The 562015-nt window shown below is 41.0% G+C and overlaps 3 protein-coding genes and 1 pseudogene across 3 annotated transcripts; all 4 read right to left on the minus strand.

Annotated features, from left to right (window-relative positions):
- Positions 1–41060: 41060 nt before the first annotated feature.
- Positions 41061–89735, minus strand: LOC126483940 (uncharacterized). Its single transcript, XM_050107226.1, has 4 exons — positions 89543–89735; positions 79561–79710; positions 49946–50113; positions 41061–41420 (listed from the first exon to the last, which is right to left on the minus strand). Exons 1-4 carry the CDS (start codon positions 89708–89710, stop codon positions 41268–41270), a joined length of 639 nt encoding a protein of 212 aa, XP_049963183.1. The 5' UTR covers positions 89711–89735; the 3' UTR covers positions 41061–41267.
- A 19830-nt stretch (positions 89736–109565) lies between these two features.
- Positions 109566–310141, minus strand: LOC126484031 (uncharacterized). The gene is made up of 5 exons (XM_050107362.1): positions 310017–310141; positions 286457–286606; positions 193137–193304; positions 147984–148162; positions 109566–109696 (listed from the first exon to the last, which is right to left on the minus strand). Exons 1-5 carry the CDS (start codon positions 310092–310094, stop codon positions 109693–109695), a joined length of 579 nt encoding a protein of 192 aa, XP_049963319.1. The 5' UTR covers positions 310095–310141; the 3' UTR covers positions 109566–109692.
- Positions 310142–400139: 89998 nt separating this feature from the next.
- On the minus strand, positions 400140–473448 carry LOC126484313 (uncharacterized). Its single transcript, XM_050107750.1, has 4 exons — positions 473326–473448; positions 447048–447203; positions 414917–415087; positions 400140–400472 (listed from the first exon to the last, which is right to left on the minus strand). Exons 1-4 carry the CDS (start codon positions 473398–473400, stop codon positions 400308–400310), a joined length of 567 nt encoding a protein of 188 aa, XP_049963707.1. The 5' UTR covers positions 473401–473448; the 3' UTR covers positions 400140–400307.
- A 6028-nt stretch (positions 473449–479476) lies between these two features.
- On the minus strand, positions 479477–479594 carry LOC126485377 (5S ribosomal RNA; annotated as a pseudogene).
- Positions 479595–562015: the final 82421 nt, after the last annotated feature.

The following is a 562015-nucleotide window of genomic DNA, read 5'->3' on the forward strand; positions in this document are numbered from 1 at the left end:
CACCTTTTACTAAACGAGGAAAACGTTGTCAGAAAGAGAGGAAATCTATATGATACCGTTTGGAATTTCCCTAGCTAAGTGACGAAATTATTGAAAGTAATTCTGAAGCAACAAATTTCTTTTTCTTCCAGGAACTACTTGCTCTGCTAAATGGCGCAGGAAACAACAATTCCAAGTTTATCCACGCAAGTCAATGAACCACATTCAAAATCATACAAAAATACATGTTCCCTGCATTGAATAAAAATGAAATTAACTACAGTGCTCATGAAACCACTTCCTCTTTAACTTGCCTTAGCTTTCACGTTCTGCTGGCCACGGTGGCCGGTTCTAGGCGCTTCAGTCTGGAACCACGCAGCTGCTATGGTCGCAGGTTCCAATTCTGCCTTGGGCATGGATGTGTGTGATGTCCTTAGGTTAGTTAGTAGTTCTAAGTCTAGGGGACTGATAACCTCAGATGTTAAGTCCCATAGTGCTTAGAGCAATTTTTAACGTTCTCTGGCATTCTTGTTACATAATCTTTATGTACTGATTTCTTTGTGTGATCTGTCGTAATGCTGACTAAATTACGAAATCTAAAATTCTTTTACATCGTGCAGAGCAACTAGATATGAGTTTCACATTATGGAAATTATGTTTTAGATAGGATAGGCTCTATCGCCATATGTCCAATCACTCACTATTTTAATTATTTATGTATTTATTCTTAGTTCTTTATAGGGTATCAATAAATGGCTAAACAATTTCTATTTTTTTCCAACTAATATGGGATTCGCAATTGGCTATACACTTTAACATCAGTTCAGATGTCGAGGAAGGAGGATGTACCCTTTCTTTCGTCTGCCTCAAGCTTATTTTTATCCTTGAAAGGGCAGTTCAAGACGACAATTTAAGAAAATATCTTTTACTCAGTCAAAATGCTTGCGAAGCAGTTCAACAAACATACAGTCTGACCTGCAACATGGAGTAAATAAAGCTGTATTTCCCACGAGGTAGCGCGCAGGTAAATCAAATAAACGAGGAAAGATTATCTGCAAGCCGCACAGCCGCCATAGAGAACAAACTCGAGTAAATATCACAGCGAACACAATTCCGTGCAGCATTGCTCTGCATCTGGGAAATCCGCCCAGTAAGAGGGTAAATACATGACGACAGAATTTATCGGCGTTTCGCACTGAAATTTGTTTTCGACAGTAAGACCGACATGGTTACATAATCACTTGCAGAAAGCGAGTAACTAGGAAAGAAGTTGTTACAGAATGCGCAATAGAAAGTCACAAACTGACTTGACTTCTTGTATCTTTCGTAACCTACAATAAATGTTTCACTTTGCACCGTTGGAAACCTGATATTAAACTGTGTACACCGAGGCAATGGCTGAGGCAATTCTCTGCGATAGCCTTTCTTCAAAGACTGCTTTACAGCAAATATACATTGGAACCAAATGTATCCATGCTAAATATCTGATCCATCCAGATCGTATTTTTCTTACCTGTTTTTAATAGGTTCCTTTTCTTTCTGATTGTTCGATACAAATTTTGTATTGATTTTAAACTAATTTCCCGATGAGCTAACGACTAGAAAATTTAAACATATCTCAGAATTAGGTGACTGCAGTGTTAACTCGCTTTCTTGTCTGGTCTGTGATGGAGGGTACTTCGTTTACCACTGTTATGTAACTAAGAGCTAGAGACAGGAAATTTTAAACATGGCTCAAAACGGGACGACAATGTAATATTAACTCACTTTCTTACGTGGTGTGTGACGGAGGGTACTTTGTTTACTACTCTCATTCCCCGATGAGCTACAGACATAAACATTTCAACGTAGTTCAGAACTGGATGACAATGCTACAATAACAGGCTTTCTTGTCTGGTGTGTGATGGAGGGTACTTTGTGTGCCACTACCATTTCCCCCTTTGCTTGTTTCAGTCTCAAACCGTTTGTTAGAAGAACGATTGATGGTAAGCTTCTGTGTGAGGTCGAAGCCCTATAATTTTTACCTTCACAGTCTTTTCGCAAAATGTATGTAGCAGGTATTGGTCAGCTGAGTCACCTGAAGAGAAACAAATAAACCTGAAATTTACCATATGTCCCTGTTGTAGTTTTCTGAAAAGTCTGTAATCGACTGAAACATTTTATACACGCACAACACTAAAAAACAGAAAATAATTCTTACAAAAATGAACTTTAAATACGCCACGTTTTTAAAGCGGACTGTAAAGTATAAAATACTTTCTCCTAAATCCATACTGACTCCTGTCACCATATAGATAGTCCCGAATATAAGTGCTCGTGCACTTTTAATAACTATGAAAATACTTGTAAGATTTAAAACGAAAAATGTAGAGAACATGCAGTACATAAGTGATGGACAAATATTTCACCTCCATACTAGTACACTACCCACTATTGTCAATTGCAAGTGCTCCACGTTTGTCGTTTTAAATCTTATAAATATTTCCATAGCTATTAAAAATTTAAAATCACATACATTTTGACGAATGTCTCCATGGGGCTATGAATCTGTATTGGGCTTAAAAAATTATTTTTACATTTTACTCTTATTTAAAATGTGGTATACGGTATAGCAAAAGTTAATTTTTTATTTAAATAATTATCTTTCCAGTACAGTAACTACACAATATTTAATATCCCGGACGTAACAGCGGCAACAGTCGCCGACGAGAATAATTAAATTTAAAGTCAGCCAATCGCCATATGCACATTCTGGTAAGATGACAGCTAACAAATTAACACTGAACGGTACTTAACTGCCCCTATTTGCTACGAGTGTTAAATGTCATCAAACAGAAAAAAGTGATATAGTTCTTATTGATAAAAATTTAGATGCAGGGATAATGGAAAATAGTTAAAAATATTACTGCTGAACTTGGTGCTGATGCATTCACAAGAATTCCGGTGTGCTCAGACATAGGGATTAATGACACAAACGACTGGTTGCGAAATGACAATGTCGCTGGATACTGCGTGATGTCTGATAACACATTTGTCACTGATTGTTCGTCTGCAGGCAACGACGATAGTAATGATGGATTAAGTGGGAAAATTGGCGCTCAGCGTGATGACGTTGACATACACAGAGCCAACTGCCATTGGACAAAATAATGTTTTATTTGGAACGTCAGGTAGAAAACAAATTTCACCGAAATATTGTTGGTGTTATTGAACATAAAAGATATACGAATCCGGTCCAAAAGAAACTCATTGCTTCAATGTATATAACTCGGCCTTTTTTTCAGTGTTCGATTAACATTAATTTGGAAATACAGTAAAATTTGTGTCTTTACGTAAAAATAAAAGTAAGGAGTGTTTTATTGTGTTTATCACAGGTCACTCTATTTCACTGACTTTTTGGATTATCTATAATTTCGATCACGCAGATGACCTACGACTCTACCTAGTCCATGTAAACAAGTTCCACTGTACGAAGCAGTGCTTCTGTGGAGTATGGGAAGTAAAAGGTACCTACTGATATAGTTGATGCTATCTGTTATAGCTTGTAACAATATTCACATAGTGAACAATATTGACTAACATCTACAAAACGTTTACTGAAACTAATTATACTTCTGATTCCTCCTTACGGTGAAATGAGTCTTAAGCTCGTGCGGCCACCGTCAAATGCTTACATTTCTTCTTAGACCTGATTCCCTCTCATTTTCCGGGTTTTTTATCTCTAAATTTAATTTTGGGACCATTATGCATTCATACGTTTCATAGTACAACGTCCGCCTGCTTAGCTTGGTAGTAACGTGCTCGCCTCCTATGCAAGCTGGCCCGGGTTCGATTCCCGGCCGGGTTGGAGATTTTCTCCTCTCGGGGACTGGATGTTGTATTGTCCTCATCTTCATTTCATCCTTAACACCGGCGCGCAAATCGCCCAATGTGGCGCCGACTGAAATAAGACGTGCACTTGGCGGCCGAACTTACCTTATGGGGCCTCTCGGCCAACGATGCCATACGCTCATTTCATTTCCATACCTACAACGTCCATTTATTGTCTTGTTATTTCACTTTTTTGATTTATCCTATATAGAGACCCTTTTTGCTGTCATAAACTTCATTTTGACAGTCTTCATTCGCCAGTTTACTCTCGCCCAGTCTCTTGTCTGATTCTATTTTTAAACGTCTCGTGCAGCATTGCATACCTACTTCAGAATTTTGTGAATTTCAATTCTGAATATATATTAGCGCTTTGGTCAATTTGATAACATACAGTTAAATCCTCTCTCCACAAAAATTAGTTCCGAGTGGTGCGCTGTTCTTAAATGTGTCATATAGGTGACCCTCGTTATCGAAAGCAGACGGGACTTTGGAATCAAGCAACGTTTGTCTGAACCATTTTATATAACATCAAAATTAAAGTAGATCTTGCCAGGTGGGACAAGCTCTGTATCCGAATGCTGTTGAATCGTCCTTGATGAATTAGGTGACATACAAAGCAGTGAAACAGTAGACGCTATGTTGATACAGCCGTACTTGAAAATAATTAAACATGGAAACATTCGAGAACCTGAAACTTGTACTGTATGATAGTGTGATTTCATTACAAGAAGGAGTTTGTTTTTTATTCCCTTTTACAAATACAGCTATTCCAACAACACATCGCACGACAAATCAGGAAGAGACGCTGAAAAAAAAAAATTGCAGCATTGCAGCACATTTTTGTTTCTTTATTTTCATTTCATTTTCATCGTTCCACAAATGTAGAATGTGTGTCAGCTACAATTTTTAAAAAACGTATAAAGTTTCGAAAAACGTCATAAAAGTGATTCCAATTTAATCATGTTGTCATGTTCTGTTAAGCAACGACGTGAAACCCAGTTAACGTCATAAAAGTGTGCTTAAAATATTTAAAAGATGTAGCAATATAATTTTCTTATAAATTAAAATACAGATGACTTCGTCTGAGTTTTGTAAACACAAAAATTATGTTTGCGTTGTTGACTTTTCGAATACAACGGGTAAAAAGCTGATAATTTGCTGTGGTTTCGCAGTTGTTGATGACTGTAGTGGCATATGGTTATGTTGTTACCATTTTCAGAATCAGAATGAGGTACATAGTTGGCCGTTTTATGAAGATGGGTAGGTAGTGTGGATTTTATGTGTAGGAATATTTGGCAGGAAAGGGATTCGAATGATTAGGAATAGAACCGGAAATCTAGCTACTAGAAAAAGGGAGAGTGTGAATGAGAGGAAAAGTTCCTGAAGGATGGTATAGGGTGTGGGAAGAACATAGCAGGATATCTGTTGTAAGTGCGATGGTCTGTTGGACTAGAAATCAGAGAGAAAGAACGGGGTAGATTGGTGACTTTTGTGAAAATTGTGGGATGTGTATTGTATTAGGAGATCTGTGTTGAATGTAGCTGAAGTCGGAAGCTTGGAGAGAGAGAGAGGGGGGGGGGAGGGGGGGAGGAAGGGGGTGGGGAAGTCAGCAAATGCGGAAAGTGAAACAGACTGTTTAGCTTTCCAGTATCTATATGGAGTGACAAAATGCTGGTGGAGCGGAAATACTTTGGACATCGGCATAGAATAAGATAAGTTGCTTCAAGGCTTTGTAGATACAGTTGCTGGATTAACCCACAAGCTCGAGCATTTTCTAGTTTTATTGTAGTGGGGCTTACATTTTATAGTAAATGTGGTTTTCTTGTTAATTCACAGTCGAGAATTAGTGAATTGGACAGTGGAGACTTGTGGCTGGGAGGTTAGCTGACGAGCTGGCAGGGAAGATAAAAATATCTATATTTATAAAAGCCTATCTTAATAATCCAACTTACCTATTTCTTGTACGCCATATCAGTCCTTCGGTCCTTTAACGCTGCAAATTAACAGTGATGTCTTCATAGAACGGCTTGCTTTTATTAACTGTGCTAGAAATTCTTTCTGCACTGAAATATTCGCTAAAGAACAAAGTCTCTATTCTGAAAATGCATTCCTCGGATGTGATTTTATGCGCTTGAGGCAAGAAAAGCTTCGTTCCATAGATCCCGCAGATGAAGAGATCGACCGAATAAGGGAGAACAGTTTATAAATACCCATGAAATGTCTTTATCCTTATTAAGGTTTTTAAAAGTCTTTCTGTACTTTTCATCACCATACAAAATTGAGAGTTCGTTTCTTAAGCATTTTTTCTAAGAGAACGCAGGCCCAAAGAAATTTTGCAATTTTTTAAACGAACTACAGGAGAAACGTGTCGCATTTATCAAATTTTGTAGCATCGGAAAGGCAAACAAAATTATTTTTTTCATAATAGCAAAATGTCCCATCCATTTCCATCAGAACGTGATCCAAAGTTTCTTAATACAAGGCTCGATACATCTAGATACATTCGTCCTGAGAGAGGGACCTGTACGTCTGTGAGAGGCACGTATCTCTCGTTTTTGTGGACTTTTGAAAAATAATAGAAAAATACTGTTCGTTGCTCTTGTTTCTCAGCATATCACAAGTAGTCCTTACTTCAGATAGCTGTAGTTAACGTCCAACGAATTCTTCTGCAAATCGGCGAATACTATATCTGTCAAAATATGTCATGAAATACTGCTGACAGAAATGTAAATTTAGGATTGTTCACGTCGTTCAGAAAACGTCTGGCAAGTAGAGTGGAATCATCATCAGATTGTTCAGAGGAAACCATGGTTCTGAAATCGTCTTTCAGCTTTTCTCAATCATCTACAATTACACAGAATAATTTTCGAATTACAGCTCAGCAGATAGATGTTACAGTGGAATGCATTGTCTCGATGCAGAACTAATTGCGTAGGTTGTCTTTGCTGAACGATGAAAAAAGGTGGGAATTTCGGTAGTAGAAGAAACAAAGATGCGACACTTCCATATTTTTGACAGCTCTGCTGCAAGACTAAATCTAGTTGCTGTCGCAGTGTACACATACACAATCCGAGCTTTGTCTTTAATTTTTCTGGAATCCATTTAAATAGCGAGGTAGCAGGCTTGCGCCATCATAACACCGTACTGCTAATTTGTACGCGTACTATAGTGGTCCCAAGATGTCGTCCAATAAAGCAAGAAAAGTAATGTTCTCTCGGCACTTACACCACAGAAACCTGAGAAAGTCTGCGTTATAGATAATCTAGCGTTAACGAACATCACTATTACAGAACACTGAGACACCTGTGTGACATCTGTTGTATGGTCTACCAGCAGAGAAAGAAATCTAGCAGTTTCCAATTCAGTTTTCATAAAACACTGAGATAGTCTGGTATGCAGTCGATTAGTTCATGCTTTTTCTTTGATAGCAGAACACATGTTTTATCTTGGAGTATTGGTTTAATATTTCCATAAGATTCCTCAATACCAACAATGTCAATAGCTCCTTAAAATTCCCACGATTTAATGAGTCTAACTCTTACTTACTTATATACAGTACTGCATCAAGCACTAATTGTAGACAAAGTCTGTTCAGTACGTTTACACTGAAATGCATGACACAAAGCCTAGCAATTTCCTTTATGGCAACTGAAATTGTATTTCGAATTCTGTCTTGGCTTTTCAAAATAGCGTTGCACTTTAAATGTTATGCCGAGTCATTACATTTAACAACGCAGCAAAACCTCCTCTATTCCAAACATTGCATGGCCAAAAAATCAATTTCCTGTGGATTTGCAGAGGAGCACAATCACAGAAAGTCCACAACCCTTGATTGTTTGAAATTAATATTGTGGCATTTACCTGAATGCGACACTTCCGTATTTTTGACAGCTCTGCTGCAAGACTAAATCTAGTTGCTGTCGCAGTGTACACATACACAATCCAGGCTTTGAAATTGCGGCGCCATACGCTCAGGTAATGGCACCAGACGAAACACAGTCTGGACTGGGTATTCCTACCAACGTAATTTTTCGTAGAAAATCAATAAGATTCAGTAGTGCATGCACAACTTAAAACTTGCTCCTTATCTTCAAATTTCCAAAGTGAAAATGGTGTCGCAAGTTATATACACACTATATCATAAGCAATACTCATACTTTAAAAATTCAGCATGTGATGGGTTTTGTTCTGTTTGTTTAAAGTTGTTGTGGTGGTGTGTAAGTGTTATTGAAAAACATATGAAAATGTATCACCAAGAATAACAGTATATTTAAAAGAAATAAATATTCTCTGATAATTCTTATTTATGTGATGCTGAGCGCGACTATAACTACAAATAAATACTGAACTGCTGTTTCATTAATTCAGTGATATTAAAATGTATGTACCAAATAAATTAACATATCACACCGTAACCTCTTTCCATAACAACACTGGTGTCATAATTTTTTTTTTAAGTCACTGATAAACTACTCTGAGAAATATTAATCTTACTCACCAGCCACAAAAATTATTTCATTTACGTAAAGTCTTCGATAGTTCTACTGAATATTATTTTCAGCGTTAGAATAGAAAAATAATAAATTCCTGTTGGTTTTTGTCCCCGGAGTTCAAATATTGTAATATCGAACGAAAGAATTAATGTCTGATTATTCCCGCAGTTTGAAATTGCCGCTCCATACGCTCAGGTAATGGCACCAGACAAAACACAGTGTGGACTGGGTATTCGTCGAAAGTCAATAACATCAATATTTCGCTTTATGCTGGGTTAAATGTCAGAATCCTACACCGTTCTGACTATTCACAATATAAATATTATTCACCAGTTACCAAAAATTCAGTATCGCCATTCCAGGCGCTAAGGGCCGCTTTCCTGTTTGCTGCGGACTCAAAACTTACGACGTTCATAGTAGGTTATCTACTTACAAATAAAAGTCTGTACACTAGAATTCCATTCAGTAAATCGTACGTTATATTTTAGATTACTTGTACCTCACACAATGCGATCATTTTTTTACAATATTTAAAAGAACAGGCCTCAGCTTAATCTTTGAGCTTATCCGCTTCATTCATCATAGAAAACAGTAGAAGAAAAAAAAAATCACTGACAATACAACGCCAATATATTCTTTTAGTGGTATTATCTTTTGTATATGATTATTCTTTGTAGAAAACTGTTTATAAAAATAATAAAACGTTGTTGTTGGAAATTATTTACATTTCACAATATAAAAATAAGTCTTTTCTTTATGAGTTTTCACATATAGGCTTAAAAGTCATTTCTGGAAAAATATTCATCACTTCATAAATCTCGAGCACTGTCGCATACGCTGGTGACACAAAATATTGGCGTTGACATTGCAAGCACTAAACGCACTGTGTGTGCTCCGCGCACACAACAATCACTGCTTTACAATCTGGAAATGGAAGCAGCTGGAAATAACATTTCCATCTGCCTCACCGCAAGCACCCTCCGCAGACAAAAATCAGTCACGTGACGCCACGGTTGTTGCAGCAAACACACAGTTATGATCGGCCTGTGGCCTCGCCCATGAAGTTGAGCTGCAAGGAAGGCTACTTCAGAATACACGATTGCTACCGCCCAGTAAAAAACAGGAAAGTACGTTTGGAGTAAAAACCAGCACACTTGGTACGATAAATGAGCTTTTGTAAAGTTTGACAAGCTAAAAATACGGCGAAGTCCCACCTCATCTACTATCCCTGAATAGACATCAGATTAATTTGATAGAACGATTGTAAATTGTAACATAAAATTCACTAACGTTGAAGCTTGGAGTCAACTCGTCCTATAACTGAGTAATTTGAGTGTTATCACACAATATTTCTGTTAATGTAAACGGCTATAACGTTTTCTAAATGTTTGACCCATCTTCTTGTACCCTGATCAGCATTCGACCACAGCTGTGACGTGTGTCATCATGGCGAGTTCTCCAGGATGGGCAGGTCAAAGACTATATGGGATACGTAACAACGAATTAAATATGTGGTTCGCAAGAGATCGAGAGTCGTAATACTTGTACACCAATGATGATGACGAATCAGATGTACGAACTGAAGTATTTGTACAGCCACAAAATTAAACACAGTGGGCTCTTTTATCTCACTTGTATTTCCTATGTTAGCGAACTACCGTTCCACGACATATTTATAATACTATGTCGATACGATGGTAATCTATGATTTAAATAGTCGTAAATGAAATATTGATATAGCAACATTTGCTGATTGGACAAAACGAAACTGAAACTGATGAAGAGTGGTAGAAAGGAAATCCAAGTGCGGAAGGCACATTAACAGACGTAGTGAAAGAACTGATCTAATCATGAAGCAAGACCACACAAGATGGCTGCCGGAAGGGAAATATCGTGAATAGACATGTAGGAACAGAAAATCTCCTGTAGCGAAAGAAAGCTGTGGTATGGAATTCAAGAAGAATTTTCTCTAAACAACTGTCTGAAAAACAGCTTTGTTTGGATGTAGTAAGTATCCCTTAGGAAATTCGGAGCAGACGTAACTGGAAGAATTCGAAATTTTTTGCTGGAGAGGGATATTACACATTATACGGATGCATTACGCACATAATGAAGTGCTAGAAATAAGATATGAGCAAAGGAGTAAATGGAAAAGTCTTACTGGATGACGTAGACATCCAATTGGGCATTAAATAGTAGTTAAATTGACTCTGGAAGGAAAAGTAAAGGGGGAGATTGTAGGGCCAGACACAGGATAAAATATGTATAACAAATTGTGCCGGCCGCCCTACCTGAGCGCCTAGCTAGTCTGACCGCAGAGCGAAGGACCTGAGTTCAATGCCCGGTACTGCTGGGGCGTTTTCCTTGGATGGTGGAATGGAATAGAATGAACTCAGGCCATCTGCGAAAGTATATGAATGAGAAGTAGCCGCTACAAGATAGGAAAGCTGATAACGGTTTCGAGACCACGCGCCCCTCTGTAACGCATCGAAATGACGTCACTTGGAGAGGAGTGACGCCTACGAAGAAGCCAGGCCGCGGCGCGTACGTCACGAAGATAGGCCTAGCTCTCTCGCTCGCTCGCTCAACTCGGCAGACAAACTGCGTTTCTAAGCCTGTTAACTCGTAATTGCGTGTGTACGTATGAACGAGAATTTCATCTTCTGCTGGAATTCGCTATTATGGAGTCTTACTGTTACTAATCCTATAGTGAGAGGAAGTTCATATGACTACTAATAAGTTGCTACGACTGTACTGCGGTACAATAAAATTAAAATCATGACATAATGATTGTCACTTGCAAAAGGCACGACCTCTTGTATGAAATCAGGGCTGTTACGCAGAAGAGACCAAATGATTTAAACAAGCCGTTGTACCATTTTGGTCGAGAACTGATCTTAAATTTTGTTGTACGACTGGTAACCAGTAAGATTTCATAATAGCAGATTCCAGTTGAACATGCAATTCTGTTTAGTACGTACACACCCTGCTGTGAGTTAACCGGTTTAGATATGAATTTTGTCTGCTGAGATGAGCGGGCCTACCTTTGCGACGTACGCACAGCGGCCTGTCTTTCTGGTGGGCCTCGGAGAGGAAGTATTCGGCTATGAATACATTCTGAGCTAGGAACCAGTTACTGTATTATTCACTTGTCTGCAATCATAAAATAAGTTTTCCATTACTGGCTGTGTTCTTTCTGATAATCAAGACCACAGCTTTTAGTGTGAAATAAATTTTGTGAATACAATTAGCAGCTCCAATCCATTTTTTAGTGGACTTCCGTTTTATTTTTAGTAGTATCACTAAATGCAAAGTAAGAGACTTGTGCTGTCCCACTTCAGCCACACACAGTAAGTAAAGGAAATGTTTTGTATGCACTACTTGCTTAGCGTAACAATTGATTTCTGGCACTTTGTTCTATGTTTCATGTTCCCATGCGAGACTGCAGCCGTGCGACGTCCCTACAGAGGAACCTGCATCCCACCCAAAGAATTGGCCCTACTAACTCGACAGCGAGAAGATGGGTATCGGCCGACTGCGTCACTGGCGTAAATTATTATTACAACAAAAAGTTAGGAAGATCATTTTAACTGAAATAAAATACATTCCACAATTCAAATTCATAGAATATCTTGTAAACTGTGTTTATGAAGACACGGTAACTGCACAGATAGTGTAATAATTATTTATTTCTTAATATAATCTTTTTCAAAACAGCATATGTCTGTCCTTTGCTTTGACACGTATCACTTGACTAACATGAGCATTTTCGGAAATTGTGTAGTAAAAGGCCACACATTATGTGCAGGGTGTCTCAAAATTACGCCAACAAGCCCCAGGAGGATGTGGAAGGTTTCTTGAGGGACAAAATGAGGATGGGAATCAATGTCCGCAAAAGAAATTCAACGAGACCACAGAGAGTCGAAATTACAAGCGTCAGTACCTGAATAGAGGTTGATTTAGTCCTACAGAAAAAATGAATAGGACCTTTTTGTAGAAAATTTAATGTTAAATTTTCACTCGGTCTGTTTTCGCTAGAAGCCACAGTTTACTAGTTATTCGAGAAAAACGCATTCGAAGGTCACATTTGTATATTTTTCTTCTATAATTCGAAGACTAAGGCCTCTAGCGAAAACATTTCCTAGTACAAAATTTAACTACATTAAATTTACTACGAAAAGCTCCTGTTCATTTTTTGTCTAGGACTAACAATCTGTACGTAGCGAGAGAGAGAGAGAGTATGAAAACCTCGCGCGTGATTTTTGAATATGTAGAGGGTTCCATGAAACCCATTTGTTTTATCATCCAGTATATATGCACATGCAAGGTGGCTCCGTGATGACGTAGCAAACTATCAGGGGTGATGGAGAAGAGTAAGACACCGGTTTGATGTAATGCACTCTGGTCCAGAAACGAACGAGTCGAAAATTATATGTGAAAATCGTTCTGATGCCTCTGGCAGTGGAATACATGTAGTGGTAGTGTTTTTGTTGAAATTTTAGGGCAAACAACTTTCAGAGGTGGAAGTGTGGACCAAAACAAGAGAAAAAGTGTCCGGTAAACATTAGTTCTAAAATGAATACCCTGAGAGGTATGGGCACTTGTTCAGTAGAGGAGATGTGTTTCACAACAGTGAAGATGAACAAGTGATTAAAGCTCCTCAGGTATGCATTTTAGAGCCCATGACCACTGGACTTTTTTTCTTGAAAGTTGCCTACGTTGCAATCTTAACAACAACAGTACAAGTATGTGTATTCCACTGTCAGAGGTATAAGAAGTATTTTGTCCTGTAACTTTCGACTCTTTCGTTTCGGGGCTAGCGTCCCTTACTTCAAATTCATACACTGATCCTTCTCCATCCTTCCTGAAAGTTTGTAACATCATCACTTTATTGCCATGTATATACACTGGGACGACTGAAGTCATGGGATACCTTCTAATGTAGTGTCGGACATTCTTTTGCCCAGCGTAGCGCTTGGTGCCGCAACTCGACGTGGCATGGACTCAACAAGTAATCGAAAGTCCGCTGCAGCCTCGACAGCTGTCCATAATTTCGAAAGGAAAGGATTTTGTGCACTAACTGATATCTCGATTATGTCCCTTGCATGTCCGAAGGGGTTCACGTCGGGCGATCAGGGTGGCCAAATCACTCGCACGACATGCCCACAATGTTCTTCAAACCATTAGCGAACAACTGTGACTCGTTGACATTGCAGATTGTCATACATAAAAATTCCATCGTTGTGCGGGAACAACTACCGGTTCAGTTGTAACAGAGGCCTCAGTCCATTCCATGTACACTATAAAGAAACTTATAAGTTTTTCTTATTGATAAATGTATATATAATTATTGGACTCTCGTACCAAAGAGTCATTTGGAAAGTATTTAACACTGACGGACAAAAGAAGATTTACGCTCTTCGTTTATTAGTGGTTCAAATGGCTCTGGGCACTATGGGACTTAACAAATGAGGTCATCAGTCCCCTAGAACTTAGAATTACTTAAACCTAACTAACCTAAAGACATCACACACATCCATGCCCGAGGCAGGATTCAAACCTGCGACCGTAGCGGTCGCGCGATTCCAGACTGAAGCGACTAGAACCGCTCGGCCACACCAGCCGGCCGTTTTTTAGTTTTAATGATAGTTAACATGCGATGTTCTTATGTCCTGGTGATACGACGTATAAACGAAGTGCTCTGTAATTTCAAGTGAAATTCTGCTAAATAATGAAAGCATCTTCTGAAACAATACGATTTTCTCATCATGGATCCCAAATCCTGTAACTCTGGAAGATTATATTATTTTAATTTTGTATGGAGAATTTAGATGAAGGCGACGAACTTCACAACGATGCTGCTTAATAGTAGAGGTAAGTGAATATGTTCATCTCTTTCCCTTTGTGTCCGCCAGCGACAGTTTCAATATTTATGCCTTTTTCCCGCGAACTTCAGAACATGCAATCTTTCATTTAATTTAATTACGAAGTCCTATTATTTTCTTTCTCAGGTGAATAAATACGTTTTAACCACAATTGTTTTTATCCAGGCCACGGTAAATGATAGTTGAACATGTAACACGTCAGCCTCAGCTGCAAATAGAAACCAATCTTTACCCAGGTTTCAATTATTTAATTTGCTGGATGTTTTCCAGTCTCTGTCTTCCTCTACAGTTTTCGCCCTCTACAGCTCCCTTTAGTAGCCTACCATGGAAGTCATTCACTCATGTCTTAACAATGTCCTATCATCCTGTCCCTTTTCCTTATCAGCGTTTTCCACATGTTCCTTTCCTCTCCGATTCTGCGCAGAACCTTTTCATTCCTTACCTTATCAGTGCACCTAATTTTCGACATTCGTCTGTAGCATCACATCTCAATTGCTTCGATTCTCTTCTGTTCCGGTTTTCCCACAGTCCATGTTTCACTACCATACAAATGGTTCAAATGGCTCTGAGCACTATGGGACTTAACATCTGCGGTCATCAGTCCCCTAGAAATTAGAACTACTTAATCCTAACTAACCTAAGGACATCACACACATCCGTGCCCGAGGCAGGATTCGAACCTGCGGCCGTAGCGGTCACGCGGTTCCAGATTGAAGCGCCTAGAACCGCACGGCCACACCGGCCGGCTCACTACCATACAATTCTGTACTCCAGACGTACATTCTCAGAAACTTCTTCCTCAAATTAAGACCGATAATTGATATTAGTAGACTTCTCTTGGCCAGGAATGCCCTTTTTGCCACTGCTAGTCCGCTTTTGATGTCCTCCTTCCTCCGTCCGTGATTGGTTATTTTACTGCCTAAGTAGCAGAATTCCTTAACTTCATCTACTTCACGACCATCAATCCTGATGTTAAGTTTCTCGCTGTTCTCGTTTCTAATACGTCTCATTACCTTCGTCTTCCTTCGATTTACTCTCAATCCATACACTGTAACCATTACACTGTTCATTCCGTTCAGCAGATCATTTAATTGTTCTTCACTTTCACTCAATATAACAATGTCATCAGCGAATCGTATCATTGATATCCTTTCACCTTGTATTTTAATTTCACTCCTGAACCTTTCTTTTATTTCCATCATTGCTTCCTCGATGTACAGACTGAACAACGGCGAAAGGCTACATCCTTGTCTTACACCCTTTTTAATACGAACACTTCGTTCTTGGTCGTCCACTCTTATTATTCCCTCTTGGCTGTTGTACATATTGTATATTACCCGACTCTCCCTGTAGCTTACCCCTACTTTTTTCAGAATTTCGAACACCTTGCACCATTTTACATGGTCTAACGCTTTTTCCAAGTCGACAAATCCTATGAACGTGTCTTGTTTTTTCTTTAGTCGTGCTTCCATTATTAACCGCAACGTCAGAATTGCCTCTCTCTTGCCTTTACCTTTCCTAAAGCCAAACTGATCGTCATCTAGCACATCCTCAATTTCCTTTTACATTCTTCTCTGCATTATTCTTGTAAGCAGCTTGGATGCATGACTTGTTAAGCTGATTATGCGAAAATTCTCGCACTTGTCAGCTCTTGCCGTCTTCGAGATTGTGTGGCTGATGCTTTTCCGAAAGTCAGATGGAATGTCGCCAGACTCATACATTCTACATACCAATGAATAGTCGTTTTGTTGCCACTTCCCTCAATGATTTTAGAAATTCTGATGGAATGTTATGTATCCCTTCTGCCTTATTTGATCTTAAGTCCTCCAAAGCTCTTTTAAATTCTAACACTGGATCCCCTGTCTCTTCGAAATCGACTCCTGTTTCTTCTTCTATCACATTAGACAAATCTTCCCCCTCATAGAGGCTTTCAGTTTATTCTTTCCACCTATCCGCTCTCTCCTCTGCATTTAACAGTGGAATTCCGTTACACTCTTAATGTTATCACCCTTTCTTTTAATGTCATCAAAGGTTTTTTTGACTTTCCTGTATGTTGAGTCTGTCCTTCCGATAATAATTTCTTTTTAGATGTCTTCACATTTTTCCTACAGTCATTTTGTCTTAGCTTCCCTGCACTTCCTATTTATTTCATTCCTCAGCGATTTGTATTTCTGTATTCCTGAGTTTCCCGGAACAGTTTCGTACTTCCTCCTGTCATCGATCAATTGAAGTATTGCGTGTATTACCCATGGTTTCTCCGCAGTTACCTTCTTTGTACCTATGTTTCCCTTTCCAACTTCTGTGATGATCCTCTTTAGAGATGTCCGTTCCTCTTCAACTGTACTGCCTACTGAGCTATTTCTTATTGGGGTATCTAAAGCCTTAGAGAACTTCAGCTGTAATTCGTCATTCCTTAGCACTTCCGTATCCCACTTCTTTGCGTATTGTTTCTTCCTGACTAATGTCTTGAACTTTAGCCTATTCTACATCGCTACTATATTGTGATCTGAGTCTACATCTGCTTCTTGGTACGCCTTACAATCCAGTATCTGATTTAGAAACCTCTGTCTGGCCGTGATGTACTCTAACTGAAATCTTCTCGTATCCTGGTCTTTTCCAAGTATACCTCCTCCTCTTGTCATTCTTGAACAGAGTGTTCGCTGTTACTAGCTGAAACATGTTACAGAACTCAATTAGTCTTTCTCCTCTCTCATTCCTTGTCCCAAGCCCTTATTCTCCTGTAATTTTTTCTTCTACTCCTTCCCCTACAACTGCATTCCAGTCTCTCATGACTGTTAGATTTTCATCTCCCTTTGCATACTGTATTACCCTTTCAATATCGTCATACACTTTTTCTATCTCTTCATCTTCAGCTTGCGACGTCAACATGTCTACACACAGCTCACGCAGTTCCCGTAAACTACATGCCGGTGTCTTGTGCAAACGGTGCTGGTGGCTGATAGTTTCCAAGATGTGTTCTGCCTGTTTCATTTTAGGCCAAGACACCAATGTGAGTTCACTATCATGCTACTCAAACTAGAGCGATGCAGTTCCGCCCTTGTGACATCGGCGGTTATCCTGTTGTAAGATGCCACTGTCACCATGGAAGACAAGCATGATGGGACGGAGACGGCCCGCAGTAATGTTCACGTAGTCTGCAACGACGTCATGGAAGTCTAGGTGTATTTCCCCATGGGAGAATACTACACCCACCAGTCTGCACCCATAGCGCGGTGTATAATACAAGCAGCCGTTCGATTGGATGAAAATGTGTGCGACCCGACCATCAACCTGGTGTAAGAAGGAACATAATAAATCGGACGGTGTCATATTTCAGTTGATCCGCAATCCAGTCCCGATTATCTTATTCCGACCGCAGTAGTAATTGACGTTGTCGGCGTGTCAACTTGCGAATACGCTGAAGTCGTCAGCTATGCAGCCCCATGTTCCACTGGGTCTGTACCAGATTTGTAATCTGTGGCCAGCTGCACTGCAGCACTATCCTGTTTTACAGAGTTGGCCAGCCCGACCTCCATCTTCTGTGACGAGGCTTGGACGACCAACATCTTGTCACCTGTTCGTCGTTCCACCATCCGTGAACCACTTTCAAGAGAGCAACACTTGAACAGCAGGCCAGCTTTACCGTTTCCGAGATGTTTGTTCCCAGGCGCTGATCTATAACAATCTGTCCTTTGGCAAAGAAGCTTAAGTCAGTGGATTTCCTGAATTACGGCCCGCATCACCGCTAGAATGATTTGCTATTCACTTCTGCTCCACTTACATACTCGCCTTGTAGCATCGCGTGCTCGAAACGTCATTAGTTGGCATTAGTGGATAGAACGACTGAAGGTCTACGAATTATTGACGTGTACATTTGGAGAAAGGTAGGCGTTCTTACTTATATTAAAATAATCACCTCATCTTCAGTTTTGTAAAAATAAGTACTGCAGTTTAGTCCTTACTAAAACACTGAATCATGTGTATGAGACATTTAAAATTTTTCTTTTGTGCGGCTCGACACCCTCGTCGTGATTGGTGAATGAAAGCATGGTACAGGTAGGCTATATATATATATATTACCTGTGCGATTGGCCAGGTTCGACCACTGGTCATTTTCGAGCACGTATCTTAAGCTTCCAGCTTCATTTTACGTTATAATACGTCGCTAGCTAATAGCACATATGTTTTGGAATTCAAGCTGTACATGTTTTCAGTTTTTAGCGAAGTGTCCTACTGTACAACAGTTGGTCGAGGGCAAAGTAATTTCAGGATGTGGGCGTTCCGGAGCACATGAAAATTAGTTAAATGAGAACTATGTCCTGAATGTAAAAAAATGGCTAGAGTTTATTCCAGAAAATTTTCTGCTGAACGAATGCAGGTGGCGCATGGGAGGTCACTAAGGAACTGAGGGAAATATTTCAAGAAAGACAGATGTGGAAGGAACGTGTGATCCCGTCGGAAGCTGGCTGTCAAGAGCGAGAGGGGTCGGTTCCGCATCGGTGTTGCCAGCCAGGTCTGCAGTCCCCACGTGACCACAGGCAGCTCTCCGATTGGCTGTTGCAGCGACGCATCGCCGGAGCGACACGCAGTCGGCACTACTCGCTCTTGGAACGGTCTGCACGTGAAGAAGGCGCGTCTTAGCGGCGATATCCGGCGGTAGCTGCTGCTATCCCACCAGCCCAAAGCCCAAGCCTTGCCACAGCTCTGCAGCGAACCACGGTTCCACCGTACAATGAACTAAACTTTGATTGAGAATAAATATTTCATGACTCATTCCGTCAGTACACCATGCACACTATTGTATTTATGAGCGGTTTATACATGTAGTAAATACCAGAACTGCAGAAGAATTGAGTTACTTCTTCAGCCAACAGACGCAGGAAAACGAAATACATTATGTTAGACATTTGTTCCTCTGACACTATTTGTTTCTAGACATATATTTCTGCCTCAGAATGATATTTCCCTGACCTCTTTTCAAGTCCTCCAAATTTTTAATTGTAGATCTCATCAGCAAAGTACCAAATTTCCAGTTTTTTATCCGACCAAATCAGAAACTCAATTGTAATACGCGGGTGTGCTGGAAAGTAATGTCCACGAAATTTCTGTTCTGTTCTCAACATCAGTTGAGATACGTCACACTTGTCATACATATCATTTGGCCGACTTTCGTGCTTCGCTGACGCTAGAGGGCTCCGAATAATAGCATATAATTAAAAATTAATATTAAATGTGTGTGAAATCTTATGGGACTTAACTGCCAAGGTCATCAGTCCCTTAGCTTACACACTACTTAATCTAAATTATCCTAAGGACAAACACTCACACCCATGCCCGAGGGCGGACTCCAACCTCCGCCGGGACCAGCCGCACAATCCATGACTGCAGCGCCCTAGACCTCTAGGCTAATCCCGCGCGGCGATAGCAGATAACATGGTGGTGTGTAACGCAACTGTGTCGGTGTGTGAGAAACAGCGTGCTGTAATCGAATTTCTGCATATCACGAATTCGAAAAGTTCGGTCACATCATGACAATGCGAGACCACACATGGGCGCTGTTAAATCTGCAACAATCCGTCAGCCGGCCGTTGTGGCCGAGCGGTTCTTGCCGCTTCAGTCCGGAACCGCGCTGCTGCTTCCCTCGCAGGTTCGAATCCAGCCTCGGGCAGGGATTTTTGTGATGTCTTTAGGTTAGTTAGGTTTAAGTAGTTTCTAAGTCTGGGGGACTGATGACCTCAGAAGTCCCATTGTGCTTAGAGCGATTTGAACCATTTGAACAATCCGACGCTTGGGGTGCACTGTCATCGACTTGGCACCATCAGATATTCAGCTCTTTCCAAAACTTAGCCGGCCGGAGTGGCCGAGCGGTTCTACGCGCTACAGCCTGGAGCCGCGCGACCGCTGCGGTCGCAGGTTCAAATCCTGCCTCGGGCAGGGATTTTTGTGATGTCCTTAGGTTAGTTAGGTTTAAGTAGTTCTAAGTTCTAGGGGACTGATGACCTCAGAAGTTAAGTCCCATAGTGCTCAGAGCCATTTGATCTAAAACTTAATGAACACCTTCGAAGACTTTATTTGGATAGTGATGAAGCTGTGCAAGCAGAGGTGTCGTTGTTTCTCCGTTAATGCAGTCAAACGTTCTACACTGACAGTACCAACAATCTGATCTCTCGTTGGGAGGAATGTTTCCGTCACCATGGTGACAATGTTGAGAAATAAATAAGTCGACACGAAGAATAAAGACTCACGCTTGATTTATTTAAAAAGCTTAAATTGTTTTCACATACAACATTCGGAGGCATTACTTCACCCCGCCCTCGTACATCTGACTTTAATATGTGTGTCATTCTAATAGAATAATAATTCAGAGAGACGTAATAATTTTAAATATGACTAAATACTTACGACTCAAAGGCGGCGACGGAAGGGCGTCAGGCCGCTCTGTGCCACCAACATTTCCAACTGACATGTTCAAATGTGTGTGAATTCCTAAGGGATCGAACTGCTGAGGTCATCGGTCCCTAGACTTACGCACTACTTAAACTAACTTATACTGAGACCCATGCCCGAGGGAGGACTCGAACCTCCGGTGGGAGAGGCGCGCAATCCGTGACATGGCGCCTTAAACAGCACGGCCACTCTGCACTGCTAACTGACATGCCGACGCAGTGATGATACGGTACGAAGACCAGGAATAAAAAGAAGGGCTGTGTTTAAAGGCTATTTTTAATGTTCCCTCTAAAATTGTCTTGTACTTGTATGTCGAGACATCATCAATGAAATATTATTTGATTATTTATGAATCTAAATCTGGCCCTCACAGTCATAATAAACTATTTGCTATATCATGATGAACTGGTATTATGAGAAACAGTGATAGCGGCTAACGAAAAGATAACGTGAAATTCCAAAGAAATGCTCCAAGAAGTTTGTTGCCATGATGTGTATGACATAACAGACATTAGCTTTGTATTTGATGCTTCTTTAATAACTCCTGGTTACCTTTCATAGCTATTTTCACAAGAAAATAGTGTTGTATGGCATTATAAAAGGAAAAAAAAGAACACAGAGTGAACACATATGTAGAAGTAAAAGTAAACCACACAAAATAATTAGAATAAAGATACAGGATTGATTTCATGTTATAAGAAATACGTTGCTGCCTTAAAGAACACAGTCAGAACACAGAACAATAAAAACAAAAATAAAAACAGTTAATGTTATGCATCAACTATTCTGATATTGAGGCTATATCAGGAAATAGTCAAATTACAAAGTAGCTGATCAGTTAATACACTCCTGGAAATTGAAATAAGAACACCGTGAATTCATTGTCCCAGGAAGGGGAAACTTTATTGACACATTCCTGGGGTCAGATACATCGCATGATCACACTGACAGAACCACAGGCACATAGACACAGGCAACAGAGCATGCACAATGTCGGCACTAGTACAGTGTATATCCACCTTTCGCAGCAATGCAAGCTGCTATTCTCCCATGGAGACGATCGTAGAGATGCTGGATGTAGTCCTGTGGAACGGCTTGCCATGCCATTTCCACCTGGCGCCTCAGTTGGACCAGCGTTCGTGCTGGACGTGCAGACCGCGTGAGACGACGCTTCATCCAGTCCCAAACATGCTCAATGGGGGACAGATCCGGAGATCTTGCTGGCCAGGGTAGTTGACTTACACCTTCTAGAGCACGTTGGGTGGCACGGGATACATGCGGACGTGCATTGTCCTGTTGGAACAGCAAGTTCCCTTTCCGGTCTAGGAATGGTAGAACGATGGGTTCGATGACGGTTTGGATGTACCGTGCACTATTCAGTGTCCCCTCGACGATCACCAGTGGTGTACGGCCAGCGTAGGAGATCGCTCCCCACACCATGATGCCGGGTGTTGGCCCTGTGTGCCTCGGTCGTATGCAGTCCTGATTGTGGCGCTCACCTGCACGGCGCCAAACACGCATACGACCATCATTGGCACCAAGGCAGAAGCGACTCTCATCGCTGAAGACGACACGTCTCCATTCGTTCCTCCATTCACGCCTGTCGCGACACCACTGGAGGCGGGCTGCACGATGTTGGGGCGTGAGCGGAAGACGGCCTAACGGTGTGCGGGACCGTAGCCCAGCTTCATGGAGACGGTTGCGAATGGTCCTCGCCGATACCCCAGGAGCAACAGTGTCCCTAATTTGCTGGGAAGTGGCGGTGCGGTCCCCTACGGCACTGCGTAGGATCCTACGGTCTTGGCGTGCATCCGTGCGTCGCTGCGGTCCGGTCCCAGGTCGACGGGCACCTGCACCTTCCGCCGACCACTGGCGACAATATCGATGTACTGTGGAGACCTCACGCCCCACGTGTTGAGCAATTCGGCGGTACGTCCACCCGGCCTCCCGCATGCCCACTATACGCCCTCGCTCAAAGTCCGTCAACTGCACATACGGTTCACGTCCACGCTGTCGCGGCATGCTACCAGTGTTAAAGACTGCGATGGAGCTCCGTATGCCACGGCAAACTGGCTGACACTGACGGCGGCGATGCACAAATGCTGCGCAGCTAGCGCCATTCGACGGCCAACACCGCGGTTCCTGGTGTGTCCGCTGTGCCGTGCGTGTGATCATTGCTTGTACAGCCCTCTCGCAGTGTCCGGAGCAAGTATGGTGGGTCTGACACACCGGTGTCAATGTGTTCTTTTTTCCATTTCCAGGAGTGTAAATGTAATAATTTACCTATTTAATTATATAAGAAGAGAAAGTAAGTGCCGGCTGAGAAGAGTAAACATTTTAGGTGAAACTCACAAGGACGCTACAGTGTACCCAGCATCTACATCTACATTTTCATCTACATGATTACTCTGCAATGTACAATTAAATTTCGGGTGGAGGGTTCATCGAAACACCTTCCAGCTATTTCTCTACCGTTCCACTCTCGATGCGGAAAAAATGAACAGTTAAATCTTTCCGTTCGAGCACTGATTTCTCTTGTTTTCTTATGATGACCATTTCTCCTTATGTAGGTGGGCGCCAACAAAATATTTTCCCATTCGGAGGAGAAAGTTGACGATCAAAATTTCATAAGGAGACCGTCCACAACGAAAAAGACTTTGTTTTAATCAGTGCCAACCGAATTCGAATAACATGTTCGTGGCACTCTCTTCCCCATTTCGCGACAATAAAAAGCGAGATGCCCTTGTTTTAATTTCTTTGATGTCCTCCGTCAGTGGTATCTGATGGGGAGCCACGCTGTGCAGCAGTCCTCCAGGATGGTCAGTCGTTATGTACGCAGTGTCTTTAGAAGGTCTGTTTTATTTTCTAATTGCTCTACCAAATAAATTCCCGTCCTTTGTTCGTTATCCCCACGACGTTATCTACATGACCGTTCCAATTTAAGTTATTCGTTACCAAGTTTTTGGTTGACTCCAAAGCCTTTAGATTAGTGTGATCTGTCGTGTAATAGAAATTTAGCGGATACCTTTTAGTACTCATTTGGATGACTTCACACTTTTCATTGTTCAGAATTAATTGCCACTTCTCACACCATACATATATCACCTGATCATCTGGTGACTTTACAGCACCATCTACAAATCATCTAAGTGGGCTGCTCAGATTGCCCCCTAAACCGACTATAGAGATCATGAACAGCAGAGGGCCCGTAACACTTCCTTGGAGAACGCCAGATATTACTTCTTCTGTATTTGAGACTTTGCGTCAGTTACTACTGGCCATTGTAACAGTAAGCCTTGCATCCAGCCGCATAGTTGAGAGGATACCCCGTAGGCGCACAACTTGATTAGAAGCCACTTGTGACGAACGGTGTCAAAAGCCTTCTGGAAATCCGAAAATATGGAACCAGTTTGACATTCCCTGCCGATAGCACTAATTAATTTTTGAGGATAAAAAGCTATTTGTTTCTCACAAGAATGATATTTCCTGAATCCGTGTTGGCTATTTGCCAATATATCGTTTTCTTCAAGGTAATTCATAATGTTCGAATCCAGTACATGTTCCAAAATCCTACTCTAAATCGCCGTTAGTGATATGGGTCTGTAAGTCAGCGAATTACTCCTCTTTCCTTTCTTGGGTATTGGTGTGACTTGCACAACTTCCGAGTCTTTGGGTACGGATCTTCCTACGAGCAAGCGGTTTTATATGACTGCTAAGTATGGAGCTATTGTAACAGCATGCTATGAAATGAATCTGACTTTTATACAAACTGGACCGGAAGCCTTGCCCTTCTTAAGTATTTTAAGCTGCCTTCACTACACCGAGGATATCTACTTCCAAGTTATTCGCGATGGCATTTGTTCTTGATTAGGACTCTAGACTGTTGACTTCTTTTGAGAAGGAATTTAGGAAGACCATGTTTAGCAACTCTGCTTTAGTGCCAATTGCATCAGTAACATCACCATTGTTATCACGCAGTGAAGGCATTGATTGCATATTGCCACTGGTGTTCTTTACATACAACTACAATCAGTTTATATTTTCTGCCAGATTTCGAGACGAGTTTCATTGCAGAAACTAACATTAAAAGAATCTCTCATTGAAGTTCGCGCTAAATTTCGACATTCTGTAAAAAATCGCCAATCTTGGGGATTTTGAGTTCTTTTAAATTCGACAGGACTTTACTGTTGCCTCTGCAACATTGTTCTGAGCTGTTTTGTGTGCCATGACGGTTCAATAGTACCTCTTATTAATTTATTTGGTTCATATCTCTCTCAATTGCACTCGCTACTATTTCTTTGAATTTAAACCGCATCTGGTCTACACTTACACAGTTACATTGAAAGGAGTGGAGAAAGCCTCTTAGGAAGGAGGCAAGCGAATTTTTATCTACTTTTCTAAATAGATACATTTTGCGTTCATTTTTGGTGGATATGAATGTTATGGTATTCAGTCTTGCTACAGAGACCTTGGGGTCACTAATTCCCATATCCATCACATTGCTCCCTATTTGAAAATGAGTATGATCAGAGAGCAATATTATGTACATAGGTAAGCCTTTCTCTGGCTGATAGATCAAGAATGCGATAAACTCACTTGAAACTAAAAACCATCATTATATTTGTAGTTCTTCCTCAGTACCACCAAATTTTGTTTTGCTCGTTCGAGTAGTGTTCTCATTCGAATATTGATGGTATTATTATCGCAAGGTGTTCTTCCACAGCGGCCCCTTCGTATTAAAGTTAACAAAACACATATTAAGAACTGATTATCAGTTTCACTGTTGAGACTTCCTGGCAGATTAAAACTGTGTGCCCGACCGAGACTCGAACTCGGGACCTTTGCCTTTCGCGGGCAAGTGCTCTACCAACTGAGCTACCGAAGCACGACTCACGCCCGGTACTCACAGCTTTACTTCTGCCAGTACCTCGTCTCCTACCTTCCAAACTTTACAGAAGCTCTCCTGCGAACCTTGCAGAACTAGCACTTCTGAAAGAAAGGATATTGCGGAGACATGGCTTAGCCACAGCCTGGGGATGTTTGGCTGACTTCATATGCGAAAAAACAGAAGAAGATAAAGCAATTAAAATTGAGATTTTTGAAGTGGACACAGACATTAATCCCATATTTCTACACAGTTTTAGAGTAAACGAATGAATTGCAAGTCTTGTAATGACTGCTCTTAAACATACTAATGATGGTAACAGTACACTAGTTGGGTCGTAGAGTGGAACTAAATCTTGGGGAACAAATGTGTACAATGTACGCACCAATGAGAGGAAAAAACTGCTGGTGATTATTGGCAGTGTTAGAACAATGTTATAATCTCAGAGCGAAAAGGAGATCTGGAGTGCAGTGAATACAGATGTAGCACGAGTCATATTACAGGAGGTTAAGAACTACAAGTTCAAGGTATAGGTATAGCACTTGTGAGCTTTTCTTCCTTTATCTCTAAACTATATGTTTAAGGCCGTTAAAGAAGTTAGCTGTCGAAGTTCTGAACAGATGTTTTAAATTGTAATTCACATATCCACCGAAAGTGTGTCTTCACATAGTATTGTGAGAGTTTCTTCTGTACTATTAATGATCAAGTATACAGAGTACATTGTAGGCTATTATAATTAAACACTGTAAAATGTGTCCTTGTTTAATTACACTGTTCCTGGATGTTACTATACTTGATATGTCCAAAAGTTGATCATTATGTAACACTCACAATATCGATTGTTTCTGCTAACAGACTTGTCGATGGTGTTGGAGAAAATGCCAACCAGTGAGACTTAGACCCATATTAAACTACAATTCGTTGGTAATGCAACTCTTTATGGGTGCCGACGAATCTGCAAGTTGTTACTGTTCTTAGTGCTGAAATTGTGAATTCTGTTGGTGGTTAAGTCAAGGGATAAATAATTGATAATAAATTTCACTGTGGCAAAAATGTTCTAAGAACATGTGTTTAAAATTTTCTGAATAAGTTTCTGAGAGACACTCCTGAATTTACCCCACTTATAATTTGTCATTTACACTTGCTGGATTTTATTAAATTTAGTTTTGCCTGACAAATTATCCAAAAATATGCTAATGTAAAATATTACAGAATTAAATTAAACAAAAAATTGTGAAAATTTGTATCACCTCTTCTAAGGTCATCTTCATTGGAAATAATGATTTGTCAAGAAGTTTCAGTAATTTTGTGGTACTAAGATTTGAACTGTGGCACTCTTTTTCTGGGAGAAAAACACTTGAGAGTTCTAAATTGCATATAATTAATCTTTTCATCATTTAATGACAATTCATTGGCTGTAAACCATTTATTAATGTTTTTAAGAATATAATTTCGTTTACATGCTGTCTATTACATCTGAATCGTCTGTGAAATAAGCAAAACATAATACTGTGTTTGGTACAATTTAACTGATGAAACAGATCTAAGTGGGAGATCAAAACAGCTATTTCCCCATAATGAATAATATTTTAATTCTTGTATCATACTATTGACACTTTTTGTTTCCCATTTTGGAGCATTATCTGCGGTGATATAGCACTCTAATTTACTTAAAATATATAATTCGTAGTGTTAAACATGTTGTCAAATCAAAAAAAAAGGTCATTTCTTTTTATTTTACCCGATGGAAAAAATCGCAACACCAAAAAATCATTAGTGTAGAGTAATGAAATTTCGGGAATAAATTTTTGTTTGTAACGGATTTAAGTGATGCACGATCACGGGTTAATGTAAGTGCGAGCTAAGCTATTGCAAATCTGAGACGTTGATACGTTAATAACCGGTGTACCCAACAGAATATTGAATGCAAGCATGCAAACGTGCACGCATTGTATTGTGCAGGCGTCGGAAGTCAATTTATGGGATGGAGTTCCTTGCCTGTTGCACTTTGTCTGTCAATACAGGGACGATTAATGCTGATTGTGGATGAAGCTGGAGTTGTCATTCGATGATGGCCCATATGTGCTGGAGTGGAGACAGATCTGGTGATCGAGCAAACAAAGGCAACAAGTAGACAGTCTGTACAACATGTTAGGTTAGAACAGCGGTATGTGGGCGGGCATTATCCTGTTGAAAACATCGCCTGGAACGCTGGTCATGAATAGCAGCACAGCAGGTCGAATCACGAGATTGATGTACAAGTTTGCAGTCAGGTTGCGTAGGTTAACCACGAGAGTGCTGTTGCTGTCATCTGAAATAATTGCACCCCAGACCATAACTCCAGGTGTAGGTCCACTGTGTCTATCACGCAGACAGGTTAGTTGCAGGACCTCAACTGGCCTGCTTCTAACGGATACACGGCATTCACTGGCACAATGACAGAAGCAGATTTCTCAGAAAACACAACAGGTCTCCGTCTCCTTGAAACCTCTGAAGTCGCAGATGGCAGTGGTTTGGGGTCAGTGGACTGCATGCTACAGTGTGTTCGGCTTGGCGCTGTCACTGAAGCACCCAAATCGTAACAATTCTTTGCGTCGCTGTGGTGCCAACTGCTGCTCAGATTGCTGCTGCAGATGAGTACGATACACCAGAGACATACAACAAACACGATGGTCTTCCCCCTCGATAGCGCCACGTGGCTGTCCAGAGCCCAGTCTACTTGCGACCGTACATCCCCGTGACCCAGTGACCGCCACTGGGAGCATTCATGTACAGTGGCTACATTCCTGACAAACCTTTCTGCAGCATCGCAGAAATAACATCCAGCTTCTCGTACACCTATTAAAGGGACGTTGATAACAGCGTCTTTGTCGCCTTAATGGCATTCCTGACCAACACCTCACCACGTCCAATTTCGAAGGTAACTGACGCTCACGTCTGCAGGTAACGCGGTGGCTTCAGTGAGAGACGTCTCAGGCTCATTGGTATCTTCTGTATGGAGTAGTCTCAGAGTCACTTCCTCTTTGAATTTTGTGATTGAGATCTTCTTGTTGTTGATGTATTGGTAAATCACACAAGCATTTACCAGTGCTGACCCTGTCAACAATTCAGTTGCAAGCTTCCTGTATCATTTAACACCCCACCTTAGACAACGCGTGTACGACTTCATTTGGCCAGAAAGATCTATAAAAGACTTCGACTGATTATAGTCAATTACCATTGCTGGTTTTTTCTTTGTGCCCTTCCTGGTTTGAACTTCTGATTCTTCTTCTCCGTGAACTGTACTCAGCTTTAGAACATCACTCTTATCTTTCCATTTCAGCACTACTACAACTGTGGTACTTTTCTTTGCTTCGTGTTCCCCCTTCTTCAGTTTTACCTGTACAACATCTTGAGGATTCAGTCTTCTGTTTCATCTTAGAGTACTAAATAAATGTGTTGATTGTTCAAAAAGCTGGTGTAAAAGTTGTCTGTATATAAGATTCTGCCCTCATTTAGTAATCCACTCATAACAACAGAAGAGCCGGCCGGTGTGGCCGTGCGGTTCTAGGCGCTTCAGTCTGGAACCGCGTGACCGCTACGGTCGCAGGTTCGAATCCTACCTCGGGCATGGATGTGTGTGATGTCCTTAGGTTAGTTAGGTTTAATTAGTTCTAAGTTCTAGGCGACTGATGACCTCAGAAGTTAAGTCGCATAGTGCTCAGAGCCATTTGAACCATTTGAACCAACAACAGAAGAGGTAAGAGACACACCAGGATTTGCATTCTTCCCACAGTAAACTTTCATATTCCAGGTGTAGCCACTCTTTAGACAAAGTTTGAACAATTTAATTCCGAATTTATGGCGCTTATTCTTTATATACTGAAAGAAACTTAGTCTTCCTCGAAATGGCACAATTGTTTAGTCAACACAAACTTCTCACCCCGTCACAACTGCAGTTTGAAATCTCTGTAGTAATTTATTAGTAAGAGGTTGAATTTTGAATAAGCGGTTTCCCGGTGGGCACTGGTTGTTATTAGAAAAATGCCACACACGTAAAAGCAGTTCAAAACGATTGCGTGACATAAAATTTTTTTACATTGTTGTGATAGAGCATGTTTCTTGACCAATAATTTGGAAACCTCGGTTTTACATTTAGTGACATCCACTACAAAAATCCTAAAAATTGTTCAATTTCAGTTTTGCTGACATCAGTCCACTTTTTCAGTCGTGAATTAATATTTACTGAATGACTTTCTAAGACTTGTTCTGCGTACAAATTAGTTTGTTGAGTCACATATTCTAAAATTTCATCAACTACAAAATATTTGAAGAAATCGTATGGTGTCTTGCATTTGAGAGTTAGTGCAACAGAATCAATTACACCAGAACTGGAATGAATAAATGTAAAGTTTTTCGTATTTTTACCTGTAACTGGCCCCCAGACAATCTCATTACAATTTGTTCTAAGTGTGTCATCTTCATCTTCAGAACTTTCTGATATTACATATTACACTTGCTTCAATTGAACCTGATTCAACTGCAGTAGTTATGGCACTAACACGGTTAGAGGTGCTTCGTTGCCTGGTTTTTACAGCTGTGAAGTCTGGTTCTTTGATTGAATGTGGACATAAAACTCTTCTTCTTGCCTTCACTGATGTGATTCCATCATCAGAACTTCCGGTTTCGCCTCCGGTCTCCTCTGGTAAAAATTTGTTTGAGCTATCAGCAAATAAAGACACAGAATCTTCATCAGTTATGTCCATAACTCCATCTAAAAGCTGCTTTACATGTCTTTGTTCATCTTCATAACTTCTACAAGACATTTTCTTCTGCCACAATATCACTTTGTTACGGAGCAAGCAACACTGAATAAAGACTGTAGTAACAATAGAGGAAAGCAGTAATGGAACTGTACACAAATAATGCTGTGGAATGAAAAACTGACAGGAGTACAAACCTAAAATTATTAGCAACATAGAAAATGACACACCTGGTACCTTTACTCTGGGGCCATGCGAATCATATGTAACTCACACAAAAAAATTTAAAAAGAGGTACCAAAATGTCATATTTTCACTTTATTTGCCATAAATAGTTTACCTGGAGCAAACTAAAGCAAGATATTGAAAAAAGGTAAATGGCCCCAAGGGGTCGGTAACCCAACTATACCATAGCAGTCAATGTGTTAAAGATATGCTACAAGCACCCTAGGTAACAGTTAATCATACTTGAAAACGAAGGAGAAGTATTAGGTAAACGATACATCAGTTTTGATCATCGACGTTTCATCAGTCTCGTATTCAGAGAACATGTATCATTGGGTGCTTGTCCACCTGCCTAGCTGGGTGGTAACGAATTCGCCTCCCATACAAGTGGGCCCGGGTTCGATTCCCGGCCGGGTAGGAGATTTTCTCCGCTCGGGGACTGGGTGTTGTGTTGTCCTCATTATCATTTCATCCTCATCACCAACGCGCAAGTCATCCAATTTGGCGTCAACTGAAATAACACTTGCACTTGGCGCCCTAACTTCCCCGGATTGAACCTCCCGGCCAACAATGCTATACGCTCATTTCCAATTTTTCCTGCCTGCGTGAATTCTGGCCTATAGAAAGAAAACGTTTCGCCAAACAATAATTTTCAGGTTAGCCTCTGGTAGCATTATTTAACGGCAAGTGGGGTACCTGCATAGCAGTGGTGAAAATCCAGAATGAGTTTTCACTCTGCAGCGGAGTGTGTGGTGGTCTGAAACTTCCTGGACAATTCAAACTGCATACTACACTGGGATTCGAGCCTGGGACCTTTGCCCTTCGCAGACAAGTGCTCCTCCAACAGAACTATCCAAGCACGATTCACAACCCTTCCTCACAGAGTTTTAATCAGCCAGGAAGTTTATAATTACCGCACATTCCGCTGCGTAGTAAAAATTCATTCTGGAAACATTCCCTCAGGCTGTGGTTAAGCCAATTCAGTGCAATATCCTTTCTTAGAAGAATTCTGAACCCGCAACTGTAAAGTCAAAACGTCAAATGTGTGTGAATTCCGAAGGGACCAAACTGCTGAGGTCATCGGTTCCTAGACTTACACACTGCTTAATCTAACTTAAACTACTTATCCTAAGAACGTCACACACACAACCATACCCGAGGAAGGACTCGAACCACCGGGCCGGGCAATCCGTGACATGACGCCTCAAACTAGGCGGCAACTCCGCGTGGCGACTGTAAAGTTTGGAAGGTACCCGAAAGAGTACTGATGGAAGCAAAGTTGTGAGGAAGGGTCGTTAGTCATGGTTGGATATCGTAGTCAGTTGAGCATTTACCAGGGAATAATTAAAGCTGCGGCTTTGGGTTTTGATATTCTTTGTGTATGTGATACACTTGTATGTATGAGGTACTTAAAGAAGAGGAAAAACGAACTATTCACATTGGGAATGATGGGACTGTTCCACCTAAAAATGTTCGATTGATCTAGATCACGTCGAGGTTTGACGTTTTTAGTTTCACTTTTCTACATATTCTCTAGAAGAATATGAGAGACGTTAGCGAGAGTATGCGTGTAGGATTAGGTCTACCAAAATCAACGTTATCAACGTTAACGAAACGAAAAAGTGAATGAGAGAGAACTTCATCTTGAAGTTAATGCGACCTTGATGTTGAATTCTGTACACTTGTAGAAGCGGCCGACCATGCAGTTGCTCTTGGTTGGCCTGCGGGTACAGATGCAGCCAGTGGTACTTACACACATGACACGAGCAGTCAGCGCGGCTGTGTACACGCGGGCGCTGCCCGTCCTGTGTCCCAGCCCACACATGCCACAGAATGAATGGCTGCTCTGATACCGTCTGTTCCGCCATGCAACCAGCATCCGCACAGTGGCGGTCGCTCTCTCGAGCGAGGCTCGCCACATTGTTGAGAGGATTTCAGCTTGCGATCCTCGAGAATTTTCTCATTACTAGCTCATCTTTTCCGTCCTAAGTTAAATTCATCTATCTATCTATATCCGGATCCCGCTCCAGCTACTGCCGGGTCTGGGTACTGACAAGTGCTCTCCATTTACCTCGGTCCTCCCACCACTTTTCTTCCTCCACTTGCTGCCAGATCACACCTTTCCTTTCCACATATATTCTCACTCCCGTTTTCCACCGTTCTTGGGCGCTCTCTAGGTCTTTTTCCATCCATCTTTAGATCTTCCATAATTTTGGGGTGTCTCTGCCCACACATCCTCTTAACATTCCCGTACCATCTTAATCTCTTTTTTTCGATTTCTTCTTTCACACTTTCTTGTTTAAGGTCTTTTCTAATACCTACATTCCTTACTTTGTCAGTTCTTGTTTTCCCCTTAACTGCTCTGAGAAATTTTATTTCCCCTGCTTGCATTCTGCTCCAGTCCCTTTCTGTCATTGTCCATGTTTCTCCTCCATAGATGACAATAGGGAGGTAATAACGCTTATACATAAGCAGTTTTGCTTTTTCTGAAACTTCCTTATTCCAAATCAGGTGTTTCATTGTTTGGTAGAAATTACCTCCCTTAAGAAACCTCTGTAATGAGAATGCCTTTTGGTGGAGGAGAAACTCCAAAGGCTAAGGGAGATAACCCCAACAGAAAATCCTTTCTTGGGTTAGGCCTAGCAAGCCAGTAGCAAAGTCTTCATATATTGCTTTCAAAACACAGACGAGCCTCGGACCGAACCACTCAGGATTTGATCCCACTGTTTCTTCAGGTACTGATGCGAATGATGGGGGACCTGATGACATTCATCAGTACAAGAAGGTGAAACCAAATGGACTAAAAAATAACCTAAATATTGGCTCCCTTAAGGTATTAACCCTTAATGGGAAAATGGAACAAATGACAGATGTATTAACAGAGAGGAAATTAAATATTTTGGAACTAAGCAAAACGAAGTGGAAGGGAAAAGGTGAGAAGAATTTGAGAGGAGGAGGAAAGCTGTACTGGAGTGGGAATAACAGATTTCGAAGAAATGGTGTGTCAGTGATGGTGAATAAGAATGTACAAAGCTGTATTGAAAGTGTGAGATATATATCAGACCTTCATTGTATCGTTCAGAGTTTACTAAAGATATTCAGGGAATATGCTTTATGGAAACAAACGTGAAGAGCCATAGAACAGAAGACAAAGAGTAGCAAAAATTGCAAGAATTGTAGAATAGAGGTCACACGAGTTGTATCGTTGCCAGTTTCGACTCGTTAGTAAGTGACGATCACATGCTCTTTTTAACATTTTGACGGTCCATCCTTGCCATTCCAGTTAACTGACAGGACGCGAAGACTTCGGTAGACTGCCGGTGTCGTCATTTGAAGAGGTTCAACTTCTCCCTCTACTACATTGCCAGCAGTCAAAGTGTTAGAAACAGGAAAATGGGGAACGTAAAAGTTTGCGAAACTGTGTTACAGATCAAATGGAACTCTAAATACAACTATTTAAACAGAACATCTGATGGCGGCTTCCTGACAATTCAAAACTATCGTGATATTATTTGTCTAATCCGACAATGAGGAACCCAATAAAATATTTTTTTTACTCGACTGTCACTGTGCTTCCCTTAGGTAGCGTGTCCAGCTGACTGAGTAATAGAAGGAGGATGTGGAAGAAACAAATGAACAAGCAATGGTTTCATAGTGTAACAGAATGAATGTAGCCTAAACAGACAGTACTACAAAATTATTATTCTCCATATTTCCCTCTGATTCTAACATTTGCTTCGATAAAACCAACTCCAGTATCCACTGAGGCTGCAAAAGTCTTGGGATACCTCCTAATATCGTGTCGGACCGCCTTTATCCCGGCGTAGTGCAGCAACTCGACGTGGCATGAACTCAACAAGTCGTCGTTAAGTCCCTTGCAAAAATTTTGAGCTATGCTGTCTTTATAGCCGTCCGTAATTGTGGAAGTGTTGCTGGTGCAGGATTTTGTGCACGAACTGACCTCTCCATTATGCCCCATAAATGTTCGATGGGATTCATTTCGAGCGGTCTGTGTGGCCAAATATTCCCTCGATTTATCTAGAATGTTTTTCAAACCAATCGTGAACAACTGTGGCCCAACGACACGGCACATTGTCGTCCATGAACATACCCTTGTTATTTGAAAAATGAAGTCCAAGAATGGCCTAAATTGTCTCCAAGTAGCCGAACATCACCATTTACAGCCAATGATCGGTTCACTTGGGCCAGACAACACAGCCCAATATACGAGGGCTATCCACAAAGTACATTACGTTTTGGAATTAAAAATAAATAAATTATTGGAATTTTTTTTATGATATACAGATGAAAGCCACACTTAAATACTACTTTTCTACATAGTTGCCATTTAAATTAAGGCACTTATCGTAGCGATGGACGAGCTTGGAAATTCCTTCGTCGTAAAATTCGGCCGCCTGCGCCTTCAACCACGTGGCGACTGTCTTTTGGGACAGAAAAGGTGTGATTTTTGTGGATTTCCTGGAAAGAAGCACTACAGTAAACTCTCAAAGGTATTGCCAAACTCTGCACAACCTCAGAAGAGCAATACAAAACAAGCGCTGGGGAAAGTTGGGCTCAAAGATCTTGCTGATTCACGACAACACCCGGGCCCACACGGAAAATGCCACTCGTGAAGTTCTCGAATCTTTTAAGTGGGAGTTGTTTCCTCATCCACCGTACAGTCCCGACCTCGCACCGAGCGACTTCCACTTATTCCCAGCAATGAAGAAGTGGTTGGCTATGCAGCGTTTTGATGACGACGCACGGCTTCAAGAAGAGGTAACCACGTGGTTGAAGGCGCAGGTGGCCGAATTTTACGACGAAGGAATTTCCAAGCTCGTCCATCGCTACGATAAGTGCCTTAATTTAAATGGCAACTATGTAGAGAAGTGGTATTTAAGTGTGGCTTTCATCTGTATATAATAAAAAAATTTCCAATACTTTATTTATTTTTAATTCCAAAACGTAATGTACTTTGTGGATAGCCCTCGTATATGTAAACACAGCCCACACCTTTATGGGCCACCACCAACTTGCACAGAGCTTTGTTGACAACTTGGGTCCTTGGCTTCGTCGGGTCTGCACCACACTCACAACCGATCATCAGCTCTCACCAACTGAAATGAGGACTCATCTGCCCAGGCCACGGTTTTCCAGTCGTCTAGACTGGTTCAAATGGCTCTGAGCACTATGGGACTCAACATCTCAGGTCATAAGTCCCCTAGAACCTAGAACTACTTAAACCTAACTAACCTAAGGACATCACACACGTCCATGCCCGAGGCAGGATTCTAACCTGCGACCGTAGCAGTCCCGCGGTTCCGAACTGAAGCGCCTAGAACCTAACGGTCACCGCGGCCGGCAGTCGTCTAGAGTCCAAGAGAGACGCTCCAGGCGATGTTGTGTTGTTAGCAAAGGCACTCGTGTCGGTAGATTGTTGCCATAGCACTTTAGCGACAAATTTCGCAGCACTGTCCTAACGGATACGTTCGTTGTAATCTCAGTCTCATTTTTGCGGTTATTTCATCGAGTGTGGCTTGTCTGTTAGCAGTGACAGCTCTATGCAGACGCCGCTGCACTTGGTCGTTAAGTGAAGGCCGCCGCCAACTGTGTCGTCCGTGGTGAGAGGTAATGCCCGAAATTTGGTATTCTCTACGCGTTTTGACACTATGAACGTCTGAAAATTGAATTCCCAAACGATTTCCAAAACGGAAAATCCCATGCGTCTAGCTCCAACTACCATTCCGTGTTCAGAGCCTGTTAATTCCCGTCATGTGGCCACGATCACTTCGGAAATCTTTTCACATAAATCACCTAAGTACAGATGACAGTTCCGCCAATTCCCTTACCCTTTTATACCTTGTGTACACGATAGTACAGCCATCTGTACAGGTGCATATTGCTGTCCCACGTCTTTTGTCAACTCAGTGTATACAAGGGATGAACAAAGTGAGGGAATACCAAAAATGCTACACATTAAGGTAAGGTCCCCACATATGACCCACTTTTTTACTATCACTTGTAAATCCGTGAAACTGCTAGAAGAAAGACGAGTGATTGTATCATCATATGACAAAGTTTGTTTACTATATGTGCCAAAGTCAACTTCTGTAATAGCTTTATGAAGAATATAAAAAATAATCATAACACTAGAAAGTGGCATTCCTTTATTTATGAGAAAGGTGATCCAAATGTGACCCCTATGTATTAAAGGCGCGTAAAACTTTGACAGTTGGTAATAAAATCGCAAAACATGTAATAACGTACAAAAATTAGTTAACATTAGAGTACTCTCGAGTATTAACATTTAAGTTTCAAACAAAGAGTGGAAATAAATGTAGTTTTACGTTTGCACACCATCCCTCGTCTCCTCCTGCTTTGGTTTGGCTACTGCTTCCACTGACATCGAATCAATTCGTTTCCTCCCTCTACCATGTTTTACACGAACCCCTATTTTCGAATTTCCGAATCATTTTCTCCAGACCCACGGCAGTCACCGGACCAACGCCTCTTTTCAAACCCTTCAGTGTCCGAAACTTCCGCAGGACGACGTGTGCACAGTCATCATTCTTGTAATACAGCTTTACAAGCAGAGCGCGATCCTGCATTGAGATATTCATGACGAACGTCGCAGATGCGGAAGGAAAAATGCCATGGCCCGCCGTCTTTATACCAAATTCAGTGGGTCGTGAGCATGACAGGTGTTTTCATTTACGTATTCTAACACATACAGCGCCATCTGTTGATCAATTTTCTTACTATTTTTTTCTTCTGCCATATGTTTTCCTCCTTCTCCGACAATATTCCGTTACAATTTGACTTCATTTTGACCAGTGGTGATATTTCTACAGTGTTTTGAAAGTTTAACTTTAATTACAATCATCTTATAAAATATTAAACTTCTATCATAGTTGTTATCCCAAATGCAGCATTAGAACAGTGTGCGACTGTGAGGGATTTCGTCAATGCTGGCCTGTGTAAAAAATTGCTTCCAGAAAGAGATGCGAATGCTATTCTTTCCATTCAGACATTTTACTTCTTGCATTAAATGTGCGCTCACCATTCCCAACGTGCTGTGTGTTGGAAACTGGTTGCAGATACACTAAGCAATGCTTAATGTGACCTCCGACTATATTCGACAACAATGTGCGATAATTACTTACTGACGGCAGCACTGACAGTGAATGATACGAGGGTCGTTCAATAAGTAATGGCACATATATTTTTAAAAAAGCCATAAATATACATAGCCAAACATCCTTGTTGATACTTCACATGTGATGTTTGTTCTGGCGCCAGTGAAGTTTCGAACCGTTCTGGCAGATGGCAGAGCCGTAATACAGCGTCAAAATGGCGTCTACATACAACTCACGTTACAAGAAGCGTGCTGTTATTGAATTCTTGTGTGCAGAAAAAGAAACCGTGGTGGACACGTATAAACGATTCTGTGCAGTGTGTGACGATGCTGCAGTTCATAGGAGTACCATTTGGTGATGGGTAAAGAAAGTTACAGCCTCAAGAAATGCAGAAACAGAGCTCCATGATCAGCCACGTTCGGGACGTCCTGCCACAGCCCCTGCTGCAAACATACTGAATCGTGCGGATGCCATTATTCGTGCCGCCGGCACATCACAATGTTTTTCCCTCAGCACGATGGCATCTACAGCACGACAATTTAATTTGTGTCACACAGCTCACAGTAAACATGCGTGTACCAGGATGTGCTTGTCATACTCCCAGGCCACCAAACTCTTCGGATTTAATCCCAATTGAGAATCTGTGGGATCACCTCGATCGGGCTGCTTGTGCCATGGATCCTCAACAGAGAAACCCAGCGCACCTGGCGACGTCACTGGAATCGGCATGGCTCCACATCGCTGTTGAAACCTTCCAGAACCACATCAACATCACGTCTCGCAAATGCCCGCGCCGCAGAATGTGATTATTCAGTCTTTTGACAGGAGGTTGAAATTAAATGATCGTATGGTATTGATTGTGGGAGTCGCCATCTGGGGACGTTCGGCCACCGAGTTGCAAGACTTTTCTGTTGACGCCATAATGGGCGACTTGCGTGTCAATGATGATGAAATGATGATTAGGTCAACACAACAGCCAGTCTGTGTACGGAGAAAATCTCTGACCTAGCCAGTAATCGAACTCGGGCCTCCTGCATGACGGTCAAACGCACTGACCACTCAGCTAAAGGGGCAGGTATTAGGTGGTTACATTACTGTGACTGGACTGTGTACCTGTAATGGCGTGGAAGACATCCATGTTATGCATCGGATCTGATTTGCTCCCTCCCTGGTAGTATTGGTTGGTGAACATAATAAAAATTGTAATATTACTACAGCTGAAAAAATCTACATGTGTCTCTGCATAAGAAACAGAAGGTGAGATTGATAACGTTTGACTGCTACAGACCATACTGTGTTTAAATATAATGAATATCTCTTTATGCACATTAGCACTATAACAAGACGACTTGCGGCAGAGTACAGCGCACAACTGGCGACAGCCAGTCTACTGCCTCATAGCTCCCAAACTGATGACATGGTGGCTCATAAATACTGTCTGTTCGTGCATATTTCCTGCATTCCACATGCACCTCTATGTGACGTATAATCGCATCAGACGTGTACCGAGCCCCCAGCCATTAAGACAAATCGAAAAATTGAATTTCTAGGTCCTCGTGCAACAGAAACTGTGTAATATTCCATGCTAGACCATAGCATATGGGCCGCTGCATCCACATATGGCGGCAAAAAATGCGCCCTCTGACGCGGGGTGTGGGGTGGAGGTCTGGATATCAGACAGCTTGGCGCCGTGGCGTGCATTCCTTCTGTCGCACCTTGGACACAGCGGTGGAAGGTGGTGGCAGGGCACCACGGTCAGTGTGAGGCTCACTGGACGTTGATGCAGGAACTGTTATTGGTTCAAGACAACTGTATAAAAAACTGCCTTTTGTAATTTTTAAACGTAGAGCCCAGAGTTGTCAGTGTACTTTGTTTATAAAGATGAACCCCTTCTCAGTTACACAGTAATAGAATACTTTGTTTGAAATAGACGGCTACACATATAATTTTAAAAGCTGCGATGTGCTACATGCACCGAAACTTTTCGAAATGTTTTAAATTGATACATCATGCAATATTCAACTGTTTAACAGACTTTTTAGCACAGAACTAATGACATCTTGCATGCGACCAGTAATGTGTTTTTAATATAATACTGCTAGATACATGTCTCGAAGGATCCAGATACAGTCTCAAATAAATATACCATGCAATATGCAAGCTATCTCACTTGGATTTCTTTTAATTTCCGCAGTTTTTAACAAAACTTTACATGTGTGCCATCTTGGTGATCCTTTGGTCTTCCAGCAAATTGAGCAGCGATGTTTGGTTGTGGCAGCACAGTATACTGAATGACATCTTGGGTTGTAAATTTTCCTAATTGAGTAATATATATCGGTGATACGGGTAACAAATTACAAATGTAAGGAAAAGGGTACTCCTAGCTGGGTAACAGAACATTTTTTTAATATACTGGCTTTTGGTCTGTGCCCATTCAGTCATCTCAATAGTGGAATGTCATTTATGATAATACGAACGGATGTACAACACAGCATCCAGTCTCCAAGTGGAGAAAATCTCCAACGGGGACGGGAATCAAACCAGGACCCCTTCGCTCAGTGATCTACCACGCTGACCGCTCAGCTACCGAGGCAAACGCTAGTAGAATTATTGTTGAATAAACACGGAATGACAGGCCAAGTGGCCTAGATGGGAGGAGGAGTGGGAGTTGTATGTAATTACTTATAGTGATAAGGAAAAGTATAATCGTAACGGAGTAAGTAATTAGATGTTGAATAAACACAAATAAGTGGTCTACTGGGAGAGGGGAGGGGAGGACAGGGTGGGGGAAGTATCTACACATTCAAAATGAACTGCTCAACCAATCACTCAGCAGTATGCCACGTACACATTACTCAGTTGGCCAAAAGGGAGTGAGAGGGGGTACGGGAATGATAGGGTACCATAAATCTTTACACCAGGACTGGTTCTATTGCCTTATTTATTTCTCTATTTGCAACCTGTTGCCTGAATTATACCAGAAGGCATTCATTCTCGATGTGGCAGTCGTCATAATGTTGTTCATCAGTGAATTTAAGCATTAGATGCCTAAAAGAGGGGATACGTTTGCGAGACTTTTCAATGATATCTCTCGAAATGAGTGAACCGATTTGTTTAACACCACTAACATGATTCATAACTTTTAAATGAATATAATTTTAGATCAGCTGAATATTGTTTTGTGGTTTTTACTGTATCATATGTTGATCTCTTTATTGAAATCCTATTACTTAATGTTTATTTTAAATTTTTATTTCCTCAAGTAACATAAAGGATAATGCCCTACCCTGTATGCTACATTTTATCACGAACTGAAGTGTTGGAAGTAGAAATGATGTAACTCTGTCTTCAGTTTTGGTCCCCATCTCTATTGTAAATTGAGTTCATTCTGTTCATACTTTGACATCAATCTCTTCTGTATATCTTTTATTATCAGCTTTACAGACGACAAGTTAAATTCAATTACATTAAAGGTACACAAAATAAGCGTAGTTACCACCTGCTTCTTCTATTTCCCTTTGTGCTCATATTCTGGAGAATAAACAGCCTCTATCCGTTTAAAAACATTATTATGAGTAGCTAATCATAAGCCGGGTCTTTAGCGATTACACTACAACTTCTATGATTTTCGCATCGGCCTGGAGACAAAATACAGTTTCACCGTCCCGCACCGCTTGCAGCTTAGCCATCCAGTAGCCTTCTGGGGCGTTGTCCAATGTGGTAGCGTCTATCAGCGTACCTAACGTTAAGAAAGTGTCCTGAAAACAAAACAAAGCCATATGTAATCTGACAGTTCGCAGATGACGTAGGTAAATGAGAGGAAATGGCGAAGAACAATACGGATTTTGCTCTGTGCCATGTTCTTCTTCAATTTCACTTCCTGTACAAGTACAGTGATTAGCAATTGCACATATGAATTGTTTTTCCTGTTGTTGTTGTGAGTACGAACACTGGTTTGATCAATTTCTTCACGGTAGTCTACCCCGTGCAAGCCTCTGCGTGTCTTCATACCTACTGCAAACTACAGTAATTTGTATATGCTTTTCACAGTAAATCCTTCGTCTCCCTCTACTATTTTACCACCACACTTCAATTCCATAACCATTACTGCTTCAGGATGTGTCTTATCAACAAATTCCTTCAGAGCAGTTCAGTACCTCTTCATTAGTTCTCCGACCTATCAGTCGAATCTTCTGCATTCATCAGAGGCAAGACGTTTTATTAGCTTGTATTCTATTTTTGTCTGTCGTCTTTATAGTTTACATTTCACTTCTGTATAAATTTACACTCCAAACCAATACCTCACACTTAAATTTATATTACATGCTGAAATACTTATATAAACCTTAAATCTTCTCTACTGTGGCAATCATTTGTTACTTTGCTGCCGAAATGGCAGAACTCGTTTCCTAATCTAATTAGCTCAGCCACGCCTCATTTACTTCTTCTAAACTTCATTCCCTTTGTTTCAGTTTCGTTGTTCATCTTTTAGCATCTATTCAACAGGCTATCCATTCCGTTCAACCGATTTTCCAGTTCCTTGGCTTTCTCTGACAGAATTCAAATCTCATCAACAAATATTAAATTGTTTACTTTCTTTAACCTTGAATTTCCTCTTATTGTTTGTTCATGGTACATATTCAATAACCTGGGAAATAGCCTGCTTGTCTCACTCCCTTTTGAGATGCTGTCTCCCTTTCTTGTTCTTAGGCTCTTTAGTTTGGTAATTTTTATCTGGTCGACAAAATGAGCAACTCATAAAGCAAACATAATCCTTCAAAAATATGATTACATGGTAACTTACCCAAAAAGAGATAAAAGCATCTCAGTTACTGTGAAATTTAGTTGGAGTCACGACATGCCAATAAATTACAGTTACACATAACATTTTGAGATAAATTATGATATCACATATTCAATATCAATAACTCTACTCTCTACGCATAATAAACACAACCATCATACGTGCAGAAGTAAATTTAATTTTCTCTGAAATGTTGCAATAAAAAAAAAGATCTTATTGGTGTCGGTTAAGGAAACAATATCGCAGTCGAAGATATTTTGACAACTTTGTAAGCTGGTTGCTCACCTCAGAGTAAGGCAAAATAATTAGCTGATGAGACTAAACATTACGATCGCTGCCCACCACGAGATAACTGGAAAGTATAGAAGGGGAGCAGAGACGAACGAAGACCCATTCTAGAGACGACACAGGGCGCAAGTGGGGAAATCCAAAAATGGTTCAAATGGCTCTGAGCACTATGGGACTTAACATCTGAGGTCATCAGTCCCCTAGACTTAGAACTACTTAAACCTAACTAACCTGAGGACCTCACACACATCCATGCCCGAGGCAGGATTCGAACCTGAGACCGTAGCAGCAGCGCGGTACCGGACTGAAGCGCCTAGAACCGCACGGCCACAACGGCCGGCTTGGGGAAATCCACTGACTTACACTGAGGTAGCAAAAGTTATTGAATAGCGACATTCACATTTAAAAATGGTGATAGTATCGCGCACACAAGGTACGAAAGGGCAGTGCTTTGGCGGAGCTGTCGTTTGTACTCAGATGATTCGTATGAAAAGGTGTCCGACGCAGTTCTGGCCACAAGACGGGAATTAGCAGACTTTGAACGCGGGATGGCGATTGAAACTGGACGCATCAGACATTCCATTCCTGAAATCGTTAGGGAATTCAGTACTCTGTGATCCACAGTGTGAATAGTGTACCACGAGCAAGTAGAGATGTCAGTGCTAACAGACAAGCAACACAGCGCGGTATAACCGCAGAAATCCGTGTGGGACGTATGACAGACGCGTCCGTTAGGATAGTGTGGCGACGTTTGGCATTAATGGACTATGGCAGCAGGTAACTGAAAAGAGTGACATCGCCTTCAGTGCCTCTCCTGGGCTCGCGACCTTGTCGGTTGGACCCTAGGCGATTGTTAAGCCGAGTCTGATCAGATGAGTCCCGATTTCTATTGATAAGAGCTAATGGTAGGGTTCGATTATGGCGCAAGCCCCACGAAGCCAGGGACAAAAGTTGTCTAAAAGGCACTGTGCACGCTGGTGGTGGCCCCATAATGGTGTGGGCTGTGTTTACGCGGAATGGACTGGCTCCTCTGGATGTTCGACTACTTGGAAATCATTTGCACCCATTCATGGACATCACGTTTCCCAAACAACAATGCGCCATGTCACAGGAGCTCAGCTGTTCGTGATTCGATTGAAAATCATTCTGAAAAATTCAGGCGGATAGTTTGGTCATCCTGATAGCCCGATGTGACTCCCATCGAATATTTATGGGACATAATCGAGAAGTCAGTCCGCGCATAAAATCCTGCACCAGCAACACTTTCGCAGTTATGGACGGCTGTAGAGTCAGCATGGCTGAGTTGTACCGTTCCAACTCCAGTTTCCGGGGGGGCGGGGGGAGGGGGGGGGGGGGACGCTGAAATAGTGATAAAGGAAAAGAAGTGAGTTTTTGCCTTGGTGGGCTATTTGAAACACTACAACATAGTACTCTGTTAAAAGCGCTGCCAGCAGAATGGGTACAGTCAGGGACAGAAACCGCCTGAAACGAGAAGGTGGCTCTTGTACATAGTTCGCTCAGCCAACTTTCTCTTAACAGCACATGTAGTACGGTCCCCGGAATAATCTCATCGAGATTCCGTTCTATACATTTTAATGAGTATTGATCCTGTAAAATTCCCACGAGTTACACCCTAAGCTACCTTTACGTCTGAAGATGTTTTCCTGAGTCATTCCAGAATGTTTCGATAAAAGAATCTTTCAACTGATTTGTGGAACAAGTAACTAAGAAAATGCTGCCATACGTTTGTCACAACTCTTAAATCCAATCATTAACCTCGTATTTAATTCCGTGTGCCCACATTTTATTCAGGCGAAGACAGCTGGGAACTGTATCGAACACCGTCCAGAACTCAAGGAACTCGGCATCGACTTGGGCACCGCGCCAGTATCTACTGCCACCTGGACCACGTGGACAAACAGGGCGAACTGGCTTTCACACGACTGCTGTTTTCAGAATTCACTTTGACTGCGGAAAAGGTGATTTGTGATCTCGAGAAATTACATAATGCATGGGCATAAAACGTGATCCGAAATGGTTCAATATTTCGCAGTTTACCGTTACTCGTCCAATCTCTGTTGTACAGGTACAATGGGCAAGGAGAAAAGAAAATTGTCACCAGAAAAAAACTTCCATGGATTTCAGTTGTTGTACTTTGTAAAGATCTGCAAGACAGACGTATCTGAAGATCTTAGAGAATGTCCACAATGAGGGCATTATGCTGGCAATCGGTGCATAGCGCTCTCCGGTCGCAGGTTCGAATCCTGCCTCGGGCATGGATGTGTGGGATGTCCTTAGGTTAGTTAGGTTTAATTAGTTCTAAGTTCTAGGTGACTGATGATCTCATAAGTTAAGTCGCATAGTGCTCAGAGCCATTTGAACCATTTTTGGTGCATAGCGAAACAGCCCAATACCAAGCCCAAGCGCTGAGCCTGGCGAGCCACCACTCAAAACGGCGCCCTCTACTGGATGTGAGGACCCGCACTTTCGCCCTGTATAAAATGTATTGCTATCAAATGTTTTATCAACGTGTCTTGCGTACTTGCGAATGTCTTCGATGCCGTTTAAGGGTACATGACAGGGTACTCCAATCAAAGAGCCAACGACTTCATTCTGTGTAATGTAAGTGGAAGATATTTCGGACTTTTCCGGTGGGATTGTAAAAACTGATGAAATTGAGAACAAGTCTTATATTCAACGAGTGGAAATAGGTGATCTGCGTTTTTAATTGTTAATCAATAGCTAAACATTTATTGACATTTACGAGCAGGTGCTGAAAAGCAGTGCCTCCGAATTTTTTATTCTCTTCTCAAGTCTGCAGATGAATTACATGTGACGCACATTACTCGAGCGACTTTCTCGCTTCGCTGACGCAAGTTGCAACCCTCTGTCACTCCAAATTGTAGCATGTTATATGAAGGTATATATAACTTAACTATGTCGGTGTTCTGCGAGACTCTCAGAGAACTGAAAGCACGAATCCAAAGATTTGTCCACATGTGGAGCACCGTCTCTTTCAGCGAGCACTGCGACATACTCCGTACAGTACCGAATTCATCCCATCCAATCTTCTTCTATTTCCAAAATTTAAACAATACTTTCGAGGAGCTGACTTTGATAGTCATGAAGCGGTGCAAGCAGAGGTGTGGTTGTGGGTCCGTGAATGAACTCAAACATTACACAGTGACTGTTGCAACAACCTGATCTTTGCACAGGGTGATCCAGGTGCCACTACCCACGGGTTCTATGCAATCCGCAGTGCCTCAAAACACCACTTGCAAGATTTTCACATTCTCTTTCTCACTACATGAAAACTATCAGTCCTGCAGAAAAAAATGAATGGAACCTTTCTGTAGGAAATTTAATGTAGTTACATTTTGTACTATGATAAGTTTTCGCTAGAGGTCATAGTTTTCGAATCATGCAAGAAAAACCTACAGAAGTGACCTGAAAATGCGGTTTTCTGTACTACCACGAAAATTGTGGTCTCCAGCAGGAACATACCCCAGTACAAAATTTTAACTACATGAAATTTACTACAAAAAGGTTACGTTCATTTTTTGTAGGACTAATAGTTTTCATGTAGCGAACGAGGGAATATGAAAATCTCCTATGTGGTTCTAGGAGGCGTTGCGGGTTGCATAAAACTTACCTGTACGGGCAGCTGAACGGCTCTGTATATTCCTCACTCGTCAGTATGGCGGATGTCTGAAACATACATAACTAAAGAACACTCCACAAGCAAATATCGCTAAAAAGCATTATATTGGGTAATTGGTTTCGACAGAGCCGATCTGTCATCAGATCTTAGGCTTTAAAATATTACAATATATTGTCCACCAATGCTGCAAGTCATTTCACATTGTATATACAATTCCCACTATCACGAACAATATATTGTAATGCTTTAAAGCACAAAATTCGATGATGACAGCGTACAGTGTAGCTCTGTCGAAACCAGCCATCCAATACAATGCTTTTTTAGTGTTTTTTGCTTGTGAAGTTTTCCTCAATTGCCAAACCTGCTCTCTCACAGGGAGAAATGTGTTCCACGCCAGGGTGACCATGTAGAGAAACAAATGTGAAAACATGAAGAATAAAACTGTCGAATGGTAATGACGTTCGTTTCATTTAAAAAGCTCTCAGAGTTTGCACATAAGAATTTTTGAGGCATTACTTTTCAACTCGCAATCGTATTTCCGAGCCAAACCATTATGATGACCCTCCTAATACCGTTATGGAGCATCTTTCTAAGGCAAGCACCAGCGAGTCTGTGTGACACGGATTCGACAGCTTCGAGAGAAGGTAGCAGATACTGGCGCCAAGGTTGATGATGCACTCCTTGAGTCCTGAATGGTGTTCGATGCAGATCCTGTCATGTACTGAGTAGAATATAGCCGTACAGAGTATCACATCAGCTTTGTGACTGCGTTTAACAGTTCTTACCAATTGCAACGCAGCATGTCTACATGAAACTCCACGCAATTCCCCTAAATTACGGACTAATTGTTTGTGGGCGCTGGTCTGGCAGCTGGTAGCAGCCAAGGTGTGTTCCGTCCAAATCGCTTCATAATTTTTAGAACATTTTGTTTAGGAAAACGGCGATCGATAAAATTATATTAAAACTATTTCAATAAAACAGTCCAGATGGCATGTGAATTGTATACATCTCATTTGGTGATCGGTTTCGGTCTTTTATCAAGCCATCATCAGACCATCTTTAACTCCGAGTAAGCATGAAAGGATAATATTCAACCTGGTGTCACAAGAAACGTGATTCATCCGATCACAAGACACTTTTTCTCTTCTCCATAGTCAAGTCTCAATGATCCCATGTTCACTGCAATCTTAATTGACGGTGTTGTTGGGTCAACATGGGAACACCTAAAGTCACCTGCTGCGAAGCGTCGTGTTCAACGAAGTGCGCTGAACGGTTTGATCTGAAGCACTTTTTTCTGCACAACCATTGTACAGTGCCGTCAGATCTGCCACAGATTGCCACCAGTAATGCTTTACAGATAGGGCAAGACTCTCGGACCTCCACGTTCTGTTATGAAGCATGGATGTTTAACATCTTGTCGCCTGCTCGCGGGTTCACCAGCCTTCAGCCAGTTTCCATACATACCTAACATAGTAGCACGCGAATAACTGACCTGCTTCGGCATTTCCGAGACGCCTGGTTGCAGGCGCGGGGCCGTGGCCATCTGCCCTCTCTCAAAGTAGCTTATGTCAGAGGATTTCTCCATAGCGGACGGTGTCGAAGCTAGAATCATTTCTTATACGTCTTTCCTTCCGTTATGTATTTAACTTATCACATGAGGTGCCCGAAATGCTTCTAGGAGCTATTCATTCTAGCGGTGGGCAGTGTTTCGTCCCTTCAGGGCATTTGTTGCGCACAATACAACCAAAAGGTTTTGCACGAAGTGTGTTGGAATAAATAGCACCACTGGGGGAACCGATGTTTGAGCACTGCAGAGGTGTGTTCTGGTGGTAACATCTGTAACACTTTCAGTTTCATCATTCAGGTTAGTTCACAAACGCAGTTATCAAGGTAATTTTCTTATGTCATGATTCGTATCGAGTTTCTTGGAAATAGTAAGGGAGAAATAACAGTGAGACTAACAGTTTGAGTCAACCGCGCTTGGATGACGTAAGTGGTTATGACGACTACTAGTGATGCTCGGTTAATTTTTGTTGGATGTAGTCTAGCATATACAGGACATTTCAAAATTATTATTATTATTATTATTTAAGTGTTCAGTCTTGTGACCGGTTTGATGCGACCCGCCACTAATTCGTCTCCTGTGCCAACCTCTTCATCTCAGAGTAACACATGCAACCTACATCCTCAATTACTTGCTGGATGTATTCCATTTCTGTTTTCCTCTACAGTTTTTACCTTCTACAGCCCATGAACGGAATATACGGTTTTTGAGGCTTTGTGTCATTTATTACATTCAACTTGCAATCATTTTAACACATTAAATGAAACAGCAACTCACTCAGTTTTCTTTGTACGTGTGTGGAAAGCAAAGAGTATGGAACGACCGAGAGCACTGAAAAACGTGTTGAACAAGTGAGGGTCTTTCGCACAGAGCCCAAGAAATCAGTTCGGAAGGCTAGTCGTCAATTAGCGTTTCCTCTAACATATATGTCGAGACTTTGAAGGCGAAGCTTCCAACTGCGTCCTTAACGTCTGCAGTTGTTAGAAGCTCTAAAGCCTACAAAGTATTGTTCACGTGCTAGAAAGTCGAAGCTTGTAACTGCGTCCTTAACGTCTGCAGTTGTTAGAAGCTCTAAAGCCTACAGAGTATTGTTCACGTGCTACCTTTGCAAACGAATGTTGCTACATGACGATGAGGATTTTCTGAATAGTGTCGTCCTCAGTGATGAATCGACATTTCATGTCAACATACATAACGTTTGCATCTGTGGGTCAGCAAATCCGCACGAGATGGTACAGTTACGAGACTCGTGGAACAGTTTTTAAGTCGTATCGCGGCGGAAAGTTTATGAGCCATTCTTTTTCGGTGAAGCAACTGTAACTGATATTTCTTATCATGATGCGCTACAACTATGTGGCTGCTTCCTCAAATGGAATAAACTGAACTACAAAACTTTGTTTGGCAGAATAATGGCGCGAAGCACCACTGGCATAAACTCAGTACGCAATGGATTAAAACACGATGCACCCGACCGCTGGATTGGCCGCACGGGGCTGGATGACATAGCTTGTTATACATGACCCCTACAGTCAGACACGACTTGACGCCTTGTGATTTTTACCTGTGGGGGATTATAATGGAATATTGTGTACGTGTCTCCGTTACCAGCGGATCTACCCGACTTTAGAAACAGCGTTGTTGCAACAATTACTCCAGTCATACTGATCAAAGTTTGGGAAGAGCGCGCCTAACGACTCTATATTTGAAGAAAGGTGCCCACATTGAACACTTGCGTGAAAAGCTGTTCCAGTTGTTCTTTCATTTATTTTTTGATAATTGTAAGTTGAATGTAATAAATTTTAAAAAGTCTTAAAACCTACACAATTTTGAAACACCATGTATGTGCAGTTGCCACGATTATCGCAGTAAATGCGATGGTGAACTGATTTGATTTCATTGTTTACATTGATATTTTCATTTCGTACAGAACACTGAGTGCAAATTAGCTTTGCTGTATGATACGTACCGGCTGCACGGGACATTCGACCGGTGGAGATGTTGTCTTGACGGCGTTCGACCAGGGTGTGTTGGGATCGTTGATGCGATCACAGAAGTCGTCAAACTCTTCCTCGAAGAAGAGAGAGCAGCTAGATGGCTGCGATTTGGAGTCACACCTCGTGAATTCCACCTTCACCTGTGTACAGAAAAGAAAAACGAAATAAAACATTGTTGGTTGACAATGCTTTCGATGAAACGGAAAATCATGGTTGCACAATAGTCATCTACACAGCGCTTTGAAAGTTGAAAAAAACTTGGGGCCGCTTAAAAATGGATTTCTCAGAACTGATACAAGGTGCCCTAAAATTCTCCTTGCAGACTTCCAGTACTTTTAGAGGGGACTGAGTATACAATATTTTGAACTGGAACCCATGTCCGAAAACGTACGGTTTCCGTGCTACAGGCATTTGAAAATATCCATTTGAAGACATATTTCCTAGGTAGCTTTGCGACAGTGAAGTCACTGTGAGTGGTGCTTACCGGATCGGCTGATGTCTACCCTACCTCTGTCACCTGGTTCGAGTCCAAATCAGGTGTCTGTGAGACTTAGCTCAACATGGTTGAGTATTCGTTTGCAGAATACACCGACATGATCCTTCCGTATGGTAAAACTCACGGTAATCGATGAGTTGCTCGTCGCCTTTATGAAGGTCGTTATCCACAACGCCCGAATCCATCGCATATCCTTTTCGCCACAGTTAGGCAACTGCTTCAAGAAAGGCGTACCTTCACCGTCAGCAAGCGTGACTGTGGTGCTCTAAGCAGCCGCCGCACACCCGAATTGGGTGGAGTCTTACTGCATCACACTGAAGACAACCCGCCAACGAGTATACGAGCATTTGCAAGTGAAATGGGTGTTGCTCCCAGCACCATCTTGTGTGTTCTTCATGAGCAACAACTACATTCATCCCATCTCCAAAGGACACGATCACTAACGTCAGCCGATTTTGCACCACACGTTGAGTTCTGTACGCAGATTCTGTGCCGTTGCATCAACGATCCCCTAGCACTTCGACGGCGCATTCTCTTCACGGATGAATGGAAATTTACTAGGCACTGCGTTCTCAATTCTCGAAACAGCCATCTCTAGGAAGACGAAAACACGCATGCTACGTATGTACAGGGATTCAACGCAGATTTGGAATCAATGTGTCGATATTTATTCTGGATGATCGTGTGACTGGAATGTACACGCTTCCACCCAAGTTCACGGATCCCATCTACTTGACCCTCGTACAACAAGTGGGTGTGTTGTTGGATGATGTGCCATAGGATGTCCGTCAAGATATGTTTTCGGCATGACGGCGAGTCCCCTCATTTGTCACGTCATGTGCGGGAACACCTGGACCAACGATTCGTTTACAGGTGGATAGACCGAACTGGTCCAGTCCCACGGCCTCCATGATCACCGGATTTGAGTCCATTGGACTTTTTCCTCTGGGATGAAATGAAGAGTTTGCTCTGTGAGATTCCAGTAGAGACAGAAAAAGATAGGGTTTCGCGAGCTGTGGCCGCTGCAGGAAAGGTTGCAGAGACACCAGCTGTGATAGAGCGCGTGCACCACAACATCATTGATAGATACAATGTGTGCACCGAACTTGATGTCTTACTTGTCGTGAACCAGACTGCTACCCTTCTTTGAAAAGGACAAAAACGGCTTAAGTTGAACTCCAAACAATACAAACAATAGTGTCTGTGAAGACTGATTAAGTTTACTTTTTGTTTGTTTGGTTACTAGTGACTGACTTTCTAAAACATGCGATGTTCTGAGTAAAAGTGGTATCGTTAGCAACATGTGTTCAAACGGTTATAGGACGGAAGCGGTACGTTTCCGGACATGGGCTCAGAATATTACTCAGTCCCCTCTATAAATCCTGAAAGTCTGTAAGGGGAATTTTAGAGCAAACTTGTATAATTCATCAGATAGGGAATAAGACAATGCCCATTAAAAATGTATGGATAACTCAAGAGATATCGAATTTAACTGAAGAAGAAGAAAAATATAAGAAAACATCAAATGAAGCACATAAACGGAGTCACAGATCTGTAGAAATTGAGATTTTTCAGAAAGCACAAAATTACTAAGCAAGAATAGCTGGAGGGGAAACGCAAAGCTGTAGAAGAATGCATCACTTTAGAAAAGGTAGATATAGCTTATAGGAAAATTGAAGAGATCTTTGAAAAATATTAAGAGCTCAGATGACAAACCAGTACTAAGCAAAGAAGGGAATGCTGAAAGGTGATAGGCGTATACAGAGTATCTCCAAAAGGAGAACAATCTTGAAGACAGTATTATGGAAAGAGAAGAAGAAGTATATCAAGATGAGATCGGAGATACTACCGGAAGAGCAAGAAAGACCTAAGTTGAAACTAGGCCGTTGAAATAGAAGATATTTGCTCAGATGCTGAGAACCTAGGGAGACACAGCCACAACAGTATCATTTGATTAACATTCCATTACTGAGCCGGCGAGACTCAGCGTCGTCACCAGGAGCACCTCCAAAGAGTCCAGGGCTCCTCTGGACGAAACTTCAGAAAACGAAAAACTTCTTCGACCAAGGCTATGCAGCCTGGAAGACTCATCAGAACTGTTATTCCACTGGCATTGAGGATATGGGAGACAGGCGAAGTACTTTGGATTTGAAGAAGAGTGTAATCATTCATATTCTACAAAAGGGAAGGAGAGAGGGACACAGTGGTCAGTGGTCTAGGGGTAAATCATTTGGCGCCATCTTGTTCTTGGGGTAGGATTCTGGTCCGGAAAGACAATGGAAACCACTGCACTAAAGACAAAAAAAAATGTAGTCATTACGCATTCATAAAAAAGTGTCATGACGATCTCTTCACTGGCAACTGCCAAGAGGGAGGTGACCCTGAGAGAAAGATTGAATAACCAACGAAGTCTATCAGAAGCATGAATGTACTAGGAAAGCTAATAAACCTGACGAATACAGTGCTAAGGTTTACTCTAGATACTGTGAGGGTCAGTGAAGTGAAATAGAAAGAAGATAAGTATTTCAGGGAGAGACGAATATTGAGTAACACCGAGAGCAGCAGAAAATGGGATAGCGGAAATAGGATTCGTCATGACTGGAAAGATACGACAGAGACGTACTTTGAAAAGGATTATTCCCATAAGAATCTACAGAAACCAACTTCAGCAACAAAGATTCACCTACACATGCCGACGTCGCAAGCGTAGATGGAGGGAGACTACATGACGGCATTTAACGTGTATTTCAGCACGTAAAGGAAGATGATAATCTAATAATTATGGGGGACTGGAACGTTATAGTAGGAGAAGAAACAGGAGATGGTGTTACGAGAAAATATAGACTCTGTAGTAGGAACGAGACAGGACCAAGACTAATGGAGTTCTGCAGTAAACTTCAGCTGGTTCAAAAATCACAAGAGGAGGAGACATACTTGTAAAAGCCTAAGGTCACGAAAGGATACTAATCTATGAGACTGGAGACATACCAACAGAGTTTCGGAAAAATATCATCCGCACAATTCCAAAAATAGCGATGGCACGTCAATGCGAGAATTGTGGCATACACGGCTTAAGAGCATATAGAAGAATGTTAAACAAAACTGAGCATCTGGTTTTGGCATTAGGAAAGGTAACGGCACCAGAGAGTCAGTTTTGACGTTGCGCTTGATAACGGAAGCAAGACTTGAGAAAAATCAAGGCACCTTCGTGGGATTTGTCGACCTAGAGAAAACGTTCGACATTGTAAAATGGTGCAGGGCATTAGAAACCTCGGGACTGCAGGTGTAAGCTATAAGTAAAAGAACAAAGAAGTAACAATAAGATGGATGTCTAAGAATGAGGTGCTAGGGTTAAAAAGAGTTTATTTTGTTTTCTGCGGAAAGGCGGTGGAGCCCCGCCACGTGAGCAAGTCTGCTTAGGTGACGCCACTTCGGCGACTTGTGCGTCGATGAGAGTGAAATGATGACGAGGACAACACCCAGTCTCCGAGCGGACAAAACCTCCAAGACAGCCGGAAATCGAACCGCCCCCTCCCCTCCCCTCCCATACACGCACACTGAAAGGTGGCTATACTGAGCCACTGCGCCAGAGATTGCGCCAAAGAGTATTATTAAGCCGCCTCCATAGTGCTTGTCGAGAGCTCGTAGTAGTCAGTGCCTGTTAAGAACTCGTAGCAGTCAGTGCTTGGAGAGAGCTCGTAGTAGTCAGTGCCTGTCGAGGTCTCGTGGTAGTCTGTGCTGAGATGTTGTAGCAGAGGGTGTTTGTTGAGATGTGCTATTAGGCAGTGCGTGCTGAGATGTGATATTGGAGAGTTCTGGTTGAGATATAATGTGAGCATTAGAATGATTTTGATCAATATAAATGAGGTAATTAACTCAGTTTGTTTTTATTTTAGTGTCCTAAATAATGCGTCATTACAGGTTCAGTCAACAAAGCATCTGGCGTGTGTTCTTGTATTAGAGTGTAATTCTACTTTCCTTGAGCAATTATAGTATTTGTAATTTTCTTTTATCACGTCAGTAAAATTGGTATAAAAAAATTCTTGTCTTGTTGAAGAAGAACCGTGCCAGATGTGCGTTGAGTCATACTTCCACATACAGAACAGTTATACTTATGCTTAGGTTTCGTAGTTGCTGGGGACTTAATTAATTAACTGTGTTAACGAAAATTTTCATCTCATTCTTTGTTGTTGTTCTTTGCAGTCAGATAGCGTAATAATACGAGTTAGGGCCAACCGTTTACGAGACACAGCGTAATCAGCATAACAGCTACTAAAAATAAAAAAGTATTTTCAATCATATTTAATTAAGGCCCCATGCACGTGGCGACCGCTGCTTCGGATCGTCCCTTGGAATTCTTCTGATTGTAAAAATAGTAGACCGTAGTATTGTTATAGTAATTTGTAGTTTAGTAATTGTAGTCTATATTGCATGTGTAGATTTGGTAATTGTCATTCTTCTAATGGTATTTTTTCTCAGAATTTGATTTGTTATCTTATATACGCGTTTGACAATTTAGTGCAATTATTTCAATTGTTCGATTAATCGTGTTTGAGGGAAACTTTTCATGTAAATGGTATTGTTGGAGATAAAGAGTCATTGTGTGTAATTATCGTACAGTGACGAATTTTTTTATGTTTTGTAAATGATTACGCGATCAATGAAACAGGCAAAAATGATGAATAGTCAGAATAACGAAATTGTTAACATGGCGAACTCACCAGCAGAGGAAAACAGTGTCATGAAAAATGTAGTTGAAAACAATTTAATAAGTGGGGAAAATAGTCCGGAAACAGTTCAAAATTTTTCACAATCGAAAAATTTTCAGAATACGAGATTAACGACAGAAGAGATGGAGCAGTTGATGAGTGCTATATTAAATTTGGGATCACAAATAAGAAGATTTAACACGAAGATGGAAACTTTGACAATACAGTTAGGCTCACAAATAGAAACATTTGGAGCCGAGATGAAAGCAGTGGGATCACAGTTACGATCTGAAATTAGAACTGAGATGGAAGCAATGACAACACGGTTATGCTCACGAATAGGGACATGTTTCAAAAATACGAACGATGAATCAAAGAAAGAAATTAGAGAAGAAGTACAACCGATTTTGAATTCTCACAATAATAGCTTAATTTCAACAGAAATCAGACAAGAGGAACAGGGCAGGGAACAGGAAGAAAAAGATCGCGTGATAGTACAAAAATTTTCAGAATTAAATTTACAACGTGCACACGATAAGGAAGAAATAATAGAAAGAATCGAGGAATCCGTACCAAATGACAGAATAAATAACTTAACGCAACAGTGTGAACAGTTAACTACTAAATGTGACAACACCGAAACCCGAGTCGCGACATTTACAGAAGACGTAAATAAACAGAAAGAACAAGTAAGTGACTCATCGGAAAGAGTTGAGGATATCTCAGATAAATTGACAAGTGTTAGTTTAGCAGAAGGGTATGAAGAAAGTAATTTATTTCATTTACGAGAAGCAACAAGAGAGCGCCACGCGCGCGAACTTGACAATAATCGACATTCGGACTGGGACAGACGCGGTAGGTCTTTGTCGCCACGAGGCGAAAACTTTGACTATAAACACTTTTTGACTGTTCGGAAATTTAAGATCTTCCGCAATTCTAAGAATGGCATACATCCATGTGCATGGTTAGATCAGTTTATGTACGCACTTCCACCGAATTGGCCACTAAGACACAAACTTGAAATTATGTGCGGCTATTAAAGTCCTCAGGGGATTCACTACTCTAAGTGAATGTGTGCCGTAGCGAGCATAGGGCCCCGAGCTGTAGTGGTGCTATTTCTCTTTTAGTTTTCTGTACCGCTGCCTACTCTTTTACTGTTCTTTGCATCTGTCAAAACAACTCTTCGACTATCAATCTATCTAGAGAGTAAGTAAACAATAACCTGATATGACTAATTTACCCAAAAGTGACTTCGGAAATTACCGTTTGGACTTACTGTATCTTCAGCAGCATTCATTCGTAGCTTAAATGAAATTTTACCTGTTTATCTTCGTGACAACATTACTTCATATGTTGACGATATTCTTATTGCTAACCATTCTTGTAGTGAGCACAACAAAAATTTTGGATTCATTGTTACGTATTTTTGCAAGAGTTGGGATTACAGTGAACTTAGAAAAATCTGAATTTGGTCGTTCTCAGGTGAAATTTCTCGGTCACATTATTTCTACAGAAGGTATTCTTCCTGATCCAGAGAAATTAGACGCTATTCGTAACTATGCTGTTCCTACCACGAAACGTGATGTTCGTAGCTTCCTCGGTGTCTGTAATATTCTTAGGCGCTTTGTTAGATTGGACGATTTGGCCACACCTCTTTTATGTGAACTATCTGGAAAGAAATCTAATTGGTGTTGGGATGAGGAAGCTCAGTCAGAATTTGAACAGCTTCGTGATGCTTTAGTTGCTGCTCCACTTCTTTCACATCCGGATTTATCTAAAGAATTTTGTTTGGCGACGGACTCATCATACAAGGGCCTAGGTGCACATTTATTTCAAGAGATAGAAGGAAACGGCGTTGTAGTACAGAAAACTATTGCATTTGGAAGTCGTGTTCTTTCTAAATCAAAAAAAAATTATTCGATTACGGAACTTGAAGCTTTGGCTGTTATTTGGGCTTTCACAAAATTTCGGACATTTTTGTTTGGCAGACATACTAAGGTTTACACCGATCATCGAGCTCTGGAATTTCTTATGTCAACAAAATTAACTCACGGCAGATTGTCACGATGGGCGTTGTATCTACAGGAATTTGATTTTAGTATTGTTTACATACAGGGTTCTTCAAATATTGTTGCTGATGCTTTATCACGTGCACCTATGGGTTTGAAACAAAGTGCTTAAGAGGACTGCATAGAAAACAATTATTGTTTGATGTATATTCAAGGTGTTGCGTTTGAGAACTTTATTTCGCCTTCGCTCCAGGACATCACTAAGGAGCAAAATAAGGATCCAATCTGGAAGGACATTAAGGAGAAGTGGAGGAGAAAGGAAAGCGTAGCGATTAGACAGCATTATTTAGTCCGCAATGACATTCTTTTTAAACGAAAATCGGTCGACAACTCTGTTTGGTTAGTTTGTATTCCTGATGAGTGGGTTAATAAGCTGATTTGGTATACGCATTTCAGTTATGCACACTTTGGTCCCAGAAAATGCTTTCATAAATTACGAGAAAATTGCTACTTCAGTAATATGGAAAAACGTATTCGATCTATTCTTGCAAAATGCAAATTATGTCAAAAGGTCAAGCCGCCAACAGTTTCTCACAGAGCACCGTTGTTTCCTATCATTCCAGCGAAATTAAAGGAGATGGCTGCAGTCGATTTGTTCGGTCCAGTGGTTCGTTCTACTAATGGTTTTGCGTACATTTTCGTAGCAGTGGAGTTGACGTCAAAATATGTGTGTTTTACACCTTTACGCAAAGCAACAGCTCGTTCAGTATCCAACGCTTGTATCAAACATTTTCTTAAAGAAGTTGGTCATGTTGATAAGGTTATATCAGATAATGGATCACAGTTTCGTTCTAAAATTTGGCTTCGTACTCTACAGCGTCGTAAAATTAAACCAATTTTTATTTCACTTTTTCACCCTCAATCTAACGCTTCAGAGAGATGTATGAAGGAAATCAATAAATTGTGTCGTCTTTATTGTCATCAGAATCACAGAACTTGGGATCAGTATCTTCATATTTTTCAAAACATTCTGAATGAACTCCCTAATGATTCAACTTCTTTACCGCCTATATTGATATTAAAAAACAAAGCACCGACAAATCGAATTTCTGAAATAGTTCCTTTTCCGCCTTCACGGAAACTGCGGCATTCTGAAGTTGTCAACCTGGCTCTACGAAATATTGCATCTGCAGCTGCTAGAAGAGAGAGATCAGCTAAACGTCCTGGTCGTTCAAAAATCTTGTCAGTTGGTCAGAAGGTGTTAATTAAGTCCCACCGTTTGTCTCACAAAGGAAAAGGCTTGTGTCGCAAATTTTTTCTGCTTTATAACGGTCCATATAGAGTTCGCAAAATTATTCATGATAACACTGTCAAAGTAGAAACTCTTAAATCTCGACGCTCTAAAGGAATACATCATATATCTAACGTAAAAATTTTTGTGGAATGACATACTTTTGAGAAACCAACAGCTAGATGTAAACATGCGGAGAGCACAAGGATACCGCGCTGTGTTTTGGCGGCACATACTCAAAGCAACAGTCAAGTCTGCGCGCCGCACAAGGCAGTCGTTGACCGCGAACAATTGCTTCCTATGTTACGCGCCTACAGCTGATCGAGCGCTCAGTGCGAATGCACTGACAGCTGTAAACAAATACACAGTTTAATTTCTCCGATTAAATTCAGTATAAAGCTATAGTGACTTGATGAATTATATTATTAACATTCAGTATTTTTCAGGATACGGTTCTATAAAATATTAAAGAACTTCAGGTAAATTCTGTCTCCGACGTTAAGAGGACTTGCTATCGAGAAATTTTCAGGAAGAATGTAATTTCGAAGAAGAAACTAATAAACTAAAAAAGGTAACTATTAATTGAGTTTATTTTTTCAGGTAACATATTTCCACTTAGGTACGTACTTTAGACGTAATTTGCTGCTCGCGATTACGTGATTCATACTTTGTGCTAATTTTTGTTCTATGAATTTACTTGTGAAGCGACGTGCTTGCGTACATTTGCTGATTTTTGTCAATGTTTTATTAATGAACAGGATTGTTATTTGTATATATTATGCATCGCTTGGCTGCACTGCTTTTTCACTGATGTCATATTTTTTTTAATTATGTGCCTGCTGTGCTTATTTATTTAAATTATAATTGTAACCTGATTTATTGTGCTGATGTGTTTAGGTATGTAAGTTATACTTTGTGATTTATCTGCTTGCGCCTTCATGTTTACTTATTAAGATGACATATGAACATTTATTTGCTTATGCTGATATGATGCTAATGACATGTTTACTGCTTTACGTATGGATTGCATATTTATACATATCTGTTGTTGTCATAACTACTCCTTAATTTGGTGTATAAAATGCTGATATACTGTGTACAAACAGAGAGTTTAGGTCACACTATTGGATTAATTATAGATTGTTCGCTTGGCAGAGCCTCGTTGTAAGAATTGTGCTGCATCCACTTGTTGACATTCTGTTCACTACTGGTATATTTACTCGCTATTGCTTGTTTTGCTTACGCTCAGCGCCTTATATTTTTAAGATAAGAAAATGAACTGCTATAATTCGACGAACGACATTGGTACAGGAAACTTCATAGAAGTCACATGAGCTGAGGTTTTATGGAAGCTGTATAAATTTATGCTAATAGGAAGGAGGCTAACGACATGACATACCAAAAATAGGTTTAGACCATTGACAATTATTACACTGCATTTTTCGTGAGCAATTGAAATAGGAAGTGACACTTGACACAAGAAATACTCCACATGTTTGCTTCTGTTTGCCATAATTCTTGAAGTGGTGTACACACTGTGAAATATTATGATTATTCACACTCCGTAATCGTACTTAATTACTGAGAGTTATTCGAACTAAGTCTGTTAGAGGTCATGTATGCATTTCTTTGTTTATAATTCATAATGAGCAGAAGATTTGGGTCAGATGGATTACACAGAGGTTGTGTGTTGGCAATGTGTCTTCAGATTGTAAGGGATGATGAATTGAAGTTTGCATTAGGATTTTATCTGTTCTTGTTCGAGGAGACTGACTAGAGGAAAGAGTTGTTATGGATGTGAAATGATATTGGTAATAAGGTTTATATGTATCGACGCATTGAAGAGGTATTATTGAGATTGTGTGAAGTTGATGATTATTGGAGTTTTGGTGGATGAGAGGTAAAGTAAGTGAGGAGCATATATTGGTAATAAGGTTTATATGTATCGACGTATTGAAGAGGTATTATTGAGGTATTATTGAGATTGTGTGAAGTTGATGATTATTGGAGTTTTGGTGGATAAGAGGTAAAGTAAGTGATGCATATTTTTTTGTTGGTCTTATGGAACAAGGAGGATGAAGATAGCAGACTAGAACACTAAAGTAGAAGGAAGATAGTCTATACACACACTTTATTAAATCACTAAGCAGTATATACTTTTTTTTTGTAGAGAGGAAGTATTTGCATATCTTGGCTCACTGACAGTTGTTCAACAACAGTACATTTGATCTGGCTTGGCAAACATTGGTCTTGACATGATGACTATGACGTTGACCTAACTATTACTGACTGTTATACATTGCTGCCACTACTACTTGATACACATGATGAACATCAGATTTTGACAGAATTGCATTTACACAGTTAACACTATTCAGTTACACAGTAGTACTTAAGGTGGATGAAAGATGGGTGAGTGTGTTTCGTGTGTTTTCCTTTCCTAATCCTACCCACCTATCTCCTAAATATTATTTTATTTGTTTGTAGTGGCTTGCACTGACACCCATAAATATTATAGGTTTACTGATATTTGAGTATTTGTAATAGTTAATATGAAAATTACCTGACATCATTTGTGTGTTTGTTATGATTTGTATGTTTAGTGTAAAAGCATTTGTATGTGCATTCAAACTATTGTTCATGCCTGAACTGTCTGATCAGTGATAGTGAATATTATGGACTGTTACTTGTACTTTTTCTACATGATTGGTGCCACTAGGACATGTTTAATTTCTGCTGATGAACAGTGTGATTAGTGATAGTGAATATTATGGACTGTTACTTGCACGTTTTCTACATGATTGGTGTCACTAGGACATGTTTAATTTCTGCTGATGAACAGTGTGATTAGTGATAGTGAATATTATGAACTGTTACTTCTTGCTGTCTGCACCTGCTCAACATTACTGGGTGCACAGATGAAGCTACTTCCATGGAAATGATGTCACTTGTTGGTGTCTGCACCTACTCAACATTGCTGGGTGCCACTGTTGGAACTGTTTCTACTGAAATGAAGTCACTTGTTGCTGTCTGCACCTACTCAACATTGCTGGGTGCCACTAATGGAACTGCTTCTACTGAAATGAAGTCACTCGTTGCTGTCTGCACCTACTCAACATTGCTGGGTGCCACTAATGGAACTGCTTCTACTGAAATGATGTCACTTGTTGGTGTCTGCACCTGCTCAACATTGCTGGGTGCAACTGATGGACTGCTTCTACTGAAATGATGTCACTTGTTGGTGTCTGCACCTGCTCAACATTGCTGGGTGCAACTCATGGACTGATTCTACTGAAATGATGTCACTTGTTGGTGTCTGCACCTGCTCAACATTGCTGGGTGCAACTGATGGACTGCTTCTACTGAAATGATGTCACTTGTTGGTGTCTGCACCTGCTCAACATTGCTGGGTGCAACTGATGGACTGCTTCTACTGAAATGATGTCACTTGTTGGTGTCTGCACCTGCTCAACGTTGCTGGGTGCAACTGATGGACTGCTTCTGCTGAAACGATGTCACTTGTTGGTGTTTGCACCTGTTGACCATTGCTGGGCTGGAATTATCAACTATTTTCTTTTGTTTGAATAATTAAAAGTATTTTATGCGAACATTTGTATAAACTGATTTTTTATGTATTGTGTAAACTATTATGTAAAGCCACATGTATGAAAAGAATTTGTATTGCCTACTGTATTTTATATATTAGGTTATTGAAAGGTCAGTGCAAAGCCAAAATTTTAACTAATTATGTGATATTTAGGTATTAATATTATCTTTTATTTTTGTCTGTATTTTTCTGGACGAATTTGGTGGTATTTTCACCACCAGTGCTGGCAAAAATACCATCAAATTCTGGCCTGTGGAGGAGGGGCATATGAAAGGTGGCTACACTGAGCCACTGCGCCAGAGATTGCGCCAAAGAGTATTATTAAGCCGCCTCCACAGTGCTTGTCGAGAGCTCGTAGTAGTCAGTGCCTGTTAAGAACTCGTAGCAGTCAGTGCTTGGAGAGAGCTCGTAGTAGTCAGTGCCTGTCGAGGTCTCGTGGTAGTCTGTGCTGAGATGTTGTAGCAGAGGGTGTTTGTTGAGGTGTGCTATTACGCAGTGCGTGCTGAGATGTGATATTGGAGAGTTCTGGTTGAGATATAATGTAAGGATTAGAATGATTTTGATCAATATAAATGAGGTAATTAACTCAGTTTGTTTTTATTTTAGTGTCCTAAATAATGCGTCATTACAGGTTCAGTCAACAAAGCATCTGGCGTGTGTTCTTGTATTAGAGTGTAATTCTACTTTCCTTGAGCAATTATAGTATTTGTAATTTTCTTTTATCACGTCAGTAAAATTGGTATAAAAAAATTCTTGTCTTGTTGAAGAAGAACCGTGCCAGATGTGCGTTGAGTCATACTTCCACATACAGAACAGTTATACTTATGCTTAGGTTTCGTAGGTTTCATAGTTGCTGGGGACTTAATTAATTAACTGTGTTAACGAAAATTTTCATCTCATTCTTTGTTGTTGTTCTTTGCAGTCAGATAGCGTAATAATACTAGTCAGGGCCAACCGTTTACGAGACACAGCGTAATCGGCATAACAGCTACTAAAAATAAAAAATATTTTCAATCATATTTAATTAAGCCCCCATGCAACACAAACACACACATGGCGTTCCACCACGCTGACGACTCAGATATGGAGGCGGACATTAAAAAAGTATGTAAAACAGGGATGCAGCCTTTATCTTTTGCCGTTCAGATATAACGTCGAAGAAGCAAATGACGTAAGTGAAAGATTTAGGAGTGAGATTAAAATTCAGGGCGAAGATAGCATTTCTGCAAGGAGAAGTCTACTGTGTACTATCAAACATTGGCCTTAATTTGAGGAAGAAATTTCAGAGACGTATGTCTTGGTCACAGCGTTTTATGGAAGTGAATCTTGGACTGTTGGAAACCGAAGAAGAAGACACTCGAAGCTTTTCAGATGTGATGTGGTAGAAGATTGCTGAAAATTAGCTGAACTGAAACGAAATGAGCCCGGTTTTCCGCAAAATCGGAAAAGAAAGGAACATATCGAAAATATGTGTCACAACATCAGGTGATAACTTTATGGTGCTAGGAGCTGTAGAGGGTAAAATCTGTAGGGGAAGACGGACACCAGAATAGACACCACAAATAATTGAGGTAGTAGGTTTGTTAAATGCTACTCTGAATGAAGAGTTCGGCACAGAAAAGCAAGCTGTGGCTAACCACATGAAATCAGAAGACTTATCATTCTAGAAAACAGTTGCACAGAAGGTGGGTGCTGATAAGTGAGAATATTACCGAACTACAAGTTTAATAAGTCAAATACTGACAAATGATTTACGTAAATGTGGAAAAACGGTAGATCTCGTTGGAAGATCATATTGCACTCTGGAGGAATTAACGAAAAGAAGATAGGAAGCAAGAAAAAATTTCTGAAAAAGATAAATTTGTTAACAAGGAATATGAATTTAAATGTTAAGCTTTTTCTGAAGGTATTTGTCTGGGATGTTCCTCTGTACGGAAGGGAAATGTGAACGATAAACAGTTCAGACAGGAACAGAATGTAAGTTTCGAAATTGAATTTTCTTATTTTCAAGGAACTCAAGGGCAATCTGTTTAATTGCTAAAAACCATTCAACAGCCAAGACCCCATAAAAAAAAAAATATATATATATATATATATATATATATATATTTGTTTAAGACAACCGGTTTCAACAGACTAGGTCTTGTTCTGAAACAAGTCCATTTTACGCTGACGCCACGCCTAAGGCGTCAAGTGAATGAAAATAGCACGTTATAAAATGTTTGTCATCGGTAAAATATTTAAAAAACATAAAGTACCTGGTGCAACAGGCTATGTTCAGATACATACTGCACTAATACGACCAGTATTTATATGGGGCCCGTTGCAATAAATTCCTAAACCTTATTACAGTGCTAAAAGTTAAAACAAGTAACACTTCATTTCCATGTAAGGTAACACCAAGACCTCTACAGTCTCTTAAAACGAGACACACAGCGATCGTATTTTCATAATTTTTGATTTTATACTACATAACCGCAATACCAGATCGGATACGACTAGCATCTTGACTATACCTTTACATAACACGAAATCTTTCTCCGTGTCATTCTCCATCTCAGCCATACGACTATGGAACGCAGTCCCCTGTGATCTGCGTCTTATCCAGAACCACTCAACGTTCAAGAGGGAACTCAAGACTTACATATTAGGGACGGTATAGCCACCATTGTTGTGCCCCTCTCATCTTTTTCTTTCTCCTCTCCATCATAGCTTCGAATTTTACCATTCTATTTCTCTTCCTCTAACCTATCTACCTCTTCTATATCTCTTCCACCCCATTCTATCGTCTTATGTCTCTGCTTGATGAGAATAACTCACAAGCTGCAAGAATATAGCGAGTAAATTCCCAACTAGCAATGGGACTGACATTCATAAAAGAAAAATATGTTTACTTTCATATACATAGTCATTATTATTATTATTATTATTATTCTTGACTGTTATAATTATTTTTTGATTGTTATAATTATCATTGTACTACTTTTATAATCTCAATTTTTTTTTCTTTAACATTAATACTGTATAACATGTTATATGTCCTTAATATTCTGTAGAAACTGAAATTTGTTGAATCTGAGTATGCCTGGTTAGGTGTAAGAGAGGGCCTGAAGGCCCTAATCTTACCAGGTAAAATAAATGCATAAATAAATAAATAAATAAAGTTCAGAACTCAAATATCAGTCACTGGCAGTTCTACGCAACCCTAGAGGAAAAAAATCGACATTGAATTTTTTTTCACCAATGTCTTGCAACCTTCGTCCTCAATTATATGCTACAAGTATTCCAGTCTCTGTCTTCGTCTACAGTTTTCACACTCTACAGCTTCCTCTAGTACCATGGCAGTTATATTCTGATGTCCTAACAGATATCCTATCGTACTGCCTCTTCTTCTTGTCAGTGGTTTCCATGTACTCCTCTCCACTCCGATTCTGCGCCGTACGCCCGCAGTCCTCAACTTATCAGTCCACCTAATTTTGAACCTTCGTCCGTAGCACAACATCTCAAGTGCTTCGATTCTCTTTAGGTTTTCCCACAGTCTACGTTTCACTACTTCTGTGCCCCAAACCAAACATACATTCTCAGAATTTTTTTCCTCAAATTAAGATGTCTGATACTAGTTTGCTTTTGTCCAGCGCTGGTTCGCTTTTTATACCTTCCTTTCTCCGTCCGTTGTGGGTTATTTTACTGCCTAGATAGCAAAAGTCCTTATGGTCGTCTACTTCGTGACCATCAGTCCTGATGTTTTCTCGCTGTTCTCATTTCTGCTACTTCTCATTACTTTCGTGTTTCTTCGATTTACTCTCAACACTCATTAGACTGTGCATTCCATTCAATAGACCCTGTAATTTTTCTACACTTTCGCTCGGGATAGCTGTGTCGTCAGTGAATCTTGCCATTGATATCATTTCACTTTGAATTATAATTTCACTCTTGGACCTTTCTTTTATTTCCACCACTGTTTCTTCGATGTATAGATTGAGCACTATGGGCGAAAGACTACATCCCTGTCTAACACCCTTTTTAATCCGAGCGCTCCGTTCTTGGTCTTGTACTCTTATTGTTCCCTCTTGTCTCTTATGCTGAATACTACCCGTCTCTCCCTATAGCTTAGGCCTGTTTCCGTCAGAATTTCGAACATCTTGCACCATTTTACATTATCGAACCCATTCTCTAAGCCGACAGATCCTATGAAAGTGTTTTGATTTTTCTTTACACTTGCTTCCATTATCAACCGCATCCTCAGAACTGCCTCTGTGGCGCATTTACCTTTCCTAAAGCCAAGCTGATCGTCATCTAACATATGCTCAATTTTCTTTTCGATTTTTCTTTATATTATTCTAGTCAGCAACTTCGATGCATGAAGTGGTAAGCTGATTGTGCGATAATTCTCGCATTTGGCAGTTCTTGCAGTCTTCGTAATGTGTGGACGATACTTTTCCGAAAGTCAGAAGGTACATTGACAAACACATACATTGTACATACCAACGTGAATAGGCGCTTTGTAGCCGTTCCTGCCCGCCAATGATTTTAGAAATACTGGTGGAATGTCATCTATTCCTTCTGCCTTATTTAATCTTAACTCTTCCAAAGCTAATTTAGATTCTGATTCTAATACTGGATCCCTAGCTCTTCTAAGTCGACTCCCGTTTTCTTCTTCTATCACATCAGACAAATCTTGCATCTCATAGAGGCCCTCACTGTGTATTCTTTCCTCTTCTTCGCTCTCTCCTAGCGTCTTTAATAACCTAAATCAAGGTCAATTCGTCGACGGACGTTGTGGCGCTGTGGTAGAAGTGGTTGGCGATAGTTCACATGAAGCATGATAAATGTAAAGATAAAAGAATTTAATTTTTAATGTTTCTCTTTTTTTAATTGAAACAATCTTTATTAACTATCTCTTAGAATAGATCGATAACTAAGAATTACTTATGCAATGCAATTTTGTGTGTGCTGTAGAATAAGAAATATAGAGACGTGCTTTTTCATAAAAATGACAGATACTTGTTAGTTAGCAAGTATTTGATGAATTTTATATTTACATGACGTACGTTTGCGAACTGAAAGGGGAAAGAATGAAAAAATTATTACCAAAAGAAGCAGCGATTACCAGTCTCTGTGGAGCATTTTTCCCACCTTCACGTAATTTACGCTCCACGGAAATGCTCGTAGACCATGTTTTTTTTTAAATTTTAAAGATGTTCCGAAAACTTAAAGTTAATTCCCTCGAGAATTTTTGTTAGTTGAGTCGTACGGTTTTGGCCTTTTGATATTTGTGTTCTGAACTTCAAGTACCAGTAATAAAAACAAATTATAAAAACCTGATTGCTGTTTGATTTCTTTATTAGTGAAAAATATATTCTTCTTACATACCGGACGCCCCTCCTAAGAGTCGTCAGGCTCATGTTTCCTGGTGTTTCGGGAGATTTTTGTAATTTTGTTTTGGCAGTGGCTAGCTGGAGTCAACCCAAAAACATACTGCTTATCACGTCTGCCATGGGATGTCTAATGTCGACGGAAATCGTCGGTTTCTTTCCCGTTACAAAAAAAAAAAAAAAAAAAAAAAATATTTTTAACACTGCATTTTACGTGTCCATTCGATGTAGTGAACCCAAATTAGTCGAGTGCGACATTCGTTTTAGCGATATGCACTAACAGGAATAGTTAAACACGAAAAATAACCAGTATTGCAGCAGTGACAGCATTGCCCTGGTCCGAGCTGACTGCAAATTGGGAATGTGTAGCTACGAACTGCCATTGACTTCATTATCAAATAGTGTCCTACTTAGTAGGAATGTATTTGAAATGCACAAGTTTCTATTAAGTTCCCATTTAATTGGGCTCAAATTTCACGCATCCCCTCCTCACCCCCCCCCCCCCCCCTTCCAACCATGCACAACTTCGGGAAATGTGGCTCAAGCATGATGAGCACAGGCACATTTTGTTGCTGATATAAGATATCTAATGCGTCGACGTGGTCCAAGATGGATAGGTCACACCAAGCTTGTACCTTGGCCTCGGAGATCAAATGACATCAGACCTTTCAATTTTTTTGTGTGGGGTCACCACAGAAGTGCTGCGTACAGCACTCCCGTTAATACGGTTTAAGAACTGCATCCGCGATGCAGAATGATCACAAAGTCCCATTACCCCCTATGTATTACTTAGATGTTTGTTGTTTCTTATTCATGCAGGTGCTGATATATTCCGAATCAAGGCCGACGAGTCACTTACACCTTGGAGGAACGGATCGTAATGAGCACGTAGGCTCACAAACGACCCCATACAGGGAAAACTTGGTGAGATATTCAGGATGATTTCAGTGTAATGTTTCGAAAACCTTCCCATGGAAACGACCATTTTTATAATAGAAGATCTCCGTTCAGGACGTCCATTAACACGACTGGAAATTTTTGTCGAGGCTGCAGCGTCTGTCGAATGTTCCCCAGAGAAGTCCTTTCTCCATTCGACATTACGAAAACGTATAAAGTTGAAGTTATTATACCTTAGTTCATAAATGAATTGAGTGGTAATGACACACAGTAACATCATCAGGCTTGGGGCCGAATTCTCGATGTCCTCACAGCTCTTCGTTGAAGATGGAATGTGTTTTCCTTGGAAGAGATTGCTGTTTATCGCAGAGCAAACGTGAGAAACATTTATTTCTGGAATGAAGGAAACTCACATTTTTATGAAGAACTTAATCACGATCCACCACACATCATGCCTTGCACTGCAATGTCTGCAGCCCAATTGGTAGGTCCATTTTTTCTTTGACAGTGCTGTGAATCATACTGCATATCTCACCATGTTACGTGATCGGTTTGTCCCACCTCTGTAAGATCGGGGAATGTTCGGTCGTGTATGGTTCCAGCAGAATGGAGCATCAGTCCATTATACTATTGCCCTTAGAGAATATCTCAGTGCGTTATTTCCTGATAAATGGATTGGACGTGGTTCTGTCCATTTGCCTGTACCTTTGGAATGGTCACTCCGAAGTCTTGATCTCTCATCTTGCGACAGTGTAATACGGGAGTTCATTAACAGAAGTTACCTGCCACACGTTGTGGGATACTTGCTGCCATCGCGCCAGGAACGCTGAGGTGGATTTCACATCGTACATAGAGGAGCATCATACTCTGTTATGAAAACGGTGGCTTAGACACGGGCACTTTGGAATAAATATTAGTTACACTACGCCTAAGTTGTCTTCTGTCATGATGCCCCATGAAAATAATGCCACAGTCTACGAATATGTGGACACGCAATACGGGGTAACAGGACATTGTGATTATTCTGTTCAGTGGTGTCAAGATTTACGAGATGAACTGGGTGTGTTTTTCGTGGCTCTCTGCGGAGACGAGTGCCGTACTGCCCCCATATGGGAGGACGACATGTGGACCAAATCTTTCAATAGGGACTATTGTACAGTAATTTGCGTCAAGTAACGTGCTGGACTAGAATTGTATTTCTTGTTGAGACTGACCTTCTGAAATTTACGACAAATCAGATGAAAGCTTACTCGAAAAAATTACATTTCAAATAGATTTTTAGTAACTAGGAAATATTTCACACTTGTGGCTTGCAGCCACACATTCTTAAAGCTCTCGCGTCATGTTTGTTAGCGGTGCCATGGTTACTCGAAAATTTTTTCTTCTACGAGTACTGTTGTATACTTTCATCTGTGTCAGTCTTACGCCACTAATTATTTTTCAATCTAGACTCTAAGGCAAGAAAAGACACTGAGCCGTGCGTGGCTCAAGTTTCCACCATCATGTATTTTACTCCGTGTTTTTAACGTACTTCACCTCACTACGTTAATTTAAATTACTGTCGTCACTGAGTTGCTGCTTTGCCTAACCGTGAGCGGTGCTAGCAGCGTGTATCAGTATATCCCCTCTCGTAGTATCTTTGTTCGACTGTTATTACTTCCCGGTCGTTGTCTGTCGTAAGGCAGTTCGGGTCGCGAGTTCGGGCTGCCAGTCAGTTGGAACGCGTCTGGAACGCAGACCGGACCTGCCAGTCGGGGAGTTGCAATGCGGCACTAGTGCAGTCGGGTTGGAGCTGTGAGATCTGCGTCGACATGGCTCGCCCGACCATTGCCGCCACACATCACTTGAGCCGGGTCACGGTCTTGCTGGATCGGCGGTCGGTCGTCCTAACGGACAGATCGTTCATGAGTCGGCTGTGTGTGTGTGTGTGTGTGTGTGTGTGTGTGTGTGTGTGTGTGTGTGTGCGCATCGACTCCTGATTTGTCTTCACGCATGCTTACAAGGGAACCTACCCATCGCACCCCTCTCAGATTTGGTTATAAGTTGGCACAGTGGATAGGCCTTGAAAAACTGAACAGAGATGAGAAAACAGGAAGAAGTTGTGTGGGACTACGAAAAAAAATAAGCAAAATATACAAACTTAGTAGTCCATGCGCAAGATAGGCAACATAAAGGAGAGGTTGAACTAAGGAGCGCAGTGGTCCCGTGGTTAGCGTGAGCAGCTGCGGAACGAGAGGTCCTTGGTTCAAGGCTTCCCTCGTGTGAAAACTTTACTTCCTTTATTTTCGCAAAGTTATGGTCTGTCCGTTCGTTCATTGACGTCTCTGTTCACTGTAATAAGTTTAGTGTGTGTTTTGCGACCGCACCGCAAAACCGTGCGATTAGTAGACGAAAGGACGCGCCTCTCCAATGGGAACCGAAAACATTTGATCGCAAGGTCATAGGTCAACCAATTCCTCCACAGGAAAACACGCCTGATACGTTCTATACGACACTGGTGACGGCATGTGCGTCACATGACAGGAATATGTTGTCGACCCACCTAACTTGTACACTTGGCGAATGGGTAAAAAGATTCTTCTACTTTGCCCGATTTAGGTTTCCTTGTGGATGTGATAATCACTCCCAAAAAAGTGATGAAAACATAAGAGTTTGTCACATAAACTGCTACAGTTTCACAGTCACACAGTTTTCCCTTTTAACGTTTTCAAATTTTTCCGTGTGTAGACCATCAAATCCTGCATATGTCCAAGCAAATCTGAACATGTCCTGGAATTTTGGAGAGCGAAGTTGATTATGTGTGAGTGTCTGAACTTTGATAATTGTCTGAAAATAAAAAATTAAACACTTCACTCGAGGGAAGACTTGAACCAAGGACCTCTCGTTCCGTAGCTGCTCACGCTAACCACGGGACCACGGCGCTCCTGAGCTGAGACTCTCCTTGATATTCCATATGTTGCGCATGGACTACTCATTTTGTATATATTGCTTACTTTTTCATAGTTCCACACAACTTCTTCCTGTTTTCTCGATTGATCTGTGTTCAGTTTTTCAAGGCCTATCCACTGTGCCAACTTATAACTAAATCTGAGGGGGATGCGATGGGGAGGTTCCCTTGTTAGTTGCTGTTGGGTATCCTTCAGATCTTCGTGCAAGTTAGTCAGGTTGTGTGTGTAGTTTGCGTTATTTCCACTGACGACTATTTTAGATGTTAGCGGCATTCTGAGGGAGTAGGTCGGTTGGTGCGGACCAGGGAGGATATCTCCGTGCGGTGCAGTCGGCTGGGTCCACTGGCTGTCCCTGCGCAGTGTCGGAGCGTGTGTGGAGCTGTCCGATCGCTACGAGCTTCGTGGCTCACCGACCCAGGACGTCAAAGTTGAGTGGTGTGTTAAGTACCCAAGCCATGTCCGTTCATGTTGTGTCGTTCGTTTCGGTAGTTCGCTTTTGGGGAGCTTGTCCTGCGAGCAACATCGAGTATTTGTAGTGGTGAAACTGAGCCGCCATGCGGTGGAATTAACTATATTGGTTCACTACAATTCAAGTGTACCAGCGGAATTTTCTGCCACGTGGCCGTTAGTGTTCGGTTACCTGTCCTGGCCACTAGCGTAATTTCAGGCAGCGCCCTGTCCACACCTGTTGCCGCTGTCCAACATGGTGTGTAGTTTTGACAGCTTACTACATATTTCATTGTGGATAATCACATCCGCAACTGTTTGGTCTTTGAGTTTTTGTGTACCGATTGGTGGCTAGCAAGTCGGTTGCTCGGTCGGTCCGTGACTGTCTCTTGGTTGGGTTACCGATAGAGCAAGTGTACTTGGGCCCACCACCTGACTCACCTAAGTAAACCTTAATGTTTCGAGGGCAGGCCCACCGGAGAGTGGAGAGGTAGGGAGGAGGGGGGGGGGGGGGGGGGGGGGGGGGGTGCGTGCTGTTTTCTATATTGCCCTTTTCAAGGGTGTTTAATGGTCTATTGGCAATCTATTATAGCCAATGCATTAAAAGAAAAAAAATTTTGTTGTGTTTTATGTAAATCAATCTATGTAAATGAATTGTGGGCTTTCAGCCGCTTAAAACCTTATTCTTAGATTTAGTTATTGTCGTTGCGTTGTTTTCTATTTTTTAATTTAGTGTGCTTTCCCCCATTGAAAACTTAAAGGTTAACGTATTTTTGAATTTTTGGAAAATCAACTATGGGCCTTCAGCTGCTTAAAGCCTTATTCTCAAATTTGCCATTAAGCGGCCTTCTGCCTTAAAAGATTATGTAATATATGTTAAAATTTTGAAATTTAATTATGGCCTTCAGCCGTTTTTATTGCACCTTGTGTACGTTTGCTCTATCCACTTTTTCCTTGAGGCTTTCCGCCTATCTCTGAGATTATATATATATATGTTGTGGTCTTCAGTCCTGAGACTGGTTTGATGCAGCTCTCCATGCTACTCTATCCTGTGCAAGCTTTTTCATCTCCCAGTACCTACTGCAACCTACATCCTTCTGAATCTGCTTAGTGTATTCATCTCTTGGTCTCCCTCTACGATTTTTACCCTCCACGCTGCCCTCCAATACTAAATTGGTGATCCCTTGATGCCTCAGAACATGTCCTACCAACCGATCCCTTCTTCTGGTCAAGTTGTGCCACAAACTTCTCTTCTCCCCAATCCTATTCAATACTTCCTCATTAGTTATGTGATCTACCCATCTAATCTTCAGCATTCTTCTGTAGCACCACATTTCGAAAGCTTCTATTCTCTTCTTGTCCAAACTATTTATCGTCCATGTTTCACTTCCATACATGGCTACACTCCATACGAATACTTTCAGAAATGACTTCCTGACACTTAAATCAATACTGGATGTTAACAAATTTCTCTTCTTCAGAAACGCTTTCCTTGCCATTGCCAGCCTACATTTTATATCCTCTCTACTTCGACCATCATCAGTTATTTTGCTCCCCAAATAGCAAAACTCCTTTACTACTTTAAGTGCCTCATTTCCTAATCTAATTCCCTCAGCATCACCCGACTTAATTAGACTACATTCCATTATCCTTGTTTTGCTTTTGTTGATGTTCATCTTATATCCTCCTTTCAAGACACTGTCCATTCCATTCAACTGCTCTTCCAAGTCCTTTGCTGTCTCTGACAGAATTACAATGTCATCGGCGAACCTCAAAGTTTTTATTTCTTCTCCATGAATTTTAATACCTACCCCGAATTTTTCTTTTGTTTCCTTTACTGCTTGCTCAATATACAGATTGAACAACATCGGGGAGAGGCTACAACCCTGTCTTACTCCCTTCCCAACCACTGCTTCCCTTTCATGTCCCTCGACTCTTATAACTGCCATCTGGTTTCTGTACAAATTGTAAATAGCCTTTCGCTCCCTGTATTTTACCCCTGCCATCTTTAGAATTTGAAAGAGAGTATTCCAGTCAACATTGTCAAAAGCTTTCTCTAAGTCTACAAATGCTAGAAACGTAGGTTTGCCTTTCCTTAATCTTTCTTCTAAGATAAGTCGTAAGGTCAGTATTGCCTCACGTGTTCCAGTGTGTCTACGGAATCCAAACTGATCTTCCCCGAGGTTGGCTTCTACTAGTTTTTCCATTCGTCTGTATATATATATATATATATATATATATATTATTTGCAATTTTAACTGCATGTCTTCAGTCACTTGAAATTTATCTTGTTAATTTTTAAGAATTAGATTTTGAAACTCGTAGTTGTAAAGGTTCGGCTATGTGCTGTTTTGTTTTAAAGGTGTTTTGATGTGAAACTGACCAACACTTTATTTGGCCCTTTCCACAATCCTAATCACCTGTTCTGCCCAGCGGGTTTTCTCAGATACACCGCGAAGGGATTATTCGAATAGGACGGAAATCGGTAGATGTCATACACGTGTACAGAGAAACAAATGGATGAGTTATTCAACAGATAAAGTTTCACAAATTGAGCAACCTAATGACTCGTTGCTCCACATCTGGCCCTTATGCAAGCACTAATTTCGCTTGGCGTTGACTGATAGACATGTTGGATGTCCGCGTAATTATTCTGTACAACTGGCGCTTTAGATCGTCAAAGTCCCGATCTGGTTGGAGGCCCCTGCTCGTAACGCTCCAAAAATTCTCAATTAGGGATATATCCGGTGACCTTCCCGGCGAAGCAGTAAATGCTTTCGACGTGTATGGGCAGGCATTTACCTTGCTGAAACGTAAACTCTGGATGGCTTACCATAAAGAGCAATAAAACGTGGCGTAGAATATCATCGATGTACCGCTGTGCTGTAAGGGTGCCACGGAAGACGACCAAAGGGGTTCTGCCAAGAAAACAAATACCATCCCAGACCATCACACCTGGCTGTCGGTCCCTGTGGCTGACGTCATTCATGTTGGTTTCCCACTCCTGACAGAGGCATTTCCAAATACGTCTTCGGTCTGGAATCTGATTGCTGCAGTAGAATTGTCTTCAGCGTTGTCTTCAATCCAATTTCGAACTGAACCCCGATGACGAGCAATGACGCGTCTAGAGACGCCGCGTACAGCGTTGCGTTGCCTTCACCAGCCGTATGGCCCGACAGCCACGACTGGTGATCTGCGGTGCCATTTTTTTTTTTTTTTTCATATCAGGATGTCCACGGCATCCTTACAGCACAGCAGTACGTCAACGTCATTCTACATCCTGTTCTACTGCCCTTCATTGCAAGCTATCCTGTGCTTACTTTTCAGTAATATAATGCCCGCCCGCACCCGGCAACAGCTACGTGCTCGCCAAACCCCGCCTTGACCAATAAGGTCGCTGGATCCCTCTCCAGTTGAGAATGTTTGGGGCATTATAGGCAAGGTCGTGCAACCAGCTCTGGATTTTGGCGATATAACCGCACCAACTGGACAGGATTTGGCTCGATATCACCCAGCAGGGCAACGAACAACTCTATCACTCAATATCAAGCCGAATAACTGTTTGAATAAGGCCCTGAGGTGGACCAACACGTTATTGACTTGCTCAGTTTGTGAAGTTTTTCTCTTGAAAAAATCATCCAGTTTTTCTGAAACTGTCGTCATTTGTTTCTGTACATGTACATCACATCTACTGATTTCCGTCCCATTCGGATCATGCCTTCGTGGTGCGTTGTTGCTTTTTCGTTTTGCTACAGTATCTATACAGATTTTGCACTTGTGCACCTCTCTGCTTGGGCCTTAAATCTGCCATGTTGATCAGTTCTATCGTTGCTTGCACCTTCAACAATATCAAATATTTTTACAGTCATATGGTGATAGTCCTTGAATTTATCTGGTTAATTCTGTAAAGGCTGCCAGGTTTCAAAAAACTGTCCTGCACATCTACGAATTTGTAAACATACAAACGTTATCATTATGTGTCTCAGAAACTGTATTTGTAATATCGTAGTTCATATATTTATCAGCCACTGTGTTACGACTGCTTTGTGCCCCACCACGAAGAAGCCGTTGTATTCATCCTACGCCTCGCAACAGTTGCTCACAGTCGTGGCGTACCTGTAAGCGTTCACGAGTGAAATGTGGTGTGAATGTGAAGAGACAACGCTGGAAGAGAGAAATGTTTTAATTAATCTTCACGAACAACACATATTCCTCTCTGAAACTGCCAGTGCAGCCAACAGTAGCAAAACTACGGTGTTCTCTACCATTCAGTGCTTCGACTAGACTAATAGCGTTGTGAATAAGCAGAGATGTGGCGCTCCACCGAAACTTCCTACTAGAGACAGGGGAAAAAATAATAAAAATGGTGAAGCAAAATCCGAGGTTGGCGGCATCTGAAATCAGAGGATGCCTTGAACGATATTCACACAAGAACAGTTGACCAGGTTTTAAATAGTTCCGGTTACGTATACATCTACAGCTACATGGATACTGTGCAAATCACATTTAAGTGCTTGGTAGAGGGTTCATAGAACTACCTTCATAATAAATCTCTTCTTCCACTCTGGAACAGCGCAGAGGGGAAAACGAACACCTGTATCTTTCCGTGCGAGCTCTGATTTACCGTATTTTATTATTATGAACGTTTCTCCCTACGTAGGACGGCTTGAACAAAATATTGTCGCATTCGGAGCAGAAAGTTGATAATTGAAATTTCGTGTTAAGATCCCACAGCAACGAGAAACACCTCTGTTTTAATTATGTTCACCCCAAATTCTGTATCATGGCCGTGACACTCGTTTCTCGATAACACAAAACGTTATTCTTTTCTTTGAACTTTCTCTATGTCTTCCATTAATCGTACCTCGTAAGGATCCCACACCACAAGGCAGTACTCCAAAAGAGGGCGGACCAGCGTGGTGCAGACAGTCTCAGTAGTAGATTTGTTGCATCTTCTGTCATCTTCCGCCAATAAATCGCAGTCTTTGGTTCACCTTTCCTACAACATATTCTGTGTTTTCTTCCCAATTTAAGTTGTTACAATGCTCGCATTCATACGAGGTAACCATACGTCCATCATGTGAATCCGAAAAAGCATTTAGAACTTGGTGACGAGTAGGTGGTGAAACCAACCTAATTCTGGGATCACATTTTCTGGTCGGACGAGAGCAAATTCAACTAGTGCAATGGTGGTGGATGTCTCAGTGTGAAGGCTAAGGCTACCAAATACAGAATCGAGACCTAAGAACATGGTAGCTGCAGTGAAACATGGAGGAGGCATTGTAATGGTATGGGGCTATCCATCAGGCATTGGGAATTCGCGTTTATTGATGGGATCACGGATAAGTTGGCATACAGGAGGATTCTTAAGAATCTTAAGATGCATGCAAGAGGCCGCGATTAGGAAATGATTACTACTTCCGGCAGCATTCCGCTGAAACTATGAAGCTTTGGATCGTGTACAACACTCCACACACTTTGAAGACACCGCCCTAATCGCCAATTTAAATCCCACAGATAACATCTGGAATGAATACGAAGATCGTGTTAGGAACCACCACATGAGAAGTAAGGACCATCTGAAAGCACTTCTTCAAAGTGGAGAAATATGCACTCTGCAGTCACCAAAATTCATTTACAGACAGTGTCCGAAAGGCTAACAGCAGTAATTTGTAGAAAGGAGATGTTAACTAAATACTAGCTGTCCTCTGTTCGAATACTTCGTTCCAGATGAAGAAGCTATTTTAGTTCTTTCTGGAAGTGGAAATATATTTCAGTTGCATTTGTTTAGTAGAAGACTCAGCTTTAATTTGTACCAGTTGTATTTTTGTCTACTTTCTATGCATAACTATAGAAAAGACAGAACTAGAAAACATGTTTATGTTCGAACACTTATGTTGGCCCCCCTTTCTTCGTTAGTTAAACTGCTGAACCCACACTTTTTTTCTAAGTCTCTTATTCGGGAGAAAGTTCGTCTCCAGCAGAAACCAACAGAAAAACGACCACAGGACGCGAAATCGCTCTACATCGGATCGGGAGAAATACAGGTCCTATGTATATGTAGACACTGGTCGACATCGGGTCACGTAATCGGTCTATATCAGATTGGGAGAAATGAAATCTGATATAGGTGTTGTCTTGTTGGGAACGCATACAGATGTAGTTGTTTCTTCACTCAGTTGATTGGCAGTATCATTGCATTTTATTATAGCTTAACAGTAATTGTCAGACTTTGTTGACATGTAACAAACCCGAATACTCTGGCTAAACAAATTTAAAATTAATTTGGCATTTCTCGTCATGGAGGTACTGTACTGTATTAAAGAATGAACAACGCATGTGCCTCCAGGAGAAACGCAACAATGTCGCTCTAGAATGTATTTATATGTGGCGAATATAAACTGATGGATAACTTCCCATGGTCGGGGTTCACAGTCATGTAGAATTTCTTAAAGGACATTACATTCACCTTTGACTGTAGGAATCATTTATTTCCCAATTGCAATTTCGGCATTTGGGCCATTTTCAGGTGGTACTGCAAAAGATTTTGCTTCAGCACATGTCAGACTTTAAAAGATCTGTTTTGGCGATGACATTCATTCATGTCGGAGGATTTTGAAGTCTGACATGTGCTGCAACAAAATCTTTTGCAGTACCACTTGGAAAGGCCGAAATTGCAATTGTGAAATAAAGCATTACTACAGCCAACGGCGAATAAGATGTCCTTTAAAAAAACTGATAGTTAATTTGCCTATTGCAACCGTCACGTCATTTACTGCTGTTAACTTTTGCCAAAGATGGTTACTGAATCAAAAATATCGATATTTAGTATCGATATTGTACCGCGTGTAATGTCTGTTCGTGAAATATCGACATTTGTGAGTCGATTTTTTTAGATTACTTTTTATAAGTTAAGAAAATATCAAAGAGCACGCTCCAGCAGTTTCAGTAAATGGCCGAACTGCTAGAGCAGATTGTCCGATAAACAGAAGTTGCCTCAGTTTCGAGAGCCTCTGATGCCGACTGTCATACACTGCGATAGCTCTGGAAGACGGTTACACAATAATTTTCGCACAGCGTCGAAGAATGATATTTATTAAAGAAAAATATTATCGTTTTGTAGTTTCAGTTCCAACCTCCCATTTATTTTACAGCTCACATTACTTATATTTTGTATCATATTTATGCCATTTTATGGTTATTTTCAGATCATTTTATAATCATTTTCCAAGAACTGTAAGTCGTCAAAAAACTCGGATACTGTTGTTATACAGTACACCCTTTTTCATATCGGTAACCTAAACGAATTATGAGTAGGAGCAGTCCCCCCCCCCTCGCCCCCCCCCCCTCAACTGCCCTACCCCCACCCCACAGAGCCCACCCCCATCCCTGTGGGCGCTACTGATCTGTACCTGTTAATTACTCTGACTTTAATTTGTTTACTCCCCTCGTTTACTAATGCAGCTATATTACTGTCAATATTGCATGATGCGCGGCATTTTCGTAAATACGTACACATTACCTGTGAAGTTTTCCTCGAGGAGAGCAGTAAGCACAGATTAAAGCGAGGAGACTGATGCCTTTGGCTCTGGTATCTAGTACAGTTATTTCTATTACAAATTATATATCTTCAATGCAAAATGTATTGAAGCTGTATCTAGAACTTTTGAGTTGTGTTCAAACAATGTGTTGGGTCTACATATCAACTACATCAATGGGGATAATGGGAGGATGTCATTTCTTTCATGTAAGAGACTGTCTTCTGTTGTTCCAGCAACATAGGAAGTGGTTAATATTGTGTTACTCACGCTCAAGCCAACGGGAAGTTCCTTTGTTACGTCAGTTGTGACGTTCGCCTCTAGTACCGACCGATCTATCCTTTCAACAGCATGCTCTCGAATTGCCACAACCAATTCGTCATTGTTGTCACATGGCGCCACGCCATTGATTTTAATATCCTGCAAGAAATGGAAAAAATTAGTATAAATAAAGTACAATTTGAAGAAAAATCTGGTTAGTGGTGGAATATCTCACAATGGTAAACTAAAGCTGCAAAATAAAAGTAACGAAAATTAATAGGCTCTAAAACCATATCTTGACAACTGTTAGTGAAACTAACTTATTTTATGTACGAAAAAATGATTAAATACAAATAACGATAGAAAAATATCAAAAGTGTTTATAAAAAGTAAACCTGATTTATTCTGTTTCGAAATAACATACGTGATCCAGGATAGCATGCGACGCTAGGTGATCGTGTGAGTTTGTCAACCATAAGTTTCATACATGCGTGTATAATTCACGTATTCATCACAAAAAACTCTGTTTCTGTTTTTAATAAATGGTGGCTTCATAGCAGTTTATGAAATGCACACATACCACCGTGCAAATGCACATTAGAAGACAATTTAACAAGTGCCAACCGCATTTGTACTGCATACAATGTTGAGTGCAACTATTGCGATTTACTGATTATTTATGGACTACAAACTGTTCTGGTAGCCCACAGACGTCAAAGAAGGTACTGGGGAGGATTCGAGCTGTTTGTGTAAAGAGCCCAAGCAAATCAGCAACGGGGACTACTTGCAAATTAAGGAAACCACCTCGCTATAAGTAGTGCAAGTACATTTCTCCCAGCAGTTGGGAGTAGCAAGCACGACAAAAAGCACAACCAACAGCAGTAAAATTCAGAACCTTGTACCAAAGGATGAGTTCAGCGACAAGCTATTATTCAGTGAGCAGCAGAAAAGCCAGTCACTATAACATTAAACCTGCAAGTCATTGTGGATTTGGTAAAGTTGACTTTTCCCAATGAACGATGGGTGTGGGCACCAGTACCACTTAGATGAACATTTGTTACGCTTCTGCTAATCTTGTCACTTAACAGGATGAAGCTCCCACCTTCCCAGTGAAATACTCACGTAAAATTGAACACTGCTCTGCCAGAATTTAGTGTCGATGAAGCTGGAAGTAAAGGAATGTTATCACTGCTCTGCCATGTGCGAAAACTCATCAAGAACATTTTAACACTATAATTGGAAGGTTTGTGTGATGTGCGTACTGTAAGACCTTTGGTACACACACCATCAGATTATTTGACTTGTCGCTCTAACGAAGTAGGCGAGTGTCAGAAATATGTCTCGTGGTCTTATCGTGGTATGTTTATCTTCTGCCGTTAGGTCAGACGATAGAAATGCCACTTGCACGCTTAGAGTAGCACGCTTAGAGTAGCAGAACTTGATTAGTTTTCACACACATTCATTAAAATAATAAAAAGCATAGACATTAGGTAACTTGATTCTGGATGCTGTTTACAATTGACAATATGAAGTTCCTTTGGTCTTGGTACGTTAATCTTATTCTCACACATCTCTGATACTTGACAAAGTGTCTATACATTTATCTTCATGGCTATGTACAGGAATATGATAATCTTATTAGGCGCAGACTGAAACTTGACTGTAGACTGGTGCAGATAAACGCAGACTGACTAATCGGAGGTCTGTACACTCGTTATAACACCTCGCGATTTCAGGTATCACTGCGCGAGTGTGATCCACGAGGAGAAAAGGTTCTACATTAGCAGCAATCTCATTGGCTGCGTTGCATATTAATACGTGGATCGACGGAAGCAGAATTTGGTCCGTCTCTAAGGCAGCGCCATCTCGTAGTGCGGAGATGGACGAGCGCTGCGCCTGCGCTGTTGTGCTTATCAGGGCGCGCTCTAGTGGGAAATTTCTGTATGCGCTGACTACACGGAACTATGTACACAACAGTTTGCTAATATTATTGTTGAGCAGATAAACTAAGTTTGGTTTGGACACATCCTGGATGAAATTAACTATGTTCTGGACCTTCTATCTGAGCCAGGGGTTTAAAATGTAACAAATAATCGATTTTGAGACCTAAATTTTTAATTTTGGGTTTTGAATGTCGAGCATGCTCAAAAATCTATATTTTATCTTTTTATTCTGTATCCAAATATTTATGACACCGATCTGTCATCTTGTGTGTATATATTAAACCGGGGACCTAGAAACAATGGAGAGGCTTCCTCCCACCATAGCCCTCAGTGGTTCACTACCCTACAACAGGCACAGCAGTCCACCCACCCCACCGCGGCCCCATACCGAACCCAGGGTTATTGTGTGGCTCGGCCCCCAGTGGAGTTTCGTTGTTCTAAGAGTGATTACTTTCAAAGGAGTTTCAGAAGAGTAATCACAACAAAAATAAATACAAATATAATTTTTAGCCTAAAAACGGAAACTACCCAAATTCTTTGTATTATATGTTACAGAAACAAAACGAGACCCACTAAAGATGACACATAGGTTTCTAAATATGTTTTTGGTAAAGACTAAAGAAAAACGTAATCTTTTGCAGAAGGTACAGTTTTAAAGACACAAACTTAGTTCTCGACATCTAAAATTGGCAATGCAAGTTTTCAGTCCCAGAAAGATGGCTAACTGTTCAAGACAAACAAAAGAAAAAGGAAAAGTCTCATGTCACGGGACGTCTTACCAAGAGACTTTCCTGGAACTTCTTAGAATATACTATTTAGAAAGATTTCTTAAAGCCTTCAGTTGCCATTCTCTTCATATATTGTACGATTGTACGATTTTGGCATTAGGCCATTTTCATGTATTTTATGGATGATTTTCTACTAGCAGATTATGTCATATGTCATTGCTCCTATGGCATCATGTTATGGTCATAAAATAAATCAGAGGTTTTCATGCAGTTGCTCGAAAATAATGTCCTCCTAAAATAGCGTGAACACCTCATATTTATTTTATGACTATAACATGATGCCATAGGAGCAATGACATATATGACATAATCTGATACTAAAAATCATTCATAAAATACTTTAAAATGGCCAAAGGCCAAAATTGTACAATCGTACAGGAAATAAAGAGACTGGCAACTGAAGGCTTCGAGAAATATTTCAAAAAGTTCATCGCATCTTGGGATACTATCACACTGAAAATTATAGAAACACTATTTTAGGATAGAAAATGATAGTAAAAACGGGTATACCTTACTTATAAAAACAGATTTACAAAACTCATTCTCGAAAACGAGCTTCGCTCGAACTGTGTAATGCCACAACGAAGCATAGCCGAGGCGCAGCAGTTGAATAAGTGGACGCTCATGCCATCTGTTGGATAGTTGCGCAAACAAAAGCACAGGTGCTTCCACATGGCGGCAGTCAAATGAAATAGCACTACGAGTAAGGCAGTATCTGAATAGTGCTGCGCTCGGACGACGAAATAAAGAAGCTTTAAACTAGGATAACATTATTACATATAGTAAAAATATTAATTTAATATTAGTTATATATATAAAATATGACTGTAACTGAATATGGTAATGTTGTGGTATGTCCATTTGTAAATAGAGAACTTGGCATAGCGTAAATTAATGTTTAAATGTGAGAGAAATCCCCGAGAATGTGGACAATGCAGGTTGGTGCGTGAATTGGGCAGTAGATAGAGATGTGTTCTGGAACTGTTCAGATGCAGAATTGAGATTATGCGGCGCGAAAGTGACGGTGTTAGTACGGTACGGTAACGTTTCTTATAGACAGTTAAAATTGAGCTTACAACAAACACGAACTTGATTTATGGTGTGTCAGCAAGTCAAATGGGCAATAAGGCTTGCAGGATGCAACATTTCGACGGAGACGGCTTGTGAGCGATATAGTTGCTGTTCCCGCTCAAAAAGCACATGGCACGCCTTGTGGAAGTCTGCATAATTTACGACGGACTGCAGCGACCAGCAGCAAGGTGTGAAGTGACCGGTGTCTGCAGCTAATGTTGCAATGTGATCTTACTACCATATGAGATCCACTGATGAGCTCATGCCAGCACAAGCAACGAACTAGTAGTTATCGTACGACAGTGTTTTTATGAACAGTGCATTTTATACCGCCGCCATAACAAGTACATTTATCCGTAGCGAACCAGTTTATATTTATCAAGTCAAGTTCTCTACAGTGTAATGTCTGAGTGAAATAATAAGTTTGTGATTCAAAGTGCATTCCACGAGTGTCATCAATTATTTACAGAAAATAGTTCGTTATTATCCCAAATCCATCACTGTGTGTGCAGCAATACCAGTAAAAAGGCTATATTACGTGAGTATTGGCGTATTATGCTACAAGAGGATATAATCGGAGTTAACGCCGAAAATTTCCAACAAACGCCGGATTATACAACTGACAGAAGACGCCAGGTACTGTGCCACATTGATTACAGTTCAACTCGATGTTGTGGCTTTTCAGTACATTATCAACGTAAAAACTCATTCAGTTTCATTAGAACAAAATGATTCTAAAGTAATGTTTTTGCCGTCTCTAGTAACCATCAGTTCTACAGTGTTCATTGATTATTCAATTAAAGAATTTATTGCCACCACAGTACTCATTGTACATTCAGTACAATGCAAATTCAGTAACATTAAAATCATTGCTGACAGTTGGTGTAGATCAATCTAACTTACAGTAAGTTCAAGTGTTTATCATATGTGTGTGTGTATTGTGTTACGTAAATGTTGTTCGCCTGCTAGGCGTGATTAATGTACACCAGTTAGTGCATTCTGTTCAGTCACTTCAAAGAGGTTATTTTTGTTAACGAAAATCAGAATTCATTTAACATTCGATTTCTTGTACGCCATCGCCAATATTTATTCAGTAATTCCGTGTAGTAGTCTGAACTACATAGCAAAGCTATTCAGGCTTATTACACGCGATAGCCGTTTTCCAGACGTCCGATGCCGCATGGTGTAAAAATATTACAGTACATTCGAATAGTGGCATCGCAACTGACCGATCCACGCTCTGTGGCCCTTTTTACCTACGTGAGCGCATGATAGAATCGTGGCTACACAATGAGATATAGCACCAAGACCTATACGAATGTCGTCAGACAGGAGAATACTACACAGATGTCCTGCATGTGAAACCAAATTCACCTGAGGAGAACCTTAATACTCAATACATAATGTTTTCCTGTAGATTCTCACGGAGTTTTAACAGAGGCTTCAAACCGGTTCATCATAATAATTTATAAGAAGTTATCCACTGCTGTCATGAAAACTGCGACACCAATAGGAACTGCAAATTAGGGCAAGTCCAGGAGAGCTGGTTCAATGGTCGAGACGAACCAGTGGCATATTTCACAAATGCGCCGCTAGAGAGAGGACGTCACTATTTGTGAGGAAGCTCTTTTGTTAACGAACGTGGCTAGGAAGTGTTGCTGTTTTATTCGTCTTAGTTCTGGAGAAGAATCGCATTCTTCTTTCAAATAATTCGAAAAGATTTATTGTGTAGTTACTTAATTTTATTAATAAGACTTATTTTGTACAATCTTGAAGCAGTTTTTTTTCAGCCAGCATGACAAACGTGTAGGCATGAAATTAACCTAAAATGGCCACAGAGTTCGCACCTTGCAGGTAGAAGTCGGTGTAGTCCATCTCTCCCAGACAATCGCGAGAGATGGACTAATGTTATTTGGGAGAAACGGACCATGTGTTTTAATGTTGGAGAGATTGGCTACAATTAAATTTAGCTTTGCGGACGGCATTGTGCGTCCATTGTGTAGGCAGAGAATTGCAAGTATGTCACGTACGTCTTCTGCACAACGTCCAGTGCCCCGCCGAGCGGACTACTGATGCTGTACAAATGCAGTCTATACTTTACTAGGTGAAATGCGCGCTCTTGCTTAGCGGACGGGCAAACTCTCGCAGTAAATGTATTGAGCTCCACTGCTTGTCCACTGAGCGTTTTCTGAAAGAGCCAGTCAGGGCCGAGGACTCCTGTTTCTCACCACATATCAATGTCAGCCAATTCATGTCCGTCTAATAACAAAGAAAAGTGGGGGGGGGGGGGGGGGGGGGGCGTGGTGTAAAGAAAGTCAAACACACATTCTGCCAATCTCGAAACTGGATGTAGCGTAGAATGTGACAGTGGTTACTTCATATTTATTTATTCTTGTAGTCTACTTGTGTTTTTAGAATAAATAATTTACGGTATCCAAGTTATGATTGATTCTAATAGCATCTCGATAGGAGTCATTGGTTTGATGTGCTAAAATGAAGTGAAGTAAAACCACAACACGATACTTCGTTTTATGGAAATCCCTAGGTGTAGATTGTCGATGGTAGAGTCGTCTTAATTATTTGTAGGCGTGAGAATACTAGTGCGGAGGCAAAACTGGACAACCACATATACACATACACTATATGTTACAGACACCACGGGGGTTTGCACCAGTTTGAGTTCATCACCATATGATCTTGAGGTGATGAGATTGAGTGGCGATGGATACACAACACGATCACCTACCGTCCACGCAGCTGGAAAATTTGGCAGCAGCCGTTCCGTTTCTCAAGTATTAAGGCCAGTGGCTGTGCTCCATTTTCGAGGTCTGTCTGACTTTGTATTTTAACGACTTAACGGAAGACCTCATGCTGCCCATACTGTCTTTCCCACCGCGATACATCTTCATTTACATCTATAAACGTACTCTTCCAGCTATACTCCTGTTCCACTCCCAGAGAATGCAAGGGAAAGTCGGCTATCTATACGCCTCTATAGAAGCCCTAATATCTCTTACAATATCTTCATGGTACTTACGTAAATGTACATTGGTGGCAGTAGAATCGTTCTGCAGTCAGCTTCAAATGCCATTTCTCTCAATTTTCTCAATAGTATGCCGTGAAGGGAACGTTGTCTTCCTTCCAGGGATACTGACCTGAGTTCATCAAGTATCTCTGTAATACTTGTGAGTTGATCGAACCTACAAGTTACAAATATAGCAGCCCATCTCTGAATTATTTCGATGTCTTTCTTTAATTCAGGTCGAATTATGGAGAGACATCGAAGTTATTCAGAGGCGGGCTGGGAATCCAAAACCTCGATAAGTACTGAAGAATGGGTCGCACTGCGCGGCATCTCCCATACAGATTCCTAAACTTCTCTCAATAAACCGAAGTCGACCATTAATCTTCCCTACACCGTCATTAAGTGCTCGTTTCACTTCATATCGCTTTACGACGTTACACCTATATGTTTACTCGACGTGACTGTGCGAAGCAGCGCAAATTGACACTGTGTTCTAACATTATGGGTTTCTTGTTCCCGTTCACCTCTATTAACTTCCGCAATTCACAGAGTAATAGTGTTAGACGCTTCCGCTGAGCAAAACGTTGCCCAGATATCTCACTCTACGAAAACGTGTGGTTGTGGGTCGCCTAGAAAGATGCGCGTTACCACTCACCAGGTACTATGACTGATGAACTGTGTCATGGCCTTGAAGCAACATGGAATGACATGTCCGCACCTCTCATCCAGGCTCAGTTCGATTCTAGAGCCAGCTGGTTTACAGTCGTTGTTGCCGCCAGATGTGGTAGGTCTGTGTACTAAATTTTGCAGCCTATATACGCTCAGTTCCCATAAGAACTCATATATACGGAAGATAGCACAGAGAAGGCCGAAATACTGAATTCGTCTTCCGAAGTTGTTTCACCGCGGAAGATCGTAGCACTGTCCCTCCTTTCAGTCGTCGTACGAACGTCGAAATGCCAGATATTGAGATAACCGACCGCGGAACTGAAAAGCAGCTACACTCGCTTAGTAGTGAAAAAGGCGTCAGGACCAGATAAGATACCTAAAAGATGCTATAAAGATTATGCGAAAGAACTTGCTCCCCTTCTGGCGGTAATTTATCGTAGATCGCTTGAGCAACGAAAGGTACCTAACTACTGGAAAAACGAGCAGGTCATTCCCGTTTTTAAGAAAGGCCCTAAGACAGATCCACACAATTACACACCTATATCATTGACGTCAATCTGTTGTAGAATTATGGAACATGTTTTATGCTCAAGAATTATTACGTTTTTGGAAAATGAACATCTCCTCTATAAAAATCAACATGGATTCCGCAAACAGAGATCCTGCGAAACTCAGCTCGCTCTGTTCTTCCACATGAGATCCACAGCGCAGTGACAATGGCGCTCACGTTGATGCCGTGTTCCTTGATTTTGGAAAAAAAACAGCGCATTGCCGTTTAACGAAAAAAATACGAGCTTATGGAGTATTGGAGAAGACTTTCGATTCTAGAGCCAGCTGGTTTACAGTCGTTGTTGCCGCCAGATGTGGTGGTCTGTGTACTAAATTTTGCAGCCTATATACGCTCAGTTCCCATAAGAATTCATATCTACGGAAGATAGCACAGAGAAGGCCGAAATACTGAATTCGTCTTCCGAAGTTGCAGATAGTCCTCAACAGGTCGCTCTTAATGGAACTAAATCGATAAATGTAAAGGTAATATCCGGAATACCACAGGGAAGTGTGATAGGATCGTTGCAGTTTACAATATATATAAATAAATTAAATGATCAAGTAGAAAGCGTCGGATAATCTTTAACGCTATTTGCAGATGATGCAGTTGTCTATACCAAAGTAGCAACTCCAGAACATAGTAAGAATTTGCAGAACGGCCTGCAGAGAATTGATGAATGCTGCAGGCTCTGGCAGTTGACCCTGAACGTAAATAAATGTAACACATTGCGCATACATAGGAAAAGATATCCTCTAACGTACAGCTGCACTATTGATGACAAACAGCTGGAGACAGCGTCTGCCGTAAAATATCTAGGCGTAACTATCAAGAGCGACCTTAAGTGGAAAGACCACATAAAACAGATAGTGGGAAAAACGGACACCAGACTAAGTTGCATCAGCAGAATCTTAAAAGAATGTAACTAGTCCACGAAAGAAGTGGTTTATAAGACTCTTGTTCGCCCGATTCTTGGGTATTGCTCATCTATGTGGGATCCCTATAAGGTAGGACTGATAGAGGAAATAGAGAAGATCCAACGAAGAGCGGCGCGTTTCGCCACGGGATCGTTTAGCTGGCGAGGGAGCATTACGGAGATGCTAAACAAATTCCACTGGCAGACGTTACAAAAATGGCGTTGTACATCACGGAGAGATTTACTGCTGAAACTTCGGGAAAACACTTTTCAGGAGGAGTCGGACAACATATTACTTCTCCCCCACAAACATCTCGCGTATTGACCACAAGGAGAAAATTCGAGAAATTAGTGCCACTACAGCCTCTGCACCTCTGCCACACACCATTAGGTGGCTTACAGAGTATGATGTAGATGTATGTGTAGATGTAGGTGTTTCCAGTCTATTGTATACATACAATGAAAAAAACACTCCGCATTCAGGCCACGAGTGGCCTACCGGGACCATCCGACCGCCGTGTCATCCTCAGAGGAGGATGCGGATAGGAGGGGCATGTGGTCAGCACACTGGTCTCCCGGTCGTTATGATGCTATTCTTGACCGAAGCCGCCGCTATTCGGTCGAGTAGCTCCTCAATTGGCATCACGAGGCTGAGTACACCCCGAAAAATGGAAACAGCGCATGGCAGCTGGATGGTCACCCACCCAAGTGCCGGCCACGCCCAACAGCGCTTAAGTTCGGTGATCTCACGGGAACCGGTGTACCCACTGCGGTAAGGCCGTTGCCTATACATAAAACGAGTAAAGTTTTATTATTTATTATGCATCTTGGCGTTGCAGTTATAATGGCCAGCAGAATATTTCTTGTACGTTTACATGATGGGATACATTTTTCAAATTGCACTTGACACTTTCTTAATAATAATTAACAAAGTGGTAGTTTCCACCTTTCACTGCTGTTCATCTCCCATTATCTCAGATGCAAGGCGCGATGTCTTAATGGCACACTTGGCAGGCGTATCGCGGTCAGTACCTTGTACGGCTGGTCCACCTGAGCGGAGACGAGACAGGTCCAGACCAGCACCACAGCGAGGACTGCCCAGCGCCCCATGCCCACGTCTCGCAGCCCACTCCAGCTGCGGCCACCGGCTAAGCTGAGGCCTCCCACAGGGACTGACAGCCCTTGCCCAGCCTCCTTCATTTATATGGCCGCCATGCGTCATGAGCCTCGAGATAAGAGAGACCTCCGTCCGAACTTGAAGCTCGGGCGGCAGAACGCAGAGTGCTTTGTGGTAGCGGGAGACGCACCGGATAGAGATACAGTCACGACCGGAAGCGGATCCGGTGGCTATTTGTTCGGCGTCCAACACGGTATTCTTTCCGGCTTTAAGCGCTTCGTGACGATGGGCGATAAACGTTGTGAACGGCACGTTGTTGTGGCACACCACGTTTGGCCGTCCCCTTTCTGCTGCAGAGGAAAATTACATCGTTACGCAGGCCACTACGAACTAATGTCGATTGCTACAACCCGCTATGTGCTCAGTTACAAAGTCGTGACGTTTCGTCCCTGATACGAGTTAAGGACTTTGAGTGATGTTTAACGTTCCCCTACCACCAGAGATTGACCGCCTCCGTAGCTGAGTAGTCACTGTAAATGGCTGCCATGCGAGAGACCAGGAAGCGATTTCCGGATCTGCCAGTGATTTCAATCAGTTTTCCTTGTTGGGAGGAGTGGTATGGGACACACTCAGCCTTGTGATAGAAGCTTTTATTAGTGAAGGAAATGAATTCGCACAATAATTCGGTGATCACTGTGCATTTTTGCTTGTAAGCTAGTCTATATCGTTTACAAATTTTCATCTAATACGACATATCAACTCGATGCTCCCACGTTTGCATAGGTTTTATTGAAACTGGTCCTGAAATTTGTTTTGCAAGTTCTGAATCTTGATCTGATGGTGACTATACAAGAAACTACGTAACGAACGAAAATATATTAAGCAATCCAGACGACCTTACTCTCATGTCTTGAGAATTCTCCTACTAGATTTGATTACAGCGCATCATCCTGTGCAGGATGCAAACCTGAAGGCACTGGGACGCGTGAAGTAAGACAAAGGAACTCGTTTTTTATATGCCTGGAATCCATTAACGCTCTACAGACGTTTCAACAAATGCACCTAGCAGAAAAAGTTGTATGGACCATACAAAATACTACACTTCTCTTGTTGCAACGGCACGCGAAGGTGACACCAGAGCACACGGAGGGGAAATGAACAGGCTGACATAACAGAGGAGGATGGGGGAGGGGTGACATAAATGAATTATGTTTCTTTAGGCTCCGAACTCGTTATTGAGCCAGATGGACCAGCGTCAATGTCCAGAAGAGTGGCAACAGGTGTGAGTGAAAGAGCTGCGTGTTCTGAAACCCACTGTACGTCCGTGGAATTCTGCAATGTGAAGTCTTACTCGTATATTGCACTGTCCTCTGAAACATGGCTTTTTTCTCTGGCGGAAATACCGGTCCTACTAAAACTACAAACAGACTAACGTGTGGAACATTGGGACTAAATGCCCCCGCAAGACCCTTGTTTGTCCCATCCTTACCTTTGCCAATGTAGTACTCAAAGTGCCCTCTCGCCTTCAGCAATTACATTTACAAAAGATATAGGAGAGGTGTAGTTGTTTTGAGTCCGTATCCCAACACACTACAGCCCCCACACACTTCAGAACCCAGCCCTGTTGCCGCACCCCTGTCTCACCTTCACTCCAACTCAAAGCACTTGATATCCTTTCCAAGCGGAATTTCAATTCTTTTGCCTTCCAGACATGAACTTACCTTTGAGATCGACCCCTCCTTCCAACCGTACCCTAACCTATTCAGCCAATCACCAAATGAAAGCCCCGACCAAACCATTCCTGTCCCAGCTGGCATTCCACTCCTATCCTAACAACCACATCCCAACTACCGATTCGCCGGCCGAAGTGGCCGAGCGGTTCTAGGCGCTACAGTCTGGAACCGCGCGACCGCTACGGTCGCCGGTTCGAATCCTGTCTCGGGCATGGATGTGCGTGATGTCCTTAGGTTAGTAAGGTTTACGTAGTTCTAAGTTCTAGGGGACTGATGACCTCAGAAGTTAAGTCCCATAGTGCTCAGAGCCATTTGAACCAACTACCGATTCCTTCCCACATAGACATCTCTCATCCTTGTCCATTCAACATCCTCCCCAATACCTCCCACATCCTTATCCACACTCACAGCATGAGCCCAAAACACTTCATTCTTACTACGACTACAAATGTGCTACAATCGTCATTATTGTTTCATAAACTTAATCAGAATTTTAACATTGTAAATTTTTATATTTTAACTAGACATTTTTTGAAGAATCAAAGGGTAAAGATGAGCAACACCACAGTTGACATCCCAGCGCGGGGATGGAGGAAGGGGAAAGGGGGGGGGGGTAAAGAACTGGACAAAAATATGACATCAAAAATACGACACATTATCATGCCTAATACGGTGTAGAAAACCCGTTGCCCTTCAAAAAAACTTCCAATCGTCTCGAAATGAATAAATACATGCCATGTATGGTTTTCTAGTGAATCTTAAACCATGATTCCTGAAGAATATTGGCAAGTTCAGGTAACGTTGTTGGCGCTCCCTTCTCTCCAAGGTACACCACGAAGGCTCAATAATATTGATACCTGGTGACTGGTGAATAGCATTTGTTCTCCGAATTCTACGATGGTATGTAAGTTGGTGAAAACGAATTGGGAATGGTTTCGAGAAAATGTTGTAGTGGAATTTATGTGGAACAATGAATGGGCAGCCACTTGGATTTCTTGTACTATATGGGATATTCAAAGGGTTGGAAATTTTATACAAAGCAGATGAGATATTCGGATATAAAGAGTTGTCGGGGAGCAGTGCCATTACAGTGAGAGTAAATTTGGTTTTACTTATAAGGATACGTTGTATGGGATTGATCACATTTTGAAGGAGATAGATAATGTTATTGTTTCAGTGGGGCACGTGGGTTGGTTTCTAAATTTTGATCAGGTGCAGATTATCTATGAGGTAATTCTGGCAGCAGTATGAATAGGTTTGATGTTGGGAGTGTTCTTGTTTCTACTGCAGTGGAAAATGAGGACGATATGGGTGACTGAAGGTTGATGGGATTTCCGAGAAAGTACGCACAAGGAGTATAGTGCCAGAGATGTTATGGATTCGGAGTGCTTTTCTGACAGAGGTGTTGGGGTTTGAATTCAGTTCTCGGTCAACCTGCTCTGTCGTGATCTCTGGGCGAACACCTTCGATCAAGACAGTGAGAGTCGGAAGGGAATTAATGTTTTCTGGGACGTGATGGTGCGAGAGGGCGCTAGGACACGTGGTGACCAAACGTTATGGCAGAGAGTTTGCCCAGTAGGTAGGAGTGGAATTCAGGGTTTGTGGATTTTATAATCATGGAGTCTTTGCTAATAATGATTTGGATCATTTGCAGGTTGGAGTGGTAATTTCGAAGGAGTAAGGAATTTTAGTACAGTATGGAAGTGCGACATTCAGTTCTGCAGTGACTTTTGCAGCTCTCGTCCTCTTCAACGACTGTTCCTCAACACATGCTTTCGTTCACCAAGCGAGGTGGCGCAGTAGTTAGCACACTGGACTCGCATTCGGGAGGACGACGGTTCAATCCCGTCTCCAGCCATCCTGATTTAGGTTTTCCGTGATTTCCCTAAATCGTTTCAGGCAAATGCTGGGATGGTTCCTTTCAAAGGGCACGGCCGATTTCCTTCCCCATCCTTCCCTAACCCGAGCTAGCGCTCCGTCTCTAATGACCTCGTTGTCGACGGGACGTTAAACAACACTAACCTAACGCTTTCGTTCGAGTTATAGCTTAGTGGATAATGTTCCTCTACTTTTCCCCTATGCAACACAAAATTCGATACGGGGCCCCTTGAAACACCTAGCACTTAGGCTGACATTGGTTGGGAAAGCACCCATCATAAAAGTACCAACAACTTGCCCGCATTCGAATCCACTTGGCTCCGGTATTATGTACCCACAATTACACAGAACACTGTACAGAGAATTGTTCACAGGTGCAACTCACGATCAAATACGACAGTGGAATATGCAGACATTGGTGGCATCTGCATTTATGTTCAAGGACGCATTTGTCGCGATGTTTCCACATTTCTGTCCAACCCTTACACATACATACATACAATCTCTTTTAATTTTTGGCTATGATGGTGGATAAAATAAGTTAAAATATATAGTTCTATAAGCTCCCGACTCCTTGGAGATTATATGGGTTAATTAATGATTATTATGTTACATTCCTCTTGTTTTAGTTGACCGTGTATATCGAGACTTCGTTCATTGTTAAATGCAATGGTGTGGTACTAACTGATGGAGACGCATTAAGAACTGGTAAAATTTAATTTCTTTCCTTTATCACACTGCACAAACATAAACACACTATTATTCAAACTGTGTGCCACTACTATTAAACATAGAGATAAATCCTTCGCTACGGAACCGCCTTTGGCTCACGCAGCCTACACCTTCCACAGCCTCTCAACAACTGCTTCAGCTTGCGACTCTCTGCGCCACTGGGCATTGTCGCCCTCCAAAGAACAACCACTTACAGATACTACACACCAGTACCCTCACAGTTCGAACCCCGTGTACCGATTAACGGTACTAAGAGACTTTATCTACATAGTCAGGCGAATTCCACAACTGCAAGTCGACTCCTAAATATTTAAGATTGGGATCCCATCTACCACACTCCCAACCTAGTGGCACATTGACTGGAAAGAAATAGACCGAATGTCAAACAGTTCCCTCTAGAAAATAAAAATTACGAAACAAGAACAGACAAAAAAAATTAGGAATGAATCTATTAATAATGGCATAAAGGCTGCAACCAGTCGTGTGAAAACAAACATTCTTTATGATACTGGAGCTTCAGTTAGTAAAACTCATGCCGACAAAAATGGTTCAAATGGTTCTGAGTACTATGGGACTTAACATCTGAGGTCATCAGTCCCCTAGGACTTAGAGCCGGCCGCGGTGGTCTAGCGGTTCTAGGCGCTCAGTCCGGAACCGCGGGACTGCTACGGTTCTAGTGGACTGATGACCACAGATGTTATGTCCCATAGTGCTCAGAGCCATTTGAACCATTTTAGGACTTAGAACTACTTAAACCTAACTAACCTTCGGACATCACACACATCCATGCCCGAGGCAGGATCGAACCTGCGACCGTAGCGGTCGTGCGGTTCCAGACTGAAGCGTCTAGAACCACTCGGCCACTGCGTCGGGCTCATGACGACATTTGCGGGTTACTTCGGACCACATTAAACATGATGGAATTGTAAGTCACGTCACTTCAGAAGCGGTCATTATGAACAGGTAACGTTTCGGTACAAGAGCGAGAAAACCGTGAGCTCTGCAGAGCGGACGAAGCCCAAGTACATTTCAAAATGATAACCAAGAGGAATAGCAGTGTTCATTGTAAGAAACGCTTAAGATGTTGATAGAACTAGAGGTGGAGATAAACAACTCAGTCTGCAGGCGGTGTGTGGTGTAATGGGATCTTCTTATTGTGACGCGGTTGCTGGTGCACACGACGATCAGGAGCTGCGCACGCTGTTGAAGGGATGGCGCCGCCTGACGGACATACCCCACCTGCGGGAATCCGCTGCCGGAAGCCACTGTGGTAGCGATGCGATCTGACGCCCACACACCAATGTCCGAGAAACTTGTTGAATAGTACAGCAGTTCTATTACTTTGCTCGGAGTCAGGAACACATTGCGGCTGCTCTTTCCACGGTAACGCCACAGATATTGCCACACATCGTCTATGGGTTCCGTGTTCTTTTGTGACACTGATTTCGACGCCCTGCCAACGATGTCTACCAACTCGTGCGGTAAGTCATCAGCCAAAGTAAAAACTTAAGCTTTGAGGGGTTAAGTTGTGATATTTCTGTTTCTATGCTAATCTCTATGCCCTATAATTTGAAGTTATAAGAGGTTCCCCAAAGTAATGGGAGAGTGGAGCTCCAGAACAACTACACACTCTCGTCTCAAGTATGATAAAAAAAGCACTGCGTCTTCAAGCCACAAGTAGCCCATCGGGACCATCCGACCGCCGTCTCATCCTTAGTTGAAGATGCAGATAGGAGGGGCGTGTGGTCAGCACACCGCTCTCCCGGCCGTTATGATGGTTTTCTGTGACCGGAGCCGCTTCTATTCGGTCGAGTAGCTCCTCAATTGGCATCACGAGGCTGAGTGCACCCCGAAAAAAGGCAACAGCGCATGACGGCCTAGATGGTCACCCATGCATGTGCCGGCCACGCCCAACAGCGCTTAACTTCAGTGATCTCACGGGAACCGGTGTATCCACTGCGGCAAGGCCGTTGCCTCTCAAATGTGATGGCATCACATTATTAGACATTAACACAATGAGCTATATAGTTAATAAAGTGGAGCATGATGTAGAAATAATTGTTTAAGGCTAATCTGATGTCACAGGCTGATGGCCGATAACACAGTAGACCGAGAACTTTGCTATTACAAGTAATGGGAGCACACATGAGCACTGCCAGTTAACAATGGCAGAATAGTCCTAAACAACAACACATTCAATTTGAGTTCCAAAACCGAAGACCAGGAGATGAAGCCGAGATTTACAGTGATATTCGTGGGCTTGAGTGGTGAGATAGGAACATTCGATCCAGTTGAAGAAGCGATCATCCCCAAGTGATGTGTTGGCGATCTCTGGGATCGCGGACGAAGCAAGCGAACTTTCCTTCGCAAAGATACCGTTGTCGCCACTGCCTATGCTTCTTACCATATCGATACAGCGACTGGTTACTAGGTGCCTGTTCTCTTTTACCGGCCAATGGAGGGAGAGTGCACGGGATAAAAATGGCACAAGCGACGTCAAGGGCACGAGAGGTTGGCACCCCTACAAGCAGCTCGGTGGCGGCGTGAGAGCCTCCGGGACTTGCTCTACCAGCAGAGAAAGGGCTTCCATAGCTGGGGGCTGCGATCAGACCTACACAGGCACCCCACAGTCTTTTGTCTGTATTGTCACATCGGACATGGCGTGGTGCCGGAATTTATTACCATACCTCACGTAGTGCCTTTCAAAGACGCTGCACGAGGTCACATGGTTGTTAGTAGGGCACACGAATAAGCCCCCCATCCTCGACATACGCCAGTGCTATTCGTGTAATAGCTTGAGAATATGAGACCTGAGCATAGTCAGAATCATCAGCTGGAATTTGGATTCTTCTGTAGACAGTTGAGGTACACCCTGGTTGAAATTGAGTCTCTGGCTCATCGAGTCTTGAATGCTTAGTTCTGCTTACATACGAGTAGTTTTAGGCAGGAGCACCAAGCAACCAAAATGTGCATTAGTATTATTTTTGTAGTGTCAGTTTCTGATGTCAGAGTGAAAACAATCTCAGTGCATCACGAGGAATCTGACTAGCGTGTCCATAATATTTTCATAAATCTTGGAAGAACAGTATCTCTTGAATGATAGAGTCATGATCTGGATCCATCAGTAGATGAAACATGATGCCAGCGTTAACGCGTTCAAGCAGTAGTAGACCTTATATTTGTAACTGCTCGCAAACTGCACCCATTCCTGTAATCTCTGCGTCATCTTATCTAATGGGTGCACTAGGACCCAAAAAAAATAGTGGCTTTGTGTCCGTCATCAGGTGGAGTTTACCAGTGTAAAAAATGTTTTTATTTTGTTTTGTAAATAATAGCCAATACATCCTTTTCTCCGATTGTAATGGACGTTTGTCATTGTCAGTGTTTTAGACAAATACGCAATAGTTGTTCTGAGCTATTTGACAACTTCTGTGACAGAACAGCGCCAGTCACCAGTTATGAAGTACCTGTTGTCAGCACAGTAAGGTGGCCAGGCAGGGAGCAGACATAAAAAATAAGTTTAGCTTCAAGAAAACATTGTGATAAATTGTTGACCTCTGAAATCTGACGCCCCTTTTTAGGATTGATTGAGGCCAACGGTATCTGCACAAAATTCTGTGACAGAACAGCGCCAGTCACCAGTTATGAAGTACCTGTCGTCAGCACAGTAAGGTGGCCAGGCAGGGAGCAGACATAAAAAATAAGTTTAGCTTCAAGAAAACATTGTGATAAATTGTTGACCTCTGAAATCTGACGCCCCTTTTTAGGATTGATTGAGGCCAACGGTATCTGCACAAAATTCGGTAAAAATTTATCATAATGACAGATCTTCCTTAAGAACGAATGGCGATCCAAGTTTCTGTACGCCAGGGAGATTGTCAATTGCACAGACGTGTTCAGCCGCAGGCCTGAGATCATTTTGGCTCAGTGCGTAGCGAAGGAACTGAACACTTAAGGGAAAAGCTACACTTACTGAATTCGTATTTGAACCAACAACCACGATTAAATAGCTGAACTGATGAAGTGTTCTAACATTCTGCGTGGTGTCTGTCTGTTCTATATCGTGTCTCCCTACCACTTTCGCGCAACGACGCTCTGAGCGTGTTTTTTTTAGGGAATTGACTAGTTTGAACCTGGGACCTGTTGCTGGTAAGGAGACGCCAGAGGACACATGACATGTAAAGTTCAGAAGAGTTCAGTGAGACTAGCGATGATATAACCAAATACTTAATGATTTCAGCGTCAGCTCCACTGCACTCCCTGTAAAAGAATCTTAATACTAACTAAATTTAGTGGAAGGGGTTCAAGGCTTTCCTATTTTTAGTTAGCTGGTAAAATAACGTCGAAAAAGCAGTTAAGTTTACCATTGGAAATTTTATTCTACTCACAAAACATTGTTTATAAATTGCACTATTGATAAAAGGAAATGTTTTAATACAGGATGGTAAAAACCAACTGCGTTCAACAAAAATGTGAGCGAATATTCCCTGAATGGGTTTCCAAGTTCTACAATGGATCGAAGGATGACCTATGCGATATCACATCTATAATCTAGGTTTAAATTAAGTTTCACAAAAGAGAAAACTATCATAATGGTCTACAGTGACCCTCAGTTATCTTTAATTACTTATCTAACTTGTCGTAAATTACAGTGGCTGACGTGGCTTCTCAATAACTATATAACAGAAAAATCATCGTGTTCAGATTTTTACTTCAAGTGGAAAATGTAAACACCATGAGCTTTAATTGACGATCGACACTAGTATTACGCAAAAAGGAGGTGTAACAGATGAAACTTCTGCAGTTCTGAGTGAAACTTTATGCGCTGTTATGTGGCATCGCGTGCGTATATTACCTTGTTGGTGTTCGTCAGGGGGTGGCGGACAGCACAGCTCCGCTCAAAAAAAAAAATGGTTCAAATGGCTCTGAGCACTATGGGACTTAACAGCTGTGGTCATCAGTCCCCTAGAACTTAGAACTACTTAAACCTAACTAACCTAAGGACATCACACACATCCATGCCCGAGGCAGGATTCGAACCTGCGACCGTAGCAGTCGCGTGGTTCCGGACTGCGCGCCTAGAACTGCGAGACCACGGCGGCCGGCACAGCTCCGCTCACTTCGCCGTCTCGGAAGCAACTCTCCCCTAACTTCTCCTTACTATAATTTACCGAAGTTGGTTTAAAAGAAACTATCTGGCTGTGTTTTCATCTGACCAATCGGGGTCTCAATGTTAACCTTAAGCTCCATCTACAAAAATTCTGTCTATCCAATGAGAAACGTTATATTTTTCGTGATGGGGCAATGTTTTTAAAGTTTGCAACGTAACAGAGACGCGAAAAAGTCTCACGCTAAAACTTGCAGCTGGCGTGGTCCTTTTTTTTGTGATCGTAAGATCTATACTGTTCTTCTGGAGGGCTCTATCTTTTAACATGGGCTGGGGGGGGGGGGGGTGATCCTGACGTAACAGAGACGTGAAAAAGTCTCACGTTAAAACCTGCGGTTGGGGTGGCCCTTTTTGTGTTATCATAAGATCTATACTGTTCTTCTGGAGGGCTCTAGCTTTTAACATGGGCTGGGGGGTGGTCCTGACGTAACAGAGACGCGAAAAAGTCTCACGCTAAAACTTGCGACTGGGGTGGTCCTAGTGGTTAGCTGGCGACGTGGGTGTCCGTCCCTTATCGTAGAGCATTCCATCTTAACACGGTTCTGCTCTCGGCTTCTGTTCTCGTTTCTCCCCTCGGAACTGCGTCTGTCTCACGGTGGGAAGGTATGACATGCATTTAGGCATTCTTGTGTTAGTCTGTGGTATTCCATTTGCTCACTCGTTACTCGTATTACTTTGGTTAATTTAATGTTACGATTTATTCGGAGCTATGTGACATACTACTGGATTTGCTTATCATGTCAAGGTTTTCATGGAAGGTGTTGGATTTGCCTGACACCTTACAGTGTTGCTCCAAAGTAGATCTACTGAGTATAACGACCTCTAAAAAGCTTGTAGTTTGTACTAACCACTCTATAACCTGTACAGAGTATTTTTAAAATTTTACCAGAACAGTCGCAACGCCAGAAGGTAATCAGTTATACTGATTACAACGAAACTTTTGAATTCTGCATCTACGTATAATTACAGGCAACTGTCAGCTAAATCTAAAAATGAAATTCATTAATCATCTGGCTGAGGAACTGAATAGACATCTACTTCAGGACCTCATTTATAAATGCTTTAAAATGATAAAAAATCCGGATTTCTACTCACTAAAATGGGTGTCGCCCACTGACTAGATGCAATTGGTTTTACATAAACAATCGAGGAGTACCATAAGCACTAGGTCGCACCCCCCACCACCCCAACGACCACACCCGCCATGACCCATGGACCTGGAGTGTTTCTGAGATACAGGTAGCCTTATCGCAGGTGTAATCACAACGGAAGATACATGTGGACAGACCAGTCTGTGATTCCTGAAGAGGAACAACAGCCTGTTCAGTAATTGCAGGAGCAACGATCTAGAAGACTGACTGATCAGACCTTCTACCATTAACCTACATAGCAATGCTAAGTCTTCTTTTTTTCACGAATTCCTCTCCTGTGCTAACTTCTTGCACAAGGTAGCACTTGCAACCTATGTCCTCAATTATTTTCTGGATGTATTCCAGTATCTATCTTCCTCTACAGTTTTTGCTCCTTACAGTTTTTGCTCTCTACAGATGTCCTATCATCCTGTCCTTTCTCCTTATCAGTGCTTTCCACATGTTTCTTTCCTCTCCGATTCTGCGCAGAACCTCCTCATTCCGTACCTTATCAGTCCACCTAATTTTCAACATTCGTCTGTAGAACCACATTTCAAATGCTTCGATTCTCTTCCGTTCTGGTTTTCCCACAGTCCATGTTCCACTACCATAAAATGCTGTACGCCAGACGTACATCCTCAGAAATTTCTTCCTCAAATTAAGGCCGATATTTGATATTAGTAGACTTCTCTTGCCAGGAATGCACTTTTTTCCATTGCTATCATGCTTCTGATGTCCTCCTTGCTCCGTCCGTCATTGGATATTTCACTGTCTAGCTAGCAGAATTCCTGAACTGCATCTACTTCGTGACGATCAGTCCTAATGTTAAGTTTCTCGCTGTTCTCATTTCTACTGCTTCTCATTACCTTCATCTTTGTTCGATTTACTCTCAATCCATACTTTGTACAAATTAGACCGTTTCGTTCAGAAGATAATGTAATTCTTCTTCACTTTCACTCAAGATAGGAATTTCATCAGCGAATCATATCATTGATATCCTTTCACCTGCAATTTTAATTCCACTCCTGAACCTTTCTTTTATTTCCATCACTGCTTCCTCGATGTACAGATTGAACAGTAGGGGTGAAAGGCCACATCCTTGTCTTACACGCATTTTAATACGAGCACTTCGTTCTTGGTCGTCCACTCTAATTATTGCATCTTGGCTGTTGTATATATTGTATATGACCCGTCTTCCCCTTTAGCTTACCCATACTTCTTCAGAATTTCGAACATCTTGCACCACTTTACATTATCGAACGCTTTTTCCAGGTCGACAAATCCTATGAACGTGTTTTGATTTTTCATTAGTCACTACCATTGTTAACCGGAATTGCCTCTCTCGTTCCTATACGTTTCCTAAAGCCAAACTGATAGTCATTTAGCTCATCCTCAGTTTTCTTTTCCATTCTTCTGTATATTATTCTCGTAAGCAACTTGGATGCATGAGCTGTTAAGTTGATTGTGCGATAATTCTCGCACTTAGCTCTTGCTGTCTTCGGAATTGCGTGGATGATGCTTTTCGGAAAGTCAGATCGTATGTCGCCGGACTCATACATTCTACACACCAGCGTGAATAGTCAAAATGGTTCAAATGGCTCTGAGCACTATGGGCCTTAACTGCTGAGGTCATCAGTCCCCTAGAACTTAGAACTACTTAAACCTAACTAACCTAAGGACATCACACACATCCATGCCCGAGGCAGGATTCGAGCCTGCGACCGTAGCTGTCGCGCGGTTCCAGACTGTAGCGCCTAGAACCGCTCGGCCACTTCGGCCGGCCGTGAATAGTCGTCACTTGGTTGCCACTTACCCTAATGATTTTAAAAATTCTGATGGAATGTTATATACCCCTTCGGCCTTATTTGATTTTAAGTCCTTCAAAGCTCTTTTAAATATTGATTCTAATACTAAATCCCTTATCTCTTCTAAATCGAATCCTGTTTCTTCTTCTATCACATCAGACAAACCTCGTAGAGGCTTTCAATGTATTCTTTCCACCTATACGCTCTCTCCTCTGCATTTAACAGTGGAATTGCCGTTGCACTCTTAAAGTTATCACCCTTGCTTTTAATGTCACCGAAGGTTTTTTTTTTTACTTTCTTGTATGCTGAGTCTGTACTTCCAATAATCATTTCATTTTCGATGTCTTCACATTTTTCCTGCAGCCATTTCGTCTTAGCTTCCCTGGACTTCTAATTTATTTGATTCCTCAGCGACTTGTATTTCTGTACTCCTGAGTTTCCCGGAACATTTTTGTACTTCCTCCTTCCATCGGCCAATTGAAGTATTTCATGCGTTACCCATGGTTTCTTCTTTGTACCTATGTTTTCCTTCCCAACTTCTGTGATGACCCTTCGTAGAGATGGTCATTTCTCTCCAACTGTACTGCCTACTGAGCTATTCCTTATTGCTCTATCTATAGCCTTAGAAAACATCAACCGTATCTCGTCATTCCTTAGTACTTCCGTATCCCACTTCTTTGCGTATTGATTCTTCCTGGCCAATGTCAGAAACTTCAGCGTACTCTTAATCACTACTATATTGTAATCTGAGTCTATATCTGATGCTGGGTACGACTTACAATCCAGTATCTAATTTCGGAATCTCTGTCTGACCATGATGTAATCTAACTGAAATCTTCCCGTACCACGCCTTTTCCAAGTATACCTCCTCCCCTTGCGATTCTTGAACAGAGTGTTCGCTATTACTAGCTGAAACTGGATACAGAACTCAATTAGTCTTTCTCCTCTTTCAGTCCTTGTCCCAAGCCCATATTCTCCCGTAACCTTTTCTTCTACTCCTTCCCCTACAACTGCATTCCAGTCCCACGTTACTATTAGATTTTCATCCCCCTTTACATACCGTATTACCCTTTCAATATCCACATACACTTTTTCTCTTCATCTTCTGTTTGCGACGTCGGCATGTATACTTGAACTATCGTTTCACTCGTAGAACGCTATCCTTTAGTTGATTATTCAATCTTTTTCTCATGGTAACCTCCCCCTTGGAAGACTTCTCCCGGAGATCCGAATGGGGGACTCTTTTGCCAATGGAGAGATCATAATGGCACTTCTTCAGTTACGGGTCACATGTCCTGTGGACACACGTTACTTGTCTTTAATGCAGTGGTTTTCATTGCCTTCTGCATCCTCATGCTGTTGATCGTTGCTGCTTCTTCCGCCTTTAGGGGCTGTTTCCCACCCCTAGGACAAGAGAGTGCCCTGAATCTCAGTCCGCTCCTTCAGCCTCTTTGACAAGGCCGTTGGCAGAATGAGGGTTTCTTCTTGTGCCGGAAGTCTTGAAAGTTTACCGTCCAATCTCCTTGCCTAGGGACGCCAGACGAAAGTTGATGTCAAGCCCTGAATCAAAATTGCGCAACGGATAACTGGGGAGAGGAGCTTGAGGGCGCTACCTAGAGAGCGTGTTCTTTCTGTACGTTACTAGGCAAGGGGCTGGAGGTCTCACACGCTGATGTGTGGGTCCCTGCATTCTATAGCTTTTATTTTAAATAAATTCCTTTAACTTGACTTCTTTGTGATTTTTAAGGTATGTTAAAGATTGATGAGGGTTGATTTCCTATTTATTTTAAGCATTATCACACGCCTTTACACCGATAGCAGCAATTGTTTCAGTTTACAGATATTACAAATTTTCAACTTATAGCTCGGGTATATTATATACTAATCTGCTCGCATATTTCTACAGGTAAGACGGAATTGCGGTGGCCAGATGTATATCAGCAAAGTCTCCCAACATTTTACATAGGGCATCCACTATGTGAGGAGGATAACGGGCAAACTGGGGACCAGATACACTAACACAGGGGTCAAATTTCCTAAATTAAAGAGATCATTCATTTCCTTACACAAGCCGAAGCTGGAAATAAAAGAATTAGTACAAACATTCAAATACCTCTCTTCCATGCGTGAATATTGAGACAGACGCACTGAGGGCACGTCTGCTCACTTACCCGTCTTCTGTAACACTCTTAGAATATCGCGGGCACCCGGAGGTCTTCCTGGGCCCCGGTGGAGGGGGTGGTCGAACCACTTGGCCGTGACCAACCTCTCCACCCGAAATCTTGTGACACTGGAAAGTCTTTGACTTTTACCTGCCTGTGCTGTCTCTCTGATCCCCTAGCCAGGAGTAAGGTTGGCACTACTATGCTACAGAACTACCTCCCAACACAGATTTGGCCACGCTTTACGGAAATGTGTGAGGAGGATTAGTAAAGTTCATGTGCAGATTCACATTCACGTACAAGAAATGCATAATACGCGACACATATAAATACGTATTACGAAGCCTGACACATTTCTTTCCACCCGTCCACATGGGTTCTGTTGCACTCACGGCCGGCCGCGCCGTATAATAAAATTGGCTGCGAGCGAGCAGCGAAACCTACTGCTTATAGAGCGGAAACTACTGTACCGTTTCATTCTTCGGCGAGGTTCGAACCCGGGACCGAAGTCGTTTTTTTATTATTAATCAAAGACTTTTTTTGGTTATTAATCAAAGACGCTACGCCTAGACCACGGGTCTCTTGGACAAAGTATTCTGGGGGTAAACAGTGGGAACTACTCAGGAGAATCTTATTATCAGGATAATATTCTATGGATCGGATTGTGGAGCGGTAGAACCCTTAAGCGTGTAGGTATGATAGAGAATTTAAAATGGGTACTGGATAAGTTGAAAACACATACAGTCGGAATCAGTGGAGTTGGGTTCGGGAAGTTCAAATGGCTCTGAGCACTATGGGACTTAACAGCTATGGTCATCAGTCCCCTAGAACTTACAACTACTTAAACCTAACTAACCTAAGGATATCACACAACACCCAGTCATCACGAGGCAGAGAAGGTTCGGGAAGAACAGAACCTCCAGTCACGTGAGTAGAGTGACATAAATACGAAATCAAATAGGGATATTGAAGGATTGGGTCTAGTAATGAATGAGGAACTGAGAATGCGGGAAAGCTACTATGAACAGCATATTGACCACATTATAGTAGGCAAAGTGACCAAAATAGACATGAAACCAACACCCAACAGAGTGGCAAAAATGTCTATCATTAAGAAACTGAAAGAATGTATGATGAGACAGAATTCTACATGGAGTAAAAGGGACGATATTTAATTGTGAAGGTCAATTGATTTCGATAGTAGGAAAAGAAAGAGAAGGATAAACAGTAGGAGAATATGGACTGAGGTAAAGTAATGAGAGGGGAAGACATCCGGCAGAATTTTTAACAGACTGTATTTTAATAATCGCTGACTCTTGGTTGAAGAATCATGAACAAATGTTGGATACAATGGAAAAGACCCGTAGACAACGGAAGGTTCCAGACAACTTATATATTGGTAAGACAAAAATTTTGAAGCGATTCTACAGTGCGAAACATCTCCAGGGGTAGATATGGATACCGACCATAATTTAATGGTTATGAACAGCAAGTTAAAACTAAATAAAATGAAGAAAGGTAAGAAACTAAAGAGACGGGATTAGAAAAAATCAAAAGAACTAGAATTTGTTCTGGTACATTCAGTTTATTCTGCTACCATTCCCCAAATTGTTGTTAAGAACTTTAAGTGGAGAATTGGGCATCGATTGACGGAAATAGAGAAAAGGAATTAAGTAAAAGACCTTGGGTAGCTTTCTACACGAAATAGTGAAAGCAGCAGAAGATCGAAGAGGTAAAAAGGTAAAACCCAGCAGTAATCGTAGGATAATTCCAAGTAACCTTCTTCCTTTGTTGAACTAGCAACACCAGTCGGATATCAAAGAAAATATGCTGCCTCACAGGACTACACAAGAAAAACGTCAGGATAGTTCTGATACCGCTTAGTACCTCGATCGCCCGCATCTCGTGGTCGTGCGGTAGCGTTCTCGCTTCCCACGCCCGGGTTCCCGGGTTCGATTCCCGGCGGGGTCAGGGATTTTCTCTGCCTCGTGATGGCTGGGTGTTGTGTGCTGTCCTTAGGTTAGTTAGGTTTAAGTAGTTCTAAGTTCTAGGGGACTGATGACCATAGATGTTAAGTCCCATAGTGCTCAGAGCCATTTTTTAGTACCTCGATCCCCAAAGGTTTCTGCTACTATTAAACATCCATATGCAACTGTGACCAAATGGCTATCTGCCATTCTCTATCACCTACCACAACACTACATATGCAGTAAGGTACCAAGCGTAGTCCTACCTAGTTATTGCAACAGTCAAAAATATAAGCATTAAATATCAATCAAAGTCACTTTCGAATCACGTGTCCGTAGCTATATCTCACGAAATTCAAGTGAAACAACAAAAAAAGCCTACTGGGTCAATGACGTTGAAGAATCAACTACAGGATGGTCTTCAACCAGGACACGTAACTTCTTGAGAGACTGTGACAATGGACACATGACTTCTCCTAATATGAGCTCCAAACTCGTAACTCATGCGGAAACACACTCGGAACCCGTCTTTTAACAATTTTGTGATCGTTCTGTTCAGCTCTTCGGTACCAGGGACAAATTCCTCCGACTGAGGCTAAGGGGTGTCTCCCCATTAAAACTGCATCTCACTTTGCAGTTTGACAGAAGTATTCCTGTGCCAAGTTTCCAGAGCATTCTAGGCGTCTCGCTTTAGCCCGGCATCGGGAGGGGGATCTCAGAAATATGGGCACATACGGTATGTAACTGATGTGTGAATAGTTGATCCCCAAACTCTCATGTGGTGCACACACATTTTTCATTACAAATCTCACAAGTATTCTCATAACTGTTGAAAATTCAGTATCACAAATTTTCAGAATTACCTGTATGGACTATTAGTAATTTTTTAGTCCGCTTTAAAAACCTGTTACACTAAAAATGTATTTGCACTCACATAATTATTTTCCACTTTTTAGTCTTCTTTTTTTGTTGCAAACCATTGTGATCTAAAAAGGACTGGTAACCACTCGAAGAATAGGTGGAGACTGGTAGACCAGCCAGGGACCGTGAATAGCGGTTAGCTGAGCGTGAATAGGCCGGCAAGACGGCAGTGGTCGCGCAAGTCCAGCTCTGTAGAGGCGATACTGGCTCTAGCAGATGTAGCAGTACCGTGTAACGGCTGTCATCAGGTTCCACACAGGCTGTGTGGAACGTTTTTCCGTACTACCCGTTGCAGGGCTGCCCAATACCAGGATGTTCAACGTTTTTCACCCCCACCACTATGCCAGCTAGGTGGATCAGACAGACAGTAAAGCGAGTTAATTGTCATCCAGTTCTGAGCTACGTTTAAAATTTCGGGTCTCTAGCTAGGCGAGAAGACAGTTTTATATCAATTGGAAAATTTATACCAAAACCACAGGCAGACAAGAAAGGTACTTAATAAAAAAAGTATTAAAATTGTATTCGTCTACATATGTTTTTATATGTAGTATAAGCAACAGGCTTTCGATCAAATGACGCTAAGTTGCCCTCAAAGTCAGTGAGGTGGTTCAGCAGTACGTTTCAGCGTTAATCAGGGACATCGAAGCTCCTGTACCCATTAGGAAATCCAGAATCCAGCCCATGTTCCTGATAACCAGTGAAATGCGGTACTGAGCGTTAGCGTATGCTATCGTCAGCGGTCACAGAAAGCTGTCACATGCCAACGTTTTTTCCAAGCAAAACACGTAGCGTCGCACTGTGGGCAACTCGACGGCAGAGACTGCAGAAAGTGTCGGATTTCCCGATTTTTGCTACTCTTTGCAAACTATTACTATGCTGGGTAAATTACCACCACTACTACTACTGAAAGTGCAATTTGTGCGAACATGATATCAAATTTTTATTTACCGTACCTGGAGGATAAACCTGTAATTACGTTACCAATCGCTTCATTCGCGCTTTTGTGTTACAATGTTCCGCGACTCCTGATCTCAATTACAGTATGCCTTGGCGAATTATTTAATAGGTAAGGCCTGTTATATATAGTGTAACTGCTCAAGTGGCCAATTATCGCCACGCGGCAGGTGCAAATCATAGTCTAACCAGGAACTAGACGAACCAACATCAATCCTCATCCAGTTGAAAAGTTCTTGTATTAAATACTATTCTTCAGTAGCAGATCCTTTTCGTTAACAAGGAGACTCAAGGATCATTGTGCATATCGAATATCGAATTCCGTTCGTGGGAAGAAGTTAGTAATTTTAGGGAAAAAGAAATGGTTCAAATGGCTCTGAGCACTATGGGACTTAACATCTATGGTCATCAGTCCCCTAGAACTTAGAACTACTTAAACCTAACCAACCTAAGGACATCACACAACACCCAGCCATCACGAGGCAGAGAAAATCCCTGACCCCGCCGGAAACCGAACCCGGGAACCCGGGCGCGGGAAGCGAGAACGCTACCGCACGACCACGAGCTGCGGGCTTTTAGGAAAAAAAAAAAAAAAAAAAAAAAAAAAAAGGAAATATCAGTAATCGACATTGTTTGGTAATCTCTGATGGCAAAGTCTTCTTTCATGTAAATTTACAATGAAAATTTCTTCCTAGAAGCCTTTTCCCAATCCATAAGCGTCTAACCAACGGCCCGCAGTTTTAGATCATTGTCTGAACTTCATTAATATAGGTTAAATACCTATGCTCACTGTAGATATGAACCTGTCAGAGATAACACTCACACTAAGAATCGGGTTGATGCACGCTAAAATATCACCTCGATACTTGTTATAGCGAGCTTGAAAGGTGACAATAAACTTCTGTCACAGTTCGGTCGTACAAATTCTTTACCAAAGTCTGACTGTCGTTAACAAGTAAATTCAGATCACTCAGCAGTTCCATGCATTGAATTCGTAAATTCCGTAAAATAGTTCTTTGAGGCCTTTTAACTAGTAATTCACTATTAATGATAGTTACATGAGCCTCTGTAGCTCAGAAAACGTTAAAGATCATTGCGTGATGACAAACTGACGTGTTACATAATTCCTAGTGTGTTCTCACTATTAACCGATATTATTTTCAGTTCCCAGCATACGCAATGCGTAATTACATTCCTTGTCACTAAATTTCCATTTAGTTTCTTTAAGATTTCATACGAGCTATGACAATTTCCATTTAAGTTGTTTAGGGAATCTTCCTTCAACCGGAAGCCCTTAAAATTAAATGTCCTCGTATTTCGTATCTCTCCTATCCGAGACAACCGCCATACTTCTTCTGAGGAATTCTTGCGAACATGGAATCGCCATAAGACAAATATTTGGTAGAACATAACTTTTCAATTATCACCGTCAGACTTCAGGTGCAACAGTGGTTACAGTTTCATCATTCCATTTATTTACCAAGACATTTCAGTAATTAAAATAAGACTCGGAAATGTCTTCCAAGTCGTCTGCCGCCCGGTAGCCATCGGTTGGACTCCAAACGTTCTCGGTTGGCTTCCACATTGCCGCGTCGTGAGAATAGCGCTGGAACACCTTACCTGGAATCGATCGTAGAGTATGAAATACGGAACAAACTTAGCATTTTTAGTACTATAATTCGCGTAATATCTATAATAGAACATTGTAACACCTTAGGATTGCCAAGCGTCGCTTAACGGAACATATCAGTGCTTACGAGGATTTATCGCAGACACTACAGTGTCATGGTGTCATGGAATGTACAGATGATGTCGTCCTGCGGTCAGTTGACTTTAGGGAACGGTGTTGTATAGGGTGCGTTTTTGCGACGACGAACTCAGGTTTCAGGTAATTGTGTGAAGAGTCGTGCATAAACTAGACTCAAACTTCCTTGTTGGGAGCTAGACTCGCAACCACATCCCGAAATGAAAATTCCCAGTATAGAATATCGCATCATTGACTAACATCCTGTGCGATGGCTAATTAATAGTCATACAAAGATCTCGGCTTTATCAGTGGTTGTTTTGAGAAATTTCATAGTCAAGTTTTAGTTTATTCTCCTTAATAAGATATTTCAAGTACAAGTACATCCATTTTATTCCGAGAAGTCATTATTTCCAAATTTTTCTAGAGAAATAGCGCATTTTTTAAACTATAAATTCCGTCCAAAATTTGATCCTTAAAAATGCGTCAGTGGTTATAAAACAGTATTTATTTACAAATTGTCCTCCCCAGTAGCTGAGTGGTCAGTGCGACAGAATGTTAATCCTAAGGGTCCGGGTTCGATTCCCGGCTGGGTCGGAGATTTTCTCTGCTCAGGGACTGGGTGTTGTGTTGTCCTAATCATCATCATTTCATCCCCATAGACGCGCAAGTCGCCGAAGTGACGTCAAATCGAAAGACTTGCACCCGGCGAATGGACTACCCGTCGGGAGGCCCTAGTCACACGACATTTACATTTTTTTTTTTTTTACTTAGAAACTGAGTGCACTTAACTTAATTTGCCATTGACTTAGCACTGTTCATCTACTGGGCGAGTTAACGAAACATTACAGTGAAACCTCTCAAAAAAATTAAATTGGATGTGAAAGGTTTCTCATACAAAGATTTGATTTGCCAGTTTTTGAAATAATGAAGTATAACAACCTCAAAAATTTATTCAATCTTCGTTGATCCATTATGGACCATGGGACAACCGCTTGCATGTATTTCTTGATGCAATAATTTACCAACAGCCGTATGTATTGTAGAAATTTATTTTATGAACTTCTTATATGCTACCAGTTTCGGCATTACATTGATGCCATCTTCAGGCCCCACACGTCGTAGTCGTAAAATCGCCATACACGGAAGGAGCCATATAACTGGATCCGTGAACCAAATTGTTATGCTTGGTGGCCATGACTATCACTTAAATTCACCAAAACAATGGCTAGGGATACAACTTAAGATTTTTTACTTGCTTAAATAATTATTCGCATTTACCTGATTAGCGACAACTTTTGAAGCACATTTGCCTTCAGGATCACGTGTAGGATCGTTATCTGAGTCGTAGCTTTCCACACCATTCTGAGGCTTGTACAAATCGTCCTTGAAAAGCATTTTTCTGACACTAACGGCGCGACGTTACTATTTCTACCAGCCATGTTTATCACACTTACCATTGTTTACGTGGGCACATCCTGACAAATTTGTCATTAGCGAGAACCCGAAATTACCGATAGAACTGGTGTTTTTCGGTTTATCGTAGAACGATCAACTAATACGACTAAAACACACCAAGTACCATGTTTTACGTGTTTTACTGTGTCTTGCCATTGTTTACAACTGACGTCTTCATATCTCTGGTTTACTTACCCTGACACCGGCTGGCAGCCAAGTACGATTGCGCCTCGAAATGAGCGAACAACGAACTACACAAGACGTCGAAGGACAAACTGATCGTTTCTATGAGTGGTCTTAATTTGCGAACCAGTTAGTAAATTTGATTAAGAGAAGACAACAACAAAAGAAAATGAATGTGAGAGTCAGGCGTGTTACTAGCCTTGCAGTGTAGTAGAACATATTTCTCATGTTAAAATCACTTGATAGTGTTGAATGTTTTTCCAAATTCACTTGAAGAACACACTTGACACAGTTATCTCACAGCAGTCATGATCCTTGTCAGGTAGCTAAGTATCATTTTCGGGTATTTATACATGCGTTCTACTCTATTTTTCAGAGGCAAATTCACCTCAGATTGGTAAGAGGGTGCTGATTGACGGTTAGTATTCCTGGGGGAAGCGTCCTGCCTCCCTTTCGCGAAAGTCAAGGAAGAAATATTTTATGTGAGGTTTCTTGAGGGGTGGTACTGTTATAGTATAGTTCGGCTTCCTGTCGTTAGTACTTTGAGATAAATCATTACATTAAACTTCTAGTACATTTATTAAAATGTTAAAAAGTACTTCTGAAAATGCTCTCAATTGATACGTTGCAAAGGATAATGTAGAAATTTACGTTGTGTTAAGTGCCTGTTTTCATTTACGTATCTCGAACCAAGAAGCATGCTTACAGTAGTTTTACGAGCGCTGAAAGCTAATAACTCCATATTTTTCGTACTGTTCTCAGCGTCGGTTGAGGTATTATATGTCATGAACATTACTCGGTCGACTTTTCTGCTTCGCTGATGCAAGTTGAACAATCTGTCGCAAGAGGGCTGGTACTTGTAGCGTGTAACATGGCGGTGTGTAGCGTAAGTAGTGCGGTATGTGAGAAACAGTGCGCTGTAATCGAGTTTGAAACCGCGTAAAACGTGCCTCCGATAGAAATCTATAAAAGAATTAAATTTGTGTGCGGTGATGATTCTATCGACATCAATACTGTGAGATGTTGGGTTGTTTGCGCTCGTAATGAAGGAAACGTTGGTGCTAACGTCAACAGGTTTGACAGGGCTTTGAGTGTTTCGAAAACTTGAAGAACTCTTTCGTGGATTTCACTTTCATAGCGATGAATCGGCGCAGGTTGTGGCTCAGACAACAAAATCGAATATTCTACAGTGACGGTAGGCCTATTAACAAACTGGTCTCTTGTTGGAAGAAACGTATTCGTCGCCAGGGCGATTATGTTGAGAAGTAAATATGTAGACATGAAGAATAAAGATGTAGAATGTTAATAATGTTTGTTTTATTTAAAAAGTTTTAAGAGTTTTCACATAAGAAGTTCAGAGTCATTACGTTTCAGTACGGCCTTGTATTCGTGTAAGCTGTAGTACAGGAAGGATTTCTGCAAACTTCCGAAGAGTTGCCAACAAAGGAAGAAATTTTCATGGACATTCACTGACTTGTTGCTGTTAAGAGAGATGCGAAAGGTCTTTAAAGTTGCTGTTATTACAACCGCGCGCCCAGAAGCTGTGATTTCCAAACACCCTCGACTGCTCTAGAGGTAATCTTCCGGGTTATATTATTACCATGTGTTACTTCACTTAAGGTGATTTCTTCAGTGAGAAATGATTTCTGATATATATATATATATATATATATATATATATATATATATATATATATGTATTACGTGCCTAAGATCGTTAGCTGTTCAAAAAACGGTTCAAATGGTTCTGAGCACTATGGGACTTAACATCTTAGGTCATCAGTCCCCTAGAACTTAGAACTAAGTAAACCTAACTAACCTAAGGACATCACACACATCCATGCCCGAGGCAGGATTCGAACCTGCAACCGTAGCAGTCGCGCAGTTCCGGACTGAGCGCCTAGAACCGCGAGGCCACCGCGGCCGGCGTTAGCTGTTACTAGAGACAGATGACGTGGTAAAAACAGGTTGCATGCTCCATGTCAACAACGCAGTATAGCTTGAAAGTCAAAACATTTATTATGTGTTCTCTTTAAACGTACACCAAAACCACGTGACTTGTACAATACGCACCCATACACAGCATACAAACAGACTGGTAGAAGTCAAGCTCCACTGTATAACGCTACTGGTTATTGCACATTATAGTGATAATGTGAGTTAACATTTATTTCATTCAACTTGTCTCTCTATTTGGAATCTTGATCTCCCTCCTGGGCATATTGCCTAAGCTCTTACGGTTAACATGAGTGTAAATAAGCAATGCGTTCATATAATCAAGTATGCAATAACAACTGCAAAAGATCGTCAGAATGAAAAGGTGAGCGTATTTCTAGTGTACTTGAAATTTAAAAGCTAATTGTCATCTTGTAACTCTAGTAGGACAAATTAATTTTTTATAGAACTCTAGAATCAACTCTAAACCATACTGGTGTAATTTTGTTTGTGGATTTTATAACTGTGCATTCTAATGCACATTAACGATCTGTTTCTTGGTCATTGATTGTGTTCTAATACACCCAAAAGATCTCCAGGCTGACTGCCAAACACAGGCAATTTAGGCTCAACGTAATCAGTAAATACTGAAACGTTACATGCTCTGTAAGTGTGGGTTCTATGACAGTTTGGAGGCGTTGTACGGCGCACAGTCTTACGGTTTGTTTGGACGTCAGTCTGCACACCATTTCGCAGTTTTGACGGTTTATGAATCGCCGCGGCGCCACTGTCACTTCTCTGCGAGTGAGGCTGTTGCTCATACGTGTGCTGTATCAAGGTGGGTGTTTGTAAGAGGCCCTCAAAGCTTACAAAACTAATGCACTGGCAATGAAATTATTCTCCTCATTTAATGTATTGCCAGGCTCCTGTAATCAGTGTATAGAATCGTCAGTTTCTTCCGGTATTGTCAAGAGGTGTCCCTTAGGCTCATTTTGTAGCACTTTTAAATGCATATCAATAGCTGCAACACAATACTTCGATGTTAGATGTTCATCAAACGCGTGCTTTTTGAAATGTATTTCACATTTCCTGCCTATTTGTTTTACAATATTATAACAATAATTTTTACACAATTTTCTTCTTATAATTTTCGCATATAATTCTCTATTACTATGAGGGTAATCCCACAAGTATAATGTTTTAGCGAGTGTTAATCTGTTAAACTCACGATCACCCCCCTACGCTCCCTTGCAGCTCAAGTCGTCTGTTTAAAACATGGATACACCGATGCACACCACAGTATTCTGATGTGTAGTTCTGATACTGACACAATGGGTTACTCATACTAGTACATATCTAAATTCAACGTTATTTGACAACATTCTCCTATTTTTTGTAAAATAATAGAAAGACATGTTTTACTAAATTTAAAAACAAAAGTAGCAGCTCCCCATGTTCTTCACAAATATGATGTATTTTCTGTCTATTACATTTATCGACGCAGATTGAATATTAAGTCCTTATATGATACCTAAATTTAGTAATTTTTCTCTCTAAACGTTAATGTGCTTGACTTTTTTATCATTAACTGACAGGGTAGCGAATTTGTGACTTTATGTATTTTCCAGTTTATATTTTAGGTTATTATGAACTTTTTCCTCTTGTTATATTTCTGATATATATCTTGTTAATGGTAGCACGAACTGGTCTGTAAATGTACCATGGTAGCTACAGCTAGATTTAGCTCTCCTCAATTAAGGATTCGCCTAATTTGAATGCCTGACTCCATTTTTACACATGCTCTTTGTTCACAACAAATTCGAATAAAAAGCCAAATATTTGTTACAAGGAAGAATACAAATGTCATTAATCTTTTGAGATTGCCACGAAGTGGTTCCTTCATCTTCAGAATCAAATCAAAGGCACAAGGACTTAAGTCCAGGGAGTCTGCATATTATGGTATTTCTTCTGTATGATACTATTTTGTGATGTTTTATGCACTATAAATTTAACTACATCTGTCGCTAATCATATGGTAAAACTGAAGTAATTAATATTATATCTGATCTTTACGTTTTTGTGTATTGAATATTGTTATTATTCCATGACGATGAATGCTAGTTAATAGTAATTCCTGTGGCTATCCTCTTTTAAACGATACATATTTTTCACCCATGTAGTTTTACATGCATTTTGGCCAAAACTGTGGATTTAATAACACGTTAACTGCCTAACATCATGTCCAGTGATCATGACTGTTTTGCTAGTATCCCTTACCTGTATGTCTTACAGTGTCTTCGTTGTACCTTACGTTATATACAGCTAGCATGCCTGACAGTTTTGTTTATTTCGTTCCATATGGATTTGGATGTGTTTCTGTTTTTAACAGAAATATTGTTCCCTTACATTTTATGTTCTGTTATGAATATTATTTTATGTAATCCATTCCAAATCGTCTCAAAATACACACACTCGACAACCTTCACTGTCGATACTCATGATCGTTGCCTCAATATTAGGCTCGAATCCGCACATTGAGGTATGCCCTCCAGATGTGTCTGTCATTGTTCGACGTACATTAATTTCGTTTTGTGATTTATGATAACTTTTATATTTCATTAGTCATGGCTTATTTTGGTATCGCCGTAAGTTTGCTTCATCTTTTATTTCTCTGTTACCACCTCGTTTTCATTCGTCGTCAAAAGAGGAAGAAGAATACAAGAAAAGAAGATAAAAATGTTTATAAATATGTTTGTAGTTAGAAGTGAGACTGGAAAGATTATGTCCTACGTCTTTGTAAGGATCTATGTAACAAAACATCTGTCGGCTTCTGTCTCATGTTCTTTGGCTGATGTTTGATGATTTTTCTGATATTTCACTACTATGAGTGGCTGGCATTCCCCCCCCCCCCCCCCCCCCCACACACACACACACAAAAACATTGATAATTGTAATAAAAACGTATAATTACACAAGTATCATTAATATCTCTACGAAAATTTCAGCTTTGCAGCGAAATAAAACTGTATTATTTCTCAAAATATGCAAGCCATCCAGTCCTCCAAATGTTTTCCATATCCGAATTTCCTATATAACTTATTCATATACAAACAAATCACTTAATCACACTACATAAATAAATTATGGGTTAGCAGACAACAGTAGTTCAGTCTTCGTGCCACACATTAAATTAATCTAAATCGATTGCTAAACAGACGCACATGTGCACTACTGCAGATCTATCTTACAACCTGAAGTTCACTGAGAATTGCCAGTGATATATCCATGTCAAAAACTTGTCTAATATCAAAATCAGCAAAAAAACTGACCCCCACTCCAACCTGAGGTGTTAATTTCATCTTGTAGTTCAAAAGGTTAGTCATATTCTGCTGGCACGAAACGGTACCACAAGCTACTTCGATGAAATAGTACACTGAACAGTCATAACACACATTTGTGTAGGAAGGAAATGATGGTTTCTAAGCTGTGAAAATCTGTGAAACATTATAATGATTCCATGCTAGGGCATTAAGTTTATCTTGCAATACAGAGTTTATAATCATCTGCAATTTCACAATGGAGAGTACTTGACGATTCACGCTCCATACAGTACTATGTTACAGTGAAACGTACACCCATGAACTGCCACGTTAAGTGGAACTGTACAAACTGATCGAAAATTGTTACAATACCACGTTAGGTGGAACTGTGCAAACTGACCCACAATTGTAACAAATTGCCCCAAAATTATTACAAATTGCCTCAGAACTGGGCAACCCATAATTGTAACAGGCATAACAAGTGATCCACATTACAGCGGACAATTGCAACAACTGTTGTTTAATAATTAATCCATCTTATAAAAAACCTGTAGAAATTACCCCAAAATTGTAAGAAATTGACCCAAAATTGAGACAAACTAGAAAATCTGAAAAAGGAAATGCTAAGGCTCAGTCTAAAGTTATAGGTGTAGTGAAATAGAGAGGAGAATAGTGTAACAGGAGTAGGATGCATTCTAAATATGAATATGGGGTGGAGGGCAGGTTACTATGATAGGGATTTCCTCATCAGACTCGACAGTTCACCAGTACTGACAATGATATGTCACATGTACATGTAAAAGTCACGAGCAGCAGATGAAAAGAGAGTGGACGTGTACGAGGATACTGAAGCGTTAATTTAGTACGTAAAGGGACATGAACATCTTATAGTCATGGGGGCTTTTAACGTTGTTGTGGGGAAAGGAAGAGGAGGAAGGATCATGGGACAATATGGGGTTGGGTTTGGAGAGAGGATAAGACTGAGTTCCGCAATAAATTTAAAATGGTAACAGCGAACAATCTGCATGAAAATCACAAGAGATGTACTGGGGAGGTGCTAGGTGTGTTGCATCTTGGTCAGACAGCGATTTCAAAATCAGAAATTCGAATGTAAGGCGTATCCATGTGGCCTATAGACTCAGATCGCAATTTAGTAATAGTGAAGAGTAGACTGAAGATTAAGAGTATCGTCAGAAAGAATCAATATGTAAGCAAGTGGGATACTCAAGTACGGAGAAATGATGAGATGCGTTTGAAGTTCGATAAGGAGCGGATAAAGAACATCAGAGCAGCAGTTCAGTTGAAGAGGAGTGGGCATCTCTGAAAAGGGCAATCACAGATCTTGAAGAGACAAACATTAGTACAAGGAGGGTAGCTCCGAAGAAATCTTGGGTAACAGATGGAATCGATTGACAAAAGAAGATCGTACAGAAATTTTCAGTGAAAGACAGGAACACGGAAATATAAATCACTTAGGGACCAAATAAATTGTAAGTACAGAGCATTCAGGGTGAAAGGGCTGCAGGTACGATGTGAAGAAATCGAAAAAGTAAAGATGGTCGGAAGTACTGTCTCATTTTACTTAATTTTATCCATTGACTGTCTCAGCTAACAGAAAAGTCGAAACAACCTACAGAGAAATTAAAATCAAGGGTGGTAACATTAAGAGTACAATGGGAATACCAGTGTTAAACGCAGAGGAGAGAGCGGATAGGTGGTTGAATGCCTCTGTGAGGGGAGTAGTTGTCTGACGATGCGACAGAAGAATTGGGAATACAGTATCCATCGACAAAGTAGTTGGGGGAAGTGGCAACCAAACAGTTGTTCAAGTTGTCGTGTAGATTTATGAGACTGGTGAGGTACCGTCAGAATCTCAGAAAAATATCACTCACACAGTTCCGAGTGCAAAAACTATCGTACAATCAGCTTAACAGCTCATAAACCCTAGCTGCTGACAAGAATAATATACAGAAGAATGGAAAAGAAAACTGAGGTTCAGTTAGATGACGATCTGTATGACTTCAGGAAAGGTAAAGGCTTGAGGGAGGCAGTTCTGATGTTCCGAAGATGTTCCGAACAAGCCTCGGAAGGTCCAACGGTACTGACCGACCTCTGTGACATCCTCAGCGCATGCATATATGGTGAGGCTTGTGGTCAGCACACTGCTCTCCCAGCTGTTGTCAGATTTCGTGACCAGAACCGCAACTTCTCAATCAGATAGCTCCTTAATTGGCCTCACAAGGACTGCTTGCACCCCGCTTGCCAAAAGCGTTCGGCAGACCTGTACGGTTACCCATCCAAGATCTAGCCAGGCCCGACAGCACTTCGGTGACCTGTTGGGAACCGGTGTTACCGCTGTGGCGAGGCTGTTAGCTGACAATGGTAAAAAGGCTGAAGGAAAATCAAGACACGCTCACAGTATTCGTTGACCAAGAAAAAGCGTTCGACAACGTAAAAATGTGAGAAAAATAGGAGTAAGCTATAGAGAAAAAATCAGAACCAAGAGGGAGCAACGAGACTGGAAGATCAATATCAAAGTGCTCGGTTGAAAAAGAGTGTAAGACAGGGATGCAGTCTTTCGCCCCAAATGTTCACTCTATATATAGAAGAAGCAGTGACACAAATAAAAGAAAAGTTCAAGAACGGAATTAAAATTCAGGGTGAAAGGATATTAACGATAAGATTCGCTAATGACGTTGCTATCCTGAGTGAAAGTGAAGAAGAATTAGAGGATCTATTGAATGTTTCAAATGGATCTAAGCACTATGGGACTTAACATCTGAGGTCATCAGTCCCCTAGACCTAGAACTACTTAAGCCTAACCAACCTAAGGACATCATACACATCCATGCCCGAGGCAGGAATCTGCGACCGTAGCAGCAGCGCGGTTCCGAACTGAAGCGTCTAAAACCTCTCGGCCGCAGCGGCCGGCTCTGTTGAATGGAATGGTCAGTCTAGTGCGTACACAATATGGACTGAGAGTAAACTGGAAAACAACATAGGTAATGAGATGTAGCAGAAATGTGAATAGCGAGAAACTTAGCATCATAATTTGTCGTCACGAAGTAGATGACGTTAAGAAATTCTCCTGCCTTCTAAGCAAAATTACTCATGATAGACTAACCAAGGAGAACATTAAATGAAGAATAGCACATGCAAAGAGGGCTTTCCTGTCTAAGAGAATTTCATTGATATCGAAGATAGATCTTAATTTCAAGAAGAAATTTCTGAAGATGTACGTTTGGAACACAGCACTGTATGACAATGAATCATGGACTGTGGGAAAACTGAAACAGAAGAGAACTGAATTATTGCTGCGGAAGACTGTTGAGAATTAGGCAGACCCATAACGTAAATAATGAGGAGGTTCACCGCAGAACTCGCGATGAAAGGAACATATGAAAAACACTGACAGGATAAGGGACAGGATATATGTTACGACACCAGGGAATAACCTCCACGGTACTAGATGGACTGTAGAGGGAAAAACTACAGAGGAACACAGAGATTTGAATACATCCAACAAATAATTGAGGATGTAGGGTGCAAGTGCTACTTTGAGGTGCAGAAGTTAGCGAAGAATAGGAATTTATGATGGGTGCATCAAACCAATAAGAAGACTGCTGACTGAAAGAAAAAAAAGAAAAATAATATCGATCAGTTTCTTTTCTTTAATAGTAACTCATTCCAGTTGTTTAAACAGTAACCTATTCCATTTTTTCCAAAGGTGACCCAGTCTGGTTTCTAAATGGTGACCTACTCCATTTCTTTGATTGGAGGTCTATTAAATGGTCTGTTTCTTGTGTTAACGAATTCCATTTCTGTAAACTTTGACCCATTCAGTTTTCTTACATGGTGACTAGTTCTATTTCCTTTAAACGGCGACGACCAATTCTTTTCATAGTAACCCTTTCTGTTTTCTTAAATTATGACCCATTTCATATTTTAAACGTTGGGCCGTTCTGTTTCTTTCATAACCAGGGGAATGGTATTCATCCTGCAATAGGACTATTATTAGTCACTGATCATCACAGACCATCGACCATCTTGTTTCCACTGACCATCATTGTCCACTTACCATCATTGTCCACTGACCATCATTGTCCACTGACCATCATTCTCCATCGACCTTCATTCTCCAATGAACATTATTCTCTCCACTGATCGCCTTTCTCCACTGACCCTCATCGCGCACCTGTTAATATGCAGAGGAATAGCAGTCAGATATTTCCACATCTGCGTTATATACTGTACCATCTCCTCATTAATTTTCATCTTACGTATGCACACATCAAAAAATTGCATGCAGTATTTCTACAACTCCACTGTCATCATTTCTTTGATTTTTACACCGGTAATCTTTCTCTCTCTTTCTGTAATGCTTACTTTAATGAGGCAACAACTTTCAAATATATGCTGACGAAAACAAAGTTGCAATACCAAAAACATAAGTAATGCAGAATAAAGAAATTTCGAGAATACATTTTTCTAGGTAACATATTTAAGTGATTAACAGTATAAGATCGCAGGTTACTGTAAGCGCGAGGTAAGCCACTGCAGATGCGAAATGCTGGTACATGAATAACAGGTGTAACGACCAGAATATTGAATGCCAGCACGGTATGCATTGTGTTCTACAAGTGCCGCATGTCAGTTTGTGGGCTAGAGCTCCATGCCTGTTGTGCTTGGTCGGTCAATACAGGGACGGTTAATGTTGTTTATGGATGACGCTGGAGTGGCCGTCTGATGTGTCCCATTTATGCTCAACTGGAGACAGATCTGGTGATCGAGCAGGCTAAGACAACAGGAGTGTTGACACTCTATAGAGCACATTGGGTTGCAACAACGGTGTGTGGGCGAGCGTTATCGTGTCGGAAGACACCACCTGGAATGCTGTTTATGAATGACAGAACAACAGGTCGAATAATCAGATTGTCGTACAGATTTGTAGTACTGGTTGCGTGGGATAATTTAGAGAGTGTTGCTGCTGTCATACGAAATCGCATCCCAGACCATAACTCAATCAAGGTTCAGTATGTCTAGCACGCAGATAAGTTGATTGCAGGTCCTCAACTGGCCTCCTTCTAACCAACACACGGCCATAACTGACAGAGAGGCAGAACCAGCTTTCATCAGAAAACACAACTGGCTGGCTCACGTCATGCCGTGTTTTTTTTTTTTTTTTATCATTGGTTGCAGTCCGGTGGTGTCTTATTTCTTCTTCGGTAACCGCCATAATGTTGCTGTCTTCTCTCCATGAGCGACGGCAGCAGCGTGTATCGATACTAGTACTGCTGTACTATCTTTTGTGTCGCGGATATACACTCCTGGAAATGGAAAAAAGAACACATTGACACCGGTGTGTCAGACCCACCATACTTGCTCCGGACACTGCGAGTGGCTGTACAAGCAATGATCACACGCACGGCACAGCGGACACACCAGGAACCGCGGTGTTGGCCGTCGAATGGCGCTAGCTGCGCAGCATTTGTGCACCGCCGCCGTCAGTGTCAGCCAGTTTGCCGTGGCATACGGAGCTCCATCGCAGTTTTTAACACTGGTAGCATGCCGCGACAGCGTGGACGTGAACCGTATGTGCAGTTGACGGACTTTGAGCGAGGGCGTATAGTGGGCATGCGGGAGGCCGGGTGGACGTACCACCGAATTGCTCAACACGTGGGGCGTGAGGTCTCCACAGTACATCGATGTTGTCGCCAGTGGTCGGCGGAAGGTGCACGTGCCCGTCGACCTGGGACCGGACCGCGGCGACGCACGGATGCACGGCAAGACCGTAGGATCCTACGCAGTGCCGTAGGGGACCGCACCGCCACTTCCCAGCAAATTAGGGACACTGTTGCTCCTGGGGTATCGGCGAGGACCATTCGCAACCGTCTCCATGAAGCTAGGCTACGGTCCCGCACACCGTTAGGCCGTCTTCCGCTCACGCCCCAACATCGTGCAGCCCGCCTCCAGTGGTGTCGCGACAGGCGTGAATGGAGGGACGAATGGAGACGTGTCGTCTTCAGCGATGAGAGTCGCTTCTGCCTTGGTGCCAATGATGGTCGTATGCGTGTTTGGCGCCGTACAGGTGAGCGCCACAATCAGGTCTGCATACGACCGAGGCACACAGGGCCAACACCCGGCATCATGGTGTGGGGAGCGATCTCCTACACTGGCCGTACACCACTGGTGATCGTCGAGGGGACACTGAATAGTGCACGGTACATCCAAAACGTCATCGAACCCATCGTTCTACCATTCCTAGACCGGCAAGGGAACTTGCTGTTCCAACAGGACAATGCACGTCCGCATGTATCCCGTGCCACCCAACGTGCTCTAGAAGGTGTAAGTCAACTACCCTGGCCAGCAAGATCTCCGGATCTGTCCCCCATTGAGCATGTTTGGGACTGGATGAAGCGTCGTCTCACGCGGTCTGCACGTCCAGCACGAACGCTGGTCCAACTGAAGCGCCAGGTGGAAATGGCATGGCAAGCCGTTCCACAGGACTACATCCAGCATCTGTACGATCGTCTCCATGGGAGAATAGCAGCCTGCATTGCTGCGAAAGGTGGATATACACTGTACTAGTGCCGACATTCTGCATGCTCTGTTGCCTGTGTATATGTGCCTGTGGTTCTGTCAGTGTGATCATGTGATGTATCTGACCCCAGGAATGTGTCAATAAAGTTTCCCCTTCCTGGGACAATGAATTCACAGTGTTCTTATTTCAATTTCCAGGAGTGTATTTTCCGGGTGTGCTATGTGTAGCAGTCGGTCGGTTGGGGCAGAGCAGCGAGGAAGTCTCCGTGGCGCGTAGTCAGGCCAGAGACGCTGTCAGCGTGCACGCGCGGATGGAGTTTGTGAGGCGCTTCTTGCGAGGGTTGCGAAGTTCGTCTCCCACCCATCCTGGACATTAAAATTGAGTGCTCACTTAACCTACTATCAAGCCTCAACTGCTATCACATCTCTTCGTTTGATCCTGGTTGCCGCTTTCTGGGAGTTTCCCGCGAGCAACAACGTGTGTGGATTGAAGTCGTCAAGAATTGCAGCTGTCTTCTTGTGTGGTGTTTAACTTAATTTAATTCATTCCTTCATTAATGATGGGTACCAGCGGTATCTACTGCCTTGTTGCCGTTGACGTTCCGGTTACCAGACCTGGTCGTTGACGTAGTTTTCGGCACTGTATTTTGCTCGTCGTGCTGATGCTGTCCAACACGGCGTGTAGTTCGACAGCTGAGGTATTGTTCGTAGTTTTGGGCGTTTATTCTGACTTGGCTAGGTTGCGTACCGCCGGCCGCTGTGACAGAGCGGTTCTAGGCGCTTTAGTTCAGAACCGCGCTGCTGCTATGTTCGCAGGTTCGAATCCTGCCACGGGCATGGACGTGTGTGATGTTCTTAGGTTAGTTAGGATTAAGTAGTTTTAAGTCTAGGGGGCTGATGACCTCAGATGTTAAGTCCCATAGTGCTTCGAGTCATTTGAACCATTTGATTGGGTACCAGCATACATAACGTTGTACTATTGACATCTTGTTGTCGTTTTGCTGGTCGGGCGGACCAGAACTGATCTTGTTGGTTGGTTCGTTGGCTGGCTTGCTTTTGGGTTGCCTTCCGATTAAGAGGTTGTCGGTGTGGCTGCCTGTCTCACCTAAACGTGTGTTAGTGTTACCTTCCCAGGCCGCTCGTTGGAACCTTCTGAGTGCCGCTCCTTGTGTTACATAGTGATTTCCGTTTTAGTCTTAAGTATTCTGTGTGGCCTTCAGCCGAGTTTCAGCCTTTCAAAATTAAAACTGAAAATTCCTTGTGCCTAGGCCTTAAGCAGTAAATTGGTTTCAAGTTGGTATGTGAGCTTCAGCCGAGTTTACAGCCTTTTCAAACCAAAAGTTGAAAAATTGTTTCTAGGCATTAATCTTTAAGAAATATTTTCTAGTTTTTATGTGGCCTTCAGCCGACTTTTCCAGCTTAAATTAAAAATTGGAAGTTTGTCAGGGCTTTAAGCCGTGAGAGTGTTCCGGTTTCGTATGTGACTTAGGCGAGAGTTATGTGAAGCATTTTAGGATAAAGACTTTAGCCTATTGTATTTGAAATTTAGAAGCTCTTCACTTTAGGCCTTAGGCCGTAAAATTGTTTTCTACATGGTGTGTGACCTTCAGCAGAGTTTCAATGTCTCTTAAATTAAAAATTCAAAATCCTTATCTTGCCCAGAAGTCATAATGTTATTATTCTTTAGTATGAGGCACTCAGCCTTTTCAAATTGAAAGCTCATCTTCCTAGGCCTTAAGCCGTTAAATTGTTTTGTTGATATCCGGCCTTCAGCCGAGTTTTCAGCCTGTTTAGATTAAACATTGAAAATCTTTGTCTCGGCCTTAAGCCGTAAAACTGTTCTTGATTAATGCGAGACAGTTCTATGGGAAAAAATTAAGCTAAGGCTTTCAGCCTATTTATATTGAAGATAAAAAAAAGTTCTAAAGAAGCAAAACCTCCAGAAGAACTTCCTTGCTTAGGCCTTGTGCCTGGGTTTTTGATGTTGCCTTCAGCCGATCTAAATTAAATCAGAGGAGGTCTTTCGTTAAAACGTTGAGAGATTTTGATTCTTGCTTGTGTGATTGTGTGTCTTAAGAAATGAAGTTTATAATTGACAGTAACTTATTTTGGCCCCTTTCCACTAATATAACCTCATTCGCTCTGTCCTGATAGGCCAGGGATTTCAACAACAGACCTTCACACTGCCCTCCAATGAACTTCCGCTTGACACCACTGAATTCGCAAATGGCGGTGGTTGGGGGTCAGTGGAGAACATGCTACAGGTCGTCTGGCTCGGAGCTCTCCTTGAAGTAACCGATTTGTAAGAGTTAGTTGTGTCACTGTAATGCCAACAGACGCTGAGGTTGCTGTTGCAGATGCAGTACGATGCACCAGAGCCCGGTCTTCTTGCGACAGTACAGTCTCGCGACTATCGCTGCGAGCAATCATGTGCAGTGACTACATTTCTGCCAAATATTTCTGCAGTATTGCAGAAGGAACAACCAGCTTCTCGTAGCCCTATTACACGCCCTCGTTCAAACTCAACAAGGTGTTGGTAATGGCGTCTTTGTCGCCATAAAGGCATTCATGACTAACAGCAACTCACCACATGCAATCTCAGAAGCAACTAATCCTCACGACCGTTACAGCTCGTGTTAAGCAAACCTCATAGTGACACTGCTAGCGCCACTCTTATGTGACTGGCGCGAAATTTGAATAGACATCACCTTTTGCAAGTAGAAACACGTCTACAAACTCTAGTTTGTGTTGCACAACTCTTTCTTGGTGCTGAAATTTTTTTCCGCCAGTGTTTATTACAGAGAGAAAGGAAGTCTGTAGTGTTTACTTTAATAAGGAAACAACATCATGACCTAGTGCAGTGGGAGTACAGTTATCACCTTAAGTATCTAATGTATAGCAGCAGAAAATAATGTTTTACATTTGTACTGTGCTGGTAGTAAATATTTTGATCACATTGCTATGCTAAATGAATTCCAAGATGTATGGCGAACTGCTTTTTGCAATGTTGTCCTGCTTTGTTTCGCTAATTCTTGGTGTAAGCTAGGCTGTAAGTTAGAGCTGTAGTGGCATTCATGTTTGCTTTCCAACCAATATTTATGTATTTAAGTGATCGTAATGTTAATACGTAAGCGGAATGGCTTTTAATAAGTCATACAGACAATTTATGTGTGTAGAAATTTGATTTGAAGGTCCATTGGGTTTGCGAAGTGTTGTAGGTATTTCGAAATTTCGGTTTTTCAGACGTTTTTCAGATTGGAGGACAACATTATTTACTTTGCTAATCCTCACCGATAAGCACATCATAAGCCACAGGTTAGGTCTGCAGTAGCGTTGATGTGACTGATTTACAATCAGTTAACACTCACTTAATGTCTGGTACAAAGATCGAACAACAGTCAACTACTAACCAGTAATTACGTAGTGTCAATAAGAGATCTACATGTATTTTAACAAGTTATACAGACAATTTAAATGTGGAAATATTTAATTTGAACATCCATTCTGCTTGCATAGTGTTTTGATCTTTAAATCTTGGATATTATACGAAATAATTCAGTTTTGTTTTGCTGCGAAGTTCCAATTTTCATAGAGATATGTAATTATATTGGTGTATTATGATAAGCAACCTGCACATGTGTGTGTGTGTGTGTGTGTGTGTGTGTACGTGTCTGCGTGCGTGGCTTGTGTGTAGGTGTACTGTACTTGATAAATGAACAAAGATTTTTATATTCGAGATATCAACTCTATCGTCGTCTTTGGAGATCTTACGTCTGTGTCAACGTCTTTGATCGTGTTGTGTGTTTGTAAACATAGAAGCTGTCCAGTTCAATGTGAAAGGGATCTGTTAGAGCTCTTTCATATAAAATTTCTCGTTATCGAGTTGTTTCACTGTTTGAGACTGTAGCTACCCAGAGGGAAGGAAAGTAGTCTTCTTCTTTATTTCAGTGTCTATAAAGAGCACCAACATCCATATCCTAACCCTGCGTTTCACGCTTAATGCACGATAAATTTGAGTGGAATGTATTTCTCACCGGTGACGAGCATTAGTAGTCTGTTAGGCCAGATTCGCCAATCTCTGGTATACAGCGAATAACCAGATAAGTTTAACTGTGCCAGCAGGGCAGGCTGCTCTCTCCCTCCCATTTTTTCAGGTGAACAGCTGACGTTAGGCTGTTGGGCGGTATGCTTCTTCTTCTGGGTGACAGGAGAGGCAGGTGTGTTTGTAGTTCACCCTGCAGTGCTACGACTTAGGTATTGGAATGCAATTTAATGAGTTAATGTTACAATTAATAATTTTCTTTTTTATCACTGGGATCTGGGTAACGAATTCAGTAGTCAGTTTGAGCACAATTGTGTGTATGCACTAATTATTGAGACTTCTGACGGAGATGCTTTGTGGACAAGTTTCAACCGTGTGCCCCTGTAGTGCAAATGGGAAACTATGCCTTTGTTTAATGGTTTTGAGGCCGCGCAGGGTAGCCGCACGGTCTAAGGCACCTTGCAGCGGATCGCACGGTTCTCCCCGTCGGAGGTTCGAGTTCTCCCTCGGGCATGGGTGGGTGTGTGTTTGCGTGTTGTCCTTAGCGTAAGGTAGTTTAAGTTAGATTAAGTAGTGTGTAAGCCTAGGGACCGATGACCTCAGCGGTCTGGTCCCAGTTTTTAATGATTTTGAGAGTAACTTTACTATATATTCATGAATTAAGGAACTTAAAACAGTGTGTCTTTGTGTCGATCTCATGTTCACGCCAACAGTGTTAGAGATCGTATTGTGTGTTCTTAAATCAGTCATAAGTGGATGTATTTTTCATCTTGTGTATTTCGATTTTAATCTAATTTTGTGCTGAAACTGTTAGCATCTCTGTTTCTCAGTTTGCTTATGTCTCTCTGCATGTCCACCAAAATGCGAGTAGGCTTTAATAGTGTTGTTAAATGCAAAGAACTCAACATTCTGAGCCTGGCTAATACCTGGATGCAAGATCAGTTTTTATTCCATCCTAAGATATGAAATTAACAGTTTTTTGCTGAGTTTGTCTATTCCACCATAGTGGATGTAATCGTTTCTTAATGAATAGGACTTAACTTTATGAGTCTATTTAATACCAACTTCCATAGCCAACTTTATTCAAAAATCTTGATTTTTTTGAATTAATTAAATTTCTAGTGGTCTTGGCACCTACCTGAAAATGCAGTCCAGCTTCTCTGTTAAGTATATTGTAGTGTTGTTCTGAGTCCTATTTGTAAAAGAAAACACCCCTTTTTTAGCTCCATTTGTTGAATACAAGTAAGAAAGACAGTTCTTCTTCTGCCAACAGGTATTACATGTTTTCATGTGCCTATCCTGAGACCCCAGGAGCACTGTGGTAGTGTGAATGATTATGCATAACTAAGAGGTGCAAGTGGCCATTGTTACGGAACAGTTGATTATTTCATTCCACGTAGGGACCAATTCAAATTTATATTAACGGCTGTGGTTCGAGTTTCACATTATCTACCTTGTATTCCTTCATACATCTTGTATGGAATATCTCGAATATCTGTCTGTCTTCATGATCCCATACCAGATAGTCTTAAAACGCATTGATTTTACACGCTAGGTGTTCCTAGAAAAGAATGCCAATTCACTGGATGTTGATCAGCGTAGGTCAAAATAAAATGTTTTAGGGCAACACCTTGTCGATGTAAGGTTACTGTGTATGTCGTTATCCATTCTCACTTTTAAATTCGTTAAACATTTATCTTATTAACTGAACTAGGGCACCCTGTTACTAGTGAACTTGAATTTCGGCTATTACAGTCAACCTGTTTGAAAAATTTGACCACCCGACGCCTCCTGTCTGCCTGCTACTGTCACACTATTTTACATTATTAATTAAGATTTTAGCTACAACATTACTGCGTGCATTTCTGCTCTCCCACGCACCTTCGGCAGGGAGCCACTAATCCACGCCTTCTTATCGGCAGCCGTTACATTTGGTGTCAGAAGAAATGTCGGAGGTTGTAATGGTGGACCAACGAAAGGCAAAACTGGAAAGGATGCATCAGCGACGGTAATCCGCGAAATACTTCAAGTAAATGCCAACTTTAAGTTTTTTAGACCTGTCTGGTTGTGTTTCTTCCTTTCCTTTCTTTTCCATTCGGGTGTAGTGTATGTTTGTAGTGATAGTAGTAAGCAAAATGTCTGTTGGTACAAGAGCACCAACCCAGGAGACGATTCAGTATTTGTTTGATGTAGCTGAAGTACAAGATGGTAATAAAGACTTGCATAGGAAAATCATTCATTAAAATGGTGAAAGAATGGAACAGTCAACTTCTAGTGGGCCTCCACCCAAACGTTATGCTTGTAATGCTCACTGATAGTCCCATTTTCTGGTTAATCTGGGGAAGATGTTTCTGTCTTTTTTAGTTTGCATACGGCCGCGAAATTATGCAAGTGTAGTAGCGAGCAGCTGTTAAGTGTTGGGTGAATAAAATTTGCGAGGAATGCTAGAACATATTTAATGTGCAGTGAGAAGTTGCAGGATGATCAGTCATTTGCAGACTATCAGAAAGTGTTAGTGGATCGTTACAAAAGAGAGAATACTTCTAGGTATTATCAGGAACAATTTAATGGTATAGTTCAAAAACAAGGGGAATCGGTAGTAAGTTTGTAGATCACATCTGGAAAATCAGTGTTGCTGCATGTGAATTAGCAAAGGATGATCGTACCAACAAGGTCACTTTTCAAAAACCGAACCAAAGGCAGTTGATACGTTTTTGCGGCATCTACAGTCTGAAATGTAGCGTAAAGTGCGCATTTAATCCCCGAAAACCTTTGACAAAGCAGTAGTAAATGTGACTAGGCCGAGTTAGAGGAAAGTAGTTTTTAATACACGGGTTTTGTAGGAAACCAAAGTGTCAGAGGTGAAAACAGATGCGGTACTCTTTTCTATAATGTCCGCAGGCGTGTGGAAGGTGAAATAATGGTAACACTCCGTTAAACGGGACTGGGGGCGATGTAACCATTAGGCATGAGCTACGACTTCATTCTTGGGCTAGACTTCCTGGTTGAATATCGCACCACAGTCGATCTACGACAGTGCGTAGTGGAGCTAGGTGGGAGACTGTTCTGTCTCGGTTAAACTCCATAAAGAACCATCATGTAACCTAGTTATACTGTGCACGGTCTCTTAGACTCGACTTGCCGGATATAACACATGCAGGCTGCTCTGGATGAACAAAGGAGCTGATCCCCAATTCATGCTTTATGCATTGTAGAGTCCTTCCCAAGAACCGAGGAACTGGATCAGACACAATATTTCATATGGAGTAGTTTATCCTTCGTGCAGGAAATTGACACACACAGGGTAGTGCTCACAGTGTATACAATGTAGGTGCAGAAAATATGAAGCTGTCAAGAGGTGCACCGATAACTAACTTGGAACATCAAGGGGACAGGCGCCGCATCTGACTGATGTGATAGAGTGGATATGGACAGGTTATTGGAGGAATACGCTGAATTATTTAACCTGCCTGGACCCCGTTACTATTGTAGTACAGAATTCCGACTGGGTACAATCTGCCTGTATTCAAAAAATCTTAAGAAGTCCCACACCATTTACATCCAGTAATGGAGCAGCTTATTGATCAACAGCTCCAGGATGGAACTGTAGAAGGAAGCGCTAGTCCCTCGACGGCATCTGTAGTCATTGTTCCAAAGAAGTCGCAAATTGTGAGAAGACTTATAGATTGTACTGCGACTATGGATTTTTAGACTAATGGACAGTTACGGATGCTTACTTAACGTGCACAGTACGGAATCCTTGGACAGTCGGAAGCAATGCTGTTATTTTATCACCATGGACTAACGAAGTGGGTACCACCAATTAGATGCAGCACTGGAGGATCGACCTAAAACAGGGTTTTTGGTTCAATTTTGTCATTACCAGTATTTTCGGAGGCCATTCACGGTTAAAAAATGTATTCCAAAAATTTTCAGAGATAGCAAGACCCCTTAAGCATTTATTAAAGAAAGGAACCAAATTCGAATGGACTACAGATTGCGAAGCAGTATTTGACTCACACATTTATTGACCACCTGTCCTGTCCTCACTTCCACTATCAGAAACAGATTATAGTGTCATCTGACTCGAGCAATTATGGTCTAGGCTGTGTTTTCAGCCAAGAAGCAGAAAGAAAAGAATATGCAATAGCCTAGGCTTCCAGACGTCTTAATGAGACGAAGAAAAACGATTCAGCTACTGCAAATGATATGCTCTTGCTAATTTTTGGCATAACCTATTTCTGTTGTTATCTGTATGTTTGACATTTTAAGGCCATAGCAGGCCACACAGCTCTGAAATGAGACTAAAAGATCCAACTGGTTGTTTGAGGCAATGGTTTTATGGGTACTGAGGTTGTACACCATCCACGGAAATCTCATAGTAACACAGATGGACTTAGTTGAAAAATACACTACATAGAATGTATTGGGGTGGGTACCGAAGAATGGTCCAAAGCTCAAGCTGCTGTCCAGCCTGTCAGCAGTTTGTGAGACAAGTGCAGTTCAATCTGATGATGTTGTGCTGTACAAGCAGACAAGGAACGTCCACCACTGAGCTGTTCCAGCACATTTACAGAACAAAGTATTGAGGCAGGCTCAAGATTCCATTTTGGCCAAGTATAGTGAGTGATGAGACACCGAGTGCCACGTAGCAGCAAGTTAATGGTGACCAGTGAGGAAGCAAGATGAAGAGCATTTCTTGTGCTCAAAAAGCTGAGCTGAGTCGCCAACGAATGCCATTACAAAGGTTATCTAAAGTGGATGGACCAGTTCAGATTATCACTATAGTCATTCTCGGTCCCTTTGCACGAACACAAGCAGGAAATCGATATATGTTAGTCCTAATTGATTATTTCTCACGTTTCTTGTCCAAGACTGCCATACCAAATCAACAGGCAGAAACGGTGCACAGCTATGGTTGACCAAAAGATAATGAATTTCCTGTCACCAGAGACCATAATAACCGATTAAGGCACGAACTGTATTGCTGAGTTACTGAAGCTGTAGTGTCGACTTTTACTCATAAATAAGTTATTAACTAGTGCACTATGCCCACAAACAAAAGGCAGGGCTGAAAGGATACACCAAACGAAAGAAAAATGCTATTACATAAACAGCAGCCAAAAGCATTGAGATGCTCAACTACCACATTTAGCACGTGTAGTAGCAGTGTATAATTCGAAGATTCGTGAAAGTATAGGGCTGTCAACAGACAAGGTTGCTTTGGTCCAAAAATGTTCTCCTCTTTCGAATTACTCAAACGTAGCCCAAGAGACGATATTTCCTCCAGATCATTCGTAGATATTTCCTCCATTAGAAATGTTGTCGTAAGGTTAAAAAGTAACTGGTGCCTGGTTAAAAATACGAATATAGAAGCTCTAGAATTGCTAGAAGGCACCCACAATAAGAAGGCAAAATTGCCTTTGTACAGTGTCAGGCAGTGGGTAATGTTATATAAGCCTTATTTGCTCAAAAAGAGTCAAGTGGGCAACATGATGTCTACAGTGAACATCAAACTGTAATTTCCGAACCGAAGGATAATGACACGTGTAGAAAGAATTCGTCCGTTTCAGGGTAAACCAGATGCTCTGTCTCAATTGCTGGGAGTTCCAGAGACAGAAGGGAAGTGGTGGGAGACAACACGAAATAGAAATTTAAAACTAAGCAAGTGAAGCAGGATGTACCTGCGGTTATTCTGACCCATCCCTGGACCGTTAGGGCACGAAAAGGACAGGTAAAACTACCAAGGAATTTCCAGTTGGGCGTGGCCCAGACCCAACCCAGGACCGGTTCACAGAGATCAGGAGATGGCCGCTCAAAGTGAGTGCGTGATGATGGAGCACCGGCTCGGTCATGTGAAAAAGACAATGGTCAGAGCATCACCACAGACTCATCATCATAGGAATATACACATCAATTGCTTGTCTGATTCTGGCAATAATAAGTATTGTCTAAGGGTGTAGAATTTCGCAAGTCCTTTCCTTATCTTCCTTTAACCTCCAGGATAATATTAATCAGTCGGCAACAGTGAAGGATAGAAACTCACTGTGAGAATTAAAGCTTTGCAAGAAGGAAAAAATAGGATCGTAGATAGAAATTCGGTGAAACTTCCTGGCAGATTAAAACTGTGTGCCAGACCGAGACTGGAACTCGGGACCTTTGCCCTTCGCGGGCAAGTGCTCTACCGACTGAGCTACCCAAGCACGACTCACGCCCCGTCCTCACAGCTTCAATTCCGCCAGTACCTCGTCTGGGGGATGTTTCTAGAATGAAATTTGGAAGGTAGGAGACGAGGTACTGGTGGAATTAGAGCTGTGAGGACAGGGCGTGAGTCGTGCTTGGGTAGCTCAGTCGGTAGAGCACTTGCCCGCGAAAGGCAAAGGTCCCGAGTTCGAGTCTCGGTCCGGCACACAGTTTTAATCTGCCAGCAAGTTTCATATCAACGCACACTCCGCTGTAGAGTGAAAATTTCATTTTAGAAATTCGGTGTTAGAACATCGCAATAGTGGGTTAGTATATATAATGTAATATAAAAAGAGAAGAAAGACACACCAAGAAGAAAATTCATGCAAGAAGTGTTAACTCCGAATTCGTACAGGAGAATGTAAAATAATAGATTTACCAATATCTCTGTTACAGCTAGACTCTTATAAAGCAATCCGGTGAGCCACATTCATCTTACGACAGAATAAATATAGTGGCAGTCCAGACTCATAACTAGAGCGATGTCACAGGAAGACTGTGTCAACGCAACCCTTTGCTGTTGGGCCACTTTCACGTTGACCTCCTTTCTAGCGACAATACTCAGACCTAGAACACCGGCCCATTTCCGGACGTTTCAATGTGACGCAAAAAACCCAGATTCCCTCACATCATCAGTACCAGGTAACTGTACCTACACCACCAGAGCCAGCTAGAATGACGCTCATCCTGTGCCACTCACTGCTGGACTCACGACACAGCCCCCACTGATTTCTCCAGGATGCAAACAACGAAGTGCTGACTGATTGCCTGAGATTCTGGTACCCAGCCCTCAGCCATCGCCGCACGGTCCAAGACACGCAATCAGATCCGGCCTGCTTGCCACTACGCAAGCGTGCAGGGCCCATGTTCAACTTGCGGGGCAGTCCCACCGGGCAAGCCTGCCTATCCCTGGCCACCGGTCGCCGCTCTGCCTTCCTGACATAGCCAGCAGCCACCCAAAACAAAGCAGCGGTGACAAAAGCTATAGGCTGCCGTCGTCGAGGAACATCTGCGTCAGTGGGTCCGCGTTAGTATCCTCGGATCCGAGTGTTACACCCGCCAGCTCCTGCCTGCCTGCTGCAGACATACTGATTTTCATTTGTGTATGAGTGTTAACAGAGGGTTTTAGCAACAAGTCGGCTGTTCATATCATGTTGTTGTTGTTGTGGTCTTCAGTCCTGAGACTGGTTTGATGCATCTCTCCATGCTGCTCTATCCTGTGCAAGCTGCTTCATCTCCCAGTACGTACTGCAGCCTACATCCTTCTGAATCTGCTTAGTGTATTCATCTCTTGGTCTCCCTCTAAGATTTTTACCCTCCACGCTGCCCTCCAATACTAAATTGGTGATCCCTTGATGCCTCAAAACATGTCCTACCAACCGATCCCTTCTTCTAGTTAAGTTGTGCCACAAACCCCTCTTCTCCCCAATTCTATTCAATACCTCCTCATTAGTTATGTGATCTATCCATCTAATCTTCAGCATTCTTCTGTAGCACCACATTTCGAAAGCTTCTATTCTCTTCTTGTCCAAACTACTTATCGTCCATGTTTCACTTCCATACATGGCTACACTCCACACAAATACTTTCAAAAAGGACTTCCTGACACTTAAATCTATACTCAATGTTAACAAATTTATCTTCTTCAGAAACGCTTCCTTGCCATTGCCAGTCTGCATTTTATATCCTCTCTACTTCTATCATCAGTTATTTTGCTCCCCAAATAGCAAAACTCCTTTACTACTTTAAGTGTCTCATTTCCTAATCTAATTCCCTCAGCATCACCCGAGCTAACTCGACTACATTCCATTATCCTCGTTTTGCTTTTGTTGATGTTCATCTTATATCCTCCTTTCAAGACACTGTCCATTCCGTTCAATTGCTCTTCCAAGTCCATTGCTGTCTCTGACAGAATTACAATGTCATCGGCGAACCTTAAAGTTTTTATTTCTTCTCCATGGATTTTAATACCTACTCCGAATTTTTCTTTTGTTTCCTTTACTGCTTGCTCAATATACAGATTGAATAACATCGGGGAGAGGTTACAGCACTGTCTCACTCGCTTCCCAACCACTGCTTCCCTTTCATGTCCCTCGACTCTTGTAGTTACCATTTGGTTTCTGTACGAATTGTAAATAGCCTTTCGCTCCCTGTATTTCACCCCTGCCACCTTCAGAATTTGAAAGAGAGTATTCCAGTCAACATTGTCAAAAGCTTTCTCTAAGTCTACAGATGCTAGAAACGTAGTTTCCCTTTCCTTAATCTAGCTTCTAAGATAAGCCTTAGAGTCAGTACTACCTCATGTGTTCCAATCCGAACTGATCTTCCCCGAGGTCGGCTTCTAGCAGTTGTTCCATTCGTCTGTTCATATCATAAGCACCTCCATCCACCTTCAGCAGGGAGCCAGTAGCCCACACCTTCCTGTTAACAGCCATAGATGTGAAAAATTCTGAATACATGATTATTAAACCAAGAGATGTCCTAAATAATTACATTCAGAATGTTCATTTATATCTGTTTTTGCGCTATATTTTAGCTAACATTTGTTTTCAGCACGATTAGGTTAGTTTCGATATTTTTTGCTTAATTTGGAACGTCAACTGTCTGTTTCCGTTTTATTTTGCCTCGTGTGTTTAGACACGAAAATAACATTGAGATATACACTTTAGAGTTCAGAATGATGTTTTAGAACCAATTTTGCATATATGTGTGTGGAATATATGTTTGTGATACTTGACATGAACATTGCACTTTTTTCATCACTGACGTATTTTTGCAGGCATTTTAAACGTTGAATTAACATCGCGACATTTGACAAGTATTACAAACCTGGAAAATAATTCACGTGAAGGTCCATTGTGCTAGTAGGGTGTGGCACAGAATCAAACTTTGGGTGTTTACAACTGCATCCATCTGTTGATGACGACAAGTAACAGTAACATAATCTAGCAGCTGACTTTATTTCACGTCTCTGAAATTTCTATGAATTTTGTTTAAGTAAAATTCTTCATTGCCAACAATATATAACTAATTTGTTAATTACATCAGATAATAAAGTGTTGGTTTTAATCTATTTATGGATAGCATATTTTACATTCGTGCTAATATTCGATAGTAAATTATATATAGTTCCAATGAAATTTACAAATGCAGCTGGCGACACAGTCAATTTCTTTTTTCAGGGATGAAAATGTAGTTGACAATATTTTTGTAATATGGCACCATTTTACACATTTCATTGCGTGTTTATAGATAACGAAATGCTGCAACGTAAGTTTCTGATATGTAATTCAGGTCGCTCGGATATTTTTGCGCACAGCCATGATAGGATTACAATGTGATTGTCTGTTTCGCTTTAATGGTGGTTAAAATACTAGGCGCGAGTGGAGGTGTGGCAAACCACAGCTGGGCGAGTTCGACCAAATGCGATTTTGATTTGCTGTTTTATTTTAATAGTAGGCTGTGATTCACCAGAGTCCTGAGTGGGAGAATGGAGGGGGAGGATAGAAATGTGAAGGAGATGGAGGGGGAGGGAAGGGGGAGTGAGAGGGGTGAGTGGTCATGGCTTGACAACACGACTGATAATGATGATGTCACTGATAAGAATGAGTACATCACAAACAAGGAGGGGTTGGACTGTCATGTAATAGTTGTTCATATGATGTTTATGCGATTTCCTTTACGACCTTCACCAAATGTTTGAAGTTCAAAGTGGGCGGAAGGCCCCATGGACATATTACTACTGGTATTCTTCATTCCTAATAGCTCATTACATTTTTTATTTTTTTACATCAAAATAACACAGGGTTCTCCATTAGTTCCTCCGACTTTTCAGAAGACAATTACGCAAAAACTTCAAGACAGTCAGGAAACTGACACATATCAGCGGTCATGGGGTATAATGGTGCGACGCGTGCGTTTTGCGTCCTTGATTTCGCTAAATGTGAGTCAGTTATAACGGTTCAGCGACGATTTCATACAAAATTATCGGGTAAAAGCCGCAACAGGCAAAACAATCCAAGGGTGGTACAACAAATTCCGTGAAACTGGTTGTTTATTTAGAGTGAAGAAAAGTGGCCGGTTGGGACTGTCAGCAATGAAGGTGGAGCTTAATCCGGAATCGTTCATCAGCTGCACGAGGAAACCGAGGACACTTGTCTGCATTGAGATGCAGATACCGTAGTTAACTCTCTACAGCATCATACGCAAACGTGTGTGTCTAAAACCACACCAGCTGTAGTCGTTATAAACGCAGACTACTAGGGGAAATGAGCTTCGTCCTAACTTTTATAATGACATGCAGTGGCCAAAGGACTTCACAGAAATGGTTTTCAGTGATAAATCCATGTTTCATGTATCTGGAAAAGATAATTGTCATAAGGTGCGTGTTTGGACCACAGAAATTATGGAATGCATCTGTAATTCACTCAAAGTTAATGTATTTCGTGCCATGTTATCTTCAGAATGTAAACGGACCAGTTTTCTTCACAAAGAGAACTGTGACTGGTTTCGTGTACCGATGCTGCTGCGATTGCTTATGCTACAATACAGGAAGACAGTTGATACTCAGTTTTTCATCGAGCTGGTGGTCCATCACAATTTCATTCGGACGTTCGTGATAACTTCAGTGCCGAACTGCCGCAGTGTTGGCTTGCTACCCAGCACGACTCTCCTCACGTCGCGTGGCCCCACCGTCAGCTGTGATGAAGTGACTGCTGCTTACAGCAATATATCTCGGTTCCACTGCCACTGAGTTCCAAGGAAGGATGACTAATGCGGTCGCTGTTGTCGACCATGACGTCTTGGGACGTGTGTGGCAGGGGTTTGACTATCGTACTGACATTCACCGCGTCACAAACGGTGCACATACTGAAGTCTGTAATATGGGTTTACAACTTGGAGACATGCTCTATATGTGTCTGTTCTGACTATGTGTTGCAGTTACCATGCAGTCATTTTTTGAAGCCACAGTATAACACTGTATACCAAGAGTCATAGACTAAGGGCCATAGGTTACAACTCTGTGTATAACATGAACGTGTAAGGATCATATAGACCTCACCCTAACAAATGAATATACAGTGTTGCTATTTAACTCAGATTGCAGTTCGAATTGAACCCAGCTGTTACACAGTAAACAGCAAGCAATAATTATTATTGTATAGTGATTATTATTATTGTATAGTCGCCGGCAGACTACAAAACGACAAGGTTGCGCAAAGTCCGTCACATATATGTGGCTCTGGGCTCAAATTATTATTACGGAATTAATATTGTTTAAAGTGTGGTCTGCTGTTTATGTGTATCGTAAGTGAAAGGAAGATATTAATAAATGAAACATCATTGAAGTCTACCTATCATTAACCCCACTCCTGGTCTGAAATTAGCGCCAGTAGCCCAGCGGTGGTGTTACAAAACACCTCTTCACACTTAATGTACACTTCGTGTGAGTAAGTGATTCTGCTTTGTATTAGGGCCTCTTGTAGTACGTATACGTAGGCATACTTTGGACATTCACTATCAAATACAGTATTAGGTTATCTGTACGTGCCTGCAGTAACATATACCAGCCATCTGATAGCGAACGCAGCTCCTTAAACGTTAATTACATTTTAAAATTAAAATGCTTCTGTTATTTACCCAACGGAATCTCCTTTTGCAGGTATAATTGGCAAATTATTTTAGAGTTTAAATTAAATTTAAAGAAAGACTTTACCCAATTGTTTCTTGATAGAAATAACAGATAGCCTAAATATTGTGGAACGAGAGTCGATACTCAGTTGCAGTAGTTTAGGCACGAAACGAAGCTCGACATAGAAAACGAAACTTCTGAAACCTGTGAAACAGAAGGAGTAACTCAGTTAATTTCATGACATGGTGAATTATGTGGAAGCGAGTTGGTCTAAGGTTCGAGATGCGTAGAGACTCTCATTTTGTGTTATTCGTAGACGAGTACAAGCGGCTGCTTTACGAGTACTCTGAATTGGAAAAAATCGGATTTATAGAAGAATGTTCAACAGTAGAAACTCAAGGATGTCCATATGAAGTGTGGAATGAGTTGACACGTTCAAAGAGCTCATCACAAGGTTCCTAACCAAGGTAGGCACAGATAACCACGAATAATACTTTGAATGTGCAGAGATATAAAAGTATCCATCGGGCCTGAAAATTGACTACGATAATAATACAACAGTGTACAAACAACACATTGAAAAGAAAGTACAATTAACTGTGGAATCATAGAACCTGTTGATAAGATTCTGCATTTAGGGCATTTGCAGACAACTAGATGAACAGGAAAAATAAAGAGAAGAGTTAAAACTGGCAGGCGTGCTTTCTGTAAAGTATGTGGTATGTCTGAGACGGAAAATAAGCAATCAGTCCATGCTTCCATTTCCGACTCACAGCAGAAAGACAAGGACTTTTATTGCGAAAACCATTCAATAAATACATGTTGCTTAGCAGTAGACAGATGTATATATGGGAATAATGGAACAGACAAGGAAATACCGATGGATATTGGAATGGAAGATGTAGTTGTTGTTTAAATGAAAATTGCAGCAGCATCGGTACACGAAACCAGTCACAGTTTTCTTTGTAAAGAAAACTGGTCCGTTTACATTCTGAAGATAACATGGCACGAAATACATTAACTTTGAGTGAATTACAGATGCGTTCCATAATTTCTGTGGTCCAAACACGCACCTTATGACAATTATCTTTTCCAGATACATGAAACATGGATTTATCACTGAAAACCATTTCTGTGAAGTCCTTTGGCCACTGCATGTCATTATAAAAGTTAGGACGAAGCTCATTTCCCCTAGTAGTCCGCGTTTATAACGACTACAGCTGGTGTGGTTTTAGACACACACGTTTGCGTATGATGCTGTAGAGAGTTAACTACAGTATCTGCATCTCAATGCAGACAAGTGTCCTCGGTTTCCTCGTGCAGCTGATGAACGATTCTGTTGCTTCAGAATTTTGTGACGTATTTTGGGTTTCATTAATTTGGTAGGTACGTGGGCTGTGCCGATATGGCTTATCTACAGCATTCTCAAACTGAAACGAATGGAATTGACCTCTTCGTCATCATAACATAAATCATCCATCAGGTAGACTCCTTGATTATAAAATCCACAAATCCCAAATTCCATTTCCACCTACTGGGCAAACTCTCTGCCATAGCCTTTGATCACTGTGTCTGCTTGATCCCTCTCGCACCCCATATCCCAGAAAACCTAATCCCACCCACTGCTCTCCGACTCTCACTGGCGTGATCAAAGTGGTTCATCCAAAGATCACTAAAGAGGAATTAGACCGGGAACTGAATTCAGACCCAGACATCTCGACCATAAAATCTCATCGAATCTGCAACCACTTTGCCACCATATTCCTTGCACGCTTTTTCCTGGAAATCCCCTCATCCGTCAGTCACCCATTGCGACCTGATTTTCAGGCTCAGATGCCAAGTAGAACATTCCCAACCCGAAATCTATATTGCTACCAGAATCGTCACATGTGTCTCTCTTCTACAACCAATGACCTTAACCAGGTACATATCCATCTCATTTCCACGTTCTTCGCCACAATTCCTTTCCAAATACTGCTTTACTCATAAATGGGCATAAGATCTCTGAAAACCACCACAAGAACCCTCAATCTTCTTCGTCAGCAGCAAAATAAAAACTTAACATCAATTCCCACATCAAGGTCACTAGGTTCTGATTAAATCATTTGTTATTATCATTTCTTTGAATATTCTTCTCTCCATGTGTGTCTGAAGAGCAACCATATGCCTGCTGTCAGTCACGCCCCATTGATGAAATGAGATAGTAGTATAGTAAAGAATAATGTGGCAACACAGTCATCAACATACGTAAAATCAGTCATGCCTCCATTGATCTACCAGCCAAAGCACACCTGTCATACGAAGATATGACTATGGTTCTTCTGAAGACGTCAGCAACATAGAGAGCACCGTGGAGCACTGAGGTTTAAGAAAAAATTTCCTTTATAAGCCATGTGTGGTAGCTACAGAGCAAGGCTCCTTGTATAGGTGTTGTCGATGAAACTTTCCTTTACGAGTGGGTATGAGGCTTCCCTTTAAGTAATTCACCATCACAGCCTACACACTGTTGTAAAGTTGTCGGTTAGAGATCTGGAGAGCGACGCTTTGCAACACACTTACCTGCTGCGTGCTTGCAACGACTGTGGGCCCAAGAGCTGATCATTCACTAGTCTGGAAGTCGACTTCACTAATTTCTGAAAGTACTCACATTTTTAAATAATGCTAAGGTGTTTCGGAAGCGCAGAATAACTTTCTGTAAAGCTAAATCATCATTCGTTAATACGAGGTTAATCCCAAAAGTAAGGTCTCCTATTATTTTATAAGTGCATAGACCTGTTTATTTCTACAATAGTTTACATCAGTTTACAGCTTGAACATTTAGCTATTTTTCGACATAATCACCATTTCTGTCAATGCATTTTTGTAGACGCTGTGGCAGTTTTTGTATGCCCATGTCATACCAGCTCGCCGCCATGCTGTTCAGAAAGTTATGAACCTCTTCTTTCACCTCGTCGTCGGAGCTGAATCGCTTTCCGGTCAAATGTGATAGTCACTGGGCGCCAAGTCAGGACTATAGGGTGGGTGGGTGATTATGTTCCACCGAAACTGTTGCAGGAGAGCTATGGTTTGTCGAGCTATGTGTGAGCGAGCGTTGTCATGGAGAATGTGTAGGCCCTTGCTCAATATTACTCTTCTCTGGTTCTAAATTGCCCGTTTGAGTTTCTTCAGAGTCTCACAGTACCTGTCAGCGTTAATTGTGGTTCCAGTGGGGATAAAGTCGACCAACAATACCCCTTTCCGATTCCAAAAAACGGTTGTCATGAGTTTACCGGCAGACTGTGTTTGTCTGAATTTCCGCGACTCTGGCGAAGAAGGATGCCGCCACTGGCGTGATTGTTGCTTTGCCTCAGGTGTAAAGTGGTATGCCCAGGTTTAGTCACCCGTGACAGTTGAGTTGAGAAAGTTGTCCTGTTCGGTTCAATGTTTCCGTTAAAATTCTGTGAGCGGTGCTTCGGGAAACCTCAGGAACCAACTTACAGAGATTATCCAGGGTGATCCGCCGATCTTCACGCATGCTTTGCTCAACCTTCAACACCATCTCCTCATAAACTGACATTCTCCAGCTCCTTTGTTCGTCGTGAATTTCGGTCCGACCAGCTGCAAACTCTCTACATCACTTACGAACATTTTTGACATCCATGCACAACTCACCATACACTTCCGTCAATTGGCGATGGATTTCAATCGGCGACTGCCCGTTGATTTCAGAAACCGAAAAACTGCGCGCAATTCGCACTTGGCGGTAACATCCAACGTGAGCTCCATTCTTAACGGCTGCCGAGCCAAGACTGAGCGCCTCAGCGCAGCGCGCGCATGTTTACACACCGCGCGTGAAGCACTCTTCATAAAAGTGTGACCAACTGCCACACAAACAGCGTTCTGTACTTATAAAAAAAAGTAGGAGACCTTACTTGTGGGATTACCCTCTTGCCATTAATAAATGAAATTTTACTTAAATTGGGTTTCATAGAGCTAACTACGTTCTCGGTCATGAATTTCAGTCACTGAGTGCTATAAACATATTTTAATGAAATTAAGCCAACGTGTCTGCTGTATCTTCATGTTCCTATACCATTTTGTCCCTATATCATACAATACTGCATTCAACTTAAATAAATGTTCAACTGATACTTACAAGGAACCCCATTCTGGTTCATTCTCAACTGATACTTACAAGGAACCCCATTCTGGACCATTCTCTATGTGGCTGTCACACAAAAGGGTGTTATATTCCACTTCAACAAGCATTGGCTTCATTTGGCGTTAAGGATTTGTAATTTGTCTGATAATGAATGAATCATTACAGCTCAATTATGACGACAGAAAAGCAATCTCTTCGTTAAATAACTTACTAGGTACGGTCTAGCGATGCCGGCACGGTAGCTCGGCGTGTTCAGTCAGAGGGTTAGTTGCCCTCTGTAATAAAAAAACTGAGTTAAAGGATCGACAATGAACTTGAGCGGGTGTCATAGGACGTTCGCTCCGAACAAATGCAACGAAATTAATGAAAAAATGAGATAAAAAGGTAGCGTTTTTGACTAGTAATCGAAACGTCCTCAGTCACAGGTTCGTACCCCACCACCGCTTAAATTTTGTAAAAAAATAATCAGCAGTGGCACGTGAAGACATCCGTCATAAAAAGTCACCCTCATTCAAAAGGGGGAGGAGTGGACAGAGGTTCAGGGCACCTTCTTGTACTTTGTGTGGGAAACTGCCCCTAAAGGCGGGGAAATCAGCAATGATCAACGAGGCGCAGACATGCAGATGCAGAAGGCAATGGAAACCACTGCATTAAAGACACATAACGCGTATCCACAGGATATGTGGCCTGTAACTAAAAAAAAAATTCGTGATGATCTCTCCATTGGCAAAAGATTCCGGACTAGTCCACCATCTCCGGGAGGGGACTGCCAAGGGGAAGGTGACTATCAGAAATAGACTGAATAACCAACGAATGGATAACGTTCTACGAGTCGGGGAGTGGAATGTCAGATGTTTGAACGCTTAGGAAAGCTAGAAAATATGAAAAGGGAAATGCTGAGGCTCAGTCTGGATACAGTGGGCGTCAGTGAAGTGGAATGGAAAGAAGACAAGGATTTCTGGTCAGATGAGAATAGGGTAATACCAACAGCAGCAGAAAATTGTATGATGTGACTAGGATTCCTTACGAATAGGAAGGCAGGACAAAGTGACTTACAGTGAACAGTTCAGTGATAAAGTTTTTCTCATCAGAACCGAAAGCAAGCAAACACCGCCAGCGATATTTCAGGTATACGTGCCGACGTCGCAGTTTAAGATGAAGAGATGAAGTATATGAGGATACTGAATGGGTTATTGAGTACGTAAATGGAACTCAGAATCTAGTATTCACGCAGGATTGGAATGCGGTTCTAGGGAAGGAATAGGAGAACATGGGCTTGGTACTAAGAATGAGAGACGAGGAAAAGATAATTGAGTTCTGCAGTAAATGTCAGCTCGTAACAGCGAATACACGGTCCAAGAATCACAAGAGGAGGAGGTATACTTGGAGGAGGTATAGTGGGAGAACCGGAAGCTTTCAGTTAGGTTACGTCATGGTCAGGTAGGTATTCCGAAATCAGATACTGAATTGCGAGGCATACCCAGGAGCAGACATAGATTCCGATACCAATTTAGTAGTGTTCAAGAGTAGGCTGAAGTTTAAGAGACTAGTCAGAAAGAATCAATACAGAAAGAAGTGGGATACGAAAGTATAGGGAATAAAGTAATATGCCTGAAGTTGTCTAAGGCTATAGATAATGTGGTAATGAATAGCTCGAAAAACATAAGTATAAACAACCTAATTGGTAAGAAATCGTGGATAACACTACAAATACTTCAGTTGATCCATGAAAGAAGGAAGTACATGCATGTTCAGGGAAATTCAGCATTACAGAAATACAAGTCACTTGGGAATGAAATAATTCGGAAGTGCAGAGAAGCTAAAGCGAAATGGCTGAATGTAAAAGAAAAACAAACTGATCGTCGGAACGACTGACCCAACATACAGAAAAGTCAAAACAGCCTTAGGTAAAATTAAAAGCAAGGGAGATAACATTAAGGATGCAATGGAAATTTCACTGTTAAATGCAAAGGAGAGAGCATATAGATGGAATGAGTAGAATGAACGTCTCTCTGAGAGGGCAGACTTGTCTGATGTGACAGTAGAAGAAACAGGAGTCGATTTAGAAGAGGTAGGGGATTCAGTACTAGAATCAGAATGTAAAAGAGGTTTGGAAGACTCGAGATCAAATAAGGCAGAAGGGATAGATAACAGTCAATCGGAATTTCTAAAATCATTGGGGGAAGTGGCAAGGAATTGCAGATTTTATGGGTCTGGTGATATATCTGTGGTGTCACCGCCAGACACCACACTTGCTAGGTGGTAGCCTTTAAATTGGCCGCGGTCCGTTAGTATACGTCGGACCCGCGTGTCGCCACTATCACTGATTGCAGACCGAGCGGCGCCACACGGCAGGTCTAGTCTAGAGAGACTCCCTAGCACTCGCCCCAGTTGTACAGTCGACTTTGCTAGCGATGGTTCACTGTCTACATACGCTCTCATTTCCAGAGACGACAGTTTAGCATAGCCTTCAGCTACGTCATTTGCTACGACCTAGCAAGGCGCCATATTCAGTTACTATACTTACTATATTCAAGAAAGTATTCTGAACAGATAATGTTGTGAATCATGTACCGTCAAGAGCGACGTTCATCATTAATGGATTAAAGTTAAGTATCAAACTAATTACGTCTGCTTTCTGAATTCTCATTCCTTGTCATGTTCCAGACCTCACGTCAGTAGAGTTCTTCCCTCCTCACGCCAGGATGCGTGAGCTAAAACGCGTGCATTTCGGCCTCCACTCGTAACACGGTGTTGGCTCTTCTGCTAACACAAAAATATCATTCACACAAAGAAAAGTTAAACAGTGGGGTAAAATTCAAGGTAAAAGGATATCAGTGATAAGATTTGCTGATAACATTACTATCGTCAGTGAAAGTGAAAAAGAACCTGCTGAATGGAATTAACAACCTAATGAGTACAGAACATGGACTGAGAATAAGCCGAAGAGAGAAGAAAGTAATGAGAAGTAGTGAAATGCAAACAGCGTGAAACTTAACATCACGAAGTAGTATCAAACATAGCTCTTAACTTGAGGAAGACATTTCTCAGAATGGAGATGTGGAACGGAACATTGTATGGTAGAGAAACATGGACTGTGGGGAAACCGGAAATGAAGGTGGACTCATAAAGTATGCAATGAGGAGGTTCTCCACTGAATCGGAGGAGAAAGGAATATACGGAGACCAATGATGAGACGAAGGCACATTGCGGTAGGACATTTGTTAAGACGACATGGAATAAGTTCCATCGTACTAGAGGGAGCTGTGGAGAGCAAAAGCTGTAAAGGAAGACAGAGATCGGCATACATCTAGCAAATAACTGAGGTCATAGGTTGCAATTACTACCCTGAGACGTAGAGGTTGGTACAAGAGAGGAACTCGTGGCTGGCCGCATCAAATAAGTCAGAAGACTGATGACTCAAAAAAATAAAAATAAAACGGGACCAAAAAATTATCGTGTTAGATGTAACTTTTTGTAAGCAGTTCCACTGCAGATTTACAAAAAAACTGTCTTTTTTAGCATAGTGAACAAAATGTAGCGCTGTCAGTTCTAGCTACCCTCTGTTCACACATACATTGATGAATCAAAACATTATAACTACCTGCTTAATAGGTTGTCTGTCCCTCTGTGGAACAAAGTACATCACTGATTCTGCGTATTAGATATCTGACAGTTTGTCGGTAGGTTTGTGGAGGTATGTGGCATTAGATGAGTACGCACAGGTCATGTAATTCGCGTTGGGTCAACATGTGAACACGTAGGGGTAGTCTTCTGGGGAGCTTCATGTTCAACAATATACGATGAACGGTGTGCTCCGAAACACTTGTGCGTGTGCCATTACTGTGCTCTTTCGGCAGAGGTGCCACAGATCACCACTTACCCTACTCTACGAAGCAGACAAACCTTCGAACGCCATGTTCTGTAAAGAGTCGTGGACGTCCAACCATTCATCGCCTAATGGTATTTCACTGTCCTTCTACCTGTCTCCGTAGATGCTCGCGACGGTAGCACGTGAACATTCCACCAGCTCCGCCGTTTTCGATTTTCGTTCACAGGCTCTGCGTAATAATAATCTGCCGTTTGTCAAAGTCGCTTATCTCAGTGGATTTCCTCATTTGCAGCCCATATCTTCTCTAGGTTGACCAACGTCCTTGTGTGCTCCGCTTACGTACTTTCATTACCACGTCACGTGCCCGCAACGTCAACACGTAGCAGCCAATGTTACGGTGGCCAGTGGTCATAGCGTTTTGGCTTATCAGTGTATGCCACCTGCGTGAAACATGACAGATGGTTTCGAGTACATATGGCAATGGAAGGCACACTCTTCCGCACTGTGCGTGACCATGGAACATATTGAAGTATTGTTCTTTCTTCGAAACACACATTTCTAGCTTATTTATTGATCAGAATATGACTGCAAAAATCAAGAAGTACCAGTTAATAAAATAAAATTACGAAACATTGAGTTTTCAGCATTGACACTTTCAAGAATTTTTTGATGGATACATACATTTTTTTTATAATTTAGTAAAGTAATTCTAGTGTAATTCACGCTTATTTTATTTGGTAAAGATACAGACGCTCAAAAAAAAATTAAACTAGAGTTGCCGCGCTAGTAGGGGATGAAAGTCTCAAGGATAGACAGTCCTCGATACAAAGTGTCTACCTTCCCTCCTCCTCCTCCTCGTCCCCCGGAATGACATCTGGCCAGATGTGTCCTGTTGCCCTGCAGCACCCCATCACCTTCATGCCCTTCATGGCTCTGATGTCAACCAGCCAGTAACCCTCTGGCGCATTCTCCAGTGGACTTGCATCTAGGAAGGCGTTGTAGCTATGGTATATACCCTGCAACATAAAAAAGGAAGGAATATGAAACTGAGCTACTACTCTAGCGAACACGAGTACCCCCGCTATCCAAAACAAATTATTTCTGAGAGACTAGAAATTTATTTTTAGGCGTTCAAGGGAGATGAAATTTAGCTGTCTAAAGATGCAAATCAAACTCTAGGTCAGAAGCTATTTCACCTTGTCAGAATTATCTTGAAATATGTGCGTACCTAATTGCTAAAGGACACTGAAAGAGCAATTGTTTTCCTGCAGTTGGCTTACTATCATTTGTGATTTTCTGATGAGTTAACAGAAGTAAATGATTGACTTCGAGTCCCTTCATTTTGGCGACTTTCTGCCATCGTTCTTGATGGAACGTACTTTGTGGTCGTCTGTTATAGCATTAGACTCCACCTAAAAAATTTCGAATGTTATTCGGCGATATTTTCTGAGTATTTTGAATTTGATACCAGTGGTCTAGATTGTCACGTTTCATAGCAGTGTACGAGCTCGGCGGTGACCTGGTCAAATTGGCAAGGCTGTGGGCATGTCAATAAATTTAGAAGTGAAATAACTGCTTAGCAATTAACAAAATGGGATATACTGCGTGGTTATAATTAAAGTGTAGTTGCTTACAGAGGTGAAGTGTGGGCTGTAACTATCAGATGGCATCGAAACTTAGTCGATATTCTAATGCGTTAATGCGGAACGGATTTTCACTGGAAGAAAATTATTTCCAATTTTGGTCACCAGGTGTAAATCTGAATCTGTAAACGCAAGAAAGGGTCACAGAAATGTTTTCACATATAATAGATTAGGAAAGGGACGTGGGCAGGAAAGGTCAAACAAGTGAGAAAGGCATAATGTTGATTTTATTATAAACCTCCACTTACACAATTTGTCCAGTATGATCACGCGAGACAGCGACGAGATGTTGCATCCGTAAAGCGAGGTGTTCAACAGTTACTAGCAACAGTTCTGGTGGAATCTGAGCAACGTGCTCCTGTGTATTGCCCTTCAGATCACATACACACTGAACGTCTCCGCGGTGAACGCGTTCTTATAGATACACCAGAGCGAAAATTCACAAGGATACAGATCGGGTGATCTTCCAGACCACCTCTGGATAACCTCTGGAGATAATAGGTTCGTGGAATGTTGCATTAAGCAGATCTTTCATTGAGCGAGCAACATCAGCTGTTGTCCCAACTTGCGTAAAAACAGTGGTTGCGACATAGCCGTGCTCTTCCAAAGCTGGAATCAGAGGCTGTGCAAGGAGGTCACGGTAACGAAAAGACGTAACGGTGCACCTGGCAGCCCCTCTGGGTTTATTCTCTTGAAAGAAGGACGGGCAGAGAATAAAGCTGCTTGTGAATCCAAATCACGCAGCCACATAGAGCGAGTGCAGATGCTCTGTGTGCACAGCACACAGTTTACCGGTACCCAGAATTCTGTTGTTCTTTGTATTCTCTGCACCCTGTAGCGTAAAGTGTGCCCCGTCACTTTGTGCAATATTGGCCGGCCAAATGTCATCAACTTCTATCCGTGCCAGAAACGGAAGAGCAAATTCAGAACTTTGCTGCGGATCTTGAGGTTTCAGTTGCTGCACCGTCCGGATCATGTTCTGGTGCCAGTGTAAAATAGACCGCAAAACTTTCCGTGCTGTTGACGCTGGGACGTGGACAGCTCTCGCGACACGACACGAGCACTAGCACTGCACTCACACGTGCTGCGTTGTCAGTTACAGGAGCAACAACCTATCTAATAACTTCCCATAGCAATAGGACGCCTTCCTCTTACAAGCTCACCCGTGTTTTCGAATTTTATTGTCATCTTCTTTAAACTATTTAACAACAACTGGCCTCTCCTCAGATCTTTCAGTTGACGACTCTCTCAATACTGCGCCGTAATTGCTGCGGTTCACATAAAATACACTACTGGCCATTAAAACAACTACACCACGAAGGCGACGTGCAACAGACGCGAAATTTAACCGACAGGAAGAAGACGCTGTGATATACAAATGATTAGATTTTCAGAGGATTCACTCAAGGTTGGCGCCGGTGCTGACATGAGGAAAGTTTCCAACCGATTTCTCTTACACAAACAGCAGTTAACCGGCGTCGCCTGGTTAAACGTTGTTGTGATGCCTCATGTAAGGAGGAGAAATGCGTACCATCACGTTTCCGAATTTGATAAGGGTCGTATTGTAGCCTATTGCGATTGCGGTTTATCGTATTGCGACACTGCTGCTCGCGTTGGTCGAGATCCAATGATTGTTAGCAGAATATGGAATCGGTAGGTTCAGTCCAGATGACAGGCATCTTATCCGCATAGCTGTAACGGATCGTGCAGCTACGTCTCAATACCTGAGTCAACAGATGGGGACGTTTGCACGACAACAAACATCTGCACGAACAGTTCGATGACGTTTGCAGCAGCATGCACTATCAGCACGGAGACCATGGCTGCGGTTACCCTTGACGCTGCATCACAGACAGGAGCGCCTGCGATGGTGTACTCAACAACGAACCTGGGTGCACGAATAGCAAAACGTCATTTTTTCGGATGAATCCAGGTTCTGTTTACAGCATCATGATGGTCGCATCCATGTTTTGCGGCAAGGCGGTGAACGCACATTGGAAGCGTGTATTCGTCATCGCCATACTGGCTTATCACCCGGCGTGATGGTGTGGGGTGCCATTGGTTACACGTCTCGGTCACCTCTTGTTCGCATTGACAGCACTTGGAACAGTGGACGTTACATTTCAGATGCGTTACGACCCGTGGCTCTACCCTTCATTCGATGCCTACGAAACCCTACATTTCAGCAGGATAATGCACGACCGCATGTTGCAGGTCCTGTACGGGCCTGTCTGGATACAGAAAATGCTCGACTGCTGCCCTAGCCAGCACATTCTCCAGATCTCTCACCAGCTGAAAACGTCTGGTCAATTGTGGCCGAGCAACTGGCTCGTCACAACAGGCCAGTCACTACTCTTGATGAACTGTGGTATCGTGTTGAAGCTGCATGGTGTAATGTAATTAACTGTCAGAGATAAACTTTATCTCATGCGAAAAGTACGATGCCCACAGTAGAGAGTTAAGGTAACTTCATTATGTTGCCATACAATGTGTTTAATTTATTTATTTATGAATATTTTCTTTTATGATAAATAATGGATTTGTTTGAGATGTTAAATGTTGTATATTTATACGTATTTATTTATATGTGTCTTTGCAGTGTATTAAGGTCAGAAGACCAAAGAATCTGGAATGCAGGAATGTCTGCAACTTCCGGGCACATGTTGGGTTGCCCGCCACTTCTTTGTCGGTATTGGAGGGAGATGGACGTGTTTAAGTGACCAGTACAGTATAATGCATTTTTAGGGTATCAATGTTCGAAGTGAAAATATTGTAGTTACTAAACAAAGAGTACGAATAAATATTATTTTAGCTGAAAGTAATTCGAATCCGGTAGTGTTTATTTCAAACAAGAAGAAAACCCAGGCCATGCTTGTTAGAGTAATGTTTTGCAGACAAAACCCCTAGACAAACGAGATCTGCAGTGTGTAATCTTTCAGCAGCTACTAATAAATAAGCCTTGCTGAAATTGTGCTGGAACTACTCGTATTATTATCAATTACAAACACGTGGTGCGAATGTGGTCCTACCACAATATACCGCGTAAGTTTCCACATCATTCAGTTATCAAGAAACGAGATAGGTAACAACCAGTACAATATGGGGGCTCGTCCGGGATTATTGAAAATGTTTTCGAAATAAACTACCACCGAGATTGCGAAGAAAACGACAGAATTCGTACATCCTGGATGAAAATGTTAAAGGAAGTCGTATGCTGATACCTTCAAGACAAAGGAAGTCGTATGCTGGTACCTTCAAGACATCGGAATGCAGTTACTGGAGCAAGAATAACGGCGCAATAAGTCAAGAAAGAAGAAAAAAGTGTAAAGTGTTGTGCAACAAAAAAGCAATATTCATATAAGTGTAGTGTTGTGAATTCGATCACGCACCAATCAACAAAGAAGACCTTATAAGAAAATAAGTAAACTGTGAGTAAGATAGTTGAGTATCCTTTAGAAAAGATAAATTTGTTGTGTTTTGTTTATTCCTGTGTAAAAAGATGACTATTGTAAAAGAGGAAGGTATTGACGACGGTGTCGTCAACGCTAGTACAGATGTAAATTTATCATACGAAAGTGAATGCAGCAGTAATAGTCCGAATCCTGTAGACAAAGTTATACGGAAAGACAGAATGAAGTTAAAGACATGCTATCAAAAATAATGAATTATATGGAGGGAAAATTTAAGGCAATTGATGACACTAACAGACAAAACGGACAGTGGTTAGGAAATATTAAAGACAGACTCGATGCTAATGAGATTCGTTTGGATCAAATGGAGCAAAACAACGCTGCTCAGTTAGACCAGACTCTTAAGCTCATGAGTGATAAATTTGAAAAACAGTTCAAAGAATATGAAAAGAAAAATGACGATCACTTTCAAAAAGTAGAAGCAAAAATTTCCAGTTTGAGTAGTAATATGGTTAAGATCACGGGTAAGGTCAATTATGTCGGGAGAAAAGTTAAAAATGTAGATGCAAAAGTAAAAAATCTGAAAACTGAAGGTAGTACAGGTAGAGAGAAAATCCATAATGCATTTAAAGTTGTGCATTCAGATATCAAACATGTAGAAGAAACAGTATCTGAGCGTATTTCTCTTGTAGACGATAAAATTGTTAATGCAGGATGCAAATTTGAACAAAAGATAGGAATTATTACTGAAAAAATAGATGTAAATAATCAGATAAACAAAAATGAAGTCAAGAGTTTAGAAAGTAGTATTAATGACATCACTAAGAAACTTGAATGTGTTAGTAACAATATGGTCACCAATAGTTTGCCAAACAATATTGGCACTTTGTGGTACAATATTCCAGTAAAAAACTTTTCAGATGAGAGCAGTATGCATCCGGTAGATTTCCTGCAGCATTGCAAAGATAACTTTTTTCCAAATATGAATGATAATTTGAAAATTAAATTTGTGAAAAGATTTCTAGAAGGTGAAGCATTGTCATGGACTAATCATTATTGTACGGAGGGAATGTCTTTTGCAGAGTTCGAGGAGAGGTTCTTAAGTAAATTCTGGTCAGAGACAGAACAGGCAAGAATAAAAAGCGAATTCTTGAATGGACCTGTTTATAAACATGAATTTGGTAGCATGAAGCAATTTTGCAGAAATCAGTTAAGGAAACTCACTCACGTAAGCAAACCTTTTGATGAACTCACTCAAATTGATGCACACAAAAGGAGGCTACCATGTGAACTACAGTGGGAGTTAGCTTATGGTCCAGATGACACAATAGATCAGTTTTTGAAATATGTTGACAAACTAGACAGAATTATTGAGAAAACAGGTAAACCACCACACCATAGTCAAAACCATTTTCAAAAGACAGGGCATACAAATTGGGGAAACACACAACATGATAAAAAGGAAACACACAATTTTGGAAGTAGTGATTCTCATCAGAGAAATCACCAGTACAACTTCAAGGGATCACAAGGACACAATTTCCATTACAAAGGTCAGTATGGAAATAATCATAACCAATTTGGTAACAGACACTTTGGAAATAAACCAGAGGAGTGGAATAGTCATAATGGTATGGGGAGAACTGAACAGGAGTTAAAAAACTGAATGAGGCTCCATTGGCGGTCCGCAAGGTAGGAGCTACTTATACACAAATGGAAAGGGCCAACCCAAAATGTCTAACTAAACAGAAAGATACCTGTGACATAATGAGTAATTATTTTAAAGAGAAGTGTTATCCCATTAATGTAGTATCTGTTACAAACAATATATGTCATACAAATAAACCAGAAACAAAAGGTAAGTTATTTAAAGACACTGATTGCTTAGAAAACTGTGAAGAAGTAAACTTAGATTCATTCTATGAGTGGGCTGAGAGGAGCACCTTGCTGGAAAATAGTTGTTCAAATGATCAAAGTGTATTAGGAATTAGAGAACTTATGGAAGAGTCTGGTGGGCTAGGAATGAAAAGAGCACCTAGTAAGGATGATTTAAATGTGTATCTGCATACTGAAGATAAGAGTGCAGAGGATAAAGATGATAATTTTTGTGATGTTGATTGGGAAGAAAAGGAGATTGAGAGTAGTAGTGAAGGTAGATGTTTTATTGGTGTCAGTGAGGAGTTGGAAGGTTTAGGGATTACTAATATAAAAGAGGATAGTAATGAAATTAGCGAGGTACACATGAACACAGTTGACAAGTTGAATGATAAGGATGCCAGAATTTCAGCCAATGAGTTATTTGATCTTGATACCTGGAAGAAAAATGAGAAGGAATTGACAGCAGGTAATCTTAACAGCATTAGGGGAGTAGATAAAGAAATGTCAGATAGTGAGCAATTTTTGTTTAACTTATGGGTTAACAGTAGTGCCATTAAGGATGATGAAAATTTCAGAAAGGTAACACTTGATATATGTGAAACTTTGTATCCAGACTGGTGGCATAGAATTAAGTATCACATTGCACAAATGTTAAGAGAGAAATATAAAGGAGAGACACACAATAGCACAAATGAATGTAGTTGGATTAATGAAATATTCAGGAATAGTAATCAGGCCAAAGAAAATGCAATTAGGGTAATAACAGCATATAACTCTGGTAGTAATGATACAGGTAAGGATACTGGAAAGGGATATGGATTCAGTGAAATTGAAGATGACTTATTACATGAGAATATTAACAAAAAATTTGACTTTGATGTAAGCAGTCCGTTTATTGATGTGCAGATAGGATCATGGAAATGAAAGTGTTTAGTAGACACAGGAAGTCAAGTATCTGGGATATTAGAATCATTAATTAAAAAACTGAAAACTAATAAGGATTATGTCGAGTTACCTGTGGTAGGAATTAAAATAAGAGGTGCTACCGGGAAGCACAGTAAATCAATAAGGATTCAGGCTTTTATTACTTTTGAAATTGAAGGAGTATCATGGTCACATGGGTGTCTCGTCATTCCTGATCTCACAGAGGATTTTATCCTAGGCATGTCTTGGATAACAAAAGTAAGTGCAGCATTTGATTGGGCAGGGCAGAAATTAATGATGACTCTACCAAGTGGTGAAGTCATCACTACGAAACTTCTTCAGTCAAATGTGTTTTGTATGAATAAGACTGTGAACAGTATTGAATTTACAAAAGAAGGTAAGTACATTGAAAGCCATGTCACAGATTTCGATACAGATGAGGTAGTGTTTGAAAAGTTAGTAAATGAAAAAGTAGTCGAGGCTAGAGAACTAACTGAGAACCAAAAACAAGATTTGAAATTATTTTTGTGGGAATATAGTGATGTATTTAGCAATATACCAGGTAAAGTAATTGGATACCAATGTACCTTACAGTTGAAGCCGCATGAACCTTTCTTTACAAAACCATACAGTATTCCAATTTCGAAAAGGGTAGCAGTGGAGAAAGAATTGCAAAAGATGGAAGTGTGTGAAATCATTGAGAGGAGTATAAGCCCTTATAATAATCCGTTAGTCACTGCAAATAAACCTAATGGACAAGTCAGATTAGTACTAGATTCCAGACAGTTAAACAAATGTTTATACAGAGAAACTGACCACCCAGAGAACATCGATGAGTTGTTATATAAATTTAAAAATATCCAAATTATGTCAAGCCTTGACCTAACTTCAGGTTTTCATCAAGTACCTCTTGCAATTAGTTCTAGAAAGTACACTGCTTTCTTATACAATGGGAGATGTTACCAGTATTGTGTAGTGCCTTTCGGATTAAACTCATCAGTCGCCGAATTTATAAGGGCACTAGACTATGTACTTGGCCAAGAAGTTGTATCATAATTAACAATTTATGTAGATGATATATTAGTTTCAAATCAAAGTTGGGAGGATCATTTGAAGTTATTGAAAAAGGTGTGTGAGAAACTCAGAAGAGGTGGTATGACATTAAAACTGGAAAAATGTAAATTTGGTGTGTCAGAACTCAAATTTTTAGGTCATGTCATTACTAAGGAAGGGATAAGTGCAGATCCGGAGAAAATAAAATCTATCGTAAACTTTCCATCACCTAGAAACCGGAAACAATTAAAGTCTTTCTACGGACTCTGTGGATTCTATCGAAAATATGTAAATGGACAATGCCTTAATGTAACATGTTTAAGCAACTTACTTAGAAAAAATAGTCCATGGAATTGGTCTGAAGAGTGCCAGAAAGCATTCAATAAAATTAAGAATGAACTTTGTAAGAACAGTCTTTTACACAGACCAGATTTTAGTTTGCCATTTTGTCTTCACGCTGACAGTAGTGATTATGGACTAGGAGCAGAACTATTTCAGGAGAAAATTGTGAATGAAAAAAATCTTCATTGTACAATTGCATTTGCCAGCAGAATGTTACTTAAACATGAGAGAACATACACTGTCACAGAAAAAGAATTACTCACAGTACACTGGGCGTTTACAAAATTTAAAACATACCTGTTAGGACACAAGATAAAAGTCTATTCAGACCACAAAGCTTTAAGTTACTTGCAGGAGTGTAGACTATATCACAGTAGATTAACCAGGTGGGCAATGTTCATGCAACAGTTTGATTACGAAATTGTGTATATTAAGGGATCAGAAAATGTAGTAGCTGATGCTTTATCCAGGTTACCAGTAGGAGGAGATCAGGAAATGTTTGATCAAGAGGAAGAAAAGGAATTTAAAATAAGATACATGAAGGGAATCCAAGATGAAAAGCTCATAAAGACACTTTGTAATAACATCAGGAGGGGACAGAATAACGATCCTAATTGGAAATTGGTTAAGGACTGTTTAGGCAAAAGAGGGTATGATAAACTTGACAAGTACTATAAGGTCTTTAAGGGAACACTCTTTAGAAGAACAGATGTGGACTCTGACAATTTAAAGCTATGTTGGCCAGAGTGCGAGGCAGACAAATTAATAAAGTACACCCATGAGAGTTATGGTCACTGTGGAATACAGAAATGTGTAAAAAAGTTACAAGAAAATATCTACTTTTATAATATGGTAAAGAAGGTGAGGAACGAAATATCAACATGTGACAAATGTCAAAGAGTAAAAGTAAGCAACAGAACATGTCAGGGAGAAATGCAGAACATCATTCCAGATAAGCCATTAGATTTAGTAGCTGTAGACTTTTATGGACCTTTACCTAAAAGCAAAGGTGGCCATTGTTTTATATTCGTCATGGTTGATGTATTTTCCAAACTAATTAAACTTTATTCTGTGCAAAAAGCTGCAAGTAAAGAGATCATTGCAAAAATTGAGAGAGATTACTTCAAGAGCGTAGGGAAACCTAAAGCTATACTATCTGATAATGGTTCACAATTTGTCTCAAAAAACTGGAAAGCATTCATGGAAAAAACTAACACAAAACATATCTTGATATCCGTGTACAACCCATCTTCAAACCCAGCAGAAAGGTACATGAGAGAAATAGGGAGACTTTGTAGGACATATTGTAGTCACAAACATCCTAGTTGGTCCGACCATGTAAACAACTTCGAGGATATCATGAACAGCTTGCAGCATAGCTCTACTGGGTTTTCACCATATGAAATTATGTTTCATCTCAGACCAGCAAATCTTATTTCTGAATTAATAGACTTTCCACAATGTAGCTTAATATCAATGAAAGAACGTGAAGAGATTGTAAAGAAAACCATGAAGAAACTAGGTGAAGCTAGGAAAAACAGACATAATAGGAAAATAAAGGCTACCACATTCAGAGCAGGTGACCATGTCTTAGTGAAATCCCATGAACGATCAAAGTTACTAACAGCAGAACTCAAGAAGTTCTTTGACATTTACATTGGGCCATTTGAGATTATTGAGAACCCCCATCCAAATGTGTACCGATTAGTATATCCCAAGTCGAGAAAGCTGTTTGGTCTTAGGAATGTTGTTTCTTTGAAGCCGTATATTGAGAAAAGAGCAAACTGAGCCTAAAAACATGCCTTTATCTGGAAAGAATTTTACTGGAAGTAAAGAAAGAATGAAAAAAAAATGCAGTCACCATACTATGCCATGTAACACATCTCATGCAAAACGATGTTGTATCTAGACTGATTGTCACATAATTCTATTATAAGATTAGATTTCATGATTCCTATGTGTTTTTTTAAGTAATTTTACAGTATTTAATGAATTGCAAAATATGTAAACTTGATAAATAAGGGATTTTATTTTACTGATGATGCTAGGAGACAAGACATGTCACCCAACCTCACAGTTTGAGAATAGCAAACCTCATAAATTTTGAAATCTTGTTCATTCACTTAAATAGACTATAATGCTAAAAAAAAATTGTATAGTTAAGAGAATATATTTTCTTGTATATGCAAGTGTGCTTTTGTTTTACATCATGCTCACCATAACTGTTTTTATTCAGCTCTGTTTATAACCCCCATAAAGATACTTTGTTGGCTTATTTTGCCTCTTAATTTTGATATCACATAATTTACAAGGCTCATGAGAGAATAGTGTTGTTGAATTGAAATACTTTTGCAAACTCACTGATGATATAGGAGTTAGTACTATGTTTGTTCTAATATGAGAAAATGTTTTAACTTTAGTATTATTTTATAGTAAATTTCTGGGCAACAAATCGACATATGTATTTATGTTGTGAGACAAAGGAGGAAGTCAATGGTTGATGAAAGAATAAACAGTTTACTACAGTTGTGATAAAAAGTTGTATACAAGCCAAGACAATGATGCAATTTCTGTATCGGACTGACAAGTGGACCAAGGTACACTTGTAAGTCCTGGTGGGCTATTGTAATGTAATTAACTGTCAGAGATAAACTTTATCTCATGCGAAAAGTACGATGCCCACAGTAGAGAGTTAAGGTAACTTCACTATGTTGCCATACAATGTGTTTAATTTATTTATTTATGAATATTTTCTTTTATGATAAATAATGGATTTGTTTGAGATGTTAAATGTTGTATATTTATACGTATTTATTTATATGTGTCTTTGCAGTGTATTAAGGTCAGAAGACCAAAGAATCTGGAATGCAGGAATGTCTGCAACTTCCGGGCACATGTTGGGTTGCCCGCCACTTCTTTGTCGGTATTGGAGGGAGATGGACGTGTTTAAGTGACCAGTACAGTATAATGCATTTTTAGGGTATCAATGTTCGAAGTGAAAATATTGTAGTTACTAAACAAAGAGTACGAATAAATATTATTTTAGCCGAAAGTAATTCGAATCCGGTAGTGTTTATTTCAAACAAGAAGAAAACCCAGGCCATGCTTGTTAGAGTAATGTTTTGCAGACAAAACCCCTAGACAAACGAGATCTGCAGTGTGTAATCTTTCAGCAGCTACTAATAAATAAGCCTTGCTGAAATTGTGCTGGAACTACTCGTATTATTATCAATTACAAACACGTGGTGCTAATGTGGTCCTACCACAATATACCGCGTAAGTTTCCACATCATTCAGTTATCAAGAAACGAGATAGGTAACAACCAGTACAATGGGCAGCTGTACCTGTACACGCCATCCAAGCTTTGTTTGACTGAATGCCCAGGCGTATCAAGGCCGTTATTACGACCAGAGGTGGTTGCTCTGGGTACTGATTTCTCAGGATCTATGCACCGAAATTGCGTGAAAATGTAATCACATGTCAGTTCTAATATAATATATTTGTCCAATGAATAACCGTTTATCATCTGCATTTCTTCTTGGTGTGGCAATTTTAATGGCCAGGGGTGTAGTTTCTCTAACAGCGCACGGTCTCTCTTCTCGATAGCCGTACTGTTCAATCACGTTAAGGCTTGTGAAATGACAGTCTGAATGTCATACTGTCATACAAGCAGTATACAGTTCAAGATTTGCAACTGGAACCAGCTTTCTTCCAGCATAAATCGGTTCCATATTAACGCATTAGCATATCTACAACGTTTTGCTGCCATACGATAATTATATCCCCACACTGCACCTCTGTGATCAGCTGCACTTTAATTAGAACCACCAATTATAATGCGCATGGAATACAGGCGAACTCGCCCACTTCGGTCTGTGAGGCCGTTAACAGTCTTGGCAAGACATGATGTGAGGGGGGTGGTTGTGGTATAGTGTGCATGCCCCTCAGGTGCAAAATTAAAACCCTCGTGATCGCAAAATCGAGTGAAGCTCCCTATTCAATCATGTGAATTTACCTTTAAAAGTTAATGAAGCAAATCGTGCACGGATGGCGTCGTATTAAGTCTCATTTTTACAGGGGTAGGCCCAACTTTTATAAGTTAATAGACATGCTCGAAGTACACAGGTCAGCCACCACACAACATGACATTAAACCTATCAATATGCTATCAGCGGTCGCCGGGCCAAACGGACGACTAGTCCTCCTGTAGGCGCGGCGACTGGAATTACACCAGACTTCGAAAATTTTGCGCTCGGAGATGACGTCACTGAATGACCGCCAAGCGTACATCGAGAACAAGGGGCTCAAGGAGGCAACAGTTCGTGCTATGTAAGTAATGGTTTTGTTAAGAAGGCGTCAGTCTTCGTGCAGCCGCTCGCGCTACAACATTGAACCGCTCACACAGAAGATGCCCCGGTATGTTCATGGCTCCACCAACTTTCTTCGAATTACAAATCTATAAAAGAATTTGGTAGAAATCATCTGCAATGCATTGAAGTCTAATGGAAAAGCACGTGCCTAAAAAGCAAGAGAGTGCGGGATCGAATCCCAGTAGGACTCATGAAAACTTATATCTGCCTTTAATGTGTCTTGCACCGTTCAGTGATGTGAGAGGTCGCCATAGAAGACATGTGATTTGGATTCCAAGTTAAACTGTAGCTCCCCTTTCTTTGGTTGGATAATCAGGGAAGATAAGGGGCACGGAAGTCACCGAAGTGGCGTCCAATTGAAAGACTTGCAGCCAGCCATTTACCAAACGCAGTTATTATTACTGCCGACGTACAACTAACACTGCCGGAAAAACAATCCGAAACAGAACCGAACAGTACTGAAAGCAAGTTTTAAATCAAAGGGTAAATTAGATATTACTGTTGTCAACATCAAGTACCGTGACTGAACAACTTCGATTCCAAGTACACCAAGCAGCCGATACCGTACACATTTGCAATGTCGTTCATGTTGTTTCAGTTCAACACAATACGAAGATTAATGGGAATAATAAATCAAACACAATGTAAACACTATGTATCACGCTACCAGAGACCACCGTTCCTTATGCCACAGTTTTAAGAAAATATCCCTAATCAAACTCCACAATTTTGACAGGTAAATTAGGGTTCGTCCTGCACATCTGTGAATTTAATGACTTCATAAACCAGTACATGTTGTCTGTTACACTGTATCTCAAATTCTGAATCTAGACAGGAAAAGTAATCTAAACCGAATATATTGGACATCTAATATTAGCTACGAGAAGTAATATTAACTTGCGATTGCCTTTCTAGAAGATGTCTTAGACAACAATTTCCCCCATTTCCGAAACACTCTAAGGGATAAGCCTACCCTATGACGATAGCATTGTAGCTGTTCACCATTTTTGATGTAACAACTGTACATACAAAAATATGTTACTCACCAGTCTCTTAATGCTTTGCAGATGATTTCCACCAAATTCTTCTGTGGATTTGTAATTCAAAGAAAGCTGGTGGTGCCATGAACAAAGGAAATCAAGGCAAGCTTGATATGTGAGGATATTAATGGGAAGTTCCCACTGCAGTAGTATACGTATCTGCAGACAAACGAAGACCAGCTTCTTACTTTTGGCTGCACTGTGAGACGGTAATTTCTAAAGCAAATACAAAAATCTTTCCTCACTCTTATCCGTGGCTTCAGTAAAACTGTACTTATCAAATGGAGAGCAGGGGATGGAATATTGCAGTAATCTGCAAGTGGTTCGTTCACTGTTTTGCTTTTTCCAGACGTTAATGAACCAATCATAGGTCTTTCTGGATATGGTAACACCGTGGCACGGCTGGCCTACAGAATTTCGTGCAGCTCGTAATATGGCAGTGATTTTGAGTCAGTCGCGTTTTTCAGTGATATCTTTCCTTCTTCCCTTACAAGCAATTGCACCCGATGGAATCAAGTTGTTATTTGGCACAATGGTTGCTTTTATGCTTAGATTTTGAAGAATCTACGTGCTAGTCCAGTGTGTGTGTGTGTGTGTGTGTGTGTGTGTGTGTGTGTGTGTGTGTGTGTGTGCGTGTGTGTGTGTGTGTGTGTGTGTGTGTGTGTGTGTTTGTGTGTTGTTTGTTGGGGCTTAGGGCGTTAGACGTCGAGGTCAGCAACGCCCTGATACACATTAAAAGAAACGAATGTGGAAAAATTTAGTAGAATAGAAGCATACAAGCAAAGAAAGCGGGAAAAGAAGAAAAATGTTGTATAAAAAAATGAAACGTAAGAAAAATGAGAAAGAAGCGTCAAGGATGCCACAGGAAATTGTCAATGGCTGGCCACTTACGTAAACTATGGGCGAGCCAGTCATCCTGTGAACAAATTAAGACCCTCTCCCTAAAATCTTGGTAAAAACATTGGACAAGTCACAGAACTTTAAATCTTTAGTCCCAAGCATTGAAAGCATTGAAACAATTCGCACTGTTGCCATGTATTCTACCCATTCCTTTCTCCTCCTGCCACCACTTTCACCACTTCTCTATGCCAATTAGGTGAGTCCTATTAGTCACGAAAGCTGGTGTAGCACACATGGTTGCCAGACTAATCTATCTGACGGAGCAACTTCAAGATTTATTGGATAGTATGATTTGTAATTACAGTTACCCTGAGTCTATGACATGTTACACTTTTTCTGTAGCTTATTACCCAGTTATTGTCACTATTATCCAAAAATGGCAGGAAATTAAAAAAAGAGTCATCCTATTGCGTAGAGGAGTGAGCGCAACCTACATGGTTGGCAGATAGCTTGCTGATTTTATGTTTTAAAATAAGTCTCTACAGTTACCACTGTCAAACATGAAGCATGTATGCACCAGTATTATGGTACATTACACTCTCAATAATCAAAAATAGTTATTCCAAGTTTTAAACGGCACGAAATTCAAAAACTGCAAGATAGCTAACTGGTTTTATGTTTCTAGAAAAACATGTTTTAGAATGACCACCATCAGACATTGTAACATACCCGTCTACTGGTACTAATGTAAGTGGACATGCATTTTTTGTGTTCAACCCAATCGTGTGATGTATGAAATTTTATAAAATTACAGGGCTGCCACCAGCCCAAGCCCTTCTTCATACATTAAAGGTCAGACTGAACTGGAAAGTTTCTTATGATTGGATAATTGGAATTTATATGGTTTAATATAACTCAATCAAACTATGCAAAATCTGAACATGTAAACACATAATAAAATAAGCAATAAATTAATAAAGTGTGGGCTACGCACTTCAGTGATGAGAGCTCTTTCTCAAATTACGTTTCAGCCGGCCGGGGCGGCCGAGCGGTTCTAGGCGCTTCAGTGTGGAACCGCGCGACCGCTACGGTCGCAGGTTCGAATCCTGCCTCGGGCATGGATGTGTGTGATGTCCTTAGGTTAGTTAGGTTTAAGTAGTTCTAAGTTATAGGGGACTGATGACCTCACATGTTAAGTCCCGTAGTGCTCAGAGCCATTTGAACCATTTTGAAATTACGTTTCATTCCTATCACTGTCCCCTTTATGGAGCTCGGAAAAACAACACTGTAATATCCTGAAGAAGCAGTCATTTGCCCAACTGTAGTTTACGATGAAGGTGATGGTGTGGTAAGTTGGAAAGAATACTGCAGTACACGAATTATTAAGTTTTACTGGAAACACATGTTTTTAAATTGAGATAGGATAAATAAGAAAAAGGGGAACATCCTAATCGAAATGTTGGTTGGTGCATGAGCGTTAACAACCCATCAGGACACGTTGAAATAGTACAACTTCGTTCATAGTGACCAGTTATACGAGAAGTGAACGGAGAGAAAGAGGATCGAATAGAGTCATGCACTGAAACTGGACTCAGACATGAAGACAAAGTAATGAAAGAAATTAACCATCACCATAAGAATACAATTCCGGTAAAGAGATTTAGACCCAATGAACAACTGAAACATGTATACGCTACGGAAATTGGGCTCTTCAGTACAGACACGAAAGGGAAAGAACACGTGGGTGAATAAATTACTCACTGAGCGACACCTTGTTGAAAGAGATAAAAATCACGAAATTCAAGAGAAACCAACACACAACTGAGACAGTTAGACTAAATCATGAGGAAACTGCGAACAGATCAATGAGATCAGGAAAGCTGAAGGTCGCACTGATTCATGCAGCACGTGGACCGCACAAACAAAAGAGGTTACTAAAATCCCACATTATGTAAATTTAGGAGCTCAAGTAGCTGATCATTTAATCTGATTAAGATCACACATTGAAATAACGAAATTCGAACTGAGGGCTCACGGAACGAAGAACATGTGGAAATACGAGGAACAAAGCACATGCGGAAATCGGTACATCTAATCACACATAAAGCTGAGAGACACATAAACTAGAATGGAAAGAAAGACACGCACACGAAGACATAATTACTCTCACATTCACACAAGGTAAAGATCGCTCTAACTCGGCCTAATCATCACTCAGTGGCGAAGATTTCACACCAGAAAGTTCCAAAGAAACAGAGCAAACCTAATTATAGAGTAAATCGATACCTCTAACGTTGGAGAAGCATTCTGTTTTTAATGTAATACAACCTAGCAAGTTTTCGCTTAAGAACTGCGAACCGAACTCACCAACAGCCAGCAGCATAGTGCCTTTCTGGCGATAGCACCCAAAGAATCATCCAGGTGAAACGGAAACACCTTGAGGGGTCGTTTCCGTCATCAACAACAGACAAACAAGACACGTACTGGTTTCAACGTGGTAGCCCTGTACACCACTTCAGACTCACGTGGGCTATCATTAGCAGTAAACAGAAGTTGGGTTTTAGAGGTGGGACTGTATGCATATTAACTCTCCAGTTCACCTTGCTGTCTAAGCGATATTGCTGTTCACGAGTGGTAGAGCTACTAACTCCAAGCTGTAGAACAGTCAAGTTACAACAATAGCGTTACATTTGTGTTTTATACTCAAAATATAATGTAGTTTTTAAAATAACACACACAACTTTTATTTTTGAATGCAGGACTGAATTTCTTTGTATGCAATCAGAGATCTATAATCATAATTACCTGATAGTAGAAGCAATATGTACGACTGGTTTTTTTTTTTTTTAACACAGCTTAGCAAGTTTTCGCTTAAGAACTGCGAACCGAACTCACCAACAGCCAGCAGCATAGTGCCTTTCTGGCGGTAGCACCCCTACTGTTTCCAGATTTATCCATAGAATGCATTATTAGCACTTCAACAATTCCAGTATCATTTTATATTCCTCCATTGTGGAAACTGTTTTAGCCGTATATTACAGTTTTCATTTTTTAAGCTGCTTCTATTCCTTTCCCAGTTTTCATTTGGATACACATAAGGCAATCGTCTTTTTTTATTTTTTTTTTTTTTACTTCTAAAGTGATTTGAATGTTCCGTAGCTCAGCCAGTAAGGTAAATGGAGAGGCTTCTACGAAATAGGGTAGTCCCGATACTATCATACCATAGCTGGCTAAGTTTAATGATGTGCATTTTTGATAAGGACTTTAAGAAAGAAAAGAGGGCACATATAATATACTGAGGAAAAATTGTTTCTCTTCTGCCACCTCTACAACCCTCACCGCACAGTTGAAAACAGTTATCTGATAACTGATGATGGGCATTGATCTAACAAGAGAAAATTACGTTTTTTTTAACAAAAGTGACTTATTTTTCACAGTAACAGTAAAAATAGTACGAAAATATGTATGACATCCTCCATCTCAGTTTAAGTAGTACAGCAAATTGCTGTTATAAAACGCAGTGTTCTCTCTCTGTTCATCTACACTAATATTGCTTACTACGAATGAAAAGTCAAAACTATTTGCCATATTGAATTTATTACTTCATAAATGCTCCCTCTGTTTATGAAACAGGTTTCAAGCAATGGGAGATGCACATTTGATGCAAGAAGCAATATGTCTGCATAGAAGGAACAGCACCCCCACCTCCTCCTGGAAGCAGTTTTTGGACAGTGTCGAAAGCCCTCTGTCACATGCTGTTCTGATGCTGCTTTCGGGATAACAAATTTTTCAGCTTTCAGAAGATGTGATTGAAGATTAATATGTACACCTATATGTTCTGCAAACGTACTTCGCAAGCCACCATGTGGGACATGGCCCAGGACACCGTCGTACCACTATTTGTCATTTCTTCTCCTGTTCATCTCTGATGAACTCTCGCCACTGAGAACAGTATACTGTTTTTTTTTTTTTTTTTTACTTAGGAGATCTGTGAGCCACTCACATATCTGGGAACTTACTCCGTATGCTCGTGCCTTCGTTAACAGTCTGTAGTGGGGCACTGTGTCAAATGTTTTCCGGAAATCTAAGGATGTGGAATCTGCCTGTTGCACTCCATCCATGTTTCACAAAATATCATGTGAGAAAAGGGAAAGCTCAGTTTTGCACGCGTGGTGCTTTCTAGCTCTGTAGTGATTTGCAGACTGAAGCTTTTCCCTCTCAAGGACATTTACTATATTCGAACTCAGAGTATGTTACGGAATTCTGCAACAAATCGATGTTAAGGATAGTGGTCTGAAATTTCGTTGGCCATTCTATTACCTTTCTTGTGCACAGGAGTTACGTGCACTTTTTTGCAGTCGCCTGGGAATTTGTGTTAGGGGAGTAGAGATGGGCAAACTCCGTCATCCTTGGGAACTAGTTCACTGCTGATCGTTCTTTTTTGGGAGCCGTTCGTTTTTACTCGTTCACCGTTCATTTGTGCTTGGTATATGGTTCTTATGAAAAACTGAAAACTAGTAGTGTAGGTGACTGAAGGATGGAGGGCGCCAAGAGGGGGCACTTGCCTCCCCCCTGGAGTATATTTTATTCATTACAAAATTCTTACACACTTTTAGAAGTAATTTCTGTGATTCTGCAGAACCTCTCGTTTAGCCAACTGTAGCCTTGTGTGGCTGATCGCAGGGAAATAATATAGGGTGGCGCACTGAAAAACGGCCCCGAGTACAGACTGCTCGCCAATTATGGACGATGTGTTGCCCGTTACGAGCAGATACAACAAACAGACAAACATGTAATAATTAGGCAGTGAAGAAATAACAAGCTAATGCAAGCAACAATAGCGAAACAATCGATGACGATGTGTAGAGAGCTGGAGAAGAGAACATGAAAATCTCACGCGACGCACATGGGATATAGCTCATGTAGTCTTGTAAACCTGTTGGTGGCTGTTTCCCAACTTAATAGACCACAAGTGTCTTGTATAAAATTCTTGGTTTCGACTTCCACTACATAGCTATGATACGTTGTAAACAATAATTGTTTACACCCTATATATACTTCACGTTGTCTCTGAGTTCGTAGGCGAAGTAGAGACTTTATGGAAGCATAAAATAAAATGTGGATTTCTCATACTTGCGTCACACGCTTAGTAAAAATTAGGTTTTATGTTGCATTATTAAAATTAATGCAGCAATAATAATAATAATTAAGTTCGCAGTAATAAAGTTTTTGGTTTGAAAGCTCCTTCTGAACAAACGTTTTTGAGATAATGAGTAAATACGATTTTATGGCAATCTATCTATTGCCATAAAATTGTATTTACGCATTATCTCAAAAACGTTTGTTCAGAAGGAGCTTTCAAATGGAGAGGCACCGCTTTTCCTACTGAGCCAAAATGACCCACAACCCTCTTTTTTTTCAAAGAAACCAAACTAGCAGTAATGCAAATTGGAAACAACCAAACTTCAAAATAATTAGTGCCTTCCTAAATGTAATGTTTTGTATATGAAAGATACATGAAAATCGTTTTATATGAATTTTCTTACACTAAAAATTAAGCAAATTATTTAAAGTTAGCTGCTAAATCAAGTCGATGAAACCAAAAAATATATGAATTACAAAATATCTTGGCTTGTTATAAGTATGTCTTCTGCTGTTCATCGATATAATAAAGTGAGCTGATATGCCCTTTTATTGCCTGAAAAGACGTACTTATTACATACAACGTAATTTCTATGTAATTTACGTAACTATAAAATACAAGTGCAAAAACAGTTTGGAACACTTGTAAAATAGGCGAGCGCAGTGAGCGAAAGGAACAACTGGATACTGAGCTAACTAGGAGCAGTCGGCAGTGGAACTGAGACAGGTGGCGAAGAACGACGAGTGCGGCCGAGGGAGACCGAGACAGACGAGCACGCGACCGAGGCTGGAACGAGAACTGCCGAAGTGACCGCCGCGACCGAAGTGAAGTATGAACCGATCGTTCCTCGTTACCGGGAACTATAAGTAGACCGCCGCGACCGAAGTGAACTATGAACCGATCGTTCCTTGGAATTCGTTCCTCGGTCCTTTCGTTCATCTTGGTGAACCGTTCCTTTGCACCCGTTCGTTCGAGAACTACCAATCTCTTTAGGGGAGGGAGATTTGGGATAAACTCAAGCCAAGTTAGGGCCCAAGTCATAGCGTTTTACGTATTTAGGGTAAGCTAATCCAATATGTCACACATCATGCATTTGACTGCAAAACGGTACTGGCTCAGAAAGTAAATTCAGACGTATTTCCATTCCGTAAGAGCTACAAATGTCATAAAAATATAGTTAGACATGTAACAATTGACTCATCGCAGAACTAATTTCACAGGTTTACTTCCTCACACCTCAGACACCCACTATGTTAGACAGCTCTGCTCTCAAAGCTTCATATATACTGTATAAAGATCGAAGACCATTACGACACTTCGCGTCACATGATCATGACGTTGATTCTGACTATGCCTTCTACATCTACTTGGCTAGTTTCTTTAGCATCCAACCGTGATTCAGGTTCCCCTAGCAGTGTTGGAGTCTGTGTTATCGATTTCCGTATAGTTTACAGATAAGTTTTTGACACTTTAGCAAATGAACGATCGTTAAATGAAGTTATTCCATATGTTTTAAACCACTCTTACTGTGGGTTGAAATCAGTTAATTTTGTGTCACAATCAGCAAATTTGAGTCAAAATCATTTATGTTTGTAGATGTTGCTCCATGACCGCCCAATCAAGATGTCATCCAGTTTACTTTCTCACGATCTCATCAGATCTAGAAAAATGGTGATGTGTGGCTTCCTCACATGAAAAGAATGCTGCTTCCTTGGCAGTCTCCTCATACACAGAAGGTTTGATTTTAGGTAGGCACACATCGCCATTTTCTTGTTAATGGGACTGAAAGAGATTGCGGGAAAGTAAAATGGATATCACCCCTGTTAAGTGGTCATGGAAGTGTTTCGTGAAAGAATCAATAAGCGTAAAGCTACTTATACAGATGTGAGGAACAGGTAGAAATAATCAAATGAAGCTATAAGGTTCTAAAGACCTTTTCAAGTCTCAAACATTCATGATATGTATAAGCCGAATGTTTGGACCAAGGCTGAGACTCGAACCTGAATCTGGGGGGAATACCAAAGTCGGCTGAAGCGTGAACGGTAATTTGGATTGACGAGAGAGGCGTGCTGCGGCAGTCCGTGTACTTCAGCAAAGCCGTTGTGCCAGGGTACGTAGTGGTTCCCGTATCTGACTAGTCAGAAAGAGACCCGGGCCTGAATCCCGGCTATGGCATAAATTTTCATTCGTCACTTCAGTCTGCATATATACATCACAGATAGAAAACACAAGACGTCTATCGGATGCGGCGATCAAGACTGCCCTTCGTGTGTGACATCCTTAGATACGCTACAGTATATCCTATTGGTCAGACAGTACAGTATGGCGCTGTACCCAAATATGATACACGCGGGCAGTACAGTAAAAAGCATTAGTCAGATGGTGTAGTATAGCGCTGTACACAGATGTGATAACGAGAGAGGATAGTACAGTTCATTAGCCACACAGGATAGTACAATGCATTAGTCGGACTGAATACAGTGCTGTGCGCAAATGCGACAGCAGTTTTATGAGTGTGAGAGAGGGTGGGTACTCTCTTACCCTCCCTCCCAAAGACAACTTTCATAGTTCCTCAAACATACCATTTGTTATGTACATCATGTGCTTTTAGAGTATACAAAAAGCTTTGTGCGTACTGAGTCTTACGAAAGTCTCGCTCCGCTAGCACCAAACCAAGGTGACATCCATTTTACTCTCTCACGATCTCTGCCAATACCATTACCAAGAAAAATGGAGATGTATCACTACCTAAGATCAAGCCATGACTTCTGTGTGGAGACTATCAACAGCAGTGTGACTATTCGCCACTGCGAAGACTATCTGAAAGTCTACAAATATCATTAATTTTGACGTAAAATTCGCTGATTTTATCCCGAAAATTCGCTAATTCTGGCGTAAAATTGACTGATGTTGGGCATAAAATTCGACAATTTCGATTACACAGTTCGTTGATTCTGACACAAATCTGATATTTTCCGCATAAAATGTATTGAGTTCAACTCACAATTCGTTGATTTTTGACACAAAATTAGCTGATTTTGAAGAGTAATTGATTGACTTAGACTCAAATTCATTGATTTGGACAAAAAATTTGCTGCTTTCAGCTCGTGGTTTGCGGGTTTAAAACCTATACAATGACTACATTTAACGATCGTGCGTTTGGTGCAGTGTAGAACTTATTTGTAAATTGTATGGAAATCGACAGCATGTACTCCAACGTAACTGTTATACGCATGTGTCACAATGCACTCCTGCGTGACTAGGCTCCAACATATGTATTACACAGAAATGTTACAGCCAGACTTATCTGTAAACGATATGGTAATCGATAACACAAACTAAAACATGCGGCTGGAGTATCTGTATCGTGGTTGGATGACGAAGGAACCTACTAAGCAGACGTACAAAAAGTGGAAACATGGCGAGAAATAAATACTTGCACATAAATACAAATGTTAGCGAGGGCTGTAGGTTGCGCGTCCGCAGCTCTTGGTCGTGCGGTAGCGTTCTTGCTTCCCGCGCCCGGGTTCCCGGGTTCGATTCCCGGTGGGGCCAGGGATTTTCTCTGCCTCGTGATGACTGGGTGTTGTGTGATGTCCTTAGGTTAGTTAGGTTCGAATCCTGCCTCGGGCATGGACGTACGTGATGTCCTTAGGTTAGTTAGGTTCAAGTAGTTCTAAGTTCTAGGGGAGTGATGACCATAGATGTTAAGTCCCATAGTGCTCAGAACCATTTGAACCTTTTTTTTTTTTTTTTTTTTGTAGGTTGCGCTGTTGCATTTGACCACGAACGGCATCTGTCCTCAATACGTTGCAAGAGACAGTCGTGGTCAGGACAAAATGGTTCTGAGCACTATGGGACTTAACGTCTGAAGTCATCAGTCCCCTAGAACTTAGAACTACTTAAACCTAACTAACCTAAGGACATCACGCACGTCCATACCCGAGGCAGGATTCGAACCTGCGACCGTAGCGGTCACGCGGTTCCAGACTGAAATGCCTAGAACCGCTCAGCCACACCGGCCGGCCGTGGTCAGGACAGTGTGCTGTGCTGCTGCGAGTGCATTATGTCAGACCTCTTTGTTCGCGTGGGCAAACTGTTGGCGCTCGTACTGTAGGCGCTTCAATAAACAACGTAACCGAACCGTTTAGTGTTTCAAGAACTGGAAAACTGGAAAATCATCATCCACTCAGTAACAAAGTGAACGAAACTGTGTGTTGAGTGATCGTGACAGATGGTCATTGAAGAAGTGATGAAAAAGGAGAGGACGACAGCTGCGAAAGTCACTGCAGAACTGAATGTCGCACTCGCACAAACCCTATCAACAGCAAACAACACTAAGGGAGCTCCACAAGCAGGGAATTTCAGAGTGAGCTGCAATTTCAAAAGCGGCCATCAGTGATGCAAATGCCCGTAACATGACTCCAAACCTGCATTGTGGAACAATGGAAGAATGGCGTCTGGTCGGATGAGCTTTGTTTCATACTGTTCCCAATTTCTAGCTGAGGTCGCATACGAAGAGTAAAATACGGTGGAGGTTCAGTGATGATTTGGGTAGCCACGTCGTGGTATTTCAAGGGCGCCATGGTTACTCTGCAAGATAATGTTTCTGCCAAAGGTCACGTGACCATTTTGGCTGATCAGGTCCATCCCAACGGTAACGCTGTGTTCGAAAATGAAAGGACGCCTGTTCGTACAGCTCGAATCGCCCAGGACTGGTTTTGTGACTACTAGGATGAGTTGTTGCGACTTAGCTGGCACCCATAGGCATCAGATCTCAATACTACTGAGCTCTGTGGTCCACCATGGAGAGAAGGGTGCGTGGTCCTAAGGCACTTCCATCACCGTTACCTGAACTTGCCACTATTTTGCAGGAATAGTGGTATAAGATGCAAAAGCCATGCGATACGTGTTTCCGTTTCTGTCCACACCCTGCAGAAGGCCTAACCAGAGGTGATATCGTGATCAAGTGGACTATTGTGTGTTAGTCATCTTAGCTGTTCAGTGTGTATAAGAAGCTTTGAAAACAGGTCCCTCCAACATCATAGATGTCTAATGTGTGGGGAGATAAACCTAAGAAATTAAGTCTGTTATGAATCAAATGTCAGAATTCCAATTGGTTTTTTTTTTTTTTTTTTTTTTTTTTGGTGGAATATTTGCAGTTGGTACAGTAAGGAAAATTGTTTACATTCATCTGCTGAACTAAAACTGTTGTACCGTTCAACGCATAATATGTGAGACATTAGGTTAGCTCATCCTAAGTACAGAACTTTAGCAGTGACGCTAGCATACTTTGATGGCCGCTCGTTAGCTATTAAGCAATGTGTTGACAATTCACGTGAAACTTTATTCTTTTATAACAGTAACATGATCAGACCGTGTGTTTCCATTGTGCTGATGGGTTGAAGGTTGGGAAGAACCTCTCAATCCAAGGGCTGAACATACTGTGTGGTTCCAAAGTGTGTGTTTGTGATTCTTCCGAAGGGCAAAGATTTTGTAGGAAATATTTGCGAGAGCAAAGATGCAACAATTACTGCAAAAAATGCGGCTAGTATTAAACATCCATTCAGTCTTCGGAAAGCGGAAAAAGTTATTATCCCGAAAGCAGCATCAGAACAGCGTGTGACTGAGAGGGCTTTCGAAAATGCTCGCCTTTGTAAAACTTGCTTTCAGGGAGATATGGGAGTGCTATGCCTTCCATGCAGACATATTGCTGCTTACGTTAAATGTGTACCTCCCCATTCCTTGTACGCTGCGAGTTGGAAACCCGTTTCAGCTAGAGCAGGACCATTTTTGACGTATCGACTATTAGTTTTGATTGGTCGGTTGGTTGATTTTGGGGAGGGACCAAACAGCGAGGTCATCGGTACCATCGGATTAGGGAAGGATGAAGAAGGAAGTTGGCTGTGCCCTTTCAAAGGAACTTTGAATTCAGGAATTTTCCTCAAGCTATTTAGGGAAATCACGGAAAACTTAAATCAGGATAGCCGGACCTGGGTTTGAACCGTCATCCTCTCGAATGCGAATCCAGTGTGCTAACATCTGCGCCACCTCACTCGGTAATAGTTTTGGCAAATGAAATGTTTAGCTGCATTATTAGATTTATTTTCATTTGTATCAAGTAATATTTGTGTACATGAATAAAGTGGAAATTCTACGCTTTGTAGTGGCAGTTTGCTGCATTTCGTAAATTGACTGTGTGTGATAGAGGATGTCATTCGCATTTTTATGCTATTTTTATACTGTGTGTTAATACGCATTTTTGATTTTATTAACTGTGAATACGGAGTCACTATTGTTAAATAACAATGTGATTTTTTTTTTTTTTTTGGAAATAGCTCATTATCATTGCTCCATTTTTCAGATATTTATTTTAAACCGTGCTATGAGTGTTGTAGCAGGGGAATAAATAAAATAATTTTTCTCAATGTGTTATATGTGTTTTCATCCTTAAAATCCTTACCAAAAATGTGCATTCATTAACTGTAGCCAGTTGGAGTATAATACTCCACTTGGTATATGCCTCTGCCTTTACCTTTCTGACTGAGCTACAATGACTGTGCTTCTTTATAAACATTTATAATGACGCTGGAAGTCAAAAACGACAGTACTATGTTATGCACATGCGAAAGAAAACTGGGAATGGAATAGACTGAGCCGGCCGGAGTGGCCGTGCACTTCTAGGCGCTACAGTCTGGAACCGAGCGATCGCTACGGTCGCAGGTTCGAATCCTGCCTTGGGCATGGATGTGTGTGATGTCCTTAGGTTGGTTAGGTTTAGTTAGTTCTAAGTTCTAGGCGACTGATAACCTCAGAAGTTAAGTCGCATAGTGCTCAGAGCCATTTGAACCATTTTTGAATAGACTGAAGAGGAAAAAAATGAAAACTAAAGTATATGGCGAAAACAGTTTCTGCGCTGGAGGAATACAAACTGATACTGGAAAAAGAACAAGCTGTTACACATGTACAAGCAAAGCTTACAAAGCACTTTAAACACACTGTTTGAAATCTGTATACAACAGCATAATACAGAATATTGCCATTTACTGTAAATAGCAATGGGAAGTGGTCATACGTTAGAGATTCCTCCCCACTTAGGTGTCTTTGTGTGTAGAGTAGCACTACGTGTTTTTTTAAAAAAATGTTGCTTGTCGTAATGGGTAAACGTCGCTATAAATCCATGACCACAAATGAATAAATGCAATCCTACATCAAAAACTAAAAATGTTCTATATTACATACCAATAATCAGTAATATTTAGAGTATAATACACACATGTGCACTATTGTTGTGATTTAATTGTTCTATAGCAGTAAAAAGATACACACAGCTGGCATATTGACGCTACAGGTGTAACTCGCAGGTTAAGCAGCACTTGTCCAAAGATTAGTTTGTTCTCTCGAGCTGTAATAATAACAATAATGATAGTGTAGAGTTATGTCTCGTATTTAAATGTGCATGGAAATAATATAGTAATATTCGAGATTTTAAATTAAATGTACAGTGTAATTTTTTAAAAAAATATTAATTTTAGTACTCTCATATATACAAACCACTTACTAACTGGGCAATGTTCTTTCATCACAACCATTTGCCATATTGCGATATTTAGCATATAACTGACTTTGTACATGCTAAATTCTGTGTGTATGTGATAATGCTCACATGCAGCTAAACAGTCAGGAAATTCAACACCCACACGAACTTTATGTCACATTATGTATTTCATTAGGCTACTGTAGACTTTTTAACACTATCAGGTAATTGGCATAGTCTCTCTCTGATGTGTAATACATGGCATCATATATACTTTGTACATCTGTTTTTTAAACATACGCTATGTGTAGCGTGACAAACCAGTAGTTTCAGTGCTGTACCACTGAACACTGTTACACTCGAGGCGATAAGATGAGTGCTATTGCTGCTAGTGTTGACGTCTTTGTTGGAGAACACATTGATGTCCACGTAATGTGGGCTGTGGTCTGTGGTGATTTGACGCTCCATGTATGACAGATTTTCACACATGTACCTCCAGTCTATTTGATCGAGCTGAGAGTTTCTGTGTTGTTGTACACTTTCTAGTTCAGTTACGACAGCAAACTCGAGGTCTGGTGCTATTCCAACATTGATGTTCGCAAGCATTCAAATAAAACTTAACTTGTGATCGCCAACATCGCTTTGAAGGCTAGACGAACTGGTGGGTTTATATACAAACGGTTCCTGTCTACCAGTCATGATTGCCCTCGTCAGCCTATATTGGTGGAGAGGACTACCAAAGTGAAACAAGTCGCTACAGGGCGAACAAGTTGAATAGAGTGCTGGCGAGAGATACTATTTTGAATTTCCTGGGTGTAGGTGCTGTCACAGGAAAGAGACATAAGTCATGTGCTAAAATTATAATTGAAAGTAGGTCATGAATTGTTTTTATATGCAAGGAATCTAGTATTCTGTGGTATGTGTTTCTATAAATGTGCTACACACTGTTAACATTGTTCTGTAGTCGAAGACTCCACGAAACAAACGTTTTATAACTTGGGTATTTCACCAATCAGTCGATGAACTCTGTGTTGGATTTCAGACATCAAAAAAGTTGCATATAGAGTGGAGTTTTGCAGTTTGTGTCGCTTTACCACGCAAGGAAGCAACACAGCTGTCAGGCTATATTTTAATTTATATACACCTCTAAATCTAATCCATCAGTAAGTGTTTTGGGATGGAGAAGAAAGGAATGTGTATAAGTCAAACACAGGCTGCTTGTCGTACTATGCAGTGCTGGCAACGCATGGTGCGGCTGCCTGTAAGGAGGTGGTAACACTGGAGGACTATAGTGAATTGCAGAGGTTTGGTGATGAGAGCTGGGGAAAGCTGGACGCAGTACATGTAGGACAAGAAATCCGGTACTGTATAATAGCTGGAGACAGCAATGATCGTAAAAATATCGGAAAGCAACCAACTGGAGGAGCCTAAAGAGGAATGACTACATAAAAAAGAAACAAAATGTATAGAAAGCATCGCTATAAGGGAGGCGTTGTGCGTTATGGGGAGGTTCACTGTTGAAAAATTTGGGGCGTTATGTTTCAGGCTAGATATTACGTCCTCCCCCAAACGCCTTGCAAAATGATCGCGAAAAGAAAGCAGGACTAATAGATTGGTTTACCCGGACATGGATCCATGTACCCTCCATCACAAACACTGTACGAGGTGCATTCAAGTTCTAAGGCCTCCAATTTTTTTTCTAATCAACTACTCACCCGAAATCGATGAAACTGGCGTTACTTATCGACGTAATCGCCCTGCAGACGTACACATTTTTCACAACGCTGACGCCATGATTCTATGGCAGCGGCGAAGGCTCCTTTAGGAGCCTGTTTTGACCACTGGAAAATCGCTGAGGCAATAGCAGCACGGCTGGTGAATGTGCGGCCACGGAGAGTGTCTTTCATTGTTGGAAAAAGCCACAAGTCACTAGGAGCCAGGTCAGGTGAGTAGGGAGCATGAGGAATCAATTCAAAGTTGTTATCACGAAGAAACTGTTGCGTAACGTTAGCTCGATGTGCAGGTGCGTTGTCTTGGTGAAACAGCACACGCGCAGCCCTTCCCGGACGTTTTTGTTGCAGTGCAGGAAGGAATTTGTTCTTCAAAATGTTTTCGTAGGATGCACCTGCTACCGTAGTGCCCTTTGGAACGCAATGGGTAAGGATTACGCACTCGCTGTCCCAGAACATTGACACCATCATTTTTTCAGCACTGGCGGTTACCCGAAATTTTTTTGGTGGCGGTGAATCTGTGTGCTTCCACTGAGATGACTGGCGCTTTGTTTCTGGATTGAAAAATGGCATCCACGTCTCATCCATTGTCACAACCGACGAAAAGAAAGTCCCATTCATGCTGTCGTTGCGCGTCAACATTGCTTGGCAACATGCCACACGGGCAGCCATGTGGTCGTCCGTCAGCATTCGTGGCACCCACCTGGATGACACTTTTCGCATTTTCAGGTCGTCACGCAGGATTGTGTGCACAGAACCCACAGAAATGCCAGCTCTGGAGGCGATCTGTTCAACAGTCATTCGGCGATTCCCCAAAACAATTCTCTCCACTTTCTCAATCACGTCGTCAGACCGGCTTGTGCGAGCCCGAGGCTGTTTCGGTTTGTTGTCACACGATGTTCTGCCTTCATTAAACTGTCACACCCACGAACGCACTTTCGACACATCCATAACTCCATCACCACATGTCTCCTTCAACTGTCGATGAATTTCAATCGGTTTCACACCACGCAAATTCAGAAAACCAATGATTGCACGCTGTTCAAGTAAGGAAAACGTCGCCATTTTAAGTATTTAAAACAGTTCTTATTCTCGCCACTGGCGGTAAAATTCCATCTGCCGTACGGTGCTGCCATCTCTGGGACGTATTGACAATGAACGCGGCCTCATTTTAAAACAATGCGCATGTTTCTATCTCTTTCCAGTCCGGAGAAAAAAAATCGGAGGCCTTAGAACTTGAATGCACCTCGTAAGTTGGCAAGCGGGTGTTATCCATCTAACAGCATCATGTGATAGAGGTAATTTGTAGCGTATTTAACAATTATCTAAATTCTTTTTATGATATCAAGACAAAATTACTATTTTTTCCACATCGGAACAATGAAGTGACAGTGACAGGTATAGAATATCACTCTACGCTTACTCAAAACGAAGCACGGAAAATGCACAAAATAGAATTTTAATGAGCAGTTGCCTGTCGGTGAAATTGTTAACAATATATAAAGGAATTTATGTTAATAGGTTTATTTACAAAGCAAATTTCACCACTGGAACCGCATTTAAGTCCCTTTGGAGCTATTACTGATGTAATCTGCAGCTTAAAGTGTGCTTGTCGCTGGAATAATCTGTATAGGTATTTGGACTTGTTGAAATTGGTTTTATGGGTAATATTGAAACTTAGTACTTGAGGCATTCAATGTCCTCTTTCCTGGCCACCAAACGTGTATGATCTGGACACAACTGTGACGCTAGTGAACTTCAACTTTTCGACAAAAATTTACAGGAATTTTCATAAACATTAGATTCCATATATCTCTTGAAGCTTACCAAAGTTTTGCGTGGTGCAGAACTACCGTATTGTATGCAGACTGTGAATCAACACGCTGTCAAGCACGTCTCGGAGGTTGTGTCCTATGTAACGTCAGAGGATCTAAATACAGTATATTAATATACATGTAAATACATATCGATTAAATGGATATCGCTCTGACTAATTTGGAAACTGCTCTATCGAATAAATACGTAAAATTCCACTTTAAATTATTTTTTGTTCGTTATGGGAAACAAAGTGAAATTTCCATCGCTTCTGAATCTCGTATCAAAGAAGTGATGAGCAGCATTTGTTGCCACGATCTACTTACTGCAAAAACTAAACTGCAAATATCTGCCCACACAGCAGGAAAAACGCACTTGGTGATTCTTCAAACAGTGCAATATGTCGTGATATACAATACTCGTATACATAGTGCTAATATTCAGATCTGTATGACGTATTTCGGGAAATGAATCCGATTTTCAAAACCGTTTTTCGTGCATTATTCATGATGTTTCCGATGTGTGTTAGGTGCTGCCTGCACATGTATGTCAGAACTCTTTAATAAAATTACACGAATTTATATACGCTTTTAGAAAAAAGTAAACAGAGGAAATAATTGTATTAGCAACGAAAGTGGTGGCGTCATGTATCTGCACTATAATAGAAGTTCACATACGTGTTATACCCGATTGTTTCACAGTTATCAACTGTTCTCGCAGTATCATCGGTAGCACATGGGCTGGTGAGCCATCTGGAGCAGCATCGACTATACTGGTGGTGTAGCTAGGTGGAGTCATGTGGTAGCTTCGATTGGATAATGTAGCACTGCGGCGTGGGACGTGAGAGCCTGGAGGCGAAGCGAGTACACGGTCACGCTGTGCGTGATGACAGCGTGTATGGGGATCCCTGGAGTTCCAATCTTAGGTGTTTATAATAAAAGTGTTGTAATTGTTTACAAAAAACATCTCGACGTCCTTCCCTTCCTGTGTAACATCTGTATTCCTGTATATGAGGCTTTGCATGAGGCTAGAAGAGGATAAAGAAATTTTATTGCAAAAATCATTCAAATGAAAACTTACAGATCACTTAGTGAATTATAGTGATAGATAGATACATAGAAAAATCAGAGGTTGTCCAATCCGCACTGTCTTGTAGCACATGTCTTGGAAAATCATTAAAGTCAAAACGGCGTACAAGCTTCTTGGAAAAATCGTTAAGATGGAGAAATTTGGTGACCCTTTTGATCTTATAGGCAGTAAACTGTTGTGGAAGAGTACAAACTTCTTCTTGTAAAATTATTAAACTGAAAAAATGTGTCAGAGTAATATATGTTAATTCAGAGCTCTAGTCATAGTTGCGGTATCAGGCGTCATTCGGTCGGCTGCACCTTCAAATACGCGCGCTTAGGATTGCCGCGTATGCTGCAGACGCCACCGTGGCAGGAGGGCGCTGCCACGAACGATTACGCTACTGCCAATAAAATGGAGTCCTCTCTCCAGAGCTCCTGCTGCGGGTGTACTTGAGTTCGAACATTCATGCACTGAGTGTTTGCCAGTTGAATAACATTACAGACTTCCATAGTGGCCATAGTGTCTTCTGAATAGACATTATATTGAAGAGTAATAGATTTATAAATTTTTTGGTCTCTGTCTCTACATTGAAATATACTGTTAGCAACTGACGCTGCAGCTTCAGCAACAAAGGTATAGCCTATTTTTACTATTTTATATTACTTAAAGAATTAATTAGAACACAAATCTCTGGTCATGAACGGCATCTGTTACTCTTTCCCGTATCCACTAAAGGACCATGCAGCATCCAAAGGACAACATAACAATAGTGACATGCAATACAGTAAAGTCTGTAATTTCCATTGTCAGTATGAAATTATTTCATTCAGGAGAGCCCTCACCTAGCGTAGGGCAGGCGTTGTTGTGAACTGGTTTTTCGGTCACGAGGAGGCAGTGCAGGTGGAAGGGTCCACTGTGCCTCATTCAGTCTTGAGCCCTGAGCTCCGGACGTTGTGCGCTCGCACGCCGGTGGCAAGCTGTAACTGCTCCCACACGCTACCTGGCTACCTTCTGCGGAATATACACTATGTGATGAAAAACATCCCGACACGTGGCTGAAAATGACTTACAAGTTCGTGGGGCCCTCCATCGGTAATGGTGGAATTCAATATGGTGTTGGCCCACCCTTAGCCTTGATGACAGCTTCCAATCTAGCAAGCATACGTTCAATTAGGTGATGGAAGGTTTCTTGGGGAATGGCAGCCCATTCTTCGCGGACTGCTGCACTGACGAGAGGTATCGACGTCGGTCGATGAGGCATGGCACGAAGGTGCCGTTCCAAAACTTCCCAAAGGTGTTGTAGAGTGTACAGGCACTTCTGACACCAACTGTAAATGTTTAGGATCCCTGACACCAATGTTAATTTTTATGGTACCACTTCTGGAATACAAGGTTTGGGGAAGGGGGCGAGGGGTGGCGGTTGTTACATTACGGTCGTGAAAAGCAGAGCCAGAGGCTCTGCCTTCCAAAAAGACGTCTGTTCTGCTCGAGGTCTGGATTACAAGAGAGAGAAGCAACTGTGTTCTGCACCGCAGACGACTCCTGCGTCCTCACACGTGATCGGTATCCCGCGCACCCAATTGGCTGAAAGCAATGGCGTGAATTCGCTAGCAGTTTCAGCAGAGGGCTGAAGGCGTCTCTTGTCAGCAGCTTTAACTGGACAGAACTGCCTCGGTTCTGAAAGACAGGCAACTTGTGTCACGTAGGCATGGCGTAAATTACTCGGGGAGAACCCTTGTAAAGATTTGACTGGGCCTTTGAAGCAAATATTTAAACCAATTCCCTAAAGTATCCCTTGACTGATTGCCATCCTGTACAGTGTTCTATAGGATTCAGGTCAATACGCTGTGCAGGTCAGTCCATTACAGGGATTTTATTGTGTATCTAGTCCGCCACAGGCCGTGCATTATGAAAAGGTGCTCGATCGTGTTGAAAGATGCAATCGCCATCCCCTAATTGCTCTTCAACAGTGGGAAGCAAGATGGTGTATAAAAAATCAATGTAGGCCTGTGCTGTGGTAGTGCTACGCAAAACAAGGGGTGCGAGCACCCTCCATGAAAAACACGACGACACCATAACACCACCGCCTCCGAATTTTACCGTTGACACTACACACGATGGCAGATGATGTTCAGCGGGCATTCGCCACGCTCACACCCTGCCATCGGATTGCCACATTGTGTACCATGATTCGTCACTCCACACAACGTTTTCCGACTCTTCAGTCGTCCAATGTTTACGCCCCTTACACCAAGCGAGACGTCGTTTGGCATTTACTGGCGTGATGTGTGGCTTATGAGCAGCCGCTCGACCATGGAATCGAAGTTCTCTCACCTCCCGCCTAACTGACATAGTACTTGCAGTGGATGCGGATTCGGTTTGGAATTCCAATGTGATGGTCTGGATAGATGTCTGCCTATTACGCATTACGACCCTCCTCAACTGTCGGCGGTCTCTGTCAGTCAACAGGTCGGCCTGTACGCTTTTGGGTTGTACGTATCCCTTCACGTTCCCGCTTCAATATCACATCGGAAACAGTGGACCTAGAGATGTTTAGGAGTGTGGAAATCTCGCGTACAGGCGTATGACAGAAGTGTCACCCAATCACCTGACCACGTTCGAAGTCTGTGAGTTCCGCGGAGCGCCCCATTCTGCTCTCTCGTTATGTCTAATGACTACTGAGGTCGCTGATATGGAGTACTTGGCAGAAGGTGGCAGCAAGCACAGTGCACCTAACATGAAAAACGTATGTTTTTGGGGGTGTCCGAATACTTTTGATCACATAGTGTGTATGTGACTGGCTAAAGTGAACAACAGTGTTGTTATGTATAATGTAATGGCTTTCGTAACTATATCCTTCCTTCCCCACATTGTGCTAGAAGGAACCCTAGAGTAACTATCTATTCCACACCTACGCTCGATGGTACACGCGAAAATAAAACTTCTCTGACCTTGATTATATACACTTTTAATGCGAGTGCAACTGCTCACTACGTTTCAATCTACACAAAGCCTCATGACTCATGTTAAATATCACTGGGCTATCCCTCAACCACGCAGGCTATGCTCATTTCCCTAACCAGTAGGACAATATGCATTTGAATTTGCTGAAATTTTGGGTAATAAATCATAAAACATGATAGGATAATATATCGTAAAAATGGAGCCACAAATCATAAATTCAGTGTAATGGTGCTTATAAGTCACCCTATCCAATACATCTTGATCTTGGTGGTGACGTTGGATTAGTGCGGCTACCACGCAGGCTGCACCAACTTTCCTGACCTGAAGGAGCCACCCAGTTGGCCTAGAGAAGTGGAGAAGAGGGACTGGGTTGATGGGGGAGGGGAGAAACAGGGGGAAGTGGGACAGGATATCTGGCAACAATGAAAACTGCATCAGATCTGGCTCTGCTGCAGTACTGTCCAATCAGCATATTTGGAGTCTATTGTGAGAGCTCCATATGAAGTTATTTTATTTCTGAAAATTATGGAATTTTCGTGTATACTGTCCGACCACTCTTATTCAGCCAGTTATAGATTCTTAGCGTGTTGTTCATTTCACAGTGTTATTTTGTGTTGCTCTTCAGACCCTTAAGTACTCCAGAATAATTAGCATTTATTAATAATACTAGTAATTACCAAATCCTCCACCACTAATAAACACACACACACACACATACACACACAAACACACACACACACACGAGTGCGCGCATGTACAGGGTTTACCATTTATCTTGACTACCCGAAATAACTGTTTGTCCAGATGCAAATTACAAAATGTTTCAGGTTCAAATTGGTTCAAATGGCTCTGAGCACTATGGGACTCAACTGCTGAGGTCATTAGTCCCCTAGAACTTAGAACTAGTTAAACCTAACTAACCTAAGGACATCACAAACATCCATGCCCGAGGCAGGATTCGAACCTGCGACCGTAGCGGTCGTGCGGTTCCAGACTGCAGCGCCTTTAACCGCACGGCCACTTCGGCCGGCCAATGTTTCAGGCAAATGTTCTTTTGCCGTCAGGGGTACATCAATCAGTATGATTGCCTACGTTGTAACTTTGTTTTTTACGGCCGGCCGGTGTGGCTGAGCGGTTCTAGGCGCTTCAGTCTGGAACCGCACGACCCCTGCGGTCGCAGGTTCGAATCCTGCCTCGGGCATGGATGTGTGTGATATTCTTAGGTTAGTTAGGTTTAAGTAGTTCTAAATTCTGGGGGACTGATGACCTCAGATGTTAAGTTCCATAGCGCTCAGAGCCATTTGAACCATTTTTTTGTTTTGTTTTTTACAAAGATATGAACATCGGTATGACTTTTTTAAATGGCGGCCTGTATTTTTTATTCGGTAATTCATTACATCTCCTAAAGACCTATTCAAAAATCTATCACAGTGTACCATTTACTGAAACACAACGTTATTAATTACATAACACAACATTGACGTTGACGCTCCCAGCGCTTAGCGCAGGTACTCGGGGTATTGGAACACATCCACTAGCTGACGTTGACAGAGGACAAATGTAAACATAAGTAGAATGCACACCCATCACTCCATCAACAATCGTCAGTCGAAGAGTTGTGTGAGAAGAATGTACACCAACGAAGAGAAGGTAGAAATGCTACTCATCTATTGGGAATGTAAGTTAGCTGAACAGTAATTGCAGTACTGTTTTCATATGTATGGGTAGATTTAGTACAGTAGTTTAGTCCTTTTAAATACTGTTGTGTAGAGCAGCCATACAGTAAAGGCTGTCCTTCCCACAAACTGCATCGACATAACGTTTCTTTTATTGTTGTTGTTGTTGTTGTTGTTGTTGTTGAAGGTAGGCGAAACGCTACGCAGACAGCGGAACTGTACAGAGAGCGATATCCTGACAAAACCTGCCTTCCCGACGTATGTTTTCTCGTCTTGTTGTGACGCTTCAGGACACGGGAAGTTTCAACCCACGACAACCCAATCGTCGTAGCAACCGTACAGACGAAGCTGTTCTCGCTTCCGTTGCTATGAATCCACATGTGAGCACACGCCAACTTGAACACTTGAACTGGGCAATGGTACAGGACAGTCAAAGTCAATTTTGTGTTATGTTTTTACTTGGTTTGCATTTGTTTTCTGACAGCTCCAGCAAGTGGACGAGTTGTAATCACGGGCTCAAACTCAGTGTTGTGTTATGTACTTAATAACGTGTGTTTCAGTGAATGGTACACTGTGATACATTTTAGAATAGCTCTTTAGGAGATGAAATGCATTACCGAATAAAAAGTACAGGATGCCAGTTAAAAAAGTCATACCGCTGTTAATATCTTTGTAAAAAACAAAGCTTCAACGAAGGCAATCATGCTGATTAATGTCCCCTTGACGGCTAAAGAACATTTGCTTGAAATATTTTGTAGTTTGCATCTGGACAAACAGTTACTTAGGGTAGTCAAAATAAATGGGACACCCTGTATAAATACCTAGGGCAGATTTTAGTCTTGAATAGTGCATTTAATCTCTGTATCGCGTAATGTCTTGCGATTAATCCACATCAGCTCAACAGACAAATTACCACAAATCACACAGTAACGTGTAACAACGCCTCTGTATGAATACTCTGTGTCAGGGGTATTGTGGTATTCAAGCATTCATCATCCAGTTTTTACAAATAACATGAGACAGATCGAGATGTCTCAGACGTTGAATCGCTCGAGTGGCCCACCCTGAAATTATATTTAAGCTTTCTGACAGACTGAAACTGTGTATCGAACAGAACTCAATCCTAACGCCTTGGCCTTTCATAGGCAAGTGGTCTGCCTAGTGAGCTATCCGAGCACAACTGACGACTAACCCTCACAGCCTCTCCTCTGGTAGTACCTCTTCTCTTACCTACGAAACATCACGAAGTATCAAATCAGCGTACACTCCAGCGCAGAGGATTCTTTCCGGAAACAATCCTCTAGGCTGTGGCTGTCATTTCTCCCAGATGCACTAGTCTTACTATCTACATAGGAGGACTTCGGTGAAGTCTAGAAGGTGGGGAAAGGGGCACGAGCAGAAGTAAAGTTGTGAGGGCACGTTCTGAGTCACACCTGCACAGCCCAGTCGATGAAGGACTTGCCTCTAGAAGGCAAATATCCCATATTCGAGTTCCAATCTGGCACAGAGCTATAATCTGCCAAGTAGATTCAAACCATACACACTCCACTAAGGAGTAAAAATTCATTCTGCGTTGTAGTATTTGTTTGTAGTCCAGTCAGAGTAGTGCAAGTAGGGGGAGGGCGGGGGGGGGGGGCGCAAGTGCCAAGTGCATGAATCCTAAATCCCCATTCCAGACAAGGCCCTAGTCAACGTGGTCTGCCTTCCTTCGTCTGATCTATTATCAAGTGCCGAGTATGGACGACTATGATGGGTGCTTTTACAGTGTAGCGTTGGGTTTATGTCGTTGTGGACAAAGGAGAGCGAAAAGGTGGAGGCCGGTGCTGGTACATAGCCCATTGCTCTCGAATAGGACCAAGAGGCCTGCCGAGCTAAATGTCCCCATCCAGTGGGTGGATCACAACCAATGGTGCACCGTGCCTCACTTAATCCAGAACACTAAAGCAAAGACTAGTGATTAAAAACTTTAGCCCACTACCTCTCCTCCACTTGTCTGCAGTGAATACTGGCAGTAAAAATTTTTCACTACCACGATTCGAACCAGCTATCTCCTCTACAGAGAAAGGTTTGTATGTCGTAATTTCTAAAAATCTACTTGCATATAGTTTTTATTATTTACTTAATGTCTTATTTATCCTAGTGCTATCAAGGCCGTCTGGCTCTCTCTTGCATCAGAACAGATAACATACAGTTTGTGGAGTCTTCTTCTTTGGTACATTTGTAGTACGACAGGTACTGACGAGACTCCCTTATTTTGCTTTTTCCTTTGCCTCTTCCTTAACTTGCTGCCAACCACTACTCCAAGTCTTGTTTCTTCACCTCCATTTCCTGCGTCCTTGATCGGTCATTGTGATACTCTATTTCTGTTCAATGTACGTCCCAGCTAAGAAACTTTCCTCATTTCGTCATTTCCACCAGTTCTCTTCTCAGCAATACTTCTTCATTCGTCAGTCAGTCAGTGCACTTCAGTTTCAGAAGTTTTTCTCACAATTACACTTCAGAACTATACACGTATCTTCCTAGTCCATCGGCCCCATTAATCAGCGAGCACTGCTTGATCATTTGCACACTTAACGGCCTGCGTCTTTACGCCTCCCACTGTTATGTCTCCTTCTGTTTAATGTTTCGGCACTTTTCTCGGCGTCAAGACTTTATTACACAGGTGAAAAACCCTTCACAGGCTTTGTAGAATGGCATATGGATCAGTTGTCCTACATCTTTGTATTGATGGCATTGTGATTCTTTGGTAGCATGCACATTTTAAACATTTTAGCTGTTGCATGAGAGAATGTAATTTTTTCACTCACTGCAACATTATCATTATTAAGTATTTGTGGATCAATTATAACTTACTAGGAGCTAAGAAAGAGAGCACAAAAAAGAGAATGAAAAAATGGCATCTAAAACGTTAGCTAACAATACCGAGAGCGGAGCTCATGACCTACATATATTCAAAGAGAAGTAAAGATAGACCTAAAATCATTAAATTATTTCTAGAAATAAGCCATTGGGGTAACTTTGAATTGGGGAAATTTGTTGCTTTTCGTATGTTAAGGAGTAAGTTACACCGTATTCTAACGCTTGATATTCGGAGGGACTTAACGCCAAGTCCTTCGGTATGAGGGATGGAGGGAAAAGTAAGGATTTAATGTCCCTTGAAAATTGTTGGTGTTGAAAATCTGTATTTGATATTTGGGTTTTTACGATGGAGTCAAAATTAAACAAAACTATTTCATGTAAATCACGTAAGTGTGGTAGTAGCAGCGTTAAAATACAGGGAGAGAAACATTTTTTACAACTTGTACACAAACCAGACGGCAATCATAAGAGTCAAAGGGAACCAGTGATTGAGAGGCAGTGAGACAGAGTTGTGGCCTATCCCTATTACTATTCAGTCTGTACACTGATTAAGCTGTAAAGCAAAGCAAGGTGAAATTGGGAGTAGGAATTAAATTTCAAGGTGAAGGAAAAAAAACTTACAGTTTGCTGATGACAGTGTAATTCTGTCAGAGACAGCAAACGACTTGGAAATGCAGTTGAATGGAATGGACAGTGTCTTAAAAGGAGCATATAAGAGAAAAATGAGCAAAAACAAAAAAAGTGTAATGGAATTTAGTTGAACTAAATCAGGTGACAGTGATAAAATTAGAGTGGAAAAAGAGACATTAAAAGTAATAAATGAGTTTTGCTATCTGGGCATCAATGTAGACTAGCAATGGCAAGAAAAACGTTTCTGAAGAAGGGAAAATTGTTTTCATCAAACAGCAGAATTAAAACATGGACGATAAAAGTTCAGATAAGAAGAGAACAGAAGCTTTCGAAATGTGGCGCTACGAAAGAATGTTGAAGATTAGATAGATGCGTCATGTAACCAATGAATGCTGCAGAAATGTTGCTATAATATTCTGAAGCACCCTTTAGTTTCCTGATGTAATGTAGCCGATTAGAGTGATTGGAGACTCGCCTGGTTGCTCTTTGGTTTGAAGACACATTATAGAGGGATGTGCATGGCCACATTCCTGTAATGTGTCTTCCTTTACATTTCTATCCTGCAACCCTCCCTGCCCACACACCCCCAACCAACCTGAGAAGATAAATTGTCCCTTAATACAACTCTACTACGATTATATGTGGTACACACATTGAAAATTTATTCTTAACCAATGTTACTTAACATTAAATAAAAATTTATTCCATTAAAACACTCTTCTCACTCATTTATGATACCTGCCATCCACATCCCTTCCCTCCTCATTAGTGTTCTCCTGACATGGAACCCAGTTCCACCTTGCCTTTCCCTCCCCCCCCCCCCCTATCCACTAATCACACCTCTTCCCCCAACCAGTATTCTGCTGACATGGAACCCAGTGCCCCTTTCCATTCCCATCCACCCACTACCACACCACTTTCCCCAGAAGAATCCCCTCCCCCCATTAGCCATCCACACACCTTCTCTCGCTGATCAGTATTCTGCTGACATGGAACCCACTGCATCTTTCCCATTCCCTCCCCCACCCACAATCCAACCCCTTCCCTCCTAATCAGTGTTCTGCTGATATGGACTTTAATGTCTCCTTTCCATTCCCCCCATCCACTCACCAACCACACACATTCCCCTGATAATCAGTATTCTGCTAACAGGGAACCTACTGCCTCCTTCCCATATGCCCCCCCCTCCCCAACCACCTAATCAGTATTCTGCTGACATGAAACCTGTGCCACCTTCCTATGGCCTTCTCTGAACAAACCATTCTTTGCAGTTATTTCCAGAATGATGCCGAGGTTTTCTTTGATGTGGAACAGTGAACAGCTAAAGTTCAGACTTCTATAACCAAGATCCATTGTTGGAGAAAATGAGTGGTGGTAAACAGTAAATAAGTGGAAAAGATGTAACACTGTCACAACGTTTCATAGCCACAGCCTGATTTTTTCGTCTTCGTAACTAAAACCTTATGACTACCTCTCATATGTTCAGGTTAATAGAAATCAAAATGATGCGTTTTACTCTGTTTCATTCAGACCTGGAACAGAAAGTGAATGATTAACAATGATATTGGTAACCCTCCATCATGTATTGCACTGCTGTTCTCTGTTCTTTCCAGCGATATGGAGGCGAGGTAAGCATAGACAAGTGAGTGTCTAGTTGTGCATATTTGGGGAGGGATACCCAGTATTGTCTTTGTCTTACAACTAAGGTTACATTTATGCTGGCAAATGCTCCTCACTGCTCGCACGTGGCTTCTCTACAGGGGCCTTCACTCTGTAAATTTTCGCAACACAGTGGATTAGTTGCACCTACGGGAAGCGAAAACGACGTTCTTTGCATCCGTTGGCAATAACGACAGTGATTCGTTCGCCTTAAAAAAGTGGTTATTATAGTGAGAAAGACAAGGAGGTATGGAGTGCGGTTCCCAGCAGCCTATTGCCCTAATGGTGCATCTCATTTACCAATCATAATTTGATTTACTGTAGGCACAATTGCTGATATATATATCAATACATACATCAGAAGAATTTTTTCCTGCTAAAATTGGCCCACTTTACATAAAATTGTCTACTCCACAAATATGTAGATGACACCCTATTACCTGTAAATGGTAACTAAAATTACATACAACTGGTTCACCAAAATTTAATTAGCTTACTCCTTAAAATAAAATTCACAATAGAAGTTGAACAGAGCGAATCAATAAACTTTCGAGACCTAACAATAAGTAATAGCACCCACCACTATAGACCTGACATGTATAGGAAAACTACCACAACATATATTATTATTAACAATCACTCCTGTCACATATATCCACATAAACTTGCATTCTGTAACTCAATGCCCAACCGTACCATGAACTTACCACTTGGCACTGGTGCAACACAGAAAGAAATTACGATATGTAGCACAACAGAATGGTTTTAACTGTGCAATAGTACTCGGACTATACGATCAACTCACACAACGAAAAACACAAAACGTAAGCATATTAATAACGCTGATAAAAGAAGAAAAAATTACAAAAACCTACTTATGTGACAACACCATGCATTGGCCAAATTTCAGGAGAACTCAATAAAATATCTAAAAAGAATAAGGTGAGAATGACGTTCCGTACCAGCAACTGATTAGAAACGAAAATGGAATCGGGAAAAACAAAAATATCAATGTTCTCGAACACAGGAATATTTAAAATCTTATGCATTGGTTGTAACCCATTTTATATTGAACAAACAGATAGGAACATCTCAATTAGATCTAAAGTACACACCTGAAATTGCGAAAGTTACCAATCCACATTTTACCATAAACAAAACGCAGAAAAAATAGAAAATGCAATAATGAATAACCTGGAAGAACACGAAATATGTGTGCCCACAGACGTATATTCAGACAAAATGTTTAAGGACTTGGGTTATTTTTTCATTTCACAGAGAGTTTTGTTTGCTTTTTTCCCTAGACACTTTTTTCTGTGCCGATTTCTTAGGGATTATGAGAATTTTTTTTTAATTAATGAAGCTGTTGGAATGTAGTACTACATACATAGTATCAAAAGATACCAGAATCTCATATTTCACCAAATGTGGACTTTGATTTCCACTATACCTTTCATACGTATTGACCCAAGTTAACAAGGAATAGTTTCCTTATTTTCTGCATTGCTTGTAATCGAACTGATCCTGTTACAATTTGTTATTCATTTATGTCAGCAGGAATGTTTGTAATAAACAGGGATTTGTGTGGAACAGTGTTTGATTTCATTGTTAGATGCACAACCTGTTTGTTATCTTGTTTGAGGTACAGCACCTATGTCTCGTGTTTTCTAGGGCCACCCCTGCCCTGTAAGTTACTTTTTGTGTGACAGCTTCTTCATAAATTCCACACTACTGTATGGAGAGCGCCCCAACTATTGATCAGTCCAACCAGTGCGGATCGTTCTCACACCCACAGGGGTATCTCGAACGCTCAGCTGTAATCTCAGAAGTGAAGCCCATTACATGTAACGTTCACACAATGGATACTTTCACCAGTTCTATCAACCGCTCCCGAATGCCCTACAAACAGTCGAGTATAATTTTCCATTGAACAAGAAATAATTAAACGGATAAGGATTCAAAGGAGCATTGTTAATGCAATTCCTGTGGAAGAGCAGCTGTTACTCCCTCCGAGATAGCACGTCGTCCGTTTTTATCTGCATCTACTGTGTGAACATCTGTTAGATTTTTATCTTGACACTAAAATCGTGCTATAGATGAAACAAGTTTCACAAAATATTACATCTAATGCTCTCCATTATGAAGCGACTGTTATGATCTGTCTGATCCCAGACTGCTTCTGTTTCAAAAATGCCTGTAATAAGACCCTATTTAAAATAGTCGCTGTACTTCCTCATTGTTCAAATTATCTGCTAAGCTCATAACGAACAAATGTGGTGGTTCCATTGATTGAGTACCTCAAAAGTTCAGTAAGTCTATAAAGAACATTTCTTAGAAAATACTCATGTGTCCCGTTATAGAGTCTTGTTCAAGTGTGTGGGATCCCTACCAAATAGCAATATCAGCAGATACTGATCACATACAAGGAAGGGCAGCACGAATGGTCACAGGTTTATTTGACCCACAGAAGAGCGTCACGGAGATGGTCAAAAACGTGAAGCTGCATACACTTGGAAAATACACTGATGTGCAAAATTTAAGGTCGGAAGTAACTTTCAGATGTGTCACTATAAGTAAGATTGCTCTATAGAACTTGAACCATACATAGAAAGAACTGTTACAGTATAGTACAGAGGGTAAGTAGAAGAAATATGCAGTGATCAACAGAAATGATACTTTTATTCAAAGACGATAATTACACTGAAGTAACCGTGATATGTGATGCTCTACTGGATATTACTGAAGATGAGACATGGTTTTTTATGATGCATGATAAGGACAGCAGTACGGGATTGCAACATGGTCCCAAGCTGGCTATGTGGATAGTAAGGAGTCCTTGTTGTAGGTTTTTGGATTTAAGTTGAGGAGACTGGCAGCCCAGTCATTTTACTGAACGTACTGTCGTTGCAACAATTCCTCCGCCTGTGCTTTTCGATATTGTCACGCATCATCATTCATGAAGTGCCGAATATACCCAGTGAAAAGATACACATGGAGAAGGACTACGGTGTCCCAATAATGGTGACTGGGGAATGTACTGTGTTCAGATAATGGAGGTCAGCACACCCAGGCAACATTATGCCTGTCCACACTGTAACACATGGAGCACAAAACCAATCGTGTTCAAAATAGTTGGATGTATCCTAATATGGCGAGAGGAAGCAACACGTAATGCTCCAAAGAACCAAAGAACTCTGCTGACCATGATCGTTTTGGTGGTCCATGTGTTTTGGTTGGGGGGGGGGGGGGAATAATGTAGCATGGGCATACCACCCTCCAGAGCATTGAACATGGTACACTCACAAGTCAACATTGTTGTGACATTGTGTTAGAACAATAATGATTAATATAAAATTATGTAGTCAATATATGAATAAAAATCAAAATTCTCTCGCAGACTCTTACCTCCTTAATTGGGCAGTTAACTGCAGGTTCCGTCTTCTCAATAAAATCTGACCACACTTCACCAGAATCATGAATATGCTCACATAAATCTTCTTTTACCTTTGTCATGAATTGTTTACAAGTGTGAGTCTCATATTTACTCTCGCACCGCTTTAAATCCACTACAACCTACAGCATAATACAAGAGAATAAGTTATTTAGATTTCTTTATTCACTACAAATCATGATATTTTTATTCATTTACAGTTTCTTCTGTTGTATAGAAAAATGTTTCCATTTCCTTTTGAGGTCTAACATTACTGTTACATCTATACGTATTTTCTGTATAATTAAATAAACAAATGTTTCAGAAATGTAAAACAGATGGTGTACCTTTTCTGAAGAGGTCAATAGCCTAGACCAAAATAAAATAGTACAATAAAGAAGACAATTAGGACTACTTATTCTTACTACCACCGTCATAACTTACTTTGTTGGTTGCTGGGATGAAATGTTCCACATTTTAAATTTTATACAGAAATTACTGCTACGAAATTACAAGATATTCAGTGACTCCTTTCAAATGGGCCAATGGTCCTATTTATTAATGCATCGTTGAAGCAGCGAAGCAACAGCTTTATGTAATTTTGTGACCAATATTCACACATTAACACTAATGCCAGGTACTATAAAAAAGCCAGGAACCATAAAATTTGATGCAGAGGGAAAGAAACAAGCACTGAAGTAATAAGTTCAGTTACATTTAATTATTGAATATAGTACTGGTAATTTGGACTTCCTTACTTAAAGAAAGCACAAAAAGCTTTGGTATATATAATTACAAATCTAATGCAATTGCAAACACAAAATCAATTTATTAAACTGTACAATTTCATCTGTCCATTTGAGCTCAGTGTTATTGGATGTAAGTTCAGATACAAGGGAAGCTCAAGGCATGTCAAGAGCATCAATGCAATTGTTAGAGCCTCCAAAAGCTGGACAATAACACACTATACGAAATAAATCATAAGTTTGTACCTTACCGAATCAAACATTTATATTCCTTTGTTTTTTGTATGTACTCATGGAATAAACAAAATAATACAATGTATGATACTTTTACACGCATAGATCATATGTTCCCCAAATTTCAACAAATGACAATTGTTCATTGTTTTGTGAAACATAGTGAAACAAAACTATTTGATGATAGGACACTGAAACTGATATCATTGCAACCATCCTGGTTTAACCTTAAATTAACATATAACAGAATAACGTTGTTATATTTGTTTGAAATTACTAAAATCCAAAAATAAATGTGTTATTTTGTCGAAAGCTGACATCTTGAGATCGTGACTGTGTTGAATTATGGCTTAATTGCTACATTAAAATAAAAACAGTAACCATACTACTCTTAATAATGCTATTCATTAGGAACAAATAGAGAACTGTCAAGTCATGTGAATAGGTTCATGTTCAGATGGTGTTTAAATTTGAAATTAAGTTATTCTGTAACTGTGGTGTTCACAGATTTTGGAAGAAGTACCTTGGGATTTTGGTGCCCTACAGCAAAAATTAAAAATGTAAGGAAGAAGGAATATTTTGTTGCAAAAGGACCTAACAATGACTTATAACACTGCAAATACGTTTTTTGGTTTTGTGTTACTTCCTTCGAAAATCCTGTGTCTGTATAATGCATTAATGGCTACTGGTTTTCAGTGTAAGTAAAACAAAACTATACATATCTTTTGTTTCAAAATTTGTTTACATTATTATAATTGAACTTTTGGTAGTTTTACAATAAAACTCCTTTTTCTGCTGTAAGGAACCACAAACTCAAGGAATTTTTCTCGAATCAGGGACCATTCTTTGTACACCATTTTGTAACTTCAAGTGTGAGCAACCATCTGAAGATGAACCTGTCACTTCGAAACTGGTAACAGTGCTCTGTATACCCAATAAATGTCATTGTTAATGGTGTCTGGTTACCGATTTATGCAAATAAATACATGTCTTCAAAAAGAAGCTAAGGTTTTATGCCACAAGGATTGAACCCTATATCATGTACCTGATAAGATTTTGAAAGATAAAATTTAGCTGAAACAGAAACAACTGCACAGAAACGGTTCAGTGAATATTATCTGCAGTTTTATTCAAAAAGTTTTAAGTGGAGATTGGGAGTATAAAAATAAATTAAATAAAAAACCTGCACCAAGCAGTGACATTAATTATGTTACTTAAAATTTCACTCATATGACAACTTCAATTTGAAATTTTATTTAAAGTGATGATGATGATGATGATGATGATGATTGTGATGACGACGATGACTATGAGGCCATCACATCCAAGGTCAGTTTGAAAATTCTTCCAGTATGTGGCTTTTCAGATTTTATAGTTTATTCAGTCATGTGTTATGGGCTCAGTCTTCTCAGGAAACGATGAGAGAATCTAAGAATACTTAAGACTATAAGGTTAATATTGGATAAAAAATAAGGGCAAAGAACATTTTCAAAACTACAAATCTTCCCTTGGTTTATGTAACATTTTTAACTCTCTCTCTGCCTCATCTGTAGATTTTAATGTTTGCTCTCTTGAATGGAAATCAATTATTAGCTTCGTTTACAGACTTCTACACTTTTTTCTTCTAATAATGCTTTTGGCTATGATTGTGTATGAAGTCTCTTTTTTTTACAGATGACTCACCATTAGGTTCGTCGACTTATCTAAATGTATAGCTGATGTATTATCATTATAAATGTATTATTATCCATATTCATTGCTGGAAAGTCGTTAGCTTCACCTAGTTCTTTAGGAATAAGTCTCTGCAACTCCTTTAACACATTTAGCCAGAAATGGTCACAGATTTTCCAACCTAGTTCCACACCATATCTTAAGCATTTACAGTAGCATCAAACCGAATTAATTGTTTAACTTTTTATAAGGAGTGTCCAGACTTGATGCTGTGTGATATTAATTTTCATTTTCTTATCTTTTTAATTTTTTCCCCACTCACTGCAAACCTGTCGCTGCTAAATTGCCATTATCAAGTTATGTTATTTTGTCTAGGTGAATTAAGGTGGTAATTAATTTGTTATGACAGTAAACTGGCAGTTTCGCAAATACACACATCAAAACAAGTCTTGCATCACCTCCATCTCAGAGTTCTGGGACCTGTACAGAAAATTGGGATAGAGATCAACATAAACACCATTTCTGCCCTTTTTATTTACCTGGAAACCACACATTTCATGTTGTAGCACCATACAGCGAGACCCTCAGATGTGGTGGACCAAATTGCAGTACACACCAGTACCTCTAATACCAAGTAGCACGTCCTCTTTCACTAATGCATGTCTGTATTCGTCTTGGCGTACTATCCACAAGGTCATCAAGGCACTGTTGGTCCAGATTGAACCACTCCTCAACGGCGATTCGACGTAGATCCCTAAGAGTGCTTGGTGGGTCACATCATCCATAAACAGCTCTTTTCAATCTATCCCAGGCATCTTCGATAGGGTTCATGTCTGGAGAACATGCTGGCAATGTCGTTATCCTGAAGGAAGTCGTTCACAATATGTGCACCATGAGGGCGCGAATTGTCATCCACAAAGACAAATGCCTCGCCAATATGCTGCCGATATGGTTGCACTGTCGGTTGGAGGATGGCATTCATGTATCATACAGCCTTTATGGCACCTTCCATGACCACCAGCGGCATACGTCGGCCCCACATGAAGCCACCCCAAAACAGTAGGGAACCTCCACCTTGCTGCACTCGCTGGGCAGTGTGTCTAAAGTGTTCAGCCCGACCAGGTTTCCTACAAACGCGTCTCCGACGATTGTCTGGTTGAAGGCATATGCGACACTCATCAGTGAAGAGAACATGATGCCAATCCTGAGCTCTCCATTCGGAAGTTGCTGGGCCCGTCTGTACTGCGCTGCATGGTGTCATGGTTGCAAAGATGGACCTCTGCATGGACGTCGGGAGTGAAGGTGCTCATCAGGCAGCCTATTGCGCACAATTTGAGCCGTAATTCGACGTCCTGTGGCTGCACGAAAAGCGTTATTCAATACGTTGGCGTTGCTTTCAGGGTTCCTCCGACCCATAATCTGTAGGTAGCGGTCACCTACTGCAGTAGTATCTCTTGGGCGGCCTGAGCAAGGAATTTCATCGACATTTCCTGTCTCTCGGTATCTCCTCCCTGTCTGAACATCACCACTTTGGTTCACTCCGAGATGCCTGGACACTTCCCTTGTTAAGAGCACTTCCTGGCACAAATTAACAATGCGGACGCGATCGAACCGCGGTATTGTGTCTACAGACAACACAACCCATGTACTTTCTTCCTGGTGGAATGACGAACTGATGGGCTGTCCAATCCTCTCCGTCTAATAGGCGCTGCTCATGCATTGTTGTTTACATTTTTGGGCAGGTTTAGTGACATCTCTGAACAGTCAAAGGGACTGTGTCTGTGATACAATATCCACAATGAACGTCTATCTTCAGGAGTTCTGGGAACAGGGGCGATGCAAAACCTTTTTTGATGTGTTTATAAAACATTATCACCATTGTTCATGTACATAATCTGGAAACATGTCAGAGAGTCAATACAAAACATATGATAACGTCATAATTTACATAAAATTGTCGAAAATAGGACTTAACAAAAATATTCACATAAAATACGGAAACGCCTACGCAACACACACCTATAAATTAATAGCACCTATGATCGCTAGAAACATAGACTTCTACTAATATAAAGCAGCGACTGATATATGTACAAACTAATAGTGTATATATCATCTGTATAACAGTGCTAATATTTTGTAAACAAATGATACTGTAGCTCCAAAACTGTCAAATTACTGTCATAACAAATTAACGCCTTAACTCAGCAAATATAGAATGACAGTCATAATACATTTGCCAATGGTGTTAACATATACAGACAATATATTATGCCTTGACAATAGCAATCAGCTTGAAAACAACAACTAGCCAAAACAGATCTGTAGTCAAATGGAGGAAAGAAAAAGTAATATAATACAGCTAGAAGTCGTGATGCTCTTTACAAATATGTTACTGATGACTCACATGACACTGCAGGCCTTATGGAATATAACTACTTAACATTAATAACATTCGATTGGTGAAACTCCATAAATCAGCTTTTGGATAACTTTTCACATTAAATAAAATTCATGATTTAAAATACCATGGAATTCAATTTTTTCTCTTTTTCTTAGCTTCTGAATCCACTGTCTGTAAATGATAGGAAAGTCTATAAAATACAGTAATCCATGAAAAGGACACACTAAAGAGCAGACTGTCAAGCTACATAAAATACCTCTGCAGTCTGTTTTTACACTATGTACTGTAGTCTATGCATTAAATATATATATTCTAGCATAATGTTTCATACTGTGCTTACAAAATAAATAGTTTTTAACACATATAAAAAACAGGTTTACCATATTTTGTGCATCAAAAGAAACTAACAGCTCAAGCTACAGTCAATTATCTTCAAACGCCTCTTCAATGGCAATTAATTCATTATTGCTAGTAAATGCCTAATGAATTACCTCATACTTAAGAAATTAAGATCTTCCAGGAAAAGTTGATGGAATAATATCTATAATCACAGCATTCATTCACTAGAATAAATGTTACAACAAAGATTTTACACTTTGTAATTGCAAATAATTGTTTGCAATTTCTAAATAAAATCGGGATTGTGTACTGTATAATTAAAAATTAATACCAATCTCACATTTATTCATCTCCAACCGATATGATATAAAAAAAGACATAAGGTATGGTGTGACATCTGGTGTCCAAGTGAATAAATCAGGGGATTGTAAAATAAATACTTATTTATGTATATTAGCTAATTATTCTTTGAGAAAAATAGCTATATAGTGACAAAATGAAGAATAATTAAAATATGATACATTATTAGCTGTAGCAATACCAGCACATTTTCCATAATGCATAATACCATGGGGAGTAAATTGTGACAGCCAACATAAATTCCGTAAGAAAACAAATTGCCTTCAGTGGGTTTAATTTTTATTAATGAAATACTTTTTAAATACGCATATGTGATGCATATGTGATGCATATGTACAAAACCTAAAAATATCTTTTAGCACAATCCTAGAAACATCAATGTACTTCCATAATGTTTACGCCAAATGGAGAGTACTTTTCGACCACAAATCTTTCTTTAAATATAAATTTCGTGAACTGCCATTAATTTTCATTCACAGTATTCCTTTTAAAATTGTATAGATGTGTAAGAAGGGACCTAACCTTGAAAATATGAATATGGCATTTGGCACAAAAAGTCACATTCACTTACCAACACTTACATTTTTTGTCAAGTTTCACTGAAAATTTTAAAACAATCACCAAATGTGATGTAAGACATCGTTAAAACAATATTTTTTGAATTTTAAAATATAATGGAGACATATTCAGGTTTATAATTACTTAGAAGCGTTGGTAGCCTCAAAGGCTACATTCTATGGATAGAAAATAGTGCAGTGCGAATCTAAAATTCATTTTTAAAATAATATTGTAATTTAACATAGTAATGGGCCAGACAAAAATCAGGACTGCAAGATACCTCCTTAAGAAAATCACCGCCACATAAAGGGATTTATCATATTAAAAAAAATTTTACAGTTAAATAACAATTGGGAAAAATTTCTTACAGTTCAGTGTAGAAACAATAACGATTCAGTTGAATGATTTTAAATCCAGAGCTAAATCAGGAGAATATTCATTTAAACGAGTATTGTGGCCAAGTTCGTTCACCTGGAGAATATTTTTATTGAAAGTATGTTAAAGTTGTAACAGTGTGGTATCTATTGTTACACTGAATATGTTGTAAGTGAAGGCATTGTGGGTGGCACACTGAATGTTGTAGTAATGAGAAGAGCGAAAAAAACGATTGATCAAAAGAAGTAAATGTAAAGTTAACATTTATCAGTGAAAGGACAGTTGTAAGTAGGCTGTTTAGGTTCTTATATTGGTAACGCCGCTGCCACGTAGCGCTCTGTATGAAAATCACTAGCTGTGCTGTGTGCATTCTGTGGCTGATTGGCATTGTTGTAATACTCGCCATTGTACGTTGGGCAGTTGGCTGTTAACAGCGGGTAGCGTTGCGCAGTTGGAGGTGAGCCGCCAGCAGTGGTGGATGTGGGGAAGTGAGATGGCGGATTTTTGGGAATGGATAATCTGGAGGTGTGTCCATCAGAAACAGTACATTTGTAAGAATGGATGTCATTAACTGCTATGTATATTATGACTATTAAGGTAAATACATTGTTTGGTCTCTATTAAAATCTTTCATTTGCTAACTATGCCTATCAGTAGTTAGTGCCTTCCGCAGTTTGAATCTTTTATTTAGCTGGCAGTAGTGGCGCTCGCTGTATTGCAGTAGTTCGAATAACGAAGATTTTTGTGAGGTAAGTGATTTGTGAAAGGTATAGGTTAATGTTAGTCAGGGCCATTCTTTTGTAGGGATTATTGAAAGTCAGATTGCGTTGCGCTAAAAAATATTGTGTGTCTGTTTAAGCACAGTCATGTACAATTTTTCTAAGGGGACGTTTCATATGTCGACCCTTAGCCGATGATACCTCACTGGAATCTTCTGATTTTTTTCTTGTAGTTTGTGTAATTAGTGTAGCTATTGTTTATTGCTAGCGCGTAATTGTAGAGAGAATCTCCTTTGTAGTTGCAGTCTTTCATTGTTGTACAGTAAAACAATTGTGGCATGCATGTAGATCTGCACCAAGTATTTCGCAGTTGCGCTTGCAATTAACTAAATATTATTTTCAGTGCTATGTTAATGTGTTCTCTTATTTTTGCTCTTCAAATTGTGCTTTTCTGTGTTATCGTGTGAAACATTGTGACAATAATGGCGTGTGAAAAACGTAACACTAGGCTCCAAAGTAAACTGAGAAATAATAGTGACAACGAGCCTAGCTTATCAGCACCACTGTGTAATGAATTAACAGACATTCGAAGTAGTAATTTGGTAATTGTGCATAGGGAAATGGAGCGGGCGGCAAATAATGGTGTAAACAATGAAACAAGTAGTGAACAGGGAAGCATTATCGATCGATCGGTCGGCAATAGCTCGCCTCAGAAATACGAAATGACAGAACACAATATTGCAAATACTGTAGGCTTAGGTTTTGGGTCCTCGCCGTTTTCTCAGATGAGTCAAGACACATTTTCTGCTTGTCAAAATTTGAATGTTGCCGGTGAAAATGCACTGCCAAAAAGCATAGAGAAACAGGTTCCAGACACAAATACATTATTATTGTAATTAATGCAACAAATGGAACAAAATCAGAGACAAACACAGCAAAAGCTTCAAAAGTTAGACACAATGGAACAAAATCAGAGACAAACACAGCAAAAGCTTCAAAAGTTAGACACAATGCTTGAACAAACACGTGAAGATTTAACTACTGAGTTACATAACATTGAATCGAAATGTCAAAAAGTCTGTAATGACGTAAAAACACAAATTTGTGAGCATTTTCAACCTATTTTTTCGCGGCATGAAAATGCATTACAGAATCACGAAGCAGCCATAAAAGAACTGAAAACTATTGTTCACGAAAATCATGAGACCTTGCAAGCTAAAATTGACTCAGTTGCATCTATCGATTCGGTTACGCAACCTGCAAAAACTCAGGAAAATTTAAAGGACACAAAAGATACTCTGAAAATTGGTTCAGAGACACACATGGAGGAAATTAGTTAATTATCAGAGAAAGTAGTTAAACTTTCGGATCAGCTAAATAATTTATCTACGAAGGTAGATGATAATCTGAATGACACAAAACTGGTAGTCTTTGATGACACAGAAGAGTGCAAACAACTTAGGAAATTCAAACAAAATCAGAATCAAATTAATACACAACACCAAAGAGAAATCCGGGAAGTACAAGATCAGCTGACACAGGTAATACAAGAATTACGTATTTCAGAGGACACTCGTGCTCCAATACGGGAAGAGGGACATGGAAATACGGAACAGCCATAAAATAATAACACGGGGTACTTCGGAAATTACGCAAGAAATTGGCACGGTACACCGAATTTTGAGATGGAACCACCGAAACGAAGTAACAATGACCGATATGCGACTCGCCGACATGATGATTTTGACTATAAGCTGTTTATTACTGCACGTAAATTCAAAACATTTAAGAATTCCGGCAACGACATTCATCCACAAGCGTGGCTTCATCAATTCTCTCATTATTTTCCTCCCAACTGGTCATTAGAGCACAGATTAGAATTTATGTGTGGCTATTTAGAGAATGAACCAGCTGTAAGAATGCGATCGGTCATTCACGATTGCCACAGTGAAGCAGAATTTTATCATGCCTTCCTCTCAGCATATTGGTCTCAAGCTACACAAGACAGAGTAAAACATAGCATCATAATGATGAAACATTTCGAACAATCTGAATTTCCCAGTCTTGTGAAATATTTTGAAGACATCTTGCACAAGAATCAGTACCTGCCAAACCCATACAGCCCCTCAGAACTCATCCGCATTTGCTTAATCAAATTACCTGAACATTTACGACATATTATTTTGGCAGGACGTTGCAAAGACGACATTGAAGCTTTTCAGGGACTCTTACAAGAATTAGAAATTGACACTGACAATCGCGGAACGCGAAAACAGGAGCACAACAATTATAGGTCACATCCATCACAATTCCGCGATGACAGAAATAATAACTGGACACGACAAGGCTATTATTACAACGTAAATCGTGACCAAAACAGACACCACACGTATGACAACCGTTGGTAGAGTAATAATTACAGAGAAAGATCGCATTTCCATGGTAATGAATGTGACAGAGACAACCATAAAAACAGACAATGTGGGAACCAAAATTATTATTATGAAGGGAAACAGAATGACTTCAGACACAACGGTCCTCCTTGCAGTTACGACTCAGGGGAAGTTCTCCACCACGTGACCGACAAGAAATTAATTACAGAAATTACCGACATGACGACAGACGATGTAATCGTAACGACAGACATGAATTGCATCAGAACTGGCGGGATTCAAACAGGGCAAGGCCATCTCCACAAGGTGAATTTGTAGAAGTTAGGTCTCCTAATCCCAATAACGACGCGCGCCAACAAAGAGACAGACAGTGACTCGCACCACAGGCAGCTACGTGCGCCGGCTGGTTCAGAGAAAAATAACATAGACGCTAACCTTGAGAAAAACTTTAGCATTCCTTACCGACCTACATAACATGATAATTGCGTTAAAGCTGAAACTCTGAGTACTAGGAAGAGTAATGGTTTACACCACATTTCACATGTAAAACCGTTTATTGAAAGATAATCTGTTTTTTAACTTAGTCTTTGCCTTAAAACTTTTCACTTCACGCTACAAGTACAATTTGTCACACTGAGAATCTGTTAACATGCAACAATGTTTGAAGTTAAATATCCAGTCAAGAACCAAGAGAACTTATTTAAACAGAAATTACGAATGCATTGTTATAGTGAACAGAGGACAGGGTGTTATTGTGTGTGTACATTCTTGCTTGTTAATTGCACGATTATGTAACGACTATAAGGCTTACATACTTAGAACATATACTGCTAATGAGATTTTAATGCAACATTTTGGTTTACTTGAAAATACATTATGGATTTAAAGAGCTTTCTGAGAGATACCAGATGACACAGTGGTTAGTTTATGTGACAGCTACACGATTTTATCACGACGCTACTAATGAGTGACCATTTACAATGTTGTTTTTGAGGTGTTTGTGTTTTATATCTGCACAGTTTTTCTGAATTCTTCTGAAAAGTAAAACATGTTTTAGTAGTAACTTTTGTGGTATAGCTGCAATGAGACAGCTTTTTTCGTAGCACAACAATACGTTACATTATAGTACTTTCTTGATCACGGTAAGGTACGTAATTACTGCGATATCTATACGCAAAGTATTTCACTTTCGTTTATGATGAGGTAAGTACCTCGATTTCAGCAGAACTTTGCTTACAGAGGACGATAACTACGACACTTCCACAGAGATTATCTTACAACAAGACGCACAGTTTAGCGCTACAGTACACGTATTTGAGTGATTAATTTTGTACTTAAAACATTTATTTTTATAGGTTTTTGAATTATAATGATACAGAGGTTTCCCGTGATACATTTCATTCCATTGCTGTAATCTGTAACACCTGAGGGTATAATTACATTAATCCTTGGGGGGGGGGGGGGGGGGGGGTACACGCTTACTTTGTGTACCATGTGTTTGGCAAGCACAAGGAGCCCTAGCTAATATGGTATTTGCTTATACAACTTTACACGTCAGTACCATATTTCTCTAACACTGAATTACACAGCTACCTGATTATTTAACAGAGAAACAAAATTTTTTTTACTATGTCAGTGACACATGTTTACGCAATTACACAGCTGGATAATTTCACACTTATGAAATTGTATTTCGTCTGTGCTTTGTGAACTGTTCATATTTTTTCAGAACCATTGTGATACTATGAGAGCTTTGAATGATGGATTTGGTAAGGGAGCATGATTTTTAAAGTACGTTTGAGGTAGATGACACTATTGAAATGAGCAGAGAATTTTTTTTAGGTTTTGAAATTATTGCAGAAAGCTACGACGATTTTGAGATTTGACTGAGGTGTTATGATTTTATTATTACAACGACAATGTGTATTATGCTGTTGAGGAATGTTTATTGTGCTATGTGTTTATTATGATGAAATATTGAAGAAGTGTCGACGAATATGTATATGTCTAATAAGGTAATGAATAAGGAGTAGTGGTTAGGGACTCTGACTTGTGAAAAAGGATGTTGGAAACCAAGAATCGTACTTTAAGAGGTATGAAATGTGTGTAAATGCATGAATGTATCACAATGTCGGCGAAAACTTTTGGACACTCTTACATTTATAGGATTTTGTTTCTACTCATTTGTAACGCAAATTCTCGACCTGTGAAATTTTATATGAGACTGTCACTGTAGTGCAAACTGGTGTAGTAAATATTTCGGTAAGGAAGGTAGGTCACTGTAAGCACCCAGCTGCGCGACAATCGCCTGGAAAAAAGCCAATACTGTGTGCCTTTCAGAGGCACAGGTGAAAAAAGAGGCCATTATCATCGCTATTGACATTCTTTGTAGAAAGCATCGCAAATACGACACGCCCAAACTTGAAAACATATAATTACACTGTGGAGCTCTTAATCTATGATATTTACTGATATGAAATGATGAGAAACATTTCACGTCTATTGTCTTGCTAGTTGAAAGATTGTTTACTGGATTATGAAACGCCATATGGCTAGTGAAAGACGTTTCACGCCTTGCTTTGCCTATTTTGTTTAATATCTAGTTTCTAGCTGCACTGCAGCATTGGTTACAATAAAATTTAATGGATGTACTAATATAGATATGTTATGCCTACAGATCCAGTAAATAATAACTTTATGATCTTCTTCAAAAAAAATTCCCCTTCACAGGACTTGCATACATAATTTTCTTTTCAACTACTTGGTAATACTTCTCGTAGAATAAGTTGTGGTGCACCATTTTAATTACATAGACATTAAGATGTGACTAGACATTTCCCTTATCTGCATTGTTGTCTTTAGTGTAATATTTTTTCTGCTTGAGCTTTGTCATGTTTAGGTATAAGTTATTGCATTTGCTGCTGCTGTTTGCCAGGCATACTGTTACTAAATTTCACTTTGTCTTACTCTGTTAAGCCAGTTTTACTACTGATTTATATTTCTTGTTGCTGCACATTGGCTCATATTAGTTTCTTATGTTGCATTTGCTTGGTAATTTAGAGTTACTGTAGCTTGCTTTGCCAATTTCCATTTTTTTGTCATTGCTGCATTGCTGCATTGCCTCGTCCCTTAGTTTAGCATCTGAGCTCCGTAGATTTAAGTTAGCTTAAGAAAGGGTAGGATATATAAGAGAACGAGTTGTCATGAATTGGAAGAAATGCATTGAGAACCTATAAGAAAATGGTTTGGCCAAAAAAGTATTTTGAAAGAGGATATGAACAAAAAAGTAGGGTTTAGAGACAACAGGTTTAGGTAGGATTTTCTTAGAAATAAATGATGAGGTAAGATAATGGAAAATAAATAATGAGGTACAAAATATGTGAACATATAAATACAGAATGCATGCTTGGATAGGATTTCTTTGGTGGAAACAAATGTTGAAATAAGACGAAAGATCTATGGAATGAAGTTTTGGGTTGGACTACAGTACCAAATGTTACACTGAAAACAAATCCTGTCCTTTCCTCCTGTGTTATTCTGCTATGTGTTTGTGTACCCTTGTGTATTTGTCTTTTTCCTGTCTTTATGTGTTTAGCTGATGAGAGTTACATTGTAGATTTTTTCTAATAATATGTTATTTACTTTGTAAAGATGTTTAGACATTATTTATCTGTTCTGTCCTGTTGCTCATATGTGAAGCTGATGTTTCAAAAGTTATTCTGATCTTTATGTATGTACTTATGTCATAATTTTTGTAACACTGATGTGCATGTTTATTTCTTTTCTTTTGTAAAGCCTGTTTTACTACAAATGTTATCTGTATTGTTATGTTTTTCAATGATGTATTTTGTACCTTTGTTATTGTATTCTTATGTCATAAAATTGTAATTGACACCAGTTCATCAAATTAAGTAACATGTAAGTTACATTGCACTGCACACGTTTCTGTTGGTCATAGTATATAGACAATATGTGAGAAGTAGGGAATGTTAGTGTTTGCACGTGTGTTAATAGTTCAGCAAGGGACTGGTTAACAGCAGTGCTGCTTCCAAGGATAATTCCAAAAACTTTGTGAGTGTACAAGTGGTGGTTTATGGACTTGCTATACTCTCCGCAAGACTCTTCGATGGTGATTGTGCACCTGCACAGTCGCAACAGATGGCTGCTAGCCGTCTCTAAAAGGACTACAGTGGGTCTGCATCTCTGTTGGCCCACCAATACCATTATTTCTTCAAGGACTGCAGTGGGTCTGCACCTCTGGTGGCCCACCAATAACATAAACTCTACCAGGACTACAGTGGGTCTGCTCTGTGATGACCTACCTACCAATATTCTTCAAAACTTCGACTGACTCTGCTGTGGGTTTGCTCTGTTGTGGCCCATTACCTGTCTGGCTCTGAGCACTATGGGACTTAACAGCTGTGGTCATCAGTCTGTCAAGAGTCAGCACTGTCTTTCTGTTGGAAGGACAACACTACTTCAAGACTGCATGGAAATCCACTACTTCCATGTGCATTCTCTTTTACTGCTCAGACTTTGAGTAAAAAAAAAAACACTGCAATTTTACTGTGATGAATGATCAGGACTGTATTTATGGACTGTGAGAAAATTTTAGCTTTTGACCAACATTGTATCAATAAGTGTGTGCATTTGATATCTTTGTTATTATAATTACGAAAAATTTTATCAAATCACTATTGGCCACTGCCCAAAACAATTTGTAAAATTTTTGTGGGGAGCATGGGGGCTATGTAAGTAGGCTGTTTAGGTTCTTGTATTGGTAACGCCGCTGCCACGTAGCGCTCTGTATGAAAATCACTGGCTGTGCTTTGTGCAGTCTGTGGCTGATTGGCATTGTTGTAATACTCGCCATTGTAGCGTTGGGCAGTTGGCTGTTAACAGCGCATAGCGTTGTGCAGTTGGAGGTGAGCCGCCAGCAGTGGTGGATGTGGGGAAATGAGATGGCGGATTTTTGGGAATGGATAATCTGGAGGTGTGTCCATCAGAAACAGCACATTTGTAAGAATGGATGTCAGTAACTGCTATATATATTATGACTATTAAGGTAAATACATTGTTTGTTCTCTATCAAAATCTTTCATTTGCTAACTATGCCTATCAGTAGTTAGTGCCTTCTGTAGTTTGAATCTTTTATTTAGCTGGCGGTAGTGGCGCTCGCTGTATTGCAGTAGTTCGAGTAACGAAGATTTTTGTGAGGTAAGTGATTTGTGAAAGGTATAGGTTAATGTTAGTCAGGGCCATTCTTTTGTAGGGATTATTGAAAGTCAGATCGCGTTGCGCTAAAAAATATTGTGTGTCAGTTTATGCACAGTCATGTATAATTTTAAAAGGGGACGTTTCACAGTAAACATAATACACTGTGGTAGAGTGGACGCCCTTATGTACTGAGGAGAAATGATCCTATTCCTGGAAAGTTGACACCTGCTGCACACTATAAATTCCTTGTTACAGGCCATAGTTTCCTTCCATGTGATTGGTGTTTTGCTCTCATATGGAGGACAATCTTTTTATGTGCACCACCCACGCAATTGGATTCCAGTCATTGACAGTGCCTGAAAAAGCGGATTCCTTGTCTGCAAGGTGGAACAAGAGGGTTTCAGCCCCCTTAGCACTAAACGAAAGGTCCGTTAGAGGCTCATTCCAAATAACTGTGTATGTCTGGCTGTAAATTTCAACTGACAACACTGCAACACTAAGCAGAAGGAAAAGTCATAATATCCTTCCATTGTTGGTTTCTCAAAGTATTAGAAATATGGTGAGACATATGGAAAAAATAAATTTATTGCTGTCTAAAATATCAATTTTTCTATCTTATATGATAAACATTTACCAATAAAAAGTGCCTAGTAGTGAGACTTTCTTGACATGTGTCAGTATATTCCTGCTGAAACTGGGATTTCTATCAGCAGCTACTAAATAAATAGAGTTTCAGCACATAAGCATAAAACCATTCACTGGGGATGGAGAAGTAATGCTGAATGTACAGTCGTGCTCAAAAGTATCCGAACGACCTGAATTGCATTTCGCCTGACTCGAATGCCACCCACATAGCGCAGCTGTCTAGCAGGTCCTCTAATCGCCCCTCAGTACAGTCGTTTGACTATTGAAAATGGTTCCAACGAGTCACCACTAGAAAACACTGCACTGTATCGCAATAACTCCAGATGTAGAGTAATACCAAGGTACTACAAATATCAGGGAACATCTTATCACAGATAAGACGGTTCTTCAGGCTTGTAAGTTCACATTTATTACAATAAATGACATACATGAAATGTTACCACTCTCATTATTACGTCAGATGGGTAATTCACGTAGTAAGTTCGTCGTATTCATGATTTCCTCTTCAAAATAACATACCGTAGTTATTATTTAACACAAAATGACATTAAAAATTTAAGTTATTCATGAGCAGCTAGTTGAGAATATGTATGAACGTCAAATGACACGACGTACCGTCTCGTTCTGCATATGGATTCAAACCCAGGTCATGCAGATTAAGCAAAGACTTCGTGACTGACAGAAACTAACAGGCATTCCTGACTTGGCATACAGAGAGTGATACACCTCGATTTTAGACAGTATCGTTAAGCAAATATCAACTTTAAATTACATAACGTAAATATTGTTAACGGACGCGAATTCCTACCCAGCGTCTATTGTCTTTGTTAACGAACTACGAGAGATGTTAAATATTGCTTCTTCACAAGTAACTTACTTGAAATGCCGTGAGGTAAAGCTTTGTGTTGGACAGGGATTCGAACCCAGAACCTAATTAGATTGTCATCGAAGCACACTCAACTGTGACATATCGGATTTTCTCGGCAGTAGCTAGATGTTTTAACTGAAATGACGAGAGGAAACATTAATTTTTTCTTTCCCAGGATTCCAACCTGGCACCTATCGCTGTTATATTCTATGGGAAACGAACGTTAAAAATGGGTTTGTTGCACCAGTAGCGACATGTGAGCATGTCTGAACTAGAAATAATATGACGAAGAGTTCAGTGCTGCCTGAGAATCGAGCCCCACACATATCGTTGTTGACTGCACACAAAGAGACGTCAGCTACCGAATTTTTCTCCACCAGCAGCTCGGAATAACATCCTTGAATTTACAATGATTTCGCAAACAGTTCTGTGTCTCACTGGGACTCAAAAACGTCAGATACCGTTAGTGTTGACAACAAATGAAAATACATTAAAAATCAAAATTATTACCCACGAGCAGATAGGTGTTCTTATGCTAGAGCTTGATAATACATAATGAAAGCTTTAGTGCCGGGCCAGGATTCGAACCCTTTCACGCGCAATATGTGGAGATGTTGAGGAATGTGCAGTTTTGAACTAACAACAAATTGCAGTCGAGCTATATTGTCACGAAGGGATCAAATTCCGCATTAAGGGCGGTCTGAGTTGCACTCCCAGATCAGAACCAATTTTATCGACATACAGAAGCTCAAATAAAAGATGGAATAAGTGTCCTGTGACCCTACATAGCGTTTGTTTCGTAGAAATAAAAAACTAGTACAAGAAAGATTACTGTTGATAGAGTTTCTAAGTGTCGCGACTTCTGACTTTATTGTGGTTCAACCTAACGTCTGCTTGGTAGAGAAGGAATATCATGTTTAACATGAATGTCAGACCACAATGACGTTAGACCTTCTTCACTTGGCGTAGCCAGAAGAGAACAGCATCTTTTTCTCGTTATCAAAAATCATCAGCAGAAGTTGGAATCGAACCCAGAACCTAAGTATATGAACCTGGCATCAATACAAGAGCCCACCAAACTCTCTTCTCTAGCACTCATTTTTCTATCATGACAATGATGCGCCTCACTGGATGAGAATTCTGACACACAGACTCCCTGTAGTGGTTTGGAGCATGTTGAGTACATTCACTTACTTGGTTGACCGAATCACCATGAACTAGCTTCCTCGGCTACCCGGTGCATACATTCGACTCTATTTTGTAATCACCGAAATAAAATCACGTAACTTACACCTACACAGAACTGCCAACTGTCTAGGATGCAGAAATTTAAACAGGAAGTGTTCCTATCAACTTGAACGACTCTATTGCGCTATCTGTTTGTTAAAAACGTCGTGCAGTGCAAATGAAAAGCTGTAACTGTCTGTCTCTCAGAAGTCTAGATCCGGCCATATGCATTATCTCACAGCACTGTGCAATGCGCAACTTCTGGAAGAATTGTTGTTGAGTTCTCGAGGTGTTGTACTTATGTGTCAGCAAGTAGCGTAACGGTAAGCGTCGCGCACTGTTGGTAAAATGTCGCGAGTTTGGGCACATTCACTGCTACTTTTTTTAAAACTCCATACTGCTGTCTGCTGATGTTATCGATCTATTGGAACTTTGAACATAATTCCCTTCACTTCTCAAACCAAAATATTCGCATGTGGAAAAAGGGCTAACTTCTGCGACGTTTTGTTCTTTTCAGGTTTAATAGATGGCCAGGCTGCAGATGCATCTCGAAACTTTTGTATTATGTTTGGGGAGAGCGCATAATGCCAAAATACGTCAGAAAAGTATTTTCTACATTAGCTGTCGTGTGGCAGCGGCATTTTATTCTTCGTAATACCTTGTTTGACAGCTTTAACTCAGAACAAATTGTCTACATGCATGTAATCAATAAACTGCATGTGCGTTGTCAGACTGTGATAGATAACATCAGAGAATTCGCATACATCGTTGATGATTAATTTCTCTCTCATGTTAACTAATCTCGGACGGCGTGGCCGACCGGGTCTAGGCGCTAAAGTCTGGAACCGCGCGACCGCTACGGTCCCAGGTTCGAATCCTGCCTCGGGCATGGGTGTGTGTGTTATCCTTAGGTTAGTTAGGTTTAAGTAGTTCTAAGTTCTAGGGGACTGATGACCTCAGAAGTTAAGTCCCATAGTGCTCAGAGTCATTTGAACCATTTTTTGTTAACTAATGTTTTAACAACACTAAAAGAAACCGTACGAAAATTGTGCACTGTATTATAAGAAATGAAATAAAACTACCCACGATACCCTTATGACGAAAGTCTGTTTCAATTAAACTGAGTATCTGTACACAAGCGTGCATCTATCGGCACGAATTAGTAAAATACTAATCACTTAGATTTCGATTGGGTCTGTGTTTGATTGGTATGCTGTGTCATACTCAAGTGGTATGCAAATGTGCCATTTCATAAATAAAGTTATGTATTCCTAGAAACCGAAAATTTGTTTGTCAGCAGCGGAAAGAGGCGATACCTGTTGTGCAGCATTGTAAGTTTTCCGAAAGTATTTTCTTGCGATTTCCTTATCGATGTGTGATCTGAATGGTTGTACTCTTTGACAGAAGGGATAAAAACGTTACATTCAGCAAGACTGGAACCGCAAACCATAGCAGTCGCTTTCTCTCAGGTTCGCACGTTTCCACAGAGGTAGGGAAGAGGCATGCTTCTAGGTCAAATCTGACGAGACCAGTAGTGGCTATAACTCGTAAAGCGCTATTTGAAGGACGAGATTAGATGCGATTTTTACATGCAACGACTTTCCTGGGCTGAAAACCGTAAATTTACAATCTTTTGTTACAGCTCAAGCGTTAATAATAACTCAGATTATTCAATGGAAATGACAGGAAAAATCAAGTGAACTTTGAGGCTAAATTCCGTGCACACCAGGAAGTAACTCGTCGGTCACATAGTTGCCAAATATACCTTGCCTTGTTGCCAAATCTCATTTACATTAACGGCAGGAAGAAGACGAATCGATGTGATCCTACAGTGGGCTGGGAAGTGACCATAGCTGACGTCTCAAAGACGCGGCTGCTACACGTATACAATACTATGAATACTTCGAACGCTGTAGCTGACGTTGCTCTCATAAAATAATTTTGTTTTTTTAATTTTTCTAGGTGTTCAGCTTGCAATATGTGTTGTAAATACAGTCTTAAACAAAAAAAATTGTCCGTAAGGTGGACAATACAATCGTGCTGCCATCAGAATTCTCGATAGGCTCGATATGCTCGGTCTGGCTACATTGTAGTCCGCGCCACTCCCTGGAAGAAGCCTTGAGTGCAGTCTGAGTGCATCATTTTCCACTCCGACTGTAGACTGTAGTCTTGAGGTAAAACGCAGGCCTAGCTACTACGACATCTGGCAACCGAGAGCACACGTCGACATAATTATCATCACCCCTTTCCACACGGTGCTGAAGCTATGAGTGTATTTCAAGCGAATCTACAAAATACTTCGCTTTCCGTCACATTGGTAATAACAGTTTGGTTCAACAATATTTTAGCGAGAGATTTCTTGGCCGACCATCCGCCTCTGAACACCGCATGCGTCTGAGTTCTCTGTGACCCGTTTGCATCCTACAGGCGGGGGCTGAGGCACTGCGCTGCCTTCTGCCGGCAACGTCTGCTCCACTCCTCACTCTCGACGATGTGAAATGCTTTAATGTTGTTGAGTGGTGACCCATAAAATCTGACTACGATTTGCGTTTCACACTCTGTTGCAACGGAGGCACAAAACCGTTTTTATTTGGTGAGTATTTTATTACACTAGTATGCAATACATCAGTGTGGCACAGATTTAATTTCATAGTGATCCAGTGCGCTATAATTAAAGTGTCATATCCTGTTCTTTTTCCTTTCACAAGAGATTCTTCGAATAATTTATTTTTTTCATGGATTCATATGCGTTAGTCAAGGCACAGAGAGTAAATGCAGTGTAACGTGTTTGGTTCCTTTCTTTGATTCCCTCTGGTAAATGGATGCAAAACATAGTGTCAATACCTTTCAGAACCTGCTACATAGTTACTCAGGCATATTGCTTGTTTTGAGGTCTATACATTAATTAATGGAGAAGTGAACGCTGGTAAGAAGTGATATTTAAAACATTCAGTTGGATTTAAGGCGACAAAATTGCCCATATCTGAAGCTACCCAGAGAAAAAGTAAATCGCTAGAGCCGCTCTTAGTAAATGTCTGCAGAGAGTTCCTACTGTGGATTTAGCATAGAGGCCCTACAGTAATCAAGAGGTTCATTCCCTTCATACTTATCACCCTGACATGTGCGTCTTATGTGAAGAACAAGACTGAAATTTGTATCGTTGACGGTCGATTCGAATTTCTTCAGAGACGCTTGTACTGTGAAGCAGCTTGACAGTCAGAAAGCCAAGATCTATGACCATTAGCACAACTTACTGGGTCGAGCTACCAAGAGGACTAGAAGTGTAAAAGTTTTTCTTCCGATTTCGTTACAGATTTTTTTCTGGAAATTCGTAGCTGCATAAAATAAATCAGAAAATACAGCTCGCACACGCTGGCTCCTACCACGGTTAGAACTGACGATTCATTGAGCCGTTGCGACACGAGACACGGGCTGCACCACGGGGCTCGGGACACACTGCTGCGAGCACTCCACTCTCATCATGGTATTGGTCGCTCAGCCTCATGACACATCGTGAAAGATAATAAAAGTTGTCACTTATGTGAAGAACAGAATTTCTTTAGCCAAAAAATTGAATTTTCAGTCTCAGTGTCTTAGTTTACATGAGGATTATATAGCAGGAGTCATCCAAATGGAAAGGGAATATCAAGCGAATTTAGCGAGTCAATTCAGTACCATACATGGAAGTGATTGCACAGTCACAGTGTTGCCAAATGTTTGTGACGGTGTTGCCAATCCTCAGCTGTGCTAGGAACAGCTCTGTAGCGGTATGTGAGGAGAATCCCATGCTCATGTCATAGCAGGATACGGAAAGGAGGCGTGTGGTTCGGTTAATATGCAGCGTTTTCTCCTATCAGTTGCGTCAAACATTTAGGTGTATAATCTCCCATAACGATTAAAGTTTCCCACAAAATATATACAAGTAAAACACTTACCCTGTTACTATGTGACAAAAGATTATTTCAGTACAATAAAAAGTTTTTGGAAATAAACTTTGCCCACCTGTCACAAAAAGTAAGATAACAAACACTATGCACCTCGAAATCTTTTGCATCTATGTGCAGTCTTGTGGTCATACGGGTAGAATTTCATGAATTGTACGAGACTGTAGAAAAATGTTGGTGCGAATGGAAGCTGTAAGAAACACAGTTAACTAATTATTCTGTGCCAAGTAATAATCAATTCATTTGAAAATTCAGAAGAGAAGAAACTAAAAATCATGCCCATTAAGACAGAAAGTAAAGTGCAGATCTGTGCTTTTTCATCTTCCGATCTATACAAATAATGTATACTAATCAGTGTATTCATTGCTTTCGTGAAGTTTCCCTCTTGTTTAGTCTTCTAATGATGAACTGGATCCACACCCATGAGTCTGATTGTTTCTTTGTATCCTTCCGTCTACTATCTTTGTGTGTTACTGCTCGGTGTTCAAAAAGCAAAATATTATGCCTGCTCCCACGTGGCATTAGAACGAGGTCGCAAGAAGGCTAACGAATTATAATCGAAATACACCGAGACGCCAATTTATCTGTCGTCATGATGTTAAGTCGACAGAAATAGTTGGATATTATTGCCGGCATCCCGTTGTCGTCTGCTCTTACTGAGATTTTCGTATTACCCTGAACATAAGACGCTGAGAGAAATGTGTATATTCTCCGTGACGAAACATCCCACATTCCATTCATCCAGATCCATTCGTAACGTGCATCGGCAGCAGTGAGTGATAGGAAATCTGTTGTGAGGTGACGAATAACAATGATAATGGTAGTAATAAAAAATCAGTAATCAAAGATGTTTACTGCATTACAGACGATTGTTAAGGATTAACAAAATAACCAAGAAAGAATGAGTGTTTAATTGTTGCACTGCATAGGTCTTATTACCTCTTTCTTACTGAATTCTGTTCTGGTTGTTTGCAGAGAGGAAAGAAAGACCCCTGTAGCCATACATATCGCTAGTACAACGAGATACTACCAATCAACTATCCTTGCTTTACATCACGAGACGAACATGGCGTCACCGAGCTGATATTTGAAACACATTTCTGTTTTCTCTCTCTGTCTCTCTCCCTCTCTTTTTTTTTCTTTTTATTTTCTGAGGAAAGCATCGAGAAGCGCGAGTAATAAGCAAGTAGCCATATAATCTATTTACAGTTATTTTCATCGGGATACATAATGCAAAAATAGACATTTAAAGTGTATTATTGTGTAATTCTAATTACTAACAGTCTATTCGTGAGCTTGCTCGCATTCAGTGGGCTGAAGCAAGCAAAACACAAATATTTCTTACACCATGCGCAACACACAAACGAAAGAGAAGACGGCAATGGGATGTCGGTGATGCAGGCAATAATACCCAACAATTTCTACCGACTTAACACTATGACGACGGACAAACTGGCCTCTCAGTGTATTTGATCCTAATTCGTTAGCCCTTCTTGAGACCTCGTTCTAATACCTCGTGGGAGCAGGGATAATTTAATGCTTTTTGAACACCGAGCAGTAACACACAAAGATAGTAAATGGAAGGATACAAAGAAACAATCAGACTCGTGGGTGTGGATCCACTTAATCATTAGAAGACTAAACAAGAGGGAAACATTATGAAAGCAATGCATACGTTGATTTGTATACATTATTTGTATAGATCGGAAGACGAAAAAATGCAGATCTGCACAGTGCCCGAATCTGCCCTTTAGTTTCTGTCCACACCCGTGTATCTGATTGTTTCTTTGTATCCTTCCATCTACCAAAATTAGATTTGAGAGCAACGATAGCTACCTAAGGTGCAAAAAACCTAATGTCCCACTGAGACCGATAGTAAGTGCTATTGGATCCCCTACTCAAGAGCTGGCTAGACATCTTGCCACCCTGTTACAACCGTTTACTGGAAAAACTGATCATCATATTAAAAACTCTATGCACTTCATCGAAAATTTGAAGGAGATTACCGTCAGCCCCAGTGATATTCTTGTCAGTTTTGATGTGGTGTTTCTGTTCACCATGGTTCCTGTCAACGAAGCTCTTGTTTGCATATCTAACATATTTCCTACTGATATAGTAGCTTTGTTTAAACATTGCCTTTCCACGACTTATTTTCAGTACAAAATGAGTTCTATGAACAAATTAATGGAGTGGCAATAGGTAGCCCTCTAAGTCCAGCCGTTGCTAATATTTTTATGGAATTTTTTGAACAGCAAGCACTGCCGTCAGCCAGAAAAAGGTCTTTGAAGTGGTATCGGTATGTGGACGACACTTTTGTCATATGGAATCACGGTGAAGAAGAACTGAACCGTTTTCTGAAGCATTTGAATAGCATCAATTCAAATATACAATTCACTATGGAGACAGAAAGTAATGGACAAAATGGTTCAAATGGTTCTGAGCACTATGGGACTTAACATCTGTGGTCATCAGTCCCCTAGAACTTAGAACTACTTAAGCCTAACTAACCTAAGGACACCACACACATCCATGCCCGAGGCAGGATTCGAACCTGCGACCGTAGCAGTTGCGCGGTTCCGGACTGCGCGCCTAGAACCGCTAGACCACCGCGGCCGGCAGTAATGGACAGATTAATTTTTTGGACGTCTCAGTAATTAAACGAGCAGATGGGACTTTGGGTCACAAAGTCTACAGAAAAGATACCCATACCGATCGTTATCTTCATAAGGATTCAAACCATCATCCCAGGCAGAAGAGAGGTATTATCAAGACATTGGTGGACAGGGTTAATAAAATCCGTGAGCGAGCTTATTTGCAAGAGGAACTAAATCACTTGCGAACCGCTTTCCAGAAAAGTGGGTACGCCGGCAAGGAGATAAATCGAGCACTCCATCCCAGAAGAAAAATGTTCGAAAACGTGCAACAACAACAACCATCGGCGGGGAAAGTTTTTCTTCCATTCATCCACAATATTACGGACCGTATCGGGAAAGTGCTGGCCAAGTTCAGAGTTGAAACAATCTTCAGAGCCACCAAGAAGATTAGTGAATGCTTAAGATCGGCGAAACATGCACGATACCCTTTAGCTACTCCTGGTGTGTATAAGATTCCGTGTAGTTGTGGGAAGGTTTACATTGGAAACACAAAAAGAAGTATCAATACTCGGCTAACTGAACATAAAAGGAACTGTCGACTGGGACACACGGACAAATCGGCTGTAGCGGAGCATGTTTTTGAAACGGGTAACCATGAAATAAAATTTAGTGAGACGAGCGTGCTAGCTAAGACATCGCATTATTATGCACATGTGTATAGAGAGGATGTAGAGATTTTTAAACACCACAATAATTTTAACAGGAAAGAAGAAGGCTTGAAGTTAGATAAGTTATGGCGATCGACTTTGTACCAAAGATCTGACAATCGATTACTTTCCATCGAGAGTAATGACGCCAGCCAGAGATTGTTTCACTGTTAACAACACGTGACGAGTGGTGGCGCCCTCTACGCGCTCTATATAAACAGGACCTACACGGCCTAGCAGCCAGTCGTAGACTCACCTCAGATGATGTTGCCCGCAGCTGGCAACGAAGCGTCAGGGAGAAGTATTTCTACTATTGGACCACGGCCTCTTAGCCCGGAAATTTTAATTACTGAAGACACCGGCCGTGAAAGCCTACAGGCTATGATAGCTAGAGCGTTTGAAGTATTGATAGTATTGTATACGTGTGTGTAAATGTCTTCCAATGCCCACTCCAAGAAGACAAGGATACACAGTATAGCTACAGTATTATAAATACGCCTCAGTTTGTGGATGAACTCAGACAGGTTGATAATCATTTTGAATATTTGGCAGTACTGTACCCATTGGCGTTAACCTCGTTTTCAACCAATGATTCCCACAGCTACAGGAACACTACTTGTGATACCTCTTAGACAAAATACTTATGCAGTGCTATCAGACGAAAAGATCAAGCTGACACAAACTGTGGGAAGTTTGTCTCACAACCTTCGGACCTGGATAAAGAGCTTTTCCTATTTGAGATATCTGTGAACGTTGCTGCATAAGACGATTTAATAAGAAACTAAATACCTTCAGCTACGACAATGTTTAAAGAAATCGTCTTAACGGCACTAAGTCGTGGTTTGTGAATCGTTTACTGGCTGTACTCTGCCGCATTTCGCTGGTTGGAAGGCAAATAGCTTACTGACAAATTTCACACAAGGAAAAGGGGGACGAAATGTCTCCCACTGGAAGGTCATGTTGTTTTATTTAAAAGATTACAAAATCAGCTAAAACGAACAGTGAGGCTGTCAGTATAAGCACATTACTGTTGTCAGAATGATGATGCACTGCCCAGGGCCTGTAAGGATAAAGGGCCCGTTTAGGTCAGGCATATTGTATACAGAAGTGGAAGAGAGAGCACCACTATATTCCACAATCCGCGTGCATTGCATACACACAGAAATTACTGTTACACTGTACTATTGGAGCTCAATGAGTGAATTGCACTGGCAAACGGTCTTCGCTACATTAGGTTACTTAAACTGGTGTCACTCTGAGCTAGAATTTATGGTCAGCGACTAAGTATAAGGTCAATGAGTCGGATGCGGGTTTTCCAACTATGAAATACTTTCCTACATTACAGAAGTGAATATTAAATCTGAACTAATAATGCGAAAATTTTTAACTTTGATAGCTTACAATGAAAATCTTTCTGTTTATTGCAAAGGAAAACAATTTATTTTCTAAAACGTTCTCTGTCATACAGAACTTGAAACAGGTCACGTCGACCAAATCTTGTGCAAGAACTGACAGCGACGTATAACGGAAGGCAGTAAGATCCCTTGGCTTTTGGTTTGGCAGTATTCGACAGCCCTTTCTAGGCGCAAGTAAATTAAGAAAGCCAGCGCGTTTTTGTTGTCAAGTAACGTCTTCATCAATTACTTTAGTTTTAATGTAATCTCCGAGTAATTGCTGATGTTTGATATTAACATGAAAAGGACTCCGTAGACAGGGAAAGAACCACTTCATGGGCAACTACTTCTATAATGACCAAAAGGCATTAAATGGTCTTCAAGCACATGCGTTCCGGCAACGGTATGAAGAAAATGATAGTAACAATGACGGTAATAATCGAATTACCCGGTAACTTTACACTACACAGTGGATTTTCTCGAACTAAGATATTTGCTGAATTACTGAATATTTCAAAATGGCTTTACATAGAGGCTGTGACTAATTTTGTAAGCTAAGCACATCATCCGTTACAGCACACTCCTGGGACTGGGAAATGTGGCCACAATGGTCTGTTGGAACGAACTATCACAGGAGCAATGCGTGTTTTGAGGCATTTACTTTTAAGAGGCACAAACAGATTTACTTTACCTCTGGTAACCTCAAGAGAAAGACGTTATAATCCGGAGTCCGCATTAAACATCACGTTCCTTCATTACCAATTGGGCAGAGCCGGTTTACGTTGGGAAATTACACAGGCAGAAGTCATGGTAAACAGAAATACTGTCTCCAGTAAACATACTTACATTAGAAAATTTTATTTTATTTGATGAAACGGTAGCCATTTAAAGGAACAGATCTCTTATTTTTCTTGTACTTGATTGAACTAAACACGTTGAAAAATTTGGTGCTGGAATGTGATTCGAATTCATATCTCATCTTTCGAGGATGTGAATCTCTAGGAACAGTATAGTTCAATCATTTCGTTCGTTTTCCCAAGACTGCAATTTTCTCTAGGTCTCCTCCAAAGGTAAGTATGTGGGTCCGAATCCTGATCTAGTACAAAAATATTCATAATTTCGTTCCAAGCCCTATCACATGCATACCAGTCTGGTAGTGAAAATTAACGTTCATTTTTAATGTCTGTTCATGTGTTGCCAACAATCGCAATAGGTTTCGTTATTTCTGGTCAAACACGCACACATCTTACTGTTGGTGAGTAACCAAGTGTTACTTAAGCTATGTTCGTGGATGATAAAGAAGGACGGTAGGTGTGCGGTTCGATTGTCGCTCAGGCACAAAAATTTGTATCCTTATTTTAGATTCAAACATCTAGCAGCTGGTAAGAGAAACCGATACGTAACATTTGATTTTACTTAGTTAACAATCCGATTGCGTGCTGGGTTCCTATCTCCGTCACAGAACTTCACATCATGCGCTTCTTCTTTAAATGCATGAACACTTTGTTCCTTCTGAATAGAGGTATATCACACATCTTTCGTGGTTAGTTAACAGGGACGAAAGGGTCTTTAAAGGAGTCCCAGTTTATTACAAAAACTGTCGTCTTTTTTTTCGAGTTTAGACTTGGTTACTGATATTGGGAAAATTTTTGAAATTCGTGCCTCTTCATGACTAGTCAGCAATATATGATTGGATTAGATTACATTAATACTTCTTCCATAGATCATGAATACGACATTTCGTAATGATGTTGAACGTTTTAATGAAAGATTTCCTTACATACCATGATTCAGTTTCTTTGCAACAATTTTTTACTCTCTGTCTCTCATTCTTTTTTATTTTTACCTCTCTCCCTCACTCTCTCTCTCTTCTCCATCTCTCTCTCTCTCTCTCTCTCTCTCTATCTCTCTGTCACACACACACACACAGACACACAGTCTTTTTTTATTATTTGTTTGTTGTGCTCGACTATCGGCGAGGCACGAAAACGTTCGTCAATGATTTTCTTAGTTTTGAGTACACTTACGAAAGATATATGAAAACAACTATGAGAGTTACTGATTTGTGAAGCATAGGTTGCAGTCAGTTCTGAATATTATTAGTAACTACGCTCCAGTCCCAAAATCAAGTAACAGAAATGTGAATCCGACGGATTACGTATCCCAGGCCGTAGCAGCCGCGTCTTTGAGACGTCAGCTATGGTCACTTCCTAGCCCACTCTAGGATCACATCGGTTCGTCTTCTTCCTGCTGGTAATGTAAATGAGATTTGGCAACAAGGTAAGGTATATTTGGCAACTATGTGATCGACGAGTTACTTCCTGGTGTGCACGGAATTAAGCCTCAAAGTTCACTTGATTTTTCCTGTCATTTCCATTGAATAATCTGAGTTATTATTAACGCTTGAGCTGTAACAAAAGATTGTAAATTTACGGTTTTCAGCCCAGGAAAGTCATTGCATGTAAAAATCGCATCTAATCTCGTCCTTCAAATAGCGCTTTACGAGTTATAGCCACTACTAGTCTCGTAAGATTAGACCTAGAAGCATGCCTCTTCCCTAGCTCTGTGGAAATATGCGAACCTGAGAAAAAGCGACTGCTATGGTTTGCGGTTCCAGTCTTGCTGACTGTAACGTTTTTATCCCTTCTGTCAAAGAGTACAAGCAGTCAGATCACATATCGATAAGGAAATCGCAAGAAAATACTTTCGGAAAACTTACAATGCTGCACAACAGGTAACGCCTCTTTCCGCTGCTGACAAACAAATTTTCGGTTTCTAGGAATACATAACATTATTTATGAAATGGCACATTTGCATACCACTTGAGTATGACACAGCATACCAATCAAACACAGACCCAATCGAAATCTAAGTGATTAGTATTTTACTAGTTCGTGCCGGTAGAGGCACGCTTGTGTACAGATACTCAGTTTTATTGAAACAGACTTTCGTCGTAAGGTTATCGTTTCTTATAATACAGTTTCTTATAATACAGTGCACAATTTTCGTATGGTTTCTTTTAGTGTTGTTAAAACATTAGTTAACATGAGAGAGAAATTAATCATCAACGATGTATGCGAATTCTCTGATGTTATCTATAACAGTCTGACAACGCACATGCAGTTTATTGATTACATGCATGCAGACAATTTGTGCTGAGTTAAAGCTGTCAAACAAGGTTTTATGAAGAATAAAATGCCACTGCCACACGACAGCTAATGTAGAAAATACTTTTCTGGCGTATTTTGGCATTATGCTCTCTCCCCATACATAATACAAAAGTTTCGAGATGCATCTGCAGCCTGGCCATCTATTAAACCTGAAAAGAACAGAACGTCGCAGAAGTTAGCCCTTCTTCCATAGGCGGCTATTTTGGGTTGAGAAGTGAAGAGAATTATGTTCAAAGTTCCATTAGATCGATAACTTCAGCAGACAGCAGTATGAAGTTTTAAAAAATGTAGCAGTGAATGTGCCCAAATTCGCCACATTTTATCAACAGTGCACGACGCTTGCCGTTACGCTACTTGCTGGCACATAGCTACAGTACCTCGAGAACTCAACAACAATTCTTCCAGAACTTGTGCATTGCACAGTACTGTGAGATAATGCATATGGCCAGATCTAGACTTCTGAGAGACAGACAGTTACAGCTTTTCTTTTGCACTGCACGACGTTTTTAACAAACAGATAGCGCAATAGAGTAGCTCAAGTCGAAAGGAACACTTCCTGTTTAAATTTCTGCGTCCTACACTGTTGGCAGGTCTGTGTAGGTGTAAGGTGTAGGTGTAAGTTACGTGATTACAAAATAGAGTTGAATGTATGCACTGGGTAGCCGAGGAAGCTAGTTGATGGAGATTCGGTCAACCAAGTACACGAATGTTCTGAACATGCTGCAAACCACTACAGGGAGTCTGTGAGTCAGAATTCTCATCCAGTGAGGCGCAACATTGTCATGATAGAAAAATGAGTGCTAGAGAAGAGAGTTTGGTGGGCTCTTGTATTGATGCTAGATTCATATACTTTGGGTCTGTGTTCGGTTCCAACTTCTGCTGATGATTTTTGATAAGGAGAGAAAGATGCTGTTCTCTTCTGGCTACGCCAAGTGAAGAAGGTATAATGTCATTGTGGTCTGACATTCATGTTAAACATGATATTCCTTCTCTACCAAGTAGACGTTAGGTTGAACCACACTAAAGTCAGAAGTCACGACACGTAGAAACTCTGTCAACAGTAACCTTTCTTGTACTAGTTATTTATTTCTAGTGACGAAACAAACGCTGTGCAGGGTCACAGGAGACTTATTCCATCTTTTATTTGAGCTTCTGTATGTCGATAAAATTGGTTCTGATCTGGGAATGCAACTCAGACCGCCCTTAATGCGGAATTTGATCCCTTCGTGACAATACAGCTCGACTGCAAGTTGTTGTTTGTTCAAAACTGCACATTCCTCAACATCTCCACATATTGCGCGTGAAAGGGTTCGAATCCTGGCCCGGCACTAAAGCTTTCATTATGTATTATCAAGCTCTAGCATAAGAACACCTATCTGCTGGTGGGTAATAATTTTGATTTTTAATGTATTTACATTCGTTGTCAACACTAACGGTATCTGACGTTTTTGAGTCCCAGTGAGACACGGAACTGTTTGCGAAATCATTGTAAATTCAAGGATGTTATTCCGAGCTGCTGGTGGAGAAAAATTCGGTAGCTGACGTCTCTTTGTGTGCAGTCAACAACGATATGTGTTGGGCTGCAGACCGATGGTGGCCGAGCTGTTCTAGGCGCTTCAGTCTGGAACTGCGCGACCGCTAGGGTCGCAGGTTCGAATCCTGTCATGGGCATGGATGTGTGTGATGTCCTTAGGTTAGTTAGGTTTAAGTAGTTCTAAGTGCTAGGGGACTGATGACCTGATATGTTAAGTCCCATAGTGCTCAGAGCCATTTTTTTGTGTGGGGCTCAATTGCCAGTCAGCACTGAACTCTTCGTCATATTATTTCTAGTTCAGACATGCTCACATGTCGCTGCTGGTGTAACAAACCCGTTTTTAACGTTCGTTTCCGATAGGTGCCAGGTTGGAGTCCTGGGAAAGAGAAAATTAATGTTTCGTCTCGTCATTTCAGTTAAAACATCTAGCTACTGCCAAGAAAATCCGATATGTCGCAGTTGATTGTGCCTCGACGACAATCCAATTAGTTTCTGGGTTCGAATCCCTGTCCAACACAAAGCTTTACCTCACGGCATTTCAAGTGAGTTACTTGTGAAGAAGCAATATTTAACATCTCTCGTAGTTCGTTAACAAGGACAATAGATGCTGGGTAGGAATTCGCGTCAGTTAACAGTGTTTACGTTATGTAATTTAAAGTTGATATTTGCTAACTGATACCGTCTGAAATCGAGGTATATCACTCTCTGTATGCCTAGTCAGGAATGCCTGTTAGTTTCTGTCAGTCACGAAGTCTTTGCTTAGTCTGCATGTCCTGGGTTTGAATCCATATGCAGAACGAGACGGTACGTCGTGTCATTTGACGTTCATACATATTCTCAACTAGCTGCTCGTGAATAACTTAAATTTTTAATGTCATTTTGTGTTAAATAATAAGTACGGTATGTTATTTTGAAGAGGAAATCATGAATACGACGAACTTACTACGTGAATTACCCATCTGACGTAATAATGAGAGTGGCAACATTTCATGTATGTCATTTATTGTAATAAATTTGAACTTACAAGCCTGAAGAACCGTCTTATCTGTGATAAGATGTTCCCTGATATTTGTAGTACCTTGGTATTACTTTTCATCTTGAGTTATTGCGATACAGAGCAGTGTTTTCTAGTGGTGACAAAAATGGTTCAAATGGCTCTGAGCACTATGGGACTTAACAGCTACGGTCGTCAGTCCCCTAGAACTTAGAACTACTTAAACCTAACCAATCTAAAGACATCACACAACACCCAGTCATCACGAGGCAGAGAAAATCCCTGACCTCGCTGGGAATGGAACCCGGGAACCCGGGCGCGGGAAGCGAGAACGCTACCGCACGACCATGAGCTTCGGACTAGTGGTGACTTGTTGGAACCATTTTCAATAGTCAAATGACTGTACCGAGGGGCGAATAAATGACCTGCTAGACTGCTGTGCTATGTGGGTTGCATTCGAATCAGGCGAAATGCAATTCAGGTAGTTCGGATACTTTTGAGCATACTGTACATTGCTGTACACTAGGCTATTATCTTCGACTATAGCTATTCGAAAATAGTCAAGACAGGCGAGTTACTACACTACAAATTCACACAGGCTGGATGCAGTGTTTGTCAGTCACAACACTCGCTGGTATACGCTGAATGTAAATAAATACAACAATAGGTGCATGTGCACTGACCTTCGAAATGTTTACAAACTAGCCTACAGTAGACTGCACAGAAATGGGCGACACCAGCATCGCCACCTGCGGCATGGCTTACCACCAGCATCGCTGAATTCATGGCTCTGTCTTATGCATGTGGATCACATGTCAGCTAACTGCAAAGCAAATATCCATCTGCTAGCCATGTGCTTAAGACGTCACCTGGCCGCTAGGTTCATGGAGCCACGATGGGATCCACTTGCTGTAGGGTTAACAGCTCTGTCTGCAGCACCAAACAAGGAGGATCTACATAGCAACAACACAATGAGCAGCTAGCAGTCATTACTGGAACCACTGCCTTCACTGACTCAGACCTCATTGAACACTAGCTCCAGGGATGCTGGTTGAACTTAAACATTGTGATGATATCAAGCAATTATCTTCAGCGACAGATCTCCACCCCCACTTACAATAATTCAAGTATTATTCACCAACATGTATGAACCTACGTGTGAACTAGTAACTGCTGTGACTTATTATTTTCTTGTGACTTCTTCTCCTGCAAGACTGTATTGTGGGTGTACATGAGAATTATGAGGACTATGGTCTCCACTCACATTTTATTGTGAAATACTTCCATTCCTTTGGATGTTAGAAATGAAATATGTTTTCTTGAATCACTGGGAATGATTATTACTTGCATGTGTGGTCACACTCAGGTCACTACACTCATATATAAATAAATTAAAAAATATGTAAATTTTTTACTGTTTCTGCTGCTTGTTGTGCATAAATTTGCTCCAGTAAACATTATACTTTTTGACATGTTTCTTGTAATTTGTCAAACCAAATTTTGTATTTCTGCAAAGAGTAAAGTGGAAAATACAGCATGTTTCACCAGTAAAACATGTTAACTGAAGATATAAAGCTGTTCGTCCAAGAATATTAAAAATTCGCTATTTTTGCAAAGATATACATGCAGTTGTGTAATAATTGTTACAAAAATTTGTAAAATTGATTTTTACTTCGTATATACTACCTACATCAAGAAATAGCAAATAGGTAAACATTAAAAAAATTTTGTTCTCCTCTAAAATTTGCTTTTTCTTAATTACAATGTTGTTCAGATGAACGAATCCATTGAAATCGTAGACCAAAAGAGTTGACCTCAAGGATCGTTTCATTCTGAAAATCTTTTTTTTTTACACCCAAGTGATTTTGTTCCTAAATGAAAATGATTTTTGAAGAACGGGACTAATGTAATGTGCTGAAATACGTATTTAGTTAAGATAGGTTGTTTAATCAGTACTTCACGCGTTTTTTTTCAGGAGTGTTAGTCCAGTAAAGTAAACTGGAGCTTCTGTTAAGTTTGCAAAGCGAATGTGAGCTGCTGACAGAAGTGAAGATGTGAGGGCGACTTGTGAAACATGCCTGGGTAGCTCAGTGGTTGGTGAGAGCGCTGTCTACAAAAGACAAGGTGGTGGATTCGAGCCCCAATTTGGCACAGAGTTTTCATCTGCAGGAAGCTATGTGAAATGTCTCAGAATTGGTCAAGGCTCAAGCAAGACTGTAAATGGGCTTCCTGTATTTTCTGAACTGTACCAATTTCTATTGTAGAGTATGTGTTGGCATTGCACTGATATTACAATACAGGTGTTCAACTGAGGTGCAAAAAGCATACGGACATCGATATTCTGGAATATAATAAAACTTAAGTTCAAGTCACAATTCTGTGGGCTGCAAGGGTCGTTTTATTTTGAAAGTCTTTATTTTTACAATGAAGTAATTTGGTAACTAAATGAAAGATGAGGCATGAAAAGAAACTTAGTAAGGTTTTTTGTCTGTTTCCTGGTGTAAAATGTCCGCAAAGCACTTTTAAAAAAAGCAGTTTTTTTAGAAAGGATTTTTAAATAAACTAACATCACTTTTACACAGATGGAAAATGGCTGAAGTACAACGTCATGCCCAACTTGTCTGACAAAAAGGTGATTGAAAAAATGCTTGTCGATCTAAAAATTGGTCTTGATTGTAAAGAAATAGATAATGCATGTCAAACTAGAATTGCTTATGATGTACCTAACATCCTTAACAAAAAAAACGGCCTCTCTTCATAATGTTATGCATAACGATAGAAAATTGGTTAATTCCATTAATGATAAACTTAAAGAAGCAGATGCTCTAATAACTAAGTCTGGCAAACGTTGCTCTTTAGATATTGCTTACAATTCTGAATATATTACCAAAACCTTATATGTTTTTAGCGAAAATAATATTTCGGAACTGCGTGAGGATCCGACTCCTGAATTACAAAAAGAAGTCAGGTCAGCTATCAATAACGCTAAATTTATAATCAAACCTTTTCAGAAGAACATGCTTATTAACATGAACCCTCATCCCCCAAACTTCGGTCTCAATTTAAAATCCATAAACCTCATCATCCCATACGCCCGATATCCAATAGTATGAATAGCGCGTACGATGATTTGGCCAGATTTCTATATGAAACTCTGAAAAAATCATTATTCCATTTCCAATAGTCACGCCTTGGCCCATAAAATAAAAGATTTAGAATACAGTTCAGAAACCAAGTTGTTTTCATTAGACATCAAAAATCTTTATACTAATGTCCCTGTACATGAAACGCTTACTTTCGTAGAACAAAATTTACGTCATTTCAAAAAAGATTTGTCAGACGAACAAATCACTGACTTCATGAATCTCGTCACGGTCGTAGCCAAGTACAACTATTCTGAATGTAATGCACAATTGTACCAGCAATCCGACGGTCTTGCTATGGGAAATCTCTTAGCTGGTATTCTTGCCGATATTCTCATCAACTCTCTAGAAGAAAAGTTTTTAACTGTTTTTTAGCTACATCACTAGGCATTCTCTCCTCTCTCAGAAACGTTGATGATATTTTAGTCAACTACATGGGACCTGGTGATGGCATTGGGCGTATTTATAACCTCTTCAATGAACTTCACGTTAAAGTATCTTTCACCATCGAACTTGAAAACGAGGCCCGCCAGTTAAACTTTGTTGACTTGGCTATTACAATAGAAGGAAATAAAATCTCATTCAATATTTTTCGTAAAGAAACATATACTGATCAGATCGTTCCTGAGTCTTCTGTGCATCCACTGTCTCATAGAAGCACCTTCTTTGACTCTGCTATTCACTGAGCCACTTCCATTCCACTTTCGAAAGAAAAGTTCAACGACGAAATCAATTTACTCAAAACGATAGCAGTTAGTAACGAGTATAAACCTGGCATCGTAGACGACATCCTGAGAAAGAAAACTGTTAAAAAGTTACTAACCTCGGCACCACTGTCATTGAATGTAACCCAAACAAATATTTTCCTATTCCTTTCTTGGGGTCCATCTCCCATCAGATACAACGTCTTCTGCGTAATAAATACAACTGCAACGTTGCATTTTCTACCAATAATAATAATAATAACTTGCAAGAAAACTTAATTCATAATTTAAAATCGATTCGTTCCCCTTTAGAAAGTTCTGTCGTCTATAAGATTTTCTTGCCATACCTTCTTGCCATTTCTTACTACATAGGACGAACAGGACGTGCCTTTACAATCAGATATAAGGAACGCGTTTTAAGAAAAAAATGGGACTAGCCCCCAAAATTTTCTTTCGCTGACCATCTTCTGATTACAGGTCACGCGCCTAAAGCTATTTCCGATATCAACATTTTGCACACCGATAAATAAGGGCGTAGATTAGATATTCTTGTAGAGTTAGAGATTTTTAAACATATTTCTCGAATTAATAGCCGTTACTTGACATTTAATTTCGAGTCTCCTCGTGCAGATTACCGAAATGTTTTTTTTTCCATCTAAGTCATCTCGTAATTTTTCATTTATTGAAAGGTTTATTGGCTGCATTTCGTGTTATACCGTTTTCTGCAGGCTGTGTCATTCAGCCCTTTCTGTATTTTCTATAATGACGTTTTTATGATTCAAACTGTACTTCTAAGATCTTATGTAAACAAAATATTACTTTATCCGTCACTGTTAAACAAAATATTGCCTTTTACATTATCCACTGAACAATCTTAATTATAATTTTCGCCTGTCTACGTTTGAATGTTAAGTACCCAAACTGTACCCGCGGCTACTAGATGGCGCTCTCGCTGCACTGTCATGTTCACCTGCCGCACTTGTTAACGCGGGCGCCTCAGTCCGTTGCAACCTGTGGCTGTAGAGGTATGAGCAGCCCTTAGAGGCTCGCCTTCACACGTTCCTTTTAAATATTTTGTGACTAAAGCCTTCCTGGCCTGTTATTTATTTTATACGTGGCACGTAAGTACTGTCTCTCTATATTGTTAGTCATTATTTACACTTATTTATATAAAAAAATATTTCCTCCCATAAATTTGTAATTATGTTATTGACCACTTTAAATGTCTTAATTCTGATGAAGGCACTCTTACAAGTGTTGAAACCAGGTTAATAAGACTAAAAGATTGTGACTGAGGGCTCATTTGTTTCAATTTTAAATAAAAGACATTTTGTAATTAAATTGCTATGATGCCAGACGCTAACGTTGAAGAAAATACTGAATCATTGACTATCAAGGATAAATTACGGTGGGAGTTAAGAACTCTCAGTGCAGATATGCATTGCTGGAGAACTTCCTCAGCTAATCAGAATTTCCAACAACCCATCAGTTGTCTAGGCATGAAATACTGAGTAGGACAGAGGTCAGAATAATTGTGGTGGAAGATGGACAAATAACTAGAATAAAACTTGAAAAATGTTTGCAGGAAGATTTAGAAGAAAGAAATACGTTTTGAAACTCAAGTCAAAGCTGTAGAAGACAACTTGTGTTGTCACATTGAGATAATCAGGTGAAAGATGCAACAGAACAATGGCGGCTGCTGCAAGATTTTATTTAGGCAAGGTAGTAACAGAGATCAGGCAGGACCTCATGGATATTAAAGTCGAGTTTAAAGAGTTACAAGAGTTTTGTGTTTCAGATAGTTAACATTTTTCAGGAGAGTAATGTGAGATGCTTTCCTGGACAGGGAACATCTCGTCACTGATTTCACGTAATGTTCTAGGTAACAATTTCAGAGGTAATTGGCACTCAGAAAATTGAGCTTTCTAAGTGTCTTCTTGACTTGAGTCAACCAATGTAGCTTCTAAAAAAAGAAGGATAATAAGTAACAGAATTAAATTCAGAATGAATTTCTAAATGACACAATTTATGGAGAATAGATGACCAGTTTGAAGGAACTCGTTTACAAATTTTAATTCATTTTGATTGATCTCTTGGAACTTTGGCCAAAACAACCACTCTAAAAATGCTCTTGCCAGAGACTTGTCTTTTTAGCATCCCAAGAAATAACATGGATGTATTATGTTTTGTTAAATACAATAAACTGTTATGTTTTCAGTTATACTTGGACCATGCTGCAGGCACATTCATTAAAACAATTCCGCTTTTGTACACAAACACCAGTTCATTTTTAATGCCCCTGTATCTTGGGATGTCAGAAACATGAGATGTCACAATAACTCTTTGTATTTACTTATTTGTTTAACCCGATCACATTAGGGTCATCTGGCTTTTTCTTGCATCACACCAGAGTTTCACACATACAGTACCTTTTTTGCATCATAGTTTCCTAAGAGACAGCAATTTTAATATGACAAATAGAATTAAGATCATTTGAGCGTCTTAGGTGACAATGTGAGTAAATAATACTGACTGTGAAGTAATAAAGTTAATGCTGCTAGTACTTGTACCACTGCAGTTGCTGCCCCTAATAGTGATAATAGTAATACTAACAACTATAATAATAATAACGATAATGACTGTAACGACAATAATGATAGTGGCAGATATAAACGGAATCAATAAGTGTGCAAAACATATGTTTCCTGTTCCAGCGAGTTCTGGGGAAAGTAAATTAAGGGAAATCTAAGCACACCTGGAAAAGAGGAAGAAGAATATACAAGAGTAATGTGTGCTACAGAAACAACGGTAATACATATTATTCCTTTAGCAGGTATGTCATATCTTCTGTATTTGGCTACTTTATTCAGTCCTGTAATACAGGAGGTTATTCCAGAGACTGTTTCCTGTTACTGAGCAAGACTTCGAGAACATGGCTGTACAACAGAGTGCTACGGAAAGGATTTTGCTCTGATGGGAATGGGTGTCTCTGTCATGTTGTTTCGACAAGAGGGTTAAGGTCGAGGAGAAATACGATTGGTTGGTTTGGGGATTGAAGGGACCAGACTGCTACAGTCATCGGTCCCTGCGAAATATGCAGGAGAGTGTTTGTTGATAAGACAGTAGAGAAGACAGAGGGTATGGAAATCTCTGCATTCTGCACGCAGCCAGGATAATCAACGACATGATGATGAAATACAACCAAAGAGTTGAACATCACATATAAACAAGTAATAAAGATAGGTATTCATAACAAGGTCCAGGCGCCCTGAGCTTTCCCGAGAAAGGCGTTGCAGAATAACGTCGCTGTAGTCAATAATTGGAAGTATAAGCATTTGTACAAGTTTCTTTTTCAGCTCAAAAGGGAAATACCTTTTTATATTTTTGTAGGTCAGGTAGAGCCGCTGAATTCTTCTTGCGCATTGCAGTTAAGAACTCAGTTCTATTTAGATCTATTATTACTCCTATACTCTTTGCTCAAAGAGATGAGTTATAGTATTTCCCATTTAGGGTTAAAGATAGTGTGGTGTCACCGCCAGACGCCACACTATCCGTTAGTATACGTCGGACCCGCGTGTCGCCACTCTCAGTGATTGCAGACCGAGCGCCGCCACAGGGCAGGTCTAGTCTAGAGAGACTCCCTAGCACTCACCCCAGTTGTACAGCCGACTACATACGCTTTCATTCGCCGAGACGACAGTTTAGCATAGCCTTCAGCTACGTCATTTGCTACGACCTAGCAAGGCGCCATATTCAGTTACTATTCTGAACAGATAATATTGTGAATCATGTACCGTCAAGAGCGACGTTCATCATTAATGGATTACAGTTAAGTATGAAACTAATTCCGTCCGCTTTCTGATTTCTAATTCCTTGTCATGTTCCAGACCTCACGTCAGTATAGTTCTTCCCTCCTCACGCCAGCCTGCGTGAGCTAAAACGCGTGCATTTTGGCCTCCCCTAGTAACACGGTGTTGGCTTTTCTGCCAACACAACAGATAGTAGGGATCCCAGATATTTTGGGCTAATGAACCAAAACCGACCAACCAGTATCGCTTGGGTTTTCGATGTGTTGTGCTTTAACTTTATATCCTGTGCACATTTTGATAATGTACAAAGGTCAGTATACATGTGGACATGTGATTATTGCAGTAGAACAAAACTGATGACAAATCATTTATGTACAATGAAACGAGTATACGATGTAACACCGAACCTTGAGGGACACCTGAAAAATAACCTGCCTCCGTTGTGACTTTATGGTGCCAGATGCGATACGTTGGTAGTGAGACGTCAGATATGAACAAAACCATTACATGGGACTTGGCTGCTAAATTTGGCAAATAAAATGTCGAAGTCGACAGTGTCAGGCCATGCTGAACTCGAAGAAGCTCATAATTGTTACCTCTTGGACATCCACGGCAAGCTTCAGGTCATGTGTTACCTTTACTAAGGCAGGTGTTGTGCTGTGATGTTAATGGAAACCTGATTAATATTCATCTATTAAGTTGCCTGTAGTTAGGTAGTTTATTAGCTAGTCGTGGGCTATATATTGTAAGGTCTCGGACAGTACAGGAAAAATGTCGGTAATCAGAGCATGCCGTGGCAATATACTGTTTAGGTAGTCGCTTAACTAGTCCTTGTATCTAGGATTCAGATAAAACACTTGTGGTTAAGGAGTGGTTGAAAATACCTGTTATAGCGGGCATTTTACTCGCACGAAAACTTAAACAAAGAAGTTACTTCATTATTAATGGGTGGTCTATTGTTCACCACAAATAAATAACGAGAAGTCATATTCTTGACTTATTTTGATTTATTATCTTGTATAGTATTCCAGCATATCTAAGACTCGACCGTCAAGTCAATAGTTCAGTACAATAGAAATGTATTAATACTTTAATGGATGTTATTAGTGGATAAGCCAAAATTTGTGCCCAATAGTTCAGTACAATAGAAATGTATTAATACTTTAATGGATGTTATTAGTGGATAAGCCAAAATTTGTGCCCATGCGCTTAAACTTCCTGATAGGAAGAGAGATGAACTTCCATCCCATAAAAGGTGTGCCAGATGACAGATTCGCATCAGTGATTTGACATTACCTTTTACAAGGATGATAAACTTTCAGAGACCACTGAATTAAGCTAAAAATCAAGCAAATTTATCTAAAAAATAGTGATGGATGGCACCTAATGACAATTGGAATCATCCCACGAATTATTAATCGAGTCATTCTATAATTTGTCACTATCTCCCAGTTCATATCTAATTATAGCAGTGAGAACAAAAGTCGTGGACGAATATCGATAAGTTTTAACCGTCTTGTAGTTACCCAGTTATTCAAAGGTAAAAGAAAATAAATACCTAAGCATTAATCACAGTGACACATAACATTATCTTTTACACTAACGATAAGCTTTCAAACAGAGATCAACTACTTAAGCTAAAAATCGAACAAATCTACTTTTAAAAATGGTGATGGGTGATTGTAACCTTTTAAATGTTGTCATTAAAAAAGGAACGTTTCCTGGATTATTTAGAACAACATGATGATAGAATATTTTTCACAAAGAGATATTTTGAAATTACAGCTCTTTATTTTCAATAGTTACAGGCCAAATGGGAATACTGCAGAATTGGCAGAAAATCTCACTCCACTTAACGTTTACATTTCTGGGAAGATGAAGCATGGTATGGAGAACGAAATCACTATTAAATAGAATAAACCATAGTGCACATTTCCTAACAAACTGGGAAAGAGCTTTCGGTGTATATCCTACAAACATTATAACTGTTAAAGAGGAATCGGTGTAGATCCTACAAATATCATACCTATTACAGAGGAATTTATGAGTCAATAGACCCAACTTAGAAAAGTGAAGAACAGGTAATAAGAGCCGGGGGCTGAAACTTCTTAAGTAATATTACCATCATTTGAGCAAAAGACAGTGCAGTGCAATGAATAAGCGCTTCATGGCACAGCTGGAGTCCCATCCTGCTTGTCAGTTGGCGCCAGCGCTGGTGAGGAGTTGCCGCTATGGCAGAGCACACAGGAAACTGCAGAAGCCGAGCACTGCGCCACAGCGAGGGCAGGAGTGGCCGCGTGTGACAGGGGAGAGCGTTCTGGTACGGGGCAAGGAAGCAGTAACATCTTGGAGCCAGCACAGTGAACCACTGGCAGTGTGGACAGCACAAGACTTCGCTGTGGCACCAGGGCGATGAATGGTGCACCATGCAGTCTTGTTTACCTCTCCAGAGCGTCAGGCTCAGGCCGTTGGCCAGCGATTAGAGTTGCCTGGGAGAACGTGTGGTGACCGGCTGGCTGCTGGCAACCTGTGACAGTGTTCCATGTGTACAGGAGACGGGGCAGCCGCTGTTGTCATATGACTAGAAGCTAGAGGGAGATGTGGATAGTCTGCAGAGGGCCAGCAACCGGGACAGGAAGTGGCAGTAGAAATTGAGCAACAGATTCGCAGAGTTAACAGTGCTGACCGTGTGGTGGGGCCAGGACCTCAGCTCGCAGTGACTTCTTATCAACACAACGCATTGGTTCCTGTTCTGGGTGAGCAGACGGTGCCTGACATCTTGGCTCCAAAGAAGGCTGTGCTGACGAGTCACAAGCAGAGGTTAACTGTGGTTTGTGCTATTGGGTGGTGGTGCGAAAGAAGAATGCCATACCAGTGATGCTTGGCAGAAACGTCTATTCACCACTGAGGTGACCAAAGTCATGGGATGGAGGTATGTACATATACAGATACCGCTGGTATGGTGTGCGTAAGGTATAAAGGAGCAAAACATTCACGGAGCTGTAATTTGTATTCAAGTGATTCATGTGAAAATTTTCTGGCGTGACTGTGGCTGCAAGACGGAAATTAAGGAACTTTGAAAGTGGAATGACAATTAACAATAAGAATGAGACATTCCATTTCGGAAATCGTTATTGAATTAAGTATTTCGAGATCATCAGTGTCAAGATTGAGCCGACAATACCAAATTTCAGGCATTACAAAAAATTCAGCGGCCTTGACTGAACGACCGAGAGCAGCGGCGTTTACGTAGAATTGTCACTGCTAACAGACAAGAAACAACACGTGAAATAACCGCAGAAATCAATGTCGGACGTACGACAAACTCATCCGTTGGGACAGCGCGCCGAAATGTGGCGTTAATGGGCTATGGTAGCATACGACTGACGCAAGTGCCTTCGCCAACAGCACGACGTCGCCTGCAGCGCCTCTCCTGGACCAGTGACCATATCGGTTGGACCCTACACGAGTAAAAACCGTGGCCTGGTTAGATGAGTCCAAATTTCAGTTGGTAAGAGCTGGTGGTAGGGTATAAGTGTGGCGCAGGCGCTATGGACCTAAATTATCAACAAGGCACTATGCAAGCTGTTAGTGGCTCCATAATGGTGTTGGATGTGATGGAATGGACTGTGTCTTCTGGTGAAACTGAGCCGATAATTGACTGCAAATCGTTTTTTCGGCTATCTGGATATCATTTGCACTCTTTAATGGACATCATGTTCCAAAACAATGATGGTATTTTTATGGATGACAGTGCGCCATGTCACAGTGCCACAATTGTTCGCGATTGGTTTGAAGAACATTCTGGACAGTTCGAGCGGATGATCTAGCCACTCAGATCGTCCAGCATGAATCCTACAGAATATTTATGGGACATAAGCGAGAGGTCAGTGCGTGCACAAAATACTGCACTGCCAATACTTGCGCAATTATGGACGGCTATAGAGACAGTATGGCTCAATATTTCTGCAGGGGTCTCCAGGGACTTGTTGAGCCCATGCTACGTCGAACTGCTGCACTACGCAGGGCAGAAGGAGGTCCCACATGATATTAGGAGGTGTCCCATAACTTCTTTCACTTCAGTGAAATTATGTTGTCATGATAACAGGACCAGTGCAAGACCTAGTGTTGTTATCTAACATATGTTTCAGTTGGAGAAATTCTGTGCAAGTTAAACCCTAAATATGTACATTTTTTATTATCAATTGTGCTTATCTGATTTATCTTTTTCGCTTCTAACTGGCTGGCCTTGTTTCAATTACTGGTCTATTTCATTTTGTCCTTTCGCCAGAATTGTGTAGACTGGTCCCATGTGGTTTAATTATTTGTTTATCATGATCATTTGTTAACACGTTGATTGTCGTGTGGCCTCAAGCGTCCACAGGAGGCAGCTCTGCTACGCCGTTGGTGGCCTCATGGCAGTCAACGAGTTAATTAACTGAATTGGTATTAGTTCTGGGACTTTTTGGTTTCGGCTATAGTTATTTTATTTTAAGCTATTGCAGCCTTAGATAAGCCTAGCTATTTTACTTTTGTGTCATTCCTCCCAGATGATGTTGCCTATTGTTTTGTGCCCTTCTTGTTATTGTAAAGCTCATTTATTTTAAGGCGCAGGAATTTTTCTGTGTATGATATTAAGTTAAAGAGTATTTGTTAGATGCCCTGGTGATTTTTCGTGGTGTTTTGTTTTGTTTATCGTGTCTAATTTTTTCAACTGTGTTATTAATAAATGTGTTTAAAACTGGTAAGCGTAGTGAATGCAGTCTCTTCAGAAGATTTGATACAGATTGTAAGTGTTGTGGTAATAAACACTGCAGTGCTGCGACATGCAGGATTACGCATTATACTTCGGACGTGGGAAGCATGGGTGACAAGTAGAGGTTTTGGATATTCTGCATAGTTTGCAATAGGTTATAGATGCATGGTCCCAAATCCTATGTTAGAGATAGCAAAATGCTGTATAATTATACACACCAACGTCTGTTGCAGTGATTGCAAGAGGTACTGCATATGTTCTAGTAGTCTGCAGATGCTCACTTAATTGAAATGAAACATCCAAACGCAGGAAACAATCACCCAGTCCTAGAATAAAATGTCAACCCACTTCTCTGTCCTACCGCTCGCAGCGGTGGCAGCACTGTAAACGTTTAGATGAAATATTGGGGCATAGACATTCATTATTGGGTAACTATACTATAAAAAACCTTGCCAAAAAGAGCATAGTATTAGGCTGCTATTTATGTCTCTTTACTGGTGCTTTTCATTCTAACAAGCCGTGCTTACAGTATGCCCCAGCTATATGCATCTGTTGCGGTGCCAGCTGGCAGACAGCCATTCGTTTGCTAAAGTGATCGAAATTCTAGTTCCATTCAGAAGAATATAGGGGAAATAGTTTCTAACATACAGCAAACAAGTTGTGAAGTCTGTCTGCTTATTATTTACTTATTTAATGTGAAAAATCAATTACACAAACTCTGTTTACGATTCAGTAGCCGATTTACCGATATCTCATACTTATGGTGGAACAGCCTAGAATCTCAACATCAATACTGGCCGCCGGCCTCACCGACCCTTAGAGTTCTATCGCTTTTAGTTTGCATTGTGATATAACACTATAGAGGTAAGTGTTAGTAAATGAAACAATGTCATTTTCAATCACTTTACTATATCTATTGCAAAGGAAGATTTTATATTTTGCTCAAAAGCATTAATGCAAAATCGAGATACATAAAATGAGGTGCTTATCAAAATAATGCATATATTCAAAGGGATATTTTGTTGACACAGTTTTGGCCCACAGTACCAGAATGTTCAAGGCAAACGTGTTTCTCGCGGTTTTTACAAACATATCTGGTTTTTCTGTTTTTTTATTTTGCAGTCCACACACCGTCCTCTTGAGCTAGCAGCTGATTCCACTTCAGTACTTTTCACATAACAAAGCTCTCCAGTTCTCTCAGTTACCTTTTTTTGGAAAAGTTTGCGACATTGCCCTTTGCTGAAGATGGTCTTGCAGAAGGGCAAAAGATGTCTGCCTTAAGAAGTATCTTCTTGTCAGTTGTTCTTTCTTTTATTTTTGGTGTTGAAAATAATAGCGGAATTTATCACATTTCTGTTTAGGATGCTATAAATTACAACCATTGGCATTTCTAGGTGCATTATATGTTGTACTCATTCCGTCTGTCACATCACCGCCACACCCATTAAGGTTATAGAATATGATAATTTCTAGCTTTCTTTATTATTCCCTTTATCTTCATCAGTACTACTATCGTGACGCATTGTAGACATAAGTAATACCGCTCTATTTCGCTTCGCCACATAGGAGACTAAGGTGCTACATCCTGAAAATCAAACATAGATGACATTTCTTTTCAGTTTTTAGTGTTAGTAAGTTCCAAGGGGACTTGTCTCTTTATTGTTCCTCAGAATACCACCGATGGTCGTCTTTGTGTCATCAGTGAATTTGCAAGCCCGTAACTTGTAAATAGTTGTCACAAGTTATTTTGTGCCCTCTATTAATGATAGGTCAGCAAACTCTCTGAACAAGTTCAGCTGGCCCATTGTCCTACTTGTACAGGCCTTCAGGCTGCTTGCCGAACATACATCTCCATGTAGAATGTGTAAAACATTCTGACATCTAATGCTGCAAAAACCTGTAGTCCATAGTTGCTTTGACTGTTTGGCAGGTACTGGCGGAATCTGCATATTTCACAGAATGCTTCTACCCTAGCACTTTCTGTCGTAACCTAAGTGAAAGTGCTATTATTACAATATGAGGTACTCCACACCAAACGACTCCTGTTATGCTCATTTAAAGGTATTGAGAAAGTAGCTTCTTGGCAGCAGTTGTCAGATGTTATTTTCCCATGGATGTGTTTTCCTTGGCCTCAGAGACTACCTGCATGTGCTTATGGGATAAAGTACCATGCCTAAAAACAGTTTACCATATATACCATTGTCAATGTGCAAGCAAAGCTTACAAATTTGACAAAGTATCATATATCGAAAAGATCTGGGTGTGAATGGGGAGTACAAGATATCGGTATTTACTGTAATCGTAAATAGCAATAGGAAGTTGCCGTATGTCGGTGAACTTGTAGAAAATAATGGATTGAGGATTTTTATTACATCAGTCATATACCTCCAGTCATATTTGGATCTGTTGGAAAAGGATCTTTACATTGCCTCTAAATGTGGAGAACTGGACATTGTGCATAAACTCCAACATTGTTTACGATTCAGTAGCCAACTTATAGATGCTCTGACTAAAGGACATGGTACTAAGGTGCTGTTTATAGCTCCATACTTCGTTGTGCTACAGCAGAACAGTTGTAACAAACTAATCTACTACCAGTAAAAACTTGGTTAGAACATCTTGCGGTTATTTAGCAGAAAAATACATCTGTTGCAAATTACAATTCGCTCTGTGTTGTATAGAAACTAAATAGCAAGATATTTCTTACAAAAAAAAAGTAAATCAGCATCGACCTCTTTCTTTGAAGAGCCATCAATGACACTGCTCTGTAAATAATAAAGCAGCAATCCTTTATTTATATTCTGGTAACTACATTTCAAATGTGTTACATAGTCCAGGACATGGATCTGTGATCTGGAACCCCTCAGCTTGCACTTTGGAGCTTGGGCATCGTTTGGGGGCACTTCGCGTCAGTCAGTGATTTCTCTATGAGTTTATGACTATCAAAAGTGTAACAAATAGAGTGAGGCTTTGCAGTCTGTATCGCATTACTGCATAGGGCCACAATATACCTGTCAAGATACGATAAAAGCGTCATTTTAATACGTATACAACACTAAATTTTCTCCCTAGGTAGGTGTTTTGGGGTGGAGAGTAACGGCATGTATAAAGAGCAGACGAAGGTTGCTCATTATGATATACAAGTACGATTACAGATCTCTGATAGCGAATAAAATCGTGTTGCGTAAGTAACTTAGTAGTGGCTCGCTTCCCATTATCCAAAGGGTGATATCAGAAGCTCCATGAGATTGGTCATAGGTGATGTGGTTGTCTACAAGAAGACAGCAGAACCAGAAGACAGTAGTGAAGAGGAACGATGATTGATACAGGGACTGGATGTAAATAAATATAACTTACTGCACACATGAAGGAGGAGGAGTTCTGTACTGTACAATCATACTATTCGTGGCAGCATATAATACATAGGTAGGAGTTGTTACGACGTAAAGTCAAGCGCCGACACGCCAGTCGGAAATGACAGGGAAGGGAAAGCTGTGAGAAGAAGTCAGCCAATCTCACGCTGACCGAACTTCCCTACAGGACGACAACGTGACAGCTGCGGCCCCTATGTGAAGAGGACATATGCGCCGCGACCAGCTAGTGACAGCCCAGCTGAATAGCAGCTGCAAGACTAGCGACTTAGATTGAAGAGTCAACACTATTTACTTCGCTTGTAATCTATATGTAACACAGACTTAGGATTGTTTGTACTGAAGAAGTTCGATTGTTTTGCATGTCGCCCTTTGCTTGCGGCACATCTGTGTAATTGTAAAAGTATCGTAAATTTCTTTTTGTAATAAAACTCATTAATACTATTTGTTTGAATGTTTGTCTAGCGAACCGAGAATGCAGGCTTCCTAGGCATCACAGGAGTAACCATCTGTACTGACCTAAAGTAGAAAGACTGTGTAAGGGCCGGCCGCGGTGGCCGAGCGGTTCTAGGCGCTTTAGTCGGAAACCGCGCGACTGCTACGGTCGCAGGTTCGAATCCTGCCTCGGGCATGGATGTGTGTGATGTCCTTAGTTAGGTTTAAGTAGTTCTAAGTTCTAGGGGACTGATGACCTCAGATGTTAAGTCCCATAGTGCTCAGAGCCATTTGAACCATTTTGAACTATGTAAGGAAACGTAATTCACTAATGGAAGAAGTGGCTAACAAAATGCTTGCCGACCGCTGTGACCGAGCGGTTCTAGGCGCTTCAGTCTGGACCCGCGGTGCTGCTACGGTCGCAGGTTCGAATACTGCCTCGGGCATGGATATGTGTGATGTCCTTAGGTTAGTTAGGTTTAAGCAGTGCTAAAGCTAGGGAACTGATGACCTCAGATGTTAAGTTCCATAGTGCTTAGAGCCATTTGAACCCTTTGAACAAAATGCTTGTTCGATAGATTTTAGCTTATCAGCTTCAGATCATTTCCAGGTTGGATTAATAGAAGATTTAATGAAGAGAAGCATGCACGTAGTTGTATAGTAGGCACGAGATACTAAACAGCCTCAAATGGCAGTCACTGCAAGAGAGACGTTGCGCATCATGTAGCGGTTTGCAGTTGAAAACTCGAGGGAGTATGTTGTGGGCGATACATTACTTCTTCCCACACCTGTATGGTGAATTGATCACAGTGAACTGTCAGAGCAAGTACGAGGGTTCACCATCAATTATTCTATTGTCAGGAATGGAGCAGGGATGAGGGTTAAACGTCGGATGTACACTCCATCACGCTCCATAAGTTGGCTTGTTGATGTCACGCATTTCATTTTCAGCATGTACACTAGGAATTTCTTGGAAAGCTTTGCTCTCGTTGACATCCAGAAAGCACAGGAACCGACCAATTTCTTAGCTGGGAAGGGAGTTTGTCACTACAGAAAAATAATGAAGGATTTGTGCGCTGATGGGCAACGGCCAAATTGAGATGTAAAAAATACAGGAAAGGAAGTGCTGGAAAAAACACGCAAACTGCATTTCAAAATCAGAAAGACGAAAATTGGTGATGCATATGCTGTTTACCTCAAAGAATGTAGTTTTAGTGGAACACTTTTTAATGGTGAGAAATAGGGAAAGACAGTTCCACGCAGCAGTACTCTAAAAGGGGACAAACTGTTGTAGTGTTGACAGTCTCTTTGTGGTATAGGTTTGTTGCTGAGAATATCACGAACTCCTTCAAATATATACAATACATGGAGAGATGAGATACCTGCTTGGGAATTATTATGTGGATATCTGAACAACTCTCAGGCCGAACGGCGTGCACCAGGTAAACGGTCATAGATCCCGCCCACATCTCACCTAGAGGCTGTAAACTACAAATCGGGTTCATCTTTGGAAAGAAGTAGTCGGTTTGTTTTTTAATATGCCCATGTAGCCCATATTAATATCCACTAATAAATAGGTGTCGAAATATTTTTTATCCGGTTTGTGGGGCGCTCAACGAAGCGGTTATCATCAGCGCCCATACAATTTTCCAATCTTTCCACTGTCCAGTCTCACCATGATGATGAAATGAAGAGGACAACCCAAACACCCAGTGCCGAGACGGAGAAAATCTCCGACACGGCCGGGAATCGAACCCGCGACCACGTGATCCAGAGGCAGCAACGCTAGCGACTAGACCACGTGCGGACCGCATAATGGAGTTCCATCTACTAGGAAGTTGCACATTTCACTCGAACTGCGTATTTTTGTTAGCTAAACGAATCAATGCAGTCAAGCAAATCGTCCGCTGAAAGGTGTGCTCACATACGCGGAAGAAGATAAGTCACCCCGAGTCTCACATCGTATCCCTAGTACCTTTTATACACTTCTCGATAGTAAAATAATGATTCTCCTTTATTTGAACTTTTTTTCGATGTCTCGAGAAGAGGGCGAAGATGCGTGATTTCTTCTTAGTACAGACTTGCTGCAATTTCGAAGTGTTGTGGAAATAAAACGCAGTCAATCCGTCTCCTTTCCATGTGATATCAAATCTGTTGTGGAGGATAACCACGTTATTTCACCCCATTTCTATTTAGAACTCAAAACACGCTGGGCAATGTTTAAATGGGACGGTACTGTTGCATCGTGATTAGATTCATAGAGAATATGACGCTACAATAGTTCAAAACGTAACGCTTGAAATACGTCGCAAGTCTCCGTTGCATGTCTCAACCTTGCATAACGATTTTCTTTTTCACTGCGGCATGCAATTCGATCTGTAGACACATCTCATATTAATGTTCACTAGAACGTGTATACAGATTGTACACTGAGCAGCCAAAACTTGTACGACTACTGCCCACCGCGCGATTGGATGCCGCTTCGCGGTAAGGACCTCTCAGGGGGCTCAGCACTCATTTTCGGAGTACGGGTTTGGCGAACCCGAGTTCCCCGAGATGGGGACTGGTGAACATTACCAGTTCTCTGTCACCGTAACCTCTGGGCATGCTTCAACGACAACCGTGTGGAGCAGCGGTGGAATGTTGTGTGTCACTGGGGCCTGGAACCGGAGACCTCTGGGGAACCTGCCGCACCTTAGTTGTACAAAACTTACCCTGGCACGCGGCGCTGTGTCTGGGTGGACATCCGTTCCCTAGTTGCTCGTGGGATAACCATGGAGCCACTTAATTCTTCAAAAACTGCTCCCAGTGGATTGGATGGGCCACTGGTGACCACTATTACCCATCCCAACAAGAGAACCCATGAGAGTACCTCTCCTAATCGTACTGCTCAGAAATGCAGAACCAGTTACAGTAACAGGCCACATGTGTGTCAAAATGTTTTTGTGATCGTTAAAAGAGTCTATGGCACCTTTGCTAAGGTGTCCCCTTTCTACATCCAGAAAGGTTCAGATGATATTACGAGTGGTCTGAAGACAGTAAAAAGACTTCGAAATGGTACATTATTGGCTGAAACGGCCACTTCAGGGCAAGTGCAGAGACTTCTGCAAGCATCAACACTGGGTGAGTACCCTATTACTGACGAACTGCATAAAACCTTAAATTCCAGCCTTGGGGTGGTAACATGTAAAGACCTCATGGATGAGGGCATCATTGCCTTAAACGGGAATGGGCAGGCGAAGGTGTTACGGAAGTTCCAAAGGTGAAGAGGAGAGTGAATGGGCAGCTTGAAGCAACACCTACATTCATTCTAACTTAAGACCAGCCCAGCCACACAGATTTCTTACTCTTACCAGTTCACCCTTTTTTTCCCAATCCCAAGCGGTGTTTCAAGTGTCATAGATTTGGTCATACTACCGTTGCACGTAATGGTCATGCTACTTATGGGAACTGCGGCCAAGCAGCTCATGAACCAGGTGTGGAATGTTCGTCTCCATCAGTGTGTGTCAACTGCTCTAGCTCACATCCAGTCTGGAGTAGAGAGAGCCCCATCTATAGGAACGAAAATTTAAGAATTTAAACGTCGTGTGTCATATTCCGAAGCAAAGAAGCTGTTTAAATCCAGTAGCCCCCGTCATTCGCTACCCATTTGCATCAGCTGTGAAAAAGCCCGTAGTTAAACTTAATGTGACGACACAAACGGGAGAGGCAAGTGCCGCTGCCAATACATGCTCCTGTTGCTGCACATGTCAACAGCCAGGCTCTGGTAACATTGCGATTGCCAGACACTCAATCACAGATACTTCTCAGACTGACAGTGTGGAGCCATTGCCCCTACAGCAACCGTCCCACCAGCACCGAGTGCTACATTCATTCAAGAACTATCTGTGTTTCAGCCCATCAAGGGAAAGCCGCCACAAAGACCAAGTCAAAGTCCACTGGAACAGTACCGGCAATGAAACCGACTGCTACTACTACTATTGACGATTTGGCACTGGATGTGGTCCCAGTCTGCGACCTACCTAGTCCTACTAGTCCACCACCAATGACCTCGCGTTCCCCGCAAAGGTGGAAAGAGAAAGGGAAGACAAACTTTCCCAATAGATAATTGACATTCTGCAGTGGAATGTAAATGGCATAAGAGCTCGCCTGGATGAACTAAAATTCCTCATGCAGACCAGACAAGTGCGTGTGTGTGTCTTCACGAAACGCATTTGAAGGAAGTTTAGGTGTTATCGTCTATATTGACAAGATGACCTTCATGGCGACAGAGCTCAGGGAGAACTGTTAGTGTTCGTCCATGTTACACTTTACTTTTCCCCTGTAACCCTATCACCACATCACAGGCAGTTGCTGTGATTGTGCATTTTGTGTCCTTCCACGTAACCTTCTGTTCCCTCTACCTTCCACCACAGGCTTCACTCGATGGCGAGGCACTTTCTGAGCCGATCGACCAGCTACCATCACCGTGTGTGTTCTTAGCGGATTTTAATGATAATAATACTTTTTGCGGTAGTCTTTCCACCTGCCAGAGGAGACGAGTGTTTGAAAATGTATCACGATCTGACACCACATGTCTCCCGAATATGCGCCCACGATACATTTTTGCACAGCAGCAGGGATATTCTCCGCCACTGGTTCGACAGTTTACTCTCCTGCTCTCCCAGACTGTCAAATTGGAGGTGGAAGATTACTTCCAACTCCAGTGACCACTTTCCTAATGCTCTTCGCGTTTTACAGCGAATTGGGCCTGTGGGAACACCACCCAAGTGGCTACTATCCAAGGCGAACTAGACGCTTTATGGCCAGCTGGCTGTGCTTAAGCATAGGGACAGCGACCACAATATCACCGATGTAATCCCCGTTGCCGCTGATGCATCTATACCTAAATCGTCAGGCCGTCACAGAAGGTAATCTGTTCCTTGGTGAAACGATCTGTGTCGTTGCGCTGTACGGGACAGGCGGACAGAGCTGTGCAGGTTCACGCGTAGTTCGACAGCAGAGAACCTTCGAGCCTTTCGGTTAGCAAGAGCCGAAGCACGACGGACAGTGATAGAGAGCAAGAAGCAATCATGTTATGAGTTTCTCAAGTCCATTAATCTGTCACCTTCCGCCACTCCAGTATGGGAATCCGTAAATAAAGATATCTGGGAAAAGGATGTCCCATCCATTAGCTATCATAAAGAACAATATAGTCCTGGAAGTAACGCCCGCAGATATCGCTAACACCATGACACGGTACTTTTACGATGTAACATCGTCCATGAGTCCAGTTCCAGGTTTCCACGCCTATAGCGAAGATCGGGGGAGGAGACGTCTTGCTTTCGTCTCCTATAATGACGACGGCTAATAACCTTCCGTCCTCCATATGGGAATTGGACACAGCATTAGCTGCAGCTCGCAGGAGCGCTCCTGGGCCAGACTTCATACTTTTTGGTACGCTACAACACTCTAACCCTGAATCTAAAGACATCTTACCTGCTCTCTTTAATATGAAGAAATGGGGAATATCCTGTCCCTTGGAAGGAATCCATAATGGTCCCCATTCTTAAGCCTAGGCAGCTATCTGAGTGTCGCTCTTGCCAGCTGTTTAGGAAAGACGCTAGAGGGGATGATCAACTCCCGTCTAGTCTGGACTCTGGAATCTCGAAATCTCCTCAATCGTTTCCGGTGTGGATTTAGAAGATATCGTTCTACTCTTGATAACCTCACCCTACTGGAGGTGGCTGTATAGGAGGCATTCCTTTGGAGACAGCATTTAGCATCCATCTCTTTTGACAATGAAAAGGCGTACGACACTGCGTGGAGACACTATATACTTTGTCAGTTACTTGAAAGGGGCTTTTGTGGCCGCCTCCCCATTTTCCTGCGGCGCATTCTTGCTGAACGTTATTTTCGGTACAGAGTCAGGAATACTCTTTCCGAGTGATTTCCTCAGGTTCGTGGTATCCCACAGGAAAGTGTTTTAAGTGTTACTTTGTTCGCAGTTGCGATCAATGGCATATCGTCTGCAGTGAGGATTCCTGTGCAGTGCTCATTGTTTGTGGTCGATTTTTCTATTTTCTGTTCCACTTCTAGTCTCATACCTTCCTCTCGTCAGTTACAATTGACACTTAAGCGACTGGAAGACTGGTCTGCTCGGACAGGTTTTGATTTCTACCCAGAGAAAATAGTGTGTATTGATTTTAATCGTGATCGTTCTCTTTTTACACTTCCGAAACTGAGGCTGTGGAGACGGTGTGGTTTTTAGGTCGCTTATTTGATAGCAGCCTTGGCTGCCACATGTCAAGGAGCTTAAAGCGCTGGGTACGATGAAGTGCTTGAATGAGAAGAAATGGGGTGCAGATAGACCCTGCTTGCTGTAGTTCTGTAAGGGTCTTTTGCGATCACGTCTTGATTATTGTTGCACGGTCTACGATTCGGTACAACCAACATATTTAAATATGCTGCGCTCCGTACACAGGGCTTCAGATTGGCCACAGAAACCTACAGGCTGAGCCCTATTCCGAGTTTGAGCGTAGGGTCAGGGTAGCTGCCATTAGCTGCTCGGTGGCGGTTCCTTGTGGCTAAAAAGGCGCTCAAGCTCCGGTCGTTTCCGACTTCCCTGGCTTTCGCTGCAGCTATTAATATCAGCGAATCCTTAGAAAGTTTGTATTGCACTCGTCCACGAGGGACGAAACAGTTCGATCTACGGGAAAAGTAGCTTTTATTTGATCTGGGAGCGTCTCCGCCAAACATCCAGAGGGAGGTTTGGTGCAAAGCTCCACCCTGCTGTTTTTGAGACCTCGAATGATTTCAGATTTGACAGAGTGCAACAAATTGTTCACTCCAGACTACGTTTTTAAGAATAAATTATTACCATTTTAAATGAATACCAGGACTCTAACGTGGTATACACAGATGGGTCAAAAGAGGGGGATGCTGTTGGTTGTTCTGTCATTTTTCCTACCTCTGTCTTTAGGTTCCGTCTGCCTAGGGCGTTTACTATCTTCGACGCCGACGTTTATGAAAATCGCATAAAACGTGAACGTGAATCCAAATTCCTCATATGCTCTGACTCGTTTAGTGCGCTGCAGACAATCCAGTCTATGTATCCAACAGATAGAACTGTCCAGAACATCCACGTCGCCATCCTGTACTTAGAAAGACAAAGTAAGGAGTCTCCTTCTGCTGGGTACCAGGACACGTGAGTATCTGTGGAAATGAGTTGGCCGATACCTCGGTCACGGAGGCATGTACTCTTCCCAACGTAACTGACTGCCCTATCCCTCTGCACACTGCGATGTCATTGCTGCGAAGATCTGTCACGTGTCTTTATGAGGAAGAGTACCTGGGCGTGACGAAAAATAAGTTACGATCAGTCAAAGAGACTATGAGGCCATGGCGTACCTCCTTCTGGTCAGTTAGAATTGATCGTCTGTTTAACGCGACTTCGAATAGAACACAGTCCCCTGACCCGTGCCTTCCCTGTCAGACGTGAAGAAGCGCCTGTTTGTGATGCATGTGGTGCGCTGATTACGGTTCGCCACATTTTAACCCACTGTATTTTATAATGACGGGAGGGTTCAAGCTGGCTTACCAACGGACCTGCCCCCCATTTTAGGTGATAATGTTCTGACTGTGGCACGTTATTTTAGGATTTTTTTCTTCCCTTTTCCCTAAGCTCTTAGGTCGAAGCTTTTAGTATGTTAGAGAACGACTGGCTCATCCAGTTACAATTTTTAAGAAAAATGGTTCAAATGGCTCTGAGCACTATGGGACTTAACATCTGTGGTCATCAGTCCCCTAGAACTTAGAGCTACTTAAACCTAACTAACCTAAGGACATCACACACATCCATACCCGAGGCGGGATTCGAACCTGCGACCGTAGCAGTCGCGCGGTTCCGGACTGAGCGCCTAGAACCGCTAGACCACCGCGACCGGCCAATTTTTAAGATCCACCAATCTTCTTTTCTGGACTTGCCCCTTCGCGGCTGTACAGATCAGATACCACTGTTTGTAATAGTCTGCCTTGACTCGTTTGCTCCGTTGTACCGTTCAGAGGAGTCGTGAGTGTTCGTGTAACAAAGAGTACAAGGGAGTGTGTGTGGCCTTCTATTGTATGTTAGGCTATCCTTATTTTGTGTGCCGTGGCCCAATTACCTCACACAGTCAGCGTATGGGCACTGATGACCGCGATGATGAGCACCCTGCAAATGCAGCAGCAGCAGCAACAACAACAACGTGGTAAGAAAAGTACTTAGTCGGAGCAGAGACGGCTGGGGAATCATTCTAGCGAAGATACGGGTTCCAAATTGGGAAATCCATTGAGATAAGTGAGATAAGCTATTCAACAAAGGGCAGATTGTTATTACCCAGAGCCTGTGGACGAGTATCTCGAAAACGGCGAAGCTGGCCGAATTTTCATGTGCTACAGTCGTGAGCATCTACGGAAAGTGGTAGAGGGGCAGTGAAATTACCACTAGGCACTAAATGGTTGGACGTCCATGACTCTTCACGGAACGTGGGGTTCGGAGGCTTGTTTGCACGGTACCGTAGGCATCTTTGACGAAAGAGCACACTGCTCATGCACGTAGATGTGTTACTGAACACACCATCGAGAGCGCATTGTCGAACATTGTGCTTTGCAGCATACGACCCCTAAGTGTTACAATTTTGACCCGACGACATCGTCAGTTACTATTGCAGTGGACATGGGACCAGCGGGATCAGTAGAAAATGTGCCACCTGGGCGGATGAGTCACGTTTCTGGCTACACTAGGTCGATTGTCGTCTCCGCAAACGCCGAACGGCGGCTCTAAACGTGCACTGTGCCACGAACGCAGACTGGTGGGAGGAATATTATCCTACGATAGACTCTCTTTTGTGCTTGCATGGGACCTGTGTTAGTAATCGAAGACAACATGCCACCTGCGGTCCACCTGCATCTCTTCATACTTGATATCTTCCCTGACGTATGTCATCTCTCAGCAGTATAATTGTCCCTGTCTCGAAGCCAGAATCATGCTACAGAGGTTTTAGGAGCATGACCGTGAAATCACGTTGATGTCTTCAGCACCAAATTCGCCTGATGTGAATCCGATAGAACCCATCTGTGTCACTAACCGGCGCCATCACCGCATACTCAACTCCGTTATTGACGCGAATTACGTGACTTGTGAGTGCACATCTAACACTATGTATCTCCATAAACCTACCAATAAACTGTCGAATCGATAATACGCAGAATCAGTGATGTATTTCGTTCCAGACTGAGAGACAAGCTATCAAACAGGTGGTCCTAATGTTTTGGCTTATCAGTGTAGACTGCACATCACTAAGATAGAAGTATCTCGCACATGTGCACTTCTCGAATAAGTTTTGTAATCAGGCTGGTGGCTGCTGTCTCCCTATGACTGCATCTAGTGATGGGTGTGATAACATTGTCTGTTCCCAGGGTGCAAGGGGTGAGCACTTAATTTATGTTTATGCAGGTGTCCGGCAGTACCTCTCGCCTGCCTCTTATCCTCACATCATGCAGCCAGTCGTGCTTTTGAGAATCATTCCACACTTCATCTCCGGCATACTCGGACTAGGCGCTGTTACGGAACAGAGTGCGCGGCACAGCCTTCCCACATTTTGCTTGTCAATGAGAAAGACGTCGTTATTGTTTCTGTCCAGTCTTGTGTGTGACCTGGTGCAGTGCGATGTACACTCTAAGAAAGAAAAAAAAACGACGCACCACGCAGGAATTATCCAAATGGGACGGAAATCGGTAGATGTGATATTCATGTACAGACAAACAGATCATTACAACTTCAGAAAAATTAGATGATTTATTGAATTCGAAGCTGGACTCATCACTGAAGACAGTGTACTCCAGGCACTCAGATTACAGGCTGAAGACGTGTCCGGAGATGAACCAGACAGTGTTGGGTTACCAACCTGACTGTTGCCTGCAGTACAGCCCGACAGCAAGAAGTAATAGCCTGGGGTGCCTTACAGCCTAGCGATTCGTCGACAATATCCTACGCCCCGTTTTGTTGCCCTTCATGCCAAGACATCCTGGACTTACATTTCAGTGAGACAATGCCAGCCTGCACACGTTCAGAGTTTCTACTGCCTGTCTTCGTGCTTGCCAAGCACTACCTTGACCAGGAATACCGACGGATCTCCCTCCAGTTGAGAATGTTTGGAGCGTTATGGGCAGACCCCTCCAACCATCACGGAATTTTGACGATCTAACGCGCAAACTGGACAGAATTTGACGCGGTATATTTCAGGAGGACATCCAACAACTCTATCAAACTAGGTCAAGTCGAATATGAAACTTCCTGGCAGATTAAAACTGTGTGCCCGAGCGAGACTCGAACTCGGGACCTTTGCCTTTCGCGGGCAAGTGCTCTACCAACTGAGCTACCGAAGCACGACTCACGCCCGGTACTCACAGCTTTACTTCTGCCAGTACCTCGTCTCCTACCTTCCAAACTTTACAGAAGCTCTCCTGCGAACCTTGCAGAACTAGCACTCCTGAAAGAAAGGATATTGCGGAGACATGGCTTAGCCACAGCCTGGGGGAGTCGTGCTTCGGTAGCTCAGTTGGTAGAGCACTTGCCCGCGAAAGGCAAAGGTCTCGAGTTCGAGTCTCGGTCGGGCACACAGTTTTAATCTGCCAGGAAGTTTCATATCAGCGCACACTCCGCTGCAGAGTGAAAATCTCATTCTGTAAGTCGAATAACTGCTTGAATAAGTGCCAGAGGTGGACCAATGCGTTATTGGCTTTCTCCCGAATAAATCATCCAATTATACTGAAATTGTCATCACTTGTTTGTCTGTACATGTATACAACATCTACTGATTTCCGTCCCATTTGGATAATTGCTTCATGGTGCGTCGCTTTTTTTTTTTTTTTTTTTTTTTTTTTTTTTTTTTTCCCTTATAGTGGATTTTAACGTACTGATTGAGAACAAGTTCCTTGCATAAGCTATGATACATCGGAGAGTTCAGTGAAGTGTATATTAACAGAGTAATAATGTGTGAACAAGTTCCTTATGTGTTTAAAAAAGCTAGAATTCATTAGTAATTGTGCATTAGCATTGTTTGTGCTGGTGTGTTTTTTTAACATAATACTGGTCCATGCATGCTATATCACATGTCTTTTTGAGTTTCACACATCCACTGTAATGTCATTTTGTTTCTGCGGCCAAGTTTCCTTTGTGACGTCATTTTCTGGTTATAAATTACAGTAATTAAGAAGCGGCAGACATGCAGGCTGTGTCGACCAGTAGGACGAACTCCTTTGATTTTCCCACCAGCCAATTGGCCCAGAGGAGTGGGGCACAGGGAAAATCTTACATAGTCATTTCTGAGTCATAAATTAAAAGGACTTTGTATACATAGAGGCAGAGATTTCTATATTATAAATTATGCTCATTAAGAAAAGGCGAAATGCACAGCATGTTAAGATGATGGGTCCTACGTTATAGTAACGAACATGGTAATAAACATTTTCCGGCCATACTGAGTTATAAATTATAGCCATTAAGATAAGGATAAACAACTAGTGGCCATTTTAGTCATGAATTGTAGTAAATAAGACAAGGCTAGACATAGAGGCAGCTATGTTATGATAGTGGGTCATAAATTATAGTAATCAAGGCAACTGGGCCATAAATTACAGCCGTTCGAAACCTGGCAGCCGGCTGGAGTGGTCGAGCGGTTCTAGGCGCTACAGTCTGGAACCGCGCGACCGCTACGGTCGCAGGTTCGAATCCTGCCTCGGGCATGATTGTGTGTGATGTCCTTAGGTTAGTTAGGTTTAAGTAGTTCTAAGTTCTAGGGGACAGATGACCTCAGAAGTCCCATAGTGCTCAGAGCCATTTGAACCTCTTTTGAAATCTGGCACCTATGCAGGATGCAGTAGCCAATAACATAACGCCCCTTCGATTTCCCTGCTATCAAAATGGTCTAGAGACCTTGGGGGGCGGGGACTTTCTGGCGACCATTTTGTTTAAAAATTATAGCAATAAAGATAAGGTACATCACAAAGATAAGGTAAGCCAGCTATTTTATGATAATTGGTCATACATGATAGCCTTTAAGATATCATATTTGTATTAGGTAAATAATGGATAAGAGCACAAGTGATCTGTAGTTTACATAACGAAAACAGTGGGTCCACTGTCAGCATGTGCGCCTAGCCCTACTACTTATTTCAACAAAATACTTAACTTCACGTTAGTTTTCCCACGTTGTTGTATGCAATACATTCTTTCTTGTTTTTCTATTTGGTCCTTCACGCAGAAAGTTGTTTTATTCCGTAGGCACACTGATACAATGAGTGTTGCGATAAATAAATTAATGTCAAAAGCTACGGTGATAGCGGAACACAGATTATGGAGACCGAATTTATTGGGAAGAGAAACTTATAAACAGGAGTGGAAGGGAAAACTTGGTAAATACATAATGAGGAACACAACACACCGCTCTATGAAAGGAGTTTTTAGTTTTAAAGAAGTTACCCTTTAGAAACACAATTTCAAGGCAGTTTAAGACGCCTAGAATGCATACATGCATTAGAAACACCAGTTTTAGGATCAATAAAGGGAAATTAAAAAAACAGAAAAAGGGAAGAATAATAAATCTATGATAATTGGGGCTGAGGTTCTTGGTAGCGTATGTAATTACTTGAAGAAATACAGCAACAAGCCACTTTCTACACAGCTTTGCGTCTAGACACGTTCGAGTTCCGTTTATCTGCAGTTTATGTTATACTAGCTCAGTGCCCGCTGCTTCGCTCGCGCAGACTGTAGGGCCTGCAGAGATTTTTTTTATTTATTCATTCGAATTTTCGTGTTATTCACAAACTGCAACAAAAATGTTCAAATTGTGTGAAATCTTATGGGAGTTAACTGCTAAGGTCATCAGTCCCTAAGCTTACACACTACTTAACCTAAATTATCCTAAGGACAAACACACATACCCATGCCCGATGGAGGACTCGAACCTCCACCGGGAACAGCCGCACAGTCCATGACTGCAGCGCCATAGACCGCTCGGCTAATCCCGTGCGGCAAACTGCAACACCTTCTAAGCTTTTCACGCTAATGAAGGTCATATAATTATTGTCTTTTCCTAATGTACATCTGACCAAAAAGGGATTCAGGTAGCTGGAATCCAAAGCTTTTGTTAATCATGCCTTTTTTCGTTCTTGTGGAGATATTTCTGTAATAACTTTTATCCCCTAACAAATATTTCTTTATATCTAACCGAGAAGTGAAATACCACTTTTAATTAATTTAGATTTAAAATTTTTGTAACGTAAGGAAATATTTTCTTAAAAATTTTTATTCCTTATTGCACTCGTTTGGGAGTTAAATTTCCAGAAACACTGAACCACGTATTTTTTTCAATTTCTAACCGAGAAGTCAAATGTCAATTATCATAGACGTAGCCTTAAAAATCATTTAGTAATTATTAATTTTCAAAAAATTTTTGCCCACTATTTTACCTCAATACTGGTTGAATTTTCAAAAATGCTGAAACGAGTATTTTTTATTTACTGACTGAGAAACAAACTACCAGTTTTCTTAGTTCTGTCTTAAAAATTTCCTTAATAGGACATACTTTCAAAAAGCCTTTCATCAGCTATTTCACGCCCTTAGGAGTGGAATTTCGGAGAGTCCCTTCTTCAACGATGCTTGCCTTCTAGGTGATGACCGTCTGGCCGTCTCTGCGTGCGGCGTAGTAGGAATACTACCAGAGCACTGAAAAAAGATCTCAGAAGGGCCACTAGAGCCGCTGTGTCACATCAGACTGTAATGAACAGGTTACGAAAAAGAATCTCACGACCCAGACGTCCTGTTGGAGTACCCCACTACATACGACAACTTCTTGCAGATCGCCTTCAGTTGTGCCGTTCCCACGTCAACTGGCAACTTCGTCAATGGACATGAGAGCCCAGATATCTTGTGACGCTAGGTGATGGCCATGTTCTTGTGCGGAGACCCGTGGTGACCGATACGTGCTAAATTTTGTCCAGAAAATCGACAGATTTCCAAGCTTCTGTGATGTAGTGGGGAGGCTTCAGTGTTGATAGTCATATAGATCTTGTCGTTGTGCACGGTCGCCTTACCGCCAGACAGGAAATCGAACAGATCCTGTTGGACCATATGGTGGTTGCTGAACATGGTGATGGCCCTGAATTCCGTCTAATGCCAGGGCCCATGCGGCGGCCGTCAGGAGGGATTTCTTGCGAACCCTGTACACTGAAGTAATGGAAAGGCCGTCGATGACTCCCGAACTAAAACTCATCGTGCTTCGTGGTCTCGCAGCTCCACTAAAGACTCGCCAAGAACTCCCATGGGCTCTCACTGAAGAACGGATACCGCAGGGTAAACTCCGTATACAAGTACGGAGTGTACCAAGTAGGTGCCAGACGGTGATAAATTCTCGCGGAGGGCATATACGTTATTGAAGCTCTCAAAGTTCAATGAAAAGCACCCAGAATGATGGGATCTACATCTATACCTACATGGATACGCTGCAAATCACATTTAAGTGCCTGGCAGAGGGTTCATCGAGCCACCTTCGCAATAATTCTCTGTTATTCCAGTCTAGTACCGAGCGAGGAAAAAACGAAATCTTATATATTTCGGAGCGAGCTCTGATCTCCCTTATTTTATTATGATGATCCCTATGAGGATCGGCGTCATCAAAATATTTTCGCACTGGGAGGAGAAAGTTAGTGATTAAAACTTCGTGAGACAATCCCACCGCAACCAAAAACAGCTTTGTTTTAATGATTTCCACCCCAAATCGTGTATCGTGTTCGTGATCCCCAGTCCTTGATAATGCAAAACCTGCTGCCCTTTTTTGAACTTTCTCGTTGTACAAACTGCCTATTGGCTTCTGTCTCGGGTTCTTCGGCCGACATTCATCTAATGATTTTTCTGACGTTTCGCCAGCACGAGTGGCTGGCATTGTCAAAGCTTCACCCTCCATTGGAGGGTGAAGCATTGACAATGCCAGCCACTCGTGCTGGCGCAACGTCAGAAAAATCATTAGATGAACGTCGGCCGCAGAACCCGAGACAGAAGCCAATAGGCAGTTTGTCAACAAGTGGCCACGAAAGCCTTAACAATTCTGTGTTTCTCGTTGTACTCCGTTAATCCTATCTGGTCAGGATCCCACACCGTGCAGCACTACTCCAAAAGACGACGACGGCAGTCTCTTTAGCTGATCTATTGCATCTTCTAAGTGGTCTGTCAATAAAACGCAGTCCTTGGTTAGCATTCCCCACAACATTTTCTATGTGTTCCTTCCAATATAAGTTGTTCGTAATTGCAATTCCTAGGTATTTAGTTGAATTTACGGGCTTTAGATTTGACTCATTTATCGTGTAACCAAAGTTTAATGGATTCCTTTTAGCATTCACGTAGATGACCTCACACTTATTGTCATTTAGGACCAACTGCCAATTTTCGCACCACACAGATATCTTTTCTGATTCGTTTTGCCATTTCTTTCGATATTCTGATGACTTTACTAGACGATAAATGACAGCGTCATCTGCAAACAACCTAAGACGGCTGCTCAGATTGTCTCCTGAATCGTTTATACAGAAAAGGAACTGCAAAGAGCCAATAACGCTACCTTGGGGAACGCCAGAAATCACTTCTGTTCTGCTCGATGACTTTCCGTCAACTACTACGAACTGCGACCTCTCTGTCATGAAATCACGTGAGACAATATTCCACAAACACGCAATTCTACTACAAGCCGCTTGTGTGGTACAATGCGAAAAGCCTTCTGAAAATCAATTTTAAATCCCTTGTCAATGGCACTCAAATCTTCGTGTGGCTAAAGAGCTAATTGTGTTTCACAACAACGATGTTTTCTAAATCCGTGTTGACTGTGTGTCAATAGATCGTTTTCTTCGAGGTACTTCATAATACTCGAACACAATATGTATTCCAAAATCCTGCTGCATGTTGACGTTATGGTTTGGGCCTGTAATTTTGTGGATTACTCCTACTACCTTTCTTAAATATTGGTGTGACCTGCGCAAACTTCCCAGTCTTTGGGTACGCATATTTCGTCGAGCGAACGGTTGTATATGATTGTTAAGTATGGAGCTATTGTATCAGCATACTCTGAAAGGAACCTAACTGGTGTACAGTCTGGACCGAAAGCCTTACTTTTGTTAAGTGATTTAAGTTTGCTTCACTACCCCAAAGATATCTACTTCTACGTTACTAATGTTGGTAGCTGTTCTTGATTCGAATTTTGGAATATTTACTTCGTCTTCTTTGGTGATGGAATTTCGGAAGGCTGTGTTTAGTAACTCTACTTTGGCAACATTGTCGTTTATAGTATTTCCATTGCTATCGCGCAGAGAAGGCATTGATTGTATGTTGCAGCTACCATACTTCACATACGACCAGAATCTCTTTGGATTTTCTGCCAGGTTTCGAGACAAAGTTTCGTTGTGGACACTGTTATAAGCATTTCGCACTGAAGTCCGCGCTAAATTTAGGGCTTCTGTAAAAGATCGCCAATCTTGGAGATTTTGCTTCCGTTTAAATTTGGAATGCTTTTTTTTTTTCGTTGTTTCTGCAACAGTGTTCTGACCCGTTTTGTGTATCAAGGGGATCACCTCCGTCGTTTGTTAATTTATTTGGTGTAAATCTCTCAATTGCTGCAAATACTTCTTTGAATTCACGCTTACATTGTTAATTTCGAAGGAGTGGAGATTACCTCTCAGGAAGGAGTCAAGTGAATTTTTATCTGTTTTTTTTAAATAGGTATATTTCTCGTTTATTTTTGGAGGATCTGGGTGTTACAATATTCAGTCTCGCTAATACAACACCGTGTTCACTAATACCTGTATCCGTTCTGATGCTCCTTACTAGCTCAGGATTAATTGTTGCTAAGAGATCAAATGTGTTTCCACAGCCGTTTACTACTCGCATCGGCTCATAAACTAACCGCTCGAAATAATCTGCAGAGAATGCGTTTAGCACAATTTCGGATGATGTTTCATGCGGACCACCGCAATTAAACATGTGTTTTCGCCAACATACTGAGGGTAAATTAAAGCTACCACCAACTATAATTGTATGTTTTGGGTACGTATTTGAAATCGAATTCAAGTTTTCTTTGAATCTTTCAGCAATAGCATCATCTGCATTGGGAGGTCGGTAAAAAGATCCAGTTATTACTTTATTCCGGTTGCCAAGAATGACTTCTGCCCATACTAATTCACAGGAGCTACCTACTTCAATTTCGCGACAACCTGAACTACTTCTAACAGCTACAAATACAACACCGCCAACTGTGTTGAACCTATCCTTTCGGTACACCGTTAGGTTCTTCGAAAAAAATCGGGTGAACTGATCTCCGGCTTTAGCCAGCTTTCAGTGCTTATAACGATTTGAGCATCAGTGCTTTCTATTTGCACTTGGAGCTCTGGTAGTTTCCCAACACAGCTACGACAATTTACAATTGTTATACTTCAGTATTTTAAACATAGCTCCACAACAGCAACGGTTCCACGTAATAAAATTATAAACACCCGACCAGTTGCAGTGGATAAAGAATTCTTTACCTAGGTTTCGACAAATATAAATTCGTCTTCTTCACAAGGTGGCCTAAGGACAATGAACATCATAGATTACATTATAAAAGTATGAAACTTAAGTCAAGAATAGATTTTTACACAAATTAGAGAGCTCTTGCATTACAAAAATATGAGAACGACGACTCGTACTTACAATTTTACATTAGTAAGGACTAATGTACCATCGCCGTTTTTACAAATGTCGGCATAGATCCATTTGTCAAAATTGAAATATAGCCCTAGAATTACGGTTTGTCACGTAAATATAAATTAGTACATGGATCTTGCAGAGCTCACAACCGACTGAGTGTAATCGGCGAGCGTAGTTACTCTGCGACCAGGGCAGGTGGCGCTCATGGCGCGAACCATGTGCCAATTGGCGTACAAAGGCAACGTGTAAATTATCAGTATTAATAACGTCCTTAGATAAAGTAACAATAAAAAGAAGGAAGGCGTTTAACACTCCTGTTATAACAGTATTGGTACAATTAATGTAGTTATACATCAAAAAGGCAGGTGGAGCTTACGCCGAGAGAATTACGCACCGTGGCATATACAGCAAAAATATAAAAATTACATTACTATGTTAGTGAAGCCCACAAACGGTATATATTTCAGAACTCGACAATAATGGCTCTTAAGAGAGAATTACGAGCCCTGGTACACAATCCAGTTAATACACATTCGCAGGGCACCAACGTTTTAGAGCCAGACAAAATCACAAAAGGGCCGATGTAGTGGCAACCATACATCGTGAGAAAACCACATTACATAAAGGGTAGTGAGCTTAAAGCATTGAATGTGCATCATAGCTTCCTGAGGAAATAGACCACTAAGGTTACCAGCATTAATGTTATACCATAAACAGTACAGGTTTAAAGCCTTCGAAAAATTGTCTACAAGCAAGGTTCAACTGGTCGTTCAGTATATTACCGTCCTTGAGCTCTAGATGTTTGAAAATTTGTAACTCTTCCCACAGATCTAATCTACGCCCTTTGACTTCTCTGTGTAGGATAACAGTGTCTTCTAACTGTTTAGGCGAATGACCGGCTATTAAGAGGTGTTCAGCAAAAGTAGAGCTGTGTATATTCGCTCCTTTTTTACCTAATAGGTGTTCTTTATATCTTGTTTTCACAGCTCTGCCTGTTTGACCAATATAATATGAAGGACAATTATTACAGGTTAGTTTGTAAACACCTGAATTGGAAAACCAGTCGCTGGCAATCTCTACTGAACGCACAAGATTTCTTTTTAAACTGTTATCTGTAGAGAAGGAGATGTTACAATTATATTTTTTCCTTAGCAGACGTTTTATCCTATACGATATATTACCCAAGAAAGGAATGGAAATAAATTTTTTAGCTTCTTTGCTATCAGTGAGGAGGTTGTTGCTCAAAGTCGAACAGTTTTGGGAAGTTTTCTTACTGAACAATAATCAATCATATTCTGATTGTACCCATTATTAACCGCAATCGCTTTGATGACATTCAATTCTTTTTGTTGATCGTACTTTTACGCAGGCTGAGAATGACTTGTTATGTAAGGGCCTTAAATATAATTTGCCTGCTCAACTCGAGAAATATCCAGTTATCTGTAATCTTATTGTAGATCTTAAAATCGGTTTGGAATCCCTGAAATTAGAGAAAACCGAGGAAGTCAAATGTGCCTACGAATGTAATAACATAATAGAAAAAGTGATTAAATTACTTCCTAATGTTCAGTCGGGCGATTACACTATAGTAAAAAGCATTAATCGTAAACTTAGAGAACACGATGCCTTAGTCACTAAGAGTGACAAAGGGAACACTGCTGTCGTCGCTTATAAAAATGAATGTATTGAAAAGACTGTAAAGTTTTTTGAAGAAAATGACATCACAGAGGTTACCGTAGATCCAACCGCGGAATTGCAAAATGAAATCCGGCGTACTTTAGCTAGTTCTGTCAGGTTGTTCAATAACTTCCAAAAGAAAGGGCTTATAAATATGAACCCGAAACCACCCGTGCTCAGAAGTCAGTTTAAACTGCACAAACAAAATCATCCGATTCGCACTGTAGTGAATTGAATAGGTAGTCCACATCACACACTCGCTAGGCACCTCCATTTTAAAATTAAAGATGCTTTCATATTTGAAAATAATTTTCGGTTAAAAATAGCAAGGAATTAATCAACAATATTCAAACTGTCAGATGTACACCTGACACTAGACTGGTTTCCTTTGACATCGTCAGTCTTTATACAAATGTCCCGGTCGATGAAACCATAGCCCTTATAAAATAGAATTTTCTAAAACATAATAAACTAAGTGAAATTCAGATTGCGGAACTGATTGGTTTGCTTAAAGTCGTTTTAAAATACAATTATTTCACTTTCAATGGGAAAATGTATGTGCAACCAGATGGTTTACCAATGGGTAGCCCCCTCGCCGGCATTTTGGCAGATGTTTTTATCAACGCCCTGGAAATATCGTTCTTCAATTCAAGTTCAGAATTACGTCACAAAATCCGCTATTATGCACGTTATGTTGACGAAATTATCATTGCTTTTGACGGTACTGATCATGAGTTAGAGCTTCTCTTCAGTACTTTCAATGGTTTACATGAAAAGATTTCGTTCACAAAAGAACTTCAGAATGAAAAAGCTGAACATAACTTCCTCGATTTAACAATTTCTATACAGAATAGTTCCTTCAATTTCAATATCTGCCGTAAGGAAATGTATTCATATACTGTCATCCCTGCTGATTCAACTAATCCAAAAGCTCATAAACTGGCGTTTTTTTTCATTCTGCCATTCAGCGTATGGTAACTACTCCTTTATCACCTGCCGATCAACAAAAAGAATTGAATGTCATCAAAGCGATTGCGGTTAATAATGGGTACAATCAGAATATGATTGATTATTGTTCAGTAAGAAAACTTCCCAAAACTGTTCGACTTTGAGCAACAACCTCCTCACTGATAGCAAAGAAGCTAAAAAATTTATTTCCATTCCTTTCTTGGGTAATATATCGTATAGGATAAAACGTCTGCTAAGGAAAAAATATAATTGTAACATCTCCTTCTCTACAGATAACAGTTTAAAAAGAAATCTTGTGCGTTCAGTAGAGATTGCCAGCGACTGGTTTTCCAATTCAGGTGTTTACAAACTAACCTGTAATAACTGTCCTTCATATTATATTGGTCAAACAGGCAGAGCTGTGAAAACAAGATATAAAGAACACCTATTAGGTAAAAAAGGAGCGAATATACACAGCTCTACTTTTGCTGAACACCTCTTAATAGCCGGTCATTCGCCTAAACAGTTAGAAGACACTGTTATCCTACACAGAGAAGTCAAAGGGCGTAGATTAGATCTGTGGGAAGAGTTACAAATTTTCAAACATCTAGAGCTCAAGGACGGTAATATACTGAACGACCAGTTGAACCTTGCTTGTAGACAATTTTTCGAAGGCTTTAAACCTGTACTGTTTATGGTATAACATTAATGCTGGTAACCTTAGTGGTCTATTTCCTCAGGAAGCTATGATGCACATTCAATGCTTTAAGCTCACTACCCTTTATGTAATGTGGTTTTCTCACGATGTATGGTTGCCACTACATCGGCCCTTTTGTGATTTTGTCTGGCTCTAAAACGTTGGTGCCCTGCGAATGTGTATTAACTGGATTGTGTACCAGGGCTCGTAATTCTCTCTTAAGAGCCATTATTGTCGAGTTCTGAAATATATACCGTTTGTGGGCTTCACTAACATAGTAATGTAATTTTTATATTTTTGCTGTATATGCCACGGTGCGTAATTCTCTCGGCGTAAGCTCCACCTGCCTTTTTGATGTATAACTACATTAATTGTACCAATACTGCTATAACAGGAGTGTTAAACGCCTTCCTTCTTTTTATTGTTACTTTATCTAAGGACGTTATTAATACTGATAATTTACACGTTGCCTTTGTACGCCAATTGGCACATGGTTCGCGCCATGAGCGCCACCTGCCCTGGTCGCAGAGTAACTACGCTCGCCGATTACACTCAGTCGGTTGTGAGCTCTGCAAGATCCATGTACTAATTTATATTTACGTGACAAACCGTAATTCTAGGGCTATATTTCAATTTTGACAAATGGATCTATGCCGACATTTGTAAAAACGGCGATGGTACATTAGTCCTTACTAATGTAAAATTGTAAGTACGAGTCGTCGTTCTCATATTTTTGTAATGCAAGAGCTCTCTAATTTGTGTAAAAATCTATTCTTGACTTAAGTTTCATACTTTTATAATGTAATCTATGATGTTCATTGTCCTTAGGCCACCTTGTGAAGAAGACGAATTTATATTTGTCGAAACCTAGGTAAAGAATTCTTTATCCACTGCAACTGGTCGGCTGTTTATAATTTTATAACTGTTATACTGGTGGTTCCTGCATCTACGTTTTTCCTGTATTCGGCCTGCACCCTCTGTAACTGAAGCCCTTTCTGTGTTTTCCCGAGACTCTCTAACCTAAAAAAACGCCCAGTCCACACCACACAGCCCCTGCTACCCGTGTGGCCGTCTCCTGCTTTTAGTGGACTCCTGAAGTATTCAGCAGCACCCGAAATCCAACCACCCTGTGGTGCAAGTCGAGGAATCTGCTGCCCACAATGTCGCAGAACCGTCTGAGCCGCTAATTCAGATCCTTCACTCAGCTCTGTACCAGATATGCTGCAAATGGTGAGCTCTGCTTTCATCTTTCAAGCAAGACTACCAGCCCTTACCACTTCTCTTTGCCACTCGAAACCAGAGAGAATTTATTCCGATCCCAAGTCACACACATCATTGGTACCGACGTGAGCCACCACCTGCTGTTGGTTGCACCGTGTACTTTTCATCGCATCTGGAAGGGCCAGTTCCCTACCTCGAATAATTCCACCCAGTACACACACGGAGTGCACATTGGCTTTCTTCCGCTTCCTGGCAGGCATGTCCCTAAGGGACCCCATAACACATCTAACATTGGAGCTCCCAACTACCAATAATCCCACCCTGTGTGACTGCCCAGATCTTGCAGTCTAAGAGGTTTCCTCTGAAACAGGGCAGGCGATGGCATCTGGCTGAGTGACAGCGTCAGCCACGAACAGCACCTGGAACCTGTTTGTCAGACTAACTTGGGAGGCGTTAGGTGCAGCTCCATGGGAGCGTAATGGGGCCCCTTAGGGATATGGCAGCAAGAGAGGGGAAGAAAACCAATGTGCACTCCGTGTACATACCGGGGGGAGTCGTTCCAGATGTGGAAAGGGTCCTTCCGGATGCTATGAAGGGTACAGGGTGCACCCATCTGCAGGTGGTCGCTCATGTCGGCACCAATGATGTGTGTCGCTATGGATCCGAGGAAATCCTCTCTGGCTTCCGGCGGCTATCTGATTTGGTGAAGACTGCCAGTCTCGCTAGCGGGATGAAAGCAGAGCTCACCATCTGCAGCATCGTCGACAGGACTGACTGCGGACCTTTGGTACAGAGCCGAGTGGAGGGTTTGAATCAGAGGCTGACACGGTTCTGCGACCGTGTGGGCTGCAGATTCCTCGACTTGCGCCAAGGGTGGTGGGGTTTCAGGTTCCGCTGGATAGGTCAGGAGTCCACTACACGCAACAAGCGGCTACACGGGTAGCAGGGGTTGTGTGGCGTGGGCTGGGCGGTTTTTTAGGTTAGATGGCCTTGGGCAAGTACAGAAAGGGCAACAGCCTCAACGGGTGCAGGGCAAAGTCAGGACATGCGGGGACCAAGCAGCAATCGGTATTGTAATTGTAAACTGTCAAAGCTGCGTTGGTAAAGTACCGGAACTTCAAGCGCTGACAGAAAGCACCGAAGCCGAAATCGTTATAGGTACAGAAAGCTGGTTGAAGCCAGAGATAAATTCTGCCGAAATTTTTACAAAGGTACAGATGGTGTTTAGAAAGGATAGATTGCATGCAACCGGTGGTGGAGTGTTCGTCGCTGTTAGTAGTAGTTTATCCTGTAGTGAAATAGAAGTGGATAGTTCCTGTGAATTATTATGTGTGGAGGTTACACTCAACAACCGAGCTAGGTTAATAATTGGCTCCTTTTACCGACCTCCCGACTCAGCAGCATTAGTGGCAGAACAACTGAGAGAAAATTTGGAATACATTTCACATAAATTTTCTCAGCATGTTATAGTCTTAGGTGGAGATTTCAATTTACCAGATATAGACTGTGACACTCAGATGTTTAGGACGGGTGGTAGGGACAGAGCATCGAGTGACATTATACTGAGTGCACATCCGAAAATTATCTCGAGCAATTAAACAGAGAACCGACTCGTGGAGATAACATCTTGGACCTACTGATAACAAACAGACCCGAACTTTCCGACTCTGTATGTACAGAACAGGGAATCAGTGATCATAAGGCCGTTGCAGCATCCCTGAATATGGAAGTTAGTAGCAATATAAAAAAAGGGAGGAAGGTTTATCTGTTTAGCAAGAGTAATAGAAGGCAGATTTCAGACTACCTAACAGATCAAAACGAAAATTTCTGTTCCGACACTGACAATGTTGAGTGTTTATGGAAAAAGTTCAAGGCAATCGTAAAATGCGTTTTAGACAGGTACGTGCCGAGTAAAACTGTGAGGGACGGGAAAAACCCACCGTGGTACAACAACAAAGTTAGGAAACTACTGCGAAAGCAAAGAGAGCTTCACTCTAAGTTTAAACGCAGCCAAAACCTCTCAGACAAACAGAAGCTAAACGATGTCAAAGTTAGCGTAAGGAGGGCTATGCGTGAAGCGTTCAGTGAATTCGAAAGTAAAATTCTATGTACCGACTTGACAGAAAATCCTAGGAAGTTCTGGTCTTACGTTAAATCAGTAAGTGGCTCGAAACAGCATATCCAGACACTCCGGGATGATGATGGCATTGAAACAGAGGATGACACGCGTAAAGCTGAAATACTAAACACCTTTTTCCAAAGCTGTTTCACAGAGGAAGACCGCACTGCAGTTCCTTCTCTAAATCCTCGCACAAACGAAAAAATGGCTGACATCGAAATAAGTGTCCAAGGAATAGAAAAGCAACTGGAATCACTCAACAGAGGAAAGTCCACTGGACCTGATGGGATACCAATTCGATTCTACACATAGTACACGAAAGAACATGCCCCCCTTCTAACAGCCGTGTACCGCAAGTCTCCAGAGGAACGGAAGGTTCCAAATGAGTGGAAAGGAGCACAGGTAGTCCCAGTCTTCAAGAAGGGTCGTCGAGCAGATGCGCAAAACTATATACCTATATCTCTGACGTCGATCTGTTGTAGAATTTTAGAACATGTTTTTTGCTCGCGTATCATGTCGTTTTTGGAAACCCAGAATCTACTATGTAGGAATCAACATGGATTCCGGAAACAGCGATCGTGTGAGACCCAACTCGCTTTATTTGTTCATGAGACCCAGAAAATATTAGATACAGGCTCCCAGGTAGATGCTATTTTTCTTGACTTCCGGAAGGCGTTCGATACAGTTCCGCACTGTCGCCTGATAAACAAAGTAAGAGCCTATGGAATATCAGACCAGCTGTGTGGCTGGATTGAAGAGTTCTTAGCAAACAGAACACAGCATGTTGTTATCAATGGAGAGATCCAACTCGATTTATTTGTTCATGAAACCCAGAAAATAGTAGATACAGGCACCCAGGTAGATGCTATTTTTCTTGACTTCCGGAAGGCGTTCGATACAGTTCCACACTGTCGCCTGATAAACAAAGTAAGAGCCTACGGAATATCAGACCAGCTGTGTGGCTGGATTGAAGAGTTCTTAGCAAACAGAACACAGCATGTTGTTATCAATGCAGAGACGTCTACAGACGTTAAAGTAACCTCTGGCGTGCCACAGGGGGAGTGTTATCGGACCATTGCTTTTCACAATATATATAAATGACCTAGTAGATAGTGTCGGAAGTCCCATGCGGCTTTTCGCGGATGATGCTGTAGTATACAGAGAAGTTGCAGCATTAGAAAATTGTAGCGAAATGCAGGAAGACCTGCAGCGGATAGGCACTTGGTGCAGGGAGTGGCAACTGACCCTTAACATAGACAAATGTAATGTATTGCGAATACATAGAAAGAAGGATCCTTTATTGTATGATTATATGATAGCGGAACAAACACTGGTAGCAGTTACTTCTGTAAAATATCTGGGAGTATGCGTGCGGAGCGATTTGAAGTGGAATGATCATATTAAATTAATTGTTGGTAAGGCGGGTACCAGGTTGAGATTCATTGGGAGAGTCCTTAGAAAATGCAGCCCATCAACAAAGGAGGTGGCTTACAAAACACTCGTTCGACCTATACTTGAGTATTGCTCATCAGTGTGGGATCCGTACCAGATCGGGTTGGCGGAGGAGATAGAGAAGATCCAAAGAAGAGCGGCGGGTTTCGTCACAGGGTTATTTGGTAACCGTGAGAGCGTTACAGAGATGTTTAACAAACTCAAGTGGCAGACTCTGCAAGAGAGGCGCTCTGCATCGCGGTGTAGCTTGCTCGCCAGGTTTCGAGAGGGTGCGTTTCTGGATGAGGTATCGAATATATTGCTTCCCCCTACTTATACCTCCCGAGGAGATCACGAATGTAAAATTAGAGAGATTAGAGCGCGCACAGAGGCTTTCAGACAGTCGTTCTTCCCGCGAACCAAACGCGACTGGAAAAGGAAAGGGAGGTAATGACAGTGGCACGTAAAGTGACCACCGCCACACACCGTTGGGTGGCTTGCGGAGTATAAATGTAGATGTAGATGTAGAATTCTTTCGCTGTCTGCCACGCATCAGGCGACCTTTCACTCGACTACGGGTGCAGGGTTAAACTCAGCAGTAACTGGGCTGACCACCAGTAAGGACTGATTGGAGGACTCTGACATACTGGTCGTCCTGTGGACCCCACAACTGGCCCACAACAGAGGCGCCCGTCCACTGCAGCTTCAGGCTGTGTAACTGAAGTCATCATAGCCTGGAGCTGACAGCAAAGCGTCACTGACTCAGCTCACATCGCCGGCCAGAGTGGCCGTGCGGTTCTAGGTGCTAGAGTCTGGAACCGAGCGACCGATATGGTCGCAGGTTCGAATCCTGCCTTGGGCATGGATGTGTGTGATGTCCTTTGGTTAGTTAGGTTTAATTAGTTCTAAGTTCTAGGTGACTGATGACCTCAGAAGTTAAGTCACATAGTGCTCAGCGCCATTTGAACCATTTTTGGCTCACATCACATCTGCACGCAAGAATCACAGTCCCTATCCATACTAAATACTGCGGAAAACTACACTACCCAGACAAACGGACTATCGACATGTGCTGCGGAACTCTACTGTAGACCCTGACGAAAACGCAAGAACTGTGTCTAATAAATTAGATTAATACACAGAGATTCAAAAATGAAACTACCGAAGCACTCAGGTGAGACTAAATAATTCTCTTCTTACTAGAATGTCACAAAATCGGTTTACTTTCCGACGCAAACGAAAACGCGAGAACTGTTTCTATTAGTTATTAAATTAACAAGCAGAAACTCAAGAAACAAAACTATCAAAGCACACAGATGAAATTATAAAATTCGTCACTGATTAGGAACTCGTGAAAGTTACAAAATCTGTTACTTCCCTGTTGCTGTTTCTGTCTCAGCCAGTTGCTGCAACCTGACTGGAATCATAGTTTCTTCTTTGTTTTCGAAACCTGTCGGACGTTTCAGTTGCTATTATATAAACGATCGAGGGTGTAATGAAATTTTGCTGTATACTTGATTTGTGAAAGACACATGTGAAATTTCGTAACAAACCCAATCCTCAATTAGTGCTCAATGGAGTATGGTAAACGTCCAAAGTCGTGTTCCCCTAACTCTTTTGAGCGGTATAGTTAGAAGTACTTACCTTTAAGCTGCAACTTGTAGCTCTTTGCTTTGCGTGTACTGGTTGTATCAAAAGATGTCACAAGGCATGGTGGTTGGTGGATGAGTACATTTTGCTAGTATACATATGTTTGAAAATGCTTTGTTCGCGGTCTGGCGTCTCTGAAATGTGCTGGAATACGTCGGCAATTTGGATTACACAACTAGGCAGGGAGTAAATGAGACGTAAACTGCAATCACACCAAGACTTTTGAGGCGCTGGAGCCTCCCCAAAATGTGACTGCAGATAAACAAACCAATACAGACAAGCAGCAGAAACATACTGTATGTACTGGTGGGGTTGGAGGGTTTACCAGCGGTAGCGCTTCATTTGTTATATGACAGACACAGTATTCCATGATCTTAAGTAGACAGTAAAATAGTGTACACACAGTACGGTCTTGTTTCCCATAACTTCATACTGTACCCAGTTTTCAGTCATTCGTGTGGCTATCGTAAAACCGGAATAAACGATGTCGTTAGTGTACATAACTGCACACTAAATAGACATGCTTCTCGTGGACGCAGAAGCTCAGAGGTATGCAAGACAAGCTTGCCGGCCACATAAAGAACGTTATCTCAATAGGTGATAGCCAGGCCAAACCACTCTTGTAAGACTGTAGAGGCCTTTATGTGAAACGTGAAACGCTCAGTTCGTTGGACCCCTGCGGAACGCCATACACCACAGTTTGAAGAACCTGTACGTCATTATTTTGCAAGCAACATTCTCCGAGCACCCGAACTGCAGCACACACCATAGTTGTGAACCACATGGTAATGTGGCACATTCTGTACGATGAGCACCTTCAGCCATACAAATTCCAGAAGGCTGATCCAATGACTCAGGAAGACTTTTTTCACAGCGGCTGCTCCAGCAAAGTAGGCAGGATTCTCACTTCCTACGATGCATCCTGTTTTCTAAGGAGTACACCCTTACCAGGGACGGCATATTCAACAACGAAAACAGCCATGTTTCTATGGAAGAACATCCTCACGAGCTGTATATTCGAGACCATCAACGTCGGCTTGATATCAGTCTGTGAGCAGATCTTACTGATGACCATGTTTGTACCTCATTCCAGTGCATTTTTATGGTTCCAGTTCCTTGTATTTCTGCGAGAGGTCTTACTTGGGGTGTTACATATGGTCCCATATGGTTCTGGAAAGATGGTGCTCCAGTACACTTTAGCAATAAGGAATAAGGTCCCATGAATGACACCTTTGGCAACAGGTGGATTGGACGTGGAACCTAGTCGCCTTGCTCACCGGATCTGACACCACTGGAATTTCATTTATGTGGGTACATGAAAACCCTGGTGTATGATAGAACCATGGAGTCACCACACAAGGCACAAAGACAAGTAGCAGCTGCTGTCATCGGTGAAATGCCATAAATTTTTCCATGGGTCCAGCAAGATAACGTATGACAAAGCATATCTATCTATGTTCGTGGCGGTCATACTAATCACCTTCTACAATGACAGATAAAAAGTCGCAACACCAAGAACGCCATAACGAAAGTTGGCAGGCGTGTTTCTACATCTGAAAGATGGAGGGCAGAGTGGAGATCTGTTGTGTTTTCTGATGAAAACTGATTCTGCCTTGGTGCCAGCTATCTCCGTGTGTTGGTTAGAAGGAGACCTATTGAGGATTTGCAACCAACTTGTCTGCGTGCTAGACAAACTGGACCTACGCTGCAGTTATGATCTGGGTTACGATTGCTTATGACGTCAGGAGTACTCGCATGGTTAACCCACGCAACTTGATTGTAAAACTGTACGTCAGTTTGGTGATTCGAGCTGTTGTGCTGCCATTCATGAACAGCAGTCCAAGGAGTACTTTCCAAAAGTATAACGCTCGTCCGAATACCGCTATTGTAACGCAACTTGCGCTACAGAATATCATCGTATTGCCTTGGCCAGCTCTATCACCAGATCAGTCTGAAATCAAGCGCATATGGGACGTCATAAGACGGCAACTCTAATGTCATCCGTAAACAGCAATAATCGTCCCTGTAGTGACCAACTAAGTGCAACAGCCATGAAACTGCATCCCACAAACTGACATCCGGCAGGTGTACAGCACAATGCATGCACGTTTGCATGCTTGCATTAAACATTCTGGTGGTTACACCGGTTATTAATGTACGAGCATTTCACATTTGCAACGACTTATCTTGCGCTTACATTAACTTATGGTCTTGCAATGTTAATCACTTAAATATGTTACTTAGACAAATGTATTCCTGATATTACCTGTCTCTACATCAATTACTTTTGATGTTGCGATTTTTTTTAGTCTGTGTATGAGTGAATTAAACTGGTGTTTCCTGACAGTAATTTAAATTGCGTCTTTACTTTTTGCCTAGTTTGTGTGGTCCAAACCACTTATGTTCTCCTACGCATTACAGTAACGCTAGCGCGCGAACGAAGCGTTTTCCAACACAAATTTATTACCACGATATGTTCACATGGTACCCACCTACCCACAATCACGCCTTCTAATTTCCCATTAATACACCCTGACATGAATTATACTCGCTCATTTAGTCTCACTGATGCTCTGATGCAGTGCAGAATTCTTTACGTGACCCACTTACGTGTGTCTTTATGTCGCAAATCTACAAACATCAAAAAAAGTTTTGCATCAACTCGGTTTCGAGGATTCTGGAACCTGTACAGAAAATTGGAATACAGATCAACATAAACATCATTTCCGCCCTTTTTACTGCTCATGAAAACCACACATTGCATGTTGTACCACCATACAATGAGACCTTCATAGGTGGTGGTGCAGATACCTGTACACACTGGTACCTCTAATACCCAGTAGCATGTCCTCTTGCATTGATGCATGCCCGTATTCGTCGTGGCATACTACCAACAAGTTTGCCCCATTCCTCAACGACGATTCAGCGTAGATCCCTCAGAGTGGCCGGTGGGTCACGTCGTCCATAAACATCACTATTCAATCTATCCCAGGCATGTTAGATAGTGTTCATGTCTGGAGAACATGCTGGCCACTCTAGCCGAGCGTTGTCATTATCCTGAAGGAAGTCCTCCACAAGATGTGCACGGTGGGGGGGGGGGGGGGGGGGGGGGATCAATTGTCGTCGATGAAGACGAATGCCTCGCCAATACGCTGCCGATGTAGTTGCACAATAGGTCGGAGGATGGCATTCGCGTATCGTACGGCAGTTACGGCGCCTTCCATGACCACCAGCAGCGTACATCAGCCCCACACAATGCCACCCCAAAACAGCAGGAAACCTCCACCTTGCTGAACTCGCTGAACAGTGTGTCTAAGGCGTTCAGCCTGACCGGGTTGCCTCCAAACACTTCTCCGACGATTGTCTGGTTGAAGGGAGATGCGACACTCATCGCTGAAGAGAACATGATGCCAATCCTGAGCGGTCCATTCGGCATGTAGTTGGGCCCATCTGTACCGCGCTGCATGGTTTCATGGTTGCAAAGATGGACCTCGCCATGGACGTCGGGAGTGAAGTTGCGCATCGTGCAGCCTATTGCGCACAGTTTGAGTCGTAACATGACGTCCTGTGGCTGCGCGAAAAGCATTATTCAATATGGTGGCGTTGCTATTAGGGTTCCTCCGAGCCATAATTCAAAGGTAGCGGCCATCCACTGCAGTAGTAGCCTTTGTGCGGCTTGAGCGAGGCATGTCATCGACAGTTCCTGTCTCTCTGTATCTCCTCCATGTCCGAACAACGTCGCTTTGGTTCACTCCGAGACACCTGGACACTTCCCTTGTTGAGAGCCCTTTCTGACACAAAGTAACAATGCGGACGCGATCGAAACGCAGTGTTGACCGTCTAGGCATGGTTGAACTACAGGCAACAGGAGCCGTGTACCTCCTTCCTGGTGGGATGATTGGAACTGATCCACTGTTGGGATCCTCCGTCTAATAGGTGCTGCTCATTCATGGTTTTTTACGTCTTTGGTCGGGTTTAGTGACATCTATGAACAGTCAAAGGGAATGTGTCTAATACAGTACCCACTGTCAACGTCTATCTTCAGGAGTTCTCGGAGCAGGGGTGATGTAAAATTTTTTTTGATGTGTGTGTATTACTCAACGCCTAAATCGGTCAGACGCTCCTACTCACAGGATGCCTACCTAACGGTTTCCAGGCGCAACAAAAATTTCATTTTCGTTATTTTATATAATTACTGGCCGAATTTAAAATTTTAAATTGCTGTCATAATCTACTAATTAACAGGTACGATCTTGCTTTACAGGTTTAATACAATAAGTCAAGGATTAAAATTAGAAACTGTGTCTCGAGGAAGAGTAACCCGTGGTGTGTAACTTACCCAGGCTTAAGTCTCCCAGTATATGAAAATCAGAGCATTTAGCGACTTCCAACAAATTTTACACATAATTTCAAATATTTTAGAAGTTTTTTCTCACTGACAGCCCCCACAAAAAATGAAAGGAAAAAATTTATTTGATTACTATATTTTCGAAGTCCATGCATTAAAATTTCAACATGAGGCAAAACTTTTTAGTTATTACTTCTTTACTTCTAATTCTTTTCGAAACACATTTTTCACACAGTATCTATTTATCCTACTGAATGCACCTGCAAAATTTGACACTTACTTCACGTGCTATGACTTCATAAACATTTTGTAGCGTGAAAAACTAAGAGGGCGAGCTCTAAAGTAATACCTCCGAATTTTTTATTGGGAATTCTTAAAGTGTTTTGAATAAAACAAAAGTTATTAACATTGAACACCTTTACAGATTTGCAGCCTCCTGCCGCCAGTAATCTCGGAATTGTAGTCCAAAACATGACAGTACGCAATGTAACTATGTCGCTGTGTGAGAGACAGCGTACTGTAATCGAGTTTCGAATTCGAAGAGTTCGTCCACATGTAGAGCACCCTCGCCTTCAGCATGAAAATGCCAGACTACACACGAGCGCAGTGCCATCTGTAACAATCTGTAGCCTTTGGCTTACTGACATCGATCATCCTCCTTACAGTCCCAACTTGGACCCATCCGATTTTCATCTGTTTCCAAAACATAAAGAACACTTGTGAGGACTTCACTTTGGACGAAGTGAAGCTGTCCAAGTAGGGGTCAGGCTGTGAATCACCGAAAAACATTTTACAGTGATGGTGTTAACAAAATGGTTGCTTGCTGGGAGAAATCTCTTCGTCACCAGAGTGACTATGTTGAGAAATACATTTGTAGACACATAGAATAAAGATGTAGTTTGTTAGCAACTTTTACTTGATTAAATTTGATTTTTCGCATTAAAAATTCGGAGCAAACCCTGGTACCAATAAACCAACCTAAATATTTTACATCCTTAAACATTTAAAACATTATCTGATATTCACTGAAGCGCCAACGAAACTGATATAGGCACGCATATTCAGATACAGAGATATGTAAACATGCTGAACATGACACTGTTGTTGGCCATGCCTAAACAAGACAACAAGTATGTGGCGCAGTTGTTAGATCGGTTACTCCTGCTATAAAGGGAGGTTATCAAGATTTAAGTAAATTTGAATGTGGTGTTATAGTCGGCGAACGAGAAATGGGGCATAGCACCTTCCAGGTAGTGAAGAAATGGGGATGTTCCCATGCAATCATTTCCCGACTGTATCGTGAATATCAGGAATTCGGTAAAACATCCAATCTCTGACATTGGTGTAGCCGGAAAATGATCCTGCAGGAACAGAACCAATGATGACTGAAAAGAGTAGATCCAACTGGTAAGTTCTGTCTCAGCCCTAGCTCACTAGCTTACTCATGCCTCATAAGCTAGCAAACTAGAACTTAGGCAGAACCTACTAAATGGATATACTAAGGCCACTCTTCAGGTCTAATTCAATTGATTTCATTTAAATTACTTAAAAAATTAATAAAGATTAATATTTTTGTATCACATTCACCAATTTTCAAAAGTAATTATTTTTTCATACAAATGGTGAGTGTACGAAAATAACGTTTAATATTGTTTTATAAAAGGTGAATGTAAAAAAATAAATAAGATGAATTATGGCGAATATAACATTTTTTAATAATTTGTAATGTCCTTATCATAATGTATCTATTTTATTTTTCAAATGGTATCTTTTATCATCATGAGGAAGCAATGCTTTCTTGTTTATTTCAACAGTGTATATTTCGTGTTTTTCACTTTAAATCATATTAATTCTTCTGTACTGTTCTCCATTGTTAAACAAACAACTTTTCTAATCTTCTAAGCTTATTCTATTTTTGACAGTACATTTCTTAACTCCTTTAGAATTTTTTTCTATTTTATCATCAATTTTGTAACTGTATATGTTTGCTCTCAAACCACAAAATTCTTCCATTATTTTTCCATTTCATTCATCTTTCGTTTTTCCTTCATGATAATCACTAGTATCATTAGTATAAAATTTATCAGCCACATTTCTATTCTTCATAGATAACTTCAGTTTTTATATAGTAGATATAACACGTCATATCTCGATAACACAATACAATATTTTCTCTATATTTCGGTTTCATAATTCTGTAGTGAAAATCATACATAAGTTCTATACATAAATCAAATATACTCATTCCAACATAGACTGGTGTATTAAATGTGATTTTTATCTTATTCATACAAATAGCAGCAAGAGTTTCATTACATATAGTTCTTGATTTGAAGTCTGGCTTTGCTAATAATTTATCATATGGGAAACTAATTTTATATGAACTCTATTTCTAATAGTTTACATTGTCTTGCAAAATACCGAATTATTCATAAGATTACAGAAATCTTTCTCAAAATCACTTTTGGCTTTACTTCTCATTTCTGTATTTAAATCTATATACTTCTTTTACCAGTCTGATGGTTTAAATTTTAAAATCCTATGTATTTTTGTTAATTTCATTCCTAACGTTAAATACTGTTTAATATTTCTATAATGAATTACATAATGAATTTTGTTTCATAAAGTAGTTACTAATTTGCTTTGATTAGTTTCAGACACAAATTTATTTTTGTAGCTATCATGTAATTCTTTTGGATGTGCTAAACTGCTTCAAAAATATATTCAATTTTAGCAGTATTTGAACTTTCACCTGTATTTGTACAATCAGAATTGTTTGGTTCATCCCATTCAGATCCACAATATAGCAAATATTGACTCATAGCATAACTATATAAATCATTCACATCTAAATTTGCTAGATAGTTTTTTAATATAAAATCCTTCATATATATATATATATATATATATATATATATATATATATATATATAACCCATTTTGCATGTTTATAATCTTTATCACTTATATCACAGTCATTCATTTGACTGTAAAATTCATCCTTTGCTGACAATTATGTCTCTTCAAATTTTTTGCAGGAATCCATATGAGCATGTGGATATACACTTTTCTGATCACTTTATTAAATAACTCCTCTGGGAAAAATTTTCTAATGTTTTCATTTGATCTCTTTTTGAATTTGATGAAACTTTATTAAGTCAAGAACCTATAAACTTAAATGTGTCAATAAATCTCATTTTAAAACTTCCTGTTCTCTCACCAAAACTAATATTTTTTTGTTCATTGGTATTAAATATATTTCTTCTTCATCATAACAACGTTCTTTCACAAATAGATGTGAATCATATCCTGATACTCTATGTAACTAAAAAGTACAAAACTAGATTTTTTAAATGTAAATCACATTTATTACATAATGCATTCATAAATTTTCCTGTTAAATGACCACGATGACGAACATTTTCATTTTTTGGTGAGTAACAACAATTACACAAGATACATTTTTTCGATTTTGCAGACCTTGATTGTTCTTAAAGAGTTAACAGTTTATTTTTTCCGATTTCTTAACCCTCTTTTTTATACATTCAATAAATTTTATATGACAATTTGCTCCTCTATGACGAACCGCATCTTTATAGTATCCATTTTCAAGAGAAAACTTTAAAAATCAGCATAAATAAAGAATAGACCTTTCTGTGTACGTTGAAAATTTTTCAGACTTTCTCTGGCTTTTCTATCTTTATTGTTTAGTTCACAACTTTATGTGTGAATATGTAACTTTTCTTTACTAGTGAAATTGAGTAAACACAGATCACAAATAAATTTTACTTCTTCATGGTTATTAATTTGACTCAAAACAAGTCCAGATAAATTTTTCATATAAAAATAGTGTGAATTATTTTCTTTCTTAAGACAAAGGAGGTTTGCATGTTTCTCTTTCTTACTTTTGATCAAACGAATAAATGTTAATAGCTAGATTAATTTTAATTTCAATTTTTGTAATATGATCAACCAATACAGGAAAATCAATATTTTCAAGTTTCTTATGAAAATCAAGAGCAAGATTTTTATAAATCATAACTCTTCCTAAATTTCTGCAGGATATAAATTCAGATTCTATAGCCCACAAAAAACTTTTTGATCACAATTTTTAACATTAATACATGCTTTCTTATTTTTTATTACATCTGGTAATACGACATAAGATGATCCTCTCAGTGGAACATACAAGTAATTCCGAATTCTAAGCCAATGATTCTATTTAATAACCATCCTCATCCACATTTTTGAAAATCACCCATTCTTGATAAAATATTTTGTTTACCAATCTTAAATTTATTAATTACATCTTTTTCAATTGTTATCATATAGTTTTCTGTCTGGAATGAAATTCCAGAATATTTCAGGTTCTCTGCATTTGGTTCTCACAAAAAAAGTATTAAAGTTATTTTGAATACATGATCTAGTCTTAGATTATCTTCCACAGTTTTCACAATTTTCTATTTCACCACAGTTAAGAAATGATTAGGTTTACTTGAGTTTATATTATTTTCAAAATTTATAGTTTCTAGACTATTTTGAAAAGCAGTATCAATTATATGACCTCCAACTTTTCTTCTCTTTCTAGGTTTCTCAAATAAATTAGTATAAAAAGAAAATAATGATGCAATATTAGCTCTTTTTTCAGAAATGCACTGGTAGAAAATGGAAAATTTTTTTTGGTTACATTCATTAGTCCTAGTTTCTTGTTTTTGAAAACACATCAATCGAAAACAGAACATTTTTTTGAACCAAAATTTCCTTCAGTTTCGAAACCATCATCATCATTTTTGATTTTATGGTAAGGTAATTTGTTTCCAAAGAATTCCTTCTTGTACATTTAAATTTTTGATGTAATGTCATTTAATTAATCTAATTAGGTTGGCTTTATTTAATTTACTCGTCAGTTATTCCTTTGACAATAATGGAGAAGTTGAACAATAGTGAATCACTCCATTTGGCCTTTCTATTTATCGAAAATAAAACTCATTAATTTGAAAACTTATAATTCAGAATTGATCAGTGAGAAGTCTTATTTAATAGATATTTAAAACTAGGTATTACATGTTTGTCCTTTCTTGCTTTTCGCATATTCTAAAACACATTTTTATAATTACTATTGAAGTTATTATGAGAAAGATTTTGTAAGAACAATTTAAACTTTTTAACTCTTGACAAATGTTGCATTTCTTTGCTACTGTGCCAGTGTCTTTATTTTCTTTATTTTCCATTAACATTTTTTACTGTTCTTGACACGAAATATGCTGTAAATTATTTTTATAATAGCATTTGGAAATATTTTTCAACATACACAAGGATTTCGACTAGCATTATAATTTTTACATGATATTCTTATACACATCGTTCTACAACCATCTTTTGTGTATTTCTGTGTAGTAAAATTATTATTTTACTTCTCAGAATTACAATGTTGTTGAAAATGTATTAGATATGTGAAAAAGTAAAATATTATAATATTAATCTACAACATCACTATCAGGATGTACATCCAATAAAACATGAACATGAGACTGACTTGTAATAGACTTTTCATTAAATGCTTTAATAAATCTTCTACACATGGGACATTTAATTTGTCCTTTTAAACATTCATCAATTCACTCTTTATCAAAAATATGGTTAGAGCCTTTTTATAAATTGATGATTTTTATTCCTAAAGCATACAGGGCATTCACGACCTTCAGTTTGTTCCATTATTTCATGTGGTAGAATGTTTTTTTGCATTTTTGGAGAATTTTTATGTATGTGAAGTATGATTCCAATTCAAATCTCTGATAAATTTTGTCTATATTATATTATATTCCAATTTAATTTATTTTGAAATTCTCTCATAAGTACTTCAAACAAATTTTTTTGTGATATAATGTTTGCATTTACTTTATTCTGATATTCTCTTATAAAATGTTCAGATAAGTTTTCTTTACTTCATATAATATCTCAATTTCACTTATCTTGCAATGCTTTCATGAAACTTTTAGTTAAGTTGTGTTTTAAAACTGTACCCCAGTCAATTTTATATTGGAATTCTCTTATTAAATCATCAAATAATGTTTTATATCTTGACAAAAGATCCCAGCCCTAAATTTTTCTAATAAAATCTTCATACAAATTTCGTTTAAGTTTTAAAATAGTCTTTCAATCTAATTTATCGTAAAATTCTCTCATAAAAATTCAGATAATTCCTAACATCCTGATATGTATTTCCATACAATTTCACAAAAATGAATCACTATTACTAATATACTCAACGATTTTTTTTGTTTCAGTTTTTGTCATATACATTTCACAGTTTCTTAAAATGTAATTTTTCAGAGTTAAAAGTAATTAATGCAATGAATTCTTCCCTTTCCATTTTAGAATATGCTTTAATTCCTAGTTATTTTGCTTTAACTTTTAATTCCTTTAGAGTATTATGTTTCACTTCATTGTTGTGGTTATTAATTTCTTCATCAATACCATGAATATTAATAACATCAATTAGTTGATGTTTTCTCATTTTAGAATAACCTATAAGCCCTAATTGATCCAAGTATCTACCATGCTAGCGTATTTCATACACTTGTCTCTAGCCAACATATAATTAATTCTTTGTAATTTGTAACACTAGTTTTCACTCATGAGTGCACTAAATGATCTGTGCATCCTCAATGTGCTTTTAAAATATTCTGCTTTTATAATTATGATGATTTTTGTAATTAAGCCTCAGAAATATTTATAAAGTGTTCACATGTCCCAATGGCATGAATGAGATGAGTGTATCCTCTCGTCGTTAAATAGGATAAAATTGTTAGTCTGCACCCTAAAAAATTTTTTATAACACGTAATGTGTTTCATGGCATTTTGACCTGTTATATAGTGACATAAATTGTATAATTACCACTATTTAAGCACTTGACTTCTTGGTTTCAATGTAATATTTTATGTAAATTAAGAAATTTGTATCTCTGATTTCCTACACCAGATAGTGGTTGTTGTGCTACAACAAATTCTGTTATTTTTGATGTCATGTTATTTGTATATTTTTCTTCTGTACTAGTCTTGTAATCTGACACTATATAATTTTACCTGTTCATTTTTATTCTTACATGTTTTTTAAGTTGCTTGAAAATAACACGCCAGCATATGTTGGCAATATGTGCATTTCTCCCTTTCTGTTTTGCTAAGAGTTTTTAATGTACAATTTTAAATATTCAATTAATGATTTGCAAGGGCACTTTGGTATTTTGTGGCAATCTGAGCCAAATAAAGTATTGTTAAGTCTTCATGTGACACACTCCACATAGAGGGTGTTCCAAGGCCCTGTCACACTTAGGTCTGCTGTATAGGTGAATGTAAACAGCGGCTTCGTTATTGTGATCGTTTCTTAGCTTTGGTTAATAATAATAACTTGATACCAGTGCCTATGAGTTTCATTTCTACACCACAGATATGTTCTTTCCAACAGTTGGTTTATACTCAGGTGTAAATGTGGTCTTTTGTTTTTTATTCACCAATCGCTATGTGAAATTTTTAACTTCCAGCACTGAAGATGATCGCTATGTGACTAAAAATCGATTTTTCTTTAAATAAACCATCAGTATTATGGCCAATGCTGACCTTTCTTCTAATTTCACATATATGGTCGTTGTGCACACAGTGCTCCATGGAGTCACCAATCAATAAGTATTTATAACCTTTATTTATATTTAAAATTCCTTTCAAATTTCCAGAACCCATTTCAACTAAATATGCTTGTCATAAATCACCAATTATAAAAGAAATTACATTTGTTCTTTTAAAATTTTTTCTTGTTGTTTTGTGTAATTCATTAATAATTGGTTCACGGTATATAGACATTCACCTACAAATTTTTTTAACGAATTTACACTTTTTGGTTTTATATATAGTACAAAGACCATCGATTCTTTGTAGTTGTCACTCTGTGAGGATTATGTGTTTCAGTAAATTTTTTACACTTTAAATAGTAAATACGATTGTCCTGCAAGACTGAGTGTGAAGGATAATTATCCATTTACATTTAAAAAAATGTAATAAGAGTTCAGTTATTTCACCAAATACTATTAACTTTACATCAACTGGAACAGTTTTAACAGAATCTTTCAATCTTACAATTTTAAAAATTGATTTGTCTACAATTAGTTACTGATTATTATTATTTATTTCCTATAGTTTATCGTATATACTTACTGTAATATCAAAATTGTCAAAATATATGACTTTGATTATATTCTTACCAACAACAATAAATATTTTAAGCCTGCCATCACATTCAAAATTTTTTGTTCATCTCCAATCATAAAAGTAAATTCAATTATTTGTCTATTGCATACTATATTTTCTAAACTATTACACCTACCTAAAGGGTCTCTATGCATGCTTTTCATTTCTCATGAAGACTTGTTATAGTGATAAAATTGTCTTTATGAAACTGTGAAATTTTTCATTAAACCATTCCAATAAGGAAATCGTATAAAAATGTTTCACTAGTTGGTTTTTATTCAACTTTTTTAACTCCAAATAGTACATCAAAAAATAATAAACTTTAGGTCGACGGAGAAACAATAGAAATTCCTGTTGGTCAATATAGTTGGAAAAATTTAGAAAAATTTATTCAATCGAAAAAGCCAAATAGTCATATTAAAGGAGATGAAATTTTAAATAGAGTTGAGCTTGAAAGTAATGTAAATTTATACATGGTCATAAAAGAAAATAATATTGCATGTGTGTTAAGATTTGATAGTCAAATTATTGAAGCTAATAAAAAAACTGTTGCTAAAGATGCTCCTAAAATTATTCCATTTGAATTCATTAAAATAAATTTTAATATGGATGATGGAATGTTTGTTAAATATACTGATGATTTTCATAGATAAACTAATATTATTGCTCCATTTGAACCAAATACTAAATTTGGAAGACCAATAATAATTTATGAACCACACTATCCTGTAGATATTCCTATTTTCTATCCTATTCATGATTTAGAAATTACTATTAATTACTAATTAAAATTACAATCTGATCGACTTTAATGGTGCTTATGTAACAGTTGTTTTAGAAACGTCCTAATAAATTTTATCCTTAATACATCATGAACAAAATCGAGAATTATCAGTTTTACTCATTCTCTGTGATGAGAAAATTAAAAAAAATTGAAATGCACACAACAAGGATACAGAGATTGAAATCAGTATTGGTGAAGGATGGCTTCATCCAAATCATGCAGAGCTATACATGAATTGTAGCTAATTCAGATGGATCAGAATCAGATTATCCAACATATGATGGAAAATCCAATAAAAATTAATCGATAATTATGTGGCAAAATTGTTTGACTTTGTGACCATAAAAAAGGAAATAGTTTTTTATCTAGAATCGAACATCCTTTTATTTCATCAGCAGTTATATTTGACTTCATCTGTTCTATGATAAAATAAGTTTGGAAGGACATATTCTTAATAATGGACAAATAAAGAGTTAGAAAAACGAACTATCAATGCTTGGTGGATTTTTTAATCGTTATAAAGAAATTATGTGGGAAGGAGTTTTAACAGTCATTTCTACTACATCTACTTTTGATGCAATTCTTAGATGGCCTGATTATAATGATGCCAGTATTTAAATTAAAGATACACTTCCTGAGTAAGGAAAAATTGTAGTCGAATCAAAGGAAATTCATTTGCCAATTGTTAAATACGAATCAAATTACGAATTACAACAACGAGAAAATATTCTGAAAAATCGAAAAATTTCAGTATCTCTTTATGAACTATGAGCTGTAGAAGTTGCAGGACTGAGTGACAAGAAAAAATTTTCCAACTGGATATCACAAATTACTATGACTTAATGGAATCTGATATGCCATATTTCATATTTGTTACATATCAGACAAATCGTAAAAATAATCAGTTACTTCGCTCTTCAGTATTCAACCATTTTGATCCACAGGAAATATACTTGAAAACTGGAAGAAACGAAATTTTCGCACAGAAAATGTGGAATATTAATCCTCCAAATAATTTTCTCGAAGCACATGATGCATTTTTCGATTTTAAACGAGTTACAAAAAAATCAGGCACTGACATAGCTCCATATAATTTCGCAAAGAACTATCTTATCTATGTAATTAACATTACTTGTAGAAAGAATATTCCATCTTAACAGAAAAGGACTATGAAATTTTGTGCTACTTTTAATTAAAAAATTCCTACAGGTACTTTAATGTCCACAAATTGCTGCAGATTTCAATGCTGGGCTGTCAACAAGTTTCAGCATGTGGAACATTCAACGAAACATTATCGATGTGGCTTTCAGACCTGAAGGCCCACTCGTGCTCCCTCGATGACTGCTCAACACAAAACTGAGCCATGGTGCCATTAAGTTAGTAAACTGTTCTGTCTGGCACCACTAGCTCAAGGGTAGTATCGACTATCCCTCTTACAGCCCAATTGCCAATATCTATGAGGAAGAGTTATTATCTGCGGGTTGTGTCCTTAGAAGGTCTTTGCCCGACGATATATATATTTGTGAATGTGTGTGTGTGTGTGTTCACTGGCGTGAGAGGAGGAGTCACAAAGTTTGGGGATTGGCAGTAGTGTCACAACAAGAGGTGGACACGAGGTCCGAGTGGCTGAAGGCACGGGCTACACAAGGGGGGCCTGCACAGAGCGAAGACACCTGAGCACTTCAGCAGGGTCAGCACCGACTACAAACAGCAGGCAGACATCCCGTTGGCCTGGCTGCCCTCTTTTACCTGGCTTGCATCAGCACCACTCAGTATCTGCCCCGATGCACTGTGGATCCATGGAACTGTTTGCTGATAAAGGTGAGTAACATTCTGTAATCCTCGTGGTGATTTGTGTCATTGTCTACCTCCCCTCCTAATTATTTTCTGATTTGTACCCAAGCCTCAGAGTTTTACTCGGTCAGCTCTTTGATCATAAATACAGACCGTAATATTGTTCTAAGACACTAGTTGTCATTTGAAAATTTGTTCCGCTATTATAGTGTCTTTTCTTTCTGGTTTATACTCGATCATTAATGTTCTAATGAATCAGCTTCCAGTCGTAAATACAGCTGGAACAATTGTACAAGGCACACGCCGCCATTAAACAAAACAGGGGTCTTATGGTTAGATTTAGATTTCAACTGGTTCACTTCTTTGATGGTAATTGCATTAATTATAATCTGAACGACCCGTTGTACTAAGCTGTGCGTTGCTGTCTTTGAAAAATCAGGTCATTATTGGTGCATTTTAACTGGATCTTGTGGTTCTCCTGAGTGAGTTCTCTTGTAATAAGTGTTCACTAGTAACGTTTTAAGATGTTCCTTCTGAGCGATCATAAATGACAATCTGTTTAACTTGGAAAATATTAACAGCCAACTGTCATCAGAGCGTTAGTCAAAATAAGATTGTCAAAAGGGACTGGTAGAGATCCAGTCGCACCTTGGTTGTGGTTGCCGATTGTAATTAAGAAGTTGTCTGCTTTGAAGTAAGCCTTATCGTTGTCATATGGTTTCCTAATCCGTTCAACCTTTAAGCAGAGGTGCGCATCTTAACCCCGAACTCTCGACATACAGCTTTCAAATTAAAAGTTATGTCATCTGTTTTGAGTAATTGAGTGACTCTTGCCATCAATGGCGCTCATATAGCTTTCGTGTGTTGCAGAAGGGCGTTTAGTAAGAGAAACTGTGTCCAGTGTGGTAGTAAACACCGCTGATGGGCTACAAGTCCGTTCGTCTTGTAATTATTGTAACATTGTTTACTGTTTTGATTTCTCTTCCAAAAGCTTATTCATTTTACAAATTTGTTCATTTAGCAAGAAAAAATTTTTTTGGTTATATATTGTTAAGTAAACAGGTTGTGTGAAAAAAAAGTTATATTGGTGGGTCCTCCCTTCCACATTTCCCTTAATTCCAGTTACTACCACGTATCAAAAACTTTATTCCTCGCCTTATGCATCAACACCAACATTTGACTGTTGATGACTAGGAACATGTTGCCTGGTCGGACGAGTCTCGTTTGAAATTGTATCGAGCAGATGGACGTGTACTTCGTGAATCCATGGACCCTACATGAGAACAGGGGACTTTTCAAGCTCATCAAGGCTCGGTAATGATGAAGGGCATGTACAGTTGGAGTGATATGGGACCCTTGATACGTTTAGATACGACTCTGACAGGCGACTCTGACAGCTGACAAGTACGTAAACACCCTGTCTGATCACGTCCCTCCATTTTTGTCTATTGTGCATTCCGACGGATTTGGGCAATTCCATCAGGACATTGTGACACCCCACACGTCCAGAATTGCTACAGTGTGGCTCCAGGAACAGTCTTCTAAGTTTGAACACTTCCGCTGGCCACCAAACCCCCCAGAGACGGACATTATTGAGCACATCTGGGATGCCTTGTAACGTGCTGTTCAGCAGAGATTCCAGCCCCTCGTACTCTTAACGGATTTACGGACAACCCTGCAGGTTGCATGGTGTGTTCCCTCCAGCACTACTTTAGAAATTAGTCGAGTCCATACCATATCATATCGCGGCACTCCTGCATGCTCGCGGGGGCCCTGCACGATATTAGGTAAGTGTACCAGATTTTTGGCTCTTTATTATATAAAGTAATCAGACTTTGAAACAATTTTATACATGGGAGTTTGAGTCTTTAAAGAATCGGTCGTCGAGAGCAATTACTGGTTTCTTTTAAATCAGTGCAGTGGATTTAAAAGTTTGTGTACTATGCATATAAATGGGGATCCCTTATAGCAAAATAATCAGAATGTGACCCTGAACAGCTTCCGAAATTTTGTCGTCGTCTTTCGGATTCACGTTGGATACTCTAGTCATAAGGTGTTGCAGTTGGCAACCGTATGTATCACACATAATATCTCCATTTATACTTATCTGGTGTGTCAATATATCCTATGTCGCCATTTGAAACAGAAAAAAGTACCATTGCCGCTATAGGTAATACTGAAAGTGCATTAAGACAGTGCATGCAAGCTGTGAAAAAACAGTCTACAATTAGTTAAAAGTAAATGCAAGATTGTACCACAGGGACTCGTCTTAGAGCCGAAAACGCTCGAATCAGTGGAACAATTTGACATACACAAACTGACCGTATAGTCCTCCTTTATCTCTGTTTTGACGTTCAACGTGAGGTTTATGGCTATCGCATTTTTGGACACTCTCTCTACTTCGTGATGTAGAATCTCCATCGCCATATCTTCATTTCCTGGGCACTCCATGAAGTTTTCTATCTTAATGTGCTGCAAAAAGTAAAAAAAAGGTTAGTTGAATGAATAGGAAATAGGTTAACTAGAGTAGGCTACACGTTAAGATGTAAAAACCGTTGATTTGTTTAAATATCACAAAGACTATGGGGTAGTCTGCAAAACTATAATATATGCAGACTCGCATGAGGAAATGTAAATAGCATAAAAGCAGTTCCCAAGAATGTGATTTGTATAAATTCGATGGCCAAGAGAATGACTCCTATTACTTAGCAAAAACTTGTTATTTGTAAGTACTGTATCAGTGGTCATACTGGAAAAAGGGACTATTGTTTTCCTTATCTCAAGATAAGCCTTGCGGGAACACCCTAACCTACCACGTGGCTAGGTATTCAGCTTGTGCAGTTGTGAAGGCTGGAAAATGAAGATCACCCATCCACATACAAGGACACTAACGATCTAGGTCAACTGCGTGTGTTACGTAAGACAAGAAACCCCTCCCCTCCTTTACTCCTTGAGCTTCGTCTTGATCTCAGTGTACCTTAGTGAGAGAAAGGACAGGCAGCAGGGAGTCGTCCTACTTAGAACATGGTAGTAAATATCAACATAAATTACAAGGCAATACACTCTGACCATACAGTATTTGACTATAAAATAATAACGTCATGACATTTACTGTAGGCGCACCCACCTTCCATTGCTACGTGCTATACCGATTTACTCCGAATACCCACACATCTGTTTTCAGATATATGTAAATCACTACTGGAAAAAAATGAGTGCACCTACAAAGGCAACATCGATTTTGATCCTATGACGGCATATGCCGCCTGGGGGTAGTAGATGTACTGATAATAGTTTCAGCATCGTCCACCAATAGATAGCGAAGTGGAATAGCTATCAGAGAACCATCTGTGCCTACCCTTTAATACGGAATGCTCACAGCGAGGAGGCTCAGTGTGCCGCAAATGTGTAAAGCAGGCAGGAACCCATGGCACAAAGATGCACTAGTGTTTCCTATAGCCAACTGAGCGAATTCGACAGGCGTCAAATTGTGGTCTTCCGAGTGGTGGTATGATCCTTTCGGAGAATTGACACGCAATTTGGATTCGCTGCGTCAGTTTTGCAACGACGCTGGTATCAGTGGTCACGCGAACATTCTCACACCCTTACACAATTTGCTGGACGTCCACGAAGTACAGACGCCGTCCAGGATCGTCATATTTTATGGGCAGCAGTGGCATATGGTACAACTACCACAGCACAGGTTCAAATGGTTCAAATGGCTCTGAGCACTATGGAACTTAACTTCTGAGGTCATCAGTCCCCTACAACTTAGAACTACTTAAACCTAACTAACCTAAGGACATCACACACATCCATGCCCGAGGCAGGATTCGAACCTGCGACCGTAGCGGTCGCGCGGTTCCGGACTGTAGCGCCTAGAACCGCTCGGCTACCCCGGCCGGCCACAGCACAGGCAATAACCCCGTCTTACGCTCACGTCAAAGCATCGACGTGCACCGCTCGTCTGGTGGCGTCAGAAGATCGCTTGAAAAGAATAGCGCGCCGTGGTCTTCAGCGAATAAAGCAGATTCCTTCTCCACAGAAGCGATGGAAGTTTGCGCGCACGATGTGGAGCTGTTGAGTGCTGTCTCGTAGAGTGCATTCGTGCACGACACACTGGCCCAGGCCTTATGGTCTGGAGTGCGATAAGCTGCAGGTGTCTTTCAACTTGGAGGGGACGCTAAGCAACCCTCGGTACGTGCATAATGTCGTTAGACAAGTACTTTCGCCATTTTTGCAACAGGATAATGCTCTCCCACACATTGCCCGTGAAACGCAATGTGTTGTGCAAGACGTGCAGCAACCTCCCTGGTCAGCACTAGTTCCGGACTTGTCTCCAATCGGGCAGTCGAGCACGTGTGGGATACGATGCGACAAGAAGTGACTTGTGCGACTCGTCAACCAACAATTCTTACAGAACTAAGTGAACAGGTCGAGCAGGAATGGCATATATCCTAGGACAGTATTCGCCACCTGTACGATCAACTGGATGCCAGAGTCAAGGACTGCATTGCCGCTCGTGGGTGCTATATCAAGTACTAATATCGGTGTTTCAGCTTTGACGATACTCGATACCACAGAACCGCTTGTGCTATTGATCTGTAAATGTAATCATTTCATCTACTGCATATACACTCGAGGCGTTACTTTCGTTTTGCCTCAGGTTACAATAGGAAGTAATTATGTTTTCTGTATCGAGATATAAGTTTTTCTTTGATTGCTAGCAGCTTCAATACTTCGCTGGCTGAAAGGAATATTTGACTTATTTGTTAATTTCTTTTCATCATTTCACAAAGAGGTCACACGCCGTTTATATGTATACTCCTTGTTCCATCCTGTATGAGTGTGCATGGGTATGAATGGAAGTCAAATGTAGCGGGAGCATGGACCAAAGGGAACAGTTTAAGGGAATAGCAGTCATTGCCAACATTACAAGAATAACGGCAGGTAGGCCAGAGCAGCAAGTAAAGATGAAAACAGGCACGAGGGTAGGTTACAAAGTTGGTGCTGGGGTGAGGTGAGTCTCCCCACCACCGCGTATGAATAAGAACGCTGGTCGGATTTTGGCGCGTGGAGAGCTCTGTGGGACCAGCCATGAGACGGACCGGACGCGGGAGCACAGCAGCTCGCAGATTTGGTGAGATAGAAATGAGGCAATATGGCTAAAAATTCATGACAGGGTATGCTCATAGCACGCATTCAACATACCTTCATCGGTACAGGTTACGGTTTTAATTTATTTGCAATAGTTTTCTCTGAAATGTGTTTGTGAAATTTTGCTTTGTGGTAGTGAGCATGCAACAGGAACCATCAGTTCATGTAGCTATTTCCCGAGTTATAAGCTTCACTTTTAGCTCAATGAGTGCAGATTGCGTATCGGATGGTAGATCGAGAAATTTCTGTCGCGAAATTTAATTATTTTTGGTACTTTCTTTGTGAGTTCAGTTCGCACTTCATTTTGGCGCCAATAGTACATCATTTTTGCCCAGAGTCTTTTCTCTGATAGAGGTTATCTACCTTCAGCAGTGGCCCACCTTAAATTTCTAGTGGTTTAATTCCTGCATGACGATAAGTGAGTCTTAATGAATGAATGACGATTTTCCCGCTAAAGACGGTGTGGCCCACTTATATACACTCCTGGAAATTGAAATAAGAACACCGTGAATTCATTGTCCCAGGAAGGGGAAACTTTATTGACACATTCCTGGGGTCAGATACATCACATGATCACACTGACAGAACCACAGGCACATAGACACAGGCAACAGAGCATGCACAATGTCGGCACTAGTACAGTGTATATCCACCTTTTGCAGCAATGCAGGCTGCTATTCTCCCATGGAGACGATCGTAGAGATGCTGGATGTAGTCCTGTGGAACGGCTTGCCATGCCATTTCCACCTGGCGCCTCAGTTGGACCAGCGTTCGTGCTGGACGTGCAGACCGCGTGAGACGACGCTTCATCCAGTCCCAAACATGCTCAATGGGGGACAGATCCGGAGATCTTGCTGGCCAGGGTAGTTGACTTACACCTTCTAGAGCACGTTGGGTGGCACGGGATACATGCGAACGTGCATTGTCCTGTTGGAACAGCAAGTTCCCTTGCCGATCTAGGAATGGTAGAACGATGGGTTCGATGACGGTTTGGATGTACCGTGCACTATTCAGTGTCCCCTCGACGATCACCAGTGGTGTACGGCCAGTGTAGGAGATCGCTCCCCACACCATGATGCCGGGTGTTGGCCCTGTGTGCCTCGGTCGTATGCAGTCCTGATTGTGGCGCTCACCTGCACGGCGCCAAACACGCATACGACCATCATTGGCACCAAGGCAGAAGCGACTCTCATCGCTGAAGACGACACGTCTCCATTCGTCCCTCCATTCACGCCTGTCGCGACACCACTGGAGGCGGGCTGCACGATGTTGGGGCGTGAGCGGAAGACGGCCTAACGGTGTGCGGGACCGTAGCCCAGCTTCATGGAGACGGTTGCGAATGGTCCTCGCCGATACCCCAGGAGCAACAGTGTCCCTAATTTGCTGGGAAGTGGCGGTGCGGTCCCCTACGGCACTGCGTAGGATCCTACGGTCTTGACGTGCATCCGTGCGTCGCTGCGGTCCGGTCCCAGGTCGACGGGCACGTGCACCTTCCGCCGACCACTGGCGACAACATCGATGTACTGTGGAGACCAAACGCCCCACGTGTTGAGCAATTCGGCGGTACGTCCACCCGGCCTCCCGCATGCCCACTATACGCCCTCGCTCAAAGTCCGTCAACTGCACATACGGTTCACGTCCATGCTGTCGCGGCATGCTACCAGTGTTAAAGACTGCGATGGAGCTCCGTATGCCACGGCAAACTGGCTGACACTGACGGCGGCGGTGCACAAATACTGCGCAGCTAGCGCCATTCGACGGCCAACACCGCGGTTCCTGGTGTGTCTGCTGTGCCGTGCGTGTGATCATTGCTTGTACAGCCCTCTCGCAGTGTCCGGAGCAAGTATGGTGGGTCTGACACACCGGTGTCAATGTGTTCTTTTTTCCATTTCCAGGAGTGTATTTTTTGTGTTATTACGAAATTATGTGTTATATATTTTTTGTGTTATTATGAAATTATGTGTCATATATGAAATTATTCGTGTAGTGTTTTCGTTTTGTCATTGTCCTACCCATGAGAGGTAACGCTGATTAAGACATAAGTTTTGTAACGAAAGAAAAATTGTAATGTGTCGGCTTCTAAAGTTTTCATCAAAGCAGAAAATAAATCTGTTAAATGAGAGACAGCATTTCAGTTAAGAAATATTCCCCCAGTCACCTGACACATGAAATGGGTAGGATGTATCTTACTCAGTTCGATTTTCTAAAGTTAATGAAAGACAGAAATAATCTGCAATGTGAATTTAGATAGGCTACCAGCTGCTATAGTGACGGCTTTAAGTTCAACCACCCCAGAACGTGTTATCTTAGAGAAACTCGCACCAGTTTCCGTTGCGCGCATTTCAAAAATAATTAATTTGTTTATCAAATTAATCAAATAAGGGTCAAAATATAGATACCATTTCTTATGGGCCTGGTATATTAGCAGCCAGGACGCAAAATCGAGAAAAATTCTCTCAGGTAACGCGAGGAGATGGTCACACAGGTTCAATATAAATTAAAAATATATAAAGAACCAGCATACAGCCAACCAGCAGTCATATAGCACACTGTTGCAACAGTAAATCTTATGTGAACTGAAGACCTCTAACCTCCACATTACGGTCGGAGGAAGGCAATGGCAAATTACCTCCTCTAGGGCCTTGCCTAGTACGGTGGTGCGGGTCTCCCGCATCGTCCCCTACGCTCCTCGGAGTATGGGACCTCATTATCACCATCATCATCATCATCAACAGGGTGTACAAATTTTTTTTTGCCGGCAGCATATGTGACTGAATAACTAGCACAGTACAATAGTTACACAAAGTGTACTGACGCAGGGCAATAAACGAACAGCACACCCAACATTCCACCAGCTGCCCACCCCTGCTGTACAGACTTCGAATCTGGGGAACACCATCACCTGGCTGGCGGGACACCGCAACCTTCTGTGAAGTACTTCCCCACTTCCCCGCCTGGTGCCACGCCGAAGCAGGGCCACATGTGGTGTCAGCACGCCGAAAAAGGTCTACCACTGTTCAGTACCTGAGGAGTTATCGCAGTCTGAACAATCTCCCCGCCATAGGATAGCAACGGTAGAGGCCGAGCGAGGTGGCTCAGTCTTTAACACAGTGATCTGGCCTCTGGGAGGAGGCGTTTCAAATCCGGTCCGGCAATTCAGATTTAGGTTTTCTGTGTGTGGTGTGCATACTGTAAGACCTTCCGTACACACACCATCAGATTATTTGACTTGTCGCTCTAACGAAGTAGGCGAATGTCAGCAATATGTCTAATGGTCTTATTGTGTCGTGTTTATCTTCTGCTGTTAGGTCAGACGATAGAAATGCCACTTGCACGCTTAGAGTAGCAGATTGACGGTGACCAACTTTAAACAGAACTTGATTAGTTTTCACACACATTTATTAAAATAATAAAAAGCATAGACATTAGGTAACTTGATTCTGGATGCTGTTTACAATTGACAATATGAAGTTCCTTTGGTCTTGGTACGTTAATCTTATTCTCACATGTCCCTCATACTTGACAAAAGTGTCTATACATTTATCTTCATGTCTAAGTACGGGAATATGATAATCTCATTAGGCGCAGGCTGAAACTTGACTATAGACTGGTACAGACTAATGCAGACTGGTACAGACTGGTGCAGACAAATGTAGACTGACTAATCGGAGGTCTGTACACTCGTTATAATACCTCGTGCGTTCAGGTATCACTGCGTGAGTGCGATCCACGAGGAGAAAAGGTTCTACGTTAGCAGCAATCTCATTGGCTGCGTTACATATTAATATGTGGATCGCCAGAAGCAGAATTTGGGCCGTCTCTAAGGCAGCGCCATCTCGTAGTGTGGAGACAGATGAGGGCTGCGCCTGCGCTGTTCTGCTTAGCAGGGCGCGCTCTAGTGGGAAAGTTGTGTACGCGCTGACTACACGGAACTATGTACACTACACTGTGATTTTCCTACTTTGCTCCAGAAAAATGCTAGGATTGTTCCTTTGAAAAACGGGCACATCCGATTTCCTTCCCCATCCTTCTGTAATACGATTTTGTGCTCCGACTCTACGACCGCACTGTCAAAGTGGCATTAAACACTAATCTTCCTTCTTTAAGGAATAGTAGACGAAACGCACTTTATTTAAAAAACAAGACAGACTAAAAAAGTGCACATACAATCCTCTTTATGCCCATGCATAACCTACCAGAAAGTCGGCTGTGGCCCGACTGACAACGCCACTCACTATACGCCCCTTCTATCACTCTTATCTTATTCATATGACCACTATGACAGGTATGTCAGGCGTAAAATCATCACGCAGCCTGCTTCAAATGCACATTCCCCAACATTACCTAGCAGACTTTCACAAGAACTATGTTGTCACTCATCCATGGATGTTTGCACTGCTGTGCAGGTGAGAAACAAATCCAGGGATTGCCCATTCGTGTATCCAAACAACTGTCGGACTCAACTGTAAAAACAGACAAACGCTCGCAAATCCCGCATTACTCATGTAGGTGTAGATGTGATCATGACGCCACTTACAGTTATGACTCGTAATTTTAGTATACATACTGTCACTACGATACAACCGCTTTACGCTACTGCTTGGTTCATGTTTTCTTCCGTGCCTTAGGATCCTTACTGCTCTAATGATAAAACGCATAATAGTATTTTGTAATACCAGAACCAAATTATTTTTCACCTGCATGATACGTTTCGGGAAATGATTTTAATTTTCAGGTACTTTACTGTCGAGAGGACTTTGCTAGCAGAAGTGATAACAACGTGCCATTTTCTGGAAGTAACCTAAGATTAGAATTCTGTAATCAAATAAAACATCAGGATTTCGAATATTGCTTATTTTCTAATACTCCCTTGCTGTGTGTTTCTGCTGGTAGAACTTGTCTGCGTTATAGCATTCTCCGCTTCTATGACGTGGAGGGCATGGATAGTCGCTGTCTGACTGGGAGCACGCTGGCAGAATTCTTTCTCTAGCCACTTTCCCGACGGTCACCAGTGGACACTGAGACGGATAAACACATTTATTTTTTAATTCGTTTTTAATAAAGTTCATTTATTTACCATTTCCTTTCCAATGTACTAGACACTGCACTTTCTACCTGCCGAGTGGCGCGTGAGCACTGGGACAATTGTACTCACCGTAGGTCTCCTCGCGTTTTTAAGTAATGGTACATTTCCTGTATCATACCTCTTATATTTGTTGAAATATGTCTAACACGTGATGACGTAATTTGTTGAAATAATACACTGCAGTAGTAGTTAAACATTTAAAACAATGTATTTTCGATTACAGGATAACAATGATTAAACTATATGAAGTAAATTTGCCATTAACTTCTAAATGGTTTGCGCTAGAACGTTCAAACTGCACGGTTGGCCACGGGGGCATGATGAGAATTAGTATGCGCTGTATGGTTTGGTTTAGCGACGAAGCCCACTTTCACTTGCACAGGTACGTCAATAAGCAAAATTGGCGCATTTGGAGCACTGAGAATCTGCATTTCGCGATCGAGAACTCTCTTTGCTCTCAGCAGGTGACTGTGTGGTGTCCAACGTCCAGTTTGGAATAATTGGTGCGATATTCCTTGACGACACGGTGACTGCCGAACTGTACGTGAAGGTTTTGGAAGATGATTTCATCCCCATTATCCAAAGTACCCCGATTTCGACAAAATATGGTTCATGTAAGACGGAGCTTGACCCTATCGAAGCAGAAGAGTTTTTAATGTCCTGGAGGAGCACTTTAGGGACCGAATTCTGGTTCTGGGGTACCCACAGGTCACTGGCATGGGCCTCGATTGGCCGCCATATTCTCCGGATTTTAACAAATACGACTCCTTTCTGTGGGGCTACATTAAAGACAAGGTGTGCAGCAATAACCCCAAAACCATTGCTGAACTGAAGACAGCGATTCAGGAGATCATCGACAGCATCGATGTTCCGACACTTCAACGGGTCATCCAGAATTTCGCTATTCGTCTGAGTCACATCATCGTCAATGGTGGCAGGCATATCGAACATTTCATAACCTAAATCCGAATATCAGCAGTGACGATTACATGTGTGATTGTGCCACCATGTGCCCTTTGATTGTGGCACCATACACAATCATTAACCTGGCTCCAGGGAGGTAGGGTGCCCTTCCCTATTCCTCCACTGGGGTAATTCCTGCCTGCCGCGTCCACGTCGCGGGGGTGGGCATCCTACACTTCAGTAGGCCGCAGTGCTAGGATGGCTGAGTTCAGGCAGGGACCCAATCCCGTGGGGTATAACACGGAACCCATGCCCAGGGTTACGGGTGAAGACCTTAATGGCAGCGACGGCGGAGAAGGAAGACTTCGGAACGGCGTAGCTGGCAGATGAGGCAACCCTCCTTTCTGGGGATTAAATGAGAAGGGAACCACTGCCTTGTGGTGGAGGAGAAACTCCAAAGGCTAAGGGAGACAACCCCAACAGAAAATCCTTCCTTGCGTTAGGCCTAGCAAGCCAGTAGGAAAGTCTTCATATATTGCTTTCAAAACACAGACGAGCCTCGGAACGAACCACTCAGGATTTGACCCCACTGCTTCTTCAAGTACTGGTGCAAATGATGGGAGACCTGATGATATTCATCAGTACAAGAAGATGAAACCAACTGTACTAAAAAATAACCTAAATATTGGCATCCTTAATATATTAACCCTCAATGGAAAAATGGAAGAAATGACAGATGTACTAACAGAGAGGAAGTTAGATATATTGGGATTAAGCGAAACAAAGTGGAAGGGAAAAGGTGAGAAGAATTTGAGAGGAGGAGGAAAACTGTACTGGAGTGGGAATAACAGTTATGGAAGAAATGGTGTGGCAGTGATGGTGAATAAGAATGTACAAAGCTGCATTGAAAATTTGAGATATATATCAGACAGGATCATAATCTTAAACCTGAAACCTGAGATTCCAAAAAGAAACACTAAAAGTAATCCAGATTTATGCACCTCAAGTGGGATGTAGCGAAGAAGAGAAGATGGACTTTGAAAATGTGTTAGAAAACCATATAGAGAGTGCTAATATAGTGATGGGAGATTTTAATGCACAGATAGGCAAAGACAGAAAGGGATCTGAGCAAGTATTGGGATGTTTTGGATATGGAGGCAGAAATGAAGAAGGGGAAAGACTCCTGGATTTGTGCCAGAGGAATGGAATGAAAATAGCAAACAGCTGGTTTATGAAGAGAGAAAGTCATGTTATCACCAGATACAGTTGGGATGGAAGAACGAAGAGTGTAACTGATTATATTCTAGTAGATAGGGAATGAGGAGAGAAAGTAACAAATGTGAAGGTAATTCCAAGTGTGAGTGCAGATGGAGACCATAGATTACAGGTGGGACATTGGAAAATGAATCAGTGTGTGAAAAATAGAAAACAGAAGAAAGTGATGAGGATACTGGATTGGAAATTGAAGGAGAGTGAATGTGCTGAGAAGTACAGGGAATTAATAACACAAAAATTTCCAAAAGAAGTTTTCTGCGATGTAGAAAAAGAATGGAGTTTATGCAAAGACACTTTAGTCGAAGCAGCACAAAAAGTATGTGGCAGAACATCTGGAAAGGAAAAAATAAGACAGATAAGTTGGTGGGATGATACCACAATCCAAGCAGTTAGAAGAAAAAATGGAGCATGGAGAAAATGGTGGAAAAACTAAAAATGATGAAGACCATAAAAGATACATAGAGGAAAAGAAGAAGTGCAAAGAAATAGTGGAAACAGCAAAGAAAAAGGTATGGGAAGAGTTTACAAAAAAACTTGAAGAAGATGTGAAGAGCAATAAGAAAATGTTCTATAAAATGATGAAAAATAAAAGGAAGGCTTCTGAAGTACCAGTAAAGATGGAAACAGAGGACGGTACCATTATTGAAGGTCCAGGGAATATAAAAGATCTCTGGAAAGAACATTTTAAGAAGCTGTTAAACGCTGAGGAGCAGGTACATGAGGAAACAACAAATAATGAAGAAATTGAGAGAAGTTGGGAAGCAGAATTAGGACAAATTACACGGGAAAAAATGGAGAAAGCTGTGAAGAAGATGAATGGGGGAAAAGCCCCAGGACCTGATGAAGTATCAGTGAACATGATAAGAGCAGCAGGCCCAGTGGGAATGCAGTGGCTGTATAGAGTACTATTAAGCGTGTGGAGAAATAGTAAAATACCTGACGATTGGAGAACAGGAGACATTGTTCCCATCTTCAAGAAAGACAATAAAAGATTTTGTAAAAACTACAGAGGAATAACCCTCATGAGTCATACAGTCAAGATTTTTGAAAGAATTTTACTAAATCGAATAAGTGAAAAGATAGAAAAGGAGCTGAGTGAAGAACAGCATGGGTTTAGGAAAGAAAGGAGCACGATCGACCTGATATTTTCTATCCTTCAACTGATGGAAAAAAGTTGGGAGTATAACAAAAGGGTGATAATGGTTTTTATAGACATAGAAAAGGCATATGACTCAGTTGACAGGGAAAGACTCTGGGAAGAACTGAAGAAGATAGATATAGAAGATGGATACATTAATGTTATAAAGACAATGTACAGAGGCCACAATTGTAGAATAAGAACACCATTGTGGAACTCTGATTACTTCGAAATAAGACAAGGACTTAAGCAAGGAAGTATTCTATCTCCCGCGCTTTTTAATGTTGTGATGGAGGGAATGAATAGGGCAGTTAAAGATATAGTAAAAGAAAAAGACGAAAAGATGATTTTTGCAGATGATATGGTAATATGGGGTGATAAAGAGGTAGATGTGCAGTTACAGCTTGATGCGTGGAAGGAAATAATGAAAAGGTATGGATTAAAAATAAATAAAGATAAGAGTGAAGTAATGGTATTTGAAAGGGAGAAAGGAATCAACGGAAATATTACCTGGAATGGAGAACCCCTCAAAGTGGTAGAAAGTTTCACTTATTTAGGGAGTGAAATATCTAGGGATGGAAGAATAACTAAGGAAATTAATAGAAGGTTACAGAAGGGAGGCAATTTCTACCAAACAATAAAACATCTGATTTGGAACAATGAAGTTTCAGAAAGAGCAAAACTCCTTATGTATAAGAATTATTACATCCCTATTGTCACCTATGGTGGAGAAACATGGACAATGACAGAAAGGGACTGGAGCAAACTGCAAGCAGGGGAAATGAAATTTCTCAGAGCAGTTAAGGGAAAAACAAGAATGGACAGAGTAAGGAATGTAGAGAGTAGAAAGGACCTCAAACAAAAAAGTATGAGAGAAGAAATTGAAAGAAAGAGATTAAGATGGTATGGGCATGTTAAGAGGATGCATGGGTAGAGACACCCTAAAATCATGGAAGAACTAAAGATGGATGGGAAAAGACCTAGAGGGCGCCCAAGAACACGGTGGAAAATGGGAGTGAGAATATCTGTTGAAAGGAGAGGTGTGACCTGGCAGCAAGTGGAGGAAGAAAAGTGGTGGGAGGACCGAGCCAAATGGAGAGGACTCGTCAGCAGCCAGACCCGGCAGTAGCTGGAGCGGGATTCGGATATAGATAGATATAGATAGACGATTACATGTTGAATAATGTGTGTGCACACCGTAGTTTGTAAGTAATTTACTTTTTTTTCATATCGTTCGATAATTGTCAACCTGTACCTTACAATGGAAGCGTGAGTATTTGGAAGTAATCTGTAACATAGCAAATAGCTATAGGACGAGGGATTGCTTGCAGTAAATGTCCTGGCGTCTTTAAATTATAGAAATTATAGTTATTCAGTTACATACTGTATTGTTAAAGTGTATTACTTTCTCATTTACGCCACCATTTTCTGATTCCTCTCACTACGGTGTACAGAGCACAAATGACGAGGTTCTAGAAATAAAAAGAAAAGGGGAGTTGTTTCCCACCAATTAATGCGTTCCTATTGGTCTGGAGAGAGAGAGAGAGAGAGAGAGAAGGCGTTTGTCGCCTTTTTTAACTGAGGCAGTTGCCCTCAGAGGGGTGATATTTTCTACCCGGCCTCTGCTTACCGCTGCCGAAGAGATTATAGTGTGTGTGAGAGGAGCCTTGCGTATTACGAACAGCGGCGTCTTTCTGGCCGCATTCAACTTTTTGGTAGGTCATCCATGGTCACGAAGAGGATTACACGTACGCTTCTGCCGTAGACCTCTATAACAACAGTTTTTAATGGCGAGAATGAAGGCCGAAGCTGATTTACAGTTCTCCAGCGACACGATCAAAGAAATCTTTAATTATGCTATGCTTCGTATAAAAAATACATGATACCAATCTCCCACTAGTGTAAAACATATCCCAACCCTTCCACATGGACACAGCGAAAACCCACCTCCTTTCTTATCTACACCTATTTTGATTAGGAACTTGAACGGCATCCGAAATACAACAGACGATCCCAGTACATATATTGGGGGACTGTACCACAGCATACACATACCACCTTACGGTTGTGGTGGAGAGTACATTAAGACTCAACATGTTCCATTTGCGTGGAAGGAATAGATGTTAGTAGACATCCGTTTTGTATTTTAAATAGGGTGCTTGCAGTAAATATCATGGTGTCATTATTTTATAGAGTTCAGTCACACAGTCACTAAGTACGATAACTTCGCTGCCGATGTTCCTTCCTCTCACTCTGATACACAGAGCACAAATAACGAAACTCAGAGAGAAAAGGAGGGGATGGGTTTTCCGCATTTTTAACACACGCGGTTGGGTAGATCGTTATCTGTCGTCGTATTGGTACAGTGGATTGGTGGCTTCCATTTTCCAGCCTTCGCTATTGTCCAAGGTACATGCTGGTCACATGCCGTCGTAAGGGGGTTCCCAGTTGTCTTACTTTATATTGAGATGAGAAGAAGAAAGGGCACTTTGCCCAGTATTCAAACTGACACCCTGCTTCTGCGTGCACAAGACTGAAGGAGCTTTGGGAGCATTATGGGCAGGGCTCTCCAACCATCTCGGGACTTTGACTATCTACCGTGCCGGTCGGGCAGAGTTTGGCACGGTATCCCTCATCAGGATAGCTAACAACTCTGTCAATCAATGTCAAGCCGAATAACTGCTTGCATAAGGGGCAGAATTGGACCTAAGCGTTATTGTCTTGCTCAATTTCTGAAGCTCTTTCTCTCTAAGAAATCGTAGGATTCAGAGTATTGTAAGTTGGAAAAATGCTTTAGTAATAGCTATATTCATTTTGTCACAGATCATATTCAGGAATGAAAAATGGAAATTACTAACTGTGTAGCTACTGAATCCAGATTTCCATCTATTGCGAATCGAAAAATCGTTTCAGGCAAAAACAGTATCTCGGCCGCAGAACCGAATTTTCCATTGAAAAACTGGTGTTGGCAGTGGAAAAGTGAGTGTTTATTGTAAGAACTCCTTCTAGCTGAAAACTGATAGTATTATTAAATAGCATATATCTGATACAGACATGTTTACGTGTGATATTTCAGTACGATGTGTACCTTTAGAAATATTTTTATGAATCGAGTGTACCTCTCTGCATATATGCGAAGCTTCTGACTTTTCCAAGACAGTTCCAGATGTCAAAGCAAGATGTCCTGTAAGAAATAGGACTATAATCTGTGATTAATAATGCATTTATCTATGGTTAACGAACGATTCTTATTCACTGTGTTAGTGAAGCAACATTCGTTTCGGATTCATTTCTGCACCTTGTTAACGGTGTTCGCGAGCACTTGCAAAGTTTCAACAAAGAAACTTTTGATAAAAGTGGCACAGATTGACGAGTCATGTCATTTTCAAATTGACTTCATTAACACAGAAACCTCAGCTATTATGCACACTGTATGAACTACATGTAAGGGATTCTCGACAGATTTATCAGCGGACATTCGTTGCAGCTCAGGGGCAGAAACGCTAGAGCAATGTTTTTATGATCGGTCTGATACCAGGTAGATACTTTTCATGAGTATTATTATGACATCGAGAATGAATCTCTCAATCAGCAGAGGAGTGTGCGCTGGTTTGAAACTTGCTACTAGATTAAAACTGTGAGCTGGTTGGGGACCAATCCCAGATCCAATAGTAATGTGCCCCCCCCCCCCCCCCCTATGACAAGTTTCGAATTCGAGTTCCAATGCAGCTATCAGCGCCCTATCGCCAATCATACAGGAAGACAATCGGTTCGGTTTCAAGAAGGGGAAAGATACCAAAGAAGCAATTGCTCTTAATAATAGAAGACAGATGTTTAAAAAATTGTATTATAGTAGCATATGTTCACCTAGAAAATTACTTCGTCAGTATAATGAGGAACAAGATGTGTGCAATGAGAAGATTGGGTTAAGGCATAGATATACAAATTATCTACACTATCTGATAAAAAATATCAGGACACTTAATACACTAATTTGGGTTACGTCCACCCATTGCTTTTATGATGACTTGAACACTACGGGGGACACATTTAAAGAGACTTTTGAATGTCTGTCTTCCTCATGAGCCGAAAACAGAGAAGATCGTGATGCTGGACGCTGGGGTCTAGAGCGAAGTCGATTTTCTGACTCATCCCAAAGCTGTTCCATTGGGTTCAGATCTACACTCTAGGCAGGCCAGACCATATCAGGAATGTTACTGCCCCTAGACCACGGTCTACAGTTGCTGCGTAAGATGTAATGCATTGTCATGCTGCTAGAAACAGTCATGGTTTCCAAACTGTCCCTCTACTGTGCGCAGTACACAATACTGTAAAATGTGTTCTTATCCTCCCGCATTTACTGTTTTCTTAAGGGCAATAAGGAGACCACGGTCCAACCACGAAAGAAACTTCCTTAGCGTAACATACTTCACTGTTGGCAGTACACTTGGTGGTATGTAAAGTTCTCGACATTCGTCAAACCCAAGCCCACATAGGGTATAGCGTGATTGATCACTCCACATCCCCTTTTCCAGTCATTCAGAACAGAAGTGTGTGGCTTATGATGAACTGCTGTACAATTTACCCAATTCTTTCTAACTTTTTATCCACAATTACTGAACTAGCTGGACGCTTGGCACCACTTTGGAACTCATGAGTGAGTCCTCCAGTTGGTTCCACAGGCTTTTTTACAACCATTCTCTGCAATGGTCGATGGTCGCTGTTTGTCAGTACACAAGGCCTGCCTGGTATTGATTTAGCTGTGGATGTTCCTTCACGTTTTTCTTCTCAGTTATATGAACAGTCGATTTGGACAACTCTAGAAGGGTTAAAATGTTCCTGATGCATTTGTTATTCACGAAACATCCAATGACTAGTCGACGTTTGGAGTCACTGAGCTCTCCCAACCGGCCAATTCTGCTGTTACCGCTTCTCTACTGGCACCCCAATGCTCCTTGTCTCCTTTTATACTGGCAGGGCCACCTCGTCTCACATCTAGAAGTCACTTCCGGATACTTCTGATCAGATAATGTACAAGATCCACAGAACACAGAGAGAATATCAGAAAGACAAGTTTGTGTAAAGAAGGATGCTAGACAATGATTGTAGCGTGCTAGTACGCAAACGAAGCAATGGAGGCAGTGTATGAAACTTCGTGGAGAGGAATAAAACTGCAAGAGGAACATAAACTACCTGACAAAAAAGTGAAGCATACAGAAGGTCAATGTGTGTAGAGTTCTTACAAGGCCTGGTTCGAGAATAAGAGGCATGGGGGGAGCAGCTTCAGTAGTTGAGTGATCGCAGTCGATGGTACAGAGATGCTTCGTACTCGTGTGAGACAGCGTTAACAGCAACTGACAAAGTTTGAAAATGGCCTCATTGTGATTCTCCATTTGGCTGGCTTTTTCGATCTTGCGATACCCAGATTTTTTGAGGCATTTGTAAGCAGCACTGGTCCTTTGGTGGACTGGATGGGGAGCGTGAGGGCAGGCACAGTCGTCGTCAAAGTCCCTATCGGTCATGTGTGAACACCACAAAGGAAGATAGCCGTATTGAGCACATCGTAGCCCCTTCGCATCTGCACCTGCCATCCGAGAGCGTTCTGTGTCATTTCGCGCCACTGTTCGAAGACTGGCACATCCAGACTAGTGAATTACCGTCACATGCATAGGCTGCCGTTAACACCACAACACAAACGACTGCGTTTCGAATGGCGCGGTGGTCGGGAAGTATGGGCTATTGATGAATGAGGCCGCATTGCATACATCGATGAATCGCAGTTATTTACTACCCAGATGACCATCGTCGGCGGATATGGCGGCGGCCAGGGAGAGAGGTCCCACTCCTCCAATGTTCTGGAGAGAGCCATCGCTGTTATTCCTGGCGGTATGCTGTGGGGATCCATGAGGTAAGACTTCAGGTGATGGCTGGTAGAGATTGGGGCAACTCTGACGGCACAATGGCACACCCTATGTCCTCATGTGTAACCTCTCATGTAACAGTAAGTGCCGTTCTTCGACAGGACAATACTTGTCCACACATGGCACGTGTCTCTATGAATTGTGTGAGCGATGTTGTGATCATCAAGATCCCTAGATCTATTCCCGATAGAACATGTGGGACCAGCTCGGGCATCAACTCTGTCCCAGTACCAGTATCCAGGATATCGAAGACAAGTTACAACAGGTGCCAACTAGCTCCTCAGGAGAGGATACGACGGCTTTGCGGCACCTTCCCCATCCAGTCAGTGCACGCATCCAGGCCAAAAGGGAGTGCAACGTCATACTGGTAAGTGGACTCATAAAGCCAAGTCCTTCGTAAATTTGAATCGATGTTGTAATAATGGAAATAACACCACATAGTGTCACTTCCTTTCCTCTTCCCCTTCTGGTGCTTCACGTTTTCTGTCAATCAGTGTATACTAATACTGATTTTCATATCCCACATAGGCATTTGGCCATATGGAAGGAAGCCCCGTTGAAAGCAATGAACGGCATACTCAGCAGAAAATATGACTAAAGAACAAGCAAAGCAAATACGAAGAGTGGTTGTAAGGAGAAATAGGACATTCTCACAATCAAACCTGCGAACGACACAAGGTTGCAAGATGTGAAAGAATTCTCCTAATCAGGAAGTAAAACTACACAGAATGACCGAAACAAGAAAGGTATTAGAAGTAAATTAGTACATGCGAAGAAACCTTTTTTAAATAAATGAACTCTACTGCTATCATATATTGATTTTATTGATTGGCGACTGCATGGAGTGCTGTGTGCACAACGACCATATATGTTAAATTAAAAGGAAAGTCAGCGTGCCGGCCGAAGTGGCCGTGCGGTTAAAGGCGCTGCAGTCTGGAACCGCAAGACCGCTACGGTCGCAGGTTCGAATCCTGCCTAGGGCATGGATGTTTGTGATGTCCTTAGGTTAGTTAGGTTTAACTAGTTCTAAGTTCTAGGGGACTAATGACCTCAGCAGTTGAGTCCCATAGTGCTCAGAGCCATTTTGAAAGTCAGCGTTGGCCGCAATATTGATGCCATAAAACATCAATATTACGGCCAACGCTGACTTTCCTTTTAATTTAATATATTGATTAATAGGACACTGGGGAAGAAGATCCTGGAAGTACATTCGGAGCACAGCATCGTATGAGACTGAAACTTGGAACAGCGGAAATCACGAGAAGAAGTAAGGGGAAAGATTTGATATGTGGTGAAAACGAAGAATGTTCAAAGTTAAGTAGACAGCCAACGTACAAAATGTAGAAGTACTGAAAAGAACAGACGAGATAATAAGTCAATTGGTAACCCTTACCAAAAGAAGGGACTGGTTGTGGGGGCTTCTGCTATGGCTTCTGGGAATAGTTACCTTAGCACTGTAAGGAATAGCAGCGGGGATATCAGTATAGGAAAAGGAAGACTAGACAGTGCTGATGTATAAGATATGTAGATGTGGAAACATTAGCACAAAACAGGAAAAAAATGGAGAGCGAAACGAAACTAGTCGAAATATTGATAGCTTAAAGAAATATCAGGAACTGTATGCTTCTCATGTGCTTAAGTAAATTTGTTTCAATCATCACATGTACTACTGATGAAATATGGAGCAAGTTGAGTGGTACGTACACCAAACCACAATAAAATGAAATAAAAGCAAATTTTATCACAAAAATAGATTGGCGATGACGTTTAGCGCTGTGCAAACAAGGTGTCATTGATCTCTGGGGAGTGAGGAATTTCCACATAGAGATTACCTCCAGTGCATGAGACGCTTATCAAATAGGTATGTGTTTAGCTTTCGCATGCCTCTCTAATGGCATCACCGTTTCTTAGTTTATCTTTCTTTGCTGTTTCCGGAAATGAATTTGGTATACATGTTGTGATGGGCTTGGGCTGGTTTTTCAGGTTTCGACTTGCACGACTGATGTTGACGGTGGCTCAAAAACAAGAACCGTATTGGCCCCCGCTCTTTTTAACGTCTATACAAATTATCAGCCACTGTCATAGCACACCTGTAGTTTCCTTTATGTGAATGATATGGCACTGACAACTCAGGCTAACTCTTTGAAGAAGACGGATGCTTTGATGATATTGAGTGTCTACTGCCCAAACCCACTTAAAACTCAACTGTGTGCTTTCATCTTGAACACAGACAGACAAATAGTAAGTGCAGCGTCTCAGGGTAAGTAAACAACTGGCTGCTGCACCAGATCCAAAGAGTGTCACTCTTCCATAACACAAGTTTGAAAGTGGAAGTCAGAAATAATATCCCCAGTCACAAACTCTAATAACAACAACATTATAAATCTACGTCTCTAAGGCATGTGTCTTGTAGGTAAAACTACGCCAAAGAAGTCGACAGGCAACAAATGAAGCGTGCATCCTTATCACTGGATGTCATAGCCGACACCACTTGCGCAAGTACATCATATGGCAGGTACTGCTCCAACAGACATGCATCGTGAGGCAGCTACCAGTGGGGAGAGACAAAACCCGGTCAAAGACCAGCCATCCATTCCATGATTATGAATTAACCGTCCAGAGATTGAACTCAGGGAAAAATCTCCATGAAAACTAGAAACGACCCAATCCAAAGCAATAATAGAAATATGGAAAGCTGGAAACGATCCACTTCGGCCCAGCCATCTGGAAATCTCCTTCCTGATTACCAAGAGAAATGGATTCGATGGAGTTCTCCCATTCGCCTTTACTCTGGAATTGGAAGGTCGAGTCATAGCCTCCAAAAAGGGGGAATTCCAGTCGTCTCTATCAACTGCGACCGCAGAGAATGGCAAACCACAGAAAACTTGCTTTGCTGCCAGCACCAAGGAAGACCTACTTCAGGCAGCCCCAAATCTTCTTGAAGTTGCCTGCTTTTGGACATCCAGCGTGTTATCTTCCACTTACATCAAGCCAGACTTATTTCCTTCAAGTTACTTGTTTTATATATTTACTACTTTCCTTCTGTGCTTATTTGTACTCATGCTTCTGACGCGAATAAAGAAACCGCTGACTATAAGAAAACAATGGTATCATCGTCGATACAAGACATCATGTACAATTATTGAACTACACTTCTCGATGCACCAATTTTAAACTATCGCAGATCTTTGGGATGCCCCAGAACATCGTTTAGAAGTCAAAAGGGGATAAATAAAGTTGATTTCCCGATAGGTAGATCTTTATACGTTTCTAACATTATCTATTGATACCGACAGTAACATATTAAATATATTTATGGTAAACTATAGCATAATGGCAATTAAAGACATAGAGCTTACAAAGCTGTCCGCGATCACGTTTGGCACTTTATTCATAAATTCACAATAACCTGTTTCGACTTACTGTCACTATCAGATCTTTAGGAGTACATGAGGAAGTGATCTTGAAATGGAGGGTGTTTTAGTTCTTGCCTATTGCACTAGTCAGTGCTGCTTCATCACTTAAATACCGTAAATCCCTCGCTCATTTGCTTGTTTGTCCAAATTATGTGATATTGATAACTGTATAAAAATAATCCTAATGATTCGATAGTGACAGTAAACTGAAACTCGTCATTGTCAACTGTGCCGTAGTGTGCGATCAAGATCGACGTTTAAGAATATAGAGCACAACAGAAATAAAACAAGATGTTACAAGCCATCAAATACATGGATGGCATCTTTGAAAGAACAACAGAGAGTGCCCAGTAATTTTTGACCAACGTAAGTGAAAAGAGACCACTGACTTCAACGGAGTCCATTTCCAGCATTATTTGTAGAGAGCAGCTCTCCCATTCATTTATAATGTGATGCAAAAATTTGTAAACTCCACTCACGGGTTATGTCTTACGTCTGTTCCGACTGGCCGGATTGCAGCCGACAAAGCAGTACGAGCAGCGAAGGTGTGTGTGAAGAGTAGTGAGACTGTCAGCACTGCAAGCAATCTGGTAATTTTGCTTTGGTCCACTTGTGTAGACCGTTGTGTTCATCCCTTACAGATGCTCAGTCCAAATTTCAGCTCCGTACAGCCATCATGTGATTTTTGAGAGTTACGTCTTTGTTGGGTGTTACGAAAATGGAACAGCGGAATTTAGAGCAAGGTTATGCAATCACGGTTTGTGTTAAACTTGGGGAATCCGCGTGAGTGACAGATCTATGAGGAACATTTCTCATCTAGAGTACTAGTTTTTCGCTGGCACAAATCGTTTTTGGAAGGCCAAGAAGAAGTTGGTTAACGTCGCTCAGAGAGACCTTCATCTTCAAAAACCGACGAAAACGTCGAACGTATGTGTGCTCTGGTGAGATCAGGCAAACTGTCAACCAAGTGTTAAAGATGTCCCTGAAAGTCTCAGGGGAATGGTGACTCTAGTGAGACCGGACATTGCAGATGAGTGGATATCGCATCATGACAACGCCTCGTGTCACACGGCCACTTCCATCACAGAATTTTTGACCCTAGAAGACATTCCAGTTGTTGTACAGCCTCCACTATTCACCTGATCTGAGCCCTTATGACTTCTTTCTTTTCCATGAATTGAAAAAGTCTTAAATGACCTCATTTTGGGGCTCTGGATAGCACTAAAAAAGAATGTGACCGACTTATTGAGGGTACTATCAATTGAGGCCTTTCAGCTCAGCTACCAAGACAGGGAACATCAACTCCGCCGGTGTCTAGCAGCCGAAGGGTACTATTTTCAAGGGGACAATATTGTTGTTTGAAAAAAAAAAGACTTTGGTAAATAAAAAATCAGTCTCATTACTTTTGTCACTGACCTTGTATGATCGTGAAACATGTGATCAGCATGTCGCTAATACCTCCAGCCGTTATTGCCGGTAGATGAATTCTGATGGCGTTGCTTATTTCTTCAAGCAGCTCCTCATTCGGCCTCACAAGGGCATAGTAGACCGTGTACCAGATCTGCCTACCTCACAAAAAAAAAAAAATGTAAGGAGGTACCGCGAACCGAACCCGGGTCCTTCCATGCCGATTGCAGTGACACTAATCGTTCATCTACTTAGACGTTCTTTGATTATGTATTAGATGATTTTTGGCATTCCAGTGAACTGCTACGAGTGTCATTCCATATGTCGTGGTAACTATAATATATCGTTCGTACATTCTAATTTCAGTAAACGCATTCGAAAGCCCGTAGCAGGTAATATCGAAATCAACCGACAGACTGCGACCGCATGCGAGGGTGGCTCGGTGCCAACTCCAGAGATAGTCAATGCGAGGTTGGCTGTGCCACAAGGTGGATGTAAGCAGAGTGGAATAGCAATTATAAGTGACAATTGCCTTTCTGGCCGGCAGAACTGCTACTCAGCGTTATGCGGAACTACAAACAGCGGTGGGTGACGGCGAAAGCTTCCGGCACTGCTGGATAATGCAATCTCCATAATAACGCTACAGCCCACACGACTGACGTCATCAAGAATTGTGTGCAGCGGCAGGGGTGGACAATCCTCCCCCACCCAGCCTCCTCACCACACCCCAATCCATGCGACTTCGATCTGATTCCACAACTGAAGAAACCCACGTGGGAGGCGCTTTGCAAACAGGGCGAATATCCTCACGGCATTCCGACGACAGATGGCGCATATTCTTGGCAGTGCCGGTGGCATTCAAAGCCTTCCCCATCGCTGGCAGTGCTGTCTGGATCCACTGGGAGACTTCTCTGAAGGACATTTTCTTCCATTTGTGCTCATGCACAATAAATTTACACAGAGTTCCAATGCCTTTGTTCCGTTTCACCCTTTGCCTCGACCTCCTGTACTAGAACCTTAGTTGGCATTCAGATACACACTGCCTTACCGGTTCAAAGCATATAGTGACATTTCTATGTTCTCGCATTATCGTAAGATACACCATAGTTGCCATGACTTATGGAATGAACCCTGTACATGAACTGTCATTACTTCATTGCAACCATAATTTTATGAGGAGTAATGTCGTATGATTCTACAAACATCAAAAATATTCACATGCAGACTTATCGAAATTGTAAGCCTTATTTCATTAGGTCTCCATTTAATATTCTGGGTCGCTTCGCCTGGAAACGAGAATATTGTCATACTCTCTAACTTAATGACAGTGTTGATTCTCGCATCATAATGGCGAACGAGTTCAGAGAAGCGGGCAACCGTTACCTGTACTTCAAAACCAAAACAAAACGTTTGGATCCCCGTCAAGTGGAGTAACTTCTGAGGCTTCGACAGCTATAACACTGAAACTGTGAGAGTTGATTGCATAGAGCTCTGTTGATCTCTTTCGTCCCATCAGTAAAGCAACAGCGCACCTACATAAGCAACTGGGTCACTTCCATCACTGTACATAAGTATTTACATTATACTCGGGCGACGACAGCACGGCGACAGTCGCGAAGGTGAAGAGTAGACACACGCCAACAGCGTACTGGCCCATGATTGGATCCCGCTAGTCCGGCACTTATCAACAACGTAATGCACCGCACCACCTGGAAACGCCTCCTACCTCTAGTAGCATTTATATGACTGGCGGGGGACTTCCGCCGCTGATAGTTTCGCTCATTAACGAATTTTTCAGCCGCGAAGCTGCGTGTGCTATCGCGGCTTCCAACCTCCCGGGCAGTCCTCCAACAATTAACAGCTGACCTAACAACACAGGAAATGGAGACCGCTTTTTGTTCTTGTTTCCTGCACCGCTCCATGTTGCTCCATCGCTTAAATACCGGAAAGCCTTATCACAGCGAACTGTTTACCACGTACTTAGAGCGTCCGAGGACATAGGGATTTGCGGACTTTCAGATGCAATACAATGTATACCCTACAACTTTCACTTTTGTCACGCTTACAGTGTATCAAGTATTATTGTAGGACAGTTACCACTTTCACACGGCATGACGGATCTACTCTCGCAAACCAAAACTTTGCGAGCAGACCTCCACCCTGGGAAGAATGCACCTAGGTCATGCGGACAGCTCTGGACTCGGTATAGTGTGATGTGTTGTCTGCTAAGCACACCGGACAAATTATGAGTCACCTCCCACGAGACGTCACACAATGAAACACCACCTCTAGCGCTGGTAATGGTCTCAGTTCGACGCGAAAGAGAGCCCACAAGTTTCTATAGGTATGCCAGATCCGACTGAAGCTACTCATTGGCGCATCGATCCTGTAGGGCGTTGATGTTAATTTATCACATTTGCCTGCAATTCCAAATAGTTCCAGTCAGCCATTTCATAGGAGGTAGGTCTATAGTCGAATACCGAAATGTTTCTTGCACAGCCTTTTATTTAATAGTACGAAAACTATTCGGGAAGTGAGGTCGATCGCGAAATGGAAACCTCTGTGAAAATCAAAAAGGTTTTATTTACAACTGTTAGCTACATCTTCCACCTACTTCTCTATATGGTCACCGCTTCGACTTAGACAGTTCTCTCCAGTACCATCGTCGTATAAGATAACTGGCTGTGGTTTCCTCCAATTCCCTGCTATGGCCTGCAGCTCGTTGTCTGTGCCACAATGTTGTCTTCATAGCCAGCGGTTCATGTGAGCAGAAATGAAGATCAGAGGGAGCCACGTCCAGGCTGTATGGTGGGCGAGCAAAGACTTCCCACCGAAAACACTGTAGGAGCGTGTCTGTTGCTCCTGGATTGTCCTGCCAACAATTGTCACGAAGAATGAAATGCATGACAGTTACGTTTTGTGAGCTGCATGAAATCAGGTGACATCTCACAGCAGGAACCCATACCTGTCAGCAGACACTATTTTCTAGGCACCTTTATCCGCTCAGAGTGCACTCTGAACTGACAAGGTCGACGTGACGCGATCCATCAATGTGCATTCTAGAGACTCTGCTCAACACATCTGTGCAAAGCTTCATCTGATTTTCACTATGGTTTCCATTTCGCGACCGATCTGTCACAACTTTCCAAATAACCTTACTATCAATGTAGACTTCCATCTACTCTAACGTGAACATTATACCACTTACAATACAGGATTTTAGGGGTAAATGTACAGCTATTGTGATAACTAGTACCTTAACATACTTCTGGCCATTAAAATAGCTACACCACGAAGATGACGTGCTACAAACGCGAAATTTAACCAACAGGAAGAAGATGCTGTGATATGCAAATGATTAGCTTTTAAGAGCATTCACACAAGGTTGCCGCCGGTGGCGACACCTACAACGTGCTGACATGAGGAAAGTTTCCAACCGATTTCTCATACACAAACAGCAGTTGACAGGCGTTGCCTGGTGAACCGTTGTTGTGAAGCCTCGTGTAAGGAGGAGAAATGCGTACCATCACGTTTCCGACTTTGATAAAGGTCGGATTGTAGCCTATCGCGATTGCGGTTTATCGTATCGCGACATTGCTGCTCACGTTGGTCGATATCCAATGACTGTTAGCAGAATATGGAATCGTGGGTTTAGGAGGGTAATACGGAACGCCGTGCCGGATCCCAACGGCCTCGTATCACTAGCAGTCGAGATGACAGGCATCTTATCCGCATGGCTGTAACGGATCGTGCAGACACGTCTCGATCCCTGAGTCAACATATGTGGACGTTTGCAAGACAACAACCATCTGCATGAACAGTTCGACGACGTTTGCAGCAGCATGGACTATCAACTCGGAGACCATGGCTGCGGTTACCCTTGGCGCTGCATCACAGACAGGAACGCTTGCGATGGTGTACTCAACGACAAACCTGGGAGCACGAATGGCAAAACGTCATGTTTTCGGACGAATCCAGGTTCAGTTTACAGCATCATGATGGTCGCATCCGTGTTTGGCGACATCGCGGTGAACGCACATTGGAGGCGTGTATTCGTCATAGCCATACTGGCCTATCACCCGTCGTGATGGTATGGGGTGCCATTGGTTACACGTCTCGGTTACCTCTTGTTCGCATTGACGGCACTTTGAACAGTGGAAACCCTGCGACACCCTACATTTCAGTAGGATAGTGCACGACCGCATGTTGCAGGCCCTTTACGGGCCTTTCTGGGTACAGAAAATGTTCGACTGCTGCCCTGGCCAGCACATTCTGCAGATCTCTCACCAACTGAAAACGTCTGGTCAATGGTGGCCGAGCAACTGGCTCGTCACAATACGCCAGTCACTACTCCTGATGACCTGTGTTATCGTGTTGAAACTGCATGGGCAGCTGTTCCTGTACACGCCATCCAAGCTCTGTTTGACTCAATGCCCAGGCGTACCAAGGCCGTTATTACGGCGAGAGGTGGTTGTTCTGGGTACTGATTTCTCAGGATGTATGCACCCAAATTGCGTGAAAATGTAATCTCGTGTCAGTTCTAGTATAATATATTTGTCCAGTGAATACCTGTTTATCATCTGCATTTCTTCTTGGTATAGCAATTTTAATGGCAAGTAGTGTATTTCCATTACTCGTCGTGTATAATCCACACCAATATTTGTATAATGATTTCCCATATTATCATGTTTCCTTCTTTACTTTGGCTGGTACGAAAGAGTGAGGGAGTGTATGGCCAGTAGTGTATGTACCCACTCCAGTGTATTAGCTGGCTTTTTTCCGCTGTGTCGTGCGGTTCTAGACGCTACAGTCTGGAACCGAGCGACCGCTACGGTCGCAGGTTCGAATCCTGCCTCGGGCATGGATGTGTGTGATGTCCAAGGTTAGTTAGGTTTAATTAGTTCTAAGTTCCAGGCGACTGATGACCTCAGAAGTTAAGTCGCATAGTGCTCAGAGCCATTTTTTCCTCTGTGTTTAACAGTCTTACCGCAAACACAGCACATAATTTACTCCTTGATGTTATCTGCATGTTCGTAAGTGTGCCACTGAGAAGACTACACCTTACAGTATAGGCAATCCCTTTTGCATCCACGTGACCACACTTCGATACCAACCTGCTGCCCAAAGTAATATAAACATTAATGGCCTGCTTGTGCCACATGTACTTGGAGGTACTAACTAACCTAAAAATATGCTCCTCAAAATAGCTATAATTATTAGTCTGCAAATAAAGTAAATATTGATTGAATGTTATTCAGTACATTTTCTTCAGTCACCTGTAGAAATACCTGCACTTGCACCTCCAACACCCTGCATATTATTGGCCTACGTCCGCCTCCTCAGGTGAGTGATCAGAAAAAGCGACTGGGTTCGACTCCTGCCCAGGGTGGAGATCATTTCCACCCAGAGACTGGGTTTTGTGTTCTCCTCATCATAATTTTATCTTCATCGACACGCAAGTCACCCAATGTGCCCTCAACTGAAAAAAACTTGCAACTCGGCAGCCGAATTTCTCCAGTTGGTGACACCTGGACATCAATGCCATGCGATCATTTCATTTCATTGGCCTACAGTATTCTGATAATTACCCAGTATCAAAGTTTATCTGTCAGTAAAGTTATCCTTTGTTACATTTAATAATCTCGAGTTTTCCACTTTTGTATAACTACTATTATGTCCACCATTTACATAGACATCAGGCTATTACTCACAGATACATTGATGTTAAGACAAGTGCCTGTTTTCATTAGACTTCTGGCATTATTCATCACATACATAAAATTTGATGTTAGACTATAACAAATTTTTGTTGTACTTGTGTTAAGCATGTTTTGAATTGTTTACTGAGTACTTCTGCATTCATTTACTTACGAGTAAAAATGAACAGCACGTTATAGTATCTTCACTTGAATGTAAGTCTGCCTCCGTATCTGAGCGGTCACCGATGATGACTGCCACATGGTGGATCCAGATTCGATTCCCCCTACTTCCTGGGTTTTATCCTTCATGGGAGGACTTGTACAGGGTGCTCTCAGCCTCGTGAGGCCCATTGAGGAGCTACTCGGCTGATTAGTAGCCGTTCAAAGGTCAAGAACCCTGGAGTGACCGGGAGGGCGGTGTGCTGACCACATGCCCTTCCATACCACATCCGATGAAGAAGCCACTGGTAGAGGATGAAATGGCGGTCTGTCGGGCCCAATTGGTCCATCTAGGGTCACAACACGGGTCTTTATCTTCGCCTTGCTTGAATGTAAGCTCCTGACCAGTTCTGTCTCTTGTAACGCTACTGTTGGCATAAGTCACATGCTTCATGTATTGTCTATAACGTTCACAGGTTTTCTTTACCTTTAACGACGTATTCCTACCAGGTGTATTCGTATGTCCGCGTACTATGTACTAAAACATAATGTGTCATGGCTTTTGTACATTCGTATTCTAGGAGACGCAATATTAGGTTTCTAATATCACCTGCTGTGAGTGTTGTATTGAACTACACTGAAGAGCCAAAGAAACTGGTCTAATATCGCTTAGGGCCGCTGCGAGAAAGCAGAAGTGCCGCAACACGACATAGCACGGCCTCGACCAATATTTGAAGTAATGCTGGAGGGAACTGACACCGTGAATCCTGCAGGGCTGTCCATAAATCCGTAAGAGTACGACGGGGTAGAGATCTCTTCTGTACAACACGTTGCAAGGCATCCCATATATGCTCAAGAATGTTCATGCCTGGGGATATTGGTGGCGAGCGGAAGTGTTCAAACTCAGAAGAGCGTTCCTGGAGCCACTCTGTAACAATTCTGGTCGTCTTGGATGTAGCACTGTCCTGCTGGAATTGCCCAAGTCCGTCGGAATGCACAATGGACACGAATGGTGATCAGACAGGGTGCTTACGTACGTGTTACCCGTCAGAGTTGTATCTTGACGTATCAGGGGTCACGTATTACTCCAGATGAACACGCCCCATAGCATTACAGAGCCTCCACCAACTTGAACAGTCTCCTGCTGACATGCAGGGTCCTTGGATTCATGAGATTTCTCCATACCCGTACATGGCCATCAGCTCGATACAATTTAAAACGAGATTCCCCGGACTAGGCAGCATGTTTCCAGTCATCAACAGTCCAATGTCGGTGTTGACGGGCCCAGGCGAGGCGTAAACCTTTGTGTCGTGCAGTCATCAACGGTACACGAGTGGGCCTTCAGCTCCGAAAGCCCTTATCGACGATGTTTCGTTGAATGGTTCACACGCAGACACCTCTTGATGGCCTAACAATCTGCGGAAGGGTTGCACTTGTCACGTTGAACGTTTCTCTAAAGTCGTCGTTGGTTCCGTTCTTGCAGGATCTTTTTCCGGCCACAGCGATGTAGGAGATTTGATGTTTTACCGGATTCGTGATATTTACGGTAGACTCGTGATATGGTCGTTCACGAAAACCCCACTTAATAGTCATCTGGGAGATTCTGTGTTCCACCGCTCTGCGCCTGCTATAACACCACGTTCAAACTCATTTAAATCTTGATAACCTGCCATTGTAGCAGTAGTAACCGACTTAACAACTGCATCAGACACTTGTCTTATACAGGCGCTGACGACCGCAGCGCTGTATTCTGACAGTTCACATATCTCTGCATTTGAATGCGCATGCCTACACCAGATTCTTTGGCGCTTCAGTGTATAATGGTTAATGGAATGCCTTGAAGGCTTGTAATTTCCGTAAGCTATGTGCTACGAATTCTACATTGGTGTGGCCATAGTGTCCGTAGTTGCTTCATAATTCTTAAGGGTATTTTTGTTCTGTCGTTGCAACTACAATAATGCGTGATTTTTTCACCTGATGCGTTTCGCTTTATTGAGGTAAAGTATCATCAGTAATCTGTAATTATTTACGTTTTGATTTGTTTTTAGATCGAAAAGCAGTTCGTTAAGAATAGGTTGTTTTTACTTACGGTGATTTTTCGGCTGGTTTCTCGCTTACGTCTGGAAATGCCGTCTGCTAACACATCGTTGTTTTCTGCTTTAGACACTGATAATTTTGGTCTAACTTTTAGATGTTCTGCAGCACTAAGCATTTCTTATGTTTTTCACAACACACTTGTACGCACACCACAGTATTCTGTTTGTTTTTGTACTTCAAGTATGTGGTGTTGTTTGTGTTTTGTAGTGTTGCGAGCATAACCTTTCCACTAGTTTGCCTATGACCTACAACATTTTTTTGTAAACTAAGATTATTGTATGTGTGTAATTCTATTTAATATGTTTCTGTGTATTTATGTACTGTGTAAGAGTAGAAAAGGAGTAGCGATGGAGGCGTTTTTTGTAGGGGAGGGGGTAGCCATAATGAGTAGACATTACTTAGGCCGTGTGATGGAGTGTGAGTTAGAGCAGAAGATGAGAAGCGAGAAGTGAAATTACCGGTAACCAGCTCGCTCCCCACAGAATCACATGAATTTATCTTAAAGTGTTGGACAACGGATAACTCAATGAATTTAATTTATTAAATAATAGCATACGTGAAACATGGGTGTTGTAACTCCCAGGGCGATAAAATAGAGAGTTTCATCAAACTACTAAATGAATTACCATTTGCTGTGGACCTCCATGTCAGATACAAGTGTACAACGACATGAAATCAACACGTTCATTAAATGTTAGTACGATGTACAACGTAATTAAAATAACAGTACCTTGAGAAAGGTCGAGTGATCCTACATCGAAAGAGGGGTGGGGGGTGGGGGGGGGGCGATTAGGTTACAATGATTGCCGAACGTGAATCAAAGAGGAAAGAAAGAACTACAGAAAGAATCATGAATGTGACAACTGTCTTCACTGTGCACATGTTGAGTTCGAGATTGATAATAAACGTATTTGAGTTAGAAAAGTAAAGGCCGTAATGTCAGTCAGAAAACATCCTTTCTCTTGATTTGCGAAAATTGCAGTTGTTCACCATACTTAATGTTACCAGTGGCTGAGAGTGGCAGCTCTGGTGGCTAAAAACTCTTAAGTCATCAGGCCTCCCTCAGAGCCTTAGCTGGAGTGTCCCCTGGCTAGTCTCAGATGGAAGTAAGCTCTACAGAGCGTTCCCAGCAAGGAGCAGAATTTGAACTCCATCTCTATGAGTGTGAACCTTGTGCACCAATGACAGTGATTCTTCTGAGTGTCAACCAATCAGTTCTATTTTAATAATGTAATAAGCTCCCTTCTGGATTCAGTTTGCACATAATTAGCCAGTCACGTGGGTTTTTAATGCCGGAATTCACAAACAAGCAGCTCCTATTTCACGTTTTAGTCAAGCGGGCCTGCTCCACAAACATACTGTGATTTCTCTTCTCCCACTCTATTGTATTATCTAGTGGTAGCTGCTCTTACTATTTCTTAACAGCGTCAACAACAAGGCAGTTAGCTTAGTGTCAGCCTGACGGCTACAAGTTCCATATTCTTAGATACAAAAGAGCCGGATGGTCTCCTGTCTCACTCCAGAGATTCTATCTCTGTAATGCTTCGGTCCTAGCGTCTCCAAGAATACTAGCTTTACTGCAGAGGGCAGGGCACTGTGACACTGGGCTCCCTCTTTGTATTCTCACGGCATGTCTGTTCGACGCCAGCGGACTGCCCACGTTAAAAATATGATACAATGACTTCCTGTCGTTTAGGACAGACGGCGTGTCTTTGGAAAAGTTTTAGCCTGCATGCAATATATTGACCAACGTTTACCTGCCCTCTCATCCCCCTACCATACTGGTGGTGTTTGTCCTTTGAAAAGGCCTACGGCTATCTTCCCTCATCGGCTGGCCTCTGTTCAATAAGACCACCAGTTAAATTTAAACAGTCGTCCAGAAGAAGAATTTAGTACGGAAATATTAATCAGATGTGGCAGTCAATGACATTAACTTCAGTCAAAATTGTACTCTCATTTATAGCTTGGGGTTAATTGAGATCAGGTTGATGTATTAATTTACTGGAGCTTATTTATCGTAAATGTCTATATACTGAATTACAGTTATTACATTCTGTATACATCACATTCGTTTACTTATTCTTCTGCTTCAAATAATATATCGTAACGGCAGTTCACATGGCATCATGTTTCCTGTAAGTCCCAGCATGGAACATCAGTCAGTGTTCTGCCTGCTTTGACATGGATGTATTAGTCTCTTATTCGGTGGTGCCACGTGATAGTGCAGATTTTTGAGCTAGTTTGTGACGAGCACTCTTCATATACTGGCTGACGTAGTGCTGTTGTTCGACGTGTACGATGCTCCCAAACACCTTGGTATGAATTACGTAGTTTCAACCTTGCAATGGTACAAAATGGTATACTGACGCATAATCGTATGTCCTGTTTGATTTGTATATTTTTAGGTGTTATTTACATTAATGGTCATTGAGCTGTACATGAACGAAACAGCTGGGCTATGAATGCTGTTGTGCGCAAGTATATATTTCACTGAGGACAACGTGCCTCCCACAGGCCTAGTGATTAGACATATCATTGCTTGTCGTGTTTGGTAGATATTGACTTTGTGTAATCTTTGTAATAATTACATTCTCCGTCACATTACTCTCCCTTATGTGCAGTTTGCTATAACACTTCCGATTTGAAGATGGTTGGCTGTTTTAGCCATAAATAGTTACCATGATTATAATTTTTTGCCATCTTAACTAATAAAGGATTATTTATAAAAATCCGTTTATAGATCGCTTCTCACCAACATTAATATGTGAGAAAAGAACATTTCCTAGAGAAATTAAAGGGAGATCACTACTGTCAGCTGCAAGGGGGCATTAAGCGGAATCAGCACTGACGAGCGAAAATGTGTACCGGCTCAGGATTCGAACCCGTGAACTCCGGCAGACTAGGCGGTTGCGGTAACCACTGCGTCATCCGGGACACAGCGTTATTGCAACTGAACCGACCATCTCAGCACGACTCACGGCAGTGATCCCCTGATCCCCCTTTAATTTACGTACAGTGCTTCGCAGGTGCAGATTCTGCGTACTGTCTGGTCTTGCGGACAGATACAGAGCATTCATATAGTTTCCTAGGAAATCAAGGACAGGTCATTTAGCGGGCCAGTCCTACTGTGGATTAAGAGCCTCACTGGACCGTCAGCGCAAGCGACGCCTTGCATCATTGGAAGAGAGGCAAAATCATGTGTATCTTTACCGTACGTGCCACTGTTAGGAGTAGCTTTTTATGAGGCATCCGACTCCGAATGTCCAGCATAAGCAGTTTCCTTCGCAGTTTTCGATCGGAAACTCATCGAAATAGACCTTCATTCACTGACAGGAACAATTCCACTCGAGTTTGAAACCGAATGTTATTCATGGCGTGACCTCGTCTCTGGACCCTGTCGGTTAATATCTTTTTTACGACCACTGGCCTTACGCCGAGTTACATGAGTGTGAGTGGTACACCATTAATTTTTGGACAGTCCGCGTTGACACACCAACGATTTGTGTTACTTACTTCACTGTGTAATGATGAGCACGTCCGAATAAGACAGCTCATATCTGCCATCCTTGCACACATCTCTCTGTCGAGTGATCTTACTGCGCTTATTCCATACAACCGATTGGCGCATACACACCACACCGCCACAGTCTAACAGAACAGTGGCGACAATCTGTCTCGTTTTAAGGATTCCGCGTCTGAATGTAGAAAAACGGAAGTCATATGGCATCGCTTTGTAGTCCATCTATCTACACGACTGTTGAGAATCGTATTTTTCAGGAACGGGTAGACGTATCAAGTTCAAATTTACGTCACATGTTAAGGTCTATGGTCCCTTGGAAGTGTAAAAAATTTATTTCTAAGTCACTATAGTTAAAAGATTCGGTCATGCCACATATTTTGAAAAACAAATGACTGTCGAAAGTACTGACTCAGCACATAGTAAAGACAAAACAACCTTCGGTGAAATTAAAAGCAAGGGTGGTAACATTACAAGTGAAAGGCAATTCCACTGTTAAATGCAGAGGATAGAGCGGATAGGTGAAAAGAATACACTGAAGGCTCCTATGAGGGGGAATATTTGTCTAATGTGGCACAAGAAGAAACAGGATCCGATTTAGAAGAGATGAGGATCCAGTACTAGAAGCAGAATTAAGAGACCTATAGGTGACTTGAGATCAAATAAGGCAGAAGGGATAGATAAAATTCCATCAGAATTTCTAAAATCATTAGAGGAAGTGGCAACAAAACGACTATTCACGTTGGTGTGTAGCATGTATGAGTCTGGCGACATACCATATGACTTTCGGAAAAATATAATTCACACAGTTCCGAAGACTGCAAGAGGTGACAAGTACGAGAATTATCGCACAGTCAGCTTAGCTCGTACATCCAAGTTGCTGATAAGAATAATATACAGAAGAACGGAAAAGAAACTTGAGGATGTGTTAGATGACAATCAGTTTGGCTTTAGCAAAGGTAAAGGCACCAGGCAGGCAATTCTGATGTTGCGGTTGATAACGGAAGGACGATAAAAAAAAAAAAAAAACATTCATAGGATTTGTCGACCTGGAAAAAGCTTGTGTTGAACATGCTCTTTGGTTCCCAAGTGTTTGTTTGTGGTTCTTGCGAATGCTAAAGATATTGTAGATAATGTAAGTCAGAATCAAATGTGCTAATTACATTGAAGGATGCAGCTAGTACCGAGCAGTCTCCTGATGCTCGTCCTATAACGATTGTTACCAGAAAGAGCAAGTGCTTCCTCATCTGACCAGCAAGTGACTGTGAGGTCTATCGATCTGTGTATAATTTGTTCACAAGAACAGATGGGAGCGCTATTGCTTCCAAGCAGACACATTGCTGGTTGCGTTCGAAGTGCACCTTCCCTTTCCTCATGTGTTGCGTCTCAGAATCTTATTTTAGCTACAGTAGAGCATTTTTGTCGTAATAAAATCAGTATCAACAAATAGTTATTACACTGAAATGAATTGTCAGTATACACTTTTAAACATTTTTATAACTCTGAAAAATAAGTCACTGTTGTTAAAAGAATGTCATTTTTTTATACAACTGGTTAGGTATAAAACACTTATCTAACTCTTCCAGTTGTTTTAACACACCAACTGACATCTACCATGAATGTGTATGCTTTATGCAATGCGTCCACTGGGGACTTCATAAGAATAAACATTCTGCAATCAAAATTTCGCCCTTAGTGGGGCTTAAACTAAAAAATTTTATCAGTAAGGGGGAGTGATTTCCTGGAGTCATGAATGTTCCTTCTCGGTGTTTCAGTCTGGTGACTGATTTCAATATTGCACAGAGAAATGCGCATGGAAACCGCCATAAGAAATGTGCAACATTTTCTACTATTTTTGTTCGCATTACACGTGAGGCTGTGATTTGTGCAGCTTTTGTAAACTTGACGAGTTCTAGGCATTTCAGTGCTGTGTTACACGTTAAAGCTATTTGAAGGGTGTTATCAATTCCTCGTTTACAGGGTTTTACGATGAGGAAAGTTCCGTACATTTTCAAAGCTGGTTACGTAACGTGTGGATTGGAAAGCCATACTTCGTCGGTCCTGCATCATCTTGTACTATGAAATGGAAGATCTTCTACCATACAATACATAACGCTTTGTGATATTCGCTATTTTTGGCTTCATTAAAACAGCAAATAGTTAACACTTTCAGCCAGAGGGCAAATATATGTTTATAAAGAATGATTAATGTATAATAACGCGTCGTCTTTGGCGACAACATAAACAGAAGAATACGGATCGATATGCGATCCTTCACTATTTCGTTCGCTGGAGAAGAAATGAAGCCCTGAGCGCAAAAACATTTGTACTGTTTTTCTTAAGTAAGACGGACACAGATTTGTGGCGGCCGGATCTAATTTTTTACTAGATATATAAAAACGTGTTCCGTCTAAGTTTGAGAGAAGTGCAAAAAGAAGAAATGTTATAACTTATCGTGACGACACACGGGCGACTCAAGAGGACAATGGCTATATAAAAGAGCGCTCAATGGACAAGAAACGGACATAAAAATCTACCGTCATTGTAGTACCAAGCTTAAGGTACGATATATGTTTTAATTATAATAAATATTTGTTCTGAGAATATTGAATCATGTAGCAGTGCTCATTCCTATCATCTCCTCAGTATTATTTTCATTTTAATTGTGCATTTTGCTAAGATTACAGACACCAGGGTCAGCAGTCCAATGTGCGTGTTACATTCACAAAAAAAACTGTTTTATCGTCTTCTGGCATCGGCTTTAATATTGAATTTCCCTTTTGTGTGATGTTACAGCTGTTCTTGCGCCCTTAAGAACTTTCTGGTCCCTTAGGAAATTGTTTTGTCACAGCAATAACTTCACGACCGGGTATCTACTATCATGAAGTAATTAGAAAGACGATAATGCAGTTTCTCAGTCAATAGCACGCTAGCTGTGACTGCTTCAAGCCACGCAAAACTGCAAGTAAAGACTATTCACATGTCATAACGCAATATTTTATGACAATGGTCAATCCATGATTCTTATGCCAATTGTGATTGATAAAGCAGTAAGCGAAATCTCAAATTCCAACGATTCCATTGAGTAACAACATCACTTTTATTTTGTTACATCACAGCCTGCCAATGAACAGAGTTTCTTTACTGTTGTAACAATTTTCCCGGTCTGAAAAATGGAAATTTGTGGTAGTAGCCAAAAGCTGCTATTTCAAATTTTTTAAACTTCTAACTGGTTGTTTGTTACTGTGATGTAGTAGAGCAGTAATGTAAGACACTTACTGTTAGAGCCGGCCGAAGTGGCCGTGCGGTTAAAGGCGCTGCAGTCTGGAACCGCAAGACCGCTACGGTCGCAGGTTCGAATCCTGCCGCGGGCATGGATGTTTGTGATGTCCTTAGGTTAGTTAGGTTTAACTAGTTCTACGTTCTAGGGGACTAATGACCTCAGCAGTTGAGTCCCATAGTGCTCAGAGCCATTTGAACCATTTGAACTTACTGTTAGGAACGCCACTGACAAGAATTTTTTCAGTTGCAATACTTTCAAATTTAAACAGAGTCTTTATTCCTATGTACAGTCGTGCTCAAAATTATCAGAACGACCAGAATTGCATTTCGCTTGATTCGCATGCAACCCACACAACGCAGCTATCTAGTAGGTATTATATCTCTTAAAAAAAAGTAACTATTTATTTAGAGGAAACACTCTCCTAGTAAATTTGTTTGTCCTTTGATTTATCGTGATCTGTTACTGATTTTTAGTGGAGTTAGTTTTCACTTTTAGCTTTCAAAACAATACAGAAGAGATATAATAAGCAAAATAATGAATTTCGTAGGTTGCCAATTACGTATATCTGGTTTTATCGAGCGCCAGGCTCCCTACAAATTACTGTAAATGCAATAGCGTAGTATTACTCAGCTCCAGTTCACTATCATAGAAAATGGACAAGTTTTAATAAAATTATTTCACTGGATTACTTCAATTAATCTCACTGAATATTTTTACATAATTTCTTCCGCTCCGGCTATCAGACATTATGCTGTGAAAAAATATTTTTAAATGTACCGCGTAATGGCGGCTAATTGTTAACAGTCAGAGATCACTGTTACTCGCTCCGCAGCAGCTGGAAACATGCTACATAATTTTCATTAAATATTCTTTTCATAAGAGAAATGTGGCGTGGGTTCTTGAAATAACACACGGAGATCACTTTATACTAACATACTCTTACTAGGACACAGTTTACACCATTAAATATTTGCAATTACGTTACGACAGAAACAAATGCTAGCGCAGCACAATAGCTTGCGTACCTTATTCCAGCTAACACCAGAACGAACAGAACAAAACAGACTAGACAGAATAATGAACATTGCATTGTGTTTTATACTCTTCCAGAGACGATAATACTTCTTTTAATTACTTACACATTATAATCTCATACACTAAAAATAATGTCTTTTCTGCATTTATCGATATATATTGTATATTTTTACAGTTAAATCAATGTTTGCAATTCATTTTGAGTCACATACAGTCATTTTTATTTATGTTTCACCTCGATGATGGTGAATATTGCAAAAGGGACACTACACGACCCCCTGGGCTACAAGGAACACACTACTTAATGTTTGGTCCTTGTAGACCACGAGTGTCACTTTTCTTTCGTTCGTTGGTCACTTTCAGTTCACTTTACCGTGTATTAGGTCATGGGTACACATTCATTTTGAGTCTTTTTCCATAATATGGCTGGGGACAGTTGCAATATAACAAGCTCTTCCATTTGCACGAGGGCCGCAGGGAAACCCCAGAAAAACCTCGGCATAGCTGATAGATTTAACCCTTTGTGTTACTTTACATAAGTTGGTTCTACATGTTTTGGTATTACAAGTATTTACATCAAATATAAAATTTTCTGAAAAAGAAACAAACATATAGTTTTTAAATGAAAGTGTTCATCAAATTTTTTATATTGTGTTGGTAATATTTTGAGTTTTTTTTATTTTTGTCGGCGAATTTCTCGTCGTGTGGTGTGGATGACGCTGTATGTCGCTACCGCGATGCCTCGTGCCCGTTGCCATGGAGCGTCGGCTGGAAACTGTTGTCTTCTTTCTTGTCCGTAGGCTGCGGCCAGGATGTGGAGCACGGAACGACGTTATTTTGCCTGCGTGGTGCGTCTGCATTGTTGCGCACCGCTCGTTAAAGTTTTCAGCACGGGAGAGGATATTGACTCGTGCAAATCATGAAACAAATGCACATATGTTATAGAACGGATTTTGTAAGATGTTATGGCTGTGGGTAAGAATTGATTAGTCAACATTATTGCATCATCGAGGGACAGGCTCAGTTACTTGGTATTTTCGTGTTCGTTTGCACGTACTGTTGCTGAATGACGCAGGAGATATGATGCTGAAGTAAGCACTGCACATCCCTGTTGTCATCACTTCGTATGGAATATTTATGTTTCACAATTTTTGTCTGACGGCGTTCCGCCGTAGTTGCCATTGCGGTAACGTCCTACTACGTGGTCCGTGACGTCATATTAATTGTTGGCGCACAGGAGGTAGCGTCCAAACTAAAAATGTTGTCTGTACAGTTTCGAACACACACTGAACACAGTTTTGTGTTTTCGGTCACTGCACACAGATATGTTTAGTTAATGTTTGTACCTCGCGTTTTTCAGTTGTACAGCCCATAAGTATTCACTGTCCAAGTTGATCACTAATACAGTTCTCAAAGTTCACACTTCCTCCGCGAATACCAACACACTATTATAGTTCCTTTTAGTATTGCTTACAGCATGACTTTGATACAATTGTATTACATGATTACTGTTTCTTTTTTTTAATATCACATAGTGACATAGATGTCTGTTCGTTTACACAATATGTTACAATGAAATTTCACAGATCAAAACACTTTTGTTCTGTTATTGCATACAAATAAGTGTTAAATCATACATGCAACGGATTCTGGCCTGACTTGCAATACTTTTATATTTGAGCATTAATAAATTTGTCATAGGGTATATTCATTTGGGGATTAGGACCGATGCGCATGTGCTTGCTCCATAAGCTGTTAGCGTAATCGCGTACCCTATAAATTGTTTGCGACTGTCAAAAACAGGCTCCAAAGTAGAGCTCTTATTTAATCTCAAATATTGTGGCTAGATGCTTATACTTTCTCTTTTAAGGTCAAAGCACAGCATCACAGATGTCACATGATATGTGCACAGTCTTTTGCATACACCATTTCTGTTCATTTTTCATGTGACAGATTAGAATATTTAGTGCATTCTTTAAATAAACATTTATCACACAGCGTAATAAAATTTATAGTTACTAACTCTAATAACCACTGAAAAACATCTTACATTTACTGATTATGTTTCTAAACAAATACTATCATTGGACTGATGGTCCTTTAGCTTCTTTTTACTCATTTTTGAAGCCTGATGTGTAAATCATTCCTTGAAATAAAGACAAAATATCTTACATACTAAGCACAAACAAAACATCAAATTCTTACAACTACACAAAAATATATATTGAAGTCTGTGCAAAACCTACATATTACACAAAAATACGGTAAACCATTCATGTCCTATCGTCAGGTACCACAAATTTCTATAAGTCCTTATAGGGATACAATCCTCTGATCTTCCCACTCATCACATCAGCTATAAGGTAGCTACAACCGTGCGGTATTTGTATAATTTTAAAAGGTCCATTATACAGCATTTGCCATTTCTTGTTCTTCTTTGTTAAGAGTGACGACTTAGGATGGTTTCTTATCAAAGCTAAGTCGTTTATCTGATATGGGACTGTCCGTTTTATTGACTTGTCATATCGACTCTTTCGTTGACTAGCGCAACTCGTCATGTTGCTGATGGCGTCCTTTATTTTATCCTCTTGCCTTTTATCTGTGCGCGGCAATTTTGGTAGCGGCGTGATCCATTCATTTAGTTCTGCAGTACTAAATAATAACTCATTGGGCGTGTATCCGGTAGCTGGATGAGGTAGATTGTTGTGTATATTTTCAAAGACGGGTAACAATTCCGGCCACTTTGTATGTCGCTGATGAGTATATGTTCGGATAAATCTGTTGAGTTCCCGAAAAACTCTCTCTACGGGACTTGCTTCCGGGTGGAAATGTGCAACTAATATATGCTTTATGTTTTGGTCACGTAGAAACTCCTTCCACAGTTGACCAGTGAAATATCTAGCATTGTCTGTTAGAACGTTTACTGGTTTTCCTGTTTTCGGTATGAATTCTTTTGATATGTGTTGTATCATCTGTTTGGCAGTAGTGGTTTTCATTGGAAACAATTTCACATACTTAGTAAAGGTATCGTAAACAGCTAATATATATTTCATTCCACCGCGAGCCATAGGTAATGGTCCTGCGATGTCCATTGACACAATTTGAAGTGGCTGTATCGGAATAATTGGATGCAGTTCTGTTTTGTTACTTCTATTGTTGGCTTTAGCTTTCTGACAAACGTCACACGTTCGTAATATCTTTTGGACCAGACGTTTACTATTCGGGATGTAACAATATCTTTGTATTATTGCTACACACTTCTGTATTCCTACATGTCCCCACGCGTAATGAGTGTACCAGATAAAATTTTGCGTGTATTTGTACGGGATACACACGCACCAGTTATCTGAGGCAGTGTCATTTCTGTGGTAAAATATGTTGTTCTCCACTTTGTACCGCGAATTTTCGCTGTTAGCTTGCTCTAATATTAGTGATCGTTTCACTTTCGTCCAGGTATGATCTTCGTCTTGCAGCTGTCCTACATTCTTGCACAGGTGCAAGTATTCACGACGGTATGGTTGCGATGTCATTAATAAAACTCTATATTCTGACGCTCGCTCGATCATTTCACCTAGCTGTGACATGCCTACTGGTAGACGTGATAAAGTGTCCGCAATGACATTATCTTGCCCTTTAATGTACATAATTTTTAAATTGTATTCCTGTAGTACTAATGCCCAACGGGCTAGTCTGTCATTTCTGAATATATCTTTTCGAACAGTGTACCTATACTTTCTATTAAGACCTTTTCTCTTTCTTCATTTTGTTCCCTTATCTGATTGACTAGCTGGTGATTCCTGTCTTCCCTCAATCTCTCTCTTTCTTCGTTTTGTTCCCTTATTTGATTGACTAGCTGTTGATTCCTCTCTTCCCTCAATCTCTCTCTTTCTTAGTTTTGTTCCTTTATCTGATTGACTAGCTGTTCGTTCTTTTTCTCTAATTTCCGTAAAAATTCAGCAAATGGATCCGGTATTGGTGAGCATACCGGTGTGGTAGTTGTTCTAATCACTGGAAAATTATCACTAGCCCTGTTAGTAGTACCTATCGGTTTTACTGTTTTCGTCTGCTGGCTACTTCCTGGCATATCACCGGAAACTACATTGTTTACATTTTCTCCACCCCAATCACTATTAATATGTAGTAAGCCAGTGTCACTATCCATATCGCTCAATAATTGCACATTATTTGTAACATTGGACACATTATCTAGTTGCAAATCTAACACACGTCCAACTTTTCCCATAATGACGATAACTTTCACTGGGCTAACTACAAAAATTGTTCCAAACTACAAATACGGACTACGTTCACAAGTCAGACTGCTTATTGTTTCCAAAAACACACAATATTAATATCTACACCACTGTACACCATGTACCATCTATGATACTATATTTTGATGATACGGGCCTATGTAGCAAGCTTTTATGCATAGTGGTCCTTACCTTGACTTCTTTTTTTCTTTTCTTTTATTTTTGCTATCTTGTCCTCTCAGGGTCTATACAGTTCTTCCCCGCTTTCCTCGTTCAAGTTTATACATGAAATGGAATTTGATAGACATTAGAATACATACAATACATGTTAACAATTACATACATACAAACCCCAAAAAAAATATTTTATCTCTTCGGGCCCCACGTAACAGGGCGCTATTTATTATACCTCTTAAAAAAAATAATATAACTATTTATTTAGAAGAAACACTCTCCTAGTAAATTTGTTTGCCCTTTGATGTATCGTGATCTGTTACTGATTTTTAGTGGAGTTAGTTTTCACTTTTAGCTTTCAAAAAAGTACAAAAGAGATATAATAAGCAAAATAATGAATTTCGTAGGTTGCCAGTTACGTATTATATCTGGTTTTATCGAGCGCCAGGCTCCCTACAAATTACTGTAAATGCAATAGCGTGGTATTACTCAGCTCCAGTTCACTATCATAGAAAATGGACAAGTTTTAATAAAATTATTTCACTGGATTACTTCAGTTAATCTCACTGAATATTTTTACATAATTTCATCCGCTCCGGCTATCAGACATTGTGCTGTGAAAAAATATTTTTAAATGTACCGCCTAATGGCGGCTAATTGTTAACAGTCAGAGATCACTGTTACTCGCTCCGCAGCACCTGGAAACATACTAAATAATTTTCATTAAATATTCTTTTCATAAGATAAATGTGGCGTGGGTTCTTGAAATAACACACGGAGATCACTTTATACTAATATATTCTTACGAGGACACAGTTTACACCATTAAATATTTGCAATTACGTTACGACAGAAACAAATGCTAGCGCAGCACAATATCTTGCGTACCTTATTCCAGCTAACACCAGAACTAACAGAACAAAACAGACGAGACAGAGGAATGAACATTGCATTGTGTTTTATACTCTTACAGAGATGATAATACTTCTTTTAATTACTTACACATTATAATCTCATACACTAAAAATAATGTCTTTTCTGCATTTATCGATATATATTGTATATTTTTACAGTTAAACCAATGTTTGCAATTCATTTTGAGTCACATACAGTCATTTTTATTTATGTTTCACCTCGATAATGGTGAATATTGCAAAAGGGACACTACATAGGTCCTCTAATCGCTCCTTGGTACAGTCGTTTGACTATTGAAACTGGTTCCCACAAGTCACCACTAGAAAACACTGCTCTGTATCGCAATAACTCAAGATGTAAAGCAATACCTCGATACTAGAAATAGCAGGGAACACCTTATCACAGATAAGACTGTCCTTAAGGCTTGCATGCTCACATTTATTGCAATAAATGACATACCTGAAATGTTACCACTCTCATTATTACGTCAGATAGATAATTCACGCGGGAACTTCGTCGTATTCATGATTTCCTCTTCAAAGTAACATACCGTACTTGTTATTTAACACAAAATGAGATTAAAAATTTAAGTTATTCACGAGCAGCTAGTTGAGAATATGTATGAACTTCAAATGACACGACGAACCGTCTCGTTCTGCATATGGATTCAGACCCAGGTCATGCAGACTAAGATTTCGTGACTGACGGAAACTAACAGTGATTCCTGGCTAGGCATACAGAGAGTGATATATCTCTCGTGCCAATAGAGGCACGCTTGTGTATAGATACTGAGCATTATTAAAACAGACTTTCGTCGTAAGGTTATCATGGGTAGTTTTATTTCATTTCTTATAATGCAGTGTACAATTTTCGTAAGGTTTCTTTTAGTGTTGTTAAAACAATACTAAACATGAGACAGAAATTGATCATCAACGATATATGCGAATTCTCTGATGTTATCTATAACAGTCTGACAATGATGCATGTAGAAAACTTGTCCTGAGTTAAAGCTGTCAAACAAGGTTTGAAGAAGAATAAAATGCCACTACCAGACGACAGCTAATGTAGAAAATACTTTTGTGACTATTTTGGCACGCTGCGTTCTCCCTATACATAATACAAAACCTTCGAGATGCATCTGCTGACTGGCCGTCTATTAAACCTGAAAAGAACAAAATGTCGCAGAAGTTAGCCCTTTTTCCACATGCGACTATTTTGGGTTGAGAAGTGAAGGGAATTATGTTCAAAGTTCCATTAAATTGATAACTTCAGCAACAGCAGAACTGCGTTTTAAAAATTGTAGCAGTGAATGTAATAGAAGTCGCGACACCTTACCTACAGTGCAAGACGCTTACCGTTAGACAACTAGCTAACAGCTCCAGAAGTCAACAACAGTTTCTGCAGGACTTCCGCATTCCACAGTGCTGTGTGAGAATGCGTATGGCCAGATCTAGACTTTTGAGAGACAGGCAATTACAGCTTTTCTTTTGCACTGCACGACTGTTTCAACAAACAGATAGCGCAATAGAGTAGCTGAAATGGAATGGAACACTTCCTATTTAAATTTCTGCATCCTGCACTGTTCGCAGTTCTGTGTAGGTGGCATTTACGTTATTTTATTTCGGTGATTTCGAAATAGAGTCGAATGTATGCACTGGATAGCAGAGGCAGATAGATCATAGCTATTTGGTCAACCAAGTGAATGAATGTACTGAACAGGCTGCAAACCACTACAGGGAGCTTGTGTGTCAGAATTCTCATCGAGTGTGCCGCATCGGTGTTATGATAGAAAAATGTGTCACAGAGCAGAGGATTTGGTGGTCTGTTTGATTGATAATAGGTTCGTATACTGACGGTCTAGGTTCGATTCCAGCTTCTACTGATGATTTTTAATAGGGAGAGACATTCTATTCGTTTCTGGCTACGCCAAGTGAAGAAGGTATAATGGCATTGTGGTCTGAAATTCACATTAAACATGATATTCCTTCTCTACTAAGTAGACGTTACGTTGAACCACAATAAAGTCAGGAGTGGCGACATGTAGAAACTCTATCACCAGACTCTTTCTTATACTAGTTATTTATCTCTAGTGATGAAACGAACGCTGTGTAGGGTCACAGGACATTTATTCCATCTTTTATTTGAGCTTCTGTATGCCGATAAAATTGGTTCTGAACTCGGAATGGAACTCAGACCGCCCCTAACGCGGAATTTGATCCCTTCGTGACAATACAGCTCGACTACAATTTGTTGTTTGTTCACAACTGCAGATTCCTCAACATCTCCACATATTGCGCGTGAATGGGTTCGAATCCTGGCCCGGCACTAAGGTTTTCAGTATGAATTATCAAGCTCTAGCATGAGAACACCTATCTGCTGGTGGATAATAATTTTGATTTTTAATGCATTTTCATTCGTTGTCAACACTAACGATATCTGACGTTTTTGACTCCCAGTGAGACATATAACTATTTGCGAGATCATTGTAAGTTCAAGGATGTTATTCTGAGTTGCTGGTGGAGAACAGTTCGGTAGCTGACGTCTGTTTGTGTGTAGTCAACAACGATATGTGTGGGGTTCGATTCCCAGTCAGCACTGAACTCTTCGTCATATTATTTCTAGTTCAAACATGCTCACATGTCGCTGCTGGTGTAACAAACCCATATTTAACGTTAGTTTTCTCTAGAATATAACAGCGATAGGTGCCGGGTTGGAGTCCTGGGAAGGAAAAAATTAATGTTTCGTTTCGTCATTACAGTTAAAACATCTAGCTACTGCCGAGAAAATCCGATATGTCACAGTTGATTGTGCTTCGATATCAATCCGATTAGGTTCTGGGTTCGAATCCCTGTCCAACACAAAGCTTTACCTCACGGCATTTCAAGTAAGTTATTTGTGAAGAAGCAATATTTAACATCTCTCATAGTTCGTTAACAGGGATAATACATGTTGGGTAGGAATTCGCGTCCGTTAAAACTGTTTACGTTATGTAATTTAAAGTTGATATTTGATAACTGATACTGTCTAAAATCGAGATATATCACTCTCTGTATGCCTAGCCAGGAATCACTGTTAGTTTCCGTCAGTCACGAAATCTTAGTCTGCATGACCTGGGTCTGAATCCATATGCAGAACGAGACGGTTCGTCGTGTCATTTGAAGTTCATACATATTCTCAACTAGCTGCTCGTGAATAACTTAAATTTTTAATCTCATTTTGTGTTAAATAACAAGTACGGTATGTTACTTTGAAGAGGAAATCATGAATACGACGAAGTTCCCGCGTGAATTATCTATCTGACGTAATAATGAGAGTGGTAACATTTCAGGTATGTCATTTATTGCAATAAATGTGAGCATGCAAGCCTTAAGGACAGTCTTATCCGTGATAAGGTGTTCCCTGCTATTTCTGGTATCGTGGTATTACTTTACATCTTGAGTTATTGCGATACAGAGCAGTGTTTTCTAGTGGTGACTTGTGGGAACCAGTTTCAATAGTCAAACGACTGTATCAAGGAGAGATTAGAGAACCTGCTAGACAGCTGCGTTATGTGGGTTGCATGCGAATCAGGCGAAATGCAAGTCAGGTCGTTCGGATATTTTTGAGCATGACTGTACATGATCATGTTGGACCATGGAACAGTTTTTCACATTTGGGGAAACCTTATTTCTCCAAAGTAATGTTTGTAATTCAGAAAAAGACAACAGCACACATAACCTGAATGCTATCTTTGCCAAATGAAATAAGAAAATATATTAAACTTCTATTATAGGACTATCTAGTGCCGGAAGTCTGAAAACTGTTCCAACATAGAGTAATCTCACTTGGTACCAATATGCAAGCTGCATGTATTTTAATAAGTAATAGAGGAGACTTAGATACGAAAATATTTGACTTGAAGATCTATAGAGCGTTTAAAGAGTGATACAGCAATCGAAGTTTCGTTTCTGGTAAGTGGTGTTTAGCCTAGAGGATTTGTCACTATTACCAATATGTGAGCTGCATGTGTTTTAATAAGTAATAGAGACAATGTCGAAATACTTGGTATGCATGTCCACACTGTTTACAAAGTGCTCGAAATATTACATATTTTGGGAAATATAACACTTTTTTGTTGCTGCAAAGTTCGAATTTTCATAGAGATCTGTAATACCTACAGAAAAATTAGTAGAATTATGAAGTGACAGAAGTCAAAATGTGTATTTCTCCCATTTCCTAAAGCCCTGACTCTACTAGTTTCACTAAAGGACGATCTAAATTTCCACAGATAAGAAGTTTAGCAAATTCCCTGCCAGTGCTGCAAGACGTACTTGGTGTAACTGTACACTCGGTAGAAGAGGTGTGAACATAGCTGCCACACTGAACTGCACCACCACATGAGCTGTGGTTGACAATACCTCAAAAACTGACCATACTATAGGTTGCAGCAAGACCAAAATACTTAGGAAGTCTTCCTCCTGGACTGCATCATTAAAGACGACAACGAAATTAGGGCTCCGGCCGGTCTAATTATCGATAGTAGACAACAATTAGTCAGGTGTGGACCCCTGAACTGGTCTGAGAAAAAGCGAAGTATCTCCATATCGTGAGATCCGCTCCCAGCAGCTATAATACGAAAACTGTGGGCCGCAGTTCGCAGTCTAGCGGACCCATTCCTCCCGCTCCCATCAGCCACTACGGCAGTTGCACGAAACAACAGGAGTGGGGTGATGGAGCGGGTAACGTCCGAATTCAATAGGACACCAACCCAAACAGAGCAGTAGTCATCAGGGGTCACCTGAAGACTGTCCGCCCCCGGTAGCTGAATGGTCAGCGTGACGGATTGTCGGTCCTTTGGGTCCGGGTTCGATTACCGGCTGGGTCGGGGAATTTTCTCCGCCCAGGTACTGGGTATTGTGCTGTCCTCATCATCATCCTACCATTCTCTTCGACTGCAGGGGCCGAAGTGGCGTCAATTGAAAGAGCGGCACCAGGCGAACGGTCTGCCCGACGGGGGGCCCTAGCCATACGATTAAATAAAAACCTGAAGACGGCAACAAGCCTGTTTGCCGGAATATCGTAGGGAATTTATGATGTGACGTTGGCAGACACCCGCGAATTCCACAACATATCTTTGGTAGAACTTAATGTCTTGTAAATGTTGTATGCTTCTGTTAAATAACTTTTGCTCAGGGTGATTTAGAAAGATAGAAGCTACACTTCTAGAAATGTTGGAGTCTACTTCTAGAGCATTTGGCTATTTGCACACTTTACCACTCCGAGTTAAATAGTTGTAATCCAGTATCATTCAGAGCAAGTCAATAAATTCAGTAATTTCAGTTATTGCTAGCCTTTTATGTTTTATAAAATTGTGTTTAATAACTTCCACTGCTTCGTTTATGGGAACATTTTTGACAAGATTGCTTACAACTAGTGATCTTGTATCCGATAGGAACGCGCATACATTTTAGCTCATGTGTTATAGTGTCTGAGCAGTTTTCTTCGAACATGAAATTGTTCCCCAGAATCTCATTTAGTTTATGTATCGTCTCATACGCTGGGCTGTTTCTGTTGGTTACAGAAGGTTCGATAGGACAACCATTCTTATGAATCTTAGGTGTGGTGCTTCTGGGTATTTCGTTACGCAACTGTATTTCCCTTTCTTTATCTGTACAATTTCAGTGCTATATTACAATAAAAAGTGGCAAATGACATTTTATTTGTGACGAAACGATGTTCAAAACAGACAATTGCCTACAACCCGCAAACAAATTGTAGTGTAATCCACTGATCTACCTGAAGATGAGGGTATAAGCCCTCGCTAATCGTTTTGGGAGAAAATGAAAGTGACTGACACAGACAATTGTCTTACTTTATCTTTTATTGTCTTCCCTTTTTCCCTCAGAAGAAAGTGAACACGTATTTTATGAAAAATTTACCTCTGATTAATGAATCGTTTTTCGTCTTCGTCATACAAGCACTTGACATTTCCTGTCGTCTCAGGTACATTTTTTTTAACTCGTATGAACAAATGAGAATGTATCATGAATATGTGTGATACACTGTAATAAAAATAAATAAATAACCTAAATCACCTACATAATGTATACACAATGAACTCCCTTTTAACTAAAAGGCAGTTTTTTGCAATTTTGAAATACCCATTTCAAAAATATTTGTTCCCACTATTGTAAACATAAATGGTTGTATAACACATCTCGAGAGGACTAGACTTTAGTAGTAATTAGTTTTGAAGTGTAAACCAGACTTAAATATGTTCTAAGCTATACTTCGTAGTGCACATTGAAAGAAGACCCTTTGAACTAGTAGCTCTGTTGCCAACTTTCAAGGGCAAATCGCAAAACGCAGCTGGAGAAAGCAATAGTCTTGTGCAGGAATGGACTGAGGCGTTGCCATTGACACAAATACAAAATCGTGTTACGTGAGTGGTTGTAGCAGACACACGAAGCAGATGCGCCAGGCCCACTTGGACTGTCAGGCAGCGATTAAAAAACTCAGCTGTTCATACCCATACCTGTATTTTAGTTCTGAATAACCGGTATCTTGTTGTATTTGTCTGGTCTCGGCTATAATAGGTGTTTTTTTATTTTTTTTATTAATAACCGAGTAAAAAAACAAATATCAATTAGTTACAGCAGCAGCGCTAAATTTTTTTGGTTTTAAATAAACCTTTTTTCAAGGAACGAGTAATTTCTATTTGTAAAATTTGCATTGCTTTGAAATATTGCGTTATTATGGAAAATGAGAAAAGTCATCAGAACTGTTGTAGTAACAATGCTGACAGTAACGAGCAACGAACACATGGCATAAGAATCGGTACAGTATTGTCACTGTCGCCGTGTGTCGTCGCTTAAGGTAGGCATGCGCGTGCAATGTGCAGCACTTGCCCCCACCTCGTCTAAACAGTAGTTTCTCGGTGTTGACGCCGGACACCCGTTGTATATCATAATGGCACCAACCCTAGCCTGCATATATTTTTACGAAGCATCGTAGCAAAGATGTATAATGCTTCACTTGCTTTAAAGGACTAAACATTGTCTGCCATTTCTATGAAATAATAAAAAGGGAAACACACAGTGGTAACAGTAATAAATTAAGAACTTAACAGCAAATCATTCATAGGAACTAGCTGATCTGCTGCCTTTGTCTACACAGTATGCCTTACCTGCCTGTAACACTTGAAGACGGACAAATTTACACGAAAAACAGTCCTTCAACCTCTTTTTTCACCCTTTAGCACTGACAAATCGTAATGCCCAAATAGTAATATGATCTTACCACATTTCGGGAAAAGCAGTGAACAGTGGATGGACTAATTTTTCTTTTATTTGCCCATTTAATTTAATATTTTGAGTGTATGTATCGTAAAACTGAATGAGTCGATATTTTTCAATCGTTGTTCGATTTCTATGTTTAAAACAGAAAATAATATGAGTAAAAAAACTAAAATCCGTTATTTCAGAAACTGGTTATTTTGAGCGGGTTTAACAGTCAGGTTAAACTGACGTGCGAAAAAAAAGCGATGTAACCGAAAACCGGTTGTTTCGGCGATAACCGCCATCCCCATTCTCTGGTTATGGTATGGTAACATTTTGTGGAAAATTTTGGAAATTTTTGGTAAGTTCCTGTGGAACCAAACTGCTGAGCTTATCGGTCCCTAGATTAACACACTATTTAATCTAACTTAACTATTTACGCTAAGGACAACTCACACTCCCATTCCCGAGGGAGGACTCGAACCTCCGACGGGGTGGAGTCACGCGAACTGTGGCAAGGCGCTCATACCGCGCGGCTACCCGGCGCGGCAGCAACATTTTGCGTGAGACATTGTTGTAGTGTTGGTAATACACTTCCTACCTCACGTGAAAATCAGCAATCTGTAGCCGCAGATAATGCAGTCCAACATCCAGTACTGAAGTCAGCACAGCAGCCAGCACTGATGGGTAGTCCAGGCGTCTAGCAACATGGCTGTGGTCCAGGAGAGAAGCTGCCCTAAAACTCCAGTGTTGCAAGAGTCTGACAGCCTACCGTATCGGCGGGCTACATTCAGCATTCAGCGCGACATCACGGCGTCCGACATCGCGGCACACCTGATGAGACAAAATGGGCAGTAATCTGGGAGGGTTTGAGTGCTCCCCGAAACGACCTGTGAATGAAGCACACACGTCGCAGTCAGCGCCATCTACCGTTGGGACGTGCCTACCTCGCCGTACCAGGGTGTCATCTACTTCCACTCCGAACTGATGCAGCGTCCTCGACAGCCTTGAGTCCACTGTAGAATTCAGTGGATTTCTCTCCGGATTACGTAGATGTCAGCCGCCGCAAAAAATGCGGCAACGACTGGTATTCTGAGTGGTATATGGAATGAACTCTAGGATTCCAAAGCAACTGACTAGAGATGAGGCAAACCTTATTACTGCCTTCAAGCGGGATAATAGGAATTTAAAATACATTTATTAGACACATGTAGAAGCGAAAATGATATTTAATAAACTTACAACTTCATGCAGGGACTGCTGGAATCATTCACAAAACAGCTTTTTGCATATCGATAAAATTAGGCAACTGAACGATGGCTGATATTAATGAAACTTTAAGGAGGTTTCTAAAAGATGATGACATGTATATATGCAGTGGAGAAATTTGACCACACATCCATCCACAAACAGTCTCAGAGGGGAAGGTAGAATATTCATCTCTACTTTAACGCGAAAATTCAACACGCAACAAGAGTATAAAACGCCATACTGCCAGATTTGAAGCACTCAGGCTAATCAATTGACTGAATGCAAGTGTTGATATACTGTTGTATACTGTTTTAAAGTCTGCTCAGTACACGATAACGCATCGACAAAGCACAAAATCATTGCAGCGTGCAAGGATATCTGGGAGAAACTGCGATTGCTGCGATTTGGGTATTTCGAAAGAGACCAGTCACTCAGAGAAACGTTTAGGCATGTTACAGAAGCTCTCGAACGACTCTTGAAGGCGATTGACTCTGAAGATTTATTGGTGATCTCATTAAACATTACAGTGATACTCAGATAGACAAAATATTGTTTGTAAGCAAGGTGAAATGATATATGGTGGGTACTGAACCTGTAAGTTTAACCATTTATACAATAAATATCGATGCTAGAGAATTTTAAAGAATGCCTGGGTTGCTCAATCTGTTATTAATAAAAACTGAAAAATCAATAACTATTCACCGAAAGATATGGAAACGCATGGTCAAATATTGTACTACAATGGAAATCCCTCTCAAGAGTCATCAGGTGAATTTTCTCTGATATTTAGGAACATATTTACAATGTCGTTTTTTTTCAGTGTACAGCTGAGATCAGCCGAAGCAAATTTTGCTCACCACTTCTTTCGTGCGACACTTTTAAAGCGGAATCTTACGAGCCCATTCGATACAGCGATCATAGTCTAGTACGATATTCATTCTATCAATACGTATTAACAGGGACAGTAAAACAGGAAGAATAAGCTGTAATGCAGCAGCTACAGCACCACTCTGGCCTGCTCTGATGTTACCACAACGCAGCATCAATGTGAAATTCCAATTTAAGAATCATTCTGGTTGTTATGGGAAATAGCAATGGGAATAATATACGAAAAGATAACGTTCTACGAGTCGGGGCGTGGAATGTCAGAAGCTTGAACGTGGTAGGGAAACTAGAAAATCTGTAAAAGGAAATGCAAAGGCTCAATCTAGATATAGTAGGGGTCAGTGAAGTGAAGTGGAAGGAAGACAAGGATTTCTGGTCAGATGAGTATCGGGCAATATCAACAGCAGCAGAAAATGGTATAACAGGTGTAGGATTCGTTATGAATAGGAAGGTAGGGCAGAGAGTGTGTTACTGTAAACAGTTCAGTGACCGGGTTGTTCTAATCAGAATCGACAGCAGACCAACACCGACAACGATAGTTCAGGTATACATGCCGACGTCGCAAGCTGAAGATGAACAGATAGAGAAAGTGTATGAGGATATTGAAAGGGTAATGCAGTATGTAAAGGGAGACGAAAATCTAATAGTCATGGGCGACTGGAATGCAGTTGCAGGGGAAGGAGTAGAAGAAAAGGTTACAGGAGAATATGGGCTTGGAACAAGGAATGAAAGAGGAGAAAGACTAATTGAGTTCTGTAACAAGTTTCAGCTAGTAATAGCGAATACCCTGTTCAAGAATCACAAGAGGAGGAGGTATACTTGGAAAAGGCCGGGAGGTACGGGAAGATTTCAATTAGATTGCATCATGGTCAGACAGAGATTCCGAAATCAGATACGGGATTGAAAGGCATGCCCAGGAGCAGATATAGACTCAGATCACAATATAGTAGTGATGAAGAGTAGGCTGAAGTTCAAGACATTAGTCAGGAAGAATCAATACGCAAAGAAGGGGGGTACGGAAGTACTAAGGAATGACGAGATACGTTTGAAGTTCTCTAACGCTATAGATACAGCAATAAGGAATAGCGCAGTAGGCAGGACAGTTGAAGAGGAATGGACATCTCTAAAAAGGGCCATCACAAAAGCTGGGAAGGAAAACATAGGTACAAAGAAGGTAGCTGAGAAGAAACCATGGGTAACAGAAGAAATACTTCAGTTGATTGATGAAAGAAGGAAGTACAAACATGTTCCGGGAAAATTAGGAATACAGAAATACAAGTCGCTGAGGAATGAAATAAATAGGAAGCGCAGGGAAGCTAAGACGAAATGGCTCCAGGAAAAATGTGAAGACATTGAAAAAGATACGATTGTCGGAAGGACAGACTCAGCATACAGGAAAGTCAAAACAACCTTTGGTGACATTAAAAGCAACGGTGGTAACATTAGGAGTGCAACGGGAATTCCACTGTTAAATGCAGAGGAGAGAGCAGATAGGTGGAAAGAATACATTGAAAGCCGCTATGAGGGTGAAGATTTGTCTGATGTGATAGAAGAAGAAACAGGAGTCGATTTAGAAGAGATAGGGGATCCAGTATTAGAATCGGAATTTAAAAGATCTTTGGAGGACTTATGGTCAAATAAGACAGAAGGGATAGATAACATTCCATCAGAATTTCTAAAGTCATTGGGGGAAGTGGCAACAAAACGACTATTCACGTTGGTGTGTAGAATATATGAGTCTGGCGATATACCATCTGACTTTCGGAAAAGCATCATCCACACAATTCCGAAGACAGCAAGAGCTGACAAGTGCGAGAATTATCGCACAATCAGCTTAACAGCTCATGCATCTAAGCTGCTTACAAGAATAATATACAGAAGAATGGAAAAGAAAATTGAGAATGCGCTAGGTGACGATCAGTTTGGCTTTAGGAAAAGTAAGGGGACGAGAGAGGCAATTCTGACGTTACGGCTAATGATGGAAGCAAGGCTAAAGAAAAATCAAGACACTTTCATAGGATTTGTCGACCTGGAAAAAGCGTTCGACAATATAAAATCGTGCAAGCTGTTCGAGATTCTGAAAAAAGTAGGGGTAAGCTATAGGGAGAGACGGGTCATATACAATATGTACAACAACCAAGAGGGAATAATAAGAGTGGACGATCAAGAACGAAGTGCTCGTATTAAGAAGGGTGTAAGACAAGACTGTAGCCTTTCGCCTCTACTCTTCAGTCTGTACATCGAGGAAGCAATGATGGAAATAAAAGACAGGTTCAGGAGTGGAATTAAAATACAAGGTGAAAGGATATCAATGATACGATTCGCTGATGACACTGCTATCCTGAGTGAAAGTGAAGAAGAATTCAATGATCTGCTGAACGGAATGAACAGTCTAATGAGTACACAGTATGGTTTGAGAGTAAATCGGAGAAAGACGAAGCTAATGAGAAGTAGTAGAAATGAGAACAGCGAGAAACTTAACATCAGGATTGATGGTCACGAAGTCAATGAAGTTAAGGAATTCTGCTACCTAGGCAGTAAAATAACCAATGACGGACGGAGCAAGGAGGACATCAAAAGCAAACTCGCTATGGCAAAAAAGGCATTTATGGCCCAGAGAAGTCTACTAATATCAAATACCTTCCTTAATTTGAGGAAGAAATTTCTGAGGATGTACGTCTGGAGTACAGCGTTGTATGGTAGTGAAACATGGACTGTGGGAAAACCGGAACAGAAGAGAATCTAAGCATTTGAGATGTGGTGCAATAGACGAATGTTGAAAATTAGGTGGACTGATAAGGTAAGGAATGAGGAGGTTCTACGTAGAATCGGAGAGGAAAGGAATATGTGGAAAACACTGATAAGGAGAAGGGACAGGATGATAGGACATGTGCTAAGACATGAGGGAATGACTTCCATGGTACTAGAGGGAGCTGTAGAGGGCAAAAACTGTAGAGGAAGACAGAGATTGGACTACGTCAAGCAAATAATTGAGGACGTAGGTTGCAAGTGCTACTCTGAGATGAAGAGGTTAGCACAGGAAAGGAATTCGTGGCGGGCCGCATCAAACCAGTCAGTAGACTGATGACCAAAAAAAAAAAAAAAAAAAAAAAAAAAAAAAAAAAAAAAAAAAAAAAAAATAAACCAACGTTCTCCGTCGACACTGTGCGTCGCATTAAAAGCATGGTGAGCAGTATTTGTTTGCACTGATCTCAGCTGCGCACTGCAAAAACTAAATTCAAACTATCTGCCGACTGACGACTGTTATTAGGACACCCTATATAAGAAAGCCTATGGAAGAGAAGCGAAAATCCCCAACACTTCGAAATATAAAAACGTTATTAAATCGGCATTAGGGTACAGAAGGCAGTAGCATTTATTGAGATCCATATGCATTTACCATGATGACCCCAACAAGACAGTTGTACGATTACGACTGCCCACGGCATTGGCCGCAGTCAAGAATACAGCTCGTTGGAATAAAATCATTCCGATAATTTCAGAGCTTCGAAAACAACGTATCGCTGAATAATTATGAAGAGAGTAGTTTAAGAGTTCAATAAACTAGCACGCGGGAGATTCCTGATTAGTTGTGTAATGAAGTCTGACAATCACATGTAGCCATATATAAATGATGAGACACGACTACTTTGCGACTGAAGTTTATTATGCGCCATCTAGGTGCTAGTCGCTATGGCTCCGGCCGACATGTGTCACTATTGTTGGTTGTTGTTTTGGTCTTCAGTCCTGAGGCTGGTTTGATGCAGCTCTCGTCACTATCGTATAGGCAATGAAACCTTGAACAGTAAAAACAATGTATTGTTCATAAATAGTTTTTATCTCCTGCTAAAATGGTGTTTTCAGTTGATAGTTGCTAATTTTGTTTTCGATTAATAGAGAAAATTAAAGGTTAAATGTGAGGTAATTTGATACGTGGATATTTGCATTTCTATTAAATTCGTACGTGGTAGAGTGGGAACTTGTAATGTGTAATTCACTAGTTATGGTACTGGGGAAACAAGAATATTACTCCAACAGTTTAGTTATGTAAAGAAGGTTTTATACTGTGGATTCTAGGATATCTGAAATTGTTAGTCCGCAGCTCGCGGTCGTGCGGTAGCGTTCTCGCTTCGCGTGTCCGGGTTCCCGGGTTCGATTCCCGACGGGGTCAGGGATTTTCTCTGCCTCGTGATGACTGGGTGTTGTGTGATGTCCTTAGGTTAATTACGTTTACGTAGTTCTAAGTTCTAGGGGACTGATGACCATAGATGTTAAGTCCCATAGTGCTCAGAGCCATTTGAACCATTTTTTTTATTGTTAAGTCAATAAATTGCTCGAAAACATATTAATGGTGTGACTGACATAAAGTAAAATAAGTGGGACACCGAGGTTTAAATCCGCTAGTTGACTGGCTATGATGTATGTCAACCAATCAGAGGAAAGAGCATTCACACACATTTTGTAGGCTACAAGGGTTGCTTTCTGGAGTCAAGAAGGGATTCAGGTGTCAGACATCGCGACGGTCGGACGTATTTTCATTAAGCTCTGTTCAATTTTGCAGAATTATGATTGTATAAAGATCGTGTAGTGTCGGAAGATATTTACAAATGTTAAATACGGAAGAACAAATTCTAGGTTTCTTGTCTGAACTGAGAACTTTTCTTGTAACTTAAAACCAGTCGTGACCGAGAACTGATTGTTCAAAGTGATCGATTTGTGGAATACCGAGCAAGCATTCTATTTCACAGATAATCCATATGTTAATTTTCAGGTAAAAAACGAGCGTTATATGCCATAACCTGGATGATGAGAGTGACTGTGATTGCATGTGAACGTCGAAACTGCAACTTCAGAGATCGGACTTGACAGTTAACTTGTATCCAAGAAGTGACAATTTTCATTCTAGGACTTTCCCTCATTTAATACCTAGTGAAACCTGATAAGAGAAAACATTTGATGCACTCTGTAGACAGCCGGCCGGAGTGGCCGAGCGGTTAAAGGCACTACAGTCTGGAACCGCACGACCGCTGCGGTCGCAGGTTCGAATCCTGCCTCGGGCATGGATGTGTGTGATGTCCTTAGGTTAGTTAGGTTTAAGTAGTTCTAAGTTCTAGGGGACTTATGACCACAGCAGTTGAATCCCATAGTGCTCAGAGCCATTTGAACCATTTGAACCACTCTGTAGGCACGGCTAGAGTGACAGGTTCTTCTAGTGATCCTCGACTAGAGGAACTCCATACGTTTTCTTCAGGGTAGACATGTCTAAAGGTGAGTGCACATTTACTGTAGGCATAAAAAAACGCACCGCCGCACGTGGTGTGTATCACGCTCGGGAGCATAAAAGCAGTAGAAGATCGGAACCGAGATCAAACGTGATTCTGAAAGAGGACAATGTAGCCCAGACAACATGGTACATTGCATAAGAAACTGAAAAGCAAGATCGATGCAACGAGAACTCGATCTTTGCGATTGGAGGACCACGACAAACACCATCCACATGACGGAGGGCGCAGCATAAAAGTAGACGAGAAAGTGGAAGATTTTGCTTTCTCTGTCAGCGGAGCGGAGCTGTAGTGACGGCATACGCAGCGGATGGAATCCTGGAAACTGATATAGCAGCAGCTGGAGTTCTTACCTGCAGAGATGGCAAAACGTTACCACAGCAGACAACAGGAGAAAAATTTGTTTTCTCCGGTAATTGCTTGTGTTAAAAGGTTTGCCATGATGGAAGAGAGTGGCAGTTCTGTATTTGTGAAAGAATGGAATGAAGTTCTGTTTAGTATGAGTGCGAGTCAACCAAGCACTCCTGAACAATGGCACGTAGGGAATTTGAAAATAATGTTTCAATAGTTGATGAACGCACTTACTACCAGTTGTGGAGGGAAAGCTGGAACACAATGTTTCAAAGCAAGTAACTATGTGTGATACCACAAATTCATCAGTGATACGTTGGCCGATTTTAGTGATACTAATTTGTTTGAAGCTAGTCAGTTTTATGTAATTGAACAATAAACACTGGAAGCAGATGCCTAATTTGCTATGTTGCCTCTAAAGGAAACAAGAAGTTGTACTGAGGACAAATAAACCAAAGAGCTTATAACGAATGTTTGCAGAGTTAATGTTTAATCTCGATTAAAAATTTTAGTTATGTAAAACAAGACTGCTACTCCTGATAAGAAAATTGAACGACAGATAGGCGAGAAAACTGACAATAAATGAAATGAATTCAAACACCAGTGTAGCAGCATTAATGGCTTGGATGAGGAGCTTAAAAAGTTTACATTTGAAATTAATGAAAAAATAGGATGCTACGCTGTTCAATTAAAGCAAATGTTGGAGAAAAATTTGCAGTTCTTTGGCTATAATGAGGAAAGAGTTTCTGAAATTGGGAAAAAAGTAAGAATTTCTCAGAAGGTGTAAAAATCACTTAATACAGGTTATTAGAAAGGTGGCTATAGGAAGCCACCAAAGCACAGATGAAGTAAAAGAGGATGTACATAAAATCAAGCAAAAAGTTGCTACTGTGAATTTGTTTGTGAAAATGAACACAATAGTTTGGACAGTAATTGCAGCAAGTATAAATTATTCAAAATCTTTAAAGGTTGTGTCTGGTAGTGTAGCACTCATATAATCTAATATAGATCAACTGTTTAACTAAAATGGCACAGTAGAAAGTAGACTGCATGAGCACGACAATAGACTATCTACGGTAAAAAAACAATATTTGAATTGGTACTAGCATGTGGTATGTAATCTTGCTACTGAATCATCTGAAGTTGGTTGTATTACAAACAGACAGTTCTCACATTTTGATCTGCCTAAAAATGTGCAGCTAAAAGAGTTCTGGAATAGTTTTGAGAATGTGTTGCCTAGATTGTGTTTGAAAGATAACTTTCATTACATCAAAAGTCTTGGTTGAAGCTAGAACTTGCAGTGTAACTGCCACTGGGCAATATGATACTTTCTAAAAGTTTACGTTTACATTTCTCAAAGAATAATTGGGTCATCAAAAACAATGGAGTTACAAAATAGCTTCTCGGCTGTGGGGAAGTTTAATCCCAAAGGTTTGCTTAAACTCGGTTACGAATTCCTTTATTTAGCTAATAAATTAGATCCAGAACGGATTATAATGTGTTTTGATGGAAAGTTGCCTAACAACTGGAGTAACAAAGTAATCGCTGCCCCCCCAGGTACAACTTTAATCAATTGACAAATTTTTATAAACACAAACTGAAAACGAGTTTAGTTGCACGATCTAGAGGGAGAAAACATGAAGGAAGTGTAGAAGGCATTTAAGTTGGATTTATTTGTAGTAAAGCCAACGGCCTTGCCGCAGTGCTAACATCGGTTCCCGTCTGATACCGAAATTGAACGCCGCCGAATTTTGCCAGAACATGATGGGTGATTGTCCGGCTCTGCCGAATGCTGGAGGCAAGCAGGGTGCACTCAGACCTTGTGAGGTCAAATGAGGAGCTACTTCACTGAGAAGCAGCGGCTCCGGTCAAGAAAACTGCAATGGCCAGCAGATCGGTGTGCTAACCTGATGCTCTCCCATATCTGCGTCCAGTGATGCCTACCCGCTTAGGATGACACGGGTGTCGGTTGGCACCGCTGGCCTTCAAAGACCTGTTAGGATAGAGTATTTGTAATAATGGGAGATATGCAGATAGACGATGTCCATAATGGTGGTGTTAGTCAATTAGCGGAAGTGTTGAAGAGGATAAAGAGGAGATTCAGAGGACAAAGATAGATGTGTTGGACTGTTTTGATTTGTTATTAGTGGACATGTTAATCCATGTCAAAAAGAGGAATAGTGGGAGCAATCCAACAAATATGTCTATAATCTCTAGACACAGAGAAGTTTCTTGTAGAAGAAAAATTGTACACTATTTACTGGAAGACTCTGAAACCAGTAATAGTGGGGAATAGATAGACTAGTAATTAATTTGTTGGTACAGGGTCACGAGGTGTATTTCGCTGACAGTGGAAGCGACCTTTGTGCTGTTACTGAGAAATGATTATATACTTTACCCGACAAGGAAAGTTAGTAATATTGCATGTTACGGATATTCAGTTATTATCGCTACAGGGAAGTTAAGGAAACCTGTTCAATATGAAGATATGTTACGTACTCAAATAAATGATGTCTAGTTGTATCACAACTTCCTTATCATTCCGGAGTCACGTTTGGACCTCTTATTGAGAGTAGACGTTTTCAGTAAACACAAAGCGAAGTTGAATTTTTATAAGGATTCTCTGAGGCTGGAAATAAATGAGAAAAAACTTACTATAAGATTTTACTGAAAAAAGAAAAAAACTGATGACTGAGGAAAGTGACAATATTCATATGAGTTATTGTGGAAAAAGCGAAGAATTAGAAGAAAATAATGAATATGATGATGAATTGGGAGTGGATTCGAAGGAACTTCTTGCAGTGCAAAATAAAATACCGGAAGATGTGGAAGACATTCACGAGTTTGATGAATATCCAGAGAGAGAATTAAAAGACGGTTTGTTGAGCATGAAAATGTTTTCTCAAATCTCCTAGGGTTAGTAAGAGGCCATGAATGTTACTTGTCTGTTAAAGAAGACGTAAAGTTTTTCAAAATACCAGTAGTAGTAGCTGAACAGCATAAGGAAGCTGTGAAAATTCAAAACATGCTTAAGTGGGGAAATTATTGAGATAGCTGTGAGTGTATATAATAATCCTGTGGTCGACCTGAAAACTAGATGAATTATTATAAAATATTTAAGAGAGCAAAATTCTTTATATTAATTAATGTAACGCGCAGCTACTGGAACCTAGCATTACTTAAGGAATCCAGGAAGTACAGAGCATTATTGTTTGAAGGTCGATGTAATCAGTACATACGAAGTTGTGCCATCTGGCCTGAATACGGATGTTCGTGCTGCTGTGCGAGCTACGTCAAAGGCGTTGGGGGACGAAGTACTAAGAAAAATAACGGTATGTGTTGGCTACGTCTTGATTTCCACATTAATTTGGAAAGAAAATTGCCTGTAACGAGACAAAGTTTTGCATGTAACTGAAATAAGGGGAATGAAATTAAAATTAGATAAGACCAAATGTTCAAGAACGGATATCGGTATTGAGCAGCGTATCGCTGAATTTGTAGTTGATAAATCAATGCATGAAAAACAGAAATTGAGTATGGTGCTAAATTTCAGTTGAGTTACGGAAGACACTCGTTGTCTGCTGAAAAATAAGAAGAAGTAGAAGAAGATGAGAAAGACCATGTCACGGTGTTTAAAACTGGATTCAGTTACCATTGGCGGAAGCTAAAAGACCTCAAAAGAGTAGCGGGTCGGGGTTTGATGACACTAGGTAGTGAGCGTCATTGACAGAGGGGAGCAAACGTCATTATGTTGTCAGGGATGGCGGGAAGGAAGCAACACTAGGTGGGCGATGGAGTGGGCTCTTTCCTTGGCTCAGTGGGTTAGGTGTGAGTATAACACTGGTGATTCCACTACCAGTCATTTATTGAGACATAAGACCCTTTAAACAAACATACTAATACATTGTGTTTTTACTCGCTCTGTTTCTCGTGAGGGCGTAGCGGCGGAGTCGTAGCCTGCAGATTCCGGTGACAGCTGATGGGTCTCGCGTTGCAGCGACACGCCGACGACGCATTCTTCCTTCAGTCCAAGACTGCGGCGGCGACGCGGTCCTGTCCTTGTGAATTCGGTAGTTGCGTTATTAACAAGCGGCTACAGCGTGGAGGGGGTGCTCCGTCGTGGAATCGAACCAGCGACCCTCAGATTCGGCGTCTTCCGACGGGGTTCATCAGCCTCTAAATTCACAGGTGACCCATTTGGTGAGGCCGCAGTCCCTTCGTCCTCATCAGTCATCTGGGTAAGTACCACACGAACTTCTTTCTGGTAACATCTGGGATGTCATCTTCTGCGTTGATCTATTGACGCGGTACCGACATCTTTTGTCGTAGAGGCTAAGTCGTTGTAGCGAAGTATGGCGTTCGCTGACCAACTATCGGTCGGTCCGTCCACGCGACGTTTCTTCGTATCTTCTTTGTCCCCTCGAAGGACCTTCCACAGGACCACCTCAAAGGACTACCTCACGCCCGTTTGTCGGAGGTATTTATTCGCTGTTTTTGCCAATGTCACTAAGTTTCTAGGGCGGCGACTGACTCTTCGATCGTTGATCTATGCTTCTCACGTTGGGCCGAAGCGTGACTAATGTCGACACACGTGCCGGCTTTCCATTGTTTTGCTTCTATGATGGCGTGGTCGGGCATTGCGCTTTCGTCCTCCTCCGCATCGCCAGATACGTCATGCACGTGAGTTCAGTATGCTGGCAGTTCCTGGAGCACTGACCTCTGATGTGCGAACAGCGCTGGTCGTTGTTCTTCTTGGAAGTTTGCCCGTCTGCTAGGTTGTTGATTTGTCGAAGTACTGACTGCTGCTGCCCAACCTCCGCTGGTCATCGGCCTTGTCACCTTGGGCAGAAACGTGACCAATGACACGCAAGTGCCAAATTTCCTTCTTCGACTGCTGCCGCTTCCTAATATTGTGGCTTAACGTGTCAAAATCTCTGAAATGTTCACTTAACTTATAATAACTCTTTCTGCTTTGAACAACTACAAATAATACATAATTATTGTACATAATTATCATACACTCTACTCAAGAAAAACTGTTTCAGTTACCTAGAGTTTTACCTCTATCTAGCACATCAAGTGAAATATTTCTCTTTATAATTCCAGTTCTAGCAAGACTTTCAGCGATTGGCTCTTTAGCCGTCTGCGCTGCGGCTGTCGCCACAACGGTAAAAAATGCCGAAAAGGCACAGCAGCAAATTGACAAAGCGGAAAGACATAACAGCTTCATAGAATCTGTAGCAATTGAGAAAGGCCTACATTGAAAACTGCACAGAAAAGTCTTGAATTTACCTTTATAAAATTCTATTAGCTATACTGGCCGACAGACCACTTACAGATCTCGGTCTGCTTAAAGTAGTTAAAAAGTTTTCTATTCCAAGATTTCGGTGGAGTGTTTATGTGGCGTACACTACCTAAGACTATGTTGAAATCTAATGAACGTCGAATTGTAAATTTAGACGTTGATGGAAGACCTCGAACTCACTAGGTGGCATATGCTAAAAGAAGAATAACCCGATGCAGCATCTACTAATTTAATCCCACACATTCAGTGACTTACAGCCGCCAGATGAATTACGAGTCTACGATTATCAACAAAAGTTCAATACATACTTTGTGCCTGTACAGACACCTATGTCACATATTCATCAAGACAACTACAAAGAATATACAAAATCAGTGACCACGTAGTCCACTTCATCAGTTGAGCTTGAGGAGTGATGTCGTATATTTTTATTTTAAAAGATCGATCACTGGTGCAACATGCGAATTACTTTCCACTATCGAAATAAGAAAAGAGGATTGGAATACTGCATTCATTTTATTAGAAGCGTATGGCACTGTCCCTAATATCACAGCATCAAACTGCAACGTACATCGAGGAGTGGTCAAGTTGCGCAACTACCCCAAGTCACATACGACACTGATGATGTATTTAAAATAGCCCGTACCAGGCTTTAAGTTATAGGCAAATGTCAATACTCTTAAACTGATAATAAGATGAAGAGGAGGCAACAGACTTCACAAAAGAAAATTCAATAGTGTCACTATGAGGTTTCTCAAATGATCAAATTCTGCAGAAGTATCAGAATAAATTTTATGATTTAGCTCATCTAATGGACGTACTACCACTTAGGGCAATTCTAGTTGAGTGCAATATTGCAACGAATTCATATCTGTATGACAAACTGATTCATACAGTCTGCGTATTCTTTCCTACAGCCAGCCCAGAATATCAACTGCAGAAACGCCAAGCAACGCCATTTACCTTCCAGTGATCGCTTGGACATTAGATCATCAAAAGTTGAAGACTGTGGATCAAAAAGATCGACTTTCACAGCGAAAAAAACCTTGATGCGGAAACATTTGAAGCCGGACGGTTATACAGTATAAAATCAGCACACGCAGAAAACAGCACTTCACTTTACAACCGAAACATGAAATGTTAGTATCAAGGAAGCGTCAATTTTTTTAGCTGCTTGTGTTTTAAACGATGCAAAAGCAGTGTTGCCACTCACTATAACCGTTCCAGTCGAACATATTGAACAAATCATTCTCAGGAGTACTTTCTGCATAAACCGTTTGCTTCAGCAACATTAAAAAGAAATGACCAGCACCAAGATGCTTGGACCATTCCAAGCGACGATTTTCTGTATTTGGAGGGAAAATTCGTGAAGATGATTGGAAATCATACAGCAACATCTCGTCTTACACTCAATGCATTCCCTTTCCTGCTCCAGGAAATCCGATACTAGCTGAATGGTGTTGGAATTCACTGCACTCTTAACTAAGGTATCACATCAACCTTAAAAACATGTGTTTCAGAACCGTAATTGCATTTGAATGGCTTGGAAAATGAATTGTGTTTTCTGGAGGAAACGGCATCAACTGATGAATATAAGCGATTTAGTGTATGCATACCTCTCAAGATACTGATGGGATACTTTGAGATATGAAATGCCTTCTAGTTAATGTTAAACAGGAACTTATTTTCGTGCAATCTGAAGCGGATGGTAATGCATATATCTAAGGAGGAGATGTAAGTCCAGACAACAAGATTTTGCTTGGAAAATTAATTTGGGAAATGCCTCATCTCCCTGGAACCGATGGAGAATGTTTAAAATTTGGCTTTCAGTTACTGTTAAATTACAGATTACGAGAAATGTTTGAATATTCTCTACTTCCAATCTCATCCGGATAATCAAGGACTACTAATACATGATTTCAATTAGAAACACCACGATTAATTGTATTTGCACTTCAAACAAACAGTATAGCGAACATCAAATGTGGTTCAGTAAATTAGACATTTTTAATTTAACGGACGTGGATGTTTATCTTAATTCTATGTTCCACCTATGTGACAATTTACAACAGGAGTGGTCTAATAATGTATACAGTCTGCTTTTCGATGTGAGTTCAAGATTTCGTGATGAGAGTGAAGAGAATGATGGGTGTTTGCTCACTCCAAACAGAAATTAAGTTAGTTCCAATTGTCGTTACAGATTGCTCAAAACAGTACGATAGTGTGAATGCTGGGCTGATTGATGTCCGTTTGAATCTGAAGCCTCTTGAAACTTCCCACCAGACACAGAAGCATTATCACATCATCAACTACAGCCCATTTACCACAATTGTACGGAGACTTGCATAAATTAACAGCTTCATTATAACAACTAACCATGTTACGATAGCACCTCCAACTGTGAACATTGTAATCGATGTCCAATTTTCGACAAAACTATGAAAAATGTTACAGACCACCCCAAAATTCATTCAGTCACTCACTAGAAGGGGCGTCATGGGGCAACAGATTATACTGCCAAGTCAAATTTTAAAAAAGATAAAACTATTAATATAGAGATGGGGAAGATTTACGAAAGAGTTCGCGAAACCATTTTATGCATATATGTGTATATCAGACCTATCTGAACTCGGTACGTGCTACTTCCACTATGAGTTGTAAAATTTATTTTGCTGATCCAAAGTTACTACATATGGATACAGATAGTTCCATCTGTTTGGTAAAGGATTGTGATCCATATGAAGTAATAAAGCAGCACTTCAATGCACTCCATACATCTCGATATGCAGCTAATAATCTTTATATTACGAAACTGGCTAACAATAAAGTTATCAGCGTGATGAAACACGAATCGAATGGGTACCGGCTTGTGGAGTTTGTAGGTTTCCACTCAAAACTGTGCGCATATCGCACAGAAACGAGTGCCACCCTTAGAAGGGATAAGGGTGAGTGCCGTGAGGCCTCGGTGGCTCTCACAGTTGAAGATTACTTTAATCACCGGTTTGGTAGTAGTGGAGTGTTCCACCTACCCCTCCACATATGATCCACCAAGGCACCATTCAATTACAGAGACCTGGGGTGCATAGTGTAACAGACAAGCATGCCATTCGTGGTGACAGGATTTAAACCTTTTCATTTCAGTGATAGAATGTATGTATGCATGTGGTGTTGCATAGACAGGGTGTTCAAAAAAAGTTTCGAATACTTTGAGAGGTAGTAGTACTCATCGAAACAAGAAAATATGTCCAATAAACATTGGTCTGGAAATGCATGCTTCCTGAGATTAGTCCAGTAAACATGGGTCCTGAAATGCGTACTTTCTGCGATAAACAAGTGTTTACAGGAGGTGTTCAACGTGGAGTCCATTCATCACAATGCATCCCTCATACCTGGTTGTTGTTGTACCTGCTGGCACACACTGAAGACACGACCCTGTAGTGGCCGCACGTCTTTGATTGGTCTGGCATAGACCATTTCCCTCAAATGTCCCCAAAACCAGAAGTCTAGGGCATTGAGGTCTGGGAAATGAGCAGGCCAAGGTGTGGGGCCGATCCCACCAATTCAACAGTCCTGAAATATCTGTGTCAGATGTTCACGCACATTGTGACGAAAGTGTGCTTTGGCGCCATCATGCATGAACTAAATTTGAATTCGTTGCTGCAACGGCACAGCCTCCAGCAAGATAGGCAATACATTAATCAGAAAGTCCAGATAATGTGCCCCAGTTAACCTTTGTGGTACCCTGCATGGCCCTATTACTCTGTCACCAAGTATGGCTGCCCACATGTTGACTGAGAATCTGCGTTGATGTCCTCTTTCCTGTTTTGCTTGGGGATTTGCATCTGCCCGCACATTCTGCTTATGGAAATTCCCAACTCCATCTCTTGTGAACCCTGCCTGATCGGTAAATAAAATCTCGGATGTGAACAGTAGAGCTGCGGCACTCTTCTGCAACAGCCACTGACAGAACCACCGTCTGCCATGATGATCCTGTAGTCTTAGGGCCTGAACGCGCTGTAGATGATGCTGGTACAGCAATTGTTCATGAAGTAACCCCCCAGACAAGAGAGTGAGGCACGCCTTCTGCTGCTGCTACTTGTCAAACACTGATCTCAGGGGTTTCTTCCACCAAACATAGCACATGCTCCTCCATGTCAGGCGTGCGAACTTTGCGGGGTCTTCCATTATCAGTCTTCTGAGGTGAAAGGGTACCTGTATCCCTCAGTATGCCGAGTTGCTTATTAGAGGGCACTCTGCGCTGCGGATGTTTTTTAGGCTACATCCATCTGCTAAACCACAGCAGAATAGCATATCGATCCTTTCACTTGTCGAATAGTAGGCTTCCATTGCTAACAGGTGGTGAAAAAGAGAAAATGCAAATGTACTACACCACTTATACGTACAAACAGCGCAATAACAGTAAACATAAATGAATCTGCTTTTGGAAGAAGGTAAAACACTGTGATATGTACCCAGGGTTGACAGTACTGTACAATCCTCTTTTCTTCCTCCCAGCGGAAAGGGTGGGCCGCTGGAAGGTTCTAACACCCAGTCTCTTAAGAGGGCCCGTGCAGTCAGTCCCCCTGACTCCGGCGCGTCTTTAAAAAGTCCAGTCTTAGGTAACAGAATGCATTCTGGTAATCCGAATGTGTTTCTCATTGTGAAACGGAAGGAGGGTAGTTTTGAGAAGGTTTCGCCCTTCTATATACAAAAGGGATTGGAGGGTATCTGTGGCTCCTTAAAATCGGTGAAGTGCTTACATAATGGGACCTTGCTAGTGGAAACTTCCACTTCCCAGCAAGCAACTAACCTCCAATCTGCTAAATGCCTTGGCGAGTATGCCATAGACACTGAACTGCACAGCACCTTGAACTACAGCAAAGGTGTTGTGACATGCCAGGATCTATTTGATATTCCCAAGGAAGAGCTGCAACGTGAGTGGGCTCCAGAAGGTATCGTTGATGTCCAACACATCATGAAGAGGGTTGATGGCACTCTTGTCAAATCCGACTCCTTTATTCTGACCTTCAGTAGCACAAAACTTCCTGAACATGTTAAAGCTGGCTTCCTTCGCCTTAGTGTGAAGCCTTATTTCCCGACCCCAATGCGCTGTTTTAAATGCCAGCGTTTTGGGCATACCACCTTAGGCTGTAAAGGCGAAGCGACTTGTGGAAACTGTGGTAAGGCTGCTCATGAAGGAGTTGGTTGCTCGTCTCCGGTTAAATGTATTAATTACTCTGGGAAGCACCCTGTTCGGAGTAGGGACTGCCGCATATTTTTAGAGGAACGCAACGTCCAGGAAATAAAAACAACCAAGCGCATCCCCTATGGTGAGGCCAAGAACATTTATAAGTCGATGCAACCTCCCACATTTGCTACATCTTTTGCATCCCTGGTACAGAAGCCTACTCCAAAAGTCGATGCCTCAACGCAGACTGAGGTGGTGAGTGTTGGCACTAACACCTGCAGCTGTCAGTGCTCTTGCAACGCAGCCAGTGTTTCAGAGCCAGTAGCACCTACTCGAACGGCAGACAAAGGTACAGTGGCGAACTTGGTCCAGCCCCTCGCGCCTCCAACAGCTGAGGTTGTTCCCAAGCCCAGTGCGCCAATTACCACTCCCACATCAGCTCCCCCAAAGTCCACCAAACCACAGAAAGCTACTGTACAGCAGCAACAGCGGGTCAAATAGCGTGGTAAACCATCTGACCATGCAGATGTTGTTTTACGTGAGGCTTCATCTGACTCTTCCCCAGAGTTGATGGAGTACGATGTATGTGTGGGGCAATCATCTCGTCCCACGCCTGCCCCTCCACCTGCTGCGGTCTCCCCGCCCCGTCGGAGAGACAGGATGAAGGTGCTACCCCCAACATAGATGGCTCCCATACTCCATCGGAACTTGCAAGGGTTCAGGACACATGTGAAGGAACTTCGTCTACTCTCTCAGGGTAGACCACTGTGTCTCTGTCTCCAGGAGACGTATTTCCATCCGTCATACTCTCCTGAGATACGAGGCTATACACTCCACAAAAAGGACGACCTGCGTGGAGAGAGAGCTAGAGGAGGCGTAGGTATTTTCGTCAGGACGGACTACCACTCCTCACCTCTCTCACTTACGACAACTTTACAGGCCGTCGCTGTGTCCGTGCACGTGCGTCATCCATTGACTGTATGTTCACTTTACTTGCCCCCACATGATGCTCTTGATGAAGTGGCCCTCACCGACCTTCTTACACAGCTCCCCCAGCCATTCATTATTTGTGGTGATTTTAATGCCCACAATGTGCTTTGGGGCTCTGCAACTACCTGCCCCAGGGGTAGAGCGATTGAGAGGCTTCTCCTGTCATCCTGTGCCTACTTGCTCAATGGAGGACAAAGTACTCATTTCTGCACGGCGACTGGGTCGTTCTCTGCCATTGATCTCTCGCTTTGCTCTCCAGCTCTTGCCGCCAGTGCTCACTGGGAAGTGGTTGCTGACTTGCACGGCAGTGATCATTTCCCAATCTGGATTCACCTGCCAGATGGCGTGGAGCCCGAAAGGAGACCACCATGATGGGTGCTCAGTGGAGCTGACTGGACACTTTATAGCCAGTTGGCCCAATTCGAACACTGTGCGAATGTTGAGGTGTGGGTGGATCATATTACCAAAACGGTCCACCACGCCGCTGCAGCATCCATTCCACAGTCCACACGCCACCGGAAGAGGCCACCTGTGCCTTGGTGGAGTGCCGAATGCCGCTCTGCAATCAGGACCAGGCGTGCGGCTCTGCGTCGGTTCAAGTGTCGGCCGACTGCTGAGAATCTTGCAGCCTTTCGGGTGGCGAGGGCAAGATGTCGCCGCATTATTCGTGAGAGCAAGAAGAGGTCGTGGCAAACATTCCTGAACACCATTAATCGTTCCACCAAAAGTTTCATTGTGTGGGAGACCATCAGGAGAATTTCTGGCAGAGGAGGGAGGTGCCCCATAGCTGCTGTAATGACTAACGGCACTCTCCACACGGATCCGCGAGACATTGCCCAGACTATGGCAGCGTATTTTGCCACAGTTACTGCAACAACCAGTCAGGATCCAGGTTTCCAGCACCATAGAGCGGTTGCTGAGAGATATAGTCTGAACTTCCAGTCCACCTCTCATGAAGTTTACAACTGCCCATTTTCTATGTGGGAGCTGGATTCTGCATTGTCTGGAGCTCGTGACACATCCCCTGGTCACGACAGGATCCATTACAGTATGCTATGGCACCTCACAATGCGCAACAGAGAACTCCTCCTCGCACTTTTTAATGACATTTGGGCGTCGGGTCGCTTTCCTGACGCGTGGCGTGAGGTAGTTTTAATCCCTTTTTTAAAACCTGGGAAAGACCGCACGAGCCCAAGTAGCTACCGTAGTATTGCCCTCACTAGTTGCATAGGGAACTTGGAGCGGATGGTCAACCGCCGCCTTGTCTAGATGTTAGAATCCCGGCAACTCCTTAGTCGCTTTCAGTGTGGGTTCAGGAGGTTTCGTTCCACCTTCGATAACCTTGCCCTCCTGGAGGCGGCTATACAACAAGCTTTCCTCCGCCGTCATCACCTTCTAGGTGTTTTTTTCGACATCGAGAAGGCCTACGATACCACTTGGAGGCGTCTCATCCTGGAGCAGCTTCACAAATGGGGTTTTCGTGGTTGTCTTCCTCTTTTTATTCAGTCTTTCCTCTCGCCACGATATTTTAGATACCGAATTGGTGACGTCCTGTCTGATCGCTTTGAGCAGGAGAATGGTGTCCCTCAGGGTAGCGTTTTAAGTGTGACTCTCTTTGCCATCGCTATTAATAACATTACGTCCATAGTGAAAAGTCCTGTCCAGTGTTCTTTGTTTGTGGATGATTTCTCTTTGTTCTGCTCTTCTTCAAGCCTTGCAACGACAACTCGTCAGTCGCAACTTACGATTAGGCGTTTGGATGACTGGGCGCAGAAGTGTGGTTTTAAGTTTTCCACCGAGAAGTCGGTATGTGTTCTTTTTAACCGTTCTCGTTCGATTTTAACCTTTCCTGAGTTGCGGTTGAGGGACACTATTCTTACTTTTAAAGACCCGGTGAGATTTCTGGGGCTCATTTTTGACTCGAGGCTCATGTGGTTACCTCATCTTAAAGACCTGAAAAGGCAGTCGCTTCAGGCTTTAAGTATTTTAAAATGTGTTAGCCACAGTACATGGGGAGCTGCCAGGACGTGTCTGCTCCAGTTTTACAGGGCGTTTGTGCGATGTCGGCTCGATTATGGGTGCATGGTGTATGGGTCTGCGAGGCCTTCTTACTTAAAGATTTTGGACGTTGTCCATCATGAAGGGCTTCGGTTGGCCACTGGGGCATTCCGAACTAGCCCCATACCAAGCCTCTGTGCAGAGGCAGGTGAACCGCCACTTCATATGCGGCGACGGCTACTTACGGTACGCCAGGCGTATAAAACTTTGTCCACACCATACACACCTGCGTACCATACAGTTGCTCAGCCTCCTCTGGCACGGTTATTTCATAACCGGCAACGTGCGACGCAGCCCTATGGGATTCGCGCACAGGATTGCCTCGCTGCGATGTCGATGGCTGATCTTCGTGTTTTACGTCGCGGTTGGAGCAGATCTCCACCTTGGCTCCTCCGGAGACCCAAACTTATTTTAGATTTTACTCGTTTTAAGAAGGATGGCACGCCAGATTTTACATTCCAGCCACTGTTTTTTAACATTTTAGATGTGCATCACGGTTTCACTGTCGTTTACACTGGTGGCTCCAAACAGGAGAATTTCCTTGGCTGTTCTGTGGTGTTCCCTGATCATGTTACCAGGATTCGCCTCCCTGCTGAATATACCGTTTTCGCAGCGGAGCTCCACGCGATCCTGAAGGCACTGGAGCTGATGCATCGTGTTCGGGGCGATCGATTTCTTCTCTGCTCCGATTCTCTTAGTGCCTTACAATCACTGCAGAACCTATACCCGACTGAGGAGATGGTCCAGCTGATATATGACCAACTGTACTTGCTCCAACGGCGGGGTAAAGAGGTATCCTTCTGCTGGGTGCCTGGTCATGTCGGCATATGGGGCAATGAACAGGCTGATCGGGCTGCCAAGGAGGCCTGCAGAGAGCAGGATGTGGTCCAGTGTCCTATCCCCTTGCAGTCAGTCATCGCTACACTCCACAGGAAGTGCATGGAGTTGTGGGAGGACGAATGGCTGGCGGTGACGGCCAATAAACTGCGGTCGGTAAAGTCAACCACTCGGCCGTGGCGTTCATCCTGCCGGTTGCTCAGGCGGGAAGAGGTGGCCCTCACACGTCTTCGGATCGGGCACTGTCCTCTGACGCATAGCTATTTATTACGGCGGGAGGATCCTCCGTTTTGTGGTGCTTGTGGTGTGCACATCTCTGTCTGGCACATTTTAACAGACTGCATTTTATACCGTGATGCAAGGGCAGAAGTACAAGTTGATGGGGATCTGCCTTGTGTTTTAGCTAACGATGAGACGTGTGTGTCTAAGGTTTTTAAGTTTTGTGATGTGTCTGGACTCTGACCTAAACTTTTAGGCTGGAGGTTTTAGTGTATTGCAGAGTGGCTGACTCCTCCCTTTTCTCCTTGCGGTCAGCCAGCCACTTCCATCTGCTACATTGTTTTAGCTCCCTCTACCATTTTCTTCCTGTGTTGTCCATGTTTTACTGCTGACACCCTGCTTCATCCCACGCTTCGGTGTGGATGAGCACATATTTTTCAACGATTGTTACCCGTGTTTTATGTTCCGTTTTATATTCCTGTTCTGGGATTTTTCTTGGCACCCGTCTCCCTATGTTACTGAACGGGCGCTGAGGACCTTGCTGTCGTGCGCCCAAAAACCCCTCTACTACTACTACTACTACTAAGGCACACAAATGTGACGAAAAGTAAATTAGCTTACAACACGACTCGGACCAACAACTGACTGTAGATTACCTAATGGAAGGTAGAATACTGTGAGTAAGACATCATAATACCCTGACGACACATATGACGGAGCGCCAATGCAACGATTGTGCTAACATCCGCAGCCAAGCGCCGCGCAGGCCTTCCTATGAACACGTGTTTATCTCGGAAAGTATGTGTTTCAGGACCCATCTTTTTAACTTATTTTTCTTGTTTCGATGAGCACTACCACCTCTCAAAAGATTCAACACTTTTTTCAACAGTGAAAATGCGTATGTGTATGGAGGATAGTATGACCCACTTATCACAGTGTGTGTATAGGTGTATATATGAATACATATGTGAGTGTACTGTTGGGTGGCCCGTTGTTTCTGAAACTGTAACCTAACATACTTCATAATATTTTTATGCTCATTTCTCTTGACCAAGTAGCCGATCACTAACGCTACATAATAACTGCAATAGAGATTTGGTAGCTCCATAATTCCCTTTTAATGCTTTCTTTCCATCTATCTTTACAGTATGGTGAAGTGCTGCTCAGTTGGGAATCTGCAGGCTGGCTGGCAAAAGATAAGAATCCTTTCAAGATGAACTGGCTATCATAAAAACGTTCACAGCCCGACATGAAGTGGCAGCCTTAGGTGGAATGACCAGCATTCAGTTCCCTCATCCCACACTCTCCATGCTGTACACGGGACAGTCACTTTTTGTCAAAAAAAAACACACACACGGCAAGATAAGGGATCTCTAGCCAGGAGATGCTTCCCAGAGGCTAACGTGTGAACCTTCGTCGCCCAAAGAGCGACTCCATGAAATAATATAGTTTCAAATTTTTACAATCCATCTTTCTGGTGTTCAATAATATTTTTCTGTCTTCTTCCTGTAATTTACTAACCATGCTTACAGTCACTGGTCGTATTTGTGTATTGTCTGCATAACTTTACATATATCGTGGCCAGCCACCTGTCCCAAGGTTGCACTTAACCAATAGAGCCCCTTGTCCAGGTATTTAATGTTCAGTTGTTTACCTAATTGGGTAACTCTTGTTTCACTTTGCAATAATAAATGTGATTCTTATAGTGATCACTTGTTTTTGTTGTACATTAAACACAGATCGCTCCTCTCATTAATATGTCTATGTGCATGGTGTGGTACCCGTATTGTTATGTTTGATTTGGTCACCCCCTATTAATTATCATTCCTTTAATCAACCTGCGTGATCACGTGGGGTGCTTCAATTTTCTGAAATATAATTTTTCTTTCCTAGACATTCTATACAATTCCCATGTATTATAGAGAGTGACCAGTACCACTTAGACCAAGTGTTAAAAGGATACAAGATGACAAGCCTTTACTAATTAATACACATTTGAAATGAAAGAACAAAATTGCGAGATAAAGCACAGGATGTTCTTATCGGATAACAAGGACAGCAGAATTGAGACTGAAATATTTGTTACAGTGAGTACATACTTTTCTTCACCGCAAAAAACACTTTACATTTTGGCAGTTTGATCTTGTACGCATACCTGACGAATCCTTGGGCGCTTCGTGGGACAGACGTAGCTGCAGATCGGAGAGGTGTTTCGTGGTCAGGGACGTCTTCAATACTCAATAAGTTCTTTGGACATATTATGAATTCTAATCTTGCGCAGAGCTGTTCCAAGATTCCTTCTAGAGTTCCATTTCGGTAAAGACAATCTTCCCTCACGTTCCTAACAATTGCAAACAGATCGCGTGAGTCACCCCGCCATTTGTCGGCATCGGGAATCGGAACTCGCACACAGGCACCCACAAGCAGAGGAGCAAAGATTTTGTCAGAAACTCTTTTCATTTTTTTGGCCTGAATCTCAGGATTCAGTTTAGATTCCTTTTCACTTCGGATAGGTTTCTCGACTACACAAAATGCTAACCCCGTAAACTTCTACGTCATCGCCGTCATTGTCTGTAGGAGAACATCCACAGATGGCATGAACGTTTCGGTCACACTTTTGACTTGCATGAGCCCTGCTGGTTTCTTTTAAGCAGACGCAACAGATATCAGAAATGGAAGGCTCATTGATAACACTAGCTTCATCATTGTTTTGGTTTCCCCCATCCAGAACTGCATTCTCATCTTTGTCTTCTACAGGGAGCTGTTTTCTTGTATTAATTCATCTCGTCTTTCTTTCTGCTGTTGTGTTGTTTTTACACTCTCTATTATTTTTTCCAGCTTACCCTCAGTCTCTACGTCTTGTGAAACGTCGTCAGGGAGGGACGACGTCGAGAGACCTACTCTATTTTTGCAACCGTACAGAGCTCCGTATGTTGAGCTGTTAACCCCAAAATAAAAACATCTCTTTTTCGTAACTTCGATTTACCGCAGTTCTTCAATCCAACAGCTAGTTTTTTCGTCTTGCATCCAAGCACACAGCATATTTTCAGTGTCCTGATTTGATCCCTCGACGGCTCCCAGACTTCGTGAGTGGCGCCGCTTACCATGGACGATCTTCAAGATAAGCCAAAACACACTGTTTGTCCATTCCCTGCCGTTATCGGACTGTAGAATCGGTGGAGCACCAAACAATTGTAGTATGTCAGTGACGCTGTAGGCTACTGTTTCACCTCTCATTGATTTCATAGTCCCGAGAACTACAAACTTAGTGAAATGATCTTGGTAGACCATTATAAACTTGTACTCTCTACCAGGAGGGGTCTGAAAATCAATGAGATCGACCTGACAACGGGGAATGAATTCCGAAGAAACCATTGTTTTCACTATAACACCTCCTTAATACCTTTTTTTGGCAAGGCTCACAAAGGTGAATGTACAGCTCAGTACCATGCTGAGTAATGTTCTTATACTTCGGTGAAAGTTCTTTCAATATCCTGTCCCTCTGTCTATGACCAATAGAAAAATGGGCCTTATGAAGTATGTCAAATATCTCCACGACTGGAGAACTGAGAAGCGCCGGTACCTTCTTTGACAGGATAGATAAACTTAGTCTTATTCTCGTCATAATTACGTCATAGCGTTTCAGCAGCCAATAGTCCCGTGGTTCCTTCTTCATGCTCATCTTACTGTTTGTCTTTTTCACATAATTGACTAACTTTCGGTAACGGGTTTCGGCTAGGAAAACACGTTTTTAGCCGAATTGGCTCCTACTTGAGATAATTCATTGCGGAACAGCTGTTGCATGTCTGCATGACGTGATTCCTGTCTTCGCACTACACTCCCTTCCAACAAGGTGATACGACAACAACGGGAACGCGTGACATGAGAGGGTCGGTGGAACTACAGCAGGATGCTCTACACTGGAGGACTATTATGACGATATCCGAAGCGTGATAGTTAAATGTCGGACAACAATACGGTGTCTTCGCAGCCATTAAACAAAGACGCGGACGCAACTACAAACATTGGTGGCCGGAAACAAAATGGTGGGATTCGGCGTGTTATATACTTTGCCGGCAGACAATCCGGCCAAATATACAGTGCCGAAACAATGTATAAAATATCAGTCTTTTTATGCTTCGACGTTCGATTTTAAGTATTCAGTACATTACCTGGACATTCTACAAAACGCTGGATTTCACACAATGCCGGTAACATATATATTGTTTGCGATTTAGGTTAAGTGTAACTGCTGCTGGCCACAGCAGTAAAAATATTCCATATCAACTGTGGTTAAAGAGTACAAATTGTAAACTGTGTTCAGAAAAACGGCCGGCCGGAGTGGCCGAGCGGTTAAAGGCGCTACAGTCTGGAACCGCACGACCGCTACGGTCGCAGGTTCGAATCCTGCTTCGGGCATGGATGTGTGTGATGTCCTTAGGTTAGTTAGGTTTAAGTAGTTCTAAGTTCTAGGGGACTTATGACCACAGCAGTTGAGTCCCATAGTGCTCAGAGCCATTTGAACCATTCAGAAAAACGTATGTGTCCATCAACTGTTTGACACCGTGAAAAAAAATGTTTAACGTGCTAGGGCTATTCCAAACTGTTTGAAAAACACGTAAGTGTATTCTGAAGTATATGAGTGTGTTCTGAAAACATATATACGTAAGTGCATCAACCAGTGAGACATATTTTACATGTAGACTTCTTTCTGTAAACTGTTAAATTATTTTGTAAAAATTGTATATGCAGTGTTTGTACCTTATTTTTCTGTGCCAAGTGTGTGAACTAGTCCAGCTTGTATGGAAACACACTTTACCTGAAATGTCAAGGGTACGAATTGGTTCAATATGTGGAAAATATATTTTGTGACAAGCATTACACCTATTTTGAAGAAAACAAGTAGAAAAAAAAATTCATTGATCTCTTGCCATTTGTTTCCTTTCATTCTACCCTGTCATGTACATGTACAAGGTGATTTTTTCCATCCTGTACAAACTCTAGGGACTGATTGATGAGAGGATATGGAACAAAAAAGGTCTAATGAACTTGTGGCCGGAAATGCATGGTTTCCATGCTACAGACCATTTACTCAATCATATTTTGTTACAGAGACTGCCTTCTAATATGCCACAGTTACAGTAAGCATCGTTTCCTCCTAGAGGGTGGTACTGTTCCTCATACATCCCGCCCTAGCGCCCTCTCCTGCCATAGTATAATTGGTAATGTTGCGTCCGATTCACTTGTACACAATGTACACAATGGTCCCATATTCGAATCGAAACCTTGCCGACACAGTGTTTACTTACAGAAAGGCAAATGGCAACAGGCGGTGGGCAGCAAAGATGTGTCAAGAGACCTAACCCGCCAACAACAATCACAGCATTCAATGCTAGCAGCAGTGTTTCGCCGCTTGTCTAAGGCATGGTCGTTTCATGAAGCAGGAAATCATGAAGGACGTACCAATAATGTTCGGACACCAGACTTGGAGGAAATTGTAATTAACACTGTGGAAGGCGACCGCTATGTCAGTACCATGCATTTAGCTCACCATTACAGGATAAGCCAGACGATCGAGTGGAACGTTCTCCATGACAACTGTTACAAATCCTTATCGCTTACAACGTGTGCAGGGCTTACTAGCGACAGACTTTCCATATCGGGAGCAGTTTTGTCTCTGGTTTCTTCACCAGGTAACCACGATTCTGGGATTTGTGTATCCACCTTATTCACAGATGAGGCCAGCTTTACGTGGAGTGGTATCTTCAACTTTCATAACAGACATCTGTGGGATAGTATATATAACCCCCATGGTAAGATGACAGTGAATCATCAGCATCAGTGCAGGCGGAATGTGTGGGCCAGGATAACTGGCGGCCATAATTTGGGACCAGTCTCCCTTCCACGTCCCCTAACAGGCCGTAAATATTGACATTTCTTGTGGGGGAATTTACCTCCACTGCTGGAATAAATGCCATTGATCATTCGAAGGGCTATATGGCTACTATATGATGGTGCTCCAGCCCATTTCGCCATTAGTGTCTGGACACAGTCATGTCTTCCCTGGTCTCTGTACTGGATGAGGGGGTCCAGTAGCAAGGCTTGCTCGTTCACTGGATCTCAACTCAAGCGATTTCTGGCTATGGGGCCATCTCAAAAATGTCGTGTTTGCAGAGCCCGTTCCTGACGTGGAGACACTTGAGCAGCATATTCATGCTGCCTATGGCACTGTTCGGATGCAGCCTGGCCAATGTGAACATGTGAGGCAGAATATGCTACAGTGCATACACACACACATTGAGGCACATGGAAACCATTTTCAAACATACCTTAACTGTGGCTGCATGGTCCAACGATTATTATATCACAGTCTCTGCAGCAACGTATGAAAGAATAAGTGGTCTCTAGCATGGAAACCGTGCCTTTCCATACATAAGTTCATTAGACCTTTTTTGTTCTGTATCCTCTCATCGATCAATCAAACTTGTACACTCTGTATGAATGTTCGCAACTTTCAGTTACCTCTCGCTGCATACGTGTCTACCTACATGAACTGGTGCATTTGCACGTCTAACAGTCTTCTATTTGACAGCGGACAGGTATGTCTGCATTGCACGTGAAGTTTCTAGAAGAAGGGACACTTTTATACTTGATTAAAAGTATTGTTGTGTTAACATAAGACAGACTGCAGCAGCAGCGGCATAAGCATGGTACCCTGTGGCATGTTGAATTGACACAGTGAGGCAGGTGATGGAGCAGTGCACACCGACTTTTGGATGTAGCACAGAGCCTCTCCAATACGCAGCAGGCGGCGGAGCAGGGGTGTCAGTGAGTCTCATCTCAGCGCCCTGCATTTTCTTTAAATAAAGATGCAACTGCTGCCATCCTACACATAAACATAGCAGAAGTGGATTTAAACTTTGGACAAGCTGGAACTAAATGTAGGGTGGCAAATGTTTTAACAACACAAGTGGGGTAGGGGTAAACTGCTGAAATGTTAAGTAAAGACTTATTTATTCACATCCTAGCTTACAGTAAACGTATATATTTGTGGCGCTGTTCTCCCCCGACTCGATGGTGATGGGTGTCACAGTCGAGATGACGTGGGACGGCGTCCGTCGATCACGACAAAGCCAATCTGTAAGTATTAGAAAAAAAAGCTCCTCGAGTGGTTTGGTTAGTTTCAGATACCATATCTCGAAAATGATATAACTGTATCGATGGAGCAGCACGCCAGAATATGTGCGCCGCCCTTGCTTGTAATGAAAGCTGTTGTGTTCGTTGTCTGTCGATCTTCTTCACTTATAAATGTAGCGACTGCACCACTCGATAACGCGATGCCTCCATTGACCTGAAATAACCAGGAGTCCCTTGCATGTTCGTGATAGGCCCTTCAGTTTACGCGAACTTGCTGACTATAGTTCTTATTCCCAGTTTGAGAATGGTTATTCAAACGTTAAAAAATAGTGTCTTGAATCACCATTCCAAGCCGAGGCCACATTATGAATTTTGCGAGGATATTAATTTGTTAATTATTATTCCGTCGTCAAGGCGTCGCTGCGTCGCTTATTCAACAACTACACGACGTAATTCCAGAGATAACATATCCTTGAGCAACGTTCAGAATGCGTCGTATTTTTAGTGTAAAGTTATTACTGTTCACAGTTGAATTGTCACTAAATCACTTTGCACTTTCATGTTATCAGAATAATCAGTTAATTTCACGAATACACTTTAAATGTCCATGAAATGATGTATAATGACACGACGAATTAAATTTGATTTAAGGTTTATTGTCTTTCGGAATGATTGTTTGTCCCTACGCTAGGCACACACACCGATATGTCATTCAGGGAATTATGTCCGTTAACATCAGTAATCCTGAGTTTGACGATAACTTCTGACAATATGGCGAAATTGTAATCTCTTCATGATTGTGATTAGTTGTGCCCTACTCAAGTCTAATAATCGAGTTTATGTCGGTGATCAGTCTTTTTCTGTGTCCTTTGTTGTTCGTGACTATTAAGTATCACGAAGGCTAAGTCTGATCACAAATCAGTAATCACACGATTCGCTTTTCTGTCACATACATCAAAATCCCGTTATTTGTGTAACGGTAAATAAGATCCTACTTTAGTCCGACTTTTGACTGATACTTCCAGTCTATAACGTAAAACTTTTAACTTCAAATCAGTTTTTAAAAAATCTAGCAGTGCTTAACATGCGTACTAGTGTTGCAGAATACAAGAGAGAAGTGAAGTTAACATCTCCATTGCCGAATTACATTGTAGCCACAGCGAACTTACAGCTCGATGCGGCTACAATTCTCTTCTAGGATAAATGTTATCTTTGGTCGATTTATGGTCTGTGCTTTAACCTTAGTAAATGATAATTTTTGAATTAATTCTTTAAAGTTTCTGTTTTGTATCACAAGGTATTCTTTCATTCAGTCTTATTTACGATAATCATTAGTATTTACATATCATCACTGTTAATTTTGTTGTCAGTAGCTGCCATCACTGTCAGGATGACTAATTTTACTATTTCCTTTGCAACAAAAGGGTGGTCATTATGGTTTCTATATTTGGGCTGATACAGACTTCACGTGAGTCAGCTCCAAACTTAGGAAGTCCAGAAGAGACATCTGGGGAAAACCAATGATTTTTGTATTTCCCACCATTTTAAACTTCGGATGGGTATCTATACTTAGCACAAGTGACATGCCAAGATTATAGCGTGAGCTGGGACATATGACAACTATGTATGCTTAGTTAGCATCCCCAGATACACTATCTAAGATTTTGGCATCATAGAACTGGGGAAAAAATGACAACCAAGCATATTATACTACCATCTACCGGTCAGCCATCTTGAATCGCCCCATTTTGCATTCACCGATCGTAGGACAGCACCAGTGTACCTAATTCAGTCATCCTAAATCGTTTACAGTTCCAGAAGTTCATTAATTATTTTGCAGTTCTTCCCAATACACAGTTCCTATTCTACAAATGTACATGCTCATCACACTACCCTTAATTAAGATCCTATTAATTAGTAAAATTGCCTATACACTAAACTATAATGTATAGATGGATTAAATGTTAATCATTTATATGTATGTGTGTACTATGTTGTACATACCTACCTGCAGTGTAAATATGGTATAAACTGCACCACTATTGTTATAATATGCCTGCACAATCAAAAAGTGTAAAGTAATTATTTTATTCTTGATTATGTGCAGCAACTAATGTTTTCCCTGTAAACCAATTACAAATAATATAGTGGACTTAATAGTTCAATAAAAAGACAAGCACTTAGAGGCAACTGAACACATCACTTTGTACATCATGCGAAAAAATTTATTGTTATTAATTCCTTCCAATTCATACAATATAACACCAAAACTACCAATCTTTTGCAATACCTGTATTTTAACAAAGTAAAGATCTGTATCTGTTTGTCTACTAATTTCTTAAATGTGATATGAATCCAACTTATTCAGTAGGATTATTCAGTAGGTTCTGGTTCACTTTTTGACTCACTTCATGAATTAAATTTTACTGTCTCATAAAAAAAGTTGCGCAGGACCTACTCAATTATCCTACTATATTCTAAATTTCATGACTATTTCACTTATTTTCATTTAAAAATCATGTATTTTATGGTAAATTACTAAGAAAATTAAGGAATGACAAGTATTTTTTCTTATAACACTCATTTATTATAAAAATAATTTTTCCCCACAAGAGGTGAACATAAGAAAATAAATAAAATACTTTTATTAAAGGAACAAAAACAAAGAATTAATGAGTTATGGTTAATATAAAACAAATAAATTTTTTCTTATCTTTACTGGCTCACTAGTACAGTGTATTTTGTGAATGTAAAGAAGAAATAGAATGTAAGAAAATAAAAATTATTTTTAAATGTTCTATTCTTTACCAAAATTTTCCTAATTCTTTCCTCTTGAGGAGACATTAGACTTTTACGAATTGACGATTTTTCATCTTTCTTGAGATTATTCCTGATTATATTTCTGCCACATTCGTATGTAACTTTAATTTTCTGATATTTTTCACTAAATTCTTTACATATATTATGCTTCAAGTAATTGAAAACCCCTATCAGGCCTTTGCGATCCCACAGGTAGAGACTAGCCACCATGTCATCCTCAGCCCACAGGCATCACTGGATGCGGATATGAAGTGGCATGAGGTCAGCACACCACTCTGCCATCCATATGGCAGTTTACAAGACTGGAGCCGCAACTTCTCAATTAAGTAGCTCCTCAGTTTGCCTCACAAGGGTTGAGTGCACCCCCCTTCCAACAGTGCTCAGCAGATTGGATGGTCACCCATTCAAATGCTAACCCAGCCCAAAAGTGCTTAACTTTGGTGATCTGATGGGAACCAGTGTTACCACTGCTGCAAGACCTTTGGCCCAGTCACTAATTAACTTGGAACATCTACCTGGTAAAAAAAGCTCCATATGCAATTTTCTTCATATTTAGTAATCAATTAATCATAACCAGTAATGTTACACAAAACATTTTTCTGTAACTCACTTATTTTTTAATCTTTTTCGAGATACCTTTGTTGTTGATCTTCTTCATTAGAATCTGAACTTACATAGAAAAAGTTTTACTACATCATTTTTTTTACAATGTGTAACATCCGTATGGTAATGTATCTACTTTAGTTTCCAAAATATACCTTTTGTCATCATGTAGACTGATTGCTTTCTTGTTTTTTTCGACTCTGTGTATTTTTTTTTACTTTGAATCATATTAATATTTTTGTACTTTCTCTATTCTTAAAGAAACAAGCTTTATAATCTCCCAAGTTGATCCTATTTCTAACAATACATTTTTAACTCCTTTAGATTTTTCTGTGTTTTATCACTAACTTTAGAAGCATACCCTTTTGCTCTTAGACCACAAAATTCTTCCATTATTTTTCCATTTCATTTGTCATTCATTTTTCCAAAAACTTTCTTGTTTACATGTGGAATATCATAAATATTATCTGTTGGATAATCACTTGTATCAAAGTAATCAATCATCGATTTCATGTTGCAATAGAAATCCTCACTTGTTATATTGTATATAAAACTGTGCATATGTTGATAACACAATTTAGTACCTTCTCCATATCCCAGTTTCATTATTTTATAGTGAAAATGATACATCAGTTCTTTTGATAAATCAAGTATACCCATTCCAACAGAGATGGGTTTATTAAATGTGATTTTTGTGTTATTCGTATGAATGGCAACAAGATTTTCAGTGAGTACAGTTCTGGCTTCAAATTTTGCTTAGCTTCTAATTTATTGCCTATTGTACCATTTGAGACTAGTTTTACATCTACTCTGTTTCTTATATTTTCCATTATCTTACCAAACACAGAATTATTCATCAGTTTCTAGAAATATTTTTCAAAATCATTCTTCAGCAGCATCCTCGTTTGAGTATTCAAATTTATAAATTTCTTCAATCAGTCAGATTGTTTAATTTTTAAGACTTTGTGTATTTCTGTTAATCTCATTCCTACAGAACAGATACTGTTTAAGAAATACATAATTATGTTTGTCACTCAGAGTAGTCAGTAACGTATTTTCCTTAGTTCCAGGTACTGTTTTATTTTCAGGAGCACATGGTAAATTTTTATATAAATCATGCAATTCTTTTGGATAAACAAAATCTACTATGAAAATGTATCGAATTTTAGCAGGAACTGAGATTTCACTTAATTTTGTACAATCAAAATTATTTGGTTCATACCATACAAATCCCCTTCATACCATATAAATCCACCACATGGTAAATATTGACTCATAGCATAACCATATCAATTATTTGCATCTAATTGGGCTAAACAACTCTATATCGTTTTTACATCAGAATTTTTCATAAATTTATTATTTGCTTTGATATGCCTTTACAACACTGAGATGCACCACATCTTTTTCCTTTTTGGACCATTAAAATCATATCATATTTACACATAAATTCTAGTGGTTGTTTAGTCATTTTCAACATTGCATCTCTTGACAAACCATGTGAAGTGAAATACCAACAAGATTCTAAATCATAAGCATTTATACAAGTGTTGCTAAAATTGTCAAACATATCGCCCAATAACAATACATCATGATTAAGCTACAGATATTAGCAAATATTTGCCATATTAAATTTTTTGCAAACTAATTTTGCATATTTATAACCTTCATCACTTTTTTCACAGTCATTCATTTTATTTTAAAACTCTTCTTTTGCTGTTAATCGCGTCTCTTCAAATTTCTTCCAAGAATCAATGTAATTTAATGGATAACCACCATTTATGACCGCTAGATTGGGTAATTCTTCTAAGAAAAATTTCCTAAAGTTTGTCATCTGTTTCTTTTTCAAACTGGATGAAAGTTTGTCAAGTGAAGAAGCCATAAATTTAAATGTATCAGCAAACCTCATCTTCAGATTTTCTGTTCTCTTACCAAAACAGATGTATCTATCATCTTTTTTGCTATTCAATCTACTTCCACCTTATCATATGTAAGTTCTTTCACAAACAGATGTGAGTTGCATCTTGATAAATTACATAAATAAATTGGTACAAAACTCTGATATGTCAGTTTTAGATTACAATTATTAAATGCAGGATTTACATATTTTTACATTAAATGATCACGATGATAATCTTTTTCTTTCTGTGAGTAGTGTCATTTACACAGTATATGAACTGTGGATTTATTATGTGATCATTGTTCTTCAGGAATTAATGGTTCAATTCTTCAGTTTCAGGGTAAATCCCTCCATTTCCCCTAAAAACTCTTTTTTAATACATTCAGTACAATTTTTTCGACAGTTTTGTCCTTTATGAACAACTGGATCTTTACAATGTCAACTAATGTAGTTGATATAATAACAAAAAACCACTCAGTTTATGCTATTGATATTTCACTGTGTATGAATTTCTTGATTTGGCTGACATTTGTCTATCATCAATAGTAAACTTTCAGCCCCACCATAAATAACAAATAGAACTACTTTGCATATTATTAATTTTTAAAACATACTTATGAACTTTTCTCTGGCGTTTCAACTTTCAATGGTTTGTTTATCAAACAACTTGATTTGTGATCATCTATTACTTTTCATTACTAGTGAAATGGAGTTACCACCTCTCACAAATAAATTTTTCTTCTTCATGGTTACTAATTTGATCAAAACAAGCGATCATAATTTTTTTACATATATCAGTAGTGTGATTACTTTCGTTCTTGAAATAAAGAAAATGTATACGTTTCTCTTTTTTTAGTTTTGTAAGTTTTAATAGATATACTTTATACATTGCTTTGAATGAATAAACTTTGATAGATACATTAATTTTAGTTTAAGTTTTTGGAATATGATCAACCACTACAGGGAATTCAAGTTTTTTAAGTTTTGATCTAGAGCAAGACCAATATTCTTACACTTTGTAACTCTTCCAGTATTTTTATCTACTGAGTATAATGCAGATATTAAAGACCACAGAAAACATTTTTAATCTTTATTTTTTGCATTACTACATAGTTTTTCCTTTTTATTTTGTCTGTTAATTCAATACATGATGACCCTCTCACTGGAAAAAATATATTAATTTCTAGTTGTAAACCAGTAATTCTGTTTAATGTCCATACTCATCCTTGTGCTTGAAAATTTGCTTTTCTTCATAAAAATATGCTATTTGCCATTTTAAACTTTTTAATTAACTCTCTTTGATTTGTGATCCCATAGTTTTTTGTTTGGAAATTAAATTAGTTTTCTGTTTAGAAATTCAATTCCATAAGATTTTAACTAGCCTCCATTTGGCACTCACAAAAATATTTTAGAGCTACTTTCGATCCATGACATACTTTCACACTGTCTTTTACAATTTTCATAATTTACCATTTTACTGTAGTTAAGTTGTACTGAAGTTAAGTTGTATTGAGTTCGCATTAGTTTCAAAGGTTATTGTCTGGAATCTGTTTACAAATGTATTATCAACTAGATAATGAGAACTGTTTCTATGATTTCTTTTTTCTAAGATGTTGGTAGAAAATGGACATGTTTTTTCAATGGTTTATCTTGTTTAATGCGAGTACTTCATCATCAAAATGGGGTAATTTCTTACAAACACTTCCACCTTGCGCTAGGCTAAAGTCTGTGAGTTGTTCTCTATTAAAAATGCAATTAGACTGGCTTTCCTGGATATACTATATCCTTTTATATTTTTTGCTATTACAATAATCACAAAAATGGACAATCATGAATGAGTTCATTTGGCCTTCCTATTTACAAAAAACCAAATTTATTAGAATTGTAAAAAATAAGATTTCAGAATTACACTCAAAATAGTTGTTATTTAATAGATATTTAAAAATTAAATATGAGATGATGATACTTTCTAGTTCTTCATATATTCTAAAACACGTGTTTTACATTTATTATTGTGTTTATCTTTATGTGAAGGGTTTGGGTAAAAACAATTTACATCTTCAATTTCTTAACAACCATTATATTTCTTTGAATTTGTGTTAGTTTCTTGTTTTTCGTCATTTTTCATTGCTAATAATATTTTCAAATGTTCTTCACTTGGGATTTATTTTAAATGATTTTTACAATAATGTATAGAAATATTTTTTCCACACGCACAAGGAATTTGCTTACTTTTGTAATTTTTTACTACATATTCATTTACTCATTATTCTATAGCTTTCTTTTGTGTAGTAAAATTATCAATCAACTTCTCATTGTTACAGTATTTACACAATCTGGTTATGCATGCTTCCTTTTCTGTAGAAAACATTTAGTAGAAAAGTAAAATTCTCTAATTTTTCTAATCTATCTTTTAATATATTTATTACCAAATACAATTAATACCAAATAAAGATAAAACAACTGTAACAGCTCTGCCTACTTGTGTGAATTCATTATATTCATACAAGGTATCATCATCATCATCATTTATTGCACATAAACCATAAAGGCTCATGACAGAAAGCAGAAGAAATATTACAAACCAGGATAACACATTATACAATTATCAATAACACCATCAGTGACACAGAAAGGAACATTGTACTGTTCACAGCTACAGGTATTTCCTGCAGATGTTGTTCCACCTCCTTCTGCCCATTGCATCTTCTAGGGATGCTGTTGTTTCTACCTTCTACAGCGTCCTCATCGCGCTATCTTTCCATCTAGTCCTCTTGGATGTCTTCCAATCAGCTGGGAATTGAACACTCGGTTGAAGATAGATTCGCCAGCTCTTAAGACATGTCCCAACCACTGGAGGCGTCGTTCTCTGATGGTCCTACCAACGTCAGCGTTCCCCAGAACGTTGGTACATATCCTCTTTTTGCCTCCTTTCCATCTTCCATTTTCTCTGTTGAATGTAGGCTCATAGATTTTTCTGAACACTTTCCTTTCAGATGTGCAAATGCGCTCTTCAATTCTTTGTGAAGTAGCCCATGTCTCACAACCATATAACACAACCTGTTTTAGCAGTGACATGTAAAGTTTGATCTAGCTGTTTCGTGAGACCAGTAAGTTATTGAGACTATTGAATAAGTTACTGAGACTATAGAAGGCATGATTAGCATTAATTATTCTCTGTTTAATCTGTTTCTCAACCACGCTTTTATTAGACAGAATCGATCCCAGGTACTTAAATTTCTCTACTCATTCAAAATTGTGTCCATCTCTATCTACATTTGTAGGGAAATCCTGCCTGCATGAGATGATCATATATTTGGTTTTCTCATCATTGTCAACTAATTCCACTTTGCTTGCCTCTTTCAAGAACATAGTGGTTTCAGACGCTACCTGATTGAGTCTCCCATAATCACCACATGATCAGCAAAGGCCAAGATTATGTCAGTTACAATCATATCCATCTCCTTGCCATTACCAAATTCACGTTATACCTTTTCCAATGCAATGATGACACTAAGTATCATCCCTGGAAAAATACAACAATCCAATAACATATCTGAATGCAGAATTCACTCTGGTGGGTAACCTTGGAAATTCTCTACTTATAAGCCCTCGTCATTTATATGTAACATTACATTCATCTAATCTCACATAGGAAAGTTCATTAAGGATTAAAGTGCATACCTCAGTAACTGTTCACTACCATATTTAATAAAAAAATTGTGCAATAGTCTACTAGATATTGATTCTGGATATCCAAAAATTAATTGTAGTGTTTGTACATTTGCCATATATATATCATATTGCCAAAAAAATAATACAACTTCACCACTTGCTCTTTGAAGTACCTCATCTATTTTTTTGCAAATATTGTGGTAAAAATTACAACCAATTAGTTATCAGTTGTTCATACATATCATTACCTATCCACACCCATATCCTATAAAATACATATAAAATTTCATTCACAGCTAATAATTGATCATATTTATTAATTTCACATAGTGCTTTGAGTGATTCATTTGAATTAACTTTTGGTGCAACTGGTACAGATCTTTGTATAGTCGGTTGTGTTATTTTTTTACCACAAAAACTTTGAATAGCATCAAAATTATCTTGAAGTGATTCTAAATTGGGGCCATTAAAGTACAGATATATCACTGATCAATAAACATCTGAATGATAGAAATATAATAAGTAACCAATTTCATGAACTAAAGCTTCAATTTAATTAGTTTGATATTTTGGTGTATGACTATCTGTATGCATATACCAAATTATATCGTTATCCATATGTATTTCTACAGGTTCATTACTCACATCTGCAAAAAGTACATGACCTAACACATTGCCTTTTATATCTAGATCCTTTGAAGATCGAGGACCAGATATTTCATGTGTATGTATTCATCTTTAACATGTAATTAAAATGTAATATTATTAATATCAAGACCAAACTGAATATCAATATACTATTGCCGTAAATAAAATGCCTCCTCTGTTACTTCTAACAGTTGCTCCTTTGTAATTCATTATCACATTTTTCTCTTACCATTTTCCCAATCTAGTTTTATAACAACCAAATGAACGTCTTCACTACATCTTGCTCTGTTCATAAAATTTAAAGTTCTTCACTTAATTCGCTAGTTACCACAAACTTTTGTGTTAGTTGAAATACCAGTACTGATTCTCATAACAAAGTATCACTCATGTGAGTATTTCAACTGTTGATGGACTATTCAAATAACAAAAATAAATTAAATAATTTATTGCATAATTTTTATCATAAGGACATACTACTTTCAAAAAACAGTAACTTCATAAACACTCAAAATATATAAAACATATGAAAATTAATTAATGAATCTAAAAAAATATAATACAAAATTTCTTTTAAGTGGAGTCAATACTGGGCCATATTAACAACTACCTTACAAACAGTAATAAGAAAGGGTTAATGATTATTGATGAGAAGCATAATCTGACGTTTTCTGAAAATCAGGTGGCTCACATTCTAAGATATGAACATATTTGAGAAGCCATGCAAATTCATGGTAAACAGAAAGTTTGAAAAATACATGAAAATTTCGGAAGTGGTAAAACGAAACTACCTAAGTATATACGAAATTCAACAAAACTTATCAGTGAACCAGTTTATATTTTTTAGTTATGAGATCCAAATCGCCTGTTGCATAAGAAGTTATACCATTGATTCGATAACACAGAGAATATAATTAAAAAAAGAAATAAAAGAGATGTACAAAGGTCAAATAAGTCATTTTGAAAATTTAAGTAGATTTCGAGAAGATCACATTCAAAATCTTAATGGAGTTTTTGATGCAGCTATAGTAGCGCTACATGAAGATAATGAAACTTCAAGAATAACATGTACACTTATAAAATTATTTGATGAAAACGTTGAATATAATTATTATCTCATTAGAACACAATGGAAAAGTTTACAAAGGCAGTTATGCAGAATCATAGACACACTTCCAAATTTTGAAGGAATATTAGGACTTAATAACAATCCTAATTCAGTAAATTTCTATCAATGAACGAAAGAAACATTAAGAATTAATTTTTGGATTAATTATTTTAATATTTGAATGAATATAAACCAGAACAACTGATTGATGATATAATCAGGATTCATCAAATTAATTATATTTTTAATACTTTTCTACATAATGGACATTTAAATTTTTCCTTTACTAAGTCAGTTCATCATTATTATTACAGTTACTTATATGGCCAATAAGTTCTTGTTATCTCAGTTATGAATAACTGTCATATCCTAAATCTTTTGCTTTTAGTTCTTATAGAATTCTTCAAAAATTATTATTGGTGTAACCATTGACATAAAGATTAATTGGAATAATTGATAGGGCTATAAACTGTCTATTCGTTTTTGAATATCGTTTTTGAATATTTTTCATACCCTAATTATTTTAATGTACCTTTTATGTCTTTTATAGTCTTCATTTATAAGTTACATATTTTATTACAAAAATTTAAAAAATGTGAATTTCCCAAAGGATAATTGTCTTATTTACAAATAGTATTTTATATTTTATTTATGAAAATTTCTAGGTATCGAAAATTATAGACACCTACTCTACACATAAGACCTATCTATTTCCAGAGAAAATTAATAAAAAAAACATTTCTAGTGAATGGCGGCTATTGCATTTATATCTAATTCAGAATCTTCAGTAATGAATATTTTCGAATTTCTTCATAAAAAACTATCAGCTAAATTTAGGTTTCTGGTTTAAAGATATATGGATTCCTTTGTTGAGGAGAAACGTGATGCTTGCTGACGACATTTTATGTTTTATTCATTATAGTAATTCAGCGAGTGATGTTCCACTCTCTGGAAAATTAAACGATATAGCAACTAATTTCACACTCTTAAAATAATTATAAACACAAATACACTGAAATAAAATATAACAATCCACTAGCTTTAGAATATGAATACATTCAAAATGGATTTAAAAATTGAACACCAACTTACATAAAATACCTAGATTTTTTTAACTGTTGAAAATTTTAAAATATTACTGATGAATTTAAGAACTAAGGCTAATACTAAAAATAAAAAATTTTAGATTACTTTAGGAAAAATACTATTGAATTAACTAAAATGTATAGCATTTTTTGAAAACGCTAAATCTAAAGTATTTGCATCAACCTTTCAAAACAAATTAAAAATCAAAAGATAAAGAAAGTGAAGAATTAGAAAATGACAATAAAAAGTTGGAACAATTCTATATCAATTTCAAAAGCTTTATTGACAAGGTTAAACAAAAATTTAAATGATTGGTGTATTTACATGGCTACCTCAAAGACGTATTCGTTGATCAATAACTTTAAAGAAAAAAAATAGTTTGTCTATTAGTAATTCTAATCTTAATTCTTTACACAATGAACAATATCAATTTAATATATGTTACTATGAAAAGGTATATGATGTCAACGAAGGAGAAAAATTAATCATGAAGTAATTGATAATTTTAGAGACTAAGGAAAAGAATGAAACTTTTGTTTTACATTACACAACTTTACTTGAGATTCTTAAATTAACAATTAAAAATATAAATGAATCTTCTGATTATATTAATTATGAAACCGGAAATCACTTAACAGAGATATTTGCTTGATCCAATTACAACAAATGAAACACAATTAGAAGATGAAATGATTCGTTTGAGGAAGTAAGAGAGGGGGGAAACGTTTCGACTGAAAATTTTAAACAATATAAATAAAAAATTAAATTTGTTTTTTAAAGTATTCATAAAAAATACAATGTTTTTTCTATGTAGAGTGAATAAATAATTTGCATTTTCATCAGATAATAGTTATTTGAGTCTAGATATATTATCATCATCAGGATAACATACTGATAGAAAATATGAAAGGGCTAAATTTCTCATTCTTACTGTTTGATACATTTACATATAAAATTTTATTTATTACTTATAAAACAATTTTGTCTTTATTCATACACTGTTATGTGAATTATCAAAACCTAACCTTTTTCAATAAGATACACATCAGGATTTTATGTTTTCCGTAATTCGTACTCATATAATTTTTTTAATCCTACACCATTTAAATCTCCTAATTTGTATGTTAATGCATTAGAATGAGTAAGATATTCAGTTTCAAAAATTTCTGTTGACCAACTAGTAGCATATACTATCTCTAAAATTGCTTTCAATTTGCTAATTCAACTTTACCACCATTTTTAAATTTAACTTTTTCATTGGACATAACAGTAGTTGGTTATTCATTCTATTCATTACCTTCCACTATTTTCAGCTTTAATGTTAATATTTTTAATTAAGTTGATCCATTTATAATTTCCTCACAAATCAAATTTTGTCCACACCTTTTCTTGCAATGTTCTATTAAATTTTTTAACAAACGATACTTTTACTTCAATAATAGTTGAATAATCATAACTATTCTATTTTTCATTAATTTGTGAAATTATTTATTATAAAATTTTTTGCTATAATTTGTTTGCCAACTCCTTGATATTCTCACCTCAAACATTTTTTCAAAAGAATCACTAACATTTTAACTACTTTATATTTAAATGGAATAGCCAAGCATATTTAAAAATACATCAATAACATGTAAGGAATATTTGCATCCTTTATTTACTTTTGAAATCCCTTTCAAATTACCTTAATTCATTCTACTACATCAACTTGCTACAAACCATCAATACTAAGTGAAACTACATTTCTTCTTTTGAAATTTTTCTCATCAGTTTATGTAATCCCATTCATAATTTCTTTATGAGTATTAACAATCTTAAACCCATTACCTACAACTTTTTTAATACTCTCTTTTGTTTTACATACTTTACAAGCATCTTCAGTTGGTTGGCTTCCATTTTTAGTTGTTAGTCTGTGAGTGCTACATGTTTCAGTAAACTTTTTACTCATTAAAGAGTAAGTTCATTGTAATTCTCTATTACTATAGAACAAAAATTTATCGAATTATAAATTATTTCAACAAGTATACTTATTTTTACATCTACAAGAAAAGCTTTAACTTAACTTTTAATGTTACAGTTAGAAAATTTGATTTTTGTAATATTTTTATTGATTGTTTAGCAAAAGGTATTTTATACAGATTATCATAAACACTTAATGAGATATCAAAATCATTAAATGATAAATCTTATTCAATGATTCTACATATAACATCAACTTTTTTAAGGATAAACAAATACTCAAAATTGTGCATCTTTTGTTCGTTTCCAGTCATAAAATTAAATTCAGTTATTTGTCTATAATGTACTGTGTTTTCTAGTCTATTACATTTATCTAAAGATATAAATCTCATGTGTTTTAGTACATTCTGTAAGAATTGTTGTGTAATCAACCTCGCTAATAAGATTTTTTAGTTCTTCTTCATTAACATAGTTACTGAATTGTGTTAAAATAATCGTCTGCTCGAGTTTTGCAAGAAGATTTTTTAATTGTTTTACTAGATATGATATGTTCACTACATTTTCTTTAGATTGAATCATTCACATTTACTGACTTTTATCACAAAGGCTAACATAAATTTTACAAACATCAAAAATATCTTTTAGTTCACTACGAACTTGCTTGATTACACCATTTTTTTAAATCTAGTGATGATTATAGTTCTGTAACTGTTTGAAGATCATTACCTAACTCATTATTAAGATGTTTGGTATTGATTTTAAAAGTTAATTCTCTTAATTTCTATCTTTTTTGGTTTAATGATTGAATGTCTCCAGATGAAGTATAATCTATAAATTTAATTGTTTCCACAATATCCATTTATTAAACTCAGAATTTACAAATAACTGATAACAGTTTTTAAACATGTATACATAAATGATCATACTTCACTTCATCAAAATTTAGTATTCTCTTAATATTGTAGTACAGATCATCTTTCCCAAACAGTTAATGAGAAGTTTTAGTATGTGACCATCACATGAATCCAAATCAAATATCACATTTTTCGATTTATAATAACAAATTCATTGAGTACCAACATGATAAGCTGTATCTAAAGATACTAATCACATTCAAGATATTTTGTTTTATTGGGTAATCTGTCAATCAGGAATAGACTTCTAAGATATTAAATTTTCAATTGCTTCACTAATTCTTCTATGTTAAAATTAGATAAGGGGTTATCACATTTCTTAATCACTGATTATTTTTTACTTTTTTATTACAGCACAAGCTTTCTTTTCAATTACTAAAATCTATCTTCCTTCTGATTTTTCATCATTTTGTTCTTTATCATGAACTGATTTTGCGATTGCTGCTGCACCTGAGGGTAATGAAGCAATTGCACCTAATGCTGCAGGTAAAACTTGTAAAAGTCACCTTCATGTTTTGTTGATCCAACGCCATCTTTCTTTTTTGTTAGACATTCAGTAACATTTTTCACATCTGGAATACTAACGTAATAAGTAAATTTCAACCAGATTTTATTTTTCGTTCTTTTACATGCATCAGTTAAAAATTGATCAATACTATTTAATTATTCATTACTTAATTTGATTTGAATTGATTTTGGTTTAATTGTGCTGCTAAGTAGCATAGTATAATCAATTGAAAAGTTATTCAATTGTGTAGATTACAAATTTATTAGGCTTAATAATTATAAACATTTTTCATTAACATGAGTAACCATTCCTAAGTTTTGTCTTCCATATATTATACATTTGACTGCTGCAGCTGTTAATTTTTTCTCTAATGAATCATCAGAGGCATGCATTCTTTCTTTTGTAGCTAGTTGAAGTTCTATATCTGCTTTGTGTTTTCTTTCTAAATTTTTATGATCTCAGTATGTAATGTCATGTTGTTTACAAGCTTTGTCTAATGGGTTAATTCCTTTATCGCCTGTAGATATTATTCATCCTAATTTTGTCCCAGGACTGCAATAAAAATAAACAGGTAGCTGCATTTGTTAATCAAAGTGTTTACTGAACCTTTTTCAATTTTTTTACTATTCCTAAATGTATGTTGTAAATTATTCAAAAATCTAATGAAATATGTAGTTGCATTTGGATTAATGATTATGAAATCACTAAAATTATTTGTTAACATCTGTGCTATGCCATCTCTTCATTATGACAATTTTTTATTTCCAGCTGATTCTTTGCCATGAATTACTGCCAATCTATCGCATAAATCTCTGACATCATTGATCTAAATATATTCCATGGGATGTTATGAATATTTCTTTACTATACCTTCACCCAGTTTCTTTTTTAGGGCTTCTTGATTTTCTTATTCGCAACCGTATCAGATAGACTAAAGAGCTATATTTCTCACCTCACCTGATTTATGTTTATTAGTATAATCATCATTATTCTGAGAAATAGTATTTGTTAATAATAATATATCTTCATACTTGTCTAAAACATCCTAATCATACACATCCTCGCCATTACTTTAAATCAAGAGTCTCACAAAATCATCAATTGCTTTGTACTATTTATCTTTGAATCAGATTTTAACTTCAGAATCCCCAGTATAATGCTTTCTATTTCTAAAACACAAGACAAAAAGACTTACTACTGAGAGCGCCAACATACTTTGATGTTGGACCAACATACACAGTTTCAGGTATAATTTGTTTTTCTTTCTCCTTTTCTTCTACTTTTTAGCAGTTCTTCGAGTTGTGTTCATCTTTGTGGTGATGGGCTTTAATTGTGAAATAAACTTTTCTAAAATGAAGATTCTAATGGAATAGGAAACTTATCATCTTCATGGACATAAAGAACCATTTGTTTTTCAACCTCTGTATTTTCTTCAATAGCTTTTAGAACATTATCAGCTAAATCTGTCATTCCTTGTTTAACTAGTCCAATCACCATTTTTATGTTTTTCATACTCTGTTCTTGTTTGTTTTTTCCTTCTTGAGTTCTTTCAATTCTTCAACTTTTTTTCTATTTCTTTTTGCTTTTTTAACACCTTCTGGACTGTATTTGGCAAACATTTGTTGGAGATGATAAAACATTAATTAAAATCATATTTATCATTAAACTTGAATACTAGACATGTTTAATTTATGTTTGTGTTTAAGATTTTTGTTTATGGTGATGATAGAAAAGATTTATAAAATTTGATTAGATGATGTACTCTGAATTCATATCTTTCAAAAAATCGCAACTCCATGTATCAGGCCCAGATACAGTTTCATTACTACACCATGAACTATTAGTATAATGTTCACCAAACTTTAACTCAGTTTTTTCTAATTTATCATGTTGTGTTATATAATCAAGAGGTTCTTTAATTTCATTTATGTGTTCAGGTAAAACACCATCAATGTGGTCTAACAGATATGTGCTATCATCTTTCAAATGTTCATTTAATAAAGATAAAAATACATTTAAACTTTATGAAATTCTGAATTTTGTTTCTCAACTTTCTGCGTTTTTGTTTTCTACTTATTCTGGTCATAAATAATCCATACTAATGATTCCAATATTTACTGCATATTTCTCCAAAGTCGTTCGACTTTAAATCATCTCCAACAAATTCATGATAAATATGATTTAAAATTGTGCCATCTTGTATGAAAATATTTTAAAAACTAATGTTGTTTCTTACTAATTATTCTGTTACTTTTGAATAAGTTAGAGCCAAGTAAAAACATTCTGTTTCTTTTATGTCTGCCTCTAGTAAAATACTCCTTAAATGTATCATGATTTTCAAGAATGAAGTCATCGAAAAGTACAACTCAATTTTCTTATCATTGATCTAGTGGAATAATTCTGTCATTATTTTAGTAAAAGTAGATATTTTTAATTATGCTTGTCTTCTATTTTATCAAACCTTTTTATAAATTCTGAGTATTTTGGGTGATCTAAACTTTTTAAGTAAGTACACAATTGAGTAATTTTATACCAGTTCAGTCATCCTGGACTCAGAATATAATTGTCAATCATTATTGTCGTTTTCCCACATACACTTGCTTCTATGATTGTATGGCAAACAGAATTTGATAAATGTTTATTATGTTTATTTTTTGGTTTCTTTCCTGGATTTCTTAATTTTGGTTCCCAATCAGGTTTCATTTACTCACATAAAAAATTTATTGATTAGTGGTTTGTCTAATTCAGTTGGGTGGTAAGTCATCTATTCTCATAAAAAGATTGACTGTTTCTATACAAAAAGTTATAGCACTGTTGCCCTGGTTGGTTTATTCACGTTTTTAACTCCAAATTTTACACCAGAAAATAATATTGTGATAAAGAAAAAATAAAAACACCTGTTGCTCAGTATAATTTGAAAAAGTTGGAAAAATTTATTCATTCAAAAACCGAATATACACATAAAACTGAGGAGATTTTAAATAGAGTTGTTATTGAGAGTGAGGTTAGAATGTATGTGGATAAAAATCAACGTAATGGAAATATATACTATTGAAATTAATCAAAAAATGTTGGAAATAATTTACCAAAAGTAATACCAGTTGAATTAATTAATATGAATTTTAATCTTGCTGATGGAATGTTTGTAACACATTCTGATTATGTTCATAGACAGACTAACATTATTGCTTCATTCAAACCTAATGCTAAATTCGATAGACCAATAATTCATGAACCAGCTTATCCTGTAAACATTCCAATTTTTTATCCTATTCGACAATTAGAAATTACTATAACTGATGAAAATGACAATTTGATTGACTTTAAATGGGACTGTGTAACAGTTCTTTTAGAAATATATGAACAATATTTTCCTTAATAAATCATGAATAAATTCGAGAGTTTTCAGTTCTACTCATTCCCTCTGAATGAGAAGACAAAAATAATTTAAATGCACCCAACAAGGATACAGATATTGAAGTATATATTGGAGACCAATCATGTACAGTTGTATATGAGTTTTAGAATTGTTATAGGTAATCCTGATGGATCAGAATCATAATATCCAACACAAGATCGAAAATCCATTTCGTTTTACAACCATTTTCGTAGGTCATCAGTCTTCTGAATGGTTTGATGTGGCCCACTGCGAATTCACCTCCTGTGCCAACCTCTTCATCACAGAGTAACACTTGCGACCTGCATCCTCAATAATTTGCTGGATGTATTAAAATCTTTGTCTTCCTCTACAGTTTTTGCCCTCTACAGCTCCCTCTAGTACTATGGAAGTACTACGATGTCTTAACAGATGTCTCATCGTCCAAAACTTCTCCTTCTCAGTGTTTTCCAATTATTTTCTTCTCCAATACTGTGCAGAACCTCCTCATCCCTTATGTTATCGGTACACCTAAGTTTCAACATTCACCTTGAAGTACCACATCTCAAATGCTTCGATTCTCTTCTGTTCCAGTTGTCCCACAGTCCATGTTTCACTACCATACTATACTGTGCTCCAGACCTGGACTCTCAGAAATTTCTTCCTCAGAGTAAAGGCTGTATTTGATATTAGGACACTTGTCTTGACCAGGATTGCCATTCTGCATTTGTTGTCCTCCTTGCTCCATCTGTCATTGGTTATTTTACTGTCTAGATAGTAAAATCCCTTAATGTTATTTACTTGGTGACCATCAATGTTAAGTTTCTCATTGTTCTCATAACTGCTGCTTCCCAATACTTTCCTCTTTCTTCGATTTACTCACAATCCATATTCTATACTCTTAGCTTGTTCATATCATGTAATTCTTTTTCACTTACAGTCAGGATATCAAAATCATTAGCAAATCGCATCGTTGGTCTCCTTTCACCTTGAATTCTAATTCCACTCCTGATGCTATCTTTTATTTCCATCATTGCTTCATCAACGTACAGATTGAACAGTAGGGTAGAAAGACTCCATCCCCACCTAACACCCTTTTTAATCGGAGCACTTCGTTCTTGGTCGTCCACTCTTATTATTCCTTCTTGGCTCACGTACATATTAGATATTACCTGTCTTTTCTTACAGCTTCCCAGATTTTTCTCGGAATTTCGAACATCTTGTAACACTTTACATTGTTGAACGCTTTTTCCAGGTTGTAAAATCCTTTGAACATATCTTGATTTTTCTTTAGTCATGCATCCATTATCAATCGCAACGTTAGAATTCCCTCTGAGGTGCCTTTATCTTTACTAAAGCCAAACTTATCTTCATTTAGCACAGCCTCAATTTTCTTTTCCATTCTTCTGTATATTATCCCTGTTAGCAACTTCGATGCATGAGCTGTTAAACTGATTGTGCGATAATTCTCGCACTTGTCAGCTCTTGCCATCTTTGGAATTGTGTGGATGATGCTTTTCCGAAAGTCTGATGGTATGTAGCCAGACTCATACATTCTACACACCAATGAGTAGTCGTTTTGTTACCATTTCCCCCATTGATTTTAGAAATTCTGAGGGAATGTTATCTATCTCTCCTGCCTTATTTGATCTTAAGTCCTCTAAAGTTCTTTTAATTTCTGATTCTAACACTGTATCCTCTGTCTCTTCTAAATCTACTCCTGTTTCTTCATCTATCACGTCAGACAAATCTTCCCCCTCATATAGGCTTTCAATGTATACTTTCCACCTATCTGCTCTATCCTCTGCATTTAACAATGAAATTCCCATTGCACTCTCAATGTTTCCACCCTTGCTTTTAATGTCATTGAAGGTTGTTTTGACTTTCCTGTATGCCGAGTCTATTCTTCCGACAATATTTCTTTATCGATGTCCTCACATTTTTCCTGCAGCCATTTCGTCTTAGCTTTCCTGCACTTCCTATTTACTTCATTCCTCAGTGACTTGTATTTCTGTATTCCTGAGTCTCCCAGAACATTTTTGTACTTCTTCCTTTTATTGATCAATCGAAGTATTTCTTCTGTTATCCATGGCTTCTTTGCATTTACCTTCTTCGTACCTATGTTTTCCTTCCCATCTTTTGTTGTCGGCCTATTTTTGATGTCCATTCCTCGACAGCTGTACTGCCTGCTGAGGTATTCCTGTACCTATAGTCTTATAGAATCAAGCATGTCTCGATATCCCTTAGTACTTCCGTATCCCACTTGTTTGTGTAGTGAACGTTAGCCTACTCTTCATCACTACTATACTGTGATCTGAGTCTATACCTGCTCTTGGGAATGCCTTACAGTCTAGTATCTGATTTCAGAATATCTGTCTGACAGTAGTGTAATTTAGCTGAAACCTTTCCATATCACCCAGTCTTTTCTAGGTATACCGCCTCCTCTTGTAACTCCTGAACAGAGTATTTATTACAGAACTCAGTTAGTCTTTCAGCTTCCTCGTTCCTTATCCCAAGCCCATATTCTCCTATAACTTTTTCTTCTACTCCTTTCCCTACAACTGCATTCCATTCCCCCAAGACTATTAGATTTTCATCTCCTTTATGTTCTGTATTAGGCAACAGCCTTGCCGCAGTAGATACACCAGTTCCCATCAGATCACCGAATTTAAGCGCTGTCGGGTATGCCCTGCATTTGAATGGATGACCATCCAGGCTGTCATGCGCTGTTGCCATTTTTCGGGGTGCACTCAGTCTCGTGATGGCATTTGAGGAGTTACTCGACCGAATAATAGCGGCTCTGGTCAAAGACAACCATCGTAACGACCAAGAGAGTGGGGTGCTATCCAAACGCCCTCCGATTCGCATCCTCAGCTGAGGATGACACAGGGTCGATTGGTCCCGATGGACCACCTGTGGCCTGAAGATGGAGTGCTGCTACTGCTGCTGCTTATGTACTGTTTTACCCTTTCAATATCCTCACATACTTTCTCTATCTCAGCTTGTGACATTGGCATGTATACCTGAACTATTGTTGTCAGTGTTGTGTTTCTGTCAATTCTGATAAGAACAACCCTATCATTGAACTGTTCACTGCAACTCACTCTCTGCCCTACCTTTCTATTCATAACGAATCCTGCTCCTGTTATATCATTTTCTGCTGCTGTTGATATTACCTGATACTCATCTGACCAGAAATCCTTATCTTCTTTCCATTTCAATTCACTAACCCCTACTATATCTAGATTGAGCCTTTGCATTTCCAATTTCAGATTTTCTAGTTTCCCTACCATTTTGAAACTTCTGACATTCCACGCCCCGACTTGCACAACGTTATCCTTTAGTTCATTATTCAATCTTTTTCTCATGGTAAACTCCTCCTTGGCAGTCCCCTCCTGGAGATCCGAATGAGGAACTATTCTGGAATCTTTTGCCAATGAAGAGAGCATTATGACACCTTCAATTACAGGCAACATGTCCTGTGGATACACATTGTGTGTCTTATAACCATAAAGAAAGCAAAAAATATTTTGTCTAGAATAGAACATCCTCTTATTTCATCATTAGTTTTTTTTAATTTTATTTCATCTCTTGCTGATAAAATAAGCTTGGAAGGACATTTTCGTAATAACAGTAAAGTAAAAAGTGTGAAAAATGAAGTAATTAATGCACTAGCAATGCTTGGTGGTTTCTTTAAAGATTATAAAGAAATACTGCGGGAAGACGATTTAACAGTAAGTTTTACAAGGTCTTCAAGTTCTGGAGATACAATTCTTAGGTGGCTAGTTTATAATGAAGCTGGAATTGAGACAAAAGATCCACTTTCACAAGAAGGTGAAATAGTTATAGAATCACTGGAAAATCGTGTACCAATTGTTAAATATGAACCGAATAATGAGTTAGAAAAATGACAAAATATTCAGAAAAATCCAAAAATTCTATCATTTTTTGAACTACAAACTGTAAAAGTTGCAGGAGTGATTGATAAAAAGAATTTTGAAATTGATATCAGAGTTACTATAACTCAGTAGAATTTGGTATGCCATATTTTGTATTTGTTACTTTTTAGACAAATAGTAAAAATAATCAGTTATGTAAGTCTTTATTATTCGATCATGTTAAACTGCAGAAGGTAGACCTGAGAAATGAAAGAAACGAAATTTTCCCACAGGAGAGGTGGAATATTAATCCACCCACAAATTTTCTGAAAGAATGTGATGCATTTCTCGATCTTAAATGAGTTACACTACTAAATAGATATGATAGTCAATAAAATTTTATATTGAGTTCCCTGATCTATATCGTGAATATGGCTTGAAGAAAAAATATTGTAACTTCACATAGAACGACTATGAAATTTTGTGCAACTTTTAATGATAATGTTCTGAATGACACTCTTGATTACATAGTTATCTATGGAAAAAGAATTTAACTTATGATTCACAACACAGAGAACTTACTGAAAATTTTTAATTGCATAAATGAATAAAAAAGTAGAAAAAGTTATAGAAGTGTGTACTTCATGTTTACACTTCTTTGGCAGTATTTTCAGAAAGATAAAGGAAATAAAAATTGAAAAAGTTATTACGTCAATTAGAAGATATCTAATTTTTTCATTATATTCTTTTTTAAGATAGCTCTTGCTACATATATTATGTTAGCATTTTCAATTTCAAAATGTTTCATATTCAGCTGAGAAATTAACAAAAAGATTTTGCACCTTGCACCTGTGAATTATGTAACCCAACCTGCTATCTGTCCAAAAATGCAATCAGAATTCAAATATCGTTAAAAATAAAAAAGTTATAACAAAAACATTATCATAGATTCATTTTACATGGGTTAACTGTGCAATTGTTGCATATCGTATGTTAAACTGTACAGTTAATTCATTTTACATGTGTCAAACAGGTGCATTAGTTAGAAAATCTGTCAGCAGATGGCACTGATGTTTTCTTTCGATTTAAATTAATAAGGGAACATTCTTGATTTTAAATTTGAATTTTTTTCTAATGTAAATTTGAGTATTGTTTTTATCATTTCATGTATTTAGATTTCGTCTTATCAAATAAAATACGAAAATGTGAAAAAATTATTTGTTTACATCCCAAATAAACATACAAAAATAAGTAAATATGAATCAGCTTTGTCTATCAAATGGCAACTATATACACGATTTTCGAACGCTTCTTCATTAGCCAAACTTCACCCAAGCATCGATTGAAGGAAGTATGCATAACCAGAGGTCAGTACAATGCAATGTTTGAAGAGAGGTAACCATCTGACTACCACAATGAACACCCTCGTCGCTGTACTTTATAATGGCTTGAATCAATGAAGCAGTTCTGTTAATTGAGAACTTCGTGTAGTGCTGTGTACATAGGGACAGAGGAATCACAAAACAAGTTGTGCTGAGGACAATATGTGGATTGTTTTTCAGTTTCTCCTTATGTTCACATTTTATAACAAAATACATTGTACTAGTAAGCTAGTAAATTTAAAGAAAAATTTTATTCATTTTTTGGTGCACCTTTTATGAGAAATATATTCTATTTTTTTCTTACATTCACCTTTTGCGAGAAGAAAATAATTTTAATAATTAGTGAACATGATTAAAAAATATATTTATTTCTCCTCAATTTCTTAAGTAATTTATAATAAAATAGACGTTTTTTAAATGAAAATAGGTGAGTTAGACGTGAAATTTGGACTATAGTAGAACAATTCAGTAGGTACAAGAAGTGAGTCATGGCAACCGATGACAGTCATTGGAATCAGGTTGATGAACTCATCAGAGAAAATTATCGGGCAACAGAAACACAGCTCTCAGGTAAGTGTGGCTTATCGTGAGAATGTGTACTGGCATCACTGCAAAACTGCAATACAGAAAACTGTGAGTTGTGGGTGCTTCAAATGAGCACTCTTGACGTGAAACAGAGGAGATGTGCCATTTGTCAACAACTTTTAGCGTTTTCAGTGTGGGGTGGTGGGTTCCTTAACAACTTTGTGACAGGTGATGAAAACTTGTTTCACCATTCTGATTCCAAAAACAAGAGAAAATCAAAGGAGTTCAACCACAAAGGATCACTGACGCCAAAAAAGTTAAAGACCCTGCCGTCACCAGGCAAAGCCATGTCACAACGTTCTGGGATGTTCAGGGTGTGGTGCATTGGAAAGTCCCGCTTAAAGTCACCACAATAAACTCTGCAAGATTCACAGAAAACTGAAAGCACTAATTTGAAGAGTTAGTCTACACCTGGACCACTCTCTCCTTCAGCATCATAATGCCAAACTACACATGACCGTTGTTGCATTTGTAAAAATCCGACGCCTTATGTTTTTTGTTGTCAATCATCTTCCACACAGCCCCTACCTATCCCCATTAGATTTTTCATCTGTTTCCAAAACTTAAAGAACAACTTCGAGGATGTCACATTGATAGGGATGAAGCAGTGCAACCAAAGGCGAGGTGAAACATTCTATAGTCATGGTATCACCAAACTGGTCTCTTGATGGGAGAAATCTATTCGCCACCATGGTGACTGTATTGAGAAATAAATATGTAGACACGAAGAATAGAGATGTAAAACGTTAATAAAATTTGTTTTATTCAAAAAGCTGTAAGATTCTTCACATAAAGAATTTGGAGGCATTGTTATTCAGCACTCCCTCGTAACTCTGCATTCAAGGGACTTTATTAGATTCCAAGAGACCACCTCTAGCATAAATAAAATCTAAATAAACAATTACTGAGAAAAGAAACAAGACTAAAATAGGATAATTCAGTTGGTTATAGCTTATTTTCTCCCAAGCCACCACATCTTATGTTCATTGTTGTCAATCATTCTCCACACAGCGCCTCAATCTTGTTGGTTGCTGTGATGTCGTCTTGATCATCACTGTACACAGCTTTCATTCTTCTATGGATTTTAAATTCAGAGCCCTCTACTAACAGAGGTTTGCAACTTGGTGTCAACGAAACAGGAAAGTGGATCAGGTAATATACATGACATTTAATATCTCAAGTGATGTTGACAACAGAATAAAAAATTCTGAAGCATTACTTTGCATCACACCCTTGTATTAATGAAAATAAATTTCTACATATGACTTATGCCATACATATCACATATAAAACTGGTAAAAAGAGGAATTTGTTGAATATTTACTCAAGTCCACTGTATTGAGTGTTTAAAATTGTTATATATATATATATATATATATATATATATATATATATATATATATATATATATATATATGTGTGTGTGTGTGTGTGTGTGTGTGTGTGTGTGTGTGTGTGTTTGTGTTACAGTTAGTCTACATATACATTGTAGTCTGACATACAGGCAACCTTGCAAGTTAACAGTAGTGTCAGTGTCGTCGTAACTGCCGTCTGCTTCACGTCTGCTGTGGAGCAAGCTACGTTAATTTAAGTATTAACTGTATTTTTCTTACTTGTCACTTCTTCTTCTGTGTGTTTTTGCTTTTAGGAAGCTTTAATTGTCGAGTGCTAGTAATAGTGTTCCATAGATTTCGTGTTTGTTTTGGATACAGTCAGAGAGAGTCCCTTTAGTCAAGCATAGTGCCAGTAGTGCTAGTGTTTGTTTTCAATACAGTCCAGAGACAGGTAGTGCTACCTTCATTGTTTTCTACAAGAAGTGTCTAGTAACCACAGTTTAGTCAACTATCAGCCGCCTTTAGTGAATTAGCAGTCTAGTTAAAAGTTGATTAACTTTCTATAGTAAATTGATTTCTTAGGATGGATAGGATGTGTGACTGCGGTGTATGGACGCAGAAGGAGCTGGCCACTGTTCGCGAACAGCTGAACGTGTTGATGGCCGCGGTCAGCCGTCTTCAGGCTGCTGCCTCGCAGTGTAGCGGCAGTGGGGAGTCCGGTGCGTCGCATGGTACACCCCAGGTGTTACATGCTTCACCCACTGTCCCTACTGTCGAGACATCTTCGCGGGTACCGGACGCGGTTGGGCCACCCTCTCCCCAAGAGGAGTGGCGGGTTCAGCTGCGTTCGCGACGCAAGAGGCGGAGGGTCAATGTGGAAGCTGGTCGTGTGGCATCGCCCGCTCTGACTGTGAGTGGACATGTGGCCGCTCCTTCAGCAAGGTCCGAGCAGGCACACGGGAGGGGTTTATTAGTGATTGGGAGCTCCAACGTTAGGCGGGTGATGGAGCCCCTTAGGGAAATAGCGGAAAGGTCGGGGAAGAAGGCCAGTGTTCACTCTGTCTGCTTGCCGGGGGGTCTCATCCGAGATGTGGAGGAGGCCCTGCCGGCGGCGATAGAGAGCACTGGGTGCACCTGACTGCAAATTGTTGCTCATGTCGGCACCAATGACTCCTGTCATCTGGGTTCAGAGGTCATCCTCAGTTCGTACAGGCGTTTGGCGGAGTTGGTGAAGGCGGAAAGCGTCGCTCGCGGGGTGGAATCTGAGTTAACTATTTGTAGTATCGTTCCCAGAACCGATCGCGGTCCTCTGATTTGGAGCCGAGTAGAAGGCTTAAACCAGAGGCTCAGACGATTCTGCGGAGATCTGGGGTGCAAATTTCTCGACCTCCGCTATCGGGTGGAGAAATGTAGGGTCCCCCTGAATGGGTCACTCGTGCACGACACGCAGGAAGTGGCTACAAGGGTAGCGGAGTACGTGTGGAGTGCACATGTGGGTTTTTTAGGTTAGAGAATTCCCTCCCTAGGCCCGACGAGACGCCTCCTGAGTCGCGGCAAGGTAGGAGTAGGCAAAATGCAGCAGGGAATAACAATATTAATGTGCTAATAGTAAACTGCAAGAGCGTCTATAGAAAGGTCCCAGAACTGGTCTCATTAATAAACGGTCACAATGCCCACATAGTACTAGGGACAGAAAGTTGGCTGAAACCAGATGTAAACAGTAATGAAATTCTAAACTCAGATTGAAATGTATACCGCAGAGACAGGCTGGACAGTTAAGGGGGAGGCGTGTTTATAGCGATAAGAAGTGCAATAGTATGGAAGGAAATTGACGGAGATCCGAAATGTGAAATAATTTTGGTGAAGGTCACGGTTAAAGCAGGCGCGGACATGGTAATTGGATGTCTCTATAGGCCCCCTAGCTCAGCAGCTGTTGTGGCTGAACACCTGAAGGATAATTTGGAAATTATTTCGAGTAGATTTCCCCACCATGTTATAGTTCTGGGTGGAGATTTTAATTTGCCGGATATAGACTGGGAGACTCAAACGTTCATAACGGGTGGCAGGGACAAAGAACCCAGTGAATTTTTTCTAAATGCTTTATCTGAAAACTACCTTGAGCAGTTAAACAGAGAACCGACTCGTGGCGATAACATATTAGACCTTCTGGTGACAAACAGACCCGAACCATTTGAAACAGTTAACGCAGAACAGGGAATCAGCGATCATAAAGCGGTTACTGCAGCGATGATTTCAGCCGTAAACAGAAATATTAAAAAAGGTAGGAAGATTTTTCTGTTTAGCAAAAGTGACAAAAAGCAGATTTCAGAGTACCTGACGGCTCAACACAAAAGTTTTGTCTCAAGTACAGACAGTGTTGAGGACCAGTGGACACAGTTCAAAACCATCGTACAATATGCGTTAGATGAGTATGTGCCAAGCAAGATCGTAAGAGATGGAAAAGAGCCAACGTGGTACAACAACCGAGTTAGAAAACTGCTGCGGAAGCAAAGGGAGCTTCACAGCAAACATAAACATAGCCAAAGCCTTGCAGACAAACAAAAATTGCGCGAAGCGAAATGTAGTGTGAGGAGGGCTATGCGAGAGGCGTTCAATGAATTCGAAAGTTAAGTTCTGTATACTGACTTGGCAGAAAATCCTAAGAAATTTTGGTCTTATGACAAAGCGATAGGTGGATCAAAACAAAATGTCCAGACACTCTGCGACCAAATTGGTACTGAAACAGAGGATGACAGACTAAAGGCCGAAATACTGAATGTCTTTTTCCAAAGCTGTTTCACAGAGGAAGACTGCGCTGTAGTTCCTTCTCTAGATTGTCGCACAGATGACAAAATGGTAGATATCGAAATAGACGACATAGGGATAGAGAAACAATTAAAATCGCTCAAAAGAGGAAACGCCGCTGGACCTGATGAGATACCAGTTCGATTTTACACAGAGTACGCGAAGGAACTTGCCCCCCTTCTTGTAGCGGTGTACCGTAGGTCTCTAGAAGAGCTTAGCGTTCCAAAGCATTGGAAAAGGGCACAGGTCATCCCTGTTTTCAAGAAGGGACGTCGAACAGATGTGTAGAACTACATCTCTAACGTCGATCAGTTGTAGAATTTTGGAACACGTATTATGTTTGAGTATAATGACTTTTCTGGAGACTAGAAATCTACTCTGTAGGAATCAGCATGGGTTTCGAAAAAGACGGTCGTGTGAAACCCAGCTCGCGCTATTCGTCCGCGAGACTCAGAGGGCCACAGACACGGGTTCCCAGGTAGATGCCGTGTTTCTTGACTTCCGCAAGGCGTTCGATACAGTTCCCCACAGTCGTTTAATGAAGTAAGAGCATATGGACTATCAGACCAATTGTGTGATTGGATTGAAGAGTTCCTAGATAACAGAACGCAGCATGTCATTCTCAATGGAGAGAAGTCTTCCAAAGTAAGAGTGATTTCAGGTGTGCCGCAGGGGAGTGTCGTAGGACCGTTGTTATTCACAATATACATAAATGACCTTGTGGATGACATCGGAAGTTCACTGAGGCTTTTTGCGGATAATGCTGTGGTATATCAGGAGGTTGTAACAATGGAAAATTGTACTGAAATACAGGAGGATCTGCAGCGAATTGACGCATGATGCAGGGAATGGCAATTGAATCTCAATGTAGACAAGTGTAATGTGCTACGAATACATAGAAAGAAAGATCCCTTATCATTTAGCTACAATATAGCAGGTCAGCAACTGGAAGTAGTTAACTCCATAAATTATATGGGAGTATGCATTAGGAGTGATTTAAAATGGAATGTTCATATAAAGTTGATCGTCGGTAAAGCAGATGCCAGACTGAGATTCATTGGAAAAATCCTACGGAAATGCAATCCGATAGCAAAGGAAGTAGGTTACAGTACGCTTGTTCGCCCACTGCTTGAATACTGCTCAGCAGTGTGGGATCCGTACCAGATAGGGTTGATAGAAGAGATAGAGAGGATCCAACGGAGAGCAGCGCGCTTCTTTACAGGATCATTTAGTAATCGCGAAAGCGTTACGGAGATGATAGATAAACTCCAGTGGAAGACTCTGCAGGAGAGACGCTCAGTAGCTCGGTACGGGCTTTTGTTGAAGTTTCGAGAACATACCTTCACCGAAGAGTCATACAGTATATTGCTCCCTCCTACGTATATCTCGTGAAGAGACCACGAGGATAAAATCAGAGAGATTAGAGCCCACACAGAGGCATACCGACAATCCTTCTTTCCACGAACGATACGAGGCTGGAATAGAAGGGAGAACCGATAGAGGTACTCAAGGTACCCTCCGCCACACACCGTCAGGTGGCTTGCGGAGTATGGATGTAGATGTAGATGTAGACCATAGGACCATAGTTAAGAGTAATATGACGAGTTTCAGCGACTATTAGGACTGTATATGTATGAAGAGTAGGAACTACACTCCTGGAAATGGAAAAAAGAACACATTGACACCGGTGTGTCAGACCCACCATACCTGCTCCGGACACTGCGAGAGGGCTGTACAAGCAATGATCACACGCACGGCACAGCGGACACACCAGGAACCGCGGTGTTGACCGTCGAATGGCGCTAGCTGCGCAGCATTTGTGCACCGCCGCCGTCAGTGTCAGCCAGTTTGCCGTGGCATACGGAGCTCCATCGCAGTCTTTAACACTGGTAGCATGCCGCGACAGCGTGGACGTGAACCGTATGTGAGTTGACGGACTTCGAGCGAGGGCGTATAGTGGGCATGCGGGAGGCCGGGTGGACGTACCGCCGAATTGCTCAACACGTGGGGCGTGAGGTCTCCACAGTACATCGATGTTGTCGCCAGTGGTCGGCGGAAGGTGCACGTGCCCGTCGACCTGGGACCGGACCGCAGCGACGCACGGATGCACGCCAAGACCGTAGGATCCTACGCAGTGCCGTAGGGGACCGCACCGCCACTTCCCAGCAAATTAGGGACACTGTTGCTCCTGGGGTATCGGCGAGGACCATTCGCAACCGTCTCCATGAAGCTGGGCTACGGTCCCGCACACCGTCAGGCCGTCTTCCGCTCACGCCCCAACATCGTGCAGCCCACCTCCAGTGGTGTCGCGACAGGCGTGAATGGAGGGACGAATGGAGACGTGTCGTCTTCAGCGATGAGAGTCGCTTCTGCCTTGGTGCCAATGATGGTCGTATGCGTGTTTGGCGCCGTGCAGGTGAGCGCCACAATCAGGACTGCATACGACCGAGGCACACAGGGCCAACACCCGGCATCATGGTGTGGGGAGCGATCTCCTACACTGGCCGTACACCACTGGTGATCGTCGAGGGGACACTGAATAGTGCACGGTACATCCAAACCGTCATCGAACCCATCGTTCTACCATTCCTAGACCGGCAAGGGAACTTGCTGTTCCAACAGGACAATGCACGTCCGCATGTATCCCGTGCCACCCAACGGGCTCTAGAAGGTGTAAGTCAACTACCCTGGCCAGCAAGATCTCCGGATCTGTCCCCCATTGAGCATGTTTGGGACTGGATGAAGCGTCGTCTCACGCGGTCTGCACGTCCAGCACGAACGCTGGTCCAACTGAGGCGCCAGGTGGAAATGGCATGGCAAGCCGTTCCACAGGACTACATCCAGCATCTCTACGATCGTCTCCATGGGAGAATAGCAGTCTGCATTGCTGCGAAATGTGGATATACACTGTACTAGTGCCGACATTGTGCATGCTCTGTTGCCTGTGTCTATGTGCCTGTGGTTCTGTCAGTGTGATCATGTGATGTATCTGACCCCAGGAATGTGTCAATAAAGTTTCCCCTTCCTGGGACAATGAATTCACGGTGTTCTTATTTCAATTTCCAGGAGTGTATATGCTGGGAAGAAGGGCAAAATAACTGTTAACACCAGGGTGTACTTTCTGGAATACCAATTGCCTGTAAATTGTTGAAGTTGCTATCATTTTTGTGTATTTCTACAGATTCCCTAAAGAAGCAGGTCTAATAGCTCTTATCTACACCAAGACGCGTGTCGGCGAATTTCACTATGTGGTCAGTCTCACACAGCGAGCGGTTCGCCACGGCCGATTGCTCTACCTGCCCCAGTCTGTAATTCTGCTTATAATCGGTGATCCTGGTGTTGATTAATCCTCCAATCATTCCAACAAAGACTTTTCACATGTAGGTGGCATACGTATATGATCGACTTTGCAAGTGGTACCCTTTTCTCTTTTTCCGATCCGTGACCTCTTCCATCTTCTTTGTCAATTTGCAAAAAATGTTTTTACGCCGTATTTGCGCAATATAAGGCCGATTCTGTCAGTTATTTTTGGAATGTATGGCAGAAATCCCGTGCCCGATATTTCTTTTTCCGATATGTCACTTCGCCGAGTGTTTGATTGTGTGGCATATCTCATGTAACTTGTGGAGTACCGATTGCTCCTCGGAACGTTTTCCAGATGTCTCATCTCGCGTCCGAGGTGGTGCTGCTCACACATTCTTCTTGCTAGCGCTACGAGTGTGTTGATCATGCGTCTTTTCTGACTCGGCTGGTGATTTGGTAGTTTGCGCAGGTATAGGTCTGTGTGACAATGCCAGAAACTCGTGCTGGGGAAACGTTAGAAGAAAAAGTATCGCCGGCCGCTGAGGCCGAGTGGTTCTAGGTGCTTCTGTCCGGAACCGAGCTGCTGCTATGGTCGCAAGTTCGAATCCTGCCTCGGGCATGGATGTGTGTGATGTCCTTAGGTTAGTTAGGTTTAAGTAGTTCTATGTCTAGGGGACTGATGACCTCAGATATTAAGTCCCATACTGCTTAGAGCCATTTGACCTATTTGAATTTGAAAAAGTATCAAATAAACATCGTCCGAAGAACCCGAGACAGAAGTCAACAGGCAATTTGTCAAAACAGAAACTGCTGCCGCTCCTTACACCCCTGCTCAACCCTGCAACTCCCGCTAGTGTGTCCCAACATCTCATGAACTTTTCATGCTACACATCCACATTAACATATATCTTTTTAACACTTAATGTATCCTTTCTATAAAAGAGAAACTGCTTTTCCTCCACTCGACTCAGTGACTGTCAGTAGTGTATTCGAACACTGCAGCAATTTTTCTCCTACCTATCCACATTAACTTACTTTTATTTGCACGTAATATATCCTGTAAATGAAACCGAAACTGCTACTGTTCCTCGCGCATCCCCTGCCGGTAGTGTACTCGAAAATTTCAGGAGTTTTTCTGCTAGTAATCAACAATACCCTACATTTATTCATACTTTATATACCTTTTGTATAAAACAGAAACTGCTCCTGCTTCTGACGTGTCTACTCAACTAAGAGTCTGATGTTCGTGTATCGAAATATATCAGGAAATTTTCTCCTACTCATCCACATTAACTTAAATTTATTCACACTTTATGTGAGCTGACACACCTTGCTCCAAATGGAAATTCTGTCTCCTGAATGCTCCAACGACGAAACTTTACCAGTCACAGCAGTGTCGTAAGCAGACACTATTGGATTTTAGCTCACCCTTTCTGAAAGTAACAGATCTTTCCTAAATAGTGAAGAAGAAAGATGGTCCCATGTCACCAGCAAATGGTCCATTTAACCTTACCTTTGTCTTGAAAAACACTTTCTGTTGAAAAATAGTGATATAGTGTGATCCATTATCTATAGAAACCTTTGCTTATCATTCGTGTGGGAATATTAATCTCTGCTACTTTTTTATGGAACTAGAAATTCCAATATAGATCTGTCTGTTTATCGTACAAGGAAATATTTTTTATTGCTAAAGGAAAGAAAGTTTCCCTTAATAGACCTTCTACTGTGGAACTAACACGAAAAATAACTGGGATATTTTGTAGCCAGTAAACAGAAACATTATTTCTTATTTTCACAAAGTTAACACGTTTCACTCCATATCCTCATTATCTGATATACACGTGACGAAAAACGCTGTAAAAACAATATAACATAGTATTCTGGACAAAAATAAATATATCCATTATGCTGTAAATCACATACATATATTTTGCAAAAACCTGCACATTATAATGTTTTTGTTTTCAATAACAAGCGTGTCATTACTTTTTAAATTTTTGCATGAAAAAATTCTTAAACTCCCATAGTTTATGGACTAAACTTCGATGAAACATTTAAAAAACTAATGGCTTATCACATTTATGATATTATTAAAAGATCAGACCAAGGGAAGGCCGGTGTCTATTTCGACTTCCGCCTTTTGACACCCAACAATCTTTTCATTGTCCATGGCGACATTTTTCAGCTTCCAGAAACCGTCGATTGCTGGAATGCGCGAGAAGCTTTCGGCATCGAATTCTGCATCCACCATCTTGTAAACACCCTGAAACGAAAGATATTTTACAGCTATCAGTCTAATTATTAATCCTTTTCATAGATTTTCACCAAAAATACATAGCTAATGAAATGAATGTACTAAAGTTCTGTTACGAATAACTTGTTTCTGTTTCGATAACTCTTATGAAAAGCCTTGAAATCTAAAAGAAAATAGTACAAAATACTTTTCAATCAACTCTTGGGTTGGTAGTTGTAGTTTATTGTACACTCTCTTTCCTTGTTGTCTTTACAACATCTGTTTTCATGCTGGGCTACAAGTTTTCTGGTTTAATAACCCTGAAAAGTTCCTTGTTAATAATAATTCCATCAGATAAGGTGAATAGTTTTTCTTTCCTGGAAGTAGTTCATCCTTCGAAAAAGTTTATAATCACGAAATCAAGAAATTTAATAGGAGCTAAACAGGAAACAATGCTGAATCTTTGCAACACCATGCCCATGCTATTACACCTGTAAGTGAGTCCCCAGCAACAGAATTCAGGCAAGAGAAATGATGTTCCCTAGTCGTTTGTAGATACAATAAGAAGAGACGAAATATAAAACTAGGATATACGACAGGGTCTTAACATCAATGACGTAAGTACAAAAGTGATGATATGTCACAAGGAGTCAAAGTCACACATGGAATGGATAATCCATGTATGTTTTTCAAGAGTACTGTAGATATAGCAACCCAGACACTTCCACAACTTGCACACGCCGAGGACCTGATAACAAGAATGAATAAGTGATATCGCAACAGCTTGGATGACGATGACAGTGACTCATAGTCCGCAACTCTTGGTCTAGTATTTAGTGTCACAGGCTCTAGACCGCGGAGTCACGGTTCGATCGTCACAAGGGTAGATTTTCTTTGGTCGGGGACTGGGCGTTTGTATTGTCCTGATCATTTCATTTCACATTCATCACAAAGGCGCGCAAGTCGCTGAATTGGCGTCAAATAATTGTAGAAACACTTGCTCTAGGTAGCCTAAAACCTCAGCTGGGGTCTCCCGTCCAATAATGCTACGTGACCATTTCACTTCATACATTATTAATTATGTTTAGCACGTAGATCCGAACAGCTCACATACAGTAACGCATAGTAGTAATACACAATGCACACTATACTGTTTGCGGCGGGAAGTTCGATTATAAAAGACGACAATTACATCTTGTGCTGTCTGTACCAGGAATGTCCATCATAAAAGAAAAAAATTACAGCTTATGCTACTTTTGGCTGGAAGATTAATTTCAAGGATAAGGGCAAAAAATCAACATAAAAAGAGATATGTTTCGTTCATGTATAACAGTTTTCTAAAAAGCGTTTATTTTTCAACTCGTTGAGAGCAAGTTGGAAAATGGCTTTTAGACAACTTTTATACAACACTGAAACATTTGTAACTTTATTACGATTATTTTGTCTATGCGTTGACTGTAGTGTGTGGACACCAAGGGATTTTACGCGTAGTATGTCGTTTAGTGTTGCGTCGTTTAGTCCCAAAGACAGTAAAAAATCCATCTCGCCCCAGCGGAGCCTCCTAGAGCATTGTATTTGTGGTACAGATCTCATACTTGAAGCTGGCCCGTTGCCTACGTTAAATAGGGAAGACCAGAGGATTAAACCATTACGACCCTTGGGAAGGCTGTTTTTAAGGCTTCTGCGAAAGATATTACCAAATTAAGCATTACTCTGGAATGCTTCTTCAGCGAAAATATTTTGCAGCTATGTATCTTAGAATGGGAAAATAGTGTGTTACTCAAGCGCAAAGCGCAAAGGAAATGACATGTAGTGGTACAGGGTACCCTCTGCCAAGCGCCATACGCTGGCTTGCGGAGCATCTATGTAGATGTATATGCAGAACTCGAGTTGTTGTTAAGTAAATCGATTAATGAAACTATAAACCTGGGCTCGCCAGTCAGGTGCGAAGACTCATATAGACCATTTTTTAAGATCACCAGGAAAAACAAAAGATCACAATACAGATAAACAAGATAACAGCTCTATGTGTAGGAGGAACACACGAATGAGTGATTCCAGTCTTACCTCGAAAACATAATACAAAAGGAAGAGAGAGCTCTCACGACTGCTGATCATATATTTTTGATAACGCAGTTGTCAGACAAGAAGCATATAAGATTAGTTGATATTCAGGGTAGTGTGCTGGGTCCTGTTCTATCCTTAATAGACATTAATGACTTTCCAGATAGTATTAGGCAGGGAGGAAAAGTTCTTGGATAAAAAGTTCTCTTTGCTGTGGCAGCAACATCATAGTCACTGATAAAAACCGGAGCTCCTAACACAGAAATCAGATGAAACCCTTAAGGATATTTAGGATTGAGCTGTACGCAGTACATTAACACTGAACTCAAAGAAAGCGAACAACATGCAGTTTAGCATAAACAGGGAAAAAAATGCTGTCAGGTTAAACACAGATGATAAATCTACAGATTGTGTAACAAAAACAAAATTTTTAAGGATGATATTGAGTGTCAATTCATATGAAATCAGCTCGCGTAGATACTAGTAAAAAGAAAATCATCAACATTTTATGCTCTTAGGGTTTTATAATCAGTTAATAACAGCCGATGTCTTGTGGTTCCATACTATTCATACCTACACTCAGTTCTTAGCTATAGGATTCTTTTTTGGAGCTTTAAGGCTCAAAACATAGACACAATTTTTAAACTGTAGAAAACGAGAAGTAGTAGCTGGGCTCGTTGTAAACAGTTATTTAAAAAACTGGACATCCTTACTGCACCAGTTGAGTACATCTCCCAATCTGTGGTGCACATCAAGGAAAACGTTACTAAATATTTCATAAACAATGAAGGAAAAACAAAAAACTCAAAACATCATTTAATACAAAAGAATAAAATTTCGTAATATACTGCCCAAAGAAATGTAAGAGATTACTAAATTATGTGTGCTCAAAAACGCAGCTAAAACTTTCTTCATAAGTAAAGCACACTACACAATGAAAAAGGACTCAGATTAGTGGTTAATAATGAAACGGGATAACTCCACACCCCTCGCATTTCAATACATGATCACGGTTTACAGCTTTTTCATTAAAATCATATGTCAAGATCTAAAGTGCATTATAGTACGCCTTCAGGCTCTACTGATTTTAGCATCTCAATCATCATTTGACAAGCCGTCCTGGACTTAGTTTTCAGCATAATAATGCCCGCCCACAACATGGGAGCTTCCTACTACACGTCTTTGTGCTTGCCAAACCCCACTTTGGTCAGAAATGCTGCTGGATCTCTCCCCAGATGAGAAACTTTGGGGCATTACGGGCAGTACCCTCCAACGATCTCGAGATTCTGACAACCTAATGCGCCAATTGTACAGAATCTGGCATGATATCCCTCAAGAAGACATCCAGCAACTCTGTCATTGTCAAGCCGAACAGTTGCTAGTGGATCAACGTGTTATTGACTTTCTCAGTTTGGGAAACTCTTTGTCTTGAATAAACCATCCCATTTTCTCTGAAACTGTTTATATGTACATGTACATCACATCTACCGAGTTCTGTCCTATTCGGAGTCGTTCTTTTGTCTTGGAGGGTATAAGACGCCCTCCCATACCCCACCCTCTGCCCCCTGCCCCCCTCGTCCCTGGAAGACATCATTCTAATGCCGTGTAATACCCCTTCTAGACTTTATAATGGCCTCAACTGGGCGAGGAAGAGAGTCCAGGTTTCGTCAGGTGTATCATGTCAAGCCAGTTATCAATGATTATATCGCGTGGAGATAACAGACAGTGAAGTAATAGATTGCAACATCCCGCCTACTATTCCAAATAGTCCCAGACATTTTGAATGGACTTAAGATCGACTGATTTAGCGGACGATTCGAGATGCGACAAGGTGCCTGTGTGACTGTCAAAGTAGGAATGTATGTCTGTGGTGCTGTGAAAATAGCTGTTGTAATTTTGGTAGTATCCACTGCATACTCAGCATCGTGAACATGTATAATATAAGGGGGACACTTGGCCACAAGGAGCTTGAATGAGCAGACCCAAGTCATGGTACGAAAAACAGCCCCAAAACATCACAGCATCACCTCCGATGTGAGCGACCCCCTCCACAGACACAGCCGCATCGGGCCGTCAGTACACTCGTCGCGTTGCATCATTTGAAAAGAGGCAAAACCGCGATTCTTCGGCCAACACTGTACTACTGTCCCATTTCTGTATGATTGGCGTTTTGAGGACGAGCTGTCTGATGTGCTGCTGCGAGCAACGACCTTTCGCGAGGTATGGAACTTCATTCGTCCATTGCATGCGCATCTCGTCGAAATGATCTCCCAAAAACTGGATGAGATGGACACTAGATATAAATATATAAGGAGTGAGCATTCGGATGCGCGTAACGAGGATTCCGCCTGCAGTATCTCCTACAGCTCAAGTCACGTGATTTGGGACGGCGCATTTTAGCCCGTGTAACGCTTAGTTTATTCTGAGTGTTATTACTTCACTTGTACAGACAGATCATCTTCAGAAATACCGTGAAATCTCGCATACGTGTTTTACGGACATCTTAACAATCTAATACCAGGAAGTGAAGTTGGCTTAAAGATGGGAAGAGCAATGATATTGTGCTTTTTCGTCACAGCATCTTAGCTCATATTTCACTTTATTTAAGCTTTTTTTCGATAACAGGATACGAAGTGACAGCCAACAATATTTTTTTTGCATTTTCTGTTTCACTTGTTCATATTGTCTAATCTCTGTTCTAATTAATTATGTTACAATGACACTGTAGCCGGCCCCAAAGTTTCACGAGGAACAACATATTTGGAAATATGAAACTGTTACAGTAAAACGGTAAATGATTTGCACCATCTGCTTGTCAATTATTGTTTTCAGTTTTTCCTAATTTTCCCTCCTACCTTTTACAGAGAAGTAAAATATCTATACTACTTTTCGCCGTCTCATCAGAAAATTAAAACCATACATTACGTTAAAAAAAAAATACAGGTTCACTGCTCAAATTTTGGAGTAATAAAAGAACTGACAGTCAATAATTATTTGTTTCAGGTTTTCTATTGCTCTGATTCATATAGTGGAATCTGTTCTAATTAACTGCGTTACAATGGTAGGTGTATAGAAAACTGTCTCATGTAGAAACAGATAAACTCAAGGGTTTGACAACCTGCATAAATTGGAGAAAATTAATCATACTCACAGTATAAATTTTATCTGTATATGAACATAGCACCAATATCTATACCTGACTGGCTGTTTTCTCAGACACACTTGCGAATTTATCTATCACTTGTTTCGTAGGCACATGGCCATAAAGTCGCAGAAATTATCTCTACGGTACGAGAGATATCATTTACAATCACCCATTTGTTGTGCACACGTATGAAAAGGTACTGGCATCCTTCCACATACTTGTGTTTACATTCCTAGCAACGACTGTACTGCACCATGGCTGTCACTAAAACTCAAATGTGCAGAAACGTGTATAAAACAAGGCCAGTACGGGTAATATTCGAGTTTCGCTGTTATCGCAAATTGTAGACAAGCAGCGCTGTTCCAAAATCACGTGAGCTAGCACGGTTTGATGTTTAGAATGTGCACAATGGACTATACTCACCCCATAGACATGAGATGGACCTCCGATTCACCTCGGTCTTTGACAAGGCCTGACACTCGTGTCCAGCGCCTGTCGGTTAATATCTTTTTTACGTCCGCTGTTCTTACGACATGTTACGTGGTTGCGAATGGTACATCATTGTTTCTAGACCCTTTAGATCACTGGTCGTCAAACCTTTTGCTTAACAGCCAATACGGACACTGCAGTGCGGCAAGGCCAGCCGCATAGGATTGGGGACGGGGTCAGGTGGCTAGTGGCCGCTCAAAGAGAAATTCAATTTTCACGAACCCAAGGCTACTGATAGAAGGTTACCACTTACACATTCTGAATTTGGGTTTCTTTTTTTTTTTATTGGGTTGAGAATTTTGCCCAGTTTTCCCGATCGGACTCCATGTCGGCGTCAGTGGTCCACAGAAGAGACTATCATACTAAAGCGTATAACAAGGAACTACATTTGTAGACCAAAGGACGTTGTTTAAACACTGATGTGATACCGAATTATAATTCTTATTACTCGCCATACAAGTGAGGAAACAAGAATGAAATAAATTACTTATCTCACATCAGACGACTCAAAAGCGAAACCATTTTTACTAAAACAAATAACGGAACGAGCTTCCTCTGTGAATCTCACTGACAACATTAAGTATGACACGAAGTGCTGACATCAGGTATCGGGCTGTCACATTTACAGGCTTATATAAATTTGGTAACAAACTTATTTCATTTATGTGATCATTTTAGAACTAAGTTCTTATACTGATTCAAATATTGTCATTAATTTTGTATCGTCTTTAGCTAGCATACACAAACCTCTGCACTGGTGCGACTGTTACTAATCAATAGTTGAACATAAAACATAAACAATTCTCATTTTGTAATTCCAGAATACCTTTCATAAGAAGTGAAATTAGCTTTTCGTTTGTGTTTATGGAATCGAAATTTTCCAGCTAATAATCTTCATGATACAAGCAACTTTATAAAAAGCATTGTTATCGAACATATTTTATGAATCACCATCCTAAAAGCTAAAAGTCGTATGAAGCATTATATTACAGTGTGAGAGGAGCGAACTAATAGGCTTATGTAATTCCGTGACGTCAGCGTGTTTTTTATTGTAATCAATAAATGTTCTGTATCTAATAATGGATAACGCAACCAGTAATTGTTAAAATCCTATATGAGTGAGATACTAAAAGGTATCAGATAGATTATATAATGGTAAGACAGAGATTTAGGAACCAGGTTTTAAACTGTAAGGCGTTTCCAGGGGCAGATGTGGACTCTGACCACAATCTATTGGTTATGAACTGTAGATTAAAACTGAAGAAACTGCAAAAAGGTGGGAATTTAAGGAGATGGGACCTGGATAAACTGAAAGAACCAGAGGTTGTACAGAGTTTCAGGGAGAGCATAAGGAAACAACTGACAGGAATGGGGGAAAGAAATACAGTAGAAGAAGAATGGGTAGCTTTGAGGGATGAAATAGTGAAGGCAGCAGAGGATCAAATAGCTAAAAAGACGAGAGCTAGTAGAAACCCTTGGGTAACAAATATTGAATTTGATTGATGAAAGGAGAAAATATAAAAATGCAGCAAATGAAGCAGGCAAAAAGGAATACAAACGTCTCAAAAATGAGATCGACAGGAAGTGCAAAATGGCTAAGCAGGGATGGCTGGAGGACAAATGTAAGGATGTAGAGGCTTATCTCACTAGGGGCAAGATAGATACTGCCTACAGGAAAATTAAAGAGACCTTTGGAGAAAGGAGAACCTCTTGCATGAATATCAAGAGCTTCGATGGAAACCCAGTTCTAAGCAAAGAAGGGAAAACAGAAAGGTGGAAAGAGTATATAGAGGGTCTATACAAGGGAGATGTACTTGAGGGCAATATTATGGAAATGGAAGAGGATGTAGATGAAGATGGAATGGGAGATATGATAGTGCGTGAAGAGTTTGACAGAGCACTGAAACACCTGAGGTGAAACAAGGCCCCCAAGTAGACAACATTCCATTAGAACTACTGACAGCCTTGGGAGAGCCAGTCCTGAAGATGTATGAGACAGGCGAAATACCCTCAGACATCAAGAAGAATATAATAATTCCAATCCCAAAGAAAGCAGGTGTTGACAGATGTGAAAATTACCGAACTTTCAGTTTAATAAGTCACAGCTGCAAAATACTAACGCGAATTCTTTACAGACGAATGGAAAAACTAGTAGAAGCCGACCTTGGGGAAGATCGGTTTGGATTCCGTAGAAATGTTGGAACACGTGAGGCAATACTGACCCTACGACTTATCTTAGAAGAAAGATTAAGGAAAGGCAAACCTACGTTTCTAGCATTTGTAGACTTAGGGGTAAAATACAGGGAGCGAAAGGCTATTTACAATTTGTACGGAAACCAGATGGTAGTTATAAGAGTCGAGGGGTATGAAAGGGAAGCAGTGGTTAGGAAAGGAGTGAGACAGGGTTGTAGCCCCTCCCCAATGCTATTCAATCTGTGTATTGAGCAAGCAATAAAGGAAACCGAAGAAAAGTTCGGAGTAGGTATTAAAATCCATGGAGAAGAAATAAAAACGTTGAGGTTCGCCGATAACATTGTAATTTTGTAAGAGACAGCAAAGGACTTGCAAGAGCAGTTGAACGGAATGGACAGTGTCTTGAAAGGAGGGTATAAGATGAACATCAACAAAAGCAAAACGAGGATAATGGAATGTAGTCGAATTAAGTCGGGTGATGCTGAGGGAATTAGATTAGGAAATGAGACACTTAAAGTAGTAAAGGAGTTTTGCTATTTGGGGAGCAAAATAACTGATGATGGTCGAAGTAGAGGGGATATAAAATGTAGACTGGCAATGGCAAGGAAAGCGTTTCTGAAGAAGAGAAATTTGTTAACATCGAGTATAGATTTAAATGTCAGGAAGTCGTTTCTGAAAGTATTTGTATGGAGTGTAGCCATGTATGGTAGTGAAACGTGGACGATAAATAGTTTAGATAAGAAGAGAATAGAAGCTTTCGAAATGTGGTGCTACAGAAGAATGCTGAAGATTAGATGGGTAGATCACATAACTAATGAGGAGGTATTGAATAGAATTGGGGAGAAGCGGAGCTTCTGGCACAACTTGACTAGAAGAAGGGATCGGTTGGTAGGATATGTTCTGAGACATCGAGGGATCACCAATTTAGTGTTGGAGGGCAGCGTGGAGGGTAAAAATCGTAGAGGGAGACCAAGAGATGAGTACACTAAGCAGATTCAGAAGGATGTAGGCTGCAGTAGGTACTGGGAGATGAAGAAGCTTGCACAGGATAGAGTAGTATGGAGAGCTGCAGCAAACCAGTCTCAGGACTGAAGACCACAACAACAACAACATGAGTGACGAATCAGATATCAGGGTCTCAGTTTCTCGGCAGGTTATGTCAGCCACTTTTGTCACAATTTTTTAATCGTATCGTGCAAGAAACATGTAATTCTAAAAGAGAAACATGTATCAACCTGAATTTCTTGAAATTTGTCTTGGCACTACACTGCCAAGAACTGAGCAAGTTGGAGCAAATTATAGTCAAGCAGATACTCATTAATTCTTTTGCAGCCACTGCAGCATCGGAGATCACCCAGGAACGAAGATGAGTAGGGGGTTGTTGTTAACTGTTACACCCTGCTATATTTCAAACAACGGAACGGTTATGTATATTAGAAATAGTTTGAACTCTTTTCGACAGGCAGCAGCGTTGTTCAAGGTAAAAAATATGCAATGGCCGCTTTTCCCGTTCTGACCACCTTACCACACATTCCCCAACAGAGCTTTCTATTAATTGGTAACGTCCATAAATTTGTATGTTGTATTAATTTATAAAAGTGATTGAAAAATGAGACACAAATTGTTTTGAATGGCATTTTCCTTTTACTCATTGCATTGCACTGCAACAGTCTTAATTTGACTGCATATTAATTAGTACAAACATGTACCACATCTGAAGATGAGCGTCTCTACAAGGTGTTCGGAAATTCCCCGTTATTAATTTCTGGGTTTTGTAAAGGACAGTGAGTACATAATATTTTGAATAGGAATCCATGTTCGGAAACGTACCGTTTCCGTTCTACGACGGTTTCAGTTCAGTTGTTTGACTCATCCTCTTCTGCTTGAGGAACTGAATTACGGGTGACGTAGTACAATTATTATGTAACGAAACATTCATTTACCACTTAAGCACAGTTTTTTGTATTAAAACTGAAACATTAAGTGTTTACACTATACCAAAAAAGCAAAACCAGCACTCTGTATGTACAAAACAGTATTGGTGCATTACAACAGTGGCTCGATATGGCAACCACCACCACTGTTACAGAGACTGTACCTACAAAGCGTGTTCTGGAACGCACTCTCCGTCTTATAATGGCGTCTCTTCAATTTCTGTTGTAGCAACCAGAACTCGTGCCGGTACATTTTCCTCTGTCTAAACAGGAGCCTCGCAAATTAAACTTTGCTTACGACCCCAAAAGGTAAACGCTAAGTGACATCATGTAGCCGTCTAACATAATACACATCTTTCTCTGTACCCTATTGCTTACCAGGACGAGCAACTCTGAAACTTTTCTCTTTCCCTTAGCAGACTTCGATGTGTTACCTATCTGAACTGAAACCGTCTTAGTACTGAAACTGTTGTGTCCCAACTTGAGTTCCTATTCAAAATATTATGTACTCACTCCACTCTACAAGTCTTAGAAATTTGTAACGAGAATTTCCGGAGAAACTGTATAACTCGTATTCACAAATTTATGTGTTCAAATGTGTGTGAAATCTTATGGGACTTAACTGTTAAGGTCATCAGTCCCTAAGCTTACACACTACTTAACCTAAATTATCCTAAGGACAAACACACACCCATGCCCGAGGGAGTACTCGAACCTCCGCCGGCAGAAATTTATATTACTTCCGTTTGACATAGATACCGTAGCAACTGATCTGTGCTAGATGTGCACGCTCGTGAGTTGGTAGCACTGGAAGAGAAACGATAAAACGTTCACCTTACACTTCTATTAATTCTGAAGTGGCTGCGCTACAACCCACCCACCCCATCACGTAAGCGGCTAATTGTACTTAGCTCCCGGCCGAATTCACCATCATCAATTAAAATTAAACACATCTTAAAATATTATTGTCTCACTAAGTATTTTTGTTTCTTACTATGCAAGAAACATACACTGGGGTAGCGATTTGCACGTATACATATGGCGGTAGTATAACGTACACAAGGTATAAAAGGCCACTGCATGGCGAAGCTGTCATTTGTACTCAGGCGAATCAAGTGAATAGGTTTCCGGCGCAATTAACGCTGCACGATTTAAATTAAAAGACTTTTGAATACGGAATGGTAGTTAGAGCTAGATGCATAGGACATTCAGTTTCGGAAATAGTTAGGGAATTCAGTATTCCGAGATCCATAATGTCCAGAGTTTGCTGAGAATACCAAATTTCAAGCATTACCTCTCACCACGGACAACGCACTGGCCGACGGCATTCACTTAACGACCGAGAGTAGTGGCGTTTGTGTAGAGCTGTCAGTGCTAACAGACAAATAACATTGCATGAAACAATCGGAAAACTCCATGTGGAACGTACGACGATCGCATCCGTTAGGACGGTGCGGCGACATTTGGCGTTAATGGGCTACAGCAACAGACGGCCGACGTGACTGTCTTTGGTAACAGCACGACATCGTCTCGAGCGCCTCTCCTGGGTTCGTGACCATATCATTTGGACCAAAGACAACAGTAAAACCGTGGCCCGGTGAAATGAGACCCCATTTCAATTGCTAAGAGCTGATGACAGGGCTCGAGTTTGGCGCTGATCCCATGAATCGATGTCCTCTAATTGTTAACAAGGCACTGTGCTAGCTGGTGGCGGCTCCATAATCGTGTGGATTGTGTTTACATAGAATGGACTGGGTCCTCTGGTCCAACTGAACCAACTGAGACCATTTGCAGCCATTCATGGACTTCATGTTCCCAAAACACGATGGAGTTTTTAAGGCTGACAGTGCTGCACGTCACCGCCCCAGATCGAATCCGCCCACCGGATTAACGACGAGGGCCGGTGTGCTGGGCAGCCTGGGTGTGGTGTTTAGGCGGTTTTCCACATCCCTCTAGGTGAATACTGGGCTGGTCCGCACGTCCCGCCTCAGTTACACGACTCACAGACATTTGACACACGTCCGCACTTTTCCATGATTTACACTAGACGCAGACAGATGGAGTACTCTGATTCCGTCCCAGGGGGTTACAGGGTGGTGGCAGGAAGGGCATCCGGCTACCCCTTTACATTAACATACCAAATCCGATTTAACAACGTCAACCCCGCGCACAATGCGGGACCAAGGCGCAAGCGATAGAAGCGATAGATAGTGCGGTACGTTACCGGACCACAATTGTTCCCAACTTGTTTGAACTACATTCGCGCGAATGATTTGCCCACCCAGATCGCCCGACGTGAATACCATCGAACATTCATAGGACAAAACAGAGAGATCAGTTCGAGCTCAAAATTCTATATTGGCCACACTTTCGGACCTATGGACGGTTATAGAGGCCGCATGCTCAATATTTCTGCAGGGGACATCCAGTGACTTGTTGAGTACATGCCACTTCGAGTTACTGCACTACACCTGGAATAGGGGATCCGACACAATATGACGAGGTATCCCATTACTTTTGGCACCTCAGTACACACTAGTACGAAGCTCTCAAAGTCAGTTTATGTTTCTGGATTCAGCTGTTAGTTGCTTTATGCATATTATTTTATAATACGGCTAAGAATCGCGGGCCGCATGAATACTCGGTTCGAACCGCATATGCGCGGGATTAGCCGAGCGGTCTAAGGCGCTGCAAAATGGTTCAAATGGCTCTGAGCACTATGGGACTCAACTTCTCAGGTCATCAGTTCCCTAGAACTTAGAACTACTTAAACGTAACTAACCTAAGGACATCACACACATCCATGCCCGAGGCAGGATTCGAACCTGCGACCGTAGCCGTCACGCGGCTCCAGACTGTAGTGCCTAGAACCGCTCGGCCACCCCGGCCGGCCAAGGCGCTGCAATCATGGACTGTGCGGCTGGTCCCGGCGGAGGTTCGAGTCCCCCCTCGGGCATGGGTGTGTGTGTTTGTCCTTAGGATAAAAGTAGTGTGTAAGCTTAGAGACTTATGACCTTAGCAGTTAAGTCCCATAAGATTTCACACACATCGAACCGCATGTGCCCCCCGGCAGCAGTTTGACAACCACCGCTTTAGACCGTCAGTGTTGACAAAATAATAAATCTGGCAGCTTAATTTACGGAGTGGTCATTGGTCCCTCCGAACACATCAAATACATCATATGCTCCTTTGTGCCATCCCGTCTCATCTCCACCTGACTATGCTGATTCCATGCAACCGACTGAGACGTACCCAGGACTGCACTGGCGTGACACATCAGCAGTGGAGGATCGCATGACAGCCGAGTGCCACCTACAGCGCTCCAAAGCGATCACCATGTTCTCTTAAGTGGGTGACTAACATCCTGTCCATTGAGCTAAGGGGGTGGACAAAAATATGGAAACACCACAAAAACAACACAGTACCTTTACTTACATGGTGTAGGAAAACCGTTGGCATTCAAAACAGCTTCTGGTCATCCGGAATGGATTAGCCGTTTATGGTCTTTGAGGGAATTTAATAACGTTCTTTAAGCAAAATGTGATAAGTTCAGGTAACAGTGATGAAGGCAGATAGCGATCACGTGTGCTTCTCTCCAAAGTGTATCACAAGGAGTCCGTAATATTGGGATCTGGTGACTGTGGTAGCTAGGAGATACGCGACAATTCATCCTCGTGCTCCCATAACAAGTCCTGGATGATGCGAGCTGAACGAATAGGAGCAGCGTCGTCTTCGAATAAAGCATTGGCATTGGGAAACAGACATTGTACTGTGGGATGGCCCTGATTAGCCACAATGGTCGTATACCCCTTGCAGCAATGTGACCTTGCAGAGTACCCAAGGGGTCCAAATCATCACCGAACCCCCGCCGCGTTTCGTTCTTGGAACACGAACTCGGCCAGAAGCTGCAAACATTATGCTATAAGACACATCCGACCAAATGGCTTTCTTTCGTCGCTCCACGTATTCCTGTTGCGGGTATTTTAATCACTGATGAGTGGTTTTGGAACTCCAGCCCGCTGTGCAATACTTGCGGAGTTCCCTTCGTTATTGGTGCTGATTGGGTTCGCAAGTGCGACATTCAGTTCTGCAGCGACATTTGCAGCTATAGTCCTCTTATTTTTCGTCACAATCCTCTTCAATGAACGTCCATCACTATCAGTCAAGAAACACTTTCGTCCACGTTGTGACATAGCCGGTGACGGATTACCGCATTCTTTGTGTGTAGTATAAATCTTTGGTGTGGTGGCTCTCGACACACCAAACATTTCGACTACCTTGGTTACGGAAGCAACCACAATACAAGCACTAACAATTTGCCCACGTTTGAATTCACTTGACAAAATACACAGAACACCGTTGTGACCACGACTGGCATTAGCAGCGAGCTGAGGACATTAAGCCGTGCCGTTCGTGCTCGTAAACAACAGCGCAACCTGCCGGCTTCGCTATCATCTGCATCTATGTTCAGTCATGGAGTCCTCGCTCTATTTCCATTTTTAGTCCAACCCCTGTATGTTCCCTATACTAAGCAGTAGACACTGACCCTTAGAGTAGACTTACTGACGTACACATCCTTGTCTATGCATTTAAACCAAACGATATTAAACATGAGATGATTCCTTCAGTGTAAAGTCGCTTCTACTTACTGGCTTTATGGGGCAGTGGGGATCAAATTCCAATATGTGTTCCACTCCCTCTGTCCACATCTGATTCTTGTCTGCCAGATGATCACAGATGTCTACTATGCTCATCTTTAGGTCCTGTGTGCACGTATGTTGCTGATCTCTGCTCTCACATTGTGTCAGGAACAAATCAAACTGGAAAAGAAATAAATGATTCATACTTCCCTATCGGTGTCACAGATAATATTTTCACATTTGATTATCCATTCCAAAAGCAAACTTTTAATTAGTAATAGAAAACATTTTGTTAATTAAAGAGCCCTGTGAAAATAAAACAAATGGAACAGGTAGATAAATAAACAACTATTACTCGTTTTCACAGAGTCCCTACTTAGAGTGTCTCTTTTATTACCTGAAGAAGCTACTACCAGCTTCTTGCACAAATCAGTTCTTAAAACTTACGTACGTATCAACGAAGTGCTCCTTATTTTATTTTACAAGAAACAAGCATTCGCATCACACAATTACGTGGTCAGTAGACATCAAATCGAATGTATTTAGTCCTAATTACAATTTGTGGTATAGTGCTGGACTGATAAGCAATAAGCACAAGTTTGAAAACAAACTACACTTAGTCTTTCTTGATAACAACTTATTGTAGATAGTATGCCTACATACAGATACAGGTACCCTGAAGCAGGAGAAGAAAGAACAATACAGAGAGAGAGGGAGAGAGACAGATAGACAGACGGACAGAGAAATGGAGAAAGAGAGAGCAAAATCCTCTGAGTGCTTCAGTTAATTAGTTTCACCAAGGCTTCATTATTATGTACGTACGATTTAAAGCTATTTATGTATACCGTTAGCGTTACAAAAAAAAATGGTTCAAATGGTTCTAAGCACTATGGGATTTAACAGCTGAGGTAATCAGTCCCCTAAACTTAGAACTACATAAACCTAACTAACCTAAGGACACCACACACATCCATGTCCAAGGCAGGATTTGAACCTGCGACCCGCGTGGTTCCTAGAATCGCTCGGCCACCGTGGCCGGCCCACATTTACACTGAAGAGCTGTGTCCTTCTTGTAAACTAGTTGTCATATTAAACAACACAGCGTAATAAAGCGAACATTATGTGTTGTTGTTGTTGTGGTGGTGGTGGTGGTAGTCTTTAGTCGAAAACTGGTCTGATGGAGCTCTCTATGCTGTGCAAGACTTTTCATCTCTGTGTAAGTACAAAAATCAACAGCCATTTGAACCTGCTGATTGCATTCAAGCGTTGGTCTCCCGCTACAATTTTTGTCCTCCCCCCTCCAAAACTTTCCGTTAACAAACTGACTATTCATTGACGCCTCAGGATGTTTCCCATCACTCGATCCCTTCTTTTACAAGTGGCTTTCAATGAGTAGTGCAGCACTTTTTTTCCCGGTCAGTTTCGGCAGAATAAATGCGTAATTTGTTGGGAGACGTCGTGAAATATTCCCGATCCAACTCCTGTAGTTTCATGAAATTCCAGTACGTGGCGGCGCTATACGTAGCCTTCACAATGTCGTCTGTAGCGGGGGTGCATTCCAAGCAAAGAGCTGTCACGGAGTTTCTTTTGGCAGAAAACCAGAGCATCGTAGATATTCGTAGAAGCTCTCAGAATGTCTATGGAGTGAACAAAATCATGGTGAGTCGTTGGGCGAGGCGTCTGACATCATCGCAACGATGTGCCGCCTGGCCGTGCATATCTATGATCCCTGCAGTGTTGGAACTGACGGAGACTCTCATTCGATGTGATCGACAGATCACATTCAAATACCTCACTGCTGAACTGGATGTCTCTGTTGGTAGTGATGACCCGCTCGTCCACCAGTTGAGGTACTCAAAGGTGTTTGCCCGCTGGGTTCGTTTCCGCCTACCAGAAAACCACAAAGAGCAACGAAGGACCATCTGTGCCGCAATTGCTTGCGCGTTGCAAAGCTGATCGTGGCAGTTGTCGAACGTCGTCACAGGCGATGAAATATAGGCGTATCACGTCGAACTGGAAACAAAATGGCAATCCATGAAGTGGCGCAACACCATCTCTCCCCCGAGCAAAAAGTACAGAACCACAGAGTCATGGCGACTGTCTTCTGGGATTCTGAAGGGGTTATCCTGTTTGATGTGCTCCCTCATGGTGCAACGATCAACTCTGAAGTGTATTGTGCTACCCTCAGAAAATTGAAGAAACGACTTCAGCGTGTTCATCGCTACAAAAGCGCAAAAGTCTGCGCACCAAAGAGGAGCTCACAAAACTTCATTGGACTGTTCTTCCTCGTCCACCCTACAGCCCGGATCTCACAGCTTTCATCTATTTGGCCCAATGAAGGGTGCACTCCGCGGGAAACAGTACTGGTGCAGCAAGGCTTTGGCACCGACGACGACCAGCACAGTGATACCATGGGTGTATACAGGCCCTCCCAGTAAGATGGGGTCAGGCCGTCGCACTGAAGCGAGGTTACATTGAAAAATAGGATTTTGTAGCCAGAAGAGGAGCAATAATATTACGTAATGGATTCCTGAATAAAACCCCTGCTTTCAAAAAAAAATTGTTGTATTGCTTATTCAACCCCCTCATAGTCGACTTGTGCCACAGATTTCTTTTTTCCGTTAATTCGTTTCAGTACCTCCTCAGATATATGTATCTAATCTTCAACATTCTTCTACAGCACCACATTGCAAAAACTTCTGTTCTCTTACTGTCCGAACTGCTCATCGTCCACGTTTTATTTCCGTACAATGCAACACTCCAGACAAATACCTTCCGAATGGCCATCATGACACTTAAATTGACTTTGTACTGTAATCTTCTTGTGAAAACCGATTTATTTTCCAAGACCGCTATGTTAACACAATTACTGGATCACTAGTTTCGGCAGTATGTATTACCATCTTCATGTCTGTAAAAAGAAAATATATCGGGGTTACAGGCTTACAGCCGACCGATGTGGCCGAGCGGTTCTAGGCGCTTCAGTCTGGCACCACGCGACCGCTACAGTCGCAGGTTCGAATCCTGCCTCGGGCATGGATGTGTGTGATGTCCTTAGGTAAGTTAGGTTTAAGTAGTTCTAAGTTCTAGGGGACTGATGACCTCAGAAGTTAAGTCCCATAGTGCTCAGATCCATTTGAACCATTTTTTACAGGCTTACAGTCATGCAAAAAAATGCAGGAGGGCATACACACAGCTCAAGGGCAAAAATTACAGACCCCTAAAACCGAGAGGTGGTAGTTATATCACAAAGCGCTTAAACACTGTGTCACATTAGGACTATACAATTTGCTGTAAAATAATAACTCTCATAAAACTCTGCTTATATGAACGGATAAAATCCGAAGTCAAAATATAATAATGAATACCTCTAATAAGTAAAATTTAAATAAAAATAAAAACGTACCATTACAATGACAAGCCAGGCGTGCTATCATAAGTTACGTGCAAGTTGAGGTACAAACAACACGAACAAGGTAGATACATGTCACATCTTGCCTCTTCGTGGTATAGGACAGAGTAATTGACGACTGGATTTAGAGTATAACGGGACAATGTAACAGGGTCATACTTTTGTTTAACATCGGAATTAACAGAATTAACATAACATCAGTGTAGTATTCACCAAGTAATCATAAAGACAAAGTTTACACAAATTGCATGTAAAGGAGCCACAGTATGCTGTTAAGTGTCACGGAATGCTGCCTATATCATCAGATAAAAATTCGAAACATTTTGTAACGTCACGATGACATAATATCTTAGCCATACGATATCGGTAATAGAATTAGCTTTGAAAGCCTACACAGTCGTCATTTACAGAATTATGCAGTATGATTTGACATTATTGGTAGGTTTTCTGAAAGCGAAGGATGACAACGATTACGTAATAGGAGACTGTGAAATAAGACGATGCAGGTTAGCAATATAAGATACAGTTCATGCACAAGGCGCTTTAATAAAATATGTGCCAGTATAAAATTACATATAAAACATACCATTCATTTTTTTTTAATTTTCATCTTTATAACAACGTGTCATCAATGTATGAGCAAGAGCGTCGGTGGTTTATAACCATTGGACACTATTTCAGAGAGCAGGTATTATGACTACTTATAAGGGAAGTTAATTGTCTCACATTTATCGGCTAGTTATGTTATACATAACTGCAGTGATACCTTACTTTCACATCTAAAATCAGTCGTCATGAACAGCAGAATACTTTTTTATTTAATATTCGTATTGTATCTCTGATTTACTCAAGGGTTTATGAATTATTGCTATTATGTTCTTCATATAGCTGCCGCTACAGGGTTGCTCAAGGAAGCATTTAACGCTTGTTAGTCATGTGCCCAAAAATAGTTAAATTATTTAGTCTCCATATCCAGGGAATATTTTTCAAGTTAATATCGCACACCTCTAATCATTCATTGATTACATTAAAACTAAATCTAGTCTAAGTTCACATTTTCAACAATGCAGAAAATTATTGCACAGTTGGAAACCTCACATCCGACTTAGCGACCTTACACTTAGTCGCCAAAAAGAAATTCTAACTCTATGGAACATCAGTTGCAGTAATATGATATTGTGAAGACTGTTTGACAGCGCCCTTTCTCACCGGAAAATACACAGTTGACGACTCATTGGGCTCCGTAACAACACTGTATTAGTAACTTCGTGTGCAAACAATGCATAAAGATTGAAAAATTTAATTGTGGCCAGATTTCAAGCTCTATATGCCTCACTCAAACAGGCCCTACATCAGTTCAGGCCCCAGGTGGTGCAATATGCTCATATTGCTGACTTTTATTTTCCGCTTCACTTTATATTCTCTGGCAGATTTGCTCTTATTTTTCAGACATTGAGTTTTTCTCTTTCAACCAGTGAAATGCGACGAAAAGCGGCTTGTCGCCGTAGGTGAAGGAATTTATTCTCCTCTAAACACGTCTTAACTAAACGTTCACAAATTTCTCTAATAAGAAAGTATCATTGGCCAGGTAGCAAGGGGTTTAAAAACAAAGTACACACAGTCTGGGCCGCGTCGATCTTTTCATCTGATAGCACTGCTTAAGTATTTTACCCACGAGGTACCACATGTTGTGTTTTTATAACTGTGGAAATCATTGGTCGAAACCGTGTTTACCTCCTAAGGGTACTGGTAAAACTAGAAAACGATTATCAACTGCAAGTTGAGTTCATCCTCAAACTGAAGCGTATTTACAGTACGGAAGCTAGTGAAGACTATTTGCCCTTGGTTTCCTTCAGCGAAGATGGCAAGCCACGTACTCAAATGATTATACAATATGAATACTTTGGGCGCTACAATTACTTTCTCGTCCTAATCTACTCATCCTTCTTTTACAACGAATAAAATTTGTACAACTGACAGAATTCGAACCTGACAATTATAGATTACATGCTCACCACTACGCTACCCTACATGGGTGCAGTGATGTTACCGACTTGTGTGGTCCGATACAAGGGGTAGTACTGTTGACAAAATAAATTTCCGCGACGTTCGAAATAATATTTACGAGGAACCTATTTAGGAAATCTTTTTCAAAGCAAATATTCGACAGTAAATTTGATTTGACTTCTGGGGCGAATAAAGTACTCTCCATCTTGTATAGCACTTCGTTTCCTCTGGTATACCAACAGATCAACGTGTCCGTTCATTTGGAGCCACTGTCTTACACAGTTCGCTATGTGCACTGGGGAACGAACAGAAAGAGGCATTATGTTAGTTAGTATTTTGCAGCAGTAATAGCTAGAAAGTAGACAGTTCAGTTCCCACAAGAGGCCGCAACCGTTTGCTGATATTCATCCGAAATTGTGACAGAAGTTTGGCCACAGCTTTGTGTCTGCTGGACATATTTGTTGTCGAATCCCTCTCCACTTGGACGATATACACTCCTGGAAATTGAAATAAGAACACCGTGAATTCATTGTCCCAGGAAGGGGAAACTTTATTGACACATTCCTGGGGTCAGATACATCATATGATCACACTGACAGAACCACAGGCACATAGACACGGGCAACAGAGCATGCACAATGTCGGAACTAGTACAGTGTATATCCACCTTTCGCAGCAATGCAGGCTGCTATTCTCCCATGGAGACGATCGTAGAGATGCTGGATGTAGTCCTGTGGAACGGCTTGCCATGCCATTTCCACCTGGCGCCTCAGTTGGACCAGCGTTCGTGCTGGACGTGCAGACCGCGTGAGACGACGCTTCATCCAGTCCCAAACATGCTCAATGGGGGACAGATCCGGAGACCTTGCTGGCCAGGGTAGTTGACTTACACCTTCTAGAGCACGTTGGGTGGCACGGGATACATGCGGACGTGCATTGTCCTGTTGGAACAGCAAGTTCCCTTGCTGGTCTAGGAATGGTAGAACGATGGGTTCTATGACGGTTTGGATGTACCGTGCACTATTCAGTGTCCCCTCGACGATCACCAGTGGTGTACGGCCAGTGTAGGAGATCGCTCCCCACACCATGATGCCGGGTGTTGGCCCTGTGTGCCTCGGTCGTATGCAGTCCTGATTGTGGCGCTCACCTGCACGGCGCCAAACACGCATACGACCATCATTGGCACCAAGGCAGAAGCGACTCTCATCGCTGAAGACGACACGTCTCCATTCGTCCCTCCATTCACGCCTGTCGCGACACCACTGGAGGCGGGCTGCACGATGTTGGGGCGTGAGCGGAACACGGCCTAACGGTGTGCGGGACCGTAGCCCAGCTTCATGGAGACGGTTGCGAATGGTCCTCGCCGATACCCCAGGAGCAACAGTGTCCCTAATTTGCTGGGAAGTGGCGGTGCGGTCCCCTACGGCACTGCGTAGGATCCTACGGTCTTGGCGTGCATCCGTGCGTCGCTGCGGTCCGGTCCCAGGTCGACGGGCACGTGCACCTTCCGCCGACCACTGGCGACAACATCGATGTACTGTGGAGACCTCACGCCCCCACGTGTTGAGCAATTCGGCGGTACGTCCACCTGGCCTCCCGCATGCCCACTATACGCCCTCGCTCAAAGTCCGTCAACTGCACATACGGTTCACGTCCACGCTGTCGCGGCATGCTACCAGTGTTAAAGACTGCGATGGAGCTCCGTATGCCACGGCAAACTGGCTGACACTGACGGCGGCGGTGCAGAAATGCTGCGCAGCTAGCGCCATTCGACGGCCAACACCGCGGTTCCTGGTGTGTCCGCTGTGCCGTGCGTGTGATCATTGCTTGTACAGCCCTCTCGCAGTGTCCGGAGCAAGTATGGTGGGTCTGACACACCGGTGTCAATGTGTTCTTCTTTCCATTTCCAGGAGTGTACATGGACCGAACCATTTAGTGCACTAGAAAATGCCTTGTCGTCCGTAAATATAACTTCATACCAGTATGAAAGCGGTTTACACTGTCCGCCAGTGCAAAGTGTAATCTGGCAGCCTTATGTTGCTCCTTCAACATATCGTTAAGGCCGATTTTAGTCCATACCTTCCTTTCTCCTTGAGATGATAACGTATAGTTCATCTGCTGACGCTTAGCTGTAGGATGTTTCTAATTTCTGGGCTAGTCCTGAAAGGGTCTTCATCGCTACAGTGAAGGACATTAATGCCTTGATCCTCAGTGGTAGGCTGTGCACGTCCATAGCGAGGTCCGGGGTGCCGGCCAGGTGTGGATGGTTTTTAAGAAGGTTTTCCATCTGCCTCGGTGAATGCGATCTGGTTCCCCTTATTCCGCCTCAGTTACACCATGTCGGCAATTGCTGTGCAAACACTGTCTCCACGTATGTGTACACCATAATTACTCTACCACTCAAACATGTGTGGTCACAGTCGTCTGGTGTGCGACGTTCCCGGGAAGGGTGAGGGGGGGGAGGGGGGGGGCAGTGTCCACTGGAGGCCCGAACTGCACAATAAACCTGGGTTCGGAGTGGGGCGGCGGTGGGGTGGGTGCTGTGGCCTTGTGTGGGGTTGTGAACCACTGAAGGCTACGGTGGGACGAAATCTCTCCGTCGTGTCTTGGTCCCTGGTTCAATACACAAGACACACACATAAATAAAAAGTCAATATGATGATGAAAAATGACATGGCAAATAATTAGAAATAAAAAACTTACATTTAAACAAATTAAGTGAATAAAAATAACACTGTGCTACCCCACTCGGTATTCGTGTTGTGTTATTTTGCGTGTGTGTGTGTGTGTGTGTGTGTGAGAGAGAGAGAGAGAGAGAGAGAGAGAGAGAGAGAGAGTTTGTTGGTTTCAGTGTGGTTATCACGTATGGTGAAATACAAAATAAAAGTGATAGACCCATGATTCGAGATCCAAACACAGCAAGAAAGAATGCCGGACAAGGAGTGGGAAATGAACTGACATATTTTATGGCCAGTTTGCGCTGGCGAACGTTTCATGCATGGCATTGAGCGCTCTGAGTGGAGGAAACTAGCTACAACGCGTGAAATGTCAACTATTTTAATCAGACTATATAATTTTAATCAGACTATATATATTTCTCATCTAAATTATTCGTGTGCCTCCCAGAGCCCCGCTTCCTGGAGAATAGCTGCAGGCAAGCCCTAAATTAATTTGTTGGATGGACACATACCGAGAGAATGCAAAATAGCTGCATGAGTTTCTCAGATGTATTCCCGTTTCTGTGACTAGGTCAAGAAGCTCAATTACAGAAAGAAATATCGTTTTCGACCACTATGGCAACCAACACCACAAATTAAGAACGGCAGAGTTTTTTCAGGCAGGCCGCCTATACAGATGCCGTTCGATTGTTTTATTTCTGGCTCAAGTGTACTACAAACTGACATGGACGTTTGCTGTGTACTGCTTCGTAGAAAACGGTAAGGAGGAGCGGACTAGTGAGTGGTGCAGCGAGTGTCAACGTAGGAAAAACGGACAGGAACAGAAATGATTAGCGAACACGTAAACACAGTAAACAGAACTTTTACTCAACTTGTAGCTTTCTGCAAGCATTGCGAAGAAACTTTGCAAAAGAATAAACAGAAACAAAGTCCAGCTATTACAGTTAACCTGTGTGCAGTGTGAGGCTCTCGCTACAAATGCAAGAGTGAACTGTCGAAGGCTGGATGAGGCTGAAGAATGTCGAAGACCGACTGAGACAGGGCCATGGATCTGCCGCAGACCATAGTACACTGCGGCGTCGGAGGGTGCTCGTAGTCGGAGCCGCTGAATGTGTGGCTACCAGGCGCTCGTCGTTGGATCCGTCGGGACCACACGCGACAGCTATCGGCATCTGTCGGAAACGTACGTTTCCATTGTCAACTGTGAGACGCCGGTGAGGGTGTTATCGATCCGTGATACCATACATTCAACAGCCGCCTTTCGACTTTTGAACTAATTAACCACCTTTGTTATGTCTAAATGTCGTCTACTCTGGTATGTAAAGAAGTATTTAGTCAGAGACGCTAATGCTAGTATGTCCGTCTGCCAACGACATACTGAAAGAATCGCAAACTATTCTGATTGCTGTCTGCAGCAATGATTTTCTTTAAGTGATGTGTCAGTTGTCAGTTCCCTGAAAAAAATACAGCCATTTCCTCCCTATTGTCATTCAATCCAAGCTTGTGCTCCGTCACTGATCATCTCATTCCCAGCAAGATGTACAGGGTGATTATAATTAAACTTTCGAAACGCTGTAGAAATAACACCACTGGTCAGAAGGACGTCAAATTGCAACGGAATGTTATCGGACAAGGGGGAAACGTATGGTCAAATTCGCCATCATCAGCATCGTAAGCTTCAGAATCCTGAAAAATCAGAGACGTGAAAATGAACTACATTCAAGTCAAGTAACCCGTTTTCCTTTGGAGACCTCCAAAGTTTACAATAGCATCTCCTATTTTTCTGTTTAATTCATTTCATCAGCATGTTATATGGGATAATTCTTGTATCTTCTGGTAGACATTTGAGTGGATAATCTGTCAGACCTGCGACACTTTAGGGATCTATTGCATAATACTGGTCTCACCTGTTACGACGTATCTGCGATGACAAAGTCCCGGAGGAATTAAAGGATCCTACGACAGCTATTGTAAGCAAGCAGGGTTCAGATTCAGCTATCTATTATTATTATTATTATTATTATTATTATTATTATTATTATTCTCTCTTATTTTTGTCACTACACCATAATGACTGCATCTCACATCTTTGGTCGGTGAACATAAAAATACCATGCGGGAATTGCAAGTGTTCATCATATCCCTTGTTGTTAACGTGTGTCAAGAGTGCTGTGTTTATTTAATATATTACTCAGATAAAACATCAGTATTCCACTAAAATACTTTACAGGACGCAAATATTTACGTTACAATAACTTTAGACAGACGTGTTTTAACTTTCAGTGATATCCTCAACACGATCAACGTAAAAATTAAAAAAAAAAAAAACACACGTCATGATCTCCTACAACCACATGGCACAGTAAGTAACAGCTAAAATGCACTAGATTCTTAGACGTACCTCAGTATACAGCTAGATGTCTGTCTTGCAATAGCATCGATGGTTTCACGCGAAAGAACTGGTACTTCAAAATAAAATTTGAAAAATAGAGGTTTGAGGCAGAAGCCACAGTTGCTCAAAGGATTAAGATAGCTCAGGATGGCTACTCATAGGTATTTCACAGAAGTTACTGTTTTCAGTGATTTGTCGTCAGTATTACAATCAAATATTAGTGAATCTCTTCACCCATTTATGCGTCTTAAGTTATATGTATTTGGTTGAACTCCGATGTCATTGTAATACAGTAAAGTTTTACAATTACGCCAAGGCAGTTATACCGCTGCTAAGCCGGTGAAGCTGTACCGCAACCTCCCACAACAACAAAAATGTATTTGCGTTCAGGGTCAACTGTCAGTTGCTGCACCAATTCGTCGATGCCCTGCAGCTCTTCCGGCATTTCGCTGCAGTCCTCTGCCGTTGCTATATTCCTGTAGAAAACAGCATCATCCGCTAATAGCCTTAAGGAGTTTCCAACGTTAACAACTACACTGATGTATCAAGAGTGTGTCGAGAATACCAAGTACGTCTCACCACGGACAATCCAGTGGCCGACGGCGTTCACTTACCGACCGAGATCAGCGGCGCTTGCGTAGGAAATTTCAGTGCTAATAGACATGCTACACTGCGTGAAATAAACGCAGAAGTCAGCGTGGGACGTACGACGAATGTATCCGTTTGGATAGTGCTGCGAAATTTGGTGTTAAAGGGCTACGGCAGTAGACGAGCGATGCGAATGCTTTTGCTAACAGCTCGATATCGCCTGCAGCTTTTCTCCTGGTATCGTGGCCGAATCGATTGGCCCCTAGACGACTGGGAAACCGTGATCTGGTCAGATGAGTCGCTATGACCTAGTAGATAGTTCGGAAGTTCCATGCGGCTTTTGCGGATGATGCTGTAGTATACAGAGAAGTTGCAGCATTAGAAAATTGCAGCGAAATGCAGGACGATCGGCAGCGGATAGGCACTTGGTGCAGGGAGTGGCAATTGCCCCTTAACATATACAAATGTAATGTATTGCGAATACATAGAAAGAAGGATCTTTTATTTTATGATTATATGATAGCGGAACAAACACTGGTAGCAGTTACTTCTGTAAAATATCTGGGAGTATGCGTACGGAACGATTTGAAGTGGAATGATCATATAAAATTAATTGTTGGTAAGGCGGTTGCCAGGTTGAGATTCATTGGGAGAGTCCTTAGAAAAAGGAGGTGGCTTACAAAACACTCGTTCCACCTATATTTGAGTATTGCTCATCAGTGTGGGATCCGTACCAGGTCGGGTTGACAGAGGAGATAGAGAAGATCCAAAGAAGAGCAACGCGTTTCGTCACAGGGTTATTAGGTAAGCGTGATAGCGTTACGGAGATGTTTAGCAAATTCAAGTGGCAGACTCTGCAAGAGAGGCGCTCTGCATCGCGGTGTAGCTTCCTGTCCAGGTTTTGAGAGGGTGTGTTTCTGGATGAGGTACCGAATATATTGCTTCCCCCTACTTATACCTCCCGAGGAGATCACGAATGTAAAATCAGAGAGATTCGAGCGCGCACGGAGGCTTTCCGGCAGTCGTTCTTCCCGCGTACCATACGCGACTGGAACAGGAAAGGGAGGTAATGACAGTGGCACGCAAAGTGCCCTCCGCCACACACCGTTGGGTGGCTTGCGGAGTGTAAATGTAGATGTAGATTTCTGTTGGTAAGAGCTGATGGAAGGTTTCGAGTGTGGCACAGACCACATGAAGCCATGAATCCAAGTTGTAAAAAGGCACTGAGCAAGCTGATGGTGGTTCCATAGCGGTGTGAGCTGTGTTTATATGGAATGCAGCTGCTCCTCCAGTCCAGCTATCCTATCGCAAATTTATGGGACATCATCGAGACGTCAGTTCGTGCAAAAAATCCTGCACTGACAACCTTTTTGCAATTATGGACGGCTACTGAGGCAGCATGTTCCTGCAGGGGACTTCCAACCACATATTGACTCCATGCCACATCGAGCTGGTACCCTACGTCAGGCAAAAGGATGTCCAACACGATATTAAAAGGTATCCCATGACTTTTGTTACCTCAGTGTAATTATGCTAATCCCAAAAGTTTCTTTACATCTTGCGATAATGTTCCGTTAAGCACGAAGCGTTACATGCTATCGGCAAGGGAGTCCTACATCCAATCAGAAATAAGGCCAGATACTAGATAGACTATGTGAACAAAAGTATCCGGACATTTGGCTCAAAATGACTTACAAGTTCGTGGCGCCCTCCATCGGTAATGCTGGAATTTAGCACGGTGGTGGCCCACCCTTAGCCTTGATGACACCTTCCACTCTCCCAGGCATACGTTCAGTAAGGTACTGGAAGGTTTCTTGGGAAATGGCAGCCCATTCTTCACGGAGTGCTGCACTGAGGAGACGCATCGATGTCGGTGAGGCCTGGCACGATGTCGGCGTTCCAAAACATCCCAAAGGTGTTCCATAGGATTCAGGTCAGGACTCTGTGCAGGTCAGTCCATTACAGAGCTGTTATTGTTGTGTAACCACTTCACCACAGGCCATGCATTATGAACAGGTGCTCGATCGTGTTGAAAGATGCAATCGCCATCCCGGTCTTGGATTGGGATGGAAGAAGGTGCTTAAAACATCAATATAGGCCTATGCTGTGATAGTGCCACGCAAAACAACAAGGGGTATAAGCCCCCTCCATGAAAAACACGACAACACCATACCACCACCACCGCCTCCGAACTTTACTGTTGGCACTGCACACGCTGGCATATGACGTTTACCGGGCATTCTCCATACCCACTCCCTGTCATCGGATCGCCACATTGTCTGCCGTGATTCGCCACTCCACGCAACGTTTTTCCACTGTTCAATCGTCCATTGTTTACGCTCCTTACACCAAGAGAGGTCTCGTTTGACTTACGAGCAGCCGCTCGACCATGAAATCCAAGTCTTCTCGCCTACCGCCTAACTGTCACAGTACTTTCAGTGGATCCAGATGCAGATTGGAATTCCAGTGTGATGGTCTGGATAGATGTCTGCCTATTATACATTACGACCCTCTTCAATTGTTGGCGGTGTCTCTCAGTCAAAGACGAAGTCACTCTGTAAGCTTTTGTGTTGTACGTGTCCCTTCACGTTTCCACTTCACTAACACAGTGGAAACAGTGGACCTAGGGATGTTTAGGAGTGTAGAAATTTCGCTTACAGACGTACGACACAAGTGACACCCAATAACCTGACCACGTTCGAAGTACGTGATTTCCGCGGAGCTCCCCATTCTGCCCTCTCGCGATTTTTAATGACTGCTGAGGTCGCTGATATGGAGTACCTGGCAGTAGGTGGCACCACAATGCACCTAATATGAAAAACGTATATTTTTGAGAGTTTCTGGATACTTTTGATCACATAATGTAAGTTTGTACTCTGTTAATCGAGCGACAGTGTGGAACTGTATCGAATGCCTTCCGGAACTCAAGGAACACGATATCAATCTGTACGCCTTTATTTACGTCACCCTAGACTTCAAGGACGAACAGAGTGACCTATTGGTTCGCAGGTTGATTTGGGGAACAGGACCAAACAGCGAGGTGATCGGTCCCATCGGATTAGGGAAGGATGGCGAAGGAAGCCGGTCGTGCCCTTTCAAAGGGACCATACCTGCATTGGCGTGAAGCGATTAGGGAAATCACGGAAACCTAAACCAGGGTGGCCGGACGCGGGTTTGTACCGTTGTCCTCCCGAATGCGACTTCAGAGTGCTAACCACTGCCCCATATCGCTCGACAAAGCGACCTGTATTGCGCAAGATCTATCTTCCGGAGCCAATTGTTGTTGTTTTTTATAGAGTAGATTTCGTTCTCCAGTAACGGCGTAATGCGTGGTCATACAAATTTTCCATAAGTCTACACCAGCTGACGTCAGCGATGCACACTGAGGTGGCAATAGTCAGGGGATACCCCAAAGTATCGTGTCGGACCTCCTTTTTCCTGATGTAGTGCAGCAACTTGACGTGGCATGGACTCACCAAGTCTGCGGAAGACCCTGCAGAAATACTGAGCCATGCTGCCCCCACAGCCGTCCATAATTGCAAAAGTGTTGCCAGTGCAGAATTTTGTGCACAAACTAATCTCTCGATTATGTCCCATAAATCTTCGATGGGTTTCACGTCGGCCAATCTGAGTGGCCAAATGGTTCGCTAGAATTGTCCAGGATGTTCTTCAAAGCAATCGCAAACAACTGTGTCCTAGTGAAACTTCCATCGCTGTTTGGGAACATGAAATCTATGAACGGCTGCAAATGGTCTCCAACTAGCCGAACATAACTATTTCCAGTCAATGGTCGTTTCAGTTTGATCAGAGGACCGAGTCCATTCCACGTAAACGCAGCCCACACGAATATGGAGCCTCCATCAGCTTGCACAGTGACTTGTTGACGGGTCCGTGGCTTCGTGGGGTCAGTGCCACACTCGAACCCATCCAACAGCTTCTACCAACCGAAATCGGGACTCATTTGACCATGCCACGGTTCTCCAGTTATCTTGGATCCAACCGATATGGTCACAAGCAACAGAGATGCGCTGCAGACAATGTCGCCGTTAAGCGAAGGCCATCGGCCACTGCGTTGCCCCTGGTGAGAAGTAACGCCTGAGGTTTGATGTTGTCGTCACATTCTTGACACTGTTGATCTCGAAATGTTGAATTGCCTAACGGTTTCCGAAACGGAATGTCTCATACGTCTAGTTCCAATTACCCTTCCGCGTTCAAAATATGTTAATTTCCATTATGAGACCATAATCAACTCGAAGACCTTTCACACGAATCACCTGAGTGCAAATGGCAGCCCCGCCAGTGCACCGCCCTTTTATACCTTGTGCACGCGATACTACCGCTATCTGTTACGTGCATATCGCTATCGCATACCTTTTGTCTCCTCAGAGTAGGCCTATAGGCGCATCAGTGACTGTGAAAGTTCGAATGGGGCGAACTCAAACAACCAAATGGTTGAGGCAAATGGTCGCGATAACCAGAAAGTCCAGGTCTGAGTCGCAGCTCGGTACAAATTTTCAGTTGCGACTACAGGTTTATTATATTGTAGGCTGAGCTAAGCACTGACATCATGTCACTGCGTCTTCATTCATTTGATCCCTATAAAAGTATTAATTTCATTCCATGGCATTTAATTCATTTCAACACAATGTACTGACTACCTGGCAAAGAGTCGACGTGCCACTGTGCAGCGCGAGTTTACGCGCCTTGCAGTCCTGTTGAATGTACTTGCAACTGCATCCGGTTTTTGACGTGGGTCCCTTGTTGCCTTGATTACCCATACGTCTTTGACTTCCCTGTATGAAGTCATCCAAATGTTGTCTCTGGTTTATATTGTAATGGAGAACATCATCACGGTGCACCTTAACTTCTTGCTGATTGACACACGCTGTCTTTTCCTATTCCTTCAAGTGCCTCGGGTTGCGCGGCCGGTCCCATGCGGCGCTATAGCCTCGCTGATCTCATGCCGTGTGATGTCCTGCTTGCTGCAGATGACTGAGTAGCCTCTGACAACTTTCTCCAACAGTTTCATTCGTTTCCACTGAGTAATGAGTATGTTACGGCACTTTATCTGTCTCGTCCTTACGTTTAGCAGAGCAGTGTTCTTTGCAGTCTGTATGGAGGAGAGCCACTGATACTAACTATTGATCCTAGTGGTATGACTTCTTCATGTATTTCAGGCAATGTAGCGCGGGTGGTCTGAGTGCTCATGTTTACACATTTTTCGCAAGTTCTTCAGAGAGATCAAAGTTCATTAGGAGCTCCACTGTCTTCCTGCCAATTGCCGACGTGGGATATCAGAAGAGACCTACGTTTAACACGCTAATACACAGAGCCAGGACTACTTTGGACAAAGACCACTTCGGCTCTGGGTTTAATCAGCTGACAACGCCGTTCAGAAACAATGAATATTCAGTCCGTGACATAGAGAAACCAATGTAAACACCAGATTCTCTAAGTTGACACTATCATTTGAATTTAAACTTTAAAAGACATTTCAAAAAATATCCACGTGAGTAGCAATGTTTCGCAAAAGCAACTGAATAAGAGCCGGTATTACGAAGCCTTTCCAAACCCTCAAGTGCCTCAGTGTCGTGACAGAAGTTTATAATGAGTTACAGTTCTTAAATTTCTATCAGAGACAGATGACGATTTACAGAAGGGTGCTGAACGCTGCAAAAAATTCATTAATGGCTAAATAATATAAAAAAACAGAGAATAAAATTAAATCTCTCTGGGGTGACGTTAACAGGAAGCATGGAGAGGCAAACAGAAACATGGTAACATACAGGATGTGAAACTAAATACCTTTCAGCCGTCTAGTTTCCAAATTTATTTAATGTGGCTACCAGTTTCAGCGTTTTACTGCGCAATCTTCAGGCACCTACCGACGTGTAGGAAGATTCTACCTCAGTTGTGATCGAATCAGGGGCCACCAATAATGCTGTTAGTAGATTTCTACTTGCTACAGCGATCACTTCAACCATCATCTGCCGGCAGATGATGGTTGAAGTGATTGTAGCAAGTAGAAATATACTAATACCAGTACTGGTTTTGATCACAACCGAGATAGAATCTTCCTACACGTCGGTCAGGGTCCTGAATATGGCGCAGTAAAACGCTGAAACTGGTAGCCACATTAAATAAATTTGGAAACTAGACGGCTGAAAGGTGTTTAGTTTCACATCCTGTATCGAACAGCGGAGTCCCACAACCATCTCTAAGAAGATAAACATACAGAGACAGTAACATACCGTTAATGGAGTGGATAAAGTAACAAACGATCCATATCACCTAGGAAAATATGTGAATGAGCATTTTTAAAATATAGCAGATAAAATACAAAAAAATCCCAAAAACAAATATAACATCCGTAAATAACTATGCACTAATACGATCATGTTATTACCGATCATGGAGGATGAAATCAGTTAAATTGTACAAGGTTTAAAAATGAAAATTCACTAGACTTCGATAAAGTACCATTATGGGTGCAGAAACGATGCTTTGTTAATAAACACAGGAAAATGTCTAGAGTGTTATAAATAGGTAAGAGTTGTGTCTTTGCTAGAGAAAGGTAACGGATAGGGCAGACATTCTCAGAAATAATAGAATCGATTATGAAAGAAGATTAACGAATTACTTGAATAAATACAACCTTGTAAATGAATCGTAGTTTTCGTTACATAGTGGTAAAAGTACAGAGTCAGCCTTAGTAGAATTCACAAAAGGGGTTCTTGATGCTCTTGACAGTGCTCTTGACAAATGGCTCTGAGTACCATGGGACTTAACATCTGAGGTCATCAGTCCCGTAGAACTTAGAACTACTTAAACGTAACTAACCTAAGGACATCACACACATCCATGCCCGAGGCAGGATTCGAACCTGCGACCGTATCGGTCACGCGGTGCCAGACTGAAGCGCCTATAATCGCACGGCCACACCGGCCGGCAGTGCTCTTGACAAAGCTGGCTATAAGATTCTACTAAATAAACTAGAATCATTAGGAATAAGAGGTGTAGTTAATGACTGATGCCAATTATACCTTAAAGGTAGGTTACAATGAGTATAGGTAACATAAACCTTAAATAAGAATAAACTGTTAGTGAATCACTTGTCAGAAACAAAATACGAGAGTTGGAACTTAAATAGTGGCAACCATTTATTCACAACCGATACAAAAGAGTTACATATTTGTACCTGTTACTGTCCTTCAAAGCAGTCACCAGCGTTGTGTGGAAGCCGTTGCAGCGATGTGGAGGGCGTAGTATACCGTTAGCAGTGTCTGTTCTGTTAATGGTGCGCATGGAGCGGTCTAAAGTTATGGTGGTTCTCGTGTAAAACTGTGATGGTGTTATCCTAACGCATTACATTCCTCCACGGCAGATCGTCAATGCTCAGTATTACTGTTCGTTTTTGGAGCGAACAGCTTTGCGAAAGAAGCGGCGACACTTTCTGCGCAACCCACCCATCATTTTGCCCGACAATGCACGGGCACATACAGCGCAAGCTGTGACTGCTCTGTTCGGTCGATATGGACTGGGAAGTACTGTACCGTCCACTATACTCCCCAGACTTAAGTTCTTGTGCCTTTGATTTGATTCCGAAGATGAAGGAACCACTTCGTGGCATTCGCTTCAGAACTGTTCCAGAGATTCGACAGGCAGTAGACCTCTCCATTCGCACCATCAACAGAACAGGCTCTGCTAACGGTACGCTACGCCTTCCACATCGCTGGCAACGGGTTCTACACAACGCTGGTGACTACTTTGAAGGACAGTAACAGGTGCAAACACGTACCTCTTTTGCCTCGGTTATGAATAAATACTTGACACTATTTAAGTTCCCACGCTCGTATATTGATATTGGAGTTCTTTGGCGTCGCATATGAAGACCAATACTGTTCCTGGAATACATCAATGACTTTCCCAATAGTGTTACGCGTGGAGAAAAAATAATCTTCGCCGATAACATCAACATTATATTCGCTGAGAAAACAAGAAAACTCATTGTAGAGAAAACAAATCAACCTCTCAAGGAAGTTTACAATTGGTCAGTATAACATAATGTGACAGTCAACATACAGAGGAAAAATGTCACGAAAATCAGTTTGAACAGGAAAAATGGCACTGTTAAATCAAAATAGTATAGACGGCATTTTTGTAGATTGTGTTAAACACACAAAACTTGTAGAAATGAATACCGATTCTCAGTTGAACTGGAGAGAACACAGGGAGATGCTTGGAAACGAAACGATATCAGCATGTTATGTCTGCAGATTCCTGTCATCACTGTGTAAAGAGCCAGTATCTTTTAGTTACATACTATTAACATGTACAGTCAGTTCTTTGCTACAGAATTCTTTTCTGGGGCACAAATATGCAAAATATAAACACAGATTTCAAACTACATTAAAATACCATAATAAGAACAACAAAAAACTAGCAGACGTAGTGGAGCAGATTGTAAATAACTGTTCAGAGCACTGGGGATGTTTAATAACTATGTGAGTACATTTACCAAATACTTATGCTCATCAAAAATAACGTTGAAAATTTCTGCACAAACAGCTCTGACTATGACTAAGGAATGAAATCTAGAGTGAACTAACATTTACCAAAAATAGAATAAACATAGAATCCAAAACAACATTTTCTACCAAAGAATAAAAATGTACAAACTGCTCAATGAAATTAAGATATTATTGAAAGGAAATTACTTAAATGGCTGTTAAAAGTATCTTTTATGAAGAATATTCTAGACAGTAAGGATTAGTTAGACAGAACAGAGTACAGGTTTGGTAAAGAGTGTGTCGCAAGTAAATAATAACAATAATGACAATACTAACAAAGCATCTACCATTTCACATAACATTTTCACATTATCTTTTTCCTTCTTTTCTCTTTTCTTTGTTTAGTGGAAAACTTACTCCAAAAGCAATGCAATGAATGGTACTAAAAGCTTATTCTCTTCCTGAGCTCAACATCTTACTCATAGAGATACAGATTTAGTTTTACAGTTAACAAACGGGAAGTTGCAGAAGACAAAATTGTGCTGATGCTAGTTGATGGTGTGGGTAGTGTGTAGTGTGTACAGTGTCTGGTAGTGATAAACGAGTGAAGAGTGTAGCAGCGGCCGTGTTCGTTATGAAGTTATTTCTTTGCAAGACAGTAATGTACAATGCGAATAAACCGAATGAGGTAGCATTTTTTAAAACAGACTAGTTTTGTATTCGGAAGGCTGGAGGCTCCATTCTCCATCGAGCCATTCTGATTTACGTTGTCTGTGGTTTCCCTAAATTACAATAAGGCCACGGCCAACTAAGTGTCTCGACTTCGTTAAACTAGACCTGTTTGCATGTAAATTCCTGTACATATAAATTATGCAGTTTTCATTGTTCTTAAATTGTAACACAATGACGTGAGCAATACTCTTGTAAAAGTGAATGAAACTACTGTTACTACTACTGCTACATTAGGTCAGTTCTGTCAAGGAAATCAAGGTGTGATGCGGTTCAACCAAGCCAGGAAGGCCAACACATAGGGAGGCTACCATTTCGCAGTGCAACAACAAGTAAGTACAGATATCTGAAAAATCAGCTGTGGCCGAACACAGTCTAATAAACAAACACAGTGTCACATTCGAACAGACAGAATTCTAGGTCATGCTTCGAAATATTGGGACTCTGCGACTAGAGGACCAGTGGAAATCGGTGTCATGACAACTTCAATAGGGACACATGTTAAGCATGTAGCAAGGCTTGGAGGCGTACGCTTGGCAAAGGAAGATCAAAGAAGAAAATCTCACATAGTTTACTGACCGATATACGTGGCGGCGCAACAAACGACGATGGGTAACAAACACAATCGTAATGTATAAACGCGGAGGGCGATATCTCAGCTTACGACATCTCTGAAACGTCATCATGACGCAATGTAGAAAATCAGATGCCTTCCTCTGAGCATGGCAGTGAGATCCTCTCCAGCTTCACAATAGCCAGTCGTAGCTCTTAACGATGATCGAGCTTGAGATTTTATCCGACTTTGAAGCAGAAACTTAACCGAGGACTTTTTATCCAGTGAACATTGTTTACAAATATTTATAGTAAAAAGCATAATTTACAGCATGACATAATCACTAATAAATTACTGAAGTACGTGAGTCAATGTGTTTGTTTTTGTCCCAAACGGATACAGTGCCTCCTCCTGAACCTTGTTCTTGGTAGTCAGCTCTGAAGATTATCGGAGGAGTAGAACGCGTAACAGATGAAGTGTTCAAGAAACGCCCATGTGAAATTCTCCCATTTTTTTCATGGGTGCTTACAACTCTACGCAAATACATACTCCTTTTCTGGCTGTTCCTTTATGATTCGCCAGCTAATGTTACGCCAGCGAATTCATTAAACCAACAACCAGACATCAGTCCACTCAGACTTGCAACGCTGGTGGTATTTCGTTTAAACAGGGGGATAAATAGGAATTCCTCGTTCATGGGGAACAACTGCAAGCCCCAATCCCTTGCACGGAGGAGGCTCATCGGGTTACCCAGACCTTCCAGTCTGGGAAGAAGCATTGATGCCCTCACTGTAGCGCACGTGCGGGCCAGAACGTCTAAGAGCATCATAGACCTGTAATTTCTCAATCTCGTGCGGCTAGAAACCGCCTGTCCCTCTAAGAAGAAAAGTAATCGCTGATAGCATGAAGGGTGTGACGCGAATATTTAGTAGGCTAGAGTCTCGCTCGTTATCGGAATTAACCCACAATTCGTTCCATCTACTGAAAACGGCCATGCACCACCCTCTAGCGAATCAAGAAAGAGCTACCAATCTGACAGTCCTTCCGGTGTCCGGGCCCGGTGAGATTTCCAAATTAAGCCCCAGGCTCCACTTCTGGTGGTGCTCTTCCGTCAATTGCTTTAAGTTTCAGCACTGCAACCAGACTTTCCGCGGAACCCAAAAGCTTTGGTTCCCTGCAGGCTGCCCGCCGAGTCATCATAGAAACTGCGAGGCTGTCCCACATAAAATCCGTACGCCTCACGCCCGCGATTCTAGTAACAGTGAACTAAATAAAAAAGAATAGATAATAGTGACATTAGAAAACATGTAGTTACATCTGTTTATAAGAGATGCAGGAAGTGGTGGCCGTGGGCATCCAAGCCACTTCAATAGTATTTCGATTAGAGATGATTAACCGGTACGTGAAGCGTACCGGTTTTATGTCGGATACCCTGTATAAAATATCTCATAAGAAAATGACTTTATCCACAGGCTATTCTGTAAACTTTAGTGTGAAGCACAGGTACACAGCTAGTTTCTGATCTAAGAAAGATGTTTCTTTCTACAACAGCTTTGAAGTAATTGCTCTATTACCCGCGCAAATCTCTAGGCCAAGTTACTATACGGATGATATAGATAGTTATATGTTTATTCTGCACTTTGGATGGCCATTTTCACCTTCTGTACGTGCAGAACATATTGCAACACATTGTCAAAAAATATTGAGTTCAGGTTTCCAAACTCAGGAAAATATAATCTCTCCATCTTACCGTAAAAGGGTGCATTTATACAAATTTTGAAAAAAATATTGATCACACACTGGAACACACTGTTCGACTATTCTATTTTCTAGAATATCGATGGGTCTGACGCCCTTAACTGGTTTCTGGCTGATACTTTTTGTTACTTTAACTTTCTCATAACTTAATATTATTTTGTGCAAGCTATATTATTCCATGAAAACGTGTACATTCACTGAGTTTGACAATAAAATTCTTGTGAGCCACAGGTCCACAGTACAAATGGCATACTTTTTCTACAGCTTCGACATATCCCAGAGGTCAACTTAAAGCTCAGTATCCTCACTTTTCACCTGTGCTTAAAAACACTACATCAGTGGGTATTTTATAAAACCAGTAAGGTTGTTGCTCTCCTTTCTTCTGTAATATATCTCGATTGTCCTCCAGATGTCGTCTCTAATTTCCTGCTAGCACAAATTCTTACAAATTTACTCTATAGTTTTCTCTCTGGCTGCGTAACTGATGGAGAAATCCCAAATAGCTTCGTTAAACAATTTGTTCCCATGTAGTATCATAACAATTGATAATCGCGACAATTTGTCAAGCACTTTTCTCCTGTTTTCATGAGGTGTATTCAGCTCTCAGTTTAAACTGTTCAAAATTAGAACTTTCATTTCAGTCAGTTTTGCATCAATCTTTACTCTTCCAAACATGTCAGATCTTTTTGGTGTGTAAACACAACCATTCCTAAAGTACCGAAAACTCAAGTAATATCAAATGCTTCCTTTGTTTGTATACTGAGGTTCTACTTGCATCTAGATTAAACTTAGCTGAAAATTCTATGATTTTTATCTTCTTTCTTTCCATGTTTAGTAAACTGGATGATTTATTCACCAATACCATCCCCAGTACTGTCAGTGCATATACAGTATAACTGGTTGACTTAATAACAACTCTTAAGTATGTGGGAGGTGAGTTTCTCCCGACGTATACAGAGTTCAAATAACTTATGGGAATGCAGCCAGGAGACCGCCGATATTTCGACAGGAGTATACCGAGCCATTTTCAAGACAAAACTGCGGCAAGTAAGCGCTGTTCAAAGGAATTTAAAACCTCAGTTTTCAGAGAAACTCGGAAAAGATAACATACACACACAGTAAACACTAGCGCCATCATTAACCAAAGACGACCTACGTCAGGAGTTATCGATAATGAAATTAATAACCAATGAGAGAGGTTTTTTGACAAGGGATAGAGTATGGTTTCCTGAAGAATTTAAGCAACAACCACCATACCTATTTATAACGTTATTTGTTAACGACATCGCCTGGCTGCATTCCCGTAAGTTATTTGAACAACTCTTAACTCCTTTATCCTTCAAATATTTGAGCTATATTTGACTTCTTCTAGTCTAAACAAGCATAACATCATCTTTGAATAACTCTTCTGAGAAACTGTATAAGCCTAGACACATTTCCAGTGGTTGAAGGGGTAGGTCACCCTTGAGTGGCTTTCACTTCAACTTTCCTCATCCAATTTAATATTTTCTAAAAACTTGAGGCTTTTCTTCACAAAACGAGACCCTGATGATTTCAGAGTTATGTCTCATTCCAAGGAAGCTTTCAGATGTTCACAATGTTCATCCAGATCCCAGTGTCGATTAATTAATCATCTTCACAACATGTAATATAGAAACCTAAGACATTATCTAAGGTCCTAACGACTTTGATAAACAGTTTGTCAGGCTAAGTGAAGTAAACTTGATATCACTTGCTTCAAAAGCAGAAAGCCTTATATTTATTACGTCCAAATACTAACGCACCTACTGGCACCCCTCCGGCAATTTTAGTCTGGTATTGTACTTACTGCCATGTAATTACAATATGATTTTGTGGCTGATTTGTCCCTATCTGCATAATGGTAATCGTTATTATGGCGTATATTTCTAGTGACACACCGCCAACGTACTTTATCCCTCCAACTACTAACATTCTGTTATATTCCTTATGATTATTTTTTTTCATTCTGTGTGCTTTTTTTAATTCTTTTCCTAACGTTTTTCGTTTTAGGTATAGGATTTGTTTCACGAAGAAAGTCTCCTCTCTTATTTATGTTGCTAAGTCCACATTCTTCTGTTTGCCAGCCTTCTAATTTGTGCCCAGGTATAGCGTTCCAATCCTCCATGAGTATTATATTTTCATTTCCAATTAAGTACTGAGTTACTTTCAGTTCCCATGTATACTTCATCTCATCACTTTGTACTTGCGACGTCAGCAAGTATATTTGAACAGCAATTGTTGGTATCGGTTTCATATGGGCTCTAATAAGACTGAATCGGTCACCGAGTTGTTCACAGTAACTCACTGCTTGTCCTACCTCTTACTCGTAATGAGTCCTATTCCTGTTATAAGATGTCCTGTTTCTGTCGATATCCCCATAGTTAACGGGCACCAGAAATATTTATCTTCGTTCCGTTTCACTACACCTAGAGTCAGCCTTTGCATTTAGCTTTTCAGATATTCTAACTAGCCTATAAGACACAGTCATCCGATGGTCCGCACTCTAGCAGAATGTAAACGTTTCGTTGGCCTGTCAATATTTTTCACCTACGCCCTTGGCAATCCCCTCCCAGAGATTAGAATGGAAAGAGTGATATCTATTGTTACTGGTGAGATCATCATGGCACTTTTCAATTACTGGCCACATTCTCCGTCTTTACTGCAGTGGTTTCGATTGCCTGCTGACCGCTGCTGATTTTTCCGCCGTTAGGAGCGGGGCCTCCCACTCGAAGGACAAGAAGGAGCCCTGAACTTCATCCACACCTTCTTCCACTTTTGCCGATGCTACTGGCGTAATGAAAGTGTCTCTTTATACTGGAAACTTTCGCCTAGCATACCTGATGCTCTGCATTCTGAATCGAAGAAATGGCTGGGATCGAACAAGGCATCCAAGACATCTAGTATGGTGGTCAAAAACGCTACCCCTAGACCCTGGTGACTTCTCAGTGGGTAACAACAGCACCCAACCCAACGAAGCATCCATGAATGATATCTGTCCTGAACATGCCCCCACTACACTCGGGTTACAAAAGTAATGGGATAGCTATACAACCATATACAAATGGCGGTAGTATCGCGTACACAAGGTATAAAAGTGCAGTGCATTGGTGGAGGCATCATATGTACTCAAATGGTTCATTTGAAAAGGTGTCCGACGTGATTACGGCCACACGACGGGAGTTAACGGACTTTTAACACGGAATGATAGTTGGAATTCGGCGCGTGAGACATTCCATTTCGGAAATCATTAGGGAATTCAATAATCCGAGATCCACAATGCAAAGAGTGTGCTGAGAATACCAACTGTCAGGCACTACCTCCAACCACGGACAACGCAGTGGCCGACGGCCTCCACTTAAGGACCGAGAGCAGTGGCGTTTCTGTAGAGTTGTCAGTACTAAAAGACCAGAAACACTGAGGGAAATAACCGCAGAAATTCATGTGGGGCGTACGACGAATGTATCCGTGAGGACAGTGCAGTGAAATAAGGCGTTAATGGACTATAGCAGCAGACGACCGACGCAAGTGCACTTAATAACAGCACGACATCGCCTGCAGCGCCTCCCGGACTCGTGACCATTTCGGTTGGACCCTAGATGGCTGGAAAACCGTGGTCTGGTCAGATGAGTCCCGATTTCAGTCGGTAAGAACTGACGGTAGGGTTCGAGTGTGGTGCAGGCCCCACGAAGCTACGGATCCAAGTTGTCAACAAGACACTGTGCAAGCCGCTGGTGGCTTCGTAATGGTGCAGGCTGTAAGTAGACGGAATAGCCTGGGTCCTATGGTATAACTGAACCGATCTCTGACTCGAAATGGTTATGTTCGGCTACTTTGAGCCCATTTGCAGCCATTCATGGACTTCATGTTCACAAGCAACGATGGAATTTTTATGGATGACCATGCGCCACCTTAGAACATTATGGACAACTCGAGCAAATGATTTGGCCGTCTAGATCGACCGACATGAATCCCATCGAACACTTATGGAACATAATCGACAGGACAGTACATGCACAAAATCCTTCACTTGCATCACTTTCGCAATTATGGACGGCTATAGAGGCAGCATGGCTCTATTCTGCAGAGGACTTTCAACTTCTTGTTGAGTCCATGCCACGTCGAGTTGCCGTCCTGCGCCGGGCATAAGGAGGTCTGACACTATATTAGGAGTTATTTAGTGCCCTTTGTCCCTCAATGTAAGTCTCCAACGAGTTTTAGTAAAAAGACGCAGGTGTTTCCTAATGACTGCAACATTATAAAGGGATAGCCTTGGAAAGGGCATCCCTATTCTATAAACATGGAGCTTTAAAGACTATCACAACTGACCCGAAGATGTTACGGATTGGATTGGACTGATTTGGGGGAGGAGACCAAACTGCGAGGCCATCAGTCTCATCGGACTAGGGTAGGATGGGGAAGGAGGTCGGATGTGACCTATCGAAGGAACCATCCTGGCATTTGCCTGAAGCGATTTAGGGAAATCACGGGAAAACTAAATCAGGATGACGAGCCGCGAGATTGAACCGTCGTCCTCCCGAATGCGAGTCCAGTGTGCTAGATGTTACTGACGGGTACATTGCTATCGATACTATTCGCTCTAGGTAAATCACTTTTTAAAGTCTGTGGTAGTGATTACTTCCCCATTGTAACTGAATTTCATAAAACTCTTACTGCTAGCCTTAGGGTCGTGTTTCACAAAGACATAAGAAGTGAGGACTATGCTGAACTTCAAAAATAATGGGAGAACGAGCGTCTTACTGAAGTCTGTAACACACAGGAGACAGTACCAACCATCTCGATTCTGACGTTGAATTCCAGCGTCATTTGAAAGCATTTTGTGTGCGTAAAGATATGCGACATTTCAAGTGACTGAAATTTGACCACGTCACACACAAGGTGTGTAACTACATCGTTCGTGATTCAGATATAGAATACACACTCCCACCATTATGTGTTAACTGGTGGGGCAAAAATCGTATTTGAAGCATAAAATCTGTGATGAAGGAAATAAATTTAAAGTTAGAGAATGTGTGTCGTACGCTGAGGCCAAAATGTTAGTTTAAACCATCTAATATTCGTAGTTTATGAGGTCGTTTGCAACAGACGTTACTCAGCCCATATTTAAGTACCAAGTTGAACGTTTCAGTTTGCCTGCAACGACCAGTGAAGTAATATTGCGGTACCTGCTCCTCAGAAAAAAGACTTTTACTGCAGAGGTTGATTCACCCTATCAAGAATTCTTTCCCACAAAAAGGAGAAATTGCAAAGGTTAGTAAAGAAGAGTGTAATGTCGTACACACGAAAACTCAAACCCTCTGTGAAGCACAAATTTTGCTAATAGATGACGTCAGCGGAAAAGGAATACGTAGTGCCTCCAATGGCCTTGTAGATCCGCAATTACTCAAACAGAAAGATAAGAAAAATGTCACCATTAAATAATTAACATTCTGTAGTGCAACGTGAATGATTTCGGGCTTCATTTGGTTGGAGTAGCTGAAACTCCTAGCATATGTGTAATTCCCCAGTAGACACATTTCAGGCCTTCGTTACGTCAAAGCTACCAGCTCTAAACAGACGTGCCCTTAGTTATGGAAGAAACAAAGAAGTAGTGACAATGCTCCACTCTGAGTCGCTTGTTCTCACGTGTCACTTCAAGCAGTTACTGTTTCAGTACATACATTACTGCATGCAACAGCGTTCTTACTCTATTTGCTGCACAACAGGCACTAAGCAGTGACACAGAGAGTTGATCAACCGATTTCCCACTTCCCTTCCCACCCCCCTCCCCCTTTCCTCCCTTCGAGAGATTTCAGTCCACATATCGTTCGTTGCTTAGGGCTGTAGCTCCACCTGCTCCTAAGGATCAGGCGATTATGGCCATCATAACGTAAGAGAATTTAGTAAGGCGGCGCGGGTCTCCCGCGTCGCTCCCCTACGCTCTGTAAAGAACTCATCATCATCAATATTGAAGAATGACACATTTTAGCACTGTAACAGTATCATTCCCTGCCATTTAGACCACAATATCCCTCCTGATGTAGGAGATACTGCTCGGTGGCCAGTGGCAGACATCACTCCAATTAAAAGTTCGCTGTTTTTGTCCACCAGATCCAAAAAGTGGAGGCAGATATAAAACCGTCAAATGGGGTAATCAGCATGATATACTGGTTTCTGTTTTTCAGTTGACTGTCCTTGAAACTGCGTGCAAGACTGAAGTCATCCACTCTACAGTTGATTTGTTCATACCAAAATCTTTGGGTCACTGCAGAAAACATCTTTCTCACTATGGAACGACAAATGTGGATGTGCTGTAAGGAACACAGTGCAAGTTTCTGAAGTCTGTGTAGCGTTCAACATGCGCCGCTGTAGTATGGGAATCCGTAAGGAGGCTGTACTTAAAATATAAGTCATGGCCATTAACTTCCATGTCAGTCAACCCTTAAACTGACTCCGCAGAAGATATCCCAGATCGTGCCTCAGTATTTTCGCGACGTGACTTGATCTGTGACTCCAGTTCAGGATCTTCAGGCCTGTTGAGAGGCCAATACGAAAAGCAGAATCTACGTTACCAATCGTCTAACGCGGGGCTAAATCCCAGTGGTAGGTTGCCTATCAAACGGCTTCCAGGGACAAGAAAAATTTGATTTTTCAGTCATTCATACAGTTATTCCCCAAATTTAAAACTTTAAAATACTGTCATAATCTACTATCTAAGAGCTACATTCTTATGTTAAGGATTTAACAATAAGTCAAGTATTACAGTTAGAACTTGTGTATATTTCCTGAGGCAGCGTTTAACTCGTGACGCGCATATTACCCAGACCACACTGAGGTGACAAAAGTCATGGGAGACTTCCTAATATCGAGACGAACCTCCTTTTGACCGGTGTAGTGCAACAACTCGACATGGCATGGACTCAACAAATCGTTGGAAATCCCCTACATAAATACTGAGACATGCTGCCCCTATAGCCATCCATAATGGTGAAGCTGTTGCCGGTGCAGGATTTTGTGCACGAACTGACCTCCCAATTATGTCCCGTAAATGTTCGATGGGATTCATGTCGCGCAATCTCGATGGCCAAATCATTGTCTCGAATTGTCCAGAATGTTCTTCAAACCAGTCGAGAATGATTGTGGCCCGGTGACATGGCGCATTGTCATCCATAACAATTCAATTACTGTTTGGGAACGTGACGTCCATTACGTACACACACGGCTCACACCGTTATTGAATTTCCTAAAGATTTACGAAATGTAGCGTCTCATGCGTCTAGCTGCAACCTTTATTCCGCGTTAAAGGTCTGTTAATGCCCGTCGAGTGGCCATAATCACGTCGGACGCCTTTTCAAATGAAACACCTGGGTGCAAATGCCAGCTGCACCAACGCACTGCCCTTTTATACCTCGTGTACGCGATACTACTGCCATCTGTATATGTGTATATCGCTCTCCCATTACTTTCGTCACCTCAGTTTGTATACATCCAGTATTTGAGAATGACAGCGCTCGCGGCTTCCAACAAACTTCAAAAATGATTTCAAACCTTAACGATATTCTTTCTCGCTGGTAACCCATCCCCCCCCCCCCTACCGTTAATCGATGGATGGAAAACGTCATGTTAATATGTTTAGCACATTGACACTGTTCGGATGTATTACAAAAGATGCTGTAGTAAGCGTATATTCTTCCCTTTGGTTGCGAGTTAGATTTAATGTGCATTAACTATATCATTATATAGGAAAGTAGACACTTAGATACCGAAGCTATTCTGGGATAGTAATAGATTCAGCTAAACGCTATTGGAAATTATGTACATAAAGACAACCTAAACCAAATTCAGTTAGTTTCAACAGTGTTCCCAGTCTAAAGGAATTTTTGTACTAGATTTCATCTAGACTTCACTTGAAGAATCAGATGTGCCTGAACATTACATTACTTTTATAATGACATAAGTGTACACATACATTCTGATTAGCGATCTTCGTCATAGACAATGAATTTAATGCGTGTATATTAAGAAAATTAAGATGGTTGTCCTCTCTAATCTATGCATGGTTTGTACTTAAAACCATCGAAACAACGGGTGACGTGTTGTAATAAAAAAAATCGTCAAAACATCATTCTCTTTCGATAATAAAATTACCAGGATACTATAATCAGTGAAACCCCCTCCATATACTGCGAGGAAATACGTCAGAAATACTCTGTGTTAATTTTAATCATAACATAGTTAATTATATCCTCAAATATCGATGTAGTTTTGGATATAATAAAGTTTTAGCTCGATTACTATTAGGTATACACAGAGATCCTAAAACAAATGTCTTCTGGCTTTTGACAGTGCATTTCCTTAAAATTGCAAGAAGTTTTGTAAAAATTTTATAATATGTTATTTCACAAAAAATGTTTTTTAAAGATAATGTCGAAACTGTTATGTTCTCTGACTTGGCTTATATACGTTGTAAATATTTAGTGGATTTTATTTTACATAAAACAATTATATGGAATAGTATATTCATTTGTGCAGTGGAAAACGGTATTATCGAGTCATACCAATATGGTGCCATCTGTTGCCCCTATGTAACAGAATGTTTGCACTGTTTCTCAAGCAGTGGTCAGCTGTTGATATGCATCAGCACTCATAGTCAGCGCATTAGCATAATCTTTGTACATAGTCTTATGTTAGAGATGCCAATTTCCATTTAATTTCGTGATACAAACATATACATGGTGTAACACAGCTTACAGTACTGAGGAAAACAATTATGTAACATTTTAATCCATAAGGTATGTTATTGTTTCATACATTGTAGTAAATGGAAATGTTTGTGAACATTGTTTTATCATGCTGGTTAACTGTTCACCTTGTCAATTTCGGTTCTACACTATTGTATGTCCGAAGATGGCAACATAGACTAGTCTAAACCGGTTATCTATATCTAAAAAATGCTTTACTAGCGATCTTGGCGCTTGGAAGTATCTTCAGAGTCTACACCATTGTAGATCGCCCCCAATACTGATGTAACGTCTGGAATATATAAAGGTGTCGCAAGTACTTGACATCAAAGGCTTGAAAGTGATTATTGCATACCACAGTTGTGTTTCTGAATCTGAAAGTAATGTATTCAAGCAATAATTTTTAAAATTGTTTTAGGATGAAAATTATCAGTTGCAATCAAGTAGCATTTTCATAGGCACATTGATTTATCCTCAAGACGAATTTAGACTAGTGATATACTATCGTCAGATTACATAAAAAGTTATATTTTTAATAAATACTTGCGAGTCGAGTGTCCCCATTTTGAATAGCTTTCTTTGACGTACAGAAAAAGACAGAAAGGTTGAATTTGCAGTAGTCACCGGTTCTATACACTCTTAAATAGTACGACTTATTTTATAATTCACAGATGACCGAAGCAAAAACTATTACTAGAATAAATTAATGAGGAAATAGTTCTAGTGTTTGATTTTATTTCAAAAACTTACTCACCCGCAAATCTTCAACTTCCTCAGCAATCGTAATGGTGGCGTCAACCTTCATTTTGTAAGGTCCAGTCTTAGTTAGCTGCACATCTTGCAGTGTCATAGTAGTTTCTGGCCGGTCCTCACATTGCTCGTAACCTTGTAGTTTTATAGTGATTTCTCCCTGAGAAAACAATCGGATTTTTATTGATATTCAGTATGATATAACTACTGAAGAAGCAGACACCAGATCTATGTACTAAAAAGAATAAAAATTCCTACAAATTATATTGCGAAATTGATGTAATATACATGTCACGGAATATTTCTAACTGAACTATATGTTAATATCGTTTCTACTTCTGTTCATCGTTGTAGCAGGGAAAGAATCACGTCTTATTTGCCTCTGTGGAAGAAGTTATTAATGTAATCGTATATTTGGAATCTATAAAACGGGTGTAATGTATCATACTGCAGGTTAATTTTAGATCCCGTCCTGACAAACGTTTTTAAAACTTCTTAGGGGCATTTTAGTGAGGTAGTAGAGTGTTTCCTTTCAGTGTCTGCTATGCCAAATTTTAAAGGTCTTCTGTGCAATTATCCCACATATTAAACAATTAGATTATTTTTATATTCTCACATAAAATGTTTGTGCCTTATTGGTCCAACTGGTCCATCATGATATGAATCATTCACATGAAAGAATCCTCTAGTCTCTGCCCATTTAGATTGCATACGTATGTAATTATTGAATTTTCTGACCTGTATAACAAGTGTAGTGAAATAAGTTTACACTATTATTTAAATCTGACAAAGTGGTATTGTGGTAGTGACTGCAGTATCTGAAAGCCTCATTCTACTGACAACTGTGATATATAGTATATTGGTTTCTCTACCCCGTGAATGCTGTGGTGCTGTGGACTAAATTCTGGGGAATCTGTCCTTCAGGAACTAACTTGTATCAGAGTTAATTTCATTTTTTATGCAGCATGGAAAGAAGTAATACGTTAACATATTGTAAAAATTTCTCAAGTGAGTTTCTCAGTAATAAATTAAAGTTTGTCGTAATGTAGATCACACTGATAATCAGTTCATTACCGGTGTCTATTCAAAAACATCAACTCATGCCTGTTGAAAAGTCAGCCATATCAATCGTAAATTTCCTCTGAAATTGCGAGGTAAGCATCGACGTTCATTGTTTTGTCTTTGTTAGTTGTACTTCTTGGACTGTGCCTGTTCACTCAAAAAACTGTTTGTTCTTCTATCCTAGTCTTTCCTACACAACGCTATACTCATAAAATACTACACTCCTGGAAATTGAAATAAGAACACCGTGAATTCATTGTCCCAGGAAGGGGAAACTTCATTGACACATTCCTGGGGTCAGATACATCACATGATCACACTGACAGAACCACAGGCACATAGACACAGGCAACAGAGCATGCACAATGTCGGCACTAGTACAGTGTATATCCACCTTTCGCAGCAATGCAGGCTGCTATTCTCCCATGGAGACGATCGTAGAGATGCTGGATGTAGTCCAGTGGAACGGCTTGCCATGCCATTTCCACCTGGCGCCTCAGTTGGACCAGCGTTCGTGCTGGACGTGCAGACCGCGTGAGACGACGCTTCATCCAGTCCCAAACATGCTCAATGGGGGACAGATCCGGAGATCTTGCTGGCCAGGTTAGTTGACTTACACCTTCTAGAGCACGTTGGGTGGCACGGGATGCATGCGGACGTGCATTGTCCTGTTGGAACAGCAAGTTCCCTTGCCGGTCTAGGAATGGTAGAACGATGGGTTCGATGACGGTTTGGATGTACCGTGCACTATTCAGTGTCCCCTCGACGATCACCAGTGGTGTACGGCCAGTGTAGGAGATCGCTCCCCACACCATGATGCCGGGTGTTGGCCCTGTGTGCATCGGCCGTATGCAGTCCTGATTGTGGCGCTCACCTGCACGGCGCCAAACACGCATACGACCATCATTGGCACCAAGGCAGAAGCGACTCTCATCGCTGAAGACGACACGTCTCCATTCGTCCCTCCATTCACGCCTGTCGCGACACCACTGGAGGCGGGCTGCACGATGTTGGGGCGTGAGCGGAAGACGGCCTAATGGTGTGCGGGATCGTAGCCCAGCTTCATGGAGACGGTTGCGAATGGTCCTCGCCGATACCCCAGGAGCAACAGTGTCCCTAATTTGCTGGGAAGTGGCGGTGCGGTCCCCTACGGCACTGCGTAGGATCCTACGGTCTTGGCGTGCATCCGTGCGTAGCTGCGGTCCGGTCCCAGGTCGACGGGCACGTGCACCTTCCGCCGACCACTGGCGACAACATCGATGTACTGTGGAAACCTCACGCCCCACGTGTTGAGCAATTCGGCGGTACGTCCACCCGGCCTCCCGCATGCCCACTATACGCCCTCGCTCAAAGTCCGTCAACTGCACATACGGTTCACATCCATGCTGTCGCGGCATGCTACCAGTGTTAAAGACTGCGATGGAGCTCCGTATGCCACGGCAAACTGGCTGACACTGGCGGCGGCGGTGCACAAATGCTGCGCAGCTAGCGCCATTCGACGGCCAACACCGCGGTTCCTGGTGTGTCCGCTGTGCCGTGCGTGTGATCATTGCTTGTACAGCCCTCTCGCAGTGTCCGGAGCAAGTATGGTGGGTCTGACACACCGGTGTCAATGTGTTCTTTTTTCCATTTCCAGGAGTGTAGATGTACCGCTATACTGTTTTCCACTAGGCTCACTGCAGTGTTGCTGCTGTTTTCTGTCAGTTTTTCTGTAGCTTGCCGGAATTCGAATCAATGCATGTGTTAGCACTTTCCAATCGTGCAGTTGATACACAAAACATCTGTATAATGAAAGATATGTTGTTGTTATTGTCGTTGTTGCTGCTGCTGTCGTTGTTATGGTGGTAGTCTTCAGTCTGAAGACTGATTTGATGCAGCTCTCCATGCTGGTCTATCCTTTGCAAGCCACTTCACTCCGAGTAAGCACTGCAACCTATATCTTTTGAACCTGCACACCGTATTCAATACTTGGTCCCCCTCTACAAAATTTACCCCACACTTCCCTCCAGTACGAAACTGGTAATTCTTTTATGTCTCAAAATGTGTCTTATCAACCTACCCCTTCTTTTAGTCAAGTTGTACCTTAAATTTCTTTTCTCATTTCAGTACCTCCTCATTAGCTATTTGATCTACCCATCAATCTTCAACATTCTTCTGTAGCGCCACATTTTCGAAGGTTCTATTCTCTTCTTGTCTAAACTGCTTATCATCCACATTTCTCTTCCATACAAATCTACATTCCAGACGAATATTTTCAGAGAAGATTCCCTAACACTTCAATTTATATTAGATGACAACAAAAACGTCGTTTCCAAAAACGCTTTTCTTGCTATTGCTGGTCTAGATTTTATATTCTCTCTACTTCGGTCACCATCAGCTAGTTTACTGCCCAAATATCAAAATTTATATATTACTTTTAGTCCATCTTTTCCTAATCAATTCCCTCAGCATCGCCATATTTAATTTGACTACATTCATTACCCTTGTCTTGCATTTATTGATGTTCATCTTATATCTTCCTTTCAAGACACTGTCCACTCCATTCAACTGCTCTTCCAAGTCCTTTGCTCTTCCTGACAGAATTAAAATACAATCGGCAAGCCTCAAAGTTTTTGTTTCTTCTCCCTGAACTGTAAACTAATTATAGCGCCACTACCTAGTATTTGAGTAAAACGTATAAGTCTTCAGCAAAAGTAATGTGATGTAGTGTGGAAGCTGCCGTAGGGTGTTGTGTTAATAGCTGCAACCCGGTAGCTGCCACTGTGGCGACATGTCGGTCATAATAACAGGCACATAAATGGATTGCAAAGCCTAGACAGCCGAAAGCAGTAGTAAATCGTAGGATGCAGCGATAACCTGTAACCAGCAGGGCAATGTCACCACAGCAGAGAAGGTCTCTTGTGACATACGAAACGACAAGGTGACGGGTTCAGTGAAACAATGCGCGCCAGAGACATATGAATAAGGCTGGGTTGTGAGGCAGGGATCAATTTTCGCTGCTGGAAACCAGTAGCACTACAACGACGCCACAGATATGTCGGACAGCGAAATGACTGGGCACTGCTGTCAGCAGCCATGGGTTTGACATCATGCTGTGCCTGCCGCCAGCAGCACTTCCTTCATGAGACATGGTGCCATGGCACTACCGACGTCCCTCTGTGTCTGACGTCACCAACGCCGAGTTCCTAGCGGGATTCAGCACCACAGCGCCAGCAGCCGTCCAATTCAACATCAGCAGGTTGAAGCCCATCCTCGGCAGATTCCACTTGCGCCACTGTGGCCGCTTACCGAACCGAGAAGCCATTCCTCTTGTATGACATCGGAGCACAACACATAGCACTGTTGATGTTAATGGCCGCAGTCTCCAGCCTCAGCAACGTAGGGCGCCAGCTCAGCAGCTATGGGTGGGAGCTACCCCCTGTTCATCAACATCAGCCAGGGACAATAGGGAGAGATGCATCTGCCTCACTGCATCATGTACTGAAGTCAATAAACTATAAATAACTTTAACTCCATCTGAACAGGCCTCAAAAGCCCCAGTGGTATCGACCGAACGTTGTGTCGTCCTCAGCCGATAGGCATCACTGAATGCTGATATGGAGCGGCGCGTGGTTAGCACACTGCTCTCCCAGCTGTTGTCAGTTATCGTGACCAGAACCGCTACTTCACAACCAGTTAGCTCCTCAATTGGCCTCACAAGGACTAAGTGCATCTTGATTGCCAACAGCGCTTGGCAGACCCAGAGGTTCACCCATCCAAGTGCTACCAGTGTCCAAGAGTGCTTAACTTCGTTGATCTGACAGGAATCAGTCTTACCACTGCAGCAAGGACATTGCCGCTGAAGTCAATAAAAGTCATTGCTTACTGTCAACAGTGTTTCCACTGGGGACTTTGGCCACACCACTTACCCCGTATCGTTCAGAGTGGGGTCAGTCACTCGTCAGTGGTGTCAGGAGTGCTGACGTCACTATAATCAGCAGTGGAGGGTGCGATATTCCCACAGCGTGACGTCTGAGTGAGAGTCTGCAATGCCTTCATTTGGGATGAGTGAGGCTATTTTTTGTTCTTGTGTGGTGATATTCATGGCATCCAATTTTAGCGGTCGTGATTATATGAGGGTTACCTTTATGAAACTAAAGAAACCAGTTGACTTATCGCAGTTTAAGGCAAATTCTAGAGTTGAGTAGTTACTACTCATGCATTGCACGCAGTACAGTTTGCTTGGACATTCTGCCCTTGTGCAGTCTTTGTAGCAGTTGTCTGCTTTCATGTTTTGGATACATGGCCAGGCAATGTAGAGAGTCCTGTGGCTCTTGATTAGGTAGAAGAAGTAGATTGGCAAAATGCTCCTCGACTACCTGTTTTATCTGGGTTAATAGCAAATTATGGGTTGGTGGTGTTTTGAGGTATTAATTTTGAATCGTAAAGATGAGTAAGGAAGAAGCAGTGACAAAATGTGCCACTAGTGAGGATGCTATACAGTCGTTGGTGAATCAAGTGGCTCAGTTAAGGGGAGATAAAGTGGTCACATACAATAAGATGGTAGAGAAAGATCAGGAAATAGAGATGTGGAGGTCACAGGCTCTAGGAGTGGATCTCGCTTTTGATGACCGTATTTCACCCTTCTCTCGTAGAGGATGTGTTGGCATTTGTGGAGGATCTCAGGGGCTTGGTCGTATGAACAGTTATTAAAGATACACTTAACAGGGGAAGAAAAGTCGTTCTCGTTGTTTACAGAGATGCTACGCAATGCGCAGACTTTTAATAAACTCAGACAAGATCTACATCAAAGGTATAAGAAGTAGAATAGTGCACAGTTTCTCTATCAGTAACTGGTAATCGCTTCCAAGAGGCATGACGAGGCGGTTGAGGATTTTGCCGATAGGATTAGGATACTAATCGTACATACTTACGAGTTGAAGTAGAGTGAGGAGGTGAATAAAGTATTGTTGCAATAAGACAAGCAACGTGGCTGAGAGATTTGGCACTGTCAATGTCTAGGACGGTGTGCCTGAAATGCTTGAGGAAGTTGCAAGGAGTATTAGCACCGGAATTACAGCTAATAGTAGAGTCAAGCAGCGAGAACTTTCTGTTCTACTAACATGGTGCCACAGTGGCTGTAGCCCGGGTTCCCAGGTTCGATTCCCGGCGGGGTCAGGGATTTTTCTCTGCCTCGTGATTGCTGGGTGTTGTGTGCTGTCCTTGGGTTAGTTAGGTTTAAGTAGTTCTAAGTTCTAGGGGACTGATGACCATAGATGTTAAGTCCCATAGTGCTCAGTGCCATTTGAACCGTGGCTGTAACGACAGATAGTGCACGATTGTATGTCTCAGTGAAGAGGTGGCTGAAAAGCATGCGGTGCTTAGTGTTACAGTGCAAACATATCTGGTGAAGTTGGCAACAGTTGGGAAATTCGTGCTCGTGGGAGGGTAACGAGTGGTACTATTAGCGAAAGACAGGGATCGACATGTAGTGGTGACTGAGGGTGAGCTCCAGAAATGACAGAGCAGAGTAGTCTCCAAATGCCGACCCACGAGATTGTGGGTCCCATTAATCAATGGGACTATGTGTGAAATTATGGGACCTACGTTTCAGTCACCAGCTACTATGATGGGTATTACTGTGTTGAATGTAACACAACCCTGCTGTATGGGCCACTCGAACCTCTAGAGATGCTGCCCAAAGAAACCTTACCTTCCTTAATGACACCTGGGAACTAAGCCTGGACTGTTCGTTAAACACAAGGGGGCAGATCACCACGCAGCAGTTATTGCAGCATTTGGAACAGTATCGGGCCGTAAGTCGTCAGGTGGCCGTGAGCTTGTGTGCAGCAGTTCCGAGAGCTTTGATGATTTTGATTTTGCTCTGCCTAGCTCTTATATATCTGAAACGGACCGCGAACGGAGCGCCCGACACGGGACGGGGCTCAGACAGCTGCCACAACTGCAGATGGTGGACGAGGCGGGCGCGGACGTCCGTGGGAGCACCAGGGAAGCGCCAAAACCTCAGGAGCAGCACCAGGCGGACGCGGACCGCGAACGGAACGCCCGACACAGAACGGGCCTCAGACTCACTTACTCACTCACTCTTCTACCTTACGGGTCTGCCCTGACCCGTGCAGAGCAGGCTAAGCAGTCTACTGCTATTCCTGCGTAAACCTTACGTTTCGGAAGTACTGCCTCTCTTCATGGATTGGCCTCTAGGTTTTCCTGGATGTAGATGTCCTGTCTCTGTTGCGGAAGTTTTCACTTCCGCAGCAGGTCAGGCCAACGTGTTGCTGGCCTGTAATGTGCAGGGTGGCCCAGATCCCTGATGAGCCGGTTTTCGGACCGTTCGGTCCGCTCATAGAAGGCCCGCGCCGATTGCTTGAAGCAGTCGCGGAGGAGGGGGATTCCGGTCTGCTCGTGTAGCCGAGCGGTCGAGTATAACCTCGGCAGGCGCAGAGCGAGCTTGAGCGCCCTGTTCTGTACCCTCTGCAGCTTGCTGATGTGTGTTTCGGCCGCGTTGCCCCACACCACGGCCGCATATTCCAGCACTGGACGAACCAGCACCAGGTACAGCGTGATGCCGTGGTGGGGAGGCAAGGCAGACGACGGTTTGAGCAGAGGGTACAGAACGCTTAGGCGCCCTATTGCTCTGCCCCTAACGTCCTCGATGTGCGGCATCCATGTCAGCTTGTGGTCCAATGTGACACCCAGGTAGCGGCCAGTCTTGCTCCATGGGATGGGGCTGCCCATGATGGTGACTGGCGGAAGATCGGGCGGCAGTGGTCGTCTCGTGAACACCACTGCCTGGCTCTTCGCCGCGTTTTGCTTGAGGCGCCACTTGGTCTACCAGGCGCATAGGGCCTCGCAACCTCGTTGGAGAAGACGTCGCATCTCGACCGCCTTCATGCTCCGCACGAACAGCGCAGTGTCGTCGGCGTATAGCGCCAACTTCACCGGCGTCACGCGCGGAGCGTCGGCGGTGTATAGGGAGTACAATAGGGGCCCAAGGACGGACCCCTGCGGCACTCCAGCAAGGATGTGTCGATGGGTGGATGTCCCGTCGTCCAGCCTGACATGGAAGGACCGCTCGGCTAGGTATGAACGGAGGAGGACTCCGTGCGACGTCGGTACCCCGTGCAGACAGCTGCCACAGACGGCGACCAAGTCGGGCGCGGACGTCCGAGGGAGCACCGGGGAAGAGACAACACATTACAGGCAGCGCCTGGCAGGCGCAGACGGCAGAGAGAGCACCCAGCGCCCTCTGGGCATGGATACTGGACAAGATCCTCCAATACAGCACTCTCAGGTAGCACCTGAAGAAGGCAACGAGTTACGTGGCTGAAATATTGTGCCAGAGCGACATAAACATCTGGCAGTAGACCCGATTATTCCACATGTCAACAGATTTAGTGTTACGTACTTGTTTTACATATTAAGGGGAAGTGGCAATTGCAATAGAGAACCGGGTCACAGCAAAACCTAAGGGATTGGGTCTACTTCATGGAGGATGGGAAGGGGGGAGGGGTGTCAGTGTAGTGCCACCATCTAGTCTTTGAGTAAAAATTATAAGTCTTTAGGTCACTTTTAACTCTCAACAATGTTTCAGCTTGGGACATTGGCTCTCTCTCACTCTTCTTAATCTAAGAGAGCACCCAGATAATACAGGATGTTATGGAATTGTTCAGGAAAAAGTAGGAATAACTTAGATAAGAATCTCAAACTGAGCAAGACAAATTCGAAACCCTGATATGGGAAATAATAACGAAAATATTCTAACCTCAGGAGTATTTCAGATGAAACCATGAAAGATTGAATCCTTATGCTTTGAACATATAAGGCAGAAAGGACGAATGACCTCGCAGTGTGGTCCCTTTTGACCCCACTAAGCAATCAGTTATCGGTAAGCAGCCAGCTAGTCATCAAATAAAACAAAAGATAGTACTGCAACAATGAAAGAGGTGAGCAGTAATAGTAAAGAATCATCTCATAACATGAGCAGTGGTGTTGAGACACAAGACTAAAACGGTTACTGGTAGGACATTTCTCTATTTCTGTACGATATGTGCTTGCGACGGTAACTACAATGGGGCATGACAGTGAATACTGCATTTTCAGAGGTGTTGATTCTTTACCTTTATTTCTTTGATCTCGACGAAATTACGTACCTGTACATTGTACAACGGAGGTGGGAGCAATAAGCGGGAGAGGTGACAGGTGTTGTGAGGAAACAGTTGCTAGTGAACATCATCTGGAATGCTTGTTTAAGTTGTTGTATTCTGCCAGGATATATAACCCTCCGCTGTTAGTGGGTTTCGTCAGAGACGTGACAGGTGTTGTGAGAAAAGTTGCTAGTGAACATCTTCTGGCAAGCTTGTTTAATTTGTTGTATTCTGCCAGGATATAGAACCCCCCCCCCCCCCCTGTTAGTGGGTTTCGTCACCTAAATCTATCAAACAGCGTAGATAAGAGGTAGTCATAAAGTTATAATTATCACCTTGAAACACTAAAGTTATGTAGTTACATTTTTGTTTTTTGCTGCCCGTGTCTGAAGTCCTGGTACTCAGTCGAGTACCCACACCAAAGTATCGTAGCACGCCGCTAGTGCAACGGAAACGAAATAGCGCAGTCCACTGATAAAGTGGTGTATCGTGCGGCAATTTGTTTTCTGCATTGGAAGGGGAACAACGTCGCAACAACCCATCCTGAGTTGGTGCAACCGTGCGGTAATAAGGCACCGACATGATGCAGTGGTAGGTAGCGAAGAAACTTCCAGTGTGGTCAAACGTGTCTGAATGGCAAACAGCGAAGTGGAAGACCACCTCTCTGAGAAGAAAGTTACTTAGAAATCCGTTATGAGAAATTTAAGTACTTTGCACCAGCTAGTTCCAGCACAACAGACGAACTTCTACGAGGGAATGAAGACTCTGGTCGCACACTGTGATCAATGTGTCAATAACGGAGGTAACAGCGGAGAAAACACCTTTGTTATTTCTGTTTCTGTGATTTCGTGTGCCTCTCTCTCTGTGTGTGTGTGTGTGTGTGTGTGTGTGTGTGTTGAAATGGCTCTGAGCACTATGGGACGTAACATTTGACGTCATCAGTACCCCAGAACTTAGAACTACTTAAACCTAACTAACCTAAGGACATCACACACATCCATGCCCGAGGCAGGGTTCGAACCTGCGACCGTAGTAGTCGCGCGGTTCCGGACTGAAGTGTGTGTGTGTGTGTGTGTGTGTGTGTGTGTGTGTGTGTGTGTGGTGTGTGTGTGGTGTGTGTGTGTGTGTGTGTGTGTGTCACTGGTGTTACTGGCAATTTGAAACTTACCATTTTTTCGTGTTATATTTTACGATTATTTACGAAGGTAGTACCACAATATCATATTACTAAATTCCTCATTTTGATGATATTTCTTCTTCTGTCACACAACGGTATTCAGTCTTATACTCATTTATCATCTGGAAATTGGAAGAATACAACAGTACGCGTGCACAAAAAGAAACACATTTGTAACCCTTCGCTTGTTGTTGTTGAGCTTATTATTTACACCTATTTACAAAACGTAAAAGAATGGATCAATTGATAGGAAACATACTGATACATCAAGGAATCGTCACTTTGGTAATGAAGGGAAGAGTATGGGCTAAGACTTGTAGAGAATGATCGAGGATTGACTAACAAGTGTGTTCGAATGGATGTTGGTTGCAGCAGCGAGGCAGAGACGCAGAGGCCTGCACAGGATAGACTATCGTGGGAAATTGCATCAGATCAGTCTCCAGAAGACAACAACAATAACGTAAACCTGCACTCCATTATAACTGTCTTCAACTGCCCAGTGTTTCCAGCTATTACTTTATTGCATACTTTAAGAATTCCATTTTCATTTATTAACCAGGATGAATAATTCTTGCACGGAACCCCTTGAATGCGAGGTCGCAAATCCCGTCATTAGTAACGCTCGTTTGAAAGCGCCGTGTTAACAATTATGACAGGAAAAATATTAGCTCCTAATGACTCACCATGTACATCAGAATGGCGACAGCAAATGAGTGTGCGGGAGGAGCAGAGATCAACCTTCTATGGGAAGTATGCCCTACAAAATGGACATCGTCGACATTCAAGAAATGTTGAAAACAAGCCATTGTCTTGCACCATGAACACCGAATGAAAAATGCGCGCCACAGTGAACACAAATATTCGCACCATCGAGACTGAAGACGACCTCCCTTGGAGTTACAAACCCCGCAGGACGTTCAGCTAGGTATTCTCTCTTAAAGAAAGCATATAGAATCATATTGGTGTAGCGGGATGATGAGAAATGATGGAATGTGATGGCATGCAACCGAATGCGAGTAGTATACCGTGGAGCTTAACTAGCTATCCTTTATGCCGTAGCTGCAGACAATGCGACAATATGTTTTATAGGCACAGGAAAAAAAAATCCGGAGGCTGTATTTGTCCATTCGTTCCACATGGTATGAACTGCGATGTGACACACTTTTCGGGAGGGTTAGTTTGCTCTAAAAAAAGTATGATAGCAAAAGCAAGCTATTTTGACCAGATATTGGCGAAAAGCAGTGCTCATACCATAGTTATAGTTCTCTTACACCCATTTTCTCACTCTTGACGTAAATATTCCCTACTGCTCTTATAAAATCACGCACACGAGAAAGAATCGTAGGGGGCAGAGCACCTCCTGCATCTCGCAGCACAAGAAATAACTTTTCAGCCGATTTACCATCCAGATAAGCGGTCGGCATAATTGTATAAGAATGCGGTAAGGCATTGATGTTAGTTGGTCTTGATACCTCTTGGTACCTCTCATATATATACCGATTGGTCGGAACTGAAAACAAATTACTTACTGAATGATGGGATAAATTTGTTTATCTCGGGCCGATTCCACAGTTTGCTGTGCATCGTCAAGTTGACACTTTGAAATTTCGTTATCTTGCGTCTTCCATTTCTGTAGTACTGTTTGAAGTTATGCAGCCATCCACTGCTTTCCTTCAAGTCATTGTAATCTACGTAGCGCACAGTGTGATGTGCATAACGTAATAGATCACTGTCGTGGAAATCCCGTGAACTGTATCGAGCATCCTTGAAAAGCGCAAACAGCAGTTTGTGGAACAAGTGCCTCTTGCCCTCCCTTGAATATCCATAGCTTTTTCTTAATCGTACACAGTCATACTGCTGCGGATTTATTCGACATCTGTTCATAACTGTTTTTTACTAAGTTGCGGAAGGTCTTCCATGTCCGTAATTATGTTTAGTACCACGTCCTTGGACAACGATTGTCCTTTACTACGTTTCACTGGAGACGACATTTGTAGCTCCCCATCCGACAAGGACACTTGTTTCAGTATCACTTTCACTTGTTAAGCATGTATCGTCATCATTGTACTCCTCATGTACACTGTCCGCACACTCGAGCGTATGCGAAGCCACACATTCCACTGCCTCACCTCGCAAAAACGCTAGTATTTCATCTGCCAGTTCTCACTCTGCGAAATTCCTTGGATTCCTTTCTGACAAACTGACAGCTTCGACAATTGTTGTTGTGGATATAATCAATTGTTTGCTTTGTTTATCGTTGCCATTGCTATGCTGTATCAGCACCACTGTCACTGTACCACCGAGCAGTTGAACCACGCTCCGTACCTTTATACTGTGTTCGCCAATGGATACCTCCAGTTCTGCTTCCTGTTGCTATTAACAGTCAAAATTGTGGTTGGTTGGTAAACAATATGCAGGGTGTCGAATGCTGTAAACATGGCCTTTTGCGATCTCTCACTGAAGGCGTTCCTTGTCCAAAAATCTTACAGGAATGCAGCCGGGTGACGGTGTCGACAACCGCCGATATTTCGGCAGGAGCTCACACTGCCATTTTCAAGGCACTGCAGCAAGTAAGCGTTGTGCAAGGGAATTTAAAACCTCGGTTTGCGCAGAAAGTCCATAAAGACAACATAGATACACACTGTAAACACTAGCGCCATCACAAACCAAAGATAACCGACCTCAGAAATAATCGACAGTGAAATTAATAATCAAAGGGTGAAGTAGCATAAACTCTGTTCCTCTTTTTTTTTTTTTTTCATAAGTGAGAGATCAGGATTCCACGCAGAATTCAAAGAAAAACCACCATCTCTATTTATAAGGTGCCTTGCTAATTCAATTTCAAAGGCTTCCTTAATAACATTATTCCAATAGCTGGAACTACATGCCAGAATCTCCGTGTTGTTATATTCTATAGGATGACCAGTGTCAAGACAATGTTCTGCAATGGCGGATTTTCTCGTCTGTTTGTAAGCGTGTGTGCCGCTTATGCTCAGTACACCGGTCCTACACAGTCCTGATAGTCGGGCCAATATATGACATGATACAATTGCAAAGAATACTGTAGACATCCGCCTTACGCAAACCAAAATCATTCTTTACGGAAGCTAAAAATATCCTGATCTTAGATGTGGTCGAAAAACACACTTCATAAAATGGTTCAAATGGCTCTGAGCACTATGGGTCATCAGTCCCATAGAACTTAGAACTACTTAAACCTAACTAACCTAAGGACATTACACACTTCCATGCCAGAGACAGGATTCGGACCTGCGACCGTAGCGGTCGCGCGGTTCCATACTGGAGCACCTAGAACCGCTCGTCCACAGTGGCCGGCACTTCACGTCATATTACCACAATATTTATTATATGTTATTTACATTTATTTGAACATTGTATACACCGGGATAAACTAAGGTCCCGCAAGGAGTTCCTTGTTAGTAGGACAAATATATCAATAACAAAGAAACGACATGTCCCTTCAGCAAACTCACGTATGATCATAAACCCAGTTATCACTTAAATTTCAAAAAAGGAAATTAACGGACGGAGAGGCTCTTAAAATAGTAAAATGGCCCAAGACAGTAATATATCAATCTTAGAAACTCATGGTTATTCTTCTTATTAATGAATTAGTAAATAAACAAATTTCCTTTTTAAAGAAGCTATAGAAAGCTAAGTACATCTACATTAGAATGTCGACACCTTTTTCTTACTTCGTAGATAAAAGGACTTAGCTACAAGTTAAAAGTTCCTCTATCAAATCTCACATGAACTAATCGCAGCCAATTTCATTCACTTGCAAACTTCAGCTTATTCATTTGTGTGTGCCCGTACGTTACAGTGATGACAGTAGACCAAAATGCGCGTGACACATTAATACTGTACTAAAAGCAGACAGTTTTTACAAGATAAATAGTCTGTTTTTATATGTTTTCTGGGAACCAATGATAAAGCTTAGTCATAACCATACAAAATAGCCCAATTTTCACTGTTAGCAGCTTGTTTTACTTACTATTACTCACTCTGAGCACGATTTAAAAATTCAGCTTCTACCAACCGCGAAAATTGGGAACACACTCAATGAAGGTGTGTAATGCAACATATTGTATTGAGTCCTGTGCAAGTGTCCAAAGGCATGAAGAAAATCTAATCCCAGTCAACAGATAATGTATATCTTAGCTGATGGCGATGCGTTTAGTTACATCATAAAAATGTGCCTCCACGATCTGTGATTAAAGTGCATATTCACAGGTAACTTCCAAAAGTATATTTCAAAGATGTAAAGACGTGAAGAAAATCCAATCCCAGTCAACAGTTAATGTATATCTTAGCTGACGGCGATGCGTTTAGTTACATCATAAAAATGTGCCTGCACGATCTATAATTAAAGTGTACGTTCACAGGTAATTTCCAAAATCACATTTCAAAGATTACGTACAAGTAAACGTCACTAAACAGAAGGTTATATCTAGAGACTTTACTCAGTGTTTCCTTGCGGACTATACAAGGTGATTCAGCTGCCCCTACCGCCGTCGTTTTATGCAACCCGCGATGTTATAGCTGGCCGCCTTAAACTATGTGCAAGCTATTAGTCCTAAAGAAAAAAAATGAGCAGGACAGTTCTGCAGGAAATTTAATGCAGCTAAATTTTGTACTGAGATTCGTTTTCGCTAAAGGACATGGTTTTCGAGTTATTCAAGAAAAACGTAAAAAAGTGACGTTCAAATGCATCTCCACCCCACACTCATCCCCCATCAGTAAGGATCTCTTGTTTTGGCCCTATTCTAATACTTGTGCCACTCCCTCCTAGCACTGAAAAAAAATTTCCGATTACACGAAATCCTCCCAACCTCTTTTGGTCGCTATTGATTGGGCTATTACTCCAACAGCATAGTCGGCTACTTTGTAAACTTTATTACTTTACACCTACCCGTGAGGGTAATGAACGTAAAACGTTATGCCAAAACTTATTAACACCACAAGTCGATTCAAACCTAACCCTCACATGAACAGTAGCTTCGTAGTCAGAAGGCCTGATGGGTAGCTCTGCACCAGGCGAGACACGTGAGTTTTGTGCTGCCATACAGATAAGTGGTTTAGACTGTAATAAAACTCAGTTTAGTTCAGGAAACTAGTTTAATAGGTGTATTAGTGTGTTTTGCAAGCTTACTATTAAAGGTATTATTGCAGAAAACGCGAAAGGAACATAAAGTAAGGTTACGATCGTCTTCTCGCATACATTTTAGGGCAGAAAAACTTATAGAATCTCATTTAATTGTTCTGTTCCGTTCCAGCAAGTTAAGAAAAGGGTATCCCTTTGATGTCTGACTCTTATTTTGCGAAACACAGTGTAAATTTTAAGTTCCGGTATTTGGAAAATTTGCACATACGGTAGTAGCTTTGTTTACATACAGTTGCGAATAGGCCTAATTTTGGTAAACGTGTTTTTCTTCTTTTTTCGGTAATCTAACTTATTGTCACTAAAATAGTTTGTTTACGTGCAATTGAGACTAGGCCTAATCTTTCATAAACGTGTTTTCTTGTTTTTCAGTAATTTAATTTGACTTATTCTCGCTAAAGTAAGATTTTTACCATGAGTGTAAACTGTCTGACGTGCCGTAGAATTGTTAGCTCCGGGGTTTGGTGTGATGACTGCAGTAGTTTTTTCCATTGGGGTGACTATAGCGGCGTAGGAAATGGGGAAGTGGATCAGACTCATCAGTGCTTCTGTAGGATATGCAGCAGAGATAGGAAAGTAGTGGAACAGGAGGGGAAAATTGCTGTCCTTCAGGCACAGTTAGAGCAGGCTAGGGAAGATCTGAACAGGTTAAGGAGGGAGAAGGGTAAAGAGAGGTGGGAAGTGGCAACAGGTAACTGGAGGAACAGAGATAGAACTTTTTCAGACAGCTTTGTGGTGAATGTGAAGAATAAGTTGATCTGTTGCCTCAGTTAGAAACTCATGAGCGTCAGACAGAGGTAGCTGTAGAGAGGTCGCAACAAACTTTCAGTAGAAAATTGAATAAGAATGTAGGGAAGTCAGCAAAGAGAAAGAAAGTTTTGTTGGTAGGTAGTTCACCTGCCAGAGGTGTAGGCCAACTTTTCCAGGATCAGTTAGGATCAGAATACCAGGTCAACAACGTAGTGCTGGTCTGGGTCAGGTGACAGAGGATTTAGATTCACTCTGTAAAGATTTTACCAAGGAAGACACCATGGTTATTGTGGGTGGGCTGGGCAATAGTATTAACACATATCCTGGGTACAATTTCGAGTGTTACCTGGCAAAGATTGCATCAGCAACGATACATACCAGTGTTAAGTTTGTGTCTGTTCTGAGTCGCCATGACCAACCTCATTTAAACTCTTCTCTCGGGAGAGTTAATTTAGAGTTGGAACAGCTACTTGGGTTGGGTGCAGGGTCACATATTTGTTTGGTTCCTGTTGATTCTCTCAGTAGGTGGGATTATAGTAGACATGGCCTACACTTCAACAGGAAAGGAAAGGGTAAACTGGCTGGGCTAATACCAGGAAATGTAAGGGGGAGGCACTGCCATGAGTGGTAATGTACCAGTGGTCATAGGTGTTGGATTAGTATCTTTTTTAAGATAGGTAGGACAGAACGAAGTCAAGTTCTGAGAGAAGTAAAGATTGAAACGAACCTTCAGTTTGAGAAAGAAATCAAACAGAATAATCCTGGCACATTGGATCAGCAAACACAGCTGTTGGTTAAAAATTTACAGCAATCAGCAGAAATTTTATTTCTACCCAATTTCATCTCTGTAAATATGAAATGCCAACTATCTTTAGTACATCAAAATATTCGAGGGCTTAGAACTAAAATTAATGAACTACTTATGTGCATTGATGAATTAGAGTGATCGAACCCAGTTGATATAATCTGACTCCATGTGACCACTGGTATAGATATGTTAAACCTTACAGAATTTAAGTTGGCCTCTTACTTCTGTAGACAAAATATGGAGAAAGGAGGAGTTGCCACATTTGTTAAAAACAGTTTTAAATTTAAGAATATTGACATAAATAAATTTTGCTTAGAGCAGCACTTAGAAGCATGTACAACAGAGATAGAATTTCATAATATGTCCCTTATAACAGTAGCCATATACAGAGTGCCTTCAGGAAATTTCAACCTGTTTATAAACGGCCTTGAAGATTTATTTTCTCATCTAAAATTAGAAAACAAAGAACTAGTGGTTGCTGGTGATTTTAATATATATGTCCAGAAAAACACTGTCAGTGAACAGTTACTGAAATCAGTTACATCGTCATTCAATTTAATTTTTACTGTAAATTTCCCAATTAGGGTATACAAATGTTCTAAGACTGTCATTGATAATATCTTTATACAAAATTCTAGGCAACTAAGCCACATTACAAAACCAGTAGTAAATGAGCTATCTGACCATGACATGCAACATCTAACATTAAATTTTGAAAATTGTCAGGTTAAAACATCTATCAGAACTGAGTACAGAAGGCCAATAAAACAGTCGAAAACAGAAATTTAGGAGACTGCTCAAAGAAATTATTTGGATGGATATTTACAGCATCCAAGACACAAACGGAAAATACAAAACATTCATTAATAAAGTTAGCACCTTATCTGAAAATTGTTTTCCCCTGAAGGTAACTCAAATTAAGCAGAAGTCTAATAAGAAACCATGGATCACACAAGGGATAAAGATATCATGTGAGACAAAAAGGAAACTCTATCTGATGTGTATGGACATCTTTGATACTAACGTTACAGCTCATTACAAAAATTACTGCAAAATATTCAAGAAGGTTATCCAGAAATCTAAACACCTGCATTATGAGAAGAAGATAAATACATCCAGCAATAAAATAAATACAATATGGGATATAGTTAAGTTAGAAGCAGGTAGGGCCAGAAACGAGGAGGAACAAAAAGCTCTAAAAATAAGAGAAACCCTGGTAACAAATGCATGTTGTGTTACAAACCAATTAAACAAGTATTTTGTCTCTGTTACTGATAGGATGTGGTTGTTAGGTTCAGTGAATAATGCAATGGAATATCTGAGACCAGTGCACACAAGCAATCTCAGTAAAATGGAATTGATGCTTACTTCACCCAAAGAAGTAGAATCCATCATAAAGTTCTCGAAATCAAAGCATTCTAGTGGTTATGATATCACATCAACGAAGTTAACAAAAGAGTGTGTATATGAGCTTAGTCATATCTTAACTTATTTGTGTAATCAATTACTTATCACAGGAACATTCCTGGACTGCCTTAAATATGCTGAAGTTATACCTCTCCACAAGAAAGGGGACAAAGAAAGGCCATCAACTTACTGACCAATCTCACTTTCGCTAGCTTTTTCAAAAACCTTAGAAAAGAATATGTTCAAGCATTTACTTAAGCACCTTAGTGAAAATAACATACTGGCAAAATGACAGTTTGGGTTTCATAAGAATTCTGATATTGGAAAGGATATTTACACTTACAATGAAAAGTCCTTAATTCATTAGACAAAAAACTAGAGGCAGCTGGCATATTCTGTGACCTGTCAAAGGCTTTTGACTTTATGAATCACAGCATTCTTTTAAGTAAATTAAAATATTATGGCATCACTGGTACTGCTGCAAAGTGGTTTCAATCATATCTTACTAATAGAAAACAAAGTGTGTCATTATGTAACACTACAGCAGTAGGTAATCAGACATTATCTGACTGGGAAGGAATTACATGTGGTGTTCCCCAAAGGTTCCATACTAGGTCCATGACATTTTATTGTTTATATTAATGACCAATCATCTGTTACATTACCGAATGCCAAGTTTGTCTTATTTGCAGATGATACAAACATTGCAATAAATAGTAAATCAAATATAAATTTAGAAAGGGCAGCTAATCAAATTTTTACTGACATTAGTAAGTGGATCATAGCTAATTCACTGTCATTAAACTTTGAAAAGACCCACTATATGCAGTTCAGAACTTCCAAGAGATTTTCTTTTAGTGTGTATATAAAATATGATGATATCAAAATAGAAGTTGAGAGTGTAAAATTCTTGAGATTACAACTTGATAGTAAATTCAGTTGGGAGCTACATACTAATGGACTGCTAAAGAACCTAAATAAGTCTGTGTTTGCAATTCAAATGATGTCAGACATAGGAGATATAAATATCTAAAAAACTGGCATATTTTGCTTATTTTCAGTCCATTATGTCATATGGTACCATATTTTGGGGTAACTCCACAAACCAAGAAAAAATTTTTAGAGTACAGAAACATATAATAAGAGTAATGTGTAGTGTAAATCCAAGAACATCATGTGGAAACCTATTCAAAGAATTGAGCATACTAACCACAGCTTCTCAGTATATTTATTCCTTAATGAAGTTTGTTGTAAATAATACATCTCTTTTTCCAACTAACTCCTTAGTACACAGTATCAATATTAGGAGTAAGAACAATATACATAAAGATTTAAAATCACTTACTCTTGCCCAGAAAGGAGTCCAGTATTCAGCAACGCATATTTTCGATAAGTTACCAGCAACCATTAAGAGTTTAGTTTCAGACAATGCACAATTTAAACATAACTTAAAAGATTTTTGGTGGCCAACTCCTTCTATTCCATCCATGAACTTCTCAACAAGTGCAGTAGACCATTTTAATGAAAATTTATTATACTTTAATTTTTGACAATACTTGGTTGTAACAGCCATGTAACTACCTACCATGTGAATAATGGATGTATGGAAAGCAGATGCAAGTCTTAAGTCTGTAAATAGTGGAAGTTAAATTTTAAATCTTGTACATAATTTGACTGTTCTTAACTGAGGATCATTGAAATGAATAATTTACTTTAATTTTTGACAATACTTGGTTGTAATAGCCAAGTAACTAGCTACTGTGTTAATGATGGATTTAATGAAAGCAGATATAAGTATTAAGCCTGTAAAAATTAGAAGTTTAATTTTAATTCATGTACATAATTTTACTGTTTATTGACTGAGGATCATTAAAATTAATGAAACTCAAGTTTTTATAATTATATTTTTGTAATGTGTTTATCTGAAATGTTCCACACCCAGGAGGATCCCTTCTTTTGTGGATCTATGGAACGAATAATTAATCTAATCTAATACAACGATGAACTTATTTATTTTCTGCTGTTAAAACTCATGAAACTGTTAGGAAAAATGTACACAAACGTCAATTTTAGAATTTGTAAATGCTCCACTAAGCTAGTGGCGTAATAAGGCCAGATAATGAGGACGAAAAAGGGTCGAATGAGGAAAATAATTCATGCAGTGGCAAATATTTGTACAATGATGGAAGAGAGTGTCATGAATAACACCCTAGAAATCCTGTCTGGTGAGCACTGAATGTGGGTGCCTTTGAAGGTCACTTCTGCACGTTTTTCTTGAATAACTCGACAACTACAGCCGCTATCGAAAACATATCGTAGTACAGTATGTAACTACATTAAATTTTCTACAAAGAATCTTTATTTATTTCTTTTGTAGGACTAATAGTTTACGTGTAGCAAGCAACAGAATACGAAAATCTCGCGCGTGGTTTGTGAAAACCAGCTACAACATTGCGGGTAGCATCAAATGACAGCGGCAGGGGCAGCTAAATCAACCTATTTATTGCGATAAATCGAGAAGATTACTCCAGTTATGGCAGAAGAAAGGCAGCAGTTTCTTGAAAACAAATAGCATTTCAGTTGATTTTTCTATTGGTTTTTCGCAATCTCATGAATCTGAGGCAAAATTCGTGACATGCTGCTTTTATAACGCTTATAACTGTTTTATGTAATTCTTAATAATTAGAAGAAAGAATATAATTGCATAGGCTTCTGCGGCCAACTTCTCATTCGCCGGTGACCACCGATCATGGCACATAATACAAGAGCCAACACACAACAGTGGTTACGCTGCTCTCCACCGCAGTAACCTATTAAAATAAAGTTCCCTCTCCTTCTTCTTTAAGCGACCAATGAAATGAACAATCTTTTTAATTTTATGAGGTAACTGCCTGCGCAATGAACAGTAATAACAAAATATAAGGAACAGTGCATAGCTAGAACGCACCAGTAGACACTGAAGAAGACCGCTGCAACCGTGGCCGCAAAGTTGATTTTCTCCAGCACTAGTTTTACACAATATGACGCGGTACCATACCCAGCAAACTTTCAGGTCAACAATAAGAAAGAAATTGATAGTTATGGATACTGCTCATGATTACCTTCATCATGCAATAGGCCCTTCGACTTTCTGGGAACTTGACTTTCCATATTCTTTCTGGACAGCCTACGCTAAAGAACTTTAGGTTTATACCTGCAAACCGATCTCGGCAAGCATTTATCGCTCACCCTTTCTGTAACAGATCTCCGACTCTGACGATAATCTTAGATTTTGTCATTTTGTAAGATACCATTTTAGACTAGGGATCTCAATTGTATATCCACTGAAGAGCCAAAGAAACTGGTACACCTACCTAATATAGTGTAGGGTCCCCGCGAGCACGTCTCTTCTGAACAGCACGTTGTAAGGCATCCCAGATATGCTCACTAATGTTCATGTCTGGGAGTTTGGCGGCCAGCGGAAGTGTTTATACTCAGAAGAGTGTTCCTTGGGCCACTCTGTAGCAATATGGATGTGTTGGGTACCGCATTGTCCTTCTAGAATTGCCCAAATCCATCGGAATGCACAATTGACATGAATTGATACAGGTGATCAGACAGGATGCTTACGTACGTGTCACCTGTCACAGTCGTGCCTACGCATATCAGTGGTCTCATATCACTCCAACTGCACACACCTCACACCATTACTGAGCCTCCACTAGCTTGAACAGTCCGCTGCTGACATAAAGGATCCATGGATCCACGAGGTTGTCTCCATACTCGTACACATCCATCCGCTCGATACAATCTCGATACGAGACTCGTCCGACTAGGCAACATGTTTCCAGTCATCAACAGTCCAATGTCGATGTTGACGGGCCGAGGGGAAGCGTAAAGCTTTGTGTCGTGCAATCATCAAGGGTAAACGAGTGGGACTTCAGCTCCGAAAGCCCATATCGATGATGTTTCGTTGAATGGTTCGCACGCTGACACTTGTTGATGGCCGAGCATTGAAATCTGCAGCAATTTGCGGAAGGGTTGTACTTCTGTCGTTGAATGATTCTCTTGTGTTGTCGTTGGTCACGTTCTTGCAGGATGTTTCTCCGGCCGCAGCGATGACAGAGATTTGATGTTTTACCGGATTCCTGATATTCACGTTACGGTCGTGTAATGGTCTTACGGGAAAATCCCCACTTCATCGCTACCTCGGAGATACTGTGTCCCATCGCTCGTGCACCAACTACAACACCACGTTCAAACTCACTTGAATCTTGATAACCTGCCTTTGTAGCAGCAGTAACCGATCTAACGATTGCGCCAGGGACTTGTCTTATGTAGGCGTTACCGACCGTAGCGTCGCATTCTGCCCCTGTTTACATATCCCTGTATTTGAATACGCATGCCTATACCAGTTTCTTTGGCACTTATACATATATTCCTTTTACTTCCACTGAACAAGCTGACCAGCTTCTCATTAGAGATTATTTTTTTCTGTGAGTCAATGTTGTGTTGCATTCGTATTATGGAGCCAGGCGGAGTGGAGGTCAAGGCTGAGGCATCTAACGAGAACAGTTAAGAATACGTCCCGCAGATCCTGTCGGACTTCAACGCCACCGCTCGACGTCACAAGTAAAAAATAAATTTCAGCTGGCCTCTTAGCACTAAAGACTGTTAGTGTAAGGGCTACTATAAAGAATCGAAGCATTGCTCATTCGTCCGTTTTAGACACTATGTGAGATTATTCATGAAATATAAGCCTGAGACTTCTAAATTACTTTACGGTAAAGTCCGCGAATGAGCGTGATACGGATTTCAGATGTCGACTAGGGTGTTCGAGTCTAATATGTAAAACATTTTTGTAAAGAATACGGGTTATAAGGAGCTACATCTGAAAAGGATAGAAGTTAGTCTTATATTTTATTTTGTAGATATAAAAGTGGAGCAGCCATATAAAATTTGCTCCAATTTTGGTTTTTCTTCTTTCGAGTAGGAAATGTAGGTTGGAGATGGCCAGAGAATCAGTGTTATTTAAGGCTTTTTTCTATGACTCAATATGATATCAATTTTAAGTTTTAGGAATAAATAAGCAGTGATGCAGTATCCTTGTATTAATTTTTGTATCTGCATTTAAAAAGATTTAAACTATGGTCATGTAGTATTGTAATTAATAGCAGTCAGATACGATCCATTTTAAAATACAAATCAAAAGGTTTTATATTGGTTTTGGGAAGTGAATAAAGGAAATTAATCCTTTTTTGTGCAAACTAATACGAGGTATAATACTGGCAGCTAACGGGACAAAATGTTGTCGCAATCCAAAGTCGTATTAGGCATTATTTAAGTTAAAACTATAATCTGTTCACCTTTACTTAGGGAATTCTGAGGTGGTGATAACAGTTATGATGACTTCCGTTAATACGAGATCGCATTGCACTCGGCGTGTCTTGTCGATGAAGTAATAAAAAATCAGAGTGATTAATCGTACCATAGTTCAGCAATTATCACTCGATGGCATTAAGTTTAACAATTGTAGAATTTACGCTTCATAGGGAACTATAATTTTAACCGGCTACGACAATATTGCTCCCACCCCAGGGCGTATCGGACACCTTCTTGTAGCAAATACAGGGCAAAATTTTACAAATGCTACTGCGACGTAATTAAATCTACTCGTCACTGACGCTTCACGCAGCCATCATTAGGGCAAGAAAGAAACGATATCTGATAATTTAAGCTACATATGTTGATTATCTTCCGTATGTCTTCATTTCTTTTCCTATCCCTCTTCATCACTCTCCACAACTGATTGAAGAAATCACACTTCAAAGGTTTTTACCTACTTGTACCCTGTTGTGCCTTTTACGGTGGTCCCACGCTTCTGCCCCGTGTAAAGTTGTTGTTGCCGCAGTAATCTTGTATAACTTCAGTGTTCTTTCCTTCCTTGGTTGTTTCTTAGTATTCTTCTTGTTGTACTACACATCTCGTTAAATTTTTCAATTATCTTTCCAATACCAAGTTCTCCAAAAGGTGGAATGTATGACCACGGATAGTAAATTGGCTAGCCTGGTTAACGAACTGGTTATTAATAACCGACGAACAGGACGACAAAATGCCATGTACTCCTTTTTATGCAATAAAATTTCAAAATTGTGCTGTTTCGTTACTTCTTTCAGTTCTTGAAACCGAGCTCGCTGTAACATATCCTCAGAACCTGAAACTAGAATGGAAAAACTGGTAGCTCTCCGCGGGGTACATCAGTCTGGATTCCGAAGAAATGTAGGAACAAGCGAGGCAATACTGATCGTACGGCTTATCTTAGAAGACAGGTTAAGGAAAGGCAAACCTACGTTCATAGCATTTGTAGACTTAGAGAAAGCTAATGACATTGTTGACTAGAATACTCTCCTTGAAATTCTGAACGTAGCTGAAGTAAAATACAAGGAGCGAAAGGCTATTTACAATTTGTACAGAAACCAGTCGGAGTTATAAAAGTCGAGAGGCATGAAAGGGAAGCAGTGGTTGAGAAGGGAGTGAGACAGAATTGTAGCTTATCCTCGATGTTATTCAGTCACTACACTGAACAAGCAGTAAAGGAAGCCAAAGAAAAATTTAGAGTAGGAATTGAAGTACAGAGAAAAGAAATAAAAACATTAGGGTTTGCCAATGACAATGTATCTCTGGCAGAGACAGCAAAGGGCTTGGAAGAGCAGTTAAACTGGATGGGCAGTGTCTTGAAAGGAGGATATAAATTGAACAAAAACAAAAGCAAAATAAAGATAATAGAATGTAATCGAATTAAATCTGGTGATGCTGATGGTATTAAACTAGGAAACGAAACATTTAAAGTAGTAGATGAGTTTTGCTATTTGGGCAGTAAAATAACTGATAATGGCGGAAGTAGAGAGGATATAAAATGTAGACGCATTAGCAAGAGAAGCATTTCTGAAGAAGAGAAATCTGTTAAAATCGAATTTAGATTTAAGTGTTAGGAAATCTTTTCCTAAAGTATATGTCTGTAGTGTTGCCATGTATGGAAGCGAAGCGTGGACAAGAAACAGTTTAGCCAAGAAGAGAATAGAAGCTTTCGAAGTGTGTGGTGCTACAGAAGAAGGTGAAAGATCAGGTGAGTAGATCATGTAACTAATGAGGAGGTATGGAACAGAATTGGGGAAATAAGAAATTTGTGGCACAACTAGACCAAAAGAAGGAATCGGTTGATAGGGCGCATTCTGAGACATCAAGAGGTCATCAGTTTAGTATTGGAGGAAAGTGGGGGGGGGGGTAAAAATCGCAGAGGGAGACCAAGAGATGAATACAGTAAGCAGATTCAAAAGGATGTAGATTGTAGCAGTTATTAGTAGATGAAGAGGCACAGGATAGACCTGCATGAATCCAGTCTTCGGACTGAAGACCACAACGACAATAACCGTACCGTAGACAAGCAAGAGCGTCAAACAAAGCTGTTGCTGTTATTGTCTAATCCTAACTGGGCAGTCTTTGTTTTCCATTTTCGAAGAACGTAGTAAACGCATAAATTAAATGTAGATTTCGCATTATGCTCGTAGGCGACTGATGTCGGTTGGAAACGAAACACGCAAAAATCAGATTAAAAAGTAATTTGTTAGTGTCCGCTAGCGCAAAATTATAAATGTTGGACAAAGATACTCCAACAGAAACAGCTATATAATCACGTAAATCTTTATTGCACTCTTGCACTCTATTGGGAGGCATAAAGCCACTGAAAAAATGCATTTACGGATTTTTACTCACCAAGCAACCCACGAATCCGCTCTGGAGCGCCAGTAACGTGGCGGGGGCCAGGAAGAGCATGGCGAATCTGTCCATCGCTGCAGCGTCCAGTGCACGAAGGCTTCTGGCTTCCGCTGGTCCGAGGGAGCCGCTGTCTGTTTAACACGTCCGTGCCGACCGGATATCGCCCTGTGCACGTGATAACCATCGAGGAAACGAAGTTTCCGCTTTGGACAGCCACAGTTGGTCATTAATTCAGCTACTGAATGGGCCGTGGAGTAAAAGCGCGCACATGACACAGGTGATCATATCTGCCCAATTAATTTTTTGTGGATTACAATTTTTAACGTAGATGTGTCATTATAGCCTGACATTTAGAACGTTCCCTAAAAAAAATTGGAAAAAAGCTGGAGAGATGCTGTAAACTGGGAAAGTATTGCGAGTGTGGAAATAAGCAAACAGAACTAAAATTTAGTCACCCCCCCAGCAGATATCGCGCTAATACCGTGTAACACCGCCTCTAATCTTGATAATGGGCTCTGTTCGGCGTAGAAGAGAATCCACAAGTCTTCAGGTATGCCACATCTCGCCCTTTAACTCCTGGCTACGTATACATCAGTTCACAATGGTGGTGCCTCCAGTGCTAACGATGTACTATATATAAGGCGATTGCATCATAATGTTACAGCCTTTCAGGGATGATGGAGAAGGGTAAATGTATGCATCTGAGGTCAGGAATCGTGGTCCAGAAACTACTAAGTCGAATATTATTTGCGGAAATCGATCTGACACCTCTGGCAGAAGAGCTTTTCTACAGCACTCTCTTTGCTTTAAATACTTCAGGAGGAGACAGTATGGACGGAAACAAGAAAAAAAATATCAAGTAAAGATGGGCTCTAAAATGGGTACCTAAAGTGCTATGAGCAACTGTTCAGTAGAAGAAATATGTTTCGCAGCAGCAATGATGAGCAAGTGCTCCTGGCTCTTACGGTATGCACTTTAGAACCAATGTTTACTACACTACTGGCCATTAAAATTTCTACACCAAGAAGAAATGCAGATTATAAACAGGTATTCATTGGACAAATATACTAGAACTGACATGTGATTACATTTTCACGCAATTTCGGTGCATAGATCCTGAGAAATCAGTGCCCAGAACAACCACCTCTGGCCGTAATGACGGCCTTGATACGCCTGAGCATTGAGTCAAAAAGAGCTTGGATGACGTGTACAGGTACAGCTGCCCATGCAGCTTCAACACGATACCACAGTTCATCAAGAGTAGTGACTGGCGTATTGTGACGAGCCAGTTGCTCGGCCACCATTGACCAGACGTCTTCAATTGGTGAGAGATCTAGAGAATGTGCTGGCCAGGGCAGCAGTCGAACATTTTCTGTATCCAGAAAGGCCCGTACAGGACCTGCAACATGCAGTCGTGCATTATCCTGCTGAAATGTAGGGTTTCGCAGGGATCGAATGAAGGGTAGAGCCACGGGTCGTAACACATCTGAAATGTATTGTCCACTGTTCAAAGTGCAGTCAGTGCGAACAAGAGGTGACCGAGACGTGTAACCAATGGCACCCCATACCATCACGCCGGGTGATACGCCAGTATGGCGATGACGAATACACGCTTCCAATGTGCGTTCACCGCGATGTCTCCAAATACGGATGCGACCATCATGATGCTGTAAACAGAACCTGGATGCATCTGAAAAAATGACGTTTTGCCATTCGTGCACCCAGGTTCGTCGTTGAGTACACCATCACAGGCGCTCCTGTCTGTGATGCACCGTCAAGGATAACCGCAGCCATGGTCTCCGAGCTGATAGTCCATGCTGCTGCAAACGTCGTCGAACAGTTCGTGCAGATGGTTGTTGTCTTGCAAAAGTCTCCATCTGTTGACTCAGGGATCGAGATGTGGCTGTACGATCCGTTACAGCCATGCGGATAAGATGCCTGTCATCTCGACTGCTAGTGATACGAGGACCGTTGGGATCCAGCACGGCGTTCCGTATTACCCTCCTGAACCCACCGATTCCATATTCTGCTAACAGTCATTGGATCTCGAATAACACGAGCACCAATGTCACGATGCGATAAACCGCAATCGCGATAGGCTACAATCCGACCTTTATCAAAGTCGGAAACGTGATGGTACGCATTTCTCCTCCTTACACGAGGCATCACAACAAAGTTTCACCAGGCAACGCCGGTCAACTGCTGTTTGTGTATGATAAATCGGTTGGAAACTTTCCTCATGTCAGCACGTTGTAGGTGTTGCCACCGGCGCCAACCTTGTGTGAATGCTCTGAGAAGCTAATCATTTCCATATCACAGCATCTTCTTCCTGTCGGTTAAATTTCGCGTCTGTAGCAAGTCATCTTCGTAGTGTAGCAATTTTAATGGCCAGTAGTGTAGATTTTTTTTCTTTTTCCGCCCATATTACCACATCGCAAAACGTGGAAAACAAAGACTTTGTGGTAGAAGATGTCCACTACCAGAGATATCAGAACGATTTCCGTTTATATCTTCCGACTCGGTAGTTTTCAGACCAGAATCTCCTATCTCAAATTGATACATTCACCTTTCTCCATCATTACTGAAAGTTTGTAACATTATCACGAAATCATCCTGTAGGTGCGACAGGAGCAGAGTGCTAACGTCAGATACACACATTTGAAGTTTTCTTAGGAAATGCTCGCCAGGGAAACACACGCTGTATATGAGCAGGTGGCATACAGGTCCATCTCTCTTCCACTGCTTACATAAAAGAAGAACAAATATAGTATGTACAATTTTGATGTACAGGAAAGGAACGCCAAAAGCTGAAGCGAAACTGCAAAGATATGGAAGGCACTGAAGTTGCATGATTTAAGATACATGTGTGAGTTGCTGACATGTCATAGAGCTGCAATAAATTCAGGTGTGAAAATGGACTGTCAACTAATACCGAAAATTTTTAAGCGATATGAGTGTTGGATTATAACGTATCTACGGGTGCAGTGGACAAATACGGCATGCTTCGTATCTCACAGGAATGCTTTGCGAAACACTGCAACTATACGACCACCACTTTTTTCAGGCTTTACGTTTGATATGAGCGTGCTAAATTCCCACATTATTTACAAGGTTCCAACCGGAAAGAATAATTCAGTCACCGAATTTCATCACAGCCTCATTCATGAGATTTTAAGAACGTACCACGAGGAGAGGAAAGGATCAGGACGTCGCCGAACACACCAGCAAAATCCATTGTGGCTTCGCGAAAGGCAATTTCCCAGTGCCGCTGAATCGTCAGTAAGACAACAAGGACCTAAAAGGAGATCCATCATACGCAACGAGAACAAGAAACGGAAGGAATCTCTGTACTGCTATAACTAATATGATGCGGGACTGTGTGTTGCGCCTTGTTTCGAAACATATCACACAAAAGAAATTTGACGGAGTGTCACATTTTATTAAGACTGTCACTGCACGGAAGATAACGGAGGAGCCCCGTCATGCTATTGTTAAGGAGAGAATTTGTTACTCGAGACGAAGGTTGAATGCCATTTCAGAAGAAGTGTTTTACTTACTTCTGAAGATTGCAGCACTTCTCTCTCTCCTGTATCATGGGATTGGGTTGGTGGAGTGACTTCAGCCAAGCTTGATTATATAGAAAGATGCAAGTTGTCGGCAGATATCAAAATTTGATCGTCTGGTGCCATAACAGCCGTCGCCATAGGGAATAACTACACAATGCTCCGTTGTTAACTTCACGGAGAAGAATTTGGACGATGCGACGCTGTCTGTATTGGATAAAGGACACAACTGTGCACCTACGGCAAGTGCACTGCCCCTGAGAAGTTTTGTGAGTTGTGTTTATGAAGCTGTATGACGCCTTACTGTGGATACTGAAAGCTTCTTCTCAACGCAGTAATATAACCTCTGAAGAAAGGGCTGCACTACAAATCTCCGAGACGTAGTGGTGCAAAAGGCTTGTAAAGGTAACTCAGTTGTTTTCTTCCCTCCTAGCTTGTATTTCGAGAAGATTTTAGGTCTACTTAGTGATACTACGTACAGGAAGAGTGATCACGACCCTACAGAATGTTTGCAACATAAGACGTGTGCACTGCTGAATTCTTCCTCGTTACCTCCACAGACCATTAAGCAGTTAAGACCACATGGCAGCGTACGACCAAGACCGTATGGTCTTCCTAAACTACACAAAGATGGTCTTCCTTTACGGCCTATAGTGAGTAATATTGACACCACACATGATTTAGCCAAACATCTTGCTTTCTTGTTGAGACTATTGGCTGGCAAATGTCCACCTCGTATACGAAACTCAGCCTATTTTTTCAACAGACTGGAGGCTCTCCACCTAAGTAGTTCGTATCTTTGATTGAGTTTTGTTGTAGTATCTCTTTTTACGAAGGTACTTCTTGCTGATTCTTTGGCACTAATTGGTAACAGTTTCAGTCGGGCAGCACTGCTTTGTTTCGGCACACTCTTTCCTCAACATATTTTGTGTCTAACGAAGAATATTTTGAACAGATTGACGGCCTCGCCATGGCCAGCCCCTTGTCTCTCGTGGTGACTAACTCTGTTATGAAGGATTTTTAGGAAATACCAATTGAATCCGCGGTTCTTAAACCAACTGTTTTTTGGAGATGCGTGGATGATACTTTCATAGTGTGGCCCCACAGAGAAGATAAGTTAATGAAGTTTTGCATCATCTTAACTCCATTCGTGAGAACATTCGATTTACTATGGAATTGGAGAAAGATGGTTGTCTCCCATTCCTGGATGTTTTGATTCAACGGAAGAGTGACGGCTCTCTGGAACATTCTGTTTATCGTAAGCCCACTCATAGTGATTTATGCTCGCACTCTGCAAGTTGCCGTAACCCATCCCAAACTATGAGTGTGCTTAAAAGCCTTGTACACAGTGTCGAATGCAGACAGTTTGCCTAAAGAGCTTGCACATCTACGGACAGTGTTTAGAGGCAATGGATACTCGACCCGGCAAAATAACAGGACATTCTCAGCTAAAACCAAAAACCGGGAGTGGACAAAGAGCAGAATCCCCAACAAAGTCCCTAGCTTTTCTTCCCTTCGTTGGAAATATTTCCTTCAAAATAGCAAGAATCATTAGTAATTTTCAGATGAAAGGGATTTTCCGCTCACCATCTATGATTTCGGACTTGCTGGCACCAGCGAAGGATAATTTGTTATTGCGGAAGGCGGGAATTTATAAAATACCTTGCCAGTGTGGTAAAGCCCATGTAGCACAAACAACACTCACAGTGGAAGAACGCTGCACAGAACGTAAACGTGCACTCGCCTTCTGCACCCAACAAGTCTACAATTGTGGAACATCGTATCTCCAACGGACATTCAGTGGAGTGTAACAAATCATTAATTTTGGCCACAGCAACAACTTTTTGAAACGCCATTATAAAATAATCTGTTGAAGTATGCATCGAGGAAAATCTAATGAACCGTGACAGCGGCTACCAGCTGGAAATGCTTGGAATCCCGTCGACATTTGCTCCACTCGAAGACGCCACAATGTGTGGAATGAAGTTTACGACGACTGGCTGCAATCCCGAAATCTCTTCGAACATATTTCAGACATACATGATGACATCGCAAGCCAAATATCAAGAGATATTCAATAGGTAGTTCAGTACATAAATGGAGACGAAAATATAATAATAATGAGAGATCGGAATGCAGTTGTAAGGGAAGGAATAAAAGGAAGGTTACAGGAGAATATGGGCTTGGTACCAGGAATAAGAGAGGAGAAAGACTGATTGAGTTCTGCAATAAATTTCAGCTAGTAATAGCGAATACTCTGTTCAAGACTCACAAGAGGAGGAGGTACACTTGCAAAAGTCCGGGAGATTTCATTTAGATTACATCATGATGAGGCAGAGACTGTGAAGGCATATATTGTGTTGTGAGGCGTACCAGGAACAGATACAGACTCAGATCACGATGTAGTAGTGAAGAAGCACTCCATCTTCCGGCAACAAGTGGCCCACCGGGACCATCCGACCAGATGAGGCGTGCTCAGCACACCGCTCTCCCGGTCGTTATGATGGTTTTCTTGGACCGGAGCCGCTACTATTCGGTCGAGTAGCTCCTCAATTGGCATCACGAGCTGAGTGCACCCCGAAAAATGGCAACAGCGCATGGCGGCCTGGATGGTCACCCATCCAAGTGCCAGCCACGTACGACAGCGCTTAACTTCGGTGATCTGACGGGAACCGGTGTATCCACTGCGGCAAGGCCGTTGCCAGTAGTGATGAAGAGTAGGTTGAGTTTAAGAGACTAGTCAGGAAGAATCAATGCTCAAATAAATGGAATACTGAATTACTAAGAAATGAAGAGATACTTTGAAGTTCCCTAAGGCTATAGATACTGCGATAATGAATAGCTCAGTAGGCAGTTCAGTTGAAGAGAAATGGACAACTCTGAGAAAGGTAGTCGCGGAAGATGGAGAGAAAAACATAGGTACAAGGAAGATAACTGCAAAGAAACCATGAGAAACAGTAGAAATACTTCAGTTGGTCGATGAAAAACGGAAATAAAAGAATGTTCAGGGAAATTCAGGAATACAGAAGAATAAGTCACTTAGGAATGAAATAAATCGGAAATGCAATGAAGCTAAGGCGAAATGTCTGAATTAAAAATGTGAAGAAATCGAAAAAGAAACGGTGTCGGAAGGACTAACTCAGCATACAGAAAAGTCAAAACATCCTTCGGTGAAACAAATAGCAAGGGCGGTAACATTAAGAGAGGAATGTAAATTACACTGTTAAATATAGAAGGGAGGGCAGATAAATAGAAAATGGACATTCAAGGCCTCTATGAGGGGGAAGACTTGTCTGTTGAAGTGCTAGAAGAAGAAACAGGAGCCTATATAGAAGAGACAGGGGATCCAGTATTAGAATCAGAATGTGAAAGAGCTTTTGAAGACTTAAAATCAAATACGACTGCAGGGATATATAATATTCCATCAGAATTTCTAGAATCATCGGGGGAAGTGGCAACAAAACGACTACTCACGTTGGTGTGTAGAATGTATGAATCTGGCAACGTACCATCTGACTTTGAAGAAAATATCAACCACGCAATTCCGAAGACTGCAGCTCATGCGTCCAAGTTGCTGACAAGAATAATATACTGAAGAATGGAAAAGAAAATTGGCTGTGTGTCAGATGACAATCAGTTCGGTTTTAGCAAAGGTAGAGTCACCAGAGAGGTAGAAATGGAAGCAAGAATAAAGACAAATCAAAACACTTTCATAGGATACGTTGACCTCGAAAAAGAGTTCGACAATGTAAAGTGCGCAAGATGTTCGAAATTCTAAGAAAAATAAGGATAAGCTATAGGAAAGACGGTTAATATACAATATGTATGAGAGCCATTAAGGAACAATAAGATTAGAAGACCAAGAACGAAGTGCTCGGATTAAGAAGCGTGTAAAACAGGGATGCAGTCTTTCGCCCATACTGTTGAACCCAAACATCGACGAAGCAATGACGGAAATAAAAGAGAGGTTTCAGAGTCGGATTCAATTTCAGGTTTTAAGGATATCAATGATAAGATTCCTCAGTGAAAGTGAAGAAGAATTACAGGATGTGTTGAATGGAATGAACAGTCTCATGAGTATTGAATATGGACTGAAAGCGAACAGCGAGAAACTTAACATCAGGTTTGGTGATCACGAAGTAGATGAAATTAAGGGATTCTGCTATCTAGGCAGCAAAATACCTCAAGACGGATGAAGCAAGGAAAACATAAAAAGCAAACTAGCAATGGCAAAAACGGCATTCCAGCCAAGAGAAGTCTACTAGTATCAGATACAGACTTTACTTTGAGGAAGAAATTTCTGAGTATGTGCATTTGGAGCACAGCGTTGTATGGCAGTGAAAATGTTGAAAATTAGGTGGACTGATAAGGTATGCAAAGAGGAGGTCCACAGAATCAGCGAGGAAAGGAATGTGTGGAAAACACTGACAAGAAGAAGGGACAAGACTGTAGGACCTCTGTTAAGATATCAGGGAACAACATCCCTGGTACTAGAGGAGGCTGTAGAGAGTAAAAACTGTAGAGGAAGACAGAGATTGGAATTTATCCAGCAAATAACTGGGGACGTAGGTCGCAAGTGTTACCCTCAGATGAAGAAGTTGGCACAGGAGACGAATTCGTGGCGGGCTGCATCAAATCAGTGAGAAGACTTGTGGAAAATAGGAGGTGTCCAACCGATATAGTCACGAGGCGCTGCAGGCGATGTCGTACTGTCAGCAAAGGCACCCGCGTCAGTCGTCTGCAACTATAGTCCATTAAAGCCTAATTTCACCGCAGTGTCCGAACGAATAAGTTCGTCGTATGCACCCCATGGATTTCTTCGGTTGTTTCACCCAGTGTTGCTTGTTAGTTAGCACTGACAATTCTACAGTAACGCTGTTGATGTCGGTCATTACGTGAAGAGCGTCGGCGCTTGCGTTGTCCGCGGTGAGAGGTAGTTGTCCGTGCAATCCGTGACATGGTGCCTTAAACCGCGCGGCCACTCCGCGCGGCGGAATGAATGTGTTTTGGATTTTAAAAGACGGGACGTGAATTCCATACACGGTCATAGGCTTGTTCAAGGTCAAGGTATACGAAAATTGCGTATTTACTGCTCGTAAGGTAATGTAGTGGGAGATGTGTGAGGTATAAGAGTTGCTAATCAGAAAATTGGGATGGAAGGGACACTGGTTCATAGGAAAGAGTAATTGTTGGTTCAGGTGCAGGGAAAGGATGGATTTATAGACCTTGCCAAACGCCAAAGTGAGGCTGATAGGTCAATAGGAGAGTGTATTGCTAGGGAATTTTTTTAGTTTGAAGAGAAATAAAACTTTGCAGGTTTTTGAGGTTTGGCGGTTCTCCATAGTAGCCAGTGGAGAGGATCGTGTTGTAAATGTTTATAGGGTTTAATAGCAAGGAAGAAGAACGTTCTTTTAGGTTAAAAAATGGTTCAAATGGCTCTGAGCACTATGGGACTTAACATCTATGGTCATCAGTCCCCTAGAACTTAGAACTACTTAAACCTAACTGACCTAAGGACATCACACAACACCCAGTCATCACGAGGCAGAGAAAATCCCTGACCCCGCCGGGAATCGAACCCGGGAACCCGGGCGTGGAAAGCGAGAACGCTACCGCACGACCGCGAGCTGCGGACTGTTCTTTTAGGTGTCTGTACTGTAACGTCCTTCGGATCTTCGGTCTTGGCTAACACTCAGTGGTAGAGCAATGTGATTGTTATTTCTTATGTATAGGTATCGACGTAACAAACAGAACATTGATGAACTGAACTCGCGACTTGTGCGAGAAATTTAATTCACCAAATGTCGTAATTAAATCGTTTATAATCGATTGTTTATCAATTGCTATTTAAATATTAATGATAAGTTCAAATTAGTTCCAGCGCCACCAAATTCCCTATAGACTGGTTGTAATCTCAAATCTATGATCAGTCGTAACAGTGTCATTAATTCGTAACGTCAAAGAGTTTCTATATAAGCGCCGAGCGCTTCAGTCAAATAATATCGCAGCTCTTTATCTCTATAAATAATACTGTAAAACTTGAATGATAAATCCGCGAATTGACATGATATGCTGGTATATTACACAATATTAGTCACTTCCTAACAGAGCCGTGAGGAAGAAGCTTTCCCAGGTGTTGGGGTGAATTATAAATTATATGCTTCGTAACTATCGCCAAGTTCCATAGTCCATTAGTTATTACGAATGAAATTGTCTATCTGTTTTCACTTCCTAAATAGTGTTAACTTCAGGTTATCTAATTAAAAGTCACTTCTGTCTAATATATGCAAGTCCCCTATCTGAATACTAAATAACGTAATATTTGAAGTCAAAGTATCGTTTCACTGCGTCATAGTAGATCGCAATGATCAATTCTGAAAAAACAATCTAATAGAGCCCACATATACGAGCATTCAAAAGTATGACCTGCTTCGGCTAATTCTCGTAACGTAGTGACAATAGATTGAATTATACTTAGTCATTACTCACGAATCTCAAAGAATACTCACACGGAGTATTCTTTGGGAACGTTGGTTCTACTCTGCGAATTTTAATTATAATGATTTTGCGATTTACTATGATTTTGAATTCTGAGTTTTATTTTACTGGAATCCTATCTTTCTTTCGTATGTTAATAAATTACTAAGTATTAGATCCCTGATTCAGTTACTGGTTAATATCCAAATAATAGTGTTAACTGGAAATTTGTTTGCTTGTTCATTTTGCATGGAATTTGGAACTTGTTTCGGGGAAATCTTTGGGAATATTTTCATTTCTCGTCCAAGGAAGTGACATTACAGTACGTAATCCAGTCGTGACCGAGAGTAGTGTTTCGTTTTTTGTGTAATATTGGTCATGTTCTGTGGTGAAATTTTTCAGTTCAGTCTGTGAAGTGTTGTCCAAATAACGGAAGCTAGGAGCAAGTGGTGCTACAGTGATGCCTGTACTTTCGTAGATTGTACAGAATATGGGGTAGTCGAAATCATGATCATCACGAATTATGAAGACGTCGGGGAGACGGAATACAAAGTGATAAGCGTTGCTGAGGATGTGAGGTATGGGTTCCATATTGTGGAGGAGTGGGTAACGAGGAATAGAGTTGCTCCCTATCAATGGATAATTTCCTATACTTAGAGGAGTTAATGGGGAGTGTAGCGTTAAATCTGGTGCATGTTTGGTGCAATACCGACGTTTTCTGGTACTTTGTAAGTGTCTGACGGTTCCTGATGTGTCTCTGTAACTGACGGTGGTGTGTGACTGTAGCCATGTCCCGAGCATGCAGAAACGAGCGGTATAAGCGACGGGTCGCATATAGGAGGAGTAGAGCTATTGGAAGTATTGTAGGAGAAAGTTGGGATGAACGCGTTTGGTAGTGATATAGGTGGAAATGGCGTTTAACAATGCCTGCTGAGTGACCGAAGTGGCACGAGATACAGCATCATCTGAAAAGCATGTGGCTGGCTTCTGTTACGGGTGTCTATGGATTCCCAGTAGATTTTTCAATCGCTATGAGAAGTGACTTGGATAAATCTGAAGCGGATATTATGAGGAGGCACATGGTGGCGAGATGTGGAGGAGGATATTGACAGTAGAAGGAGTGGGCGGCAACTTCCAGTCGGGTCCAGGACTTCTGTGATGAGATACTAGGATGATGTCTAGGGTTGTATTATTTTCGCGACAAGTGTGTTGTGGGACGGGGGCTACGTCACCTTGGGGGAACTGAGTAAACCGGTGCCGCCACTGAAGTTCTGACGAGAATCTACTATGGACGTTGAGGTCAGAGACAACAGTGTACGTGGGCAATCTTCACACCACTGAGTACACAGAACTCGTCTGTTTTGTGATAAATCCATTGAGAGGCGAAAGTAGAGACAAAAGTAGTTAAAGCAATATAAAGTTCAAATGACGAGCGACAAAATAAACTTTTCAAAAAATGTTTTGCACCGCCCCCGTGACTTGCATAGGTCCTTTTTTCCCCGCAGACCTCTCTCCCAATATTTAAACCGGGACCCTCAGTACAGCTTCGTAAAGCGAGCAGTGTTTCCAATTGAGAACGGTACAACGCAGCTTGTGTTCACTGTTCAGTCTGTAACATCCCACGAAGTGTCATTTCAGGCCTAAACCATAGAAAGTAATTTGAACATTCGTCACTCTCGTGATACACAAAAAAATAAAGATCCGCCCGCAGTCAGTAACACCTGCCCATGACTGTTAACTACCAATTACGGCTCGTCAGTGCCCGAGGGGAATCTAACAGAACTACGCACTGCATTTCTGAAGGCAACTATAGGGCTTTGGAGATCTCGTATTTGTCAAGTCTCTCCACAGATACTCCTCTGGCGTGTTTGCATCTACGGCACAGCTTGTGGGCTTGTGACTGGATAAACGAATGAAACAATGGCATGGAGAGTCTCTGTCAAATCAAAAAGAATAATTAATTGATATTGCTGCCCTGTCTGTTACCGGTTTCCTGTCTCCAGATACTCGTAAAAGCTATCTTTCTTGGATATCTGCCTCCTTCAAAAAGTGTTTCAGCCTGATAAAGTTATAGAATAATGGACAGGGGGGGAGGCAACAAACACATAACAGAAAATCAGTAAATCAATGAAATAATTAAATATTGGCCACTGACGAGGGTCACACAATAAGTAAGTTCCCCTATTTCATTTCTCTGTAAAATGAAATGTGCCCATAACATGGGAGGGCTGGCGAGTTCGACTGGGATATTGTAACGTTATGCATGTGTAGGCGAGTTCTTTGTTTGAGAGCCGTTTCCTGAAAAAATTATGAAATGAAGCGAAGCAAATGCAACTTCAGAATGAATTCCTAAACAGACCAAGTTTCAAATATACACTCCTGGAAATGGAAAAAAGAACACATTGACATCGGTGTGTCAGACCCACCATACTTGCTCCGGACACTGCGAGAGGGCTGTACAAGCAATGATCACACGCACGGCACAGCGGACACACCAGGAACCGTGGTGTTGGCCGTCGAATGGCGCTAGCTGCGCAGCATTTGTGCACCGCCGCCGTCAGTGTCAGCCAGTTTGCCGTGGCATACGGAGCTCCATCGCAGTCTTTAACACTGGTAGCATGCCGCGACAGCGTGGACGTGAACCGTGTGTGCAGTTGACGGACTTTGAGCGAGGACGTATAGTGGGCATGCGGGAGGCCGGGTGGACGTACCGCCGAATTGCTCAACACATGGGGCGTGAGGTCTCCACAGTACATCGATGTTGTCGCCAGTGGTCGGCGGAAGGTGCACGTGCCCGTCGACCTGGGACCGGACCGCAGCGACGCGCGGATGCACGCCAAGACCGTAGGATCCTACGCAGTGCCGTAGGGGACCGCACCGCCACTTCCCAGCAAATTAGGGACACTGTTGCTCCTGGGGTATCGGCGAGGACCATTCGCAACCGTCTCCATGAAGCTGGGCTACGGTCCCGCACACCGTTAGGCCGTCTTCCGCTCACGCCCCAACATCGTGCAGCCCATCTCCAGTGGTGTCGCGACAGGCGTGAATGGAGGGACGAATGGAGACGTGTCGTCTTCAGCGATGAGAGTCGCTTCTGCCTTGGTGCCAATGATGGTCGTAAGCGTGTTTGGCGCCGGGCAGGTGAGCGCCACAATCAGGACTGCATACGACCGAGGCACACAGGGCCAACACCCGGCATCATGGTGTGGGGAGCGATCTCCTACACTGGCCGTACACCACTGGTGATCGTCGAGGGGACACTGAATAGTGCACGGTACATCCAAACCGTCATCGAACCCATCGTTCTACCATTCCTAGACCGGCAAGGGAACTTGCTGTTCCAACAGGACAATGCACGTCCGCATGTATCCCGTGCCACCCAACGTGCTCTAGAAGGTGTAAGTCAACTACCCTGGCCAGCAAGATCTCCGGATCTGTCCCCCATTGAGCATGTTTGGGACTGGATGAAGCGTCGTCTCACGCAGTCTGCACGTCCAGCACGAACGCTGGTCCAGCTGAGGCGCCAGGTGGAAATGGCATGGCAAGCCGTTCCACAGGACTACATCCAGCATCTCTACGATCGTCTCCATGGGAGAATAGCAGCCTGCATTGCTGCGAAAGGTGGATATACACTGTACTAGTGCCGACATTGTGCATGCTCTGTTGCCTGTGTCTATGTGCCTGTGGTTCTGTCAGTGTGATCATGTGATGTATCTGACCCCAGGAATGTGTCAATAAAGTTTCCCCTTCCTGGGACAATGAATTCACGGTGTTCTTATTTCAATTTCCAGGAGTGTAGACGTGAGTCGATGCGGGACTTTTGTGTGGGTGAACTGGCTAAGTTGACGCATATAAATTCGGCATCCGAAAGCTGCTAGGCTTTCGCGTGGAGCCGGAAACTCCCCCACTCCACCCTCCACCCGCACCTAAACACAAAGTCCCAGGGCTTCAAGCGCCAGGAAGAAGGGCACGTGGCGAAGCACTGCCGCGACGCCGCGAGGTGCGTCGAGTGCGCAGGTCAACACGACAGCCGCACATGTACCAGCACCAGGGACGACCAGCCGACCTGCGCCCGCTGCGGCAGAGAGAACGTCGCTAACTGGCGCGGATGCCAGGCCTTCAGTGGCCAAAATCCCGCCAAAGCACCGAAAACGGCGTCCCAGGGCAAGAGGAGACGCCGTAGAAGAAGAAGAAGAAGAAGACGGCAACACTCCGTTGCCGCTGCAAACAACAGCGACGGGAGGTCAGAGGCGACCACAAAAGAGAGAGGCAACGCCGCGGAAACAACTGCCGATGGGCCTGCCACGGAGGAGGGCCACCAACGTCGTGACCAAGCCACCCAAACGGCATGGCCAAAAAAGATGACAATAAGCCGAGCCGCACAAGCTGTAGCTGCAGCCAACACAGCGCCTGCAACGCATAAGGACGCAGAGGTCCCAACCAGGGAGTTCGTCAATTACAGACTACCTGGTAAACAGCGAGATCCTGGACGAAGCGATCCCGAACGTGGCCGAGCGGACGAGCACCAAATGAGCTTCCTACAAAGTCAGGAGCTCATAAGAAGAAAGGCGGAAGCCCGCGAAGAGCAATTTAGAAGAGAACAAGAAGAGAGAGAAAGAAGGCAAGAAGAGGAGAGCAACAGAAGGAGCGAAGCCGCTCTTGCCCGCCGTGAACTCCAGCACCAACGCTGGCAGAACGGCAGATAAAAGAGAAGACAGACATAAGCAGTTCTGTCCAGGTTTTGCAGGTTTTCCTTGGCCGCTAAGGTGAATACCGGAACTGTCCCCAACATACTCCTGCAAATAAATTCCCAATTGAGAAAATACCCCCCTCCCCATCCACCCCTTGCGAGCAAAGCAAATAGTGCCAAAACAGAATAAACTTATCCCTATGACTGAAAAGGGCAGCCCTTAGAGAAGGGAATGAAAAGTGCAAAAAAAAAAAAAAAAAAAGAAAAGAAAAAATCTGCTGGAAGCATTAACGGAAATCACAATGTCACAATGCTGAAGAGACACTTACAGGAATTTTTACAATTGGATTTTGTCCACACTCCAACAAATTACACTGACGAGTTTCTATATTTTACTAAAAAATTAGAATAGGCATTGAAATCAAGTCACGTAGTGGGAACAATATACAGGGAAATAAGTACCAGAATGGGAACTATAATAATCATCAAAATAATTATCATTATCATAGCCAAAATAATTACCATTGTAATGGTAATAATAATTTTCAAAGGGGAAATGGAAATGAGAATTCTTACAATGGGAATCACAACAGGAAACAGAGATGAGGGACAGGCGCATCACAAAACTCAACACCAGAATAAGAGGTCGGAAGACTAGAGATCGCCACATCTTAGTTCCAAGAGTGAGAAATCAACCAGCACTTAAAAGGACACGTTATTTTAAAAATTCAGTGGTTGTCGAAAATTCGGCAAAGAAGCCACAGTTGTTGGGTATGGAGGTAGTAAGAAGTTTGAATAAAATAGGGAATAATTTTAAGTGGCACAAACATAAATAGGGCGCAAGAAGTATTGTAAAATGTATAGAGAAATTTGATGGTGACGACCGGGGCTCAAAAATTTATTTTGTGAGAGGAAAGACGGAATGAATTCATGTTTGATGGAAAACTCTGCGATCAGAAGAAAGGGTGAGGTGGATCTGAATTTCGTGGAAGTGGAAGGTATGATGAATTCTGATGAGGTTCTGGTCAGTAGCAACAGTTATAACAATGTAGGTGAAAGTAATGAGTTTGTGTCAGTGGAAGTAAGTGTGTCTACACTATTGTTTGGAAAAAGCGAAACATTGACCAGATAAGTAATCACACTAAAACTTATTCTAGTGATTGGGGACATGATAAGACACAAATGATCAGATTTACAGATCTGAACATGCACTGTGACTGTGGAAAGTCAGTACTGAGAATGCCACCATGCACTGCAACCAGAATCATGAGGTATCATCACATGGAATCAAAGAGCACCTGAATATGCTGCTGGAGAATACTCTGCCATATGGATTGCAGGTGTGTCCACAAAGCATCAACAGTGGCTGCAGTAAGACCTGCCTTGTTGTGCTATCTGTCAGATAGGGGAAAGCAAATTATTATTTGTGGGGACGTCAAGGTTGATTCACTAAAAAAGTGTAATAGGAAGAATGATGAAGTCTTGCTCAGTTCTTTCAATTTGACATCTGTCATTAATTTTCCTACTTGGGTAGTAAAGGACAGCAGCACATTGATAGATAACACTTTTATAGACCAAGATAGGTTTAAAAACATAAATTCTTGTCCTGCTGAGAATGGCCTTTCTGATCATGATGCTCAGCTAGTTACAGTATATGACATAGCTCCATTCAGTAATTCAAAACTAGCCTCCAAAGTTGCGCATTCAATTAATGACTCAACAATTAGGAATTGCAGAGAAAATCTTCAGCAGTTAGACTGGTATGAGGTGTACAAGGAACCCGATGTTAATTTAAAATATATCGTATTTCATGATACACTTGTAAGACAATTTGAAAACTGTTTCCCCAAGAAAGTAGTTAAATCTAATTATAAGAAACCATGCAAAAAACCTTGGCTTACTAAAGGAATAAAAATATCTTGTAACCACAAAAGGGAACTGTATCTAACAACAAGAAAGAGTAATGACCCAGAAACAGCCAAATATTATAAAAACTACTGTGCTACATTAAGAAAGGTTATTAAAAAGTTGAGAAGCATGTGTATCATTTCTGAGATTAATACCTCTGATAACAAAATTAAAACAATTTGGAATAATATTACAAGGAAGACAGGGCAACCAAGAGTACAGGATGACAGCATCACCATCAAAGCGAATGGAAACTTGATAAACAACAAGCCGGAAGTCGAAAACATTTTGAATAATCATTTTTTAAATGTTGTAGAGAAAATAGAATCTAAATGTTCATGAGAAGAAGCAAGGCAGTTAATGGAAGAGGCCTTACCCACACCATTTGATACAATTGAAATTCCACTCACCTCTCCTTCTGAAATTAGGAAGATAATAAACTCTCTCAAGAATAAAAGCTCACATGGAATTGATTGCGTTTCCAGCAGGAAAATAAAAGCTTGTTCCCAAAAAATATGTGGGATTCTTAGCCACATATGTAATAGCTCACTGAAGCAGGGTATTTTGCCAGATAGACTGAAGTATGCCATTGTTAAACCACTGCATAAAAAAGGGGATACGTCTGATGTCAACAACTACCGCCCAATCTCTCTTCTGACTACCTTATCCAAAATTCTTGAAAAAGTAATGTATTGTATAGTAGCTTCACACCTTTGTAAAAATAAAGTTTTAATAAAATGTCAGTTTGGTTTCCAGAATGGTTTTTCAACGGAAAATGCTATATTTACTGTCACCAATGAAATATTTAATGCTCTGAGTAACCGGAAGTTACCCGTTGGGATTTTTTGTGATCTATCAAAGGCTTTTGATTGTGTAAATCATGGAATACTTCTAGATAAGCTCAATTACTGTAGTATGAATGGGACAGTGCTCAAATGGTTTAAATCATACCTAACTGGAAGAGTGCAGAAAGTTGAAATATGCAGTTCACATAATATGCAAAAAACTGGTGATTTCCCAAACTGGGGAACAATCAAGAATGGGGTGCCGCAAGGTTCAGTCTTGGGTCCTCTGCTGTTCTTAATATATATTAACGATTTGCCATTCTATATTCACGAACATGCAAAGATAGTACTTTTTGCCGATAATACAAGTATAGCTATCACACCCAACAGACAAGAATTAACTAGTGAAATTGTAAATGATGTTTTTCAGAAAATCATTAAGTGGCTCTCTGCAAGTGGGCTCTAATTACACTTTGACAAAACACAGTATATACAGTTCCACACAGTAAATGGAATGACACCATTAATAAATATAGACTTCGATCAGAAATCGGTAGTTAAGGTAGAATATTCAAAATTTCTATGTGTATGCATTGATGAGGGGTTGAACTGGAAAAAACACATTGAGAATCTGCTGAAACGTTTGAGTTCAGCTACTTATGCTGTCAGGGTCATTGCAAATTTTGGCGATATGCATCTCAGTAAATTAGCTTCCCACACCTGTTTTCATTCTTTGCTTTCGTATGGCATCATATACTGGGGTAACTCATCATTGAGTAAAAGAGTGTTCATTGTACAAAAGCATGTAATCAGAATAATTGCTGGAGCTCATCCAAGATCATCCTGCAGACACTTATTTAAAAATCTAGAGATCTTCACTGTAGCCTCACAATATATATATTCACTTATGAAATTTGCTATTAACAATCTAAAAGAATTCAAAAGTAATAGCAGTGTACATGGCTACAACACTAGGAGAAAGATGATCTTCACTACTCAAGGTTAAATCTAACTTTGGCTCAGAAGGGGGTAAATTATGCTGCCACAAAAGCCTTTGGTCACCTACCTAATAGCATCAAAAGTCTGACAGATAGCCATGTAGCATTTACAAGGAAATAAAAAGAATTTCTTAATGGCAACTTCTTCTAATCATTAGATGAATTTTGGGTATAGTAAGTGGGTAATTTGCCAACCTCCACAAAAAAAATTAAAAATATTAAGTGTCATGTAATATTTTGCGTAATGTAATATCTTGCATAGACACCTTTTATTAATCCGACACATTCCACATCATTACAAAGTGTTGTATTCATGATCTATGGAACAAGTACTAATCTAATCTATCTACTCTAATCTCTGCATGAACAAGTTGCCGACTGACCATATCCCAGACATGTTCGATCGGCGACATGTCAAGTGGATGTGCAGGTCGGGGAAGCAATGGTACCTGTCACTCTTCAAAGACTTGCACATTCCTCACCACATGTGGCTGGGTGATGCCCTCCTGAAATATGGTATGTGAAACAGAGTGCAAAATGGGCAGTGCTTCAGGCTGTAACTCCTCCTGGATGTAGTGCTAACTCAAGACAGGCGAGGCGAGATCGTGTGTTATAGACAATGGTGCCCCAAACTGTCACACTTCGGGTTTGTCCACTATGCTGCTCAACAGCACAGTGTACCCGATTATGTTCACCACAGCAGTGCACCACAGCAGCGTCGAACGCGTTTGCGGCCATCCCTATACGATAAGATGAAGCGGGACTCGTAGAAAAACTTTACATTTTGCCACTGAACACATCAGTGTCGCCGACCACGTGCCCATTGCAGTCTGAGATGTTGTTGGGTTCTGGTCATTGGAAGATGACGCAGTGGTATGCGTGCCACCAGTCTAGCCTGCAGAAGACATCATTGAAACATTGATGTATGTCCACACCTGTTTCAGTACTCTAACGTCACGTCAACACTGTGGATGAAGCTGTTCTGTGAGTTACAGCCAAGCACACAAGATGCCGCTCAGCTCGCGCTATGGTGACACTGTGTCGTCTAGTACTCTTTCAGTGCTCTTTATGGCCCAAACGACAGACACGCTGCCCAGAGCCCAATCATTCTGTCGTGTTCAAATGCGCTCACATGCCGATATTCTATCCGGTGATGTCGACAAGACATAGTGGTACTTGGTTATAGGTTTCCACTTCGTATGACTGCTCCACACTGAGTGAACATTGCATAATACTGACCTTTCTTGTCAAACAATAGAGGGCGCTGTTGGGCCTACGTGCACTCCATCTCTCTGCCCTCTAAATCACATATTATAGTTACCCAGTGTTACATGTCCTCTTATCGCGGCATAATGCAGGCCATTGCTTCTGGGTGTATCACTTTTTACCGACAGTAGTGTATCTGTGATTGTGCTGTATTGACAAAAGTATGGGAAGATATCTGTGAAGGCGCCTTAGTAGTAGTCTCGAATTTTATTATTTGTCGATGGAAGTGTATGGTATATTCTTAAGGGAAGTAAAGGTGGCGTTTTAGGTGCAGAAGCTGTGAAGGTTGAAGCTACTGATTCAGATATCTCCGAGGAAGGAATTTGAGAATTTATTTCTCTTGATGAAAGTGAATTGATGGCTCTTCATGAAAACTTGAATTGTGAGTGGATGTTGAAGTATGAATGTGAAAATAATGTGTCAGACGGAATGTTAAAGCCTAAAGTGACTGAGGCATCTGAAAAGATGGAAAATGTTATGGAAGCAGAAGTAGATCTGAACTTGGTGGAATCTGAGTGTACTATTAATTCTGATATGGTGCGATGTAGTATCAGCAGTTTGTGTGAGATATTGGAGGAGGCAGAAGGAGTTATAGATGGTGATCTTCAGAACATATCGATGGATGTAAAGACATTTTTAGGTAATGAGGCTTATGGCTTACCAGTGGATGTTAAAGGAGTTAATTGTGATAAAGTTTGTAGTGATTCTGCGGAAAAAATGAGGCTTTGTTTTAAGGGAGATGAAGAACGATATGTGATTATCTGTGAGGAGGTTGTGTTACTGATATCGTTACTTCAGAGGAAAGGAACAATATAGTTGATGCTAATGAGGACGATGAAACTACAGGTTTTGAGAGTGAATTAAATCTTGCATATGATTTGGAAGCAGATCATGAGAATCTAGGATTAGATAATGAGATTGAGAGTTGCTTTTAAATTATAATATGTACCACAAATAAGGGGGGAAAAGGAAGGGATGTTGAAAATGATCTTTTGAAGGAGCAGTGTTTAGAGAGAGGTGAAATTAAAAATGTGCATCCTGTAAGTGAAATGATAAATGCTGATGAAGAAAGAAAGTGTATGCTTCTCGAATCTGAAAATGGTGTTTCAGTGATAACCAAAAATTTTGTCTGTAAACGAACGAGTCCTTTGGCGAACGAGGAAAAAGATTTTAATTTGGGTAGTTCAAAATGCGTAAAAAAGTGGCATTCGAAAGGTACTCACAGTGGCCACAGGGACACAGGTGCCAGAATTGCACCTTGTGAAAGAAGAACAGCATATGTATTAATATCAGTATGTAAATAAGTGTAATTTCATGTTTAGTTTCAAGAATTTTGGGATTACTTCTATTTTGTCTAAAGTGTTGATGAATTTAAAATGCATGTGATAGAGCAGGGGGCAGAGTTTAGTGCAAGAAGGGGGTATATATTAGCTGCACAACTCTTGATTCACAGAGGTCGGCAAAACGTGAATAGTTTCATCTTTTATCAAAGAGAGATATATAAATTGTACTGTAGATAAGATCTGGGGGGTAATTTTCAAGGGTTATTTAAATGTGTTATTTGTAGTATTTTGGATGGATCTCTCATGTGATGTATGTAGTTTAATTGCAATTATTGTATGTGGAGGTCATCAGACCTTATTAAATTTTCAATTGCTTAGGAGAATAGAACATATTATATTGGGTTAGTACTATAGTATACGTTATTATGGAACGGTCTTGCACATGTGTTTGTATGTAAAGTTGGGGATAAGTTTGTATAACGATTAAGAGAAGGAATTCTGAGGTCAAACGTTTTTCTAGTGCAAGTATAAATGAATATTTGCGAGCTTTTATAATACTGAGTTCCTTCAACACTGACGTTGGCTATGGACAGATGGATGTTTTGGCGCAGTATGTGCCCAATGGAATCATGAGTTTCTGCAGAAGTTGCTGTACTGCAAATTCTGTTCAGAGTAACCTCAGTTTTTTTTAAGTTGCTGATTAGATGTGGTAAAATTGTAAAAAATGATAAAATGATAATGGCTTATGGTGTCAAACAAATTTTCATGGCGCACCTGTCTTCTAGTGGGAACATGGAGAGTGTTTGAATGTCAAACTCAATCAAACATATTCTGCCAGAGCTACAAAACAGTTAATGCCCTGCTATCCTGTCTGTGAATTCCACTTGGGAGAGCGCTCAGTGGCTAATCTATGGGGTTTCAGAAAATTATTTGATTACTTGTAACTCCTCCACAGTCATATTTCGACACTTATTGTACTTCGACGCTGGTGGTGGTTGCAGACTGATGCACGTTTTGGCACAGTATGTGGCCAGTGGAGTCATGAGTTTCTGCAGAAGTGACTGGACTGCAAACGGTCTACGTTTCGACGCCAGAATATCTATTGTGTGCTGTGTAGTGAAGTGCTATGATGAAGTGGTCGAAGCATAAAAGTGCCATCAAATGAGGGCAAACAACGCTATAAACTTCTGTTAAAAATTCAAGTTGAATCGAGTTTCTCTAAATTTATATGTTATGTGTTTATTTGGGCATTTTAATAATATGCCATAACTTTAAAATTTATATTAGATTTATAATCAGTGTTTGCTGATAACATATAACCTATCCTAGGAGCCGCAAGCTGGTTCATAGACCAGCACACAGATACTTACATTATTATTGTGACACACAAGTAGTGTATACTGTTTGTTACATTATTTGTTTATTTATTGTGTTATGTAAGTACGTTAAATTTGATGCAACTTAATGTGCACAGTTAGCAAGCTAATGTACCACATTAAGCGAAAGTGTATAATGTTACACATATGTAGGCAAGATATTTGGTCACCTAAAATAGGTTGGAGGGAAGAACGATTTATTTTGTACAGCAGTGTGATAAGCTGGTAGGTCTAGGACCAAGAGTTCAGCACACCCTTGCCCCCTGGAGAGATCATCGCTGGTCAGCCCAAGTACAAAGGCTGTCAGTCTTGCAGGAAACAGGTAAAAGGTGGCGAGGGGAATTCAGACTACGGTCTCTCGCTTAGCAGAACAACAGACGATGCACTAGAAATGGTGGAGCATGGGACAGTCTACAATACTAATACTTCCAGGTCTTAGAAAATCTGTAACAAATCGCTGTTACATAATAAAGCAAATTTGAATACATCGGCAAACTCAGATAAATGAGGCGCATCCAGTTAAACAATAATATTTTCAATATTCTTAAAATTACGAAAGTTAATCATTTACAGTGACTAAATATTGTCACAATGAACCTTAGAAGTAATAACAATTAAACTCATCATGTGATTTCAACAACTGATATCTCAGATGATAACATTGCTCTATAGCTGTCATCCCTGTAGGCGAGTTATTTGGTCACCTAAAAGTGGTTGGAGGCAAGAAAAATTTGTTTTGTGCAGCAGCGTGGCCTGTAGGTCCAGGCCCAAGAGTGCAGTGCAATCTGCGACTGTTTTGTTTATTGATTTATTATATATTCACGTCCTTTTCATTATGCAAATGTTTGTTAGAACATCATATTCCTCACAATAACACAGCAACCGAATGCAACATGCAAAACTCGTATCTAGTCATACTTGTGTAGTTTTTTAAGGAATATGCTACTATTTTGCCCCTAACTTTATTTACATATACTTACAGTTGATAATTCAAAACCATGATAATTTAAGAAATGGTCAGTCCCTTATTTTAGCTGGCACAACTATTGAAAAAAGTGCCAAAAGACACTTCTATGAAGCAGACATAAATAGTTGTTTAAACAATATTAAATATCATTGTTTTGTCTTTTAACATGAGCTCCCTGGTGCAAGAATGCTAGCTTGTTTATTTTTGAACAAACCTTTATTTACATTTATTGTGAATGGTCTGAGTGTGACAGAATGTTTGTAACATTTCTTTATTTAAATGTTCTTATAATATATCGGTTTAGTGAGCGAAGTGGTGAAATTGAGTCAAAACCCTGTCTGTATAACATAAGAACGATATATTTTTAATAGGGACAACCTTCAGTCAATGGAGTAGCAGATAGTAGCGAAACACTGCTGGAGCCAAGTGGAGATGACACTGTTTGATTACAATGCTCAATGGAGCAATGCTAGACACTTTTGACGTTAGTTCTGGAAGAATGCTGACCTGTATGTGGCAAAGTGTGTTATACAGTAGAGTGGGTGATTAATTATGGGCAGTGAACGGCCACTACAATACTTTTACTTTTGATGGGACTCTCACCTCTCGTGAGGGTTCAATGTGCTTCAGTGCAGAACTTTAACTTTCTGCTTGCGTTTTGTAATTGAGGATAGAAAGAGTATGAGTTCCTATGCGTTTTCTGTCATGTTTTAATGTGTAAGTCGACATGCTGCACTTTGAATTGTTTTGAGCTGATGAGTATTTCACATATTGTGATCACGAAATGGAGTTAGTTTTTCGTGTGCCTGGAATGACTATTTAGCTTGGAGATTTTGCTACCATTCTCATAACGTTCATAACGCAACTTTACTACACTTAGTAAGATTATCATTCTGTCTACAATATAACTGGTTATCGTAAGACCATCTTTTGTTTATTTGAGATACACTTTCTTAAAAAAAAAAACATTATTCACGAAAATTATTCGTGTGTCTTTTGTTTAATATTTCTGTTTTTTTTCTGTTTTTTAGCCTATGCACAGACTATTTAACTGCAGGATTACAATAACAGGTTATTATCTGCAGCGAGGCAGCTGCTGGGTGTGACAACAGACGTGTGAATATGCCAGTATTGCAGTTCGCGATATTGTGGAGGAAGATCATCACATTACCATTGACAACATCCTAATGCGGCTGCCCACTATGGCTGCAACTGGGCGCTCGTCCGTCCCAAAGATTCCAACAGACCATCTTCACTATCACGAAGTCTGTGCAAGAAGAGTGCCATGTTTCCTGAGTGATGACCACAAGCAGCAACAGATCGATTCAGTGAGAATTATTTTTGAAATGCATCAGAGCGAGGGAGATCTGCTCTCCAAAACGCTTGTACTTGGGATGAGTCCTGAGACAAAACGTCAGAGCATGGTGTGGAAGAAACATGACGAAAGTGCCCCCAAAAATGGAAAGGTCAAACATTCGGCTGGAAAGGTTATGGCAGCCATCTTTTGGAACTGTCAGGGCGGTTCGCTTGTTCACTGTCTGTCTCGTAACATCACAATGGGTGCCGAGAGGTATCTGCGATATGCCATTAAAAGAAAAGCCCTTAACTTTGATCTCGTGATGTTCTCTTCCTTCATGACAATGCTCGGCTTCATACAGCTTGAATGACCTAGGAGGAGCTCGTAAGAGCTGTGAAGTGTTCCTGCATCCTCCACATTCACCAGACCTTGCCCCAAGTAATTTTCGCACCTTCCCCCATTTCAAAGGTAATCTTGAATATAAGCAGTCCAACACTGATGATGAACTCACATAACAGTGAACAGCTGGTTACGAACACAGAACCCGAACTGGTACAATGCAGGTCTGGAGAAACTTGTGTCACGTTCCGTGATACCTAAAAGCCTGGAAAAACATGGCGACTATGTATAAAAGTAACAGAAGCGATGTATATTGCCAATAAAATTATTTCAACATTATAAATTGTGTGTAATGTATTTTTTTATAAAACAGGGATATAACCAATACCGCCTGTGATTACATGAGTTTGACTTTATATTCTGAATCTGATAATGAAGAGCTTTAATTGCGACATAAAATTATTTATTATAACACTGTCTTTGGCGGTATTATTATAAAAAAACTAGGGCCAAATTATATCTTTGGTTCAATCACTTTCGTAAAAGTCGAGAATGATAATAATACTGTTAACTTTCATTTAGTTCAAAATTACAGAATAGCTACCGCCCAAGAGTTAGCTTGAAAACAATTTGTTTGGTATTTTACTGGCCGAAAAAAGAAATGAAGTTTGCCTTCGTGATAATTGCACTAAGAAAAGTTATCGGATTTCCAGAAAAATAAATTATTGCGAGTTATAATAAATATAACAATCAAATAGTAATTACACACGAAATAACTTTTGAAATAATTGCGAACCATACGAAAAGCTTCCGCATTTAATTATATCACTTTCACTGAATTAAATTATCTTTCCATTTTACCAGAAATAAAAAAGAGTTTCTTCAAATAACGTAGCCCCAATGCAAAAGACATTTTTATAGTTTTAATGAACATTAGATCTATACGCGCAAATTTGACTCACATTAAATAACACAGCTCAGCGACAGCGATCAAGAAAGATCTAATTCCCAGAGAGACCTAACTGCAGGAGAGATCTAGTTGCAAGAGAGATCTATTCGTAAGACACAGCTAATCATAAGAGAGCATTTTTGCCTTGGTCCATTGTATTTATAATAGTCTGACAAAAACTAATATCCTTTGTCATTCACATAGAGTAGAAGTATCTCTGGAGTGAGCATTTCGTCCTGCGCATGTTGTCAACATTAAACTAGAATTGTCACCTGATCTATACCCGGGCCGCTGAAACATTGCACTTGACGTTTGCGCATGAAGTTGGCAGTGTAACAGAGTAACAAGTGAAGAACGATAGGCGCTAGGCGTTCAGCGTGGGGCGCCAGCCAATCACAGCGCAGTGAGCACAGCTGTTACTCACGTGCTGTGACGTCAAAGTTCCCGCGTTGCCGGCTTTGTTTAGTGAATGTGTATACAACGTGAATTGTATGTTGTTTAGCGCGTGTTTTCGTTGTACTATGTGCTATATCGTTGTGACTTTTGTTACGTTGTGAGTGTACATACTTGGAAAATGCCACCGAAAAGACTTCGTTCACTTAGTGACAATCCTTTGCGTCGAGGGGTGCCGCTAAACAGCCAGGCACTGGAGTTATTACGCAGAACTCGTGAGTTTTACGAGCAGGAGAAAAACTACGTAAGCATTCATGGACAGCCATCAATTCCTGCCGACAAAGTGGTGGAACGTACGTCGAAAACTCTTGGTATTAGTGCAAGAACCGTAGTAAGTAAGGGAGTATTACTACAAAACTTGGAAGATACTGAAGTGAGCCGTAATGATTCCGAGATGTCTGGATCAAATAATACATTTTTATCAACCCCGGGAAAGAAGAAAAAGCGGCCTAGTCCTATCACAGATTCAGATTCTTTCCAGACTGATGCAATTCGTAGGCATGTTTATGCTTACTACAGCAGAAAAGAGTATCCGACTGTAGCTAAGTTATTAATCTCTTTAAAAGAAAGTGAACTCTTCATGGGTGGTAAAACATCACTAAAAATAGTGCTAAAAAATATGGGTTTCCGTTACAAAACGCTAGACGGACGCAAAGTACTGTTAGAGAGGGCACATATTGTTACCGCTCGTAGTATTTTCTTGCACAAACTTGTGGGCAGAGCCATTCATTCCATAATTTGGCTAGACGAAACGTGGGTTAATGCCGGGGAAGCTGTCAGTAAATGTTGGACGGATAACACACCCAGCAGTAGCGGCCATCAGCCGACGGGAAGAGGAGCTAGATTAATTGTGGTTCATGCAGGCTCCTCCAGTGGTTTTGTCCCTGACGCACTTTTAGTTTTTAGATCGAAAAAGACTGGTGATTACCATGAAGATATGGATCACACACGATTTGTTGAGTGGTTCAGGAACCTTTTAAAACAATTTCCTGTCCCTACAACAATTGTAATGGACAATGCTCCATATCATTCGGTGATACAGAACAAAGCCCCAACCACAAATGATCGGAAAGAAGTTATGGTGCAGTGGTTACAGGCTCGAAATATTGCAGCGGATATGAGTATGACAAAGGTTCTGTTGTATTCTCTTGTTAAAGAAAATAAGCCTACGACACCTACATATGTAGTAGACGAAATTGCCAAGGAGCAGGGTCATACTGTAATAAGGCTGCCACCATATCACTGCCATTTCAACCCTATTGAGTTAATATGGAGTGATGTAAAAATGTATGTAAGGAACAACAACAAGTCCTTTACAATAACAGAGGTGGAAAAGCTGTTGCGTGAAGCTCTTGTGACTGTGGATGCAGCCTCATGGAGAAAAAAAGTAGAGCACGTCGAGAAGCTTATACGAGCAGCACAGACAATAGAAGGAATTATCAGTGGCCATGAACAGTTAATGATTTGTCTTGCTGATGACGACGATGAAGACGGTTTTGGCGATGAGTCGGACAACAGTGACGATGGCGAGCTGGATGGAATTGCGCCATTATCGCTGTAAATTGGTGAGTGAAAAATTACTAATATTGGTTATTTATTGCAATCTCGGTTATTATTTATTTTGTAAACTACGTACATTATTGATTTGAAAGTACCAGTCGTCAGATGCTTGTTTTTTTGTATTTCTTTGCTCCGTTATCGAAAGGGTGCGCAGTTATGCTTTTACATGTATTGTTATACGGTTGTTTACTTCCTGTCATTGTAGTACAACTAAAAACGAGTTTTTATATACACTGTAATTGCTCAGTCGCTTGCATTTACGAGACGGGACGGAAAACTGTATCGTCTGCTGTGTGTATAGAAGCTGCTGTTGCAACATCGCTATTACAGAGTAGCCAACCTAAATAGACAAAAAGCGAACTGTCAAGTGCAATGTTTCGCCGGCGGGGGTATAGGGACGCCGTCGATTGTTTAAGGCCAATTCGCGTCCGCCATCTGGCGACGTCATGTCTCGTCACATAACATCAAAACATTCTACAATACCTTTCGAATGGAGGCATTCGCACAGGTCGTCAACGGAACGTCACGTCTTTTAAGGGTACGTCAAGGTTTCTCGGGAAGAAAATTTTGACGGTCCCAGTCTGTAAACATCTTCAGTTAACCTATTTTCGCCGCGCTCACTCTCCTTATAACAGTGGATTTTGTACTGTTGTATCTTCATAATCTTTATTTTATAATAGCGCTTTGTTTTCGTTGCAAATTGGAGGCGTTCCATGACGACTGGGATATTTTTTCCACTCTCTTACACAATCGAGGTCGTATACCTGACGGCGAAAAGTTATTCAGGTTTTACAGTAACACAACAGCACTGACGCCCACAATGTATATGTATAAGAACATAAATAGACGAAGCAAATTCCACCATATGACATTTTAAACAAAAAAGTCAGCATAATGAAGGAGTAAAATGCAGTTGTTTATCATGTTATTAATTACGTAAGAAAAACATAATGGATAAGTTTAACAGGCTTCATTAATTCGTTTGAAGCTTCCTTTGATGTGTATGAATGTACATATTTTCCCTAGCAAATAATTGTCGATGTTTTGGAACGTTGTCTCACTTCTCAGTAAGTTACCAAACATAATTGATCAAGAACATAGGTTATAAAGTTTGCTTTGGCCATTGACAAACTTTGTCATTGTTAACTCCTCAGGTCTGATACTATACTCTGACATTTTATGCACATTGGGGATGGTGACTCAAAACCCCAATTTCGCCGTTCAGTACTGTGTTAAGCGACTTGACGAGATATGACATGAAAGACAGTGTAAATACATACCGACGTGAAGCTTCTGTGATGTCATGCCCGTTCATTTTGCTCTTCAAAGCTAAGAGCCCAATTTACTTCAAATATCAGACGTAAACTGCTATGGTGCCTGCAAAACGTCTATACTAAATCCATAGCACTTACGAAGGGAATCTGTCTTTACTAGCGATATGACAACATTCAAAATTTATAGGACAAATGTCGGACAAATCTACGGCGTCCCGAGATCACGTGACCATTGTGGCAACATATGTTGACAACACAAAATCAATTCTGCGCTTCTGAATGCTCACTCCAGAGATATTTCTACTCTATGGTCATTCACGAAGGATATTAATTAATGACTGCACAGCTCACACATCGCTGTCTTTCATAGATGATAAATTGTTAGTAAATTAAATTTTCTTTTTATTACACGTACTTGTTGCTGTCAATATATAGATATTCATCATAATAAAAGGAAAGTACAGATGTGACGCCACCGGAAAACTTCCTTATTGGACACCACTCGTAAAACACAATCAAACACAACAGAATACGAGGTAGCCTATGGGGCAACAGTAATGCATGATTTTGGATTATTCATCGTATAGCCAGTCCTCAACTAGAATCAGAAGTTACAAGAGAAAAAACGATCAAACAAACTAATTTTCATCTAGCCCCAAGAGAGTTGTAACTAGTAAAGAGTAGAAAACTATATTAAGAAAAAGATGAGAGATATTGTTGTCCACCATGAGACTTGCTAGATCGGAATACAAAGTGCGACAAGCACGGAAACTCCTTCGCATCAGCTTAAGTGAGTGGTATGTGGTCTGCTCGCAAAGCAAGCTGCGTGAGCAGATAATTACGGCAACTGACGTAGGTGCATGCATACTCTTACGGAATGGCCACACCCCTACCTACGTCATTCTACACACGACTGACTCAAAAGTAATGGACATCACTACGTTTTAAGTAAAGATGGCGGTCGCTTCCACACTCATTCTTCATAACAATTTAAAGGCACCTTCACGAACCTGCGTCTGAATGGGATCCATCAAAAAGCTGTATCCAGAAGGGATGGGATTGAAGACTGGTCTCTGTGGTTTTATGATCTTGGAGGAGATACTGTCATGTCCCTATTCTAGAAAAAAATCGTTTCTGAGGCCAACATTACTGAGGAGGCAGCTCTAACCACTGCTGTGGCTGTTTGGCCAGACTAAGGAGGAAGAATCTCTAGCACTAAGGTAGTCCATGAGTGCACCTTGTCTCCAGTTTGAATGTAATGGTTCCATCCTTTAACGATTTATGCCACGTCGTGTCTCTTTAACGATATGTTCGACAGATATTTAAGTTATTTGACCCCATTATCCGATGGTGTTGTATGGTGTTGTATCAAAGCAACACATTGGCGGATCCAGAATACCGAGAAAAACTGGCCATGTGTGAGTAGGATTCGCCCACTGAGGGCTCCGTACTAACTTAATTATCTATATAGACCGTTCATTCACCCCAGGAATCGAGAATTTCGACGATTTTTGCCTGTTATAGACAATGATACTGGCAAGATGTCAGTCCCAGGAATTCCAAGACTTACAGGAATGTTTTAATTTTAAGTCTAAAGCCAGATAACAAAACGACATAAATTACAAATTAACAATTTCAGGATTTTTGCCTTCAGTTATTCTGTGAAACCTTGCTCCTTGCCAGATTTCATGATTCAAGGCCAACAGCAAGTATCCTATAGATTTTTAAAAGTGAGTTTTCGAGTATCAAAATATGTGACATAAATAGCCGTATCTTTTTATTGCACTGGCTTAGAAGCTTCAATTTTTTACACCGCCAAGGGACAATAACCTTAGTATGTGACATAAATTTCAGCTTGATTCCTGAGGAAAAGGGTTCCTAACAGTAGGGTGGACAGACTGACAGACAAATGGACAACAAAATGATCCTACAAGAGTTCCGTCTTTACTGACTGAGGTATGGAACCGTAAAAATTTACATTTTAATAAAAATTTGCATATTAAGTTTTCTGACTTGTTAAATATTCAAACAATCAGCCGATGATAATAATCACTGGATTTATAATTTTACCTCCTGCATGCATCAGTGAGTCGCTTGCTGTGGCCGAGCAGTTCTAGGCGCTTCAGTCCGGAACCGCACTGCTGCTGCGGTCGAAGTTTCGAATCCTGCCTCGGGAATAGATGTGTGTGATGTCTTAAGGTTAGTTAGGTTTAAGTAGTCTAGGGGACTGATGACCTCAGATGTTAAGTCCCATAGTGCTTAGAGCCATTTGAGCCATTTCAATATTATTAATGGTATAATTAAGCATTTTGTAAGGGCTGGAAAACAAAGACACCGAAGCCTCTCCATGGGTGGGTGATACATCGTAAAAAAAAAACTCCCAGGTTTAAAAGTTATCTGCATTGTACAGACACACAAGCCACCTCATCAAGGTACAAAGCCCGAGAAAAATCATTCAGCGTGGCCATCCTGCATAGGAGCTTGTCTTATCACAGCGTAAATGCTTGTGTTCCGCTAGGTTCTTTTCTGGGTTCGATCCTCTACGCTTATTACACCTCAGATGCGCCTGTAACAGACCGCTTGCAGCTGAGCACAGATCATACCACAGACGTTGGACGAAGCATGAATAATTGGCGTTATATTAACGCCTCTATGAGGCCATTGGCCATGCAACTAAAGGGTGTTCGTAAATTCCCGTTACAAACATCTAGGACTTGTAGAGGGGAGTGGGTAGATAGTATTTTGTTTTGAAATCCCTGTCCGGAAATGTACTATTTCCGTGCTGCAACCGTTTGAAAGCATATTTGTTAATGCGACCACTTTTACAAAAAATTAATTGGGAGGGACTCAGTACATTGCTTCGTTTACAGTCCACTCATTAACACCCAAAAAAATTGCCCCTATACTCGGTTGACGAGTTTCCTTCGACGTGATGCAGCCTGTCCTCTGTCAATTCGTGTGTGTGGAGTGTCCTAGGAGCATCAAAGTCGCACCTGCTGACAGTGAAGGTACAGTTTCTCAAAGCCGTTGCGTAGTAGTGGCAAAAATGGTATGTGATGGAGTCGGATGTTGTGGAGAACGATCGTGAAGAAGGCAACGAGCTCTTGTTGTTCTAACACTCATAGGTACGTGAATGGCGCTCGAACCAGGTCAGAGAGATAAGACAGAAGTCAAATAACATGAGTCAGAAATGGCTCTGAGCACTATGCACTTAACTTCTGAGGTCATCAGTCGCCTAGAACTTAGAACTAATTAAACCTAACTAACCTAAGGACATCACACACATCCATGCCCGAAGCAGGATTCGAACCTGCGACCATAGTGGTCGCTCAGTTCCAGACTGTAGCACCTAGAACCGCATGGCCAAATAACATGAGTCAATCCAACGCAACTACCCCCCGCCATGAGTACCGTGTTGCACACCTAACTAGCAAAACATGTTTTCAAACGGCTGTAGTGCGGAAATGTTGTTTTCGGGACATGGGTTCTTAGTCAAAATATTATCTACCCACTCCTCTCTACTTGTCCTAGAAGTTTATAATGGAAATTTCCGAACACCTTGTATATGAAATCCAAGCTTTCAATGTAGCAAACCCTAAGCCATGATTATCAGCCAGCGCAACATCCCATCCTGCTTACAGCTCATCTAAACTCATAGACATCCAGTGGGTTGGAGTAAAATTGTGCTTTATCTTGGCATTATGTTACGCACTCAGCTATCTTGGTTTCAATAGTTAACTCTCAAAGTAAGAGGTATAAGACTCCTCTCTCCACCTGAATGGTACTGACCAACCACAGTATCATCCTCAGCCAACTGGCGACATTAGATATGGAGGGGCATGTGTTCAGCACAGCACTCTTCTGGCCGTTGTTGGTTTTTGAGACTGAATCCGCTACATTAAGTAGCTCCTCAATTGGCCTCAAATGGGCAGCACGCATCCCACTTGCCAGCAGCAATTGGTAGACCTGCATGGTGACCCATCCAAGTGCCAGCTAAGCCGAACAACACTTATCTTTGGTGATCTGACAGAAATTGGTGTTATCACTGCGGCAAGGCCATTGGCAAAGCAAGAGGTATAGTCCTATATAAAAACCGCAGGTGAAAGTGTTAGACATATAAAGAACGATCCCCCATTAAAATAGTGGTGTTCATGGCTGTGCAGTACCAGAACTGCAACATTTAGGCATGTGGACTCAGACTCCATTGTAGTGCTAATAGTAGATGGCAAGGCACCCTGACGTGTTATTCAGTTGCTGACGAAAGAAGGAGTTAATAGATGCCACCACAAAATATATCTAAATGTAATATGCAACCCATCAACTGAATAAAGAAGAAACCGGAAGGTGGCAGACTTCAACACATTCAAAGTATGTTGAAGAACAGTATGTCAAGATGCTAATACTCTTACACCCTTGCAGCTAAACAAACTTGCAAAGTGTACCATAATAGTAGTCCCATGTGGTAGTAACTATTTATTTTATTCCAGTAATTTCTCTTACAAACAAATAAGCCGTAAGTAGCAAAGTCCTAGGAAGGGTCACATTCATAGATTATCACCTATTAATTATTGTTCAGTTTCTACACCGTTTCGCGTTCCATATGAGAGACCACAATTTGACTTTTTGTGTGTTGTACAGTTAATGTTTCAAGTTCCTTTGGTCATATTTGTGACTGTTCGACATGAGGATCTTTGATGAGAGCTTTACTAATAGGGTACTTTTCCCTAAGAAAATATGGCGACATGCTTGCGATTTACATAACTGAGTTTTTAAATCTAAATCTGCTACAAAATTTCACATATGTCATCCAGCCGCAAGCAAAATATGTATTCAAATACTGATATATGGAATAGAATGGCTGGCGGAAATACACTCCTAAGACAAAAAAAAAAAAAAAACTCACCATGAAGGAATTTTCTGAATGGGGCAGCAACCAGCAGATGAGATGTACATGTACAGGCAAATAAATGATTATAATTTCAGAAAAACTGGGTAATTTACTCAAGAGAAAGAGCTTTACAGATTGAGCAAGTCAATAATGCATTCGCTACCGCTACAGTCGCAGGTTCGAATCCTGCCCTGGGCATGGACGTGTGTGATGTCCTTAGGTTAGTTAGGTTTAAGTAGTTCTAAGTTCTAGGGGACTGATGACCTCAGATGTTAAGTCCCATAGTGCTCAGAGCCATTTGAATAATGCATTGTTCCAACTCTGGCCTTTATGCAAGCAGTTATTCGGCTTGGTACTTATTTATTGAGTTGTTGGATGTCCTTCTCTACATCTACATCTCCATCCATACTCCGCAAGCCACCTGACGGTGTGTGGCGGAGGGTACCTTGAGTTCCTCTATCAGTTCTCCCTTCTATTCCAGTCTCGTATTGTTCGTGGAAAGAAAGATTGTCGGTATGCTTCTGTGTGGGCTCTAATCTCTCTGATTTTATCCTCATGGTCTCTTCGTGAGATAAACATAGGAGGGAGCAATACACTGCTTGACTCTTCGGTGAAGGTATGTTCTCGAAATTTTAACAAAAGCCCGTACCGAGCTACTGAGCGTCTCTCCTGCAGAGTCTTCCACTGGAGTTTATCTATCATCTCCGTAACGCTTTCGCGATTACTAAATGTTCCTGTAACGAAGCGCGCTGCTCTCTGTTGGATCTTCTCTATCTCTTCTATCAACCCTATCTGGTACGGATCCCACAATGCTGAGCAGTATTCAAGCAGTGGATGAACAAGCATACTGTAACCTACTTCCTTTGTTTTCGGATTGCATTTCCTTAGGATTCTTCCAAGGGTCTGGCATTTGCTTTGCCGACGATCAACTTTATATGAACATTCCATTTTAAATCACTCCTAATGTGTACTCCCAGATAATTTATGGAATTAACTGCTTCCAGTTGCTGACCTGCTATTTTGTAGCTAAATGATAAGGGATCTATCTTTCTATGTATTCACAGCACATTACACTTGTCTACATTGAGATTCAATTGCCATTCCCTGCACCATGCGTCAATTCGCTGCAGATCCTCCTGCATTTCAGTACAATTTTCCATTGTTACAACCTCTCGATACACCACAGCATCATCTGCAAAAAGCCTCAGTGAACTTCCAATGTCATCCACAAGGTCATTTATGTATATTGTGAATAGCAACAGTCCTATGACACTCCCCTGCGGCACACCTGAAATCACTCTTACTTCGGAAGACTTCTCTCCATTGAGAATGACATGCTGCGTTCTGTTATCTAGGAACTCTTCAATCCAATCACACAATTGGTCTGATAGTCCATATGCTCTTACTTTGTTCATTAAACGACTGTGGGGAACTGTATCAAACATCCTGAGGGATATCGTGCCAGATTCTGTTCAGTTGGCATGTTAGATCGTCAAACCCTGAGCTGGTTGGAGGGCCCTGCTCATATTGATCCAAATGTTCTCAGTTGGTAAGAGATCTGGCGACGTTGTTGGCCAGGGTAGGGTTTGGCAAGCACAAATACAAACAGGAGAAACTTTTTTGTGTGTGGGCGAGCATCATCTTGCTGAAATGTAAGCCCACGGTAGCTTGCCCTACAGGGCGACAAAACAGGACGTAGTATATCACTGGCATACCACTGTGCTTCCCGGACAACCAAAGGGGCCCAGCTACGAAATGAAATGGCATCCCAGATTATCATTCTTGGTTGGGGGGCTGTACGGCACTGCTGGTATTGCACTGTTGTCTGGGGAATCTCCATTTTTTTGCCTGGAAACTCGTTGACTAGAGTGGAATTGTCTTTATTGATGAGCTCTAATCTAATTGAGCCCCAATGACCATTGAAAACGTGTCTGGAGACGCTCTGGACAGTGCCAACCTGACTGTCGCCTGCCATACAGTCCGACAATCAGGAGTCACGGTCTGGGGTGCCGTGGCACAACCCATTTGGTTGTTATCCGCTGCACCCTTACAGCACTGTGCTACATCGACAATATTCTACACACTATTTTGTTACCCTTTATGGCAAGCTATCCTGGGCTTACATTTCCGAAAGATAATGTCCGTCCACACATGGCAAGATTTTCTGCTGCATGTCTTCATGTTTGCCAAACCCTAATGTGCCCAGTTAGGTCACCAGATCTCTCCAAATTGAGAATGTTTGGAGCACTGCGGGCAGGGCCTTCCAACCAGCTCGAGATTTTGACGACCTAATGTGCCAATCGGGTAGAATCTGGCACAATATCCCTCAGGAAGACATTCAACAACACTGTCAACCAATTCCAGGTTGAATAACTGCTTGCATAAGGGTCAAAGATGGAACACTGCGTTACTGACTTACTGAATTTGTGAAACTCTCTTGACTGAATCATTAAATTTCTCTGAAATTGCGATCATTTGTTTGTCTGCTCATGTACATCAAATCTATGGATTTCTGTCCCAATTGGATAATTCCTTTGTGGTACATCTTTTTTTTCTTTGAGTGTGATTTCAATATGTTTTTAAAACTTTCATTGTGTTTAATTTGTAAGGAAGGTGGTCAAATATTTAATTGCAGCACATATTGTTCCTGTTTGTGCAATAGCAATGTTGGGGTTGGGTTTGTGATCCCTACAGTTGCAGGTGGTTGGGGCTGGTGGTATGTCAAGATGAAGTGCAGTTTCCACATCAAAGAATTGACTGCAGTGGTGTGGTGGTGATAGTGGTGGTGGTGGTGGTGGTGGTGGTGGTGATGGTGGCAAGAGTCAAATGGTGATCCATCAGAAAAAAATCCTCATTGAGAAAGTCTATTACTCATATAATAGTTACAGTGACAGAATCAAAGCTGAGTCCATTAGCAGAGTGGTGTCAAGTGATGGTAGTTGGTAACATCATGCTGCAGGCACAAACCAGAGGTGAACACTGATAATTGACAACAAAGGGATTGCTGGCCAGATTCCTTAGTGGTGGCATAAAGCACATCAGGGTGAGCAGAGTTAGACCACAGACTCAATCATGACTGAGGATGATGGAGTGTACCTACTCTGTGTGATGGGAAGCAACAATGTAGCCCAACTTGGGGCAGTGGACAGTACTAGTATGGATGGGCAACTGAATGGCCCAGCCTTGTACCCACAGCTGATTAGGGAGGTGGCTGTCAACAGAAGGTAATCAGAAAGTGGGTGACCCAGCAGTGTGCATTGACTGGATACATTGACCGGATACAGTCTTAGCTTTGTCTGAGGCCAGCAACTATTGTCAGTATAGTCTATCAGCAGTGGCTAGATGCTTCATCTTGGTCTGTAAGCAATCTTCTTTTCATGGTTATTGGCTGGAGTCAACTCTGGCACTAGGCATACTGTGCACAACCGAACACTAATGACACTGGGGGTCTAAATTAGGTGATACATAAGTGAACTGGGCTAATTCATGTTTCCCCATTGACAGTGCTCTTGGCCTTTAGGTTGCAACAGGCATGGGCAGCCAGGCATAACTGTTGGGAAACTACGATTTTGTTCACCTTGGTGTTCCTGTCTGGTCACCTCCATCGGAAGCTCTGCTGGTGCTAAAATGCATCCCAAATTCAACTTTCAGAGACACTGGCTGGCATCTTCCACCTCACTGGTGTAATGAATAAGTGTTCTTGCATACTGAATGTGCACTGCTGTGCCACAGCACCTAGTTATCAAGTTGACTGGCACTTCCCTCAACATGATGTCATTCTGCTGAATCAATGCAGGAGCAATACATTACCCTAAGCTAGGCTGTATTGCAACAGTAAGGCTCAGTTGTGGATAGTGGAGGCTACTCTTTCTTCTACTTCTAATTCTACATCTAAAAAGTATGAAACCTCATATGCACCCTCAGTTTGTTCTGTAAGATTTTGAGCTATAGATGAGAAATCATACAATTTCAGTTTGATGTCACTTCCCTTTTGATCTATGCATTTTATTGTACATTGAAATGATATAGCTGTTGTAGAAAATGTGAACAACTGTATCATGAGTAAGTTTTGTTTTCCTCTGTTGTATACAGTACTGACAGAATACTTTGTATTAGCCCAGAATTCATTCAGTTTTAACAATTACTCTCTTTGACAATGAAGTGGCTTCATTCACCAGTGACATTCTTCCAAATTACCACTATGCATGTCGTGTAAGGCTAGACCTGCTATATTGTTTAAATTCTAGAACTGTTGTGTGGTGAAGTATATATGGTCATTTGCAGCAACTCTTTGCTCCTTATGTGAGGTGACTGTTACTGCTAGCTTGGGTGTCAGTATGTTTGCTGCATGTATGTGGTATTTCATTGTGTCAAAATATTATCCATTGCGCACTGTCAGTCCAATTGCTAAAATTTCAGAACTGTTGCACTGTGAATCAAGTGGAATGAAGTATTTAAAGAAACATAATGTTGCACTACTGCACATTGAAGTATATGTGGGGAACAACCAACAAACTTTTTTAAATAAAGGACAAATGCCATAGTGGTATTCAGTCACCTACCAAACCCACTCAATGTCCTTGTGCATTCCTACTCCATTTCTTCTCCCAACCCCTTGCCTCATGGCTCATACCTCTTTGATGGATCTGTACATAGGACCTGTCCCATAAATCATCCTGCCACCACCTTCTCCAGTCCAGCCATAGGCATCTGCTATCCCATCAAAGGCAGAGCTACCTGTGAATCTATGAACTAAGCTGCAACAACTGTGTTGCTTCCTACATAGGCACAACAACTAAGAAGCTGTCTGTCTACACGAATGACCACCAACGAAATTTGGGTGAGAGATAACTGGACTTCACAACTGCTGAATTTGCTGCCCATCACAATGTGCTTCACTTCAAAGACTGTTCCACATGCTGTGCCATCTGAATCCTTCCTACCAACACCAGATTTTCGGAATTAGGCATTTGGGAACTCCCCCTACATTCCCTTAACTCCCCTGGCCTTAACCTTTATTAGTCCTTGTGCTTCACGTACATATCTCATTTCCTGCTTCCACTCCAGCACTATATAGCCTTCTATTGCACCAACTCACCCACTAGTTTTTTTTTCCCAGCCTCCTCCTTACCACCACCACCAACACCAAATCGCTTCTCCCATGATGTGCATTAGCAGTCAGCTGCCCAGCCTCAGTAGTAGTAGTAGTAGTAGTGTGTGTGTGTGTGTGTGTGTGTGTGTGTGTGTGTGTGTGTGTGTGTGTGTGTGTATATATATATATATATATAAAAACAAAGATGAGGTGACTTACCAAACAAAAGCGCTGGCAGGTCGATAGACACACAAACAAACACAAACACACACACAAAATTCAAGCTTTCGCAACAAACTGTTGCCTCATCAGGAAAGAGGGAAGGAGAGGGGAAGACGAAAGGAAGTGGGTTTTAAGGGAGAGGGTAAGGAGTCATTCCAATCCCGGGAGCGGAAAGACTTACCTTAGGGGGAAAAAAGGACAGGTATACACTCGCACACACGCACATATCCATCCACACATACAGACACAAGCAGACATATTTAAAGACAAAGAGTTTGGGCAGAGATGTCAGTCGAGGCAGAAGTGTAGAGGCAAAGAAGTTGTTGAAAGACAGGTGAGGTATGAGTGGCGGCAACTTGAAATTAGCGGAGATTGAGGCCTGGCGGATGACGAGAAGAGAGGATATACTGAAGGGCAAGTTCCCATCTCCGGAGTTCGGATAGGTTGGTGTTGGTGGGAAGTATCCAGATAACCCGGACGGTGTAACACTGTGCCAAGATGTGCTGGCTGTGCACCAAGGCATGTTTAGCCACAGGGTGATCCTCATTACCAACAAACACTGTCTGCCTGTGTCCATTCATGCGAATGGACAGTTTGTTGCTGGTCATTCCCACATAGAATGCATCACAGTGTAGGCAGGTCAGTTGGTAAATCACGTGGGTGCTTTCACACGTGGCTCTGCCTCTGATCGTGTACACCTTCCGGGTTACAGGACTGGAGTAGGTGGTGGTGGGAGGGTGCATGGGACAGGTTTTGCATCGGGGGCGGTTACAAGGATAGGAGCCAGAGGGTAGGGAAGGTGGTTTGGGGATTTCATAGGGATGAACTAACAGGTTACGAAGGTTAGGTGGACGGCGGAAAGACACTCTTGGCGGAGTGGGGAGGATTTCATGAAGGATGGATCTCATTTCAGGGCAGGATTTGAGGAAGTCGTATCCCTGTTGGAGAGCCACATTCAGAGTCTGGTCCAGTCCCGGAAAGTATCCTGTCACAAGTGGGGCACTTTTGTGGTGCTTCTGTGGGGGATTCTGGGTTTGAGGGGACGAGGAAGTGGCTCTGGTTATTTGCTTCTGTACCAGGTCGGGAGGGTAGTTGCGGGATGCGAAAGCTGTTTTCAGGTTGTTGGTGTAATGATTCAGGGATTCCGGACTGGAGCAGATTCGTTTGCCACGAAGACCTAGGCTGTAGGGAAGGGACCGTCTGATGTGGAATGGGTGGCAGCTGTCATAATGGAGGTACTGTTGCTTGTTGGTGGGTTTGATGTGGACGGACGTGTGAAGTTGGCCATTGGACAGGTGGAGGTCAACGTCAAGGAAAGTGGCATGGGATTTGGAGTAGGACCAGGTGAAACTGATGGAACCAAAGGAGTTGAGGTTGGAGAGGAAGTTCTGGAGTTCTTCTTCACTGTGAGTCCAGATCATGAAGATGTCATCAATAAATCTGTACCAAACTTTGGGTTGGCAGACTTGGGTAACCAAGAAGGCTTCCTCTAAGCGACCCATGAATAGGTTGGCGTACGAGGGGGCCATCCTGGTGCCCATGGCTGCTCCCTTTAATTGTTGGTATGTCTGGCCCTCAAAAGTGAAGAAGTTGTGGGTCAGGATGAAGCTGGCTAAGGTGATGAGGAAAGAGGTTTTAGGTAGGGTGGCAGGTGATCGGCGTGAAAGGAAATGCTCCATCGCAGCGAGGCCCTGGACGTGCGGAATATTTGTGTATAAGGACGTGGCATCAATGGTTACAAGGATGGTTTCCGGGGGTACAGATTGGGTAAGGATTCCAGGCGTTCAAGGAAGTGGTTGGTGTCCTTGATGAAGGATGGGAGACTGCATGTAATGGGTTGAAGGTGTTGATCTATGTAGGCAGAGATACGTTCTGTGGGGGCTTGGTAACCAGCTACAATGGGGCGGCCGGGATGATTGGGTTTGTGGATTTTAGGAAGAAGGTAGAAGGTAGGGGTGCGGGGTGTCGGTGGGGTCAGGAGGTTGATGGAGTCAGGTGAAAGGTTTTGCAGGGGGCCTAAGGTTCTGAGGATTCCTTGAAGCTCCGCCTGGACATCGGGAATGGGGTTACCTTGGCAAACTTTGTATGTGGTGTTGTCTGAAAGCTGACGCAGTCCCTCAGCCACATACTCCCGACGATCAAGCACCACGGTCGTGGAACCCTTGTCCGCCGGAAGAATGACGATGGATCGGTCAGCCTTCAGATCACGGATAGCCTGGGCTTCAGCAGTGGTGATGTTGGGTGTAGGATTAAGGTTTTTTAAGAAGGATTGAGATGCAAGGCTGGAAGTCAGAAATTCCTGGAAGGTTTGGAGAGGGTGATTTTGAGGAAGAGGAGGTGGGTCCCGCTGTGACGGAGGACGGAACTGTTCCAGGCAGGGTTCAATTTGGATGGTGTCTTGAGGAGTCGGATCATTAGGAGTAGGATTAGGATCATTTTTCTTCCCTACCCTCTGGCTCCTATCCTTGTAACCGCCCCCGATGCAAAACCTGTCCCATGCACCCTCCCACCACCACCTACCCCGGAAACCATCCTTGTAACCATTGATGCCACGTCCTTATACACAAATATTCCGCACGTCCAGGGCCTCGCTGCGATGGAGCATTTCCTTTCACGCCGATCACCTGCCACCCTACCTAAAACCTCTTTCCTCATCACCTTAGCCAGCTTCATCCTGACCCACAACTTCTTCACTTTTGAGGGCCAGACATACCAACAATTAAAGGGAACAGCCATGGGCACCAGGATGGCCCCCTCGTACGCCAACCTATTCATGGGTCGCTTAGAGGAAGCCTTCTTGGTTACCCAAGTCTGCCAACCCAAAGTTTGGTACAGATTTATTGATGACATCTTCATGATCTGGACTCACAGTGAAGAAGAACTCCAGAACTTCCTCTCCAACCTCAACTCCTTTGGTTCCATCAGTTTCACCTGGTCCTACTCCAAATCCCATGCCACTTTCCTTGACGTTGACCTCCACCTGTCCAATGGCCAACTTCACACGTCCGTCCACATCAAACCCACCAACAAGCAACAGTACCTCCATTATGACAGCTGCCACCCATTCCACATCAAACGGTCCCTTCCCTACAGCCTAGGTCTTCGTGGCAAACGAATCTGCTCCAGTCCGGAATCCCTGAATCATTACACCAACAACCTGAAAACAGCTTTCGCATCCCGCAACTACCCTCCCGACCTGGTACAGAAGCAAATAACCAGAGCCACTTCCTCGTCCCCTCAAACCCAGAATCCCCCACAGAAGCACCACAAAAGTGCCCCACTTGTGACAGGATACTTTCCGGGACTGGACCAGACTCTGAATGTGGCTCTCCAGCAGGGATACGACTTCCTCAAATCCTGCCCTGAAATGAGATCCATCCTTCATGAAATCCTCCCCACTCCGCCAAGAGTGTCTTTCCGCCGTCCACCTAACCTTCGTAACCTGTTAGTTCATCCCTATGAAATCCCCAAACCACCTTCCCTACCCTCTGGCTCCTATCCTTGTAACCGCCCCCGATGCAAAACCTGTCCCATGCACCCTCCCACCACCACCTACTCCAGTCCTGTAACCCGGAAGGTGTATACGATCAGAGGCAGAGCCACGTGTGAAAGCACCCACGTGATTTACCAACTGACCTGCCTACACTGTGATGCATTCTATGTGGGAATGACCAGCAACAAACTGTCCATTCGCATGAATGGACACAGGCAGACAGTGTTTGTTGGTAATGAGGATCACCCTGTGGCTAAACATGCCTTGGTGCACAGCCAGCACATCTTGGCACAGTGTTACACCGTCCGGGTTATCTGGATACTTCCCACCAACACCAACCTATCCGAACTCCGGAGATGGGAACTTGCCCTTCAGTATATCCTCTCTTCTCGTCATCCGCCAGGCCTCAATCTCCGCTAATTTCAAGTTGCCGCCACTCATACCTCACCTGTCTTTCAACAACTTCTTTGCCTCTACACTTCTGCCTCGACTGACATCTCTGCCCAAACTCTTTGTCTTTAAATATGTCTGCTTGTGTCTGTATGTGTGGATGGATATGTGCGTGTGTGCGAGTGTATACCTGTCCTTTTTTCCCCCTAAGGTAAGTCTTTCCGCTCCCGGGATTGGAATGACTCCTTACCCTCTCCCTTAAAACCCACTTCCTTTCGTCTTCCCCTCTCCTTCCCTCTTTCCTGATGAGGCAACTGTTTGTTGCGAAAGCTTGAATTTTGTGTGTGTGTTTGTGTTTGTTTGTGTGTCTATCGACCTGCCAGCGCTTTTGTTTGGTAAGTCACCTCATCTTTGTTTTTATATATAATTTTTCCCACGTGGAATGTTTCCTTCCATTATATTGATATATATATATATATATATATATATATATATATATATATATATATATATGTATATATATATATATATATAAAAACAAAGATGAGGTGACTTACCGAACGAAAGCGCTGGCAGGTCGATAGACACACAAACAAACACAAACATACACACAAAATTCAAGCTTTCGCAACAAACTGTTGCCTCATCAGGAAAGAGGGAAGGAGAGGGAAAGACGAAAGGATGTGGGTTTTAAGGGAGAGGGTAAGGAGTCATTCCAATCCCGGGAGCGGAAAGACTTACCTTAGGGGGAAAAAAGGACGGGTATACACTCGCACACACACACATATCCATCCACACATACACACACACAAGCAGACATATTTGTTAGTCTTCAAATATGTCTGCTGGCGTCTGCATATGTGTGGATGGATATGCGCGTGTGTGCGAGCGTACACCCGTCCTTCCCTCCCCCCAAGGCAAGTCCCTCCGCACCCGGGATTGGAATGACTCCCTACCCTCTCCCCAAAAACTTTCCAGCAAACCTCAACCTCCTCTCATTGCACACAGACCCAGTCTCTCCCATCTACTCAATCTCCCACTTCCAGCTCCACTCCCTCCAGAACCTCAAAATTCCGATCAACACAATCTGGAACCACAACACCCTAATTCAGTAGTTAACCTTTCCTCCAAACCTCTCTCCCAATCCGAAACCTCTGTCCTATCCAAAGGCCTCACCTTCAGCCCCACTCCCAGATTCAACCAGACAGCCCTTGTCAAAGATTTACTGTCCTACACTCGTACTCTCTGCTGGAAGTATCACTTTGCCACGAAGAAAAATGATCCTAATCCTACTCCTAATGATCCGACTCCCCAAGACACCATCCAAATTGAACCCTGCCTGGAACAGTTCCGTCCTCCGTCACAGCGGGACCCACCTCCTCTTCCTCAAAATCACCCTCTCCAAACCTTCCAGGAATTTCTGACTTCCAGCCTTGCATCTCAATCCTTCTTAAAAAACCTTAATCCTACACCCAACATCACCACTGCTGAATCCCAGGCTATCCGTGATCTGAAGGCTGACCGATCCATCGTCATTCTTCCGGCGGACAAGGGTTCCACGACCGTGGTACTTGATCGTCGGGAGTATGTGGCTGAGGGACTGCGTCAGCTTTCAGACAACACCACATACAAAGTTTGCCAAGGTAACCCCATCCCCGATGTCCAGGCGGAGCTTCAAGGAATCCTCAGAACCTTAGGCCCCCTGCAAAACCTTTCACCTGACTCCATCAACCTCCTGACCCCACCGACACCCCGCACCCCTACCTTCTACCTTCTTCCTAAAATCCACAAACCCAATCATCCCGGCCGCCCCATTGTAGCTGGTTACCAAGCCCCCACAGAACGTATCTCTGCCTACGTAGATCAACACCTTCAACCCATTACATGCAGTCTCCCATCCTTCATCAAAGACACCAACCACTTCCTTGAACGCCTGGAATCCTTACCCAATCTGTTACCCCCGGAAACCATCCTTGTAACCATTGATGCCACGTCCTTATACACAAATATTCCGCACGTCCAGGGCCTCGCTGCGATGGAGCATTTCCTTTCACGCTGATCACCTGCCACCCTACCTAAAACCTCTTTCCTCATTACCTTAGCCAGCTTCATCCTGACCCACAACTTCTTCACTTTTGAAGGCCAGACATACCAACAATTAAAGGGAACAGCCATGGGTACCAGGATGGCCCCTTCGTACGCCAACCTATTCATGGGTCGCTTAGAGGAAGCCTTCTTGGTTACCCAAGTCTGCCAACCCAAAGTGTGGTACAGATTTATTGATGACATCTTCATGCTCTGGACTCACAGTGAAGAAGAACTCCAGAATTTCCTCTCCAACCTCAACTCCTTTGGTTCCATCAGATTCACCTGGTCCTACTCCAAATCCCATGCCACTTTCCTTGACGTTGACCTCCACCTGTCCAATGGCCAACTTCACACGTCCGTCCACATCAAACCCACCAACAAGCAACAGTACCTCCATTATGACAGCTGCCACCCATTCCACATCAACAGTCCCTTCCCTACAGCCTAGGTCTTCGTGGCAAACGAATCTGCTCCAGTCCGGAATCCCTGAATCATTACACCAACAACCTGACAACAGCTTTCGCATCCCGCAACTACCCTCCTGACCTGGTACAGAAGCAAATAACCAGAGCCATTTCCTCATCCCCTCAAACCCAGAATCCCCCACAGAAGAACCACAAAAGTGCCCCACTTGTGACAGGATACTTTCCCGGACTGGACCAGACTCTGAATGTGGCTCTCCAGCAGGGATACGACTTCCTCAAATCCTGCCCTGAAATGAGATCCATCCTTCATGAAATCCTCCCCACTCTGCCAAGAGTGTCTTTCCGCCGCCCACCTAACCTTCGTAACCTGTTAGTTCATCCCTATGAAATCCCCAAACCACCTTCCCTACCCTCTGGCTCCTATCCTTGTAACCGCCCCCGATGCAAAACCTGTCCCATGCACCCTCCCACCACCACCTACTCCAGTCCTGTAACCCGGAAGGTGTACACGATCAAAGGCAGAGCCACGTGTGAAAGCACCCACGTGATTTACCAACTGACCTGCCTACACTGTGATGCATTCTATGTGGGAATGACCAGCAACAAACTGTCCATTCGCATGAATGGACACAGGCAGACAGTGTTTGTTGGTAATGAGGATCACCCTGTGGCTAAACATGCCTGCCAGCGCTTTTGTTCGGTAAGTCATCTCATCTTTGTTTTTATATATAATTTTTCCCACGTGGAATGTTTCCCTCTATTATATATATGCAGGTCGATAGACACACAAACAAACACAAACATACACACGAAATTCAAGCTTTCGCAACAAACTGTTGCCTCATCAGGAAAGAGGGAAGGAGAGGGAAAGACGAATGGATGTGGGTTTTAAGGGAGAGGGTAAGGAGTCATTCCAATCCCGGGAGCAGAAAGACTTACCTCAGGGGGGAAAAAAGGACAGGTATACACTTGCACACACACACACACACATCCATCCGCACATACACAGACACAAGCAGACATTTGTAAATGTCATATATTATCTCTGCTGCAATCATTTCACAGCTTTATATATATATATATTGGCATGACTACCAACTAGGTGTCTACCAGGATGAATGGCCACTGTTAAACTGTGGCCAAGAGCTAAGTGGGCCACCCTTTGGCACAACATGCAACTGAACATAACATGCTTGATTTCAGTGGCTGCTTCACAACCAGGGCCATCTGGATCCTCCCCTAAATCCCCAGATTTTCTGAACTGCGCAGGTGGGAGTTACCCTTATAACAAATTCTCTGCTCCTGAAATTATGCTGGCCTCAATCTATGATAACCAACTGTCCTCCCCTCCCCACCCCCCCCCCCCACCCTACAATTTCCTCACCCTCTGTCCTATAACATCGTCACAGTTCATATCTCCTCAACCTCACTGTGCACCACTCTCTGCCAGTGCATCTACCAGTCTTTTCCCCTCTCTGCTCCTCTCCTGTTTCACTGCATGGACAAGGAAGATGGGCTGCTGAACTGACAAAAAGGCAGTAGTAGCACGAAGGCTACCTAGTTGTCAAACTTGGCAACATAAGTGTAAGTTACAGTGGGCCTGTTATTTTGTTATTTTGCCTGGTTTGTTAAATAATGTTCTAGGTTAATGTAGTCTGTAATGTGTTAATGAATTGCTCAGATTTTGAAAAGGGATTATATTGTATGCTGTCTTCGCCGAGCCAGGAAGAGCTACCTGTTAATTGACAAAAGGCTAACTAGTTAACCTATTTCTTGCTTCACCTGCTAAGGAATTGTTTAATTTAAAAGAAAAAAAGGGTTGTAAGGTTGTCAGTTTTTCTGAGCCAGCTATTGGCAGAGGCTAATAATGACCAATTGTCAACTTTATTATTACCATTTCTTAAAACTAAGGGATACTTTCATTTTGGCTTTTAATTTTAAAATGGGAAAAGTTTGCCGTGAGGATGGCCAAGGTGCTGCATGAGGCTGCTTGAATTAACATCTTTCAATATTACCACTGTTTGTATGTCCTAGTATAGTGTAGTGGCCCAGAATAGGTAGGGACGTTATGGATTGTTAATAAATGGGAGTGACGGTTTATTTCCTTAAAGAATGAAATGTGCTGTAGTAATACCCAGTTGTGAAAGTGGAGATAAGCATGTGATCTCTAAATTATACAACCACTCCCCTTGTTACTGTAAATGTTTCTCTACTATGAAAGCATTATATGAACTCACATACTCAGTTTTGTGGAACTCAACCATGAAAATTGTCCTACCGTCATTCTCTAAGACCTTGTCATGGCTTTAAAAACCAGGGGTACTAAAATGTTATGTTGTTAAATACACTTTCCTTACCTAAATATTTCGATGACATAAAACATAGGGTTACATTAACATATGATAAAATAGGACTAAACCAAAATTTGTAGTGGTGATGTTCTAAATATAGCATTTCACAAGGTTCAGTACTTAACCCATTCATGTTCTTGATGTACATAAATTATTTGCCACAGATGATTTCGCCTTGCACCCACCATCTGCTGCCTCTAAAAACCCAGTAAAAGACAGTATCATGCAGCATGAAAACTGATACTTGCAGTCATCCTTATGTGCCAGATGCTGAGGAGGCTGGAGTAGGAGGAGCAGTGTGTGGTGGCGGCGGGCATGAAGCAATTCTGACAGCGATGATCTGTCTCGTATGTGCGAATGATATGAGACGAGGAACAGTTGCAAATCTTGATCCCTGGTGTGTGCGGAGTGAAGTTAAGCCATCTGCTACATGAAGGTTCTGGCAAAATGTTCCATTTGCTGTTCAACTGTGGATAGAATGGTGCACTAGTTAGATTCTGTATGCCATTGCATTCACAGAATGTTTCAAATTCATTTGATGTGAACTGAGGGCCATTGTCTGACACTATGACTTCAGGTAACACTTCAAGGCAAAAAATCAATGAAAACACCTGGATTGTGCTATGTGATGTTGTCAAGTTCATTGGCACAGTAAAAGAAACTTGCTATATGAGACAGCCACAATCAACCAATGGGCGTTCCATAAAGGTCCCACAAAGTCTACGTGCACATGTTGCCATGGTGAATGTGACTTAGGCCAAGCAAAGAATTTTTTTGCTGGAGCAGACTGATTTTCCACACTGTGATGTCATCTGTTCTATTTGGGCGTCCATACCCTGCCAAGTACAATGTCAACATGCTAACTGTTGTACGAACAATACTCCAGTGTCCTTGGTAAGTAACTGCAATACTTTGTTTTGCTAAGCTTTAGGGATCAACACATTTGAATGTCCACTGTCATTTTGAAAAACAATTATACCTTTCTGTACAACAAGGCCATGCCAATGTGCAAAGCATTGTCACACTACAGAGTTCTTGATGCTACGCAAGGAATGAGGCCAAGATGTGCAAATGTAGGTGAGCAAAATGTTCAAATCTGTATCAGCTTCCTTGGCCTGTGCAATTTTCCTATAGTCCAGCAGAAAAAACTGACGCATCAATATGACAACAAGATGCAGCAGAAGAGTTAAAGTCTGTATCAGGACCAATTGGAAGACGTGAAAGTGCATCTGCATTACCATGTTGAGATGTCAGACGATGCACAATCCTGTACTAGTATTGAGACAACAACAGAGTCCATCATTGCAGTTTTTGGGCATTTTGTACAGGAACTGATTTTGTTAGATGAAACAAGGACAGCAAAGGTTTGTGATCCATTACTAAGTAGAATTTTCTGCTATACAAATAGTGGTGAAATTTGGTGACACCATACACAACAGCCAAAGTCTCTTTTTCAATTTGTGAATAGGTACACTCAACTTTGGACAACAGTTTTGATGCAAAAAGAATAGGTCTGTCTTTACCATCAATTCTGTGTGAAAGCACTGCACTGATTCCATAAGAGGAAATGTCAGCTTGCAATACAACTGGTTTGTCAGGATCAAAGTGAACTAAGCATCAATCACTGAGCAATGCATCTCTAATTTTTGATAAGCTACTTGGCATTCATCTGCCCAAATGAAGGAGACATTCTTACAATGCAAGCAATGCAATGGTGGTGCAATTTGTGTAGTATTCTGTATGAACTGAATATAGTAGTTTATTTTCCCCAAAACTGATTGCAATTCTATGATATTGCAAGGAACTGGCCAGTCTCGTAATGCTAACAGATGTGACTGAAGAAGATGTACACCTTGACTGTTTATGACATGATCAAGATACTGCAACTCCGATTTTTAAAAAATCACATTTCTCCAGCCTACAGTACTGCATCAGATAACACACAAAACAAAGCACATAAATTTGCAGCCTGTTCTTCATGTGTATGACCTGCTACCACAGTGTCATCCAAACAGTTTGAACAGTTTGGCACTTGAGCAGTCAGCTGTCCCAAATACCGTTGGAAAATGGAAGGTATAGAAGCACTGCCAAAAGGCAAATGCAAATATTTAAACAAGCCCAAATGAGTATTTATGACACACACTTTTTGAGATTCTTCACCATGCAGTGTTTGAAGATACCCATCACACAAATCAATGTTTGGACAGTAGTGCCCAGTGCCTGATTTGTCCATAAGATCCTCTGGGTATGGCAATGGATAAGTATCAATTACAGTTTGTGGGTTGACTGTAGACTTAAAGTCAACACAGAGGTGAATGCGACCTGAAGATTTGGGGAGCAGAAACAGTGGACTTGCCCACTGACTAGCTGATATGAGCACAAATTGGAGACACCATACACAACAGCCAAAGTCTCTTTTTCAGTTTGTGACTAGTAACACTCAGCTTTGGATGACACTTTTGATGTGAAGGGAATAGGTCTTTCCTTACCACCAATTCTGTGTGAAAGCACTGCACTGATTCCGTAAGAGGAAATGTCAACTTGCAATACAACTCCGTTATCTTTCAATTCTTTAAGTTCAGCTGCGACTTTGTCCTGTAAGCAATTGGAACAGTTCTGGCCCAGAAAAATTTCAGCTGAGCATTGTCTTTTAGAGTAATATGGGCAACAAAATTTTTAGCTCTGCCTAAACCTTCAGGAAAGAGTTCTGGGAATTCTTTTAGCAAGCTAGCTACACTGACTTTTGCATTGAATGCAGACACTGACAACACATTGTCCTGAATGTTAAAGCCAAACAAATCAAAGAATCAAGACCAAATATATTCTCACACTCATGTGATTGTAGCACTGTAAAAGTCACTGTTCACATGTGCGAGCGATACATGGCAGGCAAAGTGCATGTTCCGAGAACAGGAATGTTTCATCCATTATAAGCCATCAGTTGCATGCTAGTTTTAGACAGGCGTGGGGAGCCTAACAGTTCATACGTTTGACGATTTAGCAATGTGACAGAGGCACACGTGTCCAACTGAAATTTCACAAGTTTCCCACAAATAAGAAAATGAACAAAAAGTTTGTTTGACTGACATATCACTGTAGAAACTGCACACTTGCTACTTTAGCTAATGGGCCATTTCAGACTGGGAATATACTGCCTATATTTTTGTGAGTGGACAAAATTCTTATGTTTATTCCATTGCAAACATATGGATTGCATATGTCCTTTCCTACAACAAGCGTAACACTGAGCTTGTCACGAGGGGCAGTCTTGGCGTTTGTGCCATGAGTAACACCCAGGGCAATACTTCACTCTGTTTGCCAGTGTAGCCACCTGTTTAGCAAATGGCTTACACAGCGTAGAAGATTGTTCACTTGACAGGGCTAGCGCACACTGCCAGTACAGAATGGCGCTATCGTGAACAAGGTACTCAACCCGACAAATAGATGGCTGCTCAGATGTGTGAGCCGACAAGGCACCAGAATCGTTCTGATCTAGCATTTCCAGTACCTGCTCAAATGATGGATCAGATTGTTTCAAAATTTGTTCTCTGAGTTTGACATCAGGCACATTTTACACGTCTGCATCACGCAACATAATATCTGAATATAAAGCATGACAGGCAAATTTGAATTTACATTTCCTCATCATACCCTGCAAATCTGTTACCCACTCATGATAAGTTTGTTCTGACCGTTTTTTGCAATTGAAGAATACCCAGCTGCTACCACATTCACTTGTTGGTCATAATAGTTTGTTAGGGACTGTACAACTTGGTCGCATGACAATTCACTTTGAGTGGCGTTAGGATATAACTTCTGGTAGGTCTGAACACTGCATTTCCTTCTATTGATAAGAGATAGGGAAGTTTTACAGTACTTGGAACATTGAGGATGATGAGAAGGGATTCAAACAGGGACAACCACTTAAGCCAGTCTTCTTCTTGTTCACGAAACTTTTGAAAAGGTGGTATAGCAGCTGTAATAGGTGGTGCCTGTTCCACCAGGCGCGCAGTGTTGGTGAGCAGCTGCTGCACCGTGTTGAGCAGTGCTGATATTTGCTGCATCTAATGGTTGCAGCTGTGGTGCCTGAGTAGGGGGCAGGACAGGTGAGAGAGTCATGCTGGAAGACATAAATGTAACAAAAAGACAAAAATATGTACAAAGAGATTTTCTGCAATGCCCACTTGAAAACACTGATTAGCAAAAACGATAAGAAACTTTTAAATCAAAGCAATAAGTAAAGACAAGAGAGAATTAAGGTGCCTGCGAAAAAATTTTCGTGGCATTCAGCACTGGGTTCGGAGGAGACTCGTCGCCAGTTGTTGAGTCCTGCCCACTCATCTCGTATAGGGTGCCTAAGGGATGCTGTGTTCTCAGAATGCTATACAAAAATTCAAGCTAATAACATTAGTAGTTTTATTTCAATAAAGCAGATTGACAATATTTAACTTGTAATTACAAAGGTATCTCAAACGATGGGCTATATGCTATAAATTCAGAGTCCTTGGCTATATGCAATGTTCCTGCAAGTTGACATACATCACTAATACTGCTCCGTGAATCCTGTCCACTAATGTCTACTAATGTTCTTATACTGAGTCGATCTGAGCGCCTGAGGCTGACAGGAGCGGTGCTTATATTCACTTCAGCTTGAGCGCGCTCCTGTTGTGGCACGGTCCTAATCTGCGCACCGTTCGCCGACTTCGTTTCACCACCTTCTCCGGTCTGGCATCCTTCTTCTTCAATCCAGCACTTGTGGTTATGCCAGAACAGTGTGTCTTGGCCTTGAGGCCAGAACAAGAAGATATCAATGAACCTGAATCAGACCAGGGGTTTTGGGAGGCTAGGAAGGTTTCCTCTAGATGGCTCATAAACAAGTTGGCATAGGAGCATTTCCATGTGGATGCCCATGTGGGTGTCCATGGCTGTGCCACAGCTCTGTATGATTTAAACAAAAAAAATAATTTTCATGTAGCCATTGCCTCCTCGTCTAGAGCTCAGATTTGGATTATGTTCTCTGGAGCAAAGGTATACAAAAAGAAAAGCAGAAATCAAAAATACCTAACAATTCAAAAGCAATTTAAAAAAAAATATAAACGTGATTGGCCACTCCTACACATTATCTGATAATGTAGCTTCAACAACACTTGTTAGCTACATGGTAAGTAGCATTGTTCATCGTTTAGTGATGCAACCCAGTTTGGTCAGAAAATTGTAAGTCCTTAACAAAACGTAGTGGAAGTAGCATGGAAATGCAATAGGGCACACTACATCAGCCGCCATGAGCTGCTAGCCACCTGTGTGGTTACATGTGAGTGACAATAACAGACATGCCAGTGGATTTCACAGATAGGATAGCTGAGCTCAGCAGTAAATGGTGCTACACAATAACCATGTGGGAAATGGGAAGCTGTCAGCACACCAGGGTAAGTCTGTTGTTACAGTAACATGACTAGGTACCTGGCTTTAATGAAGGAAATGGGCATCAGAGGCATATAATTAAGTGTAGACACTGGGCAGAGAGATGAATGGGCTCCTCCAGCTGCAGCCATTGGTTTGAGACTGGCCTGTGCCTGCCACATACAGTACTTGGTGTCACAACCCATCAATCTGCCGTCCAAGTCTGCTACCACTAACGTTAGTTCCAGTGGGACTTGGCACCACAGTGCTAGCTGGCTGCCAACTTCTGTCCAAGAGCAGTTGTTTGTACCTCGCACACAGGAGACTCCACATGCCATCAGCATGGCCACATGAGAAGCACAACATGGCATACTGCTGATGCCAAGGGTCATGGCTTACAGTGGCTGCCAGCCTCAGCGGCATGAGGTGCCAGCTCAGTAGCACCAAGTGGAAGCTGCCATTCATCAACCCCAGCCAGGGTCAATGAGGAGAGGCATGCCTGCCTCACTACACAACATATTGAGATCAATAAAAGTTCTTTGTAAATGTTAAAAGTGTTTGCACTGGGCCCCCTGCCACTGTCACTACCTCTCTGACACTGCAGAATGGTGTCAGGAGAGCCGAAGTCACTGCAGTCGACAGCAGAGGGATGCTATCCCACAGTGCATCATCCAAGCCACAGCCTGCGGTATCATTGACAGGGTGAGTGAGAGTATTTTTGTTCTTGTGTGATGATGGTGATAGTTATGGGGTCGAAGCTCAGAGGAGCCAGCTGACTTATCACAGTTTAAGGGGAATTCTAGAGATGAGTGTTTGGGGCCCATGCGTTGTACTCAGTGACCGGGTACTCTACCCCCGTAGGCTAATAGAGTACTCAGCGACTAACTGTTCTGTCTAATTAGTTTTGTTGTTTCTTTTTGTTTGTTTGAGTTGTGGAAATGAATAAGGTTGAGGAAGAGGCAAAGTCAGAGACACAAGGTGTTGCCAGTGAGGAGGTTTTGCGATCATTAGTGAATAAGATAGCCCATTTAAGAGCAGATAATGTAGTTGTAAATAATTTATTGGCTGAGAAGGAACAGAATTGTTGAGGTCTCAGGTTCTAGGGATGGATCAAGCTATTGCTAACCTTGTTTCTCTCTTCTCTATCAGGGTATCTGATTATGTGATAGTGTTTGTGGAAGATCTCAAGCAACTGGCTAACTTAGGAAGTTGGTCGGATAAGCGGTTACTGCAGATTGTAAGGTTATGCTTGATGGAGGAAGCAAAGTTGTTCATAAGGAGCATAGATGCATTATGCGAAGACTTTTGATCAACTGAGACAGAACAATGGTAGAGAAAGCAGAATAGTGCGCATTTTTTTCGTAAGCAGCTGGGTATTGTTTCCAGAAGACATGATGAGGCATCAGAGGATAATGCAGATGGGATTAGGAAGTTGGATGTTCAAACTTATGAATTAGCACAAAATGATAAGGTGAACAAGATGGTGCTGCAGGAGGCCGAGTAGGGCACTTGCTTTCCAGGCAGATTTGACTCCAGAGATGTTTAAGAGGGTGAGTACAGGGGTGCTTAAGTAGGTAGCATTGGCATATGAAAAAATTGATAGATCAACACAGGTGAGGGATAAGAGGCATGTATTCATTGATTGTGAAGTATTTTAATTGTGGATAAACATGAAATATGCAGAGGCAAGGCTACCAACCACAAAGGAGTGATGGATTTAATTGAGCTGGCCAACAATTTAATGGGAATGGGAATGGTATTGGGGAAGATGTAGGTCACTGACAAACATATAGGGGTGGTAATAGAGGTCGTCCAGGGGGAAGGAATGGTCCATTAAACTTAGGAAGAAACACCAAGGCCACAAACAGAAGTAGGCAGTTAAAATAAGTTCAGCAAGAACGAATATAGAGGTGGAATGTGCCATAATAGATGTGATAGTTGGTAGGAAATATAGCTTTATTGGACACAGGGGAGCATGTGTCAGTCACCTCAAGATAGATAGTGGGTAACAGGCATTAAGACCCACCACATTATAATTTGAGAGGGGTAAAGGGTATTGATGCACAACCATTAGGGTCAGTAGCAATGAGTTTTTTGTTCAAGGCAAGCAAGTTTAACCAGTGTGTGAAAGTGATGTCTCATGTAAATAAGGGCTATAGCATGATTCTAGGGTCAAACTTCCTGCTTCCAAATCATGCCATAATTGATTTTTGACAATGTGTAGAGGAACCTAGTGGGAAGACATTCTGGCTAGGGTAAACTGTTATCAATGCTAATCTGCCATGAGGAAACAATCCAGTTAAACCATGAGCAACAACATTAAGGATTGATTCACATGACTGTGTTTTAGGAGGTACGACAAAGTCACTGTGGGTAACTGTGGAGCCTGAATTACCAGTTGATATTTTATATATAATAGAACCACTGGAGGGCAGTGAGATATTGGATGCAGCACTTTCTTTGGTGAAACATAGTGTTGTATGTGTATAAGAGAGGGACGGAGGAAAAGTAGTATCTGTCAACGTGGATAATTTTGGAGCCAATGTAGTTAAGTTATTAAATAAAACATTATTGGTTACATTAGAGATTCTGAATGAGGAAGATTGCCACACAGGTGATGCTGGATATGAGGGGCACAAGATGCTGCTAGGACTGCACTTTATGAGAAACTGAACCATTCAAAGGGCACAGTGAGGGCACAGATGGAGGACCTGTTGCTAGAATTTCAGTATTTGTTTTTCCTGCAATGGCCTTTCTCAGCTATGACAGTAACAAAACACAGGATTCCAACAGGAAATGAAGCACTGGTGTTTCAGAGGCTGTACAGAGTTCCACAATTGCTGCAACTAGCTTTGCAGGAATTTACAAATCAACAGTTTGCTGATGGAATTACAGAAGAGAGTACAGGGTTATTACAAATGAATGAAGCGATTTCACAGCTCTACAATAACTTTATTATTTGAGATACTTTCACAGCGGCGCAGCATGTCCCCATCAATGAGTTCGAAAGCATCGTTGATGCGAGCTCACAGTTCTGGCACGTTTCTTGGTAGAGGAGGTTTAAACACTGAATCTTTCACATAACCCAACAGAAAGAAATCGCATGGGGTTAAGTCGGGAGAGTGTGGAGGCCATGACATGAATTGCTGATCATGATCTCCACCACGACCGATCCATCGGTTTTCCAATCTCCTGTTTAAGAAATGCCGAACATCATGATGGAAGTGCGGTGGAGCACCATCCTGTTGAAAGATGAAGTCAGCGCTGTTGGTCTCCAGTTGTGGCATGAGCCAATTTTCCGCGGGCTACCCGTGAAACTTGCCCACACGCGTTCAACCATTTCTTCGCTCACTGCAGGCCGACCCGTTGATTTCCCCTTACAGAGGCATCCAGAAGCTTTAAACTGCGCATACCATCACCGAATGGAGTTAGCAGTTGGTGGATCTTTGTAAACTTCGTCCTGAAGTGTCGTTGCACTGTTATGACAGACTGATGTGAGTGCATTTCAAGCACAACATATGCTTTCTCGGCTCCTGTCGCCATTTTGTCTCACTGTGCTCTCGAGCGCTCTGACTGCAGAAACCTGAAGTGCGGCTTCAGCCGAACAAAACTTTATGAGTTTTTCTACGTATCTGTAGTGTGTCGTGACCATATGTCAATGAATGGAGCTACAGTGAATTTATGAAATCGCTTCAATCATTTGTAATAGCCCTGTATTAGTCCATGGGGGCAAGAGTTATGACTGTGTCAAAGAAGTCTGTAGAATGCTCAAAGAAGTATTGGGTTTGTTGTGATTACCACCATTTGAACAGTAAGATTATGACAAATGCCTACTCAGTTCAAACATCACAGAGATGATAGATACCCTAGAGCAAGTCCAGAACTTCTCAGTAATGGACTTAAGGAGTGGATACCATCAGTTACAAGTTACTCTGTTTACTCTGAAAGATAGACCAGAAATGGTACTGAGCACCTTTGGGACACTATCAATATGTAAGGGTGCTCTCTGGGTTGAATAATGCACTGGCAACATTCCAACTGTTGCTGGATGGAGTGATGAAGGGACTCAAATCACATCAATGTGTTGTATATCTTGATGACATATTTTTCTTTTCAAGAGATATGCAAGAACGAAGACAATGTCTGAGGGAAGTGTGAAAAAGTTAAGACCAGCTCATTTGACACTCTAGAACCAAACTGAATTCCGCCTGAACAGGCTATGAAGGGCCGATGGTACCAACTGGCTGCTGTGTCATCCTCAGCATACAGTCATCACTGGATACAGATAAGAAGGGAGCTTTTGGTCAGCATACCACTCTCCTGGCCATATGTCAGCTCACGAGATCAGAGCTGCTACTTCTCAACCAAGTAGATCCTCATTTTGCCTCACAAGGCCTGAGAGCATCCTGCTTGCCAACAGCACTCAGCAGACTGCATGGTCACCCATCTAAGTGCTATTCCAGCCTGACAGTGCTTAACTTTGGTGAGTTGACGGGAACCAGTCTTACCACTGCAGCAAGGCTGTGGGCAATTTGAAACTCAGTATGGACAAATGTCACTTTGTGCATGATGGGGTTAACTATGTGGATCACATCATTTAGTAAGGATGGCATGAAGACTGATCTGACATTAATACAGCAAGAGCAAGAATTTCAGGTACCACAAACAACTAAGGAATTACAATCTTAACTCGCTCTCACAAATTATTATAGAAAATTCATGAAGGGGTTTGTATACACTCCTGGAAATGGAAAAAAGAACACATTGACACCGGTATGTCAGACCCACCATACTTGCTCCGGACACTGCGAGAGGGCTGTACAAGCAATGATCACACGCACGGCACAGCGGACACACCAGGAACCGCGGTGTTGTCCGTCGAATGGCGCTAGCTGCGCAGCATTTGTGCACCGCCGCCGTCAGTGTCAGCCAGTTTGCCGTGGCATACGGAGCTCCATCGCAGTCTTTAACACTGGTAGCATGCCGTAACAGCGTGGACGTGAACCGTATGTGCAGTTGACGGACTTTGAGCGAGGGCGTATAGTGGGCATGCGGGAGGCCGGGTGGACGTACCGCCGAATTGCTCAACACGTGGGGTGTGAGGTCTCCACAGTACATCGATGTTGTCGCCAGTGGTCGGAGGAAGGTGCACGTGCCCGTCGACCTGGGACCGGACCGCAGCGACGCACGGATGCACGCCAAGACCGTAGGATCCTACGCAGTGCCGTAGGGGACCCCACCGCCACTTCCCAGCAAATTAGGGACACTGTTGCTCCTGGGGTATCGGCGAGGACCATTCGCAACCGTCTCCATGAAGCTGGGCTACGGTCCCGCACACCGTTAGGCCGTCTTCCGCTCACGCCCCAACATCGTGCAGCCTGCCTCCAGTGGTGTCGCGACAGGCGTGAATGGAGGGACGAATGGAGACGTGTCGTCTTCAGCGATGAGAGTCGCTTCTGCCTTGGTGCCAGTGATGGTCGTATGCGTGTTTGGCGCCATGCAGGTGAGCGCCACAATCAGGACTGCATACGACCGAGGCACACAGGGCCAACACCCGGCATCATGGTGTGGGGAGCGATCTCCTACACTGGCCGTACACCACTGGTGATCGTCGAGGGGACACTGAATAGTGCACGGTATATCCAAACCGTCATCGAACCCATCGTTCTACCATTCCTAGACCGGCAAGGGAACTTTCTGTTCCAACAGGACAATGCACGTCCGCATGTATCCCGTGCCACCCAACGTGCTCTAGAAGGTGTAAGTCAACTACCCTGGCCAGCAAGATCTCCGGATCTGTCCCCCATTGAGCATGTTTGGGACTGGATGAAGCGTCGTCTCACGCGGTCTGCACGTCCAGCACGAACGCTGGTCCAACTGAGGCGCCAGGTGGAAATGGCATGGCAAGCCGTTCCACAGGACTACATCCAGCATCTCTACGATCGTCTCCATGGGAGAATAGCAGCCTGCATTGCTGCGAAAGGTGGATATACACTGTACTAGTGCCAACATTGTGCATGCTCTGTTGCCTGTGTCTATGTGCCTGTGGTTCTGTCAGTGTGATCATGTGATGTATCTGACCCCAGGAATGTGTCAATAAAGTTTCCCCTTCCTGGGACAATGAATTCACGGCGTTCTTATTTCAATTTCCAGGAGTGTATATTGCCAGGCCACAAACCCAGTTGATGAAGCAGGGGGGGTTAAGTTTGTATAGTGAGAATACTGCCATGAAGTATTTTTCGCATTTAAGAAACTGTTGACATTGAGTCTGGTTTTGTGTTTCCAGATTTTCAGGAGTTCTTATTATCATGTGATGCATCAAGTCAAGTTCTGGGGAGTGTTTTGAGCCAAGAGATTGATGGTCAAGAATATCCCATTACCTATGCATCAAGACAGTTGAACATGGCAAAGAAGAATTACTCTTCAATAGAGAGGGAAATGTTTAGCTCGACATATGGAGTGATGTGCTTCTGGTGCTACCTGTACAGAAGGAAGTTCAAGACATCAACAGACCACACTGCTCCTAAGTGGTTAACTAAGTGCGAAGGACCCATACAGTAAATTAGCAAGGTCAGCATTAAAACTCAGTGAATTTTAGTGTTGTACAAAGTAATCCATAAACCAGGAAACCAGCTTGGAAACATGGACAGGTTAAGCAGAAAAACAATGGTAATATAAGCACTAGGTCACAACCTTGTGGAATGGGAAGTGGCGCAGAATGCTGACAAAGAGTATAAGCAGTTTGGCAAGCAACATTGGTTTAGTGGTATGACAGGGTATTATATAGAGAGATAAAATTGGGACCATGAGAGGTGGTGCAGGCCAAGCTGAAACTAGAAGTGTTATGTGACATGCATGGTCATATTTTATCAAGCCATGGCAAATGTCGTGTGATACATCAGAAAGTGACATAAAAGTATTGGTGGAAAGGTAGGAAAGAATATGTCAATCGATGCATCAGGAATTGTGTGGATTGTGCACAGTGAGTGGATTCAAGACAGAAACAGGTACTGTTACAGAGGCTGCCAGAAGCAATGAAACAGTTCGTTTTGTGGGGGTGGATGTGTTAAGCATTCAACCAAATACCAGCAGGTAATCATTTGGAGCTAGACATAATAGACCTTTTTTTTCTTTCATTACATCAAGACGGTGCCCATTCCAAACTGGCAGACAGTCATGGTCACCCAAGCATTCATGAAAGACACATGAAGTTTGTGTTGTCAGAGTTGATGGCCAAAGACTGGAGGACAAACTTAACGCTAGACCTGATGAAAGAGTTTCCTGGGAAACTAGCCTGGACCATTCTCAATTTGCATGACAGCAGCTGAGGAGTGGCAGATCATTGCAGAGCATCTGTTGCAGCATGTGGAACAGAACCAGGATGGTAGACTTCAAGTAATTATGACCTTGAGTGTCACAGTTCATAGCACCATTGTGACTGCTGTTTTGCTCTGCCTGGCTCGAATACATTGGAAATGTTGAACTATGTTGAAGGTCAACACAGAACCAATACAAGTTCCTGCAGACTTGATACTCTGAGCAAGAGATAAAAGATTTATGGAGTCTGGGTTTAACACAGGAATTTTTGTAGCTGTTAAGAACAGCTGACTTCATGTTGAGTATTAGGTTTATTGAATAAGGGTACAAATAATTAAAGTAAAGAATCAGGCTGGGATAACATCTGAGTGACCAGGTCTTCTCCATAGGGGTGGGCAGTGTAGTGCCACAACCCATTCATTGGTCATAGGATTATTAGTCTTTAACAAAAGTGACGAGATGGAACATGGAAGTGTCATAGAGCATTGCATTATCAGCCACAGTCAGTAGCTGCCAGTGTGCTAACATGTGGGCCGCAACAACAAACATGCCAGTGGGTTGTGCAGTGGTAAATGACACTGCACACCAAAGCAAGTCTCTTGTTATGGTAATGTGACTAGCCAATCGGTTTTAATAGAACAAATGGGTACTGGAGGCCTATAAGTAAGTCTGGCTTTTAAGGCAAGGATCGCTCATCTTTGCTGGAAGCCAGCAGAATCACTACCGCAACAGAGCTAAGTGACTGAGCTCTTCCAGCTGTAGCCATGGGTTCAAGATCAAGCTTCGCCTGCCAGCTACACTAAATCCTTCACAGATTTTGTGTTACCACCCTGACCATCTGCTGTTCTTGCCTGCTGCCACCAACACTGAGTTCCTAGTGTGGGACTTGGTGCCACAGCCCCAGTCACCGGCTGAATTCTGTCCAAGGGCAATGGGTTGTACCCTGCCCACAACAGACTCCATACACCATCACTGAATCTGCATGCAGAGGCCAGGGGCCATCTCCCGTGTGAGATGCCACTGCAGCACAGCACAACAGTGCACTGATGTCAACGGTCATGGTCTACAGAGGCTGCTGGCCTGAGCAGCATGAGGTACCAGCTCAGTTGCCTCAGGTGGAAGCTGCTGCCCTTTCATGAGCCCCAGTGGGAGTCAAAGAGAGTTATGCCTGCTTCACTTGACAACGTATCAAGATCAACAAAAGTTCTTTGTAACTGTCAGCAAGGTTTGTACAAGGCCCTAAGGCCTGTCACTACCACACACTCATCCCCCAGTGTGCCCAGCATGCTACAGAAAGGTGTAATTCTTCAACTATAAACCTTCACAATAAGCAATAGTGTATTGTTAACAAGCCTCATTTATTACATTTGCAGGTAACTACTTTGTATGCAACATACCAATGTATTCAAGTATATACTAATCTACCAATAAAATATGATAAACATCAACTGCTTAATACAACAAGAGGTTGTAGTTTACTCCAGAGTAGCGGATTTCCTGCCAATTTACAAGATTACATTTGGCTGGCATAGCCACAAATTGTGAGAAGCATAGTAATAGTTTATTGTAGCGTACAAAGTAAGTTCCTAAGAGTAACTTCTCTTTTATTGATATATTGCTTGACTTGTTTTATATCCCTGAAGGATCTGCATCTACATAGAATTTCCAGATTATGATGAATGAATGCAAAGCATTCGGAACTGAGTGTTTTGGTTAACATATCTGAGTGATGATGCCACCTCAGTTTCTCATCCATCTGGAGAACAAGCATTTTTATATGTGGAATTGTACTTATTGTATGTCCATTGATCTCTATTACCGGTATGTGTTGGCTGTGCACCAGTGGTAAGTCGGTTTCTATATTCACCTAGTTTAGTGTGGTATAAATGAGTTTCAGCCCTTTGTCAGTATGCTTCTATCATTCGTAAACATCAGATTTTGAAGAGTGTTCCAATGTCTGTGGCAAATAATTTATGTACGTCAAGAACATGAATGGGTTAGGTACTGAACCTTGTGGAATGCTATATTTAGAACATCTCCACTACAAATTTTGGTTTAGTTCTATTGTGTCATTTGTTAATATAACCTTATGTTTCCTGTCATCAAAATATTTAGATAAGGAAAGTGTATTTAACAACATAACATTTTAGTATCCCTGGTGGAATTTTACAAACTACACTTTCAAAGCTATGACAAGGTAATTTTCATGGTTATTCTACAAAACTGAGTATGTGAGTCCATATAATGCTTTCTCAGTAGAGAAACCTTTACAGTAACAAGGGAAGTGGTTGTATAATTTCGAGATAACATGCTTATCTCCACTTTCACAACTGGGTATTACTACAGCACATTTCATTCTTTACGGAAATACACCATCACTTCCATTTATTAACAATGCGTAACATCCCAAACTATTATCGCCCACTACACATCAGGATGGATAAGAAAAATGGTGAGGGAGAGGGTAGATTTACACCAGGGCATACATACAGTGGTAGTAGTGGAAGATGTTTTTTTGAGCAGCCTTATACAGCACCTTGGCCATCCTCACAGCCATGCTCTGTGTTTGCAAATGCAGCTAACCACAGAATGTGCAGATGCCCCAATCCACCAGTGATGTCCGATGTCATGCATCGTGGGTGGCAGTTACTGCAATTCTGAGCAGTCCACCAGCAGATGACACCACGTGTGCTGCTAGCAGTGAAAAACATGTATGGCCTGTCCAGTTATTCTGGAGTCTTGCTGCCTACACACCCTCCCTCTTACTCATGGTCCCCATTTCATGGGTTTGGGTACAGTAGCAGACGCCAGATTCTGTCGCACAGCAGCAATATCAACCCCCCTCCCCCCAAATCAGGGATCAAGGAAGCACACACCTCCTTCCCCTCCTTCCCCGTAGCCTGATTGTAGCCAGCTTGCAGCCCATCGGCCAAAGTATCTCAGAGTGTGGAAGCTGACCACACACTAGCTCCCCGCATCAGTGCAGTTTTCCAAGTCCTGCAGGCACTATGCCACAGACAGTCTCTAGAACTCAATGAGTCAGTCAGCAGGCAGGTAGTTAGGTGATCTTCAAGCATGGGTTGTGATTTCTCTGAAACTCGAAAGCCCATTGTTCTCTCCAGTTCAGGAGCAGACAGAATGGCAACTGAATTCTTGAGCCCATAAGCTCAATTATTTATGACCTTACGGCTATACTTTTGACATACTCCTACTGGACAGGGATGAGAAGTTTGCTTCCCATTACTTGTCCTGTCAGCTTTTCCTAGCTCTGCCTGAGCACAGGTTGCTAGGCCCAGTTAAATTTGCAATGTGCAAGTTTCTTGATAGCATGCAAGGCTTGAGTTACAATACATTACTTCACTCTTAGTCACAGCTTTTCAGCCTATCCATACGCTCGACCACTGGCCAGTGTCACAAACTCACATCTACCTGGTGTGCTTAGCCATAATGTCAACAATACCATCCAGTGGCTTACTTGATTAGCACACTGGCTGGACTGGCCTCCACTGCCTAGCTGCAGTAGATATAAAACTTACAAAATTCGTAATTTACATGCCAAACTTTTCTGAGCCACAGCAAAGGTAACTTGAGAGACATAATCAAATCGGCATAAGATTTCAATACTTTCGTTGAAACAGTGTCGTAGCCAAAATATTTCCTGCTTTTCAGTGAATGAATGATATTTGTAGTCTTGTTAACAGGATAGGTGATCTGGCAAAACTGACATCTGCTGATGGAAGTAGATAATGCCTGTCTAAGTAAATCTAACAAATCTGCTCCTGTTTGTCCATTTCTCCTTGTTTTTTTTTTTTTTTTTCATACATTTTTTAATCTTATTTTTTGCTGGAAACAATACAACCATCCAGGTACTATTAGGAAGAATAATTGAATTTAGTGGACAATTATTTAGATCCATCATTGTCTGCCTTGCTTCTACAGTCAACTGGCACTTTTGTATTACCAGATTTATTTGTTTCATTCATAAGTGTGTTCCAAAACTACCTTTGTCTTATTTTTGGAATTTAAAATCTTTTTCCATTGTGCTTGATTGTTGCTATTTTGCTGAAATGGTGAAGAATTGTGCATACTGCTTGTAGAGCACATTTAAGTCTTTGTTACAGCTAGTCTTCTGCACTAAATAAATCTCTCTCCCAGGCACAAGAGATGCACAGGGGCACTTTCTCTCAGCTTGCTCTGTAATTGTCCTTAATATATTGTCGCACAAAACTCGATTCATTGTGTTCTAAGAATACTTTTGAAATAATTAAATTTACCATCTACTATGTCTCCTTGATGAACTGCTTCCCATTGCCTGTCCATAAATTCTCTCTCAATAGTAGATAAGAGTGGGAATTGTCAGATACCATATTGATTTTTGAAGTTTAACCTAATTAGGAGGTATTACTTTTTTTTTTTTAATTAACTTTGAAGGTCATGCATATTTTGTAAAGGATATTAGGCCATTTACACAATAAGTAATTGCCGTATAAATTGCCAGGACAAAATAGAAAGAGTACCAGAGAAGATAATGTCAGATACAAATATCATCCTCACATATGAAGTGCAAATGTGCACTTAAATTGTATTCATATCATAAATAAGTATTTACAATAATTTCTCTCAGTTTCTAACAGAAATAACACACAAGTTGTTGATTCTATGTATCTGCACAATCAGCATGGTACTAGTCTTCACAGATAGTACATTGCACCCACTGCTCAACTTCTACATTGTCAAAGAATTTTCCTAAGCAATATGCACTTGTTGCCTTTTGAGTTTGCTTGTCAGCATTATGGACATTAGATGACAAACTGCTGCTCACATTTATAGTTTTTTGATTTGTTTAGTGGTATTTTTGGGTATCTATTGTGAGTTCCCTTACTATCGGAATCCTCCAATTGCTGCTTGTAAGGGGACCATGTAATTAAAGCTGCTGAGTTTTTGGGTCTGCTGCATCTGAATGCTGTATTTTTCAAATTAGGAACTGGTGATATTTCTTCAGGAGTGACATAACTTTTTGAAGTTGATGAAACTCCACTGGACTGTATTCAGAAGAATATGGTTGTTACAAGAAAACTGAGCTGACTGATGAATGGAACCAGATGTAGAGATATTCAAATTACCTGTTTTTTAGGGAGTGGTGGATAGTGGCATAGAGCCATTGCTGTTAAATGTTGTGGATGCAGGATCAGAATTTACAATTGAAGTGCTTCATGCAGTGAGCTGTAAAACTGGGATACTTTCTTCCTCTCCTTACGCCACATCAAAATCAAAATCCTGCTAAATTATTGTTTACTGGTAACCTCATAACCTTGAGTGCATTAAGAGCTATTGGAACTGCCTGAACCTTTAAATATATTCTATCAAATGCCTCAGAAACCTCATAATATGTTACTACATGTTTATTTTGCAATTGTCAGTTCCTGATTTCCTCACTGGAGTAATGTCTTAAAAAATGGCCCATGAAGGTTCCACCAAGGGGTTGGAGCTTGTGATTAGTATTAATTTAGTTTATTTATTTAGTCCTTCAAACCCTACATGTATAGAATATTATAAACATATTGGACACAGTTAGGTAAGAGGTGATAGGCAAATAATATTGAGATGATATTCCCAAGCTCTGTTGATCAGAAGATGATTTCTTGTATGACTGAAGTGGCCATCCAAGATGGGAACTGGATATACCTCCGAACATTTTGTAGTGGAAACAAAATGATCAAACACGTCCAAGAAAGTTTTTTCCCTGAAATACCATAAGAGGAGGAATAAATGTTCCACTTGGACTCATTGACACTACAATCATAATTACGGAGCCCCTCTAAGCAGAAATCATTGACTGTATTTGTCTTTTATCTTTCAAAGCAAGGATTCTGGGCAGTTTGCTCTCGACTACAGGGCGCCCTTTTCATCCAAGTTAAATAAACATGACAGAGGGTAGTTTTGGGCTTCTAATGCTTCTTCATAGAGGTCAAAGAATTTCCCCACTCTTTCTCTATTGAAGCTCTTGACCCTAGCAACAGATGTACCAGACAGAGTATGCAGCAATAAGTTCTGATTATGTCTCTGCATGAAACATCTGAACCAGTCTTTACCTGTGACTTTTTTCTCAATGGAAAATGAATTGGGAATATTATTCAGTCCACCACCTGATACATCATTCCTCGTGCAACCACAATATTTCTTCTCCACCATTAGCAAATATTCATCCATTTTTTTCTTCAATTTCATCTGGTAATATTGGTTTACATACAGGTTTAGACTTCACAGCTTCAGTGGGCTCAGAGTTCAATCATATATTATCAAAGAACATTGACCAAGGTGCATTGAATCTCTTGGAAGCTGCAAGATAGCCCATTCTTTTTTCCTGGACTGCAATATGATATTTATCATATTATAAGAAATCCACATTTTCAGGGTGCAATTTCTTTTTTTATTTGGATTCAGGCATCTACAAATACTGCAAGAAGAAATAATTTGTTGCCTTCAAATTTTTGAATGATTAAGCATATTTAATAATTAAGTAAATACTTTTATTTTGAAGACCCCTTTGAGCAAGACTTTTATATATTGTTACACTGTGAAATAAATTTTGTTACTTATTTTATCAATTATGTACAGTTTATTAAGGATTTATAGCAATATATGAAATTTGATTAGTTAAATTGATTGAAATAAACATGGATAAAAATGTTGTGAATCTCATTATTCATGGGTTTGAGCTAGCTTTTAAAAGCCATGCCATATTGAAATGCAGCAGCTAATGTTGGATACTATCCATCATTGCAGTAGGCTACTATCCGAGGTTAGCCAACTCCTCACAAACAGAATAACAAGCCATCTACCTGAAATACATGGTCTGCACCATTTCTACAGTTAGGGGATTAAGAAGCCCCATTCATGGTCTATCAAACAGTGCATTTTATTTTAGGTGATAACTTGTAACCAAAAATCATTTTACTTACCCTTCAAAGATTGTTACTTGCAAAGAAACAGAAAATACACTTTTCACACATAATGAAGTACTCAACAGTAATGGCTGCCCTTGCATATGTTTGCCTAGGTGTAGAGAACATAATTCATTACTCTCACACCAGGTGGCATCACTGGATGGACAATATACCAGCCATCAGGCAATATAAGATCTATCCAACAGTACCCCTCTTACTCTATGACTGAGACAGCATTTATGATTCTGAGGAATTGTACTTTTTCCTTTTTAGCTAAATTTGATTGTTGAGGATCTGTTATTGCTGCCATTTGACTGCCTTCGCCAGACAAACCTTTTATTTTGTGGTTCAGATTTATTTCATGAAAGACAGTTGACTTTATGAGGGACATTCAATAGGTAAAGCATTACATTTTTTCTCAGCCAAATTTGTTTGCAAGAAATGTAGAATTTGTTGTGGGACATAGTGGAATAATCCCTCTTCAGCCACTACAGTTTCATGAAGTTCCACTAGGTGGTCGCACTATACATAGCCTTCAAAATGGCACCTGTAATGGAGGAGCATTCTAAGGTGAAAGCTGTCATTGAGTTTCTTTTGGTGGGAAACCAGAGCATTACAGATACTCCTAGATGCTTGCAGAATGTCTACAGATACCTGGCAGTGAACGAAAGCACAGTAAGTCGACAACTGGATGTCTGTTCGTAGTGCTGACACACTCATCTACCAGCTCACAAAACTTCAGAGGACTGTTCTTCCTCATCCACCCTACAGCCCAGATCTCGCACCTTCTGACTTCCATCTGTTTGGCCCAATGAAGGATGCAATCCATAGGAAGCAGTGTGGGGATGATGGGAATGTTATTAATGAAACAAGACATTGACTCTGAAATCAACCAGTAGAGTGGCACCAGATGGACATACAGACCCTCCCAGTAAGGCCATTGCGTTGAATGGATATTATGTTGAAAAACAGGGTTTTGTAACCAAAAGAGTGGGGAATAATATAATGAATCATGAATGAAACCAATCTGCTTTCAGAAAAATGTGTTCCATTATTTACTGAATGCCCCTTACTGGAAATAATAATCAATCACTGTTGCTCTATGTCAACCTATTCTTGTTGGAAATGTTGCTTTGGGAAGCAAAACAAATCTGAGCATCAGTACACCATATGCTCTTGGTTAGTATCAAAGATAAAACTGATAGTGAAATCACCTTGTACAATTTCTCAGTTATTTCTTCCAAGTGTTACTGATACTCTCAAACTGCCTGATAAAATAAAAAATTCCTTTGGGGGAATCATACCCTGACAGAACCAGAATCTTGTATGTTTCCAAGTCTATTACCAAACCAAAAGTTCCAAAAATCTATCCAATGCAGTAACCTACTAATTTTGGTCCTTGCCCTGGGAATTTCACTTTTTTTGAATGTGACCACTACTCCTTTATTTATATTATGACTGCCGTAATGAATTTGTATCCAACTAGGTGCATATGTTGAATTTCTGTGACCTTCAAATTATGTTGCATTGCCTGTAACATACCTGGAGAAATATTTTTAGATTTTTCAGTCTCCTGTAATAAGACAGAAAGTTCATTTTCCTTACTAAAGAAACTCATCATGTTTTGAAGAAAATTTTCAGAACTGTTTTGAACTTAACCCTTTGTGTAGGCCAAGCTACCACTTATTTTCACCCAAATTTCTGATACCGTGTGACTATAGATAGTTGAGACTTGTTGTTTGATAACATTAAATCTTCATAAATACCTTGATAAAATATTGGAAATCACAAGGATTGGGAGACAGTGCTCATGCTACACTAAAACCTTTCAAAAATTAGTGGTTCATATAAATGAAATGAAATGAGCGAATGGCATCGTTAGCCAGGAGGCCCTGTTTGGGGAAGTCCGGCAGCCAAGTGCAAGTCTTACTCAGCTTGATGCCACATTGGGCAACTTGCGCACTGGTGATGAGGATGACATAATGATGAGGACAACACAACACGCAGTCCCAAGTGGAGAAAATCTCCAACCCAGCCGGGAATCAAATGTGGGCCCGCTTGCATGGGAAGCGAGCATGTTACCATCCAGCTAAGCTGTCAGACTGTGGTTCACATGATCTCACACCAGAAGCATTCAGTCATTTACTATGCTACATCTGGTGCAATTGTGTTGGACCAACACATCAGTTCATATTCATGTGTAATTGCCTCTTCCTATGGGCTAGCTCTTGAAGCTCTGCATTTACAAGTTTGACAGACCATTTTACCAAGTGATGGTCATATTGCACAATGAATGACTCAAATTCCACATTAGTATGTGGAGCATTCTCAGTAACGTGTCTGATATCATCCTCAAAAATGTATTATCCATTTCAAAAAGACTGACACTTGACTTTGAGTTCATATTCAGGGTACGTCACATGACGAATTGTGTGTTGTACCTTGCCAGAACTGTGATAATGTCTATATTTTAGTGTATGGATATTACATTTCAGTTGAAAAGGGAGTGACTTATATGGTAATATTAAACAGAAAGCATACTTTTTCAAATATTTTTTGGCCAATGTCAGCTCAAGTGTCACGGAAGCCTGACTGAAAGTAGGAGAAAAATCTTCCTTCCATTGTTTAAATATAGAACCCTTTTCCACTTCCAGATGGATTTCCATTGTTCTTTTACTTGTGTTTCATTGTTATAATGATAATACAAGATGCTGAAGTTGAGCTTAAGGTTGAAGCTGTTGTGGTGGAGAGAGCACAGGTGTAAAGCTTGAAATTTTGACAGTTACATCATATGTTATTACCAATGAATAATTCCCCATCTGTCAGTTATAAGACTGTAGAGCAGTTGAGTTAGTAGCTGCAATCTATGTGAGGCTGTGGCAGAGCATAGTTGTCGTACCAGCATGTTGCCCCAGTTGCAACACGCAGTAAGCACCTATTCACTAGTGAAAAATGGCAACTTCGTAATTGCATTCCAATACAGCATTGCCACAATCAGTTGTTGTTGCCAGTGAAGGGCAATAAAATGGGAAATTGCAAGTGAGCACTTGACAAACAAGTAGCTCTCAATAAATGAACAATGCACATTTTAACTGTAAATGAAAGTCAATTAGCTTGAATAAATTTTGCAGGGAATTTTTGAATGCAACAAAATGTACCTTAATCAACGTCACTGATGGCTGAGGTCTCACTACTGCTTGCATTGTCAATGGTTTTATTGCTGTTTTTAAGACCATTGGCTTTCTGTGCATTCTTTTTTCAAGTTTGTGCTCTTAACTCACTGACACTTTGGAGAACTTTTTCCAGAGTGGAAGGACGCAATTGTAAAGTATCATTTCTCTCAAAATTTTTGTTCTTCTTTGTTACCTTATTCTTGAGAAAGGCCCAAATAAGTTCAATGGTGTTGAATACACACTGTTACAGGCAACAACACAATTTTAATTTCCTTGTCCATTGCACAATAAACTTTCTGAAAGATAGTCTTGTGGTCTGAAGCGTGGTCACGTGTTCCACTAGACTTCCGTACATTTCTCATATGATGTAGCATTAGATGGAAGCTCTACGTTACTGTTTTCCACACATTCAATAATAGCATCCATCCTCCATTTCATAGATAGATTTTGTGGTATTGGATTTATCCTCATGTAATATAGAGCCTGATCTATAACAGTCAAAGAGCTGTTTACTAATTTTTGAAAATGCTTTTAAATTGCTTTCATAGTGTGTGAAATACATATTGAAATGATAATGTGCTACTCCTTTTCACTAATAAAAAGAAGCCAGTATTTTGCGTAACCCATCTTCATTTCCAATGTGGCACACAATAATCATTTATCCAGAACAAAACTGTGTTTGAATTCCATCTTTCCAGCCGTTCCACTCTTGAAGAGTTCCTCTGAGGTAACTGTATACATTTTCTGATGCATAAAGCATTTTTCATTCCTGCCATTTAAATTTTCTGGGATGATCTGCAGCACACCATCTCTCACCAGTGTAATAGAGTCCATCCAGTGTTCACAAGTGCCTTATTTTCCACAAGAACTCATCTCTTTTTTACTGTTGCTCACTTATTTCCCATCAGCACAGGCTTTTTGCTGAACTTTTTGTACGTGATGCCTAATTTCAAATAACACGCCAAGAGATATTTCACTCATTTCAGGAAAGTCTTCCATTTCAGTCTTGAACTTTTCCAATATGGCTGGTACAACTCTGTAAATGATGTTTGGTTTAACAGAAGTACAAGGCAACTAATTATATCAAGAGGACTGTCTCACAAGTCGGCTACACAACATCGAATGACAGCAAAATTGTGTCCCAACTGATAGGAAGCCCTGATACAAATATTGCAACAATGAACAATGAAATGGAAATACTCTCTAGAGGTTCAGCAACATTACATCCACAAGCCCACAGTTTATAAGGATTCAAAAGCAAGTGAATTAAACATTTGTGCATAAACACACAACAGCTGTGAAAGGCAACTGGAGATATCATATTTACAGCTTTGGTCTTGTTCATATGCATCACCAACAATGTAGGAAAAGACAGATTGCTACTTAACATAAAGAAGACATGTCAATTTGCAGTCAGGCACAGTTAAAAGACACTTACATGAAGCTTTTGGCCACACCCTTCACTAAAGAGAGACATACACCATTCACAAACAAGCAGGCACGCCTAATGCACACACGATTGCCAAATCCAGCATCTCAGGCTGGAATGCAACTATCACGTGGGATGCAAGCAGCCATCTGGAGGGGCCAGGGAAGGGAAAGGGATAGAGTAGTGTACAGGTTGGAAGAGAGATGAATGCTATCTGGTGGAATGTACAGGAACTAGACTGCCAATAGGCACAGTGTCAGGAGGTTGTGGGGCAGTGAGGTGGGGAATCAAAAACAAAAAAGGAAAGGAATAGGGAGAGGGAGAGTTGGGGGATGCGTTGGGAGAGGGTTGCAAGCAAAGAGGTGGGAGATGAGAATGGGGAAGAGATGATAGGACAGATGGGGTGGAAACTGTTGGGTTGAGGATGTGTGGGACGGTATATTACCTTAGGTTGAGGCTGGTATAATTACTATCTGATTCAATATGTCACTTGGTTAAATCAATATCACAATAATAGACAATTTTCAACAAAATATGTCTACTGATTGTGATTTAGTAACTAACATTGCAGCAGAGAATGAGATTAGATTAAGTTACATTTGCTACAAAAGTAAAAAGGGAACAGAAATTTCAAAGTACAACAGTATTTGATACAGTTCCTCAGCATTGTTTCGTAAACAAAATATGCGTATGTAGAAGAATATCTGCAGAAAACATTAATATTAGGGTCAACATTTGTGAAATTCTAATTCCTCTCTCTCAAACCTCAGCCTAAGGGGGGAGAGGGAAAGTTTTAGTTTTAGCGAATCAAAATTTACGAAGTAAATAAGTATTTTTTATTTATCTTTAACCATTTTCCATGCAAAAATGAGAACACGGATTTTCTTGAATTACAGCACCAACTACTACGAATCAAAACAATGTTTAAGACAAAATGTACATAGTTTTTTATTTAGCATCTGATCCAGCAATAAAAAATGGGGATTCCCATTTGAAATTTTAAAGGTGCCGCCCACCCCACCCCACCCCCAGGGGGCTGCAGTGGCGCGCTAATTTTAGCACCAGCAGATGTCCCCCTCAAAAATAATCAACTTTGGATTCTACACATTTTTTCGTGTGAAGCTTATTTTTCAAATTATAGTGGTTTGTCAACTTACAATTTACACCCTGTATATTGCAATAACTTTTTCTATGTACTGAATAGTATCAGAAAATTTTCTCAGTAAATTTCTGAATGTGAATCTATTTGTAGCAAAAGGATGACTGAGTTATGTAAAGGATCATAAGCATCATACTTCATTTTAAACTCTCATTGTTACATTACCTGCCACCTTCAAACTATTCTCACTCAAGATGTTATTGTGAGAGTAATGTAATATTAGTCTTGTGCAACCAAAAATACAAAATTGTCCCTATTCAGTCTTGATTATTTGCAGTGAAAATTGCTGAGTAATGCCTGCAGGATAAAAACAATCTTTTTGTTGTACCTGAAGCATCTGCTGGCATCTCATTGTTCCAGTATAACAGAGAGGATTAGTAGAAGGAAACATAATCTAAAGCAGATAGAATAGTAAATGATGAAGGATAGTTGTCCGCAGCTCGTGGTCGTGCGGTAGCGTTCTCGCTTCCCGCGCCCGGGTTCGGGTTCGGGTTCGATTCCCGGCGGGTCAGGGATTTTCTCTGCCTCGTGATGACTGGATGTTGTGTGATGTCCTTATGTTAGTTAGGTTTAAGTAGTTCTAAGTTCTAGGGGACTGATGACCATAGATGTTAAGTCCCATAGTGCTCAGAGCCATTTGATGAAGGACAGTTATTCAGAAATCTAAATATGAAAGAATTTAACAATCATTTCAAGCCTTGCAGGCGACACTCTACAACATTCACACAGATTGTGAATCCCCTGAGGACTAATTGCACACAACTACAACCACCCCATCCCAGTGGCATTAAAAAGTGTATCACAAGAGGCATTTCTGGATACATCAGTCAACACATCCAAGGTGCTCAGGAATTCACATCACAAACATCTTGGACTTGTAGAGGGGAGTGGTTACATAATACTTTAAATAGGAATCCATGCCCGAAAACATACCATTTCTGCACTACAGCCTTTGAAAATATGTTTACTAGATAAGTATGCAACAGAATAGTCATGGCAGGGTTGGTTATGTCAGAAAGGCTGACATCATTTGACTTCTATCCTACCTCTATGGCCTGGTTCAAGCTTCATTCATTTGTTTATGAGTGTTAGAGCAGAATGGTTGAATACATGTTTGCAGAATACACCAGCACGATTCTTCGCCACAATTGTGCAACAGCTTTGAAAAAAGGTATCTTCACTGTCAGCAGGCATGTATGTGGTGTTCAAAAGAGATGCTGCACAGCCACATTGAAAGAAGCTGTACTCCATCATGTTGAAGAGAACTCGTCAACGAGTACGTCAGCCATTTCTTTGGCTATTAAAGAATGGAACTGTAAAACAAATGATGCACTGGGCCACACCTAAAAATTACTTAGAAGTGGTTGTGTTACCAACATGTTTTCAAATGATTGCAGATCGGATATGGTTTGTTTCCAGGCATGGGTTCCTGTTCAAAATATTATCTACTCACTCCCATCTACAAGTCCGACAAGCTTGTAATGGGAATTTCCAAAAACCTTGTATATCAGTTTGTGTAATGTAGGCACGAGGCCACCTACATTCCACTTCAAATTTGCTTTACATTTCTCTACAATTTTTGACAGATATTTGTAGCTATCATTTGTTGTAGCTTACTGTTTAAATGTAAATGTAAACACTTCAACAAATGTTACATTAAGTTATTAATATATAATCTTATGAAAACATTATACATGTTAGAAAAACAGGAATCAAATGCCGCTAGACAGTGAAAATCCAAATAACCATTCTAAATTGACTAAAATCTATTGTGTAATCATTCCATCAGTTCAGTTGAAACTGCAAGCCAAAATTAAATAATGTCCGCCAAATAATCAATCGTGTCATATGATTAAAGAAGTGTGTCAACAGGTAACTTAATATTTTTCCTGTTCATTTTGAACAACTAAATGCTCTTAACCCTTCTCCAAAGTTGCAGAAGTAGAACCTGACATTTCCATTACATCTAATTCTTTATTCTATTCTAATGCATTTGAACTGATTTCAGTGTCTGGGACTTATTTATGTACTTCAGTAAATTCTAGTACATTAAAACCTTTAGCCATCTTAAATCTTTATTCAGGTTTCCAGATTGTTCATTAACCTCAGTCTTCACTAAGTCACATTTTCTAACAGTTTCAGAGTGTAACTACTGTATTGAAATTGAAATTTCAGCTAGTAATTTACCTGTTTTAATATTTATTTTGAATTTTTCTCGTTGCATCTCAACTATGTGCTCATCTAGTTTTTATTTCGCTACTTGCAATTCCCACTTTAAGTCATCACTCTGAGCCTTTATACTAGCATTAGTGGTATTCGACCTAACACTTTTTGTGCCTGTTTTCATATTTGACTTAGTTAACTGTTCAGTAAATGTTCTGAATATGTTTTTTAAACACTGCTCCATATGCATAGTCAGTCCAGGCTTACAATTCTAACCATATTCAGTTTAAAGCTAATGTTCTCCAGCTAACAATACAACTATACTGGAAAAAAGATCTTTTAAACACAAATACTTTTTAATTGACTAAAACAAACGCACACACACACACACACACACACACACACACACACACACACACACACAGTAAATGTCTGAAGATGGTCATGTAAGCTGAAAACCGGTTAACAATAAAAGTAATATTGTAGAACAAAGTCAAACTGATGCTTTTCATTTACTATAATGATGTTCTAACCAAGAACCGATGGAAGATTCTGTTAACATTCAGTTTGACTTTAACACAGCTCATCAGAGTTACTTGTGTTGGCTTGCAGCACCTAAGCGATGATGGGAAACCACATGAACTGGGTTGCTGTTGGCAGATGCACAGCTGACGTTGCTACCTTCTGCTGCTGTGGCTTAGTTTTGGACCTGAAGGAAACGTCATTGCCCTTAATAGAGTCGGATACCAATCTTATGAGTTCTAAATGCTAAAAATTCTTCGTAGTTGTAATAGTTCTTGATTAATTTGGTTATTGTTCATTGACAATTATTTCTTCTCAAATCTTATCTTCATAGATGTAACTTATTACTTATTTTGTTGTAACTTTCGGCTGTTGATGTACTTGCTAATGACAACAGCAAGAATCATAGGTAAATCTTCAACTGTATATCACATTCTCCATATATTCCATTTAAAGTGGATCTTTCTTCTTAAGTTTCATTGATTTATAGCACATAATTAAGTCAGGTCCAGTTGCCATGGTGTCAGAATGCATTGTTCCCCTTTAACTATATGTGTGTACAAATTCAAATTTGTTATCATCTTGAAGCTCTGAATTGCTTCGTCTATAATTAAATTTTCTTCTTAGACCATGATGGAACTGCTTGAGGGAGTTTGTTACTGCTGCAGTTTTGCTTGTGCTGAAATCTGATTAACATCAACCAATTCTTGACTTTCTACAGTGGAATAGTTCTTCTTTTAACAACTCCTTACATTGTACCACACGGTACAATATTACTTACCATATTAAAACATTTAGTAATCAGGCAAATACTTCGCATGTACAATTTCAGATGGTACACCAGACTGTTGAAATTTTTTACAATTCTCTAGACGTCTTCTATTCCGTCGTAGTGTAATACTGCATTTTCATGGTGCACTCTTTACTCAGTTGCACATTACACTACTCCAGACCGGGACATCAGCTCATGGAGGTTGCACAAACCCCACACAGACATTGCATCTCGTAGTAACACTGTAATCATTGTTCCAGCTTGAGGGTGCATAGCGTACATCCATATGTCACATTCAAAACCGTTTACAAAAGCCCACGAACACCTTTCTATGCTGGACTACCATATGACTTCAACTATTACAGCCATCAGTTGTTGGCTAGGTGTACGCAGGGTTACACATCACTGCCAGAGTGATATGTTGAAACACAAAGCTCTTGCAATAACTCAAATGTGGAAGAAAACAATGCCAGTTTGAGTATTATAATTTTTCTGAAACGCAGACAGGAGTACTATAAACTATAGTTTACAATATCATGAAAAGGAAACTTGCTACTCACCGTACAGCAGAGATGGTGAGTCGCAGATAGGCACAACAAAAGACTCACAAATTGGAAATGTTCATAACTGGGGGAAAAGGGAAAGAGAGTAGCCATTTTGCTTCAGGGCACTTTCCTCTCCTGTGTTCCACCTGTGGTCTTGGGAGAGGCGTAAGTCTCATTTCACTTATACTTTTGCCATTCCTCATCTTTCTTCCTATGACATAAATGTCATTAATCTAAAATGGAGGAAATGCTTTTCTAATCCATGTGCGAAGCAGCTAATCCAGAAAGGATTGTGGACATAGGGCGATGAACGTTTGATCAACATCTGAGATTTGATGGAGATTTAGTCACAATAAATTTCAGCTGATTAACTACACACATCAAAAAAAGTTTTGCATCACCCTGGTTTCCAGAACTCCTGAAGGCAGACGTTGTCTATGGATATTGTCACAGACACAGTCCCTTTGACTGTGCGCAATAGGCTGCATGATACCCAAACTTCACTCCCAACATCCAAGGCAAGGTCCATCTTTGCAAACACAGCATGCAGCGCAGCACAGCTGAGCCCCAACAACATGCCGAATGGACAGCTCATGATTGGCATCACATTCTCTTCACCAATAAGGGTTGCATATGCCTTCAACCAGACAATCGTTGGAGACGTGTTTGGAGGCACCTCGGTCAGGATGAATGCCTTAGACCCACAGTCCAGCGAATGTGCAACAAGGTGGAGGTTCCCTGCTGTTTTGGGGTGGCATTACGTGGGGCCGATGTACGCCACTGGTGGTTAAGCAAGGCGCCGTAATGGCTGTACGATAGGTGAATGCCATCCTCCAACCGATAGTGCAATCATATTGGCAGCATTTTGGCGAGGCATTCATCTTCAAGGACGACAATTCAGCCCCCAATTGCACACATTTTGTGAATGATTTCCTTCAGGGTAATGACATTGCTTGACTAAAGTGGCCAGCATGTTCTCCAGACATGACCCCTATTGAACACGCCTGGGATAGATTAAAAAGGGCTGTTTACAGACGACGTGACCCACCAGCCACTCTCAGGGATCGACGCTGAATCACCATTGAGGAGAGGGACAATCTGGACCAACAATGCCTTAATGAACTTTGTCATATTGTGCCACAACGAATACAGGCATGCATCAATGCAAGAGGATATGCTACTGGGTTTTAGACGTACTAGTGTGTACAGCAATCTAGATGACCACCTCTGAAGGTCTCGCTGTATGGTGGTACAACATGCAATGTGTGGTTTTCCTGAGCAATAAAAAGGGTGAAAATGATGTTTTAGTTCATCTCTATTCCCATTTTCTGTACAGGTATCAAATTTTGAGGTAACTACAAAAAATGGGAGAAAATTAAAAGAATGAACAAGCGTTGTATAAGACTCATTTCCGGCACAAATTCAGAAATGAGTATTACATTCAAGTGTTCTAAATGTTTGTCATATTGTGTTTTCTGACATGTTCGACACATGCAAGTATCCCCACATCTTTGGATATATGGAATGAAAATTAATCTAATCTAAACAAAAAACTATTTATTTGTTCATAGCGTATTATACACAGATATAATCAGAATAAAATCTAACAAATTTGTATATATGTATTATGTGTAATCTCCAAGTACTTATTTACAGAAGCTGCAAAACTCTGCAATCTTCTAGCTTCTTGTAAAAATTTGAAAAACTCTTTACAGTCATAATCAAAATTGATTTCAATCATAACCTTGGATTTCATCAGTTTGCTGCTGTTTCTCTGAATACGCCACTTATTGTTTGTATGTGAAAAAATTCTTTTGAAGCCTTGTGAAATGTTCTCCTGTTGTACGAGTCAATTTAGAAATAAATAACATAAACAGTACATTTAAACGTGAATGTCTCTATAATCCTCTTTCCTGAGTCCTTGTTACTTCCTTGTGTTAGTTGTACCACAGCTGCTGATCAGTACCCAGCAAGCACATCTGTGGGTTGTCCGGACTGAGCGAGACACAAGTGGATGTTCTCCCTCTACACATTGTTATTCTTTCTCCACTCCTCACACTCCCTTACAGCCAAACCATCTTCCTTCCATAGAAGCAAGTACCAAAAAGAGACATGTTGACAGTAGTATCAGTTATTATACGAAAACTTTTCGAGATCCATCAGTCAGGGAACTTGAACAACTGATAGTACTTCATGGGTACAAATTTTTCACTAGTCATCAACAATATCTTGTAGAACAGGCTTCACAACAGGCAGTTGATGGCTTCGTAATTTATTCAGTCTGGCTGTGGCTGCTGTTAAGAATGGACACTCTACTGTTGCTTTCTGCCAAATGGAAGATGTGCAGGGTTGCTCAGTTTCTTAACTCAGAGAAGGTCCTTCCAGTTATTTCGTTCTCTGACAGCCATTTAATGGCGATATGATTAACCAGTGTATTGTTAGGAATTGGTATGTTCAGCTATAGAACCAGTGTGCATGAAAAGGACGGAAGGAGAAGATCTTCAATTGATGACACACTGTTGGAGAAAATTTAGGCTAAACTTCATGAAGACCGCTGTCCAACAGTCCAGGAACTTGCAATTTCGATTCCTGAAGTCAGCAAACCAATGATCCAAACCATTTACACAAAAAAATAAATAAATAAATAAATAAATAAAAATTGGGATACAGGAAGGAATGCGCTCCCTGGGAGCCAAAAATTTTGACAAGAGGTCCACAAGAAAAATTGTGTGAATAGTGCTCAGAAATTTTTGGACCATTTTGAAAGGGCAGGAGATGAGATTTTGAACTGAATCATATATAGATGACGAAACATGTCTCAACTGACGAGGAAGTCCAGGAAGAATTGTCAAGCTAATTGCAGACCTCATTCCCAGACTCAAAAAGGATGGAGATTAAGTAGAAAAATAGAGCAGCAATGTATGAACGTCTTGTACAAACAAAATCTTCTCAATTTTTAAAATAAACAGGGTCTTTAATTTGTGGATAACCCTTGTAAATGACAGTTGTATAACACAACAATGCAAATTTCTGGATGGAAAAAACAGAAGACAAACAGCAAGAGTTCAACACCAAGTGTAAATACTATTTTGTTACATGTGTCTATGTGCCACACATCTGTTTGCTATAGGTGAACGGTTGCCTTTCCCTTATTTTATGCAAATCATATGGTTTGGTTTACGCATTTTTTTAATTTTTTTTTTTTAAGTATAAGCATAGCTTAGTATAAGCAACCAAGCTCATGTATTACCTTAACTCAGCTGAAGATCAAGCTCACAGTATAACTGGCTAATATGTCCCCATGGTAGATTAGTTTCCATTATCGCTGCATTGAAGAAATGACAAATTGTGGTAAAGACATTTTAGGGTTTTGTCATACTTAATGTATCTACACATTTACATTAATTATAATTAATGACTATGAGAATGGATTAAATATGTGGCTATTTTGTAACAATGCTCAAGTGGGTTCCAGACGAAGTACAATACAGTAATTGAAAGGATAGTTCTGATATAGGTACTGCTGAATATTTATTCACCTCATTCCTCTAAACAGGGGAATATGTGGTGTACATTTCTTTTTGGCACAGTGGTGTGTAACCTTTTGTCTGTCTAGCCAACAAATGATGATCATCATAGTTGAAACAATATAATCGATAAACAGTGAATAGAAAGCTGTTTGTGTGTTTTTATTACCTCTTTTGCTTATGACACTTATATGACGACCGCAGTATTACCACTAATTGTGGGACTCGTGCGAGTGATTTTCGTGCCTCCGTGAGTCAGTGTCCCGGTTCAAGGTAGCGTAATGAGCCACCAGGTACGTAGCCTACCAGAGACAGCCCAGTTGCAGACTAAACTGACCTACAACTGCTTCACAGTAAGCTGTTGGTCTTCACGGCACAAAGGCTCACATTATGCATGTTTAAACAAACAAAAGTTGGTTCCCGAAGCAGGCATTAAAGTTTGCGCCCGAAATGAAACTGTGTCAGAATTCTTTGTGGTCCATTGTATTTGGCCCTTGATTAGCATGCTTCCGTCATCAGCAAATGTTACAGATACTGAACAGTCCTTTAAAGTAAATTAATTTTGGTCGAGAATAGTGGGACTGGCATTTTATATGCTCCATTGCGAGTTCAGTTTTATTCAGTTTGCCCACATATGATTCAGTTTTCTGTTAAGGATGTGTGATTCCATACATGAAAGAGATATACCACTGTATCATAATATTTTAGATTTTGAAGTAAAATTTTATTGTTCTTACAACCAAACACCTAGTAAAATAACAGAATATACAAAAAGAGTTGTTTTCTCATCTAGTTATGGGAGGAATTTACATAGCGTTGTCTGCAGGGAATCCTTTGCTGGAGGCAAACAGAAGCAGACAGTGAAATGCTGTGGAAGATTAAACAGTGTTCAACTGCACAGCCTTTTATCAATTTTTTTTTTTTTTTTTTTTTTTTTTTTTTTTTTTTGAAGACTGGAAAGAGTTTAATTAGAGGTGACTAGCTATCTTCAGTTTCTGGTATGGTGTCACAACAGGGTACTGGAGACAGAGAAAAAAACAACCCACAAGTCACTGATTGCAGAGATAGCTCACATGTAGTCCTATCAAGTCAACTTAAGATTGAATATTCTGCCATTAATAACATCATAGCCAGCAAAATTACCACTTCCTACAAGTGATTCTTGTAACCACCTAAGGATTCGTATGTTTGATGCTAGAGGCAGTTAGTGCTGTACACAGTGTCTATTGGCGTGCATCTAATGAGTACGATCCAATCCAACATTTTGAAACCTCCTCTGAAATATTTTTATACAGAAAGAATACACCAAAAGAAACATCACGTCAAAATTTTAGCTGCTAAGAAGCACTGCAACACACACCAAACGAGAAAGCGCTGGTAGACAGACACAATAAAAAACACAAATTTCAAGCTTTTGCAACCCACGGTTGCTTCTCAGGAAAGAGGGAAGGAGAGGGAAAGACGAAAGAATGTGGGTTTTAAGGGAGAGGGTAAGGAGTCATTCCAATTCCGGGAGCGGAAAGACTTACCTTAGGGGGAAAAAAGGACAGGTATACACTCTCGCACGCTCGCACACACACACACACACACACACACACACACACACACACACACACACACACACACACACACACACACACACACACACACAAGCAGATATATTTAAAGACAAAGGGTTTGCCCAAACTCTTTGCCTCGCGTGCGTGCGCGCACACGCACACGCACACACACATCCATCCGCACATACACAGACACAATCAGACATTTGTAAAGGCAAAGAGTTTGGGGATTTCATAGGGATGAAAGCACCTTCCCTACCCTCTGGTTCCTACCCTTGTAACCGCCCTTGGTGTAAAACCTGTCCCATGCACCCTCCCACCACCACCACCTACTCCAGTCCTGTAACCCGGAAGGTGTACACGATCAAAGGCAGAGCCCCGTGTGAAAGCACCCACGTGATTTACCAACTGACCTGCCTACACTGTGAAGCTTTCTATGTGGGAATGACCAGCAACAAACTGTCCATTCGCATGAATGGACACAGGCAGACAGTGTTTGTTGGTAATGAGGATCACCCTGTGGCTAAACATGCCTTGGTGCACAGCCAGCACATCTTGGCACAGTGTTACACCATCCGGGTTATCTGGATACTTCCCACTAACACCAACCTATCCGAACTCCGAAGATGGGAACTTGCCCTTCAGTATATCCTTTCTTCTCGTTACCCACCTGGCCTCAACGCCGCTAATTTCAAGTTGCCGCCGCTCATACCTCACTTGCCATTCAGCATCATCTTTGCCGCTGTACTTCTGCCTCGACTGACACCTCTGCCCAAACTCTTTCCCTTCACAAATGTCTGCTTGTGTTTGTGTATGTGTGGATGGATATGTGCGTGTGTGCGAGTGTATACCTGTCCTTTTTTTTCCCCCAAAGGTAAGTCTTTCCGCTCCCACGATTGGAATGACTCCTTACAGTCTCCCTTAAAACGTAAATCCTTTCGTCTTTCCCTCTCCTTCCCACTTTCCTGATGAAGCAACCGTTGGTTGCGAAAGCTTGGATTTTGTGTGTGTGTGTTTGTTTGTGTGTCTATCAACCTGCCAGCACTTTTGTTTGGTAACAGCCCTTGTCAAAGATTTACTGTCCTACACCCGTACTCTCTGCTGGAAATATCACTTTGCCACGAAGAAAAATGATCCTAATCCCACTCTTAATGATCCAACTCCCCAAGACACCATCCAAATTGAACCCTGCCTGGAACAGTTCCATCCTCCGTCACAGCGGGACCCACCTCCTCTTCCTCAAAATCACCTTCTCCAAACTTTCCAGGAATTTCTGACTTCCAGCCTTGCCTCTCAATCCTTCTAAAAAACCTTAATCCTACTCCCAACATCACCACTGCTGAAGCCCAGGCTATCCGTGATCTGAAGGCTGACCGATCCATCGTCATTCTTCCGGCGGACAAGGGTTCCACGACCGTAGTACTTGATCATCCGGAGTATGTGGCTGAGGGACTGCGCCAGCTTTCAGACAACACTACTTACAAAGTTTGCCAAGGTAATCCCATTCCTGATGTCCAGGCAGAGCTTCAAGGAATCCTCAGAACCTTAGGCCCCCTACAAAACCTTTCAACTGACTCCATCAACCTCCTGACCCCACCGACACCCCGCACCCCTACCTTCTACCTTCTTCCTAAAATTCACAAACCCAATCATCCCGGCCGTCCCATTGTAGCTGGTTGCCAAGCCCCCACAGAACGTATCTCTGCCTATGTAGGTCAACACCTTCAATCCATTACATGCAGTCTCCAATCCTTCATCTAAGACACCAACCACTTTCTCGAACGCCTGAAATCCTTACCCAGTCTGTTACCCCCGGAAACCATCCTTGTAACCATTGATGCCACTTCCTTATACACAAATATTCCGCATGTCCAGGGCCTCGCTGCGATGGAGCACTTCCTTTCACGCCGATCACCTGCCACACTACCTAAAACCTCTTTCCTCATTACCTTAGCCAGCTTCATCCTGACCCACAACTTCTTCACTTTCGAAGGCCAGGCATACCAACAATTAAAGAAAACAGCCATGGGTGCCAGGATGACCCCCTCGTACGCCAACCTATTCATGGGTCGCTTAGAGGAAGCCTTCTTGGTTACCCAGGCCTGCCAACCCAAAGTTTGGTACAGATTTATTGACGACATCTTCATGATCTGGACTCACAGTGAAGAACAACTCCAGAATTTCCTCTCCAACCTCAACTCCTTTGGTTCCATCAGATTCACCTGGTCCTACTCCAAATCCCATGCCACTTTCCTTGACGTTTACCTTCACCTGTCCAATGGCCAGCTACACACGTCCGTCCACATCAAACCCACCAACAAGCAACAGTACCTCCATTACGACAGCTGCCACCCATTCCACGTCAAAACGGTCCTTTCCCTACAGCCTAGGTCTTCGTGGCAAACGAATCTGCTCCAGTCCGGAATCCCTGAATCATTACACCAACAACCTGACAACAGCTTTCACATCCCGCAACTACCCTCCCTACCTGGTACAGAAGCAAATAACCAGAGCCATTTCCTCATCCCCTCAAACCCAGAATCCCCCACAGAAGAACCACAAAAGTGCCCCACTTGTGACAGGATACTTTCCGGGACTGGATCCGACTCTGAATGTGGCTCTCCAGCAGGGATACGACTTCCTCAAATCCTGCCCTGAAATGAGATCCATCCTTCATGAAATCCTCCCCACTCCACCAAGAGTGTCTTTCCGCCGTCCACCTAACCTTCGTAACCTCTTAGTTCATCCCTATGAAACCCCCAAACCACCTTCCCTACCCTCTGGCTCCTACCCTTGTAACCACCCCCGGCGTAAAACCTGTGCCATGCACCCTCCCACCACCACCTACTCCAGTCCTGTAACCCGGAAGGTGTACACGATCAAAGGCAGAGCCCCGTGTGAAAGCACCCACGTGATTTACCAACTGACCTGCCTACACTGTGAAGCTTTCTATGGGGGAATGACCAGCAACAAACTGTCCATTCGCATGAATGGACACAGGCAGACAGTGTTTGTTGGTAATGAGGATCACCCTGTGGCTAAACATGCCTTGGTGCACAGCCAGCACATCTTGGCACAGTGTTACACCGTCCGGGTTATCTGGATACTTCCCACTAACACCAACCTGTCAGAACTCCGGAGATGCGAACTTGCCCTTCAGTATATCCTCTCTTCTCGTTATCCGCCAGGCCTCAATCTCCGCTAATTTCAATTTGCCGCCGCTCATACCTCACCTGTCTTTCAACAACATCTTTGTCTCTGTACCTCTGCCTCGACTGACATCTCTGCCCAAACTCTTTGCCTTTACAAATGTCTGCTTGTGTCTGTGTATGTGTGTGTGTGTGTGTGTGTGTGTGTGTGTGTGTGTGTGTGTGTGTGTGTGTGTGTGCGCGTGTATACCTGTCCTTTTTTCCCCCTAAGGTAAGTCTTTCCGCTCCCGGGATTGGAATGACTCCTTACCCTCTCCCTTAAAACCCACATCCTTTCGTCTTTCCCTCTCCTTCCCTCTTTCCTGATGAAGCAACCATTGGTTGCGAAAGCTAGTATTTTGTGTGTGTGTGTGTGTGTGTGTGTGTGTGTGTGTGTGTGTGTGTGTGTGTGTGTGTTTGTTTTTCTATCGACCTGCCAGCGCTTTCGTATGGTAAGTCACATCATATATATATATGACAGAAAAGATTTCGAAATGCAACAGTGACAAAGCGAAACAGTTCACTTTCTTTCCTTTGTTTAACCAAAAATTTTACAGCCTTATCTTGTTACTCAAAGCAACATAAGGTTAAAATTACCAAATTTGTAGCTCACCAAGCGGCTGGAGAAATGTACACCCCTACCTTAGTTGTAGCAGAGAGCATATGCGCAACACAGATTGCACTCAACCCCAGTTGTCATAACATCGGTAAACAGGTAACATGGTAAAACACATCCGTAATTTGTAAGCTGATTTTGTTTTCGTTGACAGCTTCTCTGTCACAATTGTACACAATTACTATTCACTAGGATTCTCAACTCATTTAATATCCATAATTATTAACAGTTCCCTTTGTTGTATTGCCGTTAACGGTGGAGATGAAACTGAATTTAATTTTCTTTGTTTCCTCTTTGTTTGTGCTCGCTATTAGCATCTGTGTGTGTGGGTTCCAGAGTTTCACATTAATGTGAAACCCAATATATTTTTCAGCTTTCAAAGATAAAATATGAACAACATGGTATGCTATCGAAACCATACATTTCTCCTGAGACCTATATACATGTTATTTATTAGTTAATATCTTGGAAATTTATTCCAATGATGTCAACATTTTATTAGGAATTGTGTAAGCACTAGAAGAAACTAGCAATAACTGACGATTCCATGAATTGCGGTTTGCACAATGACTGATGTGCTAATTAAAGTCCAGAACAAAAATACAATTACCTTCCAAGCTCAAAGAAACTTTTACAGTAATAGCTTTCAGTAACAAGAAAAGGCTGTAAAATTTTTGGTTAAACGAAGGAAAGAAAGCACTTAAAGTGAACTGTTTCGCTTCATAAAATCTGAAAGTAAATTGTATAAATGGAAGAGATATTTACCTAAATGTAAAGTGGGCATCAAAATGAAACTTTGAAACGAGTGAAAAAAACAACTATACAAAAGATTTAGAGCTTCCTGTCATAGTCAATGCACTATTACAGAGAGAGATGTATGAGACTGTGCCGTCTGGTTAGACAGATTCAGGAAATCACACAGAAAAGGAAGTTGCAAAATTATTTACTTCAGGTTAACATCTACAAATGTCATTAATAGGTAATACTATAGAGAAATTTGTAGCAGACGAGATCCTGTTATCCCTTAAAAAGATAAGTATAAAGGCAGTCAGTCAATTTCGTGCAAGATCTATGTGCAAACTGCACTTGTAAATGATAAAAGAAGACAGAGCCGCTGTGCAGTCATTGAATGCTATGGCACATTAGTATACAACAATGCAAGTGGTAAGTATCAGTAGATTAAGGTTTCCACAACTTTATATCCGTTTTTATGAACCTCAAGGCAAATTAGGACCAAACATTAAAACAAGAACTGTTTGGTTGCAGAAGTCTTGTAATTGACACAGTACTAATAATTATAAAGAAGTGCCTGAATGCATTGATTTGTATCAGGTGTGCCTGATGTAAAGAAAATGCTTGTTTTTATCATCCAAAAGACACTTATCATTTTGGACAACTGCAGGGAACAAGGATCTGTGTCACTGTACGTAAAATATGCGTTATTCAAAAATTAGCATAAGAACTGTGTTACAGGGATTGCTATAAAATATTTCATGTCAATAAATTAAAGTCCCATTTAATGGCAGTCTTCTGTAATGTAATATCACACACTGCCTCTATTTTCTCATCGCTTGTGTAACAATCACACATCCAACAGCTTAGCTGTCGAGTTCATGCTGTTCAAAAAATTAATGATTTGAGACATTTTTGGTACGATTTAAGCATCTCAAATTCAGCTGTGTGCTCTTTGGACATTACACAATGTTACTTGTCATCACTGTGTCTGCGTATTCACCGACTCGCTCAATATGCATTAACAGCTGTGCAAACCACTGCTGTAAGAGGTTCTCCATACAGCAAAAATAAGTAACTTCAACATTTTTTTAAAAAAAACCTACTTGCAGTGGGCCTTGGCAGCTAAAATTTTGGCAGTGCCTTACTTTCAGTGTTTTCTTCTTGTGAGAAAAGTTTCAGGGTAGGCTTCAACATGTCGGGTTGGACCATGCCCTTCCAAGGCATCATTACTTGGTGATTTGTTACCATATGCAATGTTTGCTGTGACATTTTTATAAATGGGTGGTCAATGATTTCACTGGATCGTTGTTTCTGCCACTTATATGATTTCAGCACTCAAAGTAACTGCAGTAACTATTTGTATTTGATTAAAGAGTAAAAATGCTCTAGATTGTATCTGTCTCTTTCTTCAACTAATTGATTTCTTGTAGGTAATTTTTTAATAGATCAGGATTTAGTAACAGTTGCAGTATTAAAGTTTTGACTGTTAAAGCCACAAAAA

Source organism: Schistocerca serialis, chromosome 6 (genome assembly GCF_023864345.2).
Source record: "Schistocerca serialis cubense isolate TAMUIC-IGC-003099 chromosome 6, iqSchSeri2.2, whole genome shotgun sequence".
Taxonomy (NCBI): domain Eukaryota; kingdom Metazoa; phylum Arthropoda; class Insecta; order Orthoptera; family Acrididae; genus Schistocerca; species Schistocerca serialis.

Coding starts and splice junctions, on each gene's coding strand:
- LOC126484313 (XM_050107750.1), bottom strand. CDS start 473,400: ATGGACAGATTCGCCATGCTCTTCCTGGCCCCCGCCACGTTACTGGCG. Junction 447,204..473,325: donor GCGGATTCGTGGGTTGCTTG/GTGAGTAAAAAT, acceptor TTGTTTTCTCAG/GGAGAAATCACTATAAAACT. Junction 415,088..447,047: donor AGGAAGTTGAAGATTTGCGG/GTGAGTAAGTTT, acceptor TTTCTTTTCCAG/TTTGATTTGTTCCTGACACA.
- LOC126484031 (XM_050107362.1), bottom strand. CDS start 310,094: ATGGGCCAGTACGCTGTTGGCGTGTGTCTACTCTTCACCTTCGCGACT. Junction 286,607..310,016: donor TGTCGTCGCCCGAGTATAAT/GTAAATACTTAT, acceptor TACTTTTTGCAG/CACATTAAGATAGAAAACTT. Junction 193,305..286,456: donor AGATAAAGGAGGACTATACG/GTCAGTTTGTGT, acceptor ATTATGCTGTAG/GTTGTAGTGGATTTAAAGCG.
- LOC126483940 (XM_050107226.1), bottom strand. CDS start 89,710: ATGAAGGAGGCTGGGCAAGGGCTGTCAGTCCCTGTGGGAGGCCTCAGC. Junction 50,114..79,560: donor AACTTCCCGTTGGCTTGAGC/GTGAGTAACACA, acceptor TTCTGTACACAG/GTGAAGGTGGAATTCACGAG. Junction 41,421..49,945: donor TCGAATGTCCCGTGCAGCCG/GTACGTATCATA, acceptor TTTTGTTTTCAG/GACACTTTCTTAACGTTAGG.